This window comes from Ahaetulla prasina, chromosome 5, assembly GCF_028640845.1.
Source record: "Ahaetulla prasina isolate Xishuangbanna chromosome 5, ASM2864084v1, whole genome shotgun sequence".
Taxonomy (NCBI): domain Eukaryota; kingdom Metazoa; phylum Chordata; class Lepidosauria; order Squamata; family Colubridae; genus Ahaetulla; species Ahaetulla prasina.
In genome coordinates this window covers 107,100,680-107,591,627 of record NC_080543.1, presented here as the reverse complement: position 1 = coordinate 107,591,627, position 490,948 = coordinate 107,100,680, and the positions used below count along the sequence as shown (strand labels likewise).

The window sequence follows — 490,948 nt, the reverse complement described above, 5'->3', positions numbered from 1 at the left end:
GAAAATTTGAAAGAGATTTTTATTCAGGCCTTTGACCAGATAGAGGAATGGAACCAGAAGATTTTGAAGTTAATATTGAAAAATTTATCGTGTTAATTCCTGGTGGGCAAGGCAGAAGTGTTTACCGAGAGATGTGGTTATTTATTTTACAAATAAGAGGATTAGGTATGGAATTTTGCAAGCATTTTATAAAAATAAATTTCAAATATTAGGACAAGATATAATAATGATGAAGGAAATTCCTCCTAAAATGTTAAGAAAGAGAAAAGAATTTGCCTTTCTGGTGGATGAGCTTAAGAAACATCAGATATATTTTAGATGGGAGGTTCCAGCAGGTTTAACACTGAATTATAAAGGAAGAAAGTATTTTCTCAATACAATTTGTAAAGCACGAGATTTTTATACTAATGTATTAAAGATTGGGAATTCTTTGTTAACAGATGTTGTTGAATGGTGAATAGATGGTTGAAAATGTGTAAGATAGAAGAAGGGGAGGGAGAATGTTTAATTTTATTAAATATGATTATGGTTAATTTTTGTAAATGATTTATTGTGGATATAAATGTGTAATTTTAGGGGTACTATATGATATATTAAAGGTATAAAGGAATAGGAAGATGGAATATTGTTTAATTTTGCAGGATAGATAGTAAAATTTAGGAACTTGGATTAAATATTATATTTAAGAGATGCGTGTAATGTTAATTAGAATGTAATTGTTATAATAGATATATTGTGATGATATAGGTGTAATTTTAACAAGGTTGTTTGACATAAGTAAGGTAAAGTGAAGATTTTAATTATTACAATTGACACTTTGGATATTTGTAATATTATTTGTGGTATATATAAATGTTAAAGATGTGAAAAGATGGACTATTGCTTACCCCTGAAGGTTGGACAGAAAATTAAAGAAACTAAGTTGGAAATATGAACTATTTTTGAGAGATTGCTAAGGAAGAAAATTTGAAAGAGATTTTATTCAGGCCTTTGCCCAGATAGAGGAATGGAACCAGAAGATTTTGAAGTTAATATTGAAAAATTTATTGGGTTTTTTTTCTTCTTCTTGATATTACTTAGTTTAAAAATGGCTTTTAAGCAAAGAGATTTAACCACTTCTAAATTATTGGAAATATCTTCACTTCAGGTACGGAAATTGAAAGAAGATATTAAAGACAGTCTAAGGAATTTTTTACAGGAGCTTATGGAGGCTTATCTTTCAGAAATAGATCAAAAATTTAATGAAATGGAGAGAGAAATACTGGATTTTAAAGATTTGGTGGAAGAGCAGAGTAAGGAGATGAAAAAATTAAAGGAATCAATTACTCCATTATTGTTATCTAGTACACAGACAGAAGAAAGACTGAATGAATTTAACCAAATTAATTTAGATTTGCAAAGGAAAATAGATGAAGTTCAAATTAATTTAGATTTGCAAAGGAAAATAGATGAAGTTCAAATTAATTTAGATTTGCAAAGGAAAATAGATGAAGTTCAAATTAATTTAGATTTGCAAAGGAAAATAGATGAAGTTCAAATTAATTTAGATTTGCAAAGGAAAATAGATGAAGTTCAAATTAATTTAGATTTGCAAAGGAAAATAGATGAAGTTCAAATTAATTTGAATTTAGAAAATAAAATAGATGAAGTTCAAATTAATTTAGATTTGCAAAGGAAAATAGATGAAGTTCAAATTAATTTGAATTTAGAAAATAAAATAGATGAAGTTCAAATTAATTTAGATTTGCAAAGGAAAATAGATGAAGTTCAAATTAATTTGAATTTAGAAAATAAAATAGATGAAGTTCAAATTAATTTAGATTTGCAAAGGAAAATAGATGAAGTTCAAATTAATTTAGATTTGCAAAGGAAAATAGATGAAGTTCAAATTAATTTAGATTTGCAAAGGAAAATAGATGATATTCAGGTTAAGGCTGATAAGGCAGAGGAAGAAAGGGTTATATTACAATATAAATTAATGGAATATGCTATAAGGGTAAGGGGTTTAAGAGAATTTAAAGAGGAAAATTTGAAAGAGATTTTTATACTAATGTATTAAAGATTGGGAATTCTTTGTTAACAGATGTTAAGTTGAATGGTGAATAGATGGTTGAAAATGTGTAAGATAGAAGAAGGGGAGGGAGAATGTTTAATTTTATTATATATGATTATGGTTAATTTTTGTAAATGATTTATTGTGGATATAAATGTGTAATTTTAGGGGTACTATATGATATATTAAAGGTATAAAGGAATAGGAAGATGGAATATTGTTTAATTTTGGAGGATAGATAGTAAAATTTAGGAACTTGGATTAAATATTATATTTAAGAGATGGATGTAATGTTAATTAGAATGTAATTGTTATAATAGATATATTTTGGATGATATAGGTGTAATTTTAACAATGTTATTTGACATAAGTAAGGTAAAGTGAAGATTTTAATTATTACAATTGACACTTTGGATATTTGTAATATTATTTGTTGTATATATAAATGTTAAAGATGTGAAAAGATGGACTATTGCTTACCCCTGAAGGTTGGACAGAAAAATTAAAGAAACTAAGTTGGAAATATGAACTATTTTTGAGAGACTTGCTAAGGAAGAAAGACATTTTGGACATATTTACTGTTCTCTTACAACTTGTAGCTATATGGAAATTCTGAATTCTTTCAGGGGCCTGGTACATTCTCACAATTTATTTTTTCATCAAACCAGATTGAAAGCAAACCATAGCATGTTGTGATATAGGAACACAGTCTCTATGTAAATACCCAGTTACTATCATATCAAGCTATCTATGAAGCTAAAGTTGCAGATAATAGCTTTGTCCAAATTTAAAATATGATAGAGTACAGTACTGGTTGAAATAACAGTACTGTACATCCAAAAACACCAGCATTTTATAGGTAATGAGAAACAGATTTACAGTATAGTGGCAACAAAGTCTATCTGTACCATAGTTTAAGTAACAAAACAATAACCAAAGGAAAGTCAGCAACTAGATCAATTCCTGTTTAAGTGGCCAGAGATATAATCTAAAATGTGTGTTTCCTGCTATAATAGGAGATACTATATTATATAAATATCTATGGTTGGGAGGCCATTTGAGCTAACTGTATTTAGTTAAAAACCTTCAGGGTGAACTAAGTCGTTTATTTGGCTTCTGATCTGCCTGAATATTTTAACCATGGAAGCTGAATCGAGGGAGGTAACGTTGATTCTCTAAATACTAAAAAAAAAAAAAATCCAAAACATATAAGCAAAAACTTATTCTATTAACTTCTATGGGTTAAGGGTAGTTTTTTCTGATTTACATATTTGATTTAGCTTTACATAATAGCAGCCAGATAAACTAATAATTAAAGTAATTAACTGTTATCAGCTTAGAACACCACAAAGTATTACAGTAATACTAATAGGCTGAGCTGGTAGATGAAGGAATTTCATATGACTGTTTCTTTGCATAATGGATTCCCTTTTTCAGTCTCCTTAAGAAGCTTACAGTGAAAAATATTAGATATAATGAACAAGCTGCAAACAAGGCAATCTTCTCCATCAGCAGAAACATCCTCTAATGTAAAAATTAAGTTGATTAATATTTTTAATAGAAGAGATGGTTATATGGCAGCCATGGTGACCATATTACTTTTTGCCTTCACAGGGATGATGGCAGACAATATTTCTAAATAAAAATTAAATGTTTGAAGTATTTTGGCAGTTATTAAGAAATACAGGTAAAGATGATACAATTAAATGTAGGTCATAAGTTAATACATTCATTTTTAAATATTTCATTTAAAAAAATCTTTACTATATGTGCTATCTAGTTAGATATATTTTACTTCAATATGTGCAAAAATTAAGTTTCATGGTTTTAATTAAATACAAATGGAAAACCATTGCTGGTATTTCATAATTTATGTTTAATATTAAAAAAATTACTAATTTAGGAATAAAGTTGCTAATGGATTACATTTTAGAATATTATATTTAGAACATTAGAGTACAACCCCATGCCTGGCTAGGCTGTTTCAGTCCCATTTATTTAGATCTCAAGCACTCAAAACAAGAATTTGCTAGAAACTAACAAAACACCCATGAAACTGATGAAAAGCAATACAAACAATTAAAATGTCAGATGGAAGACAAACAGAAATAGGACATTCAAAGGGTGACAGAATATACAAATATGCAAATGTTAACTGTCTACAGCCAAGGTGAATTAGAGTGCTTGCTATTAAAAGTGAATATGCAAATAAACATATGAAACTCCTGGAACAATGGCAGCCAGTAGCATATTGTCAGATCTACAGTGTGACTATAAAAAAAGAACTGATAAAACTAAGGGAAATGTAATACTGCACATCAAAGATGATCTACAATAAATTGTCAGGTATTTGAAAGAAATAATCATAGCATAGAATCATAGATTAAAATTCTTGAAAAGAATGTTATTAAATAATAATACCTGCTAGCTGATGAAGCTAACATGAAACAAGTATTGCATCCAATGAATATGTTTCAATACTTTTTATAACAACAAAAGCCAACCTTCTTGGGAATGGACAAACTTTTGAAGCCAGAGTATGAAGGATGGTGTTCCAGGATATTGTAGGAAGAAGTGATTTCATTGTGCTAGATTGCTGGGACAAAGCAGTGGGTTTCAATTTTTTTTACTACTGGTTCTGTAGGTGTGGCTTGATGGGCATGACATGGCTTGGTAGCAATAGTGGGTTTTAATTTTTTTTACTATCGATTCTATGGGTGTCGCTTGGTGGGCATGGCATGGATTGGTGGGCGTGGATTGGTGGCGTGGCAGGGAAAAGATACTGTAAAATCTCCATTCTTACCCCACTCCAGGGGAAGGATACTGCAAAATCCCCATTTCCTCCCGATCAGCCAGAATTCTGGAGGCAGAGAATAGATGGGGGCAGGGCCAGTCAGAATTTTTACTACCACTTCTCCAAACTACTCAGAATTTCCACTCACGGTTCTCTAGAACTGGTCAGAACCTGCTGAAACCCACCTCTGGGACAAAGTCACCCAAAATACAAGGCTGACTATGTGTCTGGCTATATGGCATAACTACCGTAAGTGGTAGTTATGACAAGTAGTAGTTATGACAAGGGGAGCACAGACTTCAACTCCCTCACCAGCTGAAACAACCAAATCACTGACTGGACTTTGGAAGAAAGAAAAAGTCAGAGACACTAAACTTAATTTCACATACATTATAAAGTGTAACATGAACCTTTTAAAAAAATACAAATACGTTAAACACTGTTCAGGAATGGAGATTCTGCCAGACTTGCCTCTGATGTCAATCCATCTGAAAATGGCTACAATGCTTCAGATGTAGCTATGATGAAGCCACAATGCTTCAATTCAGATGTATTGGGGCAGGACATGTTGTAGAAATTAGATGAAAAAAAGAAGGTAAAGGGGAGTGAAATTTAGTATGTGAAGAATTGTGAGCATCAATGCAAGCCTTGTTTCCTGGGGGCTGTGGGAAACTTAAGAATTGGAAGCTAGATGTCTAAAGCTGGGGGGAAAATGCTTGCCAAGCAGTGAAAGATAAGAGTTGAGGAATAAGTATTTTTCTATTTTGAAGGGAGAGGGCTGTAAAATTTAGAGATGGACTAACTTTCCTGAAAGACATTTTGGACATATTTACTGTTCTCTTACAACTTGTAGCTATATGGAAATTCTGAATTCTTTCAGGGGCCTGGTACATTCTCACAATTTATTTTTTCATCAAACCAGATTGAAAGCAAACCATAGCATGTTGTGATATAGGAACACAGTCTCTATGTAAATACCCAGTTACTATCATATCAAGCTATCTATGAAGCTAAAGTTGCAGATAATAGCTTTGTCCAAATTTAAAATATGATAGAGGAGTACAGTACTGGTTGAAATAACAGTACTGTACATCCAAAAACACCAGCATTTTATAGGTAATGAGAAACAGATTTACAGTATAGTGGCAACAAAGTCTATCTGTACCATAGTTTAAGTAACAAAACAATAACCAAAGGAAAGTCAGCAACTAGATCAATTCCTGTTTAAGTGGCCAGAGATATAATCTAAAATGTGTGTTTCCTGCTATAATAGGAGATACTATATTATATAAATATCTATGGTTGGGAGGCCATTTGAGCTAACTGTATTTAGTTAAAAACCTTCAGGGTGAACTAAGTCGTTTATTTGGCTTCTGATCTGCCTGAATATTTTAACCATGGAAGCTGAATCGAGGGAGGTAACGTTGATTCTCTAAATACTAAAAAAAAAAAAAAAGGTGTATGTAGCATGAATAAATGGCTAATCAGTAGAGGCTGAGGTGCTCCATCAATATTCACATCACTTGACAGGAAATCCCATCTATAGCCATGAGACTAATTATTTTGAAACCTAAGGGAAATGCAGTCCAAATAAGAGAGTGATCTGCAGTTAAGGATCAGTGAGCCAACTAATGACTAGTTAGGAGAGGGCTGTAAAATTTAGAGATGGACTAACTTTCCTGAAAGACATTTTGGACATATTTACTGTTCTCTTACAACTTGTAGCTATATGGAAATTCTGAATTCTTTCAGGGGCCTGGTACATTCTCACAATTTATTTTTTCATCAAACCAGATTGAAAGCAAACCATAGCATGTTGTGATATAGGAACACAGTCTCTATGTAAATACCCAGTTACTATCATATCAAGCTATCTATGAAGCTAAAGTTGCAGATAATAGCTTTGTCCAAATTTAAAATATGATAGAGTACAGTACTGGTTGAAATAACAGTACTGTACATCCAAAAACACCAGCATTTTATAGGTAATGAGAAACAGATTTACAGTATAGTGGCAACAAAGTCTATCTGTACCATAGTTTAAGTAACAAAACAATAACCAAAGGAAAGTCAGCAACTAGATCAATTCCTGTTTAAGTGGCCAGAGATATAATCTAAAATGTGTGTTTCCTGCTATAATAGGAGATACTATATTATATAAATATCTATGGTTGGGAGGCCATTTGAGCTAACTGTATTTAGTTAAAAACCTTCAGGGTGAACTAAGTCGTTTATTTGGCTTCTGATCTGCCTGAATATTTTAACCATGGAAGCTGAATCAAGGGAGGTAACGTTGATTCTCTAAATACTAAAAAAAAAAAGAAGGTGTATGTAGCATGAATAAATGGCTAATCAGTAGAGGCTGAGGTGCTCCATCAATATTCACATCACTTGACAGGAAATCCCATCTATAGCCATGAGACTAATTATTTTGAAACCTAAGGGAAATGCAGTCCAAATAAGAGAGTGATCTGCAGTTAAGGATCAGTGAGCCAACTAATGACTAGTTAGGAGATCGCTCTAGAATGTTAATCAGAGATTTCGGGCCCAGACCTGAAGCACTAGAGTCATACTTTGCAATGAATGGATGAAGCAAAGGTAATTTCTTCGGCAGCAAAATTGGGAACTCTTCTGGGATTACTTCATTTACAATATCACATTTGCAAAACACTGAAACTAGGTTTAGGGTAAGGTAAAGGTAAAGGTTCCTCTCACACATATGTGCTAGTTGTTCCAGACTCTAGGGGCAGTGCTCATCTCCATTTCAAAGCCGAAGAGCCAGCGCTGTCCGAAGACGTCTCCGTGGTCATGTGGCCGGCATGACTCAACACCAAAGGCGCACAGTGGTCCCTATTTTTTCTACTTGCATTTTTACGTGCTTTCGAAACTGCTAGGTTGGCAGAAGCTGACACAAGTAACAGGAGCTCACCCTGTTACACGGCAACACTAGGGATTCAAACAGCTGAGCTGCTGATCTTTCCATCGACAAGCTCAACGTCCTAGCCCCTGAGCCACCACGTTTTTTGGGGGGGGGTATTCCCCCCCCCAAAAAAAACCTTGGCAAAATTTTCCCTTGCATGTTTCATATTTCTACCTTTTCATCCTTTCCCAAAACTCTCATGGGAACAAGGAAATGACCTAATTAATGTCTTTATCCTTAAAACTTACATAAAATTATATCCAGGTAGGATGCTAAGCATTAACAATCTAACATGATAGAAGAAAAAGACTCTATTTCAGTAGCAATGTACATAATTCTTTAAGAAGTGTCTGCTGTAGCTTTACTTTTTGCTTTATTCCAATGTTTTTCTCTCAGGAGCCCTTCGCATTCTTAAAAATTACAGAGGATCCCAAAAGAGCTTTTGTTTTATTTGTTACATGTATTAACATTTATGCTATTAAAAATGAAAATTAACATGTTCATTGCTGCTATCACTTCTCAAATTGTTCGGTGGGATTTCAATATTGAATCATTTTTCAATCGAGGCTGGCAAATAATTTTAATTTTGCGGACCCCTGAAACTGTTTTGCGGGGTCCCCAAGAGTCCTAAAAACACTGCTCTATTCTAACAAGAGCTCAAAAACAAGCAGACAATGTCAATGGTTACCTCAGCATGCCCAATATGCATTTCACCTCGTATATCTTTGTTAGCATGCAGCAGAGCTGTGGTTCTTTCCATTTATATTAATCACAAGCTTATGTGCAGTGGTGGGTTCCACTTACTTTCACTGCCATTTTGCAACTGTGACTCTGCGCGCAGCCCTTCTGCACATGCTCAGACCATCCATGATGACGTTTAGGCGGGGGGGTGGAGCTTCCCGCTGCCACCGCTACCGGTTTGTGGGAACCAGGGTGAACTGGTAGAAACCACCATTGCTTATGTGCTGGTCTGAATAGGTACCATTTTCTATCCCTACCTTACTTAGCTATAGAAATATGGACTAGGTCTATGTAGTAACAAAGAGACAAGAGATTCCTGTGTCAAATCATTGAGTATTTGTCTGGACATTTGCAGCCCATATTCAGAGGTGGGTTTCAGTAGGTTCTGACCAGTTCTGGAGAACCGGTAGTGGAAATTTTGAGTAGTTCGGAGAACCGGTAGTAAAAATTCTGACTGGCCCCACCCCCATCTATTCTCTGCCTCCCAAGTCCCAGCCTTCCAAGGGGACCTTGAGGAGAAATCTCTGCCCCTCCCACTTTCCCTTTCCAAGGCAGCCTTCCAAGAGGACCTCTCGAAAAGAGCGAAAGCTTTCTCCTGGTCGTTTTACCACCACCATACCCTCCACGCCGGCCATCCTAGGCTGGGTTAGAAACAAGGAGGGGGAAGTTCAAGGACCACATCGATGGCACGAGCTCAGATTGCCGGCTGGGGATGATGGGCGCTGCAGTGCGATCTCGGGAGAGACTAGGGGGGAAGAAAGAATGACTGTTTCCCCACACCCTAGGATTGGGGAAAACATTGACCCCCCCCCCTTAGTTGCGGGAGAAGGGTTGCGCTTCAAAGCGGTCGCCTCCATCCATCAATCCATCCTTCCTTCCTTCCTTCCTTCCATCCTTTTTTTTTTTCCCAGCGAGCGGTGCGTGTGTGTGACATGCAAGCAAGACGTCTCACGGGGCATGTGAACTGGGTATGTCTAGTTTAGGGGTGACATGATAGGAACATTCCAATATCTCAGGGGCTGCCACAAAGAAGGGGGAATCAAACTATTCTCCAAAGCACCTGAGGGCAGGACAAGAAGCATGGGTGGAAACTAATCAAGGAGAGAAGCAACCTAGAACTAAGGAGAAATTTCCTGACAGTTAGAACAATTAACCAGTGGAACAACTTGCCTCCAGAAGTTGTGAATGCTCTAACACTGGAAGTTTTTAAGAAGATATTGGATAAGCATTTGAAGTGGTATAAGGTTTCCTGCGTAAGCAGGGGTTAGACTAGAAGACCTCCAAGGTCCCTTCCAACTCTATTATTCTGTTTTTTTGTTCTGTTTTCTTTCTAATCTATCTATCTATCTATCTATCTATCTATCTATCTATCTATCTATCTATCTATCTATCTATCTATCTATCTAATTAGCTAGCTAGCTAGCTATCATTATCTCGCTTCAAAAGACAAAACCTAAACACGAAGTTGTAGCTGAATAGCCCTACATAATTTAGCTTTTTCCAAGCTGGTGATTTCCAAAGGCTTTGAAATGCGACTTTCCTCATCCTCTGCCAGGATAAGCTGATGTGCTCAGAAGGCTGGGAATGGTGGCATTTCCCTACATTTCTTGTGGGCAGAAGGTGGACCCCTATGTTTCCTTGAAAACACCTCCCAATATTTATTAGAGTGACTTCTCTCCCCAGAAGAAAGGTGCGAGCGCTGTTTAACAATCCCGTCAGCTAAATCCTATCGAGTCAAAGGGGCCAGTCAATGGGGCTAGGATGAATTCTGGGTCACCAGGGACCCTTTTTTTGTGCCCGTTCCCCAACCAGGGCGGGCCAAGCAGCCGCTCTTTTAGCGGCTCTGGAATGGATGTTGAGGTAACCCCAAGCGGCAGCCTCCTTTCAACTCCCCGCCTTTTTTAAACGCGTCCTGCCGGGCGGCGACAGGGACGCTGGACACCAAAAGCGGCGCCTGCTCTTCCCCGCTCTTTTTTTTTATTTTAGTATCCAATCGGCAGCAGAGGCCCGAGCCTCCTGGGGCGCCGGGAAAAGGAGCCGAGGAGCTGCAGCAACGTTGCAAGAGAGCCGAAAAGAGGGGGGGGGGGAGAGAAGCAAAAAAGAAGAAGCAGCAAGCTTTCCAGCCGACTTCGTGTGGCGCGAGAATCCGATCCACCGCCTCCTTCCCCGGCCGACAGGGCTGAACTGCCGCTGCACCACCACTTCCCAAAACAGATTTCCAGACTTGGAAGCAGCCCGCCACGAAAGGAGGAGGAGGAGGAGGAGGAGGAGGAGGAAGCGGCGGCGCGGCTGCTCCTGCTGCTGTTTCGCTCTCCGCCCCTTCCAGCGCCTTGACGCAGAGCGAGAGAGAGCAGAGAAAGGAACCGCGCCGTCCGACCGGCTGTGTGTGTTTGTGGTGGGGTCTCGTCCCAGCCACCCACCCACTCGCTCCCTTTCCTCTTCGGAGCGTGGGCTGATCTTAGAAGCGCTGTCAGCGGGGCCGTCGCCTCCTCCTCTTCCTCCACGCCGCTCCTCTTGCACGCCTCAACCCCCATCCCCACCCTCTCCGCGTGAAGGTCACCTCCTCCCTCTTCCAGGCGGCGGCGGCGGCGGCTCCGAGCGAGCGCCACAGCCGGCAGCTCCGCTTCCTCCCACCTTCCTCCTTGCTAAAGGGCCAAAGTCGGCTCCCCGCCCCGCGCGGACCCGAGCCAAGCGGTCCCAGTCCAGCCGAACGGTGAAAGCGACATGCCGAGCGCCACTCCGCTTTCACCGCTCGCTGGACTGCGACCGCTTGGCTCGGGTCCGCAGTAACTCCCGCCAGGCTGTGCCGCGAAGAAACCATTTAAAAGCCCAACTTGAAGCACGGAGGAGAAGAAAGAAAGCCCTGGCGGGCTTTTAAATGGTTTCTTCGCACAGCCTGGCGGAGTTACTGCGACCCGAGCCAAGCGGTCCCAGTCCAGCCGAACGGTGAAAGCGGAGCGCGCCGGCATGTCGCTTTCACCGCTCGCTGGACTGCGACCGCTTGGCTCGGGTCCGCAGTAACTCCCGCCAGGCTGTGCCGCCAAGAAACCATTTAAAAGCCCAACTTCTGAAGCACGGAGGAGAAGAAAGAAAGCCCTGGCGGGCTTTTAAATGGTTTCTTCGCACAGCCTGGCGGAGTTACTGCGACCCGAGCCAAGCGGTCCCAGTCCAGCCGAACGGTGAAAGCGGAGCGGCGCCGGCATGTCGCTTTCACCGCTCGCTGGACTGCGACCGCTTGGCTCGGGTCCGCAGTAACTCCCGCCAGGCTGTGCCGCCAAGAAACCATTTAAAAGCCCAACTTCTGAAGCACGGAGGAGAAGAAAGAAAGCCCTGGCGGGCTTTTAAATGGTTTCTTCGCGCACAGCCTGGCGGAGTTACTGCGACCCGAAGCCGGTCCCAGTCCAGCCGAACGGTGAAAGCGGAGCGGCGCTCGGCATGTCGCTTTCACCGTTCGGCTGGACTGGGACCGGCTTGGCTCAGGTCCGCGCGGCGAACTGCTCAGCCTTGGGCAAATCCCGCCGGACGATCTCGCCGCCTCTTTGGCGTCTCCTGTGCGGGGTTCCTGAAGTACATCAAGACGTAGACTCGAGTATAAGCCGAGGGGGCGCTTTTCAGCACAAAAAACGTGCTGAAAAACTCGGCTTATACTCGAGTATATACGGTAATCATTTCTGTTCTCACAAGAAAGAGACAAGATCTTTGTTGATATCATTTAAAAACAACTGGGAAGCCAAAACACTGATCTCCTATACATTATCTGGAGATCTACCAGCAAAACTTCTACTCACTGCTAGCATAACAGATGGCAGTATGGAAAATGTAACATTGACATATATACAGTCTTAGTGGTTGGTTAAAAAATACTCTTTCTCTCTCTACCAAGGACTGTAGACGATAATGCTTACCTCTGCTTTATATGATTGGTGCTGGATTAATTAGACTTTTAAATCTCAGTCATTTAATGATGGTATGTGCTTTTTAGGCCACCAACATTAAGAAATTTTGGAGCACAATTGAAATGGGATGTACCAGTCTGTCTCTGAAAGTATTTCCATTCACCCTGCAGTTCTGGTCATGAAAACAAATTCCTGGATTAAGCATGTGCTAAACCATCAGATTATTTAGAAAATATCTACTTTCCTGAATCTTATTTTGCTCTACTTAGGATCTTGCCATCCTAATCCCTTTTCCTTTTAAAATAGTTCTGAAATTAAGATCTTTTGGTCTGGATACATTGGAAACAATGGAAGCCCGGTGTGGAACAGCAATAGCATTTTGAAACAAAAGAAATGTGCTGAGTTTTCATATATATTTATATCAAATAAGCATGGGATATCTTTTTTCCATGGAAACCTTTTTTTTTAACACATTCCAATATGGGCTGACCAGGGAACAAAGGAGCACCATTGCATTGTGTTACTGTGGAACAGAAATTCGTAGCAAATTATGAGCTTTGCATGTGAACCTGGAGGCTGAAAAAAATACAAAAATAACAGCAATACAATGTTAATGTTAAACTGGAAACAAAACTAAAAGGAAGTATACTAATTATTTGTTATTTTTTTCGAACTAATCCTTACAATATCCCTCTGAGATAAATTAAACTAAAAAATGTTAGCCAAGTTAATGCTGTTCTACAGCTAATCTCCCACACAACATCTCCTTGCATTTATCACATGGATCTGATGACAATAGAGTGGCCCATATTAAAATGCTTATCAGTGAGGCTGTCCAGCTTTACATTCTGATGTTCAATTTAGTATAGAAGGAATGGTGAGCAGCTCTTTCCCACTCCTTCTTTCCCTGTCAATATACATGAAGAGGTGACTCTACCCTTACCGCAGGATTGTCTGCAACTTGAATCTTTGTTTTCACATGAATTGCAACTCTCCACGGTCAGGATTTCAAACTTAGTTGGAAGCCGTCATGGACTCTGAAAAAGACAGATAGGAGAAAGATGGATACCTTTGAATTATGGTGCTGGAGAGGATTATTATGCATCCCATAGACTGCAAAAGCGAAGAAGTTCTAGGCTGGGTCTCATCAAAAATATCACTTGAAACCAAGATCACCAAACGAAGGCAGTCATACTCTGTCCATGACATGCAAGCAGATTCTCTTGAAAAGTCAATCATGCTGGGAGGGATCATTGGAAAAAGGAGAAGGGGCTGCCCTAATACCTGTTGGCTGGACGCTATTAAAGGAAAACACTGGATGAACATGGTGAATCTGAAGGAGCCAGTGTGAGACAGAAGGCATGGAGAAAGCTGTTCCATAGAGCAGGGGTCTCCAACCTTGGCAACTTTAAGACTTGTGGACTTCAACTCCCAGCAAAACTGGCTGAGGAATTCTGGGAGTTGAAGTCCACAAGTCTTAAAGTTGCCAAGGTTGGAGACCCCTGCCATAGAGTGGCTGTGGGTCAGACACAACTAAATGGCTGTTGATGATGGAAGCCCTCAAATATAAAACTAGATTCCTGGCAGCAGATAAGTGAATGTTTATTTTCCTTTATTAGATCTTAAATAGACCCTCACAGGCTACCGGCAGCAAAAGGAAAGATTAAATTGCCCTCTCTGCCCCATCCACAGAAGTCTTTAAGGAGAATACTATTAAGCCCTATTAAAGAAGAAAAAGAATCACACTTCAAAAATGACCTCAAGAAAGACAATTTATTTTGAATCTCCTATTTCAGGAAGGTCTGTACATTTATTTGGCATCTATATAATGTGTTCAAATCTTGGCATAACTGTTATCTAAGAGCCACGTAACTTAGCTAACATGTTTAAAGTGGCTTAGAACAGGGTTGAGATTCAATAGTTCTAAGCTAGGTGGAACAATACTCTGGCTCCATATACAGTATGTTTCTAAAATTAAGCAATACATAATGGCGTATGATACTAAACTGATACTAAACTTTTCTCCAACTTCGATTTCTAACTGTTTTGTTTTTGTTACAAGTCAAACCGATTGCTATTTTTAAAAGACTTTAAATGAATAGAATAGAATTAGAATAGAATTCTTTATTGGCCAAGTATGATTGGACATACAAGGAATTTGTCTTTGGTGTATATGTTCTTGGTGTACATAAGGAGAATAAAATACATTCATCAAGAATAAAAAGATTAGTGATAGTCAAGGTTACTAATAAGCTATCAAATTGTACTAGGAAACAAGTAAAAGCAATATAAATTGAAAGATACAAGCAACATGATTATAGTAATAAGTGGGAAGAGATAGATACTAGTAAGGAAACTTACTAATTAATTAGTAATTAATTAATTAGTAAGGAAACTTACAATAATACCCCAAAAATGACAAGCTAGGAAAAGAAAATTCATTGTGCTGAGTAACCTAGTTCTTATTGCATTTCCCAAAAGAAAAAAAACTAAATTTATCTTTCAAAGTGAACAGTTGTCTTGATTGAGACTAGGAAAAGGAAATCCCACTGAAGACTTTATCCAATGTCCATGGAATGCCCTTGGCATCAGAGCCTTTATCCCTTGCTATCTCAATTTCTCATCATGACTCTATCAGCATTTCAGGATAATTTGGCCTTTCAAACCTTTTTAAAGTTTTAGAAGGTTGGCAATTACCATTTATATTTATTATTGGGTTAAAGAGAGAAAGATTCCTCTGTTCAAGGACACTTCCATTGGAAATGCCTTATATTTCAAAGCTCCACAGCTTAGGTGAAGAATTTGTATGTTATGGATCATTGGTGCCCAGAAGTGTAGCCAGTATGAATAATGAGAGGTTATGGGAATTGTAGTATAACATGTTGATATGAGGGGGTGGGTGCTAAATTCCTACAAACACATGGAGGACCACAGGTTTCTGCCCTAATCCATAGCGTAGATATCCCACAGCCAATACAGTCATGGATATCTTAGAACATGTCTGCTGCTTTCCAGATGCTTTAAGCTTTAGCTCCCATTAGGTCCATCTCATAGCAAAGGATTGTGGGAGAAGTAGACCTAGAAATCTAGAGGTGACCAAGTTGTCTCTTCCTTAAAAAGCACTTGTTCAGTTCTTATCTCCAAATGCTTCTCTAATGAGATTTACTTGATCATTTAAAATGGAATTTGGGAGGGGGAATCACTGGAATGTCCACTTCTAGTATGTAATAGAATGGTATCATAATAATTCCCTGTCAAAATCATTTACAGCATAGCCTTGCCATCTATTTATCATAAGATGGCTATACCCTAGTAAAATTGTATTTCATTCTACACAGGTATTTAATTAGCAAGCTTAATCCTTCCACAGGTTTTGGTTGAAATACAGTATTTTAGCATATACATAGCTGGATGTAGTAGATGCCAATTCTTTCAACAAAACTGTTTCTATTAGTGTTGTTAGTATCATTGTCTGCACAGAGTGACTACACAATAGCGTCTTTATGGAACACTCAGCAGAGATATTTACTCTTCTAAGGACTATTTCCTGTGTGGGAGTTCCCCCAGTGCTTTAGAAAACATAATCTGGGTAAACAAAAATTAAAGAAAATTGAAGTATGAGGATTCCTTAATATTACTTAACTCTGGAGGTTGAACATAAACATTTGAAAATGATTACTACTAATTCTCTCAGCTGTAAAATAAAATCAACTTGCAAATGGGGGTGGGAAGGAATGGAATTATCATGGAATTGCCATCAGCAATATGATTGATATATTAGAAGAAGAAAAGATTGTTTAAATTTTTAAAATTCAAACTGAGTTCAAGCCATTATAGTCCCATTGACATTAACAGGACTAATTGTTTTATTTTTATTATTCAATGTTAATATAAAAGGAGCAGGGCTATGAATGGAACATCCAATCATTGTCTTAAGAGGAAGAGACCTAACTTTGGTACCTGTCGCTATGACTGATCCAAGGAATTCCAGTTAAAAAAAGAAATCAGGAAACAGATGGTTTGCATGATCTCAGCCTGATTAGAGAGCAAGTTTTGGTCTAAACAAATCAATAATCTATAAAACAATTTCCAGTGATGCTAGATTTCATATCTGAATCTATACTGTTAAACCCAAGCTGTATCTGACTTAAAGCATTGTGTTTACTGGCAGAGTATAGTAAGGCTTTGTTTGTATCAGTTGCATAGCTCCAGCAAGCTTGAATACTAAAATTGCCAGGGGAGATTGGATTAGTGTCCATGTATTCTGTTATCTGGTTTTCAATATATATCAAATGCCACTGATCGCTTATAAGCAGAAAGGGAAAATTACCAGAACTTCAGCGTTCAGTTGTCTACTCATACTATAGAAATTCAACTTTCTATTGGCCTGGGATGATGATTTAAAGACAGTTTTCCTAGGAACTAACCTGTATTAAAAACAAGATACCCCAAAAGAGAAACATTTAGGAAAGTAAATAATGCATCCAATAATAGTAAATTGATTTAGTATATAGCACCCTTACACAGTTAAGATAATAAATAACTATTGGTATATAAATAATAATACCTTTTAAGATCTGATGCCATAAAAGAATCCAGTCACCATCATACTCTGGTACAATAGAAGTCTGAATATAGTTTAAAATTAGTTTATGTGGTCATTTTTTCTTCTCTTCTTAAAAAAATGATCAGTGATAAGAATAATTTTGTTTCACATTTATTATATTTAGGGCCAGTTCTAATTTTAACTCTTTCAAGAAGTTTAAAAAAAATTAAGCATTTATAAAATTAATTGTATATAATAAGTAATTATATAACTACCAGTATATATAATAACAACTATATTACTGTATATAATCTTACCACATTTTTAAAAAAAATTAGATAGAACTTCCAAAGGTGAGGTGGATTCTGCTTCCCTATTTTCTTCTGATAGTTGAGGAACTTATATTTTAAATTCCAGTTCTCCATTTTATATTGAATACCTGACACTTCCTGATTTTAGATTCAGGAAAATGTTCTGAAGTTGCTGCCTTTATATTTAAATATCCAAGAAAATATTCACAAGTTGCTCTCAGTGATATAACAGGAATGATTATTTTAATAAATAGTATTATTCTATTTCCGTAGAAGCAAGAGATCAGTTAGCACAACTTTCCTTGGACTATTATTTCAATGAACAGATGCTGGGTAAATTAGGTGAATTAAGATTCCTCAAAGACGATTTTACTATTTTTAAGGGCAATAATTACCTACCACACTAGATAAAATCTATCACCTCACCTTCATTGCCCTGTCTGTTGTTCACAGAGAAGCAGCAGCATACAGAGAGAGGCTTAAATCATCTATATTTAGAGGACACCCTCTTCATGGCCTACAACCAACTCATTAGAGATTAAAATTCAGGAAAAGCTTCCTTAGGTCAACAGAAGATTTACATTGAAGAATTTGAAAGCAGAGAGACCTGTGGAAAGCTACAAAGAACCAACACTGGATGAAACCAACAGAGGAACTGGCATCTGAATCTGGCAAAAGATGGGAAGTATGGAGACCATTGAATAGACTGCGCACAGGTACGACTGTGCACAGAGACACTCTAAACAAATGGGGATATCTTTGCAACTGTTGTGACATGCAGACAACAGCACATATCTATATCTGCCCTTTGTGTCCTGATCAGTGTACACTTGAAGATCTCATGGGACATGGCAGCATGACAGAACACAATTCATGTTGCTAGTTTCTGGGCAAGATCTGTTTAACTTGTACACATTTTAACTTTGTATTTTGTAGTTTCAGTTCTATGTCATATAGTATGCTTTAATTGTGATGCTTCTGATATGAATAAACAAAACAATGGCATTAATTCAGTGTAGCTTCAAGAAGCAAGAAGTTCACCTCCATGTGAAATTCAGAAGATAAAATAGATTGATTGATAGACAGACAGACATATGCATACATGATTCATGGTGCTTTTTTTTAGCTGTACCAGAAATAACAATTAAAAAAAAATAAACAATGGGGGAAAATATAACAAGATTTATTAGCTGATGAAAAAGATGGTTTGTAGATTATGATCTGCCTTCTAAGTAATTAACTCATAGATAGCATTTAAAATTAGTGTATAATGTTTAAAGCCTTGTGAAATACAGTTCTTTTCAGAAATTGAAAAAAGATTTACATATCGCCAATCTTTATTAAAATAAAAATATTTCCCTCCTAGTCAGGGCAATGTCCTCATGAAAATAAGCCAGTCCTATCACCACTAAATCACAAGATTTTAAAAAGTTGACCTTGCTTTAGCAGAAATATTTTTCAGACCATCAACGCAATTCTGCACTTTATTTCACGCCTTCTCGTCTCCCGTATATCTTCGGAAGACAAAGCAGCAAACTGAACTGGCTCTTCACCTTATCGGACTGCGTGTTGGAGCTGCTTTTTCACTTGGGTACTTTGCGCCTGACAGAGCATCCTGGGCGCAAGAAACTGGAGGTCACCTGTTGCGCAGGATCGAGTCCGCCAAGGGTCGCGCGGCGGTGACTGGGAGGAGTCGCTGCTCTACTGCGCAGAGTGGAGTCTTGGAGGCTGTCCTGGAAAGGCCGGAGGGGGGGGGGGCACAGGCTCTCTCAACGCCCACCCCACTCCCACCCCATCGTCGCGTTTCCACCAGATTTGCAAATCACTTGCGGGTTTTCTGGCTATAGCAAAGGTAGTAACCAAACCGGGGGGCCTCTGGGTTGAGCGCTTTTCAGAGGTCTTTCGAAGATGTCCCCTTTCAAAGGTAAACTTTTAGCGGAACCGTCCGAAATAAAGGACTTGGCGCAATCTTGGATGGGCGGAGAGAAAATCCAAGAATCCAATGTACCTGACTGGAAGGTTAGGTTGAAGAGCTTCTCCCACTGTTGAAACTCAGAGTTCCAAGATGTTATGTTTGTTGGAAAACGAAAAATTATCCGATCTTCCCAAATCCTCCGAAGGTTTGACTTTGGGAGCCTCGGGCGCTTAGTTTCCTTAGCGCGGTTACCTGGAATCGCGGCTTCTGCAAGCCTACATTCTTACGCTCAGCTCTCTCCCTTCAGAAAGAACTTGCCTGGTCAGTTATTTCCCAGAAAGGGTGTTTCTAAGAAATGCAAGAATGGGAAAAAAATGCCCCACAACAGCGTTTCAGAAGGTCGGTTTCCCAAATCCAGATTGTAACCTTCTGCCTGATCTCTAGAGGACTTGGGGGGTGGGGACCTCCTCCTGAATTCCACTCCCTCACTGGGATATTTTAACAGCGCCCCTTACTTAGCCCTCGAGGCTTTCCTTGAAGGGGGGGGAGCTGATTTTTAGTTTGAACTGCGTCTAAGAAAATTTATTCACAAACCAGTGTGGTTTCCCCCTCTTCACCCTTGGGAAGCCAAAAGAGGGAGGGAACCGGTTGGCATGTTGACAGGGGAGCAGTAAGAAGTCCCGAGACCCTAAGAGAAATGGGAAGGTCGCGGTGGTGGTGGGGCAACTGTCCCGGAAGGAGAGAGAAGGCAAACGCTTCTCGTCGAGAGACTTTGCAGGAGCTATTGATGTTCTCAGGAATCTACCAGTACTTCTTCTAGAAAAAGGCTTCCTTTTTTCTTTTCTTTTTTAGCTGGGCGAGTTTGGCTTCAAAGGAGTCTAAAGGAGGGGTCTCCAACCTTGGCCACTTTAAGCCTGGAGGACTTCAACTCCCAGAATTCCCCAGCCAGCTTTGCTTTGCTTTGCTGGCTGGGGAATTCTGGGAGTTGAAGTCCTCCAGGTTTAAAGTGGCCAAGGTTGGAGACCCCTGGTCTAAAGCGCATCTTATTCTACCACCTTTCTTTTTCGCTCTTCCCTTGGCGCGAACGCCGTTCACACATATGAGAGTCAGAGAGAGAGAGAAAGAGGACGAGGGTCATAGCTATCCGGCGGCGCCATCACGTGCGAAGAGCCCTTAACATTCAGCGCATGCAGAGTCGCTCACTTGTTTGGAAGAAGCAACAACCACAACCCGACAATTGCGCCTTTTGCAATTCTTTGCAAAAGGCGTCCGACACAAGAACCCACCCATCCCGATCCCGGCGGAGCAAAGCGCCAAGATCGCGACCGTTTCCTGATCCAGTCAGACTTTCCTTGACCCGTTGAAGCCGATCACACACAGACGCACACCATACACACTCTCTCCAGGTCGTTCCTTAATGGGACACCACTTGAACTTCAGTCGCGGCCGGCCTTCCGTGGTTTTAATTGAACCCAGCGCTTTCTCTCCTCCCTCCACCCACCCAACCACCCTAAACCATTCAAACCCCATCCCATAATAGACCTCGGCCGCTCCCTCTGGTTCTCCTCCTGGCAGCTGGCGCTCCTTGGCTGTTGTGTTTGCGCAACGGACTGTTCAAGAGAGGGCGAGAGGGAGGGGGAAAAAAAAACTCCGCGCGGCCCACAATAGACCTGGCGGGACAATGGAGGCACCTTAGCAATGAAGCCAGCCCACGGAGGGAGTCGCGATCGCTCAGGGATGCTAAAAAGGAGGCTGAGCTCGAACGGGCCCCAACTCGGGAAGCGCTTTCTTGAGCGGCTCTTCCCTCGGGCGGCGGCGGCTTTCCCAGAAAGCTGCCCCATTTGACTTGGCCGGGAGCTTCCTACTGGGGGGGAAGCGGAATCGGAGCGGCCGAGGCAGGACAGGGCAAGGGGGAATCCACGCCAGTGCCCTCAGAATTGGATGGGATGGGATGGGCTTGGCGGGGGGGAATCTTCCTAAGAATCAGAGAAGCGAATTTGTGTGGGGGGTCGCTCCCGGACGCCCGGGAGACACCCCCCACAACAGAAAAAAGGCCTTAAGACGACATCTTTGCATGCTCATCCCTGGGAATGGGTCCCACCGAATTTGCGAGGCTGCCCAGAATGCGATCCAAAACAGGCCAAGGGATAAATCGCCTTGGGGAATTTCACACGCTTCCTATATGAAAGAACGATCGGGGCATCTCCTGAAACTTCTGCCCGCCACTACTTTCGGTGAGCCACGTTTAGGCATTCCGAACTGCAGGTGAATTGCCACACACACACACACACACACACACACACACACACACACACACACACACACACACCCAATTAAGGGTAACCTCCCTTGCGCCGTTTTTGCTTGATTTTCTCGGAAGAGAACAAAATCCTCGGAAGTTTCGGCAGCGTTTCCAAAGAAACCGGCCAGTGTTAGAGATCTCTAAGGATCGAGCTGATAGTGAGCGACCCAAAGACTAGCTTCGGGCGATCGTGCAAATTAAAACGGGGGATGGGGTGGGGGGGGAAGGGCGGGCTGTTTTCCCAAGTGAATGCTGTGAAAAGCGAGTCTTCGCTCGTAAAAAAGGGACCACCGAAGGCGAAAGCCGCCGCTTTGTTTTTCCTTGTAATGGAATCCGCCTTCTGGAAAATGGTTTGTTGGTTTTTTTTGGTGTTTTTTTTTTGGCAATCGAAAGGAAAGGGATAAGAGAAGAAAGGGAAACGGGAAGCCGCGACTTCCTTTCGGATTTCTGGTCGAAAACTCGAACCTTTCTCTTCCATCACCACCACCACCCTAACCCACCCACCCCCCCCTTTAAAGAAGGCATCCCATAGACGTCGCATTTTCCGGAGTGGAGATTTCTTTGTCGGCAGTCTGATGAAGTCAACGAGACCCCCGCCTGAAAACACAGTATTTGCAACGCCAAACACAAATTTGCACACAATTTCACCGCTGTCAAATCCCTCAAGGCCGGGGTTGGTTGGGATCGGGCGCAGCAGAGGGGCATCTCAAGTGAAGCCGGCGAAAGTGCTTGGCTTGCACTGAATGCCTTCCTAAAGCATCGCGCGATCCTAGCCGCCTTGGTCCGGAAATCCTAACTTCCGATCGTTGGAGGATCGCTGCTGGAAGGTCGTTCCGCGATCGGTGCAGAAGAACGCTGGGAGATTTCGAAGCGGACGAGGGAGCCAAACTATTTTTCTTCCTAGCTCTCTCCAAGTTTTCACACACTCTCTTGGCTAAAGCCAGGCCGGTTTGACAAATAAATGCCTCTCGATCTGCCAAGGTAGAGGCTAGGAAGTGGGGTGGGAGGGGGATAAGATTGAGTACTCCTGCCTTCCAAGAAATCTCCGCCAAGGAAAATAATGGCACGAGTCCGGGCCTGGAGGACAGCGAACTCTCTCCAAACCCCCAATTTGAAGTGGTCCGGCTTCCAATTTCGGCTTATGATTCCTCCAACTGGGGATCCACGTGGCAGAGACGTCTCATTGATCCTAAAACGGACAATGTAAAGCGAACGAGGAAAGGGATCCTTGCCGCCTGTCCAGGAATCCCAGGCGAGAGATCCAGCCATTAGAGAACCACTTTCAACTTTCTTTCAATGCAAGAGACCTTAAAAGGAAAAGTCACCTATCCGAAAAAAAGCGCCGCCCAAATCACCAAAACGTTGGCAATGGATTATAGTCTCTATTGAATTTCTTGCCTTAAAATGAGGGTGGTTCCCCAATTCTCCGATGGTGCCTGAAAGTCTATCTTGTAGTAAATGGTTTATTCGTTATAGAATTACTCTCAGAGAAGCTTCTGCAGCTAATGAATCAAATTGAATGGTATCTTTCTGAATGATGTCCCTGCATAGCAGGTCTTTTCTGAGCTCCCCAGACATTATATCATTCCTTCCCATTTCAGATCTGTAAATTCTGCTTCCTCATCTTATATTGAACTCCCAGGGACCCACTGGATTTAGGAGAGCTGCCTGGGACACCAGGTGAGACATTCCTGTGAGCAAACTACCTGTGAGAATTCAATTGGAGGTAAAATGAGCAATATTTGGCTCTTGGAAAAATGCAGCACTTAACCTACTTATTGATAGTGAACTTACCAAAAAAGGCCAACACTACATTCTTTCTCAAGGAAATGGGATTACTTTCCAAGTGGTGCTAAAGCTTTGGAGCATAAACACATTGGTTTCCCAGTTCTAAAATGCTGGTCCTAAAGAAGTGATGTGGCATTGAAATAGGAAAGCCTTGAAGTTAGATTTATTTCATCTGTTTGGATTCTGTTTACCACACTCTCCCTCCTCTAATGTAGCCACTTGCTAGTCCTCCTTCAGGTAACAGTAAGCTTGTCCTCATTGCAGCTTCCTGGACATGATGGGCTGAGACTAGAAGACTTTAAGTCCAAGTGACAATGCTGGAGAACATGCACTAGTCATCAGGGAAGCAACTTTCATGAAAGCAGGAATGAAATCCCAGGTATACCCCTGCTCCATCATCGGTTCAGACTGGCACTGGGGAGGAAAAGGGGGAACCTTATTGTTAGAAGCAGGAAAGCAGTTCCAGTCAACCCTTCTATAATAAGCCATCTCCCCCCCCCCATTTGCTGTTATCCTATTCAGAGTCTGGGAGTAACAACACCATTTCCACCAACACCACATAGAAAAGGAACATTGGGAAATAAATTAGAATGCATCAGAGTGACAACAAGGCCATAAATGTGGCTTCAGGAAGCAAAGTACATGTGTTGTAAATTTGGCCTTAATGCTGCCTTTGGTATATATTGTTGGACAGCTTCCCATACTGTACATGCATTAATTACTTACGTGAATTTTGCAACTTTTTAAAAAGCAATATTCCCAACTTGGCAGATATGCTGGGCTATATTTTTCCTGTCACCCACAATAAAGTCATTCATGGGAGTTGTAGTCCAGCAGGAGTGAAGTTAGGAAAGACTAACACAATACAGGTAGTCCTCAACTTATGAGCCCAATGGAGCCCAAAATTTATGTTGCTAAGTGATAAATTTGTTAAGTGAGTTTTATTTATTATTTATTTTTTATTTATTTATTATTTAAATTTGTATACCGCCCTTCTCCCGAAGGACTCAGGGCGGTTCACAGCCAAGTAAAAATTTTACCCCATTTTATGACCTACTTGCCACATTTCTTAAGTTGTTAAGTTGCAGTTGTTAAGTTAGTAACATGGTTAAGTGAATCTGGTTTCCCCATTGACTTTGCTTGTTAGAACAGGGGTCTCCAACCTTAGTAACTTTAAGGCTTGTGGACTTCAACTCCCAGAGTTCCTTAGCCAGCTTTGCTTGGGATCTTTGCTGGCTGAGGAACTCTGGGAATTGAAGTCCACAAACCTTAAAGTTACTAAGATTGGAGACCCTTGCATTAGAAGGTTGCAAAAGCAGATGACATGACTCCAGGACACTGCATCCTCCGACATAGGATGTTGCCAAACATCTGAATTTTGATCACGTGACCATGGGGATGCTGCAATGGTCATAAGTGTGAACAACAGTCATGTCACTTTTTTTCAGTGCCCTTGTAACTTTGAACAGTTACTAAATGAATGGTTGTAAGTTGAGAACTACCTGTAATAACAAAAGTTCACACAAACTGAAACAAGTTTGTGAAAGAAGGTAGGGTTATGTTTGTTCAAAATGCTAACAAAAGCGGTGAACTTTTTGCTGGCTCATACTTCTGTGTGAACCTAGTTCCTTTGCTAGTTCAGGAACTAAACTAGAATAAGATCCTAGAAAATGGGTTAAGACTGCCCTTACATGAAGCATGTTGTGTGAATACAGGGGCAATGCTGCTATTTTCAAAGTGAGGTTATTTAGGCCATTTTGTAAAATTTGTTTCAAACATAGGATGACTGTTTCCTATATTCATGAAGATAACAGACCAGGAAGAAAAATGCCTGAGATATGAGCCCAATATCTTTCCCCAGAATTGTTGCCCAGAACTTGATATTTATGGGGAACAATAAAAAAAGTATCTGTATTAGCTACAAGGAGAGAAAAACTGGATATTTTCCATCTAAGTCGACAATCCCTGAGCTGTTCCAATCCATAAGAACTAAACCCTATTTTCATTTCATTCCTGAATGCTTAGAAGTGACTCACACTTAATACAATGCATTCACAGCTTCTTTCCTTCTTCTAACTGGAAACTCCATCCCCATTCTTTCCTTAAACTCACTCTCTCTCTCTCTCTCTCACACACACACACACATACACACCAAGTTTGACCGAAAAGAGGTGACATTGGGTGGGTCAACTGCTTTCAGGGGAATCTCACCTGCAGCTCATCCTTCAGAAACAGGTTGCCTTGACCTCTCTGAAGAACCATAAGCTGGAAGAGAGGCTGGCCCTCAAAAGAAGGCCAGGCAAGGGGAGGGTAAGGACCCGTTCCCAGAGCCCGATTGCCGGAAGTTTTCAGGAGCTCAAGACTCTAGGCAAGGCTGGCCGCGACCCCATTCTCCAGGTAGGGCTGAAGGGAATATCGGTCTGCCTCTCCAGGTATCCAGATCGCCCAGCAATATAAATTTCTGGGAAAATAAAATCCTGGAATGGCGCTTTTGAGTGCAGTGGTGCCCAGGCTGCAGTTGCACCCCGTCCTGTTCGCTGAATGTTGAAGCCTCTTTCTGGCGGAGGTCACCTGCTTCACCCCCAGTTTGGAGGACGGCAGAAGTGAAGGAGTGAAAGGATGTTTCCGTTTCCGATCTCAGAAAGAGGGCAGGTTGCAGAGAGAAGGCGACTTTTTCAGGGGGGGAAAGAAAGCCCGGAGGAGCTGGATCTGCCTACAGATTCAAAAACAAGCCCAGCATTTTCTTAACTGCCTCAAACCCGGGACACAACTTTCATAGCATTCAGCTAGCTTTCCAGGTTTAAAAAAAGAAGAAGAGTGAGAAGCCGAAGAAATAGACTGTAATGTTCCACTACGTTCCATAGTTTAATACAGTTAGAAAAATTAGGAACTTGACCCGCCCTTTATCCCAACTTAAAAAACATTCTCAGCATCGATGCTAGCAGTCTCTGTGCCCGTTAGAAAAAGTTGGGAAAAAATCCTGTCTGAGCCCGATGCATTGTCTTTTTCACAAGGGGAGCAACAGTCCAGCAAAACCGCAACCTAAAAACACTCATCTGAGTGCCAAGCTTTTCCATTTCCCTTCTTTCTCCGGTGAGAGCCCCTGCATGGGCAAAATGCGGCTGCCGGCTTTGATGTTGTTGCCCACGGCGGCACCACAAAAGTCCCTGCAGTTAAGTGTTGATCAGGCAAAAAAGATCCTTCTTATTGCGGGATTCCAGCTCGGGCCCCTTTATTGCTTTGCCCTGCGCTATTTAGGGTCGCATTAAACCACTTCCTTTTAATTTTGACTGACTTCTTACCTGCTCTCGGGGACCCCTTTCACCATTACACTTCCCCCACCCCGTGGCATTCAGCTCTCTACCTCCCTTTCCCCTTCAGGGACCGAGTTGCGTCGGACTAACCCGATTTCCTCTCAGCTTCGCGATCTGGGCCTCGTTTGCCTACTAAGGCACGAACTGGCAGCGCCTGTGATCCGAGGCTTAGAAGGTAGCGACAGTGGGGAGAAACGCTCTGCGGGCTCAACCTGAACTGGGGCTGGCGGCTACTATCGTCCCAACGGAAGACTGGAACTCAAGTTGGCCATGGAAGGAGCCGGAGGTAAGCTTCGGTCCCTTGAGCCACCGAGTCTGTTTCTTACAATACAGGTAGTCCTCAACTTATGATCACAATGGAGCCAAAAATCTCTGTTGTTAAGTGAGGCATTTGTTAAGTCAGTGTTGCCTCATTTTGCAACCCTTCTTGCCCCAATTGCTAAATGAATCCTGCAGTCGGTAAGTGAGTACAACGGCTGCTAAGTGAATCTGGCTTCCCAGTTGATTTTGCTTGTCAGATGGTCACAAAAGGGGATCATATGACTTTGGGACACAGCAATGGTCGTCAGTATGAATCGGTGGCTAAACATCTACATTTTGATCCCATGATCATGGGGATGCTACAAAGATCCCTAAGTGTGAAAAACGGTTGTCATTTTTTTCAGTGCCGTTGTAACTCTGAATAGTCACTAAACGAGATGTTGTAAGTTCTACCTGTATATCCACACAATACATTGGTGTCCGAATTCAGAGCCAGCATCAAAGCTGAACCTTTGGGTCTTGGGGCCTCACAGCCTTGGGGCCTCACAGCCTGAGACTCCCCCTTCCCGGATATTCCCCATGAATGGGAGGGGCTACTGCTGGTGAGTGAAAAGCCCCCCCCACTCCACTCCAAAATGGGCGAACCGATGAGCCGTGGGAAAAGAGCAGAACAATCTGCTCGATCTATGCCAAGCAGGAACAAATAAGGGCGCTCTTGCTTTCCTACGACCTCTCCTTCCGTCACTCTTTCTTCCCAAATAAAAAAAAAACAAAACCAAAAACGTGCCCCAACTTAGATTCAGTCTTGTTTCTTCATCCCCGCCGCCGCCCCCTTTGGATGGCAACCGGCAATTGCTTCCGCTGGCTTTTTACAACGTTTCGCCTACCGAAGACTGCCGGTTCTGCTGAGTGGAATCCAAGGACTTCAACGCTTTTGTTTGGGGGGCGTGATGAATAAAAAGAACTCTTGGGCTGGGAGTTCCGTGGTTGCTGCTGCTGTTGTTTCCCACAAACAACCTTGCGACTTATAGCAACCCTTGTCAACCAAAGAGACATGGAGTCAATAACCCCAAACGCTTAGATCTGCCTTGAGTAAAGATTTGGGCAAGTGACGCCGCCAAACGCGTCCAAACACCCGGCTGCTTGGATGCAGAGCTATAAGCCAGGAAATCCTTCCTTGGCTTAAGCAGGGCAAGGAGACTCGGGGACTGCAGATCAAAGCAGCCATAACTTGCAACGCGTAGCATTCGGAGAAGTCTCAGTAGGCTCAGTCTCTGCGGACTCTGTTTAGGGAGGACTTAAACCTCATTTCCTCGGACGGGAGTTGATCAGTTGCGACCGGCCTCACACTTGAAAGAGGTTTTGCGAGGTGATCTGGGTTCAAATCGGAGGCTGGAAAGGGAGATTTCTAGGGTGGCACCCACTTCTTTGCGGGACCCCGTCAGGCAGGGGGCCGGCTAAAGGAAGCTGCTCGGTCGCCTGCGGTCCTCAAAGGAGGGAAGAGGCAGCCCCTTCCGACCAGTCTTTCAGGCAGCGGCTCCGGGAGTGGCGAAAGAAGCTGGAAGGTGACCCCATTTGCCCCCAGAGCCTTCGCTCCGTTCAAGGCGCGCCTTCTTAGGCCTAGGCGATCTTTGGGAGGTGGGTTTCGGGTCGATTTCGAAATCGACTTCCCTGTTGCCTTCGACGTCTCCGCTTGCCCGGCGTCTGCTCGCTTCCCTCCGCAAAGGAAGAGTGGAAAGCCCCAAGAAAACACCCCCAAGGACTGGCTTTTACTTTCTTTTTCTTTTGTCAAAACCAAACCAGCCGGTCGGTGGGGAGAGTCTGACTTTGGAAACTTCCCTCTGTGGGACCTTCTGCAACTGAGACGCAGGAGCTAGGAAATCGATCTACTAACTACAGAAGACAGGTCTTCTCTAAGGAGAAGGCGGGAGGTTCAGATGCATGCATACATACATACATACATACATACATACATGCATACATACATACGTGTATGTGCAGACGCGCGCACACCCCCCCCACCGTCCTCCTTTCAAGAACATCCCTTAGCAATGAAGCTTCCATCCAAAATATTTCTGAGGCTGTGGCAAAGCAGTCTATGGACCCTTCAGTGGTCATGTAATGATTTACAACAACTTACAGTGTGGCCAAAAAAACCCACAAAACCCACTGTTTTTGCACCAGCCGAGTCGCTCTGATTATATAATTGGTCCAAAGGGATACACTTCATTGATAGGATTTCACGTCTTAAGGAGTCGTCACTTCGTTGATGTGCTTGCAGTATTGTTGACAAGGACAAAGTGTACATCGCTCCAGAGACGGCACAGTGATGTTAAAGACCAACGTTGTGCAGGTCTTTAGAAATTGAGGAACTGAACTTGGGTAATCTTTACAGAAAAGGCTCAAGCGTTCCTTGGATGGCCTTGCAATCATTGCTTCGGTGTCACTGGACATTTCTACACTAGCTACTTCTAGTGTCAAAGCCAGCCAATCACTGCTACGATAAGAAGGAAGAGGGGCTTCTCGTTGCACAGCAATGACGCTAGAAATCCCTAGTGTAGAACCAGCTGCTTGGAAGACCAAGAGCATCATGCAATCAGGGCTGTGGCCATAAAGATCGTTCTCTTCATAGCTGTGTCACAGCAGTTGCTTGAACGGCCCGTAATAAATCATTCGTGGACGTGGCTGATGAAAGATTTGTGTACCAGCAATTTCTAGCATTAGTAGCGATCGCCGTGAGGATCTCAAGTCAGTCTGTTCTGATGATTTAGCCTCGCAAGGATCACTTTATAATTTTGCTTTTGCAGAAGCTAAGTTGGAATGTCCGCCTGTCTTTCAGGGTAACCCACTGACTTCCAAGTTACAGGGTTAGAAGAACCAACCATAACCGGCATCTGCGGAAACAGGAGGCGTGCAATTCCTCCTCCCCCCCACCTTAAAAGACAATCCGCATAATTATAGCGTGGGATGAAATACAAGTAAATGGATGGAAATACACACCGCCCTACCCGCTATAGAGACTGTATATTGTCTCTCGCCTCCCCTCCCCTCTGTCTCAACCAGCACCTTGAGCTGAGTCCATATGCCCAGCAATGATTTTTTTAAAAAAAATTTTTGGCTGGATGAGCCTCCAGGGACCATGGCTTACTACCACCATGGTCGACCAGTTTGGCAGATTGAAACTACCGCTGCTGCAGATTCACCCAGGGCCTGCGGGCCCCCCAGAAATGCCGATGGCAGCCAGTCCCGTACAGTTCCCAGGCCAAAGATCCGCCAAAGGATGTCCTGGGGCCGGCGAGGCTTGTTTCGGCGGATTGCTTTTCCTCCCTAGACTTCGGAAGTCTTTGAAGCCTCGCCAAGCGCACACACTCGCCCTTTAGCCTCCTTCCCTTCCCCTGTGGCTGCTTGCGAGGAAAAGCGGGGGGGGAGGGGGGTGCTCTTGGGACGGAACCTTCGGCTCTACACGGGATTGCTCTGCAAAGCCGCCTTTTCTTTCAGACAGCTTCTTCCAAGGAAGCCGAAGATTTCACCCCTTTCACCCCGCTTCCCCTTTTCAAACCGGCCTCCCGCCGCCGCTTTCCTGTTCTGCAAAACCGAGACCTTGCAAAGCCAAAGAAGCTCCGTCTCTCTCCCCGGGCACCTTCCCGTTGTGGTCAAGAACTTCGAGGCGGCGGCCAGAAACAGGTTAAAAACCGCCCGCCTTGGGAGCATCGGCGGCTGGAAGACTGAAAAGAGGATCTAAGCGGGGAGTTTCTCCCAGCCTTTTGCGCAGGGCTTCATTTTCGCAGAATACCCCGGAGTAGCTTGTATTTGCCCAAGGGGCTTCCAGGCCAATATCCCCGGAAACAGATCTTGCCGCCTTCAAGAGGAGAAGTTTAGCTGGGGGTGGGGTGGGTGATGTTATGTGATCGATCTCTGGATCCCTGCTTACCAATCAGACTTGAACCATTTTCGTTGAGTTTTCTCTCTCTCTCTCTCTCTCTCCTTCCCTTCCCCTGTGGCTGCTTGCGAGGAAAAGCGGGGGGGGGAGGGGGGTGCTCTTGGGACGGAACCTTCGGCTCTACACGGGATTGCTCTGCAAAGCCGCCTTTTCTTTCAGACAGCTTCTTCCAAGGAAGCCGAAGATTTCACCCCTTTCACCCCGCTTCCCCCTTTCAAACCGGCCTCCCGCCGCCGCCGCCGCCGCCGCTTTCCTGTTCTGCAAAACCGAGACCTTGCAAAGCCAAAGAAGCTCCGTCTCTCTCCCCGGGCACCTTCCCGTTGTGGTCAAGAACTTCGAGGCGGCGGCCAGAAACAGGTTAAAAACCGCCCGCCTTGGGAGCATTGGCGGCTGGAAGATTGAAAAGAGGATCTAAGCGGAGAGTTTCTCCCAGCCTTTTGCGCAGGGCTTCATTTTCGCAGAATACCCCGGAGTAGCTTGTATTTGCCCAAGGGGCTTCCAGGCCAATATCCCCGGAAACAGATCTTGCCGCCTTCAAGACGAGAAGTTTAGCTGGGGGGTGGGGGTGGGTGGGTGATGTTATGTGATCGATCTCTGGATCCCTGCTTACCAATCAGACTTGAACCATTTTCGTTGAGGTTTTTTTTTTTCTCTCTCTCTCTCTCTCTTCCTTCCTTCCTTCCTTCCTTCCTTCCTTCCTTCCTTCCTTCCTTTCTCTTTCCTGGTAGCGTAGGATCAGAGGTGGGGATGCGCCTTCTTGGTGCTGTTCGCCCTCTTCAAAGTTTCACATACACCCCTGACTCTCTTCGGCTGCGTCGAGACGATCAACGGGGGATTGACAATTACGCGGTGTCCAAGCTTTCAAAAGAGCAGAGGTGTCTTTCGTGGCGGCCTGCTCCGTTCTCTTTCTGCGGAAAGGGATACCCGTCCAAAGAAAGCGAAGCAGGGACGTCAGGGCGCAAGTGCTAAGCCATCCTTGCACCGCAAACTTTACATAGGCTTAAGGCTTGGTCGGATCGCGCCCTAGGGAAGCGCCTCTGTCTTTGCTTGGGCAACCCCGACGAGCCAAACAGCTGAGCCACGGAGACGCTTTCTCCCCAAACCGCCCCCCTCGCTCCATCCCTGCCCTTAGAACCATCCCATCCCCCTTTTAAAGATTTTGGCTTGAAAACAGAGGTCAAGGGCCCAAAGCACGTTTCCTCGGCAGGCCTTCGCTGCTCTGCTTTGCAAGCAAGTGCGCTTAAGAAGAGGACGGCGGTATAAGTGACTTGCGTTCAGGCGTCCTTGAAACGGATGCTTGATTGGTGCCCTTCTCCCAACGACAAGACTTTTAGCAGGGCCTCTCCAGCCGCACTTCTGTAGCCCACTTGGATATAAAGGCTGCCTTGAATTCCATCTGGACGAACCCAAATAAATCTGCAAGGAAAAGGAGTTTCTTTTAAGCAAACCCACTGATGTTAAATAAGCGGCTTTTCTAGAGGCTGTTCTTTGATCTCCAATTAAAGGTTGTTTTTTAGTTTTAGAAGTTCTACTGCCATTTGAGCTGGGGAAAAGTGACACATTTCCTCCCTCCCCTCTGTCTCAACCAGCACCTTGAGCTGAGTCCATATGCTCAGCAATGATTTTTTAAATTTTATTTATTTTTTGGCTGGATGAGCCTCCAGGGACCGTGGCTTACTACCACCATGGTCGACCAGTTTGGCAGATTGAAACTACCGTTGCTGCAGATTCACCCAGGGCCTGCGGGGCCCCCAGAAATGCCGATGGCAGCCAGTCCCGTACAGTTCCCAGGCCAAAGATCCGCCAAAGGATGTCCTGGGGCCGGCGAGGCTTGTTTCGGCGGATTGCTTTTCCTCCCTAGACTTCGGAAGTCTTTGAAGCCTCGCCAAGCGCACACACTCGCCCTTTAGCCTCCTTCCCTTCCCCTGTGGCTGCTTGCGAGGAAAAGCGGGGGGGGGGTGCTCTTGGGACGGAACCTTCGGCTCTACACGGGATTGCTCTGCAAAGCCGCCTTTTCTTTCAGACAGCTTCTTCCAAGGAAGCCGAAGATTTCACCCCTTTCACCCCGCTTCCCCCTTTCCAACCGGCCTCCCGCCGCCGCTTTCCTGTTCTGCAAAACCGAGACCTTGCAAAGCCAAAGAAGCTCCGTCTCTCTCCCCGGGCACCTTCCCGTTGTGGTCAAGAACTTCGAGGCGGCGGCCAGAAACAGGTTAAAAACCGCCCGCCTTGGGAGCATCGGCGGCTGGAAGACTGAAAAGAGGATCTAAGCGGGGAGTTTCTCCCAGCCTTTTGCGCAGGGCTTCATTTTCGCAGAATACCCCGGAGTAGCTTGTATTTGCCCAAGGGGCTTCCAGGCCAATATCCCCGGAAACAGATCTTGCCGCCTTCAAGACGAGAAGTTTAGCTGGGGGTGGGGTGGGTGGGTGGGTGATGTTATGTGATCGATCTCTGGATCCCTGCTTACCAATCAGACTTGAACCATTTTCGTTGAGTTTTCTCTCTCTCTCTCTCTCTCTCTCTCTCCCTTCCTTCCTTCCTTCCTTCCTTCCTTCCTTCCTTCCTTCCTTCCTTCCTTCCTTCCTTCCTTCCTTCCTTTCTCTTTCCTGGTAGCGTAGGATCAGAGGTGGGGATGCGCCTTCTTGGTGCTGTTCGCCCTCTTCAAAGTTTCACATACACCCCTGACTCTCTTCGGCTGCGTCGAGACGATCAACGGGGGATTGACAATTACGCGGTGTCCGAGCTTTCAAAAGAGCAGAGGTGTCTTTCGTGGCGGCCTGCTCCGTTCTCTTTCTGCGGAAAGGGATACCCATCCAAGAAAGCGAAGCAGGGACGTCAGGGCGCAAGTGCTAAGCCACCCTTGCACCGCAAACTTTACACAGGCTTAAGGCTTGGTCGGATCGCGCCCTAGGGAAGCGCCTCTGTCTTTGCTTGGGCAACCCCGACAGCTGAGCCACGGAGACGCTTTCTCCCCAAACCGCCCCCCTCGCTCCATCCCTGCCCTTAGAACCATCCCATCCCCCTTTTAAAGATTTTGGCTTGAAAACAGAGGTCAAGGGCCCAAAACACGTTTCCTCGGCAGGCCTTCGCTGCTCTGCTTTGCAAGCAAGTGCGCTTAAGAAGAGGACGGCGGTATAAGTGACTTGCGTTCAGGCGTCCTTGAAACGGATGCTTGATTGGTGCCCTTCTCCCAACGACAAGACTTTTAGCAGGGCCTCTCCAGCCGCACTTCTGTAGCCCACTTGGATATAAAGGCTGCCTTGAATTCCATCTGGACGAACCCAAATAAATCTGCAAGGAAAAGGAGTTTCTTTTAAGCAAACCCACTGATGTTAAATAAGCGGCCTTTCTAGAGGCTGTTCTTTGATCTCCAATTAAAGGTTGTTTTTTAGTTTTAGAAGTTCTACTGCCATTTGAGCTGGGGAAAAGTGACACATTTCCCTCCCTCCCTCCCCGACACAGAGATGACCCACAACTCCAAAGACTGATCTAGATGGATTGGGGCGGGGGTGGTGGTGAGAAGGGGGCGATGAAATTAAAACTAGAAAAACATCACTCAAAACTCAAGGAAGGTTATGAGTATACCTGAATGTTCGGACTATTTTTTTTTTACTCGCGATTTGTGACGGCCTCTGTGGCTATTCGTGTAGCAATACAAAATCGGTTTAAATTACTGATATAAGGAGCCAGCAAAAGTTGGATAAAAGTATATGACGCTATTGATTAAATGACTCACGATCTGTTTTCGACTTCCTTTCACAGAGGAAAACTCTACTGCTTGGAAACATCTAACCAAATACCTGCATACTGTTGCTACTGCTTCCTCCTTTATCAGTACAACATAGGGCCATGTCCCTAAAGAATCCATAGGAATTAACTGCTGGGAAATTAAGTACCTTCGCCACCATTATCAAATCACCACCATTATTATCAAATAATAATAACAATAACAACAGCAGCAGCAGCAAGAACAACTAATAACAATAGCAAAACGGGAGAGTCCTTAGCCAAATCATGACACAGGTGAAAGACGCATCCCGGACTACAAGCGAAGTGGCGCAACCCGATCTCTGCTCCTCTTGAGAGCCTTTGCGCTGCCATTTCACCACGATCCCAGAACTGCACGACAGTTTTGTCTGGAATAGCTGCCAGGGCAGCTCCCTTGAGTTAATCTGGGCGATCGCGGTTTCAAAGGAGTCAAGGTTGATCCCACGGCCATTTTAGACGGTGGCTTTAGAGTAGACGTTGGCTTTAGCTTGCCAGCTCAATTGCGGATAAAAGTCCCCAAGCTCGGGATGGGTTCTGTGTGTGTGTGTTGGAGACCCCAGTCTTTCAAGCCTTGCCTTGAAGGTCATTTGGGCTCTATTCTTTACAACGCCTCTATTATACCCGCTAAGCCGGTGTTCCCTCCGGCATTATTCAGGCGGCAGCAGCCCTGAAGACGTCCCTGGTCTCTTCCCGAGACATTCCTGGTAGGAAAAAAATGTTGTCCTGAGATCTCGGTCTCCGCGATCTCCCCACTCGCTTTCGATACCTAGGCCGAAATCCAGTCCCTGCCCGCCTCGGGAAAACGGATGCCAGAGCAGCCAAGGTCAGCTCAAGTTCAAGTTCAGGGTTGCCCCCAGATGAATGGGGCAATGCGGGAAGGGGCGGACGGGACTCCTATTTCTCCCTTCCCTTCTGGGGTTGGTGGGGAGGCGAACGGAGGAAAAGGCGGCTTCCAATAAGCCGTGGTGGAGGGGACGGGGACAAGGGCTTTGGCATTTGGAGCGCCGCCGGAGCAGAAGCTCTTCTCCTTTGCTCCAGGCAGCTTCTTCATCGCCTCCAGGAGCAGGGTAACCGAGCTTCTAACCGCGACCGGGTTTAGGGAGGGGGATCCCTCCTTCGGCATCCTGCGCCGGACCCCGACGGCTCCCTGGAGGGAAGCAGGGACAGGGCTACTCTCTGCCCACGTAAATCCCCGCCAAGGCTCTTCCAGCCGAAGCGTCCAGCCCCGAACAAGGACTCTCAAACAGTCCGCCTTTCGCGGAGGTGGGGAGGTGGGGGCTGGAATGCGGGCTCGAGGGAACTTTCCCCTCCCTTAAGCCGGGTCGGCTTTGGGAACCCCAGGCCTGCTTGACTGAAACAGTCGCGGTGCAACCACGGCCTTCAGCTTCAACGCAGCCGGCACCGGCTCACCCGGGTTCTGCAGAGGCCGTTCCCCCCCCCCCCCGGGCGCCGCTTCTCCTCGGGATCCGCATCCTCCGCTTACGGTTTTAATACAATTAAGAAAGGAGGAAGAGGAGGACGGTGCTCCCCCCCCAGCTCCTAACATTAAGAGAGGAACGCGAGGTTTTAATAGTCGTTTGATTGCTTCAATGTTGTTGTTGTTTTTGGGTTGCACACTCGAGAATGAATGAATGAATGAGAAGAAATGGACCCAGCGCCTGAGAGTAGAGCGGATGGAAACCCTGACTCAAGGGGAGAATGAAATTAGGGTGACAAACTGAACAGGAGGTGTGGGGAAGGGGAGGAGAGCGAGGATTATCCCCGGCCTCCACTTTCCACTGCGGAAAGTTGGGTTTCTACCTCGACCCGCACAGCACCCAGATAAAAATATCATGCCCCGCCTTTTTTAAAAAAACCGGCACGGGACTCAAGTGGAAGTAAGTGGGGTTTTCTATACTGAGCAAATTGATCCGCCTAGGATCCCAACTCGGACTCTTCTCTTCCTTGCCACGGCGGAGATCGCTGTTTGAGAGCAACCTGGCCTGGAGGACCGGAAAGAAACAACGCGGCGTCTTTTTGCGAGTTGTTGGGTGGCGTGGAGGAGCTTGCGGCCGTATGACAGGATCACGAGTCGGCAGGCCTTAGGAAAAGGAAGGAACTGCACGGTGGTTTTCAGGATCCAGTACTGGGAGATTTTGGGGAAAGGCCAGGCTTTCGAAGATTTCAAGCTGTCAAGCCCGATTGTGCTTAAGATTCTTCGAAAGAGGCTTTAAAAAAAAAGCTTTCCTGAGTGAGGATAGCACGTTCAGATCTGAGGACGAAATGTATTCAGCCTCACCAAAGCCTAGCATGTAAGCAGAAGTGAATTTAGGATGTTTTTTAAAAAAAAAAGTGGGGGAAGAAGGCATCTTTAAATTTCCACTCAGGTAGAGCAGGATGTTGTATTTTATAGTGGTAACGTGAAGGGGGTTATAGGTGCTCCAGCATATTAATTCACTGTCAGTATTCTTCTTGGCCCTTATAGCTAAACACGTGCTCCTGCAGTAAATTGCATGCACTTAATATCCCCAGCGAGAATAAATATTGACTTTCAGTCATCAGATAATTTAAAATAAAAATAATAAGAGAAAACGAAATTATTATTGGAATTATGTAAGAAGTCCTTGATTTTACTGAGATATAGCAAGAATGTATGAGCCTCCTTTAAAAATAAACCAACAGCCCAACTGGTTAGCTTCATTAAACATTAATTACCATGTAAACAGAGAAAAAGCAACAGAGAAAAGCCACCACTTCAAAAAGTTAGGTGTATTCTTAGAGAGAATAAATGCATGAATATAAACCAAGAGAGTAGTAGTTCAGATCTCATTAGGCCCAGAGAAGTATAAAACTGAAACAAATAAAGTATTTCAGTTAAAAGGTACAAGTCATTCTTCAAACTTCTGTTCATTTAAGGCTCCTCTTTATTTCCGAAGGGTGAAAAATGAAACCCATGTTAAGTCTTCTGCTGAACTGGCATTCAGACTGCATAACGTAACCCCAGGGGCCTTTCTCCAAGTTTTGTGCAAGGCAATCCTATGTGTGTTTTTTGAGTAGTAGGACTCTGTGTTCATTCTAACTTACTCTCAAGTAAATGTACATATGCAAGTTCAGCCTGCAATTCTGGAGAGGGGTTATACTATTTGAGCTTTTGAAATGTAAAATGAGTTTTACTATTAAAAAAGAAACTAACAGTATTTCTTTTGTATAATTTCTACAATTATGGTTGATTTTAATTGCTTTTAAAACTCAACTTAATAGTTTCATTCTAACCAAGTATGAACACTTTTAATTTATTGGGATGAGGATAAATATATATGTGGATTAAAAATATCATGGACTGCAGTTTCAACACATTTTATTATATTTCTGTATGCATTACTCTCAAAAAAATCACAAGAAATGATGAAACCACATAAACCTCCAAATAAAAAAATTCTGAAACAGTTTATGCTCACAATTGTACATATTTATAGTTAAGAAACATTTTTTATAAATACTGTTTCCTCTGTAGCAAGTTAATACCATAATTTAATTACAAATGGATAAATATGGCAATAGGTATTTACACAAGGAAGGGTGTTATTACGGAAAAAAAATCCCTAACAGCACTACGTTTATTTTCCCTACCCCACCCCCACAAATTTCCAAACAGGAACTAGCAAAAAGCACTAAAACATCACATGTAAACCCAGCTAACAGAAAATACATTCACAAGTGTTGGGAGAAGGGGGAAATTTATCTGGGTCATTTTGAAAACAACATAGAGACTTTGGCACTTTTTAAAAAAATCTTTCAGATCTATATTTCAATGAAGTTTACAATCAAAGTTGCCTCTTTTAAAGGGAACACAATATTCAATACCACAATTACAGGGGGAAAAAACCATTTGCTTTCATGTTTTTCTCTTCTCCCCTTTTAAAATTGGTAAATTTAAGAATGGGGAGGAACCAGGAGAGGAGAGGAGAGGAGAGGAGAGGAGAGGAGAGGAGAGGAGAGGAGAGAAGAGAAGAGAAGAGAAGAGAAAGGATGCTCAAGAGGCAGAAAGAGTTCTGAGTGAGAAATGATAAAGAAAAAGCAATCCATAGCTCACAAAGTGGACCAATTTCTATACAATAAGAAAAGGTTGATTACCACCTTGGATTCTTCTATGTACACTGGGAGAGATGGACGAGCTTTGATCTTTTGTCCGCAAGGCGCTTGGAGGACAAATCTCTGCATACGGAATATTTGCAAGTGTGGAGGCAGCGGCTGTCTCTGGTGGGGAGAACCCTTTGCTCCTCCATATTCCGCTTTTTTTTTAAGAGCCCCTCTCCGCATTTCTCTCTCTCTTTCTCAGTCTTTCTCTTTCTCTCTGCTTCGGAATGTTTCGAATTCAAGCAAAAGGAGAAAAAAGAGAGTGAATGAGAGACAAAACAGAGAGTTGCAAAACGGACTCCGACTGCTTGGTCCCCAGGGATCCAAGAAGAGTGGCAGCAGCACTGGGCGTCCTCAGACGTACCACTCGTTGAAATTGGAGGTGAGGCTACTGTGGCTCCCGCCGCCGCCGCCGCCGCCGCCGCCGCCCGACCCACCCGTGCCGCTGCTGCTACCGCTCCGATGAACTGCAGACGCCGCCACCGCTGCTGCGGCGGCTGCAGCCGCAGCAGCAGCCGGAGACAAGTTGGAGGCGGCCGTACTTTGGGTCTCTGTGCTGGGGGACACCAAACCGGGAGGGGTGGAGGATTCGTAGCCAGAGCTGGCAGCAGGCGAGGAGTCGGAGCCTTGCGGGGAAGATTCATGAACCTATAAGGCAAAGCAAAAAAAATATTATTATTAGATGTTTGGGCTGGATTTGGCATTTTTATCCACCTATCAAGTCCTTCCCAAAGATGTTTGAGATAAATTATCGCGGTTGGATGTAATCTGAACTAAGAGCTGCCTTTTACAATGGATGGTTTTGTGGATGCAAGTGGTGCTATCTTTATTATATTAATAATTAATACTATTTTCCTCCGTTATAAATAAGAACGTTAAAACAGGAAGAAGGCTTTTCAGAGCTAAGGCTGTGAGTACCCACCAAAGTCTTCCTTAAAAAGGGGTGGTTAATTTCCATCCTCCCAGACAGCATATAGCGAACCCCAATCCTGTCCTGCGCAAACTAAAGTTACATAAATCGTAGCGCAGAAAAGCGGGCGTTTCTGATACAACTCGAGGGCTCCCTCTGCCCCAGGCGAAAGCCCTCATTTTAAGGGGTCTCTGGCTTCCCCCGAGCCCAGGCCGCCTCCTTGGGCATCCCTCGGCTGCTCTTTTCTCTCTCGCACTTGCTCTGCCTCCCGGGTCCCTCCAACTCCGCTTCCCAGGCCAGCGCCAACGGGTTACCTTCATGTGTTTCCGCAGAGAGCTGGGGTGAGTGTAAGATTTGTCACACATTTTGCACAAGTAGGGTTTGTCCGAAGTGTGGACGTGCATGTGCTTCTTCCGGTCGCTGCTGTTGGCAAAGCGCCTGTCACAGCCTTCGAACTCACACTGGAAGGGTTTTTCCCCTGCAAGGAAGAAGGACAGGGGCCGGGGTAAATGGCTGCAAAAAAGATCAACCCACCGAGGCCGGATGCAGCCAGCTTATTGAAGGGATCCTTTTTCAGGAACAGAAAGACCTGTGCTGAGTGAGTGAGCGGCTGCAGAGAAAGCAGAATAGGCCAGGCCTAAAGGAAGACTGATCAAATGCCACCTTTTTTCTAAACACCTTAATTTGTAAATCCCAGATACTTTCTCGTGCTGAGAAGGGTAAAAGAAGGCCGTGCAGTATGGCGGGACTTAGGTAAAACATGATAATCAGGAAATTTGAGAAAGTTCCGGGAGCTGTAAACTTTGTTTTCTAGGCAGACGTAAACAGACAGAGAGAGATCACACGTGTGAAAGACAACCTGTGGCCATTGTTTCAAATCCTAAATTCCCGGCAGAAAGCAAGAGAACGCGGCCTTGTTTCTATTTTGGGATACAGCTTAGAAGCAAAATTAGCTTCTCAGGTCAATCCAGGTTTAATAAAACTAACCAGCACGGCGACCCAAGATCTGAAAAAGCGCTGTATTTTTAATTTTAATTTTATTTTATTTTGCGTTAATGGAAAGGACATTGGAAGTTAATCCTGGTAGTTAATCCTGGTAGCCTGGGGTGTTGGTGGCAATGGGGAGGGGGGGGCGTATGTGAGAAAGGACTAAGGAAGAAAACAGCTCCAAAATCTTTTCTTGGAATATTCGTCGACCTTTTTCACCCTGTTGCCAAATTTCCGAGTAATCTGTAGGTGTGAGAATTCAAATACCACAACCTCCGCTCCCCTCCCTCTAAATCGGAGGTGGGAGAGATGGGCAATTTCACAAGAAATTCCATTAGTACGTAAATTGTTCCTTAAAAGCAAACCGCTCAGTGCCAAATCGCGGCCATCTCCCTGCAAATCAACGCCTCGGGTTTGCTAAACCTCGTTAAAACCTGTCTGGCACTTCGGTTCGTCCTTAACATGTCAACAACACAACCAGAAAGGCCCAGAGAGATCCCTTCGTTAATACTGACGTCCGGAAATCGCTCAAATGTTTGACTTTTTTTCAGGGATGGGAAAAGAAAAGCGGGGGGGGGGGAAGAAAGCCTGGGCTCAAATGTGACCGCGAGAAAAACCGTTGGAAACTGTCTTTTAATTTCATCGCTTGGATTTAGCTGCAAAATCGCGGGTCGTTTTGGCCCTATAAACCAGAGGATTCTAAGCCTGAAACGTTACATTTTCCGGCAGTTGTTTGCATAATAAAAACAAGAAAATGCAAAAACCCTTCAGCGGCAGCGACTGAGATTTTCAAAATGAGAAAGTGTTGCTTCTTATCCCCTTAAAATAAAATGAAAAGCGCCAGCATCGCTCTGCGAAAGGAGGGACGCTTTGCTGGAAAACAGAACTCATTTGGGAAGAAAAGCAAATCTACTTTCACTTCTCTTCGCTCCTTTTTACAGCGCCGTATCTTATTCATTCTCCTGGATAATGCAGTTAATGCGCCTATTTCGGTAATTTTCCGGACCTCTACGTATTTATCCAGAAATAAATCGGAAGGATATCTAAGTCAGCGTCCACGGAATTGTATATTTACTGTGCAAGTAATCCTCGAAATCTCCGAGTTTCCCTTTGTTGTTAAGCTCAGAAAGGACCAAGGGGTACAGCTCGCTTTTGCCGCCTTACGCCCCACCCGCATTTCCAGCTCTAGCGTGGCCGGTGCTTCGATCTTCCAAGGAAAATACCTGGTTCCTAACTAGATTTATCTTAAACTCACGTTTGGTTTTACTCCGATAGAGAAGTGCAAAATTCAATAGCGAGACTAGCGTGGACCTTTAAAATATTCTTTTACAAAATATGCCAAAAATTAAAACTCCGTACTATTTAAAGAAAAACACAGGGATTAAAATAAACTAAAGGGTTTACGAGCCGTGGTCCGTGCAGACTGAGGAGCGAGGCGAAGGAAGAAAGTAAACCTTTCTATTTGAGTTTGAGCGGAAACATTTTTTTAACCGATCTGCCCTTCCCGCGGCCACTATCCATCCGCCGCCCCTCCCCGCTTTCTTCCTCGTCCGTTCCGACTGACCTGTGTGCGTCCTTTTATGGATCTTGAGGTTCTCGGAGCGGGCGAAGACCTTGCCGCATCCCGGGAAGGGGCATGGGAAAGGCTTTTCGCCCGTGTGCACGCGGATGTGGTTGACCAGCTTGTACTTGGCCTTGAAGGGCTTCCCTTCGCGCGGACACTCCTCCCAGAAGCAGATGTGGTTGCTCTGCTCGGGGCCCCCGACGTGCTCGACGGAGACGTGGGTGACCAGCTCGTGCATGGTGCTGAAAGTTTTATTGCAACTCTTTTTGGGGCTGCTGAGCTGCTCCGGGTCGATCCACTTGCAGATCAGCTCCTGCTTGATGCATTGCTGGCGCATGTAGCGGAAGAAGGCCCCGGGGTGGTGGTGGTGATGGTGGTGATGGTGGTGGGCGTGCGGGTGGGCGTGCGGGTGGTGAGCGTGGTGTGCCGCCATGTTCATGCCCATGTTCATATTCATGGGGCCGTATTGGCCGTGCAGCTGGGCCGCCGAATAAGGATCAGTTCGGGGGCTGGACACCTGCCGGTACTGATCCGACCGACCGAAGACTTCTCCGGGTAAGCCCAAGCGCATCTGCCCGTTGAGTACGTTGGGGGAACCGGGAGCGCCATGCTGATCTCCGATGCCCGGGAAGAGCAGGTGGCTCTGCGCCTCCGCGTGCGGGTGGTGTAGGCTGCCGGTGGCCGCCGCTGCCGCCGCCCCAAAGAGCCCGTGCTGCCCGCCGCCGCCCGCCGCCGGCTCCCCGAAGCCTCGGCTCCGAAACAAGAAGTCCCGCGGGGAGTTGAAAGGCGGCCCGGAGTAGGAGCCGACATGGGCGGCGTGCGGGTAAGCCGGTGCCTGCGAGCTGAAAGCCGAGCCTTGCCCCGGGGAGAGCTCGTGAGCCGCCGCCGCCGCCGCCGCCGCGTTGAGCTTGAAGGCCCCCAGGTGAGCCGCCGCCGCCGCCGCCGCCGAGTCCACGAAGCTGTTCTGCAGGCTCAGTTCGCGCTCTTGCATCTCCGCCGCCGACGGGGGCGGGTGCCGGGCGAACGTGCCCACTCCCAGCGCGGGGAACTGCGGCCCCGCATCCAGCAGCATGCCGCTCGAACCCCCCTCCAAGGTCCGGGGCTCTGAGCTGTCGCCGCCGGCGGAGCGAAAGAAAGACCGAACGGCGCTGCCGAAGCGAGTCCAAGCGCAGGCGGCCACCCGAAGGGTATTAAACGGCTGAGGCGGGGTTGGGCCAGCCGGCCGGCAGGCGGGAAGGGCAGTCCTGAAGGGACGAAGGCAAAGAGCAGTCCGGGGAGAGAGAGGGGGCGAGAGAGAAAGAGAGAGAGAGAGCGGGGGGGGAGAGGGAGGGGGGGTCTCGCTTTTCCCTGGGAAAATAAAAACACAAGGCACACAAACCCCCGGCGAAGAGATGTCAGCGCCACAGTCACACCAACAGCCTCTCGCACACACAGACGAGCAGCTATATAGTGAGAGCCGCGCGCGCTCGTTCGCGCGCACGCACGTACACAGGGAGGCAAAGAAGTGCGCGCGCGCACGCGCGGGCGAGCGAGAGTGGCGGCTTTTCCCTCACACGCCACACGCTTTCCGAAAACAAACACGCCGTCCTCCTCAGCCGCACTTCTCCTCCTCCTCCTCCTCCCCCACCACCACTCTCCGAGGCTCCCCCGCTTCCCCTCCCCTCCCCTCCCCTCCCGGCCCGGCCCTGCTTGGGATCACTGCCCTCCTTCTCTTTCGCCGCTGCCCGCCATTCGCTTTGCCTGACCGGCTCCAAACTTGCAGGCGCCGCCGCGCCTTCTTCCTCAGTGAGGAAGGAAACCGGCGCCTTTTTCTCTCGCCACAACCACCCAACCGCTCACTTTAAGTTGGGAAGGGTGGGAGGGGGCGGGGGGAAGGAGGGAGGGAGGGAGGGAGGGAAGGAGGGCGGTGAGGGGGATTGAAAGAAAAGAAGAAGAAAAGAAAAAAAAAGCAAAGGAGAAAAGAAGGCAGTCCGGAACAATAAGGCAGGCGGTGGGAAGTGCCCAATGTGCGTCCCTCAGGTCGGGTGCGGGTCCCACTCAGGCATGGCTAGCGCCCGCCATGAACACGCTCCAACCGCGAGGGGGAACGCGGGGAGAGGCGATCCTTTCTCCTCCTCCTCCTCTTCCTCCTCTCTTTTCTCTCTTTGGCGCGCGCGGAGGGTGGGGCGCCCTCCCTGGTCTTCCCTTCGCCTCTCCTCCTCGTTTCCTTGTTGAGGTGGGCGCCGCTGCGGTGGCTGGTTTTTATCCCCCGCGTCTCCTCCCAGCCTCTCCCGCTAGCTCCTAGGCTGGACTGGCAGCTCCTCTCCCACCTCCCCCTTTAACAGCAGCCAGGCCGTTCTCCAGGCGCCCTTCTCATTGGTCGCTCCGGCCCATCAATCCGAGACTTCCCCCCCTAGATGGGCTAATCGCCACTCGCGAGTCCCTGGCTCCGATCCGCCTCCTCTCTCTCTCTCTTTCTCTCCCTTGCTCTCTCTTTCGCCCCGGGTAGCGGGCAGCGGTCTCCGAGTCCCGGTGGGCACCTCCTTCCTCCGAGCCAAGGCGAGAAAGACGCAACCTTTGGATCAGAGGGCAGAGAGGACAGAGCGGGAGGAGGGGATCGGAGACCGCTGACCGCAGCGAGCGCCGGGCACAGCTTGGGGTGCGGAGAAGGGAGCAAAACAGCAGAACCTCCCCGGGTTCTTCAATCTCCCCGGAGAAGAGAGGGACCCCGTCACCCTGGACTTTCAAGGGGTGGTGGTGGCAGGAAGCTGGGAAAGCGGCTGACTAAGAAGGAAGACCCGCTATTAGGAAATGGCTCGGCGGTAGTTCCTTCGGAAGATGCCCTACGGCTTGGCCGAAATCGACGGGGGTTCCTAAACCTCCTCCCCTCCCCTCCCTTCCCAGGAGATCGGCTGTGCGGAAGACGCGGGTGCAAATAGAGATGTCTGCGCCTTGTGTCAAGGAAGAGAGAGGGCCGGTTGGGGTGGCCAGGAGGGGGCAAGGCAGCTGGCCGCACGTCGGGGAGGGCAAGGACAGGAGACAGGACAGGCAGGCCCTGCAACCTGGCGCTGAGAGATCGGTGCGCGCGCTCGCGCGTTTGAAGGAGCGAGAGGGGACGAACGGGGTCAGAACCGGCTGTCGGTTCTTGAGAGTTGAAATCGATCAAAAACATCCTGTGAAAATTGCCAATGTTCGCTTCTACTAGGAACGTAACTGGATTGGGTTATTTTGTGCAAATTGACCGCACAAAATAACAATCCTGAAATAACAACAAACAGTAACAAGAAGTAATGGCGCCATCTTCTTTCTTCCATTTAACAAAACAAATAACCCGCTTGTGCGGCTCTAGAAAATCCGGAAAGAGTTCTTCCTTTGAAATTCTATTTATTTTATGAAGCTACAATTCTACAGTTGCAGAATTCTACAATTCTTATGTTCAAATTATTATTATTATTATTATTATTATTATTATTATTATTATTATTATTATTATTATTATTATTATTATTATTATTATTTCATTCATTAAACATGAAACTCAGTTTATTATTATTAATATTTTTTAGCATGGGCTTTTTTTAAAATAGATTTTGGAAGGAAGATTAGTTAGGCAGTAAATACTTAAAATATATTGTATAGGCGGGTAGACGGGACCTCATACAAGATTTAACAGTACTTTTGGACAAATCCTTTTGTTTTATTTATACTTTATTTTGGGGGGGGGCAGCACGTACACACACACACAAACACACGCAGAAAATAATTATGAAATGAAGTGTTTTATCCCCAGCTACCCAGAAGTAAACCCGGGCAGAGATTGGTTCTTCGCCCTGAGCCGAGGCTGTTTTCTTTGACAGCCGAAAAGGGCTTTAAAGACTAAGCGCTGCCCCTCACTGCTTCCCAACCTCGGGAGGGCGAAGCGAGCACCCCGATCTTTCACTGGCTTTTACCGCGTCCCCGGGCCAGAGTAGCTGCCCAGCGCCTTCGCTTCTCTGACCGGCTGGCGGGAGGAGGCGGAGGAGGAGGAGGAGGAGGAGGAGGAGGAGGAGGGCGGAGAGGGCAACCCCAAGAGACGCGCCCTCTCGTTTATTGATCTGGCCAGCCTGTATTGCGGAGGCTTGCCTTTCGTCCCTTTTTGGAATCGGGAGCTTGGGCAGCGGGCAAAAAAGCCGGGCCAGAGGTGGCGGCGTCGTCAGGGGAGAAGCCGGTCTCGGCTGCTTCCAAGCTCCCGATATTCGGCGAACTTGACCGCGGCGCAATTTTACAGCGGTCGACGCGGCCTGAACTCGTCCGCTCGAGGATCAGTTCCACCCAGTGTTAGGGAAGGTAATGGGAAAACGGCATCTTGCTTCCTCTGTTTTGTCCAAAGAAGGGAAGGGAGTGCGCCCACAATGGTTTTGAAGGTGGCCTTCCTTCCTTCCTTCCTTCCTTCCTTCCTTCCTTCCTTCCTTCCTTCCTTCCTTCCTTCCTTCCTTCCTTCCTTTCCTCATAGCGGCCTCCTCCCTCTTGATTGTCCAGGACGGTTGGGTGTCTGGATAAAATAGTTCCTTCCAGCAGGAAACTCCGTAGGGCTCAAACTCTGCGCTTTTCTTCCAAACTTCGTTTCTCCTCTTCCTCTGCAGAGAGTTCAAAGCTTGACCGCCGACCTTCTTTCTGCTGCTCCCCCTCCCGCTTTATTTATCTCCAAACCGCAGAACCTTCTCGTTCTCTTCCCCCCCCACATGTCACGGGGGTGACTAGGAAAGGGGGGGGGAGAAGCTCCTAGAAACAAGCCTGCGGTCTCTTTCACGGGCCATTGGCCGAAGTGCAGCCTTCACAGCGCCGCTTTTACCAGGAGAGAAAGCAGCCGGCTGGCAAAGTTCCTTGGGAAATGAGGTCCGAGGCATTTCATGAAGGTCTGGTCTGCACAGCCTGGGAGGCTTCTCAGGAGGAACTCTTGGGGAAACACGTCCCTGACTTGTAAGTTTAATTATTTTCCCCTTTCTGCCTTTTTCTTTTCCAGACTGAGAAGGTGGCAGGATTTGCTATATTTTGTGGTCTTACTATTTCCCATAACCGCCCACTTTGAGATTCCTGCTCCTTGAAATTGACGTCTGGAATCACAGGAAGGGGAACCCCATGAGATCCTTTTGCCTCTTGGAGGGTCTCTGCAGAAGCTGCTGCTTTCCTTTGATGCGGGAACAGATTTCCTTGGGCCAGAGGATCGGCTCCTGGGTGTAGATAACTACAGAAAAAAAGTATATTCGAAGTGTGGAGAATCCAACTTCTACTTTGCTGTAAACCTTTTCTCAAGGAGAACTCCAATTTTCGATTCTTCCCAAACCTGCTTCTTCCTATGCTTCTTAGGCCTCCCGGTTTTCCCTGAATTTACTCAAGGCTAGACAAATGGAAACCTGCAGCCTGATTTAGAAATATATTCTAAGTGTGAGGAATGTACTTTTAAATCTTTTCCAGTAGGCACAACCCAGCCAAAGATAAAGCATCTGAAAACAGGATGCTGCTTGCTTGAGAATTAATTCCATGTTATTTGGGGGCTCCTCCCCGCCCCCATTGACTGTGCCTCAGATTAACAGGGCCTGTCTATTGTTATTAGGCTGGTTTGTTTGAAACCCAAACTTTTTAAAAAATGTTTTCCATTCTTAAGATCTGAATCTGTCAGATAACATGTTGAGTGCCCATGCTGGATTTGTTTATTACTCAGGTTGATTAGATTTGTTTCCAAATAAAAATGTTTAGAGTTTGCATGATTTGTGCAGTGCGTTTGTTTTAAATAGTGGTGGGAGCAGAATTTTGAGAAAGGGAAAAGAGAGGACGAGTAAGATTTCCTGGTAACATTCCATTTTTAGGTTATAAATTCAGTCTGTAAAGTCATCCCAAATTACTATGAATTGGTGGAGGAGGGTCTCCCCCCTTCCCCCCACAATTTCTTCAGATCTGCTTGTTTAGGATTATTATCGGTATCACAGGCGCTTACAAATTCAACAGGCTCATCAACAGGAGGTTCCCAAACTCAAGATCAACCATTTCTAGGCCCTTCAACCTCTGACCTTTGAAGACCAGAAGAGAAAGGGGTCTGTAGAGGGCAGCGTCCTTCTGTAATCTACACTTTGGAGTGGCCTCCATCGGAACCAATGTGATCCTCTCCCTTCTTTTTTTGTTGTTGTTGTCAGCATCCTGACAGAAAGCCGAGGCAGAATCTCTTACATATCATGACAATCTCAGCCAAAGATATATATAACTTTTGAAAGACTGTGCTAAAAACAACATGTGCGCACAATAGCCAAAGAGGTCAAAGAAGAAGCCATCTTCACCTTCCCCCTTCAATCCTATTAACACTTATCCTTCACCCTTGGCTAGAGACTGGCCCTTTGGAGCACAAGGCTTTTGGGGAAGAGAAGAGGATCAGAGAAGGGTTCCAGATGCCCAGGTACTGAGCTGCTTAAAATCCACCTAAGCTCTGTGTGTCCCTGTGTCAAAATGTCAATAGAGGAAAATGCATAACTTTGATGAAATGCATCACTTTGAGTAGAAGTGCAATGAACCCAAATGACTAAATCTTGTTTGCTTGTTTGTTTACAAAAAAAACAGATCCTCTTATAGAAGCATGTACAATGAAAGAGATGCAAGTTTCCCTTGGCATGTCTTGCCCTGCTTTTTGCAGCCTCTCTCCAGCTGTGGGGCTGGCCAGCTGGCCTTGTTCTGGGAATGCAGAACAAGTGGCAGCTTGGGGGTGCCTTTCTCTCCTTTGCTACAGCTGGGGTCAGATCCTTCCTGCTGCCATTCATAAGGAAGGGGAGCATCCGGGAACCATATTGCTTATATTTAGGGAAGACGTCAACTGCTTGATTTATCTCAAAAAAGCTTCTTTCAGTCGGTTGCTGAAAAAATAAGGGACTGGGGAAAAAAAAAAAGCACCTCTATCATCACTAGAGACAACCATTTAATTTTGACACCATTTGCTCTTCTAAAAGTAAAGTGCACATACTGAAATACACACAAAATGAGTCAATATTAGAGGCAGAATAAATCTGGGATACAGAGAAGGCAGCCATTACAAATGTTGATGTCTTTCCTGTATCCCTTTGATTGTGACAGTTTAATTTCAGTTGGGTAAATTGATCTCTAATTGCCTAAAGCTGGTTTGGATTGAGGTGCTAGATAAATGATATAAATATATCCATATATATTTTCTATATAGAGAGAACCAGATGGCATTTATTCTGTAATCCTGTATATTTAACAACCCAGTTATGTTTTCACTGTTATAATATTCCTTTTAATTGGGGGAAAATATATTGGCTGCTAATCTGAGAGGATGCAGCATGAATTTAACTTTTTGGCTGCAATCTCAGTGAACTATGGGTAAGTCTCACTGAATTCTATACATTTATTTTTGAGCAGCCACACACACCTATTTTAAAATATTGTAGAAAGCTTCAAGGTATTTTTTTTTTGTATCAGCTGGTTCAGAATTAAGTACAATAAAATTAGCTTCATTGTAAAGCAATATTACCAAAAATGGCAGCCATCATGTTTATAAACCATATTTAGGAAAAAATTTCAAGTCCAGACCCTCATTTTTGAGAATACAGAAATCTCAATCTCACTTAATGTATTCAAATCTGAAATGGGTTTCTGTATGTCATTTTTTAAAAACCTTTTCTGCAGCCCAATAAGCATCTCAAATTTCTGATCATTTTCTGATCAAGAAAACAGATTAGAGATAAGAGCAGGGAGAGCATAACAGAATTGGTATTTTCACTCCATATGTTAAAAATAGTTGCTGGTGATACCTCTAAATATATACCACATCATCACATGGATATTGTTTGTATGTGCTAGGCCATGTATCCCTCTCCCCAAGGGGTTGAGAAAACAAAAGTAGAACATGTACAGCATAGTTTGATTTGTGTTTATTTGGAAGTATTTTTTTAATAATATATGTACTGGACTTAACTTGCAGACACATGGGTATGTAACTAAAGCTTCACAACTGATTCTTAAACACCTACTCAAGAGAAAACCTTTTTGAGTTTCCTCCCATGTAAATAAACATATCATACCCCTTCCAAATCTATTTCAAAAATTCGGTAGTAGGTAAACTTGTTGAAGTAAGGAGGGAGATTTTTGCTCACAGTCATCCAGCATTAGTTCTTTCGGGGTGTGATCCAATAGATTCAATATAGTGCCACGGAACAGCAAACCCCGTTTTAACTCGAGGTGCTGCTTACTTCGAACAGGATGTGCATAGGATTGTAATTCTAAGTGCGATTTCTTGGGGTCGCTGCGTGCATTCCAGCTCGGCTTTGCTCTGACAAATCTCTGCAGCTCTCTGCCACTGGCATCTAACCTGCAAGATCGTGCCAGATAACAACACCATAACCATCACAACTGTACAAATTAGAATCTCGGTCAGTATGCTTGTGTGTGTTTGGAATGGAGGTGGAGACACGTTCCTTTGTATGAGAGGAAGAAAAGGAAAAGAGGGTTGTTTCGGCTTAATTGATTCAGAACTGAGACAAAGCATAGGAAGCAGCAGTTTTTAGCCGAGGAAATCTATTTGCTTGGCATAGTGATTATTACTTGGATACATCAGCCATTGATTTGAAACAGCTTTTGGATCTCGCTGAGGGACCCACTTGAATACCCCACATTTGTTCTATCCTGAGGAGTAAAAAAAGCCCAAAGGCCTTATAGTAATGCATTTAACCCGTTTTTAACTCAGTGACAGAAGATCAAGTGAAACTTAACCCTTTTAGAACATAAAATCAAAGGGCTGGAAGGACCGCCAGAAGTCTTCTAGTTCAATCCTGCTCAAGGCAAGATCTTGGCCAAATGGTTGTCCAGTCTATTTTTGAAAACCTCCAGTGACGGAGCACCCACAACTCTGGGAGGCAAGTGTTCCATTGATTAATGGTTTACCCTCCTTTTTCCTCCAAATACACTGCAGAAATTTGCTGAATTAACACTGCAGGGCTCTAAATACGATAAATAAGCCTTACATTTTCAGTAGCAGAAAATACTTTGAATGGAAGGTGGCGCAAAAAGGGGGTAGAATCAAGAACCAAACAATCCATGAAGCTCAAAATCCACACGAGGGATTTATAACATCTCCTATAGCAATGGAAAGCTTGTCTTCATTAGTGGTAGAGAGATCACCATAGCAACGGCTGGGCGTCGCAATAAAATCACTAGTATAGAAATGGGCTGGGACAGCTACTTAATTTACTGGTTTCATTGGGACAAAGTGTGCGTGCCGTATGAGAGGTACGGGATTCTATTTCCTGTGGAAGAAGGGATGGGGGTGAGGACATTAAATTTACTAACAGGTACTTAAGGAAGAAAGAGAAAATCAATCTCTTCCAAACTCCTTTATTTGAGAGGAATGATACGAATTTCTTGAAAATTATCCTAGAGTCATGATCTAAAAAATTGTAACTGAATTAGCGTTCTTTCCACACAATAAGTTGTTCTCTTCATAGGGATCTCTTCTGCTCTCCTAGCCGACTCCCATGTGTAGATTTTGACAACGTACTTAACCCGATTATTGAATTTTTGTTTGTACTTTGCATACATAGCACATTGAACATAAAGCGACCAGCTCGGGTGTGTTCACAGAACATGGCAAGCTATGGAAGGGAGGGAAAGGAGGAGGGAAGGGCTTTAATCAAAATGAAACCTAACCCAACTTCAACTGACTTCACCCAGTGTGTTGACTAACACAGCTATAGAGTGAGCGAGTGTGTACGCACGCGCGCCTGAAGAATGTGGTGCCTGTTCTGCTGGCAGGGCTTTTTTAAAGGATCTTGAGAAAAGCTGTTAATTGCTCTCTCGTTTTAATTATTCCCCAGAAGGCATTTTTCTCTATTCTAGAATATCGTCCCCACCTCCCGAATATCAATAACATGTGTGCACTAAAGGCAACTACTTGCAAATGGGTTTTGAGATCATTATCATATATTTGCATAATGCCACCGTCAAACAAATGCCTTAAACAGCAAGCAAACAAAAACACGAACTCTAGAGAGCTGATTTACGAAACGTGCCGTGGACTGAAATAGAAAGGAGGGAAAGGGAGGTAAACAAAACAAATAAACAAACTAGAAAGGAGAAAGCAAAGAGACTCATTACAGTAATTAGTTTGGGGAATATACTATATTTGGCGAAATAAATGGAAGAACAGGTGTCTCAGAATGAAAGTAAATACCCCTTCTACACCGAAATCATGAATTAATTTCTACCTATTTCCTCTGTTAAGTTTTGAATGGCCCACAGTAGTAAAACATGAATGTGTCTCCCTGTACAATTTCGAAGAGGAAATTCCGGCCAGACAGGCCTGGTTTTGCATAGCAGTTGCTTCATAATAAGGTTCGTTCCCTGCTTTACTGTATTCAGAAGCGAGCTACTGCTTCCCACTGCAGGGTTGCGGAATAACGTCTATCTAGTTACTACTATCTTGCGCAGACCAGACGCTTTCTTTGGTCCACTAACGATCAGCGACCATGGTGGTGATGGAGATAATAACAGGGATGATTATGATGATTATGACGATGATGATAATGGTTGGGAGGGAACAAGTGCCCTCATTTGCTGCTTCGCCCGAGTTAACAAAAATGACAGTCTGGCTCACAGGGTGAACTTCTCAGCCCTTGGGTTGCCTGGTCTAGGGTGGAATGTACAAGATGCGAGTCTCACATCCTCAAGGCGTACAAAACGCGTGTTGACAGAGTCAGGCCTCTTCAAAAACAGCGTGGACTCCCTGTCTGTCGTTCCACGGCAGTTTTCCACCCAATCTGACCAAGAAGTTTTCGCTACCGTCCATATTGTCCCAAACCAGATGACCACTCCCACAGGCCAGTTACAATCCTCACCTGTCCTTCCAGCCTTGAAGCATCGACTGTTTGGAGACACACACACGCGCACACACATACCCTCGACAAAGCAATGGATCGGGGAGAGCAATTTGGATTAAGGCGCTCGAAATCGAGAGCATTTCCGTATCATGTCGTTGTGCTGGGCAAGACGGCGAACAGGGACTTCGGTTCGAGGTACCTGCGTGCAGCTGCAATCCTGTAACTCTGGTCTGCCGTTGTGATTGACCTGGGCACTTGCGTGAAACAGTTTCTTTTTGAGAAAGTAAGATCCTTTCCTCCTTAAGCACCCAACCTAACAGGAAGATGGAATGGCACAACGGTGAAAAGAATCACGGAATAGGGTTATCTATTCTCGACCTTTGGAATCCTAAACACGCTTGCTAGGGAATAGAGTCCCTTGGATCCGGTGGGTTTTACCTGGAAAGAAAGACTGGATGATATTGCTCGGGAAGATATTTAATGAGAAGCACACGCGTTACTCGCTGGGTGGCCAGTTCCTAACAGATGCTTGTAATAGCTGACCCGGGCGGCCCTTCCTTATCTCACGACCTGAGGGCAAGTGAGAAAGTGGGGGCGGTTCCTAGTAGAAGGGGGTCTCCTCACTCTCACCCTCTCTAGGCTAAAAACTCAGGGAAAGTATATCATTTTTTATTGCAAGGAGAATTGAACGTGGCGTGGGACGCTTTTCCGCATCATTGCCGACTCTGGCAAATTAGACGCAGGTCCTAGTGCGGCGCGTCGAACCAAGCAAGCTCCAAAGCTCCCGCCGAGTCTTTTCACGCACTACTTAAGTTAGACTAGTAACTTTTCTTAAAGGAAAAGTTAACTGTCCGTTTGGGAGCCTTGTCCCGCAGCAGCTCGCCATCCCCACGCCGCGACTGTAAAAAGTCGCTTTCCTTCCTCTTCCGTTTCCGAATCGCATCCCCCATCCCAGGTTTTTAGAGGAAGTGCTTTCCGTTCCCAAATGTAGAGACTTGCTTTGCCATTCCCACAAGCCCCCACTGGGAGATGAATGGCATTCATTTCATTGCAACGCACGGATTTACAAAAATTAATCTATTCGCATCCATGTAAGAAAAAAAAAAGGAGAGGGAGGAGCTAGCGTTTGGGAGCCCGCCATTCCCTCCGCTGCTTCTTTCTGACCAGAACTAAGTCCCTGGGTTTTTTCCACCTGGTTCTGAAAACGGTTCGAGCGCCAGATATACTTCTTGAAAGGGCCCGACAAACTTTATACAGTGAAAAGAGCACTCCGAGGTCTCAGATTTCTCTCCCACCCCCAAGGGTTAAGGAAAATGGTTCGGAGAAACAGAATCGAAAGTTGGAAGGGGAGGAGACCCGAAAGGCGCGAGATAAATTTGGATGTAGTAACGATTTAACGTTTGCGGAATTAATTCAGCGGGCTGTGGGAGGAGGAGGTGATTTGGGGAAGAACTAAATAAGGGGGAGTCTATTTCTTTTCTGAGACTCGACCATTTAAGACGGAATTCTGGAAAAGGAATTCTCTCTGGCCCAGCGATGAATGCTTGGCTTTCTCTAAAGAAAGGGACGTTGGCAGCTCTGCACAGCGGCTCCCCAGCCCTCTCGTCGCCTCCTCTCTTGCAAAGCAGCGGCTTTTTCTGGAGCCACGAGGCGCCCTTGGGTAGGTCAGAGCCTGGGTCCTTAATGAGGAGTGTCGAAGAACAAACGGGTATCCACGGGACCTTTCCAGTGCCCGCGTGGAAAATTGCATGTCTGCTCGAGTGGAGCCGACTCTCTCGGGGATTAGCGCCACGACTTCTCCGTGGAACTGAGATCGGACAGTCAGCAGGACGACTCGGTAGGGAAACTTCCTTGGAATAGGGACTCTTCCCTAGTCCTACAAAGAGAAGACGTTCTCGCCGAAGTGTCAGTGATGCGCAGCTATTAATGTGGATCATTATAACCTCCATCCTCCCCCACGCGCGCCTATGTATCGCCTTGGCCAAGAAACAACCTGTTGTAAAGACAAGACTTGGGGCAGGTGCCGCTCCCAAAAGACCTAGAGCTGAGTTGCAGGCTTCTGGCGGGGTAGGCAGGCAGGCAGGCAGGCAGGCGGGCGGGCGGAAGGAGTGTTCATCCAGCGCCTGGCTCAGCTGCCAACCCGGCGCCCTACAGGTGGCAGAGAAGCCCCAGCTCCTCCCCACGCAACTCTGGCCAAGAGTCATAGTCGCCTCGGCCGCCGCCAAGAGCCGCCGCTCGCTTGGCGCTTCCTCGGCGACGAGGCGCGAACTTTCCCCCTTCTTTCTCTCCCTTTCTCTTTTCCGCCGAGGGCAACTATTTCGGGGGAGGGAGGGGGAGAAGGAGCCAGGGAGCAAGTGAGAAAAATTTTTTTTAAAAAAGGGGGGAGGGGGAGAGGACGCAGGCAGGAGCGCGAGGGCGGTTCCCCGCTGAGCGCCCGGCCTGAATGGGAGCCAATCGCGCTGCCCTGGCCTCTGCCAATCATCGGTCTCCCTCCAATCCCACCCGCGCACATTTCCAAACTCTGGTTCCCAACCGCGCCGCTCAAATGTGCCGAGCGCTCTGCCAATCGCTGGAGGCCAGAGCGGGGAGCGGATGGAATGAGCAGCCGAGTTGGAAAGCGGAGGAGACAAAAGAAGTTAAAGAGCCGCTTAATCGCTCCATGTTTGGCAAGGCGGCGGCGCTGGTGACGGTGGCGGCGGCAGCGGGCAGGGGGAGGAAGGCTTCAGCCCCCGCCGGGCTGGCCCAGGCCCGGGCTACCCCGGGGCGGCTCGATGGGCCATTGGGCGGCGGCGGCATGGAGCCCGCGCTGAGTTGCAAGAGGAGTCCCAGCCTGCGCTTGGCCGACTCCTTCGGCGGCGGCGGCTTCCATCCCTTGCACCCGGGGGACTTGGGCTCTTCGGACCCGGCTGCTACCGCCCCCTTCGGGCCCGAGCACGTGGCGGCGGGGGCTCTCAAGCTCAGCCCAGCCAGTCCCGAAGCGACTTTCGCCGCGGCCGCCTCTTTGCAATCGGCCGGGAGCGGAGTTAGCGCCAACGGCGCGGCTCCCGCCTCGGCTAGTCAGCCTTACAGGGCGGCGATCAGGGAGCTGGCGTTGCGACGGGAGCCGGGCTTGCGGGGGGATCCGCCGCAGCTCCAGCAGCCCCCGGCGGCCGCCAGCTCGCCCATGTTCATCTCCTCGGCCGGCACCTACGGCGCCGGCGGGGATCTCCACGCCGCCGTCTTTCCGGGCCTGCACGAGCATCCCGCCGGCACCTCTGGCGGGCACCACCCGCTCAACGGCCAGATGCGCTTGGGGCTGGCCGTGGCTGCCGCCGCCGCCGCCGCGGCGGAGTTTTACGGCCGCATCGAGCCCTTCCGCCCTTCGCCCGCCGCCGCCGTCGCCGGTTCCGAAGCGTCCTACGGCCCTGCAGCCCACAGCTATCCGGTCAACTTGGCGGCCGCGGCCGCCGCCGCTTTGCAGCAACAGCAGCAGCAACACCACCACCACGCGCACCCGCCTGCACATGCGCACCACGCGTCGCCGCCGCCGCAGCAGCCGCACCACGCGGGCGCCGCCCCCGCCGCCCTCCTGCGCTACATGCGGCAGCCCATTAAGCAAGAACTGATCTGCAAGTGGCTGGAGGCCGAGGCGGGCGGCGGCGGCGGCGGCGGCACGCCACCCTGCTCCAAGACCTATAGCACCATGCACGAGCTGGTCAACCACGTCACGGTGGAGCACGTCGGGGGGCCTGAGCAGAGCAGCCACGTGTGTTTCTGGGAGGAGTGTCCCCGCCAAGGGAAGCCCTTCAAGGCCAAGTACAAGCTCATCAACCACATCCGCGTGCATACGGGCGAGAAGCCTTTTCCCTGCCCTTTCCCGGGATGCGGCAAGGTCTTCGCCCGCTCCGAGAACCTCAAGATCCACAAGCGGACTCATACAGGTGGGTGGCCTCTTTCCTCGTCCGGCCACGCGAAGCTCGGCTTCTTCTCCCCTCACCCCCGCCAACACCACCTCCTTTCTCCGCCTTTTCCTCTTTCCCTGCGTCGGTTCAGACATGTGACGTTTTATCATGAATAAGTAATTCCTTGGGCGCGATCGCTCCGCACCGCCGCGAGCGAAAGTCTCCCTGATACATCTATATTATGTCGTATCTCCCCGCGTCTGTTGGAGGTGCGGTAAGCAGCTCCAGAGCGCCAGCTGTGAGGCTTGGGCAGCTGACAAGCTTTCCAACTCCACAACACTCTTCAACAGGCAGACGAAGAGTGCTGGGAGGCCTGGAAAAGACACAGATGCCCGGGGAAGTGAGAAACCCACAGGAGTCCCCAGGAATCAAGAAGCGGCGCTCTCTGAACTTTCTCTTCTGAAATGGAATGTTGTTAGGTTTTTCCACTGTGTTCTTTAGTGTGTGTGTGGAAAATATGACATGTCTTTCATGTGAAATCCAGAGAAGTGAGTTTGGTTGAGCTGTAAGCCTTTGGTGTGAATGTTTTTTGCGTTTTTGCCTTTGTGGCTCTGGTGTGTTTTTTTGGAGCCGTTGGGTAGAACGAGATGCACTATCTATGCTGACCGAGGGGAAAAAGTTTACAACGATCTCCAAAAAGTGGAGAAGAGACCTTGGAAGGTGAGACGAGCGGGCCTGTGGCTGCTAAAGGAGAGGATGAGGCTTTTTAATGGTTTTAACGGCGCTGTTAATTTTTACGGCTTGGTTTTGATCTGCGACAGCCTTTTGATTCTCCTTAAAAGCCAGTTGGGATTTATAGTGGCCTGTGGACAGATATTATCCACCGGAGACGTTTTATGGGGAAGGTGGGCAGCACAGGAGGAGAGTTCCCCTAATTGTTTTCATGATTTATTGTGTGTGTTGCTGCGAAGAGAGAGCGAGGCTGACAAGGTGCATTGCGCTCTTCAGCAGCCAAAGCAAATGGCTCCAGGCGACCAGAGCGGTCGATTTTTTAGGTGGCGAATCTGCCCGACCAAACCCATCTGGCTGCACGCAGCTGCCTTCTGTTCTTGTACAGACTTCTCGGAGCCCTGTAGGGAAAGGCGAGCGAGTGGGGGTGGGGTGGGGGTTGCGTGTGTCCCGCAGCTCGGAGAATAAATGAGTCTCCTCTCCCTTCCCTCTTTGAGTGCAGAAATTCTTTTTTACTCGTTTTCTTTCATGCTGGTGCTTGGCGGAGTGGATGTGGGTGTCTAACTGGTCTTCCCTCACCCGCACTTCTTGGGGGCTTTTCCTTCGGCCACCGGCGGCGGCGAATAGGTTGCTTTTCCAGGTCTCGCCGCCCCGGGTAGCTGTCGCTGAGAAATAAGCTCGGGAGGCGATCCTTTTGGCGCCAGGCCGCCCGCATGTAGGGGAACCGGAACGGTGGGCTCGTCCTCTCAGGTCTAAGGGACGGAGGTGAGGAGGAAACTCGAGCTTGGCAGATTGGAAGAGTTTCAGGACAGCCGGCAAAGGAGCTGACCGGCTCTGCAGGCCCTGGTCGCGGTGCTTTTTTTTCCTCTTCCGAGCAGCCTTGCAGGAGACGGGAGCCAGCCAGGATCTTCTGCCCCACTCCAAGGAGGTAGTTTATGCCTTTGGTTGCAAGGCTCAGGCTGTTCGCCGGCCTCCCAGGCTCAAGCAGAGGCAACGCTGCGTGTTAGGCGGAGAGAAGCTGTGCCTGGGCCAGAAGAGGGGCCTTTTCTCCTCTTTTCCCGGCTGCTGGTCCCGAGGAGGAAGAAGAGAAGAGATCCCTTCCGAATAAAGGCGAATATACGTGTCCCAGGATAATGTTGGAGGATCAAATCTGGGTGGGTCACCGGGATCACAGATTTTGTCTTCCGAGCTTTCGGGGACTCGTGCTGGAACCCATCTTCAGGGAACTTTTCTCTAGCAAAGCTTGCCCTGTTCTGTTCTGTGTATTTATAGGATGCCTGTTGTATGTGGCTTTTTAGATGCCGATGGGGTGTGTGTGTGTTGATGGTTGGCTTTTAAGTCGTTCTTTTGTTTGTGCTGCCCAGCCCTCGCCTTCTAAGTACTAGATACGCAAGTGGTAGATAAATGAGCACGCCTGTTGACTGGCCCTTCCCTGGCTGTTTTGTGCCTGCTCATCCAACAATCTCAGTAGCTGCGAAGTTGAATGTAACGCATTCAACTTCGCAGTTACAGATGCTAAGATCGCTTCCTTGGAGTGTAAGCGGGAGAAAGCTGGATTTCTCAGGGGGGCAGGAAAAGCAAGGCTCCGATTCCACGCCGTCCCCTTCATCCTTCTCGGGGCTGAAGGTCGGTTCCCTTTCCAGGAGAAAAGCAGGCCTATTTACGAACTAATGCGAGCTGCGAATTCTCGGGAGGCCCCGCCCGGAACTATGCCCGGGCCCCACTTCCCATAGCGACCGGATGATGGAGCGATAGCAAGGCGGTGGTCCCTCGCCGTGAACTTTCCTCGGAAAGGAAGGCAAAAACCAACACCATCTCGCGTTGGGATATTTGATCTTTGTGACTTTCCCTTGAAACGCCCCCTTTCCAAGCGGGATGGATTGAAAGCCCGAGCCAAACGCGCCAGTGAAAACTCGCGAATGCGGGGAAAGCGAAGTCTCCACGTGGGAACATCTTGGCTCGTATTTCAGGGAGGGTTCAAGACTGGCTGATATCGACTCGCGTTCTCCCCAGGCGCTGCCGAAATCCCTGGGGGTGGGGGTGGGGGTTGACACGGCCCAGGAAGCCTATCCAAACCGTGCAGTAATATTAGGAGAGTAGCATCGTTGGAGAAGATACGAAAGCGCCAGTTTTATTTCCACTTGCTCTTTTCTCCTTGGAACTCGGAGGCTGTGCTTGAAGGAAACAGTGTCGCTCGCGTTCGGCCCCTTGCAGGGAAATATTTCCATTGGAAAAGGGTTTCCCGAGGAATGCAGCGCCTAAAAGAGCAGATGGTGGTTGTTTGCAATGGTAAATCGGAGAAAAGCCTCACCCGGCGGAGGGTCCCGTTGAAGGGTGGGACTTCCTTCTTGTGGCAAACTCCACTTGGTGAAAGATGCAACTTTTGCCTATTGCTGGCTGCAAGAATTATATTTTCCCTTCTACCCATAAGATAGCAAAAGGAGGCTTCCTTTTTCTTTTTCTTAATATCATTTCTTTACTATAATAATAGTGTTACCAACAAAAATGTTTAACCTTCCAGAGCAGGCTTTGTGGGTTCCATCTAGATAATTCAATTGCATCAAAAGTCAGATCTGCAGATTATTTTGCTTTCTGTCTTTTAGAGGAGAATTCTTGTCACTTCTAAACAGGGGAAACTTAGAATTATGTCTGAATAGACAGCCTGAAATTGTACTTATTATTAAACTGCAATTAAGTCCACTGAATGGGAGTCACTATAGATTTCTGACATCACCCACTCCCCTAGAGGTGAGATCCTTCCTCCTCAGCAGATCCCTTCCTTTTATGAGGGTACTTGCTTTGCTCTTTTAGTGGATAGTTTCCCCAATCATTGGCAAGCAGTAAAGCAAAGCATGACAGAGAGGGTAAATGAATGCCTTCCTATCTGAGAATGCAGCTGGCCTGAGAACTTAGTGGCTTTTTAAAAAATACTCAATTATATGTTTAAACAGCTGCTCTTGGAAGAAATTATGGCCAAATATATATATTTTTCTGAAGAAAGGTCAATTTCCCTGGGTAGCTTTTACAAGCTGCTCCTTTTTTTAATCCCCAATTTATAATTTTTAATAAGAATGCAGAGCGGGGATGAGGAGCAATTTTTCTCTTGCCCTGGAAGTGTTTTATCTGAAAGTCTTGTTGTATTGGATCATTGTTTAGAAGATGTTCCTGGATGGTATGGATTGTGCTTTGAAGTAAATCTAAACCTTGTCATGCTGGCCTGATTATTGAGAGAGGGTGAGGATGAGCCTGAAAAAGTGTGCACATGGCAGCAGGGTGGGGGAGGGGATGAGAAAGGATGAAGGGGGAGAAATGGCAATATAATGTTCTATTTTTTTCCCCCTCTGTTTTACAAGCTGCTTTAAACCTTCTTCCCTAGAGCTTGACTCCATCATCCAAGTGTTTGATTTGACATGTAAATGCAAGCAGGTTGGCTTTCATCCTTTCTTTCCACAAGGAGACCTATGATAGATGTTTTTGTCTTTCAGGGGAGAAGCCTTTTAAATGCGAGTTTGATGGCTGCGACAGGAAGTTTGCCAATAGCAGTGACAGAAAGAAACACTCCCATGTCCACACCAGTGACAAGCCATACTTCTGCAAAGTCAGAGGCTGTGATAAGTCCTACACACATCCCAGCTCTTTGCGAAAACACATGAAGATCCACTGCAAATCCCCACCACCTTCTCCCACCCCAGGATCTCATGGGTACCAGCCCGTGGGGACAACCCTGGGTGCCCCTCTTTCCCCACTCCAGGACTCAGGAAGGGGTCAGCCTACCAGCCTTTCTCCTCAGGTTACCAATCTCAATGAATGGTACGTTTGCCAGGCCAGTGGGGCGGCCAACCACCTCCATACCCCATCCAGCAATGCCACCTCTTCTGAGGAGGAAGATGAGGAGGAAGAGACCTACGGGAACTCTGAGTCAAGAACTGTTCATTAGAACTCTGGAATGGCATACACACATGCCATTTTTGTTCACTTGGTTTATTTATTAACTAAATGAAACCCTATGGTGTTTGTATATGTAATTAATTTAAGTCATTGGACTTATCTCTTTTTTATTTTATTAAAAAGAAGAACCTTTTTTTTAAACCAATTTGGATTTCAAGAATGACCCAATACACATTACTTTTCTGCCCACCCACCCACCCACCCGTCTCTAAGGATAATAGGAGAGGTTCAAGGCATAGCTTGATTTGCCATTTATGCATAGCCAGTTTGACAGTCCCATGAAAATGTTTTCCAAAGTAAAGCCAGAAATGTGGCTTATGAATGCAGTATAAGTGAATGGAGGCTCTTGATGCCAGGAGTAAGCTTTATAAGCTTTGAAAGATTTATTCTGCTCTACATTTGTCATTTGTTAAACTGCCAATTGATATTTTTTTTTTTTTGCATTCATATAGAAATCTCTGTATTTCATTCACTGCCTTTGGATTTTTTTTAATTTCCTCAAGATCTCAAAATGGAGCGAATGAATATAATCCTTGAACTGATGTTTGCATCAGACTGACACTAATGTTGAAATTCTGGCTATTCCTAATTATACTTCCTCCTTCAAAGTTAATGCTAAGAGTGCTTGCATAGAAGATTGGGCCATATCTTTAAATGGTGCTCACTTCCAGGTAAAGGTAATTGAGGGAAGGAGTGAGTGTTACAATCCCAGTTTAAATAAGATTTCACAAGAAGCTGAATTTTCTCTTTTGGTTCCTTTATGCTAAATATTTATATTCAGAATAAACAATAATCTGCATTGATTATAGGCTGGCCTCAGGATATCAATATGTTTCCATATCTTTAGGTTTTTAGTTTTACGTGTTCATTTTTTAAAAAAATAATTCTAATTTTTAAAACTTTCCTGAGCTCTAATTTTGGGACTGAGGGAAAGATGAAATACTGCTGGTGTCAGTGTAAATGCTGCAATTATTTATTATTGTTTTAGGCATTCAAGGTACCTGAAAGCAATTTTCTCACTGATTTTGATGTTATTTATAGGCAACTATTTTAGCAGGACTCGTTTGTAAGTTCTCTTTTTTAAAAATAATCCACCTTTGCCTATTTCTTAGTTGAGACCATGAATCTAAGTATATTTACTTGTGAACCTGTCACACTGAATCAAAGTATATTAGATTTATGAGAGACCAATATTTGGAAATGGAGAAACACAATCTTTCTTTCAGAAAGAATATTTTTTACATGACCCAGCTTTTCATCCTTGTTTATACAAAGGTTTTATAAGCGATTTCATATTTTTCACCACCTGTAATTATATGCAATGATTCAGTGACCAAAGTAAATTGTCATAAATGGATAAATGGAATGGGGTGGGGGAAAAGTAAATTACCTTTGGCCTCGCTGCCAAGCTATTCAAGGGAAAGGTCATGGAACACTGACAAATTCTGATGTGGTTAGTGAAACATTTCAAATGCAAAATGTTGGTTCATCATAAACACCCTACAGATATTCTAAAGAGCACTAATTTATCCTCAGAGACCACTGAATAAGGAACTGGTTGCCTACCGATTTCCAGGGCTTGTAGAAAGGAGTGGGAATTTTTTTTAATGTGCCTGTATTGTAAGATGTAGTCTTGTCATTGTTATAAATTGTATGTGGAAGTGATTTATTTTGTACAGCCAAATTAATTTTTTTTTAATTTTTAGATATCATTCCATTCCCGCACCCCCTTTTTTTCTTTTTATAGCATACAGAACACACCAAAGAAGATTATTATACTTTTGGTGAAAGCTGTCTATAATTCTGTGGTTTGTTTCGGAGGAAGCCTCGCTCTATTTTTCAAGTTACTTGAATGAATAATTAATGTGAAAACAGATCCTTTCTGCATGTCTGCTGTGCAGTGTGTTGGTGTTCAGTAGTTTATAGAGATACTTGTTTTTAGTCCAGTGCATGGTGCTGTCCATCTGAAAGTTTTAAAATGCCCTCATAATATTGTTATACAAAGGAAAGACAGGACATTTTAATATCTATACCCATAAGTATATAAAGGGAACTTGAATACAAACCACTTTTAAACTTATGTTTGCTTGTTTTCCATTTCTTTATTTGGAACTCATTAAGATACTAAGAAAAATACAATGGAAAAGGCCTGGACTTTCACAAGGTAATTTAAGTTTTGGCAGTCTTTCTTTTCGGAAAAAAATGTCTTGCTGATTTTAAAAATGTGTTAGTTTTAATTTATACATTTTATTTTTTTGTCCTCCTTTTGGAAAGAAAAATTGCACTATTACCAGCCCTTGTGTTTTGCTTAATATGAAACTTAACATCTTTAAAGGTACACAATTACTAGGAAGAAGATACTTTGTTCCAATGGACTTACTTCCAAATAATTGAGGTTATAATTGGGGCTGTAGTATTCTTTCTTCATTGTGCCATGGCTTTCTCACAATTTTTTTAATAACACATAAGTACCTCCTTCATATCTGTTAACCTGATCATACATAAGTAAAAAGAGTTTAAGTGAAATAAAAATATTCTTCTTATATCTCACATCTGTGCTTTATTGTTGGAAGACGGATGAAGAGGACAGATATGAGCTGCTCTTCAATATTTTTCCCACCTTGGAGGAAAAAGTAAGGACAAATATGAAATAGGATTAAAGCGTTCCTAACCAATATTATTTCAAAGGTCTGTGGTGCAATTTTTGTAACCAGCCTAACCTTTCCAACTGCCTTCTAAGCAAAGAATGAGTGAAAAATCTGGTATGAGCAACTGTACCACTTGCTATTTAAAATGTTACAATATGTTTCCATCTAACTATAGTGGGACGGGTAAACAATGGGAGATCACTCTTAGAGGCTCTTGGAGAAGTTTGGGGATTGGTTAAGGTTTTATTTTGAGGAAAAAGGAGGGATTGGCTAGAACTTACCTATCTCTCTACAATTTGCCTTACAGGCTTTTCCCAACTTATTTCCTAACGATGCCTGATTCGAATGTTTCTGTAATTCTGAGCCCCCCCCCCGCCTTTTTTTTTCAGCCGAGGCGTTGAAATGGCTGAAATTAAGAGAGATCTGTAAAGAAGATTTCATGGAAAAATTTTTTTTTTAAAAAGGGGGGTGGGCAAAATGGTAAAGGTGGGGAAGACATGACCTAGGTGAGGCTGCAGTCGAGAGAAGGAGTTTGTGGTGAAAAGGAGGACAGGACAAAGTCGTTCCCCCCCCCCTCATTTATGGGAAATATATCAGAGATGAAAGGTATCTGACAATGAGGAGGCTAAAACAAGTTTTCTCCTCCTTGTTTTCTGCTGGGGGGACGCCCCTCCTCCCATCCCGTCCCCCCTAGTCTATGGAGTTGAAATTGACTACAGCTGATCGTGCCCCACTTCAAAGTAATTCTGACCGGAGCGGAAGGCTCGGTGCTTGGACAATGTTCATGGTGGGTTAAGCTTTCTATGGCGATTGGTGAGCCATGCTTTTCCTATTTGAATATGGCTTAGACAAAGGACACTTATTGACAAGGAACTGGCTACCTTCAAAGCCTTCTTCTCTTGTCGGCGGGGGAGAAGCGGTGGCTCGCTCGCACACAAACCAACCTTTAAATTAGCCGCGATCCACTTTGTCTTTAAACCGGCGGGGGAGGGGAAGAGAAGGCACACGGGGGTGGGGGAGAAGGAGAAGTGAGCCTCGCGCCCGTTGCCAGGCCCAGAGTTGGTTTTGTTTTCGTTTGGTGGGCCTTCCTGCCTTTCTTCCGCAACATTTATGCCTTCGGTAGCGTTGGTGCTGGGGAGAGGGCGAGAGAGATTGAAAGAGAGAGAGAGGGAAGAAGGAAGCGAAGGAGAAAGACAGGGAGGGAGAAAAAGAAGGAGGGGGAAAGAAGGAGGGAGAGGGAGGGAGGGAGGGAGAGGGAGGGGGGAGGGGGAGAAGAGGGAGACAGAGAAAGGGAGGGAGGGAGGAAGAGAGGCAAGGGGAGAGGGAGATGGAGTGGGGAGAGAGATAATGGGAGGAGAGAGAGGGAGGGAGGGAGAAGAGGAGACAGAGAAAGGGAGGGAGGGAGGAAGAGAGGCAAGGGGAGAGGGAGATGGAGTGGGGAGAGAGATAATGGGAGGAGAGAGAGGGAGGGAGGGGGGGAGAGAGTAAAATGGGATGCACGGGCGAGAAGGCGAGACTTTTTTGCTTCCGCCCAAAGGGTTGGCTGCCTGTGTGTGGTTTAACGCCAGAGGATTGCAAACAAACGCCCTCCCCGTCCAGGTCTTGCTGGCCCTGAGTTCTAGAGCGCTTGCTTTGTGCCCTGGGGATGTTCCCGGGATGGCTCGGTTTCAGACGAAAGCACCCGGCCTAGAAACCCCGTCCCCTTTGCCAATAAACCCCGCGGTTTTAGCCTTAGGGCTGCAAGGAGCGAAGGAAGCCGTGGGGATCCAGCCTCTGCCCGGTGCAGAATACGAATTGGCCGCTTGATTTGCTCGAAATGTTTATGGAATGAGGGATCGCCGCGTCAACTGAGAGCCGGCCTGGCTCTTCACAGAGCTTCAAGGACCAATTTTTTCCCTCGCAGGTTCTTTCCAAGTTACATCCTTAACAGAGCCAGTTGGAGACCACGCTGGTTCGGCTTTGCTTGGATAAACTGGCTAGGTGGTTTCGTGTTGTATACACCCAGACCATTTGGCCAGTTTATGCTACAGTATGAATTAGTTCAATAAACAGGTTTACGTGGCTCCGGTGAAAAAAGCTCGTGTTGAATGCTGCCCCACTTGCCACTCCTGGCCCAACCGTTGTCTTGAGCGTGTGAATAGATCCGCTTCTCCTATGTGCAGGGCAGGCCCGATACACAGAACTATGGTATCCATCACCTTCAGCTACCGAACAGAATTTCAGATCTACCGCTACACAATTTCGAGTGTATTTTGACACCGACCAATATTCTGACGCTCAAGCATTTGTGAACTAACTCTATCCCTACTGGAGATACTTGCACACATCTAGGAGTTAGGGAGAAAGCGGCAGCTTAGACTACTTCATTTCGCCAATACTATTTTTCAACATTTGGTGGCTTGGAAACTTTGAATGGACCCCAGCTGAAAATAACGGTGTTTATATGCTAGAAAAACCTCTCTCTGTGGTTGAGCGCAGAGTGTATGTTTGATTTCGGATGGCTTAAATCGAGAGAGTAGTTTCTTGCAATCGTCAGACGATGAACTGCAAAAAAAGAACCGGCGCCCGGGCTTCAAGCAGATTGAAATAATTAAAAGAAGGATATAACATATGAATACAAGAGAAGACTGCTAGAATTACAATTCTGGATGTATATGTTTGGGCGGGAACCCCTCCTCTTTGATCCAGAAAAACAAGAGGAACTGTCAGCTAGACTAAAGAGAGGTTTTAGGCCATCCGCTCCTCCTTAGTGGTAGAGGCTCCGTAGTCCTAAACACCTGCAGGGTATCAGGTTACCTATCTTGTCTATTATCTATGAAAGGGGCTCCATAGGAAGGCGGATAGTCACGTGACAGAGAACTATAGGGGCAGCTATGCCTGTATATCTAGATACACATTGGTTAGAATCACAAAGTGATCTTTTAGGAAGGGATTATGGTCTCCCATTTGTACTGATTTGGTTAGACGGTCTCTCCGACACCAAGGGGTCCTTCGGAGATCATACCCTGTCAGTGGGGCCACGATAATAATAATAAAAAAAGGGAGGTATCAGGGCTCAAGCCTTGGCTTCCTTCTCTCCTTCTGTCTCTACCGCAACAAAGGGCCCTGCAAAACTTCAGAGGCCGGCAAAGGCGTCTCTCTCCTGCTCATGGTCGACGCGCTCCCGCTCCCTCTGAACTATAGGAGAACCGGTCAGGAGGGCGGCGCAGCGGTTGAGCCTCGGCAATGGATGAGGGGAAAAGCAGGGAATCAGCCCAACCGAAGGGGGATCCGAAGCAGAGCGGGGAGCAAACTTAAATATATATAAAACTTTATGCCTTCGGCAGCGGTGGTACTGAGGAGAGAGACAGAGACAGATTGAGAGAGAGAAGGGAGAAAGATGGAGAGATGGAGAGAAAAAGGAAGAGAGGGAGATCTATCTATCTATCTATCTATCTATCTATCTATCTATCTATCTATCTATCTATCTATCTATCTATCTATCTATCTCGATATCGACATATATATCTCTAATCCCAGGAGCAGCCTTCGTCGTCTTCTGCGCCGGGCAGGGCCGAGAAGGTTTAGGAGCTCCAGGCAGGAGAGGCAGCGGCGCAAACCGACAAATGGAACCCATCTACCGGGCTAAAAACTCCCAGTCACTTGGATCCAGTAAGAGGCTGTGGAGGAGCACTGTGGAGGTGCAGCCTTCGGCTGGGTTGCTTCCCATCTTCCCCAGCGAGCGTCGTTCACCCCAATTCCTGGGATGTGCGTGTGCGCGCGGCCTATATATAACATAGACGCACTTCAAGGTTGGAGAAAGAGGAAAAACGGATACCTGAATGTACGGGGAGGGATGTCGTGTCGGTATTGACAGACGTGGGGACGGGCGCTTCTGGGGACAGGCAGGTGCATTTAATTAGTAACTCTGCTTCGGCGAACAGAATTAATACGCAGTATCGATTAGGCCGGCCTCCCTCCCACTAATAACTGGGCATCATTCCCGGGGCTTCAGGACCCCGATTCTTCACTTCTCTCCTCCTCCTGTACCATTTTCACTTTCCAATTTTCTCGGGGTTTTCTCGGAGAGCAGGGGTTTCAGCGCTTCTCTCCCCCGCTTTCCGCAGACGGACCCGCGGGGAACCCTCAACAGCCTCCCCCTTCTTTTTTGGGGGGGGCCCGCCAGTGCCGATTCAGGGCAGGCGAAGTTCAAAGGCGGGTTCTCTCGGCGTGGAAAGCGGCCGCGTTGCTCCGACGAAGCGCCGATTCGCGACACCCCATTAAGAGACCGTTTCGGTGACCTCGCGTTTCACGGCCTGTTAGCTCAGTCAATTGGTGCTCCTTCAATCTGGTCGGGTCTTCGGCGCGCACAGTCGTGTGTGTGTATGGGGGGGGGGGAGAAAGAGGGGTCGTTTCTTGGCCTCCCCTGTTCAAAACCGCTCTTTAAAACAAACGGGAGACCCTCTCAGTTCACCCCAGCGGGGCCCTGTGGGCTCCGGGCATGAGGAAATCTAGGGGACCAAAACTTGTGGAGGGCACTCTTGGGCCTGGATTTAAATATTTAGGTTAAGCATTAACTTTACCGGATCTCTAACCCGCTCCACTCATACAGGCTCTGGGCGGGGTAAAGGGCCTAAAATCAAGAGCATATAAAAGAAACCAATCTCCACAGAGAGGTCCAGCCCATCTCTTAACCCATTTTCTCATCTCTCCCTCCTCAATTGCCCCCCATCCATTAAACAAAAACAAAAACAAAAAACTGGTTAATCAATAGCGAAAGTAAGGGGGAAGTCACCCCTCTCCTGACATTTCCTCCTCCTCCTTCTCCACCCCTCCCTCTTTTTATTGATACGCGGTTGCCCTTTGTTTCTCTAATACAAGCCGGCCTGAATGGTGCGCCATAAACACGTGAAAGATAATCAAACCCAGGATTCCGTCCCGCGAGGGAAAGTTGGGTGGAGGGGAGGGAAGAGAAGAGAAGGGGGACGGGTAAATAAATAAATGCATACATAAAGTTTTTTTTTGTGGGGGGGGGGGAGAGGGAGGCGGCGGTGGCGGCGGCGAAGAGGAAGGAGGCGGAGGGAGAAAAGCCTTTGAAGTGGCCCTTATTATGGCCGGCATACTTGGGGTTGCCCTAACGACGCGGCTGAAAGGAAAGCGCTCGCCTTTGTCCCCGATTTGTTCTCCTTTGCTCGGTTGCCCGCAGAAATGACTGGCGTGGGGGCTGCCTCAGAGGTGCACCAATTTCGAGCTCAGACTTGCAGGCGCCGCTTTCCTGAGGACAGATGGGGGGTGGGGGGGGAAGAGGAGGGAGGGGAGCCGGGATGGGGGGGGGCAGGGGGAGGAGGAGAGCATCTGGGGGCGCATCGGGGCGGGAGAGTCACTGGCCTGCGAGGCAAGCACTTTCCTTCTCACCCGGAGGACGGAGAGAGCCTCCTCCAATTTGGAGGGTCTCACTCCTGTTGGGGTTACTCGCATGCTGGGCTGCTGATTGAGAATAGTGGAAAGTGCTGTCCAGCCGTCTTAGGGGGTCTCCCCTGTGAATGCTGCCTTAGATTCTACTGGTCAGTTTAAGTCCACAGAGAAGGTCCATCTTTTTCCATGGGATCCAACTTGGGGAAAGCTCTTAAGAAATTCAGGACAGCTTTTAAATAAGAATGGCTCCTGAGTTATTGTTACGCTACTACACTGGTTGGGGTTTGCACTTTAGGCCAGGCACCTGTTGTTCTCAAGAACTTGCAGGTATAATCTTCTACCACACCCCCACATTCAACACTCCCACTTTTGGGGGGCTGGTCCAAGAGATTTTGCTACCAGAGCTAGAATGGGTGACAAAGTGTATGTTACAGGTAGTCCTCGACTTAAGACCACAATCGAGCCCAAAATTCCTGTTGCTAAGTGAGACATATGTTAAGTGAATTTTGTCCCATTTAAAGACTTTTCTTGCCACAGTTGATAAGTGAATTGCTGCGGTTGTTAAATTAGTAACAAAGTTGTTCAGTGAATCTGATTTTCCCATTGACTTTGCTTGTCAAAAGGTTGCAAAAGGGGATCACATGACCCCAGGACATGTTCATAAACATGAACCAGTTGCCAAACCTCTGAATTTTGATTAGGTGATCATGGGGATGCTGCAACGGTTGTAAGTGTGAAAAACGGTCATCACTCAGTCACTTTTTTCAATGCCGTTGTGACTTTGAATGGTCACTAAACAAACTGTTGTAAGTTGAGGACTTGCTGTACAACCCTAAGATTTTAGGAAAGTGAAGTTAAGAAACCTAAGGAGATCTAGGCATCTTATTTCCATCCCCCTTCTGTTCCCATCAGCCCTTTTTATCTGGTGTGGACATTGGCATGGCCGTCTTCCACCCTTCTTCCCTGGAATTTGCGCTCCATATTTTGCTGCTTGAGAAAGATGGGTATCTTTCAGTATCCTGGTTGCGCACTACCTAAGAGCAGTCAAATGACTGGGGCATCCAAGGCAGAAAGTCCCATCAGATCTGCTCACCTTTTCTTCACTAGCTGCCTCACCCTCTCACAGTGCACAACCTTTCTCTCACACTGGAAGTGGCCCATTTACTCTCCCTAAGCCCTGACCAGGCTAGAGTAAATGTGTTGTGGATTGTACATAAGGCATGGCTCTGTCACTCGCCACATGCATACAGGTCTTTTTCTCTCAAACAGGGGCAAATATTCCTATAAATGCTGAATTTATTCACTCACATTTCACTCTCTTCCCCAAGCTCTCCTGCTTCTCTAAAAGGAAAGGCTCCTCTGCCTTCTATCTTTCCTGTCTGTTCTCTCTTGATGCTTCTCCGAACTTGGTGACTTCTTATCTATAGGAAAACAGGATAGTGTTTGAGTCTGAGGCTTTAGGGCTACATCCTTTGCACTCTGGTTTTGCAAAGCTAAGGAAGTGGTTTGCCACCCTTTCCTTCAAATTTCTTTTTCCAGCTTCCCAGTCTAACTTCCCGCTTTAGAATAGAATAGAATAGAATAGAATTTTTTATTGGCCAAGTGTGATTGGACACACAAGGAATTTGTCTTGGTGCATATGCTCTCAGTGTACATAAAAGAAAAGATACGTTCATCAAGGTACAACATTTACAACACAATTGATGATCAATATATCAATATAAATCATAAGGATTGCCAGCAACAAGTTAGAGTCATACAGTCATAAGTGGAAAGAGATTGGCGATGGGAACTATGAAACGATTAATAGTAGTGCAGATTCAGTAAATAGTCTGACAGTGTTGAGGGAATTATTTGTTTAGCAGAGTGATGGCCTTCGGGAAAAAACTGTTCTTGTGTCTAGTTGTTCTGGTGTGCAGTGCTCTATAGCGTCGTTTTGAGGGTAGGAGTTGAAACAGTTTATGTCCAGGATGCGAGGGATCTGCAAATATTTTCACGGCCCTCTTCTTGATTCGTGCAGTATACAGGTCCTCAATGGAAGGCAAGTTGGTAGCAATTATTTTTTCTGCAGTTCTAATTATCCTCTGAAGTCTGTGTTTTTCTTGTTGGGTTGCAGAACCGAACCAAACAGTTATAGAGGTGCAAATGACAGACTCAATAATTCCTCTGTAGAATTGGATCAGCAGCTCCTTGGGCAGTTTGAGCTTACTGAGTTGGCGCAGAAAGAACATTCTTTGTTGTCCTTTTTTAATGATGTTTTTGATGTTAGCTGTCCATTTGAGATCTTGCGATATGATAGAACCCAGAATTTGAAGGTTTCTACTGTTGATACTGTGTTGTCAAGTATTGTGAGAGGTGGAAGTATGGAAGGGTTTTTCCTAAAGTCTACCACCATTTCTACGGTTTTGAGTGTGTTCAGTTCCAGATTGTTTTGGTTGCACCACAAGGCTAGTCGTTTGACCTCTCGTCTATATGCGGATTCGTCATTGTCTCGAATGAGACCAATCACTGTTGTGTCATCTGCGAACTTCAGTAGCTTAACTGATGGATCATTGGAGATGCAGTCATTGGTATATAGAGAGAAGAGAAGTGGGGAGAGCACACAGCCTTGGGGGGCCCCTGTGCTAATTGTACAGGTATTTGATGTGATCTTGCTTAGCTTCACCTGCTGCTTCCTGTTTGTTAGGATCCCTGATGGTGTCCCAACCAAGTACTAATCAACAGCAACATTGTTTTGCTCTTGGAGTGACTCCAGCTTGCTTAAATAAAGTCCCCAGGATTCCAATGCAAAGAGGGAAACCAATACAACCACCTAGTCAAGCTACAACTGCTCAGCGCATTCCTTCATCTTGATGAGACCAAGGAAATAAATTCAGACTGATCCTCTCCCTCAACAAGACCTGGAGGGGTCGCCTCCCTCCCTCCCACTCATTCAGGTTAGAAATCCACAGTGCTGGGTACTCTGGCAACTCTTGCATGCTGACACACCAAGGCCGGAAAAGGCTCCTAGAATAGAGGCAACCCCAGCTTCCTTCTCTCTTGGGTCCACCCCACTTTTGGCTGCAGACAACAGCTGATCCCCCCCCCCATTTTTCTCAAGTCTGTAGGCCTAGGAAGATCCCCAAAATTGAGATGGTGTCCACAATACTCCTGCCATCGAAGCTCCTCTCCTGTTTCATCAGCATTGTGTGCACCATATTGAAACATGACAGCATCATTGTGGTCACAATAAACTTTTGTGACCTTGCCCAGCAGACAGACCTGCTCCAGCATGTTATTGGTCAGATATAGTCACATGATCAGCCTATGCTACTGGTTAGGCCAGGAGTGTCAAACTCAATTTCATTGAGGGCCACATCATAGCTTTGGTTGACCTGGGGGGAAGTGGGGGGGCAGCTGGGCGTGGCCGACTGTGGTGTGGCCAACTGGGTGGGTGTGGCCAGCTTGACGCCACTCCCCAAACTGCTGGCATGTTTTTCTCTTCGCGCTGTGTAGACTGGGCTGAAGCCATGCTGGGCCGATGTTTCCTCTTTGCATTGGGTAGACTGGGCAGAAGTGATGCAGGACAGCCCCTTACATTTTTCAGGACAGCTCCGTGAGTTAGATCTGACCCAGTGGTGGGTTTCAAATTTTTTTACTACCAGTTCTGTGGGTGTGGCATAGCTTGGTGGGCGTGGCTTGGTGGGCATGGCAAGGGAAGGTTATTGCAAAATCCCCATTTCCTCCCAATCAGCTGGAACTTGGGAGGCAGAGAATAGATGGGCGCGGGGCCAGTCAGAATTTTTACTAGCGGTTCTACGAACTACTCAAAATTTCTGCTACCGGTTCTCCAGACCTGGTCAGAACCTGCTGAAACCCACCTCTGATCTGATCACATCATGGGCTGGATCTGGTTTGCAGGCCTTGTCCTTGACACCCCTGGTTAGACCAGTGGTAAAATGTAAAATTAATTACTACAAGTTCTGTGGACGTGGCTTGGTGGTGGTGGGTAATGTGACTGGGTGGGCATGGCCAACTTTTTTTTTTTACTTTTAAAAGCATTTTTTCTATAATGCTTTTAAAAGGCTCTGGCGATCCCAGCTGAGTTGTCTGATCGTCAGAGGCTTTTTTTTTTTTTACTTTTAAAAGCATTTTTTCAGCCGAAGAAAAAATGCTTTTAAAAGAAAAAAAAAACTCTGATGGGGGGGGGGCAGGGATTTTTGCTACTGGTTCTCCGAACCACCTGTCGCCATCGCTACCAAATCGGGCGATCCGGTCCGAACCAGGAGCAATTCACCCCTGGGTTAGGCCTTCTGTTAGGGTTGCTTAAAAGAAAGAGAGACAGGGAGAAAGCAGGATATAGATTCATCCTTTGAGGTGGAAGTTAATGGACTGGGAGAGAGAGAGTTTTTCTTGTCAGGTATGGAAGACTTTTCTCTCATCAGGGAATTCCTGGGGCAGCCTCTTTCCAGAGTCCTTTTTTCCCACCTACCTGAGGGCTTGATTACCTCACTAACTAATACTTCCTGACGGAAAAACAAAAGTAGCTAGTTCCAATTATAGGAATAAGCAACCACATTGATCAGGCATTTTAAAATCCTGGGATCATTTCACAATACAGGTGGTCCTTGACTTACAACAGTTTTCTTAGTGACCATTCAAAATTACGACACCAATAAGTGACTTATATGACCAGTTTTCACACTTACGACTGTTGCAGCATCCCCATGGTCATGTGATCAAAATTAGCAACTGACTCATATTTATGACAGTTGCAGTGCCTTGGAGTCATGTGATCCTCTTTTGTGACCTACTGACAAACAAAGTCAGTGGGGAACCCAGATTCACTTAACAATTCTCTTATGAACTTAACAACTGCCCTGATTCACTTAACAACTGTGGCAAGAAAAGTTGTAAAATAGGGAAAATTCATTTAACAAATGTTAATGAGCTCAACTGTGGTAGTAAGTCGTGGACTATCTGTAATTTTGTCACAATCTTAAGACCAGCCTTGTGTGAGTGACTCTCCTCTGAGCACCAGCCACTTGGCTAAAGTCTCTTGTACATTTACAATAGCGGTTGGATTTACCAGCTAAGTTAAATCACCGATTCTGGAGACTATTCACATATCCTGATATTCTCCAGGTATGAAATTATTTAATGCGTTTGAGGGCCATTTTAAGACGCCAAAAAAAGCTAGTCTTTCTACAAGAAGTGTGATAACCAGCTACCCAACTGCATGTTAGATGAGTGAAAGGTATTGCCAAAACCCCCAGACCGCCTCTAACAAAAGCCAAGAATTTGCTTGTTACAGTCAAGTTCACCATGAAAAACATAATATCTACAGAGTTAGGTGGCATTCCAGCTGTCATGTGATGTTGTGGGTGACAAAAGGGTCCATCTGAATGCTGAGAAGTGATATCTATTAGGATAATGCACTCATTCAATTAGCACTTAACTTACCGTGATTTATTTTCTAGTAACCAATCCCTTGATTCTGATCCTCTGTGCAATTATTTGGAACCTTGTGTTCCCTCTCCCAACTTTCCAGCCACCGCAACAGAACTGAACTCCAGGTAAGACTGCTAATCCTTATTTATAGTAACTTGTAGTATCACCCAGCCAGTGCTGTGCAGAGGCAGTTGGAATTCATTACTATTTACATGGGAACAATAATAGTTACATGTTGTGATAAATCACTAATGAGCAAATGGCCATATTTAGTGTTGATATATAATTGATTGAACTCTGAGGACTTTACTATCCAGTATGTTTGCATAGGATTTGAAATTTCCTGATTTGCATTTGATGGATTCTTGGAATGAAATGATCAAGATTGAAAAGTGCCAATTAGGGATATAGAGCAAACATCTAAAGTGGGTTAGAATCACACAAGCTCATTTTTATAACTTCTGGGTACTCTGGAAAAGAGATGTAGTCATTCTCTATCCGTCTGGTTGGTAACAATGGGTTCTGTGGTTTGCGGATTAGGGCAATGTACTTACTCCAAGGTTTCTCTAGAACAGGGATGGGCAAGGGGGAAGGGGGCTGAAAGTGGTGGCACTTTCAGCCATTTCATGTAAAGCCCTGAGAATTTGTGAGGTACACCCAATTTTGTTTATTTTAAGAACATAAAAGAGAAGATAATCCTCCCTAGAAAATATTAGTTTACGCCATGGCAAATCACAACTCAAACATACTTTAGAGCAGGGGTGCTCAGCCTTGGAAACTTTTAAGATTTGTGGACTTTCAACTCCCAGAATTTCCCAGCCAGCATGGCTGGCTGGGGAATTTTGGCAGTTGAAGTCCACAAATACTAAAATTGCCAAAGTTGGACAACCTTGTTCTACAGTAACCTCTGCCTTTTAGTTAAGTTGGACTCCCGATGACTTCATGGGCACCTTCAGTTGGTTTTCTTCTGGTAATATGGAATTGCTTTGCTGTGACCTTTTCTGGGAAGATTTACTTTTTAAAATCCCAGTTCTAGTTTAACAGCTCTGAGATTTCCTGATAGTTTCCTAGGGGAGTTCAAGCTAGGCCTGGGTCCTCTTTTACAGGTCACTCATGGTTGGTAGGATGCTGACATTTGATTTTACTTTTTGTGGGGTTGGTGTTGTGAGATTCCTTCCAGTCATTGGGTGGGCAAGTTTCTGCAAGGTGGACTTGACAACATTTTTGGATTTGGCTTGCCATTGCCTTTTTAGAATAGATTTTTTTTTTTATTGGCCAAGTGTGATTGGACACACAAAGAATTTGTCTTGGTGCATATGCTCTCAGTGTACATAAAAGAAAAGATACGTTCATCAAGGTATACATTTACAACACAATTGATGGTCAATATATCAATATAAATCATAAGGATTGCCAGCAACAAGTTATAGTCATTCAGTCATAAGTGGAAAGAGATTGGTGATGGGAACTATGAAACGATTAATAGTAGTGCAGATTCAGTAAATAGTCTGACAGTGTTGATGGAATTATTTGTTTAGCAGAGTGATGGCCTTCGGGAAAAAACTGTTCTTGTGTCTAGTTGTTCTGGTGTGCAGTGCTCTATAGCGTCGTTTTGAGGGTAGGAGTTGAAACAGTTTCTGTCCAGGATGCGAGTGATCTGCAAATATTTTCACGGCCCTCTTCTTGATTCGTGCAGTATACAGGTCCTCAATGGAAGGCAAGTTGGTAGCAATTATTTTTTCTGCAGTTCTAATTATCCTCTGAAGTCTGTGTTTTTCTTGTTGGGTTGCAGAACCGAACCAGACAGTTATAGAGGTGCAAATGACAGACTCAATAATTCCTCTGTAGAATTGGATCAGCAGCTCCTTGGGCAGTTTGAGCTTACTGAGTTGGCGCAGAAAGAACATTCTTTGTTGTCCTTTTTTAATGATGTTTTGATGTTAGCTGTCCATTTGAGATCTTGCGATATGATAGAACCCAGAAATTTGAAGGTTGCTACTGTTGATACTGTGTTGTCAAGTATTGTGAGAGGTGGAAGTATGGAAGGGTTTCTCCTAAAGTCTACCACCATTTCTACGGTTTTGAGTGTGTTCAGTTCCAGATTGTTTTGGTTGCACCACAAGGCTAGTCGTTCGACCTCTCGTCTATATGCGGATTCGTCATTGTCTCGAATGAGACCAATCACTGTTGTGTCATCTGCGAACTTCAGTAGCTTAACAGATGGATCATTGGAGATGCAGTCATTGGTATACAGAGAGAAGTGGGGAGAGCACACAGCCTTGGGGGGGCCCTGTGCTAATTGTACAGGTATTTGATGTGATCTTGCTTAGCTTCACCTGCTGCTTCCTGTTTGTTAGGAAGCTTGTGATCCACTTACAAGTCTGTTCCGGTACCTGTAGCTGGTTTAGCTTAGTTAGAAGAATGTCTGGAATGATGGTATTGAATGCTGAACTAAAGTCTACAAAAAGGACCCTTGCATAGGTCTTTGGAGACTCAAGATGTTGTAGGATGTAGTGCAGAGCCATATTAACAGCATCATCTGTTGATCTATTTGCTCGGTATGCAAATTGCAAGGGGTCTAACAGCGGATCCGTGATGGTTTTCAGGTAGGAAAGCACTAGCCTTTCAAAGGTTTTCATGACTACAGATGTTAAAGCAACTGGTCTGTAGTCATTCAGTTCCTTGATGGTGGGCTTCTTCGGCACTGGGATGATGGTAGAGCATTTGAAGCAAGAAGGAACATAACACATCTCTAGTGATTTATTGAAAATATGGGTGAAGATGGGGGCCAATTGGTCAGCACAGACTTTTAAGCAAGAAGGAGTTATCTTGTCTGGGCCTGCAGCTTTTCCTGGCTTTTGTCTGTGAAAAGGTCCTGCACTTCCTTTTCTGTGATCACTAGGGGTTGTGAACCCAATGAAATGGGGTCAGTTGTAGGAGGCTTGGCTGTTATTGGTGTGTCTGAGATGGGGGTTGTGGAGACAGGTGGCTGTAGTTTCCTTTCAAACCTGCAGTAAAACTCATTCAGGTCATCATTCATTTTTCTTCCCAGACCTAAGAGAGAATGGCTGTTTTAGGGTCCCCCAGCAAGTTTTGTGCATAAGGCAGGACTCACAACCTTTTGGTTTCTAGCCTGGTCAGGGGTGGGTTTCAGTTACCTTTGCTACCGCTTTGCTTGCACACGCCCCCGTCTGCACATGCACTGAAGCTTCTGGACATGCGCAGATCGTATTTGATGACATGCAGGTGGGTGGGTGGAGCCTCCCACCGCTGCTGCTCTCTGTTCGTCCGAACTGGGTCAAAGCGGTAGCAACCCATCTCTGAGCCTGGTGTCTTAACCACTACACCACACTGTCTCTCTGGTGTTGCCATTAGAGATTAGAAAACAATCTCTTCATTGTTTCATTCACAGTGAAAGACAGATTCCCAGCTTGTGGGCAGGAAGCAAACCCCCAAACCATGTCCTGACATTTCTTTCCTGAGAGGTGTGCTTGGGCAACTGGAATGAGAGCCAGTGCGCACAGTGGCTTCAATCCCTAGTCAAGGAAGTATGGTCTAATAGGCTTGCTGGACAAGACACTGGGAGCCCTCGGCAGCAACAGAAGTAGTAGCAGGGAGTAGAAGGGGAAGGCAAGTTGAATCCTAGGAAGGTCAAGGAGCAAATCAACTTGGGACAATGGCGGATAGAGCAGAGGGGAGGCTTGGGAGGAACCTAGGGGGTTGGAGAAGCTCTCTTCCCAAGTCCTCTGATGGAAAGGCAGGGCGGCCGAGGAGCTGACCTGCAGCTGGGCCCTGAGGCCAGTGTGTGGCAGCTTTCATCAGTGCCCGCAGGGGAAAAGTATTTAGGGGCGAGGATTAGAGGAGAAACTGTCAGCCGTCAATCAGTGCTCTTTGCCAGCTCAATAAATACATGTAGTAATCTATTTACAGCCACAATTGAGACCAAAGTTCCCATTGTTAAGTGATATATTTGTTCAGTGAGTTTTGCTCCATTTTACAATCTTTCTTGTTACAGCTATTAAGTGAACCAGCACAGCTGTTAAATTCATAACAAAGTTGTTAAGTGAATATGGTTTCCCTATTCGCTGGTCAAAAGGTCACAAAAGGTGGTCACATGACCACGGGATATTGCAACCATCATAAATATGAACCGGTTGCCAGTTTTGATCACATGACCAAGGGGAATGCTGCAAGGGTCGTAAATGTGAAAATCGGTCATAAGTCACTTTTTTCAGTGCCATGGTAACTTTTGAACAGTCACTAAATGAACTGTTGTAAGTCACGGACTATCTGTACAAACACAGGCTAGTCCATCTCCTTTCTTCCTTTTCATCTTCCCACTTCTCCCCACAAAGGGGTCGGCAGAGCACGGCAGCCCCCCAGCCTCTCCCAGGGCCTCGGATTCGCAGGACAAGAGAACGGGGTGGGGGTGCGGGGGTTGAGGACTGGGAAGGAGGGGGGAGACCCCAGAGGCCTCGGGCTCAGCTGTATTTGCCCTGTTACAAAACACCCATGAGGCTCTAGACGAAGGAATACGGCAAAGGCTCCCCTTTGTGGCCCCAAACCCCAACAAAGCCAGTGAACTCTTCTTAGAAGGAGCTACTCCGGCAATTGGAGGACACACTGAACTTTTGAGAGTGACTGCAAACTTTTCTTAGCAGAAGGGAAGCAAGCTGAGTTTTTCTCTCTCTCTCTCTCTTACACACACACACTCATTCTCTCTCTCTCTCTCTCACACACACACACGCCGTCCTCGTCCCTACCGCGGGTCAGTCCAGCCCTTCTGGCGAGGGAAGGTCTCGGCATCTGCGGGGTTCCCACCGCCGCCCTCCCCTTCCCAGGCCAGATCTTTTCCGGGCACCTTGCCAAAGTCCCAGGGCAGCCGACCTCCCTTTACCTGCTGCCGCCGCTGGTTTGGGGAGCGGGGGTGGGGGGGGGAGGAGGAGGCGGCAGCAAAGCTCGGCTAGCTCGGTTAGAAGGGAGCTCAGGCGGGTTCCCGAAAGGAGACGCGGGAGCGGTCCTCGTGGGAATGCGGCAGGGAAGCGGGGTGAGTGTGAAGGGTCCCCGCGGCCCAGGAGGGCGGGAGGGAGCTGGACCGAAGAAGGGCCCGGGCGAAGCTAAAGAGTCCTCCTCTCTTCTTCTCCTTCCTTCCTTCCTATTGCTCCGCTGAAGGCTGAACATTTTGCAGGGGCTGATTTGAAAGGCCTAATCCTAATCTGAATTTTGGGGCCGGGGGGGGGAGTTGAACGGTGAAGGCACTCTGCACATGACCCGAGACAATTCTGCCACAGCTCAGGGGTGGCGCTGCGATCAGTTGGGGGAGTCTGGGAACTTCAGCGACGCCTCCTTTTCTCTCTCTCTCTCTCTCTCTCTCTCTGAGCGCCTGAAAGAGAGTCATTAACCAATTAACCAACGCGAGCCTCGGAATCCCTTATTTCAGCATAATTAACCCCGAGGAAGTTCGGGATAAGAGAGGAGTCGTCAACCAGGGATTTGGCGAGGAGATGCGGGTTCTTGATCGCGCCCCAAATCACGAGACGTTTCCGGAATTCACCGGACCTCTTCTGAGGCGTTCAGAAGAACTTTTGAAAAAAAAAACTTTCAGGTTTACTTTGAAAAGCGATGCGTTCGGTCCTCCCAAATGGCGGAGGTTAGGGACCGTCTTTGGAGCTCTCCCCCTCCCCACATTCAGCTGAGGGAGAGACCTGGGACGGTTTCGGCCAAAAGCTGCCCCGAGAGATTGATCAGAGGATGGACAGGAAAGCAAAACAAAGAGCACATTTGGGTCTTTTCTCCCACGCACCCACCCCATCGCAATCTCACCATTGTTTTTATCCGCAGGAATACACAGATATACGCGTGTACTTTCTCTCCCTGCCTCGCTGGTAGATTTCAAAAAGAGAAAGGATGGCAAACCGGGGGAAAGGAAGCAGCGTGTAGTCAAAAACAGTTAAAATGGCGGCCAGTTCCCTCAAGAAGCCGAAGGAACTTCAATCGCGTGGCCGCAACCGCCATCTTGACTTTTTTGACTCACAACCTGCCGTGGGGTGGGGTGGGGTAGGACACAGATTCTGTTCAATCTTTGTCTCCGGCCGGATCCTGCAAGATCAGGTGCTCGGCTCACTTTGTAACCGAGGGAATCTTAGCCGAACGTACAACCGAATGCTGTCTTTGTAGCCGGCCGTTCTTCAGGTGTAGAGTGGCCCCGTTACATGATTTTAACTTGAAGTGAGCGGCCAGTATTTTTGTCCCATCTGAACCGCGGAAGATATTCTAGGGAATGAATAGAAGGCCGAGGGAAAAAGAACACACCAAGCGGACCCAGCACGGGGCGAGGAGGTGGTCAGAGAGAGAGAGATCCGTTATGCTGCAGAGATACAGAGCGGTGTGCAAGATCCCTCTAGTCTCACACCCGCCCACCCCAATTCTTTTGAAATTAGGTCTCATCAAGGCATAAGCTTGTGTGTCTGTATATTTTTTTGAAAGAAGGCAAGCAAATGACAACTACCGGAGGGAATCGGGGGCGGAAAAAGCGAAAGGCCGGGAAGGGTTTTTCGGAACAGAAGGAAAGGAGAAGGGGACCACTCGCAAACAGCCATCACCCCCCCCCGCTTGTCCATCAACTTAAACGGGAGGCGCGAAACGAAGCCGCGTCCACCAATCAGAGCCCTTGTTCCGCCCGTCGCTTGTTTCGGCCTGCGAGGAGGTTCTCGCCCAGGACCAGCTGGGGCCGTTTCAGCAGCTGAAGGGAACGACAGCCCCGCCTGTAATGTGGAGGCGGGAGCTAGAATGCAGGTGCTCGCGCCTCAGCTCCAGGTGCGAGTTCCTTACCAACACTTCACTGCTTCAGAATTGTTCATCTTGTTCAGGGGTGAAAGTTTTAGAAGGCCTCCCCTCCTACGAAGGAGATAGGAGATATGTCCCAAAAGTGTATCCCCCCCCTCCCCGCGCTGTTTTTCCTTGGGAGACAATTCCCCGAATTGGCGTCTCTGTACAGTAGATGCCTCGGTCAACCACGTCTGTTGTTTCGCTAGAGCGAATCTCGGCTGGATGGGCAGCGTAGGAGCGATAGCTCAAGACAACTTGATGGAGCAATTGGGAAAAGCAGCGCCGAATCATTTCCCGCCATAAAAAGTGTCGGGCTCTCTGGGCCCGATCCGGTCTCTACCAACCAGACTTGCCCATCTCCTTCCCGAGAGCGATGACCAGCGTGGCCCAGATTGAAAGAAGTTGGGTCGGGACCGAAACGCGTGCCTCCAACGCCTCGCTCCTGCTTTAGAGTGGCGGCGTTGGGCTTGGAAAAGAAAGGGAAAAACCCACTCGGGCCGGGGCTGGTTCCGTGGGGTGGGAAGGCGCTTAGGGGCACGTGCTCCACCCACGGTTTTGGGGAGATCGTCACTAACTGCGAGCCAGCTCACCTGGTCTTGTCCAGTCAAAAGGCTCTTCTGTAAGCCTGTATGAGCCCCCCGCCTCCTTGTAGAGTCGAGCAATTTACCCGCTTTGTCAAAACATTTGTTTTTCTGGCGTATCCAGTAATTTGTGGGCTAGGCTAGAAATTAAGGCGCGTCCCCAATCAACGGAAGGAAGGTTAGTTGAAAGCAATGCATGTCTAGGGAGGAAAAAAGGTGTGGAGAAGAACCCATCCAGGTGTGTGCCTTTCTGTGAATGACTAATGTTCCCCCTTTGATCCCTCACTCTACTAGAACTGAAGAAGAAAATTAAATGCAGACGGCTCAGTCTCGGGAAAGAAGTTAGCCGATTAATTCGGACTGATCCAACCTGGGTGCAACATTTCTCATTCCAAAATTGCCAGCGGGAAACACCGATGGGGACTGTTTGAGGGGCAGATGTCCCCCTCCTTCTTCTTTGAATGCAGTCGAGACTGGGATACTCCTTCGCACAGTTATGTGGGAAACTACCTGCCTTGCCGCCAGGCGCGCGTGGCACCCTGATACTAATCTGACGCTGCGAGGGGAGTAGTTCCCTGGGCCGCCCAGCCAACTGCAGGTAGTGCCCGAGTTACGACCACAACTGAACCCAAAAATTATGTTACAAAGTGAAACATTTGTTAAGTGAGTTTTGCCCCAGTTTACAAATTTTCTTGCCACAATTGTTAAGGGAATCATTGAATTTGTTAAGTTAGTAACATGGGCTGTTAAGTGAATCTGGTTTCCCCATTGACTTTATTTCTCAGAAGGTCGCAAAAGTTCATCACATGATCCAGGATGCTGCAACTGTCATAAATATGAGTTAGTTGCCAAGCATCTGAATTTTGATCATGGCACCATGGGGATGCTGCAACGGTTGTTAAGTGTGAAAAATGATCATAAGTCACTTTTTTCTGTGCCTTTGTAACTTTGAATGGTCACTAAATGAACTGTTGTAAATCGGGGACTACCTGTATCTAGGAGGTCAGTCTCTTTAGGAACTCCAGGTTTCAAGAGAGCTTCTGACATTTTCAATAGTTTGCAGGAAGAATGCAATGGGAAGATCAGACTTTGTTTCTTCTGAAGGATGCACAGGATGGGGCCCAAGGGGGATAAAATAAGAGTGGGGAAAGGTGAGAGTGTGTAAGATGCACTAGTTTCAACTGGATTCTCAGACCCCTTAATCTGGATGCCATGGCACAATGCAGAAAGTGTTCCGTGGCTAAACCCAGGTGATTACTGGGAAGTAGTTCCCATTTGAACTGGGTTGTCCCGGAGCTCAGCAGGGCCCCTTCAGCCAATGACAGTGTCAGCTGCTAAAAAGGAAACACCTTCCCTGGGGAGCAGCCAATGACTCTTTGAGGGGGGTTCCCTCTCAGGTCCTCAAGCAAAATCCCCGGTGCCTGCAAACTCAGAGAGTGAGCTTGCTTTCCTGCGGGAGGGGGACTCCCTCGTCCCCTCCCCGGCCGGTTTCAGTGGTTGGGATCCCCAAACCCAGCGCTGCCTTTTGATTCCCGGTGGCCAGGACGCAACAAGATTGTGAAGGACAAAGCGGACCCTTCTGATCATCTACATAATTAATTTGGCCAATACCTTCAGCTGGAATGATGGATCAGATGCTCTTCCAAGGAAGTCTGCTGGGAGACCAGTCAGGTCCATTTTTAGGGGGTTGCTCTTTACCCCATCCCGCAGCTCCTCAACCAAACTCTTCTCTGCTTCAGCTCTCAAATATGCGTAAAGGTCTTTAAAAGCAAGACTGGCAAGAAAGAGAAGTCTTGCGCCAACCTGCGCTCCCACTTCGTAGAAAGGCGGCGCGCATCTAATTGGTCGGAACACTGTACCTAAAATTAACTTTCTCACGACCGATCGAGTCACCTGGAAGGGCCAGCACAAATGGGGAAGAGGTGTCCTCGTTGTTGATTTCACTCAGCGACCAACTTTAAATAAATCAATATGCGAGTATAACATAGGTGTGAATTAAAACAAATGCGGTGTAGCATTATAGAAACACGGGGGAGGAGGAGGAGGAGGCGGCGGCGGCGGCGGCGGCTTAACATTTTAGGAAGGAGTAATTTAGGAATTCGGATTTGACGCCTGAAGGCAGCCAAGGACTATCAGCGCTGATCTCTCTTCACCACTACATACAGTATAATATATATACAGTCTTCCATATACACCGAAACTAAAGAATTTAGTTTCCCAAGAAACCAAATAAATTCAAGCATAGCCGTATGCCAAGGTGGGTGGGGGAGGTGAGGGGGATTTCATTCCCTTTCAGGTTTTTTCCCTTTCCTATTTTTTTCTGTCGCCCTTTTGTATGGTTTACTGTTTTATTCTTAATCCGATTCGGATTCAGATTGGGATTTCCAGTTTTCAGGAAAAGAAAGCAGCAGACATTTGAAAGAAAGGGAGACGCGGAGTGTTAACATTTCAGTGATCTTGGCTTGCATCCTGCATCGGTTCGATCGTTTTTCAGAATCCAGAAAACACGAGACTTCAACGTTCGCGAACTTTTGACGTCCGTCTTCCATCGGAGCAAGGTCGGGTCGGCTCTCACCCGAGTCACGTGCCCTGACATCGAAATAATCAGAACAGGATCAAAAGTCGTTCATGACTCAGGAGAACTCGGGAAAAGAGCAAGAAAGGAAAAACCGTTTCCGATTCAGACGGTTCGCGTGACATGCGCGCCAGAATTCCAATGTGGTAAAATTGTCTGGAGGCCCCTTTCCCCGAATCTATTCGTGTTTACTAGACCGTCATTTTTTTTTCATGATACATTTGCATGAGACATGAGAATAGAAAAATGGGAGTGAGTGGGTTGGGCCAGTGTAAATATTCGAAAGGTAGAAAGAAGGAAACGATTGATTATAGTTGTGTGTGTGGGGAATCAATTAAACGGTAAAAACTGTCCTAAAATCTTTGTTAGGAAACAAAGGTCAGTGAAAAATCGGAAGGTACGAAAGTAAAGGCGAGCCGGAAAGGAGGATATTTTAAGGAAACACGCGTTCATCACTTCGGGGAGAACTTTTCCAAAATTTTCGGATTTGATCCAAATACGAACGTCGAGTTTTCCAAGCGAATTCTCCCGATTAAGAATGAGAGATGAGGGGTGACCCCAGAGGACAAAATAACTTGGGTCAAGCGGCCTTTCGGGAAACTGGTACTCTGAGGTGGGGAGCCACTGCCCTCTGCCCCTTCTCCTCCTCCGCATTGCCGTTAGTAGAAGTGGGACGAAGGGATCAATGAGACCCCTGCCCAATCTAGGGACTCCCGTTTCCCCTCCCTCCCTGTCTCCAGCCTCCCTCCTAGGGGAAGAGGCCTGAAGAGAAGGAGCGGCTCTGGGGAAGCCTTCGCAGGCGGGGGTGGTTAGGGGAGTCTGGCTTTGCAAACCCCACCCTCCCCGCCGTATCGTGCAAGGAGAGAGAAAAAGAAAATGCTTGCAAACCCCGATCCAGTCCACCTCCAACAAGAGGAATTAAATTGGATGTTTGTTACGTGGGGTGTAGGGGAGAAGCAGTCCTGGGCTGAAAAGCCGTTACCTACTCACTTTATATACCGTATCGCGCGGATTCTATTGTTGTTACCATCCGCAGCAATGGGTACAAAAGTGGACAATTTAGTCCGGAGGAACCCTTTTGAAATCCCAAAGAGAAAAAGTTTTAAGCACACAATTCTTTTTCGTCCTTGGGGGCCACACGCTTCCGTTCCTGGCCTGGATCCTGATATGACTGGCTACATTTTATATTTTGAGCGGTTAATTACACACCCACACACATCCACACGTAACCCAAACGAAACTTTCACCAAACGGCGGTTCTTGCGTTTTTGCGCTTTTCCCGCGCTCTCTCCGCTCTGCAGAGGGGTCGGTCTTCCGATCTCACAAATTCCCTTTCTTGGAACCAGAACGAGTTCGTTCTGATTACTTCAGATACAGACCTCCCCCCTTTAAATCTCCCACCTTTTACAAAAATGCGGCTGCTATTACCCAAAACGCTGGGAAACGCAAATCCGCGCAAGAGCCGCTGGCCCTCCAGGCAGGCTGGCCGGTCGGCTGGCGTCCTGGCCCTCTTCCGTGCGTTTTGCAAAGGCGTTGGGTTCGGATTCCGAAACCGGCTCAACTCCGACTAAGAAATGGGGTTTTAACGGGGCCAGACGATGGGAGGGTGGGGAAGGGGAGCGATCGACGGCTGCCTCGGACTCCTCTAAAGGACGATTAACGAGTTTTTTCGTCTCTCGCCCGAGTTCTTCGCTGTAATCTCGGCCGTTCACGAAATTCCGGGTCGGGGATCTGTTCTGTTGGAAATCCGGTCGATGGCGGAATGCTTGGAGAATCTTTTTTTGGTTCCGAATCAACTCAAAACAGTTTAAGATCGAAGGTCCAACTCTCAGGATAAAAGGAACAATAAGCATTACTTTGCCAAGTTCCGACTATATCAGTCCGTGTTTTCCTGGCCTGTAAAATATATTTTTTACATTTTCAGTGTATTGATATTTTTTTATTAAGATATTGCTAAATACTGCCCTGATCGAGTCGGCGGATATTTTCATATTTTAGACGCAGTTTCCTCCATGCAGTCTGGAAGCTACAGTATATCTACTCAGACGGGGTTAATTTACTTCTATAAACAAATAAGGTGTGATTAAAGACATTATTACCTTTATTGAGGCATCTCCTGGAAATTTGACTCTTGACCCTTACAGCGCTAAAAGGCATTGAAGGCAGATCCATCCGGATTATGGAATGGGGAGCCAACTCAAAGCATATAACTAGCCTGTCAAAGTCTAGCTCATTGTGTCTATGGAAACTCTCAGTCATCCAGGTCATGGTTGTCCCAAAGGTACTTTTTCAAAAGGGAATTTTTCCCCATGAAAATGTTTCACTTCTCATCCAAGAAGCTTCTTCAATTCTAGCTCATTGTCTTCTTGCAACCAGGAGCCCCAAAGCCACAAGCCGGCAGAGATTTACACAAAGTCATGCTCCCGACCACTGTCTGATCTGGAAAGCTTTTCAACTGGGATGTAAATGAATGGTGGGTGAAGCAAGATTGAAGTTGTAATAAAATCCATAAGCCTAAATTGTTCAACCGTTCCCTTCTAATTTAAACAGATAAATATTAGTGAGTTTCCTTCCAACATTAAATAGAAAGCAGTTAAGGGAGAACAGAAAGGATCCCTGCATTGAACGACTTTTCCCCTTTATAAAATAACTTTCAAATTTTATTTTCTCTGTGTTTTAAGAATTTTTTTTTTTTACCTTTTACTGCTTACTTGGTAAAACAAAAAAGCTAAAATTTACCTTCACCCTTTCAACTGAACTTCAATATAATTTCCTTTTCATCAACTGCTTAACGTTACTCTGTCTTGTTATTAAAAGCATGAGATATGGAAATGGCAAAATAAAATGAATTAAAAGTTATCTTTTCTCTCTGTAGAGAGGAAGCCCTGGTTAGAGAATATTGGAATTCCACAAAAATGTCAATAAAACTGACCTGTGGCTCCCATTTAAAATTATATAATTATAAAGCAAAATAACAAAACATGAGCTTATGGCTATATCTAAATATTTGCTCTTTAAAATTTCTAGTCTTTTTTTTTTTAAAAATGGTTAATAAAATTCTTCTACATTCTTGGAGAGTTGAGGTTTATTGTATATTATGGGACTAAAGTGAAGTTCTGTGAGTTGACTAGAATACTAGACAATGTTTTCTACAGCATTTCTATTGTCTTTTAATGTCTAAACTGGACTGGGGGGAAATAGCCTTGGTTTTCATTTTTCTTTCTGAACAAGTCACAAAATAGGCACAACTCTAAACCCCATTCTACAGACTTGTTTTAGACTTACAGATTGTGTAAGGAAAACAGCAGAAATCCAGCTGTTTTGCCTGCCAGCCAGCCAAAATTTGTTTGGCTGCTCTCTAAGAAATTAAACTTCTGACTTCCAAGAATCTGCTCTGCAGTGGATGGCTTTTCAAGGGTTGAGAAGTAAAGTCATAATGAGACCGGCTTTAAGCTGCTCCCCAATGGAAAATTTAGACAAAGGTTGGAAATTAATCATTTGGTAGGATGCCTCAGTTTCTCTAAAATTAAGTGAGATACCCAAAATAACAAAGTGCATCTGAAAACAATAGAATAATAAGCATGGACAGACCATGAGGGATCAGAGATTTGAATGTGAAAACACATCAATGATAATTTTATCCAATAAATGGTTTACCTTGAAGGCTATGTTAGCAGTTGTTTGAAATTTTTTTTCCTGGTATTTTATTAAAATTATTTACTAAATAAATTCAATTTAAATATTTTGTTCATGGTTTTATATTTGTTTGAACTCTGGATTTATTCCCCCATCTAAATGAAGCAAATTCCCAAAAGATAAAGCAACAATGCTAATATATATATTATATATATGTGCGTGTATGTTTATCTTGTAATCCACCCAGAGTCATCTTGTAGAGGAGACAGGTGGCATGAAAATTTAAGTAAGTAAGTAAGTAAGTAAGTAAGTAAGTAAGGAAGTAAGGAAGGAAGGAAGGAAGGAAGGAAGGAAGGAAGGAAGGAAGAAAGAAAGAAAGAAAAAAAAAGAAAGAAAATATCAATCACCAAAGTGTGGGTGTGTTTATTATACTCCATTTATTATGTTGGTACCATTAAGCAAACTCAGCGAGAAAGCAGAATTAAATTGTTCAGTGTGTAAAATTCTCTTGAACACTGAACAATAATCAATAAACTGGATAAATTAAAATCTTTGTGAGATTCCAGGAATTTTACAATGAAGGTGGGAGGCAAGTCTACTTTGAGTGGGTATTTAATTATATCAGCCTTCCTTAGCCCACTGCTCTCTAGATCAATTGCTCTAACACACCCACAATCCCCTTCATGGACAGGACTACTATGGATGATGGGCATTATCACTAAGATCTTCTCCCTGATTGCAAACAGTCTCAGCACATCTGTTCAGATTTTGCTAGCAAATGGGGAAATTTCACTATATTAATATATTTAGTATATATTTCTTCATATTACTTAAGTCTGTAAGTCACCTAGAATCTAGCGAGATGAGTGGCATACAATTTAATCATCATCATCATCATATCATAATCCGCCAGTGAGGCACTATTTTGACATTTTTGTGGAGCTTGTATGCTCCAAGGAAAATGAGAGCTATGCCAGAGGTTCAACAGGTCTCATCAGAGGAGTCGGACAAAAAGTAACTCTCCCATAAAAATATGGTGAGATGTAAATTACAGAAATTTGTGCTACTTGATAGTCACCTGGATTAATAAGGATGTTGGAGTTCCTGGACATCTGGTGAAAAATGGGCTACAGGACTCAGGACTGTTGGCTGAACAACCAGGGCCAGCAACTGTGGAACTACTGGAAGAAAAGATGTTTACCTGTCACAAATAAACAGTGTTTGAAAACAAAGAAATAATGAGCTGTTATTACAGATCAAGTCCAACAAGAAGAGGATATTCGAAACCAATGCACTAGTTCTGGAAAGAATATCTTCCAGAATCAGAAATAATAGAACAGAGGCCAGCAGTTAGACGTCGATTTATAATACAAAATATTATAAATGCGTGGAATGTTGCAAGTACCATACCTGTATATCAGATGGCTGAAGAAGAAAAAGGGGCATTGGAGGAATATTTGAAAGACAGTGAAGACGATGCGCTGAAGCTAGTATATTAAGAAGACATACTGAACGTTGGAGAGACCAAACCAGCTTAAAAGAACGATCAAATGAAGAAGAGAAAGAAGACATGGGAAGACAAAGCATTACATGGCCAGCACGTAAAAAATATAGCAGAGAAAGCAGATAATAAGAGGACCTGGCAATGGCTAAGAGCAGGATAGTTGAAGAAAGAGACAGAGGGGCTAATTCTGGCTGCACAAGACCAAACCCTAAGACAAATTCATACAAAGCCAGAATTGAGAAGATAGCAACAGATAGCAAATGCTGTCTCTGCAAAGAAGCTAAAGAAATAGTAGATCACCTGGTTAGCTACTGCAAGAAGGTCACTCAGACTGACTAGAAGGAATGGCATGAGAAAGTAGCAACAATAGTGTACTGGAAGATCTGCAAGAAATATCATTTGCCTAGAACTGGTAGGATCATAAAATAGAGAAATTCATTGAAAACAAAGAAGCTAAATTGCTATGGGACTTTAGAATTCTGGTGGCTCAGACTGCTCAGACTGCTAAGACAGTCTGTTATTAACGCAGCTGCTTGCAATTACTGCAAGTTCAAGTCCCACCAGGCCCAAGGTTGACTCAGCCTTCCATCCTTTATAAGGTAGGTAAAATGAGGAGCCAGATTGTTGGGGGCAATAAGTTGACTTTGTATATAATATACAAATGGATGAAGACTATTGCTTAACATAGTGTAAGCCGCCCTGAGTCTTCGGAGAAGGGCGGGATATAAATGCAAATAAAAATTAAAAACAACAACAACAGAGAGGCACCTGCCACTTAACACCCCAGATGTAACAATTGTAGATAATAAAGACCAAAAAGTCTGGATAGTGGATGTGGCAGTACCAGGAGACCGCAGAATAGAAGAGAAAAAAATAGAGAAGATCACAAATACAAAGACCTGCAAATAGAAGTAGAACAACTGTTGCAAAAGCAAGCAAAGCTAGAATCAATAGTAATAGGGGCCTTGGGTGCAATCCCAAAACAACTGAAGCACCACTTGGACACCATCAATATCGACAAATCTGCCATCAGTCAATTACAAAAGTTTTATTCAGAACAGCTTCTATCCTGCGATGATATCTGTAACACCATCAAACATCCAGATCTGCCAGGTCCTTGGAAAGGACTCGAAAGGAAGACAAAAATGCCAGATGTGAAAATCTGACTAACTGTGTAACAAGCTATAACAGCAGCAACAACAATAATAATAATAAATAAATAAATACATATTTCAGCGCAATAGCAATTGATTATAAATATTACATTGAAATATGCTATTCTTTTTGTTTTTTATTTAGTTCTGTTCTGTCTTGGCCTTTATTCCAGTAGTTTCATAGATGAGCAGGGATGTGAACTGAATTTCTATAGTGCTAGTCAGAAATTCAAACACCTAAAAAACAGCTCCTGCTTTTAATTCTTGTTATATCACATCATATATGATGCATTGTTTTTAATCTGATAGGTGACCTTAAATTTAAAATGACATCGATACAGTTGTCTCCTTTACTATAGTCTTAGCTAATCTAAATACTGTATATTCATGTGAAGAGTACATTATTGAACGGGGTAGGGAAAAATCACTCTGCTCACAATCCACAGCTTCCTTTGTTCCCCTCCCCCAGCAAAGTGGCAGGCTGTTCTATGGGTCAGCCTGAGGAAGAGGATTGATTTCTGATATTCCCTGCCAGCTTCCCACAAGCAACGTCAATGGGAAAGCTAGCGGGAAATTGGAAAAACAGAATCAGAATAAGGGACCTTGGAGATCTTCTAATCCAAACCCCTGTTCAAACAGAAGACTCTATACTAACCCAGAAAAGTGGCTGTCCAGTCTTTTCTTAAAAGTCTCCAGTGATGGAGCACCCACAATTTTTGAAGGCAAGCCATTCCAGTGGTTAATTGTTTTCACTGTTAGGAAATTGGTTCTAGCTTGCGTCTCTCCTTGATTAGTTTCCATCCATTGTTTCTTGTCTTGCCTTCTGGTGCTTTGGAAAAATAGCTTGACCCCTCTTCTTTGTGGCAGCCCCCAAAATATTGGGACACTGCTATTATGTCACCCCTAGTCCTTCTTTTCACTAGAGTAGACAAACCCAATTCCTGCAATCGTTCTTTGTATGTTTTAGCCTCCAGCCCCCTAATCATCTTTGTTGCTCTTTTCTGCACTCTTTCCAGAGTCTCTACATCTTATTAATAACATGGTAATATGTAGTATTCTAAATGTAGTCTTACTAAGGCTTTATAAAATGGTATTAATACTTCGTGTGATCTTTGACTTTTCTTGCCCAAGTGTAAAACCTTGCTTTTCTCTATATTGAATTTCATTTTGTTAGATAGGCCCAGTGTTCAAGTCTGTCAAGATCCATCTGGATCTTGAGCCTATCTTCTGGAGTGTTGACTATTTCTGCCAGTTTAGTGTCATCTGCAACTTTGATGAGTTCCCTTTCTATTCTCTCATCTAAATCCTTTATGAAGTTGTTGAAGAATATTGGGCCTAAAACAGAACCTTGGGGGTAGTCCAGCGGGTCCTTCTTTCCATGTCAATGTAGTTCCATCGTATTTCTGACCATTTTTTACATCCCTATTCCAAAACCCACAAAAATGCAATTAGTTCATCTCTACTTTTATTAGTCAAATTAGCAGATACATTTATGCACCCAGGTGGCTTTGCATTTATATATAGATGCACAGTTAACTGTGAAACAAATATCCTTCCCTTTAATTTAAACCGTCAAAACCATCCAAATGCAAGTGCCTTTGAAATAAGTACATAGGTAGCTTAGAATAGGTTGGTACGCCCTCAAAGTCTAATTTGTGCCCTCAACTGGAGTATTTCTGCTTGCTTTAACTGAACCTCCCAGCCAGAAATGTGCTGATGGTCAGTCAAAGATAACTCTCACATGTGCAGGTTCCCAGTGCTATCACATTTCTGGCTTGGCTCTCCATTTTGTTTCTATCTTAGGTTTTATATCAGTTCATCACTAAAGTTCATCTTGGTTCACTTTTACCCTATGTACCTCACTCTCCCCTATAAGGACCCCAAAGTAAAGAATATTTCCTCTTTCATTCTTACTTATTCTCTTAGCACTCATGTTTCCCTTGTCAAGGTTGGCAGCACTCACATGTCCGATGCATTTGTCATTTGTTATATCCTGCAGAGGCAGGAGAAATATAACCAATTATCAGTTCTCAGAACTCAACCCAGCTTCCTCTTGATTGCCTCTTCTTTCTCTGGGATACTTGGCAGCCAACAAACTCCAGAATTCAAAGCAATTTCTCTTCATTTGCTTTCCACCATCAGTATTTCCCTGCCAAGAAGGCAATATGGCAGGAGAGTCCTGACAAAAGCAATATTGAGAGAAAATAGAAAAGATGCATAATTGCTCCTAAAAGGAGATAGTAAGCAGAAGGCATTTTCACCATTAGCATCAAGAGGAACATCCTTTAAAAAAAAACAAAAACCTTCTGTATAATTTACATAACATAAAAGAGAAACATTACTCTGGGCACAGCAGTGATTGATGGTCATTGTGACCTCACAATCCCCTTTCCCTGCAGTATATTTTTTTCAACTTTTTAGAAAATGGATTTTGTTTGCCAATGCATGATGTTTGGTAGAAATGTACAAACTGCACTTTTAGATGCATTTTTAAAAAGCAAGCAGTCCATTGTAATTCCCTGGGTAGTTAGGATTAATCGTTGAGTCAATATTGTTCTCGGTCACTTACAATATGCTTATGCTGTGCATTGTGAAAGTGAGTGAAGTTAGTCTTATCGTTGAGAGGAAGAAAGCCAATTATGATGGGATTACAGATTACGGTATGTTTGTACACAACCTATCGGGGTTTTGGAGATCGCCAATTCCTTCCGCTTTAGTCTTGTCCTAACTAAGCATTGCAGCATGCAGAGAACACCTTTAGACTTGCTCTTTGTTACTACATTGGGTAGTAAACAAACATAGCCAATTATCCATGAGAACAAAACATTTTGGGTTATGTCGCAGATATAAATGTTGAATTATTCTTCATATGGGAAACAACATTGTAACTGGCTTCTGTAGCATGTAAAATGTTTTCTAAGATTTTTGAGAACTTTTACAGTGAGATTTGGGTTCTTCAGATGCATCATACTGTTGGAAGAAATATCCATCTGGGTTCAGTTCCAAGTGGGGACAAAGACACTGAAAACATGGAGACTGCTTGGAAAGATGGTTTAATGGTGGCCAGGATCACATGGCTTGAGATCCTGAACAGAAAAGGGGTGAGATCCTGTGCGCTCCCTGGCTTTATGCTTTCTCTGAGCTTTGAACTTTCTGGGGCAAAGGAAGAGTATCCTGATTGGTTGTCAGACTCCCAGGGGGTGGGGGTCTTAGCTAGCCTTGCTGGCTGATGTAATCTTTCCAGGTGTCATATGGTGAGTTTCAGTTGCTAGATGGGTCCTATTGTGTTGCAGATGATGGTCCATTGACAAATGGGGGGGGGGGAATTGGGTTTCTGCCTCTGGCCCATTGACAATGGTGGGGGGAGTGAGTTTCTGTCTTTGACCCATTGACAAAGGTGGGGGGAGTCAGGAAGCTGCTTTGTCTTTAAAACATGTTTCTCCATTTCTCATCCAGGGAAATATATTCTGCCTTTTTAAATATTTTCTAAAATATTTCATTCTTCTAGGAGTGGGGTGGGTGCTAACTTCCTACAATATAAAGGCTAAAGAGAAATAGAAAGATATAGAAAGTTGCTCAATCACGTTACAAGAACATGTGGCATAACAATTTGGTGACGTTAATAAACCCTGTGCATTCTTCCATAAGTTTCATCATAGGAAAAGGAAATATTTGTACATTTTCTGTGTCAAATATTCCTTTGAATTTTCTTTGAATTTAATACCAGCATTGTTTAGAACCATCTTTCCCAAATGTTTTGAGGCCTTCCGGGATAAGAACTCAGGGATTTTTATTCCAACACATCTGGAAGACATTATTTTGACTTTACATTTTACCATTCTATAGCTTTTAAAATCTTTATCTCACACTGATCATATTCAAACAAGACTATGCAAAAATGGCACTGCAGATGCTCAAGAGTCTAAGCTCTGTGTAAGACCTAATACATCAGCCTAAATAGCTAACACATTTGTAAGATATACATTGGTAGTTAGAGAACTTCAAAATTTGTGGAAAAATTAGACTCTTGCTTTTTAAAATACAAAAGAATCTGTTAGCATTCATGGGAGGCATTTAATGTTGGTAGAGGTGTTTTGATTGTGATACTGGCACTACTAGCAAAAACAATTCTTTTAAATATTTCATCTTACTTTGCAGCAGAAAACAAGAGACCAATCACCAGCTTCCTTTAATCTTTGCATCTTAACCCCCAATAGTAACATCTTTTGACTGACACATTCTATATTGCCTGTATTAGAGGGGACAAGGATGAACTGCAGACCTTCAAAACTAGTCTTAGGAGATTGAAAATTCTGACTGCAGTAGCAATAAGGCAGGTTAAAGTAGTGAATGGAGGCTCTATTACCAGCATGTCTTCCCCAATAGTATTCCCAGGGTCTAGAACAGGGGTCTGCAACCTTAAACACTCAAAGAGCCATTTGGACCCATTTTTATAGAAAAAAAAACATTGGGAGCCAATAATTTAACAACAGGTATGACTGGGTGGCATACCTTCTCAGGCCAGATGAGGAGTGACTGCAAGGGGAGGGGAAGGGCCAGCCAGTGGTGGGATCAGTTTAACAGGGAGCTGCAGCAGAGGGTGGAAAGAACCACATGTGGCTCCAGAGCCACAGGTTGCCGATCCCTGGTCTAGGACAACTCACCACTGCCAATTCGGCGTGGCCAAGTGGTCTCTGCCAACTCATTACCCCCAAGTTGCCAGGACAACTCCACATGGCTAACTTGTCACAGGGACAACCCCCTGCAAGCAGCTGGTGAGAGAGCCGTGGGTGAATGTGTGGCTGAGTAGAGTGGTGGTGGCAGCCAGGGTCATCCCATTTTCAGCCGTTGGGGGAGATCATCAGTGGCTTTGGGGTGAGATATCAGCTGTACGCTGATGACACCCAGCTGTACTTCTCCACCCCAGGCCACCCCAATGAAGCTGTCGAAGTGCTGTCCCGGTGTGTGGAAGCCGTACGGGTCTGGATGGGGAGAAACAGGCTCAAGCTTAATCCCTCCAAGACGGAGTGGCTGTGGATGCCGGCACCCCGATTCAGTCAGCTGCAGTCGCGGCTGACTGTTGGAGGCGAGTTATTGGCCCCAAAGGATAGGGTGTGCAACTTAGGTGTCCTCCTGGATGAACGGCTGTCGTTTGAAGATCATTTGACAGCAGTCTCCAGGGGGGCCTTCCACCAGGTTCGCCTGGTTCGGCAGTTGCGCCCCTTCCTTGATCGGGATGCCTTGTGCACGGTCACTCATGCGCTCGTTACCTCTCGCTTGGATTATTGTAATGCTCTCTACATGGGGCTCCCCTTGAAGTGCACTCGGAGGCTTCAGTTAGTCCAGAATGCAGCTGCGCGGGTGATAGAAGGAGCTCCGCGTAGCTCCCATATAACACCGCTCCTGCGCAGACTGCACTGGCTACCTGTGGCCTTTCGAGTGCACTTTAAGGTGTTGGTTACTACCTTTAAAGCGCCCATGGCTTAGGGCCTGGGTACTTACGGGACCGCCTGCTGTTACCACATGCCTCCCACCGACCCGCACGCCTCACAGAGAGGGACTTCTCAGGGTGCCGTCCGCCAAGCAATGTCGGCTGGCGGCCCCAGGAAGGTCCTTCTGTGGGGCTCCCACACTCTGGAACGAACTTCCCCCGGGTTTACGCCAAATACCTGACCTTCGGACATTCCGTCGCGAACTGAAGACACATCTTTTTATTCGCGCGGGGCTGGCTTAAATTGATTTTAACAAATTTTTAAATTCTTATTAACTAATTTTAAATGGGTTTTTTTAGCTTATTACATATTTTATTTCTCAGGCCAATTTTAAAATAAGTTTTTTAACTGCATTTTAAATTTGTATATTGTACCGTCTGTTTTATTCTTGCCTGTACACCGCCCTGAGTCCTTCGGGAGAAGGGCGGTATAGAAATCAAATAAATAAATAAATAAATAAATAAATTTTCACACCCTCTGCTGCCATCACCACTGCTATCACACTGAGCAAAGAGGCCAGCAACAGGAGTGGCATCTGTGAGCAGAGTGGGTAGTAGGTGTAAAAATTGGACGTCCCGGACGCCACCACCTTGCTGCCACCTGCTCTTCCACTTCAACTGGGAACTTGACAGCAGTGTCGGCAGTGTCGGGGGTATGAAAATGGGAAACCCTGGCTGCCACTGCTTCTCTTCATTCTGCCCACCCGCTCGCTCGCCCATCCGCAGCAAGTTGTCTCTGTGGTGAGTTGTGTTGTGGTCCGCCAGCAGCCTGCGGAGCTGGCAACAGAGTCGGACAGCGATGAGGCTGAGGTGGGGCCAGGGCCATCGAGGAGTGAAGTGCGGACTCCAGAGCCTCCAGAGCCTGATAGTAGCGAGGCAATGGAACAGGAGGAGCCTGTTCCTAATGCACGCATGAGAAGAGCTGCCAGAAGGGAAGAGCAGCTCAAGCAAAGAGGACGACTCGGTAGTAGGGCCAAGAGATGATTGATCTCTCCCATAAGGCTTAAAACAGATCAGCAATGGCGTTTGGGCTTTGCCGGAAAGCAACGTTGGTAGCTTCGTCTTCTTGCATTTATTTTGTATCTGTGACTTCTGAAAGTTTGCCAAGAAAGGCCTTTGGCAGTTTGCCTAATTGGACCAAGGTTGGTGACAGGACTGAGGAATTTGTGTTGGGAGAAATTTGCTTTAATTTGGTTGAATTACGCTGGGAATGAAGTAATTCTCAGCTGTTCGAATAACATTTGTTTGTTTTTTCACTGACTGAGTTTCCTGCTACCTACTTGGGCCTAGGTCACAACAAGTTGGCCATGTGGTGGTGTCCTGTGGGGACTTGGTGGCAGTGAGTGGGCAGAGGCAAATTGCCGATGAGAAGCTGTTGGCACTGAGCTGGCCATGGCGAGTTGTCCCATTCCAGTATTCCTATGGTTGAACCCAAGAGATGATTGCTCCCTGGAATGGCAACAGCCAGGCCCACTGAGCCTTACAGGGATATATCTCTTTAAGATTTGCCCTTCTCAGTGAGTCAGGCCAGGAGAATGCTGGGCTGTCCAGCAAAGCAAGTCATTTAGTTCAGTTCTCTTCCCCCCCACCTTCCTCACACACAGTGACTTAATTGCCAAAAGAGAAGTAAATATTTTTACAAGAGAAGCTCCTTTGATCTAGCTAGAAAATAGGAGGGAAATAATAAAATGAGCTTTTTTTAAAAAAATGGTAACAGAGACTTCAAACAACAGTCAAAAGAAGAGGAAAGGGTGATGCACAGAGCAAGGAAATGGAAGAAGGGAAAGATGCTTATAAAAATAAGCAAATCACCAAAGATGGGAAGGGAACAATGGCAAACAAAATAGAAACTTCATTTTTTCTGGTATGTGTGTGCACACATACAAACATACCATTCCATTTAAAAAAGCAAATGCCTTGCTCCCATCCCCAAGTCCAGGAAAAAAATGATGGGCTGCAAAGCTAGACATCTGTTCTCTGAAATCTTGCTTGGCTTTGGGTTGTGGTTTTATGGCCAAGATTTTCCCCTCGTTACTCTGAAAGTCTAATAATTTCCTGTGGTCTGGGAAAGGCACTAATACTTTATTAAAATTAACAACCCATCATCCTAATCACTTACGGCAATGATGGATTGCCATAAACTATTATACAAATAGTCATGGAGACTACCTTGCCTCTGTAGGTGAGCAGGAAGAGCTGGGCAGGAGGGAGGAGACATAGCTGGCTCTTTTTGCTAATGGGACCAGAGATCAAATGTATGTAGAGGGCTAGGAAACTTCTGTTTGGAGTTCCCCATTCTTTGTTGTGTATCTCTTGTATTACTTTCATGAGTGCAGCTTCTGTAGTGCACAAATGACTGAGCTCCAGTGCATTTTCCTTATCACAGACACTTCCTGTTTACCTGTGAAATGGGGGACTCCTTCAGGCAGAAGATCCCCTAGTGAGACTATTCAGAGAACCTTACTCTCCCTAATGGAGCTTATTCTTACTTTCTTACTTGCTGTAATGGTTTCCCTTTCTAAGAGAAAATGGAAAGAAACAGCAGGAATAAAGTGGGAAGATTCTGAATGTAAGCCACTAATATCACCCGCCCCCACCACATTTCACAAAGGAGGTGCTGCTGACACAAACATTTGGACAATTCATCTCACACTGAGAATGGAATAGCTGCATGGCTCTATCACCTGAAATGGCATATCTATTATCTATCTATATGTATCATCTATATCTATCTATCATCTAGGTCTGTCTTCTATCTATCTATCTATCTATCTATCTATCTATCTATCTATCATCCATCTATCTATCTATCTATCTATCTATCTATCTATCTATCTATCTATCTATCTATCTATCTATCTATCTATCATCCTATCCTATCCTATCCTATCCTATCCTATCCTATCCTATCCTATCCTATCCTATCCTATCCTATCCTTTAGCTCAAGAACTGGGAAGTTAGTTGTTGCATACTTGTAGCTGTAGATGATGGGATAAATGTTCCTTGTTCTGGAAAAGCCAACACATTAGCTGGAATCATGAGAGCTGGTTTAGTGAAATAGTTAAATATTGGGTAGTGATTTGAGGAGTGGCCTTTGGCCAGTTGTCTTATTTTCCTCTTTTTACTGGTTGGTTTCCAAAAATAAAATGAAAGAAGCCAAGAATATATTTCCAGGCCTTTCGGAGAAAAGGGGAAATAAAAATATTAACTTAAGACATCCCTACATTTAAAAGTATTAGGAACATGATTAAATGATAGCACTTGGTGGATAGCAGCAGGTGGCTACATTAAACAGAGTTCCGCTGAAGGCTCTGCAGAAATAATAAAGAATATTTTCAGAAATCCTTTATTTGCTTCCCTGTGATTTTTCCTTTACTTTTCAGACCTATATATAGTCACAGGAAAAGGAAAAAGAATGTTAAGCCTGAATTTTAAATTTAATGTTTGAGTATTGTGTTCTGAAACTGGGGATGAAATGTAGCTTTTGTAGAGTGTGTGTTATTATTGCTCATATGTGGGTGATGGTGATTTTAAAGCCAGTAGAATGATTTCTTAGAAATATTTTGAATCTCAAATATCAACATCCTCTGCTATTAAACTTCAAATATCTCCCAGAAGCTCCTGCTTTTAATTCTTGTCCTTCCTAATCAGGAAGGCAAAGTGCCAGTGCTTCTGCTATGACATCTGTTCTAGTCCCTGTTTTCAAGTAGTGCTGAACAAATTTAAGGAAGAGAATTCTTGCTCAAATTCCAAGTTGGCAAAGCATTTGGGATTATGACTATGTTCTCTGTTAATTTTTTTCACTGAAAATAAACTCCAGGCTGATAGTAGAAGAGGACTTTTTATGCTACAATCATAAGCTAAAATTCTTCTGATTTCAGTAGAATGCCTCTCCAAAGGTGTATTTTGAGAACTGCAGCCTTAGAAAGTGTCTGTAAACATATGGAGAATACTTAGCATTTTTGCTATAGATGGAGAATCCATATGAAAGCTGGCTAGGAAAGATGTTATTTGTGCATGAAATTGAAACCACAATTCTAAACACAATTTTATGGGAGAATAATTTAATGAGATTTACTCCTAGTAAATATATTTAAGTTTGCATATCCTGCTATCAGTCAGGACTGAGTAAAATTCAGTCTAGAAATGACCGAATCTGTGAAGCTAATTCAGATGGTAGGAAAACTTTTGTGGAACCTAAGAAAACATGAGGCAAAGGACTCGTGATCACTGAGTAGTGGAACACAAAAGTATCCAGGGAGGAGATGTGGCTACTTCTGATCTATGATCCAGCAGTTCAATCTTTTGTGTTAATGTTAAATTTGGTATAGTCTCACACCCCCCTTTGGCAGAAGGAGCTTAGACTCATTCTCTAATGGCAGCAGGATGGGTGCCAGAATTGTTGGGTTATGCCATTCCACATGTGACAATATTCATGCAATTTCATAAAAATCTCATGCTTTCTTTGCAGTGTACCATTTTAGTTATGTGGGTTAAGAGAACAGAACAGAATAACAGAGTTGGAAGGGACCTTGGAGGTCTTCTAGTCCAACCCCCTGCCCTTGTATGTTAGAATTTGAAGAGAATTGTTTCATCCAAGCTTTCTCCTTAGTGTGGCTTGTTTCCATTAACATTAACACTACAAGTAACATTAGGTTCTTTCCCCAAATATTTATGTCTAGGAAGCTGCTTCCTACCCCTTTCAGCTGATTTCCGTCCCAATCCTGTTGCTAGCTTTCATTCCTAGTATGGTATTCTGAAGTATGGTATAAACTGATCTAAAAGCTCACTGTGACACCTAAAGTTTGTGAAATGGACATCAAGAGTCATTTTCTGTGTGCTCGGAAAGCAAAAAGAAAACTGGTTTCTGATCCGTCATGCAACCTCTTTAGGATGTTTTGTCACACCATTATTGGTCCATTGCATCATTGAGGCGATAACCGCATAGGGGTGTGAGTTTGTTTGGAGAAATATCTTTTGACCTCAGAGGAAGATGCTGTCACACTACAGCCACAAAATGGCACACCAGCTAAGAGACTGGAAAAGATGGTCACCTTCTGGTTTGAACATTAAGAAATGAATTTCTCATAATTTTCTCAGGTCTTATGAGCAACCAAAGCAGTGGTGAAATGTAAAATTTGTTACTACCAGTTCTGTGGGCGTGGCTTGGTGGGGGGGGTAATGTGACTGAGTGGGCATGGCCAACTTTTTTTTTACTTTTAAAAGCATTTTTTCCACAACTTCTTTGGCTGAAGAGATTGTAAAAAAATGCTTTTAAAAGGCTCTGACGATCCCAGCTGAATTGCCTGATTGTCAGAGGCTTTTGTTTTAAAAGCATTTTTTTTGCCTTTAAAAGAAAAAAAGGTTTTGACGATCAGGGAACTCAGCTGGGATCTTCAGAGCTTTTTAAAAGCATTTTTTCTACAACCTCTTCAGCCAAAGAGGTTATAGAAAAAATGCTTTTAAAAGGTTCTGACGATCCCAGCGGAGCCGCGTGATCATCAGAGCCTTTTTTTTTATTTTTAAAAGCATTTTTTTGGCCGAAGAAAAAATGCTTTTAAAAGAAATAAAAAAGGCTCTGATGATCGCACGGCTCAGCTGGCCGGGGGGGGGGGCAGGGATTTTTGCTATCAGTTCTCCGAACTACCCGCTGCCATTGCTACCAGATCAGGTGATCCGGTCCAAACTGGGAGCATTTCATCCCTGAACCAAAGATATGCAAAAGTTGCAGTTCATAATTTACAGTTATTCTCTGCTTCCATCTTTGCTATCCTGTGCTTCATTTCTCTTTCTGGTTTTAAAATTTTAAGACAGCAACCGTAGAGTTTCCTTTTGTTCGAGTACAAGCAAACAAACACTGACGGAGCAGTTAAAAAAAATTGGCTAACAAGAAATTGTGTATACATTATTTCACATGCTGTCCATCTTGTCCAAAGCTGTTTGCTGCTTTTGCATTGTGCACTGGCAACAACTTGGGGCACTTGTGCCATACTCCAGAATATCTCCTGCAGCCATCTTTTATTTTTTATAATGAATTCTACTTATAACAACAACCATTGATGAATGAAAAGTGGCACCCATCGCTTACCTCTTGGCCATGATCTTTATGTCTGTGGGCTCACTGCCGTCTCCCTGGAATGCTCCCCTTGGATCCTGCCCATTTGCTCTCATAATCCTTTCTGCTGGTAGAGAATGAGGACATCAAGATGTTCCAGAGCAAATGAGATTCCCTGAAATAAAAAGCATCCATCAAGCTGGCAGTTGAACCAGAAGGATGGTGGTAGCAAGAGCTGCTTTTGTCTAGACTGGCTCATGATAAAAGCAAAGCCCTAAATAGAACACCCCTCCCACCCCCAATATTTTCCCCTAACCCCAGTCATGTCAGATGCTTCAAAAGAGGATGAGAGTGGAGCAAAAATCCGGAAGTATCTTTGAAAATGCCTTTCTCCCCTTTTGTGGTCTTTCAAAATTAATCAAAGGCACATCCCCTTGAATTATATCTCCTGAAATAGGAAACAAAGCCCTAAAACTTTGACTGTATGCTATGAGAAAAAGGGAAAAGGAATTGAAAGTGAGCTAAAAATTCCAACCTAGATATTTTACCTTTGAGGTTCACAAATTCATTGACACCTACATGGGAGGTTCTGTACCAAACCACGCTATATCCTTTCCCCATAGTCACCTGAAAGACAACCCTGCTTGGAAAAGAACCATGTGAATGACACCAGCAAAAGCTGCTCTGGTTCCCTGCCCCACAATTTGATAGACAGCAATTTCTACCATTTGTGATCAGGGATGTCTGCAGGGAGCATCAAAAATGTCACTGCATGATGGAAGTCCTACTGTTTAGCACTCCTGAGATTTGCAGAAACATTCCTATGAAAAATAAGGATAAGGAAACTTCATCTGCAAATCATTCCAATGTGAACATGCAACAGCAGATATACCTATAGAACTGGGGGAGGAAAAATTTGGAAAAGTGGAGGACTGAGGGGGAAGTGAGTGGCTTGAGTGGCTGTCTGGAATTTTATTTAACAGAGCTGTTGCAATGGCTAGAGCTATAATGCAACATTTTTCACAGACACTATTTGTCCAACTCTTCTAATGGAAAAATTATTTGATTAGATTTCCTCAAAGATGGTTACAAGGGGAAAACAGATATACAGGTGTACTTATTGGCCATTATTTGACTAGAGAACCAGCCAACTTGGATTACAGTTCCTAAAATTACAGTCATAATGATTTTGTTGACTCAGAATTATAGATGCATACAGGTAGTCCTCATCTTACAACAGTCCATTTAGTGATCGTTCAAAGTTACAACGGTACTGAAAAAAGTGACCATTTTTCACATTTACAACTTTTGCAGCATCCCCATGAACATGTGATCAAAATTCAGATGCTTGGCAAATGGTTCATACTTATGACCGCTGCTATGAACCACCCAAGGTCATGTGCTCCCCTTTTGCGACCTTCTCACAAGTAAAGTCAATGGGGAAGCCAGATTCATTTAACAACTGGGTTACTACCTAATCAACCTCAGCGATTCACTTAACAACTGTTTCAAGAAAGGTCGTAAAATGAAGCAAAATCTACTTAACAAATGACTCACAGAAATTTTACGCTCAATTGTGGTTGTAAATTGAGGACTACCTGTATATGAAACCTCAATGTTTTAGTTGTAACCAGCCTCTTCTGAGACTGTTCCAAAGTTCAGGCTAAATTCAGCTGGATTTGCTCCACTTAAACCGTTGCCAAATAGATCCTTGGATGGATCCCACAGTTAGTAGAGGCATTGTCATACTCAAGAAGTTCGCCTGGCAACAAGGAAACCAGGTGGCAGCAAATATGCTGTATTTTGGGGGAAATAATCTGTTTCAGAAGTTTTGTCAGGCACATTCATTTTCCATGAATTGTGGAGTCAATTGCTATATTCCTCCAACCAGCTGCAAAAATAATTAAGAAAAATGTAATGCTACCTCCCTTGTCTGATCTTAGACTCCCTGTAGTTTTGGACTTGTCAGTCTGACATATGAACTTGCCCCGAAGAATAAGAAGTTATTCAAAACAAATACTGCCTGCCTCCACTTCTCCCTTCCTCTCGGGGGTTTCTTTTAATATTGCTGCTTTTATATGTTTTGTTACATGTGTGAGAAACCGCATATTCTGCATTTGGTAGCATTTAAAAAATAAAACAGATGTGAGAATTATGCTCTGCTAAGAATTGTAATGCAGGAAATGGGCAGTATGGCTTTGAAGCCTTATTGGATTGATAAATGCTATACAGTTGGACGATATTGATACAAAATGCTTTGGCAGCTATTCTTCTAAGGTGCTCCATGCGTGCACAATAATGTGTAGTTTATAGAGAAAAGAAAAGGCAGACCGGAAGGAAACAGGAAAAGTAATGGTGAAAAAGCTGGAAGGAAAGAAAGTGAAAATACAAAACTGCACCGACAGCACATTGGAAAGTTGAGAAGAATTGGCAAAAACTACAGGGGACCTTTGAGCATGAAAAGAGAAATCACTACAGAAAAGAGAGACTGAAGCCAGAGGTGACGGCAGGTGAGAACAAAATCTGTGGAATGTAATTTCATTACCGAAATTCCTCACCTTTTGTACATGCATGTGACACATATATAAAAAGGGTAAGACTTTGATCCCAACAGACATATTTTGATTCTCTCCCTCTCTCCCTCTCTCTCTCTCTCTCTCTCTCTCTCTCTCACACACACACACACACACACACACACACACAGACACCCCTGACTGAAGCCTTTTTTAAGGGCCTCACACCCCTGCAAAAGAGATAGGGCCACACAAATCAGTTGAGCTCCTTTGTTTCTGCTGTTGCCAGGTTCAGCAACAAAGTCAGAACAGGTCTGTACTTACATTAACTTGAATTAAACTTGAATTCTCAGCAAGACATCTCATGTGTCTACAAGGACTAACTTTGCTACCTAAGAAGGACAACATTGGGATGGTGTAGATATAAAGGCTTGAGGAGTCATAATTGCAAACTGGTTGTCAGGCACCCAAATCATGATTGCGAGACCATAGGAATGCTGAGATAGCTGCAATTTCAAGACTAATTGTAAGTTCCGCCCAGTGGTGAAATCCACTTACCTGGGAACGGGAGCACACGGGAGCGCACATGTGCTATGCACACACGCAGCTCTTCTGCGCATGCGCAGATGGTAAAAAAAGGGACATAATGACGTCCTGGCAGGTGGGTGGAGCCTCCCGCCGGCAGCGCTACCAGTTTGGCAAGCCGTATAGAACCAGGGGGATTTCACCACTGGTCCCGCCCATTACTGGGTTTCAAATCCTGGCGCTACCAATTCGCTATCGGTAGCACGCAGGTGTGCTCACTCGCTTTGCGGAGCTTCTGTGTATGCACAGAGGATTTTTGATGACGTCTGGGTGGGTGGGTGGAGCCTCCTGCCGCCGCCACTACCGGTTCACCTGAACCAGGTGAACTGGGAGCAACCCACTACTGGTCCCGCTAATTCAATGCCACAATAGCAATGAAATGGTGGCTTAATGAATGGTTGTAACCCAAGGACTACTTGGACATGAGGATGCCCATGAAGATCAGTAGAAAACTTCAGCCAGTGTAGACAGCTCAAGTGCTGCTGCTGCTAGAATCCTGGCTGGGACAAATGTTAGGATCATTGTCTCACTTGCTCGTCCATTTAAGGTCTACTACGAGTTTTAAAGTCTTCAGCAGCTTCCAAGCTGGCTTCTTAACTTTTTCTTCTTCACACAATGATCCATGCCGTCTTTTAAGATTCTTTGCTATTGTAGGAGTTATGAACTTCCAAAGCCCAGTTATAGAAACATAAAAGAAGGCTTTTGTAAAAACAGCTATGGCTTTAAAATCATTATCTGAGGAAATTAAGATACTTTGCTCTTTAGGTGTGGTCTGTTTGCAAATGAAGAGAACTTAGCTCTACTGATATCTAATTTAATATATTGGTAATTGGTGTTGTGTCGTTCTTCTTTTCTTTTAATTTTGCTGGTTTTAGTATCGGAATTGGTTTCGGTAATTGGCTTTGATCTTTAGGAGGTCCATATCTTGAATTACTGTGGTAAGCTGCCCTTTTTGAAAAGGAAGGAAAACAAGGTAAACATTCCTTTGATAAGTGTTTCTCAACCTTGACAACTTTTAGAACTGTGGTTTTCAAAGCATGCTGGCTGGGGAATTATGGGAACTGAAGTCCACAGATGTTAAAGCTGCCATGGTTGAGAAACGCTGCCTTAAACAAAGTTCCAAGAGATTAAGCTTACATATAACTCTTGCCTGTCTAATTATGTCATCTTCAGAGGTCCTTTGATTACTGCTCTATACATGGATACTTCCAGAGTTTTGACAAATGGGGACTGGAGATAAGACCTTTTGAAACTAAAACTAAAACATGATCTCTGCTATGGCTCACTTGGCACGTTCTGTGTCAATAGGTTTATGGGGTCAAGGCTTTGGGGAACAATATTTTATATGCTTTAACATAAGTTGTTGCTGTTTTACATGCTGATTTTCTATTGGTTTTCTGCTGAATTGGTTTTTCGGGACGTGTGTTCTCAGTTTTAATTTACTTGTTTTGTTTAACTCGAATGTGAGATGAAAGATGATAAAATTCCTGTATAATAAAGTGTCATAATAGCTATTCTTATCACCTACTGAATACATTCATGATTTGCACTTAGGTTCTAGTAGGATGTAGCGCAAAACGCTGAATAGATATTTCGCTTTTTCTAGGAGCTCTTTCGAAGCGAATAAATGAATATAATTGTAATTAAATTAATGTCAGGCACAATTGCAAATTGCACAGGCTATTATTTATTCACACACTTTCTATCTGGAATCTTAGGAATTTTTTATTTTTATATAAATATTCCATGCAGGGTATGCTGAGGATAAACTCTCAAACCGATGAATGCCATCTTTTCCACACTACCTTTGCAGATATGTATGTGCAGGTCAAAGTAGGAATTTCACTTTCATGTAACATGCCTACATTTTCTAATTTTTCTTTATTGCGAGAAGACCTTATTTACTCTTTTATACTTTTATATATTCTATTCAGTGGCGGGATTCAAGTAATTTAACAACCGGTTGTCTGCCCTAATGATTTCTTCCAACAACCAGTTTGCCAAACTGCTCACAAAGTTAACAACCGGTTCTCCCGAAGTGGTGCGAACTGGCTGAATCCCACCACTGATTCTATTGTATAGCAATACAATGTGGACCCCCTTTTCTCCCCAGTTCTTTGATATGGAAGATGATTTTAATGACCTATATCAGGGATGTCAAACTTGTGGCCCATGGGCTGGATGTGTCACACACTGGCCACACCCACCCCGAGTTTAGCGAAGGCGGAAAAGTTGCAATATGTCACGTGATGACAATGTAATGTCACAAGTTTGACCCCCATGACTATATGGTTGTAAAAAAAAAAAGCAGCATCACATTATATTTCTTTAAGGATCTGATGGTGAAACCTCTCTGTCTACTGCCATGTTATTTTTTAATTTTTAGTAAATCCTAAATGTTCTCCATAACCTTTTCTCTAGAAAAATCCTTTATTCTTCTTCATGGTTTGGAATTAGTCCAATCACTGAGCCATCCGATTTTGTGACATATTTTAAAAAAAAATCTTACTCCTGGTCTTAATCTTGTTACTAATTCGCTCCTTGGAGTTGTTTTTTCTTTGCTTTCTTTGTTTCAGCAATTCTTTGTTTGGCTGTTGCTTGTGTTCCTTTTTGTTCTCTTTTGGGCCAAATCACTAAGAAGGCCTCTTAATGCTTTATAGCGTTTTTTATGCTATTTATTAATCCATCATCATCCGTTTGGATTGACTAATACTGTAATTTAACTAGATTTTCACTAATTTCTGGGATAGGGCTGATTCTTGATACGTGTCTAAGAAAGACCATTCATCCCAAAAATGAGCACATTATGACTTTAATATAATCTGAATCATTCATACGATTGTGTCATTAATATGACAAGTTCAAGCTTGACAATTTAATACAAATATAACGATTAGAGTATATTCTTCTCTACTCAGGAGGAAACGCTACTGAATTTAATGAGACTTACTCTCAGACCATGAGTGAATGAGTGAGTGTGTGTGTGTGTCCATCTGCAGGAGGTAGTCAAAACAGTCAAAAGATGGAGGCCATGATGGTGTGATCACCGAAGCACATGAAAACACTACACATGAACACATGTGTCTTATATTTTATACATACATAAAAGTCAGAGCTTCAATCATAACGCCCATCATCTTGAGTATTTTTTACCAGAACCTTCTGGACATTCCTGCTCTCAGAATTGTTGCATTGAGTAGTATCTTTTATCACCTTGAGTGATTTTCTGGGCAGGAGAAAGGAAAATCAGAGTGTTCCACAAGTAAAAATTTTTTTGTCCAAGCTTAGTGTTACATGTTTAACTATTTGAAAAAAAATCTTACTCCTGGTCTTAATCTTGTTACTAATTCGCTCCTTGGAGTTGTTTTTTCTTTGCTTTCTTTGTTTCAGCAATTCTTTGTTTGGCTGTTGCTTGTGTTCCTTTTTGTTCTCTTTTGGGCCAAATCACTAAAAAGGCCTCTTAATGTTTTATAGCGTCTTTTATGCTATTTATTAATCCATCATCATCCTTTTGGATTGACTAATACTGTAATCCATCCTGATCTGTAATTTAACTAGATTTTCACTAATTTCTGGGATAGGGCTGATTCTTGATACGTGTCTAAGAAGGACCATTCATCCCAAAAATGAGCACATTATGACTTTAATATAATCTGAATCATTCATACGATTGTGTCATTAATATGACAAGTTCAAGCTTGACAATTTAATACAAATATAACGATTAGAGTATATTCTTCTCTACTCAGGAGGAAACGCTACTGAATTTAATGAGACTTACTCTCAGACCATGAGTGAATGAGTGTGTGTGTGTGTGTGTGTCCATCTGCAGGAGGTAGTCAAAACAGTCAAAAGATGGAGGCCATGATGGTGTGATCACCGAAGCACATGAAAAAACTACACATGAACACATGTGTCTTATATTTTATACATACATAAAAGTCAGAGCTTCAATCATAACGCCCATCATCTTGAGTATTTTTTACCAGAACCTTCTGGACATTCCTGCTCTCAGAATTGCTGCATTGAGTAGTATCTTTTATCACCTTGAGTGATTTTCTGGGCAGGAGAAAGGAAAATCAGAGTGTTCCATAAGTAAGAATTTTTTTGTTCAAGCTTAGTGTTACATGTTTAACTATTTGAAAAAAAAATCTTGGCTTATTTTTAGCAATACACTACAATCAGAAACTATGGCTGTTATTTTTTTTAAGACAATATGTTTGAATGTGGACTCTGGTTTACACCTAGTTTATTCATTTCCCAGTTATCTCTTCTGGGCATCAGATGGGATCTGAAGGGAACAAGCCTTTTTGTTTGTCTTTGAATTGTATGCATGGGGTATCAGGACATGTACATATGAATGGCATTACCTGCAGATCTGACTTCAAGAAAGGCATATATGTGCCACAAAAACTCTCACTACATACATGCATTTCTATTACTTTCCTCCATAAAATTCAGTTTTAAAAAAATGGATGCCTGACATGATTCACTTACAGGACAATTCAGTTCAAACAGATACATTTTGAGTTAGATAACAGGATATCTTCACACTGTATACTAGATTGCAGTTACAAAGCTATATTACATAGATTTTTTTAATGCTTTGACAAGCTTATTTTTAATAGTATCAGGAATGTTTTGGAGGTCTGCTAACTGGCTTGAGGTTCAAATAGAATGCTGTACAATTTTTAAATATTTCTACCTTTGGCTGAGAAAATTGGGGCTTAGCAATTGGCAAATCCTGTCCTACTCCCACTGAATAAATTGGAGCTTGAGGCTGCAACCTGTTGCCTGAGCTATTGAAAAATGCTTTTGAGTCTTTGGCTGTATAGAAGTATTTGGAACTCTCCCTTTGCTGTACCTGCTGAGTCCACTGCTATTCATTATGTCCAAGATCTAGCTCAGTGAAATATCAATGAATACCTGATACGAAAAACCAAAGGAAATATTAAAACTTCACCAGTGGGTTGCTAAAATACAAAAAGCATGTTTGCAAAATGAAACGAAGTGGAATCAAGCAAGTGATTTTTGCACCGTGGTGCTACAGTTATATTGATAGTTATACCGAATTGGCCCTTGGCCTGGGGTTGCACAAATGCATTCGGTGGAGATACTGCCACAGACTTTAAATTTATATACACACAGAGCTTGTAAGTACTAAAAATTCCCATCTTCTGCATCATCCATATGAACTAGCAGCTGGGTATTTAGATGTCTTGACTGATAAGGAATACAATTCCATGCATCTTCTGGGGGAGAATATTGAATGTAAAAGTGGTGATGGGGCTTGCAGGATGAATGTCAGCCCTCCCAGGTAAACCTGACATGATTTATGAAAAACATGAACCAGGAAACATGATTAGATGAACTGATTTTATTCAACTGTAAGGTTACATTAATAGAATCTTGTAGTCTGATGGCACAAACTTCCCACCATCCTTTTTAACTACTTGCTCCATTGAGGGGAGGGGTACCTTCCTAAGTTTCTTTCTCTGACTGTTAAACCACTGGAGGCTGCTGCCTCTCTTGTCTGATTGTTTCCTAGGCAGCATCTCTTCCCCTCTTTCTCCAAGGTCATTCACACATTCCATTACACACTGTGCTCAACACAGCTTACATCTAGATAGGTGTGAATCAGATTGCTGCTCCATATGCTGTAGTACAAGAGTGGGCAATGCATCAACCTTCCAATATTACTGAATTTCAACTTCCACCAGCTCCATCCAATATGGTGAATTGTGAGGGATCCTGGGAGCTGTAGTTCAGTGACATGTTGCCTATTCTTGTACTGCAACATATGGGAACAAAATCTGATTCACGCTTATGTGGAGGTACAATTTGATGAACACAGTAGGACATACAAATGAATAAATTCACAGAGGACTGCATGGTAAGTCACATTTTGACCAGCTCAGTGGTAGTGTTATGGAACCTAAATATATGTTGTCTGCTTGTTTTTCAAGAAAACAGTTTTTGTTTTGTAACAGAAACACAAATTGTTTAATTTAGCTCTAAGTGAAGCTTTTTTCTGGGAGTGTATCTGCTCCTTATTTTACAGATGATGTTTCTTTAATTGAGGTCTGCCCAACCAAGGTTAGATTGTTGAGGCAGCACCTGAGCAATAGACAGAACTTTACACATTTCACTCAGCCAGATAGGTCATTTCTCAGTGTTTGAAAAATATATTTTAAAGTTTTCCTTTCTCAATAAGTACCTCTACAAACCAACTATAATTATAGACAAATCAAGGTTCTTCCTGTCCTCCCACTTTGGCTTTTTGTAAATGTCTATCTTATTATCTTCTGAATAGCAATTTTCATTTCCTTGTGGTGCCGTTTGTGTGGTATATTAGAAAAGAAATATGTAGGTCAACAGGTTGTTCCTCAAGCTTTCGGACCTAGAAAAATCTGGGTGGGATGTTGTAAAATCAGACAGGACTCTCTTCATCCCACGTGTCATAGCACAAGGTAGCAATAGCAAAAGCACTTAGACTTACATACTGCTTTATAGTCTTCTCTAAGCAGTCAGCATATTGCCCCCAACAAACTGGGTCCTCATTTTACTGACCTTGGAAGGATGGAATCAACCTTCGGCAAGTGAGGATTGAACCTCTGGAAATCAGCAGAATTAACCTGCAATACTGCATTCTAACCACTGTGCCACCACGGCTCCTGGTGAATCATGGAGAGATTCTTTGAACATTGCGGTTGTAAGTGCACTCCCATTACCACGACTCCTTCGACTTTGGCAGGGAAGCTGACAAAGCTTGACTAACACAGTAGACAGAGTCTTTGATACTCTGACTAAAACCCACTAATAATCTCCAACTTATGGTATTTCTATCAAAATATGAATTGTTTGGGGGAGGGGCTCCTACAGCTCCTGATGTAAAAATTACCATATTAACAAAAATAGAAATACTGAAAAATTACTAGAGAGAACTGCATTTAACAGGCATAAAGCTTCCTAGAGCCTAGTCAGTGACTGTCAGGCATGAAAGACCAGGTCCACATGCGAAGGTTCAATTTCACTGATTTATTGTTCAAAGCTTAGGCACAGGAAACTTTTCAACTAATAGTCAGTACCTGGTTAGAATTAGATAAAGCTCAATAGCAGTCAAGAGGGGTTGGACTGTTTGTGGCTACTTAGTGTTTGTGGTTACTTAGTGATTCTAGGCTGATCCCTTATTTCATCCCCTCTCTTGCTCTGCCAGTTCTTCTATACTGACTTTCTCATTGACTTTTAAGAATAAAAGTGGGAGGAAGTATTGCAGAGGAAAGATGAAATATTAATGAAAATAATAAAAAAAAAACTGTGCCAGTTGTTGAACCCAGGATTCTCTGCAGTCATCATCTCTGGAATTAACCTATCAAAGTACCATGTACTATCTCACTTACTATGTTTCGGATGGTACTAATATGGAATTCCTTATCTCAATTGTTCTATGATGGCTTAAAAAAAAATCTTAAGCTTCTAGTATATAATAAAAATCTGGGAAATGAGAATTATTCTTTGGTGTAATATTTGGTATGAAGAATGATATAATAACACCATATACATAAATAGTCATCTGTATTTACCTATTCATTCTTTATAACTTTTGCTTCAAGAATCTCAAGGTGGCAATTATGCTATGAGGTATCTTAAAATATTACGTCTGGTCTTAATTTACTCAGTAGGCTTTGTGGCTTCTTGCTTCTCATGTAGTTATGTCTTCTTGAGTTAGGCGATATATAATTATTATGGTTGGTTACACAGTCAGCCCAGTGTTTAGACTTGATTTGGCATTTTTATCCATCTATCAAGTCTTTCCCAAGGACCTGAGATAGGCAGATATTGTTGTTTGATGATGTTAAAGGTAGTGTTGCAGGGATGTAAGCTGTTCGAAGTACAGTGGCACCTTGGTATTCAATTGCTTTGAAACTCATCAATTTCCTACTCAACACATTTTGACAGGAAAATTTTGTCCCAGTACTATTGGTTGTTTGGTACTCAATATACAAGCTAGAACCTGTGGGTGTTGGCTGTCTTGTGACTCACTACATTATTCCTTATCGGAAAAAATGTTTGGTACTCATCATTTTTGGTAGTTATCATGCCTCCTGGAACCAATTAAGGGTGAGTACCGAGGTACCACTGTAAATCTGCCTTTTGTAATTGATGGGGACTTTGTAGCAGGGGTAAAATGTAAAATTTGTTACTACTGGTTCTATGGGTGTGGCTTGGTGGGGGGAGGGTGTAATTGGACTGGGTGGGTGTGGCCAACTTTTTTTTTAACTTTTAAAAGCATTTTTTCTACCTCTTCAGTCAGCCAAAGAAAAAATGCTTTTAAAAGTAAAAAAAAAACAACCCTCTGATGATAGCATGGCTCGGCTGGGCATGTAGGGGGGCAGGGATTTTTGCTACCGGTTCTCTGAACCACCTGCCACCATCGCTACCGGATCAGGCGAGCTGCTCCGAACCGAGAGCATTTCACCCCTGCTTTGTAGGTGCTGATGGTGTTCAAATGGTGCTCCAGATGTTTAGGATTGACCCAAGGTTTCTAATATTGTTGGTACTATTCAGTGGTGGGTTGCTACTGGTTCGCACCGGATCAGGCAAACTGGTAGCGGCAGTGGTGGGAGGCTCCACCCACCCACCCGGATGATTCTGCGCATGCGCAAAAGCGCCCTGCACGCACATACAAAAGCATCGCACGTGCATGCGAGCAAGCGCACACGCATGAGTGAACCAGTAGCAATGGCTTTGGAACCCGCCCCTGGTACTATTACTTTCTTTTGATGCGGTTGTTCTATTTGCAGTTTTTTGTATTTTGTGATTTTTTCTAGTACTTTCTCTTCTCTTCGCTTCTACTGTCTTCAGGTATTGCAATATCCACTATCCAGATTTTTTTCTTTCTTATCAACAGTTGTTAAGTTTTGGGGGCCATGTGGCAGATACTTGCCTGAATTTTAATGTCCTAGAACAGGGGTCCCCAACCTTTTGGATCTCAGGGACCACTAAATTTATAATTTTAAATCCCGCGGACCACTAATATGATCTGCCTAATGACCGGCTGGGTGGGAGTAACAAGGTGGTCATGTGACTGGGTGGGCATGGCCAACTCAATGTCAGTCATGTTGAGGGGCACCTTGCCAGCCTCTACTCGCTACTCCCTACCTGCCCGCCCAGGCTCTTTAGGGCCCCAATGGGAAGCAGTTGCTGGAGCTAAGCAGCCACCATGGGAAAGAGATGGTCAGCCAGTTCCAGCCCATGATGCTGTCCACTGGAACAAGGCCCTCCGACTCTTCGCCATCAGTGGCCCTTTCCTCCTGCTTTCGCCCAAAGCCCCACACCAGGAGGCTGAAGCAGACCCCAGGTTGGAATTTCTGCCCCCTCTGCCCCACACAAAAAGATCCCGAAGGGGGAGACTCTCTGCAGCAACACAAACGTTCATTGCACGTATCCGTCCCAGGGGTCATAGTTTGAAGATCCCTGATTTAGGGCAATATAAAAAATGCAAATAATTTTTCTGGGGACCACCAAAATTTTCTCAGGGACCACCAGTGGTCCACGGACCACCAGTTGGTGACCGCTGTCCTAGAACATGTTAATCTCTTCATTTTCTATTACATTGTTTACTTTGTGATTCCACCATTTCTTGCTTGCAGACAAATGGTATTTCTTGCAGATATTCCAATGCACTATTGTTGCTACTTTACCATGCTATTGTTAGTAGCCAGTGCAATCTTTTTGCAGCAAATAATCAGATAGTCCACTGTTTCTTCAGCTTCCTTGCAGAGGCAGTGTTTGCTGTCAGTTCTTTAGCTGGTGTTTTGGCCTTTGTATGGATCAGGTTCTTCTCAAGAACCTAAGATATCATAAAATATTAGCATAGTATATATAAAAATCCAAACAGTGTGGCCTTTTATAATTGATAGATGGAATTTTTGTCAATGAATAGATTTTCCCACAATCTTTTAGCCTGCTCATATCGATTAATTTCCCAACTATATATTCTCACCAATTTTTCATTAATGGAACGTATCATTTTTACAGATGTATCAGTGAATCGTTTTTACTTTTTTGGGGAGTGGGGAGGGAGCGGGCAAAGTAAGTTTACTTTTAAAGAAGCCTGAAAATTTCAACCCTGCTTCAACTCTTGTCTTGTTTATTACTTTATTATGACTTCATCTGTTCATCTGTTGGTTTTAAGGACAATGTGTTAACTTCCAATGCACTAATTTCCAAATGATGGATTGGAAAAAATACAGATAGTTTTTTATTATTTTTTAAAGACCTACAGAAATGATTTGGATATCCCATAAGAAAATGTATCCTCAAGTGATTAAATTGAAATTCCATTTGAAGAGCAAGAATTTGAGGGAAATTCAGCCAGGCATAATTCATTTTTTTAGATGGCCCTTCCATTGGTTCTGCCATATAATCCTATCTGAAACCAGTTAGCATCCATATAACTGACTAAATTTGTATTCTGTAAAGTTTTTGTGTTCTCTTTCAAAAAGACAATATTATTCTGTTGTTCAGTAAGACTATATGACAAGGTTAGTAAAATGAATAGTATAACTAAAATCATTACATAGCTAAGGCTTTAAAAAGTCCAATCCAATCAACCTTATTATCTTGATCTTTTTCTCATACTGAATACAGAAGAATATGGATTCCTATCCAGTGTGTTGCTAAAACTTGGTAAGCCAACTATATTTCTGTATGTGTTACAAACATTTCACCTAAATTTGTTTTAGTTAAACAAGAAAAGCAATGCTTTCTCTCAAATTGTCAGCTAATTTAAAAAGCAACCAAACAGGAATATTAAGAAAAAAACCAGTTTGGAGAGGATTACTTGACTACATAAGTCAGCAATTAGCCCCGATTCTTCTGGATTTTTCAAGATCACTGTATTCTCATATATAAATCAATTATTTATAAATAAATAAATAATAAATAAATAAAGATATAAAATAAATAAAGATATAAATAAATTATTCTCAAATAAAATATATGCAACCAAATAAAAATTGAATGCACGAATTACCACACCAAGCAAGAAGAAGACCTTCTGCGCACAAATTCCAATCCTGCTTTTTATAATTTTGTATACAACAAACTTAAAGACTTGAGATCCATCCTACCACTAAAAGGATCTAACGGCAAAGAATATAATGATGAAACAGCTAAAGCAAACATCTTTAATACATTCTTTGGCTCAGTCTTTGTTAACAGTAATGGCTCATACCCGACATTCCCCTATCGTACCAACAATGAGTACAATGACCTAACTCATATAGATTTCACAGAAGATAATATTGAAAAAGCTCTTCAGAAACTGAAACCATCCCTATCTATTGGACCTGATGGACTATGTGCATACTTCTTAAAAAAGCTTTCCACTAATATAGTTGAACCCCTAAGCATAATCTTTGAAAAAGTCTTTATGACCAGTTCCCTTCCCAAACTTTGGTCACTAGCCACGGTCATCCCAGTCTTCAAAAAAGGAGACCCCAGTGTAGTTGAAAATTACAGAGCAATCTCTCTATGTTGCGTCACCTGCAAAGTAATGGAATCTATCATCAACCAGTCCATTACCCTCCACCTAGAAACAAACAACCTACTCTCTAATAAATAATTTGGTTTCAGAAAAAATTATCATGTAATTTACAACTTCTCCACTGCAAAAACATATGGACTACAAATCTTGATCAAGGCAAAACAATAGATGCAATCTACATAGACTTCTGCAAAGCTTTTGACTCAGTAGTACATGATAAACTTTTCCTAAAACTAAAATCCTATGGCATCTCAGGACCCCTCCACAATTGGATAACAGCTTTCTTGTCAAACAACAACAAGTGGTCAAAATTGGCAATGCTCTATCAAATCCTGTTCCTGTCAAAAGTGGCGTTCCCCAAGGCAGCGTTCTTGGACCAACACTCTTCATATTATACATTAATGATCTCTGTGACCATATTACAAGTAATTGTGTTCTCTTTGCTGATGATGTCAAACTATTTAACACCACCAATAATACAGCTACCCTTCAAAAATACCTTGACTTTGTATCTCAATGGTCTAAAACTTGGCAACTCCAAATCTCAACCAGCAAATGCTCAGTCTTACATATTGGAAAAAAGAACCTAAACACTAAGTACAAGCTTGATGGACATTACCCTACAGATGACCCCCACCCTGTTAAAGACCTTGGAGTTTTCATATCAAATGATCTAAGTGCCAAAGCCCACTGCAACTACATCACAAAAAAGGCTTTAAGAGTTGTAAACCTAATCTTGTGTAGCTTCTTCTCCAAAAACACTACACTACTAACCAGAGCATATAAAACATTTGCTAGACCAATTCTTGAATACAGCTCAACTGTCTGGAACCCATACCACATCTCTGACATCAATACAATTGAACGTGTCCAGAAATATTTTACAAGAAGAGTTCTCCACTCCTCTGAATACAACAAAATACCTTATGCCACCAGACTTGAAATCCTGGGTTTAGAAAATTTAGAACTACGCTGCCTTTGACATGACCTGAGTTTAACTCATAGAATCATCTATTACAATGTCCTTCCTGTCGAAGACTACTTCAGCTTCAATTGCAACAATACACGAGCACACAATAGATTTAAGCTTAATGTTAACCGCTCCAATCTTGATTGCAGAAAATATGACTTCAGTAACAGAGTTGTTAATATTTGGAATACACTACCTGACTCTGTGGTCTGTTCCCAAAATCCCCAAAGCTTCAACCAAAAACTGTCTACTATTGAACTCACCCCATTCCTAAGAGGTCTGTAAGGGGCGTGCATAAGAGCACAAGTGTGCCTACCATTCCTGTCCTATTGTTTCCTTTATTTAAATCCAATTAATATAGTTATTACATACTCATGCTTATATATATGCTTATATATTGTATAGTTATTTCATGCTTATGCTTATATATATTGTGTGACAAAATAAATAAATAAAAAAAATAAAAAAAATTTATGTCCAAACTCTGAGAACCAAGGAGGCTGGTTCCAGCCTTTCCCCCAAAGTCTTTCTTCCCAGTGGGAAGCGCTTTTCTCTTTTATAAGATTTTTTTTTATTGCTAATGATCTTAATGTTGCCCATTTAAGAAGTTGTTTTGCTGTGGTTCTATTTCAAATTATTTTGATCAGCTTCTGCTCTTTGCTTGTTTCTGGGGATGATGCTTTCTAGCACCATGCAACACTCTTTTCTTAGAAGCAAATCTTGGTGTAGCCAAAGAAACTTGCTGTCAAGTATAGCGCCAAACTCCTAAGTATATTTGTATACAAAAGTCAGATTTGCCAGTTTGATTAGCTGGGTTAGAAGAGGAGTGCAGCAAGAATGAGGTGAAATGGATGGGACTTCTCTAAGTTTAGCAGAGATAGAAACAAACCTGCTGTGTGTATGGCCAAATCTTGTGTGTTTCAGAGCTAAAAAAAATGAAGTATAGACTTCAGTCAGAAGTAATTTGGTGTATCCCCATTTTTGGTGTAAAAATAATTGAGTACTTGGGCTACAATGCTGAGCAGGGATTTATGTAGGAAGGAAGGAGATTAAAAAAGTTATAATAGCATCTGCCAACACACAATTTAAGCCACCCCTTTTTAATATCTTTGATTGCCTTTTTAAACTCCCTTCTTTAAAGGGCAAAACCTATATAAAAATTATTTTGTTTTCTTAATGAATTATTTTTCTTTTTAATTAAACTTCAAAAAATACAATTAGCTTTTATTTTCAAATTAATTTGTAAGATTATATATTTACTAGATGACTATACAACTATATTACTATATTTTTAAAAACTATGCAGCTTAAAAACCTAATCTGTTATTTTAAAAAGCTGTATATTTTTTAAAAGAAACCTCTACTAACATTACTAGAGTTTATACCAAAGAAATACCAAAGAAAAGAAATACAAAATTGCAGAGGGAAGCAACTAACCAAATATATACGTAATTTTTCAAATTTTAAATATTTAAAATACATATTTTAGATAGCTGCTTCTAGTAGATACACAATATATATTATATGTAAACTATTCCTGGAATTAAGAAATTACTATTTCTATTTATAAGCAAAAGACCTGAATAGATATAATATACAGATATAATTAAAAAATTGGCACAAGATAACACAGTTTACAGGATAAAATAAATGAATAAATATTATATAAGATGTTTTAAAACACAAGCATATTTATTTATCAGTAAAGACCTAATGAATTAGCAATTTGGATTTTTGACAAAATCATAGTCTTGGTTTCCCAAAGCTGATTCAAAGACAGACAATTGAATCACACCCTTATTCTAAATAATTTTGTCCTAACAATAGCATTCATTTATGACCATAGGCCTACCGTGTCCCTTGTTGATGTATTCCCATCACTCTCGCAAACATCTATGCAATAAGACTGTTAAACTTTAATGAAAGGGGTGGTATTTCCTGTTTGTTCATGTGTTTATAAACGGAATCTGTTAATGAATGAGTCAGTCAGTGCAGGTGGACAGTCTAAAGCAATGTGATGTATGATCTTTTACATGGGGACTGCCACATTGGGAAGTGAGGGGGTGGGTATAAGGTAAAAGGTAGGGCTGCGTCAGGCCGGTCTGGAGAACATCTCCTAACCAACCCAAGGGCGCATTACCCAACTTTGGGATGGGGGTAGAGAGTGTCACGGGAGAGAGACATTATTGTTGTACTGTAACGAGTCTGATTAACGTGCTCCCAGCCTTTCTTTCAGTTTTCTGGGCTCCTAGCAACAGCACACAAAAGTGGTTGGATTTGTTCTTGGCTCTGCAGGGGCAGGGACTGCCTTTGATCTACCCACCATTACCCTCTAGACGGAGACAAGCAGATAGATGGAGGCCACTGGCACTTGTGCGATGAAGGCAGCATTGGCTGCCCAGTGGATGAGCCCCTCAGAAGGCACACCAGCTTCATTGATGGGTGAGAAGAGGACAACCCTCTGCTCCTTCCATCGTGCCATGTCAATAGGGAAGCTAACGCTTCCCTGCATAACCTTCCTTTTTCTTTTTGGTTATGTCCTCACCCTTATCTGCTTTTGGTCAAAATTCTTGAAATGGGAATGAAATAACACTTATGCTCCTTCTCCCTCCCTCTCCCTCTCTCTCTCACTCAGCTGTACAATAACCCACTCCCTTAATTGTTCTATGCAGCTGAGAAGGTCTTAGAGGAAGGTCCTTATAGAAGTAGAGAGGAAAGAACCATAATATAAATTAAAGCACAGATGTTCCATTTGAACAAGATATATTTATTTAGAGATGATTGGCAGGGCTTCTGCCTAATCTTAGGCTGATATCTTCCCCACCACTTGCTACAGGATCCTTTTACTTGGAGACAGGTAGTCCTTCTGAATGCCTAGAAGGACTTCTCTTTCAGCCTTACTCCTTGGGGAGACTACTGTGCTCCATAGTTCTTTTCCTATGGTGTTGCTCTCTGGCCTTTGCTTTGCAGGTACTCTTGCTTTCCACCCTGAAGGTTTCTCAAATGACAGACAATGTCTTTTGGAAAGGGAAAAGATGCCAGAGTCAATGGGAAGAAGGCACTGAGTTACTTTTTGAGTCAGATCTCTGGAGCTTACAAGAGGTTTGTAAGCTTGGGCTCCCTGCTTTATCCTGAATGTAGAAACTTTTTCAGTGAAAGAGACAGAAAGAGATCATGCTGCATGGAGAAAATGGATATGTCAATAGGTGAGCTTGCCTTCCCTTCCCTGATACCCTTCAGCCAAGTAGGGTTGAATTTAGCCTTCAAACCATATTCAGTCCCTCACATTTGCCAGACCAGCCATCTGAATGCATGTAAAGTTAGCCTAAACATTGTATTAAATTAGGCAGATAGAACATTAATCGAATGTATAGGTAATCCTTGACTTACAACCATTCATTTACTGATCATTCAAAGATACAATGTCACTGAAGTAAGTGACTTATGACTGGTTCTCAGAGTCAGGACTGCTGCAGCATCCACATGGTCATGTGATCAAAATTCAGATGTTTGGCAATTATCATATATTTATGACAATTGCATGTCCTGGGGTCACGTGATCATGTTTTGTGACCTTTTAACAAGGACAGTCAATGGGGAAGCCAGATTCACTTAACAACTGTGTTACTAACTTAACAACTGCAGTGATTCACTTAACAACTGTGGCAAGAAAAATCTTAAAAGGAGGCAAAACTCGCTTAACAGTTGTCTTGTTTAGCAATGGAAATTTTGGGCTCAATTGTGGTCATTAGTCAAGGACCATCTATATTTCTGTACCCAGGAAATTGTTTCTTTCAAAGTAACCTAGCATTCTCTTGAATAAAAATACTTAGTTTTAGGAAAGCCAAATTCCTAATTCCTATATCTAATTCCCATTGCAGGAAAGGGAATAGAAGTAACAATTCTACTTAAATATATTTTGAGCTGTGGGATACCTAAACCCTTAGAAAAGAATTCTGAATGTGATTGCTTTAAATTGTCTCCAACTCCAGAATTTTCCTTACTTGTACTAGATCAACATTAGCCAAAATATATTAAAGTAGTATTGAGGAGCCTTGTGTCCTTCACAATAAGCATTAAAGCAAAATGTGCTGGGGATTTCTGAGAGTTGAATTGCACACATTTTAAACTTGCTAAGGTTGAGAGTATCAAAAATCATATTTCTTCTCACCAGCTCAACACTTTCTCTACGTTTAAAGTACTATCAACTATTGTCCATAATGTGTAAAAACATAGGAAAGATTAAAAAAAAGTTGAAGCTGTCTATTTTGCAATAAACTTTGGACCATCTCAAATCATATACCCATACTCAATATCCTTTAAATATATATTTTTAAAATTACTATTTTGTAAAGCAAGTATAAACCATTATAACTTATTTAAATATGTTAACTAAATACTACTCACGTTAAGGGAATTACAGGCTATTTCTATCTCATTTTGATCAACACTTTAAATTAAAAATTAACGAAGAACACCGGTACAGTTAGATCTATGTTTTAAAAAGCTAATGATCAGAAGGAATCTGGTAGCACATTTTCAGCTATCTTTGATAAGTCAGAAAAGGTGATATCAAACTCTTTGATTTTTTTGGTTATTATAGATTTAATCTGGTTCTCTTCCAGCAATGTCTAGGGAAAAAAATAAGTTCCCGTTGGAAAAAAAAGAACATATAATGAAATAGCAAAGCAAGAACATTATCTTCAGTAGGACACAGTTTTGTCTTTTAAGTACTTCATTGCAAAGTACAGTTTTCCTTTTGGGAAAAAAACAGGTTAATATTTGGGTGTTTTTGTGGAAATGTTTAATGAGGGAGGTGAAAGCTGCACCCTGAAACTCTTGAGAGCCAATGACACTTAGCTCAACAATACCGAACTAGAGGCTAGGTGGCCTGAGTTACAAGCCAGCTTTTTATGTGCCAGGAACCTGGAAGACTATTATTGAAGTTCTATGCCTGAGGAGGCCTGAATTTGACCTTAAAGCAGTAAACATTAAACATGTAAGTGCCTTGAGAAGGGGAAAAAAAAGCAGAGCTGTAATATCATGATCACTGCTTAAGGTGTGGATCCTGTCTGGCACTTACTAGAGCTTCCTGGCATTTTTAAAAATTTACTGCTTTTTGAACTCTTGCACACAAAAGTCTTGATGACAAAAGATGGGATTTGCCAATTTGGCTGAGATGGCGAAGATATCAGCCTTTTTGAAAGACAATACGCAAGAAAGATACTTAAAGGAATGGAAAAAATGGATTGACTACATTCAAAGTAGATATCAGACTAAGAGTTATCAGACTGCCTTTGAATGATTATGATGTATTATTTTTAATTGTTTTCAGGGGAAGTTAGGAATTGATGATTGTAGGGGTATAATTAAGTTGGGATGAAATTTTTTTAGCATATGTTTGTTTTATTTTTAACTATACCTTGTGCTCATTCCGGGAAGTGGGGGGAGGTTGTGAAGGGAGGGGAGGGGGGGAAAGGGGGAGAAAATTTTTTTTGGTAAACTTTTTGAATAAAAAAAAAAAGATGGGATGAGCAGAATCCTCTTCATATTTCTTCAAAAGTGAACCCACTGGCTTCTGTAGGATTCATTCCCTACAAAATTTAGGGATTTCTGGTCTGAATTTAGTTTTTAGTGAAATCAGTGGGGCCAGTTAGTCCTGACTTAAATCTGGTGGCTCTCAGCTCAGTCCCGATGCAACCTTTTCAATCCACCCGCTTTTAAGATACACCCAGCCAGTCTTACAGGGTTTTGTGGGATCCATTTATTAAATTAAATCCAAAGGCTAATCTGGTGTTAAGTTGCCAGAACAAGCCCTAGCGCGGTTAAGCTTCAGATTGTCCCCATTTTGACCCTGGACCCGTGATCGTCGCACAAACTCCTTTGTTTTCTTTCACGGTCACGCGGGAAGTCTGAGGAAAGACTCGGGTGGACATCGTAGCCTGGGAAGAAGCGGTCTCCTTGTTTCCCCGGGCTTTCCCCTCGGCTTCTGTCTCGACCCCAAGCCCCTTCCTCCCCTTAGCCCGCGGGCGGCTTTGTTTCCAGAACCACGAGCGTCCTCGCCTTCCCCGCGCGGGAGTGCTGTGGGGTGGGGGACGCGGGTGGAAAGGCGAAGCCAGGCGGGCTCAGTAGCTTCGGGGATTTCGCGAGCTTTCCGCTGAAGTCGGGGAGGGGGCTCGATTTAGCTGGACCCCGAGCCAGAAAAAGAGAAAGCACGAGCTCCGCTTTCCCCGAGCACAGACTTATCCGATCTGCACCCGTTCAAATCTCCGCTGCAGAATTAAAGGCCAGTTCGTGCGTGGCCTTTCGTAGTCCCGCTCCTCCGGTGGGTAAGGGATTTTTCATCTGCCTAGAGAACCTAACTAGGAGGCGGCAATTCAAATAAACCCGACCTTCTGAGCACCGCCTCGCTGAAGCTAATGCCTTTAAAACCGAAAGGATTCGGTTGTGAAGGAGAAAGGGCATTTGACGAGTTTACAAGTAGTCCTCAACACTTCATTTAGTAACCGTTCAGTTACCTCACTTAAAAAAGTGACTTAGGAGCATTTTTCACACTTACAACCATCGCAGCATCTCCATGGTCACATGATCAAAATCCAGATGCTTGGCAACTGACTCATAATTATGAAGGTTGCAGTGTGTCCAGTGTCCCATTTTGTGACTGACAAGCAAAGTCAAAGGGGAAATCAGTTTCACTTAACTGTGTTACTAATTTGCCAACTGCAGCGATTCGCTGAACAACTATGGCAAGAAAAATCATAAAAGGGGGCAAAACTCATTTAACAATTATCTTGATTAGTGAAAATGTTGGGTTCAGTTGTGGTCATAAGTCAAAGACTACCTCTATTTCTGTACCGAGGAAATTGTCTCTTTCAAAATAAGCTAGCGTTCTCTTGAATAAAAATAGTTTTGGGGAAAACTGAATTCCTAATTCCTATATCTAATTCCCACTGCAGGACAAGGGAATAGAAGTAACAATTCTACTTAATTTTGAGTCCTGGTATACCTAACCCCTTAGAAAAGGATTCTGAATGTGATTTATTCTAAATTGCATCCAACTCCAGAATTTTCCTTACTTGTACTAGAACAACATTAGCCTAACATTAGCTCAACAAATGTTTCCCTTAGCAACAGAAATTCTGGGCTCAATTGTGGTCATAAGTTGAGGACTACCTATATTGCATTTCTAGGCGGCTTTTCCCTTCAGAGCCCAGAGCAGCACCCACTAGGTCTCCTCTCCTTTTATGTCCAAAACATCCCTTCGAAGGAGGAGATGGGGCTGAGCGAGGGTGCCATCTAGCCAGTGAGCTCAGCAGTCAAAGGGAGACCCCAACACAGGGCACCTGCAGACGGGATGCTCTCCTGATGGAAGGTCTCGAAATGACCTTCTGAGGTCTTCACAAAGTGAACGGGTAACCCATTACTGTGTCCCCATTCCCCAATTTGTGGGCTGGGCTGGGAATGATGGAAGTTTTAGATCCAGCTGTTTGGAGAGCATCTGCTTGGAGAAGGATGGGTGTTTGTACTCCCTGACGGGAGCACCCAGCCAGCTGGAGAGTCCGGGGAGAAAAGGGCAGGGGGGCTAGCCCTAGCTGGCTAAATGCTGTCCCCACCCCCGGAGAAAGCCCGTCTGGGCTCCAGGGAAACCGGGCGAAGCTGAGGACTTTCTGTACCCAGCTTTTTTTTTTTTTAATGCACGGGAAGGATCCCAGGCAGGCTCTACAGGCGGAGGGGACAGGAACCCGCCGAAAGGCCTCAGAGCAGCAACATCGACGGTCTCAAGCGGGCAACCCCACCGAAGGCGGCCCGCTCCGGACGGCTTCGGCGCTTGCTTTCGGCCAGGCCGCGCCAGCTGCCACCGCCTGTCAAGCGGTCAGCCGAGCCTCTTTGTGATGCAGCGAGATCTGGAGTCGGGGCTGGAGAGACCAGCCGAGCTGCCGCCGAGCGAAGGGAAACTTTTTTCCCCCCCACTTCGGCGGGAACCGCCGGAAAAGACGACCCCCGCCTCCCGCCTCTCTGGCAGGGCCTCCGGGGGACTCATTTGCCGGCTTTCTCGGCAGCCGAAACGACCGCTGTGGCTGCACCAGTTGGCGGGGTCTACAGTTGGGCTTGTTGCACGGTCCGCGTGGTTTAACGGTAAGGCATTTGCGAGGGAAACAGAGGCGGAGAGTCTTCGGACCGTTAGGCCTTCCCTCCCGCGTCCTCCGTTGCCTCATCGCCTGCAAGGATTTGCCGCCTTAAACAAGCCGGGCTGAAGCGTTTCTCTTCTGAAAGTCTCGCAAACTAAGATCCGTGCGGGCTGCGTGGAAGTGGCCTCGCTTGCCGTGTCGGCGAGCGAACGGGTCTCCCTTCCACATTTCCTGAAGTCGACCTGTTCAGGCTCGGCAAGGACGAAAGCGGCCTAGATGGGAAGCGGGGTGGGGCTGGGCGTTTGCTTCAATGATTTTTTTCCCCTCCCCCCTTTCTCAATGTGTCGAGGGCAGCGTTCGCCCCCATTGACAGTGGGGAGAAGAAACTTTTAAGGAGAGTTAAAGTGCCCGCTTTAGATCAGCCGCCACAGATCGGCTTTTAATTCAGTTGACAAGCAGCCTGCCAAATGTCTTAGTGGAGAATATGTTTAATTTTGAGTCGCTTAGACAGATGCGGCAGTATCTCTGCTGTCCTCCAGGTATTAAGGTGCACCTCGCTAAAAGATAAAGTTTAGTTCTGCAATCTGCTGAGTTTCATCAGCTGGATTGGTTGTATCCCTTCTAACAACCTACCTATACAGATGTAATGCCACTTGCCTATTGAGTCATCTTCGGAAAGGGTCACCCCTAGAGAAGAAGAAAAAATCATTCTGGACCCACTTACAGTGACATACAGAAAGATCTTGGTGGAATGAAAAATACTGGTTAACTAACAAATCCAAACAGATAAAACAAAAAACAAAAAACCCTTAACATGATTCCTGTTGAAGTCTGTTAGAAATAAAGAATTTAGAATCGCAATCGTATATATTACTATTTCAAATATAACCCCTCTGAGTCCTGGGAATATATTAAGTAAACCTGTAAAGTGTTTGAGAAAGATTTTGTTCTCTTCCATTCCATAATTGGTATATTTCCCCACTCAGAAATACATATATTCAATGTCCTACTTAAAAGAAATTGGGGAGAAAAAGGGATTCAAATGCTTTATATTCAGGCTAGTCCATATCTAACTGTCACTGAGACTTTAGTTATATTTTCCCCCTTCCCCAAGAGAGATACACCCTCAGCTAGGATTTCCCATAAACAAAAGTACAGGTCTTGCTGTGAAGGGAGACAGAACTGGACAGCCTAGACTAAGGCTAAATTCCACTCCTTCCTCAAATTCCACTTGACCATGATTCCATCTTTGCTTCAGCAATTAAACCAGGGCTATCTTTGATTGTCATTAAATTCTCCATAAAACAATGAAGACATTATGCTTCAAAAACCCCTCCAGGCCAAGGATTAAGAGAAGACAAGAATCCTTATTCCCAGGGTACGATGGAGAATAATGAAAATAAATCGGGAAGGGGGGGAATAGAGAAATCCATTTAAATTTTCCATCCCTGGGCTCTCTTACCCTGCAGTCTACAGTGGGAAGGAAAGGAGCGGGCATTACACTGCTTCCTAGCGGCCTGTCAGACTGCTCACTTCCAGCTGCTTGGACTAACCAAAGTTGGGAGCGATGCTTTATTTTTTATTTTTTTCTCTCCGGGTAGAACTTGTCTGAGCTTGGAAGCTAAGTATAACAGATCCAGATAAGACTTGCCAGAGGAGTTAAAACCTTGCTGGAAAGAAGCAGTGGCAAAGCCCTTTTCTACCACTGTGAAGAAAACTACATGGGCTTGTCCAGGAAGAGAGGAGGAGAGAGTTGGACTTGAAGGAGAATTTCAGTGCTGGCAGCTTCCAGGGAGCCAAGCCTGCTTAAGAGGACAGCCTTTACTCTCATGATTGAGGGGAGAAGGACCAGCTGAGACAGAACATCTGACCCAAGTGGATGAGCTCCTGTCCATTTAAGTCCTGTCCGAAAGAGCTTGATTCAAAAACTGGGTCAAGTTGTGCCATCTCCTAGGTGTGGTCCTACCAAAGTGTTGTTTCCAAATAGATGGAAGATGACTCCCATCAGCTCAAGTGAAGTATTAGTAAGACTTACCCCCTAATCTAAGACTTAATGTAGCAAGAAATCTGAATTTTGGTTTGAAAAGGTGATTTTTCTATGTTGTACTTGGCATCTAGCCTAGCTTTACTTGGCCTACTAGTTTTCCATGTGCAGGGTTTTCTTAGTAGGGAGGTACATTTAGTTATATAATACCCTGCCCCATGCACGGCTGTTGTTTGGAGATCATGCTAAAACCAGCAATAGGAAAACCCCAGTATGCTCAGCAAAATAAACCAATTGTATTATTGCTGAGGGGGTTGGCCTGATAAGGAGCTTATTTGGTTTGGCTTTTTAGCCACTGTGATTTGTAAACCGTGTGTAATGGTTGTGGTAATGTTGGAAGGTGTTGCTTGGCACATGCTGTAGACTGGACTCTGCGCTTGAATAGGCTGGCCTCTTTTTTTCAGAAATAAATGTCCTGGCATAAACAAACAGGATTAGGATATTGTCTGCACATAAAACTATATTAAAAAAATAGACATGAAAAAGAAAACTTGAAAGTAATGAATCGAATCTCTAAGAAAAGCCAATATCTCTTTTATTTGAAAGTTGGGTGGTTATTTCTGTGGACTTTCAGATCATTCATGCATCTATTTTATACACATTTATGGAGAAAGAAACCTAACAAAAATAATAGCTTCTGGAATTAGCAATTGTTTGAAAATTCAAAAACAGGACTTGATCATTATTCCAAACTGGGTAACCTGATGCAAGTATTGACTTCTACCCTTCCATTTTGCCCCTCTCTATGTGTTAAAATACAGTCTCCATTGTCTAGATAATGTGAGGGCTGGAGATAATGGGAAAGTTGGTGTATAGGTTTTTTATCTTGAATAAGGCAAAGGTGGGTGTCTAATTTAGTGAGATGAGGAGTTTGAGAGCCAGATCACACATTTCTGTACAACAGAATAACTTGGATTCACATGGAATGCAATTGGGGGTGGTTAGGGGGCGGTGAGGGGGATGTCTAAGATTGCATGAAAGTAACCTTAACAAATCAGAGGATTATCTTGGGGCACTTTTTAGGCTCCATCCCCACCCCCGAAATTCCCATCCCTTAATTTAAAGATCTAGGCATTGATTACTGAAAAGATTTCTGCACTTGGCCTGAAATGTTTACATAGTTCAGGGTTGACCTTTGTCACTAAACCCCACTTCTGGTGCTCAAATAGAGCTTTCATTTCCATGGTATAAGGATCCAAACACTTACATTTTATTAAGAGGATGGCTTAAATGACTCCTTGTCTCTCTCACCTCCTACAAGTGTTTTCTATTTACCCATTTAAGTAAACAGTGCTGCTTTCCTGGGGTGCCCATCTAAGAGCATCTTGTAGGTCACGAAAAGGTTGAGGCCCAGTTTGCAACTCCGCATTCTGTTAATTTCTTAAGAAACACAAGTTGCAGGGCCCTGCACAAAAGGCGATGATTTAATGAGGAAAAGAAACAAACTGGCTGATTGTTGGCGCTCACAACTGCCTTGGGAGTCCCTCTGGCAGCCACAAGCTGAACTCTATGCCTTCAATGCAGCGTGCTTTTGGAGGAGAGGCTGGTCTGAATAGAGGACAAAGACAGCTTGTTCTGTTTATTTACCCTGCCTACAAGTTGGGTTAACCTCTCCCAAACAGCCGGGTTAAGCCCGTTAGCTGCCCAGCCCAGATGAGCCGCTGCTGCCGCATGGCCACTGTCATGCAAACGAGTCTTCTCAGTCTTCTCGAGGCCACCCTCTCCCACCCCACCGAATTTATGCCAAGGGGCAGCCTGTGTGCAGCTGGAAGTCAAACCACTCTCCATCCATTGCGGAAATAAATCCTGCCCTATTCACTTTGCTAGACAAGATAGTTGACCAGCGGAGACGCCCATCCTTCAGATAAAACAGGAAAAGAAAATTGCTTTCAGTTTCAATGGGGACCAAGCTCACCCATTCGAAAGCAGTCCATAAAAAAAGAGGAAGGCTTGATCATCGAAAGCAAAAAAAAAAAGGAGGATTGGTGCTAATTCAGCTGGGCTGAAAGACACTGAATGGGAGGATGGAGTAGCATATTCCAGGAGACCATCCAGGTGGGATTTCTTCAGTAAATTGTGGTTTAGCATGAGATGTGAATACAGGCTGAAAACCTGTGGTAGAAAAGTACATGATGGGTGACATAATGCAATATGCTTTAATTTGAGTCAGGGGATGGCTTTTCAAGTCATATTAATCAGGATATCATATAACCAATTATAGGGCATGTATCTGAGTCCTAAGCCATATCCATACACAAGGTATGTGTGTGTGAACACATACACATAACTTGTGGATGCCCCCAATGGCATAATAAGTGCCATTGGGGGCACCCATAAGGTATGTGTATGTGTTCGAAAAAGTCAAGATGGCTGCAATGGTGTGATTGAAGTTCCATTCCTCCTTTTGTGAGTTAAGCAGGACTTCCAATTTTGTAGTTAAATCAATCATTATTACTCCCTCCCTCCCTCTGAACGTCCCTGTATCCTATTTTACTAAGCTGTGTTTGCATAAGCCGCAGAACTGCTACTTGGCCAACCACATGTGGGATCCATGATTAGTCTAAGATTCAGCTTGATACATAAACCCCAAAATGATCTCAAGTGAATTAGGACAGGTAAATATGTGAAGATAGATACTGTCTCTAACATATTTGTTTGTGCAATAACGGTATACTCTTTTAGGGAATCATCACCATCATCATCATCACCATCTTGGCTGAAGCTGTAGAGAAGCAGTCATCTAACATATGTTTTGCAGATTAGCTCCTGGGCCCTATAGCAGCAGTCACCAACTGGTGGTCCATGAACTACTGGTGGTCCGTGAGGAAATTTTGGTGGTCCGCAGAAAAATTATTTGCATTTTTTATATTGCACCAATTACTAGTTATCTTTTTTAAAAAATCGTATTAGTAGTCCATGGGATTTAAAATTATGAATTTAGTGGTCCCTGAGGTCCAAAGGGTTGGTGACCCCTGCCCTATAGGATTTCTCAAAAAATAAAAAAAGAGGGGGATATTTATTGGTTTCTACCTAGGGCTCTTTTTGAAAATGCATTGTGCTTTGGGAAAAACAACACAATAAACTATGAGGTAGAGAGCCCCTGGTGGAGGCTGGAAGGAGACACTGGTTTGTTAAATGGGTCTTTTTATCATAAGACATGGCTATAAGTGCAGCTTTACTGCAAATAGGTAAGCCAATTTATAAAAGTGCTCACAACATGGCCTCAACATTTTAAAGATGCCCACCACCAGTCCAGAAAGCTGTCTCCCCTGGTTTTAAGTGGCACCATGGAAAGTGAAGTAGATTAAATAGATTAATATAAGAGGAGTAGATGAATGAAGGAAGTCGTTGATATAAATAGAAACAAACACCATATCCAAATACTAAGTCATCTCAACAATATATTATCTCTGTATATTTCAACAGTACAGTTTCTCTTAGTTTCACAAAGGGAATGCCCAGGACTGAACCAAAAGCTGTTCATTGCCAGTTAGATAAATCTTTTTCTATGTTCAGTTCTGTTAGAAATATCTCTGGTAGTTGAGCTGAAATGATCTTTTCTGAAGAGAATGGAAATGGGTGACCAGTGCATGAGGACAATTTGAGGCTGAAAAAATCATGTATCTTATTTGGTCTATGGACCTATAATTCTGCCATGAATCCTTCTAAGTACATACTCAAACTGCAATTTTGGATTAATCATTCTGAGGAATTACGGTACATCCAGTTTTCTTCTCATTATAATTTAAAACCAGACTTTATTAATATGCTCATAAAAGGCATGGTAACTACCTCCTTCCTTTACGGTCACGTTCAGAACAGATTTCTGCAGGGCTGAAAATGCTGTAATATGGCTATCTGCAGGGATTCAAGTAGCACTATCATTGAGTGTTAAAGAAAAAAATTAAGCTTTCTGAAATTTACAATCTATAATTCCTTTGCTGTTATCCTTTGTGATGATACTAAAAGCAGTGCAGAGAATTTTGAAGAAAAACTAGTGGTCTGATTCAACAGTGAGATACTTTTTTTAAAAAAAGCAGTTTTGATAAATCCCTTCTCCATAGGCACTTGGATTACAGGGACTTACCAAACTGCACATATTTATAAATCTCATATCCAATTGCACTTAAAAAAAAAAAGAGATGTCCATTTAGGTGGGAAGAGGTCCACATGACAGTTGTCTTTGCACAGCGAAATGGGAAAACTTCAAATTATTTAATTTTCTAAAACATCTGATAAAAGCTACAGAAAATGGTTTGAACTCCTAATTGATACATACAGATGTTTAACTGCAAACTCCTTGAGAAGTTAACTAAGCCATATTAAATGGTTTCCAGCTTGCACTTTCTACTGCAGGCAGCAAAATCCATTGGACCACAGTTGTTAATTTAGATTAAATATTCTAAAAGCAATGCATCTTCAGACTGAAAGAAGCTAAGCTGGAAATCTAGTCAGAGAGGAGGTTCTACCTTTAAAAGTCACACAGAACAGTGCCAGAAGTGTATTTTATTATCTTCAGCAGGGGAAAATATGCCTTTGCAATGTTTGCTTTCAGTATAACTCTTAAAGTAACAGGAACACAAGTTGAGGAAGGAATGTCTATGGATCCCTTCAAACCTATAATGTGTCAAGTCTCTGAAATTCCCAAAAACCTCTCTTAAGACTACTTGTTGTGTAGAATTTTAAACAAAGAGCAGCTCTTTTCTCTTTTGTATAACAAAATACGCTTCCCAAGGGCCCCTTTTCTACATACCCCTGAAAGATAAGGAAGGTTTTCCTCCTTTGGCAACTCTGCTGTTCACAGAACTTTTTTTCAGTCAAATATTAATTGAAGCCTGTTTGTGCACATCACTGATTGATTTTAATTGGTTGCTTTTCCAAAGGAAACAGTTTTGCTTTCAGGTCTGTCACAACTCGTTTGTCAGAGGAAACAAGCTCCAATCTTAGGATTCTCATTGACATTCAGTAAGAAAAATAGATCAAAGTTGTTGGACATGTATTCTGAATTCGACTGAAATATGAAGCATTGCACTGTCCTTTCTCTCAGTATCATGTAATTTTTCTTGAAGAAGCTCCTGGAATCACTCTTTGAGGAAAAGTTTATTTAGCAGATTATTTTTTCTTGATGGCAGTAGCAAGTGTAACGATATTTTGGGCCTGTCTCAGTAACGGCATGTCTATCATGCTGCCATGGAACGTGAAGGCACCCTGCAAAGAAAAAAAGAATATTCTCAAAAGAGATCTTGGGAAAATAAAATTTCGAGCTATAGTTAGTCATAATACTATGTTTGTTAGCTAAGAATCATTACAGCCCACATGAATCAGAGATATCTTCTACCTGTTTTAGAAAGAGCCCAGAAGTACAATGATAAAATAATTAAAGAAAAAGAAATGCAGAAGCTAAGCAAGGTCAGGTCAGGCTTGGTCTTGAATGGGAACTCAGAAAATTCCAGGACTATGAAGTAGAATGTGAACTTGGAAAAAAACTCCTGAAGACAATTGCCAACTACTTCTATGTTGCTGCCGAAAAAGCAACATGTCTATATCCTAGCAATTATCAGGAATCACGCTCAAAACAGAGAAATGTTAACTTTTTTCTCACAGACAAAATATTCTTCTTCTCTGCTCCCAGAAAAGACATAGGAAGACGTAACCTGAGCTGCATGAATGAAGTAGTAATGTAGTATTGAGGAGAGTGGGCCCAACAATTCATTTTTCACTTATAACAATTTTGCCAGGTTCCAGTTGTTTGGCACTAAAATACTGGTATCCACAAGGAATATTTTCTTTTTGCTAATCACAGTCTTGAGTAAGCAGTATTACTATAAAACCTATTAAAACTCATCCCCAATGTTGATACCAGTGAACTAAAAGGGGTTTGTGTTGTGTTCTGAAAACAGTGTGAAGCAAGATTGAAGGTTGTATGCAGGGCTGTGGGAGAGAAGATGGAGCTGGCCCTCTTTAGTTTCCATTGATAGAAGAAGGTCCATCTACAGAAGAGGATGAGTGCTGGATTCTAGCTATTGTGAATATTAGAATAGAATCTTATCTAAAAGATCCACATATGCACTTCTTTCTGTTACTGGAAAAAATGACAACAGTGATAAATAAACTAGACCAGAGAAATTGGTCACATTTCTAACCAGCATTGGAGAACCTCTGATGTGAGTAAGATTATACAAAGGTTTTTGAAGAGTAAAAATAAAAAGAGAAACCAATTGCCACTCCAATAGTAAAATTAAGGATTGTTCGAAAAAGAACAAATAATAAAAAAAGTCTTACAAACATACTGTATGGAGGAGAAATATAATCAATGTTTGAATACAGAGAAGTGGTTCATGTTACAGTTTATTGAAAGAAGGCTAATACAATGACAAAAAATATCCTGATATTATTAGGACTAGTAATACAAAGAAAACAAAGTGCTTAAATTTTCACTTGTATAATACTGTTTATAATTAGGTCAATTTAGCTGAAGAGCCTCACTCCAGTAGCAGAGATGGGAAGAGATGTTACAACCGTTTGTTTGCACGAGGACAATGAAAATTAGATAATAGTAGTAACAATGCCAAAAGCAGATTGGAATTGTACTGCAAAAACAATTAGTTGGAAACCCAAAGGAGGAATCTGGTGTATAAAATACCTATGAAATTACAAATGAGGATAAATATAAATGTACTTTAGCTGATGATTTAGATATTACTGAGATGACCTGAAAATCCTAAGAAACAATATCTTGTTCCAACCATTAATCTGGAGTGTTACATTGACAAATAAGCCAATATTTTCATAGCTCATGTAAAATATTTATGTTATTAATGAATTTTCTACAACTTATATTACTTTTATTTATACCACACTCCCTAGCCTATTTGTCTCAGGTGGCAGCTCCTGGCTGGCCTTGATTAGGCTTGGAAACTAAGCAGTGTTAATCTTGGTTAGTAGTTAGATGGGAGACATCCAGCAATGCTAGGACTGGTGGCTAGCATGGACTAAAATATCAAAGCAGTTCTACATTGTCTTCATCCAGGAACACCACACTGATACATCCTCAAAGTTCCCAAGGTCATGGATAACATGTAAGAAGCAGCTTCTTTATGCATATTTATTTAGTAAAACATAATCCCATTGACTCTAAATGAATCTCTGCAGGATTGTAGTTTAGATTTGTCATGGGGCTACTGTAGGTTGCTTACAACAATGAAAAGGAAGAAATGAAAAGAGTGTAAACAAAACAAAAGTAAAATACTGTAATAGAACAATAAAATAAATGAAAAAGAACACATATTTTATCAATATGATTAAAAAAAAGATGGATGGGTGAAGAGCAGAGAGCAAGGGGGGAGGTGGAATCTGCCATCAATCCAGCAGCCACTTTCACTAACCCCCATCTCGTTCCCAAGCCAACTGGCAGAGCCAGGTCTTCAAGCTCTTGTACAAATGGGGGCAGATCTTACCTTAGAGGGTTGGATGTCCCAAAGAATATTTATTGTATTTAATTTTTTCCCCCAGAAAAAAAATAGCTGAATGTCCTGATTACAGCTTGCTATAATTGGGAGTTGTAAATCCAGCTGCTATGGGGTAAACCCCCTTGTCTTACTTAATTAACAGGAAAGTTGGTCCCACCTTGGAAAGACCACACTTGGAATACTGCATCCAGTTTTGGTTGCCATGATATAAAAAAGAAGTTTAGATTCTAGAAAGAGTACAGGGAAGAGCAACAAAGATCATTAGGAGACTGGAGGCTAAAACATATGAAGAATAGTTGCAAGAATTGGGCATATCTAGTTTAATGAAAAGGACTAGGAGTGACATAATAGCACTGTTCCAATATTTGAGGGGCTGCCACAAAGAAGAGGAGGTCAACCTATTCTCTAAAACAGCTGAAGGTAGGACAAAAAGCAATGGATGGAAACTAATCAAGGAAAGAAGCAATGTAAAACTAAGGAGAAATTTCCTGACAGAACAATTAATCAGTGGAACAACTTGCCTTCAGAAGTTGTGAGTGCTCCAACACTGAACGTTCTTAAGAAGAGATTGGATAAACCATTTGTCTGAAATGGTATAGGGTTTCTTGGACCTCTTTTCACTTTTTATTGTTATTCTGTTAAGGTATGAAAATGAAGATGCCATCAAAAAGATAGTTCAGCTTTGTTCAAGCTGGTGCTGGAATCCACCTGCTCAAGCAGGAAACCCTATACCATTTCAGACAAATGGTTGTCTAATCTCTTCTTAAAAACTTCCGGTGTTGGAGTACCCACAACATCTGATACCATACACAAAAAATGTATATATTCCAAATTAAATATTTAATTCAGCCCTTGCTAAATAAAAAAAACATGACATGTAAAAATTCTTATTTCAGTTAACATTTCCAGCAGTATTCCACACTAACCTGTTAATATTGCTTATCTTGGTATAGTCTGCTCCAAAGAAGATATATTTATTCTGGGAAATTTAATGCCAGCATCGTGTAATATGTGAAAGAAGACAAATCTTTTGGTGCTGATATTGCTAGGCCTCAACATATTTTACTTCAAAATAAACACAACTGAAATAAATTGAAATTACTTCTGAGTAAACAAATTTAAGATTTTTTTGGTCATAGAGGTGTATTAAAGACCATGGCCTTGGTCAAGCTGCAGGATAAGGCGGTTCATGGAGATATCATTGCCAAAGAATTAAGCAAGCCACAAAGGATGTGAAGGAAGTAAAATTAAATTGGCAATGTCAAATGTCTCTCTTTCTTCATGTCTCTTACCTATAGATTGAATCGGGTAAAATGAATAATTTTCAGCCAAGATTTAGCAGTAACTGGTTTAATTCTAGCAAAATCCCTGCCAAATACAGGTGAAACAAAATGTGGGACTGCCGCCATTTCAATAAATTGAAATGATATTTAGGTGGTACGGCTTTTCTTTTAATGCTCTTGGTTTACCCCAGAAGACCATATTGGCCAGAACATTAGCTCTTTTGCTCTGCCCTGGAGAAGAAAGAAGGCAGCTGAGCCCCATTATACCTGGAGCCCCAAGGGTGGGGGAACACCAGGTAATATTTGGAAGATGTGGCTTTTTTTGCTACAAGGTCTTCTCACATCCTACCATGCTCTGTGGCAGAGTGTGATGCCTTGAGTTGGATCTGAAGGACAGAATTTTTCAACATTCTTCCCATCTTTTCATACCTGAAAATTTGATGGGGCAGGATAGATCAAATAACATCAGATATAAAAAAGTGATTGCTTGTTTTCATACACTATCTTTGTATAAACTGGGAAGGGTGTCTCAGATATGCCTAAGTACTCAAGGGAAAGGCTTTGGTGATTTAGTGGTAGATCAGAAGCCAGAGAAAAAGATTCAAATGCCAAAGTTTTCTGCCAATGAATAAACAAGGATTGCTGAATTTGCTGCCTTTGAACTACATGCAGTAATCATTCCTGTTATTCTTAGTTGTGGGAGTGATGGCGATTGTAGTCCATCATTTCTGAAGAGATGCTAAGTTTGGATAGTTGATATAGGTCATCTGTGATGAGAGGAAACCATTAGCCTGAGTCGATACGAAGCAACTTCAGGTTATACTTTGGTGACCAGAGGCTGAATGAACTATTAGGCTAAGTACTCTACAGAAATACTGCCTGAGCCAATTAAAGCTTCAGTTCCCTGGTATTTGTTAGTGTGAAAAATATTCTCTTCTTGATCAGTGTTTATCAGAGTGTAGTGTCCTCCATAGAGAGGAACCTCCACAGGTAGAAGCATCTAGTCAACATTAACTGATCCTGGCTTCTCAGTGGCTTTGACTTGCTTAGAACTTGGAAGGGAGATCACTAGAAAATTTCAAAACTGTAAGGAAGTTCTTTTTTTTTTTTTTAATCATTTTTGAAAGCAAAATACAACACAGCAGACTGTATGAATAGTCACCAGGGATTAAATCTTATTCTTTGAAGGGATAAAGAAATGGTCTTTAAAAAAATGATAATTTGATATTCTGCATAACACTTTCAATCGAAGCATGTATTTCCCAAACATGGCCCAAGGCCTAATTATAGTGAAAATTATTTGCATTGGAGTAATTAGTTCAGGCAGTCACAGCTTACAAACTGAAGCCACATCTTGATCGTCTCAATTCTAATGCCCTGCCCCATCCTACCGTTATTTCCTTCACGCTCAAACTCCTGAAGCCTCATATTTTCCCTTTCTAGTGAAAAATATTAGCTCCACATTGAGGTTTATCATACCACCAGCACATTCTTGCATACTCTAATCTGAGGAAATGTTTTGAAATATTCCATTATTAGGCAAGAAGTATTTGTTTTCCTTTGATTGTATTTCCTCTTAATTTTTTCAGAATCCCATTAGGCTACTTCAAATCTGTGATGATTCAGAAAACAATGTTGAAATAGTTGCATATAACATATGTTCAAAATGTCTGTTTCTTCTTAGGAAAGCAAAATATACATATGCACATACCCCTTTATGTTTTTCCTTTCTCAGGGTTTCAAATAAACACCAGCTCAGCTGTAGAAACAAGAATGCATTTCCTATTTCAGACTGCACCACAATCCTCTAGGGATATGCATGTGAAAATTTATGTTTTAATTATGCAGTTAAATGAAATTATTTCATTTTTAATAGCTCCAATTTGCTGTTGAAGTAAACAGTTGGGCAACCTCTGACCCTTTGAAAATGTAGCAGCAAATTTATATAGGACCTGCTAAGATTATATTGCATATTAGGTGACTGATCCTGTAGCACTGGGCTGTAGATTATTTGTTAATATATATATTCAGGCCTTAAAATAGAATCCTTGGTGGAGATGGGATTAAAATCCATATTTTTCCAATCAACCTTTGATCAATAGTTTATATCCAAAGATCTTTACACTTAAAAGCCTTATTTTAACAAGAAAAAGGTAATTCTGCATTATTTTACTAATTTGCAGAATTTATTTTGGGTCAACTGCAATTTATTTCCCAGAGCACTAAAGAATTGGTTGATATTCACAATTCTATTTAGACAATTCTACTAGCTATTGTCCAGATATTTTCAAGCAAATCCTGCAATCATGAGAACTGGTAACCTTAAATTTTCAGGCGGCTATATTCAGATCATATAGTAATATGCCCAACTATTATGTCAAATATTATATAATAATAATGATAACAGTAACAACAATATCCCTTCAACTTTAAAAATCAGCACTGTCCTACTATTAGCAGCAAGATGAAAATGAGAAATCCAAAGCAGGTTAAATCATCAATTGTAACAAGAATGTTAGAAAAGATTCAATAGAAGGTTGACAATATTCTATCATTTAACGTATCTCTATAAAATAAAGTACTAGCATATCAGAACAAATGATGCAGTTAAGCATGTACAATGATGATAGACTGAAAAAATTCATTTTGGTACTTAGCTGTTTTATACCTGTAATGATTCTTATACACTAAGTGACTCTTTGTACAACACACGAAAGCTCTTACTTCTACTATCTTCCTCTTAGCTAGTAAAGATATTTCTGTTTTCTGCTTAAATTACTAACAAATTATTTAAAGTTAAATGCATTAAAATATATTTCAAAACTGATGCTGAAAGTCAATATTATTTTAAAATGCTATAAAATAAAGATAGAAGTTTAATGCACTAATAATGTGCTACTTTGGAGCAAATTAATCACATTATGCTTATATTTTACTGTGAATTGCTTTGAGAATATTTTAGAAAACGATAAAAATTGTACAGATTTAAATTTTTAAAATTGTAATAGGAAGAGTTATTGTATTATTTACATCTTGAGAAACATACAGTGTAATGAATATATGTTCCTTTAGAATAAGTTTTGAAAGAATTCTACTGACATATTTATTTCTTATGAATAAAAATTTAGCGAAAATATATAACTGAAGAATCTCAGTTAAATGTTGATTAATTCAGGTTTTTATAGGGAGTTGTATGAAGAGAAGATATATAGTGTACTATTTAAATAAAATATACCTTACTTTATTATTCTTTTTGAATGTTTTTAATGGCAATTTTTTTAATAAAACAAAAACATTTTGATTTTAGTGGATGTCTAAAATTTCAAAATGATAACGTTAGAATCAGAATACCCTAGTTAAAATGTTCTATCGTATTTCAGATTTCCTCAAAGCAAATATTTCTGTACTCTCCAGATTATGACAAATAACGGAACTATTTGCTTCGTGTGAATATAAACTATTGTCCAGTGGTGGCATCAAACTTAGTTTGCTAAGAATTTCCAGTTAACAACAAGCTGTAATTTCAGAGGTTGGAGATTAGCAATTTATCGGAGAGCAGACTAGTCATTCTAATCCTTTGTGTTTAATTTTTTTCCAGGCTTTCAGTTTTGATTAATGCACACACACACATATAAACATGTTCACATTTTTCTCCTCATGCAAGGCTTAACAGTTTCAAACTAAAGTTCTTTTTCCTGCTTCACTGAAATTTAAAGCTTTAGCTTAATAAAAAAAATAAGAAGAAACAAAGTGGAGAAACTGGCATTTTAATATTAGTCTGTAATTTACAAAGAAAACAAAAGTAATATATTAACACAATGGAGGCCAACACTCATAATTTCAGTTTAAGATATTTAGTTATCTATGTTAAAATGGAACATTTCAAAATTAGATTCCTTAAATTGTGATGAAAATATTAGTGCCGTCTCCATAAGTGAAAGGCAGTTCTTTGGGGAAATTAAGCAGTCTGATTTGGGCTGGTTTTTTAAGAGTCAGACTTTTATACCTTGTACTTTCCAATTTTGATTAAAGATTTCCAGGAAGCACTGCTTAAACAGCATTTTGCTTCAACCCACTGAATGACGCTAGGCTGTTACCAAAGTCAGTACTAACCCTCTCACTTTCTTTGATGAGGTCAGCATTTAATCCAGAATGAATATCCAGTGCCATATTTATAGTATTCAGTGTTAATAGCAGGTCACACAGAAGCTTCAATTTCCATGACTAGATTTTATAGGCAGTTGCAAAGTAGGTAAGATACTCTGTCCTTAATTGTAGATCATTTATCTCAATTTATTTCAAAATCATGCTAAGTAACTTGCAGTATTAAATACACCAATAGTTTGAAGGGAATTACTTGATAATGTTTTATTTATGAGAATGCTAGTTATCCTAGAATGTTAGCAAGGATATTGTGGTGATTTAAACCATAGCTTCAGAAGAGTTTGGTATTGAATATATCCACATTTCAAAAATCCAAGAGTATAAAACGTCAATAGCTTATGAGTTCTGAGTATTTCTTTAAAACAGAGAGCAGAAGACATAAAAATGCAAATCCTATTCTGCACACTGTATATTTTCATAGCTCAGTTTAGTGTTAATGGGCTTTATAAGAGACAGCCAGCAATCCATATGCACTTGTGAGGTTTTCTGTGTGGCTCTGTATGTGTGTACTTGGCTTTACTAAGAATATTGTATTTTGGCAATCAAATATTGGGTAAATTGCACCAAAAGGATCACACTTTTTCTTCTGCACTTCTGGACAACTTTGCTGGCTTGATAAGCATGTCAGATTTGGCTCTTTCTAAAAGAAGCACATTTAATTTCAACTCCCCCCCGCAAGTGGTAAACTACATTCTAGCAAACAACCTTTAAGATAATTAGCTGACAATGCTGTAGCTAGCATAAAATTTTCCTTCAGGCGACCCCTAATTTAAGTGTTACTGGCACAAAGTGAAGACAGATTGTGCTTTATCACCACAATGTTTACATAGCAGAAACCCACAGAGCAGGCAACACGAGATTCAATGATGCACTAAATTAGGAACAATCATATATGAGTGCTAGTATGCCGTCTTTAATATTAAAAGAACCTTCAGACAAAAAAAAATAGGTTTTCATGTATTCCGACTTCACTTTGCAATAAAAGTGCCTCCACCGTGTCAGGAACTCTGTAGTTTGTGACTAGAAAAATAAGTGGTACCTGCTATTTGGGCAGAGCAGGCAATTAAAAAAACCCTAAAACAAGTATGTATAATTAAATAATGTTCTTGGAATTAGTTGGGTATTTTATAAACTGCCCTATAAATTTGACTGAAAGACTGCAAAGAATCCCTCACTGTGAAGAAAGAAGCACTGATTTTCAATTACCACCTTAACAAATATCTTAGTAAGATAAAACTCAGTATAACCTTAGTGGAATGAACTAACTGGAGGATAAATACGTAATCTACATTTATTTAAAAGATTAGAAATTCAATGATTTCAGGAAGATTGTTTTTATTTAAAGCCAAGATGGCATAAATTTTGACATAACCCTGTTTCCCAACATCAGCGTCCTGGATAAAATGCTCTTATTCAATGTTTTCTATATATGTGTTACTGTATCTTTTAACAGGTTCATCTAAATCCCCCAAAGAACACTTGACACTGATTTTCATTTGAATCCACATTCTAAGTCTTGAAGAAAACCTTTTACCTTTCCTACACGCTGATGTTCTTCAAAAGCTGTAATCAGTTCCTGTGCCCACTTTATTTTTTCAAGGCTTGGGGAGAATTGTTCCTGGACAATGGCAACTTGATTAGGGTGGATCACCTGCTTACCTACAAACAAGATTAATAACCATAGAGTCAGCATTAACAAGCAGATGTTCTAGAAAAATGTTGTAATTGCTAGTTCTGCATGCATATACATGTTTAACAGTTTCCCATTACTATTACTACCACTAGAATCTTCTTCTTCTTCATCATCATCATCATCATCATCTTAAAATTAGCTCCCTTTTGAAATTTAACCTGTTCGGCAAATTTTTATTCAAACCAGAATTTAAATTAATTCTGAAATGAACTTCTATACCCAAACATAAAGCACAAGATAATCCTTTATAATTCTAAATAAGTACATTGAAAATATTCCTTATGTAGTTAATATCAATACAGATTTATGGTGATTTATTTTATTTATAGCTTGTTCCATATCAAAATGAAGACTTTCACAAAATGAAGGACCCATGCAAATGTTCTCTTTCTTAATAAAATGATACAACATGGATTATATTTTTTCTAATGTGACTACCATTTTTCTCTTGCTTGGCCAGCCAAGACAACAAATTAATCCTCAACGAATTAACATTTTACATTTTTTCTTCACAATTTTGTAATTACAATGTAGCATGTGTTTTATTTTTTAAAAAAAGTATCTTCAGTATACAGTACTTGGAAATACTGAAAAATGATTGAAATATATTTCCTGAACAAGCAAAACAATTAAAAATAAATGATACCATGTACTTTTAAGAAGTAATATTTTTTTCCTTATAATTCAACTTAGGAAAATTATTCATCACGAAGAAATATATAATATATATTTCTTATATAATATATAATTCTTTCAGCATTTTCAATAGTATAGTGGTTAATTTTATCCATACTATATAGTCATAATTTTATATGTAGAGTGCAGATAGTTATTTATTTTGTTTTAGAAATTCTAAGGGAAAAGAAAACTATTTTTAGGGTCACTTTTGTCCACATCTTTAGGAATTTATTAATATAGAGATCTGTTTTATGCTAAAGATACCCTTTAGAAACCACAGCTTGCATTATTTTTTCAGATTTTAATTATGTTATCACTTATAATTGAGGTATTTGTAATGTGAGATTTAGCTGCTCCATAACTTTCATTTAAAGCTTAAATTTTAAATTATCAAATTGATTTTATGGGTTTTAAATTTTTTGTAAATTTTAGAGGGTAATATTTTATCTATAAGTAGCCATATCAAATAGGTTTTTTAAGGGTTGTTTTTAGTTTTGTATTGTTGTTTTCTTTCTGTATTTTATTCTTGGCTGTACACCACCCTGAGTCCTTTGGGAGAAGGGCGGTCTATAAATAAAAATATTCTATTCTATTCTATTCTATTCATGTAGATTTATTTTCAACTGTTCAAAGGCCACTTTGTAAAACAAATGATTGCTCTAAAAACATTAGTGTCCTGCTCAAATTTTGATTATTTCAAATTAAGATATTTGAAGTTATGTCACAAGAATGAACAACATACTGATGTACTGAATTTGCACTCTATTATACTCGTAAGCAATTAAATTATAATTTCAGAATAATTTTGCACAAATATTTCATGATGAAAGCCCCGATAAAATATATTTCAAAAGAAGCATTGTATTTCAAAACAGGGATCACTAAATTATTGTTAAATTATCTTTTAAATTGAGACTTTTTTTAATAAAGATGTGGATGGAATTTTAAAATTATATACATGGCAAAAGGCCTTCAATCTTTTAAGATCAGCAAAAAACTAAAAAGCTGCAATTGCATGTTATTGTTCCTTGTATATCCAAATACCTTGTGGACTTGAGTGTCCAACAGAATTCGTTGGAGACAGTCACGACTAACATAGACTTCATTGATCTTAAATAATTTCCTGTTAGTATGGCCAATTCTGAATTAAACCCAAGGTCTTAATATAAATCCCTAGATTCTAAATATTAACAGTTATCAAGCATGGCCTTAAAAAATTACAATGCATTTCAGAATGTTGGTTAAATGTAATGGAAGCTATACACATTGGGATCTTATATCTATTTCATTGCTAGCACAATCCAGGACAAAGAGTCAGTGATCAGTTGTACCTTGTATATTTGTATGAAATTCAAATTTTCATTTATTACTGAATGAATATGAAAAGAAAACTGGGAGTCATGTTACATTTCCTTCACTATAGTAGTTCTGAAAAGTTAATTATGAATGTTTTTCATAAGAACATTTTAACTGGAATTGAAGAAATTTGACTTCCTGATAAGGACCTATGGCAAGTTAGATGTCCCTATGAGTGGCTCCATGAGCATGGACATCAACACAGTGAAATCAGCGGCTAGGAGCTGAAGGTTCTAGCTTGCAAAAATCTTTCAAAAAGAAGAAGAGTTTGGAGGATTGTCCACTTCTGCCCTACCAGAGCTTCTCCTCACAAGGAGACCACAGGAATTGAGTTTCTTGTGGCAGATTGCAAGTTGAGCGGCTTAGGAGTCAAGAGATTATCAGAATGACTTTAACTACTAAACAGCCTTTACGGACATATAATTTAGCAATTTACAATCTAAGAGATATTCCAAACAGCAGAGAAGATCGAAGATTCTCAAGACTCTTGGTGAGTTGTCTTTTTCTGGGAACGAACAAGATTGTGATTCAGGAAGGTTTTAAATGGATAAAGGGTCTATAATACATTTTATATTCAGAAGAAATACAGATTATTATTAAGGACAGTAGATGACTTAGTGGTTGGTACTACCCACTATGGAAGAATGACTGGTGAAATTGACAAATCTTACTGAGATGGATAAAGTAGCATCTTTCATTAGAGAAAAGGCAATATCCACATTTATTGGTGACTGGAAATGCTATCGACTTATTACACTTTTAGCTTTTTATGTTCCTTTTTTATTTTTCACTTTTTCTGTCTAATTTCATTCATTGTAGTTCGTATTAGTTCTTAAAACTTTTAATAAAATGTATATTAAAAAATTAAAACTATTATAAATTATGGGTTCTGAAATTATATTAAATTTCAACAATTTTTAAAAGTATGTGTGTATATGCATACTTTTTCCTACATGAAGGCAAAAAGCCTTGAGGGATGTATTCATGCATTAGTTCAATGATAAGAGATTTTGTTTTAGATTCTTCCAATAAAGGAACAAGGCTTTGATCATACAGTTGAAATTGTCATCTAACTTTTCTGATACTCCCTCTCCTGTATATGCCTGCATATGGATCCTTCCTATCAAAGTTATTCTTAGCTAACATTATTGATAGTTATGGTAAAAGCTATCACACTTTTCTGATAATATTGCTCCAAGTGATATTGCGCGGGTGATAGAGGGAGCCCCTCGTGGCTCCCATGTAACACCTCTCCTGCGTAGACTGCACTGGGTGCCTGTGGTTTTCCGGGTGCGTTTCAAGGTTTTGGTAATGATCTTTAAAGCGCTCCATGGCATAGGGCCGGGTTACTTACGGGACCGTCTGCTGCCACCGAATGCCTCCCACCGACCCGTGCGCTCCCACAGGGAGGGACTCCTCAGGGTGCCGTCAGCTAGGCAGTGCCGACTGGCGACGCCCAGGGGAAGGGCCTTTTCTGTGGGGGCTCCCACCCTCTGGAACGAGCTTCCCCCAGGACTTCGTCAACTTCCCAACCTTCGGACCTTCCGCCGCGAGCTTAAGACACATCTATTTATTTGCGCAGGACTGGACTAGATTTTTTAAATTTTAATTGTTTAAATTTTAGATTTGGTTTTAAATTGGGGTTTTATTATTTATATGTCTATTTTAAATATTCGGCCTATTTAATAAGTTTTTTAGACTAATGTTTTACTTTGTATATTTATGTTGTTTTTAGATGGCTGTACACCGCCCTTAGTCCCTAGGGAGATAGGGCGGTATAAAAATATGAATAAATAAATAAATAAAGTGTAGTTTTAAATAGAAGAAGTCCTGTCAAGTAGATGCTAATATGCAAATTTGTTGTTTTCTGCTTTTTTAATAATGTCAGTGTAAAGTTAAAGAGGAAGCTGGAAGAAACAAAGTTTTAAACAGTATGCTAGATGAGAAAGTTAGATGATAGCAAACCATCCCACCTCTGCTTCAATATTTTCCAGAAATTATCCTGGTGGGACAAACAGTTGAATCATATCCTCATTTATCTACTTTTGCATTCAAAAATATCCTGAAATGGTTTTCTCAAACAAAGTAACAAAAGCTGAAAGCTAGGACTTTTTGAATTTGAAGAAAAATTGCCAGGTTGTGTAAGAAACATTTCAGAATGAATTTGGGTTCTATATATTTTACATGAGGCTCATAACTCAAACGGGAAATAGCATGGAGTTATGAAATTCTAGATTAGGTTCAATTTGTTCTACAAATCAACTATAAATCAGCTTGCTCTCTGCCTACCTACCTATAGAAATATGAAACATAATTGTCTTAAAATTTCATATTTATCTTGAATGGGCAAAATGTTTAGAAATCTGTAAAATCCATTGTGAAATTGACCAAGTCTACATGTGTATATTAATACTTAGCCCAATCCTATACAGAACCAGATAGGATTGCTATTATATTTTAAAAGATAACCTTTATTTGGGGATAAAATAATAAACTGATATTTGGAGGTACATGCTAACAAATATTGAGGGTAATTTATTTGATTTTGATTCTCCAACAGAAGGCTGGTTGGTTAATCATTTCAAGGTTCTGAACTGACAGTGGTAAAGTTGAGGTAAAGTGGCCAAATTTAATATCATCTGGACCTGCCTGCCATTGGTGTTAATTTTCCAGTTAGCTATGCGTTATCAAGTTTTAAATTTATGGTACTTATGTGGACAAATGCTTGATATCTTGATCTGCGTTTAGTCACAACTTGTAGCTCTTCCGGAGACAGATCTGTAATTTCTTTGATTCATCCACCTTCTTTATTATCTGTTGTCTTCTCAAACTTGCCAGGTATAGTTGATTTTTCTAGTCCCTTATCTATCAGCTTGAATCACAGGTCCAAAGTATGTGAATTTTTGCTTGCTGTTCCTACTTCAAGAGAACTATCAGTTTTCATATGATGTGGAGTTTTTCTTGCATTCCATGGTACCCTCAGAAAATATCTCTAGATTGATAATTTGAAAACATATTTCATTCTTTCTTAATGTGCAACCTTTCATAGCCAGGGGTCACTGGAAAGACCAGTGCTTTAACTGTCTTGTTCTTTGCTGTGAATAGAAATATCCTTCTTCTTCATCATCTTTTTCTTCAACAAAATTAGATATCTTTTTCACTTCTTCACTGTTAGGTTCAAGTGAACTTATAATTAGGTAGGTTGGTTGACACTAACAGCATTTGCAATATTATACCTTAAGTCTGATTCTTCACTTTCACTTTTTTATTTTCATAATAGGTTTTTCTAAGTCTTGCTTGCTTTTGGCTTAAACAATAATGTCATCTAGATATCTCTAATACTTAGTGTTTGGGACTCTGATATAGATAACATAATTTCCAAGTCTGCAATCCATATTAGAGTCCCAAATACTCACACACAATGACTGTAAATTATCACAATAATCATTGTAAATTAAATAGAATTGGGATAATATTCTTTTTTCACAATCTATAACCTTGCATTGTACAATGAAACAAGCGCGACTTCCTTACTATATTCATTTCTTCCATCTAGTATATACGTTCTACAGTATTCACTTTCTGACCTTGTGCTTCTCTGCTTTTTTTTTTTGATACTAGATAGTTCATTTGGTTTTATTCTCTTTCCATATTTGGTATTATTGTTTTTTTCTAAGTTCATAAGCTTTTTTTTGGTGTGAGGAATCAGTACAATGAGACAGTAATTTGTACATTCCTTTTTATTTCTGTCTTCTTCAGTTCAGTGTAAACTCCAATTATTTCCAGTTTCTAGGCCGATGTCTTTCCATATTGGTTGACAGAGAGCCTTTTCCAGTGCTCTCTCTCTCAAATAAGCATATTTTTATCATTATGGTTTTGTACTTTAATTTATATAAGGGTTCAGTACAGCCTTTTCACTTTCATTTGCAGTAATAGATCTCTATTATAATTAATATTCCTTACTTCAGCTGTACATTTTCTTATGATTTCTCAGATTTTCTTAAAAGTACTTCTCATGTTCCTCTTTCCCTCTGCTTGTTGATATTCTTGATCAAGGTATTTATTCTTCTCTCATTCTTTTTTGCTTGGCATTTAAAGTTAGATGTTGATGTTCTCCAGGTGTTTTTTCAATTTGTTCTGACAGCTATTATTGTCTTTAAAATTTTGGGATTCCCACCACCACTTCAGTTTTGCCTTTCTCTTCCAATTGTTTGCAAAGGTAAGTGTATGGAATCTTTTCTTTCTGACTGTATGTTCTTCAAATCACAGCATCCTGGCACCCTTATTCAGGTTTCTAAGTGACAGTAATCATTCATCATCATTCAGTCCATAGTATATACCTGGAACTTGTTTGAATGCTTCAGCCATGTAGGCAACAATAAAAAATTGTTTGTTATTTCCTTCATCTGGAAAGTAAAGATCCTTTGGCTAGGTGGGTTGCAGAATTTTCCTCCTGCCCTCACCTCCATACTTAACTTCACATTTCCCATTTGACCAGGTTGGCAAAACCAATGTCTTCAGCTGGATTTTAAAACTGATGAAGTTCTTTCTTTTTTGAGAAAATGCTCACATAATTAAAAATGATACGTTGATAACCATTGGGCCTGTAAACCAACTATTCACGTACAGGGTACCACTGAATTAGAAAAAGAGCATTTTATTCTTTAAAAATTCAATCCTGGTCATATAGCAGAACTCTTTAAAGTAGCTAACAAGCTTCTGAGTGGACTCTCAAATAAGATAGGATTTTATTTAGAAGATCCAACCTTCTTTTAAACAATGATTGAACTCATTTTTATAAAACTGTTTGTTTGGTGAAAGGTTGTAATTTGGCTATAAGCATATACCAGAAGGGAATAAAGTTTGTAGGGTCAAACTGAAATGCTTTAAACTGAATGGGGAAAATTCTATAGCTGCTGTGTAATAACATAGCAACAAGCAAAGCAAGCTGTAATGCTGCTGACCAAATTTAAACCTAATAATATCAATAGGAAGTACTCATAATGTGTTAAAAAGATATACATCAGTAATAGCAAATGCTAATGGTAGCACAAAAATGAAATTGAAAAAAAAAATCATTGCGATAGGCCACTCCTATGATTTTTTTTAAAAAAAATTAGATTAGTTATCACTGAGCTAGCTTTAATCCAGGTGAAAAAGTCTTTTTCCAAACAGTTTTTCAAAGAATTTATTTATTTTTTTGCTAAAAGTAAGTACATCCTTAGCTAACTGAGACCAATCTTGAAATATTCAGAAGTTCTGATTAATGGCGACCATCAAAGCTTAAAAAGTTGGAGCACAGAAAGGAAGGAGGCAAAGAGAAACCACTTCTATGTTGTCAAGAGAACTAGACAGACATAGAAGTCAAATTCAACTTGAGGGAGATTTTATCTTTTTGCTATAAAATAATATTAGCAAAAAAAAAAGTAATCAAGTGAGTGGGAAACATGCACAAAATTTGCAATTAATTCATTGCTTGATTCTTTTTTAAATTCTTATTTAGAAGAATGAAAAACAAATCCAACTAGTTTGTGTGAGTGTGTGTATTTGTGTCTGTGTTTTTCAGGATAAGTATTCTCCATGCCACCTAGCAATTCAGGCAGTTCTTGCAGTTTAATTCCCCCAGAAGCCAGCAAGATATCATGTTTATAATCAGATCTTTTCATTTAAAACTGGCCTCTTATTAGATTAAGAACTCCCTGGTATTAAAACTTGCATATCTTCTAGCTAAAGCAAATGAAACATATCACTGCCATGTTGGTGCTGTTATTTTTCAAAGCACATTAAAGGCTGCATGTGCGAGCTAAGTAGCTGATTTTTATCACGAAGCTGCAATCTTTGTTATGTGTCGCATCTCACAGGGGTGCTTGTATGATCTAGTGTACCAATCATGGGTGAAATGCCTAGGTTACAGTGGCTGGCTGTAAGAAGCTTGCTTGATTGTGCAGTCTTGCCAGTTCCCGTAGGTGTCATCAGGTGAACAGGCAATTACTGGGAAACAAGTCAGAATACAGGACAGCAGCTCACAGAGAAGAGTGACAAGAAAATAGCTATCAAAGCTGAATTAGCATACGGGGTGGGGGTGAGGGCTTCTCATATATTAAAATGCTGGCTCTCAACATTCCCCCCCCCCCACTTATTCAATTGAATCTATAATAGCTATTTGTATATGGGGAAAGTTTTGGTCAAATCAGCTAAAGACTTTTAAAACCTCTGACATTCAAAGTGCGCTGGGAACAATTTTTGAGCATAAAAGTATGCCTGCAGGCTTGGTGAATAGGAAAACGGAATGTGCCCAGATTTTTGGCCAAGATTATGTCTCGCCTGAATGGTAAGGGCAGGAGACTATGCATTGTTTATATTGTACTTTTGCTAATAAAAGAATGACACCAGGGTGTGATACGTTGAAAGAATTTTAAGGGCTTAATTTTTCCACCTTGAGTCTTTCATCTGCTGTTTTACAAGCATAAATTCTGAAGTTTATAGTGTTTAGACTTCTTTGACCATTCACCAAGTAGGCTTAAGTTATGAAGCAAACTCCAAAATTGTATCTGGTCTAGGATTAGGAAGAAGATTAATGTATTTGAAATATTAACTAAAAGACATACCAGTAAAACCCATTGAGGCACCCTCTTTTGATTGCTGACGTAGCCCATCATCATCCTGGAAGTCTATATAGACAAGGTCTATGGCCTGCAAGCCAAAAGCCTTCGCTGTGACAATAATTTTTTGCCGTGCATAAAGAATATCATGAGTGTCTTTACTACTTGTTGAACCTGAAACAAAAGACCACATTGTGGATAAAAATTTAATTCCCATATTACAAATGTTTGTAACAGAGCTTTAGTTAAGAATACATTTGTTTTTTATTTGCAAAAGAAAGACAATAAGAGATTGTTATGTGATCACAATTTTAAGACATGGTTGAAAGGATATTATTTAACTCACAGACGCTTCCTGCAAAAGCCTCTTGCTACCTCTCTTTTTAATAATTCTCATTCAGTTTTGCTATCATCTATTTTTATTTGTTAAAAAGGCCCACTACAAAGTTATGAACATAATAAAACATACACAAACATTAAGAAAATATCCTTAAATGTTGCTGAAATTTAATCCAGAGTAGTGCCACTAAATGCATCTAAAATTGCTTTTTTGATATCATAAAGAAACCTTTTGGTTAAATACATTACACTTATATAAGTATACTAATTTCTCTTATAATTTATTCAAATTTAAAATTTTAACTTCGGAATAATGTTTATATGTAATACCTTGTGGAATATTTGAGATCTGTTTTGTAGCATTCACAAGGCACCTGCTGAAGATATTATTATTCATCATTATATATTAAATTCTTTTCTTTTGGAAGAGGTCATTCTAAACTGCATTGTGATCAGAGGTTGGGTCCACATGTCAGTAGAATATGACTGTCTAGTCTGTGGCTTAGTGTGTGTAGAAAGTACCCAACATGATAAGTTTATAACTCAGTATGGATCTAGGAAATTGAGTTAATTCCCCAAGCTAGAGTCAATTAAATATGGAATCCTGCGTTGTGGAAACATAATCCACGAGTTCTTATTAGGCAATACAGTTCACTTAGGCACCTGCCATAAGTGAATAGTAAAAAGAAAAGCTGCTGACCTTGTTTACTTTTTGAAAAATGATAAACAGCATCTGAAGATACAGAGGCAATAAAAATAAATTATTTGCCCAGGGCATTTTTTTTTAATCTGGTACCCTCCATATGTCTTGGTCTACAACTCTTGTATCCCCAGGCAGCAAACACATATGTTAAGATGCGTGCAATAAAATAGACATGCAAATAAAGACAGATTGCTAAAATATTAAGAATAGTTCATAGTTCGTACACCAAAATATTACATCATATACACACTAATATTACTTCAAGAATTTTTTTTTAAAATGTTAAATGTACATATAAAGAGATGGTTTCATTATTAACTTCCCCCATAAAATCTTACATTATTTTTTATGAGCCAGTAAACAGAATTTTCTATTTTATTTTATTTTTGCAAAAATTACAAAATTCTGGTACTCTTTAGCCTATAAAGATAATGCAAACATTTATCATAGAATTACAATCAGATATAATCAAATATATTTACTGTTGGTTTAAGTAGGTTTATGATAAAACTGAATGGAACACAGTATCATAACTACTACTGAATTAACATATTCCTTAAAAAGGGAAATACCTATACTGGCACGAAAATCCTCTCCTCCAAATACCACAGCATCTAAATGAAGGCCAACCTGTGGTTCTCTTCTTAGAGTTTCTTCACAAACAGCCTTTAAGTGCAACACAAATATTAATACAAGAAGTAGCATTTCAAAAATTAGTTTTGTAATAAAAATATATACTTTTTACTATATTCCTTATCCTAAAATAATAACAAATGATAGTCACACACAAATTAAAAAATGCATACTCTGGATGCAAAAATGCAGTATAATTAAAATTAAAATGCAGAATACAGTATTTTATTTCCCTATTAGTTTTTCATAAAAATTTTCCAATGTGGCAACTACTTTTGGATTTACTAAAGCAATAAAAAATAAAAACCACTACATGGTGTTTACAGTATGGGATTTTTTAAAAGGTTCCAAAATATTTAGCACCGCAGAGAAACACAACTGAAGCATATTTGGTGTAATACACTGCAGATGGAGATTGCAACTACTCACAATTTAATAGGCAGCATATGGTATGTTATCAACTGATGCTCCTTGGATATCTTAAAATTAATATAATTAAAGGAGATATAAAATGCAACAAGTAGCATAGAAAATGAAAAGCAAATGATACCTTGGGGATTTTCCAAATGCACCAATCCTAGTATCATTGCAAGCTTTGAATAATAAAATATTTATTTATTTAGAAATATAATTTGGTAGACAGCAATAATGCAATGCTGGCAAGGATCTTCTTGTGAATAAAAAGTGCTAAAATAAGTTCAACTGTTTGTATTTATTATTTTAAGCAATACATTAAGCAGACATAATCAGTACCTGTAATGCTACTTTAATCTCTACGACTCCTAAGCATAGGAAATCATAGCTGATATTTTTTCAGGGCAGAATTTAATCATTCTTTTTTTTGGGTTTCACTTTTGAGGAAAGGCATAATATTAATTAAAAGAGAGGAGGAAGTACTTAAACTTTTTGCATCAAGATTATAATTAGTATTTTTTTAGTCTATATTGAAAAAGAAATTTCTAAAACTGGAATTTATATTATAAACACTAGCCACAAGGGCCTCCCAGCAGCTCCTTCGAATAACACCAAACTTTTACAAGAAATCTTGGCCTGACTGGGCTGCAGTCAGTTTCTGTATTAATATCCTTCTTCCATAGAAAACTGCAGGCCGGATGCCAAAAATAGGCTATCTGCATGCATTCATCACCATTGAAATGGGGGAGGAGGTAGAAAATGGACTTCTGGGGCCAAGAAGAGAAAGAGATTGTGCACAGAGTCATGTAATGCAGATATTACATCCTGGAAATTCTCATGTATTTTTTTTTTAACTGTTAGGGCCAGTTCAGCATCTACATTAAAAAAAAAATCTAAAAAAGAATATTGGAGAGAGAAAAATCTCCAATATTCTTTCAATTCCATTTTAAAACGTGTTTAAAATATTTAATATGGTGCCTAAAATTCAAAGGCAAATGAGAGAAAATAAATCATTAGAGAATATTTAGAAACACGGTTAACTATTTGGGGCTATTTTTGAGACTTGTGTGTCTTTTATTCAGTGTATTAATACGATCTTAAAGTAATTGCAGCAGAAAGCAGTTATGCCAGATGCATCTATGGCATGTAAAGCTGAGTAATTAGGGCTAATGAATGGATTTATATAAAATATGAAAGCAATACAATTTTAAAAACATAATTGTTTGCTTCTTTCCCATTTATATTTATAGTGGAGTTATTTATTTATTTAACGGAAAATATAATCTATAAGCCTAGGACTATTCAGGCATGCTAAATTAAACAGATCGTTCTTACCTTAAAATTGAGCAAACCCATTGCAGTTTCCACAAAAGGAATGAAACTGATCGGCTCTATGAGTGTTCGGCCTTGTAAGTGCCACGCACATTTCTCTATAAACTAGGAACATTACAAAGAGGACATAATATTAAGGCTTCAGCTTTTTAAAATGTCTACAAAAATGGTCTGTAATTTCTTTGCACAAAATTGCAGACCAACGAAGCAGACAATCCAGAGTCCAGATTGCTAGCCCCAATTCTCTACCCCTGTGTTTTGAGTCTGTGGTTATAGGCCTATCTTGAAGAATGCTGGCATTACTCTTATGTTTTCAGTACTACAGGTTTAGCTGCACACATATTTGCCTAACACCTATCATCACCCTGCCTTTGCTAAATGCAAATAAGCAGGATCTGTAAAACAAGGAAGGATTGATATACCTGACATTCTGTTTTCTTTCATGTCTGACACTGACATGCCTGTGTATTTTTTCCAGCCTTCCAAAGTGGCATCCACATTATTCATCACGGCACTGTTACCCTTTGTCCTGGAAGCCTTTTCTTCATATTTTTTAGCTTACCTAGGAAGGGCCTTAAAAAGGAAGTTTAATTCTTTGAAGACCAAAGCTTTCCAATTTTTTCCATGAGAGCAGTTCACAGCTAGCTCTGAGCTGCCGGTGGGGTACCCCTGATTCCCAAATCTATCATCTGGGAACATACAAAAGCTCTTGTACAGATTTCTTTTTTTCTCTCCTCTTTTTCCCTTTTCAAAAGAGAAGGTGGGGGAGAAACTACCTCAGTATATTGTAAATCTATTATGTCTGTCCAGATCTAGCAATGTGTGGGGAGATAAACATATCACAGGTATGCTAAGTAAATTTTAGTCAATAAAGACAGGAGGGGGAAAAAAAATCTCGCATCATTTTTATATTTAAGGAATATTTAACCATTAATGGCTATCAAAAGGAAAGGGAATTTTAATCATCTCTCCATTCAGTCTCAGTTGGGTAAATCATATCTAAGAGATTTGCATAAATATAAACCATCAAAGACTTTTCATCTTCAAAGGGGGTTTCAAGTCCCTATAAGCTTTGTACTGTAATCATCACAGGTCACAACCCTGCAGGAATAAGGCTGCTATGGCAACATAAAAAAACTAATGCTTAAGGCTTAGCATAATATTCTGACTAATATAAAGGAAACTCATTTTGAAACCTGGCAGCCTATTTACCAGAAACTGGATTAGAGGTGTTATTTCCCCTTTTAGCGCTTCTCTTCCCCCCTCCCCAAATTTCACCCCTCCCCCCATAAAAGGAAAATAGAACCACAGCATCTTGAAAAGGGTTCTAAGCACTTTGCAGTAACTTTACATTAGGTCAAAATAAACCAAAACATTATTTCCTCATATTCTCCGTCCTTCCCTCTTTTTCATGCACAGTCATCGTTGTCACCACTGCCACTGCTTTTCTGATCTTTTCACTATAAGCTAGTAAACCCCAGAATGCAAGGAATTAAGGGGAAGAAAGTCAAGGAAAGGAATAAGAAGGAAGACTCAGGAAGCCCAACCCTCTATCAACCTCCCTACTCAGAAATAAGGGCCAATGGCCTGATTTCCAATTAAATGGACCCAGCCACAATCTGATGCTAGACCCAACAGGGTGATAATCAAACAAAGCTATTCAGTAATAACTTCACAGGCAAGAATTGGTTCATACACAAAATTTATTTTTTACATTGGAGCTTCTTTGTAAGCCAAGTGGTTAAAAAAATGGAAACCCCCCCCCCCCCACTTTCCCCTGAGCTACTTCTATGTATCTGCTGAAATCTTTATGTCTTGCATTTTGGGACCATCAGGTAAAGTTTGGATCCAATAATGTTTCTTTTTCCCATTTTAATTATTTTTTGTCTTCCTCCTTCCTTTTTCCCCCTTTTAAGTACTATTAGCACCAAATACAAAAGGCAACTAGTGGAGAAGTTTCAATTAATTTTTTTCAAAAGGAGACAATTAAATGTTTCCGGCTTGGTAAAGTGTTCATTTCAGTGAGAGGGCTGGAAAAAAGAAAAGGGGGGAGACGGAAAACAAAGATTGGGGAGGGGATGAAGGCGCAGGCTTTAGCCATTCTTTCAATTCCAGTGCACACCCGATAGTGTGTTGGGAAGAATGCCCACTGTTCAGGATTTGTGGGCGGATTGTCCCACAACAAAAGAGCCAGAGTTAGGCTTGTTATAGTCCAATAAGCCATGCCAGTCAAACAAGTACCCATCTGAAGGACAAAGAGAGAGCAAGAGATTCTCACACAAAAGGGAACAAGTAAGCCCGTCTTTTAGTTGTGCATCAGTCTCCAGGTTTTAGCCTTCGCATAAATCAAAATGAAGGACAAAAATAAACAGCCAAAAGCTTTCCATAGCAATAGCCATCTTAAAAGCAAAGTAAGAGGAGCGCCTCTAGGAAAGGGTTGGGGAAGGAAAGATGGGTTCTGCTTCCAGGAAAAAGCAAGGCTGAGGAACCAGTCCATTCGCACCAAGCGAATATTTATTGAATGGTTCTGAAACCTTAGATAGAGTGGAAATATGAATATGCATAGCCAGCTCTCAGATGCATTGGTCTGCCGTTTGCTCAATCAACAAAAGGCATTTAGATTTTGCTGTCTTTTTACATATACTTTTTATATATCTACAAAATACACTTTTTGTATATTTATATATACAGTATAAATTATGTTAAATTTACTGACAAAGAAATAAAGGGAGACTAGTATAGATCTATTTCAAGCTAGTTCAAGTATAAATTTATATGTGTGTGTGTGTGTGTGTATACAAGTATATTAACACAAACTAATGTAAAGAAAGAAAATGAATAGAAAAAGAAATCAAAACTAAAATTGAAAGAAAGGAAAAAACTTAAAGAAAAATAGAAAAGCAAGGAAAAAAAGATAGAATTAGTTTCCAATCTTTTTTATAGCAGTTGTTAAATACAATTATAAATGTAAATCTTGCTGTCTGAAAGAGCCACTGAATCTGATCAAGTAACGAAATCATTCCTTGTGAGTATGCTTGAACATACTGGACATTAAGTTTTCTGAATGTTGGAATGTTTCCTTTCACGGATATTCGATTAAGAAGTAGACTCAATTACTGGATTGCTGACTAGGCAAGAATTATAAAGACCCTATGGCCACTTAATACTAGCAGATAAAGTAGATAAAGACTAGACTAGGACACATGACTGAACTTCAGAATCTATTTATCCCCCTATTTTTCCTTTATGGATTTTATATTTAATGTGTGCTTGTCTTCATCCCTATCCCAGGCTCAGATAACAAAGTAAAATGAAGTTTGATTGACTTCAATAATATTCTCAAGAAATAATATGGTAAAATGAAATGAAAATTCCTCTTCAATAGTAAACACAATTATAGCATAATTAGGCCCATTTCAGCATTTTCTTATGCAATTTGACAGATTAATGGTTTACAATCTCCAGTTTCTATTGGCTGAAAAGTCAATCATGAAAAACAAACACACCTGCCAGCAATTTAAAAGGAAGACATAGAGGGCTGGACAGGAAATAATATCTTTCCTAATTAAAAACACTAGTTAAAAGCTTCCTGTTTGTTCTTTGGGCTGCCCTTGGGAGTGACTTTTCCTTCTATCTCCACCATAATTTTTTCACATGTTGGTAAAATGCTTCCTCCATCCACCAAAATATTCTAAAATGGAGAATAAATTCTATATCATGACTGTTAGGCTTCAAGTACAATGAACAGGAGTATTGATTCTTAATAGCTTTTGTTTCATTTTACTTTGTCCAAACTGAATCATTATACATCAATATTGCATTTCTAAATCCACCTCTTTATATACACACATAATGCATCTGCGGTTACAAACTATTTTCTTTGTCCTGTGGGTCTTGAAAGTAAGGGTTTTAAATGTATTCATGTTATTTGGTTCTCCCCTGCTAAGAATGTCTACTATGTTCAATATCTCAGAACTGCATAGGACAACCATCATAATTCTCAAATCTGATTTAGTTTTTGCTTTAGAGACGATAAATTACTTTTTGATATTCCAAAACAAAATGGGTAAATTATACAGTAGATGAATAGAATAAAATAGAATAGAATTCTTTATTGGCCAAGTGTGATTGCACACACAAAGAATTTATCTTGGTGCATACGTTCTAGGTGTATATAAAAGAAAAGATACTGAATCAAGTACTAACAGCAGAAGTATTTCATATTTGCTTCATGATATCATTCTGTTTCTTCCCTTCTGAAATTGGATGCAAGTCTTTATCTGAGATAATGGCAGATAAAACTCACCCATTTTATTTCTTCTACGTTGTCAACCTTTGGGAGCATCAGGCTAGTAGGAAGAATCTTGGATTTCAAAATGAGCTTCATATCTTCTTCTGCAAGACCACTAGACACTGAATTGATCCTAACACATTTCTCCGTCAGACCAAAGTCAAAGTTCTCAAGGGCTTCCACAGTTTTTATTCTAGCTTCTGCCTATTTTTTTTTTTGGAAAAAGATAGAGAAACCAAATGCATTGTTTTACTGAGAAATAACTTTTTTAAAATCAAGTTTAATTAAGTGAACAATGGAGAAATTCACTTGCATTGCAGATCATGATATAGTAAGATTGGGCTAGGTCACATAGTTGCAAGGGTATCCCTGGGATGTGGTCAAAAAAGTCAAGATGATGAAATTATGTTTTTTTACCCCCATGTCCATTGTATATGTTATCTTGATCTTTTTGACCATACATTGTGGACACACCTGCTCAGGTGCTATTCTTTTTAAAATAAAAGCAATTAGGCTTAGCCACAATTTAATGTGTTTAATCAACTATTTGTGAGTCATAGCAGATGGCAGCCCCTAGAGCACTTTAACTTGAACAAGTTGAACAGGGTTGGATCTGATTGGCACTTGGATGGGACAATCCCACTGACGAATCCTAAGGCTATATTTTTTTTTCTTCCTAGCATTTTCTCATAAGCGCAGGCTCCACTTCTGAAAGATCAACTGAGTATTGATCCATTTGGTTGCAACAGGAATTGATTGACTGGCTTGTCACCTGAACTTGAAATCATAGTCTGAGAGAGAGAGAGTGACTTTCATGCCTATGGTGAGACTAGAACTCACAGTCTCCAGGTTTCTATCATGGTCTAACTACCAGACCAAAATGGCCATCTAGCCTAAAACTATACACTAAAGTGGAAAATAACTCCCTTCCCCCTCCCCAAAAATCTTAGAATCTAGAATCTTTTTTTTTATGATACTTTAAATGTGATGTTTATATTTGTTGCATCTGTGTGTTTTTAATACGTAGCTTTATTGCTTATTGAGTACTGCCCAGTCACTTTTCAAGAGATGGGAATCCATGTAAAATTTAATAAATACATAAATAAAATAAATAGATGGCTATTTCCATAGTGTTATCATAAAAAATTATGTATATATATAAACAGCTGCGATCACACATTGCTCCCAGAAGCACGAAGCTGAAGCCTGAAGATGACGAATGAGACTTCGTCGAAACGTCGCCAAGACACTTCCAATCTTACACGGGAGAAAACCCGAACAACCAAAGACCTATATATATATATATATATATATATATATATATATATATATATATATATATATATATATATATATATATATATATATATATAGGTCTTTGGTTGTTCGGGTTTTCTCCCGCGTAAAATTGGAAGTGTCTTGGCGACATTTCGACGAAGTCTCATTCGTCATCTTCAGGCTTCAGCTTCGTGCTTCTGAGAACAATGTGTGATTGCAGCTGTTTCTTGAGAATATATATGGAGAGAATAGAATAGAATAGAATAGAATAGAATAGAATTTTATTGGCCAAGTGTGATTGGACACACAAGGAATTTGTCTTGGTGCATATGCTCTCAGTGTTACATAAAAGAAAAGATACGTTCATCAAGGTACAACATTTACAACACAATTGATGATCAATATATCAATATAAATCATAAGGATTGCCAGCAACAAGTTATAGTCATACAGTCATAAGTGGAAAGAGATTGGTGATGGGAACTATGAAACGATTAATAGTAGTGCAGATTCAGTAAATAGTCTGACAGTGTTGAGGGAATTATTTGTTTAGCAGAGTGATGGCCTTCGGGAAAAAACTGTTCTTGTGTCTAGTTGTTCTGGTGTGCAGTGCACTATAGCGTCGTTTTGAGGGTAGGAGTTGAAACAGTTTATGTCCAGGATGCGAGGGATCTGCAAATATTTTCACGGCCCTCTTCTTGATTCGTGCAGTATACAGGTCCTCAATGGAAGGCAAGTTGGTAGCAATTATTTTTTCTGCAGTTCTAATTATCCTCTGAAGTCTGTGTTTTTCTTGTTGGGTTGCAGAACCGAACCAGACAGTTATAGAGGTGCAAATGACAGACTCAATAATTCCTCTGTAGAATTGGATCAGCAGCTCCTTGGGCAGTTTGAGCTTACTGAGTTGGCGCAGAAAGAACATTCTTTGTTGTCCTTTTTAATGATGTTTTGATGTTAGCTGTCCATTTGAGATCTTGCGATATGATAGAACCCAGAAATTTGAAGGTTTCTACTGTTGATACTGTGTTGTCAAGTATTGTGAGAGGTGGAAGTATGGAAGGGTTTTTCCTAAAGTCTACCACCATTTCTACGGTTTTGAGTGTGTTCAGTTCCAGATTGTTTTGGTTGCACCACAAGGCTAGTCGTTCGACCTCTCGACTATATGCGGATTCGTCATTGTCTTGAATGAGACCAATCACTGTTGTGTCATCTGCGAACTTCAGTAGCTTAACAAATGGATCATTGGAGATGCAGTCATTGGTATACAGAGAGAAGAGAAGTGGGGAGAGCACACAGCCTTGGGGGGGCCCTGTGCTAATTGTACAGGTATTTGATGTGATCTTGCTTAGCTTCACCTGCTGCTTCCTGTTTGTTAGGAAGCTTGTGATCCACTTACAAGTCTGTTCCGGTACCTGTAGCTGGTTTAGCTTAGTTAGAAGAATGTCTGGAATGATGGTATTGAATGCTGAACTAAAGTCTACAAAAAGGACCCCTGCATAGGTCTTTGGAGACTCAAGATGTTGTAGGATGTAGTGCAGAGCCATATTAACAGCATCATCTGTTGATCTATTTGCTCGGTATGCAAATTGCAAGGGGTCTAAGAGCGGATTCGTGATGGTTTTCAGGTAGGAAAGCACTAGCCTTTCAAAGGTTTTCATGACTACAGATGTTAGAGAACAATGTGTGATTGCAGCTGTTTCTTGAGAATATATATGGAGAGAGTGACCAGAGGTCAAAATCCTCTTGAAAGAGAGTTTCTTTTTAAAGGGATCATGATAATTACTGATCTAAAAAAATATGATTGGGTACAGAAGTGGAAAAGCAGTTCTGCTCATACACAATTGATCCTCATTATTCATTAACTTTGGCCAAGTACTGATGGGAAAAGTAATTCAAGGACAGAGGAACTAACTTGGTGCATTAGCTAACATATAATCCCAATAACTGAATGTCAATCATGAAAAGATTCATCATGTTTACAGTTAAGAGAACATTTTTCACATTATATTATGTTAGATACACTAATAATATATTATTCAGAGCCAGTTTGGAGTAGTGGTTAAGGCATCAGTCTCGAAACCAAGAGATCAAAGTTCTAATCCTGCCTCAGGCACTAAACCAGCTGGCACTATAAGGCACTAAGTCTCCTTGTTGGAGAGATGGGTGGCATAAAAAATTAATTAATTATTGGAGATCTAGGGACAGTAAATTCTCATGTGTTTTATTAGTATCTGGAGCAAAACAATTTAAAAATACAGCATAAAATATTAAAGTTGAAGCAAGACTTCAACCCAGCCTTGGAAATGGAGACAGAAAAGATTTTAAAATGTGTTCTGCATTAAAGTGTCTGAGAAAACAGTAGCAACAGTTGTCGGGACTGATCAGGATAAGATTCACAAGACTGGTATAAAACAGCTGTTACGATGCACTGATTTATGAGAGCAAATATTGGCACAAATGTAAGTTTAGAGAGAAGAAAGAAATGCCCGTCAGAAAGTGTGAAAAAGGAAGAAGGTTAATGACTCTACAAACAATCATCAGGTGAGACTTACCATCCCTTTCTCTGTGTTACTTCAATATGCCTCAGATGGGGAGATTTCTAGGCACTTTCTTAGTGAATTAGGAGCACTTTTTTGTGGTTTCCTGGGACCGGGAGATTTTCTTTCAAACTTCCACTGGGGTCTCCTTTGAATAGTATCCTCACTCTCCCAGCCCAGAGGGAGATGGGACATAAGGAATTCTTGCAAAATTATTATGAGATGGTGTTTTTTCCCCTTCTCAAACGGAAAAAATTATTGTACTTTAAGGAACGGGACAACAGACCATTGTTTCTTAAAATGCTGCTCTCAGGATCCCTAGCCACTTTTTTAAATTATGGAGGATTTTGTTTGTATCAGACCAGTTCTGGAGAATCAGTAGCGGACATTTTGAGTAGTTCGGAGAACCGGTAAAAACCACCTCTGACTGGCCCTGCCCCCATCTATTCTCTGCCTCCCGAGTCCCAGCTGATTGGGAGGAAATGGGATTTTGCAGTAACCTTCCCCTGGAGTGGGGTGGGAATGGAGATTTTACAGTATCCTTCCCCTGCTATGCCCACCAAGCCACACCCACCAAACTACACCACACCCACCAAGCCATGCCCACAGAACCGGTAGTAAAAAAATTTGAATCCCACCACTGGTTTGTATGGGTTACATTTATCAATATTTAGCATATTAATTAGTCATATGCAAAATTTATTTATTTATAGAATTGCAAAAATAACAATATTAAATTGATTAAATGTTAACATATTTTTTATTTAAAAAAACTATTTTTAACAAAAAATAATGAGTGCCAATTGTTTTAAATTTTTGCAAACTAAAATATTTGATTTTGTAGATTGCTTAAAGTAGAGTTTCCCAGCGTTTCCAGTTTTGCAAACCAGCAGGGGGTGGGGGGAAGGTTCCACATGTGCAATTGGCAAGCACATGTGCATGCAGCTTCATTTGTGTGAGCAGCATGCACAAATCCCTACTGCTCCCGCAAATGGAGCACACACACAGTCACCTGTTGCTCGTGCAAGTGAAGATGTGCGCATGTACGCGCACTCACCAGCCATTTCTGCAGCCCGGTTGCAATTGCTTCACATGGCCCACCCACAGATTGGAGACCCCTGGCTTAGAGAATCTAGGGGGACCCCCAAAGAGCGTTCGATCACTCTTTAATAAACACTGCAAAAGATAATTCTGCTCATGCCATCTAGGGCTAGTTTGCAACTGCTTCAAGCAGGTGATATTCTACTTCGCAATATAAACATAATTGATCCACAAATGAAGTATTAGGCCCCCACATGAAGCCAAATTGCAGGACTTAACAGACATAGGCAAAATATTTTCTCCAGGGGCCTCTGTCAATAGGGGATGTCCCAGAGAAACAGTGGAAGCACTGTTCTGATGCAGCGTTGCCCACTTGGGATAGATCAAAAAAAGTCAAGATAGCAAAGGTGATGAACTAAAAAAGGGGACTACCATTTTGTATACTTACTCCCATTCTCCAATTGTCTATAAAAGCTCCAGCTCTGAAAGGGTTTTGGAGAAGATGGAGAAAAAGGTGGAAAACAGCCTGAGTGAGTTGTTCTCCTTTTGTGTCTGTCTGCCTGCCTGCCTGCCTGTATCATTAATCAAAGATAGGTTTTAAGCTTGGAAGTATTGGACTACATAAGCAATTAAATGCTGCTAAACTACCTGTCTTCTATATAGAAATAATTACTTTTACAAAGAAGCGTCAACTAAGCATGAACCCTGTCCACCCACCAGAAATCACAAGTGAGAAAGCTTGGACACAGATTAACCACCTCACTGAGAACTTGTCCATCAGTCTGTTGCTGTTGGTAATCTTCAAATATGTTCCTTTTCTATAACACAGTTCAAAATAACCAACCAGCAATGAAATTACTGTTCTTCACTATATTTCAACAGAAAAATGTGTTACTGCGAGAGATTTTATGCTCATGCCATCTGTTGGGTGCAGGATAGATATTTCATAGAACCATTGCATTCTAGCATTGTCCGTTTTAAAGGAAATATGATTCCTTAGCAACACCAAGTCACACTGTTACTTTATTATATTTTCTTATTAGGCTTTAATCAAAATTTTTCAAGGAATGCACATTTGGTACTTCTAGAAGCTGTTGTCATTTTCAGCATTCATTTATTCTAGTTTATTATTTTTAGATCATCACTCTCAAGTTTTCATCATTAACAACAATAAGGGCATGTAGTTTTAATCGTCTTAACTTCCCACGCATAATCAGTGTGTATGGGTCATTCAGTGGAACGCATATATGAAATGAGCTGGAGAAAGACCCTGAAATAGTATCCTTCTCTTTATTTAACAAATTATGAAACTTCTTTTTAGCTCCAGCTAAAAATGGAGGAGGAATAAAGAAGTGTTCCTGCCATTCCTATCATTTCAATTAGTGGAATGTTTTGGGTACTTAATTTGAAAAAATGTAACTTCTGTCTTCTCACAACTTCAGTGACACAGCTGTCTGCCTAATTTTCTGGCAACAATGCTTAGCCTTCTTCTAGCCTCTAGTTTTGGTATTACCTGGAGGAATCCCATCCAACTATTTAATCAGGCTTAAACCTGCTTAATTATAAACAGGTAAAGCCAGCTGGGTGTTACCATCTGTGGAGACTAAAGTATAGTATAAAAAACACAGAGTTTTATTCAAAATCTGTTTTCTCCTGTCATACAACCCAACATTTATGTTTATGTATTTGATTTCTGTCTTTCCTCTAAGATCACAGAGTGACTTGCATGAGAATTTCTCTTCATTGTATCCCCAAGACAATAACCAGTGAGATAGGCAAGGACTGAAGGAGTGTAACTGGCCCAAAGTCCCAAGTGATTTTTTTAGGGTAGAGTCTGAACGTGAATTCACTTGAGCCCATTAGTAAATGCTGAACTATTTACATCCATACAAAAGAGCAATATAAAGGGACTGAAAATAGTTTAGTTGTCAATATTGTGTGATGCAGTACATCAAAACATTTTTTTCTCATCTCTTCCTGTAAACCAGTGTTGGTGTTTAATCTTTATAAGGGTTTTTAGAATAGAATAGAATAGAATAGAATAGAATTTTTTATTGGCCAAGTGTGATTGGACACACAAGGAATTTGTCTTGGTGTACATAAAAGAAAAAATACATTCATCAAGAGTTTTTTAATTCTAAAAATCATAGGATTTCTAATCTTAGTTGCTTCTTCATATGCTAGGAGCTCCTTGGAAAGGTAATCTTTGTAAGTAAAAGATAATGAAAGATAATCAAATACACAGAACAGCGCAAAGCACACTGCTAGAGAGAAATTCCCTGAAGACGGACTCCAGTCCAGCACAAATCTGAATGATCGGAAGACCAAACCTCTGGTCCTGGTGATTCACCCAGATTGGATCCTGCAACATTATCCTGGGACAAATATATTCACCTTCATTCATGAAAGACAATCAAATCTAAAGAAACCATCTTGTCCATTCACGTTCACCAATCCTATAGCAAAAGAACTGCTTTTATTCAGTTACCACAAAATATTTCAGAGGGAAACTGCATACTTTGGCTATTAACTCCACATTAAGGCCCAGTGAATATGTTTTACTCATGAAAACCTACATTCTATGACAAGAGTCTACATCAGGGGTTTCCAACTTTGGCAACCTTAAGCCTGGCGGATTTCAACTCCCAGAATTCTCCAGCCAGCATTGCAACTATAAATGCTCGTCAAATTTGCTTGAAGAAGAACAAGTTTTAGACCTGTCTAAGGGACCCGCTTTTAAAGTGAAAATTAGTGCATGCATACACAAAATAACCAATATAAATAATAAACCATTTTGAGCTTTTGTTGCTTGGGTAGGGCTATGTCAAGCCTCTTCAAGGAGTGATAACTGCAGAATGCTGTGAATTGCAAGGTACAATGTGGAGCTACATTTCAAGATTGCAATGCTGCTTTTGTCAATCAGACCCCATCACCCCAGCCGCCTGCAAATACCTTGTCTTTAAGATTTCTTTTGAAATAGTAACAGTTCTAGGAATTTATTAATTCAATATATTAGTATTCTTATTATTTCCCATTTACTTTACTATTTGTTCATCATGTTCTATCTCGTCATTTTTCCCCCTGAAGGTGTAATGCCAGTCTATCTTCTCAGCACTGATTAGGCCCAGTCTTCTGTATGTTAAGCTCATGGGACCCTACCACCACGAATTGGAATCAATGATATGCAATGGTTCATGCAAAACATTTTTTGCATTTGATAAAATGTATGTTAACAAACATATAATTATCCTCATTCCCTCTGCAGCTTTAGTCAGGATATGCCACACATAACAATATATCATATGCATTTAAGTTTTAGTTCTGAATTAAGCTCTCCTTTCTATGCTACAGGAATGTTTTTCTGCTTAGCATGTCTTTATCTTAAAGCTCCTTCAGTTCCTACTACAGCAGTATAACTCAAATGTCTTTTAGAGTTTGAATTGTCACTTTCTCAAGCAAGAAATAATTCAAAAGTGAACATTAACATCTAGATTCTATGTTGACTATATGAAGATAGATGAAAAAGTATGCTGCAAACTCTAATAATAGTATGATAACACATTGATGAATACATCTGTTTTAAGCACAAAATGCTCAGAGATATATTTTAAAAATGCAAGTATTTGCTATTAATCATATCCTTTTAATATTTATCTCTGACCTAATGTTCACAGTGATGTCTGTTACTACACGGTGGAAATGTAGCCGTTTTGCCTACTTATGCACTGCTGATGAATCAAGTATCACCACAATAAACAGAGATTGAAATTAAGGAATATACATGCATTTGGTTCAATTGGCAACCATTAATGCTAATAATCAGCATCTTCACAAGTTACTAGTTCTGAATCATCTGCAAAGAAAACAACATCCATCTACTTTTACACTCCAATGGACGAGGTGGGTCCTCACAGCGGGGCTGCACAGACTTTGCCATCTGGAGAATAAATCGAGTGTGAAGTACAGTATAGCTTGGGACCAGGCTCAGTGGCAGCAGCTCAGCAGTTATTTCATTAGTTCCAAACTTTCAGGAATTAAAGTGATCTGAGTTCTACAGTCAGATAGGATAAGACAGACTGGGGAATAAAAGGAAGATGATGCCTCGTAGGCTTATTTATAAAACTATCAAATATAAACACCCCAAAACAGATGCCTTACTTAACTAACAGCACTATCACACAATGTTTGAATTAGCATCCTAAGCGAGAAGTCACACTGCTGATCTTAGTATAGACATGTCCTCCCCTTTGAAATCAGAGAAGTGGGCCCAGAACTGGAAAATGAAAAGAAAAGCAGTATGCCAGTAACAATGTCTTTATTGATCATTTTTCCTAGATGTGGGGGGGGAAAAGATTTGTTTTTGTTTTTTTCAGCCATGAGGTAGATTTGCCAAACACACCAGGTTGCAAGGATAAAAACCGATTTGGTAAATATATTCTTTTTTTATTGGACCGGCAATAATGATGATAGTGGTTCTTTGTTAGTACTGGGGGAAGTTGACCATCCACACTGTAGTCCAAATGCTGGCAGACTCCTCCCCGCTCCCTTTTCCTTGCTATTGCCATAGGGTGGGGGGAAGGAGAGGAAAAAATCATTGTTCTATGACATGCGGCTTTTGCAGAGGTAAATGCCAATAAACGTCAGAAAGTAATGGACAAATTAATGGTGCTAAATATAACAAAGAGGCATAGATCGGAATCGAGCTTTGTTCGGGTATGTGAGCTGGAATGGCTGTGCAAAGCAGCACCCCAAGAAGACTGTTTAATTACAGTACCTTTCAGTGCATGAAATGTTAAAAAATCTGATCTGGTATACTGGCAAGCAGATTGTAGCTTCTGCCTGATAGTTAAGGGTAACTCCATATATTTCAGATGGCAGTAGAAAATTAATTACTGTAGTCGCAGCTAGAGTTAGCTGTTTTGTGACAGGACTGACATGATAAAACATGCAATTATGATTTAATGTTAGCCCCTGTAGTGGTTTATTTATTCAGCCTGACACTGCTGAGGCTTTTGTCTCTTGTCTATACCAAGAGTCACCATACTCTGGATTTCAGCTTTTCTTTGTCAAAAGCAACCTACATATTTCTTAAGGAGGCCATTAGTCCTGCAGGATTACTTGGTGCCAAGAGCAAAACTTATTTAACAAGCTGATGCCCCTCTCTAGAAATGCCATGTCTAAACAGCCTGGTCATTTTCTTTCCCATTTACCTGCTGAGAATGTGACTGGGACAAATAATCACATTACTGTTGGGTTTTTTTAAAGCAAAAGGAATAGGTGGGTGAAGGCAAATAATGAGAACAATTTAGCTACCACTTTTGTTCTAAAAAAAGCATCCTGAAATGTAGTTTGTAATGGCTCTTTCCTATTCTCCAAAGCTAAAAAACATATTAAGAAAGCAGTCAAAATTGAATCTGGAGATTCTGCCCCAAATAAAATAAATGATGTATTTATTGCATGAATAACCCCACTTTTCCAGCAAATAATAGAAACGCAGGATTAGCCATTCCTTTTGTTAGATTACTCCTCCTTTTTTAATAAATGAAAAACACACATCAACCCTGCATTTCATCCAAAACTGCATATGCAACATTTGTAAACATGGAAGGATTTAAGGAAGCCTTCCATAGTCCAATTAAAACAATCCATCTTATTTCTCTCATATTTAAATTATAGTTGTCCAATTAATTAAAAAAACTTTTCTGAATATGCATTTTTTTTCTTTTTAAAATCCTGTAACCCAACTGAGATTAAAAACTGAATGGAAATGAAGTCCACGTCCCTCTCTAATATAAAGGCACCACCTACATAGGGTTAAAAGATCACAATCGCGTGTTTGATGCCCCGCCCCTCTTTATATATTTTTTAAAATCCTCCCTTCTCCCCTCCCAACATCACTACTTTACTAGAAATAGGAACATTAGGTATAATAACAATAGGATTTATTTTCGGAGGCAATTTTGTATTTTTTGAAATATAGCATTTAATCTCAAGATTTTAATTTTGGGAACAGTTAAAATTATTAGGATTTTTGGAGATGGTTTCTTCTACCCAATATTCTTTCTGTAGTTCAGGCAGATACAACATTTATTTATCTCTATGGCCTGTTCACTCCCAGCCCACACTCATTATTTATTTCAAGTCCTAAAAAGACAGATGCAACAGGAAAGGACATGAATAACCGGTGTTGAATTATCATTTGGCACAGACCAAGATATGTGGCCAAATAATGAGTGGCTGCTAACTGACATAAGTCTTTTTCTTTTCTTGTTTGTTTTCTTTTGTTTGAAACTAGCAAGCTTGGCTAGTTTATGGGTTAATGTGTTGTGTGAATCCAGAAAAATGACTAATTAAATAACCACATTAAAGACATATCACATAAATACTTCCAGCTAATATGTTTATATATTTTTTTCTCCTAAAGATCCATCTCCACAAATGAGAATAATTAACATGGCAAAGAAATGTTGGTGGGCCTTCAAACTTAATTAATTACAGAATAAAGACTATAGCATCCTATTGGTGTATACCTCTCAACTAGATACATTATCTCTTCCCACTTTTTATTTCCCATCTCTCTTCATGAATGCAACAAGGTAAAAAATAAATTAGGCACCTACTACTACTAGTATGATAGCCCCAGGATTATTTTTGTAAGACTTAATTTGTTCTACTAAAAGATTAAGAGCTGTAGTGACGCAATATTGCAGGCTAATTCTGTCCACTGCCAACAGTTTGATTCTCACTGGCTCAAGACTGTCAGTCTTCCATCCATCCAAGGTCGGTAAAATGAGGACCCAGATTGTTGGGGGCAATATGTTGACTAACTGGTTAGAGCGGGCTGTCAAGCACGATGAAGTGGTATATAAGTTTGCTATTACTATTGCAAAACAAGCAGACCCTTTTTCTGCATCTCCTTTGGTGGGATTCTTACAATACCTTTCCAAACCCCAAATTTTTACAATACATTGATAAAGTTAATCCGCTTAATTAAGGTGACTCATTTTAACATTGCTGCCAGCGCTGCTGGTGGTAGAGTTGGTAGGATCTGTGGAGTTTCCAAGTGGCTGCAAAATCTGCAAGGACCAACTTCTGGACTATAAGGCTCTTCTGAAGAGTCTGATTTTGGTTCTTTCCCTCCCAGTATCTTCTGCTCAGCCACTGCCCTGAGGCGGATTAACTCCAGTCCCTCTGATATGCCCTGCTAGTCTAGAGCTCAGCTAGAGAGCTTGCAAAGAGAGGCATACTCACAGTCTTGGTATAGTGGCCAAGGACAGTAATTGCAACCTGCCCAGCCCAGCTGGGGAGTACTTTCTCTGCAAACAGTCCCCCCAAGTTTCTTGTGATCCTGCTATCTTGCTGCAATAGCCACCACATCAACCAGCTTGGATTGAGGCACCAGCCCAAGAAACTGGAACAGTTGGCATTCAGAACCATACATTTTTAAAAGTTATGTGGGGAAAAAATCCAGCTCTAGGACATATGGTAACCCTAGTAAGCACTTGCTCTCTCTTGACAACACACAAGCTCATCTTCAAGCATGCAAATACACTGTTATATTTGGCATCTCCTACAGCCATTTGGATTCTCCTACAGAGATGTTTTTCACATTCTGCCTGTAGTACATGCTTTTCTGTATATTTAGCTAATTTAGGCATATAAGCAAATCACTGCCATAAGCAAAAAAACAAAAAAACCATAAAATAATTTTACTACTTTGGGAAGATGGTATTTTTTATTTGGCTTTTTAAAAATTGTCTCTTCAACAACCTTGAGAGATGCTGATATCAATTTCTGTAATATTTCGGTGCACTTCGTCTCCATATGTTTCCAAAATGAAATAGTTGCCATAAATGCAAGTAGCTCAGAAACTCCATCATGGCATTGTAATTGTAGTTCAGCTTGTGTATCAGTCTGATTAAAGGGATTCATAGATGCTTAATTTTAGCCCATAAAACCAAAGCTGAGGTTTACAGAAAATCTCAGTTCACTGTGAAATCTGCTCCTGTAGATTTCTGCAAGTGGGGATGTTTCTGTGTTTGAATGCTTCTTCATCCAAAGAAAAGTATTACCTTCCACAAAGCATCCCAAGCTCTAAAATGTGTATATATGCAGAGTCTTTGCATGAAAAACCACAGGCCAATCCTAAATTTCATTGCCACTTTTAGAGATGCTGTTGAAGTTTGAGACATATTTAGCTTAGTTTCATTGGGCTGTTTAGCAAAAGCACGTAGTCCAATTGTAACCACTGAGTATTGCTTCATACTGAGTTTATTTTTGAAATTAGTTTTTCTGGTCTTATAATGCAATATTTAATTTGCACAGTTTGTAATCAGAAAAAAAACATAGCAATTGCGACTTCCATTCAAAAGGCCTCTTCACACCCTTAATTATGTCCTTTTTCAAACAAAATTAATCTGTCTCGGCAATGTTTTGTAGCCATTGCAACATGGAAGGAAAGTCTTCCAATATGTTGTATAATCATTGCCACCACTAAAAAAATCCTTAACAAAGGAACTTAATTTTTTGTGTTGGTAAGAGGAGAGATTCCAGAGCATTTGACTCATAATTTCCTGATTGATTTCTAATAATTCAAAACAAATTGGATACCAATTAAATAGTAAATTAAATATGAATAGCATTTAGCAGCCTGTGCTTCCAATAATTTAAAACATTTATTCTTTAAACTTTAACTAATGGTGACTGAAAGATAGTAATGATACGGTGATTTTACCCTGTGCTTGTCTCAAAGTTGCATAAGTATCACACATATTGATTTATTACTTTATCACCATTCTTGAATCTTCCTTCCAGTATTTTGTTTGTGAACTGCCCAGGGTTATGCTACTAAGATGGGCAGCTATCCAAACCAAACCAAGATTTTTTTAGAACAACCTTGTAAGCTCTAGAAACATATTCCACATAGACTATAGTTCTGAACCTCTTATTTGTAATCTCTTATTCTAATATTCATCCTCGCCCCCTCCCTCTCATATTTAGGAACTGCCCCTCTAAATCATAGAGTAACTTTTACCTGGAAGAGACATTAGGGAATTGTATTGCAGATCTTGCAGTTTGAAATTGAGTAAACCTTTCATCCGTGTATATTAATGCTTTTTATTTTCCAATGTTGATATTCTCCAAAATTAAATTAAAATTAAAATGCTGGTTTTAACTTCTAAAACCTGATTGGGTTATTCAGATTATTAGCTTCCTTCATAGACTCCTGCTTGATCCATCTATTTTGCACCAAACAGATTGAGGTGGGTGGTTATTATTAAAAAAAAAGACTTCTAATGTGGGACTCCAACTATTATTATTATTATTATTATTATTATTATTATTATTATTATTATTATTATTATTATTATTATTATTATCTCTTTTATTCATTAAACATGAAAATCAGTCAACTGAACATTTAAAAATGTATTACAAATACCATTGACTGGCGCTAATGGTTAATACTGGTTGCTGCCAGCATCCTGGGTATCAACCAAGTACTTCAGAGCTTGGCAGCAACCTGTATCTATGATTAGCACCAGTCAATGGTATTTGTGATCTTTTTAAATGTTCAGTTGACTGAGTTTCATGTATTCTTCTTCTTATTATTATTATCTATTTTATTCATTAAATATGAAACTCAGTCAACTGAACATTTAAAATGTATCACAAATGTCACTGACTGGAGCTGATGGTTGATACAGGTTGCTGCCAGGATCCAAGGTATCAACCAAATATCTTCTTAAAATGTATGGTGTTCCGAATAGCGCAATTTTTTGCAGTTCCGTTGGTGTTAAACCAGGAAGCTGCCATTTCTTGATGTATTTCGTAAAATTCTTGGACATGGTACCAAGTGCCCTGATGACAATGGGTATCACTGTTACATGTTTCATCCATAATTGCGTAGTTTTGATGGCCAGGTTGCAATATTTTGTGATTTTTTTTACATTTATATTTTGTGATTCTTTTTCTTCGATTCTTGTGACTCCTGGTACAGCGGTATCACTAAATAATGATGATAATAATTTATTTAATCTTTGATTCACAGTCTGGGACTGGTAAAAACTTAACAGTTCAAGTCCTAACCAAGGACCTAAGAGTTGTTAAGGTAACATCAATGATGTTGATGATATTTTAAAGTCACCTAATTACCAAAGTTTTCTGGGTAGATTATCTAAAAAAACTGGGAATATCTTAGATATATTCCCAACAAGTTTCGCTAATGCTTTTTTCTAAAGCACTAATTGAAAGTCTTTTTATTCACCAGATGTATTTGTTGTAATATGTCCTCTTTTTTTCTCTTGTTGGAAAATTTTTCATGTTATATTTTAATATTTTAATTTTTTTATTTCCTGATGATAAGGCTTTGATTATTATGATGGTTAAATATGTTTGTTTCAATATGTTTCAATGCCAGTTGTTGGGAATCATAATTAAAAAGCTGTTAATCATTTATATCCTAATTTTGTGCTTATTAAAGCAATGAGTTGGCTACTGTGACAGAGAGCTGGACTGCATGCGCCTTCATTCTGATTCTGGCTGTCCAGCTTATTTTATTATATCTGTATATGAGCATTTTCTGACAATTTACTCCAGAATCTAGATGCAAATGTAGTGTATGCACATTCAGGAAATAAAATAACCAAGTAATGGCCTGGTAATTCATAGATATTAGTTTTGTTGTTATAACACTTTAGAACTCCTCATTACTGCATTGCTGCTTTTTTAGTATTAAAAAGTAAGCTTGTAGTATATCCTTTAGCTGTATTTGGCATTCTTTTCCCACCTCCCTTAAGAGTCTGTATCTCCAATGCTGTTTGTGTCCTCATTTTTTAAAAGAAAGGCACATATGTGTATTTAGTGATGTTAAACTTTTTATAATAGAACATAATTGCCTTCTAGATGAAAGTTTTCTTGCTGATATCATAAGATTAGCCAATGTGCACAGTCATAAATTTGCACTACTGATACTACTTTGTTACAGATCTTCCTAAAGAAAAGAAATTTGTCTTTTTCATGACCACCATCATTTTTCTACTAGTTCTTAATAATTGAATAGATTGTTCTATTATTAGAACTTTCTAGAAGTTTAGAATCTAATAGCTCGTTCTATGACTAGAACTTTACTAGACCATTATTAGAACTATTACTAGAATTACTAGAACTAATAGAAGTAAAAAATATTTTTTTTTGACAATAAGTCAGTTTAATTAAATAGAACACTACCTATGAGTGGACAATCAGTATGAACCAGCAAAAAAAAAAGAAAGGATGAATTCTAAATACATTGAAATTCAGAAATCATTTAAGTTGGCTATCGCCTTATTTATAAAATTAACCTTACTATAAATATTAGAAGTATAAATTACTAGAAGGGTTGTGATGCCAATTCGCCTCCTTATGGTGCATCCTGGCTAGCACAATAGCCTGAATGAAATGACCTAGCAATTGCTGGCAGCCAGACTACTCTGTAGACTTTCAAAATACATGGCAACAAAAACAAGAACAAAAATGAACTATTTCAGGCACAAATGACAAGAGAGAAATATTATTCGAATTTTCCAAATCAATGTCAAGGGGCTCAGGAGATCCAAGAGCCAATATGTTTCTAAACTTTTATTGGATAGTAACATAGACATAGCCATTCTCCAAGAATGGGGAAACAAAACAATCACTTCATAAACGAATAGTACAACGTAAGAGAACAAACCCATCAGGACAAGATTCAGCAGTCCATCTGCATTTAAAAGACAAAGGGCACTCCCTCAACACTGTCAGACTATTTGCTGAATCTGCACTACTATTAATCGTTTCATAGTTCCCATCACCAATCTCTTTCCACTTATGACTGTATGACTATAACTTGTTGCTGGCAATCCTTATGATTTATATTGATATATTGATCATCAATTGTGTTGTAAATGTTGTACCTTGATGAACGTATCTTTTCTTTTATGTACACTGAGAGCATATGCACCAAGACAAATTCCTTGTGTGTCCAATCACACTTGGCCAATAAAAAATTCTATTCTATTCTATTCTATTTTGAAGACAGCAAGGTCCACATTTTGGACAGAAATAACTGCTGGTTTGAAAGAGGAGTAAAAGAGACCATTGATGTCAAAATTGAACAGTTCCTTCTCAACAGAGAGGGAGGGATATGACATCATCTATTTCCAATCTACAACACAGTCCTTTCAGCAGTTCCAAGAAGGCTCCACACCCGTTTGCACTACTCAGGTGACCCTGAGGACACAGATAAATCTCCAAATGGCCTCAATGACTCTCTTAAAAAAATGCAAATGACCAGCTGTCTGCAAGGAATTCCATTCCCACCAGCCAGTCAGGACTGAAGAAGCTTCTTGAATGAGAAGTGAAACATTTTCAAAACAAAAAAGTCCAGTTGCCTCTTGAAAAAAAGCATCTTTGGGTTAAGAACCATTCACAAATACAATGGTAATTGAAAGTAACAATAAAATTTTCCAAGCAATGATTGCATTTACAACCAAATTTCACATGCCTCACAACAAAAGCCTTTAGTGTGAAACTGATTACGGTCTGGTTGGTTTCAAGAAGTAGCAAGAGCCAATGGAAGGTTTCTAATCAACTAATCAATGTCAGAGAGCTGAACTTGTTAAGCTGTGGTTAGCACCTTTTAGGGAAGTGTTGTGTTGTGGAGAAAAGTAACTCAGGCAGAGATCAGCAATCTCTCTGCCTTTATAGAGAGCAAAAAAAGAAGAAAAAAGAAAGAAAAGAAAAAAAGAAAAGAAAAGAAAAGAAAAGAAAAGAAAAGAAAAGAAAAGAAAAGAAAAAAACCAGGTCAGGCACAGGACACTGGAAAAGAGAACTTTATCTGAATGAAACAGCAGCAACCAGTATCTCTCTCTCTCTCCTCTCCCTCTCTCTCTCTCTCTCTCTCTCCTCCCCTCCCTCCCCCCATCTCCTGTTTGCTTAGCAACCATTTTGCTTAACAACCAACTGTTGTTAGTACTAAATGAGGAGAAAATGTATAATTATAATCAGTGATACTGATTAATCAGTGTAACACATTACTTCCAAATTCAAAAGGAATCTGGCATTCTATGGACAAGAGTTCTATGGATAAATTAGAATTTATCCATGTATTTATATCACTTTTTTTAAAGTTATGTTCTCAGAATAGGTACAGGTTGCCTTCCACTGATAACCAGTTGCTTAACAATGGTTCACAGATACGGCAGCCTTGGAAAACCTGTCCTAAAAATTACAACCATAGCACCACCCCTGTGGTCATGAAATTACAATTCAGGTGTTTGGTGAATGGCATGCTTTTACAGTGGTTGTAGCATCTTCTGGTTATGTAATCATTATTTGAAACCTTCTCAGCTGGTTTTTGACAAAAAAAATTCAATTGGGAAAGCCAGATTTGCTTAACCACCACACAATTCATGTAATGACTGTATGATTTACTTAATAACCATGGTAAAAATTATTATAATATCAGATCTGGACACGTGCTGACTCTTTTTACAACCAACTGACTTAATGATGGAATTCTGAGCCCAATTTTGGTTGAATGTCAAAGATTATGTATACTAATACAGAGGTGGGTTTCAGCAGGTTCTCACTAGTTCTGGAGAACCGGTAACAGAAATTTTGAGTAGTTCGGAGAACCGGTAGCAAAAATTCTGACTGGCCCCACCCCCATCTATTCTCTGTCTCCCAAGTCCCAGCTGATTGGGAGGAAATGGGTAATTTGCAAGAACCTTCCCCTGTCATGCCCACCAAGCCACGCCCACCAAGCCAGTCCCACAGAACCGGTAGTAAAAATTTTGGAAACTCACCAGTGTACTAATATGAATTAAAATTAAAACCGTAAATTATCTTCAGGCATTTATTTAGTGCTTGGCAGCATGGTGGTTTAGTAATTAAGATACTGGGCTTGTTGGCTGGAAAGCTGGCAGCCTAGGTTTGAGACCCGAGCACCATGTGACAGGGTGAGCTCCTGTCCTCACCCCAGCTCCTGCTACCTAGCAGTTCAAAAGCGTGCAAATGTGAGTAGATAAACAGGTACCACTTTTGTAACAACACTCCATGCTGGCCATACAACTGCAGAAATGTTTTCGGAAAGTGCTGGCTCAATAACCTTAAACGGAGATGAGCACCATTCTCTATAGTTGGCAACGACTAACGGAGAAAAATCCACAGGAGCTCCTTTACCTTTACCTTATTTATTTAGCGCTACTTTTTGCTTTCTAGAATTAATAAGAATAAGAATAATTGAAAAAACAGCAACAAATGCGGCTTCTACAAAGAAGCTGAGGTGGATCACCTAACTCAGTGGTAATCAACCTGGTCCCTACCGCCCATAGTGGGCGTTCCTGCTTTCATGGTGGGCAGTAGGGTTTTTGTCCGATATTGAAGCACTTTCCTTTTTTTAAATTTAATTGACTTTTTAAAAAAATTTCATAGCATTATTTAAAAACATTTTCATTAAGTTTTCATAAAATTCCCTGTGACAATTTAAATGTCTGAAAATATACTATTTGTATTGCCCGTGCATAGGTTTAGTTCACATTATGTAAGTGAAACTAAATGGCGCTATAGTGCGACCGCAAACAAAAGAGTCTCGTCCCAAAATAGCTTGCACATGTCCCCCCACACCACCCAGCTGTAACAGACAAGCAGAGCTGGTAGCCAGCGCCCCACCCTCCCAACCCTATCCACAATGCGCGAGAGGCTGATGCAGATGAGGATACATGGCACATTACTGTGGAACCGGTGAGCGGTTAGAAAATTTTATTACTAACAGAGATACAAAAGTGGGTGATAGGTATAAAAAGGTTGACTATCCCTGATCTAATTAGATGGTGGACCATCTAGTTAGTGGCTGCAAGAAGATCACACACACTGACTGACAAACAATGGCATGACCAAGTAGCAACAATGGTGCCTTGAAATATCTGCAAGAAATGCCATTTGCCTGCAAGCGAGAACTGGTGTGGTCACAAAAAAAGGTGAAGTAATCAAAAAAGAAAAAATTCTGGGACTTTAGAATTCAAACAGACAGGCACCTGCCACATAACACCCCAAATTTAACAATTGTTGATAAAATAAACAAAAAAGTCTGGATAGTGAATGTGGCAGTATCTGGAGACAGCAGAACAGAAAAGGAGTGGGAGAAGATAACAAAATACAAAGACCTACAAATAGAACGAATCAAAAATGAAAGAAGCTAAAGTGCTCTGGGACTTTAGAATTGAAACAGACAAATATCTGCTACACAAGACCCCTTTCTTAATGTCAATAAGAAAGACAAAGAAAAGTCTGGCTAGTGGCTGTGGCTGTATCTAGAGCAAAACAGGTAGAAAATACAAACACCTGTAAGTAGAAGTAGGATGACTATTTATGCAAAAGAAAGCAAAGATAGTACCAATGCAATAGTAACAGGAACCTTGGGTGCAAACCCAAAACATCTGGAGCACCACTTGATATTGACAAAATCACAAATAAAGTAAAGTAAATCACTTTACTAGGAACATCTTACGTTCTGCCACAATACCTTTACCATCAAACAACAGCATTGCCTATGCCAGGTCCTTGGGAAGGACACAATAGCTGGGTAAAAATGTTGAATCCGGTCTAGACAACTGGCTGATGGTGTTAGCAGCCATATAATAGCTGATACCCACAATATTTAAGATGTACTGTATATTAAGTTGTAAGCAGTGGTGAAATCCAAATTTTTTTTACTACCGGTTCTGTGGGCACGGCTTGGTGGGCATGGTGTGGCTTGATGGTCATGGCTTTCTGGGTGTGGCAGGTGAAGGATACTGCAAAATCTCCATCCTCACCCCACTCCAGGGGAAGGATACTGCAAAATTCCCATTCCCACCCCACTCTGTGGCCAGCCAGAGGTGGTATTTGCCAGTTCTCTGAACTACTCAAAATTTCCACTACCAGTTCTCCAAACTGCTCAAAATTTCCGTTACTGGTTCTCCAGAACCTGTCAGAACCTGCTGGATTTCACCCCTGGTTGTAAGGTTGTTTCTCTCTTTTGTTTAATTGGCTTTTTGATCTTTAGCCTATTGGTTTTTTGTGCTTATATTGGTGTATTTTTTCATGTGACTCACTGTTGCAGTAGGAATGGAGCAGCTATGTTTAACGTTTCCAGCCATATTCCTCTTGTCAGTTTATACGCTCCTCTAGTGAGCTGCAAAACCAGGCTCATAATAGAGATTTCAATAGGCATTTCTCATTCCCTTTTCAAGCCCAGATGCACAAGGCAGGATCTGAAAACAATCTTAGACTAGGAACACTCTGTATTCTGAACCTAAGATCAGTATCTCTATTAGTACAGGGGTGCTAAGAACACAATGCTTTTACTTCAACACTTTAACATTGTTTACTCTCTTTGCAGCATTTTTATATTGCTGCATAAGAGAAGATTGTCGGAAGAGAGGAAACACCTTCTATCCCACAGATTTGCAATCTATAATGATTGCATTTTCCAAGTGACCTAAAAGCTCCACTCGAGCTCCATCCATTTCATGTTTCTTGGGATGCTGTTCTCATAGGTTTATAACATTTGTAAGAGCCACACCATTAATTATGTGCTGGGGCACCAGATATTACATCAATTTCATTTTCAGTTGCTTGTTAAGGTTTGGACCCCCTTGTCAGAACATCTCTTGTTCCTCCTTTTGCAGAACTGATTAAATCCAGTCTTGCTCTGCTGAACGTCTTGCTTAGTTCTGGGATCTGGGAAAGCCAGCAGAAGCCTAAAAATGCTTCCTTTCAATTGTGCCATTCCGTCTTTTGCATTCTTCACCAGCTCCCACATCCTATTTCAGCTACTGCTATTTCGGCAAGGCCAGGCCAGCCATTTACTGAAGTGTTTTTGTTTTGCCATTTTCCTCCTTGCCTGCTGTCGGTGTTTGCAAAGCATTTAACACAACGCTAGGCGGGTTAATTTACTATACTGGTTTTTAAAAAAGCAGGCTATTTGAAGTGTCTTGCAACACTGACATGTTTTCAGCTTGAAAATCAGATGTCTCCATCCCAAAGGAAAGAGCCTTTGCCAAAGCTTTGTTTATATTGATGCCAGGTGCAAGCTGGCACAACCGTGATAGTGACACATGAACACTAAACAGTTTGGAAAAAAAAAAAGCTCCCAAAATGAAATTCTGTTGCTAGAGAACCAGATTTTAAAATATCCCACCACATCGAGCGCAGAAAGCCATGGGAGAATTCTTTCAGTAGTTTCCTTCAACTGGCTTTCAAGCCCCAACCTCTGCCTGCACAAATATATTAAGAGTTCTTCCTGCTCTGACAAAATAAGTGACTTCATTTTGCTTTTTCCATGAGCGCCATACTTTTCTTCTCTCAGGTACTTTCTAAAATGACTTCTTTTGCTGATCTTGTGTTTATGGCATGTAAAGATACAGACCAAGCTGTGAAATAAAATGTAGAGTCTTCACCTACTGGTGAATCGTCTACCTTTGCCCAGATAGGAGCCCTTTGCCTTTGCTCCTTCTCTGACCATTTCCTCCTCTCACTGTCAGGTAACTTGGGAGTTAATGTTGCTTCTTACTTTTCTTCATCAATGTCAGTGGAGGAAATAAAATAAAAATGCTGGGTTTGTTCTATCACAAGATAGAGTTATCACAAGAAAAATAACCATGATGTTTTTGAAATTAGCAAGTCAATTTACTTTGAGGTCCATCTTTTTTTTTAAAGATGCAAGTAGGGAAATGATTTGAAAAGGACCATCCATTTCTGATTGAATCTCTAGATCAGTGGTTAGTCAACCTAGTCCCTACCGCCCACTAGTGGGTGTTCCAGCTTTCATGCTGGGAGGTAGGGGTTTTGTCCGATACTGAAGCACTTTCCTTTTTTTAAATTTAATTGACTTTTAAAAAAAAATTCATAGCATTATTTAAAAACATTTTCATTAAGTTTTCATAAAATTCCCCCTGACAATTTAAATTTCTGAAAATATACTATTTGTATCGCCCGCACATAAGTTTAGTTCACGTTACATAAGTGAAACTAAATGGTGCTATAGTGCAACCGCAAACAAAAGAGCCTCGTCCCAGAATAGCTCACGCATCTCCCCCCACACCACCCAGCTGTAACAGACAAGCAGAGCTGGTAGCCGGTGCCCCCCCCAAACCCAATCCACAATGTGCAAGAGGCTGGTGCAGACGAGGATACATGGCGCATTACTGTGGAACCAGTGGGCGGTTAGAAATTTTTACTACTAACAGAGATACAAAAGTGGGTGGTAGGTATAAAAAGGTTGACTACCCCTGCTCTAGATCTACTGTACTTCTGTCAGTTGCTTCCTAATTGCTTGAATGCTAGGGGCTATAAATGGAATTGTGACTTCTCTGTTTACTCAAACACTTAAAACAATGCACATCATTGTTTCGGTGGACTTAAGAACAGTAGACATAATTTTTTCTGATTTTTGATGAGAGATCAACCTAACTATGCCAAATGTTCAGCCATCAAAAGTTAGATGATGGAGCTTTTTTAATTTGTTTGGTTCTTGTCATTTAGAACTTCCTTCTGTAATATGTCCATCAGCTTCCTTTATTTTTAACATTCCCAAACAAGTTTGTATATTTATTTAGCATGGTTGTTGAATTTGCAAATGTAAAATTTAAATTTGAATTTACACCTGAATGCTGCTGACATTTTAATATCAACTTGATATTGGTATTTGAACAATAGCTAGAGTTTTTAATCATTTAATTGGTCCGTACTTTTCTTTTCTTTTATTATGAGCTACCTCATTGGTCTAATGTTCTCCCCCAAAAACTTAATGCAGATTGGTGAAACAAGCAAATACTTCTCCATGTGGCAAATCCATCTGGATGGTTCAAATGCATTTTCTTCAGCTGCTTGTTTAGATATCTTTGTTTTTCTTGATTTTTTGTTATTCTTCACTTTTTCTTTTAACTCCTTTTTCTTTCTTCTATGTTTCTGTAGGTTTTTTAAATCTTTGTAATGACTTCTTTTAATAAAAAATATTTATAAAAATGCATCTTCTTCAGACATTTTTTGACAAAGTCTAAGATGTATACTGCAAATGGTTGAAACGTTTTGATGATAAGTACCAAGGCTAGCAAAAATGACTGTGTAATATTTATTTTCCATAAAAAATGATATGGTCAAGTATAGAACCTCAAAATTCCTAAATATACAGTTCTCACTCTAAACCTGGCTAGTTGTAAGAACAATGAGTTAATTCCTCATCCAAAGAAACATAAATGAGTAGCAGTCACTACTTCTATCTCAGGCTGTTTCTACGGTTTCTGGTTTTCAGAATCATTCAGATGTCTCAAGAGTTAAGATTTCCCAAGGCCAGTTCTCCGCCTGAAGCCTTTTGCTACCAAGCACACTGTCTGAACAATCCAACAGCAAAGTTTCTGTTTCCCTCATGCCAATTTTGTTTCACTCATTTTCTAAGATTTGTGCCTTCAGTCCTTCTTCAATTGACAATCACGTGCCACTAATTGACCTTTCCCCATTGAATTGTGTCAAACTGTCAGCTTGAAGCCACACACAACTGTAATTAAAACAGCCCCAACTATGATATGCCCCATACATAGAAACTCAGTTAGGCTTTGACCCTACCAGTTGGTCTAGAACAGGGGTGTCCAAACTTGGTCCCTTTAAGACTTTTGGACTTCAACTCCCAGAGTCCCTCAGCCAGGAAAGCTGGCTGAGGAACTCTGGGAGTTGAAGTCCAAAAGTCTTAAAGGGACCAAGTTTGGACACCCCTGGTCTAGAACCTTGTATAGAGGTCACTCATAGCACACATACACTATAAGGTTAAATAAACAGATAAAAATACAGCATTTTTCATATTCTCCATGTAAATCCAGCATTTGTGCCACTAAGCCATCAAGGCTGTAAACATTCAGCTGGCTTACTTCATTATGCATGCACAAACACAAATGAGGTTATCCTAACAAACTAACAAACAGAAGGTGTGAACTGCTAAGAATATTCAATCAAGCTGAGATGATGAACTAATAATGTTTTGAACAATGCAAAATTATAAAGTTTTTAAGTAATAATAAGTGAAAAATACAGTTCAGAGTATGAGGTCTAGCTTTTAAAAACTGTTGAAAGCAAGACTAAGTCATAGTAGAAAAATGAACAATGAGTGTCCTGTTGTGCTTTATTGATTTTTTTTAGATTTCTTTAAAGCCTTAAGTCTACATTTACATTGTTGAAAAACTATTATGCATTATATATGTTACTTATTTATATTACTTAGGTGCAAAAGCGAAGCAGGTGGACTTGGATGCAAATTTTCTTTAGAAAATCTCAAAGAAAAAGGTAGGAGCATAACGACTGCTATATTGCCTCCAACAAAACTGCATAAATGTGCCCTTGTAGTTTCTAGGAGCTGAGCTAAACTTAAGGGCATATTTAAATTACTTTTAACTACATGGGCATTGGGCACATCCATGCAGTTTCTCCTTTCTTGTAGGAAAACTAGTTGGCCAACATAGCATTCCTGCCTCCAACAGCCTTGTGAGGAAAGGTAGACTGAGAGAGGGGGAATGCCTCAGAAAGTTTGCTGTCTTCAGTTTAAGGTGGTCTTAAACTAGTCTCATCCTACTCACTATACTATGTTGATAAAATATCTTTATGTCTCTAAAGGTATTTTAGAAAGTGCTTACTGCAGACCGCATCTGCTAAGCTATTTTGGCTGGTGGGATTGAGGAGAAGAGCCTCTTCTGCTGTCCCACTCTGTAGAACATTTTACCATTGGAGGAGAGATCTGCTCCTGGAATGGGACAACTCGCCTCTGCCGACTCACCATGGACAACTCTCCATAGTCAACTCACTTTGGCCAACTCGCCACATTCAAATTGCCACGGCCAATTCACCGCAGCCAACTTACCACAAGCCAACTCACCATGGTGAACTCACCACAGGACAACTTGCGGCAGGACAATTCAACAATTCCATTTCATTATTTAAATAATGATTTTTTTAAAAAAAATTTGTCATTCACATTTTATTTTGTTCCTCTTTTTGGCATCCTTTCTTTAATTATTCTATTTGACTATTTCTTCGATATTAGTGTAACTCTTTTCCTGCGGTGAGTTGTTCTGTATCGAGTTGGCCATGGTGAGTTGGCTGCAACAAGTTGGCTGCAGCGAAATGGCTGTGGTGAGTGGCTGTGGTGAATTGTCGTAGACCCATCTGCTGCTACCCTTCTGGCCTTTGGAGAGGCCTTAAAAATCTGGGTTTGGCTTGGGGCCAAATGGGACACTCCTTGCTGGAGATACTGGCAAGACAAGAAAAAAACTTCACTCCCATGAGGTCTGTCTCCTTGGTCTTATGCAACTTTTAAATTTTAAGTGTTTCTATATTTATATTTTTATCATTTGTGAGTCACCCAGAGTCATCATACTGGTGAGATGGGCAGCATATAAATTTAATAAATAAAATTAAAATAAAATAATATAAATAGCTGAATGTTACTTGGATCATTATCTGACAGAGAGAGACTCAATCTCATAGAAAAACTAATGGGTTTCTATGCTTGATATGCTATAAATAAGAAGAGAGAAATTGACCTAGTTTACAAGAAAGTATTTCCATGCTGTCTTTTGTCTGTCAGTCCTAAGAATCACAACAAACCCTTCATAAACCATTATAACACAAAGTCGTATGTAGATAATGTTGCAATGAGAAGCTCCCTATGCCATTATCATGAATGATACAAGGTAAACTGTTTTAATAATGCCACTTGCCCCCATGATTCCAGTCTTCTAAGCCAATTTCAATCCTGGTTAATAAGCATAAAAGTAAAAATGTGACATTGGCTGCAAACCTAAATTTGCGTTAAGAAGCCTGTTATTAGAACACAGAGCCTGCAATTACTGCAGGTTCAAGCCTGGCCCAAGGTTGACTCAGCCTTCCATCCTTTATAAGGTAGGTAAAATGAGGACCCAGATTGTTGGGGGGGCAATAAGTTGACTTTGTAAAAAATATACAAATAGAATGAGACTATTGCCTTATACACTGTAAGCCGCCCTGAGTCTTCGGAGAAGGGCGGGATATAAATGTAAACAAAAAAAAAAAAAAGAATACAAAACCTATTTCCAGAGATTCATGGTCTGTATATATTCACTGCTTGTTCAAATATTTGGTTTGCAGTTCCCAGAATTCCCAACCACCAAAACCATTACAGGCTACAATTCTGGAATTGCAGTCCCAACTGGCAAATGGAATTACAGAAACTGAATGGGCTGCAACTATGATTTTTGGCTCTCCTTGCCTGTTACAGTTCTGTGACTAGTAATGATACCAGATAGTTGCAGAAAGGACTCTGAAAATGAGGCTGGAAGAAACGTTCATTTGGCAGATTTTAGATTTATTTCTTTTTAATGATCATACAACAGCAAGAATTTTTGGAAGATTATGAATTTTGAATCAATGCCTCCACAGAAATTAAAAAAACTGCAACTTGCAGATGGCAAATTGCTTGCTACAATCTGAAAAGGCCTGTGTTACAATGGCAGAAAATGAGACTACATAAACGTCTTCCTCTGTCCATCTGCCAGTGTTATGGTCTTGAGTGGAGGTGATATTATTGTGATTTGGACATTTTGCAAGCAAATTTTGCTGTTCTCCCTATGTGTCCTCACAGAAAAAATCAGAAATAAGTATAGAGGAAATTACTATTGTCTTGATGCAACATAATGTTGACAGTGAAGTCAAGATGTAGCATTGCTATTTTTCTTGGGAAATGAGCTCCTTCAGTTAATATTGTATTGCCATGATATTAAAAAATCGTTGAGACCCTAGAAAGAGTGCAGAAAAGAGCAACAAAGACGATTAGGCGACTGGAGGCAAAAACATATGAAGAACAATTACAGGAATTGGTTATGTCTAGTTTAATGGACTAGGGGGTGACATGATAGCAGTGTTCCATATCTAAAGGGCTGCCACAAAGAAGAGGGGGTCAACCATTTTCCAAAGCATCTAAAGGCAGGACAAGAAACTAATCAAGGAGAGAAGCAACCTAGAACAAAAGAGAAATTCCCTGACAATTAGTGAAACAATCAATAATCAGTGAAACAACTTGCATTCAGAATTTGTGAATGCTCCAACATTCACAACAGAAGAGATTGGACAGCCATTTGTGTGAAATAGTATAGACCACCGGTGTCAAACTTGATAGTGTCACGTGACGTATTGTGATGTTTTTGCCTTCGAGGAGCTGAGGTGGGCATGGCCTGTGTGTGATGCATTCGGCCCATGAGCCGCCAGTTTGACAGGCCTAGTATAGGGCTTTCTGGCTGAGCAGGGGGTTGGACTAGAAGACCTCCAAATGGCACCTAATACATTTTTTTCATGCATACAATCTGATTCCTATATTCGTTTTTCTAGTAGTCCTGTACTAAGTAATGGTTAATATTATTACTATTTTAGAACATTCCATTCATAATAATTTGAGGATCAGACTATAAAGTGAACAGTCATGGAACCATCATCACTGTTAAAATGCTCACCAAATGTCAAATGTAGCAGACTTTTCCTCCAATGGTAAGACAGTGCATATGTATTCAATCACTAATCTTCAACGAGTATCTCTTCAAAATCTAAAGATTTGGTGAATTCTTCTCAAGGATGCTCCAGATTTAATCTAACATTGAATTACTGCTGATTATGGAATTCACATGCTTTTCCTACTCTCTTGATTAAATATTATTGTTTCTGGTTAAATTTTAACATAGTTGACTTGATATTAAAGAGGTATTTAATAAATTCTATTATGATTAAAAATCCATAAAGTTGTTTGTTGCTTAACTTCTGTGCTACATTTTTCCAAATGGAGCTTGCTTGATTTCAACATATTGGCAAAAAGCATAGCAAGTCTGTTGCTCTCCAACAGGTTTTTTTTAATTACACTCTTTTATTTTGCTGTTTTCTGCTTAGAAGTAACATTAACATTCTGTTGTTCACACCTAATGTCTAATTTCTGTAATTTAAGAAATGTTGAATATTGTTTACTTTGTATGCATATATTGTTATCCTTTCATAATTTTTCTGAGCATACAGGTAGTCCTTGACTTATGACAGCAATTGAGACCAGAATTTCCATAGCTCAGGGGTGTCAAATTGGATTTCTTTGAGGGCCAGATCAACACTGTAGTTCTCCACAGGCCAGGCGTGAGGGGCGGGGAGATGGGATGGACACCTCCTGCAGCACCCTGCCATGGGGCCCCCACATTTTTGCCACCCATGGCTTCCAGCAGCACTCTGCTAGCCAAAAATGGGCTGGTCCTTCAATATTTCCAGGCTGGTCCGGCGGGCTGGATCTAAGCACCCTACAGGCCAGATGCGGGCCACGGGATTGAGTTTGACACCCCTCCCATAGCTAAATGATGCAGTCACAAAGTGTGACAATTGCTTAGCAATGATAATCCCTCTAGTCTCAGTTGCCATAGTTGGTCATTAGGTGAGGCAACTTCTTGCTGGCTTCCCACAACCAAAGTCAGTTGCAAGTCTCAGACTGGCAGGCAGGTAAGTGGCTGCTGCCTAATGGGGGAGAAAGTGATAATGGGGGAGAAAGGGGTGCAGGGAAGTTTGAGGGATACATGGTGGGGGTTAGGGAAGGTGCATGAGGGTGTGAGGAGGTAAATGAGAGGCATCTCAAGGGTCATTAAAAGATGCAGAAGAGTGCAGTACAGATCAGAGAAATTGAACAGGGATGCAATACAGTTGGGGAGAATTTGTGCAGGGGGGAGTGAGTGTATGTGTGTGGGAGACCGAGTGAGGCACGGTGAATGTTGGGTGAGAGTTCAGGAAGATGTGTAAGGATGTGAGGGGATACATGAGAGGCTTAGCAAGGGTCAGAGAAGGATGGACAAGACTGCAGCATGGATCGGAGAAGCTGTACAAGGTTGCAACACAGTCAGGGAGAGTCTGTGAATGTTTGGCACAGCCCAGGTGCAGAGGGCATAGGTAGGACACTTATCGCAGCGATTTGCCATCTTCCCTGCTGGTTTCCCCACTGATTTTCTGGGAAAGCTGGCAGCCAAAGTTGAAATGGCAATCATGTGATTTGTAGGGCATTACAATCAGTCATAACTCCAAACAGTTGCCAAGTGCTCCAATTATGATAATGTGACTGTGTGGGTGCTGAGCTCGCCAGAAAATTTGAAGACAGTCATAACCACCATTTGTTCAGCTTTGTAGCTTTGAATGTTCACTGAACTAATGGTCATAGGTTGAGGACTATCTCTATCTTGTTTTAAACATATCAAAAGAATAATCTCGCTTTTTTGATTAAACAGAATACTATCTAAGGGAAGAGGTTTACACTATTAGATTGTTCACTAGAACTATGTTACGGCTACTACCAGTAGGAATTAGTTTACTAAATGCAAGTGGGAGGAATGCTTCTGTGCCCTTGAAAACAGAATGAAAAGATCTGATCTCTACTTGCCTTGTGTCTGCAGCAAATGAAGCTCTAAGCAACATTTTTCTTAATAAACATAATTTCTAATGTAGCCTTCACCAGTGTCACAATCCCTCTTGGGCTTTTCGCCCTTTGTCTTCTTTCTGTTCTCTTGAGAAGCCTGCCAAGAAGGAACTTGCTTCCAATACAAGATTTATGCTGATGCTTCTACCGAACGATAATTTTTAGACAAAATTCCATAGCTCAGCTTTGCTATCAGCTTAAACAAGGTTGTAAGATATGTGTTGCAGCCGAATTAGATAGATAAAAAGGTCTGTAGAAATAGTATATATTTTTTTCATCAGTGTGGTGATCTTTTCTTCACCGTCTTAAATTCTTTTTAATCTGTCTGAATGGTACTTTAACTATCGGATTTCTGATCTGCATTGCCTGAAGAAGAAGTCAACAGTGAAAAGCTCCCAATTCTCTATTATAACATATTGGAACTGAAATGTAAAATCTGAAAGGATGAAAATGTCCTTATGCTTTATTCAAACTATCAATTCAGCTAACAACAGAGGTGGGTTTCAGCAGGTTCTGACCAGTTCTGGAGAACCGGTAGCGGAAATTTTGAGTAGTTCGGAGAACTGGTAGTAAAAATTCTGACTGGCCCACCCCCATCTATTGTCTGCTTCCCAAGTCCCAGATGATTGGGAGGAAATGGAGATTTTGCAGTAACCTTCCCCTGGATTGGGGAGAAAATGGAGATTTTACAGTATCCTTCCCCTGCAGTGGGGTGGGAATGGAGATTTTACAGTATCCTTTTCTGCCACGCCCACCAAGCCACGCCCACCAAGCCACACCCACCAAGCCATGCCATGCCCACCAAGCCACACCCACAGAACCGGTAATAAAAATTTTGAAACCCACCATTGGGTAACAAGTAATTCACTTTTTTTCAAACACCGTAGGAGATTTGTGTTCAACCAAAAGTAATCAAGCATGAGAATGATATGACCAAACCTCAAAACCCACCACCTCCGGGTCTCTGGGTGATCAACAAGTGCTCCCTGTGTACTCATGTTGTAGATAGAAAGAGGCAAAGGTAAGGAGCAGTAGCAGATGAAACAAATCCACCCAATGTTGGGAAAACCAAACATGTACAATATTTAGAACATCACATGCTATTCATATATATACTGCCCAGTCATGTAGCAAAAAACCCCACCACTCTTTGATTTCCATTGCTAAACTTAGTCTGGTCTTTGAGCTGGCAGGGTTTGTGAGAAATCTAGACATAACCCATTGAGTCAGTCTTTGGGGCAAGATTCAAAGGCTTTGCATCATTACCCTTCAGTTGATTGAGAACAGAACTGAAGAGGACTGGCAGGCAAATTGTATATCCATGTCAACTTGGCTGGAAGGTAGATGGACTTGGCAAAGATCCTTGAGCCCCAGCTTCAAAAAGTCCATCTTTGATGGTCCATTGTCACTCTATTGTTTTCCCCACCAAAAGCCATTGGGAACTTCTGCAGGAATTTGAGATAGCAAGACCCATATGGAGATCTTCTCAGAGCCTCATTCACAGTTTTGCCTTATTTGGACTTGCCTTACAAAAACAGGGTGTCAAAATGCAAAAGGGTCTTAATAAATGAGAATGCTTGGCATTATATACTAAATCTACTCAACCTCCCTTTCATTGGAAATGGACTGACTTGCAGAATTGTAGAAAACTATGATTCCTGCTAGCCATAAGAGAAATTTGCATATGCTTTATATTTGCATGATAGGCTTTGGCCTGGATTAAGTGTAATTTTTATGATCCAAAGTTGCTCTGACTGGATAAATGGTGTGCCTCAAAGTTACCCGAGCTCCTTCTAATTCAGGAGAAAATCAGGCCACCAAATTTGTTTCTTATATTATCAGATGATCATCTGCATAAATCACCTCTGCTGGTGATGAAGACTGGGCAAATTATTCTTCCAAGATAATATGTTATTTTTCTTTATAGTAATCAAACCAAAGATTACTGTGTTGATAATATTCAAGAAATATAAAAGACACAAAATTGTGAATCCTTTCAACTATCCTGTTTTCATTTATATTTGATTATATTTTTACTCAAAATCAATAAAAGTGCCGATATCTTGCTAGTCTGCATATAGCACAAGGGATGTACAGGACTGGAGAAGAATTATTAACATTACATAATTCAATTATAAGATAGTTCTTTTCTTGATAGAATTTGAAGTTCCCTATTGTTGTATATCATGTAAGGAAGATAAATTCTTATCTAGCAATTTTATTACCAGTGATTCCTCTTAATCATCTGTGATATGGTCTCAGAGATCATGAAATGGCTACTAGATTTGATTGCTGCATATTACCTCAGCTATAAACAAATCCTACTAAAAATTTGTTAGGAAACAGGAAGGTTTTTTGGATTCCTTTGTGCTTTAGATTTGAATCATACAAGAGGCCACTATAGGCAAAGAATGATGGAATGCCATGGAATGCCATGGGCCTTTGATCTAATTCCACGGTCTGTGGGAATGGCCTTGGGAGAGAGAGCCACAAACTGGACAACTGTTGTGAAAATATCTCATCCCACAGAAGGAGGAAGGGTGTGGAAAAAGTTTTAGAATGGATTTCTGGAGAATAAAAAGAAAGGAAGGGAATAGTACTTTCAGTCTTGCAAAGTTCTGTTAATATAAGCTTAACGATAAAAATGAAGCTGGTACCTTTCGTCTGGACTATCTTGCAGGATCAATACACATGACTCTTTTTAAGCTCTTGGACTTTCTGTTTGTGCATAGATGTTACCTGTTTGCCATCAAGCCACCAAACTTGTGACTGTGCTTCCATAATTTTATGTGACACATCTTGCTTGCTTTCCAACTGCTTTCATGCATGTGGTCAATTCTTCATAGAGAGATGTAATTGTATACAGTATACATTTTTGTATACATTTTACACAGCTACCAGTGCTGGGCATGTTTGCCACAGATTTGCAGGGTATTTTTAGTCTACTACATTCTCTGTTTGTATGTGGGTATGAGGGGAAATGATAAACACTGAGAAAGGAGGCAGCATTCATTTATGATACTATATTTAGAATCCATGAAAGATGTTCACTTCCAAACACATTGTATATATGTGATCTATGTGTACCTTTCTCTGTCTCTTCTCTGGGATCTCTAAATAACTATAATTATGTGGCTGTAATGAATCTGCTCCTGAAAAATACCTGGGAATTTCAGGTCATCCAGAATTACCACAATAACTGTCTTAACTGGATGTGAAAATACATGATAAGCCATTTATTTCCAGGCCAAGTAATAAATTGGTGCACTTAGTTTGATGGACTGGTGCTTTGAGCTGCTCTGATGAGAAAGCTGTGTGTGTGTGTGTGTGTGTGTGTGTGTGTGTGTGTGTGTGTGTGTATAAGCACAGTTTTAATTATGAACAGTTAAAGAAAACCCATAGAAAAATTGTCAGGTCATCCTGTCTAAAGACCTAAGCAAGGATTTGTACAGTTAGAAAAACATGGATTTTATTCCACTTCCCCCCCCCCCCACAGCTAAGTTTTGCTAGGCTGCAAGCAACTTTCCCATGAGCAGAAGTAGCTTTCCACTCCCAGGAAAGATCTGGGCTGAAACCATTGTTTTTAATTATAGGCAATTCATACTTTCATCTGGTAATTGTTTGCTGGATACATAGAGGTATGATAAGATTGGCTCTTACAAAAAATTTTGAGGATTGAAATCCCAAGTTTAGTCTGAAGTTTTGAAAAAAGAAAATGATCTTCAATTTATTTTATTTTATTATTTTTTATGATTGTATCTATTTATTTGTATCCCACCTTTATTTTTTTTACACATATCTCAAGGAGGTGAACATATCCAACACTTTCCTCTTCCTATTTTCTCCACAACAATAACCCTGTGAGGTGGGTTGGGCTGAGAAAAAGTGACTAACCCAAGATCGTTCAACTGCTTTTCATGCCAAGGCAGGAGTAGAACTCAAGAGTCTCTCAGTTTCTAGCCTGATGCCTTAAACACTAGTTTTATCTCCAAACCTTCCACGGTAATTTAGCATATGTAATATACTTTGTATATCAATAAGACCTTATGCTAATGTAATCTGTATTTAGCTTCCATGAATCCTTGGCTGGGCACAAAAATGGTATAACCTGTAAAGCAAATTCTTGTGAAAAGTTTGGATGAGATACATGCCTTTCATTATCCAGACCAGCTGACTTTGAATTCAAACACTCCATGTTTCCAACAACCCGAAGTCTCCCTCTCTTTCTTCATCTGTGAGAAACCCTAGGAGTCTGGAAGTTGGCAGCCATAAAACCCTAGTCAAAGCGAACAAGCCAAATCCTAACACCCGGACATTCACAAACATTCATCTGCTAACCAATTATATTCCGCAATAAGTAAGAAGCTTTTCCCCCCGTTTCTTGCATACTCATAATAACCAGAATGACATAATTCTCAGATGCTTTTCTTTAGGGTTGTTCAACCGCTTACAATATGAGCCAAAAGAAATTTCGAAATAAATCTTCCTCTCCTAGTGAGTTTGATTATTTCAGTCAAGCGTATCTTAATGAAATTAGAGATGCAGAAAATATTTTTTGACAGAATCGCTGAACAAAACAGCCAGCAGTGACTCTGGTTCTCTGAGAAGAAAACTCATGCCGAGGGAGTGCGAAGCAGGGGAGGATTGCTGATAATTGGACAGGATGATTTTGGCAGGAAGAGGCGTGCTTGACTAACCATCTTCACTAAAAACATAACTTTCTAACTATTAACAGTTTTTACTTGCCAAGAGAAAATTATCGGTTCTGATTAAAGTAGAATTCTCCCTCCTGAAAATTAATAGATAAAGCCAAGCCGTACAAATAAATGAGTCCTCCTTTATATTGCCACCTCAAAGCACAGCATGAATAGCAAAGGCAGAAGAGAGGGAGGGGTGGGGGGGGAAGACAAGGAAGGTGCCTTCAAAAGAGTCATTGATGTAAACATTTTGGAGATAAAGAATGGAAATCTTGTATCACTAGAAGGATTTGCACACAAGCTTAGCATGGCTGTCCATATCATTCATTTGGCTTATAGTAAGGTCCACATTTCTGGGCCTATTTTTGTCTCAGTAGCAGATGAATTTCAAACCCCAAAGTAAGTGGCCTGTTACTGGCATTAGCTGTGTTTTTGAGAGGCAGAGATGGGTCAATAGCTGTATTTTTACCTTAAGTACCCCACCAATTAGCATTTGGGGTCAGGCTACCTCTACTACTGCAGCATCTGGTATGAGGCTCAGATGCCATTGAAGGTGGAGGCTTTCATCCCTCTTTCATGGAAGAAAATGTTATAGTTTAAGTACAGATTGTATGAGGAAGCATTTTTCCTGTTCTGAATTTCGTGTCGTTCAGTTGCATCAAATAATTCTGAGGCAACATTTCGGTATTTCTCCACACCATAGTATCATTTCCTTCAAATCATGTTTCAATGAAAAAGCTGATCATCTTATATGAAAGTTGATCCAGTCCTTGTTTTGGATTTTTCCCTCTCTGCCATTGGTGGGTTCTACTGGTTCACCATGGATCGGGCATACTGGCACTGGTGGTGTTGGGAGGCTCTGCCCACCCGCCTGCACGTCTCTGCGCATGCTCAGAAGTATCACGCGCATGCATGAGCGCACGCATGACCACGAGCGAACTGGTAGCGACAGGGTTTGAAACCCACTACTGCTCTCTGTGTACTTGTACATGCATATTGTTAAGGCACATGAACCAGAACCTGCATCATATTCTGGAAATAGTTGTTGCATAGGTAACATAGAGACATTTTGGCAGTTTTACTGTACAATCAATATTTGATGTGGTTGACCATTTCACTACAATATTAAACTGAATTTCATCATGACATAGGTAAAATGAAGACATTTTGATCCCTATGTCATCCCTCACCAAACCATAAACTGGGTAAAAGTGGTGTGGTTTTTTTTGACATACTTTTATGACACACGAACCCATTGGGAGGAACACCTGTCCTTTTTAATATGCATTCATATAGCCTTCTGTAATCTTTCTGGAATTGTTCTCAATTTATTTTTTGATTTTCCATCCCATCCTGGGTAATCTGATTAACCATTGCCACCTTTCTGTTTTCCTTTAAATTCATTTATTTTAAAAATGGTTGTATTACTACAAAGTTTGGATGAATATTCTTTTATTGTGAAAAGCCATTTATTTCTGTCATTCTACTTTCTGCTCTTGAATGAACTGCTTGTACAAAAGACAACCAACTCTGTTATTACATGACTAATGTTTTGCAAACCTGGCTAAGACACTTCTAATTTTTGAGAATAAAAAGTTCCTGGTGTGTCATCCTATTTATGAATTTTTTAGTGTTTTTGGAAATCTAGTTTAATAAAATATGTTAACTTTGCAGAAATTACTTTCTTGAAACAAGGAAGGCTTGTTTGACATGTTCATAAATTTATCTTCAAGAGTGCTTTACATAAAATATATGACGTGTATTATCTTTATTTGTCCCATCAATAAAAACTTGATGTCACAACAATTGTTATCCATCATGCAAGCCAATTAGTCTGGATAACTTTCATCCAATTTCCAATGTTCCATTTGTAGGGAAAGTTGTAGAAAAGATGGGTGCACAGCAGCTCGGAAGACTTTGGAATAAATTGATTACCTCGACCTCTTTCTGATGGATGTCAGGCTAGGGGTATGGGATTGAGATGGCACTGGTCACACTTTTGGCTGACCTCTAACGTGGGAGTGGGATGTAGGCACTGCATCCATCCTGGCTCTTCTTGAACCTTTTTATACCATTGATTGTGGTATTCTTTTGGGTTGATTCTGGGAGTTGGACATAGGAGACACTGTATTGTGTTGGTTCTCCATCTTCCTACAGAGGTGGTTCCAGTAGATATTGATGAGGAGGGAGGAGATCTAGCTGCAGGCCTGTTTTCTCTACCTTCTTGTTTAACATCGACATGATAGCCTGGGTGAGATTATCTGAAAGTTTGGGGTATAGTATCACTGGTATGCTGATGATACTTAGCTTTGTATCTACACCTCAGGCCATCTGAGGGATGCTGTGGGTGTTCTATCCCAATGCCTGGAGGCTGTGAAGGCCTGGATGGCTGCAATAGGCTTTGGCTCAACCCAAACAACACTGAGTGCCTTTGGGGGTTTGGACTTCCTGGTGCCAGTGACCTTCCATCTTTGGTTTTGGATGGGGTGGCACTTTCTCAGACAGACCTAGTGTGCAATCTGGGGGGCCATCTGGGCTCATGGTTCTTGCATTAAGACCAGGTGATAGTTCTAACTAGAAGGGTCTTTGCACAGCTTTGTGTTGGTGCTATTTGTGCCTGGACCTGAATTCGGAAGACCTATTCTTGGTCTTTCATGCCCTCATGATCTCCTATCTGAACTGCTGCAAAACATTCTACAAAGGTGTGCCTTTGAAGAACATTTGCAAGCTTCATCTGGTGCTGAATGCAGTGACAAAGGTAGTTAATGGCTTCTGCTATTCAGTACATACCTACTTAAGGGACTCTTTCTTCCCAGTTGTTTCTGCCTGTTGCATCTGGTTTAGCAGAATGGACATACTCTAGGTCCTATTGGTTAAGGAGTGCAGAATGGTGAGGTCCAGAAGAAGAGCCTTTTCTGCCAGTGCACCAGAGGTGGGTTTCAGCAGGTTCTGACCAGTTCTGGAGAACCGGTAGTGGAAATTTTGAGTAGTTCGGAGAACCGGTAGTAAAAATTCTGACTGGCCCCACCCCCATCTATTCTCTGCCTCCCAAATTCCAGCTGATTGGGAGGAAATGGGGATTTTGCAGTAATCTTCCCCTGCCACACCCACCAAGCCACGCCCATCAAGCCATGCCACGCCCACAGAACCAGTAGTAAAAAAATTGAAACCCACCACTGCACTGCGCCCATCTTTTGGAACATTCTCCCTCCAGAGATTAGGTTGACCCTGACCCTCCTGGCCTTCTATAAGGTCTCAGAGACCTTATATGCTATGAAGGGATCTGTTGTTCTGGCTCTGTGGATGATGGCTGGTTTTCTTTGCTGCTGTGTATTTTAATTTTTGTACATGTATTTTTTTTTATTGTTATGACTATTCACCACCATATACTATACATGTGTGGATCAAATAAATAAATAAATAAATAAATAAATAAATAAATAAATAAATAAATAACTTCATTAATGCTTTTTTTTTGTCCAGCATTTCAATGGCTGCATGAAATTTTCTGCTTGTATATTTAATATATTTTTTAGTGTTGGTTTATATATGATCTTGTTTTTGTGTGTGTTTGCAATTCTTGAATTGTGTCTTTTACACACACAAAAAAAGCATTAGTTAAAATAGAAACACTTAAAGAGCTGAGGTGACACAGTGGTTAGAGTGCAGTACTGCAGGCTACTTCAGCTGACTGCTAGCTGCAGTTCAGCAGATCGAATCTCATCAGGCTCAAGGTTGACTCAGCCTTCCATCCTTCCGAGGTGGGTAAAATGAGGACCCAGATGGTTGTGGGCAATATGCTAACTCTATAAACCACTTAGAGAGGAGTGTAAAACACTATGAAGCAATATATAAGTCTAAGTGCTATTGCTATTAATTACATAGATTTTGCATTCTTTTCCTCCACTCAGATAATACATTAAATAATTCAAATTACAACTCACTCTCTTTTTGAAGTCAACAGTAAAATTTCCATGGATTTTAAAAGATCCTGGATTTTGCCTTGAAGGCCACTGATTTCTATTATTAAAAAAAACACTAAATGTGCAAAATTTAATCCAATATCACTCATTTCCTGCAAAACATTTGACAAATTGTCCAAGTCAGAAAAGATAAACCTGAATAGCAAGAAAAGATCCAAAATTAAGAAGTGAAACTGAATTTACAATAGGCATATTAAATTGGATTAAAAACTCAACTCCTATCTCTTAAAAAGTACTTTGCCTAGGAGAGGGATTCCCTAGGATAAATCATCTGCTGAAAAGTTAAATCTTTTTGCATAACATTGATTTAGTCCTATGTCACAGTACACGATGACTGAGAGGAATGACAAGCATTTAGGATTAATAAGACCTGATTCTCTTTTTAAGATGTGAATGAAAAAAATTGAGCTATATCCTTAGTATGGAATAATATTCATGAATAATCCCAATAAATGTGTGTATTTGTGTAAATTTTTAAATTGGCTAGGTTCACTAATTTTATAGTACTTTCAGTTTAAAACTAGAAAAGAGGCAAAAGTGAAGAATTACTTCCCCATCAAATGTTTCCACTGAACACTTTGAGAATTTATTGTCTAATTAGAAGAAAAATGAAATAAATTAAAGAAACATATTCAGAGATTAAAGAGGAGAGAAAGATTCCTGTGCTTACAGAGAAGTAAATTAGAAGACCCAACTAAGTAAACATTCACTGTTACTACACTATGTTTCCTAGTTTAGAATATCTTATTAATGGAATATATATTCTAATATTTTTTTCAAAGAAAGGTATATAATAATTCACTGGAATAAACCAATGGAATATAGGTCAGCTGATGATAATTAAGTAAAAGAAACTAGCAAGGCAGAGGTAGTATCTCTGAACAGTAGAGATGGGAGATACATGATGGGAGATGATTATGTATTTATTTTACCAAATTTCTACATCACTCATCACACTTGTGTGACTCTTGTTGCCCAGACAGCTGTTTGATGGCAGCTTTTCAGAAACTTACTGCAAACTGCTATTTTATTAAAAGCAGAATTTCATTTTTATTTATTTTTCACATTTCTGAACTGCCCATCTCCCTCAAAGAGAAACTCTGGGCAGTGTACCACAAAATGTTAAAATATAAAACAGCATATATAAACATTTATATATAAAGGGCCTCTGGTGGCTCAGACTGCTAAGACAGTCTGTTATTAACACAGCTGCTTGCAATTACTGCAGGTTCAAGTCCCACCAGGCCCAAGTCCCACCAGGCCCAAGGTTGACTCAGCCTTCCATCCTTTTTATAAGGTAGGTAAAATGAGGACCCAGATTGTTGGGGGCAATAAGTTGACTTTGTATATAATATATAAATGGATGAAGACTATTGCTTAACATAGTGTAAGCCGCCCTGAGTCTTCGGAGAAGGGTGGGATATAAATGCAATTTTTTTTAAAAAAAAATTAAAATTTAAAAGAAGGCAAAAAAATTAAAATTAGTAAAAAGGCGAAGGGAGGGCTCTCAGGGGACTAACCAGGCCTATGGCTCCATGTTCCCTGGAGTTCCCTGGAGCCAGGCTGCAGAGCCATGTTTTAACTCCTTTTCAGAAGGCCAAGAGAATGAGGGCCTTTCAAAAGAATATTTAGAAAAGAATATTCCACAGCAAAAAAGGCCCCCTTCTAGAACCTGCCAGCCAAAGTTCTTTAACTGACAGAGTCTGCAACATACCTTCCCTACCTGACTGGGTGGGATGGGCTGATGTAACACTGAATTCCTACAACCATCGGTTCCATGTACTGTATTTTTTGCACTAGAAGATGCACTTCCCCCCGCCCAAAAGTGGGTGGAAATTTCTATGCATCTTATAGAGCGAATGTTGCTGAATCACTGCCCACCTGCCAGCCTCCACCCTTCAACCTCTGCCTCCCAGCAATTTGCCTCCTTGCAGCAAACAGTCTGGTCAGCTTCAGCACAGCCTGATGTAGCACGAGCAGCTGATTGAGCAGTTGGATTGGCCTCCCAGAATACAGCTGATCAACTGTTCCAGGCTGCGGGGATTGTCGCCGCCCATTGCTGCCATTGCCGTGATCACCGGCACTTATCTCCGCCTCTGCATGCCCCATTTTTGTCCTCTGCGTGCCCTATTTTTTGCCTCCGTGTGTCCCATTTTCACCCTCTGCACATCCCCATTTTTGGCCTCCGTGTGTCCCATTTTTGGCTCGTTCCAGGTGGTGGGGATCGCCTCAACAAATTGTTTGGAGGCAGAGGCAGATTTTTTTCTTGTTTTCGTCCCCAAAAGCTAGGCGCATCTTATGATCTGGAGCGTCTTATAGTGCAAAAAATACGGTATGTACTTTTCTATACACTCCTATATATAACACACATCTTTTTCTATATAACCTAAGAATACAACTAATGGGCTAACTGGTTTCTCCAGTAAAGAAAAGCCAGGTTGCTTTGCTGGAGGTCTTCTTCCTTACCAAGAGCACAAAGAGATCCAGAAATGGAGGGGCTGTGGAGACACTGTGGGCCTTGAAGAGGTATCAGAAGAGTGACCATGATAGGTCCCAGGAAACCTTTTGACATTCAGGACCTCATAACTCACCCAGAGAGATTTGCTGTCTGTGTGTTCTAAGCTAATATTTCATCACTATGGGGGAAAAATCCATTATTTCCAAATGGCAGCAATAATAAACTCCACAAGGGGCTTCAAGGGAGTGCTTTTATTATAGAGTCCCTCAAGCTAAACCATAAGAACCAGATTGGGTCATGGTTTAAAAAGTGACATATTCTCTTTGTAGGAAGAACCATTCAGACACTCAAGCATCTCATCATTTTTTGCCTTAAATTATTATACCACTGTAACCTCAGGAAGTTACATACTAATTGCAAAATTAGGCTATACCTTTTACATACTAATTAGCAGCTGCTGCTGCAGCATATAATATTTCTTTTGCTTATATTTCATATATTGTGTCTCCCCTTTATGAAAACACAGTATTTGCTTGCTGATATTTTTTCTAGATACTTAGTAGCTAGATAATATGTATTTTCTTATTTATTTGATGATATCACTTCTGAAAAACCTTTGGGATAATCATTCTTATAACCATAAGTTTACTGCTCAGGTCTAAAAAAGTATATTTATTTATTTATTTATTTATTTATTTATTCAATTTTTATACCGTCCTTCTCCCGAAGGACTCAGGGCGGTGTACAGCCAAAAATAAAAACAAACAATACAATATACAATTTAAAATACAAATTAAAAAACTTATTTTATAATTGGCCTAAAAAACTTTAAAATATATAAAACTAAAACCCCATTAAAATTAATAATAGATAATTTAAAATCAATAAAATTTAAGCCAGCCCCGCGCGAATGAAAAGATGTGTCTTCAGTTCGCGGCGGAAGGTCCGAAGATATGTAAATCTGTGAAGAATTCCAATTAATGTTTGAATAGAATAGAATAGAATAGAATTTTTTATTGACCAAGTGTGATTGGATACACAAAAAAATTGTCTTGGTGCATACGCTCTCAGTGTACATAAAAGAAAAAATCATCAAGAATTCTAAGGTACAACACTTAATGATAGTCATAGGGTACAAATAAGCAATCAGGAACCAATCAATATAAATCGTAAGGATACAAGCAACAAAGTTACATTCATACAGTCATAAGTGGAAGGAGATGGGTGATGGGAACGATGATAGAACACTATTCTATTAATGTTTGGTTGCCAGTGTGATAGAAAGATGTATCCTATGAAGTCCTTCTTCTAAACACTGACAGCATATCTGAAGGCTTTGAGTCAAAGGACACAGGTCTGGAACTTCCAGGATGGTGCCTGAGTTGCTTCCCAAAGAAAACCAACAATTTAAAGGTGATATAATAGAGGAGAAAGAAAGGGCTTGAAACAAAACTACCCAAGAGAAAACAGATCCATAATGAGGTCAGCTCATGGAAAACTAAAGAGAACATACTCCTCATTGTAGTGCTACTCCTGAGACAGAATAGGAACGTAGCAGGATAGTATAAGCTATACCCTGTGTCAGTGGTGGGTTTCAAATTATTTTTACTACCGGTTCTGTGGGTATGGCTTGGGGGCATGGCACTGCTTGGTGGGTGTGGCTTGGTGGGTGTGGCAGTGGAAGGATACTGTAAAATCTCCATTCTCACCCCACTCCAGGGGAAGGATACTGCAAAATCCCCATTTCCTCCCAATCAGCTGGAACTTGGGAGACATAGAATAGATGGGGGCTGGGCCAGTCAGAATTTTTATTACCAGTTCTCCGAACTACTCAAAATTTCCGCTATCGGTTCTCCAGAACTGGTCAGAACCTGCTGAAACCCACCTCTGCCCTGCGTTCATAAAAGGAAAGAGACTTTGGCATAGTGGTTATGGCACTGGATTATAAACTGGGAGACCATGAGTTCTAGTTCCACCTTAGGCACAAAGTCAGTTGTGTGACTTTGAGCCAGTCATAGTCTCTCTACCCTGGGAAGCAGGCAATGGCAAGCTACTCCCAAAAGCCTTGCCAAGAAAACTGGATTAGTCTAGGCAGGCAGAAGAAGTCAACACTGACTTGAAGGCACCCCACCCACTCCTTCCCCCCCACCCAAGTCAAAGGAAGTCAATTTAAACAACCAACATATCTTGTTATTTCTGGCACACATAATCTCCAATCTGCCCTAGGATCAATAAAAGCCACATCAAATTGAGAAGAGGAAATCTTTCTTCCCTGCAAGCCAAACTTTCAGGATGGGCTCAGTTTATGCTAAACCAAGTATGAATCCAAAAGCTGTATGTAATCCTGGCACATGGTAAATACAAAAGTTCATGCTGTGCATGCAGAACCACACTTTATCCTTTTTACCTTATAAATAAATAAATATATATATATATATATATATATATATATATATATATATGTATGTATGTATGTAGGTAGGTAGGTAGGTAGGTAGGTAGGTAGGTAGGTAGGTAGGTAGGTCTTTGGTTGTTCGGGTTTTCTCCCGTGTAAAATTGGAAGTATCTTGGCGACATTTCGACGAAGTCTCATTCGTCATCTTCAGGCTTCAGCTTCGTGCTTCTGGGAGCAAGTGCTTCTGGATGCTTCGTGCTTTTGCTCCCAGAAGCACAAAGCTGAAGCCTGAAGATGACGAATGAGACTTCGTCGAAACGTCGCCAAGACACTTCCAATTTTATGCGGGAGAAAACCCGAATAACCAAAGACCTACATACAAACACCCGCGAAAACCTCAGAAAACGTGTATATATAGAAAATCAAGGAGTATATGAAATCCCATGCACCGCCTGCCCCACCACATACATTGGACAAACCAACAGAAGAATAAGTGCACGCATTGAAGAACACAAGAACTCATTCAAAAAAGAGGAACCAACTTCTTCCCTGGTCCAACACTTTAAAGTCACAGGACATGATATTGACTTTAAAAAGACCAGAACTATCGCCAAAACTGAACACTTTAACAACAGAATAATCAGAGAAGCCATTGAGATAGAAAAACGCCCACACAGCATGAACAAACGAGATGACACCTCCCGCCTACCAGCCATTTGGAAACCCGCCCTTATTGACAAACGAGTCCCTAACACGAGGAATGACACCAGACCCACACTCACAAGGTCCACACAGGATGTCACCACCGCACATCCACCCAGAAAGCAGACCCAAACCCACACTGATCATGAAGCACGACCAAGGACCAGAAGCCAGACCGCAGCTGCAACATTAGCCATTTCAAACCCCTCCAATCCATTCATGCAGCAGACTGACACCCACTATGAAGATGTAGCACGACCACAAAGCCAAACACAGCTATGCAGCTCACCAGCTCAAATCCCCCTGCAGCACAGACTAGACTGAGCACAACCAAGCCCCCACCAACACAGGACACACCCCCAGCCAATCAGAGCACAGAAAACCCCATCCAATCAGAGCACAGCCAAGCTCCCACCCAATCAGTTCAAACCCCACTAGCAGTTAAAAGGAAGAAACAGCTGCGATCACACATTGCTCCCAGAAGCACGGTTGAAGCCTGAAGATGACGAATGAGACTTCGTCAAACGTCGCCAAGACACTTCCAATTTTACACGGAGAAAACCCGAACAACCAAAGACCTATATATATATATATATATATATATATATATATATATATATATATATATATATATATATACATATATATATATATATATACACACACACACACACACACATACATACACACATACACACACACACACACACACACACACACACACACACACACTACATGGATCTAGCTGCGCACACAGTATTTTATTTTATGAGGTTTTCCAGAACTCTGAAACTGATTTGCGACTTTTATAGACAGTTTTTCAGAAGCACCCTTCTATCCACCCCACCCCACCCCACTCTCTCTTCAAAATGCTTTCTCCAGGCACAGATATATTTTTCCCCCCAAAACCAGAAATCTTAGAGGGATGGGTGGTCTATTCTTTTTCAAAGTGCCATCACAAAAATAGCATGAATATGCGCTTGCATTAAAAGAAGTGTATTATAATGGGGATCTTGGTTAATTGTATGATGCATTGTACCAACTATGTCCAGCATTCAAGAAATTGAAATCTGGATCCTAATGCAGTCAAGCCTCTTTAAAGATGCAAATTGGAGTCAAACACCGAAAACAGTAGGGTTCTCTTGATCCTTTCACAAAAGGTGCAAAGGACTAATCAGACTCCATTGCTAGGCTGGCCACGTTGTTTACAATAAACAGGAAGAGAGTTAGGCTGTAATTTCCCCACTTAATACTTGGACAAAAGCAATGGCTGGCAGCCTTCACATACTTAGAGTTGCAGCTCATCAAAACATTTCCTTCAAAAAAGTGAAAAAAGCATTAGTGGATTCTAGGCATGTTGAGGAACCCTATCTTTGGGCATTCATATAAAAGAATAGGTCCTGAACCCCACTTCTGGAGTAACTTGTGAATCAGGCAGGGTTGGGCCAGTGACAGATTCTGTACTTCTCCTAATACTGCAACACACCTCTTTGCATTGATCTCCATTAAATCTGTATTTAATGAATTAAATACAATTAAATTAAAAGTACACGAACCTGCAGAAAGGAATAGAGTGGGACGACGTGTAAAAAGATGAAAACTGGAGGGCTGCAGTCTCAGCTGTTCAGCCTGAACAGACAACATGGCCAAAGAGGAAAAATGGGTTTGGTCCCCACATCCCTGCCTTGTCAGGTGGCCTGGCAGTGGGTTTGTACATGTGTTGGTTGAACAGGGTGGCGGTGCTACATATTTAACAGGGTGAATCAATCAGAATGGAGCTGGATGGGACCTTGGAGGTTTTCTAGTCCAACCCCCTGCTCAAGCAGGAGACCCTATACCATTTCAGACAGATGGCTGTCCAGTCTTTTCTTAAGAACTTGCAGTGATGGAGCACTTACAATTTCTGGAGGCAACCCATTCCACTGGTTAATTGTTCTCACTGTTAGGAAGTTTCTCCTTAATACCAGGGTGTTTCTCTCCTTGATTATTTCCATGTAATCTTTCCATGGATCTTTCCATCCATTTGGAAAATAAGTTGACCCCCTATTCTTAGTGGCGGCCTCTCAAATACTGGAATACTGCTATCATGTCACCCCAGTCCTTTTTCCCCCTCTAGACTAGCCATACCCAATTTCTGCAACCGTTCTTCATATGCTTTTGTCTCCAGGCCTTTAATAATCTTAGTTGCTCTTCTTTGCACCTTTTCTAAATTCTCAACATTTTTTTATAACGTGGTGACCAAAACTGGTCCAGGTGTGGTCTTACTAAGGATTTATAAAGTGGCATTAATACTTTAAACAGTACCAAAACAATCTGGAACTGAACACACTCAAAACCGTAGAAATGGTGGTAGACTTTAGGAGAAACCCTTCCATACTTCCACCTCTCACAATACTAGACAACACAGTATCAATAGTAGAAACCTTCAAATTTCTAGGTTCTATCATATCGCAAGATCTAAAATGGACAGCTAACATCAAAAACATCATTTAAAAAGGACAACAAAGAATGTTCTTTCTGCGCCAACTCAGTAAGCTCAAACTGCCCAAGGAGCTGCTGATTCAGTTCTACCGAGGAATTATTGAGTCTGTCATTTGCACCTCTATAACTGTCTGGTTCGGTTCTGCAACCCAACAAGAAAAACACAGACTTCAGAGGATAATTAGAACTGCAGAAAAAATAATTGCTACCAAACTGCCTTCCATTGAAGACCTGTATACTGCACGAATCAAGAAAAGGGCCGTGAAAATATTTACAGACCCCTCGCATCCTGGACATAAACTGTTTCAACTACTACCCTCAAAACGACGCTATAGAGCACTGCACACCAGAAGAACTAGACACAAAACAGTTTTTTCCCGAAGGCCATCACTCTGCTAAACAAATAATTCCATCAATACTGTCAAACTATTTACTGAATCTGCACTACTATTAATCTTCTCATAGTTCCCATCACCAATCTCTTTCCACTTATGACTGTATGACTATAACTTGTTGCTGGCAATCCTTATGATTTATATTGATATACTGAGCATCAATTGTGTTGTAAATGTTGTACCTTGATGAACGTATCTTTTCTTTTATGTACACTGAGAGCATATGCACCAAGACAAATTCCTTGTGTGTCCAATCACACTTGGCCAATAAAAAATTCTATTCTATTATTCTGTGATTTTAATTACAGTGTAGGTTTGTAAACTCATAGAAATTACATACAAAAAAAGCAAATAACATCCAAGTTGTAATTAAATTAGAAGTCCAATATAGTACATGCCCTGAATTCCAAATAGAATCTCTTTCTTGTATATCTTCACCTTATTCCAAAACTTGTAAGACCTGAGACACAGAAAGCACTACAGCATTACATACAATAACCTTGTATTACTCTCTACTCTGTTGTTTTGAAGTACTAAATCACTGCAATGCCTAAGTACCCACCACAAGACTATATAACCAAGTAGACAGCAGTGGCTTTGTCTGCTCTAAAACAGAGAAATTATGGGTGTGAATGAAGCCTTGCTAAAATAAAATCTTTTAAAAATAAAAGGCTTTTTCTTATTTTCAGAGAGCAAATGTATTATTATTGTTCAAAATTGAGGTTTTTGATATAACAAATTACGTGTTTGCCTCTCCTGAAGTAAGTTACTTTGCTTTAAAAGGAAGACGAGATCATGAAGTTGCAGAAACAGAAAATATTTCCTTCTTTCATTCAGGCTCTTTGTCTGTGTCCATGGCTCTGCCATTAGGCAGTGTGGAGCAGCTGCTGCAAAAATTAAACAAATAACAAATATTTATGAGATTTACAGGCGGTCCCAATCTGTTATGACTTTGGCTTTACGATTGTACTTCTGAGAGACGGAGGTGAGGAACTTAAATCAAAATGCTTCTTGATTTTCTGCTTCAGGTGCCAAAATAACTTGAACAGCATACAGTATTAAAACAATTTGAAAAGAAGGGACTATAATTTAAATCTCTAACTTAATTCGCTTTGCAGAAAGTTCCACTAATGTATTGTTTCAGGTATGACAAAACTTAATGCTTCTTCTTCCTCCACTACTTTGCTGTGTAAGCTCCATTACTACTATCATAGTTCTGGTATGTTGGGGAAAAAAAGAGTAAATAATTTTTTGCCAGCTTTGTTGTTGGTATTTTTAAAAACAAAACAAAACCTGTAACTGCAAGTTTTCATTTTAAATTCTCAAATCATACCAGCCTCAAAATTACAAGGATAAAGAGTTGTTTACTCTGCTGTCCTAATGCAAGGCATGTTATCTTGGGAATAAGCATGAGTTTAAGAAAAGAATGATAAGATTTTAGGAGTAAAGATAATCAAAAGTGTATTTGCAGGTATGCAAATATTGATTGGCTAACATTCCCTCTCACTCCGATCCAATATTCTCTCTCCATCTCTCAGCTTCCTGATCTTGTGCAAGATGCCTAGAGACATTTATCATATGGGCATTCATTAACTCATTAAAAAAACTTAAATTTAAGGGCACAGTTTATTTTCTGCTAATATAACTTCAGTATGATCAACAATGTAAGCCCCTTTGCATCCCTTTGGAGCTTAAAGAACATGGAACATGTTAGTCTAGCAAGATGGCCAAATTTGAAAGCCAGCTCCTGTCCATGAGTGATTCATGTATTGGTGCTTGACAATTATTCAGCCTGGGGAATAGAATAGAATAGAATTTTTTTTTGGCCAAGTGTGATTGGACTTGGTGCATATGCTCTCAGTGTACATAAAAGAAAAGATACCTTCATCAAGGTAATATATGGCAAGTGGTTGTGTTTAACCTTGTGTCATCATGTTTTCTACACGAGTTTTCTACACTTTTGTTTCAATAAAAAGTCTAACCTGGCTCTAACACACAATAACAGAAGAATGCATTTAAAGAGCTGGTTGTCCACAAGAATGGTTTGTTAAATGTACTTAGGCATTTTATTCATGACATTCCAAGTAATCTTTTTGACTGAATCCCCATCAATGGATTTTCAATCACTCTAAGAAGGTCATATTGGGGAAAAAAATCTGTAATGTGAGTTCCTCCCTTAAAACAAAACACCCTAGAATTAAGTAGATTGTTATGGAATTAATTAAGAATAAAATTCTGACCTTGGAAACTCCATAAATTGTCACATTTATTGTTAGCATTGCCATTCAGAAGTAGAAGGATGTCTATAGCCACACATAGATTAATAATGCAGTAGAAATACTAGTCTTTATGAAAACCTGTATACTCCAGCTGTCTTCTGGGATAAGAGATGCCCTGAAGAGATGGTACAGATCACCTTGTTTCTGCTTTAACAGATTGACGCTTGGATCTGTCAAATCTGACAGAAGATTTTCCCCAGGCTACAGAATCTTTGAATAATGGTAAGATACCTAGGAAAATAGTACTTTCTTTGCAGTGTTCTATATCATTTGAAGAACTGAGATTTGACCATGGGCATACATATGATTAATCATTAATTATATTTTCCTTAGATACTACAACAAAGAGAAAACAAATAAAACAGAAGTCTTGTAAAAATTCATCATTCTCTCTCTTTGCTGAAATTCTCACAATAAGTTAAGAAAAATACCTGATAGATTGACAAAAAACCCAAGCATTTGGCTTTGTGATAAATCATCAGATAACACAAGAAAATGATTTTGATAAGTGTAGCAAAATATTTGCAAGGCCCAGTACAGCTTTAGCTACTGATCCTGTAATCAATAAATACATATGCTCCAACAGGGCCAGCTCCTAGGCACTATATCCATGATGGTGAACCTATGGCGCATGTGCCAGAGGTGGCACACAGCACCCTTTCTGTGGGCATGCGAACCATCGGTCCAGTTCAGCTCCGCCACACATGCGGCGCGCCTCCCACCAACCAGCTGTCTTTAGGTCTCCCCCAAACATGTGCGGGGAGTGGGGGGGGGACACACACTCATGTATGGGGGCGTGGTGCATGCAGGGGGCCATGTGTGCATGCGCAGGGGATGTGGCACATATAGGGGAGCTGCATGTGCATGTGTACAGGTTCGGGCATGCACACGTGCATTTGCACATGTACGCGCACGCATACTTTGGGCAGTCGGTCCAGAAAAGGTTAGCCATCACTGCACTATATCAAAGATCCCCAATCTTGGTCATTTGAAGATGTGTGGACTTCATTTCCCAAAAGGAGGGTGTATGGACTTCACTGTTGTGCCTCGTCCTCCCTCCTCTCCTCAGCTGGGCCCCTCCCGTCTCCTCCCGGGTCTGCTATCAGATTCGGAGTCTGATAATGAAGATGAACGGCCTGTCATGCCTCCAGCCCCCAGCCCTGGCCCCATGGCTGGACAGGATGTCAGGAATGAACAAAGAAACCTCATTCCTACAGCATGTGAGCAGGGAGCCAGCCACGTGCTGGAATTACCGGCAGCAGATCCAGCGGAAGAGAATTCACAGTGAGAGGATCCCCACTTCTGGAGATCTGAGAGGCGGCGTCAGCAGAAAGGAAGGGAGGGGCAGGCCTGGATATAGGCACCTCACAGCCTATATAAAGGACCAGCTTGAGTCAAGCAACTTTGAGTCAAGCAAAGTCTCATTTAGTTTGCTGAAGTCACAACTTGGATTCCTGCCTGCCCTGAGAAATCTGAAAGGAATTTGGCAAAGCTGCAGAGGCTTCGTGGCCACGCTTGATACGGACTTCCTAGACCTGGTCAGCGGAGGGGGAGTGGGACACGACATTCACCTTTTGGGAGATGAAATCCATACATCTTCAAGTGGCCCAGGTTGAGAAACAGTGCCCTATATGATTGAGACCCTGGGAACAGAGACCCTGCTTAAAACGTATTATAGGCTTTGACCAAAGCTCACAAAAGATACTGAGTGTACTGAGATATGTGCCCCAATCCTTCATGAAATTACATAAATATTTTATGTCATTCCTTCCAGAAGTAGCCAATTTGATTTTCATTAAGGCAATGTCAATGGCTTGGGACCTGGGTACTTACGGGACCGCCTGCTGTTACCTCATGCCTCCCACCGACCCGTACGCTTGCACAGAGAGGGCCTTCTCAGGGTGCCGTCCGCCAGACAATGTCGGCTGGCGGCCCCCAGGGGAAGAGCCTTCTCTGTGGGGGCCCCTACTCTTTGGAATGAACTTCCCCCTGGTTTACGTCAAATACCTGACCTTCGGACTTTTCGCCGCGAACTGAAAACATATCTGTTTGTTCGTGCGGGGCTTTCTTAAATTGTCTAGTTTTAAATTTTAAATTTCTTTTTAGTTTTAACTTGGGGTCTTTTAGATTTTTAACTATTTTAATTTCGGCCACACTGTATAATAAGTTTTTTAATTTATTTTTAACTGTACATTGTTTCTTTTTTACTTCGGCTGTACACCGCCCTGAGTCCTTCGGGAGAAGGGCAGTTTATAAATCTAATTAAATAAATAAATAAATAATAAATAAATAAAACAGTTTGCAGATAATTTGTGGACAAATCTTCCACATTCTAATAGCTCATGATGCAACTTGCCTCTGAAGAGGCGTCCAATGTATCTCTATCTTTAATCATGATTTGCTCCCTTCTATTGACATGAGATGTTTCAAATCTCAAATTCCAAAGAAAAGCTTGTATAGGCAAGCTTGTACACAAGGATTGTGGAGTAGATCCTGGACCCAAAAAGACAATGTCTCTACCATCATTTCTGGGAAACGGCTGCCATCTTAGAATGACCTGCTGGAGACCATGCTTACCTCCAAACTAAATTTCATTCCACCTGAATCAAATTTGAATCCTATTGAAAGCCCCACATTAATATAATGGGGAGAATAAAGGCATAAGTTTAGCACCCTCATATTTTGTTTTGCAGCTCCCTACAGGATGCATTATTTGGCATTTAGATGGAATTAATTAAATACAGGGAGGAGGATTACCTTGCATGCATTTAATAGTTTTTATCTTGCCTGAAATTAATAATTACTGTTCACTGGCAAGGACCTGAGTCATTTGACAGGTATACCTAAGATCTTGAGGTCTGAAATTGCACAAAAAGATAGTTTGAAAACTCCTGATTATTCTGGGAGATAAGAACTAACTGCAAGGCTGCTGTCCAGAATGAACATTTCATGTCACTCTACCGTTGCTGCACAATAGAGAAATAAACCTGTTCGTCTACATGATATATAGGTGTCATGTTCAATTATGTTGGTCCCTAATTGTATAATTCTTGTTTCTCTTTTTTTTTTTAAAGTGGGGGAGGATGCATCTTAAATGTGCCCATGATATCACGCCAAAAGAAACTTCTGTAATTGCTATACATCAGACAAGACAATTGGTTCCCCTAGTTCAGGATTATCCACTGTGGGAACACAACAGTTTTTTTTGGCTAAAGGTCACATTTGGGTGGTATGCTTGGGACTACAGGAATGGGGCTAGGACAAGGATCCCCATCCTCGGGCCATAGCCTGGTGGTACCAGTCCATGGCCTTTTGGGAACCAATCTGTGCAAGTGGCTAGCAAGAGTGTGAAGTTTCATTTGTGCATTTGTGGAGCTAGGTAGCATGCACAAAGCCATTTTACCTCCCTTCCTGCCGCTGCTGCTGCCAATCCAAAAAGCTAGAAAGGTTGGGGACAGCTGAGCTAGGACACAAACTAGAATTAAATAAAGGACAATTAAAAGTTAGGTCCTTTACCCATGACTATTTGCTGGTGCTTTTGGAAAGTCTTTGAGGGTTATACCCAAAACTATAAATGGTCATAAGGCCACAGGTTATACAATTTAGTCCTCCTGGTTTCTGAAAGGGCATTTCCCTCCCTTTCTTGATGATTTATAGATTAGGAACTTTTCCATATAAAGAACATGCTACATTTCTGAGACAATGGATGGAAGGAATCTATTCTAAAAGAAGTGACAGCTATTATTTTACAGTTCTCTGTTACTGATTTATCTTCCAGCTATTTAACATCATCAGTTTGCAGAATTCCATGTCATCATAACCCCCATTCCAAAAGCAGTTGTGTTTATTAATTGTGGGAACTATTTGCTTATAGCTTACTGGAGTAACCAGACTAAGGGCTCTAATGTCACAGGGCCTATTCTAGCTTCCTAGATTCACCAAAAAAAAAAAAAAAACCACACCAAAAAAACAACAACAACCAAAGAACAATTCACTAAATTCCATACTGGTAGTAAAGATGCTAACATATTTTTTTTTGCTATGTGGCCTTCTACAGGACCTGCTAAATACGATTTTACTTCTTTAAAGGACCCAGCTATAACAAAAGGAAGAAGTTGTCCTAAAAAAGCAAGCATTCTCATAAATGTGATGGTTTGATTCCTAAAGGCATGAACAATGAAGTCTCCGTTGAGTCAATTTTGGAAGAAGAAAGCAAGCAGAAAGCATTGACAATGATCTACTTGGCAATTGGCAAGAAAAGTCTCTTTTCATTTAGTATGAGGACAAAGTCTAAAAATCCCCTACCGCCTTGCATCTGAATCATCAAGTATTCAAAATTACAATCATATTAGTATTATGGCTACTTTAATACAAACATATGCATATTTCCTAGAAAGTGTTTGTATATTCAATTCACCATATATTAATGTATATTAATATTAATATATTAATGTAGAAACATGGTGGCTCAGTGGCTAAGATACTGAGCTTGCTGATCAAAAGGTTGGCAGTTAAGCAGTTTGAATCCCTAGTGCCGTGTAACAGGTGAGCTCCTGTTGGACTCCTGTTCAATAATTGAATCCAAGTTGCAAGGAATACTAGGGAGAAGAGGTTCTTAGGGAAAGATGTTATGTATTTCACTTCTATACAGGAGGAGAGGAAAAATACTATGTGGCTGCTTTGTGAAAATTGTACTGAACTGCTGTGGTACTTTCACCCTTTGTTTACAGAAGAGATTGGCAGAAGAAACGCACATAGTATAGTGATTCCAACTTGGCTTCAATGCATGGTTTTATTGAATCATATTATACCTCACGGTGACATATTCATTTCATCAAACTCAACAGAAAACATGTTCATTACCTTTCTATTTAGAGCAACACCATCTTCACAATCTAGCACTGCACAATCAACATTGAGAGTTGGGATCTTCTGTATCTTTCTTACATCATCCGCAGGCACATAGAGAACGGCTCTCCGGGGTATGTAGTTGCAAGGAGGTGTCACATGATAATGAACCCTGGGACAAGCTACAGGTAGGAGGGAAGTGGTCCTGTAAAAAAGAGTTTTCCAGTTATTGATTTATATGGAATATATCGCTGCTCGCCCTACAGAATCCCAAAGCAGTTCATAATAATACTAAAGACCAACAATTATTCACAATAAAAAACAGAGCTCAAAACAATATTTGGAAAGCAAACATTGACATGGAGGGAGGGTCTTTAACAGCAGAAGGGGAAAAAAAGTGGGGTTAAAAATGCATCGGGGTTGGAGGCTAGTTGGCTGCCAGTATTAAGCAAGTTTTCTTCTTAAATGGCTAGAGTGCTTGCTTTATTTAGTGATAAAGCTTAAATCACATTATTTAATTACTTTTTAAAGAACATTTCATAAGACTGGCAATCTTACAAAATCTTACAAAAATTAAACCAAAGGCTTGGTCAGTTGAGCATTCTATTCCTTCAGCAGTCAACTAGACTAGCCTTGTGCTGCGACCGTAACAATCTGAAACTGAACACACTAAAAACTGTAGAAATGGTGGTAGACTTTAGGAGAAACCCTTCCATACTTCCACCTCTCGCAATACTTGACAACACAGTATCAGCAGTAGAAACCTTCAAATTTCTAGGTTCTATCATATCGCGAGATCTAAAATGGACAGTTAACATCAAAAACATCATCAAAAAAGGACAACAAAGACTGTTCTTTCTGCACCAACTCAGAAAGCTCAAACTGCCCAAGGTGCTACAGATCCAGTTCTACAGAGGAATTATTGAGTCTATCATTTGCACCTCTATAATGGTCTGGTTCGGTTCTGCAACCCAAGAAGAAAGACACAGACTTCAGAGGATAATTAGAACTGTAGAAAAAATAATTGCTACCAAACTGCCTTCCATTGAGGACCTGTATACTGCACGAATCAAGAAGAGAGCCGTGAAAATATTTACAGATTCCTCACATCCTGGACATAAAATGTTTCAACTCCTACCATCAAAACGACGCTACAGAGCATTGCACACCAGAACAACTAGACACAAGAACAGTTTTTTCTCGAAGGCCATCACTCTGCTAAACAAATAATTCTCTCAACACTGTCAAACTATTTACTAAATCTACACTACTATTAATCTTCTCATCGTTTTCATCACCAATCTCTTTCCACTTATGACTGTATGACTGTAACTTTTTGTTGCTATCATTAAGGGTTAAATTGCAACCTATGACCATCATTTGTGTTGTAAATTTTTACCTTTGATGTATTTTTTTCTTTTCTTTTTTCTTTTCTTTTATGTACACTGAGAGCATATGCACCAAAACAAATTCCTTATGTGTCCAATCACACTTGGCCAATAAATTCTATTCTAGGTGTCTCTGAAATTTCCACCAGAGAATTCCTTCTTGGCCATGCCTTCGAAAGGATCCTTTTCTCACTACCAGACATAGTACCTACATATCTTTTGCTCTGGGAAGTTGCCCATCTTCCTTCTAAAGCTATAAAACAGATGTCCCTCCTGCTGAGTGATTTCAAGTTACTTCATACTTTACCCTTCTTCAATCTACAGCCAAAATGTCTGATGTAATTGGAAAAAAAATTGAAAATAACAAGATCTGTGGTAACACTGGCTTGGAAACTTATAATGTGCAATTTGGACAATAGGTTGATCAGAGCTAATTCCTAGAAGTGAAAGAAAAATTATAGGTAGAGCTGCTATCACTCCCTCGGTTCCTATTTTTTAAAATAGAATTTTTTATTAAGAATTTTAATTGCAGTAGCAAAAACTAATGCAAACTAAAGTTAAAAAAGAAAAGAGAATGGAAAGAAAGAATAAAATGTACAAGAAAAGAAAAAAGAAAAGGAGAGAACATAATAAAAAAGAAAAGAAATATATAAGGAAGTGATTTCCAACCTTCATTACAAAAACTATCCAAGAATGACCTTGGAATATATATTTAATAAAAATGAATAAATTTAGTAAGTCTTCATCTCCTATAAGGTTAAACAGATACCTCTTCATTCCCTAGCCCATCCATAATCTATAAGCAAATCCATAAAACATCACCTTTACAATTCTGGTGTCAGCAAAAAGTCCATAAGGGATTGCCAGAACATTAAAAAGAAATTGCAGTTAATTTTTAATTTAATCCAAAATTGTTGTAGGATTTGATTTCTCTTTACTTCTTCGTTTCCCAGCACTCAAACTGAAAGTGATTCCACTTCCTAGCACTCAAACTGAAAATGATTTTCTAAAAGAAAACCACTGCCCTGGAACACATGTGGGTGATTTCCCATCTTCTCCTTATCCAGAAAGTTCCCAAGGAACTGGCCTATTTACCAGTACCTTGGTCTTTGCTGTGGTTGTCGGCTCTACTTTCACCAAAAGCCCAACTCCTTACTTGTTTTTGGCTGTGCTTCAAAGACTAAATAGGATTGAATAGGTGACCTCAGAAAACAGAAGAGCTGTAGTCTAGATTCAGAAGTTGAAAACAATCCTAGAAGAAGACAATAGCAAATCTTATATATATATATATATATATATATATATATATATATATATATATATATATATATATATATATATATATATAGGGTTTTCTCCGTGTAAAATTGGAAGTGTCTTGGCGGCGTTTGACGAAGTCTCATTCGTCATCTTCAGGCTTCAGCCGTGCTTCTGGGAGCAATCACACATTCTGGCTGCGATCACACATTGCTCCCAGAAGCACGAAGCTGAAGCCTGAAGATGACGAATGAGACTTCGTCGAAACGTCGCCAAGACACTTCCAATTTTACACGGGAGAAAACCCGAACAACCAAAGACCTACATATGTGTATATATATATATATATATAAATAAAATGGCCAAGAAAACTACATGGACATATTAATAAAGGCATCAGGAGTTGAGCTTAATTAAAAGGATATTATTTAAAATTTTATATTTGTTTTTGTTTACTGAATTGGATTCTTTTGGATTTCTTATGAATTTGATTATAACAGAAGTGGATCATAGGATTGCTTAACTTTTCTCCCTACAGATCCCATTTCTGCAATGAATGCTCCACCCCCTTCCTCCCACTCTTCAGGTTAAATATTCTCTCTATATTTTGGTCACACAAGTGGGAGAACAGTTGAAGTGGGACAGGATTTTGATAGCAGATGTTTCCAAATTAAAGCTGTGAAAATCCTTCAAATGAAAGATGGTTAAGATTCACATCTCTTCAATTGATTAAGTCATGATTTTTCTGGGTTTCTACAGCCTCTCCATTCATAAGCTACTTCTGGCTGTTTAAATGTACATGTCCTTGAGCAAAAGCCCCTGTCTTCAGATCATTAAAACAGCCAGGTCTTTTTCCAAGGCTTGTAGGCTTCTTTAAAGCAGGGGTCTCCAACCTTGGCAACTTTAAGACTTGTGGACTTCAACTCCCAGAAAAGCTGGCTGTGGAACTCTGGGAGTTGAAGTCTACAAGCCTTAAAGTTGCCAAGGTTGGAGACCCCTGCTCTAAAGGTGATCCTACTTACACATGAAGAGACAGCAGTACAAAGCAGATGTGCTTGTCAGGAAGACAATTAGGTTGAAAAATTGAATTTAAATTTAGGTTGAAATAATTATTTAGTTCTGTTTAAAGTAATCTAGTCCCTAGTTGCAGGATACAGCAAAGGATTCCCCCCCCCTCCCGTAAATGTGAGACTAACTCTAATCACACTGTCATATAGCTTTTAATTTTTTCTGCCATCTTGAAGTTCTCACGCTTTTAGATAAAATGCAAAAGAACCACAACTGCATCAAATTTCCAAGTCATAGGGAATAGTTTCTTCTCATTTGTATTTCTAACCACCCATCTCTGTTGTCTTGGAGGTCCTCAGGAAGTCTTATTCTTGAATTCCAAATCACTATCTGAGCTGTTTCCTGTCATTCAATTATGTGATAAGAGTTGCATCTATGAGGACTATATTAATGTCAATGAGGACAGCATTCTAACGTACCAAATATTCTCCAGAATGACTTCTACAACCTATAGCAATCATTCAAATTAAGCACATTTGCTGATTTTGAATAATGTGTACCCTTGGCGTTAGTGCCATCCCTCCCTCTTGCTTGGAGAGATTTTACAGATAACGATGGTATGATTTTTGAAATGACAAAATCCCATTAAATATCTTCTCTCGTGAAAAGAATGACATTCTCCATAAACAACTGGAGCTTGAACAAATACAGCTGGCTCTACAAATGAATGAATAAAATAAAAACCCAAATGTACTTTTCCTTGTTCATTGATACAGCTGCAAAACATGTGGGTTGTTCTTGCAATCCCAGTTATTGATGTAACATTTTACATCATTCGACTGTTTTTCACCGCATTAGCAATAATGAATGGCTAAAATAGCCCAGATCATATATTGCATATACATTTGTCCCCATGCACATTTCAATTTACTTCTGGGGATAATGTTTGTTAATTGTACTTCTTTTGTACCCTGGTGGAGGAGGGGGAAAAAGCTTCTTATTCCTAAAGGGGCTAAGTGTTCTCTTCTTTCCCTTTGTTCACACAAGGAGCTAAAGTCACTTCAAGAGGCACTTAATCCCATCATCCATGGTTACAATTGCCTTATAGCTTTAGTCAAAAAGAACCTGAAGTAAATGCAGCTATATTGTATAATTAAAAGAAATTCAGGTGGTTATTTGCCTGAGGCATATTCTTGGTACTAATACATAAAATGGCACTCCAGGGATCCTAAATACTGTAGTGTTTTAAACCTCATCAGTAACAGTATCATATAGATCAAGAGGAGGAAAATGCAGAGAGAGAGAGAGAGAGAAAGGGAGAGAAAAAGAAGAAGAAAAGAGGGGTGTCCGAAGAGCCTACCCCACCCCACCCGTCTCCTAGTGTGTATTGTAAAGCAAAAGAATAGAGGAGAGTGTTCTACTGTTTGAAGTGACAAGAACTTACAAACATCTATATGAAAGGGAAATAAAAATATCAAGAACAGCAGAGAAGCTGATATTTTAAAGAAGACTTCAGTCACTTCCAATAATCAGAAACTAACATCAAGATGAATCATCCCTTTTATTTAGAATATGATGTTTGTTTGTTTTTACTTTTGGAATAAAGTAGCTATTATCATACGAAAAATGCAGAAAAACATCTCTTCTTGTCTAAAGAATTATTGCTGTTCTTCTAAATTTACTCCTAATCCTGAAAGAGATTTTCTTAAATACTGTTCCACTACTTTTAACAGCTAATTTCAAGGCCATAAATGGCTGGAGTTCAAATTAATGCATCACATAATTCACACTTTCAGAAGTTGATTCAGGTAAGTGCAGGAAAAGTAAATTAAGCTGAATGGCAATCATGCCAGTCTAGACATCCAACACAACCTGTACATTGATTTTTTAAAAATTAAATGTTTACCATGATATTTAAGAAAAATCACAAATAGCTGAATGTGCAATATTTGGATTGCTTGATAGATCCACAAATCTAAGAGGTTTTAAACTTTTAAAGAAGTAGAACTTTGGAAACAAAAATTTCTATTCTTCATATAAGCTCCAATTTTAATCACATGTAAGTTTGTATAAAGATTCACACTAAAAAAGGTGGTGGAGAAACCCAGGTTGAGCCTACCGTAAGTCAAATCAGCACTAAGGACAGTGTCTCTATTTCAAGCTGTCTCCATTCAAATTACAAGGCTCTTGGGAAAATACTCAGTGTGAACAGCTCACACTAGAAGAGTGAAAAGAACTAACAATACTGTTTAAATAATCAAATGAATGACATCAGGTCTTGGCTCTCAAAGGAACTAGAGACTAGAGTAGGTAGCTGAGCAACTGCCTGCTAGAAAAGCCAAAAGAAGGAGGAGGGGGAGAGAGGGATGATATACAATCAATTGATAAAGTGGATTATATCATACCTGAGAATAGCATTTGAAATGTCTGCATTAGACATTCATGGACACCATATTCTTAAATAGGTATATAACAAAGCAGGAGAATGCCTACACTGAAAAGTAATTGTATTAATTCATCAAAGACATCATCTAATCTTATTAATATTTTGTGGCATTATTGCAACCTCTCTATTGCATTTTAATTTAAATTTTCTGATTTAAAAGGACATTTAATTACACATACATTTGTTCAGAGTGATCTTTCAAGTATTTCTTCTCTTAATGCCATAGTAAAATCAATTCAAAATAAATGCCAGAGAGGAAAAAGAATATTTTCAAAGTCCTATATGAACACAAAAATCAAAATGTAATTGATACATTTCTAAGAGAATATGGCTCAAGAATTGAATAATGAACTATTATTACAGATAAATAGGCTCATTCTATCAAACGAGCATTAACACACCTGGCTTTTCATTAATTCATTAAATAGGTTATCATTATAATTTTTACTTTGATTGCCAATATTAAGAACTTGTCCATATTTAGTAAATGCAAGTTATGTTTGCTTAAAATAAAAATAGAATATAAATAAACATGTAACCATGATTATCATAAAACAAACATTTTAATATATGAGATATCCTAGAGAGCACGTTGAATTAATTGTATTCCAAATATGTATACATTTCTGTCTGGTATTTATGAAAAACCACTTTACATAGATTTCTATAGTGCTCTTTTTACTTAATTAAGTTCATACTTCATCCCTGTTGTTTTTAAAATATTTTATCCATTAATTAACTGATTTCGGATAAACTGAGATATATTTTTAAATCTGTTGAATTTCTCTTAAGAAAGGGATGAAAATATTGCCCCTGTTTTCTAAGACTGAAGCAATAGTGGTTCTTTATTTAGATCCAGTGAAGACTTATTATGTATTATTTTAGTTCTGTTGTTCATAATTGCTTTAAATGGACTTTTTAAAATTGCATTATTTTAACTCTGAATTAAGAGGCACTTTTAGTTCAAATGTGCTTTCAAATAATTTTCTGCTGGTTCATCACCATTTTTGGTTTATTTTCTATGATTTCATTCCATTTTTAGAGTAATTGCTGCTGCAGCATAATTGGGACATGATTCTTATCCTTATTTTTCTCACTAAAGACCTAGAATGCAGACAATTGCTTTTTCAAAACAACCCAAAACTGGACTGTTCAATTTGCTCAAGATAAAATCAGCTAAATTAAGCTCAGCATGAGAAGAAATATTTTATGTTTAATATTAATTTAAGGTTGATGTACAAATGAAATTATAATTGTAAAAACATCTGCAAACACTGAATAACAAAGCATCAAGTATAAATAATCAGGAGAAATAGGCTCTGTGTGGATTAGATCCAAGCTACCTTATATTTAGAGTATAAATCCATCAAAATAACTGATCTGATGCAATTAGTTTGATTTCAGTTAAATTTAGTCTTGTGTGAAGCTAGACACTGTGGCTTATAAAGCATGGTTTATCTTAATAAGTTAAATAAACCATATGGGCTTACTTAATAAACCATAGTTAAAAAGCCACACTTTAATGTGATATATGAATTTATGTTCTAAGTTTCACTAAGCCTGGTTCCAAATTGAACTAAAGCCAGCCTATGTCTTCTTGCTCACCATCAGAATCGAAAGAAATCAGATCAAGACAACAAAACTTTTATATCAAAGGACTAAATTTTAGTGGAACTATTAAAATACAAGAATATGGAATCATGGTTTTATATTTATCTATATCTGGGGAATTGGGTCGGACAATGACTCAACAGTTAAGTAGCTGAGCTTCTTGGCTGGAAAACTGACAGCCCAGTTTTGAGACCTGAGCACTGCATGACAGGATGAGCTTCCATTCTTGCCTCAGCTCCTGCCAACCTAAGAGTTCAAAAGCATGCAAATGCAAGTAGATAAATAGGTACCACTTTGGTAGGAAGGTAACAGTGTTCATTGCACTTCAGCGTATAGTCATGCTGGCCACATGACTATGGAAATGTCTTTAGACAATGCTGGTTCCCTCGGCTAAGAAACTGTCAGCTCTGCCATCTTCAGCCGCTTCTGAGCTTTGCTGGCATCCAGCCATAAATGGAGGTGGGGAGAAGAAGGAATTTGGAGAAGTGTGGGCAGGAGGAAAGAAAAAGGATGTAAGGGGCTGGGGTGGGAAAGTCATTGAAAAGGAACCAGAAGTGTCAAACTGGAATTATCCAGCCATCCAAGGATGCTTAGCCTAGGAAAGAATGTGAAACCTCTTTGAGCCATGTCTGACATCAAAGTGGTTCCCCAAACACCACACCAGTGTGCTATTGGACACTGTTGATCTATTGGTCAAGGGGGAAGGCCAGGGAAAGGGGAAATCTGTAACATCTGCACAGGAATATTCAGATCTAGCCTTGCTTTTGCTGCAACCACTAATCCTTAGTAAAAGAACCTAGCACTTCAACCAAATGGAGTCGAGGGTCTTTCTTTCCTAGGAACCTAGTTGGGGCAGGTCTGACATAAACAGAGATGAACACCACCATCTAGAGTTGGACTGACTGGACAGAGGAAACCTTTACCTTTACACCTACAACTATTCAATCACCTACAACTATTCAATTACACTTGTTAGGAATGCTTAATAATAATAATAATATCAGAGTTGGAAGGGACCTTGGAGGTCTTCTAGTCCAACCCCCTGCCCAGGCAGAAAACCCTACAACATTTCAGACAAATGGCTATCCAACATTTTCTTAAAAATTTCCAGTGTTGGAGCATTTACAACTTCTGCAGGCAAGTTGTTCCACTGATTAATTGTTCTAACTGTCAGGAAATTTCTCCTTAGTTCTAGGTTGCTTCTCTCCTTGATTAGTTTCCACCCATTGCTTCTTGTTCTACCCTCAGGTGCTTTGGAGAATAGCTTGACTCCCTCTTCTTTGTGGCAACCCCTGAGATATTGGAACACTGCTATCATGTCTCCCCTAGTTCTTATTTTCATTAAACTAGGCATACCGAGTTTTTGCAACCGTTCTTCATATGTTTTAGCCTCCAGTCCCCAATCATCTTTGTTGCTCTTCTCTGCACTCTTTCTAGAGTCTCAACATCCTTTTTACATCGTGGCAACCAAAACTGAATGCAATATTCCAAGTGTGGCCTTACCAAGGCATTATAAAGTGGTATTAACACTTCACGTGATCTTGATTGATCTGTTTATGCAGCCCAGAATTGTGTTGGCTTTTTTGGCAGCTGCTGCACACTGCTGGCTCATATCTAAATGGTTGTCCACTAAGGACTCCAAGATCCCTCTCACAGTTGCTACTATTGAGCAAGGTACCACATATCCGGTACCTGTGCATTTTGTTTTTTTGGCCTAAATGTAGAACCTTACTTTTTTCACTGTTGAATTTCATTTTGTTAGATAGTGCCCAATGTTCAAGTCTGTCAAGATCTTTCTGTATCTTGAGCCTATCTTCTGGAGTGTTGGCTATTCCTGCCAGCTTGGTGTCATCTGCAAATTTTATGAGTTCCCCATCTATCCCCTCGTCCAAGTCATTGATGAAGATGTTGAAGAGTACTGGGCCTAAAACAGAGCCTTGGGGTACTCCACTGCATATTTCCCTCCATGTGGATGTAGTTCCGTTGAGGACTACACGTTGAGTGCGGTTGATCAGCCAGTTACGAATCCATCTAGTGGTGGTGCTGTCTAACCCACATTTTTCTACTTTATCTAGTAGTAGGTTATGGTCTACTTATCTTCGCGTTCTATGGCAAATCCCACTTCTCTCTCTCTCTCTCTCCCTCTCCCTCTCTCTCTCTCTCTCTCTCTCTCTCTCCCTCCCTCTCCCTCTCTCCCTCCCTCTCTCCTTCCCTCTCCTTAAATGATACTGTGCAGCATTAAGAACTCAAAATTCCAGTTAGACTAGTAGTGAGGCACTGAGAACCTAAATGGTATCATCATCATCATCATTATCATCCATTTTCAATCCTTCAGAAATACCATGTAACAGCTTTTCTCAACTCAGATGATGCACCTGAGAAAATAAGATCTTGCAATCAGTATTCAGCATTTACAATTCAGTCTACACCGATTTAAGCAATGGTAAACCTGTAACAGAGCCTAACAGCCTTTTAAAAAAGTATTTTCCAAGCTAAGAGCTTGTACTTATGCTCTCTACTTTGGGATTTATGCTAACACTAAGCTTAAACATAGCTTTGTCAGTTTAAGAGTCAATCATAAATATAAATGCCTCCTGATTTTTTTTTAAAAAAAGCTTAATGAGCAAATTAAAAATTCTCCCTGTGCTTTTAATCCAGAGTAGACGAATAAATACTGTTTCTGTGCACAATTATTTTTAAAATAAAACTAAACAGTTAAAAAGGCCAACCTGCTCCCAGAAGCCATTTTGTGTATCAGCTTACAAAGTACACGCGTGTGCACACAGTAGGAGTTTCTTATCTATCTTTCACAGGTGCCATTAACTTATATGGCTGTGATTGCCGCCAGCCACATCCATTTGGGCAACAGAGCAATACAGTAAAACCATTTGAAACTTGAAACTTAAGAACCCAAAGGTGTGCTGTTCTCAGCAGGTCTCGGTTTCCTGGAATCCTCTATCTTTCCCTTTGAAAAACTTTAATCTAGGGGGAGAATTTCAACATCAGCATCTTCCAGCACCACAGGTGCCTTGTTTATTTATTGGTTCATTTGTTTGTTTGTTTATTATTTCATATTTTTTTTTACAGGCAGATCTGCAAAGCCAACCTTCTCTCCTGCACAAGGTTTCACAGAGGCTGGGAGTCAAGAAGGCAGAGACGAGTATATTACACTGAAGATACAACTATTTGGCCCATGAAAATTGTGAAAAGATCTGCTCTTCGCTCTCCAGGGCAGAGGGGCATTTCAGGCAGTCGCTGTCAATCCCTGCGTGGGCAAAGGGTGGCAATGGCTAACAGGTGAATAAGGGGCACAAAAAACACAAGGTGACTGGCAGCTATTCAACCCCAATCTCCCTACTGAGCACCCCCACCCCCACCCCGTATATCTGAAGTCCTTGGAAACAAAATCTATGATTTCAGCAGGGAAGTAAATTCCAGGGCCTCAAGCAAACAAACAGAGTGGCTTCAGGGGGCTTTGGGATGAAGTTTTTGAAATGAACAGCTCAGGTTGTTGATATGTGAAAGAACTGCCAAAGAGCTTTCTGATAAGGCCTGGAGAATATGGAGTTGTGGAAGACCCACCTATCATTGGATTGCCACACATTTTCATCAGGCTTAAAGCCAAGGAATCAAAGAAGCTCTTTTATTCAGGTCAATATTGTCTACTATGATCGAAACTGCAGCCTAATTCCAGGAAAATTCACTGGAACTTCCATCATGGAAAGCATCTGTCCTTACTAGAATATTTATTTATTTTTATGACATATATTTTTCCTTTTTATCCATAGGTACTGAACAGTTTTCCTAACACAATGCTCAATTCTTAGATTCCTGGCCATTGTGATCAGGATTTTAAATGTTTGCGGTAATTATGCAAAAGCTTAAGAGAAAGGAAGTATAGACAATCTGGTGTCTGCAATAGAGAGCAAAATCCAGCTGCTCCCCAGACCAGTCACCATTTACTGCTCCGAGTCCCAACTGGCAGGAGACGAAGGCTGCTTTTATTTATTTATTTATTTAAATTTTTATACCGCCCTTCTCCCGAAGGACTCAGGGCGGTGTACAGCCAAGGTTAAAACAATAAAATATACAAAATTAAAATATCAATTAAAATACATATTCAATAATGGCCAAATTAAAACCGTCAAATTGACCCAGACTAAAATACCCCATATAAAATTACTAAAAATTAAAAATTTGAAAATTTAAAAATCAAGCACCACCGGCTGGGCAAATATACTAAGGCAGAATGCTGATGCTGCACAAGTGCAAGTAGTGCTTCGTCCCACAGCTTCCAGACATCGCAATTGCTGCTTTGGCCCGCTTGCGCCACAGCTTCTCCACCAGGGTGGACTGGCAAAAATATGAAGATTTCTCCATGGACCACCAAAATTTTCTTGCGGACCACCAGTGGTCCATGGACCACCAGTTGGTGACCATTGTACTAGAGGTTATCAGTGAGGAAAGAAATTCTTTTCTGATTCTCTCTCTCTCTCCCTCCCTCTCCCCTCTCTCTTCTATTTTTCCCCAAAAATAATCTATATTTTTTTCTTACTAACTAGAGGATACCAGTGAAGAAAGAAGGGTTGTCCTTGGAGCAATTTCAGCAGAAAATCTTCTAATGCTTGACTGAAGGAAAAATAACTTGAAAATATAATATGCTATTTAAATGTGCCTTTATGGTTTGTGAAAAGGAACAGCTGTTATTGTCTTAGCTACTATTATGAAAAGATTGAAACATGTATGAATACACCCCCCCCACACACACACAGAGGTTCTTATTTATAAGTTGTTCTTCAGAAAAGAAGAAACAATTCTCTCAGAAGTTAAAACAGACATTCAATTCTTCATTTGCACTGATGCTACAAGTTTTCTCTAACTTCCACAAAAGGATTATCAAACTTGATAAACCAATTTTGAGTACTTTTTGGCATGAGCGTAAATTCCTCTCATAATGAGAGACATTTTTTTTTTACTGTTAATGATTGAATGCTATGTTCCAATTCCTCAGTTGGTACAGATGCTGAACCCCAAGTATCTCACTGCTGAGGGATTTGGTCTCACTTCATCTGTGATTATGATATTATTTTTCTCATGTGCAGTATATATTACTAATTGTCTACTGTTCACGATTATTACTATTCATAAAATATTAATTTTATTTCTAAAACATGGTAATGTACCTATTGTCAGGAACAGGCAATTATGGAAGCAACAAACCAGTTGAATGTAGCATCGCTATCTAGGAATCTGGGATCTGCTTCTCCCAAAGACCTTTAGATGAAATCAAAGTCAGCATGCATAGTAATGATGATTAATGGGGAAAAATATACTGCACACTTTATATTGTGAAGACAGTAGAGACAGCAATGATCTTTTGTATGAAAGAAGATGACAAATAGCAAATACGCTTCAAAGCTCAAGCATGTAATCTACTATTTGAAAAAAAAGGCTTAGCTTGCATCTCAGGTGACATAAACCTTTACTATTTAGATTTTAATCTAAAACACGGAATATTCATTTTAATTTATTCTCACTTTTACCGATAGTGTGGATTTACTAATCAGGAACAGTTTTCAATACAGGTAGTTCTTGACTTACAAGAGTTCACTTAGTGACCATTCAAAGTTACAATGGCACTGAAAAAAGTGACTTATGACTGTTTTTCACACTTACAACCATTGCAACATCCCCACGGTCAGATGAACAAAATTTGGACTTTTGGCAACTGGTTCATATTTATAACATCACCTTCTGACAAGCATAGTCAACAGGAAAGCCAGATTCACTTAACAACCATGTTACTCACTTAACAACTGTAATGATTCACTTCGGTTCTGCAACCCAACAAGACAAACACAGACTTCAGAGGATAATTAGAACTGCAGAAAAAATAATTGCTACCAACCTGCCTTCCATTGAGGACCTGTATACTGCACGAATCAAGAAGAGGGCCGTGAAAATATTTACAGATCCCTCGCATCCTGGACATAAACTGTTTCAACTCCTACCCTCAAAACGACGCTATAGAGCACTGCACACCAGAACAACTAGACACAAGAACAGTTTTTTCCCAAAGGCCATCACTCTGCTAAACAAATAATTCCCTCAACACTGTCAGACTATTTACTGAATCTGCACTACTATTAATCGTTTCATAGTTCCCATCACCAATCTCTTCCCACTTATGACTGTATGACTATAACTTGTTGCTGGCAATCCTTATGATTTATATTGATATATTGATCATCAATTGTGTTGTAAATGTTGTACCTTGATGAACGTATCTTTTCTTTTATGTACACTGAGAGCATATGCACCAAGACAAATTCCTTGTGTGTCCAATCACACTTGGCCAATAAAATTCTATTCTATTCTATTCTATTCTATTCTGTTCTTAATAACTGTGGCAAGAAAGGTCATAAAAGGAGCAAAACTCACTTAACGAATGTTTCACTTAGCAACATAAATTATGGGTTCCATTGTGGTTGTAAATTGAGGACTACCTGTACTACAGAGTTGTTTTGTTAGGCCAGTTAGAGGACTATACGAATAAATAGGAGTATTAGAAATTTATTTTGAGGCATTTCTATTCTGCTTTCCTAGATCATAAAGCATAATTATCACTTGTCTTCCATGACAAAATAAAAGGAAATAAGAAAATATTATCAACTGTACAGTATATATTACTAATTGTCTACTGTTCACGATTATTACTATTCATAAAATATTAATTTTATTTCTAAAACATGGTAATGTACCTAAATTGATTTTCAAAAATGTGGAAGTGGAACCAAATATCCCATGTAATTGGTATGTAGAAAGATGTAAATATGAATCCCATCCAAAATAATCTCAATTTTTACATGGTCGCAATAACTATTACAATTTGAGTAATCGTCTCCAAGGTAATTGAAGACTGAAATGGACTACAGTTCTTTTCAAGCCTTTTTTGAATGTGTGTTTGAACTTCAAAGTGGGTGGAAGTTGCCTCGATCTTTATAACTTCCACATATTCAGAGGATGTCTGGAAGGGATCTGGGCATGTGCTTGCTTGTATATGAGCATTAGTCTCTGTGAACTGGGGCTCTGAGCAAACAAAGCCTTTTGCTGAATGCATGAAAGTCACTGGTAAAATGGCTAAATGTTCACCCCTCATCTATTATGCACTTTCAAGTTCTCACAAGTTCAGGTGAATATCTGAAGGTTTATGAAACTTTACTTAAATGTCCTGCAAAAGTGGTCTTTGCCTCCTACCATGAGATGTGGTTGAATGGCCAGTACCTGTCCATTCATCCGGATCTAGAAGCCCCACAGGACCTTTGCCAGGCTCTTCTCCAAGACTTACTATGGAATTTCCCATTTGGACTTGAGAGGGCCCACACACTGTTCAGATGCTTCCGCATACAATGCCAGCTACTTGGTTGCATCACTCAGTAAATGCTGCCTGCATCTTACAATCCTGTGTTGAACTGCCTTTGAGGCCCCTCCACATAGTCTGCACTTCAGCTCCTGTCTAGTGTGGTAGACTTTTGTTTCTATGGATCTGGTGCAGTGGTGGGTTGCTCCCGGTTCAGTCCGGTTCTATAAAACTGGTAGTAAAACCGACAGGAGGGTCCACCCATCTGCCACGACGTCATCATGGGTGTTCATGTGGCCTCATTGCGAACCGGTAGTAAAGGTAAGTAGAACCCACCCCTGATCTGGTGCTTAGTGCCTGTTCTTCTGCTGCTATGATCAGTGTCTCAGGACTATTTTTAGTCCAGCTCTTTCAAGTCACTGGTAGGATTTCCTAATCTTTTAAAGGATAAGTTCAGAAAATATTGGTTATACACAATGAAGACATTTTCAAATTTAGTAGATAGATGCAAAGTGCTCCATACACAGGGATGTGTCATCTGCCCTCAGTATTAATTGAAGAACACTCATAGTGTATGTAAATAGACCCATTATATACATGGCTAATAAATGCAAAATATATGAGAATAAACCAAATGCAAACACAAGTTATATTAACTTCTAAAATACCTGTATTATTTTATATAAATACTAGGGTCATTTTTCCCAATGTTTCATACATTATTTGTTGTATAGTACCTTGATTTGCATTTTTATATGACCTATGATCTATGACTTATTATTTGCTGTTTATATGTATACTGAGAGCTTATGTCCCAGAGATAAATTCCTTGTGTGTCCAATCACACTCGGCCAATAAAGTATTCTGTTCTGTTCTGTTCTGTTCTGCATATGACTTCTACTCTTACATTCTTTGAGTTGCTATCTATTTCTATCTCCAATGGATATAGCAGTTTCTTACAGCTAGATAATTATTTTCAGTTAATCCTTTAAAATCCTAGTTCCAATTCTTCAGCCACCCTATGACCGCTAAGGATTAGGACACAGATTACTTTCTCTCACCATTATCTTGGCTCAGCTGACCCTTGACAGTTTAGATTAGCAACTGCAATGTTATATACAACACAAAAGGACTTATTTCTAAATATGTAGGGTGATACCACTAAGTGTTTTTTCCTTTAATTAATATTACCCCGATAATATACAATGGCTTAGTTCTAACATGTTTTATTTGACTTTATTTGACTAATAACTTTATGTTTAGAGATGTCTGATATACAGATAGTCCTCAACCTACGACCACAATTGAGCCCAAAATTTTATGCTGCTAAGTGAGACATTTGTTAAGTGAGTTTTGCCCATTTTATGACCTTTCTTGCCACAGTTGTTAAGTGAATAACACTGTTGTTAAGCGAATCTAATTTCACCATTGACTTTGCTTGATAGACGGCCACAAAAGCTGATCACATAACTCCAGGAACTGCAACTATCATAAATATGAACCCATTGCTAAGCTTCTGAATTTGATGCTTGGGAATGCTGCAACGGTCATAAGTGTAAAAATTGGTCAAAGTCATTTTTTCAGCACCTTTGTAACTTCCAACTGTCACTAAACTAACGGTTGTAAGTCGAAGACTACCTGTAATAGCATTCTAAATGTTTGGTCCAGGGGTGAAATCCAAATTTTTTTACTATCAGTTCTGTGGGCGTGGCTTGGTGAGTGTGCCAGGGAAAGGATACTGCAAAATCTCCATTCCCACCCCACTCCAGGGGAAGGATATTGCAAAATCTCCATTCCCACCCCATTCTGGGACCAGCCAGAGATGGTATTTGCCAGTTCTCCAAACTGCTCAAAATTTCCACTACCGGTTCCCCAGAACCTGTCAGAACCTGCTGGATTTCACCCCTGGTTTGGTCTCATCATTGAATCCAAATGTGACTGAGTCTAAAGCAGGGGTCTCCAACCTTGGCAACTTTAAGACTTGTGGACTTCAATTCCCAGAGTTCCTCAGCCAGCTTTGCTTTGCTGGCTGAAGAACTCTAGGAGTTGAAGTCCACAAGTCTTAAAGTTGCCAAGGTTGGAGACTCCTGGTCTAAAGGATACCCGGAATGGACAAACCACCTGCTTATTTTATTTATTTATTTTTTAGTTATTTATTTATTTATTTATTTTATTAAATTTTTATACCGCCCTTCTCCCGAAAGACTCAGGGCGGTGTACAGCCAAAGATAAAACACGAAATATATACAATTAAAACATTTAAAACATATCAAATTACAAAAAGGCTGATAATTAAAAAATTTAGTTTTAAAATTTTAGAAATATTAATAAAACCCCGAATTAAAATTTAACACTATTATGCCAGTCCCGCTTGAATAAATAGATGTGTTTTTAGCTCACGACGGAAGGTCCGAAGATCAGGCACTTGATGTAAGCCAGGGGGAAGTTCGTTCCAGAGCGTCGATGCCCCCACAGAGAAGGCGGACGGCACCCTGAGGAGACCCTCTCTGTGAGAGCGTACGGGTCGGTATTGTGATTGTAACTATCTCCTCATTTAAACCAATAACAATTACTTTAAAACAGAATGTTCCAGAACTCAAGAAATATATAGGTATTTATAGAGATATCATGCCATTCAGTTTGCTTTTGAACAGAAAGGTGGGATTTAAATAATAAATACATTAAAAAAAAAATCCTCCTTCAAGTATTTTTAACTATTAATAATGTTATGTGATCAGTGTGCAAACAAGTGAATTGTATAAGTTTAGAAATTAATTCTTAAATTCCAAAAATAGATATGAATTTAATTATTTGGTAATAGCCTGTGCTCTGGTATAAGGCAATGTGTATGATAAATAGCAATAGTTTAAGAGAAAAGTATCTATTTTATTTTTATTTTTATTTTTATTTTTTTTGTGGCCGTCCAACTCATACATGGGTGACTCAAGGTGGCTGACAACGTTTAAAAATCCACAATATAAAAAACCCATAACAATTCAAATATTGCTTGTGATAATTTGTGAGTAATTGTAATTTAATAGATATAATGGTAGACATTACATTATTATTAGCTAGGGAAAATCATATCAAATGCCTGCTCAATTAGTACAGCAGCCCCTCAGGGCTGTGTGCTTTCTCCATTACTCTTCTCTCTATATACCAATGATTGCATCTTGAAGGATCTCTCTGTTAAAGTACTGAAGTTTGCAAATGATAGAACAGTGATTGGTCTCATTCGAGAGTATGATGAGTCTGCATATAGACGAGAGGTAGATCAACTGGCCCTGTGGTGCAGCTGGAACAATCTGGAGCTGAACAGTCTTAAAATTGTAGAGATGATAATAGATTTTAAAAGAGGCTCGCCTATTTTACCAGCATTTGAAATGGACACCTAACATTAGAACCGTCATTAAAAAGTCACAACAAAGAATGATCTTCCTGCATCAACTCAGAAAGCTCAGATTGCTCAAGGATCTGCTGATACAGTTCTACAGAGGAATTATTGAGTCTGTCATTTGTACCTCTATAACTGTCTGGTTTGGACACTACAACCAAACAGGACAGGTACAGACTTCAGCATATAGTTAAGACTGCAGAAAAAACAATAGCAACCAGCCTTCCTTCCACTGAGGACCTGCACAAACCAGAAAGAGGGCTGAGAAAGTATCTACAGACCCCTCATATCCTGGATATAATCTGTTTCAACTTCTCCCCTTAGGACGCCGCATATGAAAGAGCATACCAAAACAGCTAGACCAGTGATGGCTAACCTTTTTGCCATCGTGTGCCAAAAGCAGGGGTGGGTGGGGGGCCTCACCTCCATTTCAAAGCGTGTGTGCCACACCTATAATTATATGTGCCTCACCCCGCCGTGCGTGCCCTCCCCTGTGCTCTCCCCGCTTTTGGCACGTGATAGCACAGTAGGCCCATTTTTTCCTCTCCCCAGGCTCCAGAGCCTTTCTAGGAGCCTGGGGAGGGCAAAAATGGCCTTCCCCTGGTGGGCCCAGAAGGACTGAAAATCAGCTGACCGGTGCACGCATGCGTGCTGGACCTGAGCTCACGTGCCCACTGATATGGCTCCATGTGCCACCTGTGGCACACCTGCCATAAGTTCACCAACACTGAGCTAGACACAAAGAAAAATTTCCCCCATGCCATCACTTTGCTGAACATTTAATTCCCACAGCAGTCTTATTTTTCATTTTTTTCTCATCTTCTATTGGTTTCTTATGATTTATCAATTGTTATTTGTAATTTATGATTAATGATTGTAATTAAGATTATGTCCTATGACGTATTACTTGCTGTTTTTAGGTACACTGTGAGCTTTTTTTTTTTTTTAATTTGAATTTATATCCCTCCCTTCTCCGAAGACTCAGGGTGGCTTACATTGTGTTAAGCAATAGTCTTCATCCATTTGTATATTATATACAAAGTCAACTTTGTATAGTTGACTTTGCACCGGAGACAAATTCCTTGTGTGTCTGATCATACTTGGCCAATAAAGAATTCTATTCTATTGTATTCTATTCTACTGTATTATGTCTATACCCTCTTACTAGCTTTAAGTATAGGCTTCCTCCTATATAGTCATGTATACCAGGGGTCCGCAACCTTTTTGGTTTTGTGATATGGTAGTGGTGGTGGCTTCGGTGACAGGGGGAATAGTTTTGCACGTAGAACCTAAATCCTGCACAAGTACAAATGAAGCTTTGGATGCATGCTCCTTTTATGATTAATGTAAGCTGAATTTGCCTATTTGATTTTTTTTTTTAAAAAAAAGATTTTTAAAAACTGTTAAAATTGTAAATAATTTTTTGTTATTTTTTTTTTTTGTTAAATTTTTTTTTAACAAATTTTTGTTAAAATTGTAAATAATTAAAATTGTAAATAATAGTTTGGTTCTGCAACCCAACAAGAAAGACACAGACTTCAGAGGATAATTAGAACTGCAGAAAAAATAATTGCTACCAACCTGCCTTCCATTGAAGACCTGTATACTGCACGAATCAAAAAGAGGGCCGTGAAAATATTTACAGATCTCTCACATCCTGGACATAAACTATTTCAACTCCTACCCTCAAAACGATGCTATAGAGCACTGTACACCAGAACAACTAGACACAAGAACAGTTTTTTCCTGAAGGCCATCACTCCGCTAAACAAATAATTCCCTCAACACTGTCAAACTATTTACTAAATCTGTACTACTATTAATCTTCTCATCGTTCCCATCGCCAATCTCTTTCCACTTTTGACTGTATGACTGTAACTTTGTTGCTGGTAATCCTTATGATTTATATTGATATATTGACCATCATTTGTGTTGTAAATGTTGTACCTTGATGAAGGTATCTTTTCTTTTATGTACACTGAGAGCATATGCACCAAGAAAAATTCCTTGTGTGTCCAATCACACTTGGCCAATAAAAAATTCTATTCTATTCTATTCTATTCTATTCTATTCTATTCTATTCTATTCTATTCTATTCTATTCTATTCTATTCTAATCTAATTCTGGTTTATTTTTGTTTTTAGGTTATATAAAAGGCAGATTTTAGGCCCTAACCTAGCAGAGAAAATATATATTCACTTATCTGTGTAAATTAAAAAAACAAAATGGAAAAATATCAAGAGAATGTCACTATATTATTTGTCAAACTTTATATAGAATTATTAATAGAGCTACACTCTTCAGAAACTCAACCTCAAATTCAGTAGAAGCTTCTCAAATTTGGCATAGATAGCAGAGGTGGGTTTCAGCAGGTTCTGATCAGTTCTGGAGAACCGGTAGCAGAAATTTTGAGTAGTTTGGAGAACCACTAGTAAAAATTCTGACTAGCACTGACCCCATCTATTCTCTGCCTCCCAAGTCCCAGCTGATCGGGAGGAAATGGGGATTTTGCAGTAACCTTCCCCTGGAGTGGGATGAGAATGGAGATTTTACAGTATCCTTTCACTGCCACACCCACCAAGCAATGCCACGCCCACCAAGCCACACCCACCGAACCGGTAGTAAAAAAATTTGAAACCCACCACTGATGGGTAGATACATTTTACTGCAGGCAAAAAATGAAATTATCTCTATTCAGAAAATCTACCCCCTTCGGAAAAGAGAAATCAAACCTATGCACTCTCTCCCTTTCGAGCGCTGGTGTGACACTATGATGCGCAGAGATAAGGGGCAGGGCTTGTACTGCAATGTTATGATGTTGTCTTTATCATTTAACCCCTTTTCCTTACCTACCTTGGAGACACTGCTGTATATTTAGCCACAGAATTTAACTCCTATGGTCTACCCTCTCACCCGGTGAAGACGACAGACTTTGGACAATTTACTTCCCACCCATGAGTTTTAGAGTTCCTACCGTACTCAATACTTACATAATAGTTCTGTCTGGCCAGAGCACTGCTTAATTCTTTCACTGATAGTTTATAGGAGTTGCTGGTCATATTTCTCAAGATATACACTATAGGTCTATGATGGCGAACCTTTTCCGGACCGAGTGCCCAAAGCGCGCATGCGCACCCGAACCACCAAAATGCAATGCGCATGGGGACCCTGTGCATGTGCCCTACCCCCGCATATGAGCACACATTCCCCTGCAATGGCCCACCCTGCATGTGCGCGCCCCCCCTGCATGTGCAGCCTCCCCACACGCGCCCCACCCTCACGCATGCGTGGCAGCGACCCAATGACCAGCTGGCTGGTGGGAGGCACACGCGAATGCGCGGCAGAGCTTACCTGGGGTGATGGATCACATGCCCACAGAGAAGGTGCTGCATGCCACCTGTGGCACGTGTGCCATAGGTTTGCCATCACAGCTATAGATGTAGCCCTTTTGGATTTGGAGCTCACAACTTGACCAACCCTAACATTTAACCTTACTGTCCGTTCTTTCTGGATGTTTGGCTGTGCTCATTTGATTCAAATATCAGATATCACAATCCTAATTCATCTGATTTTGAATAAATCCTATCTACAGGTGGATCATCTCATTGGCTTCAGTGAATGGCAGTAGTTGACTGGTCTTTTGGGGATCAGCAAGTAAGCAAGTTCATATCTAGTTAGAAAGTGGGTGGAATATTATCAAGAATCCCAGGATAGAGAATTTTCTGGAATCTCTAGTTATTTATTTACATATAATTATAAATTACATTCATTTCATAAAAGGAAACTTTTTCAGTTAGAAAAGGAGAAAGAATTCTAAGAATGAACTGTATTCATGCAAAAAAAAATTCTTTTTAATTTTTCATCTCTTTTTCCCCCTTCATTTTAGTACATGCATACATAGCATCTGGATGAACACAATGGTCTATTACAGGTCTAGGAGCCGTTACAGTAAATCAAGTAAGTAAAATGAATACTAGACAGATTTATACAATGACCATAAAGGTACCCTGGGAGCCGTTACGGTCCATAGGTCAAAAATACGGTCCACTTTTAAAAAAGCATCTATATATGTGTGTATATCTAATAATAGTACTCAGTCTCTAGAGTAAATAACATAGCATACAGTTTCAAAACAAAAATAAGGACTTTGGGGGAAATGAGGGGAAAAACAAAAACTTTCCTAAGCAGTGAATGCATTTCTGATGTGAAAGCATGCAAAGTTAAAGAAGTTTAAAAACTTGTAAGAAACCTTCACAGTTTTAGGAATAACAAATCCATTTTTTTTAAAAAAAATCATTTTAAATGCAGGCAATTTAAAAAATAAAAAACAAAGTCGATACCTAGGTTTTTTATTTTGCCTTTACTGTTTTTTATTGAATTTTCCGACAAATCTGAGACCAATGCTCCTTGACTGGAAAATGTTTAAATAAAATGCTAGGTGCGACATTCCAAATGAATGTCCCTCTCAATTATTTTCCTACTTACTGTTTTTTTTTCTTAGCTCCCACTTTTAATGCCGCATTTATCCCCGTGGCCAATGTTGAAGAGTCCCCTTCATATGTTCTGAGGTAACTGTCCTGCTTGAAGGAATGGCTTCACTGGTCCAAGATGACCAAAGGCTGTTTACAGCCTACACTTCTCTTTCCTAGAATTAAAAGGGCCTAATAAAAGTGAACAGCCAGCATGACTCATCAAGAACTTTAAACCATCAACTCTGACTAAGAAGAAAGTCTCCCAAATTTACCCAAACTATCTGCAACACAATGGAGAAAAGAAAGAATTCATCAAAGTCTCTCTCTTAATGTAATGCTTGATTGAACTATTCCAATCCCTTTTCAAATGGGATAACCAAATGGTAAGTGACCTCGGAGTCATGTCTTAGAGAGGTACACAAGTAATACTTGTTCATTTCCCCCCCCTTTTATGACATTATTAAGAAGGATTTTGAAGATTGTTCCTGAATATTAAAACAAAGTCTCTGAACACCACATCACTGGGATCCTTACATTTCCTCTCCACTGCTGGATTTTGAAGAGATGCTTGGAAAGCAGACATAGTCCTGGAGAAATAATCTAGGATGAAAATATAGCCCCTAAAGTTGTTTTCTTTCCATTTTCTAAATGAAGAGCCTTGTAAAGTTTCCAAGAGGTTTGGTTTTTGCCAAAATCGACTCCAGACTCCATCATTCCCTATGTTATCCTTCCTGTTAATAGTTCCCATTAATTAGAGCTGGCAGAGTTTTCACTTCCTTATCAGAGACTGCCAAATCAGCAAGTGTGAAAATATTCCACTGCCAGTAACCGGGGTTGTTGGATATTTTTTCCTCCCTGAAATGTTTGTTGATTCCATGCTTGGTTTTAATTTGGAAGATTGTATTTTATAACCAGAAACAAACAAACAGATTTATAACCAAAGATGGAAAGACGTAACCGAAAAAAGCCAAGCCAAGCATTGCAACCAAAGGCACCATTTTTATTGACTTCTTAAAAACCAAATAACCCAGCATATTAGTGTGGGCATTCTGCAACAGGCATTCAGCCCCATTGTACTACTTAGATGAGAATAAAAGGGAACCCCACTGTTTGAAATCCAGCGGAACATCCCCACAACAGAGCAGAACTGTTCCCTCATGCATGAATGGGAAGGAGATGAAAGAAAAGATGAACTTCTGAGGTGCAGCAAAACACAAAGACAACAAAAGTGCTGATCATGAGGGAATGACACAACTCATTGCAGCCAAAGGGATGAGAGAAAAAAGCTCAAAGAATGGTGTAGACAGCTAAGTGACATGTCGAAGAATGGAAAAATCTACAGAAGTGCCTTCGCTCTCCACACTTGATGAGAAACAATTAAATGTTGGTACATCTGTCATAAAAAGGATAATTGAAACCTGTTACCAGCATTATGGAGAGCAATTTAACTACCAAAATTGTAGCTCTCCAATTAAATGTTGCCTCCTCTTATCCACACTGCTTCCTAAAAGAAAGAAAAAACTTTTAACTTCTCTGATAATTTGCCATATTAGAATTGGCTATCAATTATATATTTGAACAGGCATATGTGAGAAGGTATCTATGCATAGCTAACTTGGAATGAAGAACGAACATATGATTCAAGATACATTCTCCTAACACACAAGTGGCTTTTTGCAACAAAGCAAAAATAAATAAATTGTTCAGACAGTAGGAGAACAGGGTAATTGTTGTAAAGCTTGTGAGACCTTGTTTACCCATCCAGATGTTCCCTCGCCTGCAAATACAATGGGGCTCTAACTAAACTATTGACTGTTGCTTTGTTGCTACTAGCTTGAAAACATGCAGCAGCCAACGGAACTGAAGAGCAGTTATTGACCCTGTCAGGATACCTGATTAATGGATAAATGCTGTAATTGATTAGCAGGGAAGTGTGAATTAAAACTGAGAATACAGCATCAATACTGAATTCTTGACAAAAGAAAGCTGACATAAAATGTAAAACCATTGCCTGCAGCTATATCTCAACTAAGAATTGCTTTCCTTAAAAACAGAAAGAAAAAATAACTTCAGCCCCAGGTCTTGTCCTCTGAGTGGCTCAGTCTTTTCTTTTGGTAAGGATGTCATGTATTAAACCACCAGCAAAAATGTTATGCGAACAACTCATCAATCCACCTTCGTCCTTCAAACTATGTGAGGCAGTTAAAGGACTCCATTATACTTTCACTCCTTTATCTCTTCAAAGATACTCTAGGCTTCCTTCATGGGTTGACTCTGAAGGCCTTGCCATTATGCTTGCTGAGAACCATAAATTTTGCTTGCCCCCAGTGCCCCGCTTGACAGATTGTTTCACCCAATACTATACTATACAGAGCAAGCCTCCACATCTCTAGGGACCCAGAGCAAAAAACAAGCAATAGCAACATTGTGATCAACAGCCTACTTAGATTTCAATAATGCTGCCTGATTGTGCTACTTGCTGTGGGCCGTGGTTAAGAGGCACATTACCTCCTACAGGATCTACCTTCAAGTCAACCTTCAGCCACAAAAATGCTTCTTTTACCGTAAACTACTACCCTATTGCTGCGTAACGGGGTGAGCTCCCGTTACTTGTCCCAGCTTCTGCCAACCTAGCAGTTCGAAGGCACGTAAAAAATGCAAGTAGAAAAATAGGTACCACCTTTGGTGAGAAGGTAATACTGTTCCGTACGTCTTTGGTGTTTAGTCATGCTGGCCACATGACCACAGAGACGTCTTCGGACAGCGCTGGCTCTTCGGCTTTGAAACGGAGATGAACACCGTCCCCTAGAGTAGGGAACAACTAGCACATATGTGTGAGGGAAACCTTTACCTTTACCTCACTACCTTTAAGCATATTTTAGGGGAGGGAGGGAGTGATATAGACAGACAGAGAAACATGCCAACCTTCTTAACACCCAGAGAAACACCCAGTTGCTGAGCAAATACATGGATTAGCAAGTAAACAGTAAACCCAATATTTGGCTGAGAAGCTGTGTTGGAGTTAGCAAGTTAGAAAATGTACCGGCTTATATATTAATCTTAAGAAACAAACATGCACCCAAGGCATGGGTCCTCAAGCTCTGGGCTGAGGCCCCCTAGTGGGCCATGAGCTATTTGCAACTGGGCTGCAGAAACACCGCAGAATGCATGTGCATGCGCATTCCCATTTGCATGAGCATGGGGTGCACATGTACACCCCTTGCGTAAATGAAGTTGCACATGCGTGCGTGCGCACTTGCTAGCCACTCACATAGAACCATCCCCTTCTCCCACCCACCCCCGCTGGTCCACAAAGCCAGAAAGGTTGGGGAAGCAAAGCACAGAATCTCTGCAAGCTGGGCTCCTTTATTCATTCATACAGTAGTTATTTTATAGACAAGAATTAGATTACATTTTGAAATTCTATGGTTTCTGATTGTTGCCCATCCTAGTTAAGCAGATGGGAATTACAGTCCAAAGCATCAGCTGGTCTTCAGATGACCCACTCTGGAATGGAAGTTCATCTTGAAATATTCCTAAATATTAGCAACTGCTCTCCTCCCTATCTGCATATAATAAATTAGCATGTTGAAAAGGTGTCTAGTCTACTTCTTTTTGAAAACAATAGAGTCTAGGCAGATCATTCAGAAAAGCAAACCCCCACTGGCATGGCACAATTTAACATTACAGGCACCAAAAGATTCTGTTGAACATGCTGCTCAATCCCTAGATATATGTACAACCATGATTTTCATGCACATTCATACTGATGCAAATCCCACTGGATTCAATAGAGATTCCCCTCTTGGTACATCTTCAAGCAATTGTTTTTAGACAAAAAGACATGAATGGGATTAGACATTGTTGTTGTGTCCATAACATAGCCATACAATAATTCTACTCTGCCCAACATCCCAAATTTACTTTACAATGGGGTTCTCTCACTTCTTAACCATTTAACTGTAGGAATGCATAAAACATAAAGAAAACATAAAGAGAACCCTGCTGGGTCAGGCCAAAGATAATTTTAGTTCAGACTTCTGTTTCTCACAGTGGTCAACCAGTTGTTCTTGGTGCTTGCAAGCAGGAGATCAAGACTTTGCCATTATTCTCCTGCACGTGGTATTTGGAGCCATGCTGCCTTGGAGACCCAGTGCATGTCATGGTTAAGATGCTAGAACAGTATCAGGTAGATCTACTTCAAGTCCATTTTTAACCATGGAAACTCATTGGGTAACTTTGGACCATTCAGGTATTGGTATCTGGAGGCATGGACAAAAGAAGCAAATAATGACACATGGTCATCATGACATAGGTACTAGTGCCAGTATTTCCATAATAATGCCACTGCATGGAGGTTGACATTTTGGGCTTGCTGTGATATCTCAGAGGCTAGTGAAAATGGAATCTTCAGCTAATGTAGAAAATAGCTACCTGATAGATTATGAAGCCTTTGAAATCCTATTTTGCTGGATTTAATTGCTGCTGACCCTGTTTCTAGGCCAAATGTAAATTGTGATGAGTTTCAAAATTGTCAATGGCTTGGAATCAGCTTTTTTAATTATTTGCATGAACCTGTCCTGGGCATGATCAGCAATGACGGGTTGCTTATGCCCATTAGTACCACTTATGAGGTTGATGGACAAAAGAAGTATAGATGTTTCAATTATTCTCAACTAATGTCCTCTCTCAGAAAGCATCTCTAGCATCACCCTTTCCTTTTCAAAGCCCTTATAGACCGAAGTGCTTCAGATGATCAGCTTATGTTTCAGGGCTCTATGACAACACACCACAGCCGCCATGGCCGTTGTGGAACAACTCGCCCTGGGACAAGAATTACACTAATATCGAAAAAATAGTGGAATAAAATCATTAAAGAAAGGATGCCAAAGGACGGATAAAATGAAACGTGAATGAGAAAAAATAAAATATTTTAAAAATTATTTTAAATGATTAAATTGAATAGTTGAATTGTTCCGCAGCGAATTATCCTGTGGCGAGTTGTCCATGGCTGCAGCAAGTTGTCCCATTCCAATGTTTCAGATTTTACATTTTAACTTGATTGTGCTGGTTTTCAGTTTGCATTGCCGTTTGTAAACCTATTTTAATTAATTTTCTACTAGAGATTCTATGAATTCATGCGTTAATGCTTTTATTTAAGGCATGTTCAAAATGTTTCATATCATTTACTAGAAGAGCAAGTTAGAAAAAATGAGTTAAATATTTAAATACACAATTACACCAGGTTGGATTTGAATCTTTCCTGGTAGAATGACTTACTTCTCTCCCAACTAACTTTAACCTGTGACACCATATGACATTTATTGAAGAGAGAACAATAGCCTGCTGAAACCAAGAGGCCCCAATGAAAGCCCTAACCACTTTAAATATAAAATTTCTGAACCATATCTGTGGCCAGCATTTGTGGAAAGTCAGCTCTTGAACAATGCTGCTCCATTCACCTTGTTTGCATCATACTGGCATGAGAACTCCCTAACATCTTGCATTTCAGTTGCAGAAGAGAGAAACAGTCCAAAAGTACAACCTGTTAAAGAATACAATCAAGGAGGTGACATTTCCTGTGGCTCTTCAAGCCGTTCCACTGAAGAATGAACTTTACCTTTTGTGATAAGATTTCAAAGAACAGAAATGGTTTATACAGGGATATTCAACATGAGGCGCTTATTAACCAGTTACTCTCTGCCACCAGTTTCCAAAACACAAAACTGGAATTAAAATATGACTGCAGAGAAGATGATTAAACCTCCTTTAACCCACCTTTTAAATATATATTAAGCAGTCAAATGAAAACTTCAATAACTTACCCTCAAGATTTAACATGACTGCCTGTGAAACACTGAAAACTATTACTTGAAATTTCATATAAGAACACTGAAAGCTCATAACTCATGGCTCCTTGCATTAATTTAGCCTTTTATGAGAGTCACTGATATCATCACCATGCTTTGGTGGCCATGTATATTCTACTATTGACCTTTAATATATACGTTTGTGGACTAAAGTTTAAAGATCCAATGTACGCTGGAAAAATAGTTTTTCTCAAGAGCATGGTCTAAATGAGAAATGGAACTCTGCTGGTGAGAATTTTCCTGAAGAGTTGTTTCCTAATTTGTGGAACAATCAGGAATCATGCATTGTGTGTAATCTACCAAAAGTTACTGAATGACATCACAATCAATTTGGCAGGCTGCATAATAACAATGATTTTGTCTAATAAGAAGCATCTTCTCATTTGAGTAGGCAAAACATTTGCAAATTGAAAAGAGATGTGGAAAAATCGTTGTTCATCAGCTCTCTTAATCTGTCACAGCTCTCGCAATTTACAGTTTTAAATGTGAGATCAACATACATTTCTTACTTTCCACTTATAAAGATTCTTCTAACTTCATGGCAGTGAAGAAAAAATGTACTTGGAATATCTTTACCTTTGCTCGTATTGCTCCTAAAAAAAATAGTATCAGGGCAGATGCTTTGCACCACAAAAGAATTTTGAAACCCATCATTCCTTTTCCAGTCAGTTTGTTCACACATAGCAAGATACATATTTTTCCCCAAATAGAAGCATAAACAATATTAGCCATAAACTGTTGGTATACTATAGAATGATTTCTTAGAACTTCAACAAAATTATTTAAATACAAATATTACACAACTAATTTTCTACAGAGGAATTATTGAGTCTATCATTTGCACCTCTATAACTGTCTGGTTCGGTTCTGCAACCCAACAAGAAAAACACAGAGGATAATTAGAACTGCAGAAAAAATAATTGCTACCAAACTGCCTTCCATTGAGGACCTGTATACTGCACGAATCAAGAAAAAGGCCGTGAAAATATTTGCAGATCACTCGCATCCTGGACATAAACTGTTTCAACTCCTACCCTCAAAATGATGCTATAGAGCACTGCACACCAGAACAACTAGACACAAGAACAGTTTTTTCCCGAAGGCCATCACTCTGCTAAACAAATAATTCCATCAACACTGTCAGATTATTTACTGAATCTGCACTACTATTAATCGTTTCATAGTTCCCATCACCAATCTCTTTCCACTTATGACTGTATGACTATAACTTGTTGCTGGCAATCTTTATGATTTATATTGATATATTGACCATCAATTGTGTTGTAAATGTTGTACCTTGATGAACGTATCTTTTCTTTTATGTACACTGAGAGCATATGCACCAAGACAAATTCCTTGTGTGTCCAATCACACTTGGCCAATAAAAAAATTCTATTCTAATTTTCTTCTGTTGTTAAACTACATGGATACTAAATCTAATTTTATAATGCTGCTAACAACAGCATCCACACATCTACCCATATCTGTTGGAATGCAAACGCATCTAACAATCATGAAAATGAACAGCAACTCATAGAGGTACCATTTTAAGGTATGCATTCTCCAAACAGTTCTCAAGGTTCAAAGATCTTTCAAGTTTAGGTTTCGGGTCTTGGCATATCATGGAAAGAGTGGATGGATATAATGCTGTTTTCTAATCACAACCTTGCTTGAAAGTCTTAATGGATTAATTGATTGACTGAAGCATGAATTGTTCTTAATGCAAAGAATCCTTTGCATTATCTAATTAAAAAAATCCAATAAAAAGCAGAATTGTTTTTCTTAAAAATCAATTAAAGAGGAATTGCTAATGAGAGTAAGTGATTAAAGGTAAAGGTAAAGGTTCCCCTTGGACATACGTGCTAGTCATTGCTGACTCTAGGGGGCGGTGCTCATCTCCGTTTCAAAGCCGAAGAGCCAGCGCTGTCCGAAGGCGTCTCCGTGGTCATGTGGCCAGCATGACTCAATGCCAAAGGCGCACGGAACACTGTTACCTTCCCACCAAACGTGGTCCCTATTTTTTCTACTTGCATTTTTACATGCTTTCGAAACTGCTAGGTTGACAGAAGCTGGGACAAGTAACGGGAGCTCACCCCGTTACACGGAAGCACTAGGGATTCGAACCGCTGAGCTGCCGACTTTTCGATCAACAAGCTCAACGTCCTAGCCCATGAGCCACCGCGTCCCATCAAGTGATTAGGAAGGGCAACTAAAAAGGTAGAGCTTTAAAATATGCCTACTGTTTAGGCATGGAGTACTAAAGAACATGAATTATTTGTGATAGGTGCCACTAGGGAGAACACTCTCCACTCTGACCTGGCCACTTTTTTCTGTCCTGGCCACTTTTTACAGAGGCATAATTGAGAGCGTTTTAACAAACTGCATCATTGTTTGGTTTGGTGGCAACAGTGACTCAGATCAGTCCATACACAGATAAGTATAGCTTGCTTTCCATTATTCAGGATACTACTTATACAGTAGGTATTATGTGCTTAGAGCAGGGATCTCCAACCTTGGGAACTTTAAGACTCGTGGACTTCCAGAATTCCTCAGCCAGCTTTGCTCTGGGAGTTGAAGTCCACAAGTTTTAAAGTTGCCAAGGCTGGAGACCCCTAGCTTAGAGCTCAAAGTATTGTTAGAGACCCCAAACACCCACTTCAAGGCCTGTTTCTGTTGCTCCCCTCTGAGGAAGTATCTATAGCTGGACTACTAGATTCTGTATCAGGTTTGTTTCTTATGCCATCCGTCTTGTAAACTCGCAGGATTCTTTTTTTTGCCATGTATATGTATACATTTTAATTAGACTGAGATTGTTTCTCTATGTCATATATGAGTGTGTATGGGAGTATATGCATAATTGTTGTCTTTTGAGAACTGAATGCAAAAAAATGTCATTTTAATGTGTGCTGATTAGTGTACGTTTAAAGTGACAATAAAGATTCTATCCTATCTTATCCTATCCTATTCTATCCCCTGTCATCCCCAAGTGGCAGTCTCTAATAGTACTATGTCTATGACCCAGGCACTGGTCAGAAGTGAAGCAATGGAGCCATAGCTAAATGTTAAGCCTGACATGTCAGAACATCTATACTTTGTCAATCTTGATACATCAACTCCAGATTAATAAAGCTGATGGGTCCATCATAAAGTTTTAAATCATCCAATACTGCCTGTTTCTTACCAATAGAATGATCCTTCATATAAAACATTAGACCAATGAAACTCACTGGACCTAAAATTCAATCTTAAAACAAGCAAAAAAAGACATTGGAGGGACAAGAAGTGATTACTTAGAATAGAAATCTAAGGAGTAAGGATTATTAGTAAGGAGTTAGTATTATTAGTTGGTATAATTAGTAATTAGTACAGAGTTGCTGATACACTTTTAGAAAGGAATAATTGAATCTCTCATTTGCACCTCTATAACTGTCTGGTTTGGCACAGCAACCAAACAAGACAGACACAGACTTAAACAGATAGTTAGGACTGGAAAAAAAAAGTTGCAAGCAGCCTTCCTTCCATGGAGGACCTGTATACTGCATGAGCCAGAAAAAGGCCTGTGAAAATATCTACAGACCCCTCACATCCTGAACATAAATTGTTTCAATTTCTTCCGACGACTCTATAGGCCAGGGCGTTGCACATCAAAACAACCAGACACAAAGGCAGTTCCCCCTCCCCATGCTATCACTCTGCTAAACTAGGGCTGTATTACTATTACTATTATCCTTCTCATCTTTCCTATTACCTATTTTCTAGCTTATTATTACTATAATTTTGTTGTTTGTATCTCATGATTTATATTGATTGCTTTTATTTAGTATCCTATTATGATTTATATTGATTATTTAGTATTCTATGACTATCACTGAGTGTTGTATCTTATGATTTATGATGACTGTATTTATGATTATGATCATGATTTATCACTTGTTGCTTGTATGTACACTGGGAGCTTATGCACTGGAAACAAATTCCTTGTGTGTCCAATCACACTTGGTCAAAAAGAATTATATTTTATACTTAGGATAGCTATCCAAGCAAAAAAGGGTTTTAAGGCAATTTCTGTGTATCTAGGCAGCCCTTTGGGTATTGCTCCAAGGGCTCCTATTACTATTGGTACAACCACTGATTTCTTCTTCCATAATCGTTCAACTTTAATTTGCAAACCACAATTTTTGTTTAGTAGTAGTAGTAGTAGTAATAGTAGTAATAGTAGTAGTAGTATTTAGCTTCTTCATTTCTTATGACTTTCTCTATTTTACCAATTCTTTTATTATGTTTCATTGCTATTATATTATTATTATTATTATTATTATTATTATTATTATTATTATTATTATTATTATTATTATTATTATTATTATTATTATTATTATTATTCCGATAAATCTCTTTTCCACTACCAACTTCTCATATAAAATCAGACTTCTTTTCCCAGTGGATAAAAAAACGGCATCCGGAAGGAAGGCCATGGTTTTTCAATCTCCCTTCTTCCTCCTGCATTGTACATATTGTGTAAGGCGAGTGCATGCTTGAATAGTTATTTGTGTTATGCCTGCAGCAGCTGTATGAAAATGAGATGCACAAATCCACTTAATGGATTTAGACAGTAAGTGACTGGTGGATTATGATTTAAACTTTACTGAGCTGTACAAATACATAGTTTGAATACCAGGTTTGTTACTCTGATTTCAGCTTTAATGTAGAATTACTAAAATTATGTTTAAAAAATACCCACTCCATAACTTGGTTTCTTAAAACTTTTATATGCAAAATAGATTCTTTCCATGTCTCAAATCAGAGTACCAGGAGCCCTTTTCAGAGAGAAACACTAAGTGGATTATGCTTCAGATTTTCCCTCTATACCTGAATGAATCATTTTAGCTAAAGAATAAAAACATACAATCACATACAATCATATGGAATCAATTAACTGAATAAAAACAAAAGCTCTTTAACGGAACTGTATTTATCTTTCTATTCTTTCAGGAAACAAAAGGGTGTACAATATGATAAAATATAGAGTGAAGAACTGGAAATTCAATAAATACTACTGCATGATCTCTTGATATGATTGTTACGTAATACATAATGACACATTAAAATCTAATTCAATTTTTGTACTATATAGTTATATAGTTGGGGTTTAGAGTCATCCTATACAACAACATGGGGGGTATATAAATCTTGCATATCAGACAAGCAGTCTGGTATACATTTCCCAATAAAGATAAATATTTGTTTATTATTGTTTTCTAATATTGATTGAATAAAAAAATTTTCCAATTTTTTTTCTTATCTAAACAGAATAAGACATTATACAAAGTGGGATCAATCTCGATTTTTAGAATATTTAGCACCTGCCAATCTCTAGCCATATACTCTCCTCTTCCCGAGTGTTACCTGTACAGGTTACCTATTCAAAACCACCTGCTCTGTGTCATAAATTATGTGGCCAAATGTGCAGTTTGGATATGACTCCCATATGGATCATTTAGGCTCTTTTTTGCTGTTATGTTTAGCCATATTAGCTAATGTGACTATGAAAGTGGTTTAACCTGTTAAACATAGGAGTAAGGACATTAAATTTGACAGGTTGATATAAATTGATTACAACTATGCTGTACTTTGGCCTTGATCTCCAAAAGTTATCCTTGAGCATATGAGAGCATTTAAGGAAGACATGGAAGAGTCTGAGAGAAGACATGAATGAGCCTTCTGTCTTGGATTTGTTCTTTGGAAGTCAAATCGGGGTGGGCTGCTGGGGGTTCGCAGGGGTTCGAGAGAACCTCTAGCTAAGATTCTGTGCAGTTTGGAGAACCCCATAATCCCACTCCTGGCTGGCTCCACCCACCCTGCCCCACCCAGGAGTCCCCATGTGACCCATTTTGGATGCAGGTAAGTGCAGGGTGCAAAATGTGCCTATCGGAAGTTCAGGAAGGTCGGAAACGTTTCGAGCCTCCAGAGGGCCTCCGGAGCCTGGGGAGGCCGTTTTTCACCCTCCTGGAGGCTCGAAGAAAGCCTCTGGGCCATGCCCACCATGGCCACACCTACCCAGCAACTGGGCAGAGAACCCCTTGCTAAAATTTTTGAAGCCCACCCCTGGGTCAAATCCAAAGTATGGCACAGCTCTCATACTCATAAAATCTTTCTGCCTATCTGATATATATGTGAAACTTACAGAACTTTTGATTTCATTCACGAATTTGGTCATTCTGAGCACTGCATGCAACACCATCAAAACTTTTTTTTATTTGCAGCAGATCCAAGAGCAAAAGTAATTTTAGCAAGTTGCCTAATGAATGCTAGGAAGAGATGAAGACTAGTTAATTGAAACTAATCCTAACAGGTTAGAATCGTTGATGATTAGCCCTTCAGGTAATACACTGGGAGCAGCTATTGCTTGTTTTAAATGAGAGTATACAGGTAGTCCTCGAGATATGACCGTGGTGACACAATGGTTAGAATGTAGAATACTATTCTACTATTCCACAATAGTAAAATTCAGTATTGCAGGCTAATTCTGCTAACAGTTTGGCAATTTGAATCTCATCAGCTCAAGATTGACTCAGACTTCCATCCTTCCAAGGTCGGTAAAATGAGGAGCCAGATTTTTGGGGGACAATATGCTGATTCTGTAAACTGCTTAGAGAGGGCTTTAAAGCACTATGGTATATAAGTCTAAGTGCTATTGCTATGACAGGCCATTTAACGAACATTCAAATTTACAACACTCCCTCAATGCTACACATAAACCCATTTCAAAGTTACAACCCCTGCAGTGCCCCCTTGGTGATTCACCCTTTCGACCAATCGCAGAGATGCTGCAGCACACCTACCTACCTATTTCCCCTCCCCCCCATCCTGCCCCACCGGGTTCCTACTCTACCACCCCACCAAGTTCCATCCATTCCTCCCCACCCCTGGCCACTGTTCTCTCTCTTATCTTTCAAAGATATCCAGAGTTCAGGAAGTCATAGTAGGGAAGGCTGCTCTTTGGCTGGGCTGTTGCTGGACCATGTGACACAGTCGAGGAGAAGGAATAATGCTGATTTTGCTCCCCTTGCAATCTGTTCCTCCTCAAAGCAGCTGCTTTTCTGAGCAGCATTTCTTCTCCTCTGTTGTGCCACGTGGCCCAGCAATGGAGCGGCCTTCCCTACTCCATCGTCCTGAGATCTGGATATCCTCAAAAGCTAAGTGTGTGATTGTGATGGGGTGGGGTACAGAGGAGGTGGGATTTTGGGAACCCAAGGGGAAGGAAGAAGAGCATGAGATATCTCAGTTGGAAAGATAGGCCTTGGGAGGTCTTATGGTATGCCTGTGCCTGCACTAGGCCTCCAATGGTCTCCCCCACCCCGGAGTCACCCTAAATTCTACTTAACGACTGGTGCACTTGCTTAATGAATGCATTGGAGAAAGCAGGGGTAGGGAGATCATTAATTATGCATTTCATTTAGGTACAATTTGACCTTTGACAGTAATGGAGAGGATGAGGATGAGGTTGAGGACTACCTGTATTCCACCCTGAAAGATCAAAAATAGTTTCTTGATTCACCAAGGCCAACTGGGATCCTAAAATGCTGGATGTAACTTGAAGACTGATGATTCCTCAGCCATATAATAATAGGGAATGCTTCATTTTTTTAAATTGAGGGACTTCTGCATATAGAAGGTTTAATCTATAGCAAATTAATTATTTCATATGATTCTGAAGAGCAATTAGCCACTGCAGAAGATGGATACCTTTCATTTCTCATACCTATTCCGCAGGATATCTTGGCATATGCCCTTTTATTTTATTCTTTATTTATTCTATTCATTTTATTCTTAAATATTTCTTAAATTAATAAATTATTCTTAAATAAGTGTCTGCCACTATAAGATTTTCCCTGGGAAAAAATCATGGCTAGAAGTGAATTTTTTTTATATAAATGCAGATCAGACTGAAGTAATTCTCATATATACTTTGCCTCTGTAATTTACAGTTGTGAAACATGAAGTTCATGAGATCGGTAATAATCCATCATCTCTCTGACTTTTCTAAATTCCTGCAATGGATAATAATGACCTGCCAATGAAGATGACATAACAGATTATTGACGTAACATATCTGAAATACTTTGGGCGCCCAGAAGCACAGAATATTTTAAAGTAGCTAACAAGAATGTGTATGTATACATACACGTGTACACATGATGTGCAAAAGAATACTTGATACTTGATTCATGTCCTTAATAGTACAACGTGCACCAGCACTGTTTTAATTAAAGGCATATTCTGTTCCTACAAAATGTCTCAATGAGTCAGAAGGATTCAGGTTTTCCAAACCATAGCTTCCAAGATCATCAGGGTTATTTTCTGAATGACACATTTCTAAACATGAAAGCAGTAATTGGAATACACATTAACACATTCGGTGATATACTATAAAATGTGAACCTGGCAGACAGTGAAAAAATAAGGGCCACACTTGAGGTACAGAACTTTTACGAGGATGGCAAACTGAGTATATAAAACATATTAAAACACTAGTCTTCTCTACAGCAAATGGTAATTAATCTTTTCAGCCACCCATGTAGTATTTTAAATGACACTTGCAGAAGGAAACAACACCACCAATGCTATTGTATTTGTGGCTGAAGCTAATCATTTAAAAAAATTTTTAAAGTGCAGCAGATAATAAAATTTGTATTTAAGATGGAAACATTAACAAACTATGTTTATTTCCTTTCCTCAGTTAATAAAATTAGTAAACTCTAAACCTACAACTGAAAAGAAACTAAGAGTTTCTGCAAGCCTCAGGGGATGAATTTGTCTTCTGTGAAATGACATTTTATTCCCAAATCATTTAACCTCTGACTTGTCATAACTAGACCACAGCCCGTTGAACTGCAATTTAGCAACATCATTCAAGGTGACATAGCAGCCTCTCATGAATGAAATATAAGCAGCTGATGAACACCTAATATATCTTGAAAGAAAAATCCTGTTGCCTCTGGCGAGGTTACATTCTAACAACTGTTGAATCAGAAATAATCCAGGATAATCCAAATTGGCCATTCAGCACTGCCAGAGTATCTGCCCCAAATATGAAAGATGAATCCATCCAATACGAATAAACTATTTTTTCGTTAGTGTGTTTCTATTGAGACAAATTAGATATATGACTAGTAAAAGAACCACAATGAAATAAATAATTTTACCATCTGTTCTTCCATCTATGATGACAGCAAAGCCACTGAAGACCTAGACCAGTGATGGCTAACCTTTTTGCCGTCGCATGCCAAAAGCAGGGGGAGTGCGGGGGGGTCCTGCACGCATGTGCCCAGACTCATAATTCAATGCCCCTTGCGCCTCTCCCCCTGTGCGCCCCTCCTACGCTCCCCCTGCTTTTGGCACGCGGCGGCAAAAAGGTTACCAGTGGGCCGGTAGGCTCATTTTTCGCACTCCCCAGGCTTCAGAGGCTTTCTTGGAGCTTGGGGAGGGCGAAAACAGCCTCCCCCATCCCCGAGGCCCTCCGGAGGCCGGAAATGGCCAGTTTCCCGACTTCCAGTGGAACTGGAAGGTCTGAAAATTAGCTGGCCGGCGTGTGCATGCGCGATGGAACTGAACTAGGACAATGCTTGCGTGCCCACAGATATGGCTCCGTGTGTCACATCACGGACCTGATGTGGCAATCATCCTGAGGTTGCCAAAGATTACCCATTTTAACCAATGTGAAAGAAGACTCCATATTTTATTTTATATCCATAAGGTAAATGTATAAAATGTCTTTAGAAGTCATTTTTGAACGTAAAATTATAAAAATGCAGTTCTGAGATATAAAATAACTATATGCAAAACATTGCATCCCTCTAGAAATGGTTGGCAATAGGTCTGTGCATCTATTACGCCTATTGTTGTATAAATATGTGTAATAGAAGTGTAGAGCTACCACAAACCATTTCTACATGGATGCATAGCTAAAGAAACATTTTGAAGCTTTAGATGCCTCCACTGAGCCGTGCTCTGTTAAAATGATGTTTCTTTATGAGAGCTTGTCCATAATTACCTGCCAATGGAAGAAAATACTTGTAGCTCAGGATTGAGCTTGGTTATTTAATTGCAGACGATTCATTACCCAACTAGGTAACATCTTCAGTTACCTCTGAGAGCAAACCCCACTCCCTTCTGCCTCCAAAGATGCTATCTACTTTGATAATAAAACATCTGTAGGAAAATAACTAAGCTCAGAGAACATCAAGGACTCCATAATTACCTGCCTCAAATGTGGAAGTTTTAGAGGAAGCCAAAGATCTTTGTTTTTGATTGATAATATAGGACCGCTCAATCTGAAAGCATCCATACTGAAGTAACTTGGCTGGTTCCAGAGAGAGAGATTATTATTCTGCTCTTTCCAGCATTAAACCAATATGGTTTCCTGCTGTCACTTTTCAAAACAGATCTTTACAATGAAAGAAATGGCTTCGCTGGCCAAGGCTTCAATATGTACGCTATTCATTTTTCAAACAAGAATCCTCAAGCTATATAATTAACATTACACTAAGTGTTGGCTTCTTGGCCAAAAAAATGTCTATTTTTTAAAAAGAAAGCCAAGGGTGTGGGAGGGAGCTTCAAGGAAATAACCAGCTGATTAGCTTACATTCTAACCATTTAAATTTATGAAGAGGTTTGTTACAGATACCAAGTATACAGAAGGTTAAGGTTCCTGAAGTGAAATCAACATTTTCTTTAAAAGCCGCCCAGTATTACTCTATTGCAGGGGTGTCAAACTGGTGGCCCGCGGGCTGGATGCATTACGTACAGGCCACACCCACCCCAGCTCCGCAAAAGGAAAAAAACATTGCATCCCTCTAGAAATGGTTGGCAATAGGTCTGTGCATCTATTACGCCTATTGTTGTATAAATATGTGTAATAGAAGTGTAGAGCTACCACAAACCATTTCTACATGGATGCATAGCTAAAGAAACATTTTGAAGCTTTAGATGCCTCCACTGAGCCGTGCTCTGTTAAAATGATGTTTCTTTATGAGAGCTTGTCCATAATTACCTGCCAATGGAAGAAAATACTTGTAGCTCAGGATTGAGCTTGGTTATTTAATTGCAGACGATTCATTACCCAACTAGGCAACATCTTCAGTTACCTCTGAGAGCAAACCCCACTCCCTTCTGCCTCCAAAGATGCTATCTACTTTGATAATAAAACATCTGTAGGAAAATAACTAAGCTCAGAGAACACCAAGGACTCCATAATTACCTGCTTCAAATGTGGAAGTTTTAGAGGAAGCCAAAGATCTTTGTTTTTGATTGATAATATAGGACCGCTCAATCTGAAAGCATCCATACTGAAGTAACTTGGCTGGTTCCAGAGAGAGAGATTATTATTCTGCTCTTTCCAGCATTAAACCAATATGGTTTCCTGCTGTCACTTTTCAAAACAGATCTTTACAATGAAAAAAATGGCTTCGCTGGCCAAGGCTTCAATATGTACGCTATTCACCTTTCAAACAAGAATCCTCAAGCTATATAATTAACATTACACTAAGTGTTGGCTTCTTGGCCAAAAAAATGTCTATTTTTTAAAAAGAAAGCCGAGGGTGTGGGAGGGAGCTTCAAGGAAATAACCAGCTGATTAGCTTACATTCTAACCATTTAAATTTATGAAGAGGTTTGTTACAGATACCAAGTATACAGAAGGTTAAGGTTCCTGAAGTGAAATCAACATTTTCTTTAAAAGCCGCCCAGTATTACTCTATTGCAGGGGTGTCAAACTGGTGGCCCGCGGGCTGGATGCATTACGTACAGGCCACACACACCCAGCTCCGCAAAAGGAAAAAAACATTGCGATATGTTACATGATGGCAACGTGACGCAGTGAGTTTGACACCCGTGCTCTATTGTGAGATAGCATATATCTCACAATATAAATTTAATAAATAAATAAAAAGTAATTTCTGTCTCACTACATTTGTACAGTTCCTTCAGAGATTTAGCAAGCAGAAGGTAGGGATAATTTGATATTCTTTGTTCACTGGTGTCTAATTTTTTACGAATTGCCCCCTAAAAGACTCTTAAGCAAATTTAGCAACTGTCGGAGTAAGGAAATTCTTCTTTTGAATCACTGTTTAGTTAAAGTTGGTGGCCAAGTTATAAGAAAGATGTTGAGACTCTAGAAGAGCATTTGTCTGAAACAGTATAGGTCTCCTGCTTGAGCAGGGGGTTGGACTAGAACAAGAGTCTCCAACCTTAGTAACTTTAAGGTTTGTGGGCTTCAACTCCCAGAGTTGAAGAGCCAGAGCAAAGCTGGCTGAGGAACTCTGGGTGTTGAAGCCCACAAACCTTAAAGTTACTAAGGTTGGAGACTCCTGGACTAGAAGACCTCCAAGGTCCCTTCCAAGTCTATTATTCTGTTATTCTTATTCTGTTAAAGAAAACAAAATGAAAGACTCAATCATCAGTTCTCATAATGAAAGATTGTACAAAAAGCAATCCACCAAAGGTTTGTAAAGTATAGGCTGATGGATACTGATGGAGTCATGGCTAATCAGAAAACTGATCTTGGAGGTCTGGTGGGTAGGCCAGGCACAGCAGTTCCCTTTGATTGACACTAGGAAAAGATTTGAGAATAAGATGCCCAATATTGGTTTGCCCTCCCAAAAATCTAAAATGCAACTTTATTTGATAGGCCACAAGCAGTTCTTTTGGAAGCACCTTAAAAATAATATTTTAAAGGGAACGTTGGCTTACCTGAACGTCCCTTCTTAGAGAGGGGAAAACGGCCGTCAGGACTGGGTTATTTCTTCTCGTTGCTGATTGGACCGAGTCTTTTAAATTGTAGTTTGTGGTCCCCGCCTCCTCCTGTTTCCCTCCAGCTTTTTCGGCGAGGATTCAACTGTAGGCCGGCGAGTCTCTCTGAAATGATAGAGAATTAGCGCCCTCCCGCCCCTGAACCCCGAATAGACAGACGCCATGGGTGGGGCTGACGGCCGTTTTCCCCTCTCTAAGAAGGGACGTTCAGGTAAGCCAACGTTCCCTTCTCCCAGTCGGGGAAAACGGCCGTCAGGACTGGGATATACCAAAGCCCCCATGTCTTACCGGGAGGGTTGATGGCGGCCTGTCATTGCTGGGAAAACACCGTCTGCAGAACCCATCTGCCAAATGCAGCGTCAGCCGAGGCGTAGGAGTCCACCCGATAGTGTCGAATGAACGAAGAAGGGGTGGACCACGTCGCCGCTCTGCAGATCTCTTCGATGGAGGCTTGGGCTCCCCAAGCGGCCGAAGAGGCTGCACTTCTGGTAGAGTGTGCTGTAATCTTTCGCGGAACCGGCAGAGATTGGCTTTCATAAGCTGTGGCAATTGCGGCCCTAATCCATCTGGCCAGGACCGACTTGGTCACCTTCTGACCCAGAGACAGTGGTTGGAACGACACAAATAGGGCCTCTGTTTTACGGAAGGATGATGTCCGCTCAATGTATATTTTCAATGCTCTCCGCACGTCCAGGGTGTGCCACACTCTCTCTAAATGGTGTCTGGGCGTTGGGCAGAAATTGGGCAGGACGACTTCCTGTGTCCTATGGAATTGGCTGTTAACCTTCGGGAGGAAGGTAGGGTCTAGACGTAGTACCACTCTGTCGTTGAAGAACGTGCAGAGGTCCTGTCTAATTGATAAAGCCGATAATTCCGAAATTCTACGGGCTGAGGTGATGGCTATCAGAAAGGCCACCTTCAGCAACAGAATACGGAGAGAGGAGTCTCTAAGCGGTTCAAACGGCGCCTTAGTAAGAGCATTGAGCACAGCATTCAATCGCCACGATGGAAAACGGTGAACCACGGGGGGGTTGACGTTGTTAGCCCCTCGAAAGAATTGTTGAATGAGAGGCTCCTTGGAAAGAGATATAAGTGAACCACATCTCAAGACTGACGAAATCGCCGCTACTTGTCTCTTGAGCGTATTGGTCGCCAATCCCGAATCAAGACCTCGCTGCAGAAATGCTAAAATGTCTAAGACAGAAGCTGAGGGAGCCACTACCCCTTGAGGTGCACACCACTTTTCAAATGTGCGCCATGTGGCCTCGTAAATCCGTTTGGTAGAGTCTCTGCGGGAGGCTAGCATGGTGGGGATGACCTGACCTGGAACTTTTGCCCTAATCAAGACGCTCCGCTCAATCTCCACACGGCTAGGCGTAGCCATTGTGGTTCGGGGTGTCGAACTGGTCCCTGGAGAAGAGACACCTGGCTGTCCGGGATCCTCCACGGTTCCCGAACTGACAGAGTCAACAGGTCTGCAAACCAGGGTCTCCTGGGCCAGAATGGGGCGACCAGAATCAGTTCTGACTTTTCCAAGAGAAGCTTGCGTACTACTCTGGGAATCAGTGGGATTGGTGGAAAGGCATAGAGAAGGCCCTGAGGCCATCTGCTGCGCAGAGCATCCACTGATTCCGCTCCCCGAGAGGGAAACCTTGAAAAAAACCGAGGCACTTGATTGTTGGTCTCGGAGGAGAATAAGTCCACCTGAGGGAGTCCGAAGCGGGAACACAGCTCTTGGAAATTCGCTGGGGACAAGGACCATTCCGATTGGTCGATAGTTTGGCGGCTGAGGGAGTCCGCTGTACAATTGTCCGTCCCCGCAATGTGTTCCGCCTTCAAAGAGCGCAGGTGGGATTCGGCCCAATGCCCGAGGGTGAGGGTTTCCGTCATCAGCGAGCGAGAGTGAGTGCCCCCCCACCTGTTTATGTGCGCCTTTGCCGTCACGTTGTCCGTGAGGATAAGGACATCTCTGCCCCGGATGACATCCACGAAGGCTAGTAGAGCCAGACGGATGGCGCGCAGCTCTAGAAAATTGATGCCGTGATGGACTTCTGAGAGTGACCACTTGCCTTGAGCTAGGTGTTGGTTTAAATGCGCTCCCCAGCCCGAGAGGCTGGCATCTGTGGTGATCACTACCCTCACAGGTTCCCTGAAGACCGAGCCTCTGGCCATCACTTCTGGATTCCACCAGTCTAAAGAGTCGATCACCTCCCGCGGAAGACTCACCCGCCGCTTGGATGAACTGCACCGTTTCCTCTGATGTGGTAAGAGGAACCACTGAAGCGGCCGACTGTGGAGGCGAGACCACGGAACAATATCGTATGACGACACCATCTTCCCCAGGAGTTGGGAGAGCCGGTCCAAGGGGACCGACCGTGAAAGTCTAGAGCTGCTAGCTAATTCGGCTAAGCTGACCTGACGTTCGGGCGACAGAAAAACCATCGAACTTAGTGAATCGATCTGTGCACCCAAGTGTACTATGGAGGTAGAGGGGGTGAGATGGCTTTTATCCCAGTTAATCGAGAACCCGTGAGATTGAAGTGCTTCAATGGTTAAAGATATATCTCTATAGGTCGTATCCTGGGAAGCTGACAGAATGAGAATATCATCTAGGTAGGCCTGGAGTCTAACCGGAAACCTCCGAATGTGGGCCATGAGAACTGTCATGACCTTTGTGAAGACCCTGGGGGCCGAGGACAACCCGAAGGGTAAAGCCCGGTATTGATAGTGAGAGCCATTGAAGCAAAACCGTAAGAATTTACGGTGATCTCGTCTAATGGGAATATGTAGGTAAGCTTCCGTTAAATCAATAGAGGCCATGTAATCACCCTGTCTAATGCACTCCAATATGGAACGTAACGAGTGCATTTTAAAACGGTGGTATACAATGTATTTGTTAAGGGCCTTGAGGTCTAGAATAGCTCTCCAGCCCCCCGACGGCTTGCTTACGACGAAAAGTCTGGAATAAAACCCCTGTTTGAGTTGATCGGGGGGGACCAATTGAATGGCCCGAATAGCCAATAGATGATTAACGGCAGACTCCACCAGAGAAGAGCTAGAGCTGCGAAGTGAAACAGGATAGGGGACGAAAACCGTCGGGGGGGTGGAAAGGAATTCCAGAGCCAGACCGTGTCTAATGGTATCCTTGACCCACCGGTCTGAAGTGGAAAGGTCCCATTGGGTGGCAAAAAGAGCCAGCCGGCCCCCAATGGGAAGATCTGCTGCGGGACTACTTGAAGCGGTTGAACTGCTTGCCCCGCCCCCCTCGGAATGGTCTACGGCTCGAGAATTTGACCCCTGATCTAACCTGATCGGCCCGTTGGGAGTTTCCTCTGTACGGTGGAAACCTTCGTCGAAACCCCGATCCTCCGGATTCCTGGCCACGAAAGGAAGAGGCCGACGAAGATGGTGATGGTGAGGGACGAAAATAAGGCTGATGCCGAAGTTCTCCCCGTCGGGATAGAGAGGGCAAGATCTTCTTCTTGTCCTTGGTCTCTATTAAGATCGGGTCTAGAGATGCGCCGAATAAGTTCGTGCCCGCATAGGGGGAGGAGGCCAGTCGCCACTTATTTCTGGTGTCCGCTCGCCAGTGACGGAGCCATAAAAGTCTGCGCGATGTCACTGTAGATCCAATGGCCTTGGCCGAAAAACGGGCAGCGTTCAGCGTTGAATCAGCGGAAAACTCTAAGGCTGTGATGACCTTGTTAAGGTCTTGATGGGCTCTCACGTCAGAGGATGGTAACCGGCCCTGAAGTTGCCTGAGCCACATGATAGATGCTCTATTGAAAAATGAGGAAGCCATGGAGGACCTGACCGACCAGGCTGAGGCCTGATGGGATTTGACCAAAGATTGGTCAGCCCTTTTGTCCTCCGGACGAAGAGCCTCGTTCTCTGGGCCAGTGACGTGAGAGGATGCCGTTAATGCCACTACTGGTGCATCCACGGTGGGGATTTGCAGGATATTTTCAAGATCTGGAGCACAATTATAAAACTTTTTGTCTGTGGCATTGGGACTGGCTCCTGAACCCGGATTCGACCATTGACGCTGGACAACGTCAACAAACATCTTGGGAGCGGGAATCGTCTCTGCAGGCACCGTGGGCTCCACAAACAGGTTAGATGAAGTGCTGGGTAGGGATGGAGGGTTGGCTGGGGAAACCGGGACCCCACCTAGCCCCGTGGTAGCTAGGGCCTTGAATAGAAGTGAACGAAACAGGTGGGGCTTAAAGAGTCCCACAAATGAAGGCTGGTCAGGTCCCAGCCCCTCGTCTTCTGATAAGGCCTCCCCAGTATCCTCTTCCTCTGACACCGAGGCCTGGCTGCCCTCCTCTGATGAATTTTCACATTGAGAATTGAACAAAGCTGGTGCCAAATTAGAGGATTCTTTCTTTTTGTCCCTCTTACTGGACTTGGCATAAGAAGATGACTTATTTTGCTGTTGAAAGGATTGAGCCAACTCCTGACGTATGGCCTGCTGTATCATCAGACTAAACGAGTCAGGCAGTTGAAAAACTGGTATCTGGGGCAATCTGGCATCTGGTTGGGCCAAGGGAACACCCCCTCCCTGGGGCCCCCCTATCTCTTGGGACTCCCTAGCTGGTTGAGCCTGCAAGGGACCTGGGGAAATTGAAAGTTCCATCTCAGAAAGGGTACGGAACAAAGGGGTAGTTGCAGCCTGAGTTGAAGGCAAGGGGGAAAATCTGTCTGGAGACCAGGATCCAGACCCTTGGATAGGCTGGGATAAGACATCCGGGCCTTGAGGTTCAGGAAGGGCCCCAGCATTTTGCTTTCTCCCTTGTTTAGGTGAAGGGGATCGATGAACCTTCCTTGAGGCCTTAGAAAAGACCCTTTCTAGGGCCCTGTGACGCCTCTCCTCAGCTCTTGCCCCCTTCTTGGTCTTTGCCCTCGTTACCTTTCTCCCCCTGGAAGGGGAAACTTGAAGGGCTGTGGATGGACCCTCCCCTGGGTCCTCCAGAACAATCTCCTCCTGGGTGGGAGCCGGCAAGGCAGTCTGAGAATTACTGGCGTCCGCCATTTTGAAAAAGGCCTTTCCCGCCAATTTAATGCTGCTTCGGCCTACTCACAGTTTCCTTGGAGTGCCTTGAGGGGCCTGCTGCTGCTCGGAACTTCGACGCTCCCACCGATTTCTCTCTCCGTCTGCCTTCTCTCTTTCTCTCTCAGTCTCTCTCTCTCTCTCTCTCTCTCTCTCTCTCTCTCTCTCTCTCTCTCCGCGGTATCCAGCGGCCGCCGCCCGATTGCTAGCCCGAACGCCTGAAAAAGGGGCCGTTCGCTGATTTCCCCCGTCTGCCAGCGGCCTTAAACGCAAAAACAAAACAAAACAAAAAAAAAAATTTTTCCTGAAGCAAGGCCGGGTGATGTAGCTCGCCTCACGGCTTTTGAGTCCTGCCGCGGTTGCGAGCGAGACGGGGAAGCAGAGAGAGAGAGAGGAAGATCGAAGGAAGCCGGAACGACACGGGGCGCCTCTGGGACGAAGCCCGTGAGCCGCTCGTGTCAGCAAGATATTTTCGGCTGCTCTTTGCGCTGCGGGGACGAAACCCGTGAGCGCTGTCGGCTCTGGCTAGCTGGCCAAGTCGCCTGGGCGGCCCTCTGTGGGTTCGGGAGCAGTTCCCTGCTCACCGCTCTCCACCAGTTCAAATAAAGTAAAAAATAAAAAATAAAAATTAAAAATAAAAATTCAAAGGAGGCACTGGGAGAAAAAGGGAAAACAAAAAACTAAACTCTCACTAAATCAAACTAACCACAAACCTAGACCTTCTAAACTAGAACAAACTAGCCTGAGGTACCAAATAACGCTCCGGTCCTAGCAAAAACCGAGTCGAAAAAGCTGGAGGGAAACAGGAGGAGGCGGGGACCACAAACTACAATTTAAAAGACTCGGTCCAATCAGCAACGAGAAGAAATAACCCAGTCCTGACGGCCGTTTTCCCCGACTGGGAGAAGTTTAAAGTTTTAAAGTTGAAAGACTTTCAGAAACAGTGGTGTGTTGTTGTTGTTTTTGCAGGATCCAAACTGAGTCAGTCACTGGGTCCATAGACTTATTTTTCCAAGCTTTCAGGCTCATGCTAGAGCCCATTATCAGGAAACCTCTGCTTTCCAGAATATGTGCACTAGGCTGTTCTACAGTACATATGGTATTTATATGGTGCCGGTTGTGCATTGCTTTTAGTTGTTAATTAGGGTGTTGATAGCTGGCTATTAAGTCCTTGACTGTTGTTTCTTATGCCTCTGTGCCCTCAGTTCCTAGGTACCTGATAAGCTGGTGGTAAACTCCTGTTCACGGACAAGGAGCTCCTTTCCCAGGTTTCAATTATTTATCTGGCTATTTTTGTCCCTGCTAAGCCAACAATCATAGTAGCTGCGAAATTAAATGCATGTCCTTGTTCACTGCAGTGGAGGTTACCAATGAGTTCGGGTCTCCTCGTCTAACTGCTTGCGTGTGTTCTCTTAGTCTGGTGGTTAGCTTCCATCCCATCTGTCCTACATAATCACAGAAACAATTTATGCAGGGAATCGAGTAGATTACATTAAAAATTTCTTCCACCTCCAAATGATTTTTGTGTTGAATGATTTGTCCTCATATGGTAGCGATGGGTGATGCCCACTTACAGATCTCGGAAGCGGTGTTCTACTGCTTCCAAACGTTTTTGATGTATGGCAGGGTGTGTCATATAGTTGGTCTTGAATCTTCTTTCTTCCTTTCTTTCTCTTGCATGTTGCATAGCCATCTTGTGATAAATGCTTGTGGGTACCCATTCTGCCTGAATCATTCATGTAGGTATCTGCTGTCCTGTTGTTTTGCTTGCTTGCTTAACAATGGAAACTCTGGTCATAAATTGAGGGCTATATACAATAGGGAGGGGTGAATTAATTATAATGCTCCCTATCTTGAATGTTTTGATCCCCTGCCCCACAGATACACAAGTTCTCAGCCCAACATACTTCACAGTTGTTACAAGTAAAAAGTATAGGAGAGCCCCTCCCCAATAAGCCGGCTTGAATTTGAGAGGGCTATTAAAAGCACTTAAGTGAATCGTATTAATTTATTTATTTCAAGATTAAGAAGGCGGCCCAACTCAAACAGTGTGGCAGCATTCAACATAAATATGCAATAAGCAAAAAGAGAAATATATACATATATGCACGCACACACACACTTCCCTTCCTCCTTCTCTCTCTCTGTGTTGAAGCTTTTTATTTTGTAACCTTTGCCCCTGTTAAATTAAAGCCTACATTTGGAGATGGTTGTCTGAGTTTCTTAGAAGTAGTTATTCTTCGCTTCGCTGAAGAACAATGCATAAATCAGCTGCTATGTATTTCACACCCTTCATTTCTTCATTCATCATACATGAGTTCACATAGTCACATAAACAAACAGTAACAAATACATACTTTGCTAGGCTACAGCTGCCAAAAAAGACATATTTAGCTGTTAGGCTTTATATTCTTTCTCATCATGAATCTGCTCAGCCCCAGAAGTGACTTTAATCAGACACACCCATTTCTGATGTGGATCCAGATTAAAAAAATTAGCAGTTTTTATGGAATGCACCCTACACCTTGAACATAAACATGAAATCAAAGAACTCTGTGCAAATCAGTCTGAATAGCCGAAACAGCAATTCCCAGTTGCACTGATTATCATAAAATGTAATACTACAGTATTTAGTACGTATGGAGGAGATTAAAAAAACACACACACTTAAAATGTGTTTAATTAAAGGGAGATCCTCACAGCTTGAAATGGGTTCTTCACATGTTTCCTGAAAAACAAATTTAATTTTATAGGATGCTTTAACTAATTACAACATCAAACTTGGAAGCTGCAGTTATAAAAAGGAATACAGGAGAGATGATTGTGCACAGAAGAGAAATTATGTCTGTACATGGTACTGGAAGAAAAAAAATTGAGCAAGCATAAAAGTGATAACTACTCTGATGCGGTTGGATAGATGGCTGGGTGGAAGCTCATTGGATGACACCTAGCCCCCTGCTTCATGGCTGAAGCATGAAAAAATGATGGCCATCTGTTATATTTGCAGATATTCCAATCTTTATCTGTAGGAAAATAACAACAATGCTCCTCTAAAAGCCGCATAAAACATGCACAAGAAATTGATTGTTGCATCGAACATTTTTTCAAGGAAGCTGAACCAAAATAATGGGCACCATGTGTGCCCTCTGCACTTTCTTGCCCATTCTGATTTTAATTCAAAAGTACTGTAGGATAAGAAGAGTGGTGACTAATTTGAGGAGTGGTGGGGTGGGGTGGGGAGAGAAAACCTGGCATGACAAATGAAGTACCTACAATGTGCAGGAAGGAGTTTAAAATAACTCAATGTAAGATTTAAATTGTCCTCTAAGTTGGATTTAGCTTCCTTCCATTTATCTTTTTTACTGCATTAACATTTCTTTTGTGACAGCTGCTGCTGGGAACCTATTGTAAATTTAGGCAATTAGGACTTTTGTTCTGTCTGTCCCTCCCCTCAGTCAATACTATACTATAGCATCAAAGGAAGCTAATTCACTGTAGGTTGGTTCCAACTTTAAAATCAAAAGCAAAAAAAGATGTTAGAACTCGCTGCTGAGCCTGAGTCAAATATATTTTAACTGGCTTTAAAATTGCTGTTTTAAGCTTATACAGTTCCTAAAATATTAAGTTTTAGCCGTCCTGTACAATGTTCACAATTACAACCACAAAAATAGACACCAGTGTTAAGTTGGCATACTCTTCCTGTTCCTGAATCCAAAGTAGATGTTAAAAACTGGTCTAAGATTTCTGGAATTCCAAAAACAATCTTCTTTAACACTGCTACACTAGTCATAGTACAATCATTCATAATATGTCAGAAAAATGTAATAAAAGCAGGAAACCTCAGAGCCAGCTACTGCAATATGGAGAAAATTCTCTTAGTACTGTACTGTTCCAGGCTGCAAAGAGTTGAATTATGGTACTTTCCTGTTGGGAGAGGAAACCCAAATGCTAAGGAAAAGAAATGAGCCTGAGTTGTCACATTCCTTCCGTGCCATTTGTAATAGGCAGTATAGCAATTTTGGCTTTATTTAGCATTTATCTAATTAATATTGACATTAGAATTAGGATCCTTTTTCTCTTCTTCAATGGATAGAAACTAATCAAAGAGAGAAGCAACCTGTATTAAGGAAAAACCTCCAAACAGTGAGGCCAATTAACCAGTGGAATGGGTTGCCTCCAGAAGTTGTAGGTGCTTCATCACTGGAGGTTTTTAAGAAGAGACTGGACAGCCATTTGCCTGAAATGGCATGGGCTCTCCTGCTTCAGCAGGGAACTGGACTAGAAGACCTCGAAGGTCCCTTCTATCCTATCCTAACCCATCCCATCCCACCCCATCCATCTCATCCCAGGCTCTCTGACAGGCAGTGCCAGCTGGGAAAGAGGTTTAGAAATAGTCTGTGATTATTTCCAGACTGATAATCATCCCTCTTATCTCTCTGAAATTATTTTGTACAGTCACTTTGGATTTTTTTTAAACACTGTTTTTTCTTTTGCTATATTTTATAGAATGCATGATTTATTATTGCAAGCTGCCTTGAGGCAATGGTGAAATGCAATTTTTTTTGCTACCAGTTCTGTGGGCGTGGCTTAGTAGGCATGGATGGGGGGTGTCATGTGACTGGGTGGGTGTGGTCAAGGTTTTTTTTTACTTTTTAAAGCATCTTTTACTACCTATTCTTTTTTTTCCTTTTTTCTTTTTTCTTTTTTTCATTTATATCCCGCCCTTCTCCGAAGACTCAGGGCGGCTTACAATGTGTTAAGCAATAGTCTTCATCCATTTGTATATTATATACAAAGTCAACTTATTGCCCCCAACAATCTGGGTCCTCATTTTACCTACCTTATAAAGGATGGAAGGCAGAGTCAACCTTGGGCCTGGTGGGACTTGAACCTGCAGTAATTGCAAGCAGCTGCTGTTAAAAATAACAGCAATAATAAAATAAAATATTAAAAAATTATAAAATATTATAAAATATTATAAAATGTTAAAAATAGCTGCTGCTATTCGCCTGAACCAGTAGTAAAAAATGCTTTAAAAAAGAAAAGTCAGAACCTTTTTTTTTTACTTTTTGAAACATTTTTTTTACTATTGTTTTGGCCGAACTGGTAGTTTTTATCACTACCGGTTCATCTGAACCACAGCGAACCGGTAGCATTTCACCCCTGCCTTGAAAGTCACAATAAATAGAAAGGAAAGGCATCACTGGAATTTATTATTGTTGAATGAAATTCAACTTACTACAGTAAATAAATTGATTTGAAGTAACCTTCTACTAATAAACAAAAGTCCTAGGCTCTTCCTATATCATGACCTTTAGAACAGGGGCCCCGAGCCCCTGGGCCATAGCCCATTCGGAACTGGGCCGTGAGAGCGGCGGGCCAGGGCATGTGCACATGTATACAGCTTGACTTGCATAAGCATTGGACTGGTGTACACTTGTGCACACACACACACACACACACACACAGCTCAACTTGTGCAAGCTGGGCTGCGCACGTGTGCATGAGGCTGCCACTTATGGGGCCTGGTTGGGGATTGCTCCTTTAGAATATCAGGATATGATATGTGAAATTTGGTTTGGAGAAGTTCTTGAAGTATTGGGCTAGTATCCATGAGATCAGGAATTCCAGTCATGTTAGGTATGAAAGGTGGCTGATGATTTGGGGCCAGTTCTTCTCTCAATCCAGCCTACTCCTTAGGGATATTGTTGCGGAGGAAATAGGAGGTGAGAGCATCAGTTATTCCCAGTGGTGGGTTGCTACCAGTTCGCCTTGGTTTGGGCGAACTGGTAGCAGTGGCAGCGGGAGGCTCCGCCCACCTGCTCAGAAATCATCAAATACAATCTGCAGATGCGCAGACAGGGTGCGCGCACGAGTGAAGCGAGCATGTGTGCGCGAGCGAACCAGTAGCAAAGGTAAGTGAAATCCACCCCTGACTATGCCATCTGAGACTGTACTGAAATAAAGGTAGGATATAAATGAAATAAGTAAATAAATCTGTCAATGCTGAATTTGTCTATTGAAGTAACCACATACAGCCTTAATCCATTGCAAATGGGCTATAAGCCGACGGAAGCTAAGAAGAGATTCAGAAAATAATAAAATCTGAAGTAATAATCTATTTCCAAGTCTTTGTCTTTATTTCCTTCCTTCTATCCTGACACAGAAGGAAACTGTCAGAAACATGAGTTTGTTTTAGAAATTCAATTTAAACAAAAGAACAACTGTAGTCAAGAAATTGAGCTTGGAATTTTACAAGCAAAGTTGGTATTAATTCTTTGGAAGTCCTATGGGATTATAGTTTCACAGTCCAAAATGCATCCAAGTACATCGAATAATATCAGCACAGAATTATGTGTTGCTGTTAACATAATTTAATTTTCCCCAAACCTTTATTGCAAATGTGCAGCAATAACTTTTTCCATCCAGTACAAAGTCACTGGCCAATTCTGACTTGTCCTATAAATTCTGCAAAATTAAATTGACTGTTATATTCTTTCTTTCAAATTGTCAGTTAGCACTGTAATACCATATATCTGACACCTTGAGTACTCATGCAGAAGAAATAGGTTTTAAAAACCCACACAGAACATATTGGAAGTTACTTCTTTATGCCTTTATATGCCTTTATGCCTTTATGCCTCTTTATTGTTCTTTTTTTCTATTTTCTTTTCTTATTATACTTTTAGATTTTTGTTTTTCTTTCCTCTTCATTTTTTCTATTCTAATTTAGTTCGATGTGGTTCATATTATTATCATCGTTCTTAAAATTTTTAATAAGATATATTTTTAAAAAGCACACAACATAGAAGTCTTTATCCAGTTCCAGTTCTCTTTTTTCTCCTTAAAATCATTCTTCAGCTATTTATATAGAAGACCATGAATGATTTTTTTTCAAGTCAACATTTTCTGCCTTGCATTTCATGCTGGAAGGGGAGATATGCAGTGGTCTTGATGCAATGCAAGGATAAAAAATAATATAGGTTGAATATAAAATCTGATTATCCAAACATTTTTTCCTCTGTATTATTCTGTGAGTTTGCTCATAAACTACTTGGCTTAAAGTTTAAGCCTGAAATGGTTATATTTTGTTTTGAAAAGCAAACTACAAGATCACAATAAAATCCCTTACGCCACCAGGCTTGAAATTTTGGGCTTGGACAACCTGGAACTATGCTGCCTACAGTCTGACCTAACCATAGTACACAAAATTCTCTGCTACAATATCCTACCTGTCAATGACTACTTCAGCTTCAACCTCAACAATACACGAGCAAGATACAAACTCAAAGTAAATCGCTCCAAACTCGATTGCAGAAAATACGACTTCAGCAACAGAGTGGTCAACACCTGGAATGCGTTACCTGAGTTTGTTGTTACATACTCTAACCCCCACAGCTTCAACCTTAAACTGTCTACCGTGGACCTCACCCCATTCCGAAGAGGTCCGTAAAGGAGGCAATCGTAACCGCACCAGCATGCCTACCATCCCTGTCTTACTGTCCCCATTTATTTGTATTCATTCCTTGTTTATATCTATATTTATACTTATACCTGTTATCTAGTACATGATCAACAAACTAAACAAATAAAATAAATGAACATGGGGGGGGGGGGAAATGATCAGCAAAATAAAAATGTGAAGTACTTGAAACCTTATTGAACCTTCCCATGCTCTGTGAAATGGGCATGGAAATGTTCATGTGTTAGAGGGAGGCCTTCAGAAATCATTAGACATGGACAACTGAGCATTAATCTAATTAAAAGAACTATTGCCTAATTATGGAGAATGCCGAGATTAAAAGAAGGAAAGGTAAAGACTCTTATAGTTTGGCCTCTGTTGGTTATGTTGACATGCCCTTGAGGTTTTTTGACAGCACATTAGGTTTACTAATTCCATTTTTTTTCAATTTCATTGATTAATGTCAATAATGAACTTTCTCTAATCAAAGAAGTCAGTTCTGTCAATTTCATTCCTCCATGTGGGTAATGCCGAATCTTTTCATTTTTGTGTGCATATAATACTCTCTCTGTAGGAATCACTGTCTTAAAAGTAAAGATGCAGTTACATTTCTATCTACTACATGGGTGTCAAACTTGCCACGTCACATTGCCATCACCTGAAATTTCGCGACATTTTCCCCCTTCGCGGAGCTGGGCATTTCTCAGCTTCGGTGAGATTTTAAGAAGCTAAAGATACCCATTTTGAACCCTTAAATGCAAAATAAATAAAAAAACAAGAAAATTGATCTGATTTTGAGGCAACTGTGTTTTGTAGAGAGTGTAGTGGAAATGTTGGAGATAGTAATGATGAATCCTAAACACACAAATGTAATAGCCGTAGAATCTCCAATACAATATCATACTATCTCCATAAAATGATAGAGAAATATGGAGGTTTTGCATAAACAAACAATTACCCAGGAGAATATCATGCCTAATTGGGCCGGGGGGTGGGGGGGTGGGGGCGGGAAGGAGTGCTAGTTGGAGCTCTGCGAAATAAAAGGCCACAAGCAATTTGGCTATGCAACATCTACACTGTTTTCCTGAAAATAAGACCTATCCCCAAAATAAGCCCTAACATGTTTTTTATGTGTGCACCTAATATAAGACCTACCAACTGCTGGACGGAGCCCTGCCGCTGCAAGGCGAGGCAGGTGTCAGGAAATTGGTGGCCTGGCTGCAGGGACACTGAGGTAAGCCAGTGCAGAGCACATGAGGCAGCTCTACCCCCCCCCCCCGCCTCATGGCAGTGGCACTGGCGCACCCCATGGCCACCTGCCCCGCCATGAGCAAGCAGAAGAAGTGGGCCTCCTGTACATGGGAAAAAGTAAGACATTCCCCCAAATAAGCCCTACTGCTTATTTTGGGGCCCAAAACAAAATAAGACCCAGTCTTATTTTCAGGGAAATATGGGTATATACCAGTGGTGGGATTCAGCCACTTCAGAAGAACCAATTGTTAACTTTCTGAGCAGTTTGGCAAACTGGTTGTTGGAAGAAATCATTAGGGCAGAGAACCGGTTGTTAAATTGCTTGAATCCCACCACTGGTATATACACATACTTGGTGGGGGATATTATAATAGTTGTAACCCAAGCGAAGTCAAGGAGAGAAAGGTAATTCCTGGAAGCCTGGTTCTCCACCAATGAATCAATGAATAGACACACTGACATCGACCCAGTCTACCAACCACTTCGAACGAAAGAATAACATCAACCACAATCCCAAAGGCAGCATTTAAAGACCAATGAACAGCCATGCTGCAAACAAAGTTATAACTTGACAGATCACAAGAAATCAGACCACATCACCCGCAGCCGATCAAATCAACCCGAAACCAGACCATGACATCATCAGAAGGCTTCCGAACAACAACACCAGCACTAATTTATATCACACAGAAGATACTTAAAACCAAGGACTATGACTCAGCAACTACAGCCAGCCAATCACACAACCCAAAATCAGACCAAGACTCAGAAAGATATTTAAAGGCCAGACAAGCACAATCCAGACAAGCACAATCCAAAGCATCCTGAAGATGTCTCCTCGAATGGGGACGAAACATTTGCAACCAAATCGCCAAGCTTGGAGTTCAAACCAACAACATAGATATTAGAACTAGGTTCCTCTTATAGGTATATATAATGTATGCCTATAGAGTGTGCAGAGTCGATGGGTCAGGCTGAAATTATAAGAAGATGGCAATAATACTACACATGGCTTTCTGCTTAGCAGAGTCCACAATGGGGCAGACCGGTTCTTAAAATCTTGTCATAATCATATATTTTCCTAACTTTTCTCTCCAGTGCTGTCCTAACCACCAGGTGGCCTGGTGACACCCCATGGCAAGCATATCAAGGACTGCTTGAGAAAATGCATTTCCATACCAGCATTCCCTGCTTTCTAATTTGGTGAGAAAAAGGATAGATTGATTGTTCTTCTAATTGAATCAAAGATCAAAGATTTATTTTTTAAGCAGGGAACACAGCAGCTATGTAAAATTAGAGGATTAGGTAACACGCTAAAGCAAAGCTACCAAATTTTCACAATGCCATACTTTTCAGCCACTTAATAAAAAATTGTTTGCATTTTAAAAATAAGATGGGGCGTATACTTTGTCCATTTGTATATTACATGAAATTTCACACTTGATACTTAGTGCAAAAACACATTTAACAACTCCAGAAATGTAGTCTGAGTGATAGTTATGAAACTCGACTGATTTTCGTTCAAACATTCTGGCCTTAATAACATTTTGACACTGAGCTCAGATAGCAAATATGGCCCAGCAGACAACCCCAAATCTATATGCTTATTATTCCACCCACATGTTTTGGAGGCAAGATACCAAGGACAAAATTAAAACAAATAAAAATCAGAACAGAGTAAATCAGCGGGTTTTAGTTTTAATATTAAAAATATATGACTCTTGCATTCAAAACAAATTAAGGCTCACACAAATAATTAAGAAAATATGAATGCTTCAGACAGATTGACTGCCTTTAACAAATTTCTCTTCTAACGGTTCAAATATGCCTTATTTCCTAATTATCACCTTTAAAGGGCCATCTGGGCTCCATTCCTCACCATTAGGGGGCAATTCCAACTGCATTGTTCATAGGCTTAGAAGCCGTGCACAAAAGTTCATTAGAATTTTGAGGTGATACTTTAAACTCAACATATCTAATACCAAAATGCCCAACTGAGTAATAAGCACTGAATGCATATTTTAAAAACAAGCTCTATAAACGCCATGAACAGTGATTCAAGAAGCACTTCGTCAAGGCTCAAGCAAGTGAAGTGGGGAAATCTGACTTTACACTATACAGCTCTTTCTCACTTGTCAGTTACAAGGAGCATATTCATCCTCTTTTCTCTCTCTAAGTCTCCCTGGAACTAATTTAATCCTTCTCTTTTGCCGAAAAGATGTGATTTTTTCTAATGGTCTCTCTAAGTCACTTGAAAGATGACAGTCACAATTATTATGATGTAGCATTTAAGATTACGATGCATGCTCTGGCTGGGTCAATCCAAATAAGTCTCTTGAATACGAGAATTTCTGGAGTTCCAGGAGAAGCTTGACACTACACAACGTGTAAGATTTATATTCCATAATTCACTTTCATTTGCATGACAATCTATAGCAGTTGTGCATGACAAGTGAATAGCAGCTTATAATATTCAACATTTGTCAGGTTAGTCAAGAAAAGTCCAACTTTACTTAGCGGAAGAGGAAATAATCCTAATATATATTTCATGGCAGGGGATTGATAGTGAATATTAAAAAAAGATAAGGGGAAAACAGGGAATTTATCAGCTTTGAAAACCATGTAGTTATTGTAGGTGGGTTTTTTAAAAACCGCCTACCGATGACTTCTAATTGCAACTGTATTGGAATAACACTTTGTGGGGGGAAATTTTCTTCTTCATTTTTCCTCCATTTCCATTTATATGATGTTGTACATTTATCCTCAGAACAATGACAAATATGGTGATATAAATATCACGTTCAGAGTTTTATAGAGATTTCTACCCTTAACATGACATAATGAACTTAGTTCTATACATTTAATGAATGAATGATGAAATAATGAATTTTAATTTTGCAATAAGAGTAAACTCGGTTTATTTGCTGATATTTTATTCTTTACTGACAATGTTCTTCTATTTCCTTCCTCTTCTCTTTTATGTAGATATTTATTCTGTTCCATTAAGTATTTTAACAATTGTGACTTTTTCAAGGAAATTTTCTTGGGCTCATATTTTTAATAAGAACAACACAATATCTGACTGGGAGATTAGCTCTGCGTATCAAACTCCATGCAAGCGATAGTGGCAGAGGGACAGCTTGTAAAGATATGGACTGCAATCATTAGCAATATAACAATAATGTGATGTTTCATCTCTGTCATTTTCTAGGTCAGGGGTCGGCAACCTTAAACACTCAAAGAGCCCCAAAGTTCCTAACCAGATGCCTCCCATTCAATTCTGGAGCTGACCAGAAGTCCAGTTCCCCCACCATAGAGTCTCCTCCTACCTCTACCTGCCCTAACCGAAAGCCGTATCAATTGTGAAGCTGACTGGTGACAGGGAGCCGCAGCAGAGGGATAAAAGAGCCACATGTGGCCAGAACCGCAGGTTGCTGACCCCTGCTCTAAGTATTATGCTCCCTCTGTTTCATCTCAAATCTGCCCTTTTCTACACTCAGTATAATTAAAGCATAGTTGAGAATCCACTGTTAAATTCAGGTAGTCCTCCACTTACAACGACGATTGAGCCCAAAATTTCTGTTCTTAAATGAGATATTTGTTAAGTGCGTTTTGCCCCATTTTATGACCTTTCTTGCCACCGATGTTAAGTGAATCACTGCAGTTGATACAATGGTGAAATCCAATCTTTTTTACTACCGGTTCTGTGGCTTGGTGGGCGTGGTGTGGCTTGGTGGGCGTGGCATGGAAAGGATACTGCAAAATCCGCATTCCCTCCCTACTCCTGGGGGAAGGATATTGCAAAATCTCCATTCCCACCCACTCTGGGGCCAGCCAGAGGTGGTATTTGCCGATTCTCTGAACTTCTCAAAATTTCCGCTACCAGTTTCCCAGAACCTGTCAGAACCTGTTGGATTTCACCTTAGTTGATAGTAACATGGTTGTTCAGTGAATCTGGCTTCCCCATTGACTTTGCTTATCAGATGATTGCAAGAGGTGATCCCCTTGGACACAGCAAGGACTGTGCTTCATGTAGTTTAATCGTAAGAGAGACACTCAATAAGCCATCATTACAGGTATATATCTATATATGACAGCAATGACAGCAACCAGAAATACCTCACAGGAGCAGCTGCAGGCAGCTCCTCGAAAGTTAGGGAATGCATCTCAAACTAATCCTGCCAAGACTGCAGATATAATCACTATAACAGTAAATATGAACCAGGTGCCAAGCAAATGAATTTTTTATCACATGATCATGGAGATGCTACAAAGGTCATGAGTGTGGAAAATGGTCACAAGTCACTTTCTTCAGTGTCATTATAACTTTGAACGGTCACTAAATGAACTGTTGTAAGTTGAAGACTACCTGTAGTGGAAGGGACCTTGGAGGTCTTTTAGTCCAGCTCCCTGCTCAAGTAGGAGACCCTATATCATTTCAGGTAAATGGCTGTCCAGTCTTTTCTTAAAAGCCTCCAGTACTGGAACAGCCACAACTTCTGAAGGCAAGCTGTTCCACTGACTGAATTTGGAAGCTTTGAATTCATATCTTCTAAGAAGAGCTGCATTTATTAGCCAGAATAAGTTGGGCCAAGGACTTCAATACTTCTTCCAATCAATATTTCAACCAGCATAATTTTAATCGGGCTTCTGCCAAAGCACTAGCTGGAATACTATCTTTGCTACTGTGGAAACATACAACAGAGTTCTCAGAAATTTGGTTTGAGCTGATTCTAATACCGTATAAGTGGGGGAGGGGAAATCTGTGCATTATATAGAAGAAGGCTGATTATTTTCGTTTTGAACAATCTAACTGCTGTTATGACACTTATTTAGACTGCAAATTTATTACTGCATTAATTGCCTTTTCACCTTCTACAGAGCACGTTTGGTATCTCTAACTGGCGATCAATTGGAAATAAATGCTTACCTGGTTAAAGGCCATGAACTGCTCACTTTAAACTCTACCATGTAACATATATTTGATGTGAAGCATTATAATTAAGAAGAATAAAATCGTGACTAAGAACATGTTATTTAATCTAGAACATGTTACAGCCCTCCAAGTCACTTTGGATAGCAAGATGGGTGGCATACAAATTTAATAAACAAATAAATAAGCCCTTCCAAATGAGATCACTTTAAGACAGTGTTCACTTTCCACTTTATTTTTCCTCATAAGAACCCTGTGAGGTAAGTTGGCTGTGATGGGCCCAAAGCCATCACAGACCCAACATAATAGTTGACAAAACTGCAGAGATTCTATGCCAGAGCTGTCAAACTCACAGCTTGCGGACCAGATGCATCATGCACCAGCCCCCCTGCCTCTTTAGCAAAGAGGGAAAAGTTGTGATACGTCACATGATGATGCTGTGACGACACGAGTTTGACACCCCTTTTCTATACCAAATAAAAAGGAGAGTTAAGTCTAGCTAGAGAGGAATCAGGAGTGCCTTATTTATGGGCGTGGGACAGGGGTGAAATGTAAAATTTGTTACTACCGGTTCGGCCAAAGAGGTTGTAAAAAATGCTTTTAAAAGGCTCCTCTGACAATCCCAGCTGAGTTGCCTGATCGCCAGAATCTTTTAAAAGCATTTTTTTGCAACCTCTTCAGCTGAAGAGGTTGTAAAAATGCTTTTAAAAGTTCTGGCGATCAGGCAACTCAGCTGGGATCGCCAGAGGAGCCTTTTAAAAGCTTTTATTTTTTACAACCTCTTCTGCTGAAGAGGTTGTAGAAAAAATGCTTTTAAAGGGTTCTGACGATCCCGCTGAACCGCACAATCATCAGAGGCTTTTTTTTTACTTTTAAAAGCATTTTTTTGGCCGAAGAAAAAATGCTTTTAAAAGTTAAAAAAAACAACCTCTGATGATAGCGCAGCTCAGCTGGGCGGGGGGGAGGGATTTTTGCTACCGGTTCTCCGAACCACCTGCCACCATCGCTACCGGATCAGGTGATCCGGTCCAAACCGGGAGCATTTCACCCCTGGCGTGGGATGAGATAAAGCCAATGTCCTGGGGAGATGGCCAAAAGAACAGATTCCCAGCTCATGATTTGCCATAGTTTGGTGCTAATGGAGAAAAAATTTGAGGAAGGAATGGAATTCAGATTGCCTGGTGAAGCATTTGAGCTGCTCTCTTTAAATGTTGTATTAAAAGGGTATCCTTTTGTGGCACATTATAAGGAAAGGGATTTAAGATATAACAAATTGACAGGTATACATTTGGCTGGCAGCACAGTTTTTAACATCAATATCTAATCTCTTCAGAGGAACTATCAGGATTTAGGGCACTGAAAAATGAAATCTTGATGCCCATTTTGCATATCTTGACACTAAAAAATGCTGTGTGTCAACAGGACTACAAGACTCACTGGAAATAAAATTTGCACCCTACACTTTTGATTATGCTAGGTTCATTATTGTTATTAGAACTGCAGAAAAAATAATTGCTACCAACCTGCCTTCCATTGAGGACCTGTATACTGCACGAGTCAAAAAGAGAGCTGTGAAAATATTTACAGATCCCTCACATCCTGGACATAAACTGTTTCAACTCCTACCCTCAAAACGACGCTATAGAGCACTGCACAACAGAACAACTAGACACAAGAACAGTTTTTCCCCGAAGGCCATCACTCTGCTAAACAAATAATTCCCTCAACACTGTCAAACTATTTACTAAATCTGCACTACTATTAATCTTCTCATCGTTCCCATCACCAATCTCTTTCCACTTATGACTGTATGACTGTAACTTTGTTGCTGGCAATCCTTATGATTTATATTGATATATTGACCATCAATTGTGTTGTAAATGTTGTACCTTGATGAACGTATCTTTTCTTTTATGTACACTGAGAGTGTATGCACCAAGACAAATGTCCAATCACACTTGGCCAATAAAAATTCTATTCTATTCTATTCTATATGGGTTTTTTATCCTTTAATTACTGTATATAAACGTTATTATATTGAAAATTTCAAAAATAGCTCACAAACGTTAGTCAAAACGAATTAAATAAAACACCACATATTTAGGATTTACACATACAAAATGCACATTTACTCGAGTGTTGATTTCACTGTATTGTTGATATGCAAAGGCGTGAGTTTTAACAGGAAGCTCCCTTTCCTATTTTACGAGAAAGCTTTATTTAAATAAAGTTTTGACAATCCTTTCATGGGTACACAGAGAATGATGAACACTAGAGGGATGCGGGGAAGGCTATGTTCTAAATGTTTGAAAAATGTTGAATATTTATTGGGAATAGATAAATTATATACTGTATATTATTTTCATTTACTATTTTTCTTTCCATAAAAGTAAAAGATTTAAAACATTTTACACCTTTTAAATTTATAATATTAATACCTTGAAGAAAAGAAGAAAGCAACATCCATAACGATTAGAAACGCTAGGAAAAACAGTAAATTGATTCACCGGACAACTAGTCCAAGATTAATTCATTGAAAATGCCAAAAAGTATTTTAAACTGGTACCAATAAGATGTAATGCTTTTACCAATCAGGCCATCCTGACTGGGAAACAAGGAAAATATTTTACTAAGATTGGAATGGGCAGGGGAAAAATAATCTATCCAATAGATTATTATCCTCTTTCTTGTCTCAGAAAACCGACCGTCATTCTTATTGCTTGTCGCCTTCTCCTGATGACCAATTCTAGAATACAGCTCGCCCGTCTGGAACCCTCACCACATTTCTGACATCAATACAATTGAACGTGTCCAGAAATATTTTACAAGAAGAGTTCTTCACTCCTCTGAAAACAACAAAATACCTTATCCCAACAGACTTGAAATCCTAGGCTTAGAAAACTTAGAACTCCGTCGCCTTCGACAAGACCTAAGTTTAACTCATAGAATCATCTATTGTGATGTCCTTCCTGTTAAAGACTACTTCAGCTTCAATTGCAATAATACAAGAGCAACCAATAGATTTAAACTTAATGTTAACCGCTTTAATCTAGATTGCAGAAAATATGACTTCTGTAACAGAATCATCAGTGCTTGGAACACTTTACCTGACTCAGTGGTCTCTTCCCATAATCCCAAAAGCTTTAACCAAAAACTTTCTACTATTGACCTCACCCCATTCCTAAGAGGACCATAAGGGGCGTGCATAAGCGCACAAACGTGCCTACCGTTCCTGTCCTATTGTTTTTCTTTCCCCCCCCCCATATATATATATATATATATATATATATATATATATATATATATATATATATATATATGCTTATACCTCTAATATTCCCTCATATATATGTTTATATACTATATAACCTTTTGTGTGATGCTTATATATATTGTTGTGATAAATAAATAAATAAATAAAATAATAAATGTAGTCCAGTTGTGAGCATGATCAGTTCTCGTCTCTTCTTATATGGGTCCTATTGTTCGGTTTCCGTATTTGGTTCTAATTGAGCCAAATTCATGCAGACAGCCAGACACAGACACACACGCACCCCCCCACACACACACAAACTCTTCTAATCCCTCAGAACCAATCAGAACCCAGACATTTCTTTGTCGTTCGTAGGGCAGCCCTTCAAAACATCCACAGCCAGAGTATGAGGTTGCTTCCTTTTATTTCTATTACTTCTGGATTTTTGGAGGCACTGGAAGGAAAATAAAAGGAGCAGCCACCTCCTAAAAGCAGATTACCTCCTTAACAAATTTATTCCTCAGTTTGTCTTGTTTCTGAAATGGATTAGGGGGACTTAGAGCAGAAAAATAAGGGCAGAAACGATCCATTATCCCTTCCTACTTTATATGCATTATCTCAGTCTATTTATTGGTCTCGCTTTGCCTTTTTATGCAGTGGGAAATAGCTGAAAAATGCATCCTCACATGACAGCCTTTGTTATTTGATGTTGGAGATACCCCGTCAACAAAGGGATGGATTTTATATTCTTGTATGGATTAAATTCTTCCCCTGTTTTCTAATTGACAGTACAGTATTTTGAATGTTCTCACTTCTTGAAATTTGTTTGTGAACTCTGATTCCACATAAAGTTAGGGAGGGATGGTTGCATGGGGCAGGGCTGTCGAAACGTTGCCAAGATACTCTCAACCTTACATGGGAAAAGACCCAAATATGCCAAGACCTACATACCTATACCCATGAAAACCTACGAATATACATACATACATACATACATACATGCATACATGCATGCATACATATTAGACATGATCATACCTACCATCTTGACTTTCATACACACATATCCTGTGTGGATTGTCTGCAGTTGCTAGCTTCATCTCTGCTTCACCAGCTACCAATGATAAAGGGTTTATGAACAGGACACTACAACAGAGAAAGCACCTTTCTTAGTTGAAATACTATGCACCAAAAGTACTTAGAGAAACGTAGGCACTGATGATAACAGAATAACAGAATGGACTTTGGAAATCTAGTCCAACCTCCTGCTCAAGCAGGAGACCCTATACCATCCCAGACATGTGGCTTCCAGTCTCATCTTAAAAGCCTCCAGTGATGGAGCACTCACAACTTCTGGAGGCAAGCCGTTCCACTGGCTAATTGCTCTCACTTTTAGGAAAATTCTCCTTAGCTCTAAGTTGCTTCTCTCCTTAGTTAGTTTCCCTCCACTGTTTCTTGTCTTGTCTTCATGTGCTTTGGAAAACAGGTTGACCCCCTCTTCTTTGCGGAAGCCCCTCAAATATGGGGGCACTGCTATCATGTCACACCTAGTCCATCTTTTCACAGATTAGATATACCCAGTTCCTGTAATCTGACCATTCCCTAGGCAGCATCTCTTCATCCATCTCCCAAGGTCTTTCTCTCATACCATTGCACCAATCAGCACATAGATGCTTCCCTTGTACTGCAGCATCCAGAACCCAGAGAAATGGGCTGTGATACCTAGTGAGCATGGTCTTCCTTTGCCAGCAAATGGTCTTTCTTATCCCCTTCTCTTTATCGGAAAGGATTCTCCAGTCATGATCTTAAGAAGCAGACAGCTTGCAACTGGGAGAGGCCTGATTTCAGATATTCAGTTGCAAGCCAGATAGGGCATTAAAGATAAATACTGCTCCATTTGTACATATCTTACACTGTTATAAAAGCTTCCTATCTGTCATATTCTATGGGAAATGCAATGAAGGAAACTGAGTAGGAAAAAGATCAGCAACACAGGGTTGTTGTGATACCCAATGCTAGATTTATTCTGTCCTGGCAAGGAATTTGGGAAAGGGATGGTAGGGTAAGAGGCAGAGAGAGACACAGATAACTTTGTTTTTTTACATTTATTAGTGATGCTATCTATTATGCTATCTAGTGTTATGATGCTAATCTATTATACACTGTTTTCCCCAAAATAAGACATTCCCTGATAATAAGCCCAATCGGGCTTTTGAGCTCATGGCAATAAGGCCAAACGTTTATTTCAGGGTTCAAAAAAATATAAGACAGGGTCTTATTTTCAGGGAAACACGGTATCTATTCCTGGCTTGCAAATAGTCTGGATTCTCTATCGTTTTATGTGTGTTTTTAAATAGATTGGCTTGATTAATCAATTTTAAGATCAATTCTCTTTTTCTACCAAAGTAGTGGCTTAAAATATGATAGTAGGCTTCATACAATCTGTAAGGAACAGACATCAATGCTTTATATTATTAATCCATAGTCACGTCCAAAATTCATTCATATAGATAAACACAGCATTCTACTGTCAAGTCTGGAAAATTAAACCACTTCTTACTACCACACCAGGAATAAGTTGTGCAGGTTGTATTCAACTTTACATACGCGGCTCCTACTGACTATAATGGGCATCACACAGCTAAATCTCCACGCATCATTTTGACACTTCAGAATAAATCTCTGCTTCTACAAGAGGGTCAAGAGAGGTTGAAGAACTAAAAGAAGGAGGGTAGATGATTGCATCTGCTTTTCAAGAATGATTGATCAAATGTCTACAATGCATGCTAATGAACACATCGCCAGGCTGGTTTTCCATGGTTAAAAAACTCAGGCACTTTTTTCAGCACATCAACAACATGTGATGAACAAGGATATGTACAGTAAGATAAGTAACACATATGATAATTCAGCTATCATTTTCTGTCCTGGAAAATAACCTCGTTTTTAAAGTTCTCAATCAAGATAAACAAAGAATACTTCCTAAATTGATCCTTATGCCTTTTGACAAAGGAAATGGTTTAAGACTCAGTCTTTGCAGTTGGTTCACAGTTGGAAAATGCTCCCAATCAATGCCTTTTAAACTGAACCACTACTTTTACCCTAAATGTATGTAGCAATTCTTTACCTTTTCCATCTTGTGCTACCCACAGCATAAACATATCCACATAATGCCTTTCTCTTCTCTCTTTTCTACCTTGCCTTAATTTGACCCTAATAGACTTTAAAGTCATCTTTAGCCATTAGAGTAGGGGTGTCAAACTCAAAGCCTGCGGGTGGATCCAGCCCGTTGGGTGCTTAGATCCGGCCTGCGGGGCCAGCCTGGAAACAGCAAAGGACCGCCCCGCAGTGCCTCTGCCAGCAAAAATGGAGCTGGCGGGGGGCCTCCTACAGCCCTTTGCCAGTGAAAACGGGGCATGGGCCATGCCCCATTTTTGGCTTCCTGCAGCCCTCTGCCACTGAAAACGAGGCTTGTGGGGAGAAGGAAGGAAGGAAGGAAGGAAGGAAGGAAGGAAGGAAGGAAGGAAGGAAGGAAGGAAGGAAGGACGGAAGGAGAGAGATTATAATAAGAGTGAGGGAGGATCTCAGGGAAGTCCTGCATTAGCACTTGGCCACCACAGGTGCCCCCGACATGAGTCCAGTATCACACCCACTATGGACATGCCCACCCCAGCCATACCCACCATGGACATGCCCTCTGTGGTCATGCCTGCCCCCCCACCCCCGGCCGGCTCTCCGAGGTCAAACAGAACCCTGATGTGGCCCTCAATGAAATCGAGGTTGACACCCTGCATTAGAGCATAAAAGTAGAATGCTAACTTTAAGAAGACAACAACCATAGTAGTCTTACCCTGGGTGCAACTTCACATGCTCCATCAATCATTCAGTGATCTAATCAGGTGCCCCATGTGGAGTGAGGCTGGCCTGGCATTAACTGACCATCACTTCGGGCTGAAGTGGGTGAAGTGTTCCACTCTTCCAGCCTCTGTGCAATTGTCTTCTGGGCTTATTCTATCTTGAGCAGTAGGAGTATCTGGTACTTCAGGCCAGTTTCTTTTCTTGTACACACCAAACCATGCTAAACTGTTAACATGGAAAAGCAGTTTTAATAGCATTTTATCTGCAACTCTGGGGGCTATATAGTAACACATGAACAAGAGAAAACTCTCTCTGCTTTGGCTACTTCAACACACAATTCCCTAGAGATTTTCATTTTTAAAAAACAGCTGTAGTGCTTTTCTGGAACAGTTCTGGACCTGTGTCTAATTAGATCTTGTTTGGGACCAGGGTTTTCTGCCCCTTCACACATATGAATATTTTAGCTCTGTTGTAAGGAATAGCCACTGGCTTCTGGCATTTCAAAAATGCATTTTTCTAGCCTGCCTGAAAATGCAGGGACTGGACCTGGGAACTTTGGTAGGCAAAGCAGGAATTATGTTATGCAGTTGTGGTCTGAGATGAACCAGATTATTTGTGAATGTTTCAATCTACTTGCATTGTAACACAAGGAATGGAAAAATGGCGTGAGGAAAAAAGACTTAAAAGAGACAAGGAACTATAGGGCAAAGCAAAGAAGAATCCTAGACTGCTTCCTATGCAGTATTTATTGGGTAGGGCCATATCTGTTTCAAACTGGCATACTGAGTACAATTCTGTCTTCCACTGAGGCTGTAAAGCAGATTAGGCAGAAACACTGAGATGCAAATTAAATTTATCATTAAAATGCCTGCTGAAAAGAATATGTCAGCAATATTCTTCATCTAACCTCTCTGTTGGACTCCATTAGTCATGGCCAGGATTTGGACAGGGAGTGGTAAAGTATAACTTAATGTGAACTATGACCCGACCCCCTGAAATTGCTTTCCAATAGAAAATGGATAAAATAGGGGAGGAAAAGAGTTCATTCACGAGAATCATTATGATACAGGTTGAAAAGACAAGTCGTTGTTTATATGTTAATAACTTTGTAAATGTCTTGTACTCTTCCCTTGCACTATCAAATTGTAAAAGAATGCTTCAAGGAATAAAAAGTGATGGAGGCACTTGAGATTATTTTTAGACGAGGAATAGGGATCTTGTGGTCCTCCAGATGTTGGTGAGCTACAACTTCCAGCAGCCCTAACCAATCAGGGAGAGTGAGAGACATTGTGCAAATTGGATCATCAACATCTACAGCAAGGGTCTCCAACCTTGGCAACTTTAAGCCTGATGGACTTCAATTCCCAGAATGCTCCAGCCAGCTCTGCTTAAAAGTTGCTTAAGTTGCCAAGGTTGGAGACCCCTGATCTACAGAGCCACAAGTTCTGCAGAATGACAAGTTTAAGCGAAAAACCTGTTTCTGAAAAGTAGTTTGTAGATCAGAGATGGAAAAGAATAGATTTTCTTTAGGTGGTACAAGAATCAAAATCTATTTAAAATTATACATCTGCACTTTTTTTTTCATATATAATATATACAAAGCCAACTAAACAACTAGATTTTTGTGCTTCCAAATTAAAAGGTAATTCCTCCTTGCAAGTTGCAACCCTTAATTAAAAGGTAATTCCTCCTTGCAACCCTCCTGAGTTAGGTTTGACATTTTCCATGTAATTGTTAAAATAATAATAAAGTAGTAATTTTGTATTGCTTTCTTCCGGGAGGCTTTTTCAACTTTCAATCTAGCCTACAACTCAGGGATCTCCTAGTGCAGGGGTATCAAACTCGCATCATCACAGCATCATCATGTGTTGTATCATGACTTTCCCCCCATTCACTAAACCAGGTGTGGGCATGGCCAGCGTGTGACGCATCTGGCCCACAGGCTGCGAGTCTGACAGCCCCGTCCTAGTGGTTTCTCAACCAAGCCATTCAAATTTTTTAAGATCAGTCAAGCTTCCGCGAGAATTGTTATGAGAGCTGAATGAAAGGTATTGCCTCCACATCTGTAACTTTATAAATATTGTAATACATAGATGAAGCTGGAAAATAATTGTTGAAATGAGCTCTTTTGTTACCTACATTTAATTTGCCACATTGTCATCACCATCCATTGTCACAAAAGATCTAAACAACTCCTCAGTCAGGTTCTGAGAGTCCTTTCCACCTTTTCATTTCAATCAAACAAACAAACAGATGCCCATGAAAATATTTCTTCAGTTTTGGAAAAAGGTAGAAATCACATGGCTCAAGTCTGAATTGTAAGATCCAAGTTCACAACTGCCACTTGAGTGGCTTATGAAGTATGAGACTTAGTTGTTGTGCTGCAGCAAAATTTCCTTCTTGTATGCCTGAACTCTACTTAATTACTTTTTCAAAATTTTTAGTGTTGCAGTGCACGGTGCTTAACTGATAATGGTCCTAAGGCTATATGAATAACTACACTATGAGATTTCCTGCCAAAACTTGGATTCTATTTTTTTTCCTGTAGGTGGAGCATTGTAATAATATTTTATAGATAGACCCTTTGTTTCTGAGTCATTATGATGAGCCCATGTTTCACTGGCTGTCCTAATGCTATGAAAAAAAATTTCATTTTCATTCTGGTGGTGTGACAATTGCTTAGCAAATTTTAACACTTGAAGTGTAATCTCTGCCATCAAACATGTCAATATACACCATGTGCACAATTATTAGGCAACTGAGTATTTTGACCATATCATCCTTTGTATGCATATTTTCCACCTCCAAGCTGCATAAAATACTTAGTGGATATAAGCAGATCAGGTGATGTGTATTTGTGTAATGAGGTACGGTGTGACCTAAGGAGATCAACATCCTATATCAAGGTGTGCATAATTATTAGACAGCTTTTTTTCCACAGGCAAAATGGGCTAAAAAAAGATTTAACTGACTCTGAAAAGTCAAAAATTGTAAAAAGTCTTTCAGAGTAATGCAAAACGCTTGAAATTGCTAAGATATTGGGGCATGATCACAGAACCATCAAATGTTTTGTTGCAAATAGTCAACAGGGTTGCAAGAAACGTGTTGAGGAAAAAAGACACCTTAACTGCCAAAGATTTGAGAAGAATCAAACATGAAGTTACCAGCAACCCATTATCCTCAAGTGCTATCATATTTCAGAACTGCAACCTACCTGGAGTGCCCAGAAGTACAAGGTGTTCAGTGCTCAGAGACATGGCCAAGGTAAGGAAGACTGAAATCCGCTCATCACTGAACAAGACACATAAATTGAAATGGCAAGACTGGGCCAAGAAATAGCTGAAGATAGATTTTTCAAAGGTTGTATGGACTAATGAAATGAAAGTGACTCTTGATGGACCAGATGGATGGGGCCGTGTCTGGATCAGTAACGGCACAGAGCTCTACTCTGACTCAGACGCCAGCAAGGTGGAGGTGTGGTACTGGTATGGGCTGGTATTATGAAAGATGAGCTAGTTGGATCTTTTTGGGTTGAAGATGGACTCAAAATCAACTCTCAAACCTACTGCCTGTTTTTAGAAGACACTTTCTTCAAGCAGTGGTACAGGAAAAAGTCTGCATCTTTCAAGAAAACCATGAGTTTTATGCAGGACAATGCTCCGTCGCATGCACTGAAGTACTCCACTGTGTGGCTAGCCAGTAAAGGTCTTAAAGATGAAAGAATAATGACATGGCCCCCTTCTTCACCTGACCTAAACCCTATTGAGAACTTGTGGGCCCTTCTTAAATGGGAGATTTATGGTGAAGGAAAACACCTCTCTGAACAGTGTCTGGGAGGCTGTGGTTGCTGCTGCACAAAAAGTTGATCGTCAACAGATCAAGAAACTGACAGGCTCCGTGAATGGAAGGCTTATGGCTGTTATTGAAAAAAAGGGTGGCTATATTGGTCACTGATTTTTTTGAATTGTCAGAAATGTTTATTTGTAAATATTGAGTTGTTTGTGATTCTCGCTTTAACAGATGAAAATAAATGGGAATGGGAAAATTTTCATTTTTCATTCAGTTGCATAGTAATTCTGCACACTAATAGTTGCCAAATAATTGTGCACACATAGATATGCTCCTAAGAAAGCCATAACCTCACTTTTACTTTCTTAAATATTCAGGTTTGAGGTTTATTAATATTTTGGATTGATCGAGAGCAATGTAGTTGTTCAATAACAAAAATAATCCTCCAGAATACAGCTTGCCTAATAATTGTGCACACAGTGTATTCCGGTGAAATGCCAACTTTCACAGCAATTTCCCATTGAGCGACCTGACAATCTCTAATTAACTTACCAAGCTTTCTCCTGTGATTAGTTGTTGTCACAAACCATCCATTTTGCTTTTGATCACACCCTTTTGCATTTTTTGGACCAGCAATGCACAGTAGTCACATCAACCAATTCTTTCTTAAACAACTTATATTCAGCAGTGGGTTTCAAGTGTGCCTTGAACTCTTCTGGCAGTCAAAAATTCAATCATGGGATTTTGGTAAAGGCACACTGATGAGTACTCACTGCAGATTTCTATTTCACAAACAATAGTAATTCAAACTTTCTTTCACAGCAACTCCCTTCCAAATGAAGTGAAAGAATAGATGCTAAAGAATATGTCAGAACTTCTAGCATATCAGTATTTTCTTCTGTTGGTGACTTGCAATGTCATATGCATTACTTTTCATTCAACTAAGGGGACCTCATCGAATTTGCAGATGACATTAAGCTGGTATGAATAGCCAACACCCCAGAAGACAAGCTCAGGATCCAAAAAGATCTTGACAGATTTGAACAATGGGCCCTATCCAAAACAATGAAATTTAGCGTGGAGAAAAGCTTATACTTAGGCAGGAAAAATCAAAGGTACAAGTACAGATTTGGCAAAACCTGGCTCAAAAACAGGTTGACTAACTGTGAGAGGGATGTTGGAGTCCTAGAGGATGACCACTTAAACATGACCCAGCAGTGTGCGGCAGCAGCCAAAAAAGCTAATACAATCCTTGGTTGTATAAACAGAGGCACAGAATCAAAATCATGGGAAGTATAACTACCGTTTCCTTAGTAAGGCCACACCTGGAATACTGCGTCCAGTTTTGGTCACATTACAAAAACGATGTTGAGACTTTGGGAAAAGTGCAAAGAAGAGCAGGTAAGATGATTAAAAGCCTGGAGATTAAAAGATATGAATCATGGTTGCAGGAATTGGATTTGTCTAGTCTAAAGAAAAGGACTGGGAGGACATGATAGCAGTATTCCAGTATTTGAGAGGCTACCACAAAAGAAAAGGGGGTCAATTTATTTTTCAGAACACCAGAAGGCAAGACAAGAAACAATGGAGGGAAACTAATCAAAGAGAGAAGGAATCTGAAATTAAGGAGAAGCTTCCTAATATTAACCAGTGGAACAGTTTGCCGTCAAAACTTGTGGGTGCTTCATCACTGGAGGTTTTAAGGAGAGACTAGACAGTTATTTGTCTGGAATGGTATAAAGTCTCCTGCCTGAGTAGGGGGTTGGACTAGAAGGCTTCAAGGTCCCCTCCAGCTCTATTCTGATTGATTGATCTTCTTTATATTGGGATTTCAAAGCAACAGAATCTCCGTATTCTTCCTTTCTTGGTGGCAAAATTGGGTTTCTTCTTTTCTATCATTTTAATCAATGAAGAATTTGAAAGAACCTTAGGCAAAAAAATAGAGCAGGTCATAAACCAAATTGCAGAATATATATTCGCTAGTGACCCCAAGGGAATTCTAGATAGGTAATGCTCTGATTCTAACTGATTCTACAGAATACAGTATGTACACAGCCACCCAAAGTTATTCTCAGATCGTCAGGGAGAAAAATCTGTCTAGAAACTAGAAAAAATAAGCAATTGATTTAGCTGAGAAAGTTAACCATATGCCAGCACCGCTCTTCTAAAAAAAATAATAAAACCAAAGTCTCTGTGTTTCTTCTTTTTCTGATTTGTATTTTTATCCGATGTGCATATAAATATGGAAGTCTTAAAAATGTATAGATCTTTTCCCCCCCATCCTTCTTAAAATTAGCATAAAGTCTTTGTTTATTTTACATCTTTTGGTACCTTTGTCACTATTTATCATTAACATCCTCACTTTTTACAAATCAGAAAAACATCCTGGTCATCTTAATTCACAGCCTTTGTAATTAATTCTCTTTTCACTCATCTTTCATACAATCCAGACACTCCTAGCCATAAATCTAATTTTTGGTCTTCTGACAGTGTTACCTTTAAACAAATGTGTTATTTAATGCCCACAGTTAGTAATTGCTAATTATACGTAAGTATATGAACTATACATATTATTGATTCTTGTTTCTTACGTTTTTAGCACCTAGTGGCATATTGGGTACTTTATAAATTGAATTTTTTGGTGCCAAGTTACACTTCTGACATATATATTCCAAGATTCAGGAATGATCCTTTCTGAAGTGATAAAATTGGGGTTTCTTGCTAGAAAAAAGATTGAACAGAGTAACAAGAACTCAAGGAAGAAACATACTCTATAGCAAATACCTCTTGAACCCAATTCCTCCATCTGGGATATTTATAGTAACATGTGAGGGAGGTGTTGCCCCAATAATTATTAGTATGTAATTACTTGTTTACATCCTAAACAAAAGTTGCTTATTTTTTTTCACCCAGGGAAAGTAAAAGTGATGCATAATTAACAACTGATTGGAACAACATTCTTTTGCATCTTTTAATTGGTGTGAATTAGTTTAAAATTAAAATGTCTTTTATCTCACCTTTGGGGATGCAATCTAATCTTCTCAGCAGTACATTGAAGTTTCCCACATAATTAAACTTTTTAAATAAGAATTTCTGAATTAAGAACCAAAAATGTACTATTTCTATGGTGGTTATATGGGGAGAAAACCGTTTTGTAGATGGCACCATACCTTGTTAAAATGTAGTGAGCAGTATCTTTGCACAATCTTTTGACAGAGGAAAAAGGCATCTGTGCACTAGAAATCTGTCAAAGATCTCCTAAAACTAAACTTTGCAGAGCAGTTTTTAAGATCCACATCTTTTGACAAGTGAAAAAGAAACAAGCTTAGTAATCATTGATAGCTGTTACCATCCTAATTCCTACGCATAGTTAAAAGGATAGAATAATCAAAGATGTGACAAATCAATGTGTTTCTATATCAGAATATCAAGACTACGAGTTAAACATATCTGCAGTTTAATACAGTTTAAGTTAAAGCTGTTGCGTTGTCTTAATATCCGGAAGGGCAAGAAATGGGAATATAATGTTTAGGGTTAGGATGCATTGTTAGGGATGTCACACAAAGGCTCAACTTTCTCACTGCAAATATAAAAAAGCAAGAATGGGAGTTCTATCTTTTCCATTTTCAAGAACTAAGCAAAGAATTATTCTTATTTGGTTTCTGGACTGATAGCTTAATTTTTCAGGGCATTGGTGAGTCTGGAAAAAATAGGAATCCTAAATGTGCAGAATTTCAGGCATGAATTCAGACATAATTTGGAGATTATAAATGCCCACTATCTTAAAGATTCCCTTCCTTGTTTTCTTAAAAATGCCACTTCAAAAATTTGTTTGAGCCCGTTCCAAGGAAGCAATTTGAGAAAATCTCTTGGCCTTTCTCTACTTACATGAAGATAAAATGAGGGAGGAGGGGAACACATTCAAATTTGAAAGATTCTGTTATCATAGCTGTTACCATAAAAGTAGATCTGGTCTATATAGCATTGGATTTATCTCCCTTATAGAGGTGTCAGTTCATCACAGCCCTTAGAGAATTCTGAGAACTTCAGACAACCTGTCTGGAAGACATCCAGGTTGAGTGACTAAAGATTATAAAATATCATTCACAACAGCAAAATTTTTGGGTATATTTTAAGGATTGTGGGTACATTTTAGGGTCTTTCTTATTTTTCAAAGAGTCAGTACCATAGTTCTTTCATCAAAGCTCCTCATCAAAGGAATATGAAAAAGTGAAAAACCACCGTAAACCAGAATATGAATCAACACTGTTACATCAACTACAACTCTCCAACAAATACATTTGCAATCTTTTTGTGAAATTACACTGGGCAATGTTCCAAGAAAATCCTCTATCTTCTCTCCTCAAGGCAGTTTGCTAAAGAAATTGCAAATACACAAGAATTAATATCTATAACAAAAAAACCTGCTTGGAAATATGTTATGGGAAAGTTTACAGACCAATTCAGGATAAAATTGTTTTCTTTCAGTTATGATCACAGCATCCTGAAGGGAGAAAAATTGAGGAAGGAGATGTGAGTGGAATTATAGAAAGGAAAAGATGACCAAAATCTTACAAAAGCCAGATTTTGTAAGGGGTTGTAAATTGAAACTGGAAGTATGTCTCGAATAGCACATTGATCTTTGGTATGCAACAATTATTTCTTCCTTCATATTTGTTTTTCTCCTCAATGTCAAAGTAAAGGGTTTTTCAGGGCATTGGTGAGTCTGGAAAAAATAGGAATCCTAAACTGTGCAGAATTTCAGGCATGAATTCAGACATAATTTGGAGATTATAAATGCCCACTATCTTAAAGATTCCCTTCCTTGTTTTCTTAAAAATGCCACTTCAAAAATTTGTTTGAGCCCATTCCAAGGAAGCAATTTGAGAAAATCTCTTGCCCTTTCTCTACTTACATGAAGATAAAACGAGGGAGGAGGGGAACACATTCAAATTTGAAAGATTCTGTTATCATAGCTGTTACCATAAAAGTAGATCTGGTCTATATAGCATTGGATTAATCTCCCTTATAGAGGTGTCAGTTCATCACAGCCCTTAGAGAATTCTGAGAACTTCAGACAACCTGTCTGGAAGACATCCAGGTTGAGTGACTAAAGATTATAAAATATCATTCACAACAGCAAAATTTTTGGGTATATTTTAAGGATTGTGGGTACATTTTAGAGTCTTTCTTATTTTTCAAAGAGTCAGTACCATAGTTCTTTCATCAAAGCTCCTCATCAAAGGAATATGAAAAAGTGAAAAACCACCGTAAACCAGAATATGAATCAACACTGTTACATCAACTACAACTCTCCAACAAATACATTTGCAATCTTTTTGTGAAATTACACTGGGCAATGTTCCAAGAAAATCCTCTATCTTCTCTCCTCAAGGCAGTTTGCTAAAGAAATTGCAAATACACAAGAATTAATATCTATAACAAAAAAACCTGCTTGGAAATATGTTATGGGAAAGTTTACAGACCAATTCAGGATAAAATTGTTTTCTTTCAGTTATGATCACAGCATCCTGAAGGGAGAAAAATTGAGGAAGGAGATGTGAGTGGAATTATAGAAAGGAAAAGATGACCAAAATCTTACAAAAGCCAGATTTTGTAAGGGGTTGTAAATTGAAACTGGAAGTATGTCTCGAATAGCACATTGATCTTTGGTATGCAACAATGATTTTTTCCTTCATATTTGTTTTTTTCTTCAATGTCAAAGTAAAGGGTTTTTTTCAGGACAAGCTAGTCTTGATTAATATACCATTTGCTATTCATAATTTATGGTATGATGGAAAACAACACCAATTGTATCTGCCCCAGTGGCTTCTTCACCGAAGCCACCATATCATTCAATGCTACTTTGAATGCTCATTGAAAGTAGCATTCAAGTCTACTTTCATTTATTAAATTTATTTGCTGCCCATTTCATTTCAAAGCAACTCTTACAGCATAAAACAATAAAAGCATCAGAAGTATTCCTAACCCAATAAAATAACAATACAATAAAAGTAAAATCATGGTCCCAAGATGGGAAAGAAGAAAGCCAGATCAGGGTGAAATGCTCCCGGTTCGGACTGGATCGCCCAATCTAGTAGCAATGGCAAAGGTGATTTGGAGAACTGGTAGCAAAAATCCCTCCCCCCTCCATGCCCAGCTGAGCCGCATGATCATCAGAGATTTTTTTTTTTACTTTTAAAAGCATTTTTTCTTTGGCCAAAAAAATGCTTTTAAAAGAAAAAAAAAGCCTCTGATGATCGCGCGGCTTAGCTGGGATCATCAGAGCCTTTTAAAAGCATTTTTTTACAACCTCTTCGGCCCACAGAACTGGTAGTAACAAATTTTACATTTTGTCAGTTTTGGAGGGAAATTTTCTTTTTGCTTCTGCCCTGATACATTTCACCACTGAGCCAGATACACGGGTGGGGGGAGGTAGGTTTATCTCTTAATTAATCAACCACTTTCTTGGTGGATCTGTAAAGTTTCCACAGAAACTCAAACCTTGCTATTGAGTTTCCCCATGCAATACAAAGAGTTCCTTAGGAAGTCATGGAAAGTGCAGGCATGAGGACTTACTCCAATACTGGAAATCTGGGGTGTGCTGTGGGAACATATCCTTGCAAAGAAAAGGTCCTTCTGAACACAGGCTTAGTCCAGAAAATAAGTTCCATACTGTGGAGCAAAATTTACATATAGCTACAGATAGTCCTCACCTTACAACAGTTTGTTTAGTGAACATTCAAAGTTACAATGGCACTTATGATTGTTTTTCACAGTTACGACTTTTGCAGCATCCCCATGATCATGTGATCAAAATTCAGATGCTTGAAAACTGGTTCATATTTATGACTGTTGCTATGTCCTAAGGTCATATTATTGCGACCTTCTCGCAAACAAACTCAATAGGAAAGCCAGATTCACTTAACAAACAGGTTATTAACATATCAACTGTGGTGATTCACTTAACAACTATGGCAATAAAGGCAGGGGTGAAATGCTACAGGTTCGGGCCGGTTCGCCCAAACCGGTAGTAATAATTGCTACCATTCGCCCGAACTGGTAGTAAAAAAATGCTTTAAAAAATTCAACAATCAGCTGTGCCGTGTGATTGTTGGAACTTTTTTTTACTTTTTAAAAGCATTTTTTTATTACCTATTCGCCCAAACTGTAGTAAAAAAAAATGCTAAAAAAAGTTTTAAAAAGGTTCTGAAAATCAGCTGTGTGACACTCAGCTGTGCCGGATAATATCGGAACTTTTTTTTTACTTTTTTTTTTAACATTTTTTTACTACCAATCAACTGTGAGAAAATCAGCTGTGCCTGATTGTCTGTGAGGTTCCTGCTTGTTACCGGAGCAATTTTGTGTGACGTCCAGCTGCTTTTGCAGTTGTGTAGCTTTTGTGTTATTTTTGTGTAAAGTGTGATACTTGATTTTTGAGCTCTCTGTGAGGTTCCTGCTTATTGCAGGGGTCATTTTGTGTGAAGTCCAGCTGCTTTTGCATTGTGTGTGAGTCAGCTGTGCAGCCACATCCACCCGGTCACATGACCACCAAGCCATGCCCACCCAGTTGCATGAACACCAAGGCACACCCACCAAGCCATGCTCACAGAACCGGTAGGGAAAATTTTTGAATTTCACCACTAAATAAAGGTCGTAAAATGGGACAAAATTCAGTTAACAAATGTCTCACTTAACAACAAAAATTTTGGGCTCAATTGCGGCTGTCAGTCAAGGACTACCTGTATAGAATCAACAAGAAAAGTATTACCATATTTTTTGGAGTATAAGATGTACCTTTTTCCTCAAAAAAAGAGGGTGAAAATCTGGGTGTGTCTTATACTCCGAATGTAGCCCACACAGCTTCTCAAACGGAGGTTTCAGAGGCTGTGAAAGAAGTTTCAGAAAAGAAGCCCACAAACAGAGCTTCAGAGGCTTTTTTTCTGAAGTTCAATTTTGGAGGCTTTCAGAGGCAGAAAAAAGTTTTTTCTGAAACAGAGTTTCAGAGGCAGGAAAAAAAGCAAAAAAAAAAAAAAAGCAAGGCACAGAGCTCACAACCAAGGAACCTGTTGCTAAAATTCACCTCTAGGAACAGCTGATTGGGGGTATTCCAGGAGGCCAATCCACCTGCCAATCAGCTTTTTTCTTATTTTCCTCCCCAAAAACTAAGGTGCATCTTATACTCCGGTGTATCTTATACTCCGAAAAATACGGTAATCGGTATGTAAGACCACAAGCCATAGTTTTATTGAAAAAAGCTTTGATGCAGCTTGTTTTCTCCTTCCTCCATGATATACTGTAGCCTTTCTTTGTGGAACCAAGCAGAGGAAGTTTCAGCGCCGTCTACCTGCATCTTATTAAGTTCTCTTTAATTGTCTTTTAAATTAAGCAAAAAGCCACAAAAATAGCTGACATTGTGAACTGTTGTTCTGATGACTGGCTGGCATAGGAGAGATATTTTAATGCAACTTCACACTAAGAGAAGCATCAATGAAAATAATAGTGCCCAGGCCCTATTAGTTATTTTTATCATTATACAACATTCAAAGCCTGGTATCACAAACCATAATATCTATTATAACTTCTTGTTCCTTCAATGCCCAACAGTATACACGATGTTTTAAAATTAATATAATATAGGAAATTGGATTTTCCATCCAGAAGCTGGTAATTTAAATTTGAATATTTAGAAAAAAAACAAAATTGTGGCTAACCCATGGAAACAAATAGTTTTATGTCAGAGTGTAGTTGATTTTGATTCGACAAGTCATAACCTGCAATCTGCTGTGGTCTCTCATAAGAATTATGCACCACTTTTATTCTTTGCTCGGTCGGGTTGATCTTCCAAGACAGAAATCAACTGAGCAAGCACTGATTTCACAAGCCACAATGACACTGATTAGAACACAGTCTGGCACAGAAAACAGCAGATTAAAACCCCTGAAATATTTTAGCTGCAACGTAAGTCCAACTTCGTGTCCTTCGTTACCTGCTGCTCTCTCTTGTTCCCACAAATTGCATTTTATAAAGTTCTTGTGACATGTGCTGTATTTTCTGGCTCCGATGAGGCCACTATTGTTCTAGTGCAGTCTGCAAAGTTGAAACAGCTCTTGGGAAGTGTTATTAGGTGTGAAGCATTTTTCCCCCCCACTGGCTTTGATTCATGTTCCCAAGCTTCTCACATTGCTTCATTTCTTTGGGGTGCGTTTTGGTAAGCCATAGTACCAACCGACAGAACTGGATCAGTAATTCATGACTAAGAATTGCTCAATGTGTTTGGGTATAACAATAAAAAAAAGTAGGGTTGTTAAAAAAACAACAGATTTAAGCACCATCTGGACTTTCTGGTCACAGTGGCACCAATTCCAAAGAAAGGCTTAACAGTGCATGATCTGAGAGTCCCATCTGTTTTATCTAAAAATGAATCAATCAGACACTTTAGCCATTTCATATAACAGGAGGGGAAAAGTCCATCTCCTCATTGACAAGTTTCCATAAATCCAATCTGAATTTTCACAAACTGTTTTTTTAATTTTTCTTTCTTTCATTTCGCTTTCTTTAGATTTGTTTTAACATGATTGTCATAATTATTTTAACACTTGGATAGAAACTAGATGTTGTTAGATATCTTAAAATTGCTGCTTTTTCATTTATACCTGTCTCCCTCATTCTGGAATATTACAGATTCGTAAAACATTGTGAACTCCCAAGAGAAACTCAGTATACTAACCCTGGTCTATAAAGACCTAAGCAACTTAGGATAAGAACATTAAGCAGTGCCCTGCTGGATTGGACCCTTGGCCCGTCTAGTCCAGGAGCCGCTTTTCAAAATGGCCAATTAAGCTCACTAGTCACCCAACAAATGACCTTCAGAGGCAATCACATGCCAACAATGCTAATAGTCATTAATACTTTAAAACCACCGTCCCAATAACACATCCAACCCAGTGGTGGGATTCTACTGGTTTGCACCGGTTCGGGCATACCAGTAGCTCCGATGATCAGCTGAGAGTGAACTGGTTCTTTCCGATGATCAGGTGGGCCCACCCACCCTCCCCTGTGCTATACTGACCTTTATTTCCTGTGTTTGAAACCCAGCTGATTGATGTGGCAGAGCAGATTGCTGTGCCTCAGCTGTTTCACACCCCAGGGCTGAGGTAGAAGGCATCTTTTAGAGCTTTTTTTAATTGCACTGCCCGCGCACAAAGCGAGTGCCCAGCAAACCGATTGTTACACCTGTTGAATCCCACCACTGCCCCAACCACATATTAACACAAATACATCTGGCCAGTGGTAGGATTCAGCCAGTTCGCACCACTTCGGGAGAACCGGTTGTTAACTTTCTGAGCAGTTTGGTGAACTGGTTATTGGAAGAAATCATTAGGGCAGAGAACCGGTTGTTAAATTATTTGAATCCCACCACTGCATCTGGCCCATAGAACTATCTAGCATAGTTCTGATAAAACAGAACTTTCTTTATGATGACTCCCAACTTTAATACTTGTGGACTTCAAGTCCCAGAATTCCCCAGCCAGCCATGCTGGGAATTGGTCCACAAATCTTAAAATTGCCAAGGGTGGAAACCTCTGTTCGATATCTAAAAGCTGGAGACTTAGCTAACTTTTAGTATTACAAGAGAATATTAAACTGAAGTACTAGAAACTAAAGTTTCTTTCAAATCAATTTTGTTTCTGATGTTTCTTTTATCTAGAAGTATGGGATGCTAGCAAAATACTTAAAGAGAGATTTATTCATCTCTTTGTCATCAAATGGAAAGAAATCAATGCAGAAACAGAAAAATATATTGCTACCTGATCTGTAACAGAATTAGAATCAAGGCATAAACTTAATCCAAGTACAAATACAGAACAACAGATTAGAGCAATATGGAATCAACTAACTTTATTGGTAGTTAATCAGAGGTATTAGAAACTGAAATTTATTTAACAGATTGTTGGCTTATCAATTCCATAAGAAACAGTATAAAAGAATTATTATATCTATTTGGAACACAACAAAACATTCTTTTACAATGAAAGAGATAATGGCGCAATTTGTTAAATTTATTAAAATATTATTTTAAATTAGAATAATAATTTAGAATAATTCTAAAGAGCCATCTGTTCCAGAAAAGATTTTTAAACATTTGAATCCCATATTACTTAAGTACTAAATTCACAGATCAATAAAAAGTTGTTATCAACCCATAACCAAAGATGAAACTAACAAGGCAATAAAAAAAACTGAAATTAAATAAAGCTCTAAAAATTGACACCATTTCTGCAACATACCATAACACTTTCCAAGAAATGTGTTTAAACTTTTAATTTAAGTAGTGAATAAGAGTCAGGAACACAAAGAACTTCCTTCAACATAGAAAACAGCCTTCTCTCTTTAATTAATAAAGAAGGAAAACAATCCAACTCACCATAGAAGTCATATATATTATAAGCTTTTCATAGAAATACAGGGAGATATTTTTTAAAAAATTGAAATGATACATTCTGATCAGACTGAATATCCTCTGAGGAGATATCCGAGAGGCATTAGACAAATTGACATAAATTAGAGGTCCTGAAACTTGGCAGCTTTAAGACTTGTGGACTTCAACTCCCAGAATTCTTCAATCAGCATAGCTTAGCTGGCTATAGAATTCTGGGAGTTGAAGTCCACAAGTCTTAAGGCTGCCAAGTTTCGGGACCCCTGACATAAATATTTTCTTGGGAGAGGTATGGTGAATTGAAGTTGCTCTGAGAAAGCAGAGCTGACTACATTGGCAAAAACTAAGGAACCAATGAGTAGCTTGGTTTCTTGGAATCTCTGCAGATAAGGAGAGGATGGGAGATTGGTGACATGTGGTCCAAATAGCTACTCCGCGCAAGGAGGCTGCAAAACAGTGGTTTGAATGCCAGGAAATAATGGGATCTAAGGAAGGCCATCTTGCTCATAACAGTGGTGGAGCTTTTTAAAAGACACTAAGTTCGCAAATCTCACTTTCTAATGATTTTCTGAAATTGCCTATTAACCATCTTAAGGCTATTAGAGATCTTCAGAACAATCAAAGTTTGAAAAATCTTCATTGGATGAGTTTATGTTCAACTTTGAACAAAATTAATTATAAGCTTAAGAATGTTAAAAAATTGAAATAAGCAACAAAAAGCTTAATAAGATTTGATCTAAGAAAGTTATAAATGGATTTTTACTGTTAAGGTTTTAGAATTAACTATAAAAAATTAAGAACTTCTCATGGGAAACAAATTTATGTTACCTCTTTTGGTTCTTGCATGTAATAAAAAAGGTAAGTGATAATTTAAGAAACTGGACACTAAAGGGAGATGAAAGATTTTAAGCGGAAGAAAAAAATACAAGCCTGTTTTTGAAGTCAATTAATAGTAGAAGTTACAAAATGACACAAGATCTTATGAGATTAGAAATATTAAAGAAGATCTTTGCAGAATGGAAACAAACAAGTAACTACAATATCAATGTCAGTAATGAAGTCCACTTCTATGGACAGATCACATCAAAAAATATTAATTAAAGAATGGTAGACATGGGGGGGAAAATCTGACAAGATAGAGAAAGCGTAGAATGTGGTACCAGAAATGACAGACCAAGAGAATGATTTGAAAAGGTTGCTTTATTAGATATACAAAAGAAATTGGCTGAAGTTTTAAAAATTAAATACAAAACATAAATGGTAAGCTGAGAGAATGACGTGGAAAATGTTTCTTATTAGATCTACAGAAGAGATTTGTTAAAGCCTGTAAGAAACCTATGTGACAGGATACAGAATTGATGAAAAATCAAGTTCTATGATAATATTTGATTGAATAAAATATTAAGACCATTAATAATAAAAGGAAAAAATATAAAGTTGATATATTTGATCAAAATGAAAATAAATTTGTTTTTTACACAATGTTCTAGCAACTGTTTATGGACTGTTTGCTGACATCAGGATTGAAAAGTTGATGGAACTGGAAGAGTTTGGACTTGCCTAGGCATGTTTAGGCTAGGTGGAGGCTGCCTGGAAAGGCTATAACAGCTTACATGCGCAGATGCCTTTCATTTCATTAATATCAGTTTCTAGGTATTTTGATGCAATTGTTTCAAGGCATAGCATTGCCTACGTACATATAATTTATATAGCAAGTAAGTCAGTTATAGACTTGCTATAGGATGATTGGTGACAGCAGAAATATCTTGCCAATGTGGGAAGCTTAATATGTTCTGCTAGATATGTGCAAGTACATGCTTAAGCCTCAAAGACTCACCATGGTTGGACTTGTTAAGAAAGTGTATGAGCTGTACTTTGGTTGTAAGATTGGTGATCAAGACAATGCCTGGGTTCCTCATATTTGTTACGCAAGATGAGCTATTGAACTTAGAGCTTGGCTCAGAGGAACTAGGAAGTCAATGCCATTTGTTGTCCCAATGTTATGGAGAGAACAGAATGATTGTGTGACACACTGTTACTTCTGATTAATGTTGCTGGTTTCTCTGTTAAAAATAGGAAATCAATTAAATACCCTGATCTGTTTTTAGCCATGAGACCAGCTCACATGATGACAATCTGCCAATAATGAAGCCACCAGGGAAATGGAGTTTAGATGAAACAAATGAAGATGCTTGCAGTGCACCAGACAGGCATGGAGAGTGACAATGATCCTGTGAACTGTGTATATCTGGTAAGCTTCATCTCATAATACAGTCAAAATTAAATGACCTGGTGAGGGACTTAAGTTTCTCAAAATCAAAAACTATTACCAAATACAAATATTTCTAACTTTTGAAATTGCAAAGATGGTTTAACAAATTTCTTTGCATAGGTTGACAACTTCATTTTCTGTGCAGACATTTATAGTTTGTTCACAGCTTTGGATTGTGAGTATGACCCACTAGAATGGCATATTTTTTGTTGATTCATCAGTGTTAAGCCTCATGGCTGTCTTGTTACACAAAGGTAATGTATTGTATACCTTTCAGTACCTGTTGTCTATGCTGCACACATGAAAGAAATGTACAAAAACATGGAACTGATGCTGAAACACATCTAGTACACCAAGTGCAAATGGAATGGCTCTGTGGTTTGGAATGCAGCTTGGTTATACCAAGTACTGTTGTACTTTTAGCCCTGCTGAACTAATGCAGTGTGTCAGAAACATTATACGATTAAATGCATTACAGTTATTACAAATCAATATTTCACATTTTTCAAGTTTCCTACATGATACAGTAATTCTGAAATTATATTTGTGTTCAGTTTGAAGGGGTCTATCATAATCACCAAAAGTTTTTCAGGGAGCAAAATTTTAAAAAAAAAATATATCCAGTATTATCAATAGGGGAAGTCAAACAATAAAAAAGCAGTTCTGATCTTTCTTGATAGAGGAAAAGCTTTTTACAATCTAGAACAGGGTTGTCAAACTCCTAGCCCGTGGGCCAGATACATGCCACACCTAGTTCAGCGAAGGGGGGGAAAGTCCTGATATGTCACATGGTGTTGCTGTAGTGATGTGGGTTTGACACCCCTGATCTAGTATGTCCCTTTATTCTTGCAGTTTAGAAAAAGATGAGTTGTGTCTCATTTTTTTTTCAAGAATACAGAATATTTATATAGAATAAAAAGCCAAGATAATAGTAAATGCTTTTTGTTACAACAAGGCACTATGCTGAAGGACACAATAAAAATTTATTATTTCATTTCATTTCATTTGATTATTTTATTTTATTTTTGGCATTACAACCACTGTTTATGAAGCTACATCGAGAAAATAAAATATTAGGAATTAAATTAGGAACTTGAGGACATAAACTGCCATTATGTGCCTACAATTTTATACTTATAGTCATGCTACAGACTCCTTGATATTATTAATGGAATATATATACCAGTATAATATGTTTTTTTTTTCAGATTATTCAAGTAGATGTGTTAACAGTTGGATAACAATTAATCCTGGGGAGAGGTCTTGTAGGACTTTAAAAATGGGGTACCTTCCTGACTGCTTTTACTGAGATCAGAAAGAAGGAACATAAAATGACTGCCTTTTTCAAATGAATAATGATTAAAGAAAAACTTATAAATGAACTTTAGGTTGAAGAGTTGGATTTCAATTCCTGCCTTGCTCCCTCATTCCATGTTCTACTAGGGCTTTTGGCTTCTTCTCTGATATTTCTCCTCCTGCCTGGTTATGGATTCCTATGGGCATTGCTCGTGGTTCCCAGGTCCATGTTTTTGATTTTCTCTACCCACCATCTAGCCATGATTTGGGTAGTTTTGACTCCATCTAAAATAGTGAAGGCCTAATTCTTTCAGTGCATCCAATGCTCTGTTGGCCATGAATAGCAACTGTAGGTACATGTACGGATGCGTACAAGAATTGAATTCCCAGAGGGCTGATTTCTAATTTAAATGGTACCATGCTGAGCTGTTTTATTTATTTGGTTATGTACTAATATCAGTATCCATGCCATAACCAATTTATTAAGTTTTTAATGCTGCAACACTACCTATCCAGAAGATTCTTCTCACGTTATTATTTTGTTGCTATATGAATTATGTGTGGGATATTGGCTGAAATTATAGTGGTAGTGGCTATGGAGATTCTCAGTCATCCAGGTCACAATTGTCCCAAAGGTGCTTTTTCAAGAGGCAACTGGGAGAAGCTTCTTGGATGAGAAGGGAAACGTCTTCAAAGAAAAACCAGAAAGTCCAGTTGCCTCTTGAAAAAGCACCTTTGAGATATAGTGGTAGTGAAATATCAATCTTAGTGCACCATTAAGAAAGATCTAGTATTATGCTTTACTGTATATTGCCTTTGTGGAGTCAATATAAGCCAGGTTTCTCAATTTCAGCAATTTTAAGATCTGCTGACTTCAACTCTCTGAATTCCACATTTCTTAAACTCATAGAAGTTGAAAAACACTGGTACAAGTAGTTAGGAGAGAATGAGTGGCTAGTTCAAACACATGCCCCAGTAATATATCTTCCTTTCTCTGCCCTGGTGATTTAGAATAACAGAGTTGGAAGGCACCTTGGAGATCTTTTAGTCCAACCCCTTGCTTAGGCAGGAAACCCTATACTATTTCAGACAAGTGGTTATCCAATCTATTCTTAAAAACTTCCAGTGCTGGAGCATTCACAACTTCTGGAGGCAAGTTGTTCCACTGAATAATTGTAAGGAAACTTCTCCTTAGTTGTACATTGCTTCTCTCTTGATTAGCTCCCATCCATTGCTTCTTATCCTTCCCTCAGGTGCTTTGGAGAATAGTTTGACTCCCTCTCCAGCTGTACCCACAAAACATTCTCATCAATGCAAAGATATCAAGCTTTTTCCGCCGGCTGCTTTTCCATGCTACACAGCAGTAAGAAAAGTGCAGGACAACAGATAAGTCATGTTATGGTTTACTGGATACAAATTTCAACATTTTGCCAAAAGAAGTTTGCAATTCCCACCAGGCTACATGCAATTAATGTCAAAGCCCACTGAGATGCAGTGATTCCAAAAGGCAGGTTTCATGTTGAAAGTGGTGACCAAAAATTCAAATTATGAAAATCGTTAGGGAAAATCTTCAGAATTAGCCCTAGGATTAATGAACGTTTAAAAAACAGCAGCAATACAACATGCCAAAAAAAAAAAAAAGGTGCAGAGTTTTATGGGTTTTTATGTTGTGGAGTTTTAATGTTGTAAGCTGTCCAAGTCACCTGTGTGTGAGTTGGGCAGCCATATAAATTTGATTAATAAATACATAAAAATAAAAAGTGCCCAACTAAAGATGGTTTTGGGGTGTACCATCCTGGAATGGTGTACGACTGTCATACAAATGAAAATGTGATCTGCTATGAATAAAAACAGTTTCGTTAATCGAACATTAAAAGACAAATAGATTTACTTTGTATGTACATAGCAGAAAATGGGAAAAGTTAAGCCGTGCTCTCTACTCAAAGATTAAGCTGGCTAACAACCCCATCTTGGGAATTAGGCAGTGTATAAATAAATAACAACAATAAATAATGTGTGGCCTACTGCCACTCAGAACTAAACAGTTTTATAGCCACAGAATTATTTTGCAATATAATATTTGTTTGTTAGTTTGATTTTTATGTAGCAGGTTAAAAAAGATTATGTGGGTATTTTATACCCATAAAATACCCACACAATCATATAAATGTCTGAATTTCACAGTAAACGTATTACTATTTTACATAATGAATCATTAAAAAAAGCAGGCAAAAATATTCCATTTAAAAATAGTTATGTATGTATGCACAGAGCAATGATTTCATCAAAATAAGTCTCTCATTTTGTGTAGAGATGTCTTTATCGTTTAATTCACAGGCTATGCATTTTATAGAGCACATCCAAGCTCTACATTTAAGCCACTTAGGTTAATAAATCTCATCCCTGTTCACTGGCTTTTAAAAGCTGTTGCCTCTTTTTTTGGCAATATGTTTAATTCCATACAAATGTCTCCATTCTATAGCAATCTGAATTTACATGTTAAAAATTATTTAAAAATTATACTAGTTTAGATCCAGCAGAAGTTATTTATGGTTTAGTCTCTTTAAAATATCAACAAGTTACTCAATAGTGATTTACTTCTCACTATTTTTAATATGTCTGACTTCCTTCTCAGTGAAACCCCTTATATTCTATAAGACATGAATATTTTGTTTGTTTAGTTGTTTATCAAGTTTATATGGCTCTCCATATCACAATAAATGACTCGGCATGTACAACAATAGCAACAACAACAAAAGTGTAAAACAATAAACATGCCAAACACAGTCATATTAAATAAAACACTCATAAGATATACACTTCAGTTATCAGTATATACTTATCTTGAATATTCAGGATATCAATATACACTTGATGCCTTCAAGAAATACATATTATTAACAAAAATATTTATTTTGCGGATTTTTTTTGAGGGAGGAGTCTTAGTTTATCTTTCTATTCAAAGTCACTTAGGCATCTAATAAGAACCCACAAAATTGAGTTAGTCCTCCCGATGTTTAATCAGAAAAAAAAAGTCTTGTTGGTCTCCGAGAGCACAATTCTGAAATTAGGCATTTCTGGAGCAACGCTTCAAACTCAGCCGAATGAAAATTGTATACTAAAAATTATAAAGGTTTTTAGAAAATAGAAAACGATGAAATTGTCTCCTTTGGAAGTGAATTTCCTGACTGCGGGGCAACCTCCAAAAGAAGAGTTTCTGTAGAAAGCTTCCGCTGTTGCAAAAACTTAACCTTTCCACAGAGGGAACAAAGACAATGACTTCCAACTAAAATTTTAAAAAAAACTAGGGGGTGAAAAATGTTCTCGTGTGAGAGAAAAGATCCTTAAGAATTTGTGCTCTCAGCCCATACAGGGTAAAATGCATGCAAGTTTAGTTTAGCACCGTTTTGTTAACCACAGCTGGTTTCAAAAAAAGACAAAGATTCCAAGGAGCTGATAAAAGTGTATCTTTCATATAAAAGTTCTGCAACATTTCAGAATCACTTCAATTAAAAGGCTGAGGGTGGAGGAGCCAGACTCCTTAAAGGTAGCAAATTCTCCCTTTCCTTCTTGCGTATCTCTTATTGAAAGTGTCTAATTAATGTTTCTTTGCATTTTAGAGCTTGATAAGTTTTATTATAGTAAGTGTCATAGAACTTTATGGACAAGTGAAAAATTGCACAGGATATTACACCAAAGCTGCTCCAAGTTCATTAAAATACATAATTCCACAAGCAATGTTTATTTTTAAGATCAAGGTAAGGATCTTCAATTGTATATACAATGTTTTACAAAGGTTAGTGACTTACTCAAATGACTAATATCAGCTTTTGCTAACAAAACAGAATAAGTTTTGAAATTCATTTGGGGGGGGGGGGAGTGGCAGCATTTCCCTGAGATCTCAACAACAAAAGTGAGGGGGGGAAAACACACACACAGAGATGCACACTCGTACACATTCTCTTTCACACACATCTTTTTCCTCATCTTGTATCGCAATATAGCTTGAAATGCTGAAACACCAAAAAACCTTGGAAGCAGGAATTTCTTCCCTCTGAAATGAGTGGGGGGACAGCAAAATCAACTCAAGATTGGTGTGTGTTTTAACAACTTGTTAAAGTTAAAGAAAAGGGGGAAAGCCTTTCTTTCAAAACAATTCTTTCTTTAACCAGTGCTCTTTTTTCCAGCTGAGTTATCAAGCTCATATCAGGAGAGTGGGCTTTCTGAAATCATGAAGATTAATAGAAATTTAAATTAAAACGCATCTCGGAATAAAGAAAACCTTTTTGTTCCTTCACTGAAAGAACTACAAAAGTAAACTACAACAGAGGAAAAAGCCTTTTAAAACTGACCAAGTGGCAAGGCAGAGGTCAGACAGCCAGCAGAACAAGGGCGCTGCTCTTCAGAAGGTAGAGGTCATCTCTTAACCTGCGTGTTGGGATGGACTCCGTGATCAATTCCACATTAGCTCCACCCCTTGCATGGAGCAAAACACACTTGAATTGCTGGAGGCTTCAACAGGAGTTGAGTTTGCTGATTGGACAAGAAACAAAAGGAAAAACAGCAGGACACAATTTATAAGGGGGCAGCGAAGGCTGACATGCTATTGTACTCTAGGGGTATCCACAAGCTGTTAATTCCATTTTAACATTGTTAATAAGACTGTTAACACATATGACTTTGTTTAGGGACCTTGAAAACATTAACAATCTACTAGAAGACCCTGAAAAAATAAAAATTGTATGTGCACAAGCACAAAAGGATCACCCTCGTAAACTCATGAACTTTGTTTTAGCTACAAGGTGGGCTGAAGCCATCTCTACTCTGTCTCTGACCCTTTCAGCCATATATTTTTGGACTCCTATATCACTTTACAATGCCCAAATAAATGTAAATATGATTGAGCCTGTGTATGCTCCTCTACTTCTCTCCTTCCCTTTCACAGCTTCTTTCAGACACACACAAATGTGCAGACTTAATCAAAGGGAAATGCTCCATGAATAAATTGGGTCTGACAGATTTATTGCAGTTAATTTTGCAACAGAAAGGAAAATATTTGGATCTCAGCCTTTTAAGTATTAGGAAAACAATTAATCCATCAAAAAGAGGAAATTCCTGCAATACACCCTCATGTCCAATTAAATAATATCAAGTAATTTTGTGCAATAAAGTAGGAAAACTTTCAACTATGTGTCAAGAAAATAAGTTCACCATGTGGAAAAAAACCTTACTGTTCCTAATCACAAAGTTTTAGTACTAAATGTTTTAAAACTCATGATAGGAGAAAATAATATCTCTCTCTCTCTCTCTCTCTCTCTCTCCCCCCCCCCCCCATCTCTCTCACACACACTGCATGAATATAAATACCTCATTTACATAAATACAAATAGAAGTTGAATGACATTTGGGAACTCAACCATTTGTAAATACATTTCTTATGGATTGGGATAGTGAATTATTTTTGTTAGAGAACTCTGCTGTTTTCTAAATACTGAATTGGTATTTTTAATAAATAATCATGTGACTGAAAAGGTGTCTTTTAATCCCATGGATTTCGGTCCCACAGATGATACTGCCTTTTATCTAGGTGAATGTCCTCATAAATCATATTACGTGGAAGAACCGCCAAGTAAAAGAATTTACTCTCAAATCTGGGGTAGTTGAAAGTTCTATGGATTTAATTCATAAAATTAAAATTAAACCTGATTTTGTAAGCAAAATTGAGAGTTATAATTCAAACATTGTTGGAGCTTTTGACAGTGTAATCTGTCTTCAATTTTCCATAACAAACAAAAACTTGAATAATAATCCAATTTAAAAATCTCTGGGATTATGCTATTATACAAATGATAACAGAAAAATGCATAAGGTACTACTTCCATAAAGTTGGATATAAGAAAGATGCTACAAAAACGTATTATGTATATTATTTGTAATATTTTTTATTAACTATCAAGTAGTTGTTGAATCTTAGCAACCTCATAGTTTTCCTCCATGAAAACACAGATTAATAATGCAGTAATCATAAATAACATGACCAAAAGGGGCAGGCTTCTCCATTCTAATTTATTTTCTCCAAACTAGAAAATATAGTGACTTTGTACTGATTTATTATATTCAAGATGTACACATCCCAGGCTAAGTAGTTCAGTTGCCATAACAACCTCATAAGTTCTGTTCTCCATTCTTCTTTCATAAAATCATTTTGTACAGCTAGTACACTTTTATAAATAATTTAGTTTTCAGAAGTCTCGTATTCTCAAACTAGAGAAATCACCTCCCACTTCTCATTCAAAGCACGCCGATTATGCTCAACCGTCTCTGTGTTAATTTCAGAGCAGGTTTATAAAGAATATGTGATTTATGGGAACTTGTTATTCTTCTGTCTTTTTTTTTCTCCTCTACAAAAGACAAAAAGCAGAGTAATAAAACGCTTCATATACAAGCTCCCAATTATACTCTCTAGATTTCCACTAGCGTACATTTAAAGGAGTTGATCTTTCACTTGTCATGTGACAATAACTGTTTGCTAGGCATTTGTATTCATGCAGGTTGTTGCAATAAAGATCCATAGGTGGACCAGGTATGTTTAAAAGGGGGCCATGCTTCATTCTAAAAAAAAAAAGGGGGGGGGAGAAACATCAGCACTCTTCACTTCAAATAAATTAACATTCCTCACCACCAAACAACAAAACAGTGGAGAACAGGATGCGATTAACAAACGGTGGAGAAAGTCAAGCTGTGCTTTTAACATATCCAGTGAAACTGAAGAGTCTTCTTACTTCTTAACATAGCTGTGCATCTCAATGAGGTTTTTGGGGAGCGGGTGGGGGGAGAAACGGGCAGTGGGTTTTATTTGCATCCTTGCAAAATTCCCACTTCATGGGAAAAGCGAACGGAGATAAACATTTAGTGTGGGATGAGAAAGAAAAGCGACACATATTTTATGAACATTTACTTGGTACTCAGTGCCACCTAACACAGCGGGGCTTCTCTTTGAGGAAAAAAAGGTACAGGATTAGGCTGTAATTCTTGGCAGCTAATTATCCCAGAATGACAACGGACACAATCCAGTCACAAAGCAGGACCCTTTGGAAGCTCCCAAACTACAGTGTGATCATGCGAACTCTGGGTCGATTGTTAGAGAAAAATAGATCAAAAGAACATTGTGAGGGGAGACTCTGTGTGTGTGTGTGTGTGTATTGCTAAAGCTACACAAGATTAAGCACAAAGGTAGTATGGAGCCGCGCAAATATTTTCTTTAAAGAAGATGGGAGCAAAAAATAGATATACTTTTTTTTAAAAAAATCCACTAAAATAGGACTATGTTACATATGGAAATGGGCTTTTTTTTCCCACAAGAACTGTCTTTTGAATTTTTTAAAAAAGCGCCAAACATTTTTAACTCTCAAAACTCATGGAGTGAAAAGTGTGAATCTTTTTCTTCTCCTTCATGAAGTATGAACGGTATTTTCCATAGGGCCTTGTCAGGAAAGTCAGGATGGAGTCCATGAGGGCAAACGATGCTCTACCTTTTTTTTTTTAATGTGCAATGTATATTAAAATGGGTAGAAGGGTGATGCGGTGGCCGCCATTTTGACCTTTTTGACCACACTTTGCATACACCCCTCATTTTTCCCCATTTTCTAAATGGAAGCTTTATTTCAGTCTCCACCTGATTAAAAAGAAGAAGAAGAAGAAAAGCCCCTGCTCTGAAAGCTTTGCATGGTCCTCCCAACAGGAGCTGAAGGGTGACTGTTCCTAGAACAAAATGCAAAGGGACCAACTCTGGAACTGGGGTGCATTTTTTCTCTCACTCTGGCTAGTTTCTGTGTCAATACTGCCACCTACTGGCCACCCTCAGAGACTGCAGCCCAAGGGCACTCTAGCTCCCCAAAGCTCCTTAAGCCTTCTTCTCATCCCAATGCTTGAGAGTGGGGGTGGGGGAGGGGGCGGGGGCGGGGAGGCGGCATCACTTCAGCATTCCTCGGGTTGCTTTAGATCTTTACGGTTGTTGTTTTTCCCCCTTCCATCCCAGAGGGTGAGGAGAGAAATAAGCCACTTCAAAGGAGAAACTTTCTGCTTGATGCAAAGACCCAACTTGTTGTCCTGCTGCCTTCCTTTCTTTATTTACTTATTTGGATTATTATGAATAAAATCCCTTCTCCCTCTTTTTTTTTTTTGCCAGCTTGCTAATGAAGCTGCCATTATTACTGGAGAGAAGTAGGAGGCAGTAGGTGGTGGGAAGAGGAATTCACATGCTAGCAGCCCCCTCCCCAATTTGTTTTCTTCTGAGAAAATTAAAAATATCTATAGCACGCAAGATTACAATGAACAGCCTTCTGCTATCTCCCTTTTCATTTCCTGCCGTGCGGTTTGTGCACATAAAATTCTGGCTGGATTTATTCAATATCAAAATGTTTTCTGTCAAGCCAACTCCCATCTGTAAGGCTCTATCTACAAGGCACAAATACACAAACCTTACACACAGGCATACACATACTCTGTGTGAGGAAATATAGGAAATATGCAACTCAATGAGGCCAGTAAAAACAGTATTTTCTATTTTAAAGATTAATGACTGGGAAAGAATAATACAGAAGATTTCCCAAGGACCATACAAAATATCGAATGAAAATTCAAAATTAAATATTTTCAACAGCAGCAGTCTGAAGCAGCTCCAATGAAAAACCATTTTTTAGAAATTTATGCTTGTCTTTGTAAAAAGCATGTTAGATTCAAGAATTATAACTTTTGGGCTTACTTGTTATCTGGTAATGACAGATAAAACCAAAAACATAAAAATGCAAATTAAAACAAAAAAAAATGGTAAATCAAACAACTAATCATCTGATTATAAGAGAACAAAATAGATCAAATAAGGGCACGACAAGTTATGATGGACCAATAACATTGAATAAAATATTGGTTCGCACAAGATAAAGATAAAATTACATATCTAAAAAATATAAAGGGATAATATTATAAAACTCTTTAGTGCCATGAATTGAGGCGGAACAATACGTATTGGGAAACAGTCTCACCAGAATGCAGGAGGAAACAGACAGAAGCCGAAATTATAATCAAGGACAAAATATGAGTTATTCATGAAATGCCAGCCTTTTTAAAAAGGAAGAGTAAGAATGGTGCCTTGCGGAAACAAAATAATGGCATACTGATCTTGTCCTAAGAAACAAATAAAGCAAGTATGTGACCATATGAAGCTGCGCTGAATTGAGCTGGAGTCATTGATCCATCAAGACCCGACCTGAATACAGAAGGATCTGCTCCCAAGATCTGCTGGGTGCAAAGAATCTGCTCTGCCACTGAGCACTGACCAGATTCCATCTAAAGCCATAGCGAAAAGTACAACTGCCCCTGAAGTACTTCCCTTCAGCCAAAAGGGATCAAGGGAGATGGAGATGTCTCAAAAGCAGAGGAGAAGTGCATGCATAAGAAAGCCCTGTGTGCAGTATATAGGTCTAATGAGATTACAAGAATCTTCTGGAAAGATCCCAAAAATCCTCTGAGGATGAAAAAAAAAGTCACAAACTTACACCTTTGTCAGAGTTTTTTGACCATGCTTGTGTGGCTTCACTCCACTCATTTAGGAAGAGTTAGTTCTACCTGCCCACTAGTTAAAAAATAACCCACAACAGCAGTTGAACCCCATATTAACCTGCGCTATGATTTTTAAAACCTGCTTTAGGGAGTGGTAGCAAATCCTGGTGTAAATCCAAAGGACCAACACACCGCTATCTATAAAAAAAAATTGAATTGGCAGAGCAAAGCCTTTGTCTTTTCTTTTAAAAGCTAGGTTTGTTGTTTTGCTACACACAGCTGTGTTTTTACAGATGTATGGCCATGTGTCTCCTGTGAAAAGGAGGACTCTTCCCCTTAAATGTGAAAGAAGATCAAAGGTTTAAACACAGAAGTACAAGATCCTTTTTCCCTTTGGAATGAGAGTGTGTGTGTGTGTGTGTGAGAGAGAGAGAGAGAGAGTGTGGCAGAGAGGGAGAGAGACAACATACACACAATGGCGGAACACCAACATTTCCATCTGTTATCCTTATGCAGTGCACAGGTTAACCTTTGCAATCGGGCATGGAAGGCTGCTATCACAGCTAAGAAACAGAGCTGAATTGGGTTTATGAATATGCCGTGCTTCACAAGAGGAAGAGGAGGAGGTGAAGACTACCTTTTATTAATCCAGTTTATTTGCAAGTATCTAGAGGCCAAAATTTCATTCTCAGGCTTTCTTAACAAAATATGAAATTACAATAATCAAATTACATTTGATTTCCTTATTACAACAAGAACTCCAGGAGAAAGTCGGTTCTCTTACAAGGTTATGAATATGTTAGTGGGCAATAGAGAAGTTCAACTCATTTGATACAAGTAGAAATGAATTACAATAATTGCAACAGTAGGGAAATTTGCCCCATTGCTTGCAGCCTGTACAGAGAAAGTCTTATTTTAGCATTTGTAAAAGCCAATATGCTATGAAGGATACGGATATCACAAACAACATCTTCCTTTCATGATAAATTAAGGCTTGCTTTATTTTGGCACCACTCTCTCAAATAAACATGATGAAACAACATGCTGTGAAATCCTATCTGATGTCTGGGTGGTGCTGGACTAGGAAGAAGCAAATATCTCTAAAATCCTTTGCAGAAACACAATATTCAACAAGCACAGAGGGGTTTCTAATTCTTTACATATCTGAACTATCCTTAACCATACAAATACCAGAGAATCTACATAAGACATCTCAATTTGGTACTAATATGCATAAGTGGTAACACCACTTCAGCAATTAATCATGTACGGATTGTTAAGATCTCCATTTTACATTTCATTGCAAAATATGCACGTCAAATGATGGAAAGTAAATTTATTCTTCACTGACACCTCTTTTTTTTGTTTATTTCTAATTTATTGATACCAAAAAGGAAGCAAATGATCCTTTGCCTATATCAACTACTGAATAATTGCATCAAAATATTCACTTTTGCTCAAAATAAGATTTTTCACACTAACAAAGTGAGAAAGAATGACACAAAGATGTTTTATTATTTTTGCATTCCATTTATCCAAAGGGGCAAAATAGATTTTTAAAAAAAGTCGATGTGTAGTAAAAGTCAATGGATAGTTGTTGTTAAAGATCAAAAGCATCAAAGCTTTCCCAGAATTTTTCGGTCTTCAATCCAGCTTTTATGAAAAGGTGTGACTGCCATCTAGTGGATACTTATAAAATCATGATTACTGCCAATTTTGTAAACCTACCAATTACCGAACATTTCTTTCAAAAGGCTTCATCTGAGACTACAATGCACATTAAAAATGGGGCAGAATTTCATCGTGTGGTTTGGCCTCCATCTTGATTTTTTCTCCTTTTTTGAAGATATCTCTATCTGTTTGCATTCTCTTTTGGTTCCACCCATGTCCCAAATCTGATTTAGATGATCAACAAACTCTTAGGATTTCCTTTGTGAGAAAGATGCTGCTTTGGCCAAAAAATGATGCCCTTCTAAAATATCTCTAAATTGCTGCCAGCATTTCTTCTCAAGTGCATGTCTTTGACGGACTTTCTTAAGAACTCATTACAAGAATGAATCTCCATCAAGAGTTTAAAAGAGTTTCTTTTTTGCAGGTTGTTAGAAAAGACCTAAATACCTTTATTCATGTTTAAAAAACAAATCGAAACACTATTGTTGAGTTGCTGGATATTCTTGTAATTACTGTTCTAGTTGATTCCTGTTGTTTTGTTCATTTTATAAGAATTGTTTGGAAGTCTTCCAGTCTTAATGGCAACCTAAACATAACTGTCAAAGAAAAAAGGAGTGGAATTCCTTTCAGGTTAAACAGTATTAGGTACTTATTTGCTGTACAGTTCATTTTTACAGTAGCTAGATATGCTACATGTTTACATGTTATAATATAGTGTCCTTTCATCGTTGATAATATTGCATCTTAGTTTCATGTAATACAGCCCTAGTTATTTTGAAGGGTCAATACAAGTTTATATTATTCCAAAAACACATTTATACAAGTATTAAAGGGAATCTTCTAGGAGGGAAGAATGACTATCACCATCAGAACAGAAGGGTGATACATTATCTGGCTTTAGTTGGGGAAAGGAGCCTAACTAACTCTGTCCCCCTGTGGATGCAGAACTGATGCTGGCTGGTGCTCACATCCTTTAGAGTCATCCTCAGCATGCGGCTTGAGTAGGCTGATGATATCTCTTCTACTAAGTCTCCTTAAAAGAGCTTATAAAAGCTCTTTCTCATTTGTTTTCTTTGAACCATAGGAAAGGCTAAACACTATCTGGCAGGCCTGAATGTTGTTTTCTTGAACAAAGATTGGCAAAATCAAATACTCTTGAATTAAGATGAGGTTGTGTGGACTTGGAATTAAATGTGCATTAGATCTAGACAAGTGCACCTGATGAGCTAAAAACATCTCACCGATATTGGGAATTCTTCAGATGGATGGACACCGATCAACTTCTTTCTCTCTTGTGTCAAGAGATAATGAAACTCATCATCATCCATGTGTGATATAGGTCATCACCATACCTAAAAAGAGGCTGGTAATAGAAGTAACTCATCTATATTTGACTCATTAGTAGCACAGTTCTATAAGTGAAATGAATTCTGCCTAGTTAGGGTTTAATCTGAACCTTTCCCCTACTTATTCCCAACATTTCAGCATAACAGTAAAGGATAATCATGGAACCTTTCCTGTATCAGATAAATCAATGAAAGACCAGTCAGATTCATGTTTCTGAGTATTCCCAACAGTAGAAATTGAAACCGCTGCTGTCACTTTACATCTCCTTTACATTGAAGAGCAAATTACACCTTATTTGTGATCAAGTCATCCAATGAATGTTCTTATTTATTTATTTATTTATTTATTTATTTGATTTTTATACCGCCCTTCTCCCGAAGGACTCAGGGCGGTGTACAGGCAAGATAAAACCAACAATACAATATACAGGTTAAAATGCAATTTAAAAAACTTATTAAAAATTTGCCATAAACTAAAAAACCCCGTTTAAAAATTAATAAAATTTAACTTTAAAATTCCATTTAAGCCAGCCCCGCGCGGATAAAGAGATGTGTCTTCAGTTCGCGACGGAATGTCCGAAGGTCAGGTATTTGGCGTAAACCCAGGGGAAGCTCGTTCCAGAGTGTGGGAGCCCCCACAGAGAAGGCCCTTCCCCTGGGGGCCGCCAGCCGGCATTGTTTGGCGGACGGCACCCTGAGAAGTCTTGCACTTAACAAACAACCAGACCAGAGAACTGGTCCACCTTAATGTTTGAGATAGTCTCACTGAATAGAATAAAACTATCTTGCTATCTTTGAATAGGCAGGTACAGTTTACGGAACACATAAGCAAAGTCAATGACTGTATATTCCAAGATTTCCTGTCAGTATTTCTTTCTTCAGAAATTCAATAGACTACACAGTGCATATGGTGTTGAAAAGTACATGGGATTGGGGGTTTTTTTTGGTTAATAAATGACTTTCTTGCACACACAAGTATACTGATGAAAATGCATATATTGCAGAAAGCGAAACAGCACTAACCGTCTATTCTAAAACTATGGATATTTTGCTATTTCTGAACAAGTGTGTATATGACTGGCTTCCAGCTCATTAAAAGCAGTAGAATTGGATTTAAGCCCAGCAAATCCCATTAATACCAATAAACAGGGTCAATTTACACATGCATTTAATTACTGTGGTTTCTGTCGTTTTATGATCTTACTCAGTTGTAGAAACCAGTGCTTTCAAAAGGCCTTAGGTTATATGAAAATGAGTTCAGTTTGCAATGTTGAATCACAGAAGTAAATTACACGTCGCAGTATTACTAATACCAAATTAAAGAATATTTACTTTATCTAGAACAAACTTTGCCAGTTTTAAATAATACAAAAGCCAAAGGATTGCATGCTACATTTGTGTTCATATGGAAAACAGAATTTAGCTAAAACTATATGTCCATCTTTAAACAATGCAAGCTGTGGATTGGATTTGCTTGGAAAGGGATTGGTCATGATTAAACTATTCCATTAAGGGAAGACCTGATAGTAGCCTTACAATATTTAAAGGGTTGTCACAGAGAAGAGAATGTGAGTTGTTCTCCATAGTGCCCAAATGTAGGACAAAAACCAGTGGGTAGAAGCAGTACAAAGAGATCCATCTTCAAATTGAAGAAGATATCCTGAACATAAATGCTGTTAAACAGTAGGGTTGTGGCTGTTATATCATTCAAGCTTTTCAAGCAAAATTTGGGCAGCGATTTGTTTGGATTGATATACTCTGGTCATAAGATTGGACTCCAAGATCTATCATACTTGGAACAAGTTAGAGCCTTCAGAAATCAAATTATGGTTTAGGCTCCTCCCTGTCCTAAATCTAATCACATAGTTTTTCTGTGGAGATGTAACAGAGGACCATTAATGCAAGACTTCCTGGCTTACAGAATACAGTACAGAGAAAGGAATTAACAAGGTAACACAAAGATACTGTGCGCAAGAAATATGTTCCACTACCAGAATGACAGTCTGAACTAATCAATTCAGTGTTTCTTAATATTCCATTTTCTTCTGTTTTTGAGGTTTGGTGAATTATTTATCCATTTCACCTATAATCTACTTTTTCTAAGAATTGTTGCTTGCATTTTATGCCTTATGTTTTTACATTTTACTAGTTTTCCTTCTCCCAAGCTTCCAAGGGGGCACGGAGACCACAGATTTCCAATTAAATCTAATCTCTATTTTAATTTAAATATATCCATACCTACTTTTTGGAGGGGGAGGTGGGAGGTAATATAACAGTAAATCCAGAGTTGTTTCTTGTTTTTTTTTTAAAAAGCACAATTTTTTTTTGTTCTGTGTCTTGTAAAAGTTGTTAAATAACATTTTCACAGTCTTGGTTACTTCCAAGCACACCATTGTCTTTTGCTGGTAGTGAACCATCATGAGTGTCTAAATTATGCTTTTAATAGTACAACACACACATCAAAAAATTGAGTTTTATTTTGAAAAAATCCGTATGCTGTGCCCAGAAGGAAGGAGGACAGACTGTGAAGCATCTGTGATATTAGGAGGGGGAATGGAAGGGGAGAAAACAGGGAAAGAGTGAGAGAATATGGAACCATCAAATAATTGCATTTTTAATAAATGAAGTATAGTTGAGACGGAAGGAATCAGAAATATTGCTCCTTGACCTGGATATTACATTATATTCTTTCTTGATTTGAAGACTTCAGTTCAAACTGAAAGAAAATATGAGCTATTTTATTTTTTTAATAAATAGTGCTTTGGCAAAAAATTAAAAATGAAGTAAGTTTTTGTATATATTAATAAAAGAAACCTTTAGTAAATACAAATACATAAATAAAGATCAAAAGTTAAATATGAATCAGCTACCAATTTGCAAATCTTTTCCCCTCCTTTCCATTGCATAATTTCCTTACAAAAATATTAGGGCAGATCTTGAAAGATATTAGCTATTTCTAGCAAAAATATTATGATTTAGGATTGGTGGAAATAATTTCAATATATCTGTTCTAAGAACACTTATGAATGCTTTGTTAATTAACATTTTTCTTCCACATAACAGAAATAGTTTCCCTAGTATTTTTGTTACTATACTGTTCCCTAGTATTTTTATTTGGTAATAAGACCAATTATACTTTTAGAATGGCACAGAATAGCAAAGTATTGCCAAAGTATTTCAGCACAGCCTAATTTTGATTAAAAATTCAAATGTCAATGACTACATTAAACACAGCGACCATAAACAAATATATTAACACCTACCTTACAAGACAATCTTTGGTTTGTTTCATGGTTGAAAAGATTAAGCTAGTTTTCTCCAGGTAAGGCAATAAAGAGATCTTCAGACTAGGGGCCAAAGGCTGCACATTCTGGGAGTCCTTGGTCCAATACCTCTAGAGAGCACCAGATTTGGAGACCCTGAGTTTATCCGTCGGGGGGGGGGGGGGTAATGGCTTTCAGTCAAAGATGCAAAGATGTCAATAATGTAGGGATATGCACATATTATGCCAATGGCAGCACCATCATGACCTAAACTCATTGCATCTTGGAAACTAAGCAGGGTTTTGATCCATCTTAGTTCTTAGATTGAAATCATCTCGAAATTCCAGAGATATAGACCAGTCTGGGAAGTAAAAAAAAAAAAGGGGGGGGGGAACCATCTAGGAAGAAGGCAATGACACAAAAAACTCATGTTTTCAGTTATCAGATCCTATACCATTTCAAACAAGTGGCTCTTAAAAACTTCCAGTCATGAACCACCCACAGCTTCTGAAGGCAAGCTGTTCCACTGGTGAGTTGTTCTCACTGTTAGGAAGTTTCTCCTCAATTCCAGGTTTTTTCTCTCCTTGATTAGTTTCCATTCATTGTTTCTTGTCCGCTGGTGCTTTGGAAAATAAAATTATCCCCTCTTCTTTGTGGCAGCCCCTCAAATACTGAAATGCTGCTATCATATCAACCCTAGTCCTTTCCCCCCTAAACTAGCCAAGCCCAAATTCTTCATATATTTTTATTTCCATGTCCTTAATCATCTTAGTTGCCATTCTTTGCACTTTTCCCAAAGTCTCAACATCTTTTTTGTAGCATGTAGTGTGGGGTACAAAATTGCATGCAATATTCCAGGTATGGTTTACTAAGATTTTGATTCTATGCCTTTGTTTATTCAACCAAGGATTTTATTAGGACATTGCTGGCATATTTAAGTGATCATGCAGTAGGACTCCAAAGTTCCTCTCATATTTTTTTTTTTAAATTTTTTTATTTGCATTTATATCCCGCCCTTCTCCGAAGACTCAGGGCGGCTTACACTATGTTAAGCAATAGTCTTCATCCATTTGTATATTATATACAAAGTCAACTTATTGCCCCCAACAATCTGGGTCCTCATTTTACCTACCTTATAAAGGATGGAAGGCTGAGTCAACCTTGGGCCTGGTGGGACTTGAACCTGCAGTAATTGCAAGCAACTGCTGTTAATAACAGAATGTCTTAGTAGTGTGAGCCACCAGAGGCCCATATTTACAGTTTTTGAGCCAGGTTTTTCCTAACCTGTATTTGAACCTTTGGTTTTTCCTGCCTAAGTGTAAAACCTTGCTTTTCTCTATATTAAATTTCATTTTATTGGATAGGGCCCATCGTTCAAGTCTCTCAACATACTTTTGGATCCTGAGCTTGTCTTCTGGGGTGTTGGCTATTCCTGCCAGCTTTATGTCTTCTGCAAATTTGATGAGTTTTCCTTCTATTACCTTATTTAACTCTTTTATAAAGATATTGAAGAGTACTGGGCCTCAGATGGAACCTTGTGGTACCCCACTGCTTAATTCCCTCCATGTAGTACTATTAAGGACTACTTGTTGAGTATGGTTTGTCAGCAGTTACAAATCCCTCTGGTGGTGATGCAGTCTATCCCAAATTTTTCTAGTTTATCAAGAAGTAGGTTGTGGCTTAATTTTTGAATGCTTTACTGAAATCTAAATTTACTATGTCCACAGCATTTCACTGGTCTACTAATTTAGTCACTTTGCCAAAGAATGAAATAAGATTGGTTTGGCATGATCGGTTTTTAAGAAACCCATGCTGGCTTCTTCAGTAGTTATAACTTTATTTGTTTCTAGATGTTTAAGAAAATGGTATATTTTATTTTTGTTTATTGTCTTTTTTATCATCAAGTCTGACATGAATTACCACATGAAGCAGGTCCAACAACGGAGAGGAATGCTGGGATTTGTAGTTTAGGAATATAGAGAGGATCACTGATTCCCCAGCCTCAGGGCAATGTATAATCAATGCAATCCAGGATAGGAGCACTGATTTATAGGACAAGTCAGTCCCATGAAGAATTTCCCTTAGGGCAGTCATCCTCTGTCAGACAGATGTTGTGGATTACCATGTTTATAATGTCCAAATCTTATGGGAGTTGTACTGTAGTTTTATATTCATAGAGGGTATAAAGTTTGAAAACATTGCTTTACTGGTTATTATTATCTTTGACCTCAGGACTACTTTAATATTGCTGATTTATTCAGACTTCTCTACACCGATATGATGAAGTGTGGGAGAAGCTAGTTTTGGGGGTTTTTTTGCTCTGGAAGCAGTTTGAATGAGACAACTCTTGACAATTGTTTACCTGTCTTATTTTCTAAATTCAATCCTACAGAACAAATAATTGGAATTTCCAACTGGAGAAGACAAAGCAAAAGAGACTTCAAATATGGTGAACGTTCTGGTGAAAAAGAAGTTCTCCGAAGATGGACTCTAGGCTCTAGCAAAAGTCTGAAAGCTTGGGAAGCTAAAAGCTCTGGTCCTGGTGACTGACCAGATTAGATTAGATCCTGCAGACTTCAAATATAGTTAAGATCAGCTCGCCTGTCTGGAACCCATACCACATTTCAGACATCAATACAATTGAACGTGTCCAGAAATATTTTACAAGAAGAGTTCTTCACTCCTCTGAAAACAACAAAATACCTTATCCCATCAGATTTGAAATCCTAATCTTAGAAAACTTAGAACTCTGCCGCCTTCGACAGGACCTATGTTTAACTCATAGAATCATCTATTGCAATGTCCTTCCTGTTGAAGACTACTTCAGCTTCAATCAGAACAATACAAGAGCAAACAATAGATTTAAACTCAATGTTAACCGCTTCAAACTTGATTGCAGAAAATATGACTGCAGTAACAGAGTTGTTAATGCTTGGATACTTGGATAATACATTAATATACCCCATTTCTAAGAGGCGTGCATAAGAGCACAAATGTGCCTACCGTTCCTGTCCTATTGTTTCCTTTCATTATATCCAATTAATATAGTTATTACATACTTATACTCATATATATGCTTATATACTATATAGTTATTTCATGCATATGCTTATATATAATGTTGTGACAAAATAAATAAATAAATAAATAAATAAATAAATAAAAAGATCACTAGCTCATCATTTGATTAGCCATTCTTTAAAAAGGCAATATCTTTTACAAATGTATAAAATATAGAAGCTTTTCATTAAACAAACAGAGTTTTAAAACTCACTGTAATCCCTAGCTTTATTCTAAATTTTGATTAACACAGGTCTATTTCCATAATTTTACAATTATTTGTATATATTGAATATATCTACTTAAATATTGATTTAGTCCTCATAAGAATACAAGATAAGCTATGCCTTCTGAAATATTTGATAACCATTTATGTCTGAGAAAAGTCCTTTGGTTTTTTAAAATTTGCAAATGTAACCTAGAGCGGAGGCTTGTAAAGCTGCTTCAAAGAGGCGCAAGATGAATGTGTGGGCAGCCATTATAAAGCTTTGGATCTGAAAGACTTGAGCCAAACTTCTTCCTAATCAATCCCACGAAATAAAAGCCAGGCATGAATAAAAGAACTGGAAGTCAGGGAATTCATATGAGAAATGACAGAAACTCCACAGCCTTCAAGTATAAAAAGGCCGAAATGTATCCAGAAAAAGGAGTGTTTTCAGCAGTCAATTACTTTTCCATTTTGTCCCAGGACTTTAAAAGTTAAAGGCATACTTCTGCCAATTGTGAGATGCCCCATCCAGCACAGACCACCCACAAGTACTGATTTTCCATCTGGTGAACAAAACAGACATCTCCCTAATTATTTTTTAAAAGGGGATTTTCCCTCCTCCCTTAACATGCTTCCTTTATTTGTCTGTGACCTGGAACTTAATGGAAAACCTGGTAGATGCCAACCATATTTCTTACGATGTAGCATCCTATTTTTCTCCTCTTAAAATCCTTATTTGAAGCTATTACATATGCTGCTTTCTAACAATCTGAATCATTACACAACTGAAGCCCGAGATTAGCACAGTTTTGTACTTAACACTGAATATTTTAATCGGTACATTAAAGCAGAACAGTACCCGGCTTACAATCTCTTACGCTGAGCTCCCATATTGCCAGTGTCAAAATTTATGCCTTTTTTCAGTAAGACTGGTTCCATTGCCAGCAATACACACAGAAATGCCAACAGTAATTAAAATCTGGCACCCGGTGCAATTACTAGCAGACTTTCTAAAGGCTTCTTTGAAAAAGTACTTTATTATAGTATTTTATTAGTCAAAACGACAAGATCAATTATATATAGATCCAAGAACTGACATAATGTACAACCTAATCACAATTGCCTAGAAAATCAGCATGAAAAAGTGTCAAAAACTATGTTAATTGTGGAGTGTGTGTGTGTGTATATGAAGAAATCAAATCACACAAACTATCAGTAGACTATTGAGTCTGGATAAAATGTATATGTGCCAATATAAGAACTAGAACAATATATATGCATCTTAGGCAAATACTAATCAAGAAGTCTTTTCCTTATGCTTTCTAGGAATTATAAGAATTAAGTCCACACATCTAAAATGCATGACACGGAAAGCTTATTCAAGGTTGCTTAAGGGTAGGTATGAAAAAGCAATGTGACATTTCATGCTCAATCTTGCAAGATCCAGAACTAGGGCCTAGTCATTTGCTACAATTTGGTAGACTTCCTCTATTTCATCCTTATTTTTTAAAACTATATCAAGAATTTAAAAATATACTCTTCGTTTTTCTTTTTCTTTCTTCTATTCAGTCGTGTTTACTTCTCAAAGACTCCCTGGAAACTCCTGCAGTTTTCTTGGCAAGGTTTTTCAGAAGTGGTTTGCCATTGCCTCCTTCCTAGGGCTGAGAGAAATTGATTGGCCCAAAGTCACCCAGCTGGCTTTGTGCCCAAGGCACTCATGGTTGCCCGGTTTCTAACCTGATGGCTTAACCACTACACCAAACAGAATACCAAATGTTTTACTAAACCCCAAACTGTCTCTTTTCAAGACTGCTAGAAAAGAAAGTGAGGCTTGGAAAATCAAAGTGGCTTTTTGAATGCAAAGACTACACAGGCAACATGTTTATTGATAGGCCCACACTACTGCATTTCCATTTTTACCTAATCTCAAAGGAATGTAATGATGATAACCTTTTTTTTCCGTAAATGGTTCATATCACCAACATCACTTCCCTCTTTAGTTTAATACTAAATTAAGTCCCACAGAATTAATGCTCTGTGGTAATTAATGGTAATCAGTCTTTTGCATTGCTGTTTTTTCCTCCTGAGCAAGAATATTTTTTGGATACATCTGAACTTCAAAAGACAAAAGATTCTCAAAGAGCTCAGCACCCAGTGAATGTATGAGGTGGGGTGGGGAGAGAGGCTTAATGTTCTGTTAGAAAATCACAGACTGATTTATGCCTCTCGTTATTAGGCCCATGTTTTTCCAAAAGCAAATAGGAAAAACAAAGGCCCCTTAAACATATTGAATTTCTTGCCAATTAGGGGGTTGGCATCACGTTTTAGACTTTCATGTTTGTTGTGAATGGGGTGCAAGTTGGCATTTCCATTGACTATTAAAATTGTACCCTGTCCAGCCAAGCTTTGCAATATCGGCACTCCGTCTAGCAGGAAGACTCCCAATGAATTTAAATGGCGCTGGGTTTCAGATGACACAAAGGGAGTGATGATCAGCATCCAACCGTTTCAAGCTTTCGGCTTTCAGCTATATTGCGGTTACAACTGCTCCCAACACTACGATGCAGTCTTGTTTCATCCATACCTGTGGAAAATGACTCTGGCCGCCCAGAACTTTTGTGTCCATTCTAACGCCACCTACTTTGTATCAAAGCCTATTAATGATACTTGGTAATTGGACGGCCCTTCCTACCGCAAAAGCCGATGATCGTCTCAATCCTGTATGGAAAGTTCAGGCCTGTTAGCTTCTCATGAAAGAATAGCATCCCTAGACCTCACCAAAGGCAGCAAGTCTATGAAACCTTTTCTGCAAGGAAATGGATAATTGGGCGACAGCACAGCACACAAACAACAGAATGGAGAGCTCTTACTTGCTGCCTTTAAAAAGTAAGGGGGGAAAAATAGAGAAATACTCCCGTGCACTTTAATTTTAAATGCCATTATTCAGAAATCCTTTGATTTTGCTTCTAAGTAAAGCCAGAAACTACATGCATTATGCCATGCCAGTCTTCAGATTTGCTGTTTTGGGTATAGAAAAGAGCTCAGACAGATTTTGCTATCACAGGCTGAACCAAACAGGTAGTTCTCAAAAAAAAAGAAAAAGAAAAATACACTCATGTGAGTATATGTGTGTATTCACACAGTGCGCATCAAAAGGCCTCTAATAACTTTCAACATAAAAAGAGGCATCTGTCTTTGCACCAAAGTCTTACAGAGAAAGGAATATTTTTATATTCCAGATGGAAGTAAAGCAGAAACAGTATGTTTCAAATCCTTCCCAAGATTAATTTTCTTTCTTGCTTTCTTTGTCTGGGGGCCTAGAGAATAATATTATTAAACCTCTAGGTCAATTTATGAAGACCCGGTATATAAAATACAACAGGTACAGTAGATACTGCACTATTGAGAAATGTTAAAACATTTGAAACGCAAGCCAAATTATATGTGTGTGTTTCCTTTATACTTCGTAAGAGATTCATGTACTCTTGTGTCTCTAAGAATAAAATATAAAATCAGCTACATTAATGATGCCTACAGAATGAGAATAACAAAAATAGCAAAAAACCCCAAACAAGCACCAGCTGAAGCTGACAGTATGGATGTTACGTAGCATCCAAGGATAAACCATGATTGACACAAGTCGGTCTGCAAAACCTTTTAGGCCAGAATCAAACAAACCATCTTTGGGCTTACTGCAAAGTAAGTAGTTCCTCAAACATTTCAGGATGTAGAAGGTCAAGTAATTGGGTAGAGGTGTGGTTATTATTTAAAGCATTCTGGGAAACAGTAAAGGAAAGGCAACCCCCCCCTCCTATTTGGCTACCCATAAATTATTCCCAGAAGTCAAATTCAACCGGAGAAGTTCACATTTATTTGAGAGACCAAAAGCCAGCTATGGGAAGCAGTTCAGGCTGAAAAGTCTCTATCCATATCCTACTGGAAGAAAAACATTTCTGTGCTGCAACTCCAAGCATCACTTTGACTCTAAAAGTAAACACAGCCAAACATTTGGAATGATCCAAAGGCTTTGCATGCAGAGCTGGTTGTAGGAATGAAGCAGTAACTGATAAACTAATTATAGGTACAGGGAATATGCTTTCCAGTTTGCATTATATTCACCTACAGCAGGGGTGTCAAACTCAATTTCATTGAGGGCCATGTTAGGGCTGTGGTTGACCTTGGGCAACTGGGTGGTTGTGCCAACTGGGTGGTCATGGCCAGATTGACACCACTCCCCAAACTGCTGGTATGTTTCCTCTTTGCATTGGGTAGACTGAGCCGAAGCCACGCTGGCCTGATCTTTCCTCTTCACGTCGGGTAGACCAGGACGGTCCCTCAGGATGTATTTTTCAGTTTCCTGATACTGTACATACATGGGTGAAATTTGCATGAACATTACACAATACAAAGTAATCTCTGAATGCATTTTGCTAGCCACTTAATTTGGGGCTATATGCAGATCTCACAGATGAAGTCACAAAAAATCAATTGGGCTATGTTATGAAGTAGCAGGATTAAAGGGAAAATATGAGAATTTTTTAAAATAACTGACTATTCTGCTCTATCCTTGCACATTGCCACCAGATTATTAAATTTAGGCTGACAACTGATGAAGACTAAAATTATATATCTATCAAACACAGAAGCTGAGAATTTCAAGGTTAGAAATGCATTTCCGCATGTCATGCAAAATAAAGCCTGATATTAGTCATTTCTGCGCCATAGCATTGCTCAGGTAATTGAACACAACCACTCATTCAGTTCTACCTTCGGGAAATTACAGAAACTTCATAAAAGGTCCCCCTCCCCAAAGATTCTTACAACACGGTGCCAACGTTATGCCACTGCAGCGCCTTGTAGTTGTTCATCCCTAAGACTGAATGCAGGCACATTGTGGTGCACTCCGCTTACTTCCTCATCTCCCCACTGGGTCCCGCAGGCTTTGGGCTGCCTTCCCATGCAGCAGACCCCATACCTTCCTCCTCACCCCGTGTCACCCTTTGCGCGCTTGCCTTTCAAAGCTCTCTAGAGCTCAGATTAGGGAAGGAGGACAGGCCATGCGGTTGCTGGGCTGCATGGTGCAATTCCAGAAGTGGCTACCATTTTCTGAGTGGCCGCCTCGAGGGGCAGGAAGTGGAGATGGAGTGCCTCAGGGAGGGCGGGGGAAGAATGGGGCAGGATCTGTACTAGACCTCTCAGAGTGTCCTTGAGAGGTACCTTGAGGTACCTTGTGCTTCATTTAACAACCACATTGGGGAGAGCAGGGAAGCGGGGGTCATAAATGAGGTGGTTACTTAAGAGCTGCCATGCCTTCCGATCACAACGGGCAGGCTCCACTGTACCCATGAGCTGAGGAAGTTAGTCCTCAACTTATGACCATAATTGAGTCCAAAATTTCTGCTCAGTGATACATTTGTTACAGGAATTTTGCCCCATTTTATAACCATTCTTGCCATGCTTTTTAAGTGAATCACTGCAGTTGTTTAGTTACTAATTGTGTAACACAGTTGTTAAGTGAATCTGGCTTCCCCATTTACTTTGCTTGTCAGAAGTTCACAAAAGATGATCACATGACTCCAGAATTCTGCAACCGTCATAAATATTAGTCAGCTTCCAAGTATGGGCCTCTGGTGGCTCAGCAGACTAAGTTTGTCTGTTATTAACAGCAGCTGCCTGCAATTACTGCAAGTTCAAGTCCCACCAGGCCCAAGGTTGACTCAGCCTTCCATCCTTTATAAGGTAGGTAAAATGAGAACCCAGATTGTTGGGGGCAATAAAAGTTGACTTTGTATATAATATACAAATGGATGAAGACTATTGCTTAACACTGTGTAAGCCGCCCTGAGTCTTCGGAGAAGGGCGGGATATAAATTCAAATTTTAAAAAAAAGTGTCTGAATTTTGATCATGTGACCTTGGGGATGCTGCAAGGGTCATAAGTGTGAAAAATGGTCATAAGTCAGTTTTTTCAGTGCCGTTGTAGTAAGTCAAAGACTGTCTGTACTTGAAAAAGTTGTGGAAGCCAAACCATTTGTAGGAGCATGTGATACTGGGAATAAGATGGAAAGTTTCATGTAATTTTACTCCCTAATAATTCTATTGTAATTCTACTGGCTCATATTCCTGCTTGCTGGATCAGAAATCTGTTACTAAAAACACTTTAGTACTTCTCAGACTACAATGCCTTCTTGAGAAGATGAAGGAAATAAGACCAAATTGGAATGTGGAAAACTATTCTAGAAATAACATCTTGCTCTTTGTGATTCCAAAGCAAAAGTTTGTAAGCCATGACTACGGGTTATTTATTACTGCAACTAATTTATACCCCTCTTTTACTTGTGAACAAAATATATCTCATTGTTGAATTACCTGGAAAACTTTCAAGGAAATATTATTTAACTCCACTGGAACAAAATCATGCTAAAATACCTCACAAAATTGCAGCTCAGAGTTTATATGCATTTTTCATGAAAGGCACTGTTGTATCATCAAAGATACTAGAATAAAGGGAAATGCTGTTTACTTTAAACAGGCAGATGTTTCCCAGCTTCTCCTATTTTCCTAAAAAACTGCACACTGCATCATTTAGAGCTGATAAAAGCTATACAAGTTTGGACTCCCACAGGGATAGAATTTAAATTTGCAAAACTGAATTGCTTTCTGGTAGACAATCTTGGGTTGTAAATAGCACCTTTCAGCATCTGATAGAATAGGGAACTGCTAGACTCAAATTCTCAATATCCTTAAAAAGCTCGTATAAAAAGAATCCCACTATATTTTTAATATCATCCTGAAACAAGCTCCCCGGAGAAGCAATAGGGAAATTCAAATTTGTTCCTTTGAGCTTCCCAAGGATGAGGATAGTGGGATCCTTCCAGTTTAACAATCGGTTCGGTGATTGCACACTTCGCCGTGCACACAAGCACAATTGAATGAAAAATCACCTTCTACGCTACTGCTAGGTGAGGCGCAACAATTCACTCTGCTGCGCTACTCAGCTGTGAAGATAAAGGTAAGTAATGCACAGGGGCGGGCGGGCGGGTGGGTAGGCCCAGATGATTGTCAGAGCGAACCAGTTGACTCCCAGCAGATTGTTGGAGCTACCGGTTTTCCCGAACTGGTCTGAACCAGTAGAATCCCACCTCTGGATGGGGAATTTTCCTATCCACTTCCTGAGTACTGCATCAAATTTTCTCAAAATAAAGTCCTGAGCCCCAAAGTCACTAGAATAGGAACTACATTAAATAGCAAAATTATCCAGAAGTGAAAACAGATCAGGATACACTGTCATCTTCAAGGAAAGAACTCATTAAACTATTCAGCACAAAAATAAGGTGTTTTTCTACCTTTTTTCAGATCTACTTGCCTAAAACTTCAGGGGAAACATTACAACACAAAAGATATTTGCCCTCTCATAATTTTAAAAACGTAAAGAACAAATGCTATCATTTCAATTGCTCTGCAGAAGCAACCCTTGAAACCTTTCATTTAGGGAAGAGCTCTTCAGAACAATGTCCTTATTCACAAAACTCTTTGAGATCTATAAATATTTCAAATCTAATAACTTGTGACATGCCCATAATACTGCTAATGAGCTTTTGTTTTTACTTAAAAATCAGCAACTAGACATGCTCAAATAAAAAGAGAAGCTGGTAGAAATGTTAAATACAGGTAGTACTCCACTTACAATAGTTCATTTAGTGACTGTTCAAAGTTATAACAGCACTGAAAAAAGCGACTTATGACTGTTTCTCAGTTACAGCCAATGCAGCATCCCCATGGTCACATAATCAAAATTCAAATGAGTAGCAGTGTCCCCGGGTCATGTGATCATCGTTTGCAACCTTCTGACAAGCAAAGTCAAGGAGGAAGCCAGATCCACTTAACAAACCAGGTTAAATGCAATGATTTGCTTAACAACTGTGGCAAGAAAGATTGTAAAATGAGGTAAACTTACTTAACAACTGTCTTGCTTAGCAACAGAAATTTTGGGCTCTATTGTGGTTATCAGTTGAGGATTTGCATGATATGCTGCTCATTCCCTTTTTCCCGTTCCAGTAACTTTATTCGGCATTCCAACAATCCATAAAATCATCTTTTTACATTCACTGTGAATAATGGCAATTAATAACAATATTAAACTTTTAAATATTAAATATTAAATTTAAACTTTTCATAAGCCATTTTAAGGAGATGCAGATGTATCATTGTTTGAAAACTTTATCCACATTAAGTGAAATTAATAACTGTACTCTTACACAGCAAATGAAGAATATTAACAACCAGCCTAGTAGCTTGCTAGCATCAACTGTTTTCAAGTCTTGGAATGACATCTGTCCTTAATTATATCCAGCTGGGATCACGTTTCAATGACCAACATGGACAGATTACTGGACCTCTAAAACCTTGCCATCATTGTAATTGACGTTTAAACTATTTGAAGTTTCTCATTAAGTCTGTTTTACAAATTAGGTGCAGATGTAAAAAACTAAATGTACAGTACCAGGGGAAATTTGGTCACCTGAAAGCTCAGGATAAAATGTTTTTACCAAGAAGCAAGACACTTATTTCTATAACAATCAGTTCATATAAAAAAGGAAGCAGAAATAAAGACCTCAAAAAGTCCTTCCAGGATTATGAAAATAAATCTCATAGATATTAACTATGTGATATCCCATTTTTGTTCAAGAAAAGCTTCCCTTAACTCCATTCTCTTCTTAGGAGGAGAGAGACAGTGAATTTGCCAAATAACTATTTTTCTTGTCCTGAAACTGATAAGAACTGTGATGTACTCTCAACTGAAGAGCACCAGGTTGGAGAAAGTTAATAAGGGGGGCAGAGGGAGAGAGAGGAATGGTCAGATTTACATTCCACCCACCCCAGTCAACCATCTGCTGCAAACTTTGATTATATCAAAACAGTGGCCTGGGGATACAGATGTCGTGTCTGTTTATGTACTTACATCCCAGCATCTGACACAAATCACAGGTTTCGCTCCATGATGTCATAACCATGCTTCATCACTTGTTTCTAACTACCCTCCCCCACCAACCATTATAGGAATTATTCAAAGACTATATTCCAGAATCAGACTGAATGAGAATCACTTAAAAAGCAGATTATCAGCTGATCAGAATACAGGTAGTCCTTACTAAATGATCACAATTGAGATTGGCAGATCTGTCACTAAATAACAGTCATTAAGCAAAACATGTAACAGTGCTGGACTTACATCAGTTCCACTCTTGTCATTAAGTAAGACATCATGGGATTGCAACTGTCAGCTTTTCAATTGATTTTTGTTTTCAGAAGCCAGCTGTGAAACTTGCAAATGACAATCAGGTGACCACAGGACAAATTTTCCACCATAAAAATCCTCAGAACTTTTTATGAGTGGGCTAAGAATGCTCTGTTTGTAATACTTAAATTAGCACACCCAACACTGCAAGCCACAGAAGAACACACTCATCCTTGTTCAGGTAAGCCAGGAACTGGAGCATCCACTCAATAGCTTTTACAGTATAATTTTATAATTATACTGTCTTCCCATTCCCACCACTTTCCAATATGATATCGCATAACATATCAACAATATATATTCTAGCACTCAGTGCAAATGGCAGAAACTGATTCTAGTTCCCAATTCATTAACAAGCAAGATACTTAAGAAACTGACAATTGAGTTCATTCTGTAAAACCAATTTTCTTAAAACCGAATTTGATTTGTGCTAACATTTGGGTGATGCCAAAATTCAATTAGCAACTAAGTATCATTATCATTTTCAGCAAATACAAGCATTTTAATTAAAAGTTTAAGCAAAGCAATACAAATAATACAAAAGCAAAATATTCAAAAACATTTGACACAGGCATGGATAAGAGCAACTTAGATGAAAACTTCAAAAATCTCAAATCTTATAGAAACAACATTTTACTCAAATAACTTTTGGTGTATTGAGATTCCATTTTTTCCATTAGAACAATTTTTTTCAATTACGGTAATTTTTCAATTAAAACAAAAAAAGCAAGAGATTACTCTAGTGTACATATTAAAAAGCAATTGGCAACATTTTGAAAGATACAATATTATTGGTCATTTATAGTTTAGATTTGTTAAAATTGTGTTTGCTAAAATATTGTAAGACAAGATTTTTTTTCTCACTCTGATTAGCTGGTTATAATATATTTCAGCATTCATTACATTAGCTCCATCTAGTGTTCAGAAAAAGCAATTCATAGATAAGAGGCAATCAATGTAAAAAAAATTTTCAGGGTCAGTCCATTAATTAAGGTAAGCAGAAACTTGGCTAAAGTTGAAATAATTTTTGTCCCCACCATTTATCTTTGCCTATAACACAAATTACAAAAGAGCAAAATGATGTCTGTCAAAAGTGCTTATTTCCGACTGCAAAGACCAGCCTGATGGACATTAGACAGAAAAAAGGCTGAAGTCAGATGTCACATCAGCAATCTGTGTAAAATAGCTCAGCACCAGCAGATTCCAAGGCAGCTGGACTCTCCACTATAGTGTTTCTCTATTTTGGCAACTTTAAGCTGTATGGACCTCAACTTCAGAACTCCCCAACCAGCATGTCATGCTAAGAACCCATGATATATAGGATATTGACTGCCTTAATTTAAATGAAGGACATTTGTGGAAGAAAAAATAATTCTCTCTATCTCACATTAACACACCAGGAAGGACAGATGCCACTATTTAGTTTGTCAAAAGTCCTATCTCATTGAGCAAGCCACTGATTTTATCAAGATCTGCCCTAACAATGCTATTCTGTCTGCTTCTCTTTTCCCTAGAAATTAAATTCCCTGCAGTTTATGCCCAGTTGCTCTTTGCTTTTAAATGTTTTTAGCAATTGTAAACTGCCCAGTCATTGGGAATCAGGTGACATGTACTTTTATTACTATTATTATTCCTCTGATTCATATCACAGTGCGGTGTTCTGAATTCATGGCTTCACTTCTAAGTAAGCATGGACAGCTCTTGTCATTCTTCATCCCACCCTTCCTCAAGCTAAAACTATGCTGTTTGAAGATTATGGGATCTAGCATCTGCAAGAATTGCAGAGCCAGACTGGTAGAGTTGTTAAAATACCAGGCTTGAGCCTGGGAGATCATGAGTTGCAGTCCCACTTTAGGCACTAAGACAGATGGGTGATCTTGGACCAGTCAATCTCTCTCAACCTTAGGAAAGAGACAGTGGCAAACCACTTCCAGAAAACCTTGCAAGAAAACTTCAGGGAATTGTCTATGGAATTGTCAGGAGTCAACACTGACTCCAAGGAATAATAATAATAAATTGGATTGTCACTTGGAACACAACACATCAGATATCACAGTTGTTGAAAACCAAAATGTACAATTTATTGACATTGCGGTACCAGGAGATGCCAGAGTTGAAGAAAAAGAACTGGAAAAAATCATGAAATATTGCGACCTGGCCATCGAAACTACACGGCTATGGATGAAACATGTAACAGTGATACCCATTGTCATCGGGGCACTTGGAACCATGTCCAAGAATTTTATAAGATATATCAACAAATTGCCGCTTCCTGCAATAACACCAGCAGAACTGCAAAAAACTGCGCTACTTGGAACATCGTACATCTTAAGAAGGTACTTGGTTGATACTTAGGACACTGGCAGCAAGTTGTACCAACCATTAGCATCAGTCAATGGTATTTGTGATGCCTTTTTGAATGTTCAGTTGACTGAGTTTCAGGTTTAATGAATAAAGATAACAATAATAAAAAAAACAACAAAGAAAACTAGAGGGACCAGTTGACCGTCTTTAAAAAAATTCCACACAATGATGATTATCTTATCATCATGAACTCAGTTGCTGGTGATTCAAGGATATGCAGCATGAAGGACTGTTGTCCATCTTGTTTTCTTGGGAGCAGCATGGAGGTCATGCGCCGCTATCTTCTTCCAGTCTGACTTCCCAATCTAATTGTAAAACCACGGGCTTCCAGGTGTGTTTGCCCTCCAAGGACAAACCAGGCTGGCTGCTGCTCAGCTATTGCAAAATCAGACAAAATCGACACCCTGGAACACGTGTACCATAATTACATTTGAGGCTTTCTCAGTCTCAGCCCCTTTAAGTTGGATGGACTTCGACTCCCCTGCTGGTTCTGGGGAATTCTGGGAGTCCACTCAGCTTAAAGGTGTTGTGCACTGCCATAGTTTAAAGGGGTAGCAAAACTATTCCCGAGCAGCTCCGCAACATCAGGAATCAGCTGCCTTGGAGACGGCTTTAAGAAGTGGCAACGGAAAGGGGGACAACGGGGAAAAAAACCCGCCAACCTCCCGTGCCATTCTCAGAAAGCGCACGCGCAATCCCCTCCACCGCGACACTCACACTCGACTCCTGCTCGCTTTCGAACCGGCCACCAGGAGCCGCCGTAGTCCCATTCCCGCAGACGCCATCATTCCCGTCCTTCGCCTCACTCTGGTCCCGCCCTCGTCCTCTCCTATTGGTGGAGTAGTTCTTTCGCCACCTGTGAGACACGCAGGCGCGGAAAATTCCGCCCCTTTTGCTTGCCCCGCCCCTTCGAGGAACTAAGGAAGGAGGGGTGTCGCGGAAGCTTCGTCTGCACGTGAATCTTCCGAGCCAGAACAGCCGCGGGCCAGATCCTGAGAGTGTCGCGGCCGTGCTAAACAAAAGGGAATTTGTTTGCTCTGAATAAACTTGCAACAGCGTGCATTGCAGAAGAGTTCACGCGAGAATAAGAATTGCGGGCAAGTTTTAATAGAAACCATGGCGGTCAACGAGGCTTATTCCGTGATAAAGATGCCCGGCAACGCCCGAGGTTATCTCTTAATTATTTAACGCGTGCGAGAGTAACTGCGAAAAATGCATTAGCGAAAGGCGTGGAAAAAAAGTGAGAACTAAGCAATGGGCATTTTGCGGAAACGTTTTTTATTCAAAGGCTTGCGGCGCATAAAAAGAATGAGTGAAAAACATCAAAAGGAGCTCCGTTTCTGATAATTACTAATCAATTTTTTTTTTGCAATGTTACAGAGGGCGGTAACGTTAAGAGTGAAAATTTAAAAAGATTTTAATCTTTTTATTGTTGTATTGTCCTGCCCTTTTCTTTCCACCAATTTAATTGTGTCGCATTCTCGTGGCTGTCGGGACAAATCCCTGCAATTTTTCTTGGCAAGGTTGTTTTTTGGGTTTTTTTAAGAAGTTGTTTGCCACTGTCTTTTTCCTAGGGCTGAGAGTGTGACTGGCCCAAGGTCACCCAGCTGGCTTTATGTACTAAAGTGAGATTAGAATTTACGGTCTCCCAGTTTCCAGTTTGATGCCTTAATCCCGCAGGTTGCATTTGCAGAAACGCGTCTCATATTTAATAAAATGTGGTTGACTGAATTAACTCCAGTGCCTGGAGCTGTTCACTGACCACACTATGGCATTAATCCAATGCATTTAGCCCCAATTTACCAGTGTGCAAACTACCCATAAAGGTTAGCAGCCTTATCCCATAATCATTATTGCAGGAGTTCCGTTAAATCTTAACGAAGATATTGAGCAAAGGACATTCTTGTAGATTAACAGATACTTAAGGACTTAATTCCTAAACTTGATGGTTCAAAAGCAGATGCTACTAAATTGTGTGGAAAATTTATGTTGGCCTTGCAGGGCATTCCAGATAAGAAACCACCAGATCAACTAATTATAATTCATTGTATAGATATATACAATCTTATCTGACTGAAAGTTCTGTTCTCTCCCTTTTACAGCCTTAGAGCCTCTATCTGCCTTTAAACTATTCTGCCACTTAACTATTCCCTTGGCAGAAACTCCCAAGGTTACTCCCACATACTATTACAATTTATACCTAAACAAATCCACATCTTTTACAACAGGTCTTCAAACTTTGCAGCTTTAAGACTTGTGGACTTCAACTCCCAGAATTCTCTAGCAAGCATAAGTCTCCACAAGTCTTAAAGCTGCCAAGTTTGGGGACCCCTGCTTTACAACATCAGCACTATTGATTTGCGACCAGTTCCAGTTGGTGTTAATCAGGAGAGGTCCCACCCTCAGTCCCTACTATGTAGGGTGCCACTCTCTGCTCCCAAAATCCAGTTTTTTCTGCTGCAGTGCCTGCTTTTTGTAACATCATTCCCACCTACCCCAGGGAAGACTGGCACTAACCATGTTGGCTTTGTTGGCACTTGGAAGATGTGGTCTTGCTATCTTACCTGGAGATCTGGTGACGTTGGTGGAAAGCCTGCAAATTGATTGCATGTTAGGAAAGAAATGGTACTGTCAGCAGGTTTTATGGGTTTTTTAATAGTTGTAATTGTTTTGATGGCGCTTATTTTGGTGTTAACTTTGTAAGCTGTTGTGAATGGCAGGTATTGAAATGGGCAGTTATTATATAAATGTAATAAATTTCTAACATGTCTACCAAATGATAAACAGAAAGAATTCTTTTTCTTTCAGACCCTAAAAATGTACATTTTTTCATCCAATATTTTTTGTATTTTATCAGGAAAAGTACAAGGAAGCAGAGGAACAAAAGTCTTGTAAGACTTTTGAGCCCAAAATTTCTGCTGTTAAGTGAGACATTTGTTAAGTAAGTTTTGCCCGATTTTATGACCTTTTTTGCTACAGTTAAGTGAATCACTGCAGTTGCAGAGTTAGTAATTTGGTTCTTAAGTGAATTTGCTTCAACATTGACTTGGTTAGAAGGTCACAAAAGGGGATCACATTACTCCTGGACACCGCAACCTTCATAAATATGAACCAGTTGCCAAGCACCTGAATTTTGATCATGTGACCGTGGGGAGGCTGCAATGGCCGTAAGTGTGAAAAATGGTCGTAAGTCACTTTTTTCAGTGCTGTTGTAACTTCGAATGGTCACTAAACAAACTTGTAAGTCAAGGACAGTGTTTGTACACTGTACAGTGTTTTTCAAGGTTTTTTGCCCATGTTGTTCTTCCAAACTTGTTTTTCTCCTGTGGCCCGTCTGTCTAGGTTCTGTTACCAGACACAGATATAGAACAGTAACTGGTGCATTATCTGGTATTGGCAAAACAATATTTGCAATGCAGTATATTTTTCTGTGGCTTCTTGGCACATGCTACACATTACACATTTCACCTGCTAGCTACCCTCTTGAAATATCCTAGAATACACAAGGAGCCATATCCCCTGGTTGAGAACTGCTGCTTTTTAAGATACAAGATCAGCCCTGTTTCAAAATTTGCATGCTTTCAGCAGGGCTGGAACAGCCTACCTGAAATTCAAACTGAGGCACTTCGTGCTTGAGAGAGATGCTTTGCATGTCTTTTTTTTTTCTCCTGCATAACATTTTTACTGGAAGCCTCCTTGAGAAATGAAAGAAATGCCTGAAGTCCTGCATAAATATAAAAGGACCTGACCTTGCTCAAGGCCCTCCAACTACAGTAGCTTCCTGCATTTCCCTTTGCTTCACTCACTCATATAATCCATATAAAGAGTTTGAGGGCGGGTAAGCAAAAAAATAAAAAATAAATAAAAATCAGAACAAGAACAAAAAAGCACAGGTAGTCCTTGACTTACGATCATAATTGAGCCCAAAATTTCTGTTGCCAAGTGAGACATTTAAGTGAATTTTGCCCCATTTTACAATCTTTCTTGCCACATTTGTTAAGCGAATTGCTGCAGTTATTTAGTTTATAACAGAGTTAAGTGAATCTGGCTTCCTCATTGACTTTGGTTATCAGCAGGAGGTTGCAAAAGGTGATCATATGATCCCAGGACACTGCGGCTGTCGTAAATGTGAGTCAATTGCCAAGCATGTTTTTTTTTATCAGGTGACCATGGGGATGCTGCAACAGTTGTAACTGAAAAATAGTCGTATCACTTTTTTCAATGCCATTGTAAATTTAAATGGTCATTAAATGAACATTAAATGTCAAGGATTACCTGTAGTCAAGAGGTCTGTTCTGCCAGGAGTCTTCTATTTAAAATTATTCCCTGATTCCAAGGAAACCTGACATACAAATTTGAATATATTAAAGGAATTCTTTAAGCCAGATACTTTATACTAGCATTCTCAATCAAGGATGCTGCTTCACTTTTATAGCAGTTAAAACCAACATCCAGCCCTGGTATAATTACACAAATAATTTCACTAAAGAGGACCCAAGCTACAATAATAACTATTTAGCAAATATTTAGACTGGCTGTTAAAAAATCTGAGGAATATTGGCATGGCTTTTTAAAATACTATGTAAGGTATTCTGGATTGAACATTTGTGTAAATGGAAGTTTACAGGACCAAATTAAAAATTCAGGTTATTAACAAAAGATATTTTATTGGATTTTAATATTCACACATCAGTTTATACTCTTTAGAAATACTAGGAAAAAAAACCTTAGGGTCATCTGTTGAAACATGCAATTACATGGCAACAGGTGTGTTTTTCCAGAAAACATGCAGAGATTATTAACAGGTAACTTGCTCAACTCAAACAACTCAATACAGTAAACATGTTTCCACTGCAATTTTCAGAGATGCAAGTGGATTAATTTTAATTCATCTAACAAATTTACTTCTTTACTTGAAGCAAATAGTTCTATTTAAAAAAAACAAATCCATAATCCATTCTGCATAATATGTATCATTACAATCTGCAGGGAACACAATTGGTAATACATCTTGTTTCTATTTATGCAGATTTTTTCATCATATTATCCAGTCCCTTAATTTAGTTATGTAGAGGATTAAGAGAGAGACTATAGTATAGTTATGAAATGTTATTTTTAACTAGTGAATATTACATTTATGTAGCATGATTTACTCAAAAACATAACCCAATCTACATATTTAAAACTTACCAATATATTTCTATTTACAGGATTTTATGCATTTATTTATAATGGGTAATAATCAACGGAACATAGCTCATTTATTATGAATTGTTTAGGTTGCAGAACTTGGGAGGCGCAGAGTCTCAAAACAACACCATTAGAACCAAACAGAATTGGGGGGGGGGGGAGGAGATAGATTTATGGCCATGGCTTCATGTGAAACAAAAACATTCAAACTACAAGCAAATACACTGAGTAAACCTTCAGAAGCATGATAGAAATAAGTTCTTTGCTTTGAAAAAATAATCAATCCCACTCAGCAAACCTAGAAAACTTTATTTACAACTATTCTTTCAGAAGAATTATTAAATCCTGCAAGGCAGCACTTATAACCAGTCATTAGAATTTAAAAGTCCCAATATAACAATATTTACAAATGCATACATTTATATTCAGTCTTCATTAAGAATACAAAGTGAAAACAGATTGCAAAATTACAATACAAATATTTGAATGAGAGAAAATGTATATTTATCATTCAGAAAGTACTAAATCAGTACTTTAGATAAAGCTTACATTCTTTTCCAAAATCATGTACTTAAATTAGGTTGATAGTTTCTGCATTGAGTATCTTCAATCAACTTTTACCACACTGTATATCTTGGTCACAAACCAAAAGCAAGCGAAAAATCCAATTGTTCCTACAAATAAACACAAAACTGCATCAATATTCATATGTGGTCATCTTACACTAATAAAACAGGCCACAAAAATTTATAATTTTGCACATTAGCGTGTTTATTTTAATACTTTCTCTCTTACAGTACATCATGATTACTTTTTTAGGAATTATTTATATTTAGGGCCACAACATTAAATCAGCACAGAGCCAAAGGCAGCTTGCTTGCCATATGGCAGAGGTGTCAAACTTGCAGTGTCACAGAAGCATCACCTGACATATCGGGACATTTTTCCCTTTCGCTAAACCGGGCATGTGTGGGGCCAGCATGTGACTCAACCGGCCTGCGAGCTGTGAGTTTAACACCCCTGCAATATAAGCGCTGAGCTCTATCTGCATTTCCTGAAAGAGGAAGTTATGTGGAGCATGACTGCAGACCATCTCTCATTAAAGTTAAACATCTCCCCACATCTGGAGGAAGATGAGATAAAGCTAGCACAGGGATTTTTGCTTTGGAAAAAAAATAACCATTTAGCTAGGAATCTGCATTAATGACTTTTCTTCTTTTTCTGTGTGGGGCATTTCCATGTATAATTAGAAAACCAAATATGGATCCTCAGCCTTCCATATTTTCTGCCTGAGCATGAAAGCAAACCTTTTTCCACTCTTTTTTTTTAAAAAATTGTTCATTTAACAGAACAAGAGGAAAAAAGAGAAAATAGTAAAAAGAAAAAAAAAGCTATCTATAGGCAGGTTTTCATATTATTTACAGCCTGAAATATTAAATTGTATCTCTTATTCTGTTAAGTTAGAAACATCATGCTTTATTTTGTAAATATTCTTGTAACTTGGCAGCTTTATCCTCGGGTAATTATTTATCTTTACTAAAGCAACCTTCTTACATTTTAACTTTTGAAGTTGGAAAGTGCAATGTATAGTCATAACCCAGGTCTTCAAATTTGGCCGCTTTAAGACTTGTGGACTTCAACTCCCAGAAGTCCTGGAGAATTAGCTGGCTGGAGAATTCTGGGAGTTGAAGTCCATAAGTCTTAAAACTGCCAAGTTTGAAGACCTCTGTCATAACCACACCCCAAAGTGTCAACCTATTCCTATTTCTTCAGAATTAAGATCTCCTAAATTTACAGGCGCTTGCATCCAGTGTGTCCTTGATTACTGTCTTAAAGTATCAGCACCCACTGAAGTTGGGAAGAAACCACTTTGGTCATATATTCAAAAAAATGAAAGAAAATTTATGTTGCTGTTGCAAAATTCTGTAGAATTGGTAAGGCAGCACAGAAAAGCTGGCCCAAATACTCAGAAGGGTGGAACGGCCTTGCTTAGAGTCAGCTTGCCTGAAAAAACCATAAGAAACAAAAATAGCACTATTTCATCCCTGGAAGCAGAAATCTGAGTCAGTACAAAAACCCTAATGAAATAAGATCACCTCTGCAGAGAAAATGAGATTTGGAAAAGATAAAGAGGCAAAGAGATGGTCCTGGACTTTAAAAGAATTGTGGATCAATATATGAATGGTTTGGTTCCTGATTTCACAATTTTTGGCTGATTTTAAATCTACTATAATGCGTATCACTGACCAGTTCTTGACACAGAAAGCGATTATAGAGAGAATCAACGTTTGATCGCTGTTCATGGTTGAAAAAATAACCAGTTGCTCAGGTAAACGACTACCGGTTTAAAGTATCAAACAACTCTTTGAAATATAAGCTGCTAAATAGTTAAAAAGGTGGCTCAGGGGCTAGGACATTGAGCTTGTCGATCAAAAGGTCAGCAGCTCAGCGGTTCGAATCTCTAATGCTGCAGTGTAATGGGGTGAGCTCCCATTACTTGTCGCAGCTTCTGCCAAACTAGCAGTTTCGAAATCACGTAAAAATGCAAGTAGAAAAAATAGGGACCACCTTTGGTGGGAAGGTAACAGCGTTCCGTGCGCCTTTGGCGTTTAGTCATGCCGGCCACATGACCACGGAGACGTCTTTGGACAGCGCTGGCTCTTCGGCTTTGAAACGGAGATGAGCACCGCCCCCTAGAGTTGGCAATGACTAGCACGTATGTGCGAGGGGAACCTTTACCTTTTTACTAAATAGTTAAAAGCTGCCAATATGCATTTCTGTGCATTTCAGCTCTCCTTCGCAGAATATGTAAAAATTCTAAATCCTGTTTCATATAGCAGTGAGTAATGAGTAAATTACTAATTTCAGAATAATAAGATTAAGGACAAGCACCGTTTCCTTTTGCTCCTGAAAAGCCTCATGTGTCATGTACGTTTAATGGCATTTTGGAGGGTTTGAAAATTCACAATAGTTTTACGCATTATAAATATTTCAGCAAAAACTGAATGATATCGCATTGATTTTTTTTTCATATTAGCTCAGCCACTGATGTTGAACAGATTCATTTACTATGTCAAAGACACAGTTGTGGACCTAGCTGTGAATCGGATTTGTCGCGTAGCTTCCAGCAACTTGCTTGCTGTGTCAGATCAATGACCCAGAATGCCATATGAGAAGCAAATGCCCCAAGCATGTGCTCTACTGCCGTGACAGCAGGGCACCATCAAAACCCTTCTTGAGGCTGACCATTTTAAACAGATGAGTAAGCAGCAATATAATCATTTGGATACAGCAATTAGGAGGTCCTTGGTTTGGCTTTTATATCAACTTGACAGGAACTTAAATGCCTCTAGGACTGAATATCCTAGGATGTTTCATTTTAGCCTTGTGAAATTTATGATGTGCTTTTTGATATAGAACCTTTTTTCCTCATGAACAATTGCAGGTGGGCTGTGGGAGCAAAAATTCCAATATGTGAATTGGTATTTAATTCAGTATGGTGAATTAGCAGAAGATTCACTGTTGCAAAGTTTCTTGTAGTACAAAAGCAAAGGGGTGTCCACAGGTGTAATCAAAAGAGGCAAAAAGCAACCCCATAATGTATTCAAAACTTCACCCATTTTTATGTGCATCGCCCACAGAAAACAGGCAAGGCTTCTATCACGCTGCCATATTGCCATCTTGACTTTTTATTTTACCATACTCTACGGATACCCTTAGCAAAGACTCAACATAAAATCTGGAAAAAAGGTTTTTTTCCCCCTTCTAAGGGAGTCAAATTAGCCTGTTATGCTAATTGAATATTTTTTATTCACTTGTAAGTATTAGTAGTTGTGGTAGCAGCAGCAGCTGCATGCATAGATTGCACACCTTTTTTTTTACACTTCTAAGTATTATTACATTTGCCTGACAAAATTACATTTTAATAATGCCTTTTGCAAAGCAGTATGTATCCATTTAAATACAGGGCATATTATCAGTTTACTTTCACGTATCAGTAACTAAAAATAAAGTTTGGGAGCATGCTACACTGTAAGAGAAAAGGAATTTACATTTACCAAGTCAAAGTTAAAGAGACAGCATTAACTTACCTTTCAAGAATTGCCTGCACATAACAACTAACAGAGCAGATGGAATACAGTACAGAAGCAAGTCAAAGTATGAACACTAAAGCATACTGACTACAATGAAGGATCCTAGCACTACAGGTAGTCCTTGACTTACAACAGTTCATTTAGTGACCGTTCAAAGTTACAGTGGCACTGAAAAAAGTGAGTTATGACCATTTTTCACATTTACGACCATTTGAGGATCCCCATGGTCACGTGATCAAAATTCGGACACTTGGCAACTCACTCATTTATGACGGTTGTATCCCGGAGTCATGCGATCCTCTTTTGTGATCTTCTTTTAAGGAAAGTCATTGGGGAAGCCAGATTCACTTAACTGTTAGTACCTTAACAACTGCAGTGATTTACTTAACTGATGCAATAAAGGTCATAAAATGGGGAAAAATTCACTTAACAAATGTTTTGCTTAGCAACAGAAATGCTGGGCTCAACTGGGGTCGTAATTCGAGGACTACCTGTATTGCAGGAGATTTGAGGAACCATTCCCACACAGAAATTATCAAGCTCTTGTGTTTTTAGGGGTTCTTTTTTAATGGAACAAAAATTATTTAAAATATTTCATAACTTTAGACATGACAGCAATTACATGTATTGTGTGATGCAGCCCAGACTGTAAAACAAGAACAAAAATGAAAAGTGGCTATTTGACAGCCAAATTAAAAATCTTGAGAACTTAAACTTAAAGCATAGATACTAATTTATCCCTGGCCTGATTTCAGAAGATGTGATCCACAGCACAAGTATGCAGAATTTCTAGATTACACATACTGTTTCTGCAAGCATTTTGTATATCAAGCAATATTACCTGTAAAAAGGAAGAAGATCAGGACCATTATCATGGTGTAGCCAAAGTACAAAATGGTGCTTGCTGTACCCGTAATCTGAAGCTTAGAAAAGAAGTAATGCACTGCATATATTAGAAAATAAACAGCAGTAAAACCACTCGTAAGAAAGGAGCGCCACTGCCAGTGGTAGTCCTACAACAAAGACGAAAATAGGTATAAAAGTTAGAAATGCTTCTAAAAATACAGAGCTCTCGGGTGCAGTTAAATCTATTTTATACACCACATTCCATTTCATGTTCTGCGAAACACACCTCTTTTTAGAACTTTTAAAGAGGACACCACCACCTGCAATTATCGTGTTGAAAGACATGTTCTCCGTTATAGCTAAATGTAGCATTAAAGGGGTGAATATTTTAGAATACTTCTATAACAGTGAAGGAATGTTGATCAGAGATGAAAGCAAGAATGAGTGATTATTCATGACATAGAGTTAGAGGCTTTTCCTGCCTGTAAAAAAGTAATCCAAGATTGAGAATATATACTGTTCTATACTAATACTTTGTAATACTTTCTATTACTAATACTGATACTTTCTAATACTTTGCTAATCTGTATTTGGGGTTCTTGGTTTAATTGGCAAAACAAAACAAAATATATCTTGGATATTATTTATTAAACAGTTTCAATTATGACAGACAATTTCTGATTCTCTGTTCTAGTAAGATCATAAAAAATATGGTTCACACACAAATCTAAATCTGGTTCACAAATCTAATGTGGTGGTTTCTGGTTTGATATGTGAATCTAGTAGCCTTTTAGTGTTATGTGCAAACCAGATTGTATTAATCTCACCAAGCCGGAGTAAAATCTGGTTTACGATGTTTGAACAAAGCCAAACCAAAACTATTCTTTTATATATGTGGAATACAGTATTCAAGTTCAGTGATTAAGCATTCATTCTGCAGATATTTTCCCAGCCGCTAAGAACAAACTTCTTGGTACTTGGGAAATATTTTTTCCTTCCCCTCATCTCATTAATACCTTGTTAATTTTTTCTAGCCCCACAACACTGTCCCTATGGTAAGACTTTAAATTGTCCCTCTGGGAGACCGTCAGGAGAAAATGTGTCCTCTTTTCTTATCTTATTTTAATTAAACACAGCAAAACATGGATTACCTTGTGACAACCTATTTGGGAAACTTACCTCTGCACATAAATGGAAATAGCAAAGTAGAATAGTAGCCTCAGAACATGTAATAACCAAAATAATGAACACCAGAAACAAGAAGCCAAACATGTAATACATCTGATGAGACCTGGAAAACAGAAGTTTAAATTAAATAGGATTCATACTGTGGCAAGTAAGCTCTTGGCCTTTGAGATCTGAACTTCCTGATGAATGCGACTTTGCTTTTGGCCATTCCTGAGGAGATAACAGTGTTTCATCCAGGTGATCTGGTTGTTGTTTAGTCTGTTATAGCTTTGACTTTGCTTTGTATTCAGTTCCTTAGCTGGCTTGCCTTTGTTGTTTTTTGTACAATATTATCACATTTGATTCTACAGAATGCTGTAATTCTTGTTTCTGGTGTCTTGTGTTTGCTTTCTTTGTTCTTTTTGGGCTATGCTGATTAAGTGGTCTGTCGAAGTATAGTTTTTCCTTTATCTCTTGTGGCTAGCAACCCACAAGCCTAGCCATTAAGGTATACAGGCCTCACAAAGAATAGCCACGTGTTCTTATGGTGAAGGTGCACACCCCTCTTTCTGCTTGGGAGCTTTGCCATTTTTCCTACTTTCCATTTGTAAAGCTTGGACTTTTAATCATGCTTTGCTTTATTAGATTTACATGCTAAATGATATTTTATCCAGCTAACAGTAACTTTTTGTTTTATTTCATATTTCTTTTGATTTTCATTCATTGTTTTACATTTTACCTCTTTGGGGTATACCTATGTTCCTATGTTTTCTCTTTCTTGTGGGTTCCAGTATCTACTTTGGGTCAACAAGTTCTGTTTGTCAAACTGGTTCACTTATTTGCCTGTATATTCAAAGTTATAATCACATTATTTTAAACTGATTAGAACATCGTTATATCATGATATTATGCAACAAGGGGTGGGGACTGATATTAGTTATATCCTTGTAAATATGTATAATGGACACCTGCTGTTGGGTGAAAAGCATTTCAAAAGGTTGTTCCTGATTATATAAGCACTTTTTGAAACTCACTTGCAATTTACTGGTCTAGGGATTCTGACTGGAAGAATCTTTCCCATGATCATTGTCTGTAACTATTTCATAGTTAAACTGGACTAGAAACTGGGGGTCGTGAGGTCTAATCCTACTCTAGGCACAAAGCCAGCTGGGTGACTTTACGTTAGACACTCTCTTTCAGCCTTTAGGAAGCAGGCAATAGCAAACCATTTCAAAAAAAAAACTTTTAAGCAGTTACTGGACAAAGATTCAAAGACACAAATTTATTTCTTTTTCTGTTTAGAAGAAGGCAGAACATCATCCTACAGAGACCTTAAAGCCTTAGTATAAGTTTTTCTAGACTGTTTTAATAAAGTAACCTGCATTGTTTTGGGGTATGTGTATAGTTAAACATATCAATATTCATCAAATGTTGATAGCGATAGCAGTAGCATTTAGACTTATATACTGCTTCACTGGAGCTTCATTTTACCGACCTCGGAAGGATGGAAGGCTGAATCAACTTTGAGCCAATGAGAATCAAACTACTGATCTGCCGGCAGCCAGCAGAAATAGCCTGCAGTACTGCATTCTAACTACTGCACCACCACTGCTCTCATAACACTTGATCCTGTGATGGTGGTCTGACTAAGACCATAGCTGATGGGCAATTAGTAAGAAAAGCAGTTTATACTAATTCCTACAATGCTATTCTATTTAAAGTGCTGCAAATACAAGGAATAAGCATCATTTATTCAGTTCTAGGAAGATCATCTACCGCTGCTCTAATTATCTGCATCCATTAAAATGGCACTGATTTGTAAATTAAGTAAATGTCTATGAATTTTAAAATGCACAAACACTCAGATAAGTTAGATTTGCATCACATCAGAACATTCAAACCACTGGGAACCAGGTGTATTGTAACAGTCAGGGTCTCCAACAAATTCTTTTATATGAATCAGCTTCAAGCTATCACTATATAGCAAACATATCTGTATGAGTAACATGTTCACAACAGTTTTCTTTGCCCATGAGACAGGACAGAAAAATGCAAGAGATAGGTGCAAACCTAAAACAAACAAAAAAATAGCTATGCACTACAAAGTATTCAAAACTCACCATATGCTATTAAGAATGAAAAAAAGTTGTATGAAGATGCATCCAAAGGGCAGAATGCCTCCCATAACAATCCCAGGAAGTGGTTTTGTATAAAATGATTGTTCTGGAATCTGGCGAGGAATCTGGTTCGTACGGACTGGATGTTCTATGGCCTTTAGAGGTATTAAAAAAAAAGGGAGGGTGGGGGAGAGGAATTGGTTTTCAATAATTTCAGCTGTATTTCACACAATCTAAAGTAATGTTTGTCAGCCTCAACAGCTTGAAGATATGTGGAGTTCAACTGCCAGAAATCTCCAACCAGTATGCTGGCTAGGGAATTCTAGAAGTTGAAGTTCATACATTTTCAAGTAAAGTTTGATCTAGAGTAGGGGTGTCAAACTCACGTCATCATAGTGACGTCACGTGATGTATCGGGACTTTTTTCCCCTTCGCTAAACCGGGTGTAGGCGCATTGGGCCGGGAGTTTAACAGCCCTGATCCAGAGCAACAATCTGTTTAAAGCTAGTTACAATTGAATACATTCAAAATACAATAGAAAGTAAATTGAAACCAGAATTCCAACAATTTATGTAATAAAATCAATCATGTTCAAAATAGCTTTGTCAAGTGAAATCTAAGTATCTGTTACAGAAATCTGATCATGCTTTATATTTATTTGTTTTATTAATTTTTATACCACCAATCTCACTGACTCAGTGGCTCTGGGTGACAGATAAATAGGAAACTTAAAAGCAAGACAATGGTTGGTCTGAGCATGGGGATCTTCTCTACCCTGTCAGCCACCCCCAACATAACACACCCCTGTCAGGGCCCAGGCCATGCAGCAGAGCCATGCTTTCAGGCTCTTCTAGAAGGCCAGGAGTGTGGGGGTGGACCTCACCTCCAGTGGGAGAATATTCCAATATGTGTGTATGTGTATATATGTGTGTATGTATGTACTGGTACGTTTGTGTGTGTGCGTATGCATTATATATTAAAGCCTTTCATTTAAAGACAACATGTTCTTGAGAGATGAGGCTCAGCACTTATTTTGCAAACAAGTCAAAGATACAGAATGTACTCAGGTAAAGCCACTTACATTCTTTGTAAAACCAAAGTAGGCCCCAATGAAAGTCAGTGGTACTGATATGCAAAACCAAAGTGCCAGAACAGCAACCAAAGTGCCGAATGGAATGGCTGCTGAGGACCCTTCTCCCCAAAGAATGAGATTCATGATGAAGAAATCTGCAAACACAATGCTAAAAGAGAAAAGGTTTTAAAGCTGATGAAGTTCTATCTTACCAAAATCATATTACAGTTTGTCTAATGTAATGTTAAGCCACATTTACAGGCGGAACAGATCAGGCAAATAGGTCAAGAAAGTCTACTTCTCTTAATGGAATAGAACTGAACTCCAGCAGGAGTTGACATTTCAGCTAAATAGCTTCAAATGTCTGTCTGTCATCTCTGCACTTCAGGGGACAACTGCTTGCTGTGATTAAGCCAAAAGATGGAATACAGGAGCGGTATAGTGTATGACAACACATAAGGCCAACTATCCTGAGATCTGAAAAGCAGCCTAAGGAGTAGAACCAAGGGTCAGTGAGGAACAAGATTGTCTTACAAAGTATTTCTCCAGGTTGATATTGTTAATCAACTTTTCCCTGGTATAAACTAAATACTTTTTTCAAAGAAAAATATATACATATTATGTATATTATATAATACATAATACATATTATGTATTATGATATGCAGCTATATTGTTTATGCTATTGAGGACTTACACATTTAAGGTGAGCTTACTTTATGTATAATTTAACATTAATGATAGGAATTTGCTTACCCAGGGCAAAGGAAAGATGTTAGGAGAACATTTGTCTTCCATTTCTCTCCCCCGAAAGCTATACAAAAATTAAGCCAACAAAGAGAATACTAGTTAAATGTAGTTTGGAGGTATGCTGAAATACATCTGAATACATTAGGCAAAAATGGAATTATTATGACTTTAAGGAAAGACTCATTTTCTTATCCCATTCTCCAATTTTAGCAATTCAAAAGGCTAATTTACTTGCCAGAGAAAATCATATTTTAAAGTCCAGCTTATAACATAGCAAGAAAGAGAAAGAAGAGAATTTCAACATTACATCCAGTATTTAATATTTCTATTTAAAATGATTAAACTTTATTTCTATTAGTTGGTAAATCACCACAGCTGCTGTTTGTACTTATTTATTTTATGGATATGTTTATTGTTTTATAATTTTATAATCGTAAGCCACTCAAAATTACTTGGTTGAGTTGGGCAGCTATAGAAATTGAATGAATGAATGAATGAATAAATAATTTAAATGGCTTTTAATTTTTTATTTGTGGATAGTGAAGTTCAGTCTCAACTGTTTTCAATAAAATGGCTTACAAGCACATATGGACACAATGGAGTCCTTCCACAGTGTATCTACTAAAATAAAAATAATCACTGATCAAGAACCTCAGCAAAGTGTCATAAATTATAAAGTGAATATGGTATTTTGCTTCCTTTCAAGTGACACCACACTAAAGAAAACAACAGAACAATGTAAGCATCGCATGTCAAACATAGTGCAACTTCAAAAGCCATCAACAACTTCATTTTCATGCCTAATAGTGGTCACTTTCCACAGCTTTCCCTTCCTTTCAAATACATCAAAATGAGAACAACTGACAGAGAATTTCTACAAAATAACCCAGCCAACCTGAAAGTTTGCTAGCAGAACGATGTAAACTGGCATACAGCCTTCAGTCTTAAACATTTCTCCAATCTTGCCAGAAGGCAAACATTAGAGAAGAAAACGCTGCTGCTGTGATGGTAATTTACATTAATGAATTTAAGTGCTGTCAGATTAAATAAAGTTTTAAACTTACATTTGTAGAACCTGGCAGCAACGTAACCTGCCGGAGTTCCAAGAAGCACCCACAGGACCACGGCACAAGTCATTAATGCACCTCGATTTGCAGGGGATAAAAATCCCAGACAAGCAAAGACTGTTAAAAGTAGACATACATTTGAAAGATGATTAAAACAGTATTTTTTCCAGATCTACAGCTAAAAACCTCCCAGAAAGATAATCAGTCCATAAAACAGTGTTGTTTTTTAACCTTGGCAACTACCTAGCACAGCAATTGCTGAGAATTCTGGGAACTGAAGTCCATAAATTTAAAAGATGTCCATGTTAAGAAACATTGCTTATGTGACTACAGTTTAGAATACACATCAAGAAAAAATAAGGGGGGGAGGAGAGATGGCAAGGAAAAAAGGCAAGATGGGTGGCACGCAAGTTAAATATTTTAAAAGGTTACAGTGTTTTGTTACATTCTCACAATGATTAGCTGACTTGTATAAAATTCAGGAATAAGAGACAAAAGGAGCCGGTTTCTAGTTATTAGCAATTATATGGAAGCACCTACAATTCCCCCATCCTGGCCTTCTGCACAAGACTAGGTCTTTCGGGGCACAAGGAGTGTTACTATTAATCCTTAGCACCAAAGAAAGATTGATAGCTTTGCAAATTGGTTGAAAACAATTATTTGGGGGAAAAGAGGGCATGTTTTTTTTTTACAGTTCTAAATGTAGCTGTTTTTTAAAATCGGTGGAGGGGCAATAGTAGAAAACGTCTACTTTCAAGGAGAAAGAAGAGCTTAAGAACACAGAGCATCCTTGGAATCCTGCTTAAAAAATTCAGATTTCAGAAATAAACCTTTATTTTAACAGTATTCATACTGCACTTACATAATGTAACAAATGTCATAATTAAAATCTGAGTTCCAGAACCCAGAAAGACAGAAAGCAGCATTCCTTTTCGTGGGGGTCTAAATATGTCACCGTGAACCAATTTCCAGCCAAATTCCTCCTGTGCATCTTCCTGAAAAGGAAATAATCGGTTTAGCATATTACAATAATCTGGCTGATTCACATAATTTATGTTTCCCAACTCTGTCATTTATTATATTTTATTAATCTATCCTTTTTAGACATGCAATATTTTATTTATTCAGTTTCAATAATGTTTCAATTTATTCAATGAGTGCTATAAATAAAATCCTCCTAATCATTTCACATAATCTTCCAAAATGATGGGAAATACAAGCTTCTCCAAGCATTCAAAAGCATGCCTCAGAAACCTCTCATATATGAATCTCAGAATTCTTTTCTATTAACCTGTAAAGGTAAAAGTTTTCAACTTGTCCTACAAGCAAGAATGTGACTTTCCACAGTAAATAGCTAAACCTGGGACACAAACCACTGTACCTTCCCCTAGCACTGATACTCAGCATGTGTCTGGCCTCATTCCAGAATCACAATTTTTAATGACATAGGTCACCCTGGGTCACTTGTTGAGATGAGCGGTTATAGCAGTCAATCAAATCAATAAATAAACAATTTGAGGTCCCCAAGGATGGTGGACTTCTGTGTATCTGCAAATATGTTCCTCAGCCCACACAGGGATCCTATACCATATACTTTTTCTCCTTTTTCCTGATTTGCGTATGAAATCTGATTTGTACAATTTTATCAAGTACAATTCTTCTGCTCTCACATTTACAGCTCAAATAACTTAGCGAGGCCCCTTCTAAGCCTCTCACCCATCACAACTGTGGACTATGTCAGGGGTTCCCAACACTAGGCCGTGGCCCACTACCAGGCCATGCCCATTTGGAATTGGACCATATGTGGTTAGCTGAGCACATCTGCATGTGCGCTCAACTTGCATTGAGTTGCTTTGCTAGCTGCCAGGCAATTGCGTATGTGCATGGCAGCTGTTGTGTCTTGCCCGCCCTCAGAGCAGCCGGGGCCTTCTTACCTGCTCCCGAACACTGAGGAATGTATGCCTCCCGGTCCCAGTCCTGGCTCCATGCCCACACAAACTGCAGAAGAAGGAGAATCTCTCTGCCCCAGCCCTGACTCCATGCCCAGGCAAACGGAGCAGCTAGACCCCTCCCCCTCCTCCACAGCATGTGAGCCTGAGGAGGGTTTATTACCAACAGCTGATTGGTGTGACCCTCGCATCAGAAGATTGGATAGGCGGAGGCAACAGAGGAAGGAGGGCAGGCCTTAATGAGTGCTGAGTCATGGAGCCACACCCCATGGCCTATATAAAGGATCTACTTTCTGGCAGTCTCTGAGTCAGGCAAAAGTCAAACTTATCTTGCTGAAGTCACTTACTGGTCTCCTGCCTGCTCTGAGGACTTTGCTAGGACTTTGGGCAGAGCTGCAGAGGCAAGCCTGATTTGGATTTCCCTGACCCAGCCGTCAGCGGAGGAGTGGGACACGACAGCAGCCTGCCGCTCATGCAAGTCAAGCTGCACACCTGTGTGCTGGCCCACCACTCACACCAGCCTGCTCCTTGCGTGGCCCAGTTCCCCTCTCCCCCCCACTTCCATTGGGCTGCAAAGGTTGGGGACCGCTGGGCTATGCTCTCTCTTATCTGATCATTCATTAGGCAACATTTCTTCAGTCTCCCACAATCATTCCCATATACCATTAGAGACTGTTTATGTTTCCAGCATGCATGATTTACACTTTTGCTTGTATTTGGGAGGGGATGCGTTTCTATAAGTATACCCAGGTTGCATTCTTACTGTTAAATATTCCATTTGTATCTGATTTTCTACTCAAACAGCAGTCAAGAAACCTTTTTCATTTAGGAATATGTCTGCTTATAAATGCACAAATTTTTGGAGCCCAGACCCACATTTCTACTTCCTTACAAGTAGAAATCTGGGAAATTGTTAGCTTCATCTGATTTTGTCTTCTGGTAAGCTGGTCACATTCTCCATCGTGGCTGAATTTCAACCTTTCAAATAGGCCCACCAGTTCCCCTAAATTGTGAACACAATATAACCATAAATTAACTATCAGATATTATTTAATAAGTTTAGCAAAAAAGGAGATTGTTCTTCAAGTGACTATTTTCATTTTTTAAAAATTATATCTATGACAAAAAGTAACCAAAAGGTAGAGGAGGGAAGAAAAATGTTGCCAACTGACACATCCTGCCGTGCTTTTTACACAGCTGAAGGGGATGATGGTGCAACAAATAATATATTCTCTATTAATATCTGCTATTAATCAATATGTCCATGGAAACTGAATTACACCCACAGAAGAATCTGTATTACTATTTTTCTTTAAAAATTAAATATTACACAAAACAGGTGTTGGTCTGCCGTTTCTCCAAGACTGCAGAGTGGGCCAGGATGGGTTGATACAGTGGATCTGGCTGGAGACTAAGTCATAGTCATCTCTCAGGAGGACCCCTTCAAGTGCCAGGCAGTCAATTGGAGCCACTGGGGCTCCGGATGGCAGATGACCCCCTGGCTGAGAGAGATCCTACCTGGAGGAATTCTCCAATGTGGTGACGTGGAGAGAGCTATCAGGTCCGCGAACCACAGCCTCGGTGGCCAATGAGGTGCGATCAAAATGAGTTCTGCACTTTCCAATATGACTTTGCAAACCACTACCAGAATTAAGGGAAGGGGAGGAAACGCATATAGGAGGCCGGGAGGCCAAGCGCTGCGGAGAGCGTTTGTGTCCTCTGTGCCTGGAGTGGGATACCTCATGAAGAAGCAAGGGAGCTGTGTGTTCTGATGAGAGGCGAAGAGGTCCACTTGTGGGTGTCCAAAGTGACTGCAGACGTTGCTGAAGATGTCGGGGTGGAGACGCCACTCTGCTGCGTCTACCGTTGTTCTGCCCAGAATGTCTGCCTGAGCATTGTCTGAGCCGGCAACGTGTTCCGCCTTGAGGGAGAGAAGGTTTGTTTCTGCCCATCTCCCTATGCGGACAGCCTCCTGCATGAGGCGTTTGGATCTTGTCCCGCCTTGGCGGTTGACATGCGCATTTGCCAATGTGTTGTCCATAAGTATCAGGACATGCTGTCCTAGTATTGTTGGTTGAAACTGATGTAAGGCCAGATGAATTGCTCTCAACTCCAGCAGGTTGATGTTGTCGTTGGCTTCTGTTGGTGACCAACGGCCCTGAGCGACTTGGGAATTGAGGTGTGCCCCCCAGCCATAAAGGCTGGCATCTGTCATGATCATGGGCCTGTTAATGTCCATGAAAATGGAGCCCTTTTCTAGAGAGGGGGACTACCAGTAGAGAGAACTCCGAATGGGCAGGGGAACCCTGACCTTGTTTTTTGAGTTCGATGCCCTGGCACACTGATTTGGCAGTAGAAACCACTGGAGACCCCTCGAATGTAGGCGGGCCCAGGGCACTATGTTGATGCAAAATAGCATCTTGCCCAGCAATGCTGATAAGGTGGCCAGGGGTACCTTCGGTTCCCGCAGGATCTGTTTTACGAGAGTCCTGATATTTTCCTGACATTCCTGGGAGAGGAACACTTGTCCCAGTTTGGTGTCAATAATGGCACCGAGTTGTGTGATCCTGGTTACGGGACTTAGATGGCTCTTCGGATGGTTGACAAGGAATCCGTGAGTCTGTAAGACTTGCAGAGTTAGGTGCAAATCTTGTTGAGCTTGTACCAGGGAGGGGGCCTGGACTAAGATGTCGTCCAGGTAAGCTTGGAGTCTTACCGGGACTAGTCGTAGGTGAGCTATGAGGGCGGCTAGAATTTTGGTAAAGCTGCGCAGGGCCAATGCCAGCCCGAATGGGAGGGCACAATATTGCAGATGGCGACCAGCATAGCTGAAGCGGAGAAACCTCCAGTGGGGTACCGAAATGGGAATGTGTAGGTAGGCCTCTGAAAGGTCTATGGGGGCTAAGAATTCCCCCGGACGAATTCCCTCCAAGATGGATCTGAGAGAATTCATCTTGACTCTCCTGTAGACCAGGTGGGTGTTGAGGGCTTTTAGATCTAGGATTGCCCTCCAGCCCCCCGAATGCTTCAGCATCACGAATAGGATGGAGTAGAACCCCTGTCTCCATATCTCTGGAGGAACTTCCTCCACTGCTCTGATCTCTAGAAGGTGCAGAATGGCATGCTCCATGATATTTCGTTTGGTGAAATTGTTGGAGACAGGGCATGGCACGAAGTGGTTGGGGGGGGCTGGAGAGGAACTCCGGAGAGGCTGAATTTGAGACTGTGAAGGACCCAACTGTTGGTCGTGATTAGGGCCCACCGGTCTAGAAAGAGGCTCAAGCGGCCTCCTATTGGGGAGTGCTGAGGCGAGTCATTTTTTGTGTCGGAACTGGCAGTTGCCAGTTCAACAAAATGGCTGCCTTTGGGTGCCAAATTGCTTGGTTCTGTCCTGAAAGGAATTCTGATCAGTCTGAAAGAATTGACCTTGTGGGTAGAACCACTGCTGAGAAGATCCCTCCTGAGCAGGAAAACGAGACCGTGGTCTCTTATAATAGGGGGTAGACCTCCTTGGGGTTGAAGGTAAAACCTTACGCTTGTCTTTATCCTCAACAAGCAGGGATTCTAAAGAATCTCCGAACAGCTTTGTACTGGTGTACAAGGCAGAGGCCAATCACCATTTTGCCTGCAGATCGGCTGGCCAGTGGCGTAACCACAGAAGCCGCCTGGAGGTGATCGATGAAGCTAGGGCCCTGGATGCATATTTGATGGCATTCAGCATCGCATCCGCTGAAAACTGGGCTGCTGCTATGATTTTATTGAGGTCCTGGTGTAATCGGACCTCTAAAGATGACAACATTGCTTGGAGTTGTTGCAGCCACAGTAAGGAGGATCGATTAAAAAATGAAGCCACAGTAGCTGCTTGAATTGCCCAGGCCGAGGCCTCGTAATTCTTTTTGAAAGACAATTCAAATTTTGTCTTCTGGCTTTAGCCCTTCAGCGGAATCCCCTGATACATAAGGAGAAGGGAAAAATAAGGCTCGAATCGGGAAATCGACTGGAGGTACCTGCAAAAGGTTGGCGTCAGAGCCAGGTTTAGTTTCGCCAATGTGCACCACTTGGGGTGGGGAGAGAAGCCAGGTTGGCCCATTGCTTTTGGACGACGTCTGTAAACAGCTTTGGAGACGGGATGTAAATCTGTTCCGCCACAAGTTCTGAAAACAGACCGTGGCCCCTTGGTTGTATTGAAGCCAAAGTTGTTTGCAGTGGTTCGGTGTCTTGGATTTTGCCCTTGTATAGCAAGGACTTAAAAAACCGTAGTGGAAAGAGCGAAGTAAACGCCGGGGTGTCGGGGGGAGAACCCTTGTCATCAGAAAGGTCAGGGTCTCTCTGGGCTTCTTCTTCCTGAAACAAGTCTTCGCTATCCCTTGAATGAGAAGGGAAGCGCTGCGGAGTTCCAGTCAGACTTGCACCAGGGGAAATGTGGCGTTGGCGTGAGAAATGCTCAGAAGCGATCAATGTTGACAGATGCTCCTGTATACCTGTTGCAATGCCCTTTGTGATGGCTCTAGTTATTAGGGCTTGCATAGCCTCAGGTAGTTCTCCAAGCTCCAGATCAGTAGACCTTGTGGCTGGTTGAGGTTGCGCCTGAAGCTCAGGCTCCGTTGCAGGAACAGGACAAGCGAAGGGATTAGAAAGGCCGGGACGGTCCTTATCTGCAGGAGTTGTGGCATCCGATGAGAGCTGACCAGATCTCTCCAGTGACAAGGCTCTGGGTTTTGGTCTGAACTGATTTAAATTTGGAGTCACTTGAACAGAATGAGGGGTGATAGCTGACTGTGCATCCAAAAGACCCTGTCTTTTCTCAGCTTGAGCAACCTGTTTCTCCAAGGCTTTCTTCCTACGCTCCAGGTCCCTAAGCTCTTGTTTAGAGGGCCGAAGCTGTGCTCTGCACCCATTGGCTGACTTACAGGATGTCTTCCTCCCTCCAGACGTCTGATGGTGGTCAGCCATCTTAGATGGTGTTAGAATGTCTGGATTGGGTGACAGTGGCAGCTATATTGAGTGGTTTTTTTATTTTATTTGAATTTATATCCCGCCCTTCTCCGAAGACTCAGGGCGGCTTACATTGTGTAAGGCAATAGTCTCATCCTATTTGTATATTTATATACAAAGTCAACTTATTGCCCGCCCCCAACAATCTGGGTCCTCATTTTGCCTACCTTATAAAGGATGGAAGGCTGAGTCAACCTTGGGCCTGGTGGGACTCGAGCCTGCAGTAATTGTAATTGCAGGCAGCTGTGTATTAATAACAGGCTGCATTAACCTGGTGAGCCACTTCCCAGCCTCCAGTGTGATTGCCAGCTCACAGATGGAACAGCTGGAGCATCTGTTTAAGGGCGGCTTACTCAGAGGGTAAATCTGAGTGGTGCCAGCATCTGATTTTGCCCCCCACAGCCAAAAGAAAGACCAAGTGGTTGGATTCTGCCCCCACCCCCAGGTAATTCCAGAGCTGAATGGCCAGGAATTAGCCTGAATTATTGGATCTTGCTGACAGGTCTGAGCTGCTGCAGGCTTATGGCCACTGTGCTGAAGTCCTCAGTAATAGCGGCCGTTCGCGGCTTTGCTGTTTTAAAGGGAAGCCTTCCTTCCTCTGGGCTGCTGGTGTCGCTTCCCCAGCCGCCAGACCACCGGAGCTCATGATTTGTCCCCACTGGGGACTCCGATCCTCCCTGGGCGTCCGATGTCAAGCTAAGGCCTCCGAACGCTCCGGCTGCAGCCATTTGAATTTTGGAACACATGCTCTCGGAGGAGTCAAAGCCACGCCAAAATTTACTTGGAGGCATAGCTGCAGTGATTGAGCGATCTTCAAGTCAAGCGGCTGGCTGGAGGCTTGTTTTGATGGTGATGGGGGGTGGGCAGGGGAGGGTGAGTGACAAAGCCAGCTGCAGCCCCAAGCCCCTGTTAAGCACCTCTGATAGATTGAGGGCTTGAAATGGCAGCAGTGGCGTTTCCAGCTAGGCTGAAGTGGCCAGCACCCAAGAAAGGTTTAAATAGATTTTTTAAATAGACCTGAATGGTGATCTGGGCTTCCAGAAGGATTGATCCAGAGAATCTGAAAATATGTCTCCTCAGATCGACTGAATCGAAAAACTGGAGTCGATGGAGGCATATGGAGGCGTGGCCATAAAAATTATGACTCAGTCTCCAGGCAGATCCACTGTATCAACCTATCCTGGCCCATTGGGAGCTCATTGGGAGAATTCTATTACTAAAGTTTACTGATAAATAAGTGCATTTATACAATTTGAGAAGAGCTAATATACAATCAATATTATTTACCTCTATATAACCGAGCTGAGCTAAAATAAATTGGACATAGTCCAAGTAATAGTGTGATTGCAAATATATTTATAAAGAACAGAGTCTCACGGAGGAAAAAGCACTCATATTATGTTAGAACAATGAATTAGAAAGTATTAAATGTATAACATGCAATTGTATGTCATCTAATCTGCCAGGGTGGTTAACCCTAAAGCCCCTTTTTTTGCAGTTTTCAGAAACCACACCACTAAATTTCAACAATAAATAACAGAATCCTGGTGTTTGGGGTAGAAAAACAAAAGCTTTTGTTCAAGCCTTACACACCAAAGCAGACACCCATCTCTGAAAAAAACCTACTCTGATTTAATGCTACACTTTGTAATCCCTGTAAGAAAATGTGGCTGCATCCACTTGGATTACTTCATCAAGTCATCATTTGTCCTTCAGCTATAAACATAAATTAAATACCTAAATATACAATGTGAGACACCTTGCTGCTTTAAAGTTTCTCACAAAGAGAGGGAGGAAGGGAGGGAGGAAGGAATTTTTCAGAACAATTGTATACTTACTGTAGAATCCATTTGGTTATATCTTGCAATGTCCTTATGCAGAGTTCTTAGCATAATCATAGCTACCATTCCAGAGAGGAAAAGGACAATCACAAGCGAATTCATTATACTGGAAAACAAGGCAGCTATTAGAATTGTTCATTTTTATATCTATCTATAAAATTGTTTTGAATTATAAAATTAAAGTAGGTCTTACCTGAACCACTGTATGTGCGTATGGGACATGGATTCTAAAATGTAATCCCATCTGGATGCCCACCTGATTTCTTTATTTTCCTGAAAAAATAAGATATTCATTTTAAAATTTTAGAAATAGATTTCTGGGTTTTGAGGGAATAGAAAATATTGGACATAGCAAAAGAACAAATGAAAATCATTTTTTCAGGATTTCAAAAACTTTTACCTACTAGTAGGTTTTAATCTTTGTCACTCCCAAAATTCTGTCTGAATTCATGCTGGCCCAAACCATTAAAAACCCATTTCTAAACAAACCAGCCAGTGCCATGAAAGGTTTTATAGATAACAGCCAGTATCTTAAATTGTCCCAGCACAATTTGCAAAGCGAAGTATAATGTGGATATATCAAAGACAGAAAAATATTGATGTTTTATTGTCCTTATTATCACAAAATAGGGTTATGGTTCTAATTTCTGAGATGGGCAGCCATAGAGATCAACTAAGTGAATGAACGAACTGATGAATGAATGAATGAATGAATGAATGAATGAATGAATGAATGAATGAATGAATAACATTTAATCAGATTTACCACTCACTGCCCTTCAGGTGTCTCTTCTCCCGTTTGATCTCCCTTATTTATACAAATCCATCTTGTGAACTAATCCTGGATCAGGCAGTCCTACTCACAGTCATTCATTCCTTGGTCACTCCCTGGTTTGACTACTATAAAGTGTTCTATGCAGGGCTGCTCTTGAAGATCATTGGAAGCTGCAAATAGCTGAGAATGCAGCAGTGCAGCTAATTAATAGGCACACCACTACTTTGTGAGCTGCCTACCCTCTAAAAAGCTTCTAGTTGCAATTCAAAGTGCTGCTTACCATATATAAAGTCCTTCATGGCACATGCGTTGCTTACTATTTCTGCCCATCCCATAGGATTTGACTGGATGGGCGTGCTCTGGGCCCCTTGTATAAAACCATTTACTTGGAGAATCCCAGGAAGCGTTGATGCAGAATACCCTAGAGATGTTGAATGTTCTAATTCTTCTGGCATTTTATATAGCCTTGAAGATCTGGCTTTTCCTCCAGCTATTGAGCCAATTCACTGGGTGAGCCTGCTTGCAACAGCTAAAATGTTTATACCTTTTTTTTTCTCTATTGATTTTACATTGCTGGTTGGTTTTGATTTTAGTCTAATCTTAGAATCTGGAGTCACAATTTGCGAGTTTGGTGACCACATAAATAAACTACAGGTAGTCTTCGACTTACAATCATTTGTTTAGTGACTGTTCAAAGTTACACCACCACTGAAAAAAAGTGTTTGTGACTGTTTTTCACACTTATGACCACTGCAGGATTCCCACGGTCATGTGATCAAAATTCAGATGCTTGGCAACTGGTTATATTTATGATGGTTGTCCCAGGGTCATATGATCACCTTTTGGAACCTACTGACAAGCAAAGTCAATGGTGAATTCATTTGACAACTGTGTTACTAAGTTAGCATCTTAAATGAGTCACTTAACAACCATGGCAAGAAAGATTGTAAAATGGAGCAAAACTCATTTAACAACTATCTTACTTAGCAATGACATTTTGGGCTCAATTGTGGTCATAAATCGAGAACTACCTGTATATAAATTAGACAGAAACAAACAGTATGTACAAAATTCAAGGATAAAATATATTGTCTCATAAGTCATAATATGGCTAGGCTGGTGTTACTATCTGGACCAAAACCATAATTAATTATGGCTGAGCACTGTAAGCACAATTTCTTTTCATGAGTTATTCTACTGTAACTTATATGGACCACGATATGTGATATCCAAGAATGAATGAGAGCCAACTTGTACTTTTTCCCATTTCAGCATCTGAGGCTGTTCCAACTCCACTGCCCCCACTTAGAGAAAGTGAAAAGGGGACCCAAATATGACAGGGGAAGATTCAACTCTATTCTACTGTTATTTAGCCTGCTGACTAAATAGACACAGACATAGAATCATAGGGCTAAAAGGGACCTTGAAGGCCCAACCTCTTGCCTAGGGCAGAAGACTTTATGCCGTCCCAGACAAATGATTGTCCAATCTGTGGAAAATTTCCAACAATAGAGCACCCCCAACAGAGTATAACCATCAAATCACAGCTGATTAGTTTGCCATGCTGTTTGATGCCTTGGATGAATAAACAGCTGAATCAGAGTTAACATCTTATTTCACTTAAATATGTTGTGACCACATACTCATAATTTTATTTCCCTGCCAAAAGAGGAAAGATGTATCTGTACTAACCTCAAAACTAACTGAATATGTATAAGCAATTTTAACAATTCCATCAGTAACAGTGTTCCTTAAATCCATAGGTAGTCCTGAGCAGTCTGGTTTGTCAATATTTGTGTGCCTGAAACTAAGAAAAAAAGAAGCAAATTATAGGTAGAATCACAAAATGCATGTTCAATCTTAACCATGTTTTAACATCAAAGCCCAAAGTAGAATATTTTGTAGTCATAACATTAGAAACCTAACTTATGAAGAGACAAATTTAATTATATCAACAAAAGAAAGGTAGAAGAGAGCATGACTACATAGAAAGTAAGAGACCTAGATGGGAAGTCTTGGCCATGGATTTATATACATTTGTCCAGGGAAAAATAAAACTTCAAACAGCCTTAAATAATTAAATAAAAATAAGAAAGAATGGATACACTACAAAGTCAAAACAATAATCATTCAAGCAGAATCACTGTTACAATATAAGATTCTACTTAATCCATTATGGCTACTAACTCCTAAGAACATTTTTTTAAAAGGCATCATACAATATTTAAGGATTTAGCAGAATAAAGATGCAGTCACAGAGTTCACCAATATATACTGTATTTTATTTCTACTCTAACATAGTAATCAAGGTGTTGATTTGAATGGTGGAGACCAGGTTCAAGTCCTCATGTGGCTAAAGAGTTTTTTATTCTTTTATTGTTGATTCTGTTAAATTTTACTGTGGTCTGCCCAGAGCCACTCTGGAGTCAGGAGATGCCAAATCAAAATGAATGAATGAATGAATGAATGACTCCCCAAGAGATTTTGGCCCACTCTCTCACAATCATATAATCTCATAGAACTGTTGTGATAGGAATCAAATTAATGGAAGGATACCCATTAAGTCACCTCAAACTCTCTGACAAAATTTGGGCATAAATGCAAGCAATAAATATTAGATTTTTTGTTTATGTACACATTTTCTTTGGCTTCAGCTATCTGGCCAAGTTATAAGAAAATAGATGGCACATTCAGTTTCCTTAGTTTGTTTTAATTATCAAAAATCTCATTTGCATCATGCATCCCACATAATCTTGTGTTCTCTTACATAAAACTCAATAATCACCTTTTTGGTTCAAGTTTAGCAGCTACAAGTCTCGCCCTTGGTATTTCATTTTCCACAACATGATAAACTATTTTAATATCCACATGGTTGAATATATAGAAAGTATCTGAATCATGGAATTCTGACTAAAGAAAAAAAAATGAAAAAGTAAATTAGAACATGGATATTACTTTTAAATTGAAGAAACTAGGCCTATTCCAGATTATGTGCTATCTCATACATGCATCTCCTACATAATGGGCTTCACATCTGTTTCCAGTTAAACCATTAGGAAAAGCAAGACTTGAAGATTTCTGAAGATAACAAACTAAAGAACTACCACCACATCAATCTGGGTCTGATTCAGATGTTTGGATTTCTTGCTAAGAATCATTCTTAAGTACTGTCAGCAACTTTCCAATAATTTAATAATGGATCATTCCTGAGGACTGGTCAATGGGAAGGAAAGCTGAGAAACTCTCTACCTTCAAAGAAAAGGAAAACACCAGCCCAATGCTTACGGCAACTCCTAACACTAAGCTGTAAGTGCTATGAACAGACCCACTCACAAATCTCTTGTTAATAGAGAGGCAGGATTCTGGCTTTGTTCACTTCAGTCCCATTTTCATATGTTATGTTACTAAGTTTGCTATCCAAGCTGCAGATGATTTGTTAGTATCAGTTATACACCTACTCGCAGATAGAACCACAAGGGCATAAAGTTATTATCAGTATTAAGTCTGTACCCGATATGTGAACTAACTGTATTGTTTACTATTATAATTGAATAAAGTCAAGTAAAGTCAAGGTGCTTTCTAATTCACAGTTTCACTCTCAGCTCATAAACTGTTCAGGTAATGTTTGTCAGTGTTGCTTTTTATGCATAAAATAAATTAGAGCATAAAATACATAGCATGTCATCAATAGGAAAGTCTGGAGCTACATTTTGCTGTTAATGAAGAATTTAAAAATCAAGCTAAATTACTTACAAATTTAGGATACATCTTAAAGTAACCTTATCAAATAAAATCATTTTTAAATGTTCAAATTACAGGTAATCCTCACTTACCAAGGATAAGTGAGACTGGGAACTCCATCACTGAGCAATGCCTGTTTAAGGAGTAACTTTATATAACTATGCTGACTTACAACAGCAGCTCTGGCAGTTCCACTTGTCATCATTAGGCGAAGCCCACAGAGTCATGTGATTACCATTTGCAATTTCATGAAAGCTTCCCCATTGCTTGTCGGAAGCCAGCAATGAAAATTGCAAATGGCAGCCACAGAACTGAAACTGTGACACTGTAATTACGAGTCAGTTGCTGAGCGCCCAAAATATGATCATATAACTGTAGGGATGCTGAAACATCCACAACTATGAGGATCCATCTTAAATCGTCTTTGTTTAGCGCCATTGTAACTTCAAACAGTTGCTAAATGAGTAGACACTAAGCAAGGAGTATCTGTACAATTAACTACCAGTATCTAATTGCATTTATTTTGATACAAAGTATTACAATTGCTAGGAACATTTAAAAGTCTTGTTTTCTAGAACAAGGAAATAATTATGGTGCGAAACAAAATTAAGTGTTTCAAAAGTCAGGCCAAATAAATTGTAAAAATGAATTATACTGTATCTCATATTTTAAAAGCAAGTTTTCTTCCTTTGAAAACCCAAGTTCTCCTAATCATTTTACTTATAAATTAACTGTGGATAGGTGTAAAATACAAAAATAAATTCAACAATGTTTAGTTATACTGTGCAATCTTAGCAGGCCACAGATAACTATCAGACTGACTGACATAATTCTAAAGTGACTGTCTTGCTGTGATTAGAACTATTCTTTGAATACCTTCCTCATCCTGCTCTACTGATCTGTAAGGACTCAGAATTAAATCAAAGCACACAAGATGCCTTCTTACATAAGAAAAACCAAACACGTGAAATAAAAACTTCAAACAGTTGCTAAATGAGTAGACACTAAGCAAGGAGTATCTGTACAATTAACTACCAGTATCTAATTGCATTTATTTTGATACAAAGTATTACAATTGCTAGGAACATTTAAAAGTCTTGTTTTCTAGAACAAGGAAATAATTATGGTGCGAAACAAAATTAAGTGTTTCAAAAGTCAGGCCAAATAAATTGTAAAAATGAATTATACTGTATCTCATATTTTAAAAGCAAGTTTTCTTCTTCTTTTTCACATTATACCGGATGGCGCAAACTTGGCGGGCTTTTGCATTAGCTGGGAAGCCCTGCCGGTGCAGTGAGAGGCGGGCGGGGAGCCAGCCTTCTCGGCTGAGGGAGGAGGGTTTCCACCGTAGCTGCCTCATTTTCCACCCTCGGTTTATACTGAGTCCCCAGTTTACCCCAGTTTTTAAAATTGGGGACCTTGTTTTCTAGAACAAGGAAATAATTATGGTGCGAAACAAAATTAAGTGTTTCAAAAGTCAGGCCAAATAAATTGTAAAAATGAATTATACTGTATCTCATATTTTAAAAGCAAGTTTTCTTCCTTTGAAAACCCAAGTTCTCCTAATCATTTTACTTATAAATTAACTGTGGATAGCTGTAAAATACAAAAATAAATTCAACAATGTTTAGTTATACTGTGCAATCTTAGCAGGCCACAGATAACTATCAGACTGACTGACATAATTCTAAAGTGACTGTCTTGCTGTGATTAGAACTATTCTTTGAATACCTTCCTCATCCTGCTCTACTGATCTGTAAGGACTCAGAATTAAATCAAAGCACACAAGATGCCTTCTTACATAAGAAAAACCAAACACGTGAAATAAAAACTTATATGACTTATATGTTTAAAAGATATGAGGGGGAATCCTTACATTGGTAAGTTTAATGTCAACTGTTTAAACCAAACAGTAACATATTAATAAAGGCTCTGATAAAGCCTTCACTCAATTAGAGACAAAAATAAGCAACTTAGTCACAGTTCAAATGTTTGCAGATTATGGTGTCAAAATGTAGATAAGACTAGCCTAGCTCAAGGTGAACTTTCAAGGAACTTACACTTATAACACAGGCACCTCTGGCATGTCCATCTTTTGTAACATAGCAACCAATGGGAAATCCAGGATTGCAAAATTTCTGATTGTCCTCAACCTCATAACACCACGTTACTGGCATATTATCCACAATCCTATAAAAAAATAAGAGTACTTCAGGAAATGCTTCCGGAAACAACATTAAAGCTAAATAATAAATATTTAAATATTTAAAGGTCCAAGGCAAAAAATTCACATTGAAAAATATTACAAACTAGACTCCAGACCAGTTTCTATAGAGGACATTCCTAACTAGGAAACACTGAGGTGGAGTGGGGTGGGCTCCCAAACTGAGCAGTTTGCAGTTTAGGGTGAATGAAATAAATTTTAAATAAATTTATTTTATAAAAATAAATTTTATTTATTTTTTACTTGTATTTTGATTGTCAATATATCAAATTGCATATTTTAAATAACTCAGGGGATTAACCAAATAGAATTTTGTAGCCAAAAAACAATGAAGTATCTTCTGGCTGTTTAACAAAAAAAAAAATGCATGAATTTCTGATGCATTTACATGATAAAAATTATTCTTTAGAATAATTTTAGAGTGCCGTAAGAGTTGTTTATATAGTGGTCTTGGATTGACAGTTGTGTGTCAATCCATAGCACTTAACATTAAAAAAATTGTTTCTATTTTAACTGTTATTTACCATAATTTTATTTCTGCTAAAATTTAAACCACATACATTAAAATTGTAAACTCACCAATGATGCTGATAGTTTAACAGCATACTTTTTTTCAGAAATTGTAATTTTTGCCTTTGTTCAGGTTTATTAAGATCATATTCCTTTGTACAAACATGTCTGCAAGTCTCTTTTTGGTTAAAGATAAACTGTGAAAAATGAAAAATATTCAGGTTATGAGGAATTCTATCTTAAAATCTGTAGCAAAGTTAAGACAGAAACTTTATACAAATAGACTAGTTGACAACTGCGGATTCATACTAAATCTGAATCAATGCATGTAATCAAAGTATCACTCGCTAGAAGTGGCATTATCTTTTCTGTATAAATTCATATTTCTAATGCAATTGTTAGTTTAAGCCAAATAAGGCTGTAGTCCAACTATTCTATGTCCATTTGTTTCTCTTAAACAAGAATATGAAACTTTCTTGAATCTATATGGAAAAAGAAATCAGATTTCCAATTCGGAAGGATTCATTTTACAGTTTAATAGCTAAATTGCACTTTTCTCTAGGGTAAAGGTAAAGGTTCCCCTCACACATATGTGCTAGTCATTCCCAACTCTAGCTGAAGAGCCAGCGCTGTCTGAAGACGTCCCTGTGACATCTGGCCGGCATGACTAAACACTAAAGGCGCACGGAATGCTGTTACCTTCCCACCAAGGATGGTCCGTATTTTTCTACTTGCATTTTTTATGTGCTTTTGAACTGCTAGGTTGGCAGAAGCTGGGACAAGTAACGGGAGCTCATTCCGTTACGTGGCACCAGGGATTCAAACCGCTGAATTGCCAATCTTTCGATCGACAAGCTCAGCGTCTTAGCCACCGCATCCCTATTTCTATAGGGCAGATTCCTCCAAAAACAGGCAGATAGAATTCCAAACACATGACAATAATGAAACCTGAGGAGCATTTTTATACCTAGGCTTTTCTATTTTGGAAAGGCCGCAATAAGCACCAAATATCATTTGACATTTAATGAAATCTTTTGTCCCATCAAGACCAAAGCAAGTCAGATAATAAAAACAGAAGATAAATATTGGAATGGCTGTACAGAGCAATTCTAGCACAACCTTCCAGATGCACTGCATCATGATTCCTATCAAAAGGACTACTTGAGATAATAGAAATTGTAATTCACAGTATCTAGAAAGCATCAGGTTAGAAATAAAATGTACTCAGTGATATAGAATCTGCACAATAAAGATCTAGGTAATCATATGAATGTTATATGATCAGCCCTAACACAATAATACATCTGCTATATCTGTCAGGAGCATTTTAGTGAGAAAGTTTTGCAAAAAAAAAACACTATACCTCCATGAAAAGAAACACTCATTATATTTTAAATTATGCCGAAAACGTAACTCCACACTAAATGAGTTTCTGCAAATGTAAGAGTAGATCCTGGGGCTTCTATCAGAGAGCCCTCAAACTTTGGTGGTAATTCATGTGGCAGCTGTAGCCTAAAATTGCACAGTGAAAATAAAACAACCTAACTTAACCAGAATCAATATGATAAAATTTGAGGTAGCTGTTAGCCCAAGAGGACAAACTACCAGTAACCTCCATGCATTCCTAAATTAATAAATTAGCCTATAACTCCAATCTACAATTCTTATGCGGCCAAACAACTTTGTTAAGATGGAAATAAGTTTTTTTGAAAACTCAGCTGTTTTAAAGCTTGGGCCTTTTCCACTTTATTGCCTAAAATCATCTCTCCTTGGATCTGCTTGTGCGGCATGTCGCTTTCTGGCTAATCACAGAAAGCAGAGTCTGCCCAGATAAATTATATGCCTAAAAAAACCAGAAACAGACTGAGTCAGGCAATAAACAGTACTGGGGCTGACCAAAGGCATACAACAGTTCAGTATGCTGATAAGACAAGTGATGACTGATGGAAATGGATTCAGCAGCATAGCTATAGTCGTGTGAAAAAAATACAACCCCACTGGGGGAGGAACCTGAACTGCAATCCACATTTACAGCAGCTCTGCTCAGTTTTATTATATAATTAATTTTTTAGCACTTTTGCTGGACTTATTTTTTTACTAAACTAACTTCCTTTGGATGAGACGATAGTGAAGACAAATACAAAGATAACAGATTTTGCCCCAGATTTGATAGTTATGGGGAAAAGAAAGAAACACCATGGTGTTAGCCCTGGACATCTCCCTGCTTTGAAGTCTTTAAAACAACCAAGAATTCAGGAGCACTTCGCAGGAAAGAGAACTGTTAAGTAAAACAACCCCCTCCCCAAATCTAACAAATTTGAAGCACAAGAATGTGACCATCAAACAGAGCTGGCAAAGCAATAACTATCAGACCTTTCCTCATTTCTTGGGGAAGAGCAAAATGATAGCCAACTCAGGTATCTGCTTCAGGGGAGCTGAAGCCAAGTCCAAAAATAAGAAAATCAAGGGAAAATTCAACTGAGTTTATGGCAAAACAATGCCTCCTCACAGCGCAAACTGTTATCTCAATATTTGAGCAGCTTACAGCCATAAAACATGAATTGGGGACACTAAAAAAAGATATATCCCCACTGAAAAGTGTCCAATATATTTCAACATACAGATATATATATTTTTTTTTAGAATTTTTACTGGCCAAGTGTGATTGGACACACAAGGAATTTGTCTTGGTGCATATGCTCTTAGTGTACATAAAAGAAAAGATACGTTCATCAAGGTACTTTGATTTGATCCTCACGTCAATAATATCAATAGATAAATGGGATACAACAAATATAATGCATCACTTTTATTTTGCAGCCCATTGTTTCACCTACAAATGGTGAAGATTTTAACTGCCAACTTGCCTAGGCCAGGCAGCTTCAATCTCAGAGCAGATGCTGAAACAAGTCTCTAAGAACCCAGAATTTCATCATGTAACCTATAGGTAGTTCTCCCCATGACTGAGTCAAAATGGATGAATCTACCTTTAGAGAGGAACTGCACAAATTAAATCTAAATAAGAGGTATGTCAGAAGGATATCTTTGCCATCTCCCCCCGCCCCAAAAACCAACACAAACCCCATCAGGGCAAGATTAAAGTTTGCTCATTATCAGCAAAGCAAAACCAGGACTTCTGGAATAATGTGCTCTGAATAAATAAGGCAAATATAGGGTTATTTGGCCACAGTACTAGAAGACATGTTTAATGAAACATTTCACTAGAAGAACCATTCATCAGATACCAACTAGTGTTGAAAATGTTATGATTTGGGGCTGCTTTGCTGCATCAGGGTCTGGAAGCTCAGCATCACAGAATCAATTAGGAAGTCTTCATTGTACCAGAAAGTGCTAGAGGACAATATGAGACCATCGGTTGGAAGAATGAAGCTTAAACAAAAGTAGACCTTGCAACATGACAACGACCATAACGATACTAGAAAATTAGTTTTAACTCAATATCTCAATATCCTAGCAGCAGCAAGCAAAAACAAACAAACATACACACACACAAAAAAACCAGTAGGCTTTAGCATCTGTAGGTTCTTCCCAAGTCTCTAAAATTGGCCCAAGAATGCTACATACTGGTACTTTCCATGCAACAATTCTGCTCAGGTTTTCATTTTGGTGAGATTCATGCTTTGTTTTTCAATTTTACATTTGTTCAGTTGTACAAATGAGGATTATACCTTGTAGGGAGATGGTTCAATCCTCTCACCAAACAATACTTGACCAAGGTTTTCAGAAGGTCGTTTTCCTCCCTCTGCTTGGCAAAAATCAAATCTATGGAAGAATACAGATTTATAAAATTCCAACATCTCAGTATGAGTTAAAATATTTTATTTGAACAGCCTTCTGTGCATCTTTTTACGAAAGGTCTAGTTAGTTTTCTAAATTAATTTTAAGTAGTTTATAAATTTTCAGAAATTAACACTTTCAATAATATTTTGGGACTGTTTTATTTTAATGTATCTCACCAACAAGAACTAGTCAGAAAGTCAATCCTTCATTTTAGTTCACGACCCAAATAAAACAGAGGCAGTCAAGCAAAGAAGAAATAAAATAAAATAACACATAAGAGAATATCATCTTAGGTGACATTCTATATAAAAATATATGATTAATGTATATCACTGTTTTAACATGGTAATACCAAAGCTGATATCGTAAAGCTAAAAACATATCGTTTAAAACTATGCAGTAACAAAAGTTAAAAATTGGAATCTGAGAAAATATATTGATGTCACCAAACTTCTGAATTTAAAACTATTGCCTATGGTCAAGGAGGAAGCGTAAATCCTCTAGCTACTATGCATATAGCAATAGAATTCCATATCATCCATTTATTTATGTTTTTCAGTCTGTGAATATGTCAATTCCCACTTTATTTTGGTGGTAGTATAACAAAACTTGGCAACATTCAAAGAAACAGAGTCCAACTAGTCAGATGGAAGAAACTGCATGCAGAAAGAATCAGTATCCTTGGGTATTTTTCTACGTGAAGATAGATAGAGCAAGCTCCAGACTCTCTATAAATCATATAATAAGAGATTTATTCATCCTTTTGATATACTGACGCCTCAAGATCTGGTTATGTTATCAGGCCTGGGCTCCCAGGGACCTGGAGTCATGCTTAGATGGCTCCATTACTGAGATAGCTATTCTTATCCTCTCTTTGCATAGGGTTTACATATTTGTTTTTATAATATTTATCTTTTAATGTGCATTTTTATATTTGTATACTGATTTTATAGTTATATGTGTGTTATCTTATTGAATTGTTGACACTGCCCAGAGTTGCTTTTTGTGAAATGAGCATCCATTCAAATTTAATGAATGCGTTAGAGATGGGCAGTGGATTTTATAGTGCCTGTGTTACAGGGGCAGTTAGGAAGTATAGGGTATTTTCTTACATCTACCTTTCAAATACAGTCAATGGTAGGACAGTAGACCAAGCTAATGTTAAAGAACTTCTTAGCTTGAAAATTGAGATAAAATTTAAGTACCACATTTTTTGGAGTATAAGATGCACCTTAGTTTTTGGGGAGGAAAATAAGAAAAAAAACTGACTGGTGGGTGGATCGGCCTCCCGGAATACCCACAATCAACTGTTCCCAGAGGTGAATTTTAGCAACAGGTTCCTTGGTCGTGAGCTCTACGCTTTGTTTTTCAATTTTACATTTGTTCAGTTGTACAAATGAGGATTATACCTTGTAGGGAGATGGTTCAATCCTCTCACCAAACAATACTTGACCAAGGTTTTCAGAAGGTCGTTTTCCTCCCTCTGCTTGGCAAAAATCAAATCTATGGAAGAATACAGATTTATAAAATTCCAACATCTCAGTATGAGTTAAAATATTTTATTTGAACAGCCTTCTGTGCATCACTTTTTACGAAAGGTCTAGTTAGTTTTCTAAATTAATTTTAAGTAGTTTATAAATTTTCAGAAATTAACACTTTCAATAATATTTTGGGACTGTTTTATTTTAATGTATCTCACCAACAAGAACTAGTCAGAAAGTCAATCCTTCATTTTAGTTCACGACCCAAATAAAACAGAGGCAGTCAAGCAAAGAAGAAATAAAATAAAATAACACATAAGAGAATATCATCTTAGGTGACATTCTATATACAAATATATGATTAATGTATATCACTGTTTTAACATGGTAATACCAAAGCTGATATCGTAAAGCTAAAAACATATCGTTTAAAACTATGCAGTAACAAAAGTTAAAAATTGGAATCTGAGAAAATATATTGATGTCACCAAACTTCTGAATTTAAAACTATTGCCTATGGTCAAGGAGGAAGCGTAAATCCTCTAGCTACTATGCATATAGCAATAGAATTCCATATCATCCATTTATTTATGTTTTTCAGTCTGTGAATATGTCAATTCCCACTTTATTTTGGTGGTAGTATAACAAAACTTGGCAACATTCAAAGAAACAGAGTCCAACTAGTCAGATGGAAGAAACTGCATGCAGAAAGAATCAGTATCCTTGGGTATTTTTCTACGTGAAGATAGATAGAGCAAGCTCCAGACTCTCTATAAATCATATAATAAGAGATTTATTCATCCCTTTTGATATACTGGACGCCCCTCAAGATCTGGTTATGTTATCAGGCCTGGGCTCCCAGGGACCTGGAGTCATGCTTAGATGGCTCCATTACTGAGATAGCTATTCTTATCCTCTCTTTGCATAGGGTTTACATATTTGTTTTTATAATATTTATCTTTTAATGTGCATTTTTATATTTGTATACTGATTTTATAGTTATATGTGTGTTATCTTATTGAATTGTTGACACTGCCCAGAGTTGCTTTTTGTGAAATGAGCATCCATTCAAATTTAATGAATGCGTAAGAGATGGGCAGTGGATTTTATAGTGCCTGTGTTACAGGGGCACAGTTAGGAAGTATAGGGTATTTTCTTACATCTACCTTTCAAATACAGTCAATGGTAGGACAGTAGACCAAGCTAATGTTAAAGAACTTCTTAGCTTGAAAATTGAGATAAAATTTAAGTACCACATTTTTTGGAGTATAAGACGCACCTTAGTTTTTGGGGAGGAAAATAAGAAAAAAAACTGACTGGTGGGTGGACCGGCCTCCCGGAATACCCACAATCAACTGTTCCCAGAGGTGAATTTTAGCAACAGGTTCCTTGGTCGTGAGCTCTACGCTTTGCTTTTTTTTCAGCCTCTGAAACCTGCATTTCAGAGGCTTTTTTTCTGAAGCTTCATTTCAGAGGCTTTTTTCAGCCTCTGAAACTCAGTTTATGAGGCTGGGCGGGGCTACGTTCAGAGTATAAGATGCACCCAGATTTTCACCCTCTTTTTGGGGAGAAAAAGATGCATCTTTATACTCGGAAAAATACGGTATCTTCAGATCTAAACAAGCATGAATCAAATACTTAAAATATATTTTGGTCTGACTGCCTTTCCATGCCCAGAAAAAATGGCCTTAGAAAATAATAAAAATGCAACTTCTCTATTAAGTATTTAGACACTTTCATCTCATATTGCAATTATCTACTAATGTCAGAGGGGTCAAGCCTTCACATCTAGTGTGGTTATACCTAAGATTCCCCAAGCCTTATATTGAGGGCCACTAGCAAAACACTGATGATATTCCCTCTGATACTCTTATCAAAGTGAAAGTTGGATTTAAAAGAAATAGGATAAAGTTTTGACACTTTTGAACTTTGCTGTTGATGAAAAATCTTGAGAATACCATGGACAGGCAAAAAACAAACAAATGGATCACTGAATAAATCAACCCAAATGTTTACTTAAGAAACACCAAGCTTAGGTTATTATATTTCAGAACTAAGCAAAGGCTTAGTTCTCTGGAAAAGGATCTAATTTTGGAAAAAGTGGAAAAGAAAAAGATGGTGGGTAGCTTGGTAGATGGACTGGTGAGAGGTGCACCATTGGAAGATTTGAAGGACAAGATTAGAAATATTTTTCATGGAAAAGTTCTATTTATGTGGTTGCTAAGAGGTTAGTGTTAGTGTTACAACAAGCAAACTGATGACACATAATCAACCAACCAGCCAATGCAACATTATCAAGCACCATGGCACCTCACATAATACTAAATGACCTTTGTTAAAAAAAAAAATACTAAGACAAAAGGAAAAATGTTTTAAGCTTTTTAAAAGTAAAAGTAACCCAAAATATTATGAGTGTCATATCTTATCAGATCTGAATTCTTGTGTAAGATCTCATAATTTTTCTATCTTTAATCTTTAAAAGTTATGCTTGGGAAAAAAGATTATATTTTCCAAAATAATTGTATTTGTGCATTAAGATGTACAGGAAATCTATTAAATACTGATATTTAAAATTAATTAGTTTAGCAATTTGAACATTTTTAGTTATGAGATTCTAAAATACAATGGATCAGAACTAAAGCCACCTTTCTTAGATATGCATTATGAGCACATCTATACTATGGAACAAAATGATGTCCCATGTTTGTTTAGGATAGTAGAGATAAATTATTAAATTAATTTCTATAACTGAGCAAATGAATGCAATACTGTCCTCAGGACAAATGCTCAGATTAGGACTTAGCAAATCAAATATTGCACCAAGCAACTAATCCAAAGGGCAAAAGTAATTTGCCACCATGGCTGAATTGGGATTGCCATCCCTTTTTTAGCTTAGCAAAGCATTCATAAAGTACTAATAGTTCAATGTTACAAACCAAATTAGGAATACAATTTAATATACTTACGCAGTATATTCGTAAGGAAGGACTGATTCCACAGAATCCAGTCTATTCACAAATAGTTCTATCACAGACTGCAAATATCAAGAAAACATTATTAGAGATAATTAAAATAACCCATATTGATTTTCTTAGTTATAGACAACGTAATTAAAGTATTTTTAACATAGCACTTTATTTAGAATAACTAAAGTCTAAAGTAAATGCACTTTTATTGAATTCTATTTTCAAACGGCAAATAGATCTAGTTAGTAATAGGAATTTCTCACTCTCTTTAGAAAAACCATGTTTCCTACATCTGATGCATGTGGATGCTGACAGCTCCTAAAACAGATCAGGAAGTTGGTACACAAGGTTACAACTTTCAATGCATGTAGCCCATGGGAAGAAATATAGTAGGATTGATTCTTTAAGCAACAGAGAAATATATCTTCATATATAATTTTAAATACCGTAGAGCATTACTGAAACAATATTTTATCAAAAGTAGTTCAAATTAGCCAGCGGGATGACTTTGGGCCAGTCACTATCTTACAGCCCACCCAATTCACAGCAGGGTTGTTGTTGTGGGAGAAATAGGAGGAGGAAGGTGTACTGGATAGCTTCACTGCCTTGAGTTGTTTATAAAAAAAAAAAGGCGGGATGCAAATAAATTATTAACAGAGTTGAAATTACTAGTAGGGTTGATAGTATGAAATAAACTTTCCAACCCAGAAAACACATATCATTAAAATAATTAACATGATGCATTATTATAGTTTTGACAATTACCTTCCAAATAGCTCTATGCAAACAGATAAAACACAAATTCAATAGGTTTCTTATTCCCTTTCCTAAGCATATTGGCCCTGAATATGATGATTATAATGGCAGATGGCACCTGACAGACATCTATTTCCAGAGTTTTAAGTGATCTTTTATAAAGGCACAAAAAGCAAGGGGTCATAATCAATTTTTGTAATAACTGTATTATCCACTGAATACAAAAGTGATTTCATTTATCTGCATTCTGGAGTGGAAAATTAATGGATAGATTTATATTTATTTATTTAGGACTGTCAAAATAGTACAATTGCCACAGAGGAATGTGAAGAAAATGCCAGTTTGAGAATGGCATTTCTTATCTAACGCACTATAGTAATTTAAGTTAACTTACTTTAACTTAATTGAAATTTAATTAATGTATTGAAGTCAAACACATGATTCACCAAGAGCTAAGCCATAAACCATACTTTGAAAAATAAATATCAGTGGCTGGAATCACATATCATGGCGATATATAAAATATGTAAAAGACATATCTAAGAAAACTGGATTAATTAAGATGCTTTTCCTCTTCTCAAATCACACAGTAATAAATTTTCCATTCATCTAGAAGGCTCCAGCAGGAACTTAAAATTTATTTAATGTAAATAACAGTTAAGTTTACAGTATGTGCTAAACTTGATACCTCTGAGTCTAACCATTTATTAAATATCTATGGCTATGCACATAATTCTAAGCCATAATTAAGGTTTACTAATCACCAATAGCAAAATTTTAAGAAAAACATCATCTCTTTTTCCATGAAGGTTCAATGTGCATTGTCTACCACGGTCATTTGGTGATTCAAACAGCAGGACATCAATGAAATTGGTTCAGAAAAAAAACCTTACTGATGGATCAATTCTCAAGATAATGACAAGTGCCAATTACAGGTGAGATCAGAGAACAGATGAGCCACAATATGTTTTGTGTTTGAAACATCACCCTCAAATCAAAACCAGATTTCTTCCTTTAAAAAGCCCATCTGCCCATTCAAATTGGAAAAGCAGTGGGATGGCTACTTCCTTGTGTTCAGCTTCATGCTGGCAAAATACAAATTAAGACTGGATAATAAACTTTATTTTTTTTAAAAAAAAAAACTTCCTCTTCAACAATTTGAATTCTAAAGGACACTAGACACTCCAGAGAAGTGCCAGGTCGATGGCCAAGGTTAGGAAGATCAAAAGGCCAACCAACCAAACCACAAGCAGCAAATGGCAAATCACACTTTGGTAATTGCAGTCAAAGAAAATAATGTGACCCATTCAAGAAGTCAATGAAGGGGAGGGGGCGTTTTAACTTTTTGGCTTTTGCAACAGGGAATAGCCCTTTTAGTTGCCTTTGGCAGGAGGAGGAAGAGAAGGAAAGGAAGATGCTAAGTAGGCTGAGACCTGATCTGTCAGTCTGTCTGGATGGATGGATAACAGATCTTAGCAGACAATATGGGATTGGGATAGGGATAGGGAAAGGGATACGGATAGGGATAAGGATAGGGATAAGGATAGGGATAGGATAGAATAGAATAATTTATTGGCCAAGTGTGAATGGACACACAAGGAATTTGTCTTTGGTGCATATGCTCTCAGTGTACATAAGGAGAATAAAATTCATTCATCAAGAATAAAAAGATACACTTAGTGATAGTCAGGGTTACTAATAAGCTATCAACTCGTACTAGGAAGCAAACAAAACCAATATAAATTGAAAAGATACAAGCAACATGGTCACAGTAATAAGTGGGAAGAGATAGATACTAGTAAGGAAGAGAAGAATAATTGTAATACAGTCTTAGTACATTATTTGACAGTGTGGTTGATTGAGGGAAAAAAAATCCCAGGACTGCAAAGCGCTTGAGGAAGGCAGCCACCCACCAGCGGCCGCCCCAGAGACAAGAGAAATTGGGGGGAGAAGCTCGGTCGTCCCGATCCTCCCAGCCCAGTCCCGTCCCGACCCGCCCCTCTCCTCTCCCAGGCAAGGGACCCTCCTCCTCAGTCACAGACCTTGCACTCAAAGACCTTATTCGGCTTCTCGCAGAAATTAACGGGAGCCAGGCCGGGCAAGTAGAAAGAGGAGGCGAAGGGCGGAAGAACCGCCTGCAGTGCGGAAAGCAGCAACAGCCGCGCGACCGCCATAGCGACTCAGACGAGGACGGAGGGGAAGCGAAAACAAAACAAAACCCCGCGGCCCCCACGCTCCGAGCCTTCTCGGCGGCTACTTCCGGCTTCGGCAGACACGTCAACCGGTGTTCGCAGGAAGTGCACGAAGAGTCATTTCCGCTTAGCCTTAGCGGGCGGGGGTGGCTGGGTGGGGGGGATGTTTCTTGACTGCCATGGTTACAGCGGGTCTGGGCGGGGCTAAGGAAAGCGCGGTCCAGTTAAGGCACAGCTCCGAATTTCAACGTCTGCTCTAGAGCGGTTTGAAGAAGCCAGGACTTCAACTCTCAGAATTCCCTCAGGGGAATTCTGGAAATTGAAATCCACACTTCTTAAAAGTTGCCAAATTGGGAAAGCATTAGTTTAAACAAAAACTAATTTTAATTGCAGAAAATGTGACTTCAGTAACAGAACTAGATCTGCTGTTATCCAATTTGTTGAAAGCTTGGAAGGAGTTCAGTTTTGAAAAACAGGTTTTTCAAAGAAACTTGGGAAACAAAACACTGTCAAAGACAAAAATCCAGGGAGAAAAATGACTGCTTGGAGGCTGCCTCCCAACATCCTCAGAACCTACCTCGGGCTGTGGAGAAACCCTTCAGATATCCTAAACATCACCTCTCAAATGGATACTGCAATGTACTCTATATGGGGCTGCCTTTGAAAACCACTCAGAAACTAAAGCTGGTCCAAAATATGGTGATGCAGGGATTCCATGTGCCACAGATTGCTGCCACTGCTAGCTTTATCACCACTATTTTGGGGAAGTGTCTTAGTCATATTTACAGCTAAAAATATTTTGGGAGAAGAGGAAGAGCTCAACTTTAAAACTTGAACATGAAATATCACTAAAGCTGACTTTATGGCAAGATGAAGGAAACATCATCAGGACATATTTTAAAAATGTAGATCACATCTCTGCACTGCAGTTACAAAAATTTACAAATTCTACTTAGTTTATTTTCCAATAAACTTGGAAGGGCCTCTGGTGGCTCAGACTGCTAAAACAGTCTGTTATTAACACAGCTGCTTGCAATTACTGCAGGTTAAAGTCCCACCAGGCCCAAGGTTGACTCAGCCTTCCATCCTTTATAAGGTAGGTAAAATGAGGACCCAGATTGTTGGGGGCAATAAGTTGACTTTGTATATAATATACAAATGGATGAAGATTATTGCTTAACATAGTGTAAGCCGCCCTGAGTCTTCGGAGAAGGGTGGGATATAAATGCAAATAAAAATAAAAAAAATAAAAAAACTGTCCTCAACAGGACAATGAAACTTGAGTTTCATTGAGTACTTTCATAAGCAGAAAGTAGTTGCTAATGCAAATGGAAACTGCTTAAAGACAGTTAAGATGTTAACTTTGAACATTCATATGCAAAAGGTTTTCTATTTTTGTCCAGTTCAAAAACAAAGCATGAAACTACACAGTGATTACTTGTAAAAAGTAAATAAAACTAATTTTAATTGCAGAAAATGTGACTTCAGTAACAGAACTAGATCTGCTGTTATCCAATTTGTTGAAAGCTTGGAAGGAGTTCAGTTTTGAAAAACAGGTTTTTCAAAGAAACTTGGGAAACAAAACACTGTCAAAGACAAAAATCCAGGGAGAAAAATGACTGCTTGGAGGCTGCCTCCCAACATCCTCAGAACCTACCTCGGGCTGTGGAGAAACCCTTCAGATATCCTAAACATCACCTCTCAAATGGATACTGCAAATGGATACTATATGGGGCTGCCTTTGAAAACCACTCAGAAACTAAAGCTGGTCCAAAATATGGTGGTGCAGGGATTCCAGGTGCCACAGATTGCTGCGACTGCTAGCTTTATCACCACTATTTTGGGGAAGTGTCTTAGTCATATTTACAGCTAAAAATATTTTGGGAGAAGAGGAAGAGCTCAACTTTAAAACTTGAACATGAAATATCACTAAAGCTGACTTTATGGCAAGATGAAGGAAACATCATCAGGACATATTTTAAAAATGTAGATCACATCTCTGCACTGCAGTTACAAAAATTTACAAATTCTACTTAGTTTATTTTCCAATAAACTTGGAAGGGCCTCTGGTGGCTCAGACTGCTAAAACAGTCTGTTATTAACACAGCTGCTTGCAATTACTGCAGGTTAAAGTCCCACCAGGCCCAAGGTTGACTCAGCCTTCCATCCTTTATAAGGTAGGTAAAATGAGGACCCAGATTGTTGGGGGCAATAAATTGACTTTGTATATAATATACAAATGGATGAAGACTATTGCTTAACATAGTGTAAGCCGCCCTGAGTCTTCGGAGAAGGGTGGGATATAAATGCAAATTAAAAAAAATAAAAAATAAAAAACTGCCCTCAACAGGACAATGAAACTTGAGTTTCATTGAGTACTTTCATAAGCAGAAAGTATTTGCTAATGCAAATGGAAACTGCTTAAAGACAGTTAAGATGTTAACTTTGAACATTCATATGCAAAAGGTTTTCTATTTTTGTCCAGTTCAAAAAAAAAAAAGCATGAAACTACACAGTGATTACTTGTAAAAAGTAAATAAACTATAAGTCAATTTCTCAATTTCCTGATTCAGGGTTAGCCACTAGATATTAGGACCAATATTTAAGTATTTGCAAAAACTCTTTAATAAGACAAAAGAACAGGATGTACAAGTTTTCATAGGAGTTAAAAGGGAAAGAAAAAGTTACTCCCTATAATAATAATAAATAATTGTTTATTTTTCACAAATCATCAATATGTACTGTCCTGCTTTTTTATATACATATAAAACATATACATATATTTATACATATATGGTCTCCAGATTTCTAGCCTTTAACCACTTCCACACCAAGGTGGCTGTCAAATACAAACATTAGAACTATTTATTTATTTGTGTTTATATACTTCCTGATTCCAAGAACAGGCCAACAGTGAAGTTGCCACTCTTAATTTCCAGAGACAATATATAACATAGGCAGTTCTCGCTTAATGACCATTTGTCCAGCAACTGTTCAAAGTTATGACAGTGCGGAACAAGGAGATTTATGGTCAGTCCTTGAAGTTGTGTTGCAGCATCTCCTTGGTCACATGATCAGCATTTGCAACCTTCACAACTGGCTTCCAACAAGCAAAGTCAGTGGGGAAGCCAGCAGAAAATCAAAAGTCACAGTCACATGATGTTACACTTAATGACTATGTGCAATTAGCTTAATAACTGCAAGCAGAACTACCAGAATTGCTGTTACTGCAGTCATATCATTTTTCACTTTATGACCACATTGCTTAGTGCTGGAGTTGTTGGTCTCAGTTGTTGGAAGAAAAATCCATCTGGTTCAGTTCCAAACTGGGAGAAAATCGCTGGAAATAAAATGGAGGCTGATTGGAACGAAGGTCCATTTATTGATGAACAGAACCACAGTGTGCAGTTCTGGGACAGCTGACAAATTAGCTTGATGAGTGCAAGGATTTTTATACAGGTTCTGAAATACTGCTGGGGGTTGTGCAATGTCTGAAATACCCCCTAGAAGTTGTGCAGTGTAGTGAGCTGTGTGTCTTTTGCTATTCTGGTGGGTTAATTCTGGTGGTGGGTTAATCCTACTATGTCCTAAAGGTCATGTCCTGTTCTCAGAATTTGGGTGAAGAAGTATGTACATTTTAATCCCATCACTGGAGTTGAAGGTATTTTGCTTGGGAATAGGCTGGCCCAGGATTTCTTTATGAGCATCTGCTGTAAAAAGACTGGGAAAGGAGCTTTGAGAATTAGTGGGTTTAAAGAAGAAAAGGGGGAAGACCTAAAAAATTTTTTATCAGAAGCCCTGGCTGAATTTATTGAACTTGATCCACAAGAGGTTGCTTATCGAATTGATAAAATTTACAGAGTTAATTCTTAGATTGCCAGGCAGAAGAAACTTCCTAGAGACATTGTGGTTTATTTTTTGAAACGGACAGTGAGAAATTAGAATTTACAAGTTGCATATCAGAAAAACCTGAAAATAGGAGAACAGGAGCTGAAGGTTTTGAAAGAGATTTCTCCCAAGATGTTAAGGGATAGGAAAGACTTTATATTTTTTACACAAGAACTTAAGAAGTACCAGATTCAATTTAGATGGGAAGTTCCAGTTGGTTTGACAGTGTATTATCAAGGAAGAAGATATCGTATTGAAACTGTGCTTAAGGCCAAAGATTTTCTTTCTACTGTGCTGAAAGTTGAAATAGAAGTAATAGAAAAAAGAATTCAAGAGACTCAAATTGGTGTGGAAGCTGAGGTGATCCCAGTGATGTTACCATCTGAGGACCAACCACAAGAACAAAGAGTGATGAGGGGAGCCCTCAAGCGTAAGGAAAAGGAGCAACAAACTCAAAGTAAAGCTCAGGATTCTGCTACAGAAGCGGTGGGAGGAGCAAGGCCGAAGATACGGGAGGATGATCTTCAGCTGATCGCTCAAAGGCTTCAGCAGACCAGTAATGGCAAATAAAATTTTGACTTGGAATGTTAATGGTTTGAATCCAGCTCAGAAGAGAAGAAAAATATTTCATTATTTGAAACAAAAAAGACTGGGAGCAGCTTTCTCCCTCTAAGAACATGTTCCTCCATTTCTCCTTTGAGGAAATATAATATTCTACCTCTTTTAATACTGTATTCCCCAAAATATTTCATTTTCGGGAGGGGGGGTGCTTTTCACACAGTTATGTTTGTTAACCTGTATGCTCAAATTGAACATCATGTCCTGCAAATAGTGTTCATCTTCACTGTTAAAAGTTGTTGATAGCAAGTGTGCCTTGGATGGGGAAAAGACAGTCTCCCCATCAAGCCATTTAGAACTTTATAGGCAAAATCCAGCCTTTTGAATTATACCTAGAAAGCTCTTGGTCATTTCTGCAGTACCCATCAAACTGGGGTTACATCATTAGAGCAACTTTAATGAAGTAATATAGAAGGTGCCGCATTTGGTATCAATGGCAGTATTTGACTGTTCTTCAAAGGCATAGACTGCATTGCGGTAATGCAGATAGAGGCAGACATCTTTCTAATAGAAAATGAAAAAGGAGCATGATCCGTTATGGCTCTTTCATTCTCTTTCATCTGTCAGGACATGGAAATCCTTTACACACACAAAGTTGTTGGCTCAGGGTTGCAAGCCCATTCAGGTGAATACCAGATAGCATGCTTCTTAATAAAGAAAAAAAAAACCCTTTCCTCTATGTGATTGCCTCTTCCAGCTGCAGTTCTAATTAAGCAGGAAACCAGTTAATAGGGTAAATGAGTGGAAAAGTCCCTCACGCTCAGCAGGGTGGCCAACCGCTAAGTGCCCCACTTTGGCCATTCAGCTACTTAAAGTATCCAATATTTCCTAAAGGACAGCTCTACTTCTGAGAGGAAAATTATAAAAGTAATTACTTGAAAACTAATTCTGTTGCAACCTTCGATTGCTGTACTGCACATTATGCTGTTGAAATAAGCTTGTGCTTTTTCTCCAAGCAACTCACCCCTGCGTTTTCTTTAAATAACCTATCTCGATTCGAACCCAAAATTTTCTTCTAACAAGGTCTATATAAATTTTCATATTAATCTTCCTTTTGGTCTCTATGCAAAACTGTATTGCTGCTTGCTTTATAAATTCTCCCCTTGTAATCTTTACTTCTTTCCACTCCACACTTAAATCAGAATACAGAAGGAAGGGACCTTGGAGGTCTTCTAGTCCAACCCCCTGCTCAAGCAGGAGACCCTGTATCATTTCAAAAAGGTGGTGTCTAGTCTTTTCTTTAAAATCCAGTGATGAAATTGCTACAACTACTGAAGGCAAACTGTTCCACTGATTAATCGTTCTCACTAGGAAGTTTCTCCTTAATTCCAGGGTGCTTCTCTCCTTGATTAGTTTCCATCCATTGTTTCTTGTTTTACCTTCTGTTTTACCTTCTGGTGCTTTGGAAAATAAGTGGACACCCTATTTTTTGCGGTAGCTTCAAATATTGGAATACTGCTATCATGTCACCCCTAGACTAAAGAAAAGAATTGAATCCATTCTTCATATGCTTTCAATCATCTTAGTTGCTCTTCTTCGCACTTTTTCCAAAGTCTCAATGCCTTTTTTGTAATGTGGTGACCAAAACTGTATGCAGTAAGGATTTATAAAGCATTATTAATACTTCACATAATTTTGATTCTATGCCTATGCTTATACAACCAAGGAGTATATTTGCTTTTTTAGCTGCTGTTGCACACTACTGGCTCATGTCTCTTTCATGTCTGCCTTAGCTTTCTCAGAACAGAAGATTGAGACAGTATCATCTGTAGATTAAATACTATGCCCTATTCCTCACCTCCCAAATTTAATAGGCTTTTATATTGTTTCATAAACCTATTTAATCTGAGCGATGCAGCATTTTCAGCTTTCTGTAACAAACAAAACCTTCTGTCATATTGAGCCTGGGATTACACAACGCACAAATCCAAAATATAGTTTGCTTCTAATGTAGGGGTTGTGTATAAATCCCGCCATGGTTTATGATTGGCATACTCATTTGTTATTGCCTTATTGAATAAATGTTGCACTTTTCTGTTTATTTAAAATCCATAGCCATTTGCAGCAAAGCATTAATACAGTTAAAAGAGAAATAAAAATCAGTAGTAAAGAATTAACCATTAAAAAACTTGATGAAGGGGGTGGTTTCTAACCATCTTCACAAATATTTGGCATGCTTTTAATTTTTTTAGGAAATGAATTCCAGAGCCAGAGATTCACCCAGGAGGTAATGGGGCATCTTTCCTGTGAATCAGGGAGGTTCACTAAGGGAGAAGGGCTCCATGTTTTAAAGGCTATCGCATAAAGAGGTCTTGTTTGCTGGATTATGTCTGAGAAAGCTCTTTAGCCAGTAATTTAGCAGATTTCTATTATATCAATTAATTCTTGCTTGAGATTTTATTGAGATACTAGCTTCATTCACTACATATTTGTGGTGTACTATTTAAGGGCTGAACTAGGACCGGGTTCAGAAATGGAAATTCACTAAGTAACTTTGAGTCAGGGTGTCCACAAGCTGTGGTTTCAAAAGTCAGAATGGTGACTGCAGTGGTGCAATTGAAACCCTGGTTTTTAATGTGCGGCTGCCTCTGCATTGGGATAGTCTCTCTCTCTCAATTGTTCTGCAGATCAAATTAAGGGAGAACTTCACAAAAACTGGCTCAAGCTGTTGGACATTAACAGATAAATAACACAAATTTCAAATAACAAATAGATAGAATTGTGTTAAGCCATAATATAAATAGCTTGGTGTTGGCTTAGCTTCTTGGGTTAATGTCACCACTATTTTGTAAATCACTACAGGCAGTCCTCGACTTACAACTGTCACTGGACCTGGAATTATGATCGTAAGTTGTTATGAATGGCAGGTCATCATTTGTCTGCATCTGATTTTATGATATTTTCTGCAGCATTTGTTAAGTGAATACAACAGTCCTTAAGCAAGTCCATTTTATCCAGGCATTTTTATTTTATTTGAAAAAAAGCTTAAGGTACAAACCTCAAAAAACCCTACACCCCCAAAACAAGAACAAAGAAAAAATATAAAACAAACAAGACATTTAAAAAGTGCATTAAAAAGAAAAAAACAATATATATACAAATATTATCCCCCCTAGCTGAATACTGATTAATACATTACAGTACTGCAATATTGGTTCTCACACACTGCCAAACAGCCCTCCCCAGTTTTTTAAACTAGTTAATCTATTTGCAAATTATTGACCTGTCATTGATAAGCTATATGACAAAACAGTTAACAGGAAGAACAATAATAATAAAAAGGTCAAAATTAAATTTTCAAAACCCTCTGTTAAATTCTTTGATAATCAACTTGTAGAAAGTTTACCACAGCTTCTTATCTATCCCAAATCATCCCAAGAGTTTTAAGAGTCATTTGTCTGGATCAAATATCGATGTTTGTTTCTTCATGCCTCTTATCAGTTATTGTCTAGTTAAATATAATATATTCAATCTCCACAATCAGTCTGTCCTCCCAGGAAAGTCCAGGTAGAAGTGGTTTCCAATTAAGTGTAATAAATCCATTCCCCAATCTTCCTCAGGCCTCCTTAAAAAAAAAAAGCCACTTCCTGATTCAGTTAAGTTTCTGCAATTGTAAAAAAAAAAAAGCAGGATTGGAGTTCAGAGAAATATATGGAATCAGCTTAGTTAGTTCTCCATCTGCACAGTCCATCTCTCTTTGATCTACAGTTTTCAAATCAAATTCCTTTTGTGAATCTAACTTATTCAAAGCTACATGCCTCTGAATATTTTCTACAACCATTATCATCTCTTCAAACTTTTTTTTAAAAAAAACTTAAAGCTAAAGCTTGCATGTTACCAAAAGGTTTTTTTCTCAGATTTCAACCACTTTTACTTGTCTGCAGTCTGATACATTGTTACTCTGTGAAACTTAACCAGGGAACAAAGAATGCTGAAGCAGAATGATACAAGATAGGTATTTTCTGGATATTTCTATCCAAGATTAAAAGAAAAATTAAAAAGCAATAAACTCCAAGTATTTTGCAAATTAAAAAAAAGCAAAAACCCTGTAGTGAGAGTCCAATATTAATGCAAATCAAATGAAAGCACTTCACCATCCAAGAACAGGCCATATGGGAAAACATACATTATTTAGAGCAACAGCATAAATGAAAAGGAAAAAAAAACAAAGAATAGCTAGAGTCCAGCAGGAGGTTGAAATAAATCAGCATTCAGTCAGCCAGTCTAAAGATAAAAAGATAAAGTAAAAGTTCAAAAAGTGAAGTTAAAGCCCAGGCATGCTTTAAAAATCCGAAATGTCAAAAGAAAGATGGATGCCCAAGAGAACTGATATCTTTAAGACTTTCCTTCCCAGTGATCCACGGCTGTCCAAAAGTCATCATGGGTCATTCCTAAATACTCCCATTCAAATCCAGGAAGCAGCACTGCCAGAAAACCAGCTTTGGCAGCAAAATCAGCAGATTGTTAGCAAGAGAGAAAAAGCCTCTTACCATTCACCACTCCACTTGGGGAGGAGTTTCCAATAGGATTTTTTTTTTTTTGCCAGAAACTGGAAGTAAGTGCTGAAAACCAGCAAAATAAATAAATAAATAAATAAATTGAACATTGCAGCCAGGTGACTCTGGGATGTTACAAATGGCTGTTTAGGTGATCCTCTTGCCAAACACCCAAAATGTAATCATGTCACTGTGGGGAAGGTGTTCCATCAGAAACCCATCTGAAATTGGGTCATAAGTAGCTTTGGGGGGCTCTGTCATAACTTTGAATGGCTATTAAGCAACTAGTCATCATGTGAGTACTACCTGCATGTTACCTGTGGTGTGGATGCAACAACATGTCACCCATTAAAAATGCTATACAAGAATTATTAAAGCATTCAGTGTAACAATACAGGTATTGTTTTCCAAAAACATTGAACATTGGTAAAATGTTACCATGGATAACAATCATGCTTCTCAGCTTATTTAGAACAGATGCAAATCCCTTCCCTTCTCCAGCTACTGGCTGGCTGCCCTGATTCAGTTCTTAGCCACATCATTACAGGCAACTTAGACCATTACAGAAAGTTACCATAACAGATGGTCTTTCCCTTGATTTCTGTAATTTATATTCTGAGAAATTGTCCAAGGCATTATTGAAACTATTCTCTGGACAAAGTGTGGGGAACTTGCTCAATTAATGAAAATAGAATAAATATACAGTAGTTCTTCCAAGAATTTCATCTTTATCTTCTGCACATTAACATTTATATAAACCATTAAGGCAGGAAAGCAAAGAAAATCTTAATTTTACTGTAAACCCTTTATATTGAATATTCATTTTGTGCCTAGTTTTCACATCTAAATCAGAAGTTGCTTTCTGCCTTCTGCCGTTTCACTGTGATCTCACATTATATATTCCATCTGCTAATCTCTATAAGGTTAAATTTGGCCCAGTTTCTACTTGGTTGAGCTCCTGTTCTGATCTGTCCCATGGTGAAATTGGCAATATGAGACAAGAGCCCATATTGACTTTGTACAATGTTTCTGAAATGGTAACAGCTCAGGGGATGTAGACAATTTAAATGGCAATTTCTGATTTCAGGATAAAAAGGTAAAGATAAAGGTTCCCCTCACACATACGTGCTAGTCGTTGCCGACTCTAGGGGGCGGTGCTCATCTCCGTTTCAAAGCCAAAGAGCCAGCGCTGTCCGAAGATGTCTCCGTGGTCATGTAGCCGGCATGACTCAACACCAAAGGCGCACGGAACGCTGTTACCTTCCCACCAAAGGTGGTCCCTATTTTTTCTACTTGCATTTTTACGTGCTTTCGAAACTGCTAGGTTGGCAGAAGCTGGGACAAGTAACGGGAGCTCACCCCGTTACACGGCAGCACTAGGGATTTGAACCGCCGAGCTGCCGACTTTTCGATCGACAAGCTCAATGTCCTAGCCCCTGAGCCATCATGTCCCTGATATCAGGATAGGAATTGAGTAATACAAACTCAACTGACATCAGGCTTGAAATCAGATGCAAGTATAAAAAGCATGACAGTCTCTATTCAGAATTTATATTTAAAATGTTTATGTACAGACCACATCCTTTAACAACAATAGAGCAAAAAAAATCCTAAACAAATGAATCAGATTAAATACAAAATACAAAATCAACACAATAGCATTAAGAGACTTGGAAGTTTATACATCCAAAATTTGTATTAGGGTGCCCCCTTCCCCCGCTCTGCATGTGTGGTGAGTTTTATGGCCCTAACATAAAAATACTGGGGATAGTTTATATAATGTAACTTTGTGTTGCTTTCAGTTAATAGCAACAGTGGGGATTCTCAGTCTCATAAAACAAGGGTCCCCAACCTCTGGGCCACGTCCCGCTACTGGGCTGTGGCCTGTTTGAACCAGGCCCTGTGAGTGGTGCGCTGGCGCATGCACAGCTTGACGTGTGAGTGGCGAGCCGGCTTGCAGCTCAATTTGTGCAAGTCGAACTGCAGGCACATGCATGTATACACCGACCCAACGCTCATGCAAGTTGAGTTGCATACACCAGCCTGCCAAAGTCAGAACCCAGTTCTCTTCTCCCACCCACCCCCAGCTGGGCCACTAAGCTGCAAAGGTTGGGGACTGCTGTCCTAAGAGATGGATGGTATATAACGCTAACAAAATAACAGTATATCAGAACAATTATAGTTGAGATAAACATGAGTGTCTAGATGGAGTTTATGCCCTTTCCTTTTCCACAGGACAGTAGCCAAACCTAGAGATCTCACATAACTTCATAGCCAAATTCAAGCTACTAGCTTTGACTCAAAATAGGACTGGCTTTCCAGGAGATCCCCGTATATAACCTGTTATTTCTTCTTGCTCATGACTCACATATTATTGGGAATTTCCCCATGTAGCATGAATCCTTTCTTTCACTGACAATTCCACTGGATCCTGACAATCAAAGGAAACCTTGCCAATCTCCAAATGTAGAATTCCATTCTGTTCAGATACATACAAGCATATTCTGAGGAGGCCTGAATTCAACAACTCTGAAAATGCTTGCCCTGGTGGGCATACACAATGTTGAATTCCTACCAGTTGTTCCTGCTTTGATTGACAAAGGAGCAGCACTCCTAAATGGGGCTATGCAGACGAAAGCGTAGGAGCAGGCAAAGAGAATCCAGCTGGAAGGGTTTTGGAGTTCATCTTCCTCCTAATAGGTTCCAGGGTATATAGTTCTGTTGTATGAGCACAAAGCCAAGTGCTACATAAATAACTACCAATTTAATACGAACTGGACAAGGATGGCCTGCAGAGGGTGCAGGTTAGCTTTTTGTGCACACACCGAAGCACTTTCTGCTACAGAGAACAATTAATCAGTAGGATTTTCCAGTATCATAATCTGTTTTTCGATTTCACGTAGAAGAAACATTCCTGACACAGCTAAGCAACAGAAAAAAGATATAATTAAGCCTACTCTTTTTTTGTCAAGATAATCTTCTTTGTTTACGAAGCATACAACATCACCTGTGGTACCTGAATACAGGCATCTTTAACTTTGAAAAGAAAAACCTCCAGCACAGCCTGAGGTTTTTAATTCCTTTCAAGATTAACATGATGTCTTTATTGAGTTGTTTCTCTATATTTAAAATATTTCCGTCATACAAGCCAAAATAGGTAGTCCTCAACTTACAACTGTTCATTTAGTGACCATTACAATGGCTCTGAAAAAAACTTATGACAATTTTTCACATTTATGACCGTTGCCGCATCCCCCATGGTCATGTGATTTACATTCGGATGCTTGACAACTGACTCATATTTATCATGGTTGCAGTGTCCTGGGGTCATGTGATCCCCTTTTGTGGCCTTCCGACAAGCAAAGTCAATGGGGAAACCAGATTCATTTAACAACCGTATTACTAATTTAACAACTGCAGTGATTCACTTATCAAATGTTGCAAGATATTTTGTAAAATGTGGCAAAAAAATTTCGTAAAATGGGGAAAGAGTCACTTAACAAACTTCTCACTTAGCAATATATATTTTGGGTTCAATTGCTGTCGTACTTTGAGGACTACCTGTATTATTATTCATTCCATTTCAATCTGTGATGGAACGCATTTTGTATAGCCAAAATGTTACCTCAAAATTGAAATTGCCTTGAAGGAATCTTGAACTAAAAGTACTTTGGAAGGGAAAAACTTTGGAAAGAGTATGGGGCTGTTCATCTCATATAACTCTCATATATGAGAGCCAATTGGGTGCAGCACTTAAATCTGGATACCAGGACCTCTTGTCTTCCTTCAGGCATGAAAGTTAGCTTCAGACTTTGCCAGCCCCATCTCATAGGGTGGTTGTTGTGGGGGAAAACATTATGTACTCTACCTTGAAATGTACAAATTAAAAGGTGGGGGGAATAGAATTTTTTTTTTCATTTCACCCAACTTAGTTTTTCTTAATTGTGTTTGGTTCATGTCTTCCTCTGTGAATGACTTTCTTATCTTGGAAGTCCCTGAAAACTCTACAAATTGCTTTTATACTTACACAAGTGTTTATATAAACTGAATACAAGCTCTGCTGAAGTGAGAACTTCTTTAGTGTTTCACTAAATCAAAAGCATGACAAAAAGGCAAAGATATGATGGCAAATGCATGCGGATGTAATTTACAGTAGTGTTTGCAGCAAATGCATAATACAAATAACGCAATGCTAAAGCTGTGGTTTCCACTGAGTGTGGAGAACCATAATTGGCAGGAGGACAGTGATCTAATTCACTAACAGTGTCAGGATTGAACCCTGTTAAATTTGTCTAAGACAATCAAGCAAGCTTAATTTCATCTCTGTTCAGCTGGGATATTGCTTAGGATATATTATTATATATACAGTATATATTAAGTAGATATGAAAGAAGCTTGTCGATATTATTTTTGCAAATGTCTAAAATAAGTAAAAATTACTATTACTGAAATTATATTTCAGTGAGTAACCATTTTATAAATGATCAATTTTCCATTTTTCTTTTTACTATTTTCTATTTGTTCTTCAGTCCTATGCTTCTTGCAATGAAAAAAAATTATGAAAAATAATATTCTAACTACAATAAACTTTTTTTAAAAAGTTTGGAATGATCTATATGTTTCTAGATACTTCGCTGACTTTTTTTTTAGTGCCAATCAGCACATCTAACAGAATCAAGGAGACCTTAATTGGGTGTAATACAGTCAAGGAAAGAAAAAAAAAAGTATGCAGAAATTAGGAAAAAAATCTAAATGCATTTAAATAATAAATTAATAAATCTAAATATCAGTAACAGCAACCGCCAAAAATCTGATGAAACAATCTGCCTAATAATTTTGTCTCAAAATACAAACTATGACTATTCTTAAACAGAACTAACTAAGAAATGGGGTAGATGGGAGAAGAGGATAGTCCCAAAGGATAAATAGTAGAGGCACCAATTAAAAATCCAAACAAAATCTGGCAATGCCTAAAGTTTATAAAAATAGAAAGAATGAACAAAGATAAGAACGGACAAAAAAAATGCCAACAGCTTTATGAGCCTTTTTTCTCACCTAGGGTGAAAGTTCCTGCTATGGAAGTCAGCCGAAGATCAGAAGTATTTAAAGCCATGTCCTCAAAGAAGGTTGCTGGTAGGCTCGACGGTGTCTTAAAGATTATTCATAGCTGATTATTCAAAGATTATTTGGAGTTATACACAGTTGAGCCTTCATAAAAAAAAAGATGTTTTCCTGTAACCTTCTTGATGGGGATTTTGTAAAATTCACTCTTTTGATCTCATTTTCTCAGCAATGTTACTTTTGGTATAAACTTTACTGTGAGAAAGCATGCTTAAAGTATGATTCTGAAATTACATGTCTTATCTTTAGGAGAGACTATGTAGTAGGCTGATTCAATGTAGTAGAATCTGAAAGAATCTGAAAGGTTATCAAGACAAAATCTGAACAATGGAAAGATTCTATCAAGCAAAGCATCTGAAAAAGCACAAAAGAAAAACTATTATCTGAAAGACGGTATGAAGGGGTTCTTTGGGTTAGTTGTTTTTACAATTCTCATTCTATAGAAAGACTTTTTTAAATATTCTGGTTTTAACTGTGACACGTACATCTGAGTTTATTTACAAGAAATAGATATTTCTATTCAGGGAAACTGATCAAAAACCTACCCTGAAAAGAAAATAAATGGAATACAAGAGTTTCCAATACTGTTTTACAATATAAACTGCTCCTTCCTCACTGGGTGGTTATAGTCTATGGTGGGGGAATGGGAGGAATTGTAGTGGTTTCTGCAATGTCAGATTCTACAGGGGGTTGGTCCTCTCTCCTATTCTCTAAGGTTTGTATGAAACTACCGGGAGAAGTCATCCAAAGTCTTTGGGTACAGCAGTATCATCACTACACTAACATTACCCAACTATATCGCCAGCCCAGGCTGTCGGGGAGATGCTCTCAACACCCTCATTGACTGATTTGGATAGGAGGTTTTCTCTAGACATCAGTGTTACCTCTGGATAAGCAACCATTACCCATGAAAGACAGGTTCATGATTTATGGGTCCTTCTGGATTCATGGGTCCTGACTGAATAGGCGGCAGTCCTGGCGGGAAGGCTCCCTGCTAGCTAATGCGCCAGTTGCAACCTTGCCATGCAGGAGGACCAAGTTACAACTGTCCATGACCTCATTCCCATCCAGTTGGTCTTCTGAAATGTGTTTTAGATAGATAATTTCCCCTTTGTTGTTGACTGAATCTGGCTTCCCCATTGAATTTGCTTGTCAGAAGGTTGCAAAGAGTGATCATATGACCCTGGGACATGAACCAGTTGCCAGGCATCAGAATTGTGATCATGGGATGCTGCAAAAGTCGTAAGTGTGAAAAACAATCTTAAGTCACTTTTTTCAGTGCTGTTGTAACTTTGGACGGTCACTAAATGAACTGCTGTAAGTCAAGGACTACATTTATATAAAGGAGCTTAGGAGTCTACCCATGTGCCTATTGACTTGCCAGTGAATGGTCCAGTCCAAAAGTGAATGGAGCATGACCAATTTTGCCATAGGGAATCATAGTGCTGGAAGGGACCTTAGAAGACTGCTTGTTCAAGGCAGAGAAGATGACCAAAGTTAGACCAAGTTCAAACATTGGTTGGAGATGGCTAGGTAGATTGTCCCAATGCATCCTCATAAGAAAGGAAGCCTAGAAAGTTGCTATCTTCTCCCTGCTACACTCTTTTATTTAACCCCCTTCCCCGGTCCCACGAGCTAAGGCAAAGCAGATGCAGCCTGCCTCATGCTCCACAGGCCATACATAAACACGGCTTGTAAAGGGGTTGAAAAAAAATTCCAGAAGCCATGTTTTGCGTGCTCTCCCAACCCTTAAAAAAAAATATGAATACAATCTTCTGAATACAAGATTTCAGTCCTTTCTCCCTTTATTGAAATTACATGGCCAAGGAATTTTGCACATTTCTTGAAGCTTTGATAAGCAGATGAATGAAATGTAGTATTTAAAAATAATAATAAGAAAAAGAAAGGTTGCTTTGTTGGCTATATGTAAACAAAATATTTTTTTGGGTGTGTGTGTAAACGGAATTGTTTTAAGAAAAAAACATTTTTCTTTGTTATCAGAAATGATCAAACATGTAATGCTGATTTTGGGGGTGGGGGGCAAGACATAAACCCGATTTTGCAAAATAAATATTGCTATATAACATATGTTTATGATTGCAAACACTTTTCCAGTGCAACCTGGCTAGTATACTCCATTCAAGGGAAAGATATTTCCAGTGCCAGCCATCTTTTCTGCAGTAATATATTGCATGTGAAGAGGCAGCTTCTTTTTCTTGATTTAAACATTCAAGTGTCTACCCTGCAGTTGTTTACAGCCCTCTGGAAAGCACATGACACGTGTCAATTTAAGTTCTTCCCTGCAGGTATTCAATTCATCAGTGCTGCAGCAGAAAGTTGGTGGCTACATTAAGGTCATTATTAGAAGCTCTCAAAGCTTCCAAAGCATCTACTCGAGAAAATCCCATTTCCATGAGCCGTGCAACCTATGGAGACATAAGAGAGAGGGGGGAAATATTAAAATTCATACCAAACAGCCAATACAGCAGCATGCTTTGAAGAACTGATTATGAACAGGTGAGATATCGCTATAACATAGCTGGTGAGATTGATTTTTTTTCTTGTAATGAAATATATTAAATGTCAGCATTCCAGAAAACCCCCTCCTGCAGAAAAGACTCCGAAGCAAACATCTTTCAAAGTTCTTTTACTAGCATAGGTAAACTGGCACAACTCAATAAAATCCGAATCTGGGGATCCAGGTTTTTCCTCAGTAAGACAAGCTCCAAAATCACCCTACCCCCTTGGCCCCTCTGCCGATCACATGCTCCAGTCACCAACTGTCCCATTTCGAGACATCACTCCGGCCACTCCTCCAGATGCAGGCTCAGCCTGACCTTGACCGGCAGGAAGAATGTTATTATGTCTAATTGGCCCCTCTACCAAATCCCCCCTCCTACTTTCCCACACATGGGAAAGTGACAGCACGGAAGCCTCCGGCCTAGTATGGCTTCCAAAGCTGACATTAAAGTTAGTTCAACTATTTAGTTCATCAAGCAGCACAGGGATTCATGAAACTCCACCTCCATTTTAGGTGGATGAACTGCTATGTTGGCAGTACCATCTCCTGTAGCATCACTGCTTCTCATGTTAAGAAACTAGACTTAATAGTTGTGTTATTTATCTATCAGTAATATTCTTTCTTGTTTAGAGCAATAGTAAATACATGTCTTATGGGTGGGACCTACATGTAACCCATAAAGGTAAAGGTTCCCCTCACACATATGTGCTAGTCGTTCCCGACTCTAGGGGGTGGTGCTCCTCTCCATTTCAAAGCTGAAGAGCCAGCGCTGTCTAAAAACGTCTCTGTGGTCATGTGGCTTGCATGACTAAATGCCAAAGGTGCACGGAACTGCTATAATGACCTTATTCTAGAGGTTGGTTTGTAAGGGGAGACACAGTAATCCAAGGCTTCTCAATGTCACCAGTACAGGAAAAAGGAATACTGCAATGCTATTTAGACTGCCTGTCAGCGTAATGTGAAAATTCAAGCAACAGTTTTCAAAAATGCACCAAGATATGACAAGGAGTGACAATCAGGTTTCCATATGGAGATATTAATAAATATTTATCTGGGTATAACAATGAAGCAATACAATAACTGAATTTGCTTTAAGAACACAGCTATTAAAAAATCCTGAAACTTGGGGAAATCCCTTTAAAATTTCCAAGCTTAGCACATGACAATTATCATATGATGCCAGAGTCATAAACAGGGCATGTGTTCAGTTTTAGGCAACTGCATTTTTTTTCAGTTTGCTTAAGAAGCCTGGATACTTTATTTTGGATATGTATAAAAGGAATCAGAAAACAAAGATTTACTGAACGTTTCTCTATGATTGCCAGTGTATGCAGAAGGAGAGGAAATGAAAAACGAAAGAAAAAAAAAAAGACAGACAGACCCACAAAATCAGAATTAATTACATGGGGCAGCCATTCATTCTGTTCAACCCAGTATCAGCTGGGTTGGCTGGGCAGGGGCACTATGAACAGCCTCCCCCTTCCGTCAGCCTATTCTGCATTGTTGAAACAAAACAACCCCAAAGAATCAGTGTGGTGTAGCATTAAGGTTATTTCCTTAGGAGTGAGAAGATCCTGATCCAAGTCCACCTTAATCTTGGTCTCATTGAGACTGGGCTACTGTACTCATTCCCTTTCAGCTCAGTCTATTTTACTCCATTCTGAGTTCTTGAAAGAAAAAGAAGAAATCAAACCAAATCAATAAGGAGGGAAAGACCAACTGTTGGAGCCATCCTGGTTATGTTCTGCTCTTCCTACCATTCCTTCTCCCAAGTTTATGAGATGTAATGAAGTAAAACAGATCTCCTTTTCATTTTTTTCCCCAGATAGTTCAATGTTATTGATCATACTACCCCAAATCTTAACAACCTACCTATCACAATATTAATATTGAAATTATTCCTGAATTCATGGCCTGGCTCAGCTGCCCCTTACCAAGCAAATCTACAGTGGGGATTTGAGGAAAACCCATTTTAGTTGCTCATTTTGTGAGCAGCTAGAGTCATAAACACAAATCACAAGCTTTGTTTCTCAGAATGCCAATATGAAAAACTTGCAAGTGGTTTCAACTTGTTTTATTTTTAAAAATAAGACAGTGCTGTGTTCTCTGAAGGTTGTTTGGAAATTCTTTAACTGGAAAATTCCAGAACAGCCACATCTGTGATTATTTAAATATATAATCACCTTCTGTAAAAAAAAAATATTAAAAGAGTGTATTTCAATTTTTGTTAAGAGATTTTATTAGGCCTTTAACATCTTTTAAACCTCTTTTTTTAACAGCTATAGTTTCAATTCCCATTAAACGGTTTATTATTTTGTTATTGTTAAGCAGTTTTTTCCTTTCTATTTTGTCATTTCGTGATGAAGAATGATAATTCTCAAATAGAAAATGTATTTCTAAATGATTCAAAATTTCCAAAAAGACAGTATGAGTCTTGTCTTAAAGTTCTTTAAAAGAAGTTTTAAAGAACAGAAAATGATCGGTATTTCTTACTGTCCTCAAGTTTCATTTTCTCCAATTTCAGTAATGAATCACAGAGACAAGTGAGGCAGGGAAGCCCCCAAATCAGTTCATCTAGGATTAACTGCCAGACTGATACTTTGTTTTTAGGAAGTTCATGTCCTAGGGCTTTGTGTTCAGCTCTACCAGAGGCTTCCAGCTGAATAAACCCTGAGAATCAAAACAATAATGCCCCCTCCAGTGTTCCAGCTAACGCCAAGGAACAGTTGACCCTCTCCCCAGTTTCAAATGAAAAACTTCATTGTATAATTTTATGAAAGAATGGAAATATAGCTTGCTTATTTTTTTCTCGTTCCTTCCCCCACTTTCCCCTCTGGGTCTGCTAGAGCAGGGGTCTCCAACCTTGGCAACTTTAAGCCTGGTGGACTTCAACTCCCAGAATTCTGGGAGCAAAGCTGGTTGGGGAATTCTGGGAGTTGAAGTCCGCCAGCTTGAAGTTGCCAAGGTTGGAGACCCCTGTGCTAGAGAATAATGCATTTAAAGAAAAACTTACCCAAATGCTTTGGTAGGCTGTATATAATCATAATAAAAAAATAAGTGACCAAGCTTAAATAAAGCCCTTAAATACCTCACGTATTTTGATGTTTCCATTCAGAATAGTTGCCATCCTTTTTTTTTTAACAACTGAATATAGGTAGTCCTCAGCTTACGACCACAACTGAGCCCAAAATTTATGTTGCCAAGTGAGAAATTTGTGAGTTTTGCCCCATTTTACAACTTTTCATGCCACATTTGTTAAGTGAATCACTGCAGTTGTTAAATTAGTAACATGGTTGTTAAGTGAGTCTGGTTTCTCCATAGACTTTGCTTGTCAGAAAGTTGCAAAAGGGACATGACACTGGGACACTGCAACCGTCAGAAACATGAATCAAGCATCCGAATATAAATCATGTGACCATGGGGATGTTGCAATGGTCATAAGTGTGAAAAATGGTCATATGTCATTTTTTTAGTGCCATTGTAACTTCAAATGATCACTAAGGGAACTGTTGTAAATCAAGAACTACCTGTAAATATTTCTATATGATGCTTTCACAATTCTTTTGTCTATTAAATGCACAATTATTTTTCCTTTCAACACAAGGTCTTGAAAGCAGCTAAACTTTGAAAAAGAAGCTCTAACGGAACACTCCTATTTCTGAATGTACAAAGTAGATGGAACATTGAAAGAGGATACTATTCTAACACCTGAAAATATAATGCACAAGTCAATACATTATCTGGCAGTTCAGATGTATTCTTATTGTGGGTGCTAGGCATACGTTGGAATAGTTCACGTTGTATAATGTGCATGATTGCTTCCCTATATTTAGTGAAGAGATGTCATGTGATTAAGCAGAATGTGGTTACTCATATATTACAATACTGAGCAGTAAGCATGGAAAAACAATTAATGTGCTTAAGCTTAGCAGAATGATGAGTCCAGAATACTGTGGTTTTCATAAAAAGAAGATGTTACCTGTTCTTCAGAAACTTCAGCTGGAGGCCGTCCCTCCTGCACAGTTGGGTGATTATCCAAATAATTTGCATTAGGTCGGTGACGTAAAGGAGGAAAGAAACGATTCCAATTGACTATTCCACCCTACAATGAAATATTCTCACATTACTCTTAAATACAAAAACTACAATTGAGCATGAATTAACTTTCAAATTAAAAACTAACATCAAATTATAGGAACTGTGTAAAAAGGAGTGATTAAAGTAATTTTGCAAAAACTTGACCATAAAACCAACACTTTCTAGGAGCCAGTGGAAGTTCCCTACACTAAGTTCATGGTTGATTCTTTCTTTCACTGTAGATTTGATTTGGTTCCTTCAGCTCTGAAGGACTGGCCTATAGAATGCATAAATCATAGGTTCCTTAAAGGTAAATGTAAAAAGTTCTCCTCGCACATACGTGCTAGTCGTTCCTGACTCCAGGGGGGCAGTGCTCATCTCCGTTTCAAAGCCGAACAGCCATTGCTGTCTGAAGATGTCTCTGTGGTCATGTGGCCAGCATAACTAAATGCCAAAGGCGCATGGAACGCTGTTACCTTCCCACCAAAGGTGGTCACTATTTTTTTATTTGCATTTTTTTACATGCTTTCGAATTGCTACGTTTGACAGAAGCTGGGGCAAGTAATGGGAGCTCACCCTGTTTTGGAGCACTAGGGATTTGAACCGCTGAACTGCTGACCTTTCGATTGACAAGCTCAGCATCTTAGCCACTGAGCCACCGCATCCCCTGCATCTATAAATTCCTTACATCTGACCAATAAACTCTCCTTTTTTAAGAAAGTTGCAGTCTTGGTATCCGTGTATGCTTCATCTTTGGTTTTCAAGCTTCTATGGCAGTACTTTCAGCATTTGGGAGTAGGTTGTCCCAACTTTACAACAATTGAGCCCAAAAGTTCTGTTGCTGTTGCTAAATGAGACATTGTTAAGTGAGTTTTGCCCACTTTTTACAACCTTTCTTGTCACAGTTGTTAAATGAATCACTGCAGTTGTTAAGTTAGTAATACAATTGTTAAGTGAATCTGGTTTCCCCATTGACTTAGCTTGCAGAAGCTTACAGAAAGTGATCACGTGACCCCGGGACACTGCAACTGTCATAAATTTGAGTCACTTGCCAAGTGTCTGAATTTTGATCACATGATGATGGAGATGCTGCAAGGGTTATGTGAAAAATGGTCATAACTGTTTTCTGTGTCACTAAATAAACTGTTGCAAATCGAGGATTACCTCTCATGTGCTCCATTTCAAGGAGATAGAAAAATATCTTTGATTGTATAATGTTCTGCTAAGGGAAAGTCTTGCGCAATATGCATTTCACTTTTCTCTCCATACCTTTCTAATTTTAACAATGTCCTTGTTTCCACCACTTCTCTTTTTTATTACCCACATTTAAGTAATCCATTGCAACTTAATACAACTTATTTCTGTACATCTTCTTACATACCTCTCATCTCCAACATCCACTCCATTTTCCCTATCAAATACAAGTAGCTTGGTCTTTTATACGTTAATTTTCAGATCCATACTATTGTGACCCAGGCCCAAGTAGGTAGTAGGAAACTCAGTCAGTGAAAAAACAAACAAACTTTATTCAAACAGCTGAGAATTACTTCATTCCCAGCGTAGTTCAACTAAATTAAAGCAAATTCCTCCCAACACAAATTCCTCAGTCCTATCACCAACCTTGGTTCAATTAGGCAAACTGCCAAAGGCCTTTCTTGGCAAATGTTCAGAAGACACCGATACAAAATAAATGCAAGACGTGGACGAAGAAGAAGACGAAGCTACCAACGTTGTTTTCTGGCAAAGCCCAAATGCCATTGCTGGTCTGTTTTAAGCCTTATGGGAGGGGCCAATCATCTCTTGGCCCTACTCCCGAGTCGTTCTCTTTGCTTGAGCTGCTCTTGCCTTCTGGCAGCTCTTCTCATGCGTGCATTAGGAACAGGCTCCTCCTGTTCCACTGCCTCACTACTATCAGTCTCTGGAGGTTCTGGAGTCCGCATCTCACTCCCTGATGGCCCTGGCCCCACCTCAGCCTCATCGCTGTCCAACTCCGTTGCCAGCTCCACAGGCAGCTGGCGGATCACAACACATACTACTTGCTGCATTATACAGTGTAATATTCACTGTAAATTAGCCAACAGGGCACAAACAAAAAATACATGTATTTTCACACTCCCTATCCACTCTGTTTCTTATTTTAAGATAAGCATTATGAATAAATGTTTAAGGAATGTTTACTTCCTGCTTAGCAGTACAGCATTAGCTAAACTTTTCATTCTTTCTCATGAACGTTTTACTTCCATCTACACCATTCTTCTCATCCAACAGACATTTTTTATGTCTCCTCAAAACAGTTCATAATTAAACCCTACTCACAGAATCATATGCTTTCTCTGAATTAAAAATTATTCAGCCAACCTTCTACCCATTCAGAATAGTTTGTGATTAAAACGGTATATAAGCTTTGTATGTAAGTAAATACAGTATAGTTTTCGATTTTCAAACAACAAAAGTCTGATGCATCTGGCATAAAGTCACACTGCACTTCCCAAATTTTGATCACTTTCAGAACTTGTAATCTTTCAATCAGAACAATGTCGAATACCTTCCAAACCATATTTAATAATATTATCCCCTTTTCTATAGAAAAAAATAACATTTTTCTAATCACTGGATCCAACACATTCTTCTCACACGTTAGACACAAACCATATCTATATTTTAATATTCTTCCAGTAATATCATCTATACCTGCAGTCTCATTGGCTGTCAATGATCTAAATGCACTTAAAACTTCTTTGTCATCATTTTTTCTTGGGCTCTAAAACATGTATCATTTATTTCAACTTCACTTTTTGGCATAGTGCTATAATTCAATACACTTTTCTGAAATACTTCTTTCAGCATTCTCTTCTTTTGGGTTTCTCTCAAATCATTTCATCACTGTGTTTATTTCAATTCAGTCTGTCAGGGGCTCCTTGTTTAGCCTTCTTCACCAATTTTCAAAATAGTTTACTATTCAATCAAAATCAATCTGCACGTTAACTGTTTCAAACTCAACAGTTCTGTGCCTTCTTTAATTCTCTGCAATTCTCTTTTTATACAAACTCTCTTATACTAATTTCTTATACTATTTTTTTGCTCCATGTGTATGCAATTTTTCTCATTTGGTTTCAAGAAACAGGAACTCTTCATTTACAAACTCATCACTCTTATATCATTCCACTCTCTTTTAAATAATAAGCCTATAGCATATTTATTTTTTATTTCATTCATGAAATCATGTACTTTATCATTTATACTTCATACATTCTAATTCTCATTTTTCCATAAGTTGTAGTCATTACTGATGACTTCTGTTGCTCATTATGCTTTCACATAATGCTTTTTAGTAATTTAACAAAAATATAGACTAGTTTACTAGATTTCTGTGCCACATGCAATAAAGATAATGCCAATTTTTTGCTACATTTTAGCCAATATCCCATAAGTACAGCTAAATCCTTTGTCCCCCTATTGTGTTCAATCTGGAGGCTACATTGCAAGTCAACACACTGTTGCTACAACTCATGATCATGGTTCATATACATTCATGATTTAACACACTGAATTGGGGATATTTATTTAATAATAAATAACAATACCACAAGTTTGTCAGCTTAGCAGTTCAATATTGTATTGCCACCCAACTTCCATTAAAATCAATTAGGGGATACATTATTTTGAATGTGCTAGATAAATATAAGTTCCTATTTTTCAGCAGTTACTCCTTAAGAGAATCTCATTTAGTTGTAATTTTGTTTCTATATTTGTTCCCTTTGGGTGATAAGTTTTAAGTAATCTGGTAAACTACTCTATATCTTTGATAAATTACTAAAATGAGCAGCTATGTAGCCTTTAATGATTTCTAAGGAACATACACAAGGCTGTAATTTTTATTGTTATAATCCTAGACCAGCATTTTGTACAATTATTATATAAAGTTCAAAGGTTCAAGTTAAAAAATAAGCATTTCTAAAATTAATTAAAAGAATAGCTTACTAAAATGTTATAAACGCAAATAACTAATAAAAGAGCAATATAAAGATTAGCATTTCTTTTTTCATTTTTAAAGCGGCGGCAATTATAGAGGTCATCAACTTTAAAACAGTTGGTTTGATTTTACTTGAGATTGTGTAAGAGCTTGGAAATTATCTAAGGCACATTTTGCGTGATAAAACATTGTCAAGATATAAAACTAACACTGCAATTGGTATGATAAATTATTATTGTTAAGTTTCTTGATGGCTGGGCAAGAAATTGCAAGATTAAACTAAAGACACAAAACTCAAATTACCAGTAATTAGATTTCTTCTAACATTATAAAAATAATTATGAAGGAATTCCAGCAACTGCTGTGTATCAAATGTGAGCTTCATTTATATTGAAATCAAGGTTCAAATTCCTGTCCCTTTCTCTTCTGTGAAAGTGATGCAATGAAGTGGAAGTTACTCTCTTTCAGGTGAAGGAATGGCTTCTACCTGTCTCTTGTTTTGGTATTGAATTGAACTGGTATCAGTTGTTTGCTTTTTAGTGCATGAGAACTTGCTTTCATAGCTGTAGACAAAAATTATAGGACGTGTTGTTTTACTTCCATGCAAAGTCACCAATGAAAATTTTTTGAGTTCTATTGTATTCCCTTACAATAACTGGAAAATGATCTATCTTAAAATGTAAAAATCGTGTCTGTTTTCAGATATTGCTGAATTACTGCGCCCAATAATTCATTGCCAATGATGAGAAGCGCTCGAAAATATAGTTCAGATTCTACAATCCTTACAGATTCTACAACAGCACAGGGAATCCTGTTCTGAAAGTCTATGTTGTTTTTGTTTTTCATTGTCTTTCTTGCTATCTGTAACTAATTGGAAGGTAAATATGCCGCCTCATTTTAAAATTCCAACACCTTTAGAGAGAAGTTAAATAGCATGTCATTAATAAAGATCACCAAAATACATTCTTATTGTATCTTCAGACAAATAAGGAAGGATATTTCTCTCATTAGCAGTGAGAGAATTCTAAGACTGCAGTTACAGTATATACATCTGAACCTTTATGTGTGATGATATGGTATTGCACATGTTTTTGTAAATTTCACCGTCACTGTAACTCAAAATAATTTTAAGAAACTTCTGAATGTATTAACTATATAATCCAGTGGTGGGTCCTAACCGGTGTTACCACTACTCTCTTTGCTCACATGCGCGCCAAACTTGCACTATGCGCAAGTGCATTGAATTGCTGAACAGCTGAGGCATGGCAATCCGCTCTGCCACGCCTTTCAGTTGGGCCAAAACTGAAGGAATAAATGTAGGTATAGCACAGGGGCAGGTGGGAGGGCCCAGCTGACGGTCGGAGCGAACCGGTTCACTCTCACATCAACATTTCCGCTACTGGCTCTCCCGAACCGGGGCGAATTGGTAGCAACACACCACTGATATAATCCTCTTGCTAGTTCAGATCAGGCTTCATCAATCTGACTCTTTGGATATGTTTACCATTACCACATCCCATGGGCTTTATGCAGCCCTGGATAGCTAGTAATGCAGACCACAAGATAATAAAAAATAAAGGAAATTTGTTATTTATATACATTAACTTTATTAAGTATTTTATATGTGGTCCATGATAATTCCTCTTCACTCAATGCAGCCCAGACAAGCTAAAAGGTTGGACACCCATGGTTTAAATGTAAATACTGTCCTTGGAACAAACTAAACAAGCACAGAGCACATTCGTTTTTAGAATAAATGTAAGACAGTGATGGCTAACCTTTTCCGGAGTGAGTGCCCAAAGTGCACCTGAAACCCCAAAATGCAATGTGTGCGCGGGCCCCATGCACGCAGCCTACCCCCGCTCATGTGCATGTCCCCCGCATGCTCCCGCCCCCCTGCATGCATGCATGGGTTCCTGCATGCACCCTGCCCCTATGCATGCACGCATGGGCCGCACGTGCCCCAGCCCTCTGCAGATGCGCATGCGGGGCGCCCACATGTGCCCCGCCCCCTGTGCATGCGCAGCAGAGACCCGACAATCAGCTGGCTGGTGGGAGGCGTGCGCGCATGCATGGCAGAGCTGAACTAGGGTGACGGCTCGCATGCCCACAGAGAGGCACTGCATGCCACCTGTGGCACGCGTGCCATAGATTTACCATCATGAATATCAGATTATGTTAAGAAAAGAATATTGTCACTACTTGAATAGCATTTATAACATCAAAAAAAAAAGTCAGAAACAGATTCAGCATCTTGCTGAATTACGTAATATCATCATGGGAAAGACAGCCATTCAAATATGCTCTAAAGCAGGGGTGTCCAATCTTGGAAACTTTAAGTCTTGTGTACTCCAACTCCCAGAATTCCCTAACCAGCCAGTTTGGGGGATTCTGGGTGTTGAAGTCCACAAGTCTTATAACGTTGTCAAGATTGGACACCCTGTTCTAAAGTAAACCTATACAGAAAATTTCAAATTACTTGTATTTTAGACATCAGAGAATATCAGCCAGATGAAAATTCTGTCAGTAAAAATATATGATAATTGAAGTGCCACAACATGGGAAACAGATCTTGTAACCGTTACTATATCTCGGACTAGATATATTTCTTGCAAAATATCTTTCTTAGTCAATTGGTTGAAGAGGATACAGCTTATGTTATGTAATCACTGTTACTAAGCAGCAAAAACATTAAAAACAAACCTTTTTTTACTGAACAGGAAGTTCAAATCTTCTATGATAAATTGACAGAATGATTTACTTCTTAGCCTTCTTTACTTTATTGGAATAATACATCTATCTTACCTTATCTAATATCCATATTAATGTTGCTAAAGTATGTGTAACAAGGAAAAAGTGCTGTGTACCACCCTATACTTAATTCATCAAATACCCTGTGAAATGGCCCCCTAAACATTATTTTTACTACAATATACTGTATTTACTAAATATCCTCCCAATCATTTAAGATGATCAATGTTTGTATTTACTCTCAGATCATAATCTAAACTCACTTACACAGCAGTGATGGGTTTCTACCGGTTCTCCCTGGTTCGGGCAAACCAATAGTGGCAGCAGTGGCAGGCTCCGCCCACCCGCCCGGATGTCATCATGAACACTCTGTGTGCATGCGCAGTTTCTTCACATGCGCAGATGCACCGCGAGCTAGCAAAGCAAGTGTGTGTGCACGCGCGCTCCCAGTTCTGAACCAGTAGCGAAGGTAAGTGGAACCCATTACTGCTACACAGGCAAGACACCAGAATATAAACTGACAACAAACAGCACTCTTTACTAGCACTGAAGGCATTACCTAGTTACGGTAATGAAATGTCTGCAAGAAAACAAGCAATCTCAGAAAGCACCAAAGACCGCTCATTTCAACCCTGAGCTACAAATATTCTCCTTTATTGATTACTCTAAACTACTTTTAAAAACTAAATTTCCACTCTGGTTTTTAAAAATTCTTTTATATAATATACAGGATTTAATCAAATTTGTAGTTAATCATTTAAGTATCTCTAATTTGTAGATTCATTTTTACATTTAAATTTAAAGTCTTTTATTTGTTTTTTGAAATTCACTTGTTTACTGCCTTATTTTACTTTATTTTTCACTTTGAATTCTGTCTTTCTGTCATGATGATTAGATAATTAGATTTCAGTCCATGACCAGCTTATCAGTCTGCAATGCAATTTTGTCCTACTTTGGGCAAATGATCATCATAATAAACAGACATATAGTACTGACAGAGCTAAGAGACTGCTTGCTAAGCAAGCCTGTGGAGAACCATTACTGAAGGTTTTCGTCACTTCAAGATAGCATTTCTTTCTGAAATGAGATCCAATTTCTCATTTTTATACTCCAGGTGAAGAAGAGCTAGAGAGCTCCTCAACCCCTAAAGGGTGATATTTTTCCTGAATGGATAGTTTTATAAAACTAGATCTAACTACAGGAAATTTAGAAGACGCAAGTTAAATAATTAAACCTTCATTTTATAAAACAACAGGATAACATTTATGGAAAAATAAGCTCCTATTTTTGGGAGACCCAGCTACCTGCCTTCTATCTAAAGGTCAGATAACAGGAATTCATGGTAAGTTAGTTTCCGCTTCCTTCTAGCTTTGCACAGGCCATCCGTCTTTTCAGGATGTAACAGAGCAAACGTACCAGGGGGTGAGCTTCCTAGAATTCTTTAAATTATTGTTGCCTGTTTTGTTACCATTTGTAAAGAGTGTATTTGTCTTGCTTGTAAAGGTTGGGAAAGTATCATTACCTTGTATAGGTCATCCTAGAAATAAAACTTTAAAAGCTGCCATGTTGCTGGCCTACTACGATAATAAGCTCTGACAAACCTCAATCAATCTCAAAATAATAAATACTTCTTGATACCAGTGCACAGCCCTGTAAGAAGTCATAAAGGAGGCCACAGATATTTAAATTTTTACTCTTCTCTCCAAGCAAAACTCAATATTCTGAACTTATCTAGTCAATGGAGGATATGAAATAATTGGCCAAAATAAAGGAAGTGAAAAAGCTATTGAACAACTGTGGGTCAGGCCTTTGGGTCTAGACAACTCCCTTGATGTAGAAGCTTTACCACCTATTTTCAGGGTGGACACTTCACCTTGCTCAAATCATAGCAAAATATAAGGCAGTGGCTTTGTAAAAAGATTTCTAATGATAAGCAATTAGTACAGATTAAATTTAAACATACAGTCAAATACCAATATTTCTAGTTATTGCTTTAAGCTATCCTTTTAAAGAAGCTTTTTAAAAATAGATTCCTCCTCTATCTAAATTCTTCTTGGATTTGTCCTCCATTATCTCTGAAGGTTGGAGGCAGTGGTGAGTTGCTACCGGGTGAATCGGTAGCAGTGACAGCGGTGGGAGGTTCCACCCACCCGCCCAGAAGCTTCCGCACATACGCAGAAGCGCTGTGTGCATGCACACAAGCAAACTGGTAGCGATGAAATTTGGAATCTGCCCCTGGTTGGAGGGAGTTAATTTGGAGCCTGCTGGAAGATGGAATAATCCCCATTTCTCTTCTCAGACTTGGTTCCTGTGTTTCTTGTTTAAAGTTTTCTATCAAAAAGGGAAGGGCTTGGGGCACTCATTGCACAGGTAATCTTCAATCATGCCTCTGTTAGAAAGATCTGCTTTGAAACAAAGGAGTGTGTGAATATCCTCCTCAACAAAAGTGAGAAAAGGAAATAATTTTGGGATCAAATAATGGACTTGGGCATTAAAACATAAACGTAAAATCAAGAAAAAGTGTAAAACTGGCCAACCTCCAGTTCATGTCCATAAGACGGGCGTTGGCTTACCTGAACGCCCCTTCTACGAGAGGGGGAAACGGCAGTCAGGATTGGGAAAATCCTCTGGCTTGCCGTAGGACCGAGTCTGCAAGGATTTTTCATGAGCCCCGCCTCCTGGTTCCGTGCCCCAGCTTTCGGCGAGGACGTGGACGCAGACTGATGTGTCGTGCTGAAAAGATAGAGAATTAGTGTTCACCCACCCCGAAGGCCCCCCCCTCCAGTCGGCCGATATAAAAGGGTGGGACTGACCGCCATTTCCCCCTCTCGTAGAAGGGGCGTTATGGTAAGCCAACGCCCGTTCTCAATGTCGGGGGAAACGGCGGTCAGGATTGGGCCGTGTCTATCACCGCGCCCAAGTGAACAATACGGGTGGAAGGGGAAAGGTGACTCTTATCCCAGTTGATAGAAAATCCATGATCCTGGAGGATCTGGATAGTGATGGAGACATCACGGTCGGCTGAGGACCGGGAAGATGACATAATCAATATGTCATCAAGATAGGCTTGAAGCCTAATAGGCACCGAACGAACGTGGGCCAGTAGGGCAGACAAAACCTTGGTAAAGACTCGAGGAGCTGATGACAGCCCGAATGGCAATGCCCGTGATAACAAAAATGAAGGAATCTGTGGTGGGCCGGGAGGATTTGGATATGAAGATAAGCCTCTGTCAAGTCGATAGACGAGAGGAGGTCGCTAGGTCAGATACACTCCAAAATGGAGCGAAGGGAATTCATTTTGAATTTGTGATAGACAATATGTCGATTGAGGGACTTCAAATCAAGAATAGCCCTCCAGCCCTCTGACGACCTGGGCACTACGAATAGCCGAGAGTAGAAACCACACCCTCGCTGGTCTGAGGGCACAGGTTGGATAGCCCGTATAGCCAGCAGTTGATGAATGGCCTCCGCAACCAGAGACCTAGTGAAGGGGTTGCGTGAAACCGGGCAGCGCAGGAAAATCGTCGGGGGGTCGGAGTGGAATTCTAGGGGGAGACCGAATTTGATGGTGTTCCTAACCCACCTGTCAGAAGTCGAGTTTTCCCATTGAGCATAAAAGTGTGATAGGCAGGCGCCAATGGGAAACCCAACTAGCGTATTACTTGGGGCGTCTGAATCCTCTACCTCTTCCCCCCTGGAAGGGTTTTCTGTTGGAAAAACGGGCCCCTGGTCTGACCTGTCCGTCTCGAGGCTGGGCCCCTCTGGATGAAAAGAAGCGTTGTGATCGGGATCGGAAACTTCCTGAGTCCGATGTCCGAAATGGCTGCGGCCGAAAATACGGTTGATGGCGAAGTTCTCCCTTTTGAGAGAGCAAAGGGAGTATCTTTTTCTTATCTTTGGTCTCCACTACGATGGGATCCAGCCAGGTACCAAAGAGGTTGGTCCCCTCGAATGGGGAGGCTGCCAGACGCCATTTGCTTCTTGTATGAGCTTGCCAGTGTCTAAGCCAGAGGAGCCGGCGTGATGATACCGCGGAACCTATGGCTTTGGCAGAAAACCTGGCCGCATTGAGTGATGTGTCAGCTGAGAATTCCAGAGCGGCCACCATCTTGTTTATGTCTTGATGGGACCGAAGATCTGTAGAAGGAATTCTACTTTGGAGTTGTTTTATCCACAGGAGTGCTGAGCGGTTGAAGAAGGATGCCGCTGTAGATGCTCTGATTGATCAGGCGAAAGCTTGGTGGCCTTTTACAATATTGCGATCCGCACGTTTGTCTTCTGGACGTAACAACTCATCAGCAGGACCGGTGAAATGTGAGGATGCCGTCAGGGCTACTACCGGTGCATCTACTGTGGGAATTTGTAGTATTTTATCTAAGTCTGAGGCTGCGTTATAAAATCTTTTGTCCAGGGCATTTGGGTTGGACCCAGAGCCTGGGTTTTGCCACTGCCTCTGGACCACATCAACGAAAAGCTTCGGAGCCGGAATGGTCTCTGACACCAGCGTGGGCTCAGCGAATAAGTGACCTGACGGGTCCTGTGTCACCTGACCTGTAGCCTCCGCCTTTGACACTCCTAGACCTGTGGAGGTTTGTGCTTTGAAAAGCAGGGAACGGAAAAGGTGGGGTTTGAATAACCCCACAAAGGCTGGTTGGTCGGGGGCTAGCCCTTCATCATCTGACATTGCCAATTCTCTCGTGTCCTCATCCCCCGAAAGGGATTCCTGATTAATAGAGACAGGAGAATATTCGTGTCGCTGGTCATGTTCCGAAAATTTCCTCATGGGGTCTGAGCCATGGGAGAAGTGTTTATGTGCCTGAGCAACTTGCTGAGGGTTGGCAGAATCCTGTTGTAGGTATTGGGTCATTTCCTGACGAATGGCCTGAGATATAATCATGCTAAATGAATCTGGCAACTGTATTATGGGTTGTTGTGGCATTTGGCCCAAATTATTTTTGGGTAAGGCAGGCTGGTTGTAGTGCTCGAAGGCATGGCCTGTAGGCCTGTGGAAGGCAAAGTTTGGAACAGAGCAACCGTGTCAGCAGGAGTTGCTAAGGCCTGGAAATTTTGAGTCCCAGAAGCTCTTTGGCCCATGTTCTGAGGATTTGGAGTAGGCAACGTTTGAAACAAGGGTGCCGCTTCCGATTGATCAGGGAAGGTCTGGAATAAGGGTGCAGCCTCGGAATAGGGAGGCAAGGCCCCTGCAGATGCACGGTCAGGCGACCAGGCTCCAGCATTGATCGGAGAAGGGTAAGCCCCAAATTCTGAAGGAGGCCTATCGCTCTGTGGAGGTTCCTCTGGAACTGCTCTCACCGTCTTATTAGACTTTTTTAAGGTTTTGTTAACGGCTTTCTCCATCGCCTTATGGCGACATTCTTCAGCTTTAGAATGCGATTTGGGGGCTTTAGAAACTAGGCCTTGGTCGCCTTTTGCAGGCCCTTGGGAACACTCCCTGAGGGGCCCTCGCCTGTGTCGCTAAAATGGCGGCTCCGGCCTGTACTATTGCTGATCTCCGCCATCTTAGAAATTTTTGCCTGCCAAAAAATTAAAGAATATATAACTCACGACCTCCTTCAGAAAAATGTCGGACCAGTGATGAGAGGACTCTCCTTATCTCAGACCTTGAATTATCACTCGCCAAACAGCTGCTAGCGCGATGGATTATAATGTGGAATCGTTTACCGCCTTCCGACAAAGAGATCGCTAGCCGCGAGGCTTCAGGCGCGATTTGAATCAACAGGAGGGGGAGGGAGACTTGGCTCCTCTTGTTGCAACCATCTCTTCGTAGCCGCAGGGAGCCCAGCGAAATGAAGGCAATGGTGAGAAGCTGTTTTTCCCCCCTCTCTAATAATCGCTAGCTGTTACTTTAAGGAGGTCAATCTCGGCTGGGAAGCCTCCAGCGCCTTGGCGTCTGTCTGGAAAAAGCTCTCCCCTCTGTCGGCGTATTCTCTAGCCGCTAGGGTCTTAAAGGGAGAATCCAACACCTCGCAACTGCTTGATTCTTATGCAATCGCCTCCCACTGTGCCGATAATACATGGCCAGCCTTCTGGGCGCGCATCGGGGGCTAGCCCGTGGTCGCCGACCCAGAAATGTGCCGGTCGACTGATTACAGCTGAATAAAGAGACAAAAAAACAAAAACTGGCCCTCAGCGGAATCGGGTTGGAAAACCTTTCGCACTGGTAAGGTATTGAGAGGGGAAATTAAAGGAAAGTAGTTCTAATTGCTTAAATGTCCAAGAAAAAGACAACGACACATCTGGTCCTGGCAAGGACCGAGTCGAAAGTTGGGGCACAGAACCAGGAGGCGGGGCTCATGAAAAATCCTTGCAGACTCGGTCCTACGGCAAGCCAGAGGATTTTCCCAATCCTGACCGCCGTTTCCCCCGACATTGAGAACAACATGTCAGCATATGTATCGGGCCTTATGCTCAAAGGAAACAGGTTAAAGCTGCCAAAATCCAATTTAGATTCCATGTAGAAATGACAGTCTACATAACGAATCATACATGGATTTAAAAGAGTGACTTCTCTCAAGGAATGCTTAAATTACGGATATATGGAAAGAGGTCCATGCCCTTTACAGATCAGAATGTCACTGAATGCTGCTATTTGGTTCCTTAAGAACACGGAGCAGCTGCAAGCATTTAAAATATGAGAGATTTCCTATGATTGGAGCTTCACCTATATATCCTGAAAGACAATCTTGTATAAAATAATTTGTTGAACAAATAACATGCTTTTAAGTAGTTCCTCAGAAGGATACCCTTGCAGTCTGTCAGAGATGACACCGTAAGATCCAACTGAGTGCAATTCTTTATTTCTTAAACCTAATAGAATTTACCAGACTAAAGTTATAACCTAACCTAATAGATATACTCTGGTTGATTCTAGCGTGTGACTACCTGGAGCCTTTTCTTGCCTCCCCCATCCCATTCAGGACTGTACAGTCTCTTGTCTTGGGCCCCTCTCTGGAATGTGCTGCTGCCTTTCTGAGATATTGGATGCTACTACCACTACCCTCCCCCACCCACACTTCTTCAGCTCTCCATTCCATCACACAGCCTTAACCCATTAATAGATGAAAGAATTTTGATGAGGGGAAGGATTAATACTTATTATTGAACATTCTACTGATTATTGAACATTCTGTCACAATGGAAGCTTCCAATGAAATTTCACATGGTTTAGAAACCAAGTAGTCTCAAATAATAAAGACCTACTACATTGAACTTTGCTTTGATCCTTCTAGTAGTTTGAGGAAGCTGGAGAATAAAAGGAAATATGTACCACAACCCTCTTGGCCCCTAAACTTCTACTGTGTTTGTTTCAAGAGCTGTACACAAGAAACCTAGACAGGAAAAGAAGCAACATCCTGTTTTCTTTTGTTACAGAGTCCCCAATGCTGGATTCTGCTTCAATTGTGTTAACCATACTATATGCCTTTAATCTCCCATTCTGGTAAAGCCATTTTCTGAATTGCAAGTCATTAAGGACCATCTCTAATGGTCCTTAATGGATGGGAAAGCATTTTTTTCTCTCTGTAACAACACTCTATTAATCCCCAGTCATAATGTGATTGCCTATTGTCTCTAAGAAGTGACAAAACCCCAAAGTGATAAAAGTCCTTTGCAAATTCAAATACTTTTCATACACTCTTCACAGATGACAGCAATCAGTTTGAAATGATTAGCGTAAACTGGTCTCTATAAAGAAGCTTACACAGCTGAGAAGGAAGTGCTAAAACAACATGACAATAAAACAGCAAATCTTTGTGACAATTTAAATATATAGACGAATTCATCTCTTTTGATCCTAGCACACAACCATCATATAACAACCTTCCAGAAAGGAGTTTGAGACATCAGCACACATGACATACTTAAGGGAAAAAACAGGATTGATGATAAGGAGGAGATAACTGCAAAGGGTTGGAAATGTAAGAATTTCAGACCCTTTTGAACTGGATCCAAAAAGAAGCAGAATCCTACCACTGTTTCATAAATATGCTTTTAACTTAAATACGTCTCCTATATTTCCACGTCAGTGAAGACATTCAGTGGTGAGGAGCATCTTGGGCAACTAGAATGAATGAAAGAAGAATGGAATCTGGAAAATGAATTTGTAAGGGGAAGTATGAAACTATTTCATCACTTTAAAGCTGGATTGCAAAAGCCATGGCCACTCCAAAGTTTTTTGAGGTTAATGTAGACCAGACCACTAGAATTAAGTTCCTCTGAATCAGGAAGATATGAGTCCCATGAACAATTCTATATTTATCAGCTTTTTTTAAAGCTTCCTTTTGTTTCCGCTAATGATCACACTGAAGTCACTCTTATCCCCACCCAATCTCCCCATGGCACATGGAATTAACATGATTAAGGGTAAATTCACCCAAAGATATTTTTTTAAGGATGGGAGCAATGGCGCTTAAGAGTTAGCCACAGATAGCCACAGGGAGGAAGTCAGAGACCAAACTGTAATTTTCCACTAAGCACTTGCAAACTTTTGTCCTCCGAGTTCAAATCACCTTTAATGTCCTCTGATTTAACTCATCTTAATGTCCTATCTGTACCCTATGCCCCCCTCACCCCAAAAAGTAATGGTAGGATTCAATTTTTGGATCAGCCCTACTCTATACGTTGCTTGTGTACATAGGAATATATAGAGCCCTACTCTATATGTTGCTTGTTTACATAGGCATATAAAATACGCACAAAAGCTAATTAAAATTTCATTGTTCAAATGTAGAATTGTGTAAATGACATTTCCACCAATGGAATCATCCTTGTTAAGACCAGTACAGCCATGTTTGTCCTCTTGGGACAAGTTACAAGTTAATTCTGGGAATTCTGGGAAACTAGAAAAAATGAAAGGGAAAATCCTGACAGATACCTTTACACAATTAGATATTTGCATGTATAATTAAGCCAACGTAAACAAAATTGTAAACATTGTAAACATTGTAAACAATAAAACATCATCCAATAAGGTTAACCTGGTTACTGAAAAACCATTATATGAGTTCACATAATATATTCAACTATAAATTGATCAAATGGTGTGAATTTGAACATCATCCTAAAGCAAGAACATACACAGACACATAAAGTCTAACCAACATTAATCAAAAGTACCGTATATACTCGAGTATAAGCCGAGTTTTTCAGCACGTTTTTTGTGCTGAAAAATGTCCCCTCGGCTTATACTCGAGTATATATGGCTTATACTCGAGTTTTTTTTTTTCTTCTTTTTTTCACATTATACCGGATGGAGCAAACTTGGCGGGCTTTTGCATTAGCGCGGGGAAGCCCTGCCGGTGCAGTGAGAGGGCGGGGCGGGGGAGCCGCCAGCCTTCTCGGCTGAGGAGGAGGTTTCGACCGGTAGCTGACTCATTTCCCACCCTCGGCTTATACTCGAGTCCCCAGTTTACCCCAGTTTTTTGGGGTAAAATTGGGGACCTCGGCTTATACTCGGATCGGCTTATATTCGAGTATATACGGTAAATTTGACATATACAAATGAATCCATTAAGGATTTATCTAATTAATTTACTAGAAATGAATTAAGAATGTTTTGTGACTAAATAGAACATATCCATAATATGTAAAAGGACTGTTAGTTTTATGAAGGATTAACTTTATAAATGGATAAGTCCATTTAACAAATAAGCTACATTTCCACAAAAAAAGGACTTTACTTGTCTTTGTCGCCTCATCTGAGCAACCTGAGAGACCAAGATCTGTCGATCAAGTAGCTCCATCCGCTGTTGCCTCTGTATATCAATAGTTGCTCCCATTCCAACTCCAAATTCATTAGAGGGCTCCGCTGATGAGAAAATTGGTTCAAGAGTCCGAGCAAATATCTTTGCTATGCCAGAGGGAACACAAAGTATGCGGTACACTTTTAGAAGACTACTACTGTAGCACATTCCAGAAATCTAAAAGCAAAGAGAAATAAACAGATTGAAAAATTGACATATTGACAGGGAAATTCAGCGACTAGGATTAGTTCTCTCGGCAAAATCTACTGGATGTCAAAAATGTATTACTTCTAATTCCAAAGCAAAAGTTGCTAGTATTCTCTGCCCCCGCACATTAAGGAACCATGAACATGTTCCTTAATGTGCAATCTAGTCCTAATCTACTATTAATGAGATATGTATTATTGATTGTAAGAATTTTGTTTGTTCCAGAAATGAGAAGTTTTTGTAAATACTCATCTGAGATCCATTTTGCAGTTTGTTAAGAACTTTGGCTTTGAATAGTTCAGTTGCTGCAGAGACAATATTATTCCCCTGCCAACTAGCAAATTTGTTGATTGCTAGAAATCCTTTTTGTGCTTTCACAGTTGATGACCACAGCATGTTGAAGTTTGGAAATGAATACCCAGGTGTTTAAGTGATTTCATCTGCTCAATGAGTCTGACATTAATTTTCCAACTTCATAATTATCAGAGCAACTTGTGGGGGGGGGGAGCTTTTTATTTTTGAGGCACTTTGGTGATTCTATTCCAATTCTAACCCCACAATTACTTAATCTGTACATTAACAATATCATAGTTTTTATCAATCCAGATTTTCATCCTCATTCCTTACCTGTTTTCCAATCCCCATTCTTTTGTATGTGGATGATGCAGCAATTCTCTCCATTTCAAAAATTGGGCTGTGTAAAGATTTCAAGGAGCTTTCGAGGACTGTGATAACGTTACAGCCCCATCTGGAAGTTTATTAATATTTTTCTGCCAAATGGTATAACACTAGGCACCGATTTATTATAGAATATTCATTCTCAAATCCTGCCTCTTCTGGCCCTATAATATATATGCATCCAGACAGAAATCTAACGTTAAGAGTTTACAAATTCCATAGAGAAAACTAATTGGATGATTAATTGTTTGACTCAGAGGTGAAATCTACTTACCTTCCTTACCGGTTTGGAAGTGCATGAGCTGTGCAAAACCTTCTGCGCATGCACAGAAATTAAAAAACACATTATTTCTTGGTTAAAACCAGGAAGTAATGACACCTGGGCAGGTGAGTGGAGCTTCGCTTTGCCATCGCTACCAGATTGCCGAACCAGCAGCCATGATCGCTACCGGATCGTGCGATCCAGTCCAAACCAGGAGCATTTTACACCTGGTTTGACTCCTTTCCTACAAATTGGGAGAGGGATGGAATTGAGCTATAGGGACCACCTTTGGTGGGAAGGCGTTCCGTACACCTTTGGTGTTTAGTCATGTTGGCCACATGACCATGGAGACGTCTTCGGACAGCGCTGGCTCTTCAGCTTTGAAATGGAGATGAGCACTGCCCCCTAGAGTCGGGAACGACTAGCACATATGTGTGAGGGGAACCTTTACCTTTACGTTTATGCATGTGTACCCGAGTCAGTTTTTTAAAAAAACCGATGACTGCCTGGAACAGTCCCTACAGTTTTCTTGACAAGATTTCTGAAGTGGTTTGCCACTGTGTGCATTTTAGGACTGAGAAAGAGTGATTGGTCCAACTCATGCAGTTGGCTTTGTACCTCAGATAGGACTAGAACTCAAGTGTCTCACAGTTTCTAGTCTAGTGCCTTAACACCAAATTGGCTTCCAGGATTTACCATAGAGAAATTTATAATAAGGAAAAAAGTGGCTAATATTGATGTCCATTATGAAGGATTTAAGAATTCCGAGGGAAATATTTTTTTATTTTTTTGTTGTGTAATTATTTTTTGTATTTCCACATTAGTTACTGGGGACCATTTTAAATAGGGTTCTCTAATACAGGAATGCTTGAGATACAATCCTGAGTAGATGAAAATACACTTTGAAAATGCATGCATCAAGTGTCAAAAGATTTAATTGTTTTATGGTTCTGTGTTCATGGAATATTTTGATATTAGAAATAAAAATAACCTATGATTTTTGTTTGCTATAGCCTGCTGGATCTTTATTTGTTATTTTTTTTTGCCTTTAATAGCTTCCTATATCTCCTTTTATGCTCAGACAAAATCTCACAGGAGTAGAGATCATTGGCTTCACATATATATATTGTATGTCTGCATTACCTGCATTTTAACCAAAGCACTTTCTTTATTGGCCGATTTATAATATATTATATATTATAAGATATATTATATTATATAAGGTTGATATAATATCTTTTAAGCGGTCGATGCTTAACAGCAGGCTGGATCATTTTGGCCAATAACAGGACTTCGAAACATATTAACTGTTTTATTAAAACTATTCAGCGACAACAGAGACTGCTATAAGAGGGCAGTTTGGAAAACACTGAAGAACTGGGAGGCAGCGGGGGCTTGCTTGTTTTTCCATTTGTCATTTAAAAAAAAATACATTTCATTTGAGGCCCTGACACGATTATGTTGTCTATCATTCTGAGCAAACACAAATCATTTGGGTAACTTCATTAGTAAGACAAAGACAAATTGACAAAGATCTGAGACATTGTGGATTGTCAATACCAGCCTTATTTGCTTTAGGCATAGAAAAATGCTGGTAGAACTTAAGCAGATTATATGGGACACAGACATTCAGGCTGGATGCAGCCAAACTTTCCCATTGCTTATACAAATTAATTATTGGCAAATCTGACCCTGAGCACTCTGATTATTTCTATAAGAGTCTGTATGGCCCACATAGAAGGCTCTTCTCTCTAGCCATATAGATGCTCTCCCTACTAGGAAGACAGCTGATCAACATGCCAACCTTCCAAAAGATCAGGTATGCATTTCCTTGAATTCAGAGGTTGAATCTGTTTCGTACACCCATTTGAAGTGCTCACTGCATATGCCTTGGTGATCAGAGCTCCTCTTTAGTCTGAAACTCCAGTCGTGTTTGAGATATTCTTATTAAATGACCAACACCCAGGTATTTTGAAAGGACTACCAAATCTTTCATTTATAGCCTTAACTTATAAGAAACATTTAGGTCCTTTCTATGCAATGTTAATTTTATAGGGTTTCCCCCTTTTATATATTTATGGATTATGTATAATTACTTAGACATGCATTAATGGTGCCCTGTATTTCTTAAATTCTATAACCTAGTCTGGGCACTATAAAAATAAATGAGTGTGGTTATTGAAACAGGAGGGACAACCATGTCATTTTGAATTTAAAAAATCAGAAATTCCTCTATTTACTATTGTTTGATGATTTAGCTGTTGATTAAAATTTCCAACAGAGAGAACTATAGGATACAGATTAGAATCAGAAGGTCACTTCTGCAGAAAAAAGGGAGGTGGGTATATCACGTATGATCACAGAAATATTAATGTCTCAAAATGTGTGGGAAATTATTTGATGTGACAAGTTAACTTTTTTTAATGTTGTGAAACTACTGATTAAATGCTGTTATTTTAATAAAGTATACTTTAATTTAACAGAATAGTATGTGGTATTCTACCATTTCCCACATTTTAATTAATTTGAATTTTATTAATTCTTGCCATATATAAAGAAGAAAATAAAATTGAGAACATTGTTCAAGTTCTTTCATTCACTATTCATCAGAACTAAGTATATTTTTATTTTAATAAACACTTTAAACGGCTAATGTTCTATAGTATCTACCATCCCGCCCCAAACTTAAACCTACAAATAAAGGAAGTGGTTGTGGCTTTGTTTTCACTTCCGATAAATCAAACAGGCGTTCTCCACTGCATGGTACAGGACAGAGATGCCACTTGAATTATTTTGAATAAATCCGTGTCATTTATTCAGTTAGAATTATCCACCTGCTTCTAAATTATTGTGAAGAAGCAATTAAATGGTGTCAAAGCCATTGCTGTGTGCATGAAAAAACCCTGCCCTCTCAAAATGTTATTTTAAATTTTTAGCACATTCCTCATGACTCATAAGATTCTTTTCTAGTAACACATTTACTCCACCTTGTATTCTTAAAACTCAACTACTGTTGGCTCCCCCCCCAATTGACTTTGCTTGTCACAGAACGTCACAAAAGATGATCACATGACCCTGGGACATGCAACCGTCATAAATACTTGTCAAGCATTCAAATATAAATCACATGACCATGGGGATGGTGCAACAGTCATACATGTGAAAAATGACCGAAAGTCACTTTTTTCAGTGCTGTGGTAACTTTGGTCACTAAATGAACCTGGAATGGAATGGAATGGAATGGAATGGTATGGTATGGTATGGTATGGTATGGTATGATCTAAAATGGACAGTTAATATCAAAAACATCATGAAAAAAGGACAACAAAGACTGTTCTTTCTGCACCAACTCAGAAAGCTCAAACTGCCTAAGGAGCTACTGATCCAGTTCTACAGAAGAATTATTGAGTCTGTCATTTGCACTTCTATAACTGTCTGGTTTGGTTCTGCAACCCAACAAGAAAGACACAGACTTCAGAGGATAATTAGAACTGCAGAAAAAATAATTGCTACCAACCTGCCTTCCATTGAGGACCTGTATACTGCACGAATCAAGAAGAGGGCCATGAAAATATTTACAGATCCCTCACATCCTGGACATAAACTGTTTCAACTCCTACCATCAAAATGACACTATAGAGCATTGCACACCAGAACAACTAGACACAAGAACAGTTTTTTCCCAAAGGCCATCACTCTGCTAAACAAATAATTCCCTCAACACTGTCAAACTATTTACTAAATCTATACTACTATTAATCTTCTCATCGTTTTCATCACCAATCTCTTTCCACTTATGACTGTACGACTGTAACTTTTTGTTGCTATCACTAAGGGTTAAATTGCAACCTATGACCATCATTTGTGTTGTAAATGTTGTACCTTTGATGAAGGTATTTTTTTTCTTTTTCTTTTATGTACACTGAGAGCATATGCACCAAAACAAATTCCTTGTGTGTCCAATCACACTTGGCCAATAAATTCTGTTCTGTTCTATTCTATTCTATTCTATTCTATTCTATTCTATTCTATTCTATTCTATTCTATTCCAGTACTCGGCCACTCTCATTTGATTTAGACATTATCAATACCATATTATGGCATAGACAAATATAGAAGATAAAGAGTTTAAAATCCTCCCATGTGATGCTTAGCTCTTAGTCCAAGTCATACAACTTTGGCAAACTATTTTTTCAGATTATACACAGGTTTCTTTTTAGACTGTATAAAACTTTCACCTTCATTTGTGTGTTATTTTTTTATGATTATGTTGTTTTATTTCTGTTCATTGCCTAAGTTGCTTGTGTGAAATGGTTGGCTGAATGAGTAAATCAACAAGCATGCAACTTTAGTTATTGGACTACTAATTGCTTCACTGGAGGACCAAAAATTTATGCTGCTATTTCTGCAATTACAATTTAGTGAATGGCTCAGTTGACTAAGTACAACTATTAAGTACAGCTATTAAGATTGTTGGCTGAGCAGGGACAAAAAATCTGTTTTATCTAGGAACCTCTGAAGTTGCAGGACAGATTGGAGACAAGCAAAAGTTGTCTAACATATTGGGGTCTAGCAACGGTTTCTTGAGAAGGGACCACTTCCTCAAGCATTGAAAGGACCAGCCTCTCTCAAGGATGCATTCACAATTGCCAGAAACCACCCAGGTTGCCTTCAGGAAACCTTAGTTAACCAGGAGGAGCATGGGTCTAGTTTTTTACCCATGATTAATGTTGATAGTACTTTTAAAACATCTGTTACCAGATGCTTCATTTTCATAAAATGAAAATGAATCATTTGATAAGGGACAGTCATTTGGTATCTACATAATTAGATATTATGTTTCATAATTTGAAATTTGAATTTAAAAGGCAAAATTGCAGACAAAACAATGCAGGAAATTCCAATCGTTATTCCAGAAATTTACTTCATAGTAATTCATTATAGATAAAACTAGTCCTATGGCTATGGCATAAACAAATTTGGCGGCGCCAAGACCTCTCTCCATTATCACAGGGAACTTTCAGAAATATAATCATCTGTTATTTTTTTCAATTAATAATATGTTCTTCATTCAAAAATCCAAATGAAAAATCTTTCATTTTTGAAGAGCCTATGGAATTCTAAGTGGCCTATGGTAGAAAAAGTTAAACAAGATCTCTTTTGATGGGGTAATGTATAGCAATGATATGAACAAGCTTTATTTTCTTTTAAAATATTAGAAAATAGTTCCATATAAACAAGGGAATCTTTGAAGAATACCATTCAGGATATAGTTTGAAATTGTGCCAAAAGCAGTATGCAGTATCAGTTTCTAGGCTCCTGCCTCTCACACAAAGGAAGCAACATCTGTTAAAAATATATCAAAAGATGACTGCTTTCTTTCATCCATCCAAATAATGAGCGTAAGCATTTTTTATTGTGAAAACAAGAATGAAAAACCTTAATTTTCTTTGTCCTTCTGGCAAATATTTCAGTTTTCAACCAGCTAATAAAACAGAACAAATAATGCAGTGTTGACTTAATACGAACTAAATTATTAAACGATAAAAATCTAATATACAATTCTTAAATGAAAGATGTGTAGACCGAAGCAGAAAAGTTTAAAGAAAAAAAAACATTAAACAGGGATGGGGAACTGCTCTTTTTCAAAGTATAACCAGGTACCACTTATGGCCGTGAGAAGAGAAAGTAACGTCAGACAATTCTGGTAAAAGTACATTCAGGCAGCTCTATTGCATGTTTGACCACACGCAGTCTTTCTCCTCTGAGAAAAAAGTGCACTTAGCAGGAACTACCTTTCACAAGACAAAACAATTTCAAACAAGGCAAGCTGGATAGCGATGTTTCCTCATATTGTCCTGTAAAAATAAATGGATGTTGGGGAGCGGGATGAAAAGGAGTGATATCAGGGCATTTAGTCATCTCTCCCAATGTTAAGGAGCCTGGCAAGAGAGATAGTGTCTGGCTTCTGAACGGGAAACAGATAACATAAAATCAAATCTGAATTTAGAAATTGTTATCCCTGGTTCTAAGGTTTACCAATTATTAAGAAACCATAGATGTTAATTTATAAATAACTTCTCAGAGGTGGGGTAGAGGTTAGATATAAAGATGGATATGATAAAACATATGAGCTTATTGCCAACAGGAAATATCTGGTTGTTTTTTTCTGGATTTATACTGGTCTTTCTTGTCCATAGCCACAACTGTGTCAAATTTTGTGATCCGAGGTGAAGGGAAATTAAGAAGACCAGTGAAATGGAGGCTACATTCTCACTTACATTCTCTTAAGTATCTACTTAGGGGTTCACATGCATAAGAACATCAAAAAGAGACTGCTAAACTGAACCCCACAAAATTCAATCATTTCATCCAATCCATTAATCTTATTTTGCTTACCTAAACTAAGGAAAAGAGTTGAAGAAAAAGCAATGGCCTCCATATGGCAGAAAAGGATAATTATTAAGGGAACCTTGTTAGTATTTTCCTTTCACAGGAGCTTAGGAGAGAACATGGCTAAATTCCACAAGGAGTTATTTTTGATCAAGTTTGTGTATCTGTATGTTGACAGAAGTACCAAAACATTATAACTATAATGTTATAACACTGCAACTAATCAACCCAACTGAGCAGGTTAAGTACGTGGTCAGAATAGGTCCAGAATATAATAATTACGGTAAGAGATGGGGGTAGAGCCATCTGGCTATTTTTTTAAAAATGAAACATTGTTTATTTCTATTTTTTGTTTTTAGCAAACATGCTTGGTTCACATTAATTACCTAACCAGCATTATTAAAAGATGGAATATCTCTAGTTAAACAACATGCTTTTTTTAATGTTACCCTTGAGTAATTTGAGTAGATTTCTGTGGCATTAATATGATGTGTCAACCCAACCCATTTGGTTGGGTTCTGATTCACTGAATTATGCAAATCCAGAAAACTGAATTAATAATGTTTATATGTATACAAATGTGGAGTGATAAAAAGACGGAAATGTTAGCTCTTTTTACCTTTCTTCTCAATGACTTCCTGAAAAAAAGAAGTTACTAAATACCTGGAACAGTTTGTGAGACAGCAATTTTTTTTTCTTCATCTCTAGCCATATTTAGATCCTTGTAACTGTTGTGGCCCGCCAGCAGCCAGCAGATCTGGCAGCAGATTCAGACAGTGAGGAGGTTGGGGAGGAATATGGGCCAGTCCTGGAGTCTGGGGAAGGCTCTGATGAGGGCTCTGCGTCAGAGGCAGAGAGGGGGCCAGAGCCCTATGCCAGTTATCAGCTGCCTGTGGAGTCAGACATCAGGGAGGCAGACGAACAGCTGGAGCCTGTTCCCAGTGTGCACATGCGCAGTGTTCCCAGATGAAGGGAACAGCTAAAGAACAATGGTCAACTTGGGAGTAAGGCCACAGGTGGATGATGAATGGCCCCTCCCAGAGGGAATAAAAGAGAAGCGAAAGGGGAGTGGAGTTTGCAGGAGACAATTCATTCATTACTGCATTCTTGCCAAGTATTGCAGAGTCTGAAAGATATCGGCCTGCCCACTCTCCAAGCCTGTTGAAGATCAATAATTGTGAACTATCTTGAAAGATTGTGGGAGAGGAAAGACTTTGCTGGAGAGGAATTCACTGTAAATTAAATAAAAGGGGTTTATCGGGATGAGGACTCAGCTTCGAGCTGCTGGGGAAGCCTAGGTCAGAACAGTAATGAAAAGGATTATTCTGATATCAAGTATTGTATTTCCAAAACCAGGCTCAATGCTATTATATATTCACTTTTACAAGAAGACTTAGCACTGTGGATCACCATTTCCTCTCTGTTTTGGAAATACTTCCTGTATTTGCTAAATGTATATCATTGCGTGCAAGAACTTCTCAATTCAGATCTGTGGAATTCTTACTGGCATTTAAACTAGTTCACATACTCTGCTATGGTGACATGTCTCTCACTTACTAGAATGTAAAAATTCATTAAAATTCAGCATTATGTGGAACTCAAACCACTTTTATTTATTCAAAAAAAATCAAACTGAAAAATCCTGGCCAGTGAGTGTAGGAGGGATGGTAGAGGAGAGGTTTTGTTAATGTGATTGTGACCTTCTTCCTGACACTCCCCACATTGTTCTCTGCCCCACAAACTTGTCAGCTAGGTCAACTATCTTTTATTTATTTATTTATTTATTTATTTATTTATTTATTTATTTATTAGATTTTTATACCGCCCTTCTCCCGAAGGACTCAGGGTGGTTCACAGCCATAATAAAAAAATAGAACAATATACAATTAAAACAACAATTAAAAAACTTATTATATATGGACTGAGATATAAAACATTATCCTATTAAAATTAAACTCTCTAAAAATATAAAATTATAAAATTTAAAAATCACGAAGCTAGTCCCGCACGGATGAATAAATAGGTCTTGAGCTCACGGCGGAAGGTCCGAAGGTCAGGCAGTTGGTGTAATCCAGGGGGAAGTTCGTTCCAGAGGGTAGGAGCCCCCACAGAGAAGGACCTTCCCCTGGGGGCCGCCAGCCGACATTGCTTGGCGGACAGCACCCTGAGAAGCCCCTCTGTGTGAGCGTACGGGACGGTGGGAGGTATTCGGTAGCAGAAGGCGGTCCCGTAAGTACCCTGGCCCTAAGCCATGGAGCGCTTTAAAGGTAGTGACCAACACCTTGAAGTGCACCCGGAAGACCACAGGTAGCCAGTGCAGTCTGCGCAGGAGTGGTGTTACCTGGGAGCCATGTGTGGCTCCCTCTATCGCCCGCGCAGCCGCATTCTGAACTAACTACAGCCTCTGGGTGCTCTTCAAGGGGAGCCCCATGTAGAGAGCATTGCAATAATCCAGGCAGGAGGTAACAAGAGCGTGAGTGACCGTGCATAGGGCATCCCGGTCAAGGAAGGGGCGCAACTGGCGAATCAGGCGAACCTGATGAAAAGCTCTCCTGGAGACGGCCGTCAAATGATCTTCAAATGACAGCCGTTCATCCAGGAGAACGCCCAAGTTGCGCACCCTTTCCGCTGGGGCCAATGTTTCGCCCCCAACAGTCAGCTGCAACTGTACCAGGGTACCGGCATCCACAGCCACTCCGTCTTGGAGGGATTGAGCTTGAGCCTGTTTCTCCCCATCCAGACCCGTACGGCTTCCAGCACTTCGATAGCTTCGTTGGGGTGGCCTGGGGTGGAAAAGTACAGCTGCGAGTCGTCAGCGTACAGTTGGTACCTCACCCCAAAACCACTGATGATCTCACCCAGCGGCTTCATGTAGATGTTGAACAGGAGAGGCGAGAGAATCGACCCCTGCAGCACCCCACAAGTGAGGCGCCTCGCAGTCGATCTCCGCCCCCCTGTCAACACCGTCTGCGACCGGTCAAAGAGATAGGAGGAGAACCACCGATAAACGGTGCCTCCCACTCCCAAACCCTCCAACTGGTGCAGCAAGATACCATGGTCGATGGTATCAAAAGCCGCTGAGAGGTCTAATAGGACCAGGGCAGAGGAACAACCCCTGTCCCTGTGTTGTGTCTTGTCCGCTCTCACCGCAGCCGGGGTCTGCTTATCTGCTCCCGAACACGGAGGAATGTATGCCTCCCGGCCCCAGTCCTGGCTCCATGCCCAGACAAGCTGCAGAGGAGGGGGCATCCCCCGGCCCCAGCCCTGGCTCCATGCCCAGGCAAACGGAGCAGCTAGACCCCTCCCCCTCCTCCACAGCATGTGAGCCTGAGGAAAGTTTACTTCCAACAACAGCTGATTGGAGTGACCCTCGCATCAGAAGATTGGATAGGCGGAGGCAACAGAAGGAAGGGAAGGGCAGGCCTTAATGAGTGCTGAGTCATGGAGCCACACCCCATGGCCTATATAAAGGATCTGCTTTCTGGCAGTCTCTGAGTCAGGCAAAGTCGAACTTATCTTGCTGAAGTCACTTACTGGTCTCCTGCCTGCTCTGAGGACTTTGCTAGGACTTTGGGCAGAGCTGCAGAGGCAAGCCTGATTCGGATTTCCCTGACCCGGCCGTCAGCGGAGGAGTGGGACACGACACCCTGGCCCTCCACAGATCATCCACCAACGCGACCACAACATTCTTTAGTCATTAAACACAACATTCTTTAGTCATTAAACAGATCTGACTATACAGGTTTTCCTCACTTTATGCAAACTTGTTATTATGTGGTTGATCATTTTCCTCTAAGAATTGGCTTTATGTTAAAGAAAAAAAAAACCCTATTATGTGATTAGTCAACTTGTGCCGAAGATCTAGAAGCAGCCCAAGCCTTCCTGCCAAAATCACTTTCTGCCTTCACTCATACTTTTACCATCATGTTATATAATTCTTCTGGTTTTGCTTTCTGTCTTAGACTTAACTCTATATCTGAACAACTATTACTAAAATGGCCCTCAACATCTTGTCCAATCTCTTACCTGAAAGGAAAAGGATGTTATACCAGAAAAAAAGTTGGACATCAAAACTGGGAAAAGATCGCTAGTCACAGAAGAAGTTTTTAACTTGGAAAAATCTGCATGTGGGCAACCTAACAATCTATGCTAATAAAATTCATAATGCCATGATGCATTCTACCTCTTACGTCTGTCTTGATAATCAAGTGCATTAGAAATCCAGCTCTACAAAGATGTAGAAAGGCTTTCATGCTACAGAGAACATAAAATATATTTGGGTAACATGCTGGTTAAGAATAAGGTTCTAAAAATGTATGACATTTGTCAATTAATCTGGGTTAGAGAATTTACACTGCATCCGCCACCTGCTTTTTTCCACTTGCTTTATGCAAATTTACTTTATGTTTTCAGGAAATGTGACCTAGCATAAAGCAAGTAGAACCTGTGTTTTGTTTAAATTCCCCCATTTGGTAATGGAACCTATTATTTTAGCACTCACAAGCCAGTGTTTGAACCACGTCATTGGGCTGATTCTGTAAAAGTCAAGAATTCTCTGGAACATGACCTGCCCAAGCAACACAAGAGAGCTACCACAGAATTCAGTACTAGACTGTCCAAACAGAGTCTAATTCTGGCCAATCAGTCCACATTCGTAAACTTGAAGAGAACGGTCTTCAAGGTTGTTGCTATTTGAATCACAATACTCCAAAAGAGAGGAATGTATTCAGGTATGGACAGCAGGTACTATATGCCCTACATACCATCGACAGTAGCCCTTGAGACAAACCTTTCCATGTATAACTATGAGAGTTAGTGTCAAATGCATTAAGAATATGAGGGACAATTGTATGTTGAGGGTAGTGATAGATCTACACAACCTAAGAGCTTGTGTATACACACAAAGATCCGAATTAAGGAACTTCTGTATACACACTTACTTGTACATCCTTGAGAACAATGTCAGTCAACACGTATTTTTCCATGCAGGGCACAATTTACTGGAACTCACCATAACTATTGTACCGTACCAGTGTGAGAATTTATATATCTCCGTCCCCACCCCCTAAAAAACTAATTTCACCTTATCTGCTTTCATTTTCCTGCTCTTTTATCTGAATACATTTTGGAAAGCTTTGATGGCATGAGATTCCTAAATTTTGTTGGGGAAATGGATGTATTCCCTATCTTGGGAATTTTAAAATTGTGGAGAACTATGAGCATCTCAAAACAATTTTAAAAAATAATCTGATCAGATTTACACAGGTAAACCATTAGTATTGTCAGAATCCTGAGTTTTGCCCCCACTTTGCCTGTACAAACCCAAAGCTTGAAAACCTCTATGGTATATAGATTAAAATATTATCATTAAAAAATTAATGTCAGGGCCATGGTTGGTCTTCACTGAATGGCATTACTTTTTTGTCACAAAAACTTCTTACCATTTCCAAATCCTGATATTTTCTACCATTTGCTCCTTGAAATATGTATGAGATCCTGCCCCACCAGTTCCTCTTGTTTCTTTCCCTCCCCTCAACTGTTGCAGAGCAACAACAACATGTTAACTGAAAACCAAACAGAGATTGTAGGGTTTTTTTGCATTTGCTGACATGTGCAAACTGCAGATCTATTTTAACGAAAGCTTTATATAACATGTAAAGGGAAGTAAAGAGAGAGAGCAATTCAGTAGGGTGATGAAAAATGACTGTCATAAAAGAAACTATAACCCCAAATTGTTTGTGAAAAGGCTGCATTTTAGTGGGAGTGCTTTCAACTGTAATTATAATCTTTTAATTATAGTTATGATCAGGAGAAGAGAGGAGGTAGTTGCTGAACTAAAAACAGTAAACTGCAAGTCTATTTTACTCAAATTGAAGGATTATGACTACGACAGATGAGGGGTTTTCCCACATTCTGGGAAAGACCCTAGTCTGGATTTTTTATAAAAATCCACTCTATTTAAGTGAAGGAATTTACTAAAAGGAAGGTGACTTAGAAAAGATACACATTCTAAATAGAGGCAAGCAACCACAGCTACTGTCATGCTGCATTTTCTGTGCACTAACAATCTCCACAGACATTTTTTCCATATGTTATGTATGTTTGAAACAAAGCTGCCAAAAGGAAAATTGCAGCCAATGTGTACGTATATGATTTTTTCAGAAATTTTCAGTTACGAAAATTGGTATGTGAACTTACAAAATACATGCCTTTTAATGCTTGTTTCCTTAGGGAGAACTATGACCTGGATGACTGAGAATCTCCATAGACATTTCCTCAGGCAAGTAGCTAAATAAGATTATCCAAGCCCTTGATTATAGTTAATATCTATGCAACATCAGCTTTCCTAACTTCATGTTTGGTAGATGAGCTGGGTTTCAAATCCCATAACCTCATTGACTAAATTGGCTGCAAATTAAGAAAGTTAATGTGGAAGGTACAGAATTGAGGAGATCTGATTGATTTATTTTACTAAACTTCCAAGCCTCCCATCTCACCAACGCAATTCCAGGTGGCTTATAATCATTTATATCATTGCAGGTCTGCTGGAATTAGCCTCAGCAGCTATCATGAATTTTCATCAAAATTTATATTTAGGCAGTATTGGACTCCCCAGAGACTGTTTTTGAAAGAAGAGGTATTGTGATGTTGAACTATATAACAAAACTTTGGAATATAACTCATTGGAAACTGAATTATGGTTCTATCAAGCATAGGAGTGGTTAAAAGTCAGTTTAACAAATTAGAAAGTGATAATTATTCCAGATCAGAAATCTGTCAAATGCAATCAACCAGAACCCATCTGAGGATAGGCCCAAACAGACACTTTATTATTAATTACCTATATTACAAGAATTTTTTCAGATGGCCTGCAGGTATAGACCTAAGGATTTGATCTCAGACATTTCCTCCCCTGAACTGACTCTAAACTGGAATGTTTCTTTAGTTCCCCTGGCAGAATCCCCTCCCTTTTAGCTGGTGTTCTGCCACAGACCCACAATTCCACATTTTGGGAAAAAGCAGTATTTTCTAGTAATATATGTTAGTACGGCAAAGATACTATGATATTTTACAGTTAATATTTTGTATTGGTTATATTAGTGTATTTATTAGTAAACCAATGACAAGTAGTCCTCAACTTACAACCACAATTAGACCAAGAATCTGGGTCGTAAGTCATTGCAATTGTTAAGCAAAATACCCTCATCACTGCTTCACTCAATGACTGCAAACTCCATCCCAGCTGTGGTCGTTAAATGACTGCATGGGTCATTAAATGGACAGAGTGAAAGACCTGCCTGCTATAAGAAGAGAAGCTCAAATCCCAAAGGCCTAAGTTTTGTTTTCTCCAGTCCATTGCAGGCCTTCTCCTCTCATCTATGTGTTGTAACTTCAAACGGTTGTTAAGCAACTAGTTGTAAATTGAAGATTACCTGTATTGATAAATACAATATGTAAGATTTTGGGTTCTTTGTTTTTCTTTATAGTGTTTTGGGAGTTGTTTTTTCTTCTTTTGTTTCTATTTTTTACTTTAAATTTTTTATTTTTTACTTTAAATTTAAATATTGTTTGTTAATTGTTTATGTTAAAAATGTAAAAGAAAATTTAAACAAAGATTAAAAAAGGATATATATATATATCAAAGCTGAACACTGCAGAACACTGAACAAGTAATGCCTATTATAAATATTATATAAACAGATTCACAAATCAAACCTTTCCTCTTCCTTAACATTGTTTTATATTGCCCAAAATAAAACTTGTGGGTGTATGTGTTTAAACAGGCACTTTCTTTTGTAGACAGATATTTTAATCAAGAGGAACACATGGCCTCTGTGAGGTCTTCCTTATAAAATAAATTTCTTAAATTTCATTAAACTTCTTTAATTTTTCAATAAAATTATTTGATTTTATTACCGCTGTTATGAAACTTTAAATTGTTCAATAGTCTATTTTTAGTCTGAATTTTAAGTATTCTGCCCTTTAGTTTATATACTTGGATAGGAAAGATGCCTTAGAACTTTACTGAAGAATTAGATAGACACACCAGAAAAGAGCAAAATATTATTTGATCTTGTGATAAAGTTTCCAGTGACCAGGAAAATGATCCACTCATATGATCTGTGAAAATAACAATGGGGCTGGAAAAACATTTGCTACAATTCCATTAATGAAACATGGCAAAATTTAGAATCATTCAAGGGGAATTTCCAGCCATAGTTCAGCAGAATATTTAGAACATTTATTTTATTATTTATGTACTTTCTTAAATGTATATGCTACCCAACTCCCAACAACTCTGGGCAGTTTTAGATTTTAAAAAATGGTAAAAGCAAGGAGGAAAAAAGCACAAAAGACAAAAATGTGTGAAGAAGGGAAGCGCAACAACGTGTGACAAAGAAATGAAGAAAACAAAAGAAATAACCCAATGTAGTCCAAAGAAGGTTTCATTCATGCTTACTTAGGAGCAAAGTCTTCAATACCCCTCAAAACATTAATAGGTTGAGAGATGTCCAGATTTTGGGGGAACCTCATTCCTGAGCAAAGGTGCTGCTACAGAGAAGGTGCACTTTTAGAGTCCAACAGATGTCATTGTTTAATCAAAGATGGAGCATACCAACCCTGCCAAACTAATTGGCTAGGCAACAATCTCCAACCTGTTTGGCAGCCCAGCGGGGAGGGGGGAGAGGGGAACTGGGCCATGTAAGTGGCGGGTCTGTGCACAGGCACGGAGCTCAACTTGTGTGAGCAACAGATCAGTGCACACATACATGATTGCCCGCCAGCCTGCCACTTGCACAAGCTGAGCTACATGTGTGCTCCGATCAGCCACTCAAGCAGCTCAATTCTGAATATGCTACGGCTCAGTAGTAGGCCAGGAGTTGGGGACTCCTAGGCTAGGCAGATAGTATGGGAGACAGGCAATCTCAGATAAACAGGCTCTATACCATGAAGAGTGTTATAGAATATGAACAGTATCTTGAATTCTACTCCAAAACAAAAAGGCAACCAATGCAGCTCACAAAGGAAATGGTTTACCAATGTATGCCCATCATGCCCACAGAACTTTGTCCTGGACCATTTGAAGCTTTCAAATGTGGTTCAAGAGCAGTGCATGTAGATTGCATTGCAGAAGTCAAGCCTGAGGTGATCAGGGCATGAGTGATTGTAGGAAAGATTGTTAGTAGACTGTTCCAGATTCAAAGAAACTGCCTGTTCATGCATATTCCTAAAGCAAACTGAATTTGGCAAAAGATGTAAATACGAAAGAAGAAGAAAAATACAGAGAAGTAAGAATTAAAGAAAAAACACATCCCAGAGATGCTTTATTATACTTTAATGAAAAGCATCAAAGCAGTAATTAAAATAATTATACTTACCAGCCCACTTAATGCTACAATCCAGATGTAAGACCCAGAGGTTAAAAGCTATAAAACAAAAGTGTGTAATTTAAAATGGAATTTAGATTGCACGGTCCTTACACTAATATTTCAACACTAATTCAAATACATTAGAGGAGAGAATATCATAAATTACATTTCTGTTTTTGTGCAACAAAAGGGGCTCAAGTATTTATTTAAATGTTGTCATGAGTTTAGAACAAAATTCAAGGAAAAAAAAACAGCTTTTAAAAACAAATCAGGCAACAAAAATAATAAGAACTATACCCTTGATCACAAACTTATTTTAGCTTACTTTATACTATGATGGTTACATCAAATAGAGCAATACTAAATGGAGATATCTGTCTGTCTATCTATCCCACATGCAATGAAACAACTATTTATTCCTCCCTGTCATTGCTGCAAAAAGAACTGAAAATGAGCATGTAACAAACCAAAAATGGTCAACTGCATTTTTCAGGTTACCAGAAAGAGAATTAGGAACGGTTTATCACTTTGCACTCTATTCTCAAAATCCAAGCTATATTGTGTGCATCTTCCTTAAAAAAAAACTTGAAATGCATAACATAGTGTTAATAATATTTTATATGTTTGAACATTTTTTTATTAAAAAAAAAATCAGCAATCTGAAAATCTATCATATGTCAGATATTTAATTATTCTGCAAGAGAGATAATAATTTAGCATGATCTCAATTGCCCCCAGAATGAAAGAGTGATTATTTAATGGCACCTATCAGCTTGTTATGATAAGATTGGAGAGCACAGCAAAGAAAGTGAAGCTATGATAATATCTAGAAAAATGTCAAGAGTTGCTCTGCCTTTGCTGTAAGATGGAAATGCTTAATCAAAGTAACAGGAGTTGCAAAACATATTCTTTATTTGGTCTGAATATTTAGGGAAGTATAAAAGTATCATCCAGAATAAACCATATTAATAGCCTGAACTGAAAGCTTGGTTACCAATGAAAAACCATAGTTTTATTATTGAAGTAGCTATCTGTCAAACTCATTACCTAAGTGTTATAGAATTATTTAAAAATGGAAAAATCAGAAGATTAAGATCCTAATATTTACCAAACCAGGCATGTCCCCAACATAAAAGGTTCCCTCAGGTATGTTTTTAAAAAAATAAAAGTAACACATTATCAATAAGGGAATAAATAATAATGATTTCACTAATCTAGGATGGAAGTTTGAGTTCTACAGGAAATTTTGAACCAAAGTCCAACAAAAAGTCTAACCAAAATCTATCACAAAATAAAATACTAAAAGCACAAAGAAAGTTGGTTTCCCCATTGCTAGCAATTAAAAATGGGGTAAAGCTATGGGATGTATTAAGATTTACCTTTCACTCACAGACAATATATATATGTATTGACTATGATCACTAAGCTCCTATTGCTACCGCTATCAATTTATTGCACATCTACAGATTTATGCTACAGTGTTTAGTGTATTTTTAAAAATTAGTTTTGGAATTTTTAGGACTAAATATTTGGAAATAACTGTTATTGTTCCAGAAGTTTCTAGAAAATAATGGGTGCAAATGCAAAGTGCAGAACTGCTAAACTAAGGCAAAATAAATTAACACATACAAACCTGCAAACCCAATATATAAACCAGCGTCTTGTTTGTGATGGAAAATTGTCCTAGAATTTGTGTCACTTGCACTCTTGGAATGGAGGTATAAAATGGAACAAAAAGAGCAAATACAGGCCCCAAGCTGTTGAGACAAATATGCAAAAATGGAATATCAACATAATTCATAAAGTATTAACTCTCTCTTCCTTAACTATTTTGATTAATCAAATGCATCTTAGTACATTTTAAAGTATTAAATACTGTATCCATGTTTACTAACAGACACATTTTAAATATCACAAAAGGTTTTTTTTGTTTAAATTAGTTTTTAAAAAGTGCACTCAGAATAAGAGAGCCCGTTGCCTGCTTCTTACTTAAACCATCCAATAAGCCATAATTAAATACTTTCCTCAATGAGTAAAGTCTAGAAAAGGAGTTCTTTCTTCCTTCACTTGATACTCAATCACTTGGTAGGAATAACATCTCTGCCTTATCTTCTTTATCATTCTTGACAAATATTAGGAGTGATTTATAAACAAAATAGTCTAGAAAGTATTCAGTTTTATAAAAGCAGGAAAGGAAATATACATTTGAATGCTGTATACAAGCGATAGTTTTATGAGAAGAGAATATACAATAGGTAGTTTAGGCTTGAACTGTGGAGTCCTTGGGATGCACTGATGATGTTACCTAGTTGCATAACAAAATGTCTGCAAGCAACAACCAAAGTACCAAAGTCAGAGACCACCCGTGACTCCACAAATGATAATTTGTATTGAGCTGCTACTTTGACACACAAGTAAATATTGCAAGAAATCAATGAAAATCAGTGCAACTGGTATTTTCTTTTAATTATTCAATCTTTCAAATCCAAGTTGAAGGCAACTGCATCTCAAAAATCTCAGCATCCGTCTGAACTCAAACATAATCCACACATGCTTCTTTAAATAAGTAATTTTTTTCCAGCTATTTTCAAGGACATTTCTGTTCCTACAAATATTCTGATTGTGTTGATAGAACACTAAAATGTCCTCTCAAACAGATGCAGAAAGCTACAATTCAGACTTGGACATGCATAATTCAACAACCTAAAATTAATTATATTAAATTAAGAAATCAACTTTTGCCAGAGTAAGTACATCTTTAGAGTGGAGGTAAAACTATCCTTAATAAGAAGTGTCATCAAAATATTAATGAATTATTGTGAAGAACAGTAAATTTATTACAGACACATTCTTTTTTTTGTTTTTTGTTTTTTTTTGTTTTTTGTTTACATTTATACCCCGCCCTTCTCCGAAGACTCAGGGCGGCTTACAGTGTATAAGGCAATAGTCTCATTCTATTTGTATATTTTTTACAAAGTCAACTTATTGCCCCCCCAACAATCTGGGTCCTCATTTTACCTACCTTATAAAGGATGGAAGGCTGAGTCAACCTTGGGCCGGGCTCGAACCTGCAGTAATTGCAGGCTTTGTGTTCTTAATAACAGGCTGTTCTTAATAACAGGCCTTACCAGCCTGTGCCATTCACCGCCATTCAAATGATATTATGTAACATTATGGCATATATTGACTGAGATATTGACTTGAATCTGCACAACACATTTGCTTTAAATATGCTTGGCTTATTAGTTTATTTCTCAATGTATTCTGCCTACTTATTTAAAATACTTATATGGCCATCCATCTTATGTACAATAACCCTGGGTGACTCACAGCAAAAATAATAAATCATGAAGAAGAAATCAGTAATGCTAACATCAAATCTCATGGTATCCCAGCCCTAGCACATCCCTGTACATATGTTGGCTTCAATCTCCCTCTAGCCTGATGATTTCATATTTACCCAATTTGGGTCAAGTTTTGGTTCAGTAGGTTGCACAAACCCAAGCAATTTGGTTAGCATATTATGGAAGTACTACTAAGTTATATATTAAGGCTTAGGTTGATATGTGAACAATGATTTGCTACTATAGTACATTAGAAAGCTTTTAAACCCTATTTTTTCCTCTTCTCTGTACAGTGTTGAATTAAGACAATAATTTTAATTCATTTTTGTCCCTGCTAAAGCTATTTCATAAGTTTTAAATGTCAAGTATGTTCAACAAGATTAAAAAAGGCAGTTTTCCCCAGTTTTCATCTTAATGAGGGGAAAGTTTCACTGGTTGATTGTTGATTCTGATAGCCTTTTTAACACCACAGCATTCTTATTCTACTTTAACATCAAAATAACATTCTTCTCTTTTTTCCTCTTGCTTCATACAAACACAGATTTCTTAGATCTTTCTCATTAATAAATTTTCCAGCATCACAAAAGGCTAATGTCTCTTGTTGATTTATGATTCCCAGGATCTTCATTATAAGAAGCTGGAGAGCTGCTACCAAAAATGAGGAAAAGAAACTTGGGGAAGCCAGTTCTTATTTGTCACACTTCTTGTCACATATCCGCAAGCTTACATTTCCTGATCTTTTGTAGCTAACCATTCTCTTCCTGAGAAATCACTCTTCCACAGGCCAACGAAACTCATATTTGGAGAAAGGTCAGGTTGATATCTTAAAGATAATTGTGGGTCACAGAGTTGGTGTGCTGATCAATTGTTTGGAGACTACCAGCGGAGCAGCAGCAGCTAGCAGTATCCATGAGACCTGAAGGTGTTTGGCAGCATATTTTTTGTGGTGGAAGAAACTGCAAAGAACTAACAGATCCTTCCTACCAGTGTGATGTTTGATGGCAGTGGATTGGTTTGTTTGTTTTTAGTGGTATAATAGTAGGTGGGATGACCTTGGAAGACAAGAGAAGACCCGTAGATTAGACAGTAGTCAGATAAGCGGTATCTAAGTCCGCAGATAGAACAGATAGAATCTTCCAGATAGAATCTTCCTTTGAGATGTTTGAGAACAAACATCTCAAAGGAGGCCTCCCCAGTTTCTTGGGGGAGAGGTGTACTTTCAGACTTGCAAGATTCTGTTAATGTCATCTGTAATAACGTTAGGGCTAGGACTTCTGGAAGTGGACTATCTCACAAGGTTGACAACCTCTGGGCTGCCCTATGCATCCTGTGAGCCATTTGTTGTGTAGGTCTGCTCTATAGGAATACTTCTATTGTCAAACTGATCTTGGGGGAAATCTTTGATTAGAGCTATGCCTGCATACTTGTTCATCTGACTTGAGCCCATATACTGGTATAATGGCTGGGAAAATGTGGGCTTATTTAGAGCTTAGAGAAGTTAGTAGAGGTTTCTACACAACATACTTAACCCAGGGAGCTGGAACCATATAGTAAAATAAAAGATGCTCTGGTCAAACAGAAGCAATTAAAATCTGTCACTTTCCACCATTGTTTGTTTTCATAGACCATTTAGAAAAAAACAACACAGTGGCCTGATGAGACAATTACCAATAGAGAAGGGGTGGCTTACCATTTTCCTAACCTTCTGCCCTTATTTTCAGGGGTGACATCCAGCAGGTTCTGACAGGTTCTGGAGAACTGATAGTAGATATTTTGAGTAGTTTGGAGAACCGGCAAATACCACCTCTGGCTGGTCCCAGGAGTGGGGAGGGAATTTTGCAGTATCCTTCCCCTGGAGTGGGGTGGGAATTTTGCAGTATCCTTCCCCTGCCACGCCCACCAAGCCACACCACGCCCACCAAGCCATGCCACGCCCACCAAGCCACGGCCACAGAACCAGTAATAAAAAATTTTGGATTTCACCACTGCTTATTCCTCAATCCATGGGGCAGTGGGAGAATGAAAAGTAATATGGAAAAGAAACAGTGTTGGTACAGCAATCCTCTTTTTGTGAGTCAATCTAGGATTTTATCTATCAACATTAGATTTAACCCTCTTAACCATATTTGCATAACACAACTCACTGACAAAGGTTTAGTCCCACCAACCCTAAACCTCTTATGGGTTAAAACTAACCCTCAAACTTGTTAATAAATGTAGCAGTTCATATATCACACTACCTCTTTTTTTGACTCAGTTATATATGCCCGGCAAACAACACTACTCATACTATTTTTCCAGATTAATTAAATTTCTTTTCTTTTATTGCCTGGTGGCTGGCAAACAACAAAACTGTAGATGGTTCTTTTCATCTGAAAAAATGTTCTGGGATTTTGTCAGGGACATTCAGGAAATTGGAACATTAAAAAGTTCAATTTCCTAAGTTTAAAAAATATTAATTAATATCAAGTTATTGAGGGCTCTGGTAGTTACTGTGTTGCCAAAAGTACCACACTGCTGACGAAAAAGATAATAATACCCAATATGCCTAATTATATACATAACATTGTACTTCCAAAAAAAATATAAATCCAATGTATTGGAAACTGTTATCTAAGAATTATTGTTTATGTTTCACAGTATGTATAATGCTTTTCTATCCTCATTGTTTAACTGAAATGCACTGTTGGGGAGTCTCACTGAAATTCAGTTTCTAAATCTTGTGTCAGGTCTGGAAGCCATCTTTTTCATTGGATCTTCAGGCCTGCCACATTTTCTACTGTGGGAAGCAAGGAGGGGGGATTGTATGGAGCCAGGATGATATATAGTCATAATAACATTCCTTTCTCAGAAAGTCAAGGTCATCTGGCTCTGCACCTGGACGGCTGGAACTGGGAGGCATCTCCAGTTGGGAAGGTGCTTGGATTAGACCATGTGATGGTCATGTGAGTGCTGGCAGGGACTTTTGTTTGGGTGGGGAAAACCTGGAAGTTTCAGATTCGGGTTTCCCAGATATGCCAATATGACATCTCTAATAAAATGTAACTTTGAGGAAACTCAAGCCTCGGAGTTTTCTTTCACTGGGGGTGTTACTTGGAAACTTGACACCTTGACTTAGATATATTCTGGCCTGTGACCATAAATAAATATTTGATTTGATCGGATTTGATCTGAATAAGCTTTGACAAAAACACAAATATTATTTATTTATTTCGTATCCAAGGCCACAAGTGAAACCTGATGTAACAGTTCAATAGAAAAGAATTATTGTCCTTGTCTCACAAAATCTCGAATTTCATTGAACAAAATACTTACTGAATGATAAAGCTAAAACTATTCATGTATCTTCCCCTTTCCATATTACAGAATACAACGAAGAAACAAATTGAACTTATAACTTCTGCTGCCATCAATTCCATTTCTATAGAGTTGGTTTCTCCCCCACCCCCAATACTAAAGAAGTGACTTACCATTGTCTTTCCTGGAAACTAGACTATATTGCAGTGGCTGCATTTTAGGTATTTTCATTCTCATTGCAGCATACTTCTTTTGGTCTCTCCAGCACTGAATCTGTATCTTATCTTTGCCCAACTATATGCAATTAACTATTCTGCATTAACATAACATTTTTTCCATCAATAGCCTTTGGCAATATAGTCTAGAAATATGTGTCATTCATATATAATTCCATACAAATGGGAAATGCACAGTTTAGTTTAAAAATACAACTGGTCCATAGGAAGGGACACTCAACGCTTCCCCCCGCCCCCCGATAATGAGCAGGAAGTGAGAAAAATCTCAAGAAAAATTGTCAGCTGAAATGCGAAATTTGAAATGCGAATGGATAGGGTATATTAAAATGAAATACACAAATGTCCCAAATACACCTAAGTTTGATCTTTAGTTTTCAAGAGATACTACCACTGTAAGATTGAGACTGGGGAAAAAACCTCTCTCACAGCAGAGAAAAACTCACAATGCTTGCAACAGCAGCAACACACACTGAACATTATATACTTTCACCTTATTTTGCAAAACTGTTCTTTATTCTGCTCCTTCTTTCTGCATTTCTTATGTCTACTAAGGCTACTATTTTATCTGGGATGTGTTAACCAGAATTTTTTTACAACTAGATACTTCAGGTTTAGAGAGAGAGGAAATGCCCTCATCTCTATAAAAGGGGAGTGTGACCTAATCAGTCTTAAGAACAATATACAAAAGGGGAAACAGTTGCATATGAAATGTACCGCCACAAAGAACACAGCAGAGGACTTAATGAAGTAGCAAAACGTAAGTATAGCTGACTGTTTTTTCCATAGATTAATTCTTGTAAAGTATTAATATTTATCAAGCATCAGTAGTTCACCAAAGCAAACAAATGAGCAGCAGACTTTTATTCTGGGATTATAATTTTATTTGAATAGCAAAAATATAAGGATTAACTACATCCAACTATTTAAAAAAAATCATCATATGACAAAGCAAAAAGTCACAGAGACAATTTGTGTTATGTTATTTTGGCTTTGCTCTAAGATAAACAGTATTAAAATAAAAGGCAACTTTTGGAATTCCCTTTCAGTGCTTAAAATGTCATATAGTTCAGTCCTCCTCCATTAAAATGTTTTATTATATTTCATGTTTAAATGGCATTAAACATTTGGAAAAGTCATCTTGCTTTCTCTAGAATATTGTATACAGTCAAAATTCTGCCCAGAAATATGTCTCATATAACAGGGTGCTGTCTACTCCCACTTAATTGGTTTTGGTCTCATATGCTGGACTAACTGAATTCCTGTAGTATCTCTCTGGATAGTTAATTGAACCAAAAGTACTTGAAAGATATTTAAAAGGCAGTAGTTTATGGGCGGCTGATTCCACTTTTTTGGGAACATGCTGGGATGAAGCATATTGGTGAAATTTATTTATCTAACAAATTTCTCTTTTAGGATAACTCCAGTTTGAAAATTGTAAATATTCTTTTGGGGGAAAAGTCATGAAAAAGCAGGCAATCTTTGGATCAGGTTATTGCTAAATAAGTCTTTAATTCATCCAACTCTCCTGACAGAGCAGATTAGATTGCTGAAAATTGCCCCGGGAATATGCTTAAAATCTATCTTGATTTCACAATTTGGTCCAGATGCACCAGCCACATATAAACTCCAAAATTATTGTCAATGTTAGTATTGCTTTTGTTGATACTTTTGCATGGTATCAACAACACTTTTTTTAAATGTGAAAAATTAATGAATAGAGTTAAGGTAGATACGAGCAACAACTCTGGAATAACAAGTTGAAACAAATTCAATAGGTAGGGGTTTAAAAGAATACAAAATGTGCTTCTTGTGATGTTATAAGAATTAAAAAAAACAACTTTCAGATTTATTGGACACCTCAGAGAACATTTTCAAAAAGTTAGCGGTCAAACTCAATATGCTGAAAGTGCAGAGTGGTTGAGGGGACACATTCACTTATGATACAAGCTTTTCTTAACGTTGCCCATTTTGGTTTAATATCCATAAGACCAAAAATATGTTGTTTACAATATGGCTTACAAATTGAAATGTACTCTTGAACTGTATACCAAACATTTGGAATTTATATTAAGAGCTATGCCTTTACCAGACTGATATTTCCAGCAAAAGATGCTGCAAATACGATGCTGAAATTGCAGTGCAACCCCAAGGTTACCATCTTGGATCAATTACACAGAAATACTTCTGCCTAATTTGTTGTCTGACAGTATAATGGAAAATTTAATCATTCTTATTCTGCATGATCAAGGACTAATGAAGGTCTTACTGACTTCCTCTATATAAAATATATTTTCCTTTTCTTTTTTTTTCTGATTTTTTTTGTTTTAATTAAAAGTTAAAATGTAGTATATCACATATATTTTACATTTAAGTTAACATTTATCATTTCCAAAATAACAGTGTTCACTTATAGAACTTAATTTCAATGCAGATGTAGTTTCATGGAATTTTATTTTGACAAAACTGCAAATCTATCTTTCAAGAAATTCTTACTACGATAAAAAAAACATAGGCTCAAGTCTTCAGAGCTACGTTTCAGTTTAAGGGTCTAATTAACATCTAGGTTACAGAAGTGTATCCCATACCGCTTCATAATGCTTTATCGGGCCTCTCCTAAGCAGTTAACAGAGTCAGCATATTGTACCCAACAATCCTCATTTTATCGACCACAGAAGGTTGAGTCAACCTTGAGCCATTCAGAATTGAACCCTTGGAGTGAGCCATGAGTTAGCCTGCAGTACATTCTAACCACTGCTCCACCACGGCTCTTATCTCATAGCTATTAATATTAAAAACACAAGTGTAATACAGGCCAAAGATTTAAAACAAGATGCCTGTACTTCTAATCAACCATTTCCATATAAAAGCAAACAGAATGATCTGCTTCTGAAATTTAAATAAAACTGATTTATTAACATTTTGAGCTTGGGTAAAATACAACAAAGCAAGAATAAACAATTAAAAGCCATAAACATAAGATAAAAATGTCCGAATGCCAATAAAAAGTAACTGCCTTTATGGGAGTTGCAGTGTTTGAAAAATTGATATAAAAATTTTATGCTGAAAAATTGAAAAGGAGAGCAACAAGCAAAAGAAAGCTATAGATAGGAAAGCACAGAGGCTCCCTGCCACTCTGGCTCTTGTTTGCCTTCATGATTTTTGGGTGGGCAGTTCTATGTTATCTAACAGACTGAGCTGACATGTTACTGTTATGCAACAACATTACTTCTAATATTATAACTACTAAAATTCCATATATTAGAATTAACTCTATACTAAAATTTGGAGAAAACAGCAAATGCCAGGGAAATCAGGAGATTCAGGCAGTTCAAAAGAGCATAAAGATTTATTGCAAGCTTAAGCTCCCTACAAAAATCTGATGTACCAACGGCCAAGGGAAATGTGTGGGAATAAGAACGCATTCAAAGTGGGCTGGGCTTGGATCTTTGCGAACGTGCAGGAACTGATGACTTACGATGCATTTGACCCCTCCCTCGGACTCAGCATGGTCATCTCCTATATCATACTTGAAACCTGTTTTACATTAAGAACATCCAATTTCCCAAATTAGAATAGCTAAGCCAATATATCCTCTTTCTTACTTTTCTCTATCTGTTGTTCTTATTTTTCACTTTTTCCTAAACTAATATTTAATTTAAGAATATGTTGTAATAAAATACAAGTCCTGCAAGCCCATTCATTTCAACAGGCCTTGTTCCTTATTCCAGAATATATATCTATGATGGGTAAGTTCAAAAGTAAACTCAGTACAAAGTGGACTAATATCCTGCTTACATTAAAAATGCTGTTAAGAATGGTGTAATACTGTTAAGCAACTTGGTTTGCTAACTGTACACTAGATAGAACAAAATAAAAAAAACTTTATGAAAGCCTGGAAGTGAAAAGACCAAAAACTCATTGGGTTTTTTTAACTATAACCATCTCCCTTGCTGTTGCTCAGTCTACTAATCCAATGTAACTTATTTTTAAGGATATTTTTAGTTTTAGATTTAGTTAATGTTGTGCTTTAAAATCGTAGGCCGCCTCAATTAGTTTTTATAGTAGAAAGAGGGTATCTTTTGCTAAATATGATAAAGAACAGAGACCTTTAATTTGGACACACATAATCAACTTCTTAAATGTGTAAAACAGGGGTGAAATCCAGTAGGTTCTAACAGGTTCTGGAGAACCGGTAGTGGAAATTTTGAGTAGTTCGGAGAACCGGCAAATACCACCTCTGGCTGGCCCCAGAGTGGGGTGGGTATGGAGATTTTGCAATATCCTTCCCCTGCCACGCCCACCAAGCCACGCCCACAGAACCAGTAAAGAAAAATTTTGAATTTCACCCCAGTGTAAAATATTTCTAATATTGAAATCCTGTCAATGGAGAAAAGTTAACATTAACGCAACCAAAAAATCTAAATACCACATAATTTTTGTGACCGCACAAAATAGAATTTCAATATGTAATAGTTTTTTATTACTGCCCTAATGTTTTTAATCACCAATCATTTTCTTCATATTATTTATTTCTTTACTTAATTCAATGTAGGTGACATATATTTCCAAATTGATTTTAAATGACTTTTTTAGGGGAGGGAAAGGGGAAAGGATTCTGTGATATTTTAGTTCCAGAAAGCATATTTTTCCATTCAAACTTTATACCTTTATTTATTAAGCTGAACCTAATAGAGAACATGTGTTAATACTTAAGAAAGTACAACCCAGCTACTTTCAGCTTCTAAACCACGGGTGTCAAACTCACAGTATCACATTGCCATTACGTGACATTTCGCGATGTTTTTCCCCTTCGTGGAGCTGGGGTGGGCATGGCCTGTGTATGACACATCTGGCCTGCGGGCCGCCAGTTTGACACCCCTGTTCTAAATTATTGCTATCATCTTTTTTTAAAATTACCTATGATTACCTAATAGGGTTCAATCAAAAAATCATTTGCATATTAACAAGATGGAATTTTGTTTTGTTTTTGAAATGAACAGACAATTTCATACTATCTAATTTCTGGACTTCTAAAATATTTAGCTAGCTATTAAAAAAAAAGAACATATGAATTCACCCTAACATTTTTCTCTTTCTTCTGTCATGCTTTCTAGGCCTTCTGAACTTTGAGTCATATTAACCATGGCAACAATCGTTGTCTCTCCATCTTCTGTAACAAATCAAACTCAAATCGAAATTTGTGATTTATATGAACATGAAGATTCAGCGAGAATTTTATTGCCTACTTTCTACAGTGTGATTTTCATAATTGGCTTACTTGGAAATGGACTTGCTCTTGCTGTGATTGTAAAAAATAGGAAAAAAATCAATTCAACCACTATTTACTCAACAAATCTTGTTGTCTCAGACATTCTTTTTACAACAGCTTTACCTACCAGAATAGCATACTATGCACTGGGTTTTCACTGGCCGTTTGGAGAGGTATTCTGTAAAATTACAGCCCTTTTCTTTTATATCAACATTTATGCAGCTGTGAATTTTATGACATGCTTGAGTATCGATAGATTTGTAGCCGTGGTTCATCCTTTAAAAACCAAGTTCAGAACAGTTAAAAGCGCCACATACATTTTTTGCTTTGTGTGGTGTCTTGTACTTGCCCAAACTCTTCCACTGCTTACACTACCCATGTCACATCGAGAAGGAAAAAGGACCACGTGCATGGAATATCCAAACTTTGAAAAAATTAAACAACTCCCTCTGATGCTTCTAGGTGCCTGTTTACTTGGATATGTAGTTCCCCTTGGAATTACAATAATCTGTTATTCAAAAATCAGTTACAAACTCTGTCAAACTGCAAAGCAAAACCCACTAGCAGAAAAATCAGGAACAAACAAAAAGGCAATTAATATAATTATCTTCATCATCGTCGTATTTGTAATCTGTCTTACTCCCTATCATCTTGCCATTATTATATACATGATTAAGAAGCTTGTGCAAGGAAATATTTCCTGCAGCCATCAGAAGATCTTTCAAAAGACGCTCCATTATACTGTGTTCCTGATGAACTTAAATTGCTGCATGGATCCTTTCATCTATTTCTTTGCTTGCAGAGGATACAAAAGGACAATAATGAAAATACTGAGGCGTCAAGGAAGCATTTCAGAATCAAGTGCTGCCAGAACTGTTCCTGATGAAAGCTCCCGGGATGTTGCAGACACACAACTAGCGCCCCTTTCAGCAACTTTAAATGGAAAAAGGTCAACTCAAGCCCTTTCATTTTGAACATGCCTCCAGAATCTTGAATCATTCAAAAATGCTGGAAATAGCAAGAATCATCACAGCAAGAAAGTCAAAGAAAGAAGAGAGAGAAATCCAATTTTCATTTTTCTTTAAAAAAGTACCCATTTGATTTCTCAGGAGTGAAGCAGAAGATGGATTATGCAACGTATCATTACCACAGATATTGATTTAATCATATTTGGGGTTTTCCAAATATTACTTTTTTTTATCTTTCTCTCATGTCAGCGTACTTCTATTTTGGGATCCTATTACCCAAGTTCTCAGGAGAAAAGCAACCAATTTAATGGGTTTAAATAACTGGACTCTAAACAATATACCTTGGATCAGCAAAATAACACGTGACAGATATGCAAAAGGGAATATTTAACATTTTCTTTTTCGTATCTATACGAAATACATTTATTTATATAACAACCCATATAAAATCATTTAATTATAAACAGTTTTGTTTCTCAGGAGGAGGTATATAGATAGCTTTAGACAATTTACTATATTGTTAGAAAACAATCCCCAAGCTTTTAAATCACTTATTGAACACTGGATCCTATGTTTGATTTGATTATTCCATGATAATTTTAAGATACATAACCTACATAGTTTAAAGGTCATGTAACAAAAGCAGCTGAGCCTCTAGGATGGAAGACTGAAAGTCTCAAACCTCCTCTCACAGAAGCCCTCTGGGTTTTCACAAATGGGCACTCTGCCATTGTGAGTGCTTCACTTTTTATCCTTTCCTAAACAATAAATATAAGGATTTTACAACGTCTGCCACCTTTCGGTCTATTAAAAGATAAAAATGATTTTAAAAAGGTTAAAATGTAAATGGATGAAATAATTTGAATATTACTGCTTTCTAGTTTAACAATGAAAAGGTGCGTGGCTAGAAGGTTTAGCATTTAGATGTGGTAGCATTTAGATGTGGGGGGAGGATCAGGCCAATCTCATAAGAGATAAACAAAATCAAACATTATTTTAAGAAGTGTAGAACATTTCAACTTCAAGTATCAACATTTTCTTTTGCAAGAAGGAAATATACCCACTCCTCATTTAGTGACCTCAGTTAGCAACTATTAACAAATAAAAAGGTAATAAAATTCATTTTCTGACCAACGCATGCATTTACAACCAAATGTTGTGCTCCTGGCAACACATGCCAGTGACAATAACACTGACTTAGCTGGGCAACAAACTTTTATCTGAATGAAACAACCGCAATCAGTGATTTCTCTATCATGTGTTCACTTGATGATCATTTCGTTTAATGACTTGATCACTAGAATGGAACATAGTCGCTAAACCAGAAGTGGGTGTACAGATAAAATGCTTTCAGAAGATCTATTGCAAATACTCTGTTGCAAATACTACTCTGTTGCAGATAAACTTTTTAAAATCTATGCAAAGTACTGGAGAAAGTTTCAAAGGCAATTTACAGATCAGGAAAGATTCTAAAGAGAAGTTACTTTTCCATGCACAACCTGAGGATATGTATAAAAAGACTATAAAGATATATATGGAGACTTATGTAGCATGTGTATGAATGTGCCTTCAATCAGTGATGACTTACAGTAATAAGAAAATTAACCTTCATAAAGGTTTTTGGTTAGACTTATAACTATTTCCTCAGGACAAAAGTTTTCTTAATATTCCTAGCATGTTGAAACAGAGTCAGTCTGTTTGCATCAAACTTAATGGTCACCATTCCCCTCCCTTCCACCCTCATAGCCGTCCTGCCAAAACAATGCCTGGCAAGAATTTGTTTCAGGTAGATTTCTGTTGCTCTTCCCCAAGAAAGAATGCACACAAATAATTCCTTGTGTGTCCAATCACACTTGGCCAATAAAGAATTCAAATTCTTACTATGTTAATAGTCAGGCAACCGAAAATATGATATCTATCTAGGAATATAAGAACAATGTCTAACTACCTAAGAGGGCTATTATTCTTGGGCTACAAAGTCTGCATAACTACAGGTAGTCATCAAAGTCTGCATAACTACAGGTAGTTCATTTAGTGACTGTTCAAAGTTACAATGGCACTGAAAAAAGTGACTTATAATCCTTTTTCACACTGACAATCACTGCAGTATCCCCATGGTCATGTGATTAAAATTCAGATGCTTCGCAACTGATTCATATTTATGATGGCTGCAGTGTCCCAGATCATGTGATCACCTTTTGTGACCTTCTGAAAAATAAAGTCAATGGGGAAGCCGGATTCACTGAACAACCATGTTACTAACTTAACAGCAGCAGTGATTCGCTTAATAACTATGGCAAGAAAAGTTGTAAAATGAGGCAAAATTCACAACTGTCTTGCTTAGCAAGACACCTTTTGGGATCAATTAGTAGCTGTCAGTCAAAGACTATGCGTACTGGACAGCAGCAAAGAGAAAAGCTGTTCATTTCTCCTTCCAGCCATCTATTGCTTTCCTCAGTCTCAATATGGTGATCCTCTTTATCAACAATGCACCTGATCAGAAATGTCTTTTGCACATATGCTGTATTCAAATCTATAACTATGCTTCAAGCTGACATAGAGCTAAGAACAGCTAGACAGATGTTAAGCAATCAAAAGAAACCATACCATGGTAGTATTGTAGAAAATACTTTTTTCCCTATTTAGTGGGAAGCGGGTCAGTGATCTATCCAACAGAAAAACTGTAATTGGTTAGTTTATACAATTATGTAACAAACAAAATGGAGAAGTAGGATGGGTAACTGTTTATCTTCTGCAATATCTGCTGTCAAGAATTCTTTGTTGCAATCTTTAATACCCGTTTGCTTTGCATCAGTTTGTTCCTGTTTATCTTAATCATAGAACTGTTTGTATCTTCTATGTTACTATATGGTGCTCTTCACTTTCATAATAAGGTTATTCTTTCTTGGGTGGCCTTGTTCTTGTAAACCCAATAATATATATATATGGAGAGTTTTGTTTTTACTGGGACTAAGAGAGATAAGATGTAAAAAGTAAGCATTTTTTAAATGTTCCAAGTACTTCATAAAAGAATAGATTGGTTCCTGAGTGTTTAGGTGCAAAGTTCAAATTTATGCATGAATTGAAAATTTCAATAAAGGGGGAAAACCTAGAAAGACAATTGCTGACATAACAGTGATTTTATCTGTATATTGTTAAAACTCTTGTGTCTGTTTCATATTTTGTAAACTTCAGCTGGGTGAAATGTTGCAATATAGAGCAAAACTTTGCCAACAAAGGCCAACTCAAATGGACCAACTTACAGAACGCATGAGACTCATTACTCCTGAGGAATTGAAATTTGTGGAATTTTTTTGCCACCTCAGCACTGCTGCCATACTACAACGATCAACTGCATTCACGTAAATCCCCATTTTCAATGTTTCGTTACCGCTTCCCAGAAGCCACGGAGAATCCAGGAGGATTGCCGATTCTCCTATACTTCTTGCCAAAGCTGTTGCCTGTGGGAAGCTTGCAGGGAGAAAGTCAAGGGAGAACTGGTCCAGTCTCTCTGCACTCATACTGAGACACCCTTTTCTGCACTCCCTTGCTCCTTCTCCCACCTGTCAGCAGCCATTTACCTGATGGTAGGGCAGGGCAGGGAAACGAAATGAAGATTTCCAGTACTTACTGCCAGTTTCTCACAAGGAAACTCAATGGGAAAGAGGACAGGAAGTCGGAAGTCACTCCCACTTCCACTGTTTTTTTCCAATCTTTTAAAATCCACCCTATTGTCATTGTTTCTCTGTTTAAGTAAAAAAAAAAATCTCTGAAATGATGACCAAATGTATAACAGGTTGCATAGTTATCATTAATACTATATTTAAGATCTGTCCATAAATTCAAGTTACTATGATAATGAGTAGTAGTTGGTTTAACAACACATTAACTTTTCTGACTTTCCTGTTAAGCTGCTCAGAGGAAAAAGCAATAATTGGGACAAAATGTTTTGTGGCACAGTAAATATTTACTGGCACGTTTCATGAAGGGAGTGTTATTCTGATGTAATAAATAGTTGTGGATTGTACCTAAAATTGGTTGCTCAACAACAAAAATAAGACAGTTGTCTTTGCAGGTGTAACCCTGCAGCAGGAAATAAAGGAACAGAAATCAATGCAGTTGTTACTTCTTGCATTTTCCTCTTATTTAATGTCAGGGGTGGTGCCAGTATCTAAACATCTGTTCTCAATTAGAAAAGGCCAATACTATGTTGAAGAAAGTACCACTTAAAATTAATGCAATGTTTAATCTTTTATGGATGTTTGAACTACTTACAGTTGAAATTTTCATATCAAAAACTAACTGAAAAAAGCTGTAATAATATATGTTATCAGGCCCATAGATTTAAAAGGTATTCAGCAAAATAAATCATCTAATAGTTTTTAAAAAATTATCTTCATTCCCATTATTTTTCTGGATGTCAATGATCATAATCTATTCTTTGTTTTAAAAAGAAAGAAACCTAAAAACTAAGTCAGTTAGACTTAGTAACAGTGAGATATAACTTTATAAAGCCAATGCTCATCTTATCTACAGTATATGGACAAGAAATAGAATTTTATTCTTGTCCCTTTTAAAAAACTACCTCAAACACAAATTCTATTTGGTAATTTCTTGACAGAACTGGAGAAATGTCCATTGGTACAGAGTTCAGACAACTAGTATAAAAACTAGCCAAAATTTCTTTTTAGGTATTTCTATTACTTGGCAATGTCTTTTGTTATTACCATTAGGATAGGTAACTGTTTATAAATGTAAATAAAATGTAGTGGTTTAGGCTTCAGCCATTTGCTTAATATACATTTTCTTGCTAATGCTAGCAAAGAATTAGAACACAGTAGTGGCCAAAATTTTGGAAACTTTTTGGGAAAAGTGTATTTTTGAGGTTTGATGGCTAATAACACCACTTTTTTGGTGGGAGTTTCAAGATAATCCTATTCCACTGCTGGAATGGCCTGGGAATAGCCCAGACCTTCTTAACCCAATTGAAAATCTATGGAGCTGACTAAAGAAACTTGTTAGTCAGAAGTAACCCAGCAATAAAACCCAGTTAATAGAAGCAATCATTCAACCTTGGTTTCACATTATAGCAGCTGCAGAACTAAAAGACTTAGTTCATTCCATGGAAAGACGTTGCAAGGCCGTAATTCATGCTAAAGGTTACCCAACTATTAACTGACATGGTGATAATTTTCATATATCTCATTTTTTCTATGATGATAATTTTTGTATCTCTCATTTTTTTCTACGTGTTTCACTTTTCTTCTTTATACTGTAACTGCTATTTTTTTTATTAAAAAGTTTTATAAAGTTTTTACAAATATTTCCCCTCCTTCTCCCTCCACCCCCCCTCAACCTCTCCCCCCTCCCACCCTCTCCCAATCCCCCACCCACCCCTGGGCTTCCAGAGCAAAATACAGGGTATAACATCTAACAATCATAAGCTAAAATACGCAAACTATCCATAAACTCCCATCCTCCCCTGGAACTTTAACTCCCCTTTTACAAAAAAGAAATACAAATACAATTCTTACATTCTATTCATACATATTCAATAGTAGGCAAATATTTCTTCTTCCAATATTGCGCTACCAATAATCTAGCTGCTGATATTAGATTTGAAGTCAATTAGATATCTATCTATATCTGTACCTTGAATTGGGTCGCTAGCATATAACTTTGCATAAAATTCTAAAAAGACTTTTTTGATCATATTCTGTTAATATACCTCTTTACCTTTATATTCTATCTTTCCTCCTAAACTAAAGATGAGTAATTACTCTTTCTTTTTTATTATATTCAAAACAAAAAATCATTTCATTTGTCTTTTACATCTTCTTCATATCTACGCAAATTTTCATTTAACTTTCAAAATCTCCTAACACCCTTTTCCTAGTCAGGTTCCACCCATACCAGACTATAATCAGTCAAGATTCTTGAACATATCTTCGTCTTCTTTACTCTAGAAAACAAATCATTAATAATTAGTATAAAATCAATCCTAGAAAAAGTTTGGTATCTGTCAGGAAAAAAAAAAGGAAAAAAAAGGGTAAAATCTTTTTCTTCGGCATTCCACTCTTGCCAAATGTCTCTCAACTCCAAATCCTCCATCATATCCATGTTAAAAATCTAATTGCTATTCTTGGCACCTTGAAACTTTTGACGCATCAGCTGGAAATCTTCCTAAACCTTCCTCTTCAGCCTAACCCTCCCCACAACTTCTGTTTTGTTAATTTCTTAAATTGTCGCTTGAGATTATTGCATCTTTGCTTCTTGTTCTCTACGTTTAATGGCTGCTCGGGTCAATCTTTGCTCTTTTACATCTCCTGTTTTTTCCATTGGTTCTAGAACTTGGGGAGTAGCCAAAAATTGGAGTAAATTTTCTTCAATAGTTACAGTCCCAACTTGTGCTTTCTGCTTTCCTTCCTTCCCCCACTTTTTTGCCATCTCCACTTCTCTTCTCCTCTGGTGATGGTGGGCTTCCAGCCTTTAATATATTGGTATAAAAATCTCTTGCCTTCCAAACTGTATTAAGATGATATCTTTCTCCTGTATAGGTTACTATTAGTCCAGTTGGAACATCCCACCTAAACTGTATCTGTCGATTTCTGAATTCATCCACCAAAAAAGCAAACTCCTTTCTGCTTCTTAGCATTTTAGGAGGAATTTCTTTCAAGACTAATACCTCTTGTCCTACTATTTGAATTTTGTTCTTATAAGATGCTTGTAGAATTTCATTTCTGATCCTTCCGGTTGTAAAATAAATCACATCTCTTGGCAGTTTTCTCTGTCTAGCAACCCAAGAGTTAACATGATAGATTTTGTCAATTTGAATTACAAGGTCTGCTGGTTGCTCTCCAGTCATCTGTGCGAAAGCCTCTACAAAAATCTCTTTTAAATTGTCTCGATTATCTTCTTTCAATCCTCTTACTCTCAGGGAAAACTCCATCAATCTATATTGTAACAAAACTACTTCTTCATCTGCCCTGTCTGCCTTGGTTTGGACTTCCACCATTTTATTTTCCAAATTCAAATTAAATTGATTAATTTCTTCCACTCTTTCATCCAGCTGGATCATATTTTTTGCCAAACTTGAAATGCTAACACAATATCTTCTCTTATGTCCTTATTCCGCACCTCAACAACATCTCTAATTTCCAACATCTCCTCTGCAATTTCCTTAAATTTTTTCTCCATAACAGCAATTTGGAGCTTTAAGGCTTTCCCTAAAGAGTCCTTTAAAAATTCCTTCAAAGATTCTTGTAAAGCTTCCAAATTCAATACTTGTGGATTAGTCATATGAGCTGGCGAACCTCCAGCACTCTTAGAAACACCAAGCTTTAGACTGTAACTGCTATTCTAATAGCAAATCCTTCATAAAAGTTATTGCATTACCTTCTTGATTAAATTATCTTTCCATATATATATAATTTTATGATACTACTCAAAAAAGTGGTGTTATTAGCTAGTTTTAGAAAATATACTTTCCCCAAAAGGTTTCCACAATTTTGGCCACTACTGTACTTAAATGATATCAAAATATATCAAGGATTGCAAAATGTTGATATCTGAAAGCAGCATTTTAAAACTGTCCCTTATGGTTTCATCATGCATGAAAAAAGGAAGGAAGTCTAATGACAAAGCCTGTCAGAAAGGAGAAAAACAGAAAAACCAAATATAGACATACAATTGGCAAAACATCAGCAGTATGCTCAGCTGTGATCAATGAACCAGATCTACAGACAAGTTAATAATCAGCCCAGTAGTACTAATTACTAAGCGTACAATAGTCATTAATCCCAGCTGACTAGCAGTTAAATCTGTATTTATTTGTATATAAGAGTCTGCAGTCCATGAACTGCTCCCAGTTTCTGTGTGGCTCCATCACTAATTCTATATTTTATTATTATTTTTTTATTATTTAGATTTTTATACCGTCCTTCTCCCGAAGGACTCAGGGAGGTGTACAGCCAGATTAAAATAATACAATGTACAATTTTAAAACAACAAATTAAAATAACATATTCTATAATGGCCCAAAAATTTAAAAACCGTCAAATTTGACCCAATAAAACAGAATACCCCGATTTAAAATTATTAAAATTCAAAAAATTCAAAATTTAAAAAGTTAAGAATTAAGCCAGTCCCGCTTGGATAAACAAGTACATTTTCAATTCACGGCGAAAGGTCCGAAGGTCAGGTAGTTGACGCAAACCAGGGGGAAGTTCGTTCCAGAGGGTAGGTGCTCCTACAGAGAAGGCCCTTCCCCTGGGGGCCGCCAGCCGGCATTGCTTGGCGGACGGCACCCTAAGAAGACCTTCTCTGTGTGAGCGTACGAGTCGGTGGGAGGCATAGGGTAACAGCAGGCGGTCCCGTAAGTACCCGGGCCCTAAGCCATGGAGCGCTTTAAAGGTGGTAACCAACACTTTGAAGCGCACCCGAAAGACCACAGGTAGCCAGTGCAAACTGCGCAGGAGCGGTGTTACCTGGGAGCAACTTGTGGCTTCCTCAATCACCCGCACAGCTGCATTCTGGACTAACTGAAGCCTCCGAGTGCACTTCAGGGGTAGCCCCATGTAGAAAGCATTGCAATAATCCAGACGAGAAGTGACTAGAGCGTGAGTGATATCTATAATATAATAGATATCTATAGATATCTAAATTTATATCTAAATTTGATAGCAAATGTCAATGTTTTTCCTATTTGAAGGATAATGGAACATAAAATTAACAGGCACATTAGGACTCTGTGAAGCTTAATACAGATACTCCTCAACTTAAGACCACAACTAAGCCCAAAATTTTCCTTGCTAAGCAAGACAATTGATAAGTGAGTTCTGCCTCATTTTATGATCTTTCTTGCCACAGTTGTTAAGTGAATCACTGCAGTTGTTAAGTTAGTAACATGGTTATTAAATGAATCTGGCTCCCCATTGACTTTGCTTGTCAGAAGGTCAGAAAAGGTGATCACATGATCCTGGGACACTGCAACCATCATAAATATACACTGGTTGCCAAGTGTCCAAATTTTGATCACCTGACCATGGGGATGCTACAATGATTTAAGTGTGAAAAACAGTCATAAATCACTTTTTTCAGTGCTGTTGTAACTTTGAACAGTCACTAAATGGATGGTTATAAGTCAAGGACTGCCTATACACATTTTGCACATAAAAAATAAAGCACACAATTCCCTTCCATACTTCCCAACTGAGTGAAATTTTATTTTCTACAGTGGTAATATCAAGTTATCAGTCATACATCTCTGCTGCAGAGAAACTGCTCATCTCAAGAAGTATGTTTTATAAAAAATGTTAATTTTGCTTAAATGTAGTAGGGGTAATTGTCCAAGAACCATTTCCTCTTCTCTTTTTTATAGAAGATATCTCTTCTATGCGTTCTTTCCACTCTGCAGTTTTATTCTGTAAAAATATTGTATTATTGTATCTTTTACAAATACATACCTGATTTAACTGTACCATATACAGTACGGCACAAATAACTAATGATGTGATGCACAGTAATCAAAATTGTGCAAGACTACTGACTACCTACACAACTAGCTCCATGATGTAACTAAGCTTTAAGCTGTTTGTTGTGGCTGAAAAAAACTGGTATTTCACCATCAAAATGTTCTGAAACAAAGATATATTTCTAAAATAGTTTTGAGACATGCTATGGAGTTAATAGCCATTTGTTTAAAGAAAAAAATATATGCTCAAGTCCTAAATCAACTTTCTGAAATCAATCCAGTTAAGAACATGATCACTGAAAAAGGGAAGAATCCAAGGTTATTTCTAAATGCTACCTGCTTAAAATGGGTTCATCAGAATTGTTTGGACAACCCTTAAGGTCTGCAGAAATAATTTTATAAAGAACTTCAGAAAAAACAATTAAAAAAAGGAACATACCATCACCAGCAGTGCTAAATACTGAAAAAGAAGTCAATGACCATATTTACCAAACAGAACCATCCCGGGTCTTTTTCTCCCAGGGAATTAACTCACCTCATGTGTTGGCAGCACACAAGTCGGGAGCACATTAGAGCTATCCTGACAGCCATTTTCTCAGGTCCCCCAGCCTCTGCAAAGGAAATTAATATTTCCTTTTAAGAGGGATTTTGTTTTTTTTTAAGTGAAAAAAAAAGAACATTGTTGCGGCTAGCGCTCTGTGGAAAAAGATAGAGGGAGTGCATTCAACCTATCCAACTGTTTTTCATCTTGTGAGATTTGGGCGAAAAGAATTCAAATTGTGACAGAATTGGAAGATCTAAACAGGCCACATTTTTGCAGTTTCTCTAGGAATTTGCAACAATCACAGGAAGGACAGTTAACCATCAAGTCAGTTCTTTGAATTCCACATTTAATTTGCTCCAGATAAACAGAAGTCTGCTGGGATTAAAACCAAAACTTTCTCTGGCTTCTTTGAATTAATCTGCCTGTTCTTCCTATTCCTATGACATGTTGCCCCTATCATGTCATGATCTAGTTTAGCACATCATGTGATCACTAAGGATCCAGGATACAAAAGTTGATTGCTGAGATTACAGAAAACCAAAGACTTCAAACAATGCTTCAACATTTTCTTTTGTTTGTGTGTATATATGTCGGGTGTGCATGAGACACGAATTCCAATATTTTCTCATACAACTACAAATTAGTGTTTTAACTGAATAAGTTCTCTGCTAAAGAGGGCCCCTCAAAACCTACAGAAAACTAGATGGCACAGATTGGAGATCCTTTAAATATTCTGCCATAATAGGTTATGTGGTAGCTATAGCAATAGGATGTGGTTTGAGTTTCAAATCTTTTCTGAGAAGTGCAAACAGATCATGTCCCAAGTATCATTTATAAGGAGATATTAATCTGCAGCAAACAAGAAAAGGAAGTGAATTTGTTCTGAATAAAGTCATGATAGTGAACCTTTTGGGCTCGGCATGTCAAAAATTCAGAAAATGTCAACTTGACTCTGCTGGAGTGTCTGCCTGCCTGTCTCTTTCATACACACATGCACCCAAAATAAAGAAATAATTCTTTACATATTCATTTATTTAAAGAAAATAAGTGTCCAATCATGCATGTGATTCCTCAGGGTCTGCCGCAGACTATGTACTTTCAGGTGTGTTCTCTTTCTCTCAAGGCCTACCTGAGGCAGCTTCAGGTCGCATGAAGCTTTTTGTTTTTGAAGCTACTTTGGTGAATGCTCTTCCATGGCTTCTGCAGCTTCTGAAAACTGTGTGAAATCACGGGCTATCTTGTGCAATTTTCAAAGGCATTAAAGGCTGGATGAAAACATGGTCCTTTTGTGTTATTTTGTGAGAATGGGCAAGAGCACCCCTTATTTTTCAGTGACCTCCGCAGCCTCTGCAAATCATCCAAGGACAGGGGTGTACTTTCTGTCAGGGTTCCAAGTAACACCCCGAACGAAAGAAAACTCCAAGGCTTGAAATTCTTCAAAACTACATTTTATTAGTCATATTGGCACATGTGGGAAAACCTGAATCTGAAAGTTTCCAGGTTTTCCCCACTCAAAGAAAAGTTCAAGTCCTTGCCCAACACTCACAAGTCTATCACATGGCCCAATCAAACATTGTACCAACTAGCCCAATCAAACATTGTTCCAACTGGAGATGCCTCCCAGTTCCAGTCTTCCAGGTGCAGGGCAAGTTGTCCTTGACTTCTTGAGAAAGGAATGTTATTATGCCTATATATCACCCATACTTCATACAATTCCCCCTCCCAGTTTCCCACAGTAGTAAACATGGCAGGTCTGAAGGCCTAATACAAAAGATGGTTTCCAGGCCTGACACTTTCAAAATAGATGTTGTTGGGGGTTCTTGTCATCTAAAACCTTCTGGCGTGTCAACTTTGACACACTTGTTATAGGTTTGCCGTTACTGGTATAAAGCAATTGGTATACCACATTCCCTGTCAGTTCTAATTGGGCTAAAGCACTATATTGATGGAAGTCAAATAGAACTACATATCTATTTGTCACAATAACAAAATTTGAAATACATTTTTGTTGTGAAAAGCCATTTGAATTAACAGAATTCAAAACCAAGACTAAATGGGAATTGTACTTGTAGCCTGTATGGATTTGCATAACATAGTAACTTGTACTTCATTAATGAGACCTACATTATGGGAGAAAGAAGATGCAAACTGTCAAACATATCAATGTGTTGGTTTGTACAATATGCTAGGCCAGATCACATAAAAATAGCCTTTGAAGATTTACAAGTTAAGGTTGATTTGTAATAAATCTTGCCTAACCCAAAATGTCGCATTTTTGTGGCACGGTTTATTTGTTTGAATACAAATCAATATTTTCAGTGTATTCAAAGTACAGTTTCATGTATTCAATGCAAAAATGGATTAATTCAGTAAGCAAATCGAAACTATTCAAACAATAAGATTTATTTCCCCATTCTAAGTAGGAATCCAAAGAGTATCTGAACCAATAGTTGTTTAACCTCTGCTTGAACACAACCAGGAAAGATTTCACCACCTCTCTTAGTAACCAGAATTCCTCTTGATGAACTGCTATCATTGGGAATTGTTCCCAAAATTCAGTCTGAATCTACTGCCCTATAACCAATGTTAATTATTCTGTGTCTTGCACCGCTGATGGCAGACCACAGGACAAATCCTTCTTCTATAGCAAGGGTCTCCAAGCTTGGTAACTTTAAGCCTGTTGGACTTCAACTCCCAGAATTCCCCAGCTAGCAAAGGATTCTGGGAGTTCAAGTCCAACAGGCTTAAAGTTGCCAAAGTTGGAGACCCCTGTTCTATAGGATGCCCATTCGAGTATTTGAAAAGTGCTGATATCTATCCCCTCTCAAGCTTTCCTCAAGTTTAAACGTTCACAATTCCTTCAATCATCTTTCATAGCATTTGGATTTGGGTTTCCAGGCTACGGATCATCCTTATCGCTTCCTTTTTTGTAACTCTTGCGTTTGTCTCAATTCTTTCAAATGTGTGGTTCTCAGAACACAGCACAATACTCACGATGGAGTTTAACCAACACAAAATAAGTGAAACAGTTATTTCTTGAGACCGTATCACTCATGCAGTTTAAGAGTCCATTTGCTTTTATGACAGCCATGTCACACTATATTATTGTAATTTTACTGAGAAACACATATAGGCCTGAAGTGCATCAGCTGCACTATCAGGGAATAGAACTGGTTTTGTGTAACTACAAAAATAAAAGAGCAGTACAGCAACCATATATAACAAACAAAAGCCAATTAATCCCTTCTTGCCATTTATTTATTTATTTATTTAGCCACCTATCTGACTTCTGTGACTCCGGATGGTTATAAAGAAATACAAAAAAACACAAAAATAATTTTTTAAAAAATCCCAAAACGTAATTTTTTTGAAAAACAACAATAAAGCAATTTTAAAAGCCATAAAAAGGTGAACTCCAGGAAAGCACCACCAGTTTCCCTAAAAGAACAATCCTTTGCAGGTTCTACTACACCAACATTACCAAATCCCCAGGCCAGATGACCAAGCCATATATGCCTGCCTCTTTTGGAAGGCCAACAAGGTTGGAGCCAATCTAACTTCAGGAATGATGATGTTCCAGAGAGTGGGTATTGTGGCAGAAAAGGGTCTCCAACTGGGTTGCATCAGATGACATTACTCTGTGGATGGGACCCATAAAATGTCCTTTCTGTTGGATGTCTTAGGAAGGGTAAATATGATTAGGGAAAGGCGATCTCTCAAATATTCAGGGCCCATGCCATCCTGGGTTTTATAGGTCCTTATCAGCACCTTAAATTGAATCTGGAGGTCAGCTGCTAACTAATGTAGAGCACACAGAGCAGGATGTAATGTGTGCTGATCTAGGTGCTCACATAACTCTACCACCACCACCACATCATCTGAAGCTGCATCACTGCATCATCTGAAGCTTCCAGATGTTCTTCAAAGGTAACCCCATGTAGATAACCCCTAGATACTTGATACTCACCGATTATCACCAGCTTTAGCACTCTTGGGTAGACACGAAAGCACAAATAAGTAATATCTGCTATATCAAAAATTAGACTGATACACAAGGAAAATATCAGTGCTACTAGCAAAGTCAATAGTAGGTACTGAACAGTAGAGGGCAACAGTGCTACATCTATATTTATACCAGATAAACTACAACATTACTACACAGGAATTGTTTATGAAAGAAATTTGCTCCCAATTGACTTTCTAGTGGCATGGGCATGAACATTAAGCAAAGAGTTTGGAGTTTTTCTTTAATCAAATACTAGCAATAGGAAAATCTGGATATACATTTCTACAGAAGTTGGAATTTAAAAAAACTGCATTGACTAAATTACTACTTTTTAACATACTCTTGAGAACATTAATATAAGACAAAAATCAACAAAACTTTAATTTAATTTAATTTAATTTATTTATTAAACTTGTTTGCTGCCTATCTCACTGCACGGAGACCCTTTAAAAAGTTTAATAATTAATATTACCAAGTAGATAAATTGTGGGAAAATGCATAAAAAACTCTATCTGGTAAATATCAACAGTTGTAAACTTTTTTACTCCCTAAAAACAAAACTGCAAAATAATGAATAGACTGGAATGCTGCCTTATTAAAACTAAGAGTAAACTATATTACTTTTTGCTCATTCATAGATTCACACCAATAATATTTTTAAAATTATTATATAAAGGCAATAAATTCTTAAGAAAAAATGCCATTGCCTGTATTTTGGATGCTTGCTCTTTCTGATTGGTTGTAACTGCCAGAAACGTACTAGCTAAAGAGACAATTTTAACAATATTCACACATCATACTAAGACATGGCTTGCTTTATACAATTCACTACATCAAGATCAAGAAATCAAATTATATCTTAAATTAATACACAATATAGAAATTAATTTAAGCTATCATTTGGTTGAATAGTCCAATATCTGACTAAAGAAACCAAATGAGATCTCAACATTTTGAACTTTCCTGGGTCCAATCTTAGTTTTTCCACAAAATGCAACTCCAGATTTAATTAAAATTGGTCATGCAGATCAGATTCAGAACTAGTTTTAGTTATGTATTTATACAGGTAATCCTCAAGTTGCAACCATTCATTTAGTGCCCATTTGAAGTTACAACAGCTCTGAAAAAAATGATTTATGACTGGTTTTCTCATTTACAATCCTTGCAGCACGTAATCAAAATTTAAGCACTTAGCAACTGGCATGTATTTATGACAGTTGCACTGTCCCAGGGTCATGTGATCACCATTTGTAACCTTCCCAGCCAGTTCCTGACAAGCAAAGTCAATGGGGGAAGCAAGATTTGCTTAATGACCACATGATTTACTTCATAACTATAATGATTTGTTTAATGATTGTAGCAAAAAATAAAATGCAGCAAAGCTCAATTAACATGTCTTATTTACCAACATAATTTTTGGGTTCAATTGTAATTGTATGTTGAGGACTATCTGTAGATGATTTACACTGGGAACTGGACAACACTGTTTTTGAGTGTAATAATTTTAATATTTTAGCAGTTTTGGGCGAATGGCATTTTGAAGGATCCAGATCCAGCTGACTGAATTTTTCCAGAAGGAGACAATAGGGAATTACTATTCAGTCTCCTCTACATTCAGCCATGGGGTATCTAAAGGCTTTTTTAAAATCATCATTGAACACATGGTAGAAAAGAGAGATTCAAATCCAACTGAGATCTATTGCAAAACAGACATTTTAATCTAGGTTTGAGCTACCAGTAGAATGCTTATTAAACATTCAAAATTACGGCAGCTGACTGAATAGCAGTTACGACTATTCCTTGAACTTACAGATGTTGTAGCACCCTTGAAGTCAAATGATCAATTTTTGAGTGCTTGGCAAAATCTGGCCTCTTGGCCTGCCCACATTTCGAATACAACATGGGTTTCAACTCCGCCCAACGTCTCCCTTCTCCTCTCTGCCCTTCTGGCTGCCCTGCACTCTGTTTTCTCCTTCTCCTCGCTACTGCTAATAGACTTATAGACTTACCGTGTTTCTCCAAAAATAGAACATGTCCCAAAAATAAGGCTAGGGCTGATTTTTGCAGTGGGCCATGCTCGCTGCCTCCTGTACCCCCAAAATAGACCCCCCCCCGATAATAAGGCCAAGCTCTTATTTCGGGGTTCAAAAAAATATAAGACAGGCAGGGGTGAAATCCAGCAGGTTCTGACAGGTTCTGGAGAACCAGTAGCGGAAATTTTGGATAGTTCAGAGAACCGGTAGTGAAAATTTTGAGTCGTATGGAGAACCAGCAAATGCCACCTCTGGCTGGCCCCAGAGTCGGGTGGGAATAGAGATTTTGCAATATCCTTTCCCCAGGAGTGGGGAAGGAATGGGGATTTTGCAGTATCCTTCCCCTGCCACACCCACTAAGCCACGCCCACAGAACCAGTAGTAAAAATTTTTGAATATCATCACTGAAAAGAGGGTCTTATTTTCGGGGAAACACTGTATATACCGCTTCACAGTACTTTACAGACCTCTCTAAGCGATTTACACAGTCAGCATATTGCCCCCAAAAATCTGGGTCATCATTTTTCCAATCTCGGAAGGATGGAATCAACCTTGAGACTTGAACTGCCAAACTGTTGGCAGTCGGCAGGCAGAATTAGCCTGCAATACTCCATTCTAACCACTGTGCCACCATGGCTCTGATGAGGCATGTACAGTCAAGGCAGTTTTGTGAGGCTATGTTAGAGATGGTATTGGGGAGGCCTTGGGAAGGGCCAGCAGCAGACACCCATCATCAGCAGTGGGAGGAAGAAGATGGCAAAGGGGTAGCAGGGCAGCAAAGGGCAGTATAACCAAAAGGTCAGAGATGGGGGGCAGACAGGTGGTAGGGGAAGTTGAAATGGAGATGAGCATGGCAAGGCAGAGGAAACATGACATCCTCTGCTAACATTCAGAACCAGGAACTGCCCTTGCTAATCGGAGTGATCACGTGATATTTTGCCTAACAACTGCTTTATTAGCAACAGAAATTCTGCTCCCAACTAGGGTCATTAAGAAAGAACTACCTGAACAACTTATTCTGGATGGGATTGCTTTTTCTTTGAATAAAGGAAAGAGAGTCTGGTATTGATTCTAGATTTCCGTTGCACCTGGATGCTAAAGTAAATAAAACATGTGGCTGGGAACAGGAGGGGCTTATATGTTTTTTTTTAACTTTAACTTTATGGATTTTTTTAATTCTACATGCTGGGGGAACCTATATTCATTTTTTAAAATTTTGTCTTGTGAAGTATGGTTAGATAGGGTGGTTTTATTCTTAATTTCTGTTTGTTCCTCCTGGTGATATCCATGTATACAGATGTTGTTTGATGAACACATTGGCAATGAAGAAATCACAGAGTTGACAAGCATCAACAATTATTTTCCTGCTTCATTCTGGTTTTGTAAGTCATACAGTCCAGCTGTTTTCTTCCTTACTATTTCCAAATTTGTTAGTTTTTTGTTTTGTTTTAGCTTTTTGTTTAATTTTTACTCCTGAGCCTTGACCCTGTTCAGGCTATTTCTCATGCAGCCTATAGCTGCAGAGCCATTTTGTGTCCCAGCTTCTTGTCCAATGCAGCTGTTTGATTGTTAGCTGAGTTGCTGAGACAATAGAGAAGCAAAGATAGGAGGGAGAAAAAGGAGCATCGGTGCTTACAATCTGTCAGGCTTTTCACTGCTTCTCGGGTTGGATGGCATTCAAGATGCTACTGAGGAAGAACTGAGGATCTTTCAAAGTACTAATGGCATTTATGATGTGGCTAAATTAAGCATGCTGGGCATCCAGTTACTAACGTTGCCATGCAGGAAAAGAAAAGCCAAATCTGCAAAGACAGAATCAATGGGAACAGGAAATGTAAGAAGCAATGAACATGGGAAAGCTCAACACAGTGAAAGATGTAATGAATCAACTATATGCTAATACCTTAGATATCAGTGAATTGAAATGGGACTGGAATTTGATATTTTCAGTACATGATCGCTGTGATTACTGCTCAGGATACAAAAAGTAACAATGCTGTTTTCATAGTCAGGAAGAATAAAATGAATGAAGTATTTTAGTATAATGCAATGAGTAACCGAATAATAACTAATTCTGTCAGCAATCCCTTAATATGATGGTTATCCGAGTTTATGCTCCAAGCATTAATGTAGAAATTTAATGGGGTTTGGCCTCAGGTTCAGACTGAAAATAACAGTTTATAGGAACAAGATGTGCTGCATGGGGTGAAAAATGGGAATCACAAGTGCATTAGAGATACAGAATGGAAAGATGTAAAAATATAGTGAAATTGGACTTTAAAGAAAATAGTATAGATACAGAGCGCCTAGAAAATATATAAAAATATAATTTTAATTAAGAATAATTTCTAGTTTAGAACTAGACCTAGACATTAATGAAAACGAGTTTAATTTATTTATAATTTACCATCTTTTTTGTTCTTTCCTTTTTTTGATGAGCTTTTCTTTTGTAAAATAAAAGTATTCCCCTAGCCATTGAAGGGAGACACCCACTCTGTTTCCAAGTTTCCAGTGCTTTTTGTCTATTAAGCCTAGGTCAATCTGGTTATTGGTGGTTCAGAAAAGAATCTGCACAAGAGGCCATCATCTCTATAGGCACCATAGGGTAAATTACTTTATGTTGCCAGTGCGTCTGGTTTTCTCAGAAAAATATAGGAATGGTTTAGTATTGCCTTCTCCATACAATATGAAACTATGGCATTGTTGTTGTCATTAAGCAACAATCTGCTTCCAGCATCTTCCTATACTGGTACTGTCAATATAGGAGCTTAGTTGCTTTAGATGGATAACTGGAATTATTTTCATGGCTTGAATGCCCTGCTGGGAGTAGACTTTGATGTACACTCCTAGCTTTCTTTCCTAATTTCCACTAGGAACACATACCAATATACACATGCTGTGATGATGCAACGCAGATGGATTGGGGGTGGGGGAGAACTATTCTATAGAGATGTCCCAATGGTGCTTTTTTGAAAGACAATTGGACTTTATTTTTTCTTGAAGATGTTTCATTTCTCATCCAAGAAGTTTCTTCAGTTCTGTTCTTGGATGAGAAATGAAACATCTACAAAGAAAAAGTCCAGTTGCTTTCCAAAAAGCACCTTTGGGACAACCATGACCTGAATGACTGAGAATCTCCATAGAAATTACTCTATAGGGATCCATTATTACAATTACACTCATACATACATGTATGTATGTATGACTGTAATTATATGTACAACACATACATGTGTTGTAAATGTTGTGTTGTAAATGTTGTACCTTGATGAACGTATCTTTTCTTTTATGTACACTGAGAGCATATGCACCAAGACAAATTCCTTGTGTGTCCAATCACACTTGGCCAATAAAATTCTATTCTATTCTATTCTATTCTATTCTACATGAAAAAGGGTTTTGGCAAATTATGGGGATCACTTCACTTCAGCAATCCTCATATGTCTAGAAGAGGTTTCTTTCAATCACCACTGATTTATGCAGGAATTAACTTCCTTAAATTGTAGAACTCTATTATTATAACATTTTGTTTCATCTGAAGTTCTTTATCTTTTATTGTTGTTTGTTTCAACAGTCACTAACCCTAATAAGATTTCTATACATTAGACATTAATTTATAATTTATAGATTAAATTGAACTTATTTATATACTGTATACTAAGACAAGGAGGAAAAGGATGGCAAATCCTCTGTATTCACAGTTTAATTTCAACTTGAATTGAAGATTATGCTTCAATTGACTTTGAACAGAAGCAAAGAATTAATGATAATTTTATATCAGATAACACTTCAAATAGTCTATGGTCATCACATAAATTGTTTATATAAAATACAGCAACTGCAACACTTACAGTATTTCTTTATAACATTCCAGCATAGGTATACTTTACGTTAAAGTATACGTGAAGAGGATGTTACACTTACAGAAACATTTTGTCAGCTAACATATTAGAAATATAGTATCATTTGTTCATACAACAAATTTTACACACAGCCAAAAAAACCCGTAGAACCAATTGAGAATCTAGTTGCACTATGACACTTCCTGATTATAAAAAGGTTTCTATTTTAGATCACAGGTCTTGAGACAAAAACAAATCTTTTGCTTGCCTGGGTTGATGAAAGACATCATTGAAAAGCTAAAGGTAGGAAAACTTCTATTTTATGTATTAGCATATATGCACATTTTGAAAATTTTCAAATTTTCAACTTGAATTATGTTTTCAAATTAATGGAACATTGCTAAAGACTTTGAATATTACAGAATTATGTATTGAATGAATGCTATCTTTTAAAACTATATGCAAGCTTAAAAATCCCTGTTGTTTTTTATAGACCAATCAAGATGAAATAAAAAACAGCTAAAGTAATGAATATATGAAATAAAAATAAAAGAAAAGAAAATAATAAAATAAAATAAAATAAATCCACTTATCTGTTTAAATAAATAAGCATTGATACCAATACATAAGTTGAAAATTACTAACAGGTTCAAAATGGAAAATATAGCTATTTCTTATATCGGTATATATAGTACATATATAAGGGTGTGTACAGGAGTACCACTTTAGATATTCCTAAAAATTTGAGGATAGGAGATGAGGTTTTGACTTTTCATACACCGCAGAATATTTGATTCAGAATGGAAGGCTGTCTCAGGCCAATACACCACTCAGGATTTATTGTAAGGAAAATAGAAAGAGGAAATAGTACTAAATATGTTCATAATTTATTTATTTATGTTATTTATAAAAAAATAAAGACAGGAAAAAAACTCTAATATTTGAAGATCCATTATGCTAGTTTTCTTTATATCTGTTTGCCTTACTCCAAAACTTTTCAAATAATGGTTTTATTTTATTTGTTCAATTCTTAATATTTCCTTCATAGTTACATATATTTGTATTTATTCAGCAAATCAAGGAACAATTAATCTTGTTATATCTGCAAATATAGCCAGCACTTTGTAAGAACCCAACCAATGGACGAATAGCTTCACTATCACTTTCTTTCACCATCTCAGCCAGCGAAAATTGCTAATAACATCTAAGTCTGTTCAGCCAACCACAAATTACTGTATGTTCGTTCACATAACACACTGCAGGATTTGCACAGCAGTCCTTTATAGTGTTTTTGATCTCATTTCCAAAAGATGTTTTGCAGGATGTGAAAGTAGCTGTTTGCATTCCATTATAGTAGCTATTTCTTTTCAAAGGGATATTTCCTGTAGACTCTGTCTGGAATTGAATCCAAAGCAGTGGAGATCCCGACTGCACTGGCTAAATTCACAGAATACATCAACCACATACCAGCAAATCTCAATTCAGGCTGTTATGCAAATCATTTAGATACCGAGTCATGAGAATCCAGAAAACTGCACACAAGCCCATAGTTCTATAAACATGCATATGCAAGCATGTCATATGAACAGGGTCTTCTAAAATCCATTAGAATAAGCCTACAAATACTAACCTATGTAGCCACTAATATTGAGTAAGGATGTCCTCCAGAAAAGGTAGAATAAAGCTTTATAAGACAATTCTTATGGGAAAGGACATGATATTTTTGGAAGCTACTAGAGAAGTTGGCTACTATACCCTACATAGTGGAATTTCTACTCTAAATTGTAGTAAAGACTGCAGTACAGCAGCTATTTTTGTGATAGCTGCAAATCTTTTTAAATTGAGGCTAGTGAGACAAGGTAACTCATTTCTATTTCTCTTTGTCCTTTAAATAGTTTTGCTGTGCTTCATCATTCAGAGCTTTCTGGCCCCACTTTATCAAGTCTAATCATGATAAAGTGGAATGGCAGCACCTAGCAGATCTGGCTGTAACCTCTGCAAGAGTAGAAAGTGGCCGTGTTAAAAAAACAACACATATTTTACTCTCTGAGCAGTGAAGATACAGGGATGATGAAGGAAGAGTAAATTCTTTCTCTTTCACCCACAAAAGCCAAGGAGGAGGTGAGTCAGTGCAGTTGTAAAGCAGCAAATATCTGCAGCCCACCTGCAAGAGCAAGGGAAGCACAGCTTCTCTTTCAACATGATTGACCAGCTTCCTCTTTCAAACCATGTTACCAAACGAATTTGCATCATTTTAAAGTCAAATGCCCTCCACTTTCATGATATCATTTTGTCTTAATTATTTTAGAGTTACAGGAGATAAGATTCATCTTTACCAAAAGTCATTTACATGAAAGAAAATGAGTTGATAAAAGCAATCCCTAAATCTTCATAAAGGGAGTTATTTATGGGTAATTGCCCAATGTTTAATAGATCAAATTGCTTGTATTTAACAAACTGCAGAGATTTTTTGGCGACGCTCAGTACTCTTTCTAGAGCACTAATAGAATAACAGATTTGGAAGGGACCTTGGAGGTCTTCTGGTCCAAATCCTTGCTCAGGCTGGAAAATCTATACCATTTCAGACAAATGATTATCCAACATCTTCTTAAAATCTTCCAGTGTTGGAGCACCCATAACTTCTGAAGGCAAGTTGTTCCATTGGTTAATTGTTCCTTAGGAAATTTTTCCTTAGTTTTACGTTGCTTCTTTCCTTGATTTGTTTCCATCCATTGCTTCTTGTCCTGCCTTTAGTGCTTTGGAGAACAGGTTGACTTCCTCTTCTTTGTGGCAACCCCTTAGATATTGGAACACTGCTATCATGTCACTCCTAGTCCTGAATGACTTTGGGTGCATGGAGCCTCAGGATCTGAGTGTTTGTCATACTTAGTTCAGGACAGGTTGAACATTACTCTGTTCAGACCTAGTTTGCAACTTAGGGATTCACCTGGACTCGTGATTCCTGCTCAGAGATCTGGTGGTGGTTGTGACTAGGAGAGCCTTTGCACAGTTTTGGTTTATACACCAGTTGCAGCCTTTCCTGAATCAGGACTCTCTGCCCTTAGACACTCAAGCCCTAGTCATCTCGTCTAGATTGTTGCAATGCAATTTACATTGGGCTACATGGATGCTTCCACTGGTACAAAATGTGGCAGCACAAGAAGTCTTTGGAGGAACCTAGAATGACCCATGTTACACCAGTGCTTTGCAAACTGCATTGACTGCTGGTTTGCTTCTGGGTGCAGTTCAAGGTGTTGATTATGATTTTTAAACCCCTCCCATGACATAGGACCAGACTACTTGATGAAGCATCTTGTTTTGCTAAAACAACTCTGTCCTACTCGTGTTAGCAGAGGAGGCCTGCTGAAGGCCCCATTGATCAAGGAACTCCAGAAAAGGTCCAAAAGAAGAGTCTTCTCTGCTGCAGTGCTGGACTTCTGGAACATCCTGTACCCTGGGGTGAGATTTATCCCCACTCTCCTATCCTTCTGCAACAGCCTGAAGACCTGACCCTGCCAGATGACCTGGGGATTCAACAGGAGTGCACATCTTTGGAGGTAGCTACTGACCTAATTCGCTAACTCCACTTCCCCTCTGCACTTCCTGCTCCCCCTCTGTCCTTCTTTTTAATTTCATATTATTGTACTTCCCTTGTTTATTTATATTGTTCATCCCTTTGCTATTGTTATGTTTATATTTTTAATCTTTTTTTTCCATTTTATTGTTGTAAGCTGCCCAGAGTAGACCCCTAGCGAGATGGGCAGCAAATATATTTAACAAATAAATAAAATAAAAGTTGCTGGAATTCTTTTATAGCAAACTCAGACATCAGGCCCATATAAACTACACTAAGTATTTGGCTAGTTAAGTTCTCAATTTAACATAATATTGAGAATCATGTTTTTGAAGATTAATACACTCAGTTTTTCTAAAGTGCCCTCTGTACAGTACAAACCTGGAATTGTCTGATTGTCAGTGCTCCTTACCATGCAAAACTGTTCTAATAGGTAGTTAAACTTGATCTTTCTCCTATTTTATTCTTAGATAACGTATTAGAAAGCTATGAATAACTACAATCACAGTCTAATTACAATGGTTGAAAATAGCCATCCTGAAGAATACCGAATTTCATCACTTGTCTTCTACAGTTTCATTTTTACAACTGGCTTAGTTGTAAACATTACAGCTCTCTGGGTCTTCAGCTGTACCACCAAGAAGAAAACAACTATAACTATCTACATGATGAATGTTGCGTTGCTTGACTTGTTGCTTATATTCACCTTGCCTTTTCGAATGCATTATTATGGGAAACACTCTTGGATCTTTGGAGATGTCTTCTGCCGGATTATTAGTGCTTTCACTATTTTTTACCCCAGCATTGCAATATGGTTGTTAGCTTTTATAAGCATTGATAGATGCCTGGCTGTAGTTCAACCCAAATATGCCAAGGAACTCAAGAACACAAACAAAGCTCTGATAGCTTGCACAGCACTTTGGATCTTAACTTTAGTGACAACTTCGCCACTGCTTTTCTTATATTCTGATCCAGATAAAACTTCAAATTTCACCACCTGCATAAAGATGATGGATATTATCTACCTAAAGGAAGTCAATGTATTAAATTTTTGTCGGTTAATATTTTTTTTCTTGATTCCCATATTTAATATGCTTGGTTGTTATCTAGTCATCATCTATAGTATAATTCGTGGAAGAACTTCCAAGCTGAAACCAAAGGCTAAAGAAAGATCGATCAGAATCATTGTAACACTAATTACCCAAGTGCTTGTATGTTTTGTGCCTTTTCACATTTGTTTTACATTTCTGATGCTCCAAAATGGAGAAGCAAGCTACAACCCTTGGGGAGCATTTACGACCTTCCTCATGAATCTCAGCACATGTCTAGATATAATCCTTTACTACCTAGTTTCTAAGCAATTTCAGGCCCGAGTTATCAGTGTTATGCTTTATCGTAATTATCTTCGAAGTGTTCGGAGAAAAAGTATACGATCTGGTAGTGTGCATTCATTAAGTAATATTAACAGTGAGATCATATAAAGTAAGTAAAGCAATACAATACAATACAAATACATTTCAAAGCAATACCGTATACATGCATTACGTAAAGCTTAGAATAAACTTAAATTTCCAATAAATGTATTATGTTTAAAAAGGAAAGTTTTTCTTATTCCTCTTTTAAATTGTTTTTTCTTTGAAAAAGAAATTATTTTAGCATAAAATGCATAATCATTTCTGCCTCTTTAATATTAATATATGTTCTGTCCTAGGCTTCCTGAGAAAGCATAAATCACAATCTTAGTCCCAAAAAGCCTCTTTTATTGATATGGCTGTGAATTATTGTCATTCACCAGCCCATAATGATTCATAGTTTGTGAAGATTCCAACAGATGCCTGCTGAGTTGATACAGTCTTTCAGGGTAATTTTGATAAGCACCCAACTTTATCTCCCTTGAAATGCTGCCAGAGACCTAGTTGTCAATTACTTTTGCAAGGCCAAATGGAGCACAGAGTCAAACAGACGTCTCAGAGCTTGAACTGACTATATGAGCTAATTGCTTCCTGCAAAGGCTCATGTCCATTTGCTTCTTTTTTATGTCTTATGGGAGGGGCCAATAATCTCCAAGCCTTACTCCCAAGTCGTCCTTTTTTTTCTTAATTGTTCTTGCCTTGTGGCAGCTCTGCGCATGCGCACACTGGGAACAGGCTCACACTGTTCGTCTGTCTCACTGATGTCAGATTCCAGAGCCTTGGAGGCAGCATTTAACTACCAGATGGCCCTGGCTCCCTCTCTGCAGAGCCCTCGTCCAAGCCTTCCCCAGACTCCAGGACTGGCCCATGTTCCTCCCCAACCTCCTCAGTGTCCGACTCTGCTGCCAGTTCTGCAGGCTGCTGGCGGACCACAACAATATATTCCATTTTCCTTCATTATTTATTTTAGCATTATTTTTGCTACTGAGGTTTCAACTCTGTAACTTCTATGAGTTGCACAATTTATTAAGAAAAGAGAGTGATACAAAAGAAAATGTTCAAAATCACATGATTTCAATGTTTACAGTATTGGGAGGGGGTGGGAATTCCGTATTTCTAAATCAAGCGTTTCATCTTTAATAAAATTTAAATCTAATGGGTATATCCCTTAAGGCAAAATGAAAAGATCTCCAAACATGCTAATAAGTTTTAAATTACTTGTGGGAATAATTTACATGTACTTTCATTTGTCAAAATAGGTGGCTATCTCCTCAAAACTATGGTTAGACTGATTTAGTTTGTACATGGGGGGACCCACAGGAAATTCACTGTTGTAAACCTTATTGAAAGTAAGGAGGAAAAAATCTCAGAAAAAGGCAATAGCAAGCCATTTCTGTATTAGTGGCAATAAAATGATATGGAGATGTGTTTAACTTGGGGAGATTTTGTCATAGTGCCAAACCTAATGCATATTCAAGTGTTATTGCACACTGCATATGTTACTGTGCATCTAGTTGCTTATAATATAGATTTTGTTATAATTATTATTTAACAGCAGAGAGGGGAATGTCTGGGCTAAAGGTACTTTGCATCTGTAGTAATGCTGAACTGAACACCAAAGCTCTTTCTCCTGCCAATAATATGAAAAAATAAAGAAAGTGATGCTTAACGTAGCACAGCTAAAACTGAGGCATGGAAGAAAATGCCTAACAATGCATCAAAAAACAACAACACTTCTTCTGAGTAAGAAAAGCTAAATAAGGCTTAACAAGATATTAAATCTAAAGCTGAATTTAGGATTAAGGTTTCCATCCTAGAACAGAACCTTGCTGGTGAAGCAATAAAAAAACTCATAGAGAAGCCTTTGGTATTGCAAATTCTGATACAATACAGGTGTCACCAGTTTACCATCAAATAGAAAGATTTCCCCTATGTGTTCTCAAATGACTGTCACTGCTGTAAAGAAAGTTATCAGCTGTTTTTGTCACTCTCAAATACAACCATAGCCTCTTTATAATCAGTCCACTTACTGTGAATTTAAAAAAGCTTGTAATACAACACCTATAGGTGATACCAGATTGGGGAATGTTACTCTAGAAACATGTATGGAGGTAAATAAATACAGCCTTAAACACAGTGCTGAATTTAACTCTTAAACCCCAATGGGAGTTCATGGGGTAAGGTGTATGTGTGGAATAAAATAAAATAAACATATTCTAGAAAATAAAAAGGCAATGCACTAAAAAGTTTGCAGCCTGGTTGGCAACTAATAACTCAATCAATCTGACTTGGAGTTTATCCAGTCATGATTGGATAATAAGAAATTGTGGAGATACAGAGTTGAATCCAAAGGCATCTGTTAATTGGTAAAACAGTATCTGGAATTAATTGTGCCATTTTATCTGTATTTACCCTAAATCTGCTCCAAAGAATCAGATGACCCTTCAGATGAGATCTGAGAGACTGCCTGGTGGCCTTACAAATTTGATAAAACAAATAAATGTGTGGACAGTAAAGAGGAAAAGCAGAACATCTATCAATGAACATGCCACACAGATTCAAATCATTAGCAGTATAGATATATTAAACTCATATTTGGGAATGCAGCATTCTGAAGAATTTCATTTCTCCTCTGGATGAGGCCAAAGCTTCTCTAGACTTTACCATTCTGGGGGCAATTGGCAGTTTCCAGAAATAAAACTTCCAAGTTTGGTCAGAGCCCCTAACAGGCTTGTTGTGTCCAGGAGGTTGAATTATTTCTGATTCAGAAGATTTATCTATGAGAACTGTTAAACTACCTCCAGAGCAGCAAGTTCTGAAATTCTAAAGACAGAACACAGAGTTCTATAGTTCTAAAGAACATTCAGTTGCTGAATGGCTGAATTTCACACAACCCAAATTAATAATACTAAACATTTCATTTTTATAAATTACAATAGCCCCAGAACTAATATTTAAGATACAAAGAAGTGTGAATGTCTCTTAATAGTAAACTTACAATCCTGAAGGCAAGCTGCTGATGTTGAGGCCAAAAGAATATTCAATAGCTTCTACCAGGACAAAATCAAACATCACTGATAGCATCCAGGAACCCAGTAAAAATGACTGAAAAAATAAAAATAAAAATTCATAGTCACAAACTGTCCATCTTTTATAACAAAAAAATTATCCATTAAAAAGACAATGTTGCATAGGATGATTACCTATTCAGCATGCTCACAGAAAATGGACTGTACCCAAAGAACTAAATCTAAAAATACAACATTTATGTGGAGAAATTACAATTGCAAAATTAGACTACACTATACCAAAAAAAAGTTTTGCAATAATGAACCTGCAGAGTTGAATGGTCTGGCTACTGATGAGCATTTCTATTGCAGGAACTGTATCTTATTTTGCTTAATGGTCGGTCATATTAGGCAACGAGTCTTAATGCTGCATTATCTGTGCACCACGAAAGTCCTACAGGATTGTAGTGGAAAATAGTAATCAGTTAATAAATATCAAGAGAATATAATAGCAACATTAATGGCATCAACATTTAAATCATGGGTGTCCAACTTTTTGACTTGCCTCAGCTGCATTGAGTGATGAGAGTTGATTTGGATCACATATAAAAGATATAGTTAACATATATAAATCACATATTAATGTTAAAAGTTTATGATCTTGTGGGGCTGCATTACTAGCTGTCCAGGGTCGCATTGATATACTAGGCATCAGTTGAAGTTCATTGGACTGGCTGTGGCTTCTTCAACTGTGATGGTCATATCATACACTACTCTGGCAATGACACCATCAGAAGAAGAGCAGTGGGTTGCATACTAAAAAGAACCATAAAAAGTGTTCAAGAAGTCAGTGATAAGATTATAGCAATACGTATCAATTGATATGGACAGAGGCACAGAGGTCGTCAGCAAGGCTGCTTGCAAGGAAGCAGCTCTGCCCTTCTTCACAAGGAGGGAAGGAGTGTTTGTCAGAAACACCTGTTCATTTTGGATTCCCGGCATTCCCGGATCCTGTTCCTTGAACTTCAGACTATGTTTTTGAACTCTGAACCTTGGACACTTGTGGACTTGGACTTGGCTCTCAGACTTTGCACTCTTGGAGTGTATTTTGATTGATGGAACTCTGAACCTATTGGTATTGTTACCTCCCTCTTGCCTTGTGGGTTGGCTGGGACCCTGTATATGAATCCAAGAAAACCTGAGGGCTTGAGCAGAACTTCACCATCACCATTGGTGGGTGGTTTGTCACTGTGGTAAGTGACCAATAAACAGACCTGCCTTGCCTGTGTGACTTGGGTTAGAACACCCAATACCAAAGAAAGGTGACATGAAAGACTGTTTCAACCACCAAATCATAGTCCTGATATCACAGGTAAGTAAAATACTCTTGAAGATAATCCAGCAATGTTTGAATCCAACCGCCAAGAGGGAACTTCCTGATGTAAAATCAGGATTTCAGAAAGGAAGAAGAACATATTGCTAATCTATGTTGGATGATAGAAAAAGCAAAGGAATACAAAAAGATCTCTACATGTGCTTCATTAACTACACAAAAGCCTTCGATTGTGTTGACCTGACAAGGTCCGGAATTGCCTCAAAGAACTGAGAATATCACTAGACCACAACCTGCTCATTCATTCATTCATTCTACTGTGATCAGGCAGCCAGGAATACGGACACACAAAATGGTTCAGAATTGAAAAAGGCACTTGTGGCAAGGTTGCATCCTGTTGTTGTGGTCTGCCAGAGGCATGTGGAGCTGGCAGCAGATTCGGACAGTGAGGAGGCTGGGGAGGAACATGGGCCAGTCCTAGAATCTGGGGAAGGCTTGTATGAGGGCTCTGCATTGGAGGCAGAGATGGGGCCAGGGCCATCTGGGAGTTATGTGCGGACTCCGGAGCCTCCAGAGTTGGATATCAGCGAGGCAGAGGAACAGGGGGAACCTGTTCCCAGTGCGCACATGCACAGAGCTGCCAGAAGGCAAGAACAGTTAAAACAAAAGGGATGACTCTGGAGTAGGACGGAGATGATTAGCCCCTGCCATAAGACATAAAGGAGGAGCAAAGGCACGTGAGCCGTTTCCGGGAAGCAACTGTTGTTCGTGCTGGCCGGTTTCAAGACTGCAGCTTTGTGCTGACTCTGCGTTCAGTGTGGCCTTGCAAAGCTAATTGCCAATTAGGTCTTGGCAGCTGTCAAGGGAGATAAAGATGGGTGTTTATCACCATTATCCCGAAGAACTGTGGCAGATTTCTGTCAGACTCTTTACAATTATTTGGGACTCCTCTGTGAATGAACAGGTTGGGAATGAACAGGCTCCGAATGAGCAGAATTCACAGCTGTGGAAATAAAAAGAGGGTTTTTGGGACTCATTGTGTGCTTTTATTGTATCAGGAAGCCTAGGTCAGAACAGCTGTCACCTATACTAGTCAACGTGTACATAGAAATAGTTATGAGAAATGCACATTTGGAGGAATCTACCATTGGGGTTAAAATCGGTAGTAGGAATATCAACAACCTCATATTGTTGAGGAGATGATTCAATATTGGTTGTGGAAAGCAAGGAGGATGTGGAGTGGCTAATCCTGACAGTCGAAGATGAAAGTGAAAAATTCAGACTGCTTCTTAACATCAAGAAAAGAAAGTCTCAATGGTCCAAGTACCGGACCTAAACAAAACAGAAGCTTACTGGCTCTGGATCCAAACAACAGGGTTTATTTATTTATTTATTTTATATATGTATTTATTTATATTTATATTTATTTATATTTATTTATATTTTATTTATGCTTATATATCGTATAGTTATTTCATGCTTATGCTTATATATACTGTTGTGACAAATAAAAAAAATAAAAAAATTTAGGCTGTGGTCTTGGCACACAATGAGTCCGCAAAAAGTCCTTTGTAGCAACTCTGTGGAAAAGTCAGTGCTGGGAGCGTTTGCCTTCCAGAGCTTTTCACAGGCATCCTCCAGCCCCTGGCCACGCCTCCATCCAATAGCCAGGAACAGCTGCTTGCCCAACCAGAAGGTGGTTTCTTTTCCTTGGCGGTGGCTCCAACGCTTCGGCCTCGATCAGCTGTTCAGCACCAGGAAACAGCTCCCTGGCGCTGCTGATCAGCTGGGCCTTGCCCATCGCCAATCATCTGCACCCCGATCCGCCATTTGGCAGCCAGAAAATGGCTCCCTGCTGTGCTGCTGACCAGCTGGCTTCTTTGCTCACCTCAGCAGGGGCTCACCCAACACTCGCTCACCACCCAACTTCCCCCCAGGTTTGGCAAACCCCGGAGCAGAGTTTGACAGAAAGATTTTGACAACTGCAGAGAACACATAGGTCAGGGTGCAGACCAACAGTGAGATCATCAAAACAGTAAAGAAATTCATCTTCTTGGGCTGTAAAATCAACCAAAATGGACTGCAGCCCTCAGATCAGAAGGTGCATAGCACATGGAAGAACTGTAATATCTGGTATAAATAACATCTGAAAGAGTAAAGAAATAATTTTTAATGGGTTTTATTGTTTTAAATATATTTTAATCTGGGCCAAATTGAATAAGTTTTTTAAATATTATTTTATCTTGTATTTATATTGCTGTTCAGTTTTATCTGGCTGTAAACCGCCCTGAGTCCTTCGGGAGAAGGGCAGTATAAAAATCTAATTAAATAAATAAAATAAATAAATAAATAAATAAATAAATAAGCCTTACGACCAAATGCAGATTAGTTAATGCAATAATTTTTCCAATTGTTAACTTATGGCTACGAAAAAGGCAGATAGAAGAAGGGTGGGTGCCTTGGAACTGTGGTGCTGGAGGTTACTATTATGCAATAGCAAGAGCAAGAGCACTTAGACTTATATACCGCTTCACAGTGCTTTACAGCCCTCTGTATGCGGTTTACAAAGTGAGCATATTGCCCCAACAATCAGGGTCCTCATTTTACTGATCTCGGAAGGATGGAAGGCTGAGTCAACCTTGAGCCGGTGAGACCCGAACTCCCAAACTGCTGGCAGCCAGTGATCAGCAGAAGTAGCCCGCAGTACTACATTCTAACCACTGCGCCACCGCAGCTAACCCCATGGACTTCAAAAGTAACAAAGAAGTCTTAGATGAGCATATACGTAACTCGTAACACCTCAGAGCAAATTGCTCTGTTAGCTGATTTCTGTCCAAGTTCCTGCTGTCCAGGACCTTTATTACTGATCTCTAAAGGTATCGTCTAGTAGATTTCTGCAAGGTAGAACAGGAGCAAAACAAGACCCAATTTATACACATCAGTGCATAATCCTGCACTCACACAGAGAGTGCATCTTCAACTGCTACCGTACCTTAGAACAGAAATGGCCATTTATTCATTCGGGCTGCTACATACTTGTCTATATATTAGATACAGACAAATAAAAACAGTGAAATATATGTATAAAATTATACAAGTAGTTTTCAACTTATGATGGTTCACATGATGACAATCCAAATTAATGACAGCCTTGGAAAAGGTGCTTTACAATATATAAAGCAGAGTTCACCACGCAACAAGCATGCGCATGAGCGTGCAAGCTCCATTTGCACAAGTGATAGGTACACATACATGCCATTCACACAAATGGGAGCACGTACACATGCACTTTCCTACTGCTCACACAAGTAGGGATGGCGCGCACGTGCTCGCCTGCCACTTCCGCAGTCCACTTCTGAACAGCTCATGGCCTGGTAGTAGGCCGCAGCCCAGAGGCTGAGGACCCCTGGTATAATGCACTTCTCATTGTTGCACCACCTCTCTGTGGTCACGTGATTGTGATCTGCGTGCTTAGCAGTTTTTTTTGTTTCTGTTTTATTTACATTTATATCCCGCCCTTCTCCGAAGACTCAGGGCGGCTTACAGTGTATAAGGCAATAGTCTCATTCTATTTGTATATTTACAAAGTCAACTTATTGCCCCCCCAACAATCTGGGTCCTCATTTTACCTACCTTATAAAGGATGGAAGGCTGAGTCAACCTTGGGCCGGGCTTGAACCTGCAGTAATTGCAGGCTGCTGTGTTCTAATAACAGGCTTCTAACAGCCTGAGCTATCCCGGCCCATAAGTGCAGTTTGTCTGCACTTATGACAGATTGCCAAACACACATGACTGTATGATCGCCATCAATGGGGAAGTCAAAGAAGATTGCTAGCTACTGCTCTCTGCCAAGAGGTCTGAAAGAATTCTGTGCCAAAATCCAAGCAGGCACAAGGCTGAAGTCCTTGGGCACAGAGCTCTTTCAGCCAGTTCCCAGGGCAAGGAGGAGCCAAAATCCAAGCAGGACTTTCAGCCCATGACCAGAGAGGGAACACAGTAAGATAAGGAGTCCAGGATGTCTCAGGGGGCTGGAAGAGAGCCTAAGAGGTCCAGTGCAGGCCACATGCAAGTTTCTCTCTGCTCAGGAGCTGAAAATTCTGCTTCGATTTTAACAGGGAGGACTTTCAGCTTTTAAGCAGAGAGTTACTTACCAGGCTCCCATAGTCTCTCCATCCCCAAGCCACCCCGTGTTCCTTGTTTGAGACTCTTGTCTGCTTAATGACCTGCAAGATGATTTAATGACTGCAACTGTTGAGTCAACCAATTATATGACATCTCACTTAACTGCTATGCTCTACAACCAAGAGTCTAATCCCAGTTGTGTTAATTGAGGACTATCTGTATTGGAAAAAATAATTTATAAAAGCAGCATGGGTTCATTATTTCCACTTAGAGCCCCACAAAATGGGTGTTTTTATCACACTGCAAAAAGTAAACAAGACTGGAGCATCATGAATTTGGGGGCAAGGTTTCCATAATACGGTTCCACACATATTTCTGGCTTCCACTTGTTTTTCTCATGATATATTTGCATAGCAACTGACTTAGCTTACAAACAGACTAAATTTTTCCACTATCACATTTTGTGTGAAGTTCAAAATATTTTAGAAGGTGTCCTTTTCTAAAATTAAATTAAATGAGCTAATAAAATAGCAATCATTTTGCTTACTTTATTACTTAAAAATCTAATTTAAAATGGAAATTTAAAAATGGCTCCCTAGAATTTTTGCATGCCTGTTGTGTTAAATACTAGAATAGGAAAAAGAAAGACAAATAAGGAATATAAATATATTACTTATGAAACGGGAGAATAAAATCAGAACATGAACTTACTGAAAATTTTCTACTGCCATATCGCCTTTCAAATATTCTGAAGTTGTAGATAAGTAAACTACTGCAAAAAGTGTCTTTAAGATCAAGACACACTGTTCGTCCACAGAGCAACCTCCAAATCTAAAAGGTAATAAACAGTAGTCATAGTTTCCACTTGCATTTTATGGAAATTTAATATATAGCAGACAAACTTTAGCAGCTGGGAGATGAACTTTAAAAAAAGGGGGAGGTGCAGCAGGCAGGATGATATTACAATGAGGGGGGGCAAGTTTTTCTACAATTTCCTTCTGTATTTCTGAAGACAATGAAGTCAATATATTTGAAACACTAATGTTTAGTTTTCTCTCATGAAATGGCAGGAAGTAGCATCGGCATTGCTGGTGGTTTGTCACTGAAATTCAGCTCCCCCATTTTTGTCCAGGGACAGTAGGCAGATTCCATCTCCTGCCAACTCCAAAACATGTTTGTGTCATAATGAAAGATGACAAAATGTAGCTTCCAAATGTCAACTACTCTTTTCCCTAAGCTAGAAAGGGCTTATATGAATACATTTTTTTTCCTTATAACCTTCACTTTATAAATTATATGTTAACTGAAGTCACATTTTCCAGTTATAGTTCTGCTCCATTTACCTACAGAAGTTCTTCCTACACTCCAAAAACCACCAGCCCATAGCACAGTAAAGGTGTAAAACACACAAGGTCACAACATGCTGTTAATAGTTGTCAAAAAGAATCCTTCTAGCAAGGACAGTGCTATTGTTGGAACAAGTATTACCTTTCATCTCCATTTAAAGATACAAGTAAATGAAGAATGTTAGCACGCTTCAGCTACCCAGGCTTTAAAGTATGCTTAAAGGTAGCTATAAATATTTTGCCCGTGTTAACTTTTTTTCCTTGCGGCCCTAATATCAGATATTCTTTTCAAACTAAGCTCCATACTCTATGCAGCTGAGCTGAGCTGAACATTTTTTCTGTTTCAATTATAAACACAGCAGGGAGAGGGAACAGATCTCTGTCTGATATGAAACAAGGAGGTTTTCCCCCATTTGCTGGATGCATCATTTTTCATTCATCCAGAGTCCAAAGCATTCTAAGTTAAGTCCAGCTGGGAAGAGAGCAAGAAAGTAAAAAGAACCACTATTGAGAGACAAGACGAAACTGGCACTAGAAGGACTCCAATTCCTCACCACTTGTTCGTTCTAACCACTTTCTAAATGCTTGGGACTTCTCCTTAAAGGCACAAGTTATCACTGTCACAAGTATTAATATAATTCCATTATCTCTATATCAATTTGAGGGTGTGAGAAAAAGAAAAATAAGAAGAGCCCATAGTCCCAGCCTTTCAGTTTTAATACACAACAAAGAATAAGCTTTTTTTTCTCCCAAAAAATTGTGTGCAAATATACACTTATTTTTAGGCCAGGAATTTTGCTGAAAAGACTGTCTGGAATAGATCATAACCCCATGAATTAAGATGTACAGGGGCTGGTGTCCTGGGTTTAGAAATGTCACCTAGTATTATGTATAAAGCACAACATCTAGCAGTATTACTACTGTCAACTCAAGTTCCCCTCACCTGAAATACATTTGGAGCAATGTTTTTCTCCACAGTTACCAGCATAACCTTTGGATGTAACTCATCACCTTTGAAAAAAACTTTTATCTAATTTTAATTGTGAAGAGTTTTAACAGAACACAAGTTAACTAATTGTTAACAAAACTAACAAGAAAATAGACACTTCCTCCTTCCCACACTGCAGCCACAGTTAATTTCTCACATATCTACATTTTACATGAATGTTGCTCTGCTATTGGTTGTGGTATGGAGTGCTACATCATTCTAAATTTAAAGTTCAAAATATTCACACCACAGCTCATATTAAAAAATTAAAGAACACCAGGCCCATGTTTATCCCATGCCACAATATTATAAATCAATTGCTGCTTACCTGAAATTCCTCTTTTACTGCTTGCAGATTGTAGGTAAAAAACTTCTGATAATGCTGAAAGAGTAGAGCCAGTAGTAGCGAGAAGATGCTTGGTATTATTAATAGACCCTTTGACAGAGGCGCTTTATCTTCAAAAGAAAACAAAATACACATATATCCAACGAAGTTATGGTGAGGATTCTTAAAACAGTTTAAAAAGCAATCATGCCGTATAATCATCAATTGTGTTGTAAATGTTGTACCTTGATGAACGTATCTTTTCTTTTATGTACACTGAGAGCATATGCACCAAGACAAATTCCTTGTGTGTCCAATCACACTTGGCCAATAAAATTCTATTCTATTCTATTCTACTTAGTTAAAAAAAACATTTTATATTTACAATTAAATCTATTACATTACTAAAAGAACTTTCCACCTCATCTTACCCAAATTTTGGTTCAAGTTATGAAAACAAAACCAACTAGGCGCATGCAGGAACGACCTAATTCATTTCAAATGCTCAAACTAAGCCAGAAAATGATGTCGCATTTTGGGTTTCTCTGGGAAAATTCAGTCCAATCTGGTGCCTGAATCCAGACAGTGCCTGCAAGAAACAAAATTCCAGCCTCCTATAGGAATGCCCTGGAAATATAAAAACTTTCTCTTTATTTTCTTCTATTAGAAGAAATCAGACTGAAGCACACAAGCAAGTTAGAGCTTTGTAAAGTGCGCTAACAAAATACCTGATGTACTTTTAAAATATGATTTAAAGGAAAATAAATTGCTTACAATATTGTTATTTTCAGATAGATGACTACTCAATGTTCTTAGCATAGGCATGGGGAGGGGAGGATGCTCAGCCCAACAGCACAGAGATTACAGAATAGAAACAGAAGAAACTTATTATCAAAGAGTGCTCTACTGTAAGAATGAATTTCTATTCTTTCTGTAAGATAAATGAAATGTTACGCAAAATCAACCTGGGTGTTCTGTCCCCCCACCTCAGTCCGGGAGGCACGTGAAATGACTCAATTAGCCGGCAATTTAGTCCACGGCAGCTATCAGCTCTGGCAGCAAACCAGCGAGCATCTGCCAAGGTTTTCTTTTATCTTTCTTGATGCTGGCGTGTCAATCAGGAAGTCAGGAACAAACAGCACTCCACGCCAAATGCTCAGTCAAATAGTTCAGCTCAAGTTTTCTCCAGTCAGTTTGATTTGTTCGTCACGAAGTAGTATAGCAGCCCCTCCTGCTTTTATACCCTGTGGGGTGTGGCTCCGTGACTCAGCACTTCCTAGGCCTGCCCCACCCCTGCTTCTGTTGTTCCCGCCTCTCTTGTCTACGAAACCTGGGATCTAACCAGGACTGATTGTCCACAGCTGGGTCTGGAACCATTACCTGGGCAGGGGAAGATACAGGAGACAGAGGCCTTGTTACTTCCTCCACCTGGCCTGCCTCTGGCTCCTGGAGCTGAGCGAGAGAGGCCGGCCCTGCGGAGGGGAGCCCTGACAGCCCTTCCCCCTCACTCTCTGAGTCACTCTCTGGCAGGGGGCCAGGCCCGGGAGGGATTGGGGGGGGCTGGAGCCACAATACTGGGCTGTGGACAAGATGAATTAAGGGGAGGGGGGAAAAAAAGGCATTTACAATGGAGTAAATGGCATGTTTTTTCTTTCCTCCCGAATGTCCTCACTACCCATCTGAGATGCTGTAATTTTAATGAGGCAGATCACTTGTAAGGCAAGGAAAAGATCTCACAGCAGTATCTCTACTGTCTTTCCAAATATACCACTAGTCATTAAGGTAGGAATAAGTTACTTGTGGAAGTCAGTGAGTGTGTTTAGGAATTTGAGAACATGTTTTCGGAGCTCTTGCAAAACTGCCAGGGAAGGCTCACCTAATCACAAAATCACTGTGATTGTTCCTTGCTATGCTGTCAAGCAACACTGGAGGTTCCTTATCACTCTTCTAAGTTGTTTTGTTTTCATTTTTCTTGATTAGTAGCATTCCTTTGGGCAAAGCGTTGGGTTATAGCCAGCTACCATTTCCATCTGTTAAGTATGCCTGGAAAGCTCCTTTCTGGCTTGGGGCATTTTTATATATAATGAATACCCTGGCTTCCTTTTTTTTAAATTAACTGGGAAGAAAAAGTAGCTTGTGGAATTTACATCTAATCATAGGCTTAATATGGAAAGTGAGAAGAAATGACAAACATCCATATTAATTTCTACCATGAAATATTTCCATGTTAATTTTACTGCTTTATTTATGCATACTTTATGCTCTACCTATTGAAACACTGTGGTTCTTATCTGATGTTTTACTTTCTATTTACTTGATTAAAATAATTTTTGTTAATATTTTGTACACAGAAATATAGATGTATTTAGTAATTTATCCAAAAATCTGCAATTTAACATTCTGATTGTTATAATCTAACCCCTTGTTCATACAACATTCCACATTCTACCCACTGAATAACTCAAATTCAGCTCTCATATAAATGAAAGGGGCATGAATTCCATTTTAGAATAGCACTATTCCACTGTATAAATTAAACAACTGAATTAAAGAGAGATTGTCCTTTTGTTATACACTCTCAAGATTAGAAAAAACATTTTAAAGTATGTATATGCCATTTTAAAAGATTTAAGAAATATTGCAATAGATATACTTTGATTTCCTAGATGGTATAAAAATGACAGTCTGGTAGAAAAATACTATTTAAACAATGCCTCTTAAAACTGCATCAATGTTAACAGTTCTAAGAGGAAAAAAAACATTTTTCCTCTATTTAAGAAAGGATGTTTTGATATTAAGAGATCTAAATACAGATGTTAATGAATAAGCTCTACTTGAAAACAATTTGTAAACCAAGTTATTCTTATTTTGCCCTTGTTTAGCCTTAGTGCAGAAGTGTCAAACTTGCAACGACACATCGTTATGTGACATATTGCAATTTTTTTACCCTTCGCTAAAACAGGGGTGAGCGTGGCCTGTGCGTGACGCATCTGGCCCGCAGGCCATGAGCTTGACACCCCTAGTGCAACACATGAACACCCCTAGTGCAACACATGAACTAAGCTCTTGTACATTTTTCAACAAATCAGGATTAAAACAAGCTCTGCTTGTGGATATGAACATAGATTTAGTGAATTTGTATCCTCATATAATATGTTATTTGCATAAACAAGCACTTTCTATAAAAGCACATTAGCATCAAGTATTAAGATTTCTTTCAAATCTTTTAATCTGGTCCAATTTAGATCACTGTAAATACACTATAAGCATTGGGTTCATATACAACTCACTAACCATGTAGAAACTTGAAGACATTCTATTTAGTAAACCACATGTGAATATTGTGGTTTATTTTAGCTCAAGATAATTATCAAAAAAGGAAATATCAAACTGACCACTGCTAAATTCAATTAATTACCATATTGTAGTAATATAGTTGTTCCTATTGTACAGAGCACTCAGCTTCTAGTTTTTAATTTGCATTGTTAGCCACTTTTCACTTGTGCTTAATTTACCTGGAGAATTAACTGAGCGGTGTACAACCAGCTCAAAGTTACTAGGTTCCTGGGTTGTACAATATCATTTACTTGGGGAAAGGTATTAGAACCGTTTCTCACCTGAACTGGCATTTGTTCAACATATATTTGTTCAACATATTGGGCTAGAAATAGTCCAATAGGTGTTGTGCAATTGTATCCAGTGAGTCATGGAAACGTAGTTGCAGGTTTGATTCATACACCACATTGAACTTTAAAATAGTTAATCTGGTTTTGTCTTAATGTTTTGTGGACCTTGTCACTGTGGTTTCTAAACCATGGTGCATGGTTTAATGTACTTAGGCAAACATAGCAACTTATAGTGGCTTAAAACCATTCATTAGGCAATTTAATTAGGTCACAGTTAAAATTAATTTTAATCCCTGCTGGCCCAATCCTATGCATGATTGTTCGGAATAAGTTTATTCAATAGAATTTATATCTGTTGGTAACAAAAAGCTGGACTCTGGCATCAATGGGATGTTTAGTCGGTATGAGTATGTACATGAGTATGTACTCTCCAAGCAGAAGCAAGTTTTCAGTTTGAATGTACTCCCTGATCCCAGCTGTAACTGGACTTTCAAGTAGCAGCTATGGTGAGGAGCATGTTTACACAACTATGATCAGAATGCCAACTGCAATCTTTCCCGAACCAGCCAGATTTAGCAGCAGTTATCCAGCCCTTGTTACCACCCAACTTGATTATAGCAATGCATATGGGGCTTTCCTTGAAGTTGAGCCAGAAAATGCGTCTTGTGCAAAATGCAACTTCTAGGTTGTTGACAGACACAGTATACAGGAAGCATCATAATACGGCACTGAAAGATCTATCCTAGCAGCAAGTTTATCTGCTGATTACAATTCAAAGTATCCATACTGCTCTATAAGGCCTGACTTTACAGCTTAGGGACTGCTTATCTCTCCTACTAAAACACTAATCAGTAAAAGTGAAGATACCCTTGTTATTGGAAATTCCATTATTGGTATGCAAGAATAGGTTTGCATTAGCAAGCTGGCTAGGGAATTCTGGGTGTTGAGGTTCACACCTCTTAAAGTTGTTAAGGTTGAGAAACCCTTAGGGTCACCCACTTGACTCTCAAAATTAGAAAGTTGGGAAACCACATCTCTTCCACCAAGTGTTTGTTAATTAAATGTTAGATTTTAATTCTAACTCTTCTGTTTACATTTTGCACCTTTTCCTGTTGCATACCACTTGGATGGTCAGAGAGTGAAAAGATGGAGTACAGGTAGTCCTCAACTTACACGTTCATTTAGTGACTGTTCAGTTACAACAGCACTTAAAAAAGTAACTTATGAGCCTTTTTCACACTTATGACCATTGTAGCATCCCCATGGGTATGTGATCACAATTCAGATGCTTGGCAACTGATTCATATTTATGACGGTTGCTGTGTCCCAGGGTCCTATGATCAACTTTCGCAACCTTCCGATTAGCAAAGTCAATGGGGAAGCCAGATTCACTTAACAACTGGGTTATTAATTTAACAACTGTGACAAGAAAAGTTGTAAAATGGGGCAAAGCTGACTTAACAAATATCTTACTTAGCAACTTAAATTTTGGGCTCGATTGTGGTTGTAAATCGAGGATCTATTAACTGTAGGATTAAATCGAGGATTAACTGTAGTATAAATTCAATTATAAAGAAGAGAAAGATAAGGAGCTATGTTTCTCTTCACTTGCAAGATTGCAGTGTATATTGGCGGTGGAGATCCTTTGACAGCTATTATGCAACAAAATTTCATTTTAATGTATGCCGATTAGTGTACATTCAAAGTGACAATAAAGTATTCTAAGTCTAAGATTCACCCTGAGGGAAGACACCAAGCAAAATCTTCACTGAAAGCATACAGCAAAGTAGCATGACTGGCTGGAAAAGAGAGAGCTGCTTTATCTCTACTCAGATTAATTTAGGCAGGGGGAAGGGGGTGTCTCCAAACTTCGCAACTTTTAAGAGTTCTACACTTCAATCCCCAGAATTCCCCAGCCAGTTTGGAGACCCCCCTTACGCAACTGACCCGCAAGAACCCCTCGAGAGATTCCCTAAACCAGAGACCTCCAACCTTTGTCACGTTAAGACTTATAGACTTCAACTCCCAGAATTCCCCAGCCAGACAGCACGGTAGCCAACCTGCAGCATGGCTGACTGAGGAATTCTGGGAGTTGAAGTCCGTATGACTTTAAGTTGCCATGCTTGGGGAGCCCTGCGCCTAAGCCGTTATGACTTTAAAGCCAGGTTCCTCCCCTGGCAGGCAAGAGGCGTCCGGCTCGGGCCGGGAAAGAGCTCCGGGATGGAGGTTTAGCCCCTGAAAGGAGAGGCCGTTCCCAGAGCTAAGGAGAAAGGTGAGGAGCCGCCTCACCTTGCAGCGCAGCTCCGGACCTTTTGCCCTGTGGCGCAGCCCCTCCTCCCGGGCGCGCGGATACTTACACAGCCCGCTGGAGCCCGTGCTGGTGAACATGGTCCCTGGCGGGGAGGGTGGGGGACAAGCGGTTGCCCTGGCGACGCGCCTGACCTCGAGACAGCCGCCGCTCCGCTGATTTTTCCCCCCTCCGGAGGCCGAGCAGCCTCGGAGACTGCCGGGCCTGGAGCTCCTGCTAAGGCGGCCGGGATGGGTCAAAGCCGGCAGGGCAGGGAGACCCCGCACAGCGCCCCCTGCCGGAGCCGCTGCTTCGTCCTTTTTCCCGGACGCGCGAGGCCGGGGTTTCTCTCGGTTCTTCTGCACGCCTCCGTCTAAATAGGCCTCTGCCTCGGTGGGGTGGGGCGGGGGGCTCGGGTTGAAGTCAGCCTAGCTGAGCCCGGTAGGAGTCCCGGCCTGCTTGGAAATGCACAGGGGAGCATCCCGTGGAGTCTCGCAGGCGCGCACATGGTCGTTTCCTTGGCAATGGCATCGCTGCGGAAGGGCCGGCCGTGGTTTCCCTTCTGGTTCGTTTGACTTCCCCGTCTAGCCTCCCTGCTTGGGGTTCCCTGGGCGATCCCTAGATTCGAGGAGTCGTCCCTTGTTGTGACCCTGCATGTAGTATTCAAGGTCAGCGGGATGCTGCCATCTGCTGCGGAACTGCAGCCTTGGAAGTTAAAGGTGCAACGTATTTGCAGAGAAAACCAGAACTGTGGAGGTGGTTGCACGGTCGTTTGGCTGCAGCCGGGGAATTCTGGGAATTGAAGTTCACCTGCCTTGGCAGATTTCACCTGTCTGATGGTCACTTGTCTTTAAATGATATGGGATCTGCTGCTTGAGCAGGAGGCTGGACTAGAAGACCTCCAAGGTCCCTTCCGGCTCTATTAGAATAGAATAGAATAGAATAGAATTTTATTGGCCAAGTGTGATTGGACACACAAGGAATTTGTCTTGGTGTATATGCTCTCAGTGTACATAAAAGAAAAGATACGTTCATCAAGGTACAACATTTACAACACAATTGATGATCAATATATCAATATAAATCATAAGGATTGCCAGCAACAAGTTATAGTCATACAGTCATAAGTGGAAAGAGATTGGTGATGGGAACTATGAAACGATTAATAGTAGTGCAGATTCAGTAAATAGTCTGACAGTGTTGAGGGAATTATTTGTTTAGCAGAGTGATGGCCTTCGGGAAAAAACTGTTCTTGTATCTAGTTGTTCTGGTGTGCAGTGCTCTATAGCGTCGTTTTGAGGGTAGGAGTTGAAACAGTTTATTCTGATTCTGCCTTAAAGTTGCGAAGGTTGAGAAACACTGCTGCAAACTACAGGGAGTCCTTGGCTTACGGCCATAATTGGGCCCAAAATTTCTGTTGTTAAGGGAGATATTGTTTAAGTGAGTTTTGCTTGCCCCATTTTACGATCTTTCTGGCCACAGTTGCTAAGTGAACCACTGAAGTTGTTACCTTAGTAACCCAGTTGTTAAGGGAATCTGGCTTCCCCATGGATGTTGCTTGTCAGAAGATCGCAAAAGGGGATCATATGACCTCAGGGCACAGCAATGGTCACGAACAATGATCACATGACCATGGGGATACTGCAAAGGTTGTAGCTGAAAAATGGTTGTAAGTCACTATTCAGTGCCATTCTGAATGGTCATTAAATGAACTGTGGTAAGTTGAGGACAACCTGTATGTGAAGCCTGCAGCTCTTGAGCTTCTGAAGTGTGCTACTGGCCTGGAGATTTCTATCTGTGTTAACAATTTTGAGTAAGGGGCTATCACAGATTAGTCAAAGTGGGCTGAAAAATGACATTTTGTTTACTGTGTCTCAATAAAGAATTGACATCACATGCACAAATTTTCATGCCATGATTCTTTAATATCTCCCACTTTTAATTTTATAAGTATATACAGTTTACCTTCTCTTAAGTTGTCATAGCAGGGCAATACAGATCTTATAATATGTATTGGGGCATGATATAATACAAAAATCTTCCTCCTTCTTAGGACTCCATTGTTTTATGTTAAAAACCAACAAAGAAAAGACATCTAAACCAGTAAAATTAATGCATGCCTCAAAGAAAAGTAAAACTGTTAATTATTAGAATGAAATAGGATAATTGCAGTAATTATTTGTAACAACTCACTATAACATGAATTAAGGGCAAAATCCTGCCTACCTGTCAAGGAGATTTTATGGGAGTCGGCTCCTGGATAATTTAGGCCATGGGGGCTTCTCTGGACACAGCTAAATCTGGCTAAATGAATTAGGATTTATGAATAACAAGTGGAATCAAATCCTTCTTTTCCATTAATTAATGACAGGCTATGCACATTACTCAGATTTCCTTGGAGAAGGAATTGTATAATGTATTAGTAATGGATGATGCTGGCTACATTATAGAGAGTTTGAGATAAATATTGAAACTATATTTTTTACAAATGAACAATATAAATGCAATATTTTTATAATAGTAGCCTTATAATACAAGACTTTGATCTAAATAAAATTGTAGACCATGTCATTGGTAATAATTCTCTTCATGCTTGAGCTGAGTGTATCTATATACATTCTGTACAATGCATGGATAATTCAATCTGTGAGTCAGTACACTTTACTGCTATATTTTCAGGGATGTCCTGTGACAAGGATTTGCTGGTGAAAATTAGCCCTTTCAGTTAGGAAAGCAATAAATGCCATATAATCAGGGGTGGGTTCTACTTCCCTTTACTACCAGTTCACATTGTGCCCGTGCGCATGTGCTTGCTCCGCTCACACACGCGCACTCTTCTGCATATGTGCAGAAGTTTCTGCGCATGCGAGTTTTGATGACGTTTGGGTCAGTGGGCGGAGCCTCCCGCAGGTTTTACTACCAGTTCTATAGAACCGGTCCGAACTGGGGGCAACCCACCAGTGCATATAATGCTGATAATTGTGAAAAGGAGATGGGTAGCCTGATAGTCTTCTAGGATGAATTCAGTGTCTCCTGAGTTTCTACTATTTCCTTTTTATTGAGAATGTTAACGACTACATACAAACAAATATTATTGAACAAGATACTTGTTTCTATTCCAGCTATCTCATCTTGGAGATAACAATAGCTTAGTGACTATTAAGAATAGCATGTCAAGACACAAGGCCTCTTTCTGTAACTGATATCAGCACATGCCCTTTCAAATTCATCACTCACATAGACATAATTTTCAGAACTCTTTCTGGTTCTAGGTTCATTCTCGTCACAAGTGCCTCTCATATAAACGGACATGCGGGATATCTTGCTGCCATTAGAAGACAAGATGAAAAAATAACATTATAAATTACTTGTGCTTCCTTTTTGTTAACTCCTGACCTTTTGAGGCTAAACACAACATCCAAACAATAGCCCTTTCCAGGGATGCAATCAGCTGGCTACAGATGCTTATGAATAGCTGTTCAGAGGCTTTCAGAAAACAAAAAGCTGATACTTTTCAGTACAATGGCCCAAGCAAAAGAGGCTTTATAGTAACCTCTTGATTTGTTTCTAAACCACATATAATTGCAATGATGGAGGATGCCATTGTGTTGTGCATAGTAATTGTATGACCGAGTGTCTTAGTATTTAGATCTCCCTTCCTCAAGTTCTTAAAGAGATGGCTATAGCTGATGTTAAGATACTATAATTAGCAATTTTTTAAAAAAGGTTGGAGAACACAATTGTCATGTCTCATTCACTACTGAAACTCTCGTGGTTGCACTTGTTACATTATAAAATCAGGAATTGCAGTGGTGTTTCTGAGAGACTTAAAGAGCTTCATAGTTGACAGACTGCAAAGATGGAATGTTTAACTCTGGCTGAGTTTCTGGCATAGTTTGAAAATATTCATATGACATGGTAAATTGTTTAGTTTGGATAATGAGAATGCCTTAGTTTTACCCCCTTTTACCATGCAGCTGTTTAATCACACTTGAGGTTTTGATAAAAGTAAATATATTATCTAAACATTTGTGTCTTTTTTTTTATATTTAAAATATAGGATACCTTATTATGGCATTCCACCTTTATTTCCTTTTTTATTCTCTCAGCCATTGGAAAGGACATTTTTAAGCCTGTGCTCTGTATGTATATGAGAAAAATGATTTGCGAAACCACCCAAAATGATGGAAGTTTTAAAAAGAAAAAATTTAAACCCACAAACATGGATTGTTCTCCTTCGAATAGCAGTTTTGGGTTGCTTCTTCACTGTTCACTTTGCTTGGATTTTAGATCACAAGGGAGAGGTCTATGTTACTTAAGTTTATTTATTAATTATTGGTTGTTTTTATCCCATCTTTATTATTGGTGAAAAACCTGTTTAATTAATATTGAAATTCAAAAATTTGTCTCTTAGGTAAAAAAGAAAAACAATCATTGTCAGAGATCCCAGGATATTTGTTTACTTTGGAAGTTGCATTTACCATTCTTTAATAAACATTTGTATTAGCAGACTTGGCACAACATACAGCTGGATTTGTGCCAAGTGCTAACACAGCTAACATAGTTCCAGTCTGTACAAGTTGTTTGCATGCTTAAAACATAATCTGTTACTGAAGAACTTGGAAGCGATATTATCCACTAATTTGCACTGGGACAAAGATGTTAAAAAATCAGACAGACACAGCTAATTCCATGCTTGGTTGAAAGGAAAAGTTGCTCAGACAAATCAATAAACAAATCCAAGATGTTAAGATAGTTGTCATGGAGAGGTCAGAATATTCCCTGTCAGGGTACCTTTACTTTGTCCACAGTTTTAAGTTTTATATTTTTAAACTTTTAAGACATCTATTTGCAACAATCATGTGCAGTTAGTTTTTAGATTTCATTTAAGGAGTCAGTGATTCATGCAGCCCTTTTAATTTGTTAAATTAATTCTAGCTTGTGGGATTAACACAATTGGCTGTATTGCAAATTAATCAGAAAAACTGGATTTGTATAACATATATGGCTACAAAAACAATGATGGCAAACTTACGTCACGCATATCAAAGATGACACAGCACAACATTTAGATGACATACCAACTTTCACCAGAACCTGACAACTATTCTTGAAAGCTTGTTCTCACATATTTTGGGGGGCTGTAGAGGCTGCGTGTGAATGGGTTGTTCTTCGTGCAGCCTCCAGATTGTGCTCTCGTGACTACTGGACCTCCAAAAATAGAACAGGAAATGCTTTTGAATGGTTTTTGGAGGCTGCAGATGCTGCAGAAGAGTGTTCTCCAAAGCTGCTCCAAGAACAAGGCCTCATGCCATCCAAAGTTGTCTTAGGTAGGCCTTGGTGGGTGGGAGAGTGTTGGTCAACAGAAAGAGAACTCTACCTGAAGGTAATATGATCGGACCGTATATTTTTAAAATAAATTAATATGTAAATAATTGTTTCTCGTTTGTTGGTGGGAGCGGGATGGTAGCACCAGCAGAGTCAAGTTAGGCATTTCCCCAATTTTTGATGCATTGAACCCAAAAGTTTTGCCGTCACTGGTTAAAATGTGGATGATTAGTTAATGGATCACCACAATTGGGAACCCAAGCTATTAGCCAGTGAAGATTAAATAACTTATGAAAAGTGGACTAGGCTGAAAACAATTTTATCTTTGTATTACTGTCAGCATTGCACTAAGGGCAACACCCTGTGTATTTTACCACACTCAACTATTGCAAGAATGTGTTATTCACATGCAAGTAAAGTATTTCATATACGCCTAGGAAGAAAACAGGTATGCAAACCGACATTTCTTCCATTTCTATTAAGTTTTGGTGGGGACAGGAAAGGTCCAGAACAAGATTATCAAGAAATTAATTGGGACATAATACAAAATGCAGATTGGGACATAATACAAATTGCAGTAATACAGTTATGATGTAACATCTCAGAATAGAGATTCAAACAGGCACATGGGGAAAGAATGAAAAAAAAAAGAAACAAGTAGGGACAAAGAGATGAATGAATAGATTCCTTTCTATTACCAGAAATGTGACAAATATGGGAGCCAGTGCAGGATGATGGTTAACTGATTTGGATTGAGAGATCTGGGATGAAGACTATAACAGAACATGGATCTTATTGAATGACTTTAAAAACACTTTCACCTAACTCATTAGAACACTTGCTGAGTAGTAGACTACTACCAGCCTAAGTATGCCTCCTGACATATAAATGCAATAAAGAAGTTATACATAAATATGAATAAAAGCAGTGGTTCCCAACCTTTTCTTGTTTGAGGCACAACCTTTTCTTGTTTGAGGCACCCTTGGAAAGCCTTTCAAAAGTTCCCGGCACCCTTATAAGGAAATAGATATTTAAAATCTCCGTAGCTCAAAAGTTCCCGGCACCCTCAAAAGATCTCACGGCACCCCTTAGTGCCGCGGCACACTGGTTGGGAACCACTGAATAAAAGGGATAAACCCTTGAAACTTGTCATATTTCCTCTAGAATTCCAAAGCCTCTTTCAGGTGGCTTTTTCATCAAGTATTAGACAGAATTCACAGACAAGTTCATCTAAAACCCTTCTAGGCTCATCTTAGGCAATTTTCCTCAAGTGGATGCTCTCAAATATTTGGATCAAAAATGTAAGGAAAGTCATGGCAAACTAGAATAGAATAGAACAGAACATAAAAGAATAGAATTTTTTATTCTAACTAGTGAGCCTCATTCTAATATAAATATCATGATTCTGTGTGTTGTGAAAAGAGCTAAATAACCACAAATAAGTTACTGGCTTGGAAATGTATGTGCTTACAATAGCTCTTCAATCTGATGCATTCCATATGGCTTTGGAACTTTGGCTAATAATTATGAAGGATAGTTGTAACTAGTATGAATATTCCCCGGGAAGCCTCTCTCAGAGTGGTTCAATTATTAACTTTTTCATCCAGATAAACACTTTAAAAATGATTGTTGGAAACACTAAATTTTGTATGTGCAAGATAAGGGATTATGAAGAGAATAAAGACACATAAACAATCACTCCGCAGAATTGTCAAACCCGCTTTCATTTAACATTGTCATTGCTCACTGCATTGTATCATCTTATTCACCAGGTTCTCTGAGGC

The 490,948-nt window shown here is 39.6% G+C and overlaps 7 protein-coding genes and 1 long non-coding RNA gene across 11 annotated transcripts; 4 read left to right on the top strand and 4 right to left on the bottom strand.

Moving 5' to 3' along the window:
- Positions 1-37,964: 37,964 nt before the first annotated feature.
- Positions 37,965-43,362, bottom strand: ZIC2 (Zic family member 2). The gene is made up of 3 exons (XM_058185628.1): positions 42,124-43,362; positions 39,887-40,050; positions 37,965-39,310 (listed from the first exon to the last, which is right to left on the bottom strand). The coding sequence occupies exons 1-3, from the start codon at positions 43,193-43,195 to the stop codon at positions 39,017-39,019; spliced, it is 1,530 nt and encodes a 509-aa protein (XP_058041611.1). The 5' UTR covers positions 43,196-43,362; the 3' UTR covers positions 37,965-39,016.
- Positions 43,363-55,398: 12,036 nt separating this feature from the next.
- ZIC5 (Zic family member 5) lies at positions 55,399-61,502 on the top strand. Its single transcript, XM_058186257.1, has 2 exons — positions 55,399-56,875; positions 61,051-61,502. Exons 1-2 carry the CDS (start codon positions 55,399-55,401, stop codon positions 61,500-61,502), a joined length of 1,929 nt encoding a protein of 642 aa, XP_058042240.1.
- A 70,468-nt stretch (positions 61,503-131,970) lies between these two features.
- Positions 131,971-331,964, bottom strand: CLYBL (citramalyl-CoA lyase). Of its 3 annotated transcripts, none has more exons than XM_058185739.1 (8): positions 331,871-331,964; positions 214,176-214,365; positions 159,575-159,763; positions 155,272-155,373; positions 153,462-153,555; positions 151,854-152,021; positions 143,053-143,177; positions 131,971-133,810 (listed from the first exon to the last, which is right to left on the bottom strand). In XM_058185739.1, the coding sequence occupies exons 1-8, from the start codon at positions 331,939-331,941 to the stop codon at positions 133,715-133,717; spliced, it is 1,035 nt and encodes a 344-aa protein (XP_058041722.1). In that variant the 5' UTR covers positions 331,942-331,964; the 3' UTR covers positions 131,971-133,714. The 3 variants fall into 3 exon arrangements, with proteins under 3 accessions (XP_058041722.1, XP_058041723.1, XP_058041721.1); XM_058185738.1 differs by lacking the exon at positions 131,971-133,810 and adding an exon at positions 137,997-139,113; XM_058185740.1 differs by lacking the exons at positions 131,971-133,810; positions 159,575-159,763 and adding an exon at positions 137,986-139,113.
- On the top strand, positions 298,930-304,729 carry LOC131199699 (uncharacterized). Its single transcript, XR_009155395.1, has 3 exons — positions 298,930-299,066; positions 301,637-304,141; positions 304,571-304,729. It is a non-coding gene; the product is annotated as an uncharacterized LOC131199699 (long non-coding RNA).
- A 3,836-nt stretch (positions 331,965-335,800) lies between the features above and the next one.
- TM9SF2 (transmembrane 9 superfamily member 2) lies at positions 335,801-374,780 on the bottom strand. The gene is made up of 17 exons (XM_058185622.1): positions 374,538-374,780; positions 371,740-371,807; positions 368,702-368,795; positions 363,561-363,688; positions 362,818-362,947; positions 359,802-359,926; positions 358,709-358,823; positions 356,435-356,514; positions 356,239-356,347; positions 348,319-348,451; positions 347,454-347,573; positions 346,396-346,453; positions 345,649-345,808; positions 344,571-344,722; positions 342,463-342,574; positions 341,279-341,450; positions 335,801-337,017 (listed from the first exon to the last, which is right to left on the bottom strand). Exons 1-17 carry the CDS (start codon positions 374,667-374,669, stop codon positions 336,950-336,952), a joined length of 1,956 nt encoding a protein of 651 aa, XP_058041605.1. The 5' UTR covers positions 374,670-374,780; the 3' UTR covers positions 335,801-336,949.
- An 8,371-nt stretch (positions 374,781-383,151) lies between these two features.
- Positions 383,152-484,503, bottom strand: UBAC2 (UBA domain containing 2). 2 transcript variants are annotated; one of them, XM_058184567.1, is made up of 9 exons: positions 483,907-484,495; positions 477,927-478,054; positions 475,976-476,095; positions 469,800-469,906; positions 430,438-430,561; positions 428,814-428,861; positions 411,831-412,070; positions 395,311-395,433; positions 383,152-391,236 (listed from the first exon to the last, which is right to left on the bottom strand). In XM_058184567.1, exons 1-9 carry the CDS (start codon positions 483,935-483,937, stop codon positions 391,129-391,131), a joined length of 1,029 nt encoding a protein of 342 aa, XP_058040550.1. In that variant the 5' UTR covers positions 483,938-484,495; the 3' UTR covers positions 383,152-391,128. The 2 variants fall into 2 exon arrangements, with proteins under 2 accessions (XP_058040550.1, XP_058040551.1); XM_058184568.1 differs by lacking the exon at positions 411,831-412,070 and having other exon boundaries at positions 483,907-484,503.
- Positions 432,882-446,334, top strand: GPR183 (G protein-coupled receptor 183). The gene is made up of 3 exons (XM_058184566.1): positions 432,882-433,070; positions 435,515-436,438; positions 440,796-446,334. The coding sequence occupies exon 3, from the start codon at positions 440,824-440,826 to the stop codon at positions 441,922-441,924; it is 1,101 nt and encodes a 366-aa protein (XP_058040549.1). The 5' UTR covers positions 432,882-433,070; positions 435,515-436,438; positions 440,796-440,823; the 3' UTR covers positions 441,925-446,334.
- GPR18 (G protein-coupled receptor 18) lies at positions 461,798-469,788 on the top strand. The gene is made up of 3 exons (XM_058184569.1): positions 461,798-462,118; positions 465,105-465,372; positions 465,860-469,788. The coding sequence occupies exon 3, from the start codon at positions 465,878-465,880 to the stop codon at positions 466,868-466,870; it is 993 nt and encodes a 330-aa protein (XP_058040552.1). The 5' UTR covers positions 461,798-462,118; positions 465,105-465,372; positions 465,860-465,877; the 3' UTR covers positions 466,871-469,788.
- Positions 484,504-490,948: the final 6,445 nt, after the last annotated feature.

Coding starts and splice junctions, on each gene's coding strand:
- ZIC2 (XM_058185628.1), bottom strand. CDS start 43,195: ATGCTGCTGGATGCGGGGCCGCAGTTCCCCGCGCTGGGAGTGGGCACG. Junction 40,051..42,123: donor CCATAAAAGGACGCACACAG/GTCAGTCGGAAC, acceptor TCTTCCTTGCAG/GGGAAAAACCCTTCCAGTGT. Junction 39,311..39,886: donor CTCTGCGGAAACACATGAAG/GTAACCCGTTGG, acceptor TTTGCCTTATAG/GTTCATGAATCTTCCCCGCA.
- ZIC5 (XM_058186257.1), top strand. CDS start 55,399: ATGGGAGCCAATCGCGCTGCCCTGGCCTCTGCCAATCATCGGTCTCCC. Junction 56,876..61,050: donor CCACAAGCGGACTCATACAG/GTGGGTGGCCTC, acceptor TTTGTCTTTCAG/GGGAGAAGCCTTTTAAATGC.
- CLYBL (XM_058185738.1), bottom strand. CDS start 331,941: ATGATGGCGTCTGCGGGAATGGGACTACGGCGGCTCCTGGTGGCCGGT. Junction 159,764..214,175: donor GTGTTGCTCTAAATAGAAAG/GTAATGAACATG, acceptor AAAAAAAAATAG/GCAGAAGCTAGAATAAAAAC. Junction 152,022..153,461: donor GGATTTTCGTGCCAGTATAG/GTATTTCCCTTT, acceptor CTTTTGTTTCAG/GTTCAACAAGTAGTAAAGAC.
- TM9SF2 (XM_058185622.1), bottom strand. CDS start 374,669: ATGGCGGTCGCGCGGCTGTTGCTGCTTTCCGCACTGCAGGCGGTTCTT. Junction 368,796..371,739: donor CTTCCTTACGAATATACTGC/GTAAGTATATTA, acceptor ATTCTTCCATAG/ATTTGATTTTTGCCAAGCAG. Junction 346,454..347,453: donor TGCTGCCAGGTTCTACAAAT/GTAAGTTTAAAA, acceptor ATTTTTGTATAG/CTTTCGGGGGAGAGAAATGG.
- GPR183 (XM_058184566.1), top strand. CDS start 440,824: ATGGCAACAATCGTTGTCTCTCCATCTTCTGTAACAAATCAAACTCAA.
- GPR18 (XM_058184569.1), top strand. CDS start 465,878: ATGAATAACTACAATCACAGTCTAATTACAATGGTTGAAAATAGCCAT.
- UBAC2 (XM_058184567.1), bottom strand. CDS start 483,937: ATGTTCACCAGCACGGGCTCCAGCGGGCTGT. Junction 476,096..477,926: donor CAGTAAAAGAGGAATTTCAG/GTAAGCAGCAAT, acceptor ATTACCTTTTAG/ATTTGGAGGTTGCTCTGTGG. Junction 428,862..430,437: donor TTTATATATTGGGTTTGCAG/GTTTGTATGTGT, acceptor TTTGTTTTATAG/CTTTTAACCTCTGGGTCTTA.